General features: G+C 39.1%; 10 protein-coding genes and 1 long non-coding RNA gene across 12 annotated transcripts in view; 2 read left to right on the forward strand and 9 right to left on the reverse strand.

The window, feature by feature from the left end:
- Positions 1-48,288, reverse strand: part of atrn (attractin) — a 186,895-nt gene extending 138,607 nt beyond the window's left edge. The window contains exons 1-9 of the mRNA XM_042500720.1: positions 47,846-48,288; positions 29,587-29,670; positions 25,193-25,306; positions 23,891-24,019; positions 16,544-16,740; positions 8,121-8,289; positions 5,465-5,555; positions 2,936-3,185; positions 1,579-1,762 (exon numbers count right to left, since the gene is read on the reverse strand). Of these exons, the coding sequence (XP_042356654.1) occupies positions 1,579-1,762; positions 2,936-3,185; positions 5,465-5,555; positions 8,121-8,289; positions 16,544-16,740; positions 23,891-24,019; positions 25,193-25,306; positions 29,587-29,670; positions 47,846-48,081 (1,454 nt within the window). The 5' untranslated portion in view covers positions 48,082-48,288. The remainder of the gene's footprint in view (positions 1-1,578; positions 1,763-2,935; positions 3,186-5,464; positions 5,556-8,120; positions 8,290-16,543; positions 16,741-23,890; positions 24,020-25,192; positions 25,307-29,586; positions 29,671-47,845) is intronic.
- A 4,940-nt stretch (positions 48,289-53,228) lies between these two features.
- Positions 53,229-96,728, reverse strand: eif2ak3 (eukaryotic translation initiation factor 2-alpha kinase 3). The gene is given in 20 exon segments (XM_042501278.1): positions 53,229-54,247; positions 56,402-56,464; positions 57,218-57,319; positions 57,673-57,846; positions 58,737-58,910; positions 59,512-60,070; positions 61,604-61,753; positions 63,230-63,352; positions 64,993-65,105; positions 65,991-66,086; positions 66,088-66,161; positions 66,164-66,220; positions 66,335-66,457; positions 68,051-68,176; positions 68,325-68,490; positions 68,621-68,882; positions 70,117-70,247; positions 70,440-70,634; positions 80,584-80,713; positions 96,212-96,728. Coding segments are annotated over 20 exon segments (3,330 nt in total). The 5' UTR covers positions 96,541-96,728; the 3' UTR covers positions 53,229-54,064.
- A 3,826-nt stretch (positions 96,729-100,554) lies between these two features.
- On the reverse strand, positions 100,555-110,541 carry rpia (ribose 5-phosphate isomerase A (ribose 5-phosphate epimerase)). Its single transcript, XM_042500949.1, has 9 exons — positions 110,227-110,541; positions 108,830-108,890; positions 108,088-108,143; positions 107,135-107,194; positions 106,850-106,914; positions 106,691-106,759; positions 105,365-105,506; positions 102,442-102,541; positions 100,555-101,667 (listed from the first exon to the last, which is right to left on the reverse strand). Exons 1-9 carry the CDS (start codon positions 110,401-110,403, stop codon positions 101,570-101,572), a joined length of 828 nt encoding a protein of 275 aa, XP_042356883.1. The 5' UTR covers positions 110,404-110,541; the 3' UTR covers positions 100,555-101,569.
- Positions 110,542-116,808: 6,267 nt separating this feature from the next.
- slc4a11 (solute carrier family 4 member 11) lies at positions 116,809-258,881 on the reverse strand. The gene is given in 22 exon segments (XM_042500470.1): positions 116,809-117,403; positions 118,306-118,475; positions 120,944-121,139; positions 124,242-124,415; positions 126,569-126,734; positions 129,687-129,793; positions 130,243-130,471; positions 134,814-134,887; positions 135,850-135,935; positions 135,937-135,983; positions 137,715-137,828; positions 138,974-139,099; positions 141,543-141,627; positions 146,365-146,574; positions 153,808-153,931; positions 156,107-156,188; positions 161,639-161,671; positions 169,473-169,701; positions 179,271-179,314; positions 189,340-189,456; positions 195,773-195,823; positions 258,799-258,881. Coding segments are annotated over 22 exon segments (2,592 nt in total). The 5' UTR covers positions 258,860-258,881; the 3' UTR covers positions 116,809-117,336.
- On the reverse strand, positions 258,881-266,238 carry LOC121953402. Its single transcript, XR_006106510.1, has 4 exons — positions 266,171-266,238; positions 265,605-265,799; positions 261,309-261,415; positions 258,881-258,966 (listed from the first exon to the last, which is right to left on the reverse strand). It is a non-coding gene; the product is annotated as an uncharacterized LOC121953402 (long non-coding RNA).
- Positions 265,293-272,689, forward strand: ky (kyphoscoliosis peptidase). The gene is made up of 7 exons (XM_042500471.1): positions 265,293-265,443; positions 266,186-266,769; positions 268,298-268,412; positions 268,549-268,666; positions 270,128-270,319; positions 270,557-270,747; positions 270,878-272,689. Exons 2-7 carry the CDS (start codon positions 266,206-266,208, stop codon positions 272,206-272,208), a joined length of 2,511 nt encoding a protein of 836 aa, XP_042356405.1. The 5' UTR covers positions 265,293-265,443; positions 266,186-266,205; the 3' UTR covers positions 272,209-272,689.
- Positions 272,690-273,961: 1,272 nt separating this feature from the next.
- Positions 273,962-303,082, reverse strand: dnaaf9 (dynein axonemal assembly factor 9). Of its 2 annotated transcripts, none has more exons than XM_042500468.1 (37): positions 302,935-303,082; positions 301,656-301,735; positions 301,351-301,476; positions 301,129-301,253; positions 300,592-300,688; positions 300,323-300,429; positions 300,078-300,155; positions 299,142-299,243; positions 298,895-298,950; positions 298,662-298,797; positions 297,938-298,019; positions 297,586-297,622; positions 297,391-297,475; positions 297,228-297,304; positions 297,064-297,108; positions 296,872-296,917; positions 296,686-296,797; positions 296,352-296,422; positions 296,083-296,130; positions 295,890-295,980; positions 295,377-295,480; positions 295,054-295,197; positions 294,585-294,670; positions 294,095-294,196; positions 293,309-293,426; positions 293,060-293,148; positions 292,778-292,912; positions 292,311-292,436; positions 288,593-288,630; positions 287,500-287,635; positions 285,999-286,085; positions 285,164-285,270; positions 284,783-284,857; positions 283,778-283,965; positions 283,571-283,636; positions 281,873-281,983; positions 273,962-274,140 (listed from the first exon to the last, which is right to left on the reverse strand). In XM_042500468.1, exons 1-37 carry the CDS (start codon positions 302,988-302,990, stop codon positions 273,991-273,993), a joined length of 3,519 nt encoding a protein of 1,172 aa, XP_042356402.1. In that variant the 5' UTR covers positions 302,991-303,082; the 3' UTR covers positions 273,962-273,990. The 2 variants fall into 2 exon arrangements, with proteins under 2 accessions (XP_042356402.1, XP_042356403.1); XM_042500469.1 differs by lacking the exon at positions 273,962-274,140 and adding an exon at positions 274,705-280,814 and having other exon boundaries at positions 281,890-281,983.
- Positions 303,083-304,988: 1,906 nt separating this feature from the next.
- LOC121954069 (GTPase IMAP family member 8-like) lies at positions 304,989-310,040 on the forward strand. The gene is made up of 3 exons (XM_042501392.1): positions 304,989-305,067; positions 305,267-306,103; positions 307,135-310,040. The coding sequence occupies exons 1-3, from the start codon at positions 305,058-305,060 to the stop codon at positions 307,848-307,850; spliced, it is 1,563 nt and encodes a 520-aa protein (XP_042357326.1). The 5' UTR covers positions 304,989-305,057; the 3' UTR covers positions 307,851-310,040.
- Positions 309,914-312,192, reverse strand: cfd (complement factor D (adipsin)). The gene is made up of 5 exons (XM_042501393.1): positions 312,091-312,192; positions 311,346-311,502; positions 310,880-311,021; positions 310,459-310,749; positions 309,914-310,329 (listed from the first exon to the last, which is right to left on the reverse strand). Exons 1-5 carry the CDS (start codon positions 312,152-312,154, stop codon positions 310,150-310,152), a joined length of 834 nt encoding a protein of 277 aa, XP_042357327.1. The 5' UTR covers positions 312,155-312,192; the 3' UTR covers positions 309,914-310,149.
- A 44,941-nt stretch (positions 312,193-357,133) lies between these two features.
- On the reverse strand, positions 357,134-360,301 carry foxi2 (forkhead box I2). The gene is made up of 2 exons (XM_042501384.1): positions 359,617-360,301; positions 357,134-357,980 (listed from the first exon to the last, which is right to left on the reverse strand). Exons 1-2 carry the CDS (start codon positions 360,221-360,223, stop codon positions 357,385-357,387), a joined length of 1,203 nt encoding a protein of 400 aa, XP_042357318.1. The 5' UTR covers positions 360,224-360,301; the 3' UTR covers positions 357,134-357,384.
- Positions 360,302-379,111: 18,810 nt separating this feature from the next.
- On the reverse strand, positions 379,112-383,356 carry LOC121953808 (phospholipase A and acyltransferase 4-like). The gene is made up of 4 exons (XM_042501033.1): positions 383,211-383,356; positions 382,042-382,150; positions 381,527-381,795; positions 379,112-379,546 (listed from the first exon to the last, which is right to left on the reverse strand). Exons 1-4 carry the CDS (start codon positions 383,223-383,225, stop codon positions 379,424-379,426), a joined length of 516 nt encoding a protein of 171 aa, XP_042356967.1. The 5' UTR covers positions 383,226-383,356; the 3' UTR covers positions 379,112-379,423.
- Positions 383,357-521,456: the final 138,100 nt, after the last annotated feature.

Genomic DNA, 521,456 nt, shown 5'->3' on the forward strand with positions numbered 1-521,456 from the left:
TTTTCAAAAGTCATTTAATATAATGACTTTTTGCATAACTTGTTTTTTCTTGCTACCATTAATTTAATCTTAAGAAAATGACCACTGCAAATACAGCTGGTTCTGATACTCTGAAAATCCTCAGTTGTTTTGCAGTCTTCTTTTTTGAGACTTTGAGCAAAAATTAAAGAGTTAAGCATTTTTGCATAAATACTTTTGCAAATTAAAACCAAATTCAACTCAGTGCAATTGTATAATACCATAAATAAGCAGTGATACATCTGTTACGTACATCACCGGCTCCTAAATTTTTCCAGCTTGGGACCTCCTAACATGCTTGTCTTAATGTGCACGTCTATGATTTGTGAACATTTTGTTTGCATCATTTTAGAGACCTGAGGAGGCGAATGTTTTATGCAGCTTTAGAGAAAAAAGCAAAGTGTGAAAAATGAACATAAATCATACCTTATCTTATTATTTCCTTACTTTAGCAGCACACTGCATTAATAAGTGACACCGTACAGCAGGGCTACTCGACAATATTGTTCAGGGGTCACATTTTCATAACGCGAGGGGCCCGTGTGCCTGACATTTCCCTGAGCTATTATTCTCATTTGGTATACACATGACACAACTCGCCACTACATTTTTTAAACTTTTATTTTGCTACAGCGCAATTTACATTTTCTATTTGCATTTTTCCAACCCTCCTTGTTCTCTCGCCTCGGTGGAAACCGCCTGCAGCTCAGTCACAGTTTCACTGAGTGTGTGTGCTTTGACCGTCGGTCTCAGCTGAGTCATTCATGGCTTCCCAGTTGAATTTCGGTTGGTCTGGTTCGTGCAAACAGTTTATTTTTGGCAAAAGTTTAAATGAGACATGTCAAATAAAGTGACTTTAAAAAGATATCAGCATTTTTTATCAGTTTTTTTTTTTTTTAGGTTTTTCTGATAGAAGAGCTCCTAACAAATGATGTGTTTCAAGTCCATCAGAAATGTGAATTTTAAAAAATTATTTCTGTTTTTAAAGTTTCTAGGTGTGATAAATGGTCTAATTTTGGTATTTTTTTTAAAGAAAGCTTGCTTTTAAAACCTGAAGGGTGTAAGCTTCAGAGGCATTTAGGCCAGGTGCCAAGTTCTCCGTCTCTGATGGTTTTATGGATTTATTGTGGCTAAATGTATTTGCATGATAATTTTATATCTTCAGGTCTTCAATTTTATTTATTTATAAACAGCACTGATCTGCACTGCCTCTGTGAAATTTAAACAATGATACCTGCAACCTGGGGGAAAATAAAAATAAATAACAAAATAAATAAATAAAATTAAAAAAAAAAATCTAAAATAAAACATAAATTAAAAAAAATAAATAAAATGGGGAAATTTTAAAAAAAAAAATATCTGCATAGATGACGACGAAAAACATAAAAAATTTAAACATGGGATATGATCTGCCACCCCTGCCAGGAAAACTCAACACACTACCTTTATTTTCTTTACTTTTGTTTATTCCCTCCGTCCTAAAGTACGCGGGCCTCCGGTCAGTGTGAAATACTTGGCAGTATTGTTGATGTAAATGTGCGACAAAAGAGAAATCCTCACCATTTCCTCTTGTCCACATCGAACTTGTACAGGTCTCCGGCCAGGCCATACTTGTTGGCGCTGAAGGCCTTGTAGCCTCCGTGGATGTAGATGGCTCTGGTGCTCGGGTCGAAAACCGAGCTGTGGCCGTAGCCGCCTTGGACCAGCGCTCCGTCCGTGGACACCAGGCTCCACGTGTTCTTAGCTGGAGGGTCACACAAACATTTGAACTCACTTCAGGTTCATGAAATAAATACAGCACTGAGAAACGGGACAGTGCAGTCAGCTTTGGACAGGTCTTTGTGGAGGACGAGCTTTTGGTCCCAGCGGGGACGTAGTGGATGTAATTACAGCTTAAGTCAGTTCACACAGTGTTTTATTGGTGTAAGAGAGAGTTACGCAAATAAAAATCTTGTTATTATTGTTCCTTAAATTCATTATGAGTCCAAAAGTAGCTCCAAAGTGCCATCGGATTTTATTGGTGTTCATTCAGGTAATGATAATAACCAAATCACTTTCACATGCGCTCATGTCCATCGGCCACAGCAGCAGGTTCATTTATCCCATTTTCTCAGACAGATTGGCTTTTAGAAAACAATGAGACCTCTTAATTAAGTTTGGTTGCCTGCCAATGAGGGAGGTGGATTAGAGGAACACGCCACCCGGATCCAGACACGTAGCTTCTCCCGGTCGTTATAAACCAATATATTTAAGTTACTAGTTAAGGACCAGCTGAAGCAGTGATACTCAACAGACCAAATCGGGCCCCCGATAGGGTGCCAGGTGACCCCACTACCATTTTCTAATTCACAATAAAAATAAAGTGAGTCACACTGGACATTGTTTTTGTGCTTTTAGTAAACATAAGGTGCCAGAGTGTGTCCTCGATAAGAAACGACCTAAAGCCCTACAAACATCCAAAATCTTACAAACATCCAAAATCCTAAAAATGTCCTTAAATCATAGAAACAGCCCAAAATTCCTAAAAGTCCTACAAACATGCTAAAATCCTACAACCATCATTGATTCCTGGAAATGTTCTAAAATCCCACACACATCTTAAAATCCTGGAAGTGTGTTAAATCCTGGAAATGTCCTTAAGTCCAAGAAATGCTAAAATCCTAGAAACGTCCTAAAATCTTAAGGCATCCTAAAATCCTAGAAATGTCCTAAAATCCTAGAAATGTCCTGAAGTCCTAGAAACGTCCTAGAAACATCCTAAAATCTTAAAAACATCTTAAAGTCCCGGATTCGTCCTTAAGTCCTTAAAACATCCTAAAATCCTATGAATGGCCCTGAAGTCTTAGACACATGTATGGGGCTGCTACAGCGGGACCTGGACCTGCAGCTCTCTGCACAGGCAGCACCTTGGACTCACCGATGTTGTACTCCTGCACCAGGCTGATGTAACCGTACAGAGGACAGTGTCCAAACATCACCAGCATGACCGGGCTGTCCCCCTCCTGGACGGGAGGCACAATGTGAGCCGAGTGTCCCACCACGGCATAGTGCTCCTTGGCCCGGGGGCTCAGGAGGACCCAGGTCTGGTTCTGGATGTGGAAGACCCACAGCTGGCTGGACACGTTTCCCGTGGAGTCGATCTTTCCTCCGTACATGTAGATTTTCCCCTGAAAGACACAAAGACAGACAAAATTAGATCATACAGTCAAACTAAATTAGCATGAACAAAATCTAAATTACGCAGTGACATTTACAGCATGAAAGGTTGAAATCAAAGTTTTAAAGTTTTTATGTTACAATACAAAAATATTATACATTAATATTATCTACTTTCATTGAATTGAAATTGAAATTTAAAAAAAAGGGGGGGGGGGTTTTGGGTATTTATTTTTTTCTTTAAAATCTTTTGTGGTTTTGAAGGAATATTCCCTTTTTAAAAAAAAAAAGAAAGAAAAAAGGCTTTTTTTCTTAAAAAAAACTTTTGGCAATTTTTAAAGACAAAAATTTAGTTTTTTTTCTTAAAAAAAACAAAGTTTTTTTTTTAACGTGAATTTTTTTTTAAAGTGAGCTACTTTTATGACTTTATTTTCTTTTTCTTTTTTTCTTTTTTAAGAAAACCTGCCTGCACTAAAAATTACACCATTTATCACAGCTACAAACATAAAAACCTGAATCGTCTTTGGATTTTCAAATTTCCAACAGTCTTTCAACACATTATGTGTTATTATACAAATTTTTCGCTTTTTTTCCCTAAATAGTTATTTAGAACTCACTCAGACTTATCATTAAATTAGCAAATAATTCAGCAGTTAAAAACGAACCGATTAATTGTTGCAGCTCTTTAAGAAAGCTGTAAACTAACTACCTGGACTGCCACTCAAAACGCTCTAATGTCATTCATTATCATCATTTTCTGGCGTTGAGGAAGTCACGGGAAACCGCTCTGCTTCACCTATTGCTCATTTCCAGGAGAGACAGAGAAGTTGTGGCATCTTCAGTTTTTCTTTATAACCCAGTGAGGGGAAGTGTGCCTGAGAGCCCGACTCGGTACGTTATCTGCCTGTGCGAGACTTAAATCACTTCTATCTGTCATGCATCAGGACTGATTTGATTCCCGTTTTGTCTTTTCAAGCCCACATTGACTTGCGAGACGCATCCACACGCGCTGTGATGCAATTTGTGTATTACAAACACTCTGCGGCTCAAAGTCGCTCCTCTCACACCGCAGAGCAGACAGGCTGCGTCTTCTTCTGAATCCTCCTCTCTCTCATTTATTATTCCATCAGTGGCTCCGAACAGACTTTCTGGCTGAGAAGAAACGGTTTCGGCACTTCACTGCAGCATATCAAAGACCCTGAGATTTATATATTAGTTCCAGACAACAGACAGACACCACTGAAAGCATAAATAAAAAGGATGCAGAGTTTATAATATTTCAGCTCCATTTAATTTAGTTGTCAACTGTTCTTTTCTTATCCTCTTCTGACGGCCTTTTCACGTTACGCTCAGGCGGCAGAAGCTGCATATAAATGCACTGTAATAACAGAGCAATGCGCAGCGAGGAGTCATATTGTCTTTATGTTTGGTAATGCGTTTACCAAACATACAGGGTTCAGACACATTTTTAATTTTCCAGGACTTTGAGGTAATTTAAAGACCAAACATTCTCTGACACGACCATTTCATTACTATATTATAGCATCTAAAAATATATATTATTTTTTTTACGATATCAGAGCAGTATTATACTGTTAGTTATTAATGAAAGAGGAAGGGGTGGTGCAAAAAGAGGCAGGCATGTCAAATTATTTTTTTAGGTATTGGAAAGGGAATTTGTTTTTGATTTCGGCTGAGGGGAGGGCATGCAACTTTAAGTGGCTGTATTTTTATGTATTTTACTGCCGATTTTTAAAGAGAACATGCCTAAGGCAAATTTTGGCCCTTTTTTTCTTTATAAATTATTAGCAATTTTAAATCCAAAATTTTTTCTTAGAATTTTTTTTTTCATTTTCTTTAAAAAAAAGGCAAAAATGTGCTTTTTTTCAGTGTTTGGGGTTTAAAAGGCATTTTTTTTTAAATTAATGGCATTTTTTTTTCCTTAAAACTGTTTGGCTTTTTAAGATTTTTAAGAAAACATTGCAGTGACTTTTTTTCTTTAAAACTTTTGGGGGTTTGAAATGCATGTTTTCTGGAAAAAAATGCAATTTATTTTTTATTTTTATTGTCTTTGTTTTTTTCTATAAAATTATTTGGTGAAACTGCCTTCACCAGAAATTAACACTATTTATCACAACCATTAATTTTAAAAAATATTGTCAGATTTTTAAATAACTGACAGTCCTTGAACACATCATGTGTTGTTATACAGGTTTGTGAAGAACTTTCCCAAACCTTTAGTTCCATGACTTCCATGACTTTTTTAAGACCGTACGAACCCTCCACGTACCTCATGAAGAGCCAGTGAGTGGCCGTATCGTGGCGTGACAGTGTGGACGGAGGGGTCAAGGGTCAGCCAGCTCTTGTTGTTGAGGTTATATCTGAAGAATAAAAAAACAGAAAGGTGAGATAAACATTACAGAACAGATTTAAGAAGCTACAAAATGAGATTTGCTCACTTGCAAAAAGAATAAGTCCTGATGTCAAAATACAGAATCAGTCAAAAACTCCCTTAAACACTTGAATGTGAGATGAGGTTAAGCAAGTGCAGCCAGGCAAAGACAGACCCGCGGGGACGCTGGTACAGACGGAGACCTTGACTCAGAACTCAGGACATTGCTCCATTATCGCACTGCATGTTTGTCAGCGCAGTTTACGTCTGTATCTTTTTTGTGTCTTGCTGTTTGCACCTTATGCTTATTCGTTTATTCTTATGTTTCACAGCAGGACGAGGAAAAAGACAATTTTCTCCTTCTATGTTTTTAGGTTTTTTTAAGTGTTGATGACTGAATGCCAAATAAATGATTGATGCTGCGTTCACGTGAACGTAGATGACAAAATCAAACAGTCCGACAGAGCGGCAGCACGCAAAACAAGCCGAGAGAGAATAATTACACGCACATTAAGAAGGTGCAGAGTATCGAAAAACTGTACGTGAGGGAAGAAGTGACGCCTGCACACTTACTCCGTGTCACATGAGGTTAATAAAGACGCTTTGACCCGACTTGGATCTTCATCAGCTCAAAATGATTCACCTGACGAAGATCCGAGAAGCATCAAAACATCGTCTCTATCAAACGTGTGTGGCAGGTGGGAAGCGTGCAGGCGTCACTTTTTACCTCAGAGAGGCAAAACAAAACACAGCTGAAGATATGCTGAGATGATGATGTCTTATTGTTAACAAAGAATGCAGTAAAATGATTATATAAAGTATTTTGTGCACAGAAAAGGAGTGGAAAGGTTAGACCCCCCCCCCCCCCCCCCAAAAAAAAAGCAAGGCAAACACGGTTACATATTTAAAATAATGTGAAAAACTTCTCATCATTTTTAAGCACTTTTTCTAGGTCATACCTTTCTTTTTAAAAAATTAAATTAACATTTTTTCAATAATTACTATCATCGTTATTTTTTAAGTCGTTATTCATTTATTTACAATTTTTAAAAAATTATTATCATTATTATTATTATTAGTAGTAGTGTTTTGATATCAAGCTGATGTAAGAATGTAAAGGGTTCTATGCAGTTTCAGGGCATTCTTTATTTGTAATTTATTTATTTATTCTCATCATTATTATTATTATTATTATTATTATTATTATTATTATTATTATTATTATTATTATTATTCTTTATATTTATTTATTATTATATTATTTTTACTATTATTATTATGTTTTAATATCGAGCTGATGTAAGACTGTGAAGGGTAATCGGCAGATTCAGGGTGTTTTTTGCTCCTGTCACATTTTGCTCTCTGCGATCTTGTTTTTCACGGTTATATAAATGTCCTGCATCTCTATGGAAACACAGAGAACTCAAAAATGTCTTTTGAGCATTATATCATGGTAATAATGCTATAAATTGCATATTCAAAAACATTTAAGATACATTTCTATCATAATTTAATTTATAAAAATTGGGAGATAATAGAATCTATACATCTGACATTTTTCAAAGTGCCCACAAGTGTTCCTAATTTTAGAGGAAAAAATGAGGACTTCATATGCTATATATGTTAAACTAGTTACAAATTTCAATCTCTCTTTTTCTCTCCTCGGTGCTCCGTGGGTTCGATTTCTTTGGGTTTGAATGTTTTTGGAAACATTCAGGGTAATCTAAGCGCATAACTTGATAAATTATATAACATCGGGTTTACACGTTTAGACATTGTAATTAATAAATATTAAATTAACCTTTAAATTGAAGTGTATTATGAAAAGACTGTGGTAAATAATGACAAAAAGATACATGTTCTTCAGTCAAGTGAACCCTGTTAAACCTGCTTCCCAACTAACTTATCAACAAGACGAGTCATCGCGTGCCATCACTGTGTTTCCTTCTGTCGTGGTTTTGTTTCACACACTCTATCAAAGCACTGCTCTTAAATACTTGTTACACTGCAGCAACATCAGAAACACGCCAAACAGCTGTGCCATCGTCCAGTTCAACTTTATCAAGGTCGCAAACACAGACAGTTGTGTGGAGTTTGCAGAATGCTCTGTGTCGTGCAATCGACACTGTGCAGAAATAAAAGGGCCTTGTCCTTCTGCAGCCCATAAAACCAAAATATGAGCCGAGGGGATCAGTGTGAGCGTGCTGGGTGGAGCTCATGGTGAGGAGCATCGGCCTATCCTGTAATTTTATGGTTTTAATAACATCCTTCGCCCGACGCACAGCTGTCTGTGCAGAGCCGTGTTCTTTACTTGTTGATTTTCAGCAGACAGGAAGAAGCCACTGGACAGCCAAGCATTATCGCTCCGTATAACAAGGCATGGAAGTTAAAAATACTGAAATGTTTGCAACAGAGACACTGTGTTTCAAAAGCGCATTCCCCACAGTCGCATAGCAACAGCAGGACTCGTGTCTCGCAGCTCTCTCCGATGATAGCGGCGGCCAAATGCCCAGAATCCGAGAGTGTGTTTGCAGTCACAGGGGAGAGTACTCACGCTTTGACCATGTGATAGTCGGAGGCGTTGAAGACGTAGCCTCCGATGACCCACATGATGCCCTGGTCCACCACGGCCTTGTGGGAAGCCCTCGCCAGCCCGGCCTCGGTGTATTCCTCCCGGCTCCAGAAGGAGGAGTTGGCAGGCACGGAGACGAAGCAGTCTGGACCTGAAGAGGGAAGGAAACCAGAGTCAGGGCGCCACGGAGAATAAATGACGCAGGAAGCTCAGTTAATTTTGTTTTTTCACACGTATGAAAGATTAACACGATAAACAAAACCATTTAGAGCACTGATTCTCAACTTACGGCCCAAGGGCCAAATCTGGGCCCCGATAGGGTCCCGGATGGCCCCCCCAACCATTTTCTCATGTCTTGTTTTTGTACTTTTAGTCTACATAAGTGCATAAAACAGCATCAAAATAGAGATAGTTTATCAAAAAAAGTGCTAGAGGAGGATCCCCCACCCCACAGACAGAGGTCATATCTAAGCTGCTGATGTCCCAAAATCCAAGAAACATCCCAAAATCCTAGAAATGTCCCGAAAACCTGAAAACATCCTAACATCCCAGTAATGTTCTGAAATTTTAGAAACATCCCAAAATCCTAGAAATGTCCTGAAAACCTAAAAACATCCTAAAATCCTAGAATATTGCTAAAATACTAGGAATGTTGTAAAATCTGAAAAATGTCCTAAAATCCTGGAAACATGTACCGCACTGCTCCCACTGGCCCCCGGCCTCCTGTCATTTTGCAAAAGTGGACCCGAATAAAACAAGTATTCCTGTTTTAGAGAAACATAAAAACAGCCTTAAAGGAGATAAAATGCAGATAAAGAGAATCAGCATAAACACAAGAAAAAAATGCATCTGATGAAAAAGTTCCTGCACTAAAGGAGGGTTAAACTTTCACAGGCGTTCATTAGTCCACTTTAAAATCCTGCAGCAGAGGGAACAGAAACAAGGGGCCATCTACTCTCCATGATATGACTGTAGGTGAAAAAAACATGATCCATTATTGATTTCTCCTGAATTATAAAAGGAAAATGTGAAAGAAAAGGGCAGAGAGGTTAAAGAAGCATTTTAAAGCCTTCAGATAAGTGAGGCTGATTATGCAGATGCAGTAATTTAGCATCAGAGAGTTTCTGAAATTTATCTGCTGTGTAAAGAAAAAATGATAAATTAAAGAACGCGAATTTGATGTTTGTAGACGTTTATCTTTTTTAATATTCATTCAGCAAACAATTAACTATTAAAAGGGCAGGTCAGATCTTTTGCAGTGGGGTTGTATGAGGTACTTGTACACAGTTGGTGTATTACTCACAGCAGATGGCAGCAGTGCCACCACACTGTAACATATTTTAGCCACCTAAAAAAAAACTATCAGTTTAAGTTGAACCCTATATTTAGAGAGTCATCCCTTTTTAACCGAAACTGCTTCACCTCTCTCTTCAAAGCCAGACCCCACTGAGAAAAACACTAATTTAACATCGCAGTTATGTATAATTATCACATAATTATGTTTTTAGCACTTTTTTCAAGCCATTTCCTTTCCTTGTTTTTTATTTTCTTAATAATCTCTTTTCTTTTTTTGTGTGTGCTAATTTTCAGGTAATTTTCTTGTAATTTTTTTACTAATTCCTTGCTAATTTGGGGTAATTTCTTGTAAAGTTGCTCCTTGCCTTCCTCATGTGTCTTTGAAAGAGATTAAACCAATTTGCTCGAGTTTCAAAGGGGATAAGCGGCTTTAAATAACATTTTTTCTGATTTAAAACGTGAAAACAACACACTCAAGCTCAAGGTGGAAAACCTCGATGGCTGGTCGGCTGCAAAAAAACTGACTGTCGGCATTCCTTTGTCGATACTGATTTATTTTAGGGCGTTAAAATACGTTTTGTTGCTGCTCCGTCCACAGACGGACATTCAGCTTCCCCTCCTGCTTCTCCAAACTGTGAGCGTGCCGACTGACATTTACCGTCTGTGATACCAACTCAAAAGATCCAAACGATCTCTTTACGGCTTTACAGATTTGAGCGGACTGATTCTTTTTAGGACAGACGTCCTCGGTCAGAGCAGTTTTCCCCTGCTGCAGGACGAGAACAATAACGGCAGCATGAACCGGAATCTCTTCTCAATGAAGGGAAAAGATTCTTTGGCAAACAAACTGCGGAGTCAGAAATAGAAAGATCGGCCTCGCCCTGTCCATCTTACGAATTGTAGAAGTTTGGAGACAGTTTGGGGGACAGTTTGTTCATCTGCAGCAGGGACACTCAAAGACAGGAGCCAGTCACAGCAGACACCATACATGTTTCTAAGATTTTATGATGTTTCCTCAGTTTTAGGATGCTTTGTATGATTTTAGGATATTTCTAAGATTAAAAGGACCTTTTTTTAAGGACTTCAGGACATTTCTCAGATTTTAGCACATTTAGGACATTTCTAGGATTTTAGGATGTTTCCAGGATTTTAGGACATTAGGGGGACCTCTGATTTCGGGACATATCTAGGATTTTTAGGACATTTCTAGGATGTTTCTCTGATTTTAGGATGTTTCTAAGACTTTAAGACACTTCATGGATTTTAGATGTTTATAGGATTTTAGGACATTTCTAAATTTTTAGCATGTTTTGGGGGATTTTAGGACATTTCTAGGGTTTTATGACATTTCTAAGTTTAAGATGGTTTCTTAGGTTTTAGGATGTTTCTGGGATTTTAGGACATTTCTTTGATTTAAGGACACTTTTAGGTCTTCGGGACATTTCTAGGATCTAAGACATCTGTTGGGGGGGTGCACTGGCCCTTTTTTAGATAAACAGACTATTTCAGTGCTGCTTTATGCACCCTGGCACCTTATGTGAATCACTTTATTTCATTGTGAATTAGATCATGGTCTGGGGGGCCACTCAGCACCCTAACGGGGACCAGATTTGGCCCGCGGGCCTTAAGCTGAGTGCCGCTGATGTACAGTCAGTCCATCCTACCTGATGAGCTACAGAGATAAAAACCTGCCTGGAACACAACATTTACCAGCCAATTACTGCTATCACTCCATCTCACCGCAGGAACAGGAAGTGAACCGCCGGGTCAGTTCCTTATTGATTATTATCCAAACAATGCAGAAGTGGCCACGTGCCAGGAAAGGAAATGTTGTGATTCACTGCAACAATCAAGGTCGCTTAACCCATTCCATGTTTTTGTTTTGTACACTGAAAAAAACCCCTAGTGGCCTATATTCTCCCAGCATCACTGAGCTAAGAAATTACCCTTTGCACCTTGGTTATTATTTCTATAAATAAAACATCCTTGCTTCCCTTATAGACGTAATTTGTTGAAGGCTACGCATCTGTGAAAGAGAGATTAAATGCAAGGCTGGCTTGACTAAACAGGCATCTGTCTGCCTCTGCGCCGCATGGTGTGGAAAATGAGTTCATTTGGGAGCTGGCAGCACAGAGTACACTAAGTGCGCTATTCCTCGGCTAACACACCATGACAGGGTAATAAAGGCTAAAGAAAACGCCAGTCTGTTTCCTCAACTCCCTTAGCTTTGGTAATTAGATGGTGAGCACACTGAGCTGCTGATATAAGTGCAGTTAAATGTGGCCGTTGTCTCTGCTTGTGCGGAGCGCCGCATTGGAGCCGTTCAACAACTAATAGAGCTGTTAGAGCGCCCATATGGTCTGATTCAAAAAGGAGAGCGGCAGGTCGTCACAAAAATGTAAAAAATTAAAAAAGGACTCTGTTCAGGAAGCTGATGCTGCAAAAAGTGGAAGTGAAGTCCGTCAGGTTACAGCAGATGGGCGCTGTGGGGGCAGCGGGAGCCTCGATTATACTGGTGGAGGCTTTAAGCTGAGGAGGCACTGGGTTGAATCACCAGATAAACAGGCAAAATCTGGACGGATAAAGTCAGTAACGCTCTCTTTACTAAACCTCCAACTGCTTCGCTGGAGCTGCTTAACGCTCAGCTGCGCTGGATTTTTACTGGGAGGGTTTTCTTTTCATTTGTTCCCTGCTATGTTTTCAAAGAAAAACGTTAGAAAGCTCTGGTATCCATAAAATTAGAAAATTAGTGGAAACTGATACTAAATTAATGATAAAAAACAAACAAAAAAAAATACCATGATCAACCCTGTGAAACCTGAGGAAATTTGCTCGATTTCTCTAAAAAACATGGAAAGAAATGCAAGGAAGACAACTTAACCAGGAATGATCCAAAGCAAGAAATGGATAATAAAATGTATCAATTTATTAATAAAATTAATTAGAAAATAATTAATAATTAAATAAACAATGAAAAAGAAATGTATTTTTTAAGTTGCAAAAAAAAAATTAGCTTAAAAATATTTTATTTATTAACTAAATAAAGAATGAAAAAAAAAGTTTTAAAAGAAATAGCTCAAAGCTGCAAAAAATTACCTGCAATTAGCAAGGAAAGTGAACAAAGTAGCAGAACAAAATCAGGTAATGATCAGAAACAAATGCTTAAATAAAATAAATAATAAATATAAATAACAATAAAATAGTATTTTGTAATCTATAATTATAGTTATTATAAATATTGAAAAAATATTTTTTCCTAGTTATTCGTTGTTTTTTTTTAAGCAAAGTTATAGGTCACTTCCTTTTTTTTGCAATATCTGGAGCATTTCAAGCTGCCATTTGCCTTTTTTTCCCCCCATGTTATTGAAAGAAGTCCTATTTCAAAAGTATGAAGAGGGCGTCTGAATGCTGTCAAAGAAAACTGATTCAGTCTTTAAAGGGTGAAATTACGGTGATTATGGAGAATACCTCCTCGTGGCTGTCTGCCTCTGCACACCATTTACAGTTTACATCTATGTCTGTGAAAACACGGACGCTTCACAACACATCTTCCCCCGGCCGCACAGAAAATCTCTACAATCAGCACAGCTTTAAGATCAGAGTCAAAAATTCAGTATCTGATCAAACATCTTCCTTTCTGTTCCCGAAATATGACGCCGAGTAATGTCCAAAAAAAAATGTTTTTGAAGAACATTATGATGTGACAGTGAAATTCTCCTTAATATCATTACTTCATCAATTTATCCTATTAGAAATTCATCTGAAATTGTGTCATAATTAGCATATGAATTCTTGAGTTATGGCCAAAAACATGTTTGTGAGGTCACAGTGACCTTGACCTTTGGCCACTGAAATGTTAGAAGTTTATCGTGATCATTAAGTGAGCGTTTGTGTGAAATTTGGGCGAGCTGAAGGGACCGCGGGCGGCTTGCTGGATAACTCTTGTCTAATTTATGGTCTGATGAACAGAGAGAGCGCAGGCTAAACAGAGGCTGAGCAAATAAGCTGCAGGCAACGAAATAAGACCAAATAAATCAATGAATAGGAAACACTAGGTTACAGTGTGAAAATGGTGCATGTGCTCGGAGGGCAGGAAGCCCATAAAGTTTTGCAACTGAAATTTAGTTTTTTTATTGCGTGTGATTGCAATTATCCTTGTGAGGGGTCGAAATGTTGCATTTGCAGCATCAGAGAGAAAAAAACTGAAGCTACAGGTGCTGACCATCGAGGCAACAACTGTGCTGCCCTGATCACTGTGGAGTCGGCGTGATGCTTAGAAATATAAATAAAATATAAATGTGCGTCAGTTACCACCAGCTCTGTTACGATGCTGTTCATCTCTCTGCAGCAGTGAGCGGCTGCTAGCATTGATCTTTGTGAATTGGGCTATTTTTTTTTTCCAAAGAGGGTCATTTACATGGAAAAGGGCCAATTTAGCGCCAAACATTTGCATATTACCTCGTTTAAATATGTGCAAACAACGCAGCCGCACCGAGACGTTATCTGCTTTGCATTGAAGTCAAGGGAGCATGTCTCTTTGTGCTGATGCTTTGAGAATTACGCTAAAGCGCCGATTCTCTGCCTGAAGCCCTACTGGGCCCGACCCGAGCCACCGGGTTTTTTTTTTTTTTTTTTAATGCATTCAGGCTTGAATTTGGTCGAGTTCTCAGCAATTTAGCTGTGTTTTTGGTTTTTTTTTTTTACATTTTTTGAGTGAAATTATCATTTACTATGCAGACCTTTGAATCCAAAGCAAGTTAGTGCAATTATTTATTTATTTTTTTTTTTAAATATGGGAAGAAAAGGCAACTCTGTAAGAAGTGTTACACAGATTTAAAAAAAAAACGGTAGATCTAGAAAATTATTTGAAAAAAAAAAAGAAATAGGGAAAAAATGTCCATGAAAAACTTTAAAATCTAGAGAATAACTATATTTATAATTTTTATGATTAAACATTTGATATTAGGTTACAAAATAATGATAATTTTGTGGGGCGCCCAGAAGTTAGGTTTGCAGAATGGGCGCACCATGTACAGAGGTTATGTCCTCACCACAGGTTCGATTCCTACCTCTGCCCTTTGCTGCATGTCATCCCCTCTCTCTCCCCCTTCCAAACTTAAACTGTCCTCTTAAATAAAGGTAACATGCCCAAAAAATAATCTTTACAAAAAAGAAAAAAGAAAGAGAATTATTCATTTTCCAATTCCTTTTTAAACATTTTTAAACATTTTTTTTAATTAATTAAAAATAAAACTCACATATTTTTCTTGTACTTTTTACTAACTTCTTGCAAATTTTTGGGTCATTTCTTCCTTCACTGCCTTCATGTTTTTGGCAGAAATCAAGCCAATTTTCTCAGGTTTCACAGGACTAATGGACCGAATCAAGAGGGGAAAAGAGAAAGGGGGGATTATGACTGAGAGAGGAGCTAAAGTGACCGAACAAATAGAGAGAGAGAGACGGGCTGCAAGGTGACTCGGTTGGTTGGCAGTGTTTCCTTCCTCTCAGGCGGTGGGAGAGATGTGCGTAACATGCAGCGAGGAGCTGAGATCATCATCTGCATGCTACATCTCCATCTTTTTATATGTGCGCTTGACACACCGTTTTGCGCAGCCCGCTCTGCCAAAACTATCACGAACGAGTCGAAAGACTTTTGAAATAAAGACGATGGAGAAGTGGTGCGAGGAAACACATCAGCCCTGAGCTTGTATTAAATGTTTTCATAATAAAAAAACTACATAAAGGTTTCTTTGACAGTAGAAATTTGAGTTTTTAATCTTGTTGGGCACAAAAATGTTGCCATGTGTCGAGCTAAAGTCGGGCTTGGACAGAAGTCGTGTGGATTCATGTTGGGCACAATCAGGGCTCTAAATGACACTTTTCTTTTGTGTCTTAAGCCAATTTAGTGGCTGCAAAAGCTCTAAATAAAACAGACACAAAGGCAACAAATCCTAATTTTCTCTACTACTGAAAGCACCTGCTCCATAAAATAATAATGAAAATAGGACAAAAGCACACCGCATTTCCATAAATATCTTGTCTTTATAAATTTGGCTGTTAAACGTGAATCCTGGCAGCTTTATTTATGATTTAGCCGCCCCTGAGACCGGTTCATGCTGCACAGAGAGCGCAGAGCCAGGAAGAAGCCTACTGAAGTCACGGAGGAGGACTTGGCGCGAGTGGGTCTGTTAGAGCCAACCTGATGACATCGTGCTTATTCAAACAGGGTCCATACATGTTTTTACATCTCCATGACTTTTACATGACTTTGAGGTAAATTTTAAATTTTACAATCTCTGAAAAAACCATCAATACTCCTTAGAGGCTCCTTTTCATTACTATATCATAGCTTTTATAAATGTATATTATTTGAAAAAATAATTAATTCAGAACAGGCTTAGAATTGAAAACTTAAGTAAAACTTGGAGACTGTTCATTATTTATGAAGGGGAGGCTGAGGTGTAAAAAGGGGGAGACACGTCAAATAATTCTTTAAGCACCAGGGAGGGACATACATTTTTATTTTGTATTTTTTTATTTATTTTGCCACAGATTTAAAAGAAATCATAGTGGGGTTTTTTCCTTTAATTTTTTTGGCAAGTTTTACAGATTTTTTTTTTTTTTTTAAAGAAAAACATTATTTTTTAAAATCTTTTTGGGGCATTTTTTAAATTGTTTTTTTTCTTTAAAAAAGAGGCTATTTTCAAACCAAAAAAAGTTTTTTTCTTTCATTTTTTTGGTCATTTTTAATGAAATATTATGGCATTTTCTGTTATTTAAATTTTTTGGGTGATTTAAAAAAAGCTGATTTTTTTTTTCTGTCAAAACAGAAATTTATGTTGGACTGTCACATTTCTGACCATCCTTGAAAACATCATGTGTTATTTTATAAGTTTGTGAAACAAAATTCCATGACTTTCCCCCTAAATTTTCAGGGTGTATTTAGTTTTCAAAACTTTTCCAGGCCTGACAACTGCTATTTAACTAACTCTATGACTTTTTCAAGTTTTTCATGACCGTAAGAAACCTGTTCAAAGCAGCGCAGCGTGTGAGATAATGAGGTCACATCACTGGCAGCTGAGAGTGATGCTTCTGCAGTGTCAGCTCACCTTGCCATCCGGGCTTGCAGACGCAGGTCTTGCCCTGGCAGCGACCTCTGTCAGGGTAGCCGCAGTCAGCCAGGCAGTAGGGGACATCACAGGCGGCCCCCTTCCAGTTGTCTTCGCACTCGCAGTACACCGAACCGGTGGAGTTCCCCACACGACACTCGCCGCGCCCCGAGCAGTTGTTGGGACATGTATTCACCCTGCAGAGGAAGAAACAGAGAGGGTGAGAAACTAGGATTTGCCTGATTTACAGACTCTGAATAAAACATCAGGAGTGCTTTCAACGACTGAGTTACATCTGTTTTGGTGCATCGGCTCGTCGGCTGTCTCCAGGCTGAACGCTGAAACATTTCCCCCTCAGACAGCAGAATGTATTGTTATTGACATCGTTCTCCCTCATCAGTTGGTCAAGCGCCCGCCTCAACGCTCGTCATTCCTCTCAGAGGGCCGTCTGCGGCGACAGCGCCGAGCCAGAGGCTGAGGTAACTGGCAGACACAAAGTCACCGCAGGCACACGAGAGCAGATGGTTTACTCCCCCAAATCTGCAGTAAAACAGCTCTGAGGACGCTCTCCGTGTCCCTCAACAGGTCATTTCTGATGCACATTACGGTTCACAACGGACACATTTCTTCAAAATCAAGCCAAAATACAAACATACACAAACTGGAATCAGAGTTACATACTCTTTCCAGTGATAGTATATTCAGTTTATTCCATGTGGAGATAAGATTATTACATTTTGACTTCCTCTTCAGTATCAGTGAAATTTGAGGTGTCAGCAGAAACAGGAACAGAGAGGGTGAGTCTGTTTGGCTTTGACGTTTCGTGGTGAAGAAGTGACAAAAAAACAAGTGCATCCTGAAAAGGAGTCCAGGTAAAACCACAAACTACGGCTATTTTCAGAATTTATACGTTATTGCTTTGGTCCAAAACAGTCCAAAAAATATCAATAAACATGAGCAACACTCTGCCAACACTGAACACTGGAGTACGTAACCTTTTAACACTCACTCACTCACTTTCACAAAAATCTGAAAAACAAAAGTGACTAAACACAATAAACATATGAAAAAAATAAAAACATACAAATAAAAAATAATCTAGTAAAGAAAATCTGTATAAAATATATATGGTAAAAAAAAAGAAATTGTCAAAGGTATATAAAAAAATAAAATTACAGTATAATGAAAAAACTGAAGTGCATTGTATAAAAAAAAAAATCTGTATGAAATGAAATTGGGTTTTGCAGAATTTTTTGTAAAGCAATGTGATCACAAAAAATGTCAGCTGTGTGACTGCAATGCCAGTTAAAGGGTTAATCCCAATATTTGTGAGTGTGAAGCTACTCCATAGACAGTGAATGGAACTCTGATTAGAAAAGGTTTAAAAACCGGATTAAACAGATTAAACATGATCCATATAAACACCTCTATCATCTTAAACAGGCCCAAACTGGATCAAATTTCAATCAGTTGCAGAGGAGTGTTTTAAACCTTTTCATAAACTGATCAAAAGAAAAGTTGCATCATGAAAACAATGAAGATGATTCATCTCTGGCTGCGATCTTTCTGCACATGCTCCGTCCTCATGTAGGGGGACGTCACGTGCCGACGTACGTTTCTCAACATCTTCCAAGCAGAAGTGGACTACAGCTTTAATCCTAAGTCTTAAAGAGCTGAACGTTATCGAGCGACAGTAGGAAAATTAGAAATAATGACCTATTTATCCATTAGTTTGAATTCAGCTTCCGAGGGGGACGGACAAGATGCTCGAGCGGCCCCGTAACCATAGTAACTCCTTCACTTCTGTCAGGTGCATGAGAAGAGAGCGAGAGAGCGCTGTGCTGCTGTCAGACGTTATCCGTGATTTATTTTTCAATGCAGGAAAATGCACTTGTGGCATGAGAGTGTGTGAAAAGTGTCAGTTGCGTGTGTCTCACCGTCGATGCGAGAGTTGGCAGCCATGTCGAGTTACTGTATTCATAATTTTTGCGCATGTCACACAGCTGCACTGTTTACATGTGTCAGCACATGTCAATGAAGGGTTGGTTTTGGTCTTTTTGGGAATCTGTAGACCCTAGTAAAAATAGAGAATATTGCCAGACTCACCCTTTACTTTGGAAAACACTTCAAACTGAGTACAAACAACGTCACTGTTTTTATATAACAAAAGTAAACAAGTCAATGTCAAAAGTTTTGCTGTAAACTCTTAGTAAACTGCCATATTATTATCCATCAAAGCGACAGACTGAAGTGAGACGTTAGGTTTTTTCCCTCATGAAGACAAACATGTTTGGGAGCGAGACAGACGACACAAAAGGCCTCCGTCACTCTTTCATGTTCCCTCTGCAGCTTCGTGGTTTGATGTTTCGGCTCCTCCACCTCTCCCAGACACCAAAGACCGGAGGGCCCGGGGGCACTCCGCTTTCATCCGACTCTATGCTTCTCAGCCCAACTTCAATCCCATCGCTGTGGCGGCGGCACCAATGAGCCAAAATGCAAAGGTCCGCTGTGTCCTTTGCAGATGTTCGGAACGGACAAACTTCACTTTGGTTTTTAGAATACTTTTCATTTTTTATGCCAGTTGATGCAACCAAATCGGAGAAAAACAATGACATTTTTGGATCTTTATGATTTGTGTGAAGTTAAGTTTGATCCGCCTGTCTGTGGGAATGCTGACGTGCGCCGATACAGTGATGTTTTGCAGATTAAATGAAATTTAACGGGTGGTATAAGGACACAATTGCATAGAGAGGAAACCCACAAGAGTTTCTTCAGAAGTCTGCTGTTATAACTCAGCAGTTAGAAGGCAAGGCAAATAAACAGCTCACAATAAAGTTCAACACTCAGCAGAGTCTCTTGACAAAGTCTCCGGCAGCCCGGTTGGTTTGGCAGGCCGAACCGAGCCGAGAGGCAGTCGAGTGAGCTGCTGTGCTACCCCAACAATAGACACACTTTAGTTGAATAACGGGCAATGGTACCGTGGAGAAGCAGACAGGGGAGGTATTCATGGAGGCAGAACATCCAGAATTAGGAAAGTTCACAGTCAGTGCTAAGGCTGAGGTAGGAAGGCTGTCTGAGAGTAACACAGAACAGGTGAGCTGAGCTGCCTCTCTGAGGCGGCTTGTGCTGAGCAGCGGACAACCAGGGAAAAATGAAAATTACTGAAAGCTGGGTGACTGGGCACGCATAAAAGAGCAGGTAACAAGGAAATGTGTAATTATTTGTTTTTTCTTCTCTCTTAGCTCTGCTTTATATCATCTTTAAGACAGTGATTGTACATACGCCTTGAATCAATTAATGTGTGCTAATATGACCCTGACTCATTTACTGTACTTATGACACATGTGAGAGCACATGGGAACATTTACTCTCATGGTAATGCTTTTGCCTTTAATATATATATATATATATATATATATATATATAATATATATATATATATATAGTTTAATTTAATGGATTATTATAACTGTTGATATATTCTGGTAGTCACTGGTTGGAGAATGTAATTTTTTTTCAAGCCCCTAGAGGGCTTTGGACAATTATCCTTCATATTCTTTCTTGTTATGTATTGAATATTCTCAATGTTCATACGTGGAAATAAAGAAATGAAATGAAAACGCAGAAATGTGACATGAGATGACTTTACATTTTGGTAGATGTTTGTTGTATAAACATGAAACTGAATCAGTCTTCTGTGACTACACCTCTGTATTGTTCTTGCCTACAGATCCATAAAAAAGTTTTTTTTTCTGCAAAGGAGTCCCACTTGCTGAATAGCTGATGTCAGAATGAGTATTGACAGCTCACAAGAAAAGACATCATGCAGGAAACACACAACACGTGGGTGGAGTGAAGCAGCACTTCTATCACGAGGTTGTTTCGTTTTTTTCATTAATATTGGTTTAAAAAAAAAAGAAATCAGCAAGGAGGGAAACTGTGGTCTAAACCTCAAAGACATCTTGACCTCAAATGGACCTAAAGAGCACAGACATGCATATAAAAAAGGGTCAAGAAGAGACAGACTCTGTAATAGCGCTGATGTTATGATTCAGCCCAGTGGGTTGTGGCAAGCTAAGATTACCCTTACAAAAATCCTACACGTGTGCGGCGTTGAATCAGTACCAAAATTCAGTAAATCCACACTGGACCCACAAATCTTAGGATAGAGTATCATCAGTATCAGACTGTAACCCTTCAGTGACGTGTCATTAGTCGGCTGTAGCCAAAATTGGCCGACTGAATGCATGGCACACGGAAAACTGGGGTAGATGAGTTCATTGCTTGCTTATAGCTAAAGTAATGATAGTGTATGGAAGCAGAGAGAGGCCTTAATAATTAAAATGTTTAAATATATATACAATGTAATTATGGATTGTAACCACTCCTTAATGTCGTCATTTTATTCAATCTATATATTCTTGACACAGAAACAGGAAATTACATAATGCAGCCCACAAAAAGGAACCATGAACTTTTCATTTTCAGCCAGGTGGCTGGTTATGACTAATACAAGTTATCGCTGTTTCATGAGTATAAAGAGTACATATTTATAGCATTGGAATATTTTATTTTGCCATCTATCTGGGTGCACTTAATGAGGCTGAATTCCCTTTATGGAAATTTCCAGTAGGGATTTAAAATTATTCCATTTTTAAAAAACACAAACTCTGATAGAAAATCCAAGGGGTTATTAGACATTTCAACTATCAATCTGCATTTCTGAAACCGAAAATAATTAGGAAATACTTGTGGAGATTTTACAATATGAATCCTAATTTTATAGTTACATTTTAATTCTAAAAATTAAGTTGTATCTACATTTCAATATTAAGGATGTACTAGTGGCTACATTTCTCAATTATGTGTTGCGCTTCTTTAAATAAAGAAAAATAACCATAATATTGTACTTATTATTATGTACTTTCATATGGGTAAGTTTGCAACAACAAGGATTCAGTCTGTAACCCAGTTAAATCATAATTTAATTTAAATCATGTTGCAGCAAATTATAAAATTACCTAAAACTGATGAAAGGTTAAACAAAAGCCTTACTTAAAAATCAAATTTTTGTTTTAAATCCAAAATTAGATTAAATGTAATTCTGTTGCACCAACAATTTTAACTCCAGATTAAAATATGATCCAGTGTGAACTTTAAGCTTTAGGAGGTTAAAACAAAATGCTCATCACTCTCCACTCATCGGTCAGTTAAAGTCATTTTAATTGAGTAATCAGTCCCACATATGTGTTTTGAGTATATTATTAAAATGTTGTGGATTTACAGGATAATGATTAATCATTTAAAATAAAGTAAAGACACATTTTAACATTGCCTATTTGCACGTGTTTGTACTACAAGTATGTGATTAAAATAAAGTGAAGCAACGTGATTAAGTGAGTAAAGTAAGTGCATATGAAGTAAAAACAGAAGAGTCATGTAGACAGAGGAAGAAGGAAAAGGGAAGAGAAAGCGAAATAACAGATCAACAGGTTCATTTGTGCGTCAGTGAATCGGTCCACATGTTGACGAAGCTATTTTTTATTTCTGATAATAAACTGTATCTAATAACACAGCCATTCAAGGAACTAGCTGAAAAAAAACTTCAGGGGAAAACTGCTTTTCGTGCTGGGGCTCTAAACAGTTTTGGTGTTACTTTGTAGATATTATAATACATCTGGCTGTCAGAGGCATATTTTGAGATCTGGTGGTTTTTTGGGCTGCTTTTGTCGCACAGACCTGGCAGCCCTGGACTGGTAGATGACGGTGTAATAGATGATGATGTATTGAAGCAACAAAAACATACTGCAGCACTTGGACAGCAGCAGCCTCACATGATCCTCTCACTAAAACGCTGTGGACCAGCCGTGCCAGCGCGCAGGCTGAATCATGCAGAAAGTGATAGCTTTGTATGCGTCATCGTGTCCCGAGGAAGGGCGTGAAGTGGCTCCTTCACCTGACTAAATCTCCGCAGCCACTAAAACTGAAATGATTTGCACAGAGGCCCAGAATCAGAGCGTTTGTCATTTAGCGAATACTTTTATCCCGTGAATGACACCATCACGTACGTGGACTCTGAAAGATGCACAAGCCGAGGCCCGGCAGCAGCACACACTCGGCTGCAGAGGATTAAGAGCCATTTGATATGAGGAGGCTGCTGTTCAAGCCAAGATTCCAGAAATCAAGAAAATGCCATTTATGAATAACATTTCTTTTAGTTTTGGAGGAAAAATGTTTTGGAAGATGCTTTGATTATATTCTACAAACTGACTTTCTTTTGAAAAATTAACCGGCATGCAACTTTAAATCAGAACATTAACTCTACATTTCTTAAGTTAATTTTAAGAGATGTTCTTGCAATACCATAACTTGGATATTGACCAATACTGACAACTTGGCCTAAACCATATGGCATTAAAATAATATAACGATAATTTAAGACTGTATCGCGATACACTATATATATATTTTTTTTTTTTTCAAAATCTCCTCTAAACTACTGTAAACTACTAAAATTCACGATCATCTGCCTGTCCTTTCTCATTAATATTTTTTATTACAGCCAATATGTATATATATTTGTTTTGTTTTTTCTTATCAATGTTAAGAGACTGCATGCACTGATTGGGAACCTCACTTTTCAAATGAACATGTGCAAAATAAATCAAATCAAATCAAAATACAAAATTATTAAATGAACTACAGTTACAAATAAAGTAGCCACTGCCATTATACAAAGTTAGATAAACAACAGTTATAATAAAGTTAGATAAAATATTCTTATAATGCTGAATAAAGTAAAGTATCCACTGTTTCGGTGTGGTGCATTGGGTAGACGCCCCTCCGGTCACACGGACGGATGCAAAGCATTCAGATGATGTAAATGAAGTAAACAATATAGCAATATAGCAAAATATTAACTTATCGTCAGCCCATATATTTTATCATATCGCACAGCCCCACTGACGGCCAAGTACAGATCCGATTTATGGCTGTGTACTACTAACCCTGTATGAATGCATACGGAGAATAAATGCTATAGAAACTGACATTTATTTACCAGTCATAAATTCTTCTTTGCTGCTGTGAAAAAGTGGCCAGCAGCTGCACAGAGACACTTGCTGTGTAGGGTACTGTTTTAGAGTTTTTTTTAGAGTATTTTCTGGGAAAACTGCTGTTTTATTAAGATGTGAAACTACTAAAAGTTTATTAATAAATTATGTGGCATCTGATTGATGCAGACACTAGCTGATACCGGATACAGCATTTTAAGCAGTATCATTTTTGGAACCGCTCTTTTTGTATATTTTTTAAGTGTTTTATATGTATATGTTGTGCTTCTCTCACCTGTAGGAAATGTTGAATCCGGTCAGGTTGTAAGCAGCATCACTGAAGAAGTGCAGCAGGGCGTAGCCGGACTGAGACACCACCTCAGGAACCGTCTCGTTCCCGTAACGCTCAGGAACAATCAGACCGCTGCAACAAAAAGACAAAAGTGACACATTTTATTATTTATATACAACTTGGCAAAATGAGATTATGCAGCTGAGTTACAAGGACGGAGTAAATTAAGTCACTGTTCAGAAAAACTCCCTCTTCATAGGGAGTAATGAAAAGTCATTTTTATTCATAAAAATGGATACGGAAATCTTCTCTCCAAATATAAACTAATTTCTCTGCTTTCCCAGTTCTCACAAATTTGGAGAAAACTATTTGTGCAAAGATTTGATAATTTCAAAGCAAAACAAAACATATTAAGTGATCATCAGTTTGGCTTCAGAGCTAAAAGGATTACTTCAGTGGCAGTGACTGAAGAGGGAGAAGACACATCTGCTGCTACAGACAACAGGAAATACACTGTAGTGTTTATAGACTTATTTTTATTAGTTTTATTATTTTATTTTTTTCATTTTCCATTGTGTCATTACACTGCAGCTGGAAGACTGAAGGTGTTGTAGATTTATGGTCTTAGAGGATTGGCAAACATATGATGAGAGGTAAATAATAAATAATGTTGAATCTGATTTGTTGAAAGTTACTTCTGGGGATCCACAGAGTTCAGTGCTGGGCCCTCAAATGTTTATACTGTATATAAATAATATCTGCACGTCTGAATTGGTAATATTTGTTTTTTCTTTGCTGATAACTTATATTGCTCTGGGAAAAGTTCAGAACTACTTTTTAAATGAAAAAAGAAGCAACTTAATAAAATTCATCGACTTATGGGAAAGCGGTGGGATTTAATACGTTTTTACTTCTCATTACTTTTCGAATATGTGAAGCGAGTCATTTTGTGTTAAGACATTTCTTTTGTTTTATGTTTTTCACTGTTTGTAATTATTACTTTGTTTTTTGTCGGTCTGTTTTTGTGCAATATTTTCTTTATTTCCTTTTTACATGTTCGAAATAAATAAAAATCAAATTGAATCAAATGCAGTGGAAATGGAATTAAATGTTTAAAAGAAATGGTTTAATTTCCACAAATTATCACTGAATTTAAGTGAAACAAGTATTTGGAAACCAGCAAGTAAATAGTCAGTTGTAAAATTTAAAGGTAGATTTCCCCTCAGGAAGTCAAATCCACACAGAGGCTACCTGGACTCACACCTACGTCAAACCGACCTTCAGCCGAACACGCAGCGGACGTACCTGAAGGCGGCGAGAAGAGGGGCGTAAATGGAGTCTCCGTCGTACACGTACAGGTGGTCCCAGCTGCATTCAGTGGCAAAGTGGTTGAACCGTAATCGCAGTATGGTGTTGGGCCTGGAAAACAAACAAACAAACAAACAAACAAACACACACACACACACACACACACACACACACACACACACACACACACACACACACACACACACACACACACACACACAGAGAAAGAGAACAGGAAGAGCATGAGACCTTCAGTCTTTTGGTCATTAATTGACTTTAAACCAAATGAAAATCAATCATTATTTTTATTTCAGAGCACAAAGACACAGCTGATTATCTTGCGTGTTGGTGCAACAAGCACAGTTTTGTAGCTTTTGCTGCTCTTACCACCCAAAATTATTAATTAACTTTTGGAACTTCCATTACAGCATCTGTTTTATCACAGTTCCTGGTCCGAAAAATCAGACAGGAACAAACAAACCCTGAGCACAAAACCTTTTTTATGCTCAGCTGAGAATGCTGCTCCCTGTGCGACATCTCACTGTGTGAATATTTGTGACAGCCTGAACTCATTTTAGGGCTGCGGCTGAATAGTCAAAGAAATGACATCCTTTTCATTTTTTCATAATGTGGATGAAAAAACAAACAAAAAAAACATGAGGTCAAGGAAAGATGTGAGGTAAAATAAAATAAAATAAAATAAAGATATGTACATTATGTACAGAGAACCAAAAAACCCAAAAAGAGCATAAAAAAGAAAAAATGTGCAAATAAGTGTGCAAAAAGTGAAGATGTGCAAAAATAGTAGTGTGAAGAAAAAAAGAATATTTCATATTTATGATTAGGATTGATGTGGTTCAAAGCTAATCTCAGTGAAAGTAGATAATAATATTAATGTCTAATATTTATTATTCGACCAGCTCTTATCACGACAGCCTGAGTCATTTCACACAAACTTTTCAAAGCAGAAAAATATTTGACTGCAGCCTCAGTTTTCCAGCGTGTGGATTCCTGACAATTTGATGACAGAGTGAGGGAAACTGTGGAAATGAGAAGGTTTGTCCACTTTCCTGCTTAGATTTCTGACTTAATAAACTTCTCTCGACAACTTATTAACATCACTGGTAAATTTAAAAAAGTATCATAGGCATAAAGTCTAATCTAAAAAAAAAAAATCCCTGCTGTTTCACATTCCCTCTCACTGAGCTGCACCCGGATATTTAAAGTTTCACCAGCTGAAGAGGCCGACTGCAAAACCGGAACGCCCACTTTCACTCCATGAGCACAATAAATGGGATTTTAAGAGCATAAAAGGTGAATAATTAACAGGCGATATGGTAGAAACATTCACCACCCACAACAAAACATTACCAGCTTTTGTCTGGTGGTGATTTCCTCCCACCATGCCTCCATGTTTGTCCAAAGTACAAATACTCATCCCTAAAATATAACCACAGTATCAATATCGACGTATTTCGTCATATTGTGACATTTGATTTTGTTGCCCAGTGCAGCATTTATGAAGCTTTGGAGGAGATTTAAAATATTGTGATATATACCGTGTACCATGATGTAGCCCAAAAATATCGTGGTATTATTTCAAGGCCGTACCGTCCAGCCGTTTCCCTCTGTGTCCAATACAACAAGCCGCACTGCAAAGTAAATTCATATCTGCTAAATGCTTCTATGCTTTCTATTCTGATCTCCTTTTATTTTTACTTGCAGGGTTTTTTATGTCTTTACAGTAGTATGTCTTTATCTTCTGTGTCTTTTTACGTGAAGCACCTGGTGCATGTAATTTTTTTTTCTTTTAAAGCACATTCGGCGGCATTTCTTGTATGAAAGATGCAATACAAACAAAGTTTATTATTATTATGATTGTTATTGTTATTATGCTTATGATTTTTTTTATTCTTATTGTTATTATTGTTATTCTGATTATGATTTTTTGTTGTTATTATTATTACTATTATTATTACTATTATTATTATTATTATTTCAAATGTGACAAAGTTGTATTACATCATGCAACAGATATAGTATTAATATTACATTTGATATTGCAGATGTTACACTGTTCACTATGAATAAATAAGACGTCTTTGCCCTTCACAGTAAAGGACAGAAAAACCGAAAAAATGGGAAAAAAAGCTCCTTTAATCAGATTTTGATCAAAGACATTCACAAGATTCTTGAAACTGTCTCCGCTCTAAACTCAGTTTATATCAAATTACTCAAAAAGAGGCGAGAAGAACACAAAAGGCCCATTTAGCATATCTACGAAGAGGGAATGACACACACAGGAAATGTTATGAATGCTCACATTTTTCCTCTCCATCATTTTATAGGAATGGCAGCAGCCCCGAGGTTTGATTAGATAAGGCGGCTTGTGACTAGTAAATAATAAATCAAGAGTACGGAGTGACTGGAGGGACCTGACAAAGAGACGTCTATTCTACATCAGCAATTACCACCGAGGGCCCGTGAGCGCAGAGCGCGGGCTAATTTCACATATGTCACTAACTTTGGGTGATTTCAGGCCACCGTAGAGCGAATGTATGTCCGAAGCTGCTGAGATAAAATATTCTGATGCGCACGGTGCGCGTGTCACTGCATTAACCTCTTGTTCCGAACTGGCCGAGGTCTCGAGACAGCGTATTAAAGCGCCATTAGCATGTAGTGAAAATGCTGCAGGACGGGGCGGCCCGGTGATTAGAGAAGCCATACAGGAAGAGGAAGGTCAGGAGGTCAAAACGCCGCAACATCAACACGTCCGCTCGAAAGGAAACACGAGCGTGACCTCACGAGCCCCGACAAAGTCGCTCATGGTTAATCCCCCTCCTGAATGTGAATGTTGGCCGTGCGCCCGAAATGCAAATGTAATCAAAGAGTTTACGGTTGGGATGAGCTGGCGGGCCAAGAAAAATTAAAAATGGTGGCTGTGAATCGATCGAGCGGCGCTGTTATGCTGACTAAAACAACAGAGAAGGAGTATTGGATTCCTCACAGTTACTTTGCCGTTAGTTTTCACCCGTCAGCTTCTGGATACAGTGAGGTCCTGATGCTGATGGTGTCTGAGCGAAGGGCCGCGGTGCACAGCGTGTGTGTAACAGTCATTATGGGCACTCTGAAATATTGCCTCGTAGCTTCAGTTTTCACAGTCCATTTCTCAACTGTCTCACAGTTTAAGGAATCTTTTCTTTGCCTTTTTTCTCTCAAACGCAGAAGCTGATTTAAAGGACGAAATCAATAAGAGAGCACCAGTTTAATGTGGTGCATCTGTGGACTCCTGCGGCCAGTTACACAAAACATTTTAATTTTAGATTTTACTTAGAAATGCTTAGAAAAATCTAAATCACCATAATTATTGTGCCTAGGATAAAAACCTCAGGTTCCATCCTTATAAGAGTCGACCAATGTTGTTTTTTTTGGGCCGATACTGATACCGATTATTGGTAGTTAATGAGACCAATAACCAATATTTGGAATTAATATGCGTTTATAATGAAAATGAAAATGAATATTTTCCAAAAGATTTTTGGAAGGGAAGAAACAGAATGACCAACTTGGCAAAAATGTCCCACAAAGTGCAAAAAATTGCTAAAAGTGACAAGAAAATTAGCAAAAAACAAGTTTTAAAAATAGGGAAGGATTATTATAAAATGATCCCAAAAATAGGGGAAAATGTCAAGAAAACTTTATTTTTTAAAATAATAATTTTCTATTGTGCTATCTAATATATTAGGATGGTCAATTTCTTGTATGTTTCTGTTTTTTAATTTTGTTTTATTTTGTCATTATCTCCTGTTACCTTCTCCAAAGAGTTAAAAATTTCCTTGAACTAAGGAAAAAAAAACTAAATTTAAATTCTTATCAGAAAAGCTTAATGGAACCAGCCACTGATGTGTAGTTTTTCTTCTCACCGTCATGAACAAGAAAAGCTTCTTTGACCACCTCAAGAAACTGGTAAAGAAAATTAGCTAAAAATAAGTTTTAAAAATTATTTTTAAAATATTATCCCAAACAATAGGGTTAAAATACCCATAAAAATATATTATTAATAAGAAGAATAATTTTCTATTTAAAAATATGTTATAGCAGTCAATTTCTTGTATGTTTTTTTTTACTTTTATTGTGCAAGCTTTAATGCAGCTTTCTTGTAATTTTTATATGTTTGTATGTATATATATATATATATATATATTGTTATATATATATTGTTAACTTTCTTGTTAAGCTGCTTGGGTGTCAGAGTTAAACTTTTCCCTGAACTTTCTAAGAATAAAACTTAATTTAAATTCTTATCAGAAAAACACTTAATGCAACCAGCCACTGATGTGTAGCGTGTTTTTCTTCTCTCTCATATGCAGAAAAGTTATTTGACCACTTACTGTCCCTCGATCAGCCAGGTGCACTTGGTCTTGTACTTATAGTTTCCTGGACCGTCAGTGAGGTGACCGGAGGGCCCCGTCAACCTGCGAGAGGAAGAGGAGACCAAAGAGATTCAAGGTTACAATTAAAGATGCAACATGTTTTTTTTTTTATTCTTAACGAGCTAAAATCTCTTTCTTTCTAGCAATTACAAAGTGATTTCTGATATTATGTTTTGCATCATTATTTCAATCTTCATTAAAATATTGATTTAAAATGATGAGGGTGTGATTTCTGCAGAGATCTGTAGTTCAGGACGTCGCTGCAGCACAACAATTTTTAATTTCAAAAGGTATTTTGACTTGTTTACACTTTAACCCTTTGAAATCTGAGCAAATGTGCTTGATTTTTTTCAAAAACATGGGAGAACATGAGCAACACGAAGAAATGATCCAAATAAGCAAGAAATTAGTAAAAGTTACAGGAAAATTACTTGGAAATTAGTAAAAAAAAAATATTTAAAAAATAAATAAAATAATAATAATAATAAAAAAACACCAAAATAGTGGCAAACAAAACTTGGAAAAGGTGCTTAAAAATATAAAATATCTGTTACATAATTTTAAATATGTATTCATGATAATGATAATTTTCTAAATCTACTAATTTCTTGCAGTTTTTAATGACTGTTTAGCCCAAAGAGTTACATTAAAAAGCAGGAGAAAAAGCTGCAAGAACAAATTCATAATATCTACTGACTCTTCAGTGACATTGATGATCTCTAAAAAAGATTTTCAACAGCTCCACAGCGTCAAGTCAAAAATTATTAATAAAAAAGGTAGATGTAATTATTTCTAACATTCACAAGATGTTTTTTTTAAACAAATATTCTGTTTCAATGCTCGTTTTTTTGGTGTTTAGACTTAGAAAAATGACATTTTCACTGCGGCCAAAAATTCTTACATTTATATAATATCAAATAATCTATGTTGGCTCTAGCAATATTATTGTAAAAAGACAAACTCACGTCATTCAGTCAATAACTTTAATCAAATTGAGGATTCTCTTTGGGGATTTTTATGGCTTTTAGGGTGATGGCGTCATGAAACATGATTCAAAGCTTCAAACCTTAATGGAAGCTTTGAAAGTAAAAATATGACATTTGGTGCAGCCTTAAGGTTTAATAAACTATGTAAATATTCACCAGCAGCCCTAAATGTCATTTATGTATTTTTAAATCACATATCAGATTCCAGCACCAGAATATTGGTCAAACTCAGTTTAATAAACTTTGCAATACTAATACCCGTTTCAAGTCAGTATCTTAAGTTTCAGATGAAATACTGCATATGTAATTTGTTGGAAACAGAAACATAATGATCAGTTACACACAGAGCGCGCGCAGGTAAACACAAACTTCTGCCACTTCATTTTTTGACTTCACGCAGCTCAGCGGTTGATCGAGCAGCAAACAGGCGAGCTGAGGATGATCAACCCTCACAGCAAATTATTGTCTACGGCGCCGACGCCACGACGGACAGCCGCAAACAGTCTGATAGTACAGCAGGGCGCGCGCCTCTGTTATTGCCTGAGTTCCCGCCTGATGACACAGCGGCGGAGCGGAGTGACACAGGGGACACAGATTGTATTATTACTGATGTCGGTCTCAGGGTGCAATGACTCCGCTAACACACCCAGTCACACCTCCCAAAACTGTCTCTCAGCTGCAGTCGCTCTGCAGAGGGACACACAGGAGACGCTTCAAGATCTCTGCACCAACGTGTCAACAACATGAAGACACGCTTTAATTAAGACACATCATTAAATGCTCAAGTGCTTCACTTTTTGACAAATCATTAATAAAAAGGTGTGTATGGTGATGAAATGACCTGGAAAAGTCATGGAATTTGCAAATAGCAATTTTCTGCAAAAGTTTTGGAAAACTAAATATACCCTGAAAGTTTTGGAAAAGTCACTGAATTTTATTTCACAATCCTGTATAATAACACATGATGTGTTCAACTGTCAGAAATATTAAAATCCAACTTTAACTTCTGATTTTAAAGTTTCTGGCTGTGATAAAAAAATAAATAAATTAAAAATAAATAAAACATGCTTTCCAAACCTGCAGGCCTTCTTTTAAAAAACATAAAAAAACAAGAAAAAAACAAAACCCAAAATGTTTTCTTCTTTAAAAAAGGCCAAAATTATTTGTTTTAAAAAGAAGAAAAAAAATGCCCAAAATTTCTGAAAGAAAAATATCACATCATTACAATTTTTAAAGCAAAAAAAGCCTTTTTTTTTACTATAAAAATCAGCAAAAATTTTTAAAAAAGGCCTTTTTTTTAAAGAAAACATGACTTCCAAACCCATGGGCGGACATGCCCTCCTTTTGCACCTTCCTCTCAAAAATAACATACAGTGGCCAAAAATATACTGTAATATTCAATTCTAATCCTGTTCTGAATTCATTGTTTTTTAAAATAATAATAATATATGTAAAAGCTGTTAGTAATGAACAAGCACCGATGAGGAGTATTGATGGCTCTTTCTTAACACTTCAGTCCAGCTTCAAAATCCTGGAAAAGTCCTGGTAAACAACATGTAAGAATGTTAATGCGTCTCAGATGGATCTTGAAACAGGATGTTAATATTTCACAACTTCAGCACAGAATTGATAACACAATCACACTCAGAACGTTTTGGGGAGATTCTAGCTGTGTATTGCATAACAGAAAAAAATGTGTTTTGGTTGGGTTTTTTTGCAGCTAGGCAACAAGTGTGCTGCAACTTGTGACTGAAAAGTTGAGTCTGCTGCAGAGGTGCAGGCAGCTCGGGGCCAGCTGTGTGGGCTGGGCGGCTCAAGGTCCAAGGCCAAGGGTGTTGTTAAGTTACGATGACTTTACAGGCCAAACACATGACTCTATACTGCAGCAATGCTCCGCCGCTATCTCTGGACTTCAGAGCAAATTCAGAGTTTAACCAGCAGGCAGAAATAATTCATGTAACCGGTTAAGTTTTCTGACATTAACAGACACGCGAGGCTGTGCTGAATATTGCTGGCTCACTGTTTATGCAGAGAAAAGAGCGGTTTGAGGCAGCTCTTTTCTCGCTGCAGGTCTCAGCGGTGAGCTAACAAGTACACTAACGCTGTAATTACAGCTCTCTCAGTGCTAATACAGCCGAGGCCTGCGGGGACGCTGCGTCCCAGCCAGCACACTAACAGCTCCCTCGGAGGGCCGTAGGCTCCTGACTCTCCTGAACGCGACACACCACCTCTCTCAACACCACAACAAAAACTGCTGCAGGTTCAGTATTTTTTCTAGTAGTACTGAGCAGACTACCGCCACTAATACTGCAACTGGGGTACAAATACCCATCTGAAACACCCAAAATGGACAATCCAGAAATACTTATATGAACCTAGAATTCATATGTTTATCAGTAGTGACAAATTAAAGACCACATAAAGGGTCAGTTCACCCAAAAAACAAGAACTGACAATAATTTATAAAATGATGACACTAGTACCAAAACCATCACCATTAAAAACAGCGGCATATTGTAAAGACATTGGCATTTAAAGGGTTAAAATTTGTGAAAATGAATAATGGAGAGAATCAAGTCAACAATTCTGTCTGAAATCAGGCAGACGCTGTCGCTGAATGTTATAATTAAAATAAATATAATGAATTATATCCCATAACTTTAACTAATGACGTGACTTTTTCAATGCAGAACCATCAGCACCTGTTGACCTGTTGTTCCTGACAGATATGTCCAGTTCAATTATCAAATATCTATTAATCAAACAAAGGTTTTAAAAGACATGTTTTTTCTGGAAAGCATATATATATATATTAGTCATTTACGACCACGAGGAAGTAAAAAAAAAAAAACAAACATCTGCAGCTCATGTTTTTATTATGAGGAAACGTATAAAGAGCACTTGGGTTGAGCACTCTGTACCCGACAATTATTTCAAACCAAAATGGGAAGTGAACTGAACCAAAAGCAAACAAAAAGTCAGCAAATATTTCCGAAGCCCACCGTGACCTTTTGACCGACTCCCTGTACTGACACAGGTTTAAGCAGTTTAGTGACTCTTCATTCTCCATGTCAATTATCAATAATCTATTAATCAATCAAAGGTTTTAAAAGACATGTTTTTTCTGGAAAGCAGCTTGTATTTTAATTTTAAATCAAATGTGATTTTTTGAATTAAATTTCATAACCCAAACCACGAGTTACTTTTATGTTATTGACAAAAATTTATCGTGTAACATTTTGTGTCACTTGGAACATGGACAAACAGTCGATGACATTTCGGTCAAAAGGTAAACAGAAAAACGTGTTTGTATTTGGGACTCATTTATGTGCTTTTTGGCCGCTGAAACATTTATCACTGACTGGAAATGAAATGTTAGATGGAAAATATGAAAGTACTGATCCTGTCATTTATCTTATTTTATTTATTTGATCTCATTGTATTTTATTATTTTAATGTTTGTTATATTACTCAACTAGTTTATTTTATAATTTATTACCTTATTTTTTATGATTGTAATTAATCTGAATTTGAATACCTTTAATGTCATCTCTCATTTAAAAAAACTGTTTTCATTCACTCTGCTTACAAACAAACAAACACACATTAAAATTAATAACTGTTAAATAAGATATAAATATAATAATATAATAATATAAATGATGTGTGATAATTATTATTAATTAATTAAATTATTTACTCATTTATTTTTTATTCAAATTAATTATTTATGTATTTTGGTGAATTTATTATGTTATTATTGTTAGAATTATTATTGTTATTATAATCACATGATTTATGGGAATGTGTGACAGTATGAAGGGATATAATAAGGATATAACACCTAAAATTTCAATAAAAAATATATATTATTTGTCACGTTTAGCAAAAGATCATCCAAGATTTAAGAGACGTCATAGTAAAGTAAAACAACTAGAGACCAAAGTTTTTCTGAAACTAGGTCAACAAATCCGAAAGGATAAGGTGCGCCTCCGATGGGTCAACAATAGCGCACAGTTGATGTGACTGCAGTTAATGAACAACTGTCACGTTGCTTTTTATTTCCCGCTATTAAACCGCACAGATCCGAGCGCCGACGTCCAACGACAGCTCGTCCTCGTGCAAACAGTTTCCCCGCAGCAGAGCCGAGCGGTCTGCAAAAGGCAAAGTGGTGCAGCATGAGAGCAGAGCAAACACGATCTCTCGTTCACAGGCGACAACAGCCGCTGCTCAGTGGCCCGGAGAGCAGCGGAGAGCGCGCTCACACTGACAGAGTAAACGCTGCTGAGGCGAGACGCTGCTCCCCTCAGACTGTCTGAGCCCACACGAAGCTGCTGACAGGACATTTTAAATCAATTAGGGAATATTTTGGGGTAGAAATAACACTTCTACCGTAATGTTATGTCCCAAAAGAGCTGCTGATAATTTCACATGATTTCGCGCGTTAGCAGAAAGAACCTTAATATCAGGATTTCGTCAAACGGGAATACTGTGATTTATTATTTTTTATCACTGAGGCCCTTCAGAAGTCGCTTGTGCGGAGCTGAGTCGTGTAAACTGTAGATGCACTCGGACTAGAATTACCGCAGCGCCGCTGTATGCCTCCACGCATCAGTCAAGCCTCATCAATGGAAACATCTTTTGACCTATGACCACCAAAATCTTATCAGTTCATTGTTGAGTTAAAATGAACGTTTATATCAAAGATTAAAGAACATTCCCTCAAGCTGATGTTGCGAAATCACACTTACAATAATGAGATGAATGTAAGGTCACAGTGACCTTGACCTTTGACCACCAAATTCTAATCATTTCATTGTTTCATTCCAAGTGGACGTTTGTGTCAAATTTAAGGAAAATCCCTCAAGGTGTTCATGTTCTCACAAGAATGAGACAGGTGAGGTCACAGTGATCTTGACCTTTGACCTATGACCACCAAATGTTTTTTAATCTTTGAGTCCAAGTGAAAGGTTGTGCCAAATTTGAAGAAATTCCTGAGTGCTGTTGGTGAGATATTGCGTTCACAAAAAAAAGCCTTTGACCTTTGACCACCAATCTAATCAGTTCACTGTGAAGTCTGAGTGGAGTCAAATTGGAAGAAATTCCCTCAATTCCCTCAATCGGGCCAACGGACAACCCAAAAACACGGGGCCTCAGCCAGCTCTCCTGATGCTGTAATCACTGACAGATATGCTATCCTCCCTTGTTAATGCTGCCAAAAACATTTAAGAGACACATCAGATGACACAAAAGTCGCTCAGCAGCAGTCAGGAAGGAGGACAGCTGAGAACCAAAAACAGCAACAAATCTACAAAGTCTGTGAGCCCAAAACATGAAGCTATAAGTCAGTTATATTGTGTCATCAATATTTCATAAATCATGAGCAAGTAGCTATTTTTCCAAGCAACTGTGCTTTAACGCCTCAGTGTTTTGCTTGAGTTACAGTTTAAGACGAGAGTTTTTTTTAATGCGTCGTAATATATCACGTTATCCTCCTTAAAATGCATCTCCACAGAGACTCTGCAGATTTACCTCATCTGCACGAACAAAACTCTCTCCTTTAATATTCTGCATCAACGACATGCAGTTTACCGCGGACGCCTTACGAGATTTCTGTATCAACACTCAGATTTTTTCACTAAGCATCCATCCAGCACCTGCCTGTAAAAATGCCTGAACTGCCTCTCTGGCTGCGTGTGGAAGTGGAAGCCTCTGCACCAGTAAGCTGAAAACAGAATAAATCAGCAGCGCAGCAGTGGGGGCCATTAGTCTCTGCAGAGGGCAGGCAGGCTGGTCGCTCAGCGGGGCCTTTCGTAAAGCGAGGTCAGCCTTCAAACTGGTTCCAGAGAGCGCCTGAGGATGGATGCAGACTAATATGCAGACTACACAAGAGACGACAACAAAGGCAGCACAAAGCAGAGCTGTGAGACGTGAAAATACTGAAACCAAAGTTAATCTCAGGTCAGGACGAATGTATCCGCACTGCATCAGTGGATAACATATTTATTAATTCACTTATTTTTTCTATAAGTTGTTTCTCATTTCTCTTCCTCATTTCTCGCATTTTTTTTTATTCATATGTGCAATCTTATTTATTTAAACTTAATACTTACAATATTATTATACACTATTTTAGAGCCTTTACCTTATCTTATCTATTATCTATTATCGTATCGTATCGTATCGTATCGTATCGTATCGTATCGTATCGTGTCTCATCTTAATCTTATCTTATATGGATTCTACATCATTGTCAGAATTCAAGATCTTGAAAGATTCAAGATTAACTCTTTGAAACCTGGAGCGACATCACTTTCCTTGTGCTGCTTTCAGACAGCTTTCAGATTGGTGTGATTTATTTAAAAAAAACATGGGGAAAATGAGCAAATTAGTAATACAAATTACAAGAAATTAGCAGATTTAGAAAATTATTTTAAAAAAGTTTTCTTAGGACATTTCTGAGGAACAAATTAAACCCTTAGGACCCACTTTAATATCACACACATTCGTATGGCTTCGTGCACAAATTACATTTTCCAAAATCAAGCTTTAAAAAATATTACACATTAATATTATTTTCTACCTTCATTGCGTTATTTTTTTTAAACAAAATCAGTCCTAATTAGTCTAATTAGTCCTAATTAATTATTAGTTTTCAAAATTAAAAAAAAAGAAGAATTATTTTCAATATACTACTTGCAAAATGGATTTTTGTTTGGTTTTTCTTTTGATACTCAGTCTGGGATATGTGAATGATTAGCAGCACATATATGGCATGGCCAAATATGGTATCATCAGCTGGAAAATCATAAAAAAGGACAAATTCCAAGGCAAGGCAATAATACAAGTCTTGTTTTTCTGCTTTGATGGCTGTGGGATCAAAAGTATCAGTTTGAATGGGTTTCAATGGAGCATTTTTTGACCTTAACAGTCTGAATGTAACTATTTAGTTTCCACAGTGTGTCTGAGACTAATTGTAGGAGCTGAGCTGGAAATGCCAAGGTTAAACAAAAACACACATTCTCAACACTTAAAATGTGCCGAACAGTCCCTAAGGGTTAAAAAATAAAACTTGCTGCTTTCAGTTCAGTTAGTATCTGGTGCATTCCCACAAAGGAAGAAGTACGTGGGCGATGACACACACTCCTCCCTCCATTTTCAGGCTTTTCCACCGACAGCTGACAGTTGGTAACATGTTGAGAAACTTGACAATGAATCAGCGAAAGGCAGCAAACATGGATGTAAACAATCTGCCCGCTGATTAAAGAAGAAGCTCCAAATGCTGGCAGATTACGTGACACAGTTGGCTTTATGGGAAGTGTTGACATGCACTGGTGCTTGGATGATGGTGTTTGTTTCACCGAGACACTTGAAAAGACAAAATCACGCAGCATCTACATGCAATTAAAGATGAGCGGAAAATCCAGTGATTGAATAAGAGACGGGGAGAGTCAGAGCCGGTGCCAGGACATGAGCACGTGCTGAGCGGCGGGGACAAGGCGTTTATTCACCAGCACGTCCCACTGCAAAACAAAACTGTCTCCTAACTTTGACCCTACGAAAAACAAACTGATTCCTGCAAAAACTCACTGTCAGGCTGATACAGTCGCGCGTCTTTGGGACTCTTTGTGCCGAGCAGCACACAGCCGATCTTTGTAGCCATAATCTGATCAGAGAGTATCAGATACAGTTCAGCTGTGAGGCAACAATCATCAACTTTACGATAAATACTGACGGCTGCGAGATGGAAAACGAGATCGAAGCGGCTCTCCAAATAAATACAGATGAGACATTTTAATGTTTTTGTCTGTCTGAGAGTCAACAACAGGAGACAGCGGACTGCAGTTAAACTCTGATTCTGCAACAAAAGAGATGATTTTTTCCCCAAATTTAACATTAACCCTTTGAAACTTGGATCGTCAGTTTTTTTGTGACGCCTCTCTCGTGTTTCAACTTTTTGCGCTGAGAAAATTGGTGCAATTTCTTTTGAAAACGAGAAAAAAAGGCAATGAGCGACTTTGAAATTGGAAAAATTAAGTTAATTTAGATTTTTTTTTTTTTTAAAGCTGAGGAAAAATGTCCAGAAACAAATATTTATATCTATCATGATCACATATTTAAAATTATTTTACAGAATTATTATAATTTTTTAAGCAGGTCATGTCTGTTTTTTATTTTTTTTGGTCCTTTATTTTTCTTTTTTGTGCTTATTTTCAGGTATTTCCTCTTTGGGATGGTCACAATGATCACGATAACAAATTTGTGATAAAAAAAAAGAGTATGACGACTGAGGACATAAAAAAGTTTTAAAAAGTTTTATGTTTAACTTAAACTCGTGAAAATGAAAATGCTGCGTTTAAATTCTCTTTTTACATAATGATATAGTGTTAATGTGTGGACCCCAAAAAGAGTTTCTGCTTTGATACTGGTTATCTAAATAAATAAAGCTTTATCCAAATGTCTGATATCCGAATAAATAAAGTTTGAAAATAAAAAACAGGAAATATGTCTTGTTTCCTGCTTGTTTCTGTAAATTTGGGTAACATGATTGTTTAAATATTACAATAAAATAAGGTTCTGTTTGGCAAAGGAGCACAACTCGACTCTTTCACGACATTTTGCTTATATTTGCCACAACTACTATAAATATATAACCTGAAAATATTTGTATTAATATTGTGATATTTATTTTCTATTTTTTTTTTTTTTGTGGACCTTATTCTATTGCTTTTATTTACACGAATTCTACAAAAGTCCCCGGTCACACGGCCCTAAATATCGACGTGTCACAGCATTATTGCTGCGGAGCCGAGAGCCATGGAGAGGACATTTTCCCACCGGTGAATAAACTGGATGTTGTCCTTTATAGCCAAAATATCACAAGAGGAAATATTAGTAACACGATGCTCAATAACTGCAGACGGCTGTGGTGAATTACCGCTCACGCTAAGCACACGCTTCCCGCCGCTGCAGCTTCGCACTGAAAACTTTTCTTTTTTTGTTTTGTGGTGTTTTACTTGATTTGGCAGAAACAGACAGATGACAGTTCACCAGAGAAATAAATTTCAACCACAGTGCCCGGCCCTGACAACATCTACCCACTGCATCCTGTGAGACAGCCACACACACTCAGACACACACACACACACACACACACACACACACACACACACACACAGAGCCTCATGTTCAAAACATCCGCAGATAAAAAAGAAAATCTAAATCTGATGCCATGAAGCCACAACAAAACACACCGTTCTCCCCCCCGCCCTCCTTCATGTTGATTTTGGCCCTGGCGGCGAGTCGGGACTCCATCTTGGCAGGCCCCCGCCACAGAAAGCTGCTTTTACCAGCATTCAGCCAGCCGTGTATGGTAGCATTGTCTGTATGCTAAACACGGCCTCGGACCGCAGGCTCTCCCGGAAAAACTATCGGGCCTTTGACCGCGTTAACAAAACAACACGGCGCTGATTCCAGGCAGATCTGGCAGCACACGGCAGAGAGTTTACCGTCCCATTAACGGTAATTAGCCCGCCGGAGCTGCAACAACATCTCTGATAACGCTGCGGCTCAAGAGCGGCGGGGCGGAGCTCTCGACGCTGTCAGAGTCCCGCGGTGTTAATACCGAAGTTCAGGGTCAAAATGTCACGCCTCAGCCTCTCTGACAACGAGACTGAGCGCCTTTTTTACGCTTTTTCACACAACAGAACAGAAACTGACAATTAAATGCTGCTTTCAAAGGACGTCTGAGGAGAAGACAAACTTAACAGCGACTCACAAAGAAGTTCAGCTTCAGTAATCCGCAGAGGAGCGCTCGTCCTCTGCACTTTGACCCCGCGCTCAGCACCAAAGCAGCGCCCAGCTCCGACTTCAAAGGCCTGCGACGCGGTTACAGCAGGAATATGACAAATATCTAATATATGCCTGAGAAACATCAGGATTTAGGCTCATTGCAAATATAACTAATAAGACTTTTCAATTAATTGTTCCATTTTTTAATAAGAATTCATGAAAAATGCAAATTATACGCCCAAGGTGATGTTTCAAATTGCCCAAACAGTCCATTTAGACCAAAAATATGCAAGTAAATATTTTATTGTAAATTAATCTAACCACGATTTTGTCGATTAATCAATTTGTTCTATAAAATGCCAAAAAATGCTAAAGGGAGCTTTTTTTAATTTATTATTTTTTATTTACATTTTCACTTGACTTTATTAAAAAGAAGATGCAGGGAAGTTTCTAAAGGCATTTAAACTAAGTTTTGTGCTATAGTTTGTTGTATCTCAAATTCTAAATATTGACAGCATTATTCTCATTTTTATTGTAAATGCATACGGGTTTGAAATTTTGGTTATCGGTCTCCAGTAGCGGTCGTCCCCAAATGTGGACGTCGTGACACCTGCCACGCTGCAGAGCTCTATTCAGACCAACGAAGGACAAAAGCAGCTGTTTTTCAGTGACCTGTCGCTGTTCCAGCAGCTTTTTAGCCACCAAACTCATATTTTTTTAAGCTACCTGTCGGCATTTTTCTGACGGGGATAATTCCACGAAAAGCGGTTGATTTTTTACAGATATTATTGCGTTTCCTGTTGGGATCGTGCCACAAAGCAGCTGTTGATTTTTACAGAGATATCGCTGCGTTTCCAATTGTGATCCCACAAACAGCTTTTTTAAAGCCGAAACATGATTTTTTCCTCATCATAACCAGTTTTTACTGTTCCTAAACCCACACAGTACTGACGGCATCGCTGAACAGTAAAGAAGCGTGAAGTCTCAGCATATTTGCCACATAACACTTATGTATACTACTAATAAAATACATTAAAAATAATAATATTAAAAATATATAAAATTGATATAATAGCCCGAGAGATAAAAATATAAAATCAAATAAAAAAATAAGAAAATGACTAAAAATAATAATGGTAAAAGCCAAAAAAAAAATCTTAAATAAATACATAATAAAATAAAATAAAATAATAAATGTAACGGGAACATTCTGTCCTGGGCATTACAATCAAATGACTCAACAACTAATCACAGAAAAAAACGGATGGATTTCTTTTAGTTATTTCACTGCTGTGAAACAGTTATTTATTCCCTGATCGGTGCTTCTGACATCAGTGCACGTCTTCCTACGTAACGCCTGCATGCAATGCTGCTTTTTCCCCTTTTTTATGCTTATCTTTGTGTTTTTTTCCTTCCTTTGCTCGTTCTGATTTGCTGACATAAACTTTTACTGTCGTGTGTTTTCTTTCTTTCTTACTCACTGAAAATTGAATAAAATATTGCGTTAAAAACAACTGATAGACGATTCAGTGATGAAAATAATATTAACAGCAGCCCTTCAGCTCCACCTGAACCCAGAGCTTTCCCGCCAACAACTGAGCCACCGCGTTACCCAGCATGCAGCTGGTGTCCAGTGATGAAGTGTTTCAATTAATACTCAAGCTCAAAGAGCTCCCAGATTTTGAACCGCAACCAAGACGAGCTGTTTCCTCCAGAGAGCACTCAGAAACATTAGAGGCTGTTCAGCCTCCATTTCACCTGTTCAGATACGCAATCAGCCGTTAATGTGCAAAAACCTGCAGCTCCCCTGCGTTCCCGTGACCGTGACCGATTTCAGAGGATGCATAACACCGCAGGCCCCGACCCGCTCTGCTTTCAGACCTGGCAGGCCGGCGCTGAGCTGACACAGCATGACGAGGAATATCACATTTTAAAAAGAGGAAAAAAAAACACATTAAGCAGCGGGACGCACCCTGACGGACACACTCAAGCTGCAGAGCCGTGCTACCTCATCACCACGCTGGAGCCGGATCAGCTCGCAAACAAGCAAAACGACAGAAAGCAGAAGCACAACATTTCCGTTTGAGCTCAAATTTGATTCAACGAAGGACAGAAAGTTATTTTAACAGTTGCTTGTGATATTTTGGCAGCAGAAGGCCGAGGCATTCAAGGCTTCAGCCTCGAAATAAAAACATATATATAGTTTTAAATTATAAGAGCAGGCCTTAGGGACTGTTCTTTATTTATCAAAGGGGGCGGCCCCTTTCTTTTTTAACCCTTCACTGAGCTACAGATATTTTTTCCTTGAGCCTCAATGACTTTGGGAAAAACTCATGAAGCATTTGTCCCACATGACGTGTTCAAAAACTGTCAGAAATGTGAAATAACAACAATAATTTATGTTCATACAGTTTCTGGATTTGATATGTGGTGTAATTTTGGCTATTTTTTTATTTTGGCGGGCCTTGGGTTTGGAACGCATGTTTTCTTTACTTTTTACAAAAAGTTTTGAAAAGAAAAAAAAAATCACCCAAACTTTTTAAAAGAAAAAAGTCTTTTTTTTTTTATCACCAAAAACTTTAAAAGAAAAAATAAACCAAAAAATGCAGATTTCTTTTTAAAAAATTTTAAATTCTGTCCATACTTGACTAAATGTATTTGTTAGATTTCACCACTTTTAACAAAAATACATACCATTTTTCCAACTCTCATCAATACATTTTTTATGATAGTAGTTGTAAAGATTTCTTTACTTTTTATACTAACAACTACTAATATTTGTTATTTGTAGAATTCATAATTACTGTTATGTTTTTAAGTCTACAGGGAAAATATGGTGCCAAAGCGCATAAAGAAGCATCAAAATAGAGCTCGTTCTTAAGAAAGGAGGCGCGGGTTAAGCCCCCAACGAGCTCAAATCCTACAAACAGCCGTGCTCGGCGGGATGTGCAGAAAGGGAGAATCTTCGAGAAAATAGTGCGATCATCTCTGCTTTTGTCCAAATGCAGCTGTCATCGAGTGCTGCAGACAGTTTCTCTCCCGTTGAACATCACGGGCACAAACTCCGGCGATGTGAAGCGACACTTTAACGGGCACAGAGAACGAGACGTGCAGCTCCGGTCGTCTGAGGACTCTGATTAACTGACGTTTGACACCTTTCACACGGTGCGCCGTGTCGCTGTCCTCTGTCTAAATTGGGGTGAGCAAACATGAATGTGTGCAGAGGGGGACAGAGAGAGGACGGGCTGTTGTTGGTTTTATCAGGTGGTTACTTTCCTGCGACCTCTCAGATGTTTCCACGAGTTCAGCGCTAACCTCGATGGCTCAGCTGTAAAAAGTGCTTTCAGAGTGACCTTTGACCCCCTGAGCTGCCGTTGTCTTTTTCTAACAGTAATCTAAAGGCGTCAGTGGGACAAACGTCACCCAGTCACCTGCTGTTTTTGGACACGAGACAGTCACGCCAGTGCCTCTTAAAAACAGCGGACAGAGATCGCGCTGAGATCTCACTGACACCTCACAGTCACCACGAAGCCACAGCTCCAGTTTAAAGGTACACGAAATATGAAAACTGACAGTTATCACCGTGCACATCTTCTTTAGGGGGCAACTTATTTATTTATTTATTTTTTTAGGGCCGATACGGATACCAATTATTTGAAGTTAATGAGACTGCTTGTTAATTTGTAGCAGTTAAAATTTGCAAAATATGGAAAAAAGGAAAAAAAGAGGAAATTTTGTGGAGAAAAAAAATAAGCTATTAATATTATAAATATTTTTTTTTAGATATTTTTCCCAGATTTTTAAAAAAAAACAATATTCTATATTAACTTATTTTTTTCAATTTGTGAGACATTTTTTCGCAAGTTACTTACTGGTCTTTTTCCGGTGTTTTCTTTCTTTCAAAAGTCTTTTTATTCATTGACAATCTTGAATAAAACAGTGAATGTACAAAGAAAACTTTCCCATGTTTTTAAAAGAATTCAAACCAATTTTCTGAGGTTTCAGAGGTTGAAATACTTGTGAACGGCATCTGAACGAGAAACAAGAAAAGTGATGTCACTCCAGGTTTCAAAGGGTTAAAAGGCTTTTTTGAAAATTGATTTTAAATCATTTTTAAATGATCTTTTTATCTTCGCATCTCTTGTCTGCAATTTTTCAGTCATCGAGCAATTAATTTTTACTTTTTATATCTTCTAGTTAATGAGACTGCTAACAGATATTTGGAACTGATATGCATTTATCATAAAAAATGAATATATTTATGTGAAAATTTAGAATTTGGAATATAACAAACTCCAACATAAAACTTTGTTTGAATGCCTTTAGCAAATGTTTAATTAAAAGTGGAACTTTCAATATCATATAAAGAAAGTTCCCAGCAACTTTTTTTCATGAATTCAAGTGAAAATTTAAATTAAAAACATAGAAATAAAAATATCTCCCTGAGGTTTTACTAAATAAAAGATCCTCGCATTCTGCCACTTTCTCTCTTTCTATTTTAATTAATTAATTTTATTGGCGAGCACAGATACAGATAATTGTCAATATCCCAAATTTTGGCTCTGATAGCTTTTTGGATTTTCTTGCTCTGTTAAGCACTCTGAATTGCTCCTTTGTATGAAATGTGCTATCCAAACAAGTTTTAATTATACTAATAAAATCTCTGTTAAACTCAAAAAAAACCTTCTGTTTTCTTTAAGACTCATTATATTGAAAGAAATAATTCTGTAATACTGTGACACTGCAAAATTTTCAAAGATTTCCAACATTTGCTGAAGGCATTTAAACAAAGGTTTACGAGTTTACGTACTAAATAACGTGCACTGCGCAGTATTTTATGGAAGATACAACATTTTATACTGCAGCTGAACCTGGAGAACTGCAGTAGTATTTTAACAGCAATGTTGAAGTGTTGTAAAATTAGCTACAAAACACACAAAAAAGGACAAAAAAAAAAAGGAAAATCAGGGAAATATCCCCTAAAATGCTTAAAATAATTTCAAATATATAATTATGATGATTAGAAATAATCAGTTCTCCTGATATTTTTCTTAAAACTTTTAAAAGACTACTATTATTTTGCTACTTTTCCAAGTTACACTTTGATTTCTACATTTCAACCGAAATGTTATTAGTTTCATCGGAAACATATCTTATATCGATAGGTCTCATTAGGTACTAATAATCGTTATCTGTAATATCGGTCGAGCTTTACTCCATATGGTTATCATGAGCATCTAAATACCATGCACTGTGCAGTATTTTACAAAACATGTACTGCAGGTGAACCAGGAGAACTGTAGTAGTAGAAGTAGTGTTGCAGTAGTTCACATAAAATTAGCAACAAAACAAACAAAAAAAGGAAAATCGGGGAACTATTCCCCAAAAACGCTCAATATTCTACCAGTTCTGTAAAATAATTTCAAATATCTAACTATGATACATTTTCCTTTAGCCTTTCAAACTAATATTTTGCAGCTCAGAGGATGTTTCTTTCCAAGTTGCTCTTTGATTTCTACATTTCAACAGAAATATTTTCATTTTTATTGTAAGTGCATATCGATTCCAAATATCGGTTATAGGTCTCATTAGGTACTAATAATCGGTATCTGTGATATCTGTCAACTGGTACTTCATATGGTTATCAATGGCATCTACGTAACATGCACTATGCAGTATTTTATACAACATTAACTGCAGATAAAGTAGGAGAACTGTAGTAGTAGAAGTAGTAGCAGTTGCCAGTCGTGTTGCAGTAGCTCATGTACAATTAGCAAAACAAAAAAGCAACAAAAAAAGGGGAAAACCAAGAAAATTTCCCCCCCCAAAAGTGCTTAAAATTCTACAAATTCTGTTCTTTCCAAGTTGCTATTTCTACATTTCAACAGAAATATTTTCAATATTGGATATCAGTCTGAAAAACCAATATTGGTCGACCCCTACTTTATATTATTATCATGAGCATCTAAATACCATGCATTGTGCAGTATTTTATAAAACATGAACTGCAGATGAAGTAGGAGAACTGTAGTAGTAGAAGTAGTAGCAGTTGCCTAGTAGTGTTGCAGTGGCTCACATAAATATATATAATTATGATACTTATAAATATATTGCTCTCCTGACATTTTCATTTAGCCTTTTAAAAAAACAGTTTCCCAAAATTTACTAATATTTTGCAGCTTAGAGGATGTTTTTTTCCAAGTTGCTCTTCGATTTCTACATTTCAACTGAGATATTTTCTTTTTCTTTTTTATTTCAAATATTGGTTACTGGTCTCATCAGGTACTAATAATCTGTAACCAAAAACCAATATCACTTAATCCCTACTTCATATGGTTATGATATCTAAAAACCAAAGTACTGTGCAGTATTTTATAAAACATGCACTGCAGGTGAACCAGGAGAGCTGTAGTAGTAGAAGTTGCGAAGTGGTAGTGTTACGGAAGCCCATGAAAAATTAGCAACAAAACAAAACAAAAAAAAAAAAAAAAAAAATGGAAAACTAAGGAACTATGCCAAAATTCTAAAAATTCTGTAAATTATTTCAAATATATAATTATGATGATTATAAATATATAGCTCTCCTGACATTTTTATTTAGCCTTTTTAAAAAAATCTAATATAATAATATTTTGCAGCTTAGAGGATGTTTTTTTCCAAGTTGCTCTGTGATTTCTTCATTTCAACAGAAATATTTTCATTTTTATTATAAGTGCATATCAATTCCAAATATCGGTTATCTGTCTCATTAGGAACTCATAATCAGTATCGGCCCTTAAAAACCAGTATCGCTCAACCCCCTCTCCATATGGTCATCATGAGTATCTAAATAACATGCACTGTGCAGTATTCTATAAAACATGTACTGCAGGTGAACCAGGAGAACTGTAGTAGTAGCAGTAATACTAGTAGCTTTGTAGTAGTGTTGCAGTAGCTCACTTAAATACATATATATATAAATATATATTATTATGATTTTTATAAATATATAGCACTACTGACATATTTATTTAGCCTTTTATAAAAACAATTTTCTTATTCTTCTTATATTTTGCAAATTAGAAGATGTCCCTTTCCAAGTTGCTCTTTGATTTTGACATTTCAACAGAAATATTTTCATTTTTATCAATAACAAATATCGGTTATCGGTCTCATACGTTACTAATAATCGGTATCTGTGATATCGGACGAGCCTGACTCCACGAGCATCTAAATACCATGCGCTGTGCAGTATCTTATAAAACATGTACTGCAGGTGAACCAGGAGAGCTGTAGTAGTAGAAGTAGTAGTACTCGTAGCCCTGTAGCAGTGTTGCAGTAGCTCAGGTGTACTGCCCGGCATGTCCGGACTAACAAACACTGTGCAGAGAGCCCGGCAGCCGTAAACAACATCTCCAGCCTGAGTGTGAGCGTCAGGAGCAGCTTTATGGGGACCGTACCTGAATCTCCCTCCGCAGTGCTGGCATTGGTCCCCGACCCAACCGGGGAAGCACACACAGTTTCCAGTGGCGGTGTTGCACTGTCCGTTCATGCACGGTTTGTCGCATTCCTTCGCCTCGGTGACGGCGGGCAGCCCGGACAGCAGCCCGAGCACCGACAGCAGCAGCGCGGTGCTGGTGAGCATCAGCAGGCTCCGGCCAGAGCCCGAGCAGGCCCGCCGCGTCGCCCCGTACATCCTCTCACAAAAGATGGCTGCTAACGGCAAAGCGCTCCGCTGCTTCGGGGACAGCGAGCCGACGAGCTGCCGGCCGGTGCAGTTCCGTTTGTCGGTCGGGAGGTCCGGTGTCTCCGGCGGTAACGTTTAGTGTCCTGGTCGAGGCTGGTGTCCGCTGGTGACTTGGTTTACATCTTTCCAGTGGTTCCGTTTCCCAGCGCCGCACCAAGCCGCATATTGACATCCAGAAGTGACGTGATGAGAACGGAAATGCGCAACCGGGGGGGAGGCACGCGCGCAGGACTTTAAACTTTCTATTTATTCTCTCGTCTGTTTATTTTTCTGTATCATTTTTATCATTTGTGTCGTGCAGTTTTACTCGAATCTTTCAGATACATTTTATTTCATTTTTTAAAATTAATATTTTTATTTATTTATTTATTTTTTTACCTTTTACCCGATGCTTTGTACATGTTCGGCTTGTCCACTGAAAAAAAAAACTTCTTTAAGGGACTGTTTGTTATTTATGAGAGGGGAGGCGGTGGTGCAGAATGGGACGGGCATTTAATTTTATCATTTTTATCATTTGTATACTGCATTTGTACTTGAGTCATATATACATATACATATATATATAAAATACATACATACATACATACATACATACATATACATACATACATACATACATATATATATATATATATATATATATATATATATATATATATGTATGTATGGATGTAGTTTGTTTTTTTTAAACTGCGCTGTTTTTACCTGATGTTTAAAACTTTTTAACTTGTTAAAATGATACAACTTTTTTAAAATTGTATCATTTTCACATCTGTATCATTTTTATAATTTGCTTACTGCATTTTTTCTTGAATCTGTTATATATATATATATATATATATATATATCTGTAATTTTTTTTGCACTGTACTTTCTCCCTGATGTTTTGTATGTGTTATGTCTGTCAAAATAAAAATAAAATGACTTTGAACTTTTATTTTCTCATGTTTATTTATCTGTATCATTTTTATCATTTGTGTTGTGCATTTTTACTTGAATCTTAATTCATTTATTTCTTTTATTTTTACCTGTGCTTTACCTTTGACCGAATGTTTTGCATACGTGTGTGTATATATATATATGTGTGTGTTTGGTGTGAAACTGCCCACAAAAAAATCTATGGATTATCTTGAGTAAGCAGGTCGTGATTTCTGGAAAGAGAAATTGCTGTTGAGTTTTTCAGATGTTTTTTTTTTTTTTTTTGGTGCTTTGAGCATCACAAGCCGAGGGGCCATCTAGTTCAATAATAGTGGAGAGAAAGCAGACGTCTCTGCGGCCGATACCTTCAACACTCTGCAGCTCACACCAACTCACAGGTGATAAGTATCTGAATGACTGCACACCAAGGACACCAAACTGTACAAACGGTATAGAACAGTTTATTAAATTTAGACTTGTAAGAAGTCATCGTATTCCAACGCGCTCCATCGCGTGAAGCGCATTCATAATAACACCAACCCAAAAAAAGGATTGATCACGGCATCGGAACATAAATAAAGCAAATAAACATATTTACAATTCAACATGGACAGAGAATGGTGTGTGTGTGCACGAAAAACTACAGATGCAAACAGAGGCATCGGACAAGGTGGGTCTGATTTCTTTTAAACTGAACTGTCCTCAGGAGGAGCTACAGCAGGAGCGAAAGGAGGAGAAACACAATTCAACGAAGCAGGAGAAACCTACAGTATTATCACATTTTCTTGGTTTGAGTGAAAAAAAGAGAATCACGAGAACCTTTAATAACAATAATTCTGTTTTTAGTCTTCAAAGGTATGAAACTGACGAGCTATTTTCTACTGTAGGTGATTAGTTTCCTTATTTTTTTTGCTGAAATTCCCCTAAACGTCACAACTCTCTACAGGAAATTCAATAAAAAGGATGACCAAAAGTTCCGAAATGCAGCTAATTTTGTGCTAAAAACCATCCTGATGACGTGAACTCAACATCCTTTTTTTTTATCTCTGTATAAATCTGGACTCGCTGCCGCCACTTTTATTCATCAGAGGAGACGGGGGTGGCTGAGGTTTTGTCTTTTGACATTCCCCAAAGCCACAAAATATTTTTTTTTCCTGATGGTCTCCCTGAGTGACTCTGGGAAAATGCATGTGTTCTCTCCACATGATGCGCTCAAGAATGGTCAGATATCTGAAAATCCAGCAATTATTTCTGTTTTTACAGTTTCTGGATGTAATGAATAGTGTCATTTTAGTGATTTTTTATTTTTGGCGGGCCCCCAGGGTTTGAAAGGCAGGTTTTCTTTTATAAAAAGTTGAAAAAAAAAAAAAAAGGCACAAAAAAATTTAAGAGAAAAAAGACAATTGTCAAGAATTTAGAAAAAAAAATCAAAAATAATTTACTAAAAAATTTTTAAGGAAACAAATAAACAAACAATCAAAAACATACATTCTCTCCAGTGCTAAAAAACATTTGACATGACTCCCCTTTTTTTTGCCCCCCCCCCCCAAAATAACAAACGGTCCCTATTAATAATAAAAATCCCTCAATCTAATAATCTGTCATTCCTTACATACTAAACGCGCTGGAGATTGCTGTTGAAGCACACGTCACATATAAATGGTAAATATTAATTACATTTTCAGATCTATTGTTACTGTCTGACGTAAAAATGTATTTGTGTAGTAGAAGCGAGCGTTAACGTCAGGATTGGTTGAAGGAGTTTGTTCGGGGCGGCAGTAAATCCAGACCGAACGTGGAGCTCACATCATCAGGACGGTCTTAAATGATCCTGAATCCATTATTGAAATATCAAACATGAACTCTACAAAAGGTGTTAGACTGTCAACACTCGAGTACCAGAAGCCACACGCTGTCGTTCACAACCTTTCGCCTGAATTTGCAGCGTGACTTTTCACATTTACCCCCTTTAACATTATGAAACTTGCAGTTTCCACCCTTCTCGTGGTGGGAGTACAGTCTGTTTTAAACTCACTTCACACTGAGAATGACTCATCTCCGGTGGGCTGAGCGGACGGACGGACAAACGAACATCAGTTTGACTTCCTGTATGAGACACAGTCGAGACTTTACAGTAATCAAAAAACCCTGCAGAAGAATCAAAAAACTGCGCTTATTCAAATAAAAAAAAAAGAGAAGATCCTTAGAAAAGTACAATCATTGAAAGCACATTACAATTAGCAGTTTGTGTGTGAAGTTAGGTCATGTGACTCTCCCAGCACTTCTTATTATCTACATAAAATAATGCTCGTGTGGGTCACATGACCAACAGGTCCATGTCCCCCAGCAGATGTAAAGGGGGATAAAACGGTATCATTTCGACTTAAATGCTATTTTTCCTCGTCACCGGAGGACCTCAGTATTTGTTCACCGGGGAACGCCAGCCGGACGGGGTCGGAGCACGGTAGCACGAGAAAAAAAAAAAGCGCGAGGTGAGTTACAGAAAAAGTACACTTAACTGACTTTCAAATGGCACTCTGGTCCTGTAGTTCTGCTCCGGTGCTCAAAGCACATCAAACCCGTCCCAACATGGCTCTCCCGCACATGTGAAAACAAAAAAAACACTGAGAATAATTTCAAACAGCTATAGAGGAGGTGACTCACCATCGTCTGTCTCTGGAGGTCACACTGTCACATTCAGCTATCCGTTAACGGCAGAGATCGTCTCCTCTTTGCTCCCTCTCTCGCAGTATATCACACTATCTTACAGGTGAAAAAAAAGCCATTTACAAGCACCGGCGCCTTACAAATATGTACAGGATCGATTCAGAATTAAGAAAAAAAAGATATAAACAAGATTTTAACCTTCAATTATGTACACAGAGCAAAGGAGGAGGTGCTGGAGAAATGATTGAGCACCTCATTGTGTAAATTTACACACAGCAACAAAAAAAAACTGCTTCCAAGTACTGGCTCTAAGACACACTCACCCCGTCACTTTCCGATCAGGGACATGCAAAAAAGACAGAGGCGCATTCATTCAGAGGGGGGCCGCGGCCCCTTTCTAAAGGCAAATCATCTGATTCATAAACTCTTCTCTTTCACCTTCTCTCCTAAAAAAAACACAGGAACAAAAGATGGTCTTTTTTGGTCTCCCACATCAGGCATATTGGGTGTCAGAACACCAGTTAGTGCTCGTACTGGTGATCGGTACTGGTCACCAGTAGATTGGATGATCAAGCATCAAAGGCCCCTTTGGAGTGTCCTCTTGGTTTTGATACCTGAGGTGTAGCGAGGGTGAGTGAACACTGGCTGAATGTTGGGAGCGAGCAGCGTGTTGTGACCAGACCGGCGTCAAAATTAAAGAAAAATATCTCTCAGTACGTTCGTCGTCGAGCGCCCCAGAGTCCAAAAACGCAGGAATGAGTTCACATTTTAGCCTTCCTGGTTCCCTCGTCTTAAACTCGGTGGGGTTTTGTTGTGTGTGTTTTTGGTTAAATGCCAGAAATAAGGTCTGTGGTTAACACTAACTCATGTTTAACCCTTAAAAACCTGAGGCGACATCACTTTTTGAAGCCTTTGAACCCTGAGCATGTGTGTGCGATCTCTTTCCAAAACACGGAGAAAAAAAACAACGAGAAATGATCCACAAGTGCAAGATATTTTCAAAAAGCTAAAAAACTATATTTACAATTATCAGAATTACATATTTAAATTTTTTTTTATATTTTTAAATTTTTTTGCAAAGATCATTTCATTTTTTGCTGTTTTTTTACTTTCTTTTTGTGTGTGATCTTGTTTGTTTTGAAAAAGCAATGTTAAAGTAATTTTTTACACTTTTTACTGATTTCTTGCTAATTTTGGGGTCATTTCTTCTTTCCTTTCACTGCCCTTTTCCCGTGTTTTTGAAAGAAATCAAGCCAATTTGTTCGGGTATCAAAGGGTTAACTCACTAGTAATATAAACTTAATTATATGAATTACTAAAGTTATCCTATTCATTTTTATTTCTCCATTTTATTTGTTTTCTTCTGTATTGGTCTAATTTTTTCTTACTTTTTTTTGGCTCTGAGATTATATTTATGCCATCATGTTGTCATCTGTACTGTTTTTGTATTATTATACAAAAAAAAAAAATCTATTTAAAGGCTTTAGTAATAAAATATAATACAAAAAAAAAACATGTTTATGCAACTTCCAAGTTTTGTTCTACAACAAGCTGCTGATATTTTATTTTATTTATTTACTCATTTAGGGCTTTTCGGCAATGTTGCAGTGGCCACCTGATCGTAGTGTAGTACGTTTACAGCCTGACTTCAGCTTTTTACTTCTGACGAGTGCATTTAGGCTTCAAAAATCTAAAAGGTGGACTTCGTTTGTGATTATCTTGCCGAACAAAACGTGCTCGTTTACCACAGAGCTTATTTTCTGCAATGATCCTGAATCTAATGGAAAAATCCCAAAGGCTTTTTGACGAGGGAGGCAGGGCGACGGGAAAACATCATCCCGCGGGCGCTCTTTTATTACCGAGTGCCAGATGATGGAGTGTGCCATGTCGGAGTGAGGAGAATGCCACTTGTTAATCTCAGGTAAACGTTTCAAAATCAGTGAGTGTTTGTGGAAATTGGCTCCGCCCACTCTGAGCTGACTGGCCGCGGCACACGCCGCCCATCTGGTACTGGGAGTCGTTTCAAACAACCACGAAGAATTATTTGCTTGTACAATTTCAGCCAAGTCGGGCCGTGAACACCACAGAGCGGCTGCTGCTTTTAAAAGATTCTGTCACTTGTAAGTGTGATTAAAATTGGGACAGCATATTGGCGTAACGGCGTGTGTTCTCGCCGAACTGTGCAGGACTTTGTCGCGCTGCTCTGAAGCCGCAGAGATAAATTCCTGCACATTTGTGGCGTTTACAGTCTGAGGCAGTGAGTGACGGCAGGCGGGGGCTGAGGTGTTTCTCTTGGAGAGGGAAACAGCGGGGGATTGTGGGGTTTACATATTGCGTCGTGGGACTTTCAGGTAGACGATGTCTGGCGTGAAGGGCGGCCCATGGATGACGCGCTGTAGGTGCGGGAGCGCTGCCTCACGGCCAGGCGGCAAGGCAGCTCCAGCTCCTGGAAGAGGGGAGTCCCCGTGATTTCAACCGCCTCGGGACGCTCGGCGGGGCTCCACGACAGCATGCTGTGCACCATAGACAGCTACACAGAGAGAACACACAGCACAGCGACGTCTGTCAGGACAGCGTCACGCGTACATCACGCTACAGTCATGCTACAGTCATGCTACAGCTAACCCTGCAGAACCAGAAAATATTATAACTTAACCCTCAGCGTCTGCATTTTACTCCCTTTAATTCTTCATTTTTTCACAAATATTTTTGTCTGTGTTCATGCATATGGCATACATTTCATCCAGATTGTGTATCTTTGTTTGATCTGTGAATTTCCAGCTCAGCTCCTAAAATAAGTCTAAAACTGCACTGATGTTAGTTAAAATGTAAACTCAATGAAAGTAGAAAATCATATTAATGTATAATATTTTTCTATAGACTAATTTTGAAAAGTGCATTTTGTGTGCAGAGCAGTATGAGTGTGAGTATTTGACACTGCACAAAAAATAATAATGCATAAAAAATCAATGTTGCTTCTAATTATTTACATATTCCTGGCCGTCATATTAGATATTAGATAATAATAATAATAATAATAATAATAATAATAATAATAATAATAATAATAATAATAATAATAATCTACTTAACATGTAGCATAATAAAAATAATACATTTCTTTGTGTGTTTTTTTCCTCATTTTAAACACATAGTGGCATCATGACAAAAATCCGGCATTTGAAGGGTTAAAAATTCTTCAAATTAATGAATATTTAATATTTGTGATTGTGTTTACTAAAAAAATAAACTCAATGAAAGTAGAAAATAATATTAACGTAATATATTTTTTAAAGCTTATTTTTGAAAAGCATGTGGGCAGAGTGATACGAGTGTGTGTGATATTAAAGCGTTAAACCCAAAAATTACACACATTGAAACTCACTCACACACACACACACACACACACACACACACACACACACACACACACACACTGTGCAGGACATCCTAAAATAGGACAGCAGACAGCTGAAGTGGGATACTGGGATGACAGGGCGAGGGGATTTCCAGTGTTGGAGAATCACAGATTATGCTGTGGGATTATGTTAATCTCATTACAAAGTAAACAGGTAAACGGGGTAATGTATCCAACCCCCCACCAAACAGTACGCTGGTGCCCGGTGTGGTCACACGGAGCATATTTAACATGTGAAAATATGGATGATTTGATTCTAATGGACACAAATTTAAAAATAGTAATCATTAATTAATGGTAACAACAAAACAATGTAATGATGTATTTTAATAACTAATTATTTAACTTTATAATAGCAATTCAAATAATGTTAATATATGCTTTATAAAACATTTACAAAGCAACCACAGTGTGTTATGAGCATAAACTGCAATTTCAAAACGGCCACAAAAATAATGTTTTTAGATGGATTACACATTATTTATGTGATTCATCGATTCAGATTCCCAGGTTGTGATATATCTGGTCCATCTATATATGTAAGGTTGGATTTTTTTTAAATGAGTTATTTCATAAAGGTTGACAAATTATTTGGTGGGTGTTAATTAATAATTAATAAAAAATATATAAAATGTTTTGATGTGTACAAAAATAAACTGTTAAATAACATAAACCATAGCATTACACAGAATTGGTAAACATTGTTCTCACTTCATTGCTGGTTATTTAAAATATAAATATTATTATTATTCCTTTAATTACTATTTAAAGGAATTTAATTTGTCTAATTTTAATTTTTTTCTTTTTTGTCATTTGTACATTTTTCTATCAATTTGTATTCTGCTTAGTCTTGAGTTTTTTTTCATCATTGTTTTTGTCTTTTTCTTTTAATGAATGACAATTTAATTTATGTACAAAAAAAAACGTACATATACAATTTAACATTTATTGATATTGGTTATTGATACAGGTCTCAGATAGCAATGCTTCTATTTACCTTTTAGTGCGTAATATGCCGAGATTAGCAAAACATATTCATATTAATAATTTCTATGTATTTATTTATTCTGTTGATTTGGGAGCAAATCTGAGTCAGCACGTGTCTACTGTTGGTGTGGACGGGTCGTTAAATCTGTGACGGCATGATGGGAATAAAAAGCTCTGCATGAGTCCCACTTTGATTATTTTCAGAATAAAAGTTTTTATTTGTAAGTTCAGATGTAGTTTGTTGTTTTGGACACTAGATGGCAGCAGACGACCACTTACCTCCTGAACGTTGTTTTTGGAGAAAACCTCGGGGAAGCGCAGCGCCCTCACCTCTGTCAGGGTCTGGAAGAAAAGATGTAAACACCTGTGAGTGTCTAATCAGACCCTTTTGTCTCAGAGACAAAGACGCTCCGCTCGATCGCACACACGAGGACGGAGACAATCGACCATTTAAACCGACAACAATGATCATTCAAATGACTATAGTGATTACGTGTTACAGTTTCCCCAACAGAGTTTTCACACAAAACAGAATAATTAACTGAATAAAAGCGCAGACAGAAAGATAGACCGCCTCATTAGGAAGTCTCTCTCTTCTGCAGCTTCAACAAATAACAGCAGCGAGTTTGTTTTTACTGAAGCCAAAACTGGGATCATTTCATCTGGCTTTATTTTGACTGTGATCTGACGGTTTAGGAAATGATCTGAACATTTTAATTGCTTCTCATTGTTTAACAGCTCAGTTTGGGTAAATATTGTTTACAAAACAAATTAATTATGAAAAAACACTCTTGTATAATAATTTGTTTAATGAATCTTTATTCACGCCCAACTTCCCTTTGATGTTTTTTTTGCTTTGCTTACATAGCCTTGTCTTTTTTTTTTTTTTAATGCTTCACACACCAATTTGTAAATTGTGTTACACGGGGAAATACAAATAGAGTCTAAAGTGATATTAAAAATTATGTGTTTAGCAGCTATAAAAGCGAAGTTAAAGGGTAATTTATTGCCGTACGACAACCCTTTTGGGAATTGAATACGAGGAGGGAGAAAATGGAGTAAAACTAAGACACAGTTATGTTCTTGCTGACTCACCCGCACTCTCTCCATCTGCGTCCTGAAAGGATACAGCAGCTCAAACAGGATCAGACCCAGAGAGTAAATGTCCACTTTGTGAGAGTACGAGTTTCCAGAAAGCTGCCGGGACAAAAAGGAAAGAAAAGATCTTGTGATATCAAAGTTATAGACCCATTAAAAATCATTTATTATCGTAGTTACTTTGTGACGTAGCTGCAGCGTTTGTTTATTGTTCTGGTGAAAATCAAACGAATTATTTTAGTGAAATAAGTTATTAAATTGTATTTATATAGCACTTCTCACAGAGAGGACTCAAAAAGTGCATTACACAGGATAAAAGAAATACAAAATACAATAAAATATAAAATACAATCAATAAAATAACAATTTCAACACAGAAAACAGGACTGCAGTCAACGACACTCATAAAAAAATAAATATAGAGGCAACTTTTGCTGTGATGTAGATCTCACCTGCTCCGGGCTCATGTAGAGCTTGGTGCCGACCTGGCCCGTGTGCCGGGTCAGGAGCGGAGCGGGCGTCAGGGCGCTCGGCTCGTCCTCGTCCTCCTCCTGGTCCATGGCCGTCACCAGGCCGAAGTCTCCCACCTTCACCACGTCATCCATGGTGAAGAAGATGTTGGAGGGCTGCAGAGGACGCAGAGTGACAGGTTATGTGACACGTATCAAACTTAAAACTCACGAGGGCAGAAAGCTTATTATTTACGCAAAGTGCAAAGGTACACTTTTATTTTGAAATTCCTTTCTTAAACAAAAAAAAAGGCTGGAGGCTCAGCACCAGACAATCAATGGTAAGTGGCCAATAATAAGACAATGAGCATATTTACTGATATCGTCTCATGTTGATCAAATGCCCCTGAATTACATCAAATTAAAACTGTATCATGACAATGTATCATAACATACTATCGTCTATATTGTATCGTGATGAAACTTCTGATTTGAACCCCTTAGCACAACTGATGCATGACCCAGCTGACATTATCAGCTAATATTCCACTTCATATACACAACGACAGTAAATCACATAATATACAATAAGCCAACCACAACCAGACAGCTTTGCATTTTGCCAAGAGGAGATTTAAAAGAAATAATCTCTTGTTTTTTTTTATTATTTGGCATTAGGTTTTAATTTCACTTGCTGCACATTAAGAAGGGACAATAGCTGAGGCCAAAAAAAGTTTATTTTGGGCACAAATATTGAATCTACAGGAATTCAGTTGTTGAGAAATGATGTTTTCACTTTGCAGTCACAGTGTGAGATACCGTAGATATGGAACCGGGTATTTTATTATTGTATTGTTAATTTTCCGTTCAAGGAAATAAGAAGGAAATCTTATATACAAGCAGCTTAATCAGTGATCCCAGTTACCCATTTCTGACTGCATCAGGATTGTTTCAATGTTTTTTTTTTTAATGTCACATAAACTGGATGCATAACCATATCTTCCCACTTAAACACAAACACTTTTGTCTGTATAGTCCACAGTGTGTTCTGTGGTGTGTGTGTTCACCTTGAGGTCTCTGTGCATGAGCCCCTTGCTGTGCAGGAAGTCGACGGCCTCTGCGATCTGGAGGAAGATATCCAGACACTGGTTGTGCTCCCTCTGCTCGGGGAGGCAGCGCTGAGCCATCCAGTCCTTCAGGTTCTCTTTCCGACAGAGCTGCATCTGGATGTACAGGTACACCTGGAGACAGGACAACGAGGTCTGAGCACTGGAAAGCAACATTTCAGAGGGGCAGGACTAAATAAGTGTGTGCTTCTTCCTTTTTTGTTAGAACATGTGGTATTTAAGTTTAGGTGGCTTTAGTATTTGTAACTGAGACATGTATAAGATTTTGTTTTTGTTCATTGCACTTGCTGTCAGGTTTGTTTGCTTTTATTTGTGTTTGGAATAAATAAAGGAAAAAATACAAGTTTCATGTACAAAACTATAAATAGTTCTATCTTTATTTTATATAAATATCTGCAGCTATTTGTTTTTTTAATTCAAGTACTGTAGCCTTTTTCCCCCCAACTGATAGAGGTGCTATTGTGAGCCAAAAAGGCTGATATCAAAAATATGAGATCTTGGTTTAAGAATACATATTCTAATTGCTAAATTACAAAAAATTATCTACATCAGCAGGTATCAAAATGTATTTTTAAACTGAATAAAAATAGCTAGAGAAGACAAAAATCTGCAACTTTTGTAAAAACAAGCCTGTGAGTTAACAGTAAGTCCAGTCACCACCCCAAAATAAGATCAGGACACCTGTTAATTGAAGTTAAGAGAATGATGGACTCACTTTGGGGGACGGCTGGACTCTCTGTGTTGGAGGCGTCGTGGGGAGAGCCAGGGTGAGTGACGTTGGCCGAGGGGGAGAGGAAGAGGACGGCGGGACGGATTCCTGTCGTCTGGTGTGCGAGGAAGACGAGCTGTTCTTCTCTGTGGTCGTGCTCGGGCTGACTGCACCAGAAGCCGAGTCCGTCTCTGCGTCGGCATCTCGGTCGCAGCCCGAGTCCTCGAACACGATGTCAAAGGAAGAGGAGGTGCAGTCGCTGGGGCCGCGCGGAGGGCAGAGCTCGAAGGAGTGGGGGGTGTCTGAGGCGTCGGGGTCGGCCTGGCTGTCCCGCTCAGACATCAGGCTGTCGTGGCCCAGCAGCGGGTGGAAGGACAGGTCTCCGTCATCAACGCTGAAACTGACAGCACCGCCGGCGCTGCTGGAGAGCAGAGCCTGAGCATCAACGGACGCTTCCAGGGCGTCTCCTCCGGGTCCAGAGGCAGGTGACACCGAGGAGGACACTGGGACTTTGACTGACAGTGCCTCCATGTGGTCGAGGAAGCTCATTGGCCAGTCAGTGGTACTGAAAGAAAAAAAAAATAAAGTTGCTGCTGCCATGCTTCACACAATGAAACGAGTACAATAAAATAAAATGCAATAAAAGTTATCGGAAAATAATTTACACATGCAGAAAATATAAGCCTACAATATTCTCACACTGCCTCCCCAAATCTGAACTGTCGTCGTATCCTCTATATTTTGTATTTTTACTCTGTTCTTTGTATTTGTTGTCGTTATTATTATTATTATTATTATAAATCTCCTAAATAAAAGAAACAAAACATCATCTTTTCAGGGTGCAACTTGTCTTTTCCACAGCCTAATTAAAGATTTTGCAGGGTCACTATTTTGCAAAACAACAACTAGATTCCTTTTGCGATTATTTCGCATCCTGCTCCACCAAACCCCATTTAAGAAATATGTCATATCAACAATTCCCTACATGTCTGCAAAAACACACAATTCTAGAAACAAAAGAAAAAAGGTGTCATATCTCGACAGTATTCTTGTCAATTCAGCATCAATATTATCCAAAAAGAAAAGCTATATTTGAGTGCAAACTTTAGATTTTTGATTTTGTCACCTCAACTTTCTACCTGCCTGCGTTTGTGCTACTTAAATGGAGAAGAGAGATGGTGGGAACTAGAGGAGAACCTCTGTAAAAAATTAAGATTTCTCACTAAAGTTAGTGCTGTTTGGTGGATCAGATACACGCTGAGTTAAACACAGACTCTTGTTCACTCCACAACTCCACCAGTTTATTCTCCTTTTCCAAAGAACAAGAAGAACAGAGACATGTTCACGTTCTCACACCTCCCCAAAGTCTCCTCCATGCTTTCTGTCTAATCAGTTTGTTGTTTGGTGCTGGAGAGAACGCACAGATGTTGAAAATGTTAATGTTCACGTTGAACTTCACTATTTGTATGTGTCAAGACTAAAAACTTTCGATGAACTTCAAGACGAGAAAAGGCTCAGACTGAGTTTCGTGATCACGTTACACCAAACCAGCAAGATCAGGGGAGCAGACCGCAGCGCAACTGAAACTCTCACAATTTTATTCTGACATTGGAAATTTGTCTGTGACAGTGAAATTGCTCAAATGTTTTTTCGGTGTAAGGCCAACATTAGAGTTTTATTTTATTTATTGTGAACACAGTAAAGCTCAACATTTACTGTGCACAAACTCCGGTGCTCAATAAGAGGAAAGTATGGTAATTATTGTCTCTGCATGGTTTTCTTTTAGCTCTAATCTACCCAAACAAATTAAAACAAAGGAATAAAGACACCAGAAAGACTTGCCGTTAACGACCGCAAACATGCTTGTATGAATGTGTTTTTCATCCACTGGCATTTAAACTCGTGTCTTAATCAACCTGTGAAGTGAAGCGAGTCATGTTAAGTCTATGGAGTAATAAATGTCAGAAAAGCTCTAATTCCTCCTGCGTGGAGGATTACATTTCTTTGCGTGGATGCCCTCCCTGAACAACAGTGTGAGTGCCACGTTGGACCTGCTGAGCTGTGCAGGATAACAGGTTTTTAAAGAGCCCGGGCTGACCTGGCGTCTTTTAGCCACCTCTGGTCCATCTCCTCCTGCCAGCCCTCGGGGGGACTCTCCTGCCAGGCGTTGAAGTAGCGGATTATCCCCGGATGCTCCAGCTTGGCCAGGGCCTTCACCTCTCGCATCACCTTCTCCCGGGCCAGCTCCCTGCAAGACGCAGAACTCGCTTTAACGGGACAATCAGGGTTTATACATATCCTTTCCAATAAATGTAAAGAATTTAAAAGACCATACATTCTCTGAATTCACTGATACTTTTTATCAATTCTTTTTTATCACTATACAATGGCTTTTTAAAATACATTTATATACAACTAATGAATTCACAACAGGATTTAAACAGGATATGTAAATATAACTTAGGAACTGTCATTTATGAGAGAAGAGGGGGTGGTGCAAAAAGGGGGAGGCATGTCAAATCATTTTTTAAGCACTGGAGGGTTTTTTCTTCTCAATGTTTTTTATTTTGGCTTAGGGATGGGGCAAACAACTTTAAATGGCTGTATTTGTTTTATGTTTTGTTTTGGGTTTTTTTCTTTAAACATGCCTTCAAAGACATGTTGAAATCTGGGCCTTTATTTTTTCCTTTAAAAGAAAAAAGTTTGGTGATTTTTTTATTTCTTAAAAAAAAAAAATCACCCAAAGTTTTTAAAGAAAAAATTGAAAAAATTGCAAAGATTAAATAAATAATTATATTAAAACCAATAAAAAAGGTGTGTATGTTTTTAATGTTGCTTTTTTCTTCAATAAAAACTTTTGGGTCAATTTTTATTTAATTTTCAAAGAAAAAAATGGCAAGAAAAAAAAATGGGGATTTTTTTTTTCAAAAATTAAAAACTGCCAAAGTTACACCTTTTTTCATAGCCAGAAACCGAAAAGAAAAAAACAACCATTGTTGGATTTTTATATATCTGACAGTCCTTAAACTCATCATGTGTTATTATACAGGTTTGTGAAACAAAATTCCACAACTTTTCCAAATCTTTCTGGGTGTTTTTAGTTTCCCAAACTATTCCAAGCCAGGAAATTGCTATTTGCAAATTCCATGACTTTCCAAGGTTTTTCATTACCAATGGGACTCTGTATAATTCACATTCAGGACAGCCAATTTCACTTTTTTTAGTAGTTTGGTCCCAAATTGTTTAGGATTTAAAGACTCAAATTCTCTGATTTCTAATGAGACTTTGCTGTGTATTTTGTGTTTAGTGTTAGTGTTAGTCACAGACGTGATTCACTATAACAAAAATATCAAGGATTGTTCCATTACACTAAATGATGAGCCCAGTCTTTATGCACCGAGAGCTCAATAAGCGTTTGCATAAAAACACTGGACATAAAGATGATTAATAGACTAATTTGTTATGCACTGTGTGATGCATCAGCCAACATCATAGCTGAAATAAAAATAAATGCAGAGCTGCTGCAGCTAAATTTTCATGCTTGTCAGTATAAATATAAATGCACTGCTGATATTTGTGCCAACATGTCAGTTTGAGCTGCTCTGTGTTTAGACAGTTGCTGCTTACATAACGCAGTCTAACAGCGTTAATGAAAAAAGAGATAAAAGAAGAGCCAATAGCCTCCGGCGAGGAAGTCTGTGTCGTGTCCAGCGAGAGGCGCTACCTGTTGGGCAGGCGGATTCTTTTGATGGCGTAGTTGCAGTCGTCCACTTTGTTACGGGCTTCAAACACAACGCCGAACCCCCCTCGGCCGAGGCACTGCACCGGCTCAAAGTCAGTCAGGTACCTGGGGAGAAGACACTCTGGTTGTCAATGAGCAAAAAAGAATCACGCAGCTGTTTTTGGAAGAAAGGAGCTGCATGTGACACACGTGTAATCATCTACACCCCTGACCATTTCAAAGATCTGGGATCTGATGATTCACTGCGATCACGGAGGCGTGTGACGTGGTTAAAGGTGATTACCAGGGAAGGAAGTACTACCAGCCAAATCCCCATCAAGGCTGGCTGTGGCTGCTGAGCTGGCAGGTAACAAAACTTACAGTGAAACAGTATCGTGAATTCAAGCTGATGTGCTGACAGAGAAAAGCTCGGCTGTAACCAGGCTGAGACAAACTCCACTTAAAGGTCCCTGCTGAATAACAGCAAATACAAAAAACTTACAAAGTTTGCAAAACTGTAGAGGGACTACGACATCTACACTGAATTTTGTTTTGTGCAACTCGAAAACTCAGTAGCAAGATGAGTTTAAGGACTAACATGGCCATTTTTATGGCCATGTTAGTCTTAATGTAAATATTCACCTTTTTCATCTTATTTTTTATCAACCATAGCTGTTATTGAATGCATGCAAAGAACCTTGATATTTTTATTATTTATTATTTTATTATTATTAAGTATTATTATTATTATTATTAATAATAGTATTAATGTCAAAACAATTAAAACAAAATTAACAAATATAACATGTCTAAAACTGTCAGAAATGAAAAGCATCTGTGTGCATATCTTATCGTGTAATAGTGGGGGTCTGTTGGCTCGGGGTGCCATGTTCTATAATAGTTTGGGAACCACTGCGCTCCACCCCGTCAAAGCATCCCTCCTCGGGATCCTCGGAGGAGTGAAGGCTGTCTTATTAGGAGATGTGTGGGCACGTGTGATTCAGGCCCTGATTCCTGATCTCTATCTCCCGCCTGATGATCCTGACTCATGCCTGCCTCAGCTGCTGCAACAGTCACCAGATTTATTTAGGGAAACATCTTCGGCAGAAGCAATTTGCATGGATTGCAGCAGCAAGATTTAGAGGAGAGGGGAGGGCGGGTGTTTGTCATTTTGGGGTGGATCAAAAGAAGAAAATGTGCAAGTGGTGACAACAGGGAAAAAAAAGCAGTTTAATCAGATTGTAGTCTGCGTTCAGGGCGGCGGAGACATTTTATTCAGCTCAGGAATGTAAACATGCAAACTCAATCGATCAGACGACAGGAGGTCGATGACAGCTCATAAATTATGGCCACTGATCATATTTGGGACGTCCAAAATAACAAAACTTCAGACAATGTGCTGACAGTGATGTAAAGTGACACTCCGACCCCGTGGCAGATGCTGCTGGGTAGGGTGGGGTCTGCAGAGGCCAAGGTCATTTTCATTTGATGGCAAACAGCTGAGTTATCCAATCATGCACTACTTTGGCTCGTATCTCCCATCTCTGCCTTGTCCTATCAAGGCGGGCTGGAAGACCAGTGGTCACCATGGTAACAGTGCCGAATCTGTAGCTACACCTTGAAAGAGTGAGGCTCCCGTGTGTGACTTTCAAGTGTGAGTGAGGATAACAACTCGCAGCACAGCGGTGAGTGTACGGTGAAGTTCTCCTGAGTCATGACAAAAAAAAACTATTTACAGAGAGCATGGCGGCGTGTTGGTGATGTACCTGGACACATATTCGCTGGAACGGGTCTCCATAGCAACCGGCTCTTTGGATTCCACAACCTCAAGGTCAAACTTGCAGTCTGTCTGGCACTGTGTCTCCGACTCTTTCCGTTGCTTTGAGGGACAGAAGAGGACAGCAAGGACACGTAGAGAGAAATTAGAAATGCTACATAAAAAAAATAAAATAAAAAAAGATTAAATTCTGTTGTATGAGTATCTCATCCACAGGTAACATTACCAATGTTTCCCACATAATTAGAATCTTTGGGTCAGGAAACTTTTCTTTTTTATTTAATATTGTTTTGTTTTGTTTTTGTTTTTTAAATCGCATATGGTGTGTGTGTGTGTGTGTGTGTGTGTGTGTGTGTCCCTTTTCTTTCTTTCTTTTAAAATCAATCTGTGTCCTCTCTCTAAATTTGGAACTCCCATTTATTGCAAAAAAAGATATTTTTTCGTGTGAGGTTGACAGGTTTCAGAAAGTTCAAAAAAAGCAATATTTTGAAAAAAATTCTTTTATAGCAAAAAAAGTTTTTATGGCTATGTGCTCGTCAGGAGGAACTAGCTCCCTCATGATGCAGTAGGAGCTACAAAACTAGCAAGTTTTGAATCCACAAATCCTCTGTGAAATCATGGACTATCAGCTCCCAGAAATCCCTCATACGTCTCCGCTTCCACGTATAACGCAAAGGAAAAACTTCTCCGTTTTTTAGCAGGGTCTTTATAGTCTAAACGTGGCCTCAGTCCACAGATCACCCCTGCAGCTTGGTAAAAAATCACTACTGAGGAAGTGAAGTGCTGAAAAAGGTACGGTTGGATACCCAATTACAGGTATCTGAGGTGGTACCAGTACCGGATGTGAACAGTACAAAACCCTACTGTGCACTGGTTTCATCAGTTGCATGCATGCAGCATCTCACATTAACATTATATGACAAGAACCACCCCCCGCAGTCACTGTCAGTATGCTGTTCTTGCTGCAGGCTGCGTCTGTGGTCTTACCCTCACATAGGCCACCGGGGCGGGAGGGTGGAAGAATTTGCGGACGATGTAGGTGGTGGCGGCGATGCAGAAGACGATGGTGCCGAGGATCTCCTTTCCACCAGGGCAGCAGCAACACGGGGTCCTTCCTCCTGCGACTGTCAGCCCCCGCCCCGTTTCCCTTTATCAGCTTACAGCACTGTCACGTTTCTCCCGGTAACGCTTACTGTAAGGGAAATAGTAGCCGTTGTCTACGGAGATGAAGAGCAGAAATAAGTCAGTGGGTTTTTCCAGGCATCTATGCAGAATTTCTTTGTATTTAAGGCTTTATTATGGTCTTCTTTGGTTCAGCATCAGGTTCTTACCATATGGATACTGAAGGATGGACAAGGCTCCGTTGCTGTATTCGTCATGGGAGAACTTGTCATTATTCAGACATTTGTCAAACTCATCAGAGCCGACCAGGGCTGGTGTCCGAGATGGGGAATCTGTGTCAAGGACGAGATGAATACGTTCTTTGATCTCAGCAGAAAGAGAGATCAAAAGAGTAATTGCAACAAAGTCGCACACTGAAGGGAAGGAAGACAAAGCCCTGGATACGAGCCCAAAAGGCTACTAATTAATTCAAAACATTTCACATACACTTTGTGTTTAAAGCAATATTAATGAAGCCAGTCTTTTGTCACTGATCACCCCAAAAGCTGCCATCACAGATAATGTTGCCTTGACATGTAGTGGGCATTTCACGATACCAGGAATTAAGGAGTCGATAATACCAGTGAAATCCCTCAATTCCCAATGCCTAATTTGATACTACGATAAAATAAAATAAAATACTTGTACTTAAACATTCACTCCTTTATTAAAAACAGTGTGCCTCGAACACAAAAACTAGTCCATGTTGGTTTATGAGATTTTCTGGGCGGGCAAGCATATGTTAATATATTTATTACCGTTAACATATTTCTGCTTCACTGTTGTTGTTCAGCATGTGTGCGTGTAAGATGTGTCTTTGTGGGAGGCTAACTGTGTCGCCCCTCCTCCGCTGTGATTGGACGGCTGCGTAAAATGCCGTGTGAAACAGAAAGTCAATCAAGTTCTTTAAATAATGACGTAGTGTGCTGGTATGTGGGAATGTGTACAGTATGACAAGGTACAAGGTAAGTAGATTGTTTTTGATAGTGTGACTTTGTTTTCTGTATTGATGTGTTGTCTTTGTTGTGTAATGTGTGTATGTGTTTATCATATTCATCTGTTCTTTTGTCCTAAATCTTGTTTGATTTCATCTGTGTGTGTTTGGTGAATATTGGGACAGAAACTGGAAATATTCATGTCTGAAATCATTTTTTTTTTAATAAAACTGAAAAAAGGGGGTGGGATTTGATAAGTATTGATTTCCTTTTACTCCATTTCTGACATAAAATACTTGTGTTGTTTACTGAATATGTAAAATGGGCATTCTGGTGTTGTTTTTCTTACTTATATTATTATTTTATTCTCTAATTTTATTTGGTATGTTTGAAATAAAGATCTAAACTAACTAACTAAAAGGTGATGAGTACAGCATTTCACCAAACACTGACGATTTTTCAACACCAGATTTAAACATGCAGCGTTCAGTGCTGATAGATGCTCATTGTCTCGTCACGCTGATGGCGTTTTGCAAAGAATTAACTAAATATTCTGGCCTCTGGAAAAATGCTTTTCTTTTCGACGAGTTGAGGCAGAGCCATCGCCGCAGCTGCACTTGTCACCGTCTTCCACGAGTTGCTGTTAATGTTCCTCCGTGCTAACAGACGTCCTTCTTCCTTCAAGTTCTATCACAAGTAAAATCAAGCTTTCATCATTTGGGCTTCGACTTGTTACCGAAGTATCGGTTCTCATAACATCGCTAGTTATTAACACAGCACCTAATGTGTGAGGTGATGTTGAAGGTAAAATAAGATTTTTTAATTCTTCTCCCTGCTCCTTTTCATCCATGGATTGTGTATTAGAGGTGTTTTGACTTTAAATGTGATTTTTGTGCATTAACATGAGCGGAGAAAATAAAAAATGAACGAATGAAGGAGGTGTGGACTTACGAACTAAAGGCTTCCATTTGACTGTGGGCAGGGGAATTATGTCCTTTTCAGATCCGATAGCTTTGGAAGGGAACTTTTCACTGATCCTCACTGAGGACTGGAGGTAGAGCTGTCCCTGGAACATCCCTAAACAAACGGCACAGGAGTTATACACGTGCCACATTCACAACTGTACAGGGTTTGAGCTGGACAAAAAAAAGTCACCGAAATTGCAAATAATGGCAGTAAACATTCAAAAAAGAGCTCAAATGAACGAATGAATGTATGAATGTACCAAGGTAAACACTGGATTCTTCAGCTCCTCTGGACTGCTTGGATTCATCATCGTCATCCTCTTCATCATATTCTGACTGGTTGCTGTAGGCGTTGTCATCAAACAAGGCGATTGGTGTGACTTTACCCCCGCCCACCAGCCAAGCCGAAGCGATGGGTGTGCAGAACTACAGGCGATACAGAACGAGTCAACACACTGCACTCATCTCCAGAGAGAGGTTAGAGAAATTAATTAAATTCAGGCAAATAAGCCGCTGCTAACACACTCAGAGTAAATGCAGCTTTATCTCTGATCACCTGACGTTCCCAGACCAGCTGTCCATCAGGCTCGGTGCTGAAGGCCATGACCTTCCAATCAGGAACAGACACTTTGATGATGAGGTCCAGATTCTGGTTCTCCTGGTTCTCCGCCTGCTCCCTCTCTTTCGGCTCATCGGCGATGACCCGCTGACTCTCCCTCCAGGGGTCGCCATTCGTAACCTCTCCCTCCAGGAAGTTAATTCCAGACTGCGACTCAGGAAGAAGCTTCAGCTCAAAGTTTCCAACGCTGAAGTTCCACCTAGTATCAAAAGTTGTATTAGTACACACTTGGAAAAACTACTTCAAATGTAATTTTGCAACTTCAGGGGTTCCTACAGGTTAACCCTTTAAAACCTGAGCAAATTTGCTGGATTTCTTAATAAAACATGGGACGACAAAGAGCAACTTCAGAAAAATTACCTAAAATTATCATTTTAGTTGTAAAAATACAAGAAAATCACATGAAAATTAAGAAAAAAAGAAAGGAAGCAAAGTAAAAAAAATAAATAAATAAAAAAGAAAATTACCTGGGAGAGGCGCCTAGAAATAATAGTAATAATAGTAAATAATAATTATGATTCTAAAAATAACTATTAATTTAAATATGTTATAATGCTAATTGTAACAATATTTTTCTGGACATTTTTCCACAGCTTTTCAAAAATAATTTTCTAATTTCTTACAGTTTTAGGTAAATTTTTTGCAAAGTTGCTTACTGTCTTTTGTGCCCATGTTTTCAAAAGAAATCAAACCAGTTTAGTCAGCGTTCAAAGGTTTTAAAACTTGTGAAAGGCATCTGAACACAGCACAATAAAACTGTTGTCATACAGGTTTCAAAGGGTAAAGGCAAGTTGGATTTAAGACTTTTAATGACTTTTTAATGCCGCTGAGAGTAAAATCTTTAAAAAACCAGTACTGGAGGCAAAAAAAAAATCAAGAAGTGACATAAATTACTGATGGGTAGAGACAATTTGGCCAAATGTTTATTGTAACATAAAACATTTTGGTGAAAGAATTTAAACTTTCTGTCCATAAGGTTTTCCTTGAAAAAAGCTTGTTTATTTGTCATTTGTTTGAATTGGTTAAGGTGTTTAAGTGTTGTTGATTCATCTATTCTATCTGTGTGACATTATGCAGGAGACATTTGGTAAGTTGTTAAAAAAATACATACAGCATATCTATATTACAATCATGCCAAAAGTTATGCCTTATGCATGAACACAGCCAAAATTAGCAAAATGAAGAATTAAAAGCAAATAAAATGCGCCAAACAGTCCCTAAGGGTTGTATTAAAACACATCTAGTAAGCCAAAAGGTAAGCAATAACAGGGACTATTGGCTGAAAGGTTAACTGACTTTATGTAAAACCACTGACAGAAAGTCAATCGAGTGTCTGTGACCCTTTCTGGAAAACCACACAAGATACAGTCGCTTCCTCGTGACTCAAACTGACTGACAGTGACAGATTGATTGACTGATTAAATAAAACTCACTTCTCCATCCCTGATCGAGGCCTGATGGCTCGCACAGTCTTCTGAGTCCTCTGCAGCAGGAGCACGTCCTCGGCCTCCATCTCCTCGTCCCCCCAGCGGCTGCAGCCCACCGCAGAGCAGATGTACCGCAGCTGAGGCAGAAAAAACAAGAGGGGAAGTTACAAAAAGGGTCATTATGCTGTGTTCATGTGGTGAGAGCAAGTTTGTAATGTGTCAATCTTTTTTTTTACAAAAAAACAAACCTACAATTGCTTTGACTCTCTGGGTAAGAGATTCTTCAAATATGTCAACATATTCTGAGCTTTAAACGTGACTTCACTCACCTTGCCACTGTAGGCACCCAGGCCGTAGGTAGTAAGAGATTTGCCCCCAACCAGGACAGTGTCCTCCCCGATTCTATAGGACGAATCCAGCAGGGACTCCACGCTGAAAGGCACTGCCTCCATACTCTCCCTGTCCCGGTTCCACTGGAACAAGGCACCATCCAGTGAGGGAATGACCATCTTATTGCCAAAAACCTGCAGGAAGGAAGAGGTTGAAGTGTTGATTGATGAGGCGCCAAAACAGGTTGATATTAATGAGTTTATAGTAGTGATTTGGTAATTTCTCTTTCAACACAAAACAACATACAGTTCTTGTCAAAAATTCTTCAACACCTTTTTGTCATTTTTATCCATTATAATAGGCATCTTTGGCCCATACTGAAAACGGCAGTTTCTAGATTGGTTAGTTTTGTCAAGTGAGTCTGTCAAGTGACGTATGGCTGCTTTTGAGTTTGAAAACTCTTGATCTTCATTCATTTAAAGAGGCAAAGCTTCTACTTCAAAAGAGTTTAAGCTCCTGTTAAGAAATCTTCTGCTTCATAAACAGAGTTATCGATGTCTTACAAACCATCCATCATAAACCCCCCAGCGCTGGATCACATAGCAGGCTGGTGCCCAGCAGCCGCAGCAGCAGCAGGTCTAACACGTGTAATGGCAGCAACAGAAAGTTTGCTGATCTGGCAGGGAGTCGGTTTGCATTGGCTGGATTCAGGTTAATATGTCCAGTGAGTTTAATCTCATTTAGAAAAACAATAAACATGGAAGGTCTTTAGAAAATTACATTTATGAATAAAATACTTCACCAAGATAATCAAATTATCATTTCCAAATTTGTTTTTTTTGCTCTCCATCTGAAGACCAAACATGATTTCCTGTTAAATGCTAAGATCTCTCGTGCTCGTGCACTAGTGGAGATCTTATTGCACATGCGCTTACAGAGATGTGTGTGTCTGCAGCTAGGTGCTGTTGGTTTATCTTGATACCTGTAATACATTAATGTTAGCCACTGTTTGACCACAGATGCAATACAGATAAAGTTTTCTGAACAAGCCCGATACTCAAAAGAGTATGTGAAGTACTGATTGCAATCCGGCTGAAACTACATCAGTTCATTAGGACGCTCTGCTCCAGTTTCACGATGATAGCTGCTGATCAACACTGTCCTTGGCAACAGAACTGATTCCGGATTTATTTCTTCTGTCTGATGCAATGGCTTTTAACACACATCAAACCTCCTGTATTATCTCTCACACTCTGAAAAGTGGATTTCAGCTCAGACAGACAATCGTTCAAACACAAAAACACTTGCCCACACAGACAACAGTGGCCGACACACATCCTCCCACACAGCGGCTTCAGCCCACGCACACTTGGACTTGATCCACCGGCTCGGGACCATTACACAACTAAGAGCCTAAGTAATTAACCTGGATCTTTACAGAAGTGTGCGTATGTGGATAATGTGTGTGTGTGTGTGTGTGTGTGTGTGTGTGTGTGTGTGTGTGTGTGTGTGTGTGTTTGTATGTGTGCTATTAGGTGCTCACTGTAGGGGGGCAGTGAGGATGACATCATCGCAAAAAAACCTGAGCCTAATCCCGATTTAACCTTCACAGCTTTAACTCGTCAGGGGGCGTAAGGACAATTGTTTTTATGCAAAGTCGTTATTACACAAAGACTGCTGTCAAAAAGCTCATTTGGACGTCCAAGTTGTGACTCACTCTTATCCACAAACTGTTCAGTGACATAACAGCAATATTTGGACCAACTAGTGATTCACTGTCTTGTTGATGGACCCATGAGATGCTGCTGTGACCTGTAAATCACCTTGTTTTGGACATCATATTAGATTAAATGAAAAGGTCAGTCGCTTTGTGTTGGATTATAAAATGCCAGGAGGAAGAAACGTGGAAACAGAATGATTTACTAGAGAGAGCGAAGCCGGGAGCAAAGGTGATGTCATCTTTTCAGAGGGGGGTGGGGGGTTTGGAGAAGATAAATTTAGCAAGTGAAAGGAGGAGGGGTTAACAATCTGACCATCACATCACACCATGCTGGTTTGGCTGAGGGGGTGTAAAGAGGTTTATAGCAGAGGGGAACTTCTCAGGGCTGTGGATGAGTCATCCTGCGACTGATGCCTTAATCCACGTCTCTGATCCAGCAAAGAGTCCAGACACCCTGGATCTCTTCTCTCAGCTGCACATCCTGTCCATCTCCTCCATGTCCGCACACATTCAAACACTCGAGGTCCCATACACTGATTTCTGCACTGACTGGTCTAACATGCTGCCATACAAAACTCTACATCAGCAAATAAACAGCGGCGAAGTGTTCAGTTCCTTTCCGAAAGTATAAGTACAAATTACACACGGGGAAAATATGAAAGTGAAAGTTCAGCATTAAAAATGTTACTTAAGTAAACGTAAGTATAATCAGGGAAATACACTATCTACCTATTGACATAATGCTAGCCCGTCCTCACTGCACAAATGTAGATCTAGTGCTAACCTCTTTGTTGTAAATGCGATTCTGGTGGCGGAAAATTCAACAATTCATGATACATGTCTGTTGGGTAAATTTATACATTTATATCTTACAGTACATTTGCCACTGAGCCTACACAAACCCTGCAAGCCTTTGTTAAGAAAATGTTTTTTTCATTAAAATGGATACGTTGCTCTGCCAATTAGGATGATAATTTAAATTTTGTGTCTGTATAGCATTTGAGAAAGAAACAAGGTTCAAGGAAAAGGATGTATTTTTATAAACATTTTCTGGATTACATGAGAAAAAACAACAACATCAAAGCAAATTAAAGGTATCCTTTGATGAGATGGTATGAAATTATGAACTGCCCACCCCTACTGTTTATTTCATGTCTTTGTCTTATTTATTTTTGTATAAAATGGTCTTTGTTTACCTTGGTCTTAAAAAAAAAGAAAAAATCTAAATCAAAACATGGCTTAGATTTAGCATTTTGAACACCATAAAATATTCAAAAGAGCCTATCACTTAAAAAAATACTCTAAATGATTAAAATGAAAAAACTGACTGCTCAGCAGGAATGTTCCCTCCTCCTTGTGTCTCGTTCACTCTGAATTTATTCATTTTTTAAGAGCTATAACTCAGACTCATTCAAGTCTTACCCCCGTCCCTTTTTCTGAATGTGCCTTTCTTTAACAAAAAGATCACTATCGCTCTGAGACCAGAGCCATTCACTTATTTTAGAGTATTTGTCTGTTGGCTGTTACAGAGGTGACTTCACTCTGTAAGGTCATTTATAGATTCATATCAAACCTGGAGCAACATCACCTTACCTGTGCTGCTTTCAGATGTCTCTCACAGTTATCTAAACCTTTGAACGTTGAAAAAAACTGAGTCAATTTCTTTCAAAAACGGGAAAAAAAGACAATAAACAACTTGGCATTGAATATCCCGCAAATTGCAAGAAATTAGTAGATTTATAAAATTGTTTTTAAAAAGCTATGTTAAAAAAGAAAGGTAGAGAAAATCTATATATTACTAATTATAATAATTACATATCTTAAAATCATATTAGAGAATTGCTATAATTTTTCAAGCACTTTTCCCATGCATTTCCTTGTTTGCTTTTTATTCTATTTTTTTGTGACTAATTTCTTAATAATTTTTGGGTCATTTTGTCCTTATTTCTCATTGACCTCTTTTGTTTTTGAAAGAACTCAAGACAATCGCACAGGTTTCAAAGGGTTAATGCATCAATACCATAAATGCATTTCATCATAATAATTATAAATTCATTGTTATTGGTATTGTTTTAAAGGTTTTAGTTCTATACACAGTTTACTAATGGAGGCATTCATCAAATGAGCTGGAGCACTGATGATGATTTGATATTACTAATCATGTCATCGTTTTCCACCCTTGGGAAATGTATAGCTTTAGTTTCAAAGGGACTGAGGTGGGGGGTCGGACGCTGGTGCTGCCGACGCTCCAGCGATCCTGTCAAACAGTGTCAGCTCTCACCCGCCGTTAATGTGCCACTGCTGGCCCACAAGGCTACTGCTCCACTTAAAGGCGGCAGACGGAGTGAGAACAGAGAGAAAAAGAAGAGTATTGCTGGTGGTTTGAGCAACAAAACACACAAAAAAAACCTCCCTATCAAAACAAAATCAGAGTGCCCGGACAAAATATCGACTTTCTGCCAAAAATATCGCCCATCTGGCCATTTTTTTTTTTTTTTTTATTTCCTCCGCCACGGGAGAAGAATTATTGCTTGTCACATTAGTCACAGCGCAGCGATCGATCGTTAGTCACTGTGTAGTTATCAATCAAATTCTCTCATCGTTTATTCATTCATTCACACGGCGTGCCAGCAGACGTATGCAAGTGTGTGTCAGAGTGAGCATGTCTGTATTGTCTGTTGTGTGATGACATCATCTTTGGTCTGAAGCATTACCTCACCACCCCTAATCACCCCCCCCCCCCCCCCACACACACACATCTCGTCTTCATCCCTTTCACCCCAAACCCCCCCAACATGACTCACTCCACGTTGGCACTGGCCCACTCTATGTAACCCCCCCCCCCCCCCCCCCCCCCCCCCACACACACACACACACACACACACACACACACACACACACACACACACACACACACACACACACACACACACACACACTCCTCACCCCCCCCAACACCCCGGAGCGACTCCTGGCTTTTTGAAGTGATGGCTTCTTTTTCTGCAGACAATGCTGTTTGTGGCTCTGCTGTCCCTCATTTCACTACCACAAAAAAAAAACAAAAAAAAAAAAAAAAACGACACACAAATACACACTCCGCAGGATGCAGCAGGTGACTGGCTGTTTCCTCCCCGGCGTGTCGAGGCCAGCCAATGGCACGGCAGCAGACCTCCCCTAGCCTCTAATCACCGAGCAGACTGGCGTCTCAGGGACCCGGCGTGCACCAATGAAACCGTTGCTAAGGCAAGGAGGCGTGGGGGGACTGGTAGAAGCTAGTGGCAGCCCCCCCCCTCCACCAACACACACACACACACACACACACACACACACACACACACACACACACACACACACACACACACACACACACACACACACACACACACACACATACACACACACACCAGACAGGCATTCCAGGTTACAGAGGCCAGTGAGGGCAAAGCTAGATTTAAACTTACGTAAAGTGCATGATGAAACACACACACACACACACACACACACACACACACACACACACACACACACACACACACACACACACACACACACACACACACACACACACACAAGCAAACTCTCTGGGGACCATAACAAATGACGTCACAGCGAAGCGAAGTCGCCGGGTTCAGAGCTGACAGGCATCTCTCCTCGTTCCGCTCCGTCAGCCAAATGAAAGCCAACAGGTGAAAACACACAGATAGAGGGAGTCCAACACACACACACACACAAACACAAACACACACACACACACACACACACAGTCAGCATCCTCTGTCACAACATGAGCACGCTGCCGGATGACAGGAGGATGTTACATGTGTGTCTGTCTATGAATTTCTTGACACGCTCTTGTGAAGTCTCACACACTGAACACAGATGTAAAGGCAGGAAAACAGCGCGCTGTCCTCAGAGAGCCCGAAAAGCAGCTGCGGAGAGCAGCGACATAGAAATACTTTGTTACACTATTTTTTCTCTGACTCTGAGTTCGCTCGTTACACTTTCTTGGGAAGAAGAACTTTTTGCTACGAGGTAAACTAAAACGAGATTTAAATCTGCAAAACAATAACTGATAGGCCATATTCTTAAACAGTTAATGTATGCAAAGAAGTATTTTACTGTAAGTACTGTAAGTATAGGGTCTTAGTTTAGCATAGCAGCACTTCCATTACTCAACAACATTAGACTATGTACGGTCGGGCGATATGGAATAAAGTCTTATCACAATATTTTTTTCATATCAGATGATATTGATATATATCACGATATACATCAAATCACTATTTCTGTCAAGCTTAAAGGTTCCTGTTTACTCCTAAGTGAGATATGAAGATATTATAAGGTTAAGTTTAGTTTAAATATTTAGTTTCTGTCAGACATTGAAAATGACAAATACACTGTAGAACAGGCGTCACCAACTGGACGACCTATTCTACTAAAATTCAAAGAGGTCCAATTAATAAAATTTCCTCCCAGCAAAGGTCCTAAGCTCATACCTAAAATCAATATCACGATTAATTGAACATTATACTTTGATTACGATTAAAGAACGATTATTTTGCTTTCAGGGCTGAAAAACTGGTTCAAATCGAAAACTAAATCAAGCTGTGTCCTTAAAATTGAAAGGCTAACTGAATCGTGATACTAATGGTAACGCTAACTAAAAGACAGCAAATACCATTTTATTCCCAAGTTTTCTCTTGGAAGTACAAATGAAAAAAACGAAAAAAATGCAAATATATATAAAATGAAAGCACATCAGGTGTTTCAGCTGATTTCCAAGGATCCAAATATAGCAACTTTGGGGTTACTCACTGTAGAAGAATCTCATTCAAGTGTTTAGGAACCTCCCATGTTAGCGGCTGAATGGCCTCTCAAGTGTGCGCCATTCAGCCTGAAAAATCTGCCCGTTTTCATCCCAGTTAAACACCACAGCAGCTAAGTTCACTGATTAGCAACCCTACAATTAGAAGGAGGAAACTAATCACTGAAATCAGCTGCTCAAGTGTGGGCTGGCAGTAAAAAGATCGTCAAGCTCCTAAATGGCTCATGCTTGAGAACTGCTGTGTGTGAGATTTAGACAAAAAGAGCCTTTTTGTCTCGTGTCCTCGGAGGTTATGCTGTGGAGAACCCCTAAAGGTTCCTCGAAGCACTTGAAAGTTTATTCAGTAGAGACTGTGAGTGCCGTATAGCTTCTCTGCTGGATGCATCAGGATGTAAATTTGACCTTGAATATAAAGTTGCACCCCGCTATACTGAATTACCAGATATCACAGTAGTTATATGGAAACTGCAGATTTTCATGCTGTCAGAAGAAGGGAAACGCGATTCTCTACGGTCTGATCAAAGCCCTCCGCCTGCTCATGTATCTGTTTATTAAATTAAAAAAAAAAACTTAGTTAAGCCAAAACAAGGCTGTTTTCTCAGAGATTAAAAGTGTTTATCCCCGATTGTCAGTTTTGTTTTCTGTGCTGTTAACCTGAGTTCCTTCTTTTCCCACATTTCTACATTTTCTTTACGAAATTTTATCATAAAAAAGTAGATGTAGCAACTTAAATAGACTCACAAATTTACATATGTTTGCCTGATAACCACAGGGGTAAATAGTCAGGATATCTATTTGGACTAAGGATGCGGATGTTTAATTTTTTTTTTGACATTGATACTGTTATGGAGACTCCTTCACAATCAGAGTCTTTAACAATACCACTATCGATACATTTCCCGCCAAAAGCTGAATTTTCTTTTCTTGGTGTTACATTTGAACACATCATGATAACGTTTTATTTACCTTTGCCTATAGTCATTTTACTCAGCAGACCTTGAAAATATCACAATGACACCATATGTAAACTAATTTATTTAGCCAGTTAGCTCTCATCCTGCTCGGATTTCAACACCGGTTAATTATTTTTAACTGACGGGACTTGCTACAAAGTTCGGGTGTGCTTCACTGCTGCTGTGAGTGGATGATGATGAAGACTGTGCAGCAGCTCACAGAGTCTAAGCAGTTTTTAAGTTACTGCATGTAGGTTTAATTTGATGCACTAATGTTGACGTGCTTGGCCATGGAAGTTGTGTCCCCCCTTAACCACCAGATTTCTTCTTCGCTTGGTTTAATATTCGTTCGCTGGCAATTCAGTTGTTTTCATTGGATAATCGATGTACGTGAACCAATGATTGGATTTAAATGACGTGACTCGACTTGAGATGTAGTGTTACCTTATAGGACCCACGGGACTCGACGGCAGTACTGATATCTCAAAAGTCGTTTTTTTCTGGTTTTGAAAAAAGGAAAACCGGGTCCTCAATAAAACTTGGTTTCAGTCTCCATCCTTCCTCTTACAACTGTAATATGATTTGTAGGCCGAGGCATCTCTGTAGCAGCACAGTGCTGCTACGGTACACTGTGACACATTTTTCCCACTGTGGCTCTTAGGACATGGATATCGCAATTTCTATATTATTTTTAATTGATTGTGCAACCCTGATTTATACACATTTCTAATTCAGAAATGAAGTTGTGATACCCTTTCCCACCACCAACTGATTTCAAGTCTTTTGTTTACATCTCTGGGAAGCAAAATATACAAAAAGTACATCACAACATCTGAGCCAGACTTTTTATGGGGGGAAATCCCATCTGGTAAAAAGGTGTTAAACTTTGTGAACTGATTCTAGATTGCTTCTTTTTATTGTTGTACCAGACTAATAAAGCAGAAACGTATTTAAATGACAGAGCCAGAGAGTTCATTAGAGTCAAACCCGCCTCGCCAGCACCAGCAGACCAACATTAAACTGATCTCAGCAGCCACCCAGACCCTTGTTAGTATCAGAGGCTTTTTCCCCGAGGCAAAACTCTCGCACCGAGTGAGTCCACATCAAAGTGAACCGTGAGCACGTCTCTGGTATGTATCTCGGAGAGCAGCGCTCTGGGCTACACTTCACTTTCAGCATGTCGGTGTGGGCGGTTTAAGCTTCTGTATACATGTACAGACGAGGGTCTCGCTGTGCTTGTATGTGTAAACCACTGCAGTCAACAAAGAGGCTAATCCTCCGGGCAAAACAACTACTCTCAGATTTATGTGGGGGTGTACAGTACGTCTGGTGTGTGTTGTGTTTGTGTGTACATGAAATGAATGTAAGCAACAGCAGTCCTTGGTTGACTGTTCAAAGTGCACAGAGTTCAATTATTGGTCTCCCTGTCTACAGAAAGACAGCCAGAAGGGACAACGTTTGTTTGGATGCAAAGACTCAGAAGAAACTGCATCCTTAACCTCACACTGACATGTCAAGACTGTGGAAATGGACTTTTATCATCTTCTGACAGATCTTAAACTGACGCTGCTCAGCTGATTAAGACGCTGTGGCTGCATTTGCATATGTCATTTGAATAAAACCAAAAGGGGAATTCTTTATAGTATTTGTCTATCAATCTGGTATATTTGATTTTTAATACATGGACTGGCATTTTTATTTGTTACGGTTGACAAGAAGGGCAATAAATTAGATTTTTATCGCGTTAACATTCTTCTTTATGTGTGCTACAAGCTGGCATTTCTGTGGGAATCCTTTGGCAGGATAAGAGTCAGTTTCACCATCATCAGCATCAATCATAACAACAATTTCGAGCTAGCAATGTGAAATCAGCAGCTGCGAGTTTGTTTACACTGAGCATAGTTAATATATATGCCTTGAAATATGAGCGCTCACACTGCTAATTTCCTATTTACTATTTCTTCTTATCTCTTATAAACTTGTGCTTTTATGCACTTTTACTGTTTTGGCTTTTGTTGTTTAATATTTCTTTATATTCTTTTATTTCCACCTCCGGCCTGTCTGTTTCCACAGTTATGGTATCCATGCACTGTATAATGACCGTAATATTATTATTAGTTTTTTTTTCTATGCATTATTAGGTTTAAACTTTTATTACTCTCACATGTAATACACTCACTTTGAGCTGCATTTTATGTATGAAAGGTGCTATACAAATAAAGATTATTATTATCATTAATTTCTGTTAGCACATTAATGGTAATTCCCAAAATGTGATTTCGAGCTCACAATCTAAGTGCTAGTTACTAGTCACATGGTTGTCACAGTTAAATCCAGAATAAGGATATGCCGTATACCTTTGGAAACTGATATGTTTCCATTAGGCGTATTATATTCACAATTTGAGGGTTAATAGAAACCTGCCTATTCAAAGAATGGCAGTTTTTGGCATTTCTGTATTGGCTTTATTTATCGGCCTTGGAGGCTGCTGCTTGGATGCAGCAGTTTTTCTTTTTTACTGTGGAAGTGTGGTAGGACAGGAGTGAAAATCTCCCGTGTTACCGTCTCTTGAGTGCCATTTCAACATTAAATAAGTGTACTTATCTGTCACATTCAAATGGATACAAATACAAAGGTTGATCTACCTCCGGTTTGCTGAGGCTGGACGACACCAGGCACCCTGAGCCGACATCTAGGTCCCACTGCTTCCTGCCCTGGTTGTGGGGATCCAGAGCCGAGATCCGCCCATCCAGAGTGCTGATGATCACAAGAGACCTGAGGACGGCACAAATAAAGATTTGTAGAGACCTACTGCAGCTTTACAAACTGACATGGATATTCTCTTTTTTAAGTGTCGACAAGACTGCAGTGCATCTCTGCAAGCAGTTTTTTTAATTTACAGTGTTGTATTATCTTCCCTGTGGGGGCTTACGTTTATTGCCACCACAGTCTAGACACAAAAGGGCGAAGTGGTGGTGCAGATGTTGTCTTTGCCTTTGCAGTCTTCACCCTTGTTTAGCAATCAGGGTGACCTTCAACTGCAGCCAACAGCACACCTGTGCCATGACAAACTCCATCCTGTCAGCTCGTACGGGTGGCATGTTGATTAAAGATGGAACCAGAGCGGGGGATTATCAGACCTGACCAGACATCCCACACACAGCCACTTATTTCCATAAAAAACACAGTATGAACGTGTAAGGCCATGAATTCTCAGGGGTTAGTGAAGCAAAACAGAAATCCATCAAAAATGCGACTTGTTCATTTGTGCTGCAATTTCAAAGGCAAACCACATGAAAATATCAAATACGTCTGAAATGCTGAATGAAGAGACTGTGAAGTCTGCTGACGGAGCTGGAGGCGAGTGAACTTTGTCACAAATGGATGGATGCACTGCATTAACCCTTTGAGACACGAGCAAATTGGCTTGAATGTGAAGAAATTATTCCAAAATTAGCAAGAAATTAGTAAAAAGTACAAGAAAATGACCTTATATTAGTCAAATAATAATAAAAATAAAAATAGAAGAAAAAATATTAGAATAAAATAAAAGAAGACAGACATTGAAATTGACCTGAAAAAAACACTTTAAAAATATAAAAATACTGCAAAAATAATTTTAAATATTAAATCTGTGATAACTATAAATATAGTTTTTCCCTAGTTTTTCCCCCCTACCTTTTTAAAAAATAATTTTCTAAATCTACTAATTTCTTGCAGTTTGTGGAACATTTCTCTCCGAGTTGCTTATGGCCTTTTACCCCATGTTCATAAAAAAAAAGAGTTTGAAGGTTTGAATACCTGTGACAGGTGACTGACAGCAGCACAGGAGAAGTGATGTCGCTCCAGGCGTCAAAGGGTTAATAAACTATTCTTAATGATTTTGTCTTTCATTTGCTGACAACTTTCAACATTTTAGCATTTCATTCTCTCAGAGTCTATATCTGATGTAGAAAGCAAGCAAACTTATTTCAGACCAGTTTAAAAATCAAAATAAAGAAACGGAGCTGGAGGGCAGACAACATTGATTTCATTTATTCAAGTACTGAAAATGATTTGCACTTCTTATGTCCTCATTTTACAGTGGACGATTCTCTTTTTTAAAGTCAGGCAGAGTTTGTCACACCTCAGGTACGGGAGGAGCACACTGATGATGCTCTCAAACAGATGGCAACAGCTACTGTTTAGAGCACACAGGGGGATCCAACATGGATAGTTTTCTCAGGCTGAAAACTGTTATTATGGCCGTAAAATTAGGCGCATTTACATGGAAAACCTCAAATCAATGTTTTATGTGTCGACAAAGACCGTCTTGTATTCAGAGTCGCTACATTTGTTCAGTGACATTTCGGATTTGTCTTGGCTGTCTTCTGGGCGTTTCGATATTGGCAGAAAATTAGTGTTGGCTTGACTGCCCACGACAAGAGCTCAGAGAAAAAACTGTGTCAGTTCTGTTAAGAAAACAAGCAAACCTTGTTTAATTTCACTCTCGCAGATCTTTGTGAGTTTAGGCACAACACAGATGAAAGCCTGTTGGATGATATAGTGAAAAATGTTTGGCAAAAACTGCACTGATTCCTCAAGAAATACTTTCACACTGAACGCTGTTATTTTGAAATGAAGTCGACGTATTTTCCACATATTTCATTCAGAGGCATTGTTGGCAGAGACACAGTGTGAAGCTAAAAATAAGACGCGGGGGGAAAATAAGATGCAGGGGGTGAAAGCAGTTTCCCTTAGATGATGTATGGGCTACGGATTTCTCACAGCCCCCATGAGCTTTACCTCAGAGAAAAGGTTTTTTTGAATTCTTGCGGTGGTGGATTTTACATTAATTCTGCATGTCTACCAAAGCATTCAACTTGGTGAGGATTTTTCTCCCACTACAAATTCTCCAAATGAGTTTCATTCCCTTTTATGTGCCCGCACAGCAACATTTTTGAACAGTTCTCCTTTCTTTCGTGTAGTATCTTTAGGCTAAAAACAGTCGAGTTGAATGAAACGAGACATCGAGCCCCACCCTTCGCCTATCTCTTAACGGTTCTGCCGCATTGCTTGTCAATCAAGCCCTGAGCTCTGGCAGGGGCCACCTCGTGACTATTGACTTGTATCTGTCTAGAGGAGATGCTGTCAACGGGACTTTTAGCTTTATTTAACAGACAGACACACACATGCCATCTCTGAGTACCCACTGCGCCACATCCACACAGCTGGGACCCAAACAGCTTCCCTCTGTCGGCCGCTGGGGCATATGGGGTTTTAACTGCCTCCCTCGAGGGCAACTAGACAGCAGTTGCTGAGGGAGGAGACACTGTTACACTTGTTCTCTTTCACAGCGCAGACTGATAAAATTAGGGAAAAAAAGCAAACATCAACTGTGCTATCCATCATTAAGACCACAGATACTCAACTTGCTTTTCTTGAGGGGCCAATTTTGCAAAAGGACAGGAGGCCAGGGGCCAATCGCAGCAGCCCCATACACATTTTCTACGATGTCAGGACATTTCTAGGATTTTAAGAAGTTAAGATGTTTCTTGGATTTTTTGGATTTCGCACATTCCTTGGATGTTAAGACATTTCGCAGATTTTAGGACATTTCTCGGATTTTAGGACATTTCTCAGGGCATTTCTCAGATTTTAGGACATTTTTCAGATTTTAGCCTGTTTCTAGGATTTTTGCAAGTTCCTAAGTTTTTAGGGCATTTCAAGGATTATAGGATATTTCTAGGATTGTAGTACATTTCTAGGATCTTAGGATGTTTCTAGGATTTTTTTTTTAGGGACATTTCTTGGGCTTGGAATATTTCTAGAATTTTAGGACATTTCTCGGATTTTACAGTGTTTCTAGGATTTTAGGACATTTCTAGGATTTTAGGACAGCAGGGACTTAGCTAGGACTTCTATCAGAGGGTGCAGGGTGTCCTCCACTGACCCGGTTTTAAAAGCGAACTTTATTTGGATGCTGTTGTATGCATGATGGCATCTTATGTATACTTTATGTATACTAAAAGTACAACAACAATTCCCGGTGTGAATCACTTTATTTTTATTGTGAATTAGAAAATGGTTGGGGGGCCACCCGGCACCCTACTAGGGGCCAGATTTGGCCCACGGGACATAAGTTGAGTATCACTGATTGAGACTGAGCAGGTGAATTGCTACTGACGAGCTATAATCCCTTATTGATTTCACCTATCGAACTCTCATCAGTCATGAAGGGGAGGGAGCATGTTCAAGGATGTTTGTGCCTCAGGACGACTAAGAACTGGATTGTTTCAAAGCGTGCAAATCAATTTTAGGAAGCTTTCACTCATGTTTCACTAAGACTTATTCACAGGGAGTCACACTTGCTGCTCTGGACCATCCAGGATCTGGAAGTTTGCATAAAAATGCAAATAGGCTCACTTAACAGTAATGAGCCATGTGTCTTTCAGCCCCATCAAAGCCAAGATTATCTCCCGAAATCTGCTCTCAGCATTATCAGCCTCGCCACTCGCACTGAAGTGTGGAGTACTAAGAAAAACATTGTTTTTCCTCTCAGCCACCAATAAAAACAGAGCGCTAAAGCCCGCTCTCACCCTCTCGATTGGCTGCGAGACCCTGCCAAAAATATTAGGCTGATTGGTTGTTGCTAAGCAGTCCGCTCTGTGAGAGGGTGGAAGCTTTGGCGGCCTTCGCTGGGCCGGCCCCGCCCCCTCCAAGTCATGCTGTGAATGTGGAAGTGAGGAAGAAGTCACCGAGAGCATCGAGTTCAACTTCAGAGTTGGAGTGAGGGAGAGCAAGAGATGGAAGAATTTGGTTGTGAGGGAGATCAAAGGCTGCTGCGGACTCTTTGTACTCCAGATAAAGGATGAGACGGAGTAGAGAGGGGGGGTCGGGGTGGGGCGGCACTTAACTCTACAACTAAGGTATCATGATGGTAATGGAGAAAACAAGTAGTGGAGGAGGGGGAGAGAGGCTATAAAAATAGTACTAAACCGAACAATAAAAACAACTCAAACAAAACAAACAGCCCTACTGTATCATTTAGAACTTGAGGCAATTTATTTTCCACGTCTGAGCCCCGAGACACTGCTGCTCCGCTCGTCACCAAAGGGATAACATGTAGCCTGTGGGGCTGCTGCTGCCGACTGTGACAGATGCAGGCGGCAGAGACACTGAAGAAGACGTTGGAATGGAGAATGAAGCGGGAGAAAGAGGGGGAAAGTGGTGAGGCTGCCAGCAGACTGAGGGTTGTTAGTGTCCTCGCCTGTAATGCTGTCAAAGTGTCATAATAGTGCAGAGTGCTTCTTCAATCACAAAGCGTACGGCGAAGCAGGGAGCCAATTAGCCTCGCTCTCACCAGACTCTCTGCTCCTCAGAGACACTCAGCCTCGGTCTGCACACACACCGGCGAAAACCGAGCTGCTGGTAAACACACTCCATTGAAAGAAGCAACCAGGATGTTTACACAGGCCAAGTCTCCAAGGAGCGGGAGCCGCCGAGTTAAACCAATCGCAACAACCTTCCACTTCGCAGCAGCCAATAGAAGCACTGTTTTTCTCCTTGTTTAGCCAATGGGTGGGCGGCTCTGCAGACTCTGAGCCAATGGCGGGGCAGAGCTGCCTGTAACCATGCAACAGCGAGCAGCCTGGATGCACGCTGGAGTGTGGAGTTCTGCTGCCGCGCAGCTGCCACTCAGCCTGCCGCGCAGCCACCGAGAGGCAGAACAAAAATACGAGAGCATGGGGAACACGTGGGGAGAAAGTTATGGATGCAGCTCTGAGCCAGCCGCACCCAGCACCACCGGCTGCACCAGCTGCTGGAAAAAAAGAGTCAAGTGCATTCCTTTGACCCGTGCAAATTCATACTGATAATACGGTTTATTCAGAATCAGAGTAAATCCAGTTCTGCCACAAATATGTGAAAGAAAAGCAACAGTAATCTAGTACAAACTAATGCAACACCAAATGAGTTTTTAAATCTTTCAGATAAGTGTTTAAGACTTTAAAACCTGAAGAATCATTAGTTTGGTGCTGCATTTACATGCCGTACACAAGCACTTAAACATGTGATTTAAAAAAAAAGAGGAAAAATGCAATGAGCACCTTGGCAAGAAAAAAGTGTTTAAAATTCGTAAAAGGTGACAAGAAAATGACATGAAAAGTGGCTGGGTGAATATTAGATATTCATAAAAAAGTCAAGAAAACTATTGGTCCTCAAAATGTTTTTTACAATTATGTTACAGAGAAAATATGTTTAGGTCTTTCTTAAGGATATTTTCATCTATTTGTTATTGTTTTGTAATCCTAATTTTTTTCTTTCGAAGCAATTTTCTTGTAACTTTTTACTGATTTCTTATCATTTTTTACCCTTTCTTGTTATGTTGCTCATTGCCTTCTTCCCTTGTTTTTGAAATAAATTCAGCCAATTTTCTCCGATTTAAAAGGGTTAATTGAGGTGATTGCATATTCAATTCAAGATATTGGAAGGTTTTAAGGACCTGCAGGCAGGTAGCACAACACAGCATGACACCAGGTCCTTTTTTCTTTGACAAACACGGATATGCTTCTTCCTTATGTGCCTTACAAAGTCTAAAATGAACGAACACTTAACAATAAGACTAGATTAAAGTTAAAAAAAGAAAACAAACTTCACCTAATAACCACAGATGACATAACACTTAAACACGGCTTAATGTGACTTGAAGGTTTATGTAACTGTCCTCTAAACGTGTTAAAAACATGTGATAAGTTTTTTCAGGTCTTTGTCCCAGCAGATGAAGCCTGATTAATGAGAGCCGGAGTGACAGACCTGCTGCGATGTGCAGTCTGCTTTAAAAAAAAAATCGACCATCCATCAGGGTCACTGCAGCAGACCACCGCAGCAGAGAGCAAAGGGCGTGGTTTTAAAAAAAACTTCTGGTACTTACATAAAAAAACACACACCATTTAAAAGCGTTGCCATGTCTCTCTCTCTCCTCCTGCTCAAGTGTGCTCCCCTCTCCAACGCGAATCATCTCACACGTGGTAAAATCCAAACTCTGTGGCGCCACGCTCCCGCCGGCTGATTGGCCGGGCTGCAGCTCTGATCCGAGGATCTGATTCGTTGTTGCTAAGCAGTGAGGAGCCATCGAGAGTGAAAACAAGACAACGTGGTCCTACTAACTACCAGCTAACTCCTTGTTTTCATGCTCCCCTCCCTCCCTCCCTCCCTCTCTGAGTTTCCCACCTTTTTGCCTCTGCCCCACCCATACTGCAGTGCTGCAGGATGGGTCCTGCCGACTTACCGAAATAGCCACTGACCTAATAAACTCATTTTTCTTGATATAATCAAAATGAATATTGTTTAACAATCACATTAATGAAGAAGGGCTTTCTATTTCTGTCTCTACACACGGTTATAAAACAAGCATATCGTTGATTGAGCCACAAGCTCTTCAATAATCCACACGGTGTTCATCAAGTGCAGACAGAGACAGAAATCGGATCATAATATCCCAACATCAGCAACTGCCGGTTGCTTTTTGGGCAACCTCTGCACACTAAACAATAACTTAACCCTTTGAAACCTGGACACATTTACTTGATTTCTTTCAAAAAACATGGGAAAAAGGCAATGAGCAACTTGAGAAGAAATGACCCAGAAATCAGCAAGAAATTAGCAAAACAATTACGAGAAAATCACAAGAAAATTACCTGAAAATTTGAAAATAAATAAATAAACTAAAAAAAAGCTTAAAAAATTTGAAAATATGTTTTTTAAATCCTATAATTCTGTAAAATAATTTAAAACATCTAATTATGATAGTTAAAAATATTTTAAAAATTCTGTGGCTTTAAAAAAGTATTCTAAATATTATATTTATTCTAAACCTACTTATTTTTTGCTATTTTTTATTTTATTCACAGAATTTACAGAACACTTTCTGCCATGTTGCATTTTTTTTCATCATGTTTTTGAAAGAAATCAAACCTATTGGCACTGGGTTCAAAGGTTCGAATACTTGTGAAAACCATTTGGAAGGGTTAAACAATATAACAGAGGGCAATAAAATAAGGAATAGTTGAATACGACCAAATAAGCGAGACAGGAATAAAAACATGATTATATAAGGAGAGGACAGTGATGATAAAATAGGTTAACAGATTATATAAGCTTGTTTGAAGTGATACTGGAGTCAAACGTTCAGACCTCTCTGATGTAAAACAACTGCTGCACACGGGCTGAGTTTGAAGAACTGAGCATAAAGTGCTCAATTAAAACTTCCCAGAGGGAGTTCAATCATCTTCATCTTGACCTGTTATTTTGGGGACAGTATCTATTTATAAAACCCACAACATCTCCCTGGTTACAGAAAGTGGACTACTGAAACAAAGTAAGAGGGGAAAAAAAAACAACAAGGAAATGAACTCTCTCCTCCCCCGAAAAAAGGGGAGAAAAAATCTCCTCCTCCTCCTTTACCTAACTATAGCCAGACCCATGTGGCCAACTCAAATTCTGAGCACTAGCCCGTCTCTCCGACGCAATTGGCCGAAAAGTCGCCCGGCTTGGCGGATTGGCTGTTGCTAAGCAGTAGGCTGGTGGGAGCCAGCCGGCGAGCAAAGTCGGCCCAGAAGAGCTGTTGCCGCTACAGGGCCCTGAGGGGGCGGGGGGGGGGGCGGCGGAGGGCCGCGGGTGGGAGGGTGGGGGGGGTAGCAAGTTCAAACAAAGCTGCTGTCCTCTCTCCTCTCACCTCCAAGTGCTCCCTGAGGTGCCGGAGGCCCCGATGGAGCGCTCGCTTGGCGGAGGCATCAAACCTGGCAGCGCCGTCACATGCATGATTCACACAAACACACACACAAAAGCCTTCAGACATGCACACACACACACACACATGCACTGAGACAGAGATGTAAACACCGAGTCTCCAGAGCAGAGTTTGTAACGTATAGATGGTTAAGAGTGAGGTGACAGCCGTCAGCCGGCAGCTTTCGTCACAAACTGAAGGCCGGATCAAAGCGAACATCTAGAATATTTATAGATTACAGGAAACAAGGGGCGGAGGAGGGAACGGGGATTAAAAAAAAAAAACAACTGACAGAAACTTAAAAATGTTGACATCTGAGCGTAGACTGCTTTTCAAGCTGTCCGCGGGAAATGTTTTCAAGAGTCTGTGTTTGAAGTGCTAGACTCCAAAATCTAATTTGGAAGAAATAAAAGGGCTTTACTGGAGGTCCATTCTCTGAGCAAAACAGAGACCCGGGCTTTGTGAGTTTTACCGTCAACAAAACACTAAAGTGATGCTTCTGAGGTGGAGGAAGTTCATAGGTTTGGATTTAATTGCATGAACTAGGACTGCTACATTAATCAGAAGGGAAAAAAACAAATTTTTCCCCAATTTTTTGCCAATATCCAATATTCTGATATATAACAACTCATTTGACAGATAGCTGGTATTGTCGGTACCATTAAACTCACATTTTTGGAAAATAAAGCAATTTCTTCTCCAAACCTGACTGAATATACCTCTTTATCTACATGCCTGTACCTCAGTTTATCTTTTTTTTATATGTATTTCAATTTTATCATCTGTTAATCTGTCTGTTTAATATTTGTTGTGTCATGTTATGTCTATTATAAAATAAGTGTTTTGTCTGGAAACCATGCAGGTTATAATGAAGCAAAGTTGTGTACCTGTTGACATTATTGCTATGAAGCCTTGTTTAGTGTGTGTTTTAGGTTTGTTTTGAATCAATCAAACTTTACAGCACTTCACAGAAAACCCACCACCCACTAGTGTTTGGGAGGTGTAACTACAGAGCAACACAGACACACTTTGATATATGTATTATAGCACTTTAATTTTGTTTGAAAACTAAGAATCATGTGTGAGAGTCGTGATCTCATTTCTTAGTGGGAAAAAACATAGTGATTCACATTTTAGCAAGAACCATGCAGCCCTAGCAAGAACCAGGACGTGGTTCTTTGTTTAGTTTTTTTAAAAAAGTGACTGTGTAAAGCTGATCAAGGGTGTGTTTGCATTATTATTATCACCACAGGACCTGTTCTGTTTGACTTGGAAAAACAGCAGGCGTCACAGCTAAAACCTTGAAAGGTCACGGAAGCAAAAGGCGATATGTTTTCAAAAGGCTGACCTAATTAATGCTGAGCATAGGGCCAATTACTGCCCAAAAAAGGGTTTGATTTCACAGTTTCACACTTAATCATAGCTGGGTGGCTTCTCTATTTTTCAATCCAACTCCACTGTCAACACTTTGTATGTTTAACCTTTTAAAACCTGGTTCGACATCAGTTTTCTTGTGCTGTGTTCAGACTCGTCTCAAGTTTTTTCACCCTTTGAAAACTGCGGAAATTGGTTTGAGTTCTTTCGTAACATAGGAAAAAAAAGCATTGACCAACTTAGCCAGAAATGCCCCAGATATTGCAAGAAATTATTAAAAATGACAAATAAAATTACTTGAAAATTAGTTTTAAAAAAGGGAAGGGAATTGTTAGAAAAATTATGAAAAACTGGGGGGAAAATCCAGAAAACTATATTTATAATGATTATAATGATATACTAATATTTCATATTGTAATTTTTTTATTTTCTGGGTCATTTTCTTTCTTTCTTCCATTCATTTATTTACAGGCAATTTTCGTTGGGCCATGTACTACGTTGCTCATTGCCCTCACCCAGTGTTTTTAAAGGAATCAAACCAACTTGCACAGGTTTCAAAGAGTTAAACCAACACAAACCGTTCTGTGCTTTTTGTTTACAGCAGTGCCGTATGTAAGACATACTGCTGACGCGACACATATCTTATATAAATGAATTGTTAAAAGACATTTTTCTTTCCGTTGTAAATGCGTTTTCTGACATTTAGGAAGTCTTTTTTGTTTAAATTGGCCCATTTGAAGGGAAACACACCTAAATCACGTTTCATTGCTTGCGACATTTCTAAAGTTCAGCGACAATTCTCCTGACAGATGGATGGAAACAGAGCATGGAGTAGAGTATATACTCAGGGGGTGACATTAAAAAGCAATGTGCATGTGTGAAGGTAAGGGAGAGCATTGGGGGAAGGAGAAAGTGTAAGATGAGAGACAGGGTAAATATGAAAGCATGAGAGACAAAGAATAAACGCAAAGGAGAGGCAGACAGGATGTGTGTAAGGTCTTACTGTGTTTTGACACTATAAAAACCTTCCACAAGTTCATTATTTTCTTATCTCGACAAAATCTGTCATCTTTAATGTATTTGTTGTTGTTTTACAGACAGGCCTTTTAATGAATAATTCACCTGCTCAGTCTTGCTGCTCTCAATCTACTTTATTAATTCTTTATCTTATTGACTTCTACATGTCAGTGTCACTGTTTGTTATTTTGATCTTGTGTGACTTCATACCCTCTGCGGCAGCCTTACAAAAACAGTCACACACAGACGAAGTTGAATGTTAATATTTAGATAATCATAGATAATTACCCAGTTAGACTGGTGCAATAATGAGCATTTTGTATCAATATTTGTAGAACATTTTAAAGGCAAAAAATAAAAGAGAGAAAGGAATATTTTAAGACTTGGATTGACATCAGTTTCTTAGTAAAACACAAGAACGACATAATGAGCAACTTGGCAAGAAATATCCTGCAAGATGCAAAAAAAAAAAGTAAAGGGACCGACAAGGCAATTATCTGAAAATAAATTAATAATAATTTTAATTATTATTATTATTTTTTAGCATTTTTTTCTGGTATTTTTCTTTTCCTCTTCTTCTTATTTTAAACTCTTATTTTCAGTTAATTGTCTTGTACCTTCTTACTAATTTCTTGCTCATTTTTGGCCCATTTTTTTTTCAGCGGCACGTCACCGTCTTGTCATGTTTTTGAAAGAAATCAAGCCAGTTTGCTCGAGTTTCAGAAGGTTAAACCTTTAATGCTATGGGCAATATATTCCAAATGTGTTGTGACAAAAGACAACCGAGAGCCAAAAAGTGGTGGCAGACAAAATGTGAATATGCGAGAAAAGTCTTGAAAGACGGAAAAGAGAAAGCGGGAGATGCAGACTGTGACAAAGTGAGAAAGAAGAAAACGCTGCAGCATCAAGTGACAGTCACAAGTAGGTATACGCTGTATGGAAATAGATGCAGGCACAGAAAGCGAGCAGTGGCAGGGTGTGACCGGCAGCAGGATGAACGCTCAGGAGTTTTCCTGCAGCAGCAGCTGAGGTGCCTGGCGGGGGAAATTGCCGGCTTCTATCAGAGAAAACTGCTCCGCTAATTACTTTCGATTTCCTCTCGATACTGTGCTACAGGTGACAGGCAGGACTCTTATCCTCCTTGAAGTCACCATATGTGCCCTCACACCAGAGTTATTTCATCATCTCTTATGATAAGTTTGTGTCCTTGGAGGTGCGCTGAGTGTTAACAGCGAGCCACTTTTTGTCTGCCTGTGCAGTGTATTCTTGTAAACACCATGTGAAAACAGCTTTTTTTTCTCTGCCTTACACAATTTTTCAAAATAACACACACACAACAACTAATTATTCCTCTTGACTCGAGCTACATGGGGCTGACTGCACAGTGTGCTCAGCAGCTCCCTGTTGTGACAAAGCGGGGTTTGTGTGGCATCCCAAATAACAAGAACTAATATCTAATGCTTTGGGGGTTGTCAGAAAGCTTTGCGGTGAGCTTCAAGATAATTCAAAGGGACGGAAAATGGGAAACCTGCTGCATTTTTACCACTCGGTATATAAAGCAGCAGCAAAAAACTTCAGAAGGTCTGACTCTGACAATATTTTCAATTTTATGACTGATTTCAAAGCAAATTAATCTTAAAAAACAAACAGCACATATTAGGGCTGGGCAATTAATCGAAACTGTCATTCGGGACTCTAACCGATGTAATCTTGCCCATGTCGGTTATTTCGGGGGTTTTAATTCTATTAATACTTTCCCCACTGTTTGTGTTCATGTACTGTCCCTTAAAAACATACTACCGCATGTGTAGTCACATGACTCTGACCCGTCCAGTCTGAAACATGGAGGAGAACTTTAACACCAAACCAACGGAGCAACTCCAGCAGCTTGTACCAAAAAAAAATGCCGCGTTTGTCGTTTGGACACATTTTGGCTTTAGTGAAGACAACACCGAACAAAAAGAAGTCAAATGCAAATAAACAGTTTCGGCGACCAATCTGTTTCAACACTTCAAGTACAGCCACGTTACTGAGTATGAACCATACGTGGTTCAGAAAAAGAGACTGACAAGCACCCAGCAACAAGTGCCAAAGCAGCTGTCAATAACACAAGCACTTACAAACGCTGCACCACATGAAAAGGATTCAGGAAGATACTTCGTCAGGGAAGTTGATTTTTGCATTAAAACTAAAATGTGACCTTTTAATAAGATGTTTTCATTCACAGCAATGTATGCTTTGACTTCAACCAAAAAAAGGTTTATCTGTGAGGGTTTCCTTTGCTTACTTTAAAATCACAAAGATAGAATATGCACTCTTTCACCAGAAAAAAAAAACCCATCTTTAACAGCTGAGCATATTAACATACAAACCTTGTCAGCAAACTAAGAGGGCAAAAAAATAATAATAAAATAGATAAATAAATAAATACAAATATTTAAAATTAGAATTAATCTCTACTACTACTACTAATAAATAATAATAATAATAAATAACTGTTAATTTATCGTAATTGAGGTCAAATGTTCACTTAATCGGGATATTGATTTGAGGTCACATCATCCAGCACTTGCACATATAATTGTACAAAGAGAACGATTTAGTGATTGACCTGATGTGCATCGACAACGGAAAGGCACCAAAATAATGTGAGAAGCTGCATCACAGTCAAACAAATCTGTTAAAAAAAAAGAAGAATAACATGGCAGAGAGGGAAGGAACATCATGAAGAACACACTGCGCCAAACATCTAAGGTGGGCGTCAAACCTACTGTTTACCAAGGAAGACAAAATCAATGCCCTACCCACTGCGCCAAGGACTGCCTCTCACTTTGGGCAGCAGCAGCAGCAGCAGCAGCAGCAGCAGCAGCAGGTCTAACGGGGTTCGGTAAACATGTGGTCCGTGTGAAGCTGTAAACTTTTGACTGACAGGATCCTGGGGATTTTCTCAGCTGAGCGACATGGCTTTGCATAATCGTCATAAAATGATAACATGCATGTTTGCGTTCCCGGTACCTGAGCAGAGCACTCGTCAAATGTTTGCTTTTTATTTCAAGTGAGGCAATCTTAAGCAAAGCTACCCCACTTTGTTAAAAAAACAACAGATCCCAGCAGCATCTCAACATGTGAAGACAAACACTTCCGACCATGTATGAAATATGTTTCTCTGAGCTGCACAATCACTTTGTCACAGCTTTAAATTACCAAAAACATCATCACTTGCCTCTGCCAAATTCCCAATCAGCTGTAGTTAATTAAACACACCCCCACTTTATTCCTACTTTACATTTCTCTGCTCGTTTATCTTCTGACAGGCTGAGATAAGCAGTGGATGGTGAGAGGTTTGTATCTCTGCTGTCAAGTGATTAGGACTGTTCCCTTCATGTAATGTGATTTCAGCATGATAATACATGGAAAGCAAATTATCTCAACAGTGCAATGATGAGTGAAGAGGAAAAAACCTGCCGATAACCACCAGTAACAAAGCATGCAGGGCACTGTGCATCTCATCATACTATTGTTAGACAGAAACTTGTTTATTTTTCACATGCACTGACAAAAGAAACTATAGTTATGAACTTGTTAGTGATTTTCTGAGAATTTGGGGGGGGGGGTTGTCTGGAAAAGGGGAAGGCATGGAGGCACTGGACTTGTGTTTTTGTTTTGTTTTTTGACTTAGGGGATGGGTATACAACTTTAAATGGTTGTATTCTGCATTTACTTTATTGCCCATTTTTTAAGAAAAGAAAGTAGTGATTTTTTTTCTTTCATTTTTTTGCTGATTTTTACAGAAACATTTTGGCTTTTTTCCCTTTAAAAATTGTTGGTGATTTTCAAAGAAAAGATTTTGGCAATTATTTTTTCTCAATTTGTTTGGGGTTTGGGGTGATTTAGTCAATTTTGACTTTGAAAGTCTCCAAAACTACATCAGTAATCATAGCCAGAAACTATCTTTGCATTTTTTTCAAATTTGCAACGGTCTTTGAACACATTATGTGGGATGAGCACTGACATCACAACAAATAATGATCATTTATCTAATTCCCTTTATTCTACACTTCAAAATAAACCATTTGAAATAACAAGCATGCACTAAAAACCCAAAGATTTGTTTTCAACATCAGCAATCCACCAAAGAGTAAGTTTCACAACTAATTTAAGTCACCAGAGAAGGCTCAAGAAAACAACAACATTGCAGCCCAGCCACCCCCTCCTCTGATAAATAAAGAACAGTCCCTTAGATCTGTGGACTCAACTGAAAGCATGGCTGCAGAGCGCGAGTGCTGAGAGACAGCGAGATTATAACGTGTATTTCGGCCTTGTTAATGTAACGTTAATAACAGTATTGCACAACGTCCAAAAAACACAAATAACAACCAAGACATGGCAGTGCATCACATGCATAACGATGGAAAGTGCGGTAAAACCCGTAAAAACCTGCCATCATCATCCTCCACCACAAACTTTGCGGTGGATGAAGTGGGGCGTGTTAAGCCCGGACATGCCAACACGATGAAACAGTAAAGTCTACTTCCCAAAAACTTTCACTTTAACAACTTGGAATGACTGGTATGCAGAATAATCATAAAAAGTAACTAGAAAGTGGATGGAAATATGCTTGTCACGTGTCTTTTTCCTGTCTTCTTTCCACGCGTTTTACATCCAAAACTTCAATAGAAAGTCTGCATCCGTTATCCGAAACTCGCTGCCAACGCTGATTTTCATGTTTTATGCTCTGACAGCTCGCCAGCACTTATTAACACGTCTCGTGCGAGAATTTATTAAACGTATAGGGAGGAAAACTGGAATAATAAGCGTTAAAACAAGGTTTATGAGCAACAACAAAGGCAACCACAACAACTTTGGCGTGCAACGCAGAGGCGGAGGAATACAGAGCACGCGACTAACGCACGAGACTGTCCCTCAGCTAGTTAAACAGCGGTTTTTAGCTAATTCTTCAAAATGAAACATAGCTTTTGTGATTTTATTTTATTTGTCACTGTGACTGCTGTCTAAATGCAGCAGGTGATAATTACGCGTCAAACTTCACGTGTCCGATAATGGGTGCATAGCTGCTAGCTGACCGTTAAGCTTTACTTTTTTTTTATTTTTACCTTGTCGGTTGGACATTTCCGCTACTTTCTCCGTATGATTCGTCGGCCTCCCCCGCCGACCCGTTATCGTCGTCCTCCACGGTAACGTCTGCTACAATGACCGGGGCGCCGACGTTTCCCAACGCGCCACGCTCCATGACTCTTGCACCATCTTCCCCGGAGGTCGACCCTGATCCCCGGGTGGTGGCGGCGGCGGCTGCGGCGGACTGCGGCTCCCTCCCGACGGCGGAGCCCTGAGCTTGCGAAGTCCCAAATCCGATGAGCGCTTTCAGCAACAACAGGAGCACCAGGGAAATGCTCACGTTTCCAAAGTGAAGCCCCCTTTCCATTTGTAAGACTGGCACATTAGTGAAATATGAGATTTACACGCCACTGGCCTTGTAAATCTTGACATAAAAAAGTTAAAGTGCACATAAAGAAGCTGCGAAACTGCAAATAAAACTCCGGTGTGTCCTGCAAAACGCCCTTTCAATCCTGTTCTTTAAGTAAACATAAACAGCCACTGGGACACCATGTTATTCCCTTTATACTTGACTCAAGTCTTGCCTTGGTAACGCTAAATCCCGCCTTGTTTCTACACTGGGATTGGACGGTAAAACCCTTAAATTCGTTAAAAATTCATGTAGCCGTCTCTCATTGCGCCGCGCGCCGTCAATCACGCGCACTCGCATACTAAGCAGAACGCGATTGAATCAGAGAGTCGTCACTCAAGAAGGCGGGATTAGAATGTTCCAGCCCCCCAAACAGTGCACCTCATTGGCTAATCCAACGTTCGTCAAACCTACGCGTGCGCACTGGCGGCTGGGAGCAAAAGGTGACGCAAAAAAGTCCCCGATGGCGAATCCTGTGGCGGGCATATGATTGGTGGGATGTGTCGTGGTCTGTCCAATCAGAGAGCGAGTGCCGAAAAGCAGCAACGCTATTGGTGGACGCGTGTTCTCGGTGACCAAACTGCAGCACAGCATTGGATATTTGAGCTGTCATTCACGAGGAGTTGTCAAGACAGCCGACATGAAATCATCAACGTGGCTTCGCTGTAGACTCTAGGTACAGTTCCTGTTCCTGATCACGAGTTTTGTTCTCCCACTTTTGGATTAACAATAGAACAATGACATAATGTCTGATAGAAAAAAAAAATATGAAAGTAAAAGAAGAAGAAAGTAACTTTTAAAAAACAATAAAATTAAATATCAAACTGCATGCCTGCTACGAAGCTTTAAAGTTCTTAATGTTTTCATGCATTTACATAAAATGACAGTTACTTAAAGCTATCACGTACTGCATTAGCAGTTGTACAGACAGATCAACGCGAATAGGATATAATTTAATAATGGTTTAGGAGGTATATGAGGACACTGAGCACACACCTTGCAGCAGAATCAAGTAGCTTGCATTTCTGGCGCCTCTAAGTGACCACAATGGAGAACTGCACCATCAAGTTTTGTTTTTATTTTACGGTCATCTTTGGTTGCAAAGTTTCTTCTCTGCGGTCGTTGACATAAAAAAATATATATATATATAAAAACCCTGTCATTTCAAAGACTATGTTCATCCAAATTATGAAAATAAAATGTTACCTACCTCTGCTGAGGAATACAAGGATTGCAATGAACAATTATTTTAATTATCAATACATTTTAGGATTATTTTGTTTATTAACCCCATTTCAAAACACCTTCTTGGTTTGGCTTTTATTATGTATGGATTTTCTATATTGCTGTTCTTTTGAGAATTACTTGGGATTTGGAAGAAAATAAATAAAAACTTTAAAAACAAAATTGGAAAAGATAAATAGGTAAGAAAAAAAGAAAGGCAGCAGAACAAAAATACACACATAAATATAGATATAGATAAAAAAAAAGTTATCGTTTTCTGGACATTTTCCCCTATTTTGTATATTATTTTAATTTTTTAATAATTTCTTCTTCACGTAATTTTCTTGTCACCTTTTCTTAATTTCTTGCAATTTATGGGACATTCTTTAGACATTACTATTTAACCATGTTTTCTAAAGAAAATATTAAATTGGCTCAGGTTTGAGTTAAAATGCATGTAAAAGGGGTCTGAATGCAGTACAAGACAACTGATGTCATTCCAGGTTTCTAAGGATTAACTGACTTTGTGTTTCTGCGGTGTTGTTTATACGGTCTCTGTGTTTTCTGTTATTTCTTTATTATTATTGTGTCTTTTCTTGTGTTGTTTTTGTAAGGTTTTTTTTATTGTAGAGTCCTTTGGTGAGCTGTTGTTAACTCTGTAGGTGCTTTATAAATAACTGTGGGGTGAATTGGTCTATAAATTAGGAAATTAGCCCAAGTTGAAACGTGTTTGTTTGGTTTTCGACTAACAGTCCAAAACTCTAAGATACTCACATTACTATCATAGAAGACAAAGCACGCCGGCAAATATTCACATAATTTTAGCCCCCAAAAAGGCTTAAATATTCAACTTTCAAAGTTGTTGGCAATTTATTTTCTCACAGCCGACTAATTGAATTATTGACAGAAATACAAGTTTTCATTCAGTCATTAGAAATAAAACAAGGACTCATATTGTCTTTCATCATTACAGTTCTTTATTGACTGGCAAAGAAAATAGTACCTTCACAACAAAATCATTTTCACAGTCAACTGGTTAAGAAAAGAAAAAGAAATGCTGGTGCAAAAATATCCAACATGGTGTACAACTTGTACTGATCCAAACTGGCCCCATATTCCCAGTTCAGATAACCTCGACTTTGTCTGCACGCCACTGAGGCGTATACATCCTCAAACTCATCTGCTTACGTTTGACTTATGAGGGGAATCAGACTCGGATAGAATCGGACCGCCCGCGCTTAATAACAGTGGCTTGGAGACAAATTTTCTTGATTACATTACATTTTTCAGCCTTGATGTTCTCCTGAGACTTTCAGAGCTGCACATACAAAAACGTAAACATACAACAAATAAAGTATAAGGCATCCCGAGCCTAAAGCAAGAGTGAATAGCTGCATTCAAAAATGAAAGAAACCAATCATATGCAGAAAACAACAAAATATCCCAATTTTCAAACAAATGATGGACAACTGCTTGTAACTGGAAAGACAACTTGACTATTTCAATCTCTGAGAAAAGGAATGATGAGCTTCTGATTACTTCATGAGGGCATGGGGGGGGGCAAACCCAAGTATTTTCAGACAATATAAAAAGACTACCATGTTATTGACACACATCATTTCACAGAAACTTGCAGCACACCGAGTATGAAATCTTATATGCAACGTTTTTTTTTGAGACTTCAAATCTTGAAATTTTTAGAAATGATTTTCAGTTCAGATAAAACCTTGTGGAACAAACCGAGGCAACATGAAATACATTGGATGTCTCATTTTGGAAGCTACACAGATTAAATCAAACCTTTTGTCTTAAGCAGCTGCATTGCTGATGCATTTATATAGAAAACTTTCCTAAAAACTGGTGCAGCTGCTTTTCACATGTCGCAGTGATTCTGAGTGGCAGTTGTTCCAACAATACGACAAGCTACATAATATATTTTGCTACATCTGATTAAAACAGTGTTCTGCTTCTGCGTGCCAAGGCACATAAAACATAGTTGTATTGCTGTTGGTTCAGATTGCAGCTACATCGCTTCACAATTAATCCTGATCATTTTACAGTATAAGTGCCCATCATTATTACCCCAAAATGTTCTAAAGGTCTCTATATTTAAAACTAAGATGATGGCACAAGACATGCTGTGACCAGATGGTTTGTGCAACGATATGAAATTGTAGTACAAACAACTTACAGGCACACAAAAGAGTCCACAAAGCCGAGGATGTGCATGCATGAAAATACACATGAACAGTGAAATTGTGGACTTTAACTGCTGACTGATGAGTGTAACAATACAGGAACAGCTGTTGAAAGATTTCCCAAACTCACTCAGGAAATCAGATAATTGGTCCGTGGTAACATTGGCTGTCAATTGCTAAAATTCATAGTCAACAAGAAGAGCTTCCATTTCTTCACAACAAATCCTACCGGCCAGTGAAATCACTACATTTGACCAATAGCCTAAAAATCCTGGCATGAGTGACAGCCGATGCACTTTTAAAACTCTGAAACTTGAGAAAAATAGTTTGATGTCTTTCAAAAACACAAGAAAAATCATTTTGAGCAAATTGGAAAGAAATGCCCTCAAAATTGCAAATTATAAGGGGAAATTATATAGGGAGGATTATTAGATATAACCCAATTTCAAGAAAACGTTATTTTTTATTCCTAAATCACACATTCAAAGTTATGATAAAGAAAAAAAATATATTATTGAGCAATTTTTTAAAGGTGATTTTCTTGTTTGTATTTGTTTTTTTATGCTCTTTTTTGTGCTTATTTTTACATAATTTTGCAACTTTTTACTAATTTCTTTGAGTCATTTCCTGTGGTCAGCTGCTCGTCGCCTTCTTCCTGCGTTTTTGAAAGAAATCAAGCCTTTTTACTCGAATTTCAAAGGGTTAAAAGCCAGTAGCGTCTACATTACATTTTTCACAGCCCACCTCTGTGCCATGTTGTATGTGGGCGACATTATTAGGCTGTCACGTGTCTCTAATAACCAAATAATGGAAGCTTCACACCTGCACCACAGGGTTTCCCTAAATTATCAGGGATCTCATTAATTTTTGGAGCTTTTTTTCAACTTTAATTAGCATATTAATTACAGACATTAATTTCTTAAAAAAATAACTTGATGTTGTAGTATAGAGTTCATATTACTCCTCTTTCTGGGATCTAATTAAACAAAAACACTTGAAGGCATATCAGCTTTCTGACTGCGCACAGTGTCTCCAGCCTTCACTTGACGAGAGGACTCGTTTGCAGCAGCTGAGCAGATGGCGAGAGTTTGATGTACGATTATGAGCTTTTTAGTTGTAACTTTAATAGCATCATTTCTTTTAATAGGACCTAAAATATAATCTCAAGGCACACCTTAGTTTCAATCTGCAGCACTGCAGTGATTCACCGGCAGCTCTGCAGACATTCAGTCAAACCCGCTAATTACAGTAAGAGCCGACATTCCCAGTGAAACCAGGCATGCAAACTGTGCAATGCAGACTAAAAAAATTACAAGAGATGCACTTGATTTTACTCATCAGGCACTTTTAAACTCACAGTGTCAGAAGCACCACCTGCAGGATGAGAAAAACCAAGTGATCCTTAAATGTATCTGGTTCTGAGATGTATGTATGTTTCGTCCAGTTCTGCAGAAGGTGCAGCTGTGTCCAAAAACAGTGTGAGAGCGGGCGTAAATCATAAACACGGCACTTGTGGGAAAAGTGAGGTCATTAATGAGGAGGGGCGACAGTGAAGATGGTACTCCTCAGTTGACTGGAGGATCCCGAATCTGCACGCTTCCATCCTCCATCCCGAAGTAGGCCCGTTCAGCCATGCCGACGAAGAGCCCCGTCTCCACCACGCCTGAAGAGGACACACTGTTTAGCTGGACCACAGAGGTCAAATCCCTTTTTTTTTTTTAAAGCTGATTATCAATTATGTGTAATTGAAAAAGCTGCTTTTGTCTTAAAGGGTGAGTTCACCCTAAAATAAAAAATACATTATTTCCATCTTACCTGTTGTGCTATTTATCAGTCTAGATTGTTTTACTGGGAGTTACTGAGTCATAGAGATATCTGACTTTTCTCTAATATAATGGAACTAGATGGTACGCAGCTTGTGGTTCCAAAAGCACACACAAAAACAAAAAACAAAAAAAAAGGAAATAAAAAAAAATTGGGAAAAAATTAGTAAAAAAAAAAAAAAGACAGAAAAAAGGACAGCAATGCCTCTTTTCAGAAATCAGAAATTTTAAAAAAAGTAAAAAAGAAAAGAAAAGACAACAGCAATGTCTCAATGACCTTGTTGACAGCAGTTTCATGTAGGAACTATTTTCTTTCTACTGAACTACACCTGCGAACCACACCTCTGTGCAGAAATAAGTGTGCAAGGACGAGAATGTTACAGCTAAGCCGAGGAGGTCATTAATGTTTACATCTCACACTGTCGTGAGCACAGGCCTCTTGCCCATAATTAGATGCACACTTCTCGCTGTGCAGTGATACGGTTGGTGAATGTAGTTCAGTAGAAAGAAAATAGCTCCTGCATGAAACTCCACAAGTAATCGGGTCTTAATTTCTGGAAAGAGACATTGTTGATGAGTTTTTCAGATGTATTTTTTTGGCGCTCGTCCCTCACCTGGAATCATCTTGATTGCCGTGTTGACTTCCTTCCAGTTCTGAGCGCGCTCAAACTTCCAGTCCAGGATGAAGTTGCTGTTGTCAGTGACCACAGGACCCTGAGAGACAGACAGACAGACACATCAGACCCCAACCATCTCTCGTTTAAATTATTCCAAATTTAAGGTCAAAACTGTGATCTAAGAGGGCTGCAAGCCAAGTGAGACAAAAATGTGTTTATACCAACAAGTATCAAACTAACTAAAATGTCGAGTCAGTTTTTTCTGAGTAACTACAGTGTGACCATGACGGAGTTAAACAAAAGTGCATGACAGAAGAGAGTTTTCATTTGAAGCTCCAACAGTTTTAATTTCAAGGACTTTGTTCTCCAGCGCACTCTGACAAGACACAGATTACAATAAATCTCGAAACAACACTTTCTTTTAAAACTGGATGGGACAAAGTCGAGGTAACTCAGAGGCCTTGATGCCTCTGCAGCTTTTCAAAGGTTTTACAGTTAGAGAAGTAACGTCTATGAAGTATTATTAAGGGATCGTGTGTAACTGTGAGGCAGCTTTTGGTTAACTAACATGTCAGTTATCGCGGCGGCCCCGGATACAAACGGAAACTTGTCCACTCATTAGTGCACAAACTGCTTCAGGCTCAGCCGTCAAAAGGACGCAACAAACACAAAGAGCCGAATCACAAACAGACTCTGCTGTCTCTTGCTGGATGTTAAAGGAACTGAGTAGGAAGTAAATGATTAAAGTTCTGCTCTGCAGGCTGTTAACCCTTTAAATCGAGATCAACATCAGTTTGTCACGGTGCAGGCTGGTCAGCAGGTCAATGACGAGAAACAACAGGGCCGCTGAGTTTATGATTATTTCTCTCTTTATTTGTTCATTAGTTATTTTCAAGGCAGAACATGAAGAAAGGGCGCTAACAGGCGCAGCTAATTATTATCTTTTTTTTTTTTTTTGGCGCTCTAAGCGACCTCCTATATCTCCTCTGCCAAGGGCCGCCCTGGACAGCATATTTCCTCCTTGTTCACTGATGATCTAAATAAGTCGCTAAATGTTTCTCCTGCTGCGTTTTTTTGAAACAACGCCGCTGAGAGGGTCCGAAAAGCCGCTAAATAGCGATAAAGTCGGCACGTTAGTAGTCCTCTCCTCCCGTCACCCTGGGACCTTAGATCATCTTGTTCATTTATTTGTTTGAAACCATGGCAACACGGGCCAAAACAAAGCAATCTAAGCTTATTATTATCGGTTCTATTTATCAGCCGAAAGTTGTATATTTGGAATTATCGGTATGACATCATGAGTCCCATTTTCGGGCGATAAGATCCCGATAATTATCGTGCGTCCCTAATTATAATTATATAGCCTAACCTATTCAAAATTAGATCACAAAGAAAAATTGTTTTATTGTTTATATTTATCATTTTTATTTTTATTTATTTGCTAATTTCAGGTAATTTTCTTGCTAATTTAGAGGACGTTTCTTGTGAAGTTGCTCATTGCCTTCTTGCCATGTTTTTTTTTTTAAAGAAATTAAACCAATAACCTCAGGTTTCAAAGGGTAATAAGGCAGACAGAGTACATGTGTAATTTTTATCCTCTGTTTCCAGTCCGAACTTCCTTCAGTTTTACATAAGCTTTTCCTTAAACATGCCCTGTGGAGTAATAAAAGTTACGCTCTCATTCACAAGAACACCCTGTGTGAATCCTCGAGGTCTTACAGACGTGTTCAACTTTTTTTCTAACACTTTTTGCAAAGCCGTTTTTTATGCATCTTAAATAGTGCAATGTTTAACTGCCTTCCTACTAGCTTGCAGTCCTCTTCATGACCTTTGCTTGCAAATTGCATCATACGGTGCAGATCAGCTGAACAGTGTGAGGCCATTGGTTGGACTTTGAGTTACGTCATCAGTGTGCACAAGACAAACAAAAAAGGGACTCATTCAAGTTCCATAGTCCTACAGCCAAAAACCCCACAGGGTATTTTCCCCCCCGAACAAACACAGAAAAATAATGCAGTTACATTTGGAATGACATTGTAGTCATTAGGGCTGCACAATAAATTTACTTTTAACCATAATTGCAATGTCAGCTTGTGTTCAAATATACATTGCGAAAGTCTGATAGTGTATCAGTAGAAAACTGCACTTTAAAATGTCACTTTTTTTATTGTGGCCTTTGCTCAATGTTCAAGAATGCTGGAAATTTTCCTTTTTTTTTTTATTCAACAAGCAATTTGTTCTGTCGTATCAGTACATCAAAAGAAGCAGAAAGACAAATTATAAATGTGATATTCAACAAAGTTGAACTTGCTTAATATTGCGCAGCTCTAGTATTTATATTAGTCAATAATGACTTAAAACTTAAGGAGCAGGTGACGTTAAATGTTTTTACATTTAAAATGAAAGAGTTCAAAGCAGATTCTACAGGATTTTAATGTTTTTAGCTTGTTTGGCTGTACAAGTGACTCCCAGGAAGTTAGATAGTTCTCTTTAATGCTTATTTTAGTGCTTATGAATTGATTCTTGTGTCTTTTGTCTCTGCAACTTTGTGTTTTCACTACTGTCTTCACCAGGTCTTCCTTGAAAAGGAGATTCCTGATTTTCAATGGGAATGAAAATAAATAATATCTGGTTGAAAGAGGACTGAACAGATAAAGATTAACTGAATGTATTGCTTAAGTAAAATTGCCTCTTCTAGTTTTATTTCTTTAGTTTTGTCATCATGACGACTCAGCATTCTTGACCTGGACCTTAAGACAACCACAAGCCACAGGAATGAGACCACGAGGGAACCACAGTGCAGCATGAAAACCAAAAATCAGAAATAAACTCACACGAAACAGAAAAAAAAAAAAAAATGATCTGCTGTCACAAACAAAAAAGGATAAAGAAGTGGCAGGCAAATAAATCCTCCACTTACTGCTTTGCTGACAGCCATCCGTAAGTTGGCCTCCCCTCCGAAACGTTTGGCTATCGTCCTGGAGACGGGAACGTACGCCATGGGGATCACCTCGATGGGAACTCCCTTCTTCCACTGCTGACCCAGAGCCTTGGAGTCCTTCCTGGGAGACGACAAGGACGGTAAAAACCCAAATTTCGACAAATGTAGGGTTCCCACACATTTTCATGAGCACAATTCAAAACTTTTCCATGATTTTTCAAGGACCCCCAATAATATTTCACAGACTTTTACAAAGAATAACATGAAGGTTTGTAAAGTAGTGATGAGGAATGAATAAAACTTTGTGATTGAATTTTCAGTTAAAGCTCTCAGCTGCTGTTATTGATAACGAAGTCTAATACAAAAAAATGCAATTAACCCTTAGGGCCCGCTTTGATAACACATGCACTCGTATCGCCCTGCACACAAAATGCGCTTTTCAAAATAAGGCTTTTAAAAAAATATCATATAAATTAATGTTATTTTTTACTTTCATTGAGTTAATTTTGCAACAAAAATCAATCCTAATCATAAATATAAAATACTCATTAATTCTGGAATTTTAACCCTTTAAATGCCTGTTTTTTGTCATAATGCTACTATGTTTTTAGTTAATCATATTTTTAGTTTTAGTTGTTTTATTATCAATACAAGACACGCCAAGTAGATGTTTTTATCACCAGCCTGGGATATGTCAGTGATTTGCAGCAACATTGATTATGACAATGTACTGAGTGAAAATAGAATGTATTTTCTCCATATGCCAAATATGGTAAAAAAATTAAAAACATGTAATCAGGTGGAAAATAGTAAAAATGACAAATTTCAAGTCAAAAGCCCAAAATGACTCCCAGAAATGACACAATACATGTATTTATACTTTGATGGCTGTGGGATCAAAAATGTCATTTTGAATGGGTTTCAGTGGAGCATTTTTTTCACTTTAAAGTCTGAATGTAACAATTTGGTTTCCACAGTGTATTTTAGACTTATTGTGGGAGCTGAGCTGGAAATTTAAAAATTATACAAAGATACACAATTTTACCAATATGTATACCAAACACAGCCAACATTATCAAAAAAGTTATCAAATGAAAAGTGTGTAAATGCATCAACCGGTCCTTAAGGGTTAAAGTTTACTGAACTTTGGAAAACAGCAGCCTCTAAACCAGCTAATACATAAAAACTTAACAACTCTTCAATGAAAAACCACAAGATAAATCCATTTGTACCTTTCAGGGAAGGCAAAAACACTTTCTCAAGCAATAACACATCTCCTTTCCAGGCAAACTATCAAATTCAAACCTGTAGTCTGCAATGACAACGAAGTGTTTAGCGCAGCCGGCGACGATCTTCTCCTGCGTCAGGCAGCCGCTGTGAGACACAGAGAGGACGACTGTGAGACAGAAATCAGACGAGACGCCGGCAAAGTTCTGCTGTTGTGTTAAACTGTGCAGGACTCACCCTCCACCTTTTATCAGCGTGAGATCTGCGTCCACTTCGTCCGCTCCGTCAATCGCCACGTCCAGCTGTGTGGGAAGAAGGTGAACTTGTTAGCAGACAACAAGGCGAAGGATCCGTTCTCTACAAACTGCATCAGCCAGCTCCACCATTCATGTTTCTATTGTCACAGCTGCACAGGCGAAATTTTCGCTGCAATTCAAGCTGACAGGGGTTAGAGCGCCAACATATTGCGGCTCTTCCTCATTTCCGTGGCTTTCAGATTCATTTGTAACGAGCTCGTCATACCTCTGGGTGCCTGTCCAGATCCGACAGCGTGAGGCCGTGCTGCAGAATCAGCTGACGAGCCTGTGGGAGGACGAGCCGAGAGACGGGACCAAATGTGACGACCGGCGAAGGGGAGACAAAAAGCAGAAAAGATGTGATACCATTTTCAATCTGATTTTTTTTGTGTGCATTTTTGTAGAAAAAAATATGTGAAATCGAAATGTATAAATTTAATTTATCTTCTCTTGAAAGTCACTTTGATTAAGGCGGCAAATAACGATCATTTTCATTGTCTGTTAATCGGATGATTATTTTCTCAATTAACCCATTAGTTGTTTGTTTGTCAAAATAAATGTTAGAAAATGTTGGTAAATTCCAATCAGTGTATCTAAAAGATGATGTCCTCAGATGTCTTATTTTGTCCACAACTCAGATGCTGTTTACTGTCACAGAGGAGTAAAGAAACCAGAAAATATTCACATTTATGAAGTTGAAATGAGAGAATTTCGACTTTTTTTTCTAAAGAAATCACTCAAACCAATGACAATGATAATTATTATTATTATTATAATTATAATAATAATAATCTTTATTCATAGAGCACTTTTCAAGCTTGAGCATAGTGCTTCCCTGATTATATAAAATAGAATATTTATATTTAAAAAATAGATTAACTGCCAATAAAAGATTAAACTCTTGAATTTAAAACAAAGATTTATATTTTTTTCAATTATTAAATTAGTTGGAAACTAACTGATGAGTTGTGGCAGCTCTACTCTGAATAAATGTGTTTTTTTTTATTCATTTAGACAAAAGAAAAAGGGAAGATTATGTGTGGTAATGAGTTGCATTCAAAGCCGCAAAGTTGCAGCACACGCTGTTGACAAATACTGTGCACACATCATTACACCACCAGGATGAAAATAATTAGCAGTCATGCTGAGCTATAATAAGAATAAATGTCTCAAACCAACCTGGAAGGAGGTGGGCACACACACGATGTTGAGTTTCTCCTGACGCACTCGCTCAGCTGGAGGGAAAACATGCACAAAGTTAAAAGAAAATTTTAAAAAATCCAAATGTTGCTGCCTATGCTGTATGAAATTACACAATTCACTTGTAATCTTGTAATAATAAAGCAGACAAACACATTTTACATAAAGACTTCCATTACGTGCACAGCTGAACAGGAGGGGTGCGAATCAGCAGAGGCCCCCCAGTAAAATATTTCACCACACTTAGGTCGGTCACAATATATTTTTTTTGTAATTTTTTGCGATATTCGGAGTATTGCAAAATGCCTATATATAAAAATAATAAATGTTAAAATATATATATTGCAATTTATTACATTTTTTCACCTGCATATTTAAAAAAAATCTAATTAGATAAAACAGATTTTAACAATGTTTTTAGCCTGTTCATCTCACTTAAGTTGTATTTGCAATATAAATAATAAAATAACATTTAAAAATAGATACCTTGCATCCGTGTTTCGATACAATATAACCACACAAAATACAACACAATGTTACATCAATGTTTTCCGCCCGCTCTCACAGAGCAGACTGAACTTCATCATCAAAAAAGAAGCAGAGAGCTTCAATTTACTTTTTGTAGCAAAGTTATTGTGTGAAACGTCAAAAGTTTGCTGTTTAGATGTCATTTCTGTAAATTCTCATGGATTAAAATCAGATTTAAAATAGTTTCATTTACCTAATCTGTCCACAGCGTAAACAATAGTAGATCCGCTGCCCACTCCGACCACCTGGTTGTTCTGCAAGAGACAGAAAAGAGCTTAAACTGATGCAACATTTCACAGCGGGCCTAAAAAATGTCTCTGCAAGCGCAAACCTGCAGTGAACTCAGTGACATTAACTTGACAGGAGGTGTTAAAGAAGCAGAAAGGATGGACAGAATTACAGGAACAGTGGAGTTGTTACATTATAATGTATTTGTGTTAATTGTTTTTGTCAAATTCTGCAGGAATGAAACATTATGAACATTTAAAACTCTCTTTCTGTAACAGTTTCAACAAAACAACATACAATACGTCTTACAGGGGTATCATTTATTTCAGGGACTGTTTGTTATTTATGAGGAGGGAGGGGGAGGTGCAAAAAGGGGGAGACATGTCAAATTTTTTTTTAAGCACTGAAGAGGGACTAATTTTTTAAAATTATTTTGGCTTAAGGGAGGGGTACACAGCTTTAACTACCTGTATTCTTATTTTTTTTTTTACATTATTTATTTCATTTATTTAATTTTAAAATCACCAAAATTAGCTAGAAACTGTAAAAACAGAAATCATCATTGGATTTTCAAATTTGAATGTTCCTTGAGCCCTTTATGTCAAACAAATGCTTTCGCTATAAAAAAATGCAAGAGTTATAAAACATATTTAAATTTTAATTTCACTTTTAACACTAAAACATAAAGTTTTTAAAACGACTTATTTTTGAAGGAGGGAGGGTCGTGCATTTTTCCCAAATTACTCAGTGGGTGTTAAGGAAAAATAAATGTAGCTTCAAGGAAGGAAACAAGAGTTAAAGTTACACACCAGCCATCCCCTCCTCTGATAAATAATGAACAGTCCCTTAGTATTTAATTTCATGACCCAAAACTGTCCATATGTTACATTTCTGCTCCATCAAAGCCGCATTATCTAATATAAAATTGCAATCAATAGTTTTAATAGTACTTAATGCGTGCATAATGCACGAGAAAGCCTCTGTGTCTCATTCTGCAGGTTTAAATCATGCATAACATGTTAGCTCCTCTATTTCTGTTTATCCATCACCTAAACCTGCACCGACCGTCTTGCTAGCAGCTAGCACACGCTGTAACATGCGGTCTATATATTTAGTCCTTAATGCCGAACAAAGTTATCCAACTATCCCGGGTCAAGCATGCATAACACCGAGCTAATTCCCCCCCAAACCGTGCAAGTTAGGTAATAAGTTAGCAAGCTAAGCTAACGGTACTTTCTGAGTTTTTTTGGAGCTAACTTTGCTAGCATGTGCAGCTAAAGACTGAGCAGCTAAACTACAGGCTAACAGGCTGACAGGACACATATTTAGTAAACAGTTTTTAATAGTACAGCTCAGTGTTACCTGGACGTGGTTATCCACAGCGGCGTAAGCGGCCAGTTTCTTCGCCTCCTCTGCCATGTTAGCTGCACTCAACACACGCACGTGCCTCCGGCCGCTGACAGTCGCGAGCTTCCAGGATGCTGCAGAGAGGGATCCAGCTGCGAGTTTTGTAAAGGAGACCCACCCCTGGAGTCTCATGACCCGGCCCACAGCACACAGACACACACTCGACACACACACACAGGCCCACAGACACACACGGCCTCTCAACAGGAAGTTGCAGCTTTTTAAGTTTGTTTTTAATCCAGTTTGACAGCAGATCAGCTGAGCTGCGTCTTATCAGATGACTTAGAGATCTGCGGTGAACTGCGCAGGTGCAGAACAGACACAAAAACAAACAAGAGCCTGCACCCAGAGGGGCTCAACCGTTTTTTTTTTTTTTTTTTTTTTTTTTGGCTTTTTAACACTCACTCGTATCTCTTTGCGCACAAAATGCACATTTCAAAATCAAGCATTAAAAATTATTTTCTACTTTCATTAAGTCGTTTTTTTCAACCAACATCAGTCCTAGTCATAAATATTAAATACTCATTAATTTTCAGAAATTTAGTTTTTTTTCCCATTATGCCACTATGTTTGAAGAGTGAAAAAAACACAAAAAATGAATCATTTTGAATACACTACATGCATAGTAGATTTTTTTTATTATTGCAGTCTATGGGATATGTCGGTAATCAGCAGCAACACTGATTTTTATACATTATTATTGTGCAGATCATATACTCAAACTCATAATGCACTTTTTAAATTTAAGCTTTAAAAATATTATACAGTATAATATTATACATACATTAACTGATTTTCTACTTTCATTGAGTTATTTTTTTAAAAACCAACATCAGTCCTAATCATAAATATGAAATATTCATTAATTTTCAGAATTTAACCCTTTAAATGGCAGGTTTTTAGATTTAAAAATCACACAAGCATGAATTATTTTTTTGTTTTTTTATGCCATATGCATGAACACAGCCAAAATTATACATATATTTTTTTTTTAAAAGTGCATAAAATACACCAAACAGACCCTGAGTGTTAATGCAATATCTGATCATTTAAATTTAAACTACCTCATGCAGTCTGACACTGATGATGATTTTCACAGAGGTAGGAAATGTTGGGCTGAATGTCTAAATATTGTCCTGAGGGGGGCACCAGAGGAAAAGAAATTAGGTCGATAAAATGTAAATGGTCTATCCTCTTGGGAGCATAGTTGTTCTCAGCAGTTATTTTTATGTGCAAAAAGTTGACATTTTTGGCCTGAGGGTGGTGCAAGAGGAAAGTATATAAAAAAAATAAAAATAAAAGAAGGGGTTATTCTCTACGGAGCTGGAAACTTGCTCTGTAAATTGCACTGGAGCCAATCAGCTAATTAGATTTAGATATTTTTTTTATGTGTGTGTGTGTGTGTGTGTGTGTGCAACAGAGTGTTGTTGTCGCTTCAGCTTTGAGATAGAAACGCAGAGATAGAGATGCAGCCACTTTAATTATCCTCACCAATGAGAGTCATGTGCTTTCAATGGGATATGCAGAAGAAACTGAATTAAACCTCCGTTCTCTGTTGTGTTCTTACTTTGGGGAATAGAAATATGTTTGTCTAGAGAACTTTTTTTCACTAAATTAAATGTTAGACAACCATTGTGCTTTAATAAAATAGAATTGTAAAAAGTGCAAAATGTTGATTTAAAGCCGCTCAGCTAAATAAATAAATAAATTAAATTGTTCAACAGTTTGCATCAATCTTTATGATCATTTATAATGAAATAACGTGCTATAGGCGCACTATACTGAGTTAGGGGAAATAAGCTTCTCTTCTGCAATCAAAGGCATTTTTAAGTAGCACTTATGTAATAAGCGATGGTAAAACATGTTTTTGAGTAATAAAATGTCCTTTGTGTTACAGTTGTTCTGCCTGCAGGTCTCTAACAAAGTCTAAAGTGTCTGAATTTGTCCAGGCATTTTAGGTGACGGTGGAGAAAAGTTAAATAATCAGACCAATGTCATTACTATAACTTGAATTTTGTTTTACATCAATTAATACAGAAATTTGAGTTTATCTTGCACACAATATAAAGCGGATGTAATTGTCGACAAAATTATTTTTGCAACTTAAAATGTTTATCTTTGATTTTTTTATCCTGCAGCCATGCATTTCATTAGGCAGTGGTGATAGGTCCCCTGAATTACTTTTTGGAGAGATCGTGGCAGTGCAAGAGAAATGGTCAGGTGGTCAACAAAAAGGCCAAAAATATACATATCAAACAATCTGGATATTCATTTTTCTGTGGTCCAACATGTCACCTAAATGAGCACGAGCACACACAAATATTTACATCACTACTACTTTTTATTTGGCAAACAGCTTGAGATAGTCTCTCTTTTTCAGTGTACAGTATATATACGTATATACTATAGTAAACCAACACATTCTGCTTTATAACCATTTTTTTCTCGTTTTTACATATTACAGCTTACAAATATAGCTGATCTTTTTGACAAAATTACAGATTCTGTTTGACACCTAAATTTCGTATGCTATATAAAAATCCACACATCTTACATTCATGATTAGAAAAAGTAGGCTATATGAAATCAGGGAGAGAAGGGAAAAATAAAATAAAACACCACAGTACGCAATTTTCAAACAAATCCAATTAGGAGGGAGGAGGAGGAGGAGGAGGAGGGAGGAGGAAGGGGAGTCGAGGTTTCACGAACAGGAGTCGTATGTCTATCACTCGGAAATCCAATGTTAAGTCCTCTGAGAGAAGTTTGCTGCTATTCCGAAAATCGTCAGTACAGAGAAGATATCAAGGAACAACAACAATACTGTCACATAAGAAGAAGAATGGTTAAATCTCTGTACTCGGCTCCAAAGTTTCAAACTAATACCTTGCCGTGGATTATAATGGATACTTGATAAAAACTAAACTTTGCATTGCAAACTGTACATATTACTTCATACCTCACAATCTCTCTTCCTCTCTCACCAGTGCTGTTTTAAGCCTTAATCCGCGGATTATGCAAATGCTTCCGAGCTTTCCTTTCATGCCTTGCTATCTCTGCATGAGACATCTGCTTAAATTGGACATCTTTCTCACATCTGTAAGACAAAGTTGAAGCATGAGGGAGCTGCCATTTGGATATTGGGAAAAGCAAGTAATAAAATCCAGCACTGTGAACGCCTTGTTGACAGGCTTTTTTTTCTCCTTGATGTGTGCAATAATTGAATCAGCACTGTTTTTTGTACCATGAGGACGGACTGAAAAGTTTGTGTGTTAAAAATACAGCTGGCCTGTCCTTGCTTCACTGACGGGCGGGTAGCCTACCGCCGTCGCCGGGTAAATCTCGCCGGTGAAGTTCTGTTTTTATACACAGTATTGCTGAATATTGAGCGTTGCATTCAGTTTATTGAGAAGTTTGACTTGCTACTATTTTATTTATTTTTTAGCGCAGGATACACGTCCATCGGCATCACATTGTATCAAAAACCCAGATGAGTCATGCTTGAAGCAAACCAGTGCTTGCTTCGAATTATTTTTTTTGTGGTTTTTTGTTTTTTTTGTTCTGTAGATAACAAGATAATCTCTCCAGACGTCTGGATTATTACATGACGACGTTTGCAAGCATTGATCTAATCATAACATCTAAATAGAAAACAAGACCAGATTATTCTAAAACTCATCTTGGAGCACTTGTTCACAAAAATAAAAATAAAAAAAGGGATGCATTTTTGTTGAATCCAAAGCTCACAAATGTCTGTTTTTGTCTTTTTTTTCGTGTAGCCTTTACCGGACTTTCATCGTTACGAGCAATGCACCAGAACTGTGTTGGACTTTTGACATGGAGCTGGAGGGGACTTCGATATGTAAACACTGCGGCAAAGCCAGATGTGAGACAACACACTCAAAATACAACAACTGTGGAATGTAAAGGAGCAAACTTCCAGTTTGGATTAAACACGCACAAAAAAATCATTTCAAAGATAAACTGTCATGATAAATAAATACTTTTATCTGAATTTAACCTAAAATACTTTTTGTATATTGCCATAATATATTCTAATATATTCATAATTTGATAAAGATTTTACTATATGTTTTGGTTTGTGCTGTCGTTCTAAATAATTACATATAATATATACCTGTGGAATGTCTTTTTTTTTTTGTCTTGAAAATGAGGTTTTCTAGAGCTGGCAGGAAGCTGGATGAAGGACAGATTAGTAATGTGTCTATGACACACACACACACTCACACACTCTTTTTTTTACTCTCCTTAATGAACACTGACAATTGTTGGAATGACTTAGAAACTAAATACGCACAGAGCACATATGTCCTTCATAGAAAAAGGGGGAGTCACAGCTAAAAGGTGCAGGAATGTAAAGGTTTCAACACTGCACGATGACAGAAATACAAAAGGTTTACTTAAATGCAGTGTTCTTACCGGTTAATTCACCCACAGATAAAGTATTTAAGTACTTATCAACACAGTGTAAGTATGTAGAATTTACTCGGATGACAGTGTAAAAACACAATGCGAGTGCAAAGTGTCAGAAAAAGATATCGCTCTTACTTACATTGTGCCATTACACCTTTCTACGTACTCTACAATGTACACTGGCAGCATTTTTATGACTTACACAGTATTAGTGAGTACTTTACTCATAGCTTAATGTACGGTGGCTGACGAGGGCAAACGTGCTAAAACAGTCTAAAACGTTTTTATTGAGAGGCAGGGGCTGCAGCTTCAGAAATGATATCAATTCAGTAACACAAAAATAAATACAACACTAATGTGCTGCAAATGATGCAAAAAAGCCAAAACAAATTCCAGCAAACATGCTTCAAACACAGAAACAATGCATAGTCAAAAATGCACATTTTTTAAAAAAATAAATGCATCTGAAAAAGGCAGCATGTCAAGCCAAAATGCTGAAAGTTCTCCAGGCCTGTAGGGGGAGCTCTGAATGGAACAACTTGATTTTTGACTGAAGAGAGTAAAAACGGACGATAGTGGATTTGGCCAGTTTTTCATGAAAGAGCGACAGATTTGAATAACAGGCAGCTAAAACAAACAAATTGGCACCGTCAGGTCCCAAATGCCCATTAGCAGCTTTGATGCCAAATTGTCTAACTACATTGTCTAACTCCATTACCGATGCCATGAGGTCCAAAAAGACTTTTTTTTGATACATTTTTACTTTGAGGTATCTGTATGTCAGTGAATATCTTTCTTTTTCGAGGTACATAAACTTCCCAGTACGTACACTTAAATATAGCCCTTATTTAAGTCACCGTGTCCTAAAAGTTCAAAAGTTAAAAGTCCAGGCTTATTATGAACTGACATTTATGTGAGCGAGCTTGGGAGTCGGGGTTTAAGACCTCGTGCACCTGCTCTATCGGCCTCATGATTTAGCTGATTCAGATGTAGCTGCAGCCAGATTTCGTTTGAAGCCGACACAAGAAGCTCCTACAAACTGCCCCATCACGATAATACAAGACAGTTCCACCAACAGTTACTTGAACTCTGACACAGCGCGACTATTACATAAATATGAGGCCAAACGAGGCCAAATAAACTGCAATAATTCAGTTTATTTATTCTATTTAATATACATAAAAATGTGTTTTACCTTATAAAAAACGAGATAAAACTAAAACCATATCCCTTAACTGCTTCTCTTTTAACATTTAAACATTTTTTCACAGCTAGCTTAATGTTAACTCTGCATTTTCTTAAGTGCTTCGCTATCAAGGAGCAAAGAGGGCTAACCGTGTAAGTGTGGCGGGCGAGTCGTGAAGCTGCTCCAGCTGCAGATGTATCTACTTGCACCTTGGATGTACACAAAGAGCTGGATGCAGTGTTGGGGGCGGGACTCTTCAGTCCTATGAAAGTGCTCAGTGGCGCATGAAGCCAGAAAAGCTCTATTTTCACGGTAAGAAATTATTCTGATGTTTGGCGCTGCATCATTGGACCCATAGAGCGCGCGCGCAAGAGACTCCCGCCGGCTACTTCCTGTTTTAGCGCTCCACCAACTTGAGCGGCGATTAAATCTTTAATCTTGCGGCCCTTTAGACTTTTCAATTGTAATCCGACCGAGTGCACTAAATTGTGCTAGTAAAACGTGTCATTTTGCAGGGGTTATGACGCTCAAAAACTGCATCCACAGATTTACAGAAGCCTCTTTGCATGTAGGTCAATGGGAAAAAAAATCTTTTTGGGCCGCAGGGCATCACGTGACGGTGTAATCCCACTATGAAAATTGTCCTTAAAGCCAAGTGCACTTCAGTTGGGCCTGACTTACACGATTTGGATGGTTAAAGTAACTTTATACAGATAAATATCTATATATTTTTGCTTCATGCACTGAACTTTGATAGAAATGAATGGGGGACTGTCTCCGTTGTATCCAGTTCTATCTGGTCTGGTCTGTTTTTGACTGTTTCTGTATTTGCAGTGTGTTTGCTGGTAATGTTTTTGCTTTGCAGCCAGTTTTTTTTTATTTGCAGCACATTTCCGTTGTCGTATTTTTTTTTTTTTTTAAATTTTCCTGTGTTTTTGAACTGTTTCTGAAGCTGCAGCATGTTTCTCATAATGTTTCGGGCCGTTGCAGCGTGTTCGCACTCATCGGCAATCACGCCACACACAAATGAACACACTCCGGTAAGGATATTGTAAAATATTACCATAAAATGTAAAGGTATGAGAGGAGGACATGGAGGTATATGGCACTGAACGAGCTGACAGGGTCAAACAGAGGTGAAACAGGGAGTTCTGGACGGTCCTGTTTTTCGGTAGAACTTTCCCCCGGAGAGATGCTGTCTGTCCACGTCGGGGAACATTTCCCACAGCTCTCATCTCTCTTTCTCACGCGACTTCCCACATTTCCAGTGCTTCACCTGTAAGAATGTTCTTATCAGATACAAAAATCAAAACAGTCGGTATTTCTCCTTTTTGCTTCCGTACAGTTTTGCATTGAAAAATATGTTGTTGTTTTTTAATCCTCATTTCCTTTTTTTCTAAAATTCCAGACGTGTTTTTCGCGGATCCAGAACTCGTCTCCGTCTGTAGCTACATGTGTTGGGCATCCATTATGTCCAAGTATTTGGCCTCAATGATATGAGGAAGCACGTTGTTCCTAAACACAGAGAAGAGAAGCTGTGTAAGTTGTTACTCGTTAGACCAGCACTGAGAAAGAAAACATACGGGAACGAAACACCAAACCAGCAGTGTCAGATCTTATCAGAGGAGATTTATCACTTCCTTCTCAGTAGTTCCAGAGAACAAGAGATCGAATCAAAGATACAGTCGTGGCTGATGTTCATGTATGTGAGTGTGCACACTGACACTGAAGAGCTGGGTGGAAAAATGCAGCATGGCCAGTGATACTCAACTAAAGGCTCGCGGGCCAAATCTGCTTTTCAGTGCAAAGACAATATACTTAATCTTTAAATTGATAAATTTTATTGCTTTTGTAAACATAGTCTTATTCTGAGTTTGATGCCGGCACCACGTTCCCAAAAAGTTCTGGAATATTTGGTTGTGCTGGATGAATAAAGTTTACTTGCTTTCTCTAAAGTTTTCGAGTGCAGAGCATCATGTTTTATTGAAGATATTCCACCGGCTTGATTCACCGAAGAAAGTGAAGGAGTGTTTTAAATTATTCTGTGACTTAACAAATATCATATTTAATGCACTACACCCATCTGCTGTTGGTGCTGCAGCCACTGTTTTCACACATTTCGTTTAGTCAGACCGAGCAGATGAACCGCAGCGCAAAACATTTGTATCCCGACTGAACTACCAGATGTTTCCAGCTGAAAACACATTACATGTTGTCACAGAATTTAAAAAAATGCAATTAGGAAATTAAACTAAGATTTATGTGGAAATTATGAACACTTAAAATGGCAACTTCATTCCCCCAAAATGTGCTTTTTTAGGGAGATATGTGGTTTAAACAACAATGAAACAAGCATATTTTTTTCAGGTTTCAAAGTGTTAAAACACTCGAGAAAGTCATTTTGGCGGCGGTCGTACCTGATTGGAATTAGCATGATCATGAGCAGAGGGAAGATCATCTTCATGTACGGTATCGGGTACATGCCAAACGTGCAGAGGACCAGCAGCTGCATCATCTGCAGGAAGGTGAAGTAGTGGATCTTCCTCTGGGGCACTTTGCGGATGTAGTGGGTGGGCGGGTAAGACGTCTGCAGGAGGCGAGAGGATCAGGACAGATTAAAATACAATCTACCCTGAGGTGCTTCTCCTCACTGTCCTCAGGTCTCCAGCTGTCTCAAAGAAATGACTAAGGGAAGTGGACGGCCCACACACACACCTCTGAGAAGCGCTCTGTGGGTTTTAGATCATAAATAACGTTTAGCTTTGAGTGGATGCTCTCTTGTGAGGTGTATTTATAGCTGAGGGGTCTCCTGTGTGAGGCGGGAGCCGCTGATATTATTTTAAACCTGCACTAAGACTTTCATGTAAAAATACACCTGACTCTCCAGTCTGAGTGGAGCTGCAACAAAAACAAACTCAGCCCCCCCCCCCCCCAACTGATCCGGTGTCAGGGAGGAATCTTTCCAACAACACGAGCTGATAAATCAAAGAAATACCACACGGCTCTGCAAATAAATCCTTTTTCACAATTCTGGTTACTACCTGCAGTCATTTTTAGAAACATGACTCATCTGGATCGTACAAAAACAAGACTCAAGACTCTCGTCAGCTGCGTCCTGTAAATCTGCCCCATGAAACCAGGGAGGCTACAGGTATCAAACACTTACATCTGATGCTTTTTAAGACCTTTTAAAGGACAATTTGACCACATTTAAGACTGATTTTAGGGCAAATTGCCTTATCTTAGTAGAGCAACACAGGTAAGTATTCAGGTAATTGAAATATGTGTGATACAGTGCAGAGGGGAGTTGTTTTTTTTTGCAGGAATATCCTCCCAAGAATCCCCACCTTCATGGATGGCAGTGGACGGGGTTTTGTGTCTTTGTGATCCTGTATGGGTCTCCCAAGGCAAAGTGGTCCCAGGGGACCAGGGGGCCAGACTAGGAGCGATTCACCAAGACTCTAATGACATGGCAAAGGTGAGCGTCTGGTGTGCGGGCCTCTGGCCATGTGGCCCAGTCGGACTCAGCGTGAATGAGCAACACGCAGCCGCCACCATGAGGGCTCACCACGTACAGGGACAGGAATCAGGGCCGGGTGCATTGTGTGCTGGGAAGCAGGCAGCGGCGGGGCCCCAGGCGTGCTGGAGGCGTGAAACATCACTTTTCTGGCGGGGAAGGAGCTGGAGCGGTACAACCTAGATACATATATACCTCCACGCACAGCGCCGGTTCACCAACCACACCCTTGATGACGGGCTGGACTCGCATCTTTTGGGTGAGAGTCCAGTTCGGTGGGTCGGTGTGGGGATACTCACGAGCCCCCGGCTGAGCGCCACTATGCTGGAGTTCACCCCAGAAAACGAGACAGTCGCCCCGATGTGGCTGCAAGTTGCTAAGAGGAGGTCACAATTTTTTAGACCCCAAAAGTCCCCAAAAAAGTGCCATTCATCATTCATTCATTTTCTGTTATCACTTGTCCTGGTAAGGGTCGCGGCGTGGACGGAGTCTGTGCAAAACCATGAAGGGATAATTAAAAAAATGGTATCAGAGTTCAGTGGAATATTTAAAAACTTAAAAAAAGTTAAAAAATTAACTTTTTAAAAATGTGTTTATCTTTGTAAAAAGCTCTTCTGTGTGAAAACAGAAGAGCTTTTTACAAAGATAAATTTAAAAAAATAAACAAATTGTAAACAAAAATAAATTGTGGCAATTAAGTCTCCATAAACTCAAATTTAAGACAATTTTAATGACTTTTAAGGCCTTGTATTTGCAAAACTGAATTTAAGATATCTGAAGACTTTTGAGGGACCTGCAGGCTCGATGAGAACAAAATTAACTCCATGAGTCACATGACTGAAGCTTCTTGTTAAAGCAGATCTTCAGCTGCGATTTTGGACATTTTACGAAGAATGAGTCATGTCTAATATTGTGATGTTGAGTGAAACCGTCCATAAATCTGCACAGTGAAGATTAAACATGTGAAGCAACAACAAGCAAAACACATTTCTCAGACACATTCAGGCACATTCATTTTTTCATCATAGTTTTTGAACAGTTGCCTCTCGCTGCCATTTGGAGGCGCCAGCGTGTGAGGAGTCAGTTAAAGGGGAGAAAAGCAAGTCTTGCTCTCAGAAGGTTAAATCGGACACACGGGAGTAGAGACACAAGGGGAGAGATTCCTGTTGGTTTTGTTTTTTGGGAAAAGTGTTCTGCAAATATTTGATGTTGTGTTTTAATCTGACTGAAGATGTTATTCAGCAGAAGAGGAAGTGTGTCAGTAGGATTTTCTTACAGTGGCTGACACCCAACATTAGAATAATAATGTTAACTTATTATCTGCTGCGTCTTAATTCACTAAACCCACCTGCTATTCTGTGCAGATTAAAACAAACACAACAAAAAATGATATTTGCAAGTATTATTTGACTCTCTCTATTGGTCTGCTGCTCCAGCACCGGGCACCCACTCAACCGTTTGATCTGCAGAGCCCTGCAATCGACATCTGCTCTCACACACACACACACACACACACACACACACACACACTTTCTCACCTGCTCTTTGAGGAGGAGAGCCATGCGGTCGCACATCTGGTTTCCGTCGATGGAGGTGAGGGCGATGTAGAGGAAGAGGCCGTACAGGACGGGTTTGGGGATCCATTGCAGCGGGAGAGGCAGCAGCAGCACCGACACGCCGATGAAGATGTTGGCAGTCAGAGACGTCAGCCGGGTCTCTTTCACCTGGACGATACTGAGGACACACACACACACATACACACACAATAACACACATCGGTGAATGGTTACTGGAGAGCACACAATTGTTTTATACAATGAAACAGACAACATTTTTTTCTCCAGGATTTTCTTATCAGTGTTCCTGCACATTTTCCATTTGAAAAAGTCTCTTTTTCACAACAAATTTCATACAGTTTGAGGGGAAATATATATGTTTTCTAATCTTGGACAAACAAAATAATGCTATATTGTGATTTTTGCAAAAACAGACATATTATCAAAGAACTCTGTTTCCTATTTAACCTTTTGAAACCTGGATGACATCGCTTTTCTGCTGCTATTAACACCTTTGAACCCTTTCTTTCTTTAAAACATGGAAAAAAAGAACAATCAGCTACTTGGTGAGAAATGTTACACAAACTGCAATAAATTAATAGATTACGATAATTATTTTTTAAAATGCTAGGAAAAAAAGAGAAAATCTAGGGAAAAACTATATAGCATATCATAATTACATATTTAAAACAATGCTGCAGAATTATGGGATGTTTCCTTTTTTAATAATTATATTTTTCTTGTACTTTTAAAAAAAATATTTTTTACAAATGTCTTGTCTTTTTGGGACTCTGACCCCAAACAATTAAAAAGGTATCATTAAATATTGTCTAATTTAATACACATTTGCGTCTTTTAGCATCGTTTGATAACTAACAGCTTAATAAAGGCCTCTTCCTTTAGTTTTTAGCCAACACTCGAAAACTCACGACAGAACAATCCAGAGTGATAAAAGCACGACAGATAAAAGGAAAAAAAAACATGTATTTCTAAATTTTAGGGTGAACTGTCTCTTTAAGAGCCACAAACGGGTCATGACATGAATCTGAGGGTCATGAGGTAATTATTGGGATAGAAAAGGGAAAAAAAGCATATATTTGAGAGACACAAGAAACATATTTTTCAGAGTATTTTCCTCTGACTATTTCTCTCCTTTTTCTTGACCTTTCATTACCTCTTCAGGCGTCTGAAAAATATTCAAATTAAACAACCTTGGAGGTGAAAATCTGTTTTTGGTTGATTAACTCATGGACACCTGCAACAAATGGGGCTGAATATTTCATTGCATCTTTTTCCAGGTTTAAAACTAAAGGACACTGAGCTCTGGAGCTGAGGCTCAATAATAACATATATATAATGCAATAGTTTTCATTTATATATTTATTTTCTTACAAATCTTCTTAAGTCTGTTTTTTATATTTCATGCTTTATTTTTATTTTAATCATAGAGGAAAAAAAAGTTTTTCTGATTGACAAGATTATTATCTCAGAAAGAAGTTTTCATTTTAAAAATCTACTTTTGTTTTTCTGAATAAACAATATTATCGTACTGATTCAGAAAAACAAGAGCTGAGTATTATTCCATTGAAACTTTCTTCAGGATTCTGAGATAATAATCTCAGATAATAATAATAATAATAAATCAGGCTCTGTTTATATGTATACAGATTGTTTTTGAAATTGATGTTTCCCTCCTCCATTTAAAAAAATGAAATCTCTCTCTCATGTGAGCCCTCTTCCACAGTTTCCCTCGTCATTTAGTAAATGTAGTAAAGTGCACAGCCTGACGTTACCTTTATCACAACACCTGCTGGTAATGATCTCATCACTGCTGATTTATCTTTGATATAAGCTCACTCAAAGACTCGCTTTTCTTCCATTCCTCATTGACGACAATCCCACTCTTAAATTTGTTCCACCATCAGCTGGTTCAACCGGGACCGACCCAAAACTGCTGTTTCTGTCCGACTTTAAACCGCAGACACTGAGACGGAGCAAATAACGCCGAGTGCAGCAGATGCACATCAGTAATAAGTTAAAGTGTGACATAAACAACATAAACAAACCGGTTGTCTGCTGCTGTTCTGGTTGTTTTTGGCTTGTGGTTATTAACCCTTAGGGACTGTGGGACGGTGGATTATACGCGCTTTTCATGTTTAATTTTTTTGATAGTTTTGACTGTGTTCAAGCGTATGGCATAAATTATGGCAATATTGTGTATTTTGTTTAATTCTGGAATTTCTAACTCCGACAATAAGTCTCAAATACACTGTGGAAACTAAATAAAAAAAGCAATGCTCCATCGAAACCCATTCAAACTGACATTTTTGATCCCACAGCCATCAAAGAAGAAACACATGACTTGTATTATTTCTGGGTGTCATTCTGGGTTTTTACCTCGAAATTTTCTCATTTTTACTATTTTCCACCTGATGATGTCATTTTTTACCATATTTTGCATATGGAGGAAATACATGCTATTTCCACGAGAAGCACTGTCACAATCAATGCTGCTGCTAATCACTGACATAACCTAGACTGTGATAATCACAAAAAAGAAGAAAAAAATCTACTCAGCATGTAGTATATTGTATAATTCAATTTTTTTGTGTTTTTTTCATCTAAAAACATAGTGGCATGACAAAAAACTGGCATTTAAAGGGTTAAAAGTATAAAAATTAATGAATATTTGAAATTTATGATTAGGGCTTATTTTTACGTTTAAAAAGTAACTAAATGAAAGTAGAAAATAATATTAATGTAAAATATTTTTTTAAAGCTTGATTTCGAAAAAGCACATTTTGTGCGTAAAGTGATACGAATGTGTGTGATATTAAAGCAGGCCCTAAAGGGTTAAATCACCACAGTTTCATAGACAATCAGATACAGAAATTTGGAACATTAATTTCCAGAGATATACATACTCTTAAGAACCCTAAATGATATAATTCTCTACAGTAATTGTTTCTAATTAGATCTGCTCTCTCGATTGTCGCCTGTGCCCGCTTTATCCCACTTGACAATTCCTGAATATTATGTGCAACTTTTTCACATATCTGTGTGGCTGTAATGATGAGCGTAATCCTCTCATCTCTGAAAAACTCCCTCACATCTTCCACCCGGAGAGAAAAACGCTTCGTTACATAGTAATCATGCAATCAGGGACGAGCAGGATACAGTAGCCTGCAAGACAAAATCACCAGTCGCCACATGCTCTGAAGACGACCTTTAATTGAGCGTCTGATTAGCAGCGGCGGCGATGAGAGGGCGGGTTACTCACGTCTCATAGAGGTGCCCCCCCTCCACGCGCTGCTCCACAAAAGCCAGCTGGCGCACATGAAGGGTGGAGTGAGGGAAGGCGGCGTGCATCCAGGGCAACCCCAGCACTGACATCAGTATGTTAATGAGCCCAGAGAGCATCAGGTCCCAGTGATACGCCGTGCCCTTCAGCAACCTGAGGAGCAACGCAACTGTTACACTCTGCCCACGGCAACGGCAACAACACAACAACAACTACACAACAATTCACACGGAGAAAACTGATGGAGTCACACAGACGGAGCAGAGAAAATTAGCATACAGTAATATTTTGAAGGGAGCACACGTGACAAGTAGGCAACACACACACACACACACACACACACACACACAGAAAGAGCACTGCTCTCCTAAGGTTAGCGGTGCCCTTCAACACAACCTGAATAAACTCGCTCGGATGTTCCACTTATTCTTCTCATTCAACATTGAAGAAAATCCATGTACACAATCGATATGTCCCTGCAATGACATCACGAGGCGACGCCACATACTGCAGTAACTTTACATAGAAGGATGACCGCGACCTTTACGGTGCCACAAAACATTTTCTGCAAATTAGTGAGGAATCACAGCTGTGCACCTTTCCTGTGCCTCGAGCTCAGTGTCTAAAGCAATAGAAATATAAATAAATAAATAAATAAATTATAAATAAAAAATAAAAATAAAATAAATAAATATATATATATATATATATATATATATATATATATATATATATATATATATATATATATATATATTTTTTTTGTGCAGAGCGGTATGAGAGTGAATATGTGACGCTGCACAAAAAAAAGTATAAAAATAAATGTTGCTGCTAATCAGTGACATATCTCAGGCTGTAATAATTAATGAATATTTGAATATTTACAATTAGGACTGTTAATCTTTAATATTGCTACAGCCTGATTTTGAAAAAGTGCATTTTTTGTGCAGAGCGGTATGAGAGTGAATATGTGACGCTGCACAAAAAAAAGTATAAAAATAAATGTTGCTGCTAATCAGTGACATATCTCAGGCTGTAATAATTAAAAAAACAACAATTTATAGGGCACAATTCATGAATAAAATGCAACACGAAGTGCTGAATATATAAAAACCTATAATAATAATAATAATAAAGACAAATAATGCGAAATGTTCTCACGAAATAAGTTAGTATTTACAATTAAGAATCTTTCACAAAAAATGAGTTAATGTTTCAAAATAATGAGTAGGTATCTAAAAAATAGTTTCTCAAAATTATGTGAAACTTTCTAAAAACAATGAGAAAGTTTTCACAATAATGACTATCTCAAAAATAATACGTTCGTATCCCACACTAAGAAAAAATTTTCTCAAAATAATGAGTTAGTGTCTCCAAAACAATAAGAACCTAACTCACACTGACTTACTTTTCTCAAAATAATGACTAAATATCTCCAAATTAACAACTTGATATCTAAAAGATGAGTTAGTATGTCCAAATAATGAAAGACTTTCTAAAAATAATGACTTGGTATTTTAAAATAATGAGGAACTTTCTCAAAATGACTTACTTGTCTAAAAAATAATAAATAATAATAATAAAAATACTAAGTCAATATCTTTCTTAAAGTTATTATTTAGAGATTTTGAAATACTATCTGATTATTTTGAGAAAGTTTCATTAAAATTCTTTTAAAAAAACCCAAAACACTGGCAGAAACGGTCTTCCATATAACAACAGCACAGTTTACAGAATATGTCACATAAAGAAAATAGTCTTCAAGAGATAATTCTTCTTGGAAATCACTCTCTTTTTTATGCTATAGCAGCTGTTGTTTTGCCTTCCAGTGAAATCTTCCTCGTTCGGAACAGACATTTAGATCCAATTAATTTCTGCCCAACAAACGTCGATGATAAGGGCTGAAATTCCATCATTATAGATTTTCACTGTGGGGCTTTTTGATGGCTGATGGCTCTAAAGTCGTCTGTCCGATGCAAATTTAGAAGAACAGGGTAAAAGCTCAACATCGTGTTTTGGCTGCGAGGCTTCTTCAGAGCTCCCTGACTGCGACAATTTGACTCAGATGTCAAGTTTCTGGCTCAGTTAATCTTCCCTCCCTAACAGACCGGCAAATATCCCGTTTCAGCAGATCCCAAAGGTCCTTGGTGGCTTTTTAAAGGGTCATGGAGAGAGTTTAAGCCAGTTAATGCACAAAAATGAGCATCCCAGAATTCACCCTCATTAATATTATCCCTTTCAACTGTTTTCTGATCGTAAATGAAGTCATGGAAAGACTGAAAAAAAAAACAAAACAGAACCTCTACCTGTTCTCTGGCGCATTGGTCAGCGAGACGACAATGTTCTGGTCGATGAAGATGAGCAGGGCGAGGAGGAAGCCGAGGCCCATGGCGCTGACGACGTTCATGGCCGACAGACGCTCAAACGGAGCCACGTTGAAGACGGGCCGGTCGTGGACTTTAAAGACTGGAACTGTGCACCAAAAAAAAGGGAAAAAAATAGAGCAGTCAATTAATCATTTGTTAAGAAGATAAATGGCAATTATTTTCCTGATCTAATCATCATTTTAGTCATTTTTCAAGCAAAAATGCCAAAATTCAACATTATATTGTGTAATATGATATAGTTTGTGTGATACCTTGCACTACTGCATATAGATTATGCAATAACAAGTACAGTCGGTTGATAGTTAAATTATGGTCATATTGCTTATATTTATATTCTCCTTTTATATATTCTTTGCATTTTATAGTCTCCTTTTTATATTATTTACTCTATGGATAATGAGAGTGTGGATCAATAAAGGCGATTATCTTCTCTTAAATATTGGCTGATACAAACTTCTCACATATAAGGATTTGCCATTTTTTTTGTCTTAAATATCTTTGTGGAGTTAGTTGGACAGAAAAACTAATAATATTTTAAGCACAAATGAAGTCCCACAAATGAAGGAATTTTTCTGTTTTTTTGGGGGAGATTGTTGTGGCCTAAAATGCCTTACACAGCAGCTTTTCTCCTAAACTGTGGTGCATGTTGCAATGTTTTTAGGGATTTTTTTGCAATTCAAGAAACAGGGATTTTTTCCTGAAGAAATTCATGCAGAGCTCACACTCCCACAGCAGAAGTCTCCCTGTGGTCTCCTAGTGGTGCTGAGCGAAGCAATAGGCTGCACGTATTTCTACAATTAAATGAAATTTTATCAAAAATATTACAAAGATTTTATCCAGTTTACTTACTGTCTCCTCTTTATGACTGTTTGTTTTTAATTGATGAAAAAAAATCCTCTGTTTCGTCTACTTGAGAAGGACTTTGGTCAGTGTTTGATGTTTTGAAATGTGCTCTATAAATAAACGTGACTTGATCAAAAATATGGTGATTGGTCAAATTTGCATTAAAGTTCCAATGATTGGACAAAATTGAAAAGTTGCAGACGAGGTTGGCTGAATTTGCATTCATTTCTGCAAACTTGTCATTGCAACATCCTGCAAAGACTGAAAACAATTAATTAATCAAGAAAATAATCTGCAGATTTACTGATAATGAAAATCCTAATTAGAGCTGTGAGTTTGATATAACTGTGAGATTTTACTCTGATGAATGTGTCCTCACTTTGTTAGATGACTGTAACTTAGGACATGACCTGCTCAATTTTATCTCTATAATAGCTAAATTATGAACATCAGTTTCTTTAGTGGATGTTAAACTGTGACAGGAATATCATTTTGTGAAGAATTTCTGCTTAAAATTCAGAATCAGCACTTTGTTAACTCATCAGAGTCCATCTTCACAAACATAACTGTCTCTCAAACTGTTTTGATGACTCGCCTTTTCATGCCAAAAATCATTTTCTGAGAGTGTCTGGACTTTTTTATTTTTATTTTTAACATGCTGAATATCTCATTTAGGACTACATCCTCTCAAATACAACTGAATTAAGTGCAGTCGGTTAAATTTGGAAGAAATGACAATACAATAATGGGCCTATTATCTTATGACTTATTGTCTCTGGAGGTAAAGGAACAGAAAATTGGCCGGGCACTTAAATTTAAATTCACTTGAGGGTTTGGCGCTCGCCTCGGTGTTTCTGTGTCGACCCCTGGAGAACAGCTGCTGCCTTGGCAACAATGAATGGAGACGCAAAATGATGCGAAACAATAGAGAATAAAAACTGAAAATCTCCAATGTGCTTTGGCCTGTGCCTTGATTAAGGAACATAAAAAGACAATAAAAGCACCGAATAGGGGAGGCCCCGCAGTTTGACAGTCTGTCTTGGAAGTAAACGACCTAAAAGTCCAAAATCCCTAAAGTGTAAATACACCCGAAACAGTACTGAAGTGTCACAAAAAGACAGCTGACTACCAAGCACTAACAGCTTTTTTACAACTGCTTTGCTTCATTTTCTTAACTCAAAGCAATGTTGTCAAACAAACAAATTCTGATGCAAAATTAGGCCCAAATCTAACAATTAACCCATCTTATGTAAGATAAAGTACATGTTAAAGGGATAGTTCAACCCACAATGAAAAATACATATTTTCCCTTTTACCTGTAGAGTTATTTATGAATGCAGATTTTTTCGGTGTGAGTCGCCGAGTCGCCGAGATTTCAACCGTAGAGATGTCTGCCTTCTCTCAAATATTACAGAACTCGATGGCGCTCGGCTTGTGGTGCTCAAAGTGCCAAAAAATACATTCAAAAACTCAACAACAATGTGTCTTTACACAAATCATGACCCGATTACTCCAGATAATCTAGAATTTTAGGACATTTCTAGGATTTTAGGAAATTTCTAGGATTTTAGGGAAATTTCTAGGATTTCAGGACTTTCCTGAAATTTTTAGCACTTTTCTTAGATCTTAGACTGTTTCTCTGATTTTAGGACATTTTAAGATTGTAGGATGTTTCTAGGATTATGATATTCCTCAGATTTTAAGACATTTCTCATTTCTTTAGGACTTTTCTAACATTTTCTGACATTTTTAGGAATTGAGAACATTTTTTAGAGTTAAGAATGTTTCTTGGATTTCAGCACATTTATGGGATTTTAGGAAACTTCTAGGATTCTAGGACCTAGTTTGGATTTTAGGACATTTCGAGGATATTTGGACATTTCTAGGATTTTAGGACGTTTCTAGGATTTTTGGACATTTCTGGGATTTTAGGACACTTTTAGGATTTCAGTACATATTTTGGATTTGAGGATCTTTCTAGGATTTTAAGACATTTCTAGGATTTTGGGGCATTTCTGGGATTTTGGGGCATTACTAGGATTTTTAGGATGTTTCTAGAGCATTTCCTCAATATTGTGCAATGCGTCTGTTGCAGGCCAGTTTACACAACGAATGGTTGGACTGAATAGTTTTATATATCATGAAAAACTCAATGCACTGTCCAGCAACTGGAGAAGTAACAAGTGATACGAACGCTCGATGTCGCTGAAAAGGTAGGAGCCGATGAAGGAGAACATGAGCACTGAGATCGGCAGGGCGCAGTCCGACAGCACCTCCCTCACTTTGGCATGCAGGAACGGACTGAAAAAGAGAGCGAAAGAGAAGAAGAGAGAGAAAGAGAGAGGGGTGAGGGAGTGAGCGAGGAGAGACAAATAATAGAGGAATACAATTACTGTGGACAAGACAAGGACAATGGCTGCAATCCTGACACTGCTTAAGTACCTTGGTCCGCCTTTTGCTTACACAATTGAATCCGGCTTTGAGGTTGATTTGATTACTGGGGGCAATCAGAAGTAGAATATTAATGCTTATTAAATCACAGGCTGGAACAGAAGCTTCGACAGAAACGGGAGCTTTGTGAGAGCCCGTCTGGAAACTTCCTTTAAGCTCCGTCACTCCAGACAATCTTTAGACTCACGGCCCAACTCAGCAGAATTCATCCCAGCCGGCAGCGCTCTCATCCAAACAAGATTTAAACTTCTCCAGTGATTTATCTTAAGAGTGCTGCAGTGCTGCAGTGCTGCATGTACCTCCTTTTGAACTGGTAGAGGGTGTAGCCCATCCATAACGTCCCGAGCATCAGCAGGAGGCAGAGGACGGGCCTCTCTCGAGTGCACTGGATGACGGATTCGGGGAGGCCGTTGAGTGCGAACCCGGCCGCCACATCACTCCTGTTGCCCCCAAGCAGATCTCCACTCTGAGGGAAGCTCCCTATGCTTCTGTTCGCCAGCGTCGGAGCGTGGTAATACCTGTGAAAGACTGGAGACACAACCACAGAGGTTAGTTCAACTGAAGATTAATGAAACCTCCAGGAACTGTTACGACCCAGCTAACAGGTGAGAGAAGCGACATAAAAAACAGGTGTTTATGGTAAATTGAAGTTCGGAAAATAAGGATTACTGTGAACAACAAAAGGTGAAGCAAAACTATCACGAAAAGGGTTTGCAGGTACTGCAAAAAAATCAACGAAATAAATATAACAAAAAGAGGGCTCCTAAAAACCAGAGCTTTTAAACTTATCTAACAAAAAAAGAGGAAATATAATCCTGACTCTCTTAAAGTGTGTGGAAAACAAAAATACGACTAAAAAGCACCCTAAAACTTGAATTTAAGAAGCAACTACGGGAGGGCAGCCTGTTATTTAAAAACTAATACCAAAACTCAACGCGCGAACTAGAGCCTCAGATAACACTACAAATCAATGACAAATTATACAAGATCAATCAAACTAAGTCCAAACAGACAGTCTCGGGAGGCTCGATGGCAGTCTGAACGCGGGAAAAATACTACATTTAGGTAAAATGTTTGATGAAGAGACACGAGCAGTAAAACTGGAGGAGAGAGAACCTCATAAAATAAAGATAAACTTCAGCTGAGCTACAACTGCACCGAAACCTGATCAGCTGGATCGTAAAATCCTCAGCACTTTTCTGCTTATCGTTTTTGAACATTTGGCTCACACATAGTAAATATTAAACATATTTAAAGTAATCTCAACCTCGAACCTGTGGCTGCTGCATCAAGACATAGCCTTTGTACGTGGGGCGCCCGCTCTGCCAGGCGAACAGTTTTTTTTTTTAATGATGACTTATAAACGGTGGATCGTACACTTAAACACATGAAACAGTCGAGAGTCAACAGACGAGGAGGAGAAGAGAAACAAACCAACATGAATGCAACACAGGCAGCAGGAATGTTAATATGCTCCGACATTTTGGCTGAGAGAGAATATAAACAGAGAAAACGCATTTAATTGAAGTCATGGAGGGGTAGACGTGCGGAGAATGGACTCTACGAACTGCAGAGGGAGCTTGAGGTGAGTTGCAACGTAGGGTTAACAGCAGAACTTTTATTGGATATTCGCGGTACGCATTCCCCAGTTGGGTCAGTGACCAGTGAACACTTCACGACAGAGTCGGCTCTAAAAAATCAAACATGTTTAATTCGCTCCGACTCATGTCGGGAGGAGTCTGTTCTCCTCAGAAACTTACAGATCTCTGCTTTGGCTGCAGACTGTATTTAAAGATAGAGAACATGTAACTTTCAGATCTGGATCGCCCCCTGGTGCCTGTCTGCAGTATAGGTCCTAAACTCCGTCCCTCCATGTTTTTATCCTTATTTTGCCTCTTTTTTTTTCACAGTTCACATATTTTACCAATTACTCTACTTTTTTATTTATTTTTATTGGTATTATTATGTTATTTATTAATCCTTTAATCTGCTTCCTGATTTATGTACTTCTTCATCTTTTATCTGTTGGTTTTATCCTGCCTTTTGTGTTTTTATTTACATGCTTGTGCGTGTGTGTCTGTGTGTTTTGGGAGGGGGGGTAGATTTTGGTGTTATTTGTTGTTCATCATACAGTGTTCATCAACTTTGTGTTCATCTGTATGAAAAGTGCTGTACAAATAAAGTCTGATTGACTGATTGATGTTAGTGAATGGGTCAAACTAAAAAGTCAAAGAACACCCCAAATAAATTTTGGTTTCTGTCACTGAAATTAGTTCTCGTCAGCCTGATGTTTGTTCATCTGTTTGTTTTTATCATAAGTTTGCTTTTGATGAGTTAATATACAAAAGGATGCTTTCCTGCCATGATTGACAGCTGTGACAGCCAACCCGTGTGCTTGCATTCAGTGGAGCTGTTCTCGATTGGTTGGACGGGTTTTTGCCTGTCCGACCTGACATCCGCTCTGCCCGTGTCTTGTTTGTTTTAATCTCACTTTGGCATAGCAAGGGTAACTGCGGGCGCGTCGTCCATCTTTATATACCGTATATGGCGCCAACTGGCTGCAGCTCATGCTGACTGGTGCAGACTCATATTGGACTCTGCAGGATTGTGAATCCTTTAGAGGATCCTGTCTAAAGTTGTGCTGCATCTCCAGCTTTGAGGTAGAGTCCTGATCAAAGGTCAAGTGATCATAATCCTTAAACACGACACTCTGTATGATTTTATCTCTGCGCCGGCAACAGCAGCTGTACCCGACTGTGCTGGACTGGGTGCACTGAAATCAGTCACCCCACATGAGAACTACTGTATAAACACCTGATTTTTTCCATGTTCTAGGTTTTTTTTTGGGAGTTTTTTCTTAGTCGCTGTGAGGGTCTAAAGAAAGAGGGATGCTGTATGCAGCAAAGCCCTCTGAGGAAAACCGTGATTTGTGAAAACGGGCTTTATAAATAAAACTGTCTTGAACTGACTTTTGATAAAGTGTGTCCGCACCTCTAACAGGCATCATGTTGAAGGTCGTGATTTTAACTTAAGCAGATGCTTTTACAACTATTTAAAATAAGAAGAATGACATAAGAGACAGTGTGACCCGACCTGCATGCTGCTCCCTCCGCAGGCCTTTTCATCACCACGAAAGTTATGCGGCAAGCAAAGTTGCAGAAGGAGACTGAATATGTTCATTCATGTTACTGCAACAATATTTTGGATGAAAAGTGTCCACAGAATGGCATAGGTTAATGTTATGGTAATGGCATATGAGCTCGGAGCGTATTTTACAAATGGTTCCTGAAAATTGAACCACTGCACCGGCAATATCCAAAACAGGACAACGCTACATTCAAAATAAATTACATTCTGCCAGCGTCATCTCAGTTTTTGGGAAATTAAATTGTGTAAAATATTTATGGTACACTAAGATGAGGTGCAGTAAAGGCAGGATGGTGCAGTATGGCTGCAGGCTGTGTTCGAAATCTCAATTGATTAATTTAGTATCTGTCTGAGCCTCTCAGTCTGCTGACCCAACAGAACAACTGATGCAAACTATCGAGAATGCTCCGAAATGTTCACCTCTTCTTTTGACCTGCGGTGGATTTAAATAAGATGGACTGCTCTTATTTCATTAGATAATTAACCCTTTAAAACCTGAGTAAATTGCTTTGATTTAAAAAAAAACCCAGAAAAACATAGGGAGAAGGCAATAAGCAACTTCACAAGACATGGCCCAAAAATGAGCGGAAAATTAGTAAAAAAGTGAAAAAACAAACAAACACAAAAATACCTTAAAAAGTGTTTAAAATTATATATTATATTTATTTATATATTATATATTTTGTAAAAAAAAAAAAAACTTCTTCTCACTCCCTTTTGGAGTATGAAACCATCCTGTCATCATGGGTTTGACCATTTCTTTTATGTTTTTCAGTGTCTAAAAACAAAATATAATTTTGTTTAAATATATTTTTTTGTCTATTTGCTTGTTTGATATTGTTTCTCTATTTCAATTTTTCCATGTTCTAAATAAATAAAATCAAATAAAAAAAGGACATTTTCCCTAATTTTTGAATTACTTTGCAATAATCCTACCCTCTTTTAAAAAAACTAACATTCAGGTAATTTTCTGTCAAATTTACTAATTTCTTGCTATTTGTGGGACATTCTTTGCCCACATGACTTTGTTGGTCATTGCCTTTTCCCCACATATTTTAGAAAGAAATCAAATCAAAGCAAACAAATCAGTTTCAATCAGGGTTTAAAGGGTCAGATAGCTTGTGAAGGGCCTCTGAATGCAGCACAAAAAAAACAAAAAAGAAAAAAAAGATATCAATACAGATTTCAAAGGGTTAATCAATTATTTGGTTGTCTTGGTTGTCAGAGATTTTTTTTTGTCTTTTATGGTCTATTTTCAGGGATTTAACTACCCAGCACCACATTAAGATTCTAAGATATATTGCGTTCTTCATTAAGCACAAGATTTTCAGATATTCTCCTGAGTGACACTTTTCATCTGCAGGAGGACAATAAAAAAAAAAAACTATGCCAGTTTTTAATTAAATGGACCAAATGATCAGTTGAGGAGATCAGTCAAGAAATGATTCTTCAGTCGAGGACAGCCGTGCTCATTAGTGAGCCGCACACTTAAATTATCACTTAAACAGTGTATATGTAGATTATTTGGGGGATTTGAAGTTTCCTCGTCATAGTGAAAGAGGCTGTTTAAAAATCAGGACCGCCGGTGGATGTGACAGCAGGTAGGATGTTTTTATTGTTTCTGAGCTGCAAAGCCAAAATACCAGTCAAAAAAACGTAATGTGAGAGAGCGAAAACAGACGAACAAGCAAAAGAGACGTCTGTCACATGACTGGGAACTTACTTTTGACTGTGCCTTTCACTGCATCGACCACAAACGCTATGGAAATGAAGAGAGCGATGACCTCCTCTGTCGACCTGAAGAGACACAGAAAACATGACCGAAGTGACAATCAAGCTCGACCTGCAGGCAGATATATAAATATATGCCTGAAACCAAATGCAATATTATCAAAGAGACTTCAAGATGTCTTGTATTTTGTCTTTTAATTTGTTTTTTTAGTTTGTTGATACAACTTTAAATTTTATTTAAATACACTTTAAATTGGATCTTTTTATTCTGTCTTGATCCTGCTTATTATTATTATCATTTTTTATTATTATTCTGTGTTTACTGCCTTTATTTTATCACTGTATGTTTCTAACATGTTTCTGCCTCTAATCTCCTGTTTAATTCTGCCTTTTTTGGCCATTATTGACTAATTGCATCTACTTTGCTTTGTCAGAGCACTTAAACTACTACAAAATGACTTGGTACTATATAAATATGAAAAAATGAATAATAGCAAACATAATAATAATAAATATTATCATCATCATCATTTCCACGTGGAAATCTCTGATCTCTAACAGACCAAAAATGAGTGCACTGGTTTAACCTGTAAAAAAAGTTATGAATAAAAATAAAACATCAGTAAAGCGAAGGAAACGGCAGGCTATATTTAGAACCTGATTGGCTATATTTGGTCCATTTTCTCAGTGAGCTGAGTTGAGGGAGGGCAGAGTGTTCGAGTAAATAATATCTGATGTTTTGGCTAAAGGGACTCTGAAAAGAAAGAGAAGAACAGATGTGAAACTCTGGATGTGTGGGAGCTCGGAGGGAAGCTGTCAAACAGAAGGCGTTCTTTTGTTTTACAGAACAGACTTTTCTGTTGAGTGTCAGTGATCTCTGCTGCAGACGCTGACGTGACCACCCAATTTAAAACCACGACAGAGAAGGAAGCACACCGACAGAAACACTATCAAAAATACAATCGCTATTGCGCGTTTCATTTAAGTGAAATAAAAAGGAGTTAAAATCAAAAGTGCATGAGAAAAACCTTTTGAAGAGCTTCATGAGCAGGCTGACGTTGAAGATGCCTCCCAGGATGAGGAAGAGGCAGTTCCACAAACCGATGCAGGCGTTAGAAAGCCGGGAAGTCCAGGTTGTAGTCGTCACAGATTCCACGGATCACTGCACACAAACACACACAGAAACATGAGCACAGATCATAAAACAAAGCAAATACGACGTCAGAAGCCAAAGAACTACATCAGAGATGAACACAAATGTAAAAAAAAAAACAAAAAACAAAAGAAAAAAAAAGACAGAAAAGTTTTAGTTTTGCTGAAATGCTGCAGGTTTTCAGCCCACATAGATACTTTACTGAGCATCTGAATGTGAATTTTGGCATCTGGAGAAACTATAAAACTCGATGAGACACAGTATACATCGGTAAGGTTGCAGCCAATGTCACATTCCTTCATAAATAACATTAAACTTTGCCGCTGGACTTGATTCTCTCATTAGCATCAACATTTTTTATGTACCACGATGATGAAGGAGCTAATTTATTTTTCTAGAATCTTAATTTCTTTTTTTTTTGGGGGGGGGGGGGGGGGTGGGGGGGCATTTTGTCTTTATTTTTTTTGAAAATATATAATGATCCCTCCCAGCTAATTTTTTTATTAGATTGTTTCCTTGTTACCTTTTAATTATTTTTGCAGTTTACATGACATTACATGCCAAGTTGCTCATTATGTTTTTCCATGTTTTGAAAAAATTTTTTCTCAGGTTTCGGAGTTTTAAATGCTAGTAAAAAGCATCTGAATGCAAAAAAAAAAAAGATCTTGGTGTTAAAGGGTTGATCCATAAAATAAAAGAAAACGAGGTTAGTGGGACACAGGACACAGGTTTTCTTTTTGTTCTGTAAATACAGATGCTTTAAAATAAGAGAAAAGACTGTTTTTTGTTACTGCTGTGAGGGAAAACCTGAGGACAGATTTCTACATCAGCTATGGCAGACACTGACTTTACACACACACACACACACACACACACACACACACACACACACACACAGATGCACAAAGCATTTCATTCAGACATGAAAAGGACAAAGGAATTGTGATGGGTTTGTTAAAACCATAACAATTTAGTTGTAATCTCGAGCAGATTTGTGCACAGATGAGTTACAACTTTACAAACAAGCCATTGTTCTGCTCCGACAGGCTGCTGGAAATGCACTATAATTATCCCCATGAGAATGTGCTTAGCACAATTCTAACCCATTTACTTCAAAGATCATCGCACCACAAACTCGACAAACAGCCCCGGTATTAAAACTACATCTTGGCATTCGGGGCTGCTGCTTTTCCTCATCGCCGCCCGATTCCGCAGCTTCCAGCCGTCAACATCGCTTAAAATCCGACCAGCAAAACACTGCTGTTGGGGAAAAAACCATAGAACAGTTTACGTGCTGTTGTCTCTAACAACTGAATATAAAGTTTACATGTTCGTGTGTGCGATGAGCGAGTTTCCTGACCCGTAGGCCCCTGGAACCAACCGTTATGTAACATCGGAGAGGGAAAAAATGATTTCCCTTATTCCTGAAAAACATTTTTGGAGATGTGTGCTTCTTTTGCTCAACTGCACCAGGAACACTCATTAGGGGCATATGTGTGAACAAACAGCTAAATCACCCGCACGGGTGTTTTCTGGTGAAAAAAGGGGAGCACGCGAGGACGTCAGAGTTTGGAGCCGCTGCTCTACACGGTCGGGTGCCTCCTTCTCTTGATTTTTGATGTAATCTTCTTAGTACTCCAAAACCCCGCAGCCTCCCTTTCAAACCGTCCGTCGGCAGAAACTGTGAAAAGATAAGTGTGTTTTGGCGGAGTCGAGCTGACTGAGAGAGGGGAAGCCTACCGCTGATGAAGATGGCGAGGGGAGCCGTGGTCAGAGGGATGACGAGAGGAGAGCCGGCGAACAGCGAGTAGATGACCCCGCCGATGCTTTGGCCGATGATGGTCTTCCGAACATCTGGACAGAGAGGACACACACGGAGGAAACTCAGGAGGAAATACTGATACTGCGCTAATTAATGTGCACCAATGTCTGCTAAGCAACACAAGCTGAAGAATATTTACATTTTTAATTATTTTTTCAGACTGGGAATGTTAATATGATGCAAAAGCACTTTTATTTTACAGCCATTTTAAAGCTCCACAAATATAAAAGCAGCTAAAGACATTCAGCGGTGAAATGTAAGTGTGAGTACATCTTAAAAAAGAGGGGAGGGTTATAAGATAATTATCTTAAAACAGTGAAAAAATCCCAGAAAAGTATATGTACAATATATTTTTTTTTTTATTAAATTCATTTTACAGAAAAAAACAAAAAAAGAATATTATAGAATATTAAAAGAATATTATATATAATATTAAGTTTTTATTTATTATTATTCATTTGTTATGGTCTTTTTTCTTATTTAATTACTTGTCACTTTTTGTAAACATTTTTTGTTTTGCTTATTTTTGGGCCATGTCTTGTTTTTGAATGAAAACTTGAATGAAAAAAACTTTCACAATAGCTGAGAAAGATTATTAGATATTCTCATAAAATGAGGTACAAATGTCCAGAAAACTGTATATATATATATATATAATATATATATATATATATATATATAAAATATATATATATATATCTAAAATTCTCTAAATTATATTTAAAAATACAGAACAACGATTTATTTATTCATTCATTCATTTATTTATTCACCCCCCACCCCCCTTTTTTTTCCTCATAGTGTTTTTTTTTTTCTCCCACATTTTTTGGTACTTTTCTTGTTTAGTTGCTCGTTGCCCTCCCATTTTTAACTTTTTTTTTTTTTTTTTTAAATGAAGCCAATTTGCTTTGAATACTTGTTCCATCACACTAACTCTGACAATTTACCAGCAAAATTTCTTTTCCGCATCTTTTAGCTTTCAGTTTTAAGGCAGGGACTAAAAACTGAAAGTGATATATATGATTATAAGCTGTGCACAAAGTAAAGAACAGCAGCTCTTTGATTTCTACTTTATGAACCTAGAGTTGAAATTATCAGGTTAAACGAGGATTTCTGTGAATAAATTCACAGTCTGTGAAAAGTGTTGACACGTCTCCATTCACACACGTTCTCGTACCTATCTCGCCACGTGTGCTCTCGTCATTGAGGGAGCCGAAAGCGATGGCGGGGAGGAGGATGGCGATGTAAAGGAAGATGGCTGTGGTCATGTACTTCAGCAGGGTTTTATTACTGCCGACTATACCTGAGGGGAGACAAACACAAACACATGAGTCATATTCACCTCGTGATGGAGCGGATGAGGCTCAACACTTTAACTTCAAAACGATAAAAAACATCAACAGAGTTAAGTTCCATAATATGGAAAATCCAGCACGTACGGTAAAACTGTCCCGCGAAGGCTCACACTACGTACTGCCCTTTTTAAAGTCATTTGCTTCAATTTTGAGCCATCCATCATTTCGTAAGCGCAGTTATCGCTCGTACCCAAATGATGGATAACTCATTTTGGAATAAAACACTTTAATTGGGCTCTAATGCGATCACAATGATTTTGGTCCTGTGACCTTCATCAGATGATTATTATCTGGTGACACTCACAAGACAGAAACATGTTGATTTTGTTACAGCCAGTTATGAATGTATTTTGGATATCTTGAAATGAGACTGAAAGAGAGCAGCTGAGATGCTCGAAAACTCTCCTCAAATCTAATTTGCTCTACTTTACTCAGTCTTTTTTTTCTATTCAAGGTCAACTGAGACATTTCATCTAATTTAATTAGGCGTTTCAAATCACTTCAAAACAAACAAGTTGAATTAACATCTTGCAGTTGTATGCCTCCACAAACCTCTCGAGTTGCACTTACAGTTTACAGACGCGTCTATAAAGACACGATGCTTCACACACGGCAGCAAAAAAGATCCCAACAACCAGCACAGTTTCAAGACGGACACTCAAATTAATATCACCGATTTAGTGACCAAATGTCTCACGGTCTGAGTTATGAAGCTGAGTAACGGTAAGAAATGTGTAGTTTTATTAGAACATTATCATGTCACAGTGAAGCTGACTTTTGCCCTTTCGTATATAAAATATCATCACATAATAATCAGCATGTGAATGCATATGTTTTGGCCAAAAATATGCTTTGTGAGGTCACACTGACCTTGAGCTTTGACCACCAAATTCTGATCACTTCGTTCCTGAGTCCAAGCGGATGTTTGTGCCAAATGTAAAGAAATGTGCTCAAGGCATTTAGACATTGTGTTCACAAGAATGCAATGGATGGGGTCACATAGTGACCTTGATCTATGAGCACCAACAGTGATTCAACGTGGAAGTTTGTGCCAAACTTAAAGAAATTCCCTAAAGGAATTGTTGAAATATCACGTTTATGAGAATGACATGGCTCCAAGGTCATACTGACTTTGACCTTAGGCCAACAAATTCCTATCAGTTCAAGCTTGAGTCCAAGTGGATGTTTAAGCCAAATTTGAGGAACCTGCCTCAAGCCCCTTTTCAGATATTGCTTTCATAAGAATTAGATGAATGCAAGATCACAGAGACCTTGACCTTTGACTACCAAACTATGATCACTTCATTTTTGAGTCCAAGTGGATGTTTGTAGCAAATTGGAAGATATTTTCTCAAGATCTTGAGATATTACATTCACAAGAATGAGACTTGTGAGGTGGCAGTGACCTTCACCTTTGACCTTTGACCACCAAAATCTAATCAGTTCATCCCCAATTTCAAGTGAATGTTTACGCCAAATTTTAAAAAATTAGACGGATGTAAAGTCACATTGACCTTAACCTTTGACTACAAAAATCCAATTAATTCATGTTTGTGTCCAAATAAATGTTTCCACCAAGTCAGAAAAATTCTCTCAAGATGTTCTTGATATGTCATGTTTACAAGAATGAGATAAAGTCACATTGACCTATGACCATTAAAATCTGATCAGTATATTGTTCATGAGCTAGCGCGTTTATGAGAATGAGTCGATTGAAATGTTATGCAGTCCCTGACATATGACCACCAAAAATCTTATCATTCTCTTATGGTGCTCCTGAGATATTGCGATCACAAGAATAGGCCCGACCAGGTCACAGTGACCTTGACCTTTGCCCTATAAACACCAAAATCTAATCAGTTCATCAGTCAGTTTAGGTGAACGTTTGTGCCAAATTTGACGAAACTGCATGCACGGGTAGACAGACAACCTGAAAATCCGTCCGGTCGCAGCTATCGTCAGTGTGGAGGCATAATAAAAACATTGAGATGTTTTTATTTTCCTCTTTTGAAAAATAACAAATTCTAAAGGTCAAGCAGCATGTGAGCGTTTGTTTGACTGATGACAGAAACCTTTTCACACATTAGCTGATAAAGAGAATGATTTGATGAGTCAATAAAAACACCAGTCTGCTCAGACTGAAATAGAAACGTACGGGGGAAACGTCCTCGTCTGAAATTACAATAATATTGGCCGTACGGGAACATATGGGAGCAGTAAGACATTTGAGACCGTGATTTTAGTGGGAGACAACCCTCAATGTGACACAGATGGAGCACAGATGTATCCGAGGCAAAGGGTGACAGACAAATGAGGAGCTGCCAGAGGCACCCCGGTGTGGCATAATAAGGGAGATGATTCACTTTCACCACAAGTCCAGGTCCGGCTTACCATCTGTGAAGTCAGAGGGGTAGAAAGGCAGGCGGCGGCACAGGTCCTCGTAAATCCCCCGGCCGGCTTTAAAGAAATCTTTACACTGCGGACAGAAGGGAGAAGGTTAGACACACAGCCAACCATCAGCAGCAGGTTGCAGGTGGCGGCATGCCAGAGTGCGCCATCTATAGGCAAAGAAAAAATAACTGCTGCAAATTTGACAATTAGGCCACCTGCAACCCCTGAGTGCTACAACTGAAGATTTTTCACCTTTTTTAGATGCTGTTTGTGTGTGTTTGAGAGTCTATTTGAGAAAACGGGGTGGGATGCTGCGCAAAAAGAAAAACAAAGAGAATCAGGAATGTAGGCTGACTAATCTCAGTCTGTGGTGCTGAATATTTGAATTGTTATGTCAACATAATGTTAAAAAGATGTTGAACACCTCCCTCACCCCCACACCCCCCTCAGTAGAGGAATATGAAAACACCTCTGTAGTGATAAACTTTACATAGATACGAATCAGTTAGACATTTGGGGCTGTGAGGAAAACTACAGTTGTTGGTGGTGCAATTTTTAAAACTGCATCAACACCATCAACATGTCTAAATATACAAATCCAACCTGTAGGTGTTATAACTTTCTTTGCCTATAGGTGGCGCTCTGTAGTCAACACTGGCTGCACAGCTCCCCCACGTGGAGAAACCACAACCAGCTAAACATAAAGGGAGTTTATGAGTGAATTACCAGTAACATTTCCCTCATTGATGTCTAATGTTCACATTTACATTTTGCTCTGAGGCGTTTTGCTAATTTATTATGGTGACCTCCAAAAAAACTGCAACAGCACAAAAAGCCTGCGGCTGTGTCCAACTCATAAACTCCCCTCCATCCTGCGCGCCGCTGTGGACAATGACACATTATGTTTTAAAAATGACCCGTTTGATGATTCAGCTGAGACACTGGTGACTCCACGGGGGGCTTTCTGAAAGCTGATCTGAATCATCAAATTTAACGAGATAGTCCTGGAAAAGCCTCGATTGCGTAACACAAAACAAAGTAAGCAGATCAGCGGGACTGCATTTACATGTACATTTAATAAAGACCCCCGTGTCCCCAAAATGAACACGGATGACAGAGAGATGACGGCAACAGCGAGGGAAGAAGATTTAGTGTATTTTTAGAGACGTCAAGAGGAAGACGGCAGAGAAGGAGCCACGTGATTCACAAGAAGGGATTCTGCAAAAGATTTAAGGTTACAAAAGAGTAAATGTGCAGTCCTGACTGAGCTTATGAAGCAAATTATCCAATTACCAAATGTTTCATTTTCTTGTTGAACATAGCATTACGCAATTAAACAGAATGGCTGTGGAGGGTGTGTGAGTGAGTCCGAAAAGCCTCTAGGAAAAACATCCCTGCTTCATTTGTCATCTTTAAAACTTCTGATGCTTTTTTGGCAGAACAAAGCAATTCGCCTCAATGTAAACAACTCCAAAACGAACAACAGCACCACCAATTCTTCCTTCCTCCCCCGAGCGTTTGCAAGTTAGTTTTATGAAGCCACACTCGCTTGTTCAACAACGATTGTTCATCCATTAAATCCCTATACATCATGGAATCATTTATTATTACAGGGGAGCCCGTGTGTGTGTGTTTTCTGTGTGTTGGTGCGGGGCCTGATCGGCCGCTTTTGGCTCAGGTTCGATAAACAAGAGTCTCAGAGAGGAATTACCGTCCACCTGTTTGCCATGCGTTCTGAGCGGTCAATAGAGAGAGGCGACAGGAGGGAAAAACAGAACCAGAAACACCGCCCTGGAGTTGCGTGCCTCCGTGCACCAGTAAAGTTTCTTACAGTTTACATCCATGTCTCTGAAAACACGCTTCACACACACGTCTTCCCCCCCGGCAGCGCAGACGATCCCTACAGTCAGCACAGTTTGAAGGGGGACACTCAAGATTAGTGCCACCAGTTCAGTATCTGACCAAACGTCTCCCCTTTTTCCTGAGTTATGACGGTGAGTGATGATCAGAAACCTTCAGAAAACTTCATCACTACATCCTTTTAGACATTTGTGTGAAGTTCTGTCATAATTAGTGTAAGAATTCTTGCCAAAAACATGTTTTTTGAGGTCACAATGACCTCTGAAAATCTAGTCAGTTCATTTATTGAGTCCAAGTAAACATTTGTGCTAAATTTGAAAAACATCAAATTGTTCTTGAGATATAAAGTTTAAGAGAATGAAATAGCTGCAAGGTCACGTTGACCTTGACCTTCAACCTTTGGCCAACAAATTCTAACCAGTTCACACCTGAGTCCAAGTGGATGTTTGTGTCAAATCTGAGGAACCTCCATTTTGAGATATTGCTTTCACATGAATTAGATGAATGCAACGTCACAGCGACCTTGACCTTTGACCACCAAATTCTAATCAACACATTGTTGAGTCGAAGTGGATGTTTGTGCCAAATTGGAAGAAATTTGCTCAAGGTCTTCTTGATATATCATGTTCACAAGATAGAGACTTACAAGGTCACAGTGAGCTTCATCTTTGACCTTTGACCACTAAATTATAATTGCTTTACTGTACAGTCCAAGTAAGCGTTTATGCCAAATAAAAAAAATAAAATGAAATTATCTCAAGGTGTTCTAGAAATAGTGCATTCACAAGAATAAGAAAGACCAGGTCGAAATGACCTTCACCTATAACTATGAACACCCAAATCTAATCAGTTCATCCTTGAGTTCAAGTGATTCATCTTTGACCTTTGACCACCAAATTATAATCGGTTTATTGTTGAGTCTAAGTAAATATTTTTGTCAAATTATAAAAAAATCCTCAAGGTCTTGAGACACAAAGTAAAACTGACCTTTGACCTAAGACCACCAAAATATAGCCAGATCATCATTGAGTCTGAGTGGATGTTTGTGCCAAATTTGAACAAATTCCCTTGAAGTGTTCATGAGATATCGCGTTCACAAGAAAAACACAGATGCAAGGTCACCATGACCTTGACCTATGGCCACCACAATCTAACCAGTTCATTCTTGAGTCAAAGTTGGTGCCAAATTAAAAAAAATCCCTGATTAGGTGTTCTTGAGATACGTCAGTTACAAGAATGACACAGACAAGGTCACTGTCACCTTGACCTTGGACCACCAAAATCTAACCAGTTCATCCCTGAGTCAATGTAGACGTTTGTGTCAAATTTGAAAAAAAATCCCCTCAAGGCTTTTTTGAGATATTGCATAAAAACACAACAACAATTTGACCTAATTTTTTAAACTACAGTAAAGTGTGTGCTCCTGCAGGTGCTCCTGCAGTAATTTAGTTTGTGAAGAAGGTGGTCTCTCTCCGCTTCCTCTCTTATTTCCTCTTGATTTCACCTGCTCTCTTCCTCCCCATCCACCATCCCTTCTTTTCTCCATCTGTCTCTCCATATATCCCTCTTTCACTGAGTGGCACTGAGCCTTTCAAGCCCTGGGATAAACACCTAACAAAATCCTCCACTATAAAAAAAAAAAAAAAAAACACAAGGGGAAATGTCTGGGAGCCCTGGCCTGTCAACGGCAACATTAGGAAGAGATGTTGGTCTGTGGCAATGAGCAGAGCTCCTCTGGAGTGTGTGTGTGTGTGTGTGTGTGTGCGTGCGTGCACATGCACATGTAGCTAAGGGGTGGGGAGTTCTGACAGGACTGTGAGAGATGTAAGGTCATTTGCCCACTGAGGAGGCCTGGCAGGAGCTGATGCTGATTGATTAGGGGGAGAGAAAAGATGGAGGAGTCAGGCTGGCCGAGCACGGAGGAGAAGAGGAGGAGGAGGTGGTGGTGGGGGGGCTGGAAATGGAGGAGGAAATGGAGGCTGAGAAAAAAAGGTTGAAATGTATAAAATGAATGTGCATAGTTTCATTTCTCTACAGCATGGAGACTCAGCTTGCTTTGCTTGGGGGCCACTTTTGCAAAAATGACAGGAAAACAGGGGCCGGCCACAGCAGCCCCATACATGTTGTTAGGATTTTAGGACATTTCTCAGATTTTAGGACATTTCTCAGATTTTAGGACATTTCTAGGGTTTTAGGATGTTTCTAGAAGTTTAGGCAAGTTTCTTTGATTTTAGCACCTTTCTAGGATTTTAGGACGTTTCCTGGAATTTAGGACATTTCAGTGATTTTAAGACATCTCTAGGATTTTAGTTCATTAGGATTTTAGGAGATTTCTAGTATTGCAGGACGTTTCTAGGATTTAAGACTTTCCATGAATTTTAAGACATTTCTAGGATTTCTGGATGTTTCTCAGATTTTGGAACATTTCTAGGATTTTAGGCAGTTCCTTGGATTTTAGCAAGTTTCTAAGATTTTAGGACATGACTTTAGGACATTTGGGGGATTTAGGATGTTTCTAGGATTTTTATTTATTTATTTCAGGATGTCTCTGGGATTTTATGACATTGATTTATGAGGGTGGATTTTAGGCCATTCCTATGATTTTAAACCATTTCTATGATTTATGACATCCTTCAAATTTTAGGATTTTTTTGGGGGGGGGGGGGGTGTAATTTAAGTGTCACTTGTGTAAATGAATGTGCAAAGTGTCATTTCTTTAATGTGCTCTGTAAAGAAATTAAATGAGGGAAAGTAGAAGACAGAGAAGGGAGATAAAAGGAGCAGCTCTCTGAAAATACCTCAAGTCTGAGGAAAATTAACGAGTGCTAACTAATCATAAGCCTCATCTCTGGGCGCTGGGAATGACTCATAATGCCATCACATGCTGCTTCAGAGTGTGTGAAACTGTGCCGACTCTGACAGGTTGCTCACACTGGATATACACATAAACGCTGCTGCCCACCTTGAGGGGCTTGTGACTGCGGGGGTCTGTCTCCTCCTTCCCCAGAGCGATGGGGTTCTGGTTGGTTGCCGTCAGCTGGTGCCTCTGGAACACCAGCGCCTCCTTGAACTCCTCCTGCGTCTTCGTCTCCAGCAGCTTCTGCCTGAAGGAGATGTCGGAGAAGAGGGTGGCAAACGTCCTGCCCAGCTCCATCGCTGTCTTGGTGCTTTTCTGTGGGAGAGAATGAATGCAGTGAAGCAAATAGCTTATAAGCATGTGTTTCTAGGATTTATCATCTGATAAATATGGCAAACTTGTGAGTAACAGTTCCTTTTAACACATTGAGACATCAAAACATCATAATTACAGCTAAACAACAAATTCAAAGATAAATTCAAAAAATAAACCAATTAAAAAAAAGAAATAAAATCTCCTGAAATTAGAAAAATAAGAAAAAAACAGCAGGACATTACTAGAAAAAAAAAGAAGTGCTACAATTTCAAAAATAAATAAATATATATGTAAATATACATATTTATTTCTATGACCTTATTTTAAATATATAATTATAATAATCCTAAATATCTTTTTTTCTGTTTTTATACTTTCCCAATGTATTAAAAATTCTCTAATTACTCTCTCTCTCTCTCTCTCTTTTTTTTTTTTACAGATACTTTTCAGGTCATTCTCCTGTTACTTTTAACAATTTTTTTTGGAATTTGCAGAACATTTTATACCAAGTTGCCGATTGCCTTTGCTCTGTGTTTTTGAAAGAAATAAATTTACTCACATTTCAAAGGTTTAAATGCTTGAGAAATGTGTCTAAAGGCAGTGCAAGAAAGCTAATTTCAATCCAGGTTTCAAAGGCTTAATACATATGACCTCTTTCATAATTATTACATTCATTGTTCATACAGAGACGTTGATTACCATAGCTTAATTTAATGCAAATTAAATGTGTAAACAAGAAAAAATCCCCCCAAAAAACAACTTAAAACTGAAGTTCTTTAGCAAGGTTGGGTGATATCATATATTGTAAAGATTTTTCGACATGGCAAAATCTGAATTTATTTATTTTTAAATCAATGTGATATTAAATATGCTTGATTATTATTCATAATAATGGTCAGTTTATATATGAATTTCCTCACAGACTTGATTCCAGGTAAATGTTTGATGTCATAATGTTGTCATATAAAAACAATCATGTCTAAAAAATAAACTGAATGTCTTTCACTTGCAAAACAGCCTTTACAAAATGCACCAAAACCTCATGCTCTGCTGTCAAATCCAGTGCTGGGGGATATAAATCTGGTCTGCATATTAAACACTGCTGCTTCAAAGGTGGCAGGTTTGGAGCTGTTTTGGTAGGCTTTTGTTCATAATCCCACATCTGTTACAAATAATGCTGTCACAAGTCACAGAGTGATGGTAATAATGTCCTGGGAGGCTCGGAGACAGTGTGCCAGGGAAGCCTTGTGAGCCAGGTGGTGATGATACCAACATAGCTGGGCTCAGTGCGCACAGCAGCAGCTGCAGCAAACAGAATATTTAAAGCCTTTAAGCTTTTTCACAGTGGTAACTGAATTTTAACCAGAGCTGAGAGAATGCATGTTGAATAATCTGAAGGCTCTGTCTGCACAAAGGACCTTCAGTCAGACTATGGATTTGAGAAACAGCCTTAAAAACAGCTCGGTGAGACGGTGTGCTTTGAGCTAAATGCTGATTCCAGCATGTTAATGTGAACTAAGTGACAACGTATGGGCCTCAACAACGAAGCCAAAAATTGCAGTTCCTCTAAAGGCCACTAGAGGCTGGCGTTCCCTGTAGACCCTCATATTAACTTTTTTTTTTTCCATAAATGTTTTATTATGTTTTTTTTTTTTTTCAAAGTGAAACAATTTTCAATTATACTCGTAATTACAAAGTAGTTCAGTATCACATGTTTTGTACAAATATATAGACCCTCATATTAACTTTACAGCAAAAAAAACATGGGCACAGCCTGGTACAAAAAAATGTTTCAGTCTTTGTAGCTGTTTTCCACATTCATGACAACTGTATGGGCAGTTCATTTTAATATAGCTGACTGTCTAAATGTTATTAAACCCTAATGTTAATCAAAATTAACAATTTAATGACATTTAATGTCATCAGTTTTCTTGTGCTGCGTTTAGAACATCTGAAACCTGAGAAAACTGGTGATTCTTTTAAAAAACAAAACAAAAAAGGAAAGGGTGACATGGAAATAATAAAAATGAGATAAAAATGTCCAGAAAACAATATTTACAACTCTCTGAATCATATATATACAATCATGTTACGGAGTGACTGTGCAGCACTTTGGTCAACTTTGTTTTTTAAATGTTCTGAATAAAGTGATTGGAGGATTGGATTGGAAGCCTGTTTTTAATTAAGATTATCACAATTGACCATAGCTGTAAATGCACCGTACTAACCAAGCTAGCAGCTAGCATTGGGGTTAGCTTCACCCTCTTTGTATACGGATACTTCTGGCTCCAAAAAAACAAGATGACAAAGGCCAAAATATCAAACTTGAGGCTTCAAAACAGGTGTCCACAAACCACCGTGGCTACATTCATTAGTTTATACAGTCCATGATGTGGACAAATAAATATTTTGACCTGGTTATTGCGCAAAATGAAAAGTAAAGAGACCGTCAAGGTTTTTACAGTTTCATGGCAATCCATCAAATAGCTGTCAAGGCTTTTCATTCAAAGCTGCAAATGTGAAGCTCGTGGTGACACTAGAGGAAAAGTCGGGGGATCAAAAAAGTCCTTTGGATCCACTGGGAGTGATGAGTGTGTGTATATCTTTGAGTTCAGTTGATGTTGAGACAATCCACTGGATAAGTGAAAGATTTGACCTGCTGGAGGCCCTCGAGGATCAACATATTCAGTGAGATTCATCCTCTCGGTTTGAAGTTCACAAGTCTGATTAACCAGACCGACTGGGAACATGTGGGTGTAGAAAGTGAGTACACTTGAGTACACAGCAAGCAACACTCTACCATCGACATCAAAGACTGAGGGCAGCTCGTCTAACTTGCAAAAGAGCCGGAGGAGTTCTTTTTTTGAGGGCAACAGCACACGCACGTGTTGATGGGCGCTCTCAGGTATGTGTTTAACCGAGTGAATGAGAAACAGAGCATTTTTTGAAGAAAGGTCGTGTCTGTTCAGCACATTCACGCTGGGTAAAGGAAAAGCCACAAATGCTGTAAAGCTCCTTAAATGGTGGGTGATGGAAATGATCCACCCAAACACACGCTAGATTACATACATTTGCCAACCAAAGGAATTCCTATTATCATTATCATCGTGCCCCTTCAAAGATTTCTTCTCGCAGAACCAGTCACCATCAAGGATAATTGAGGCATAATAGTGCTTTATGTTTACTTGGGGCTTAGATTAATGTCTCTGAGAATGCCATTAGTGGTTGTGATTGCTGCCTGCAGGACTGGCAAGAAGGGCGCTTGGAAGCATTGGGGAAAGAGGCATGAATACAAACGAGGGTTCATGGGAAAAAAATAAAGATAGAAACCAAACAAACAAACTCACAGAAAGCACTATGCAGTTAGCTGAGGTATTGCTGATTGCCAGGGTCACTCCAACCCCCTGGTGGTTCCACAGCTTGATGGTGGGTTGGTGAAAATAGTGCGCTTGTGGGGATGCCACACTGAAAGCAGCCCCCCCCCCCTTTTTTTTTTTAGCACAGTGGGGGTCGAGGATTGGAGCTTTCCATCGGGAGTAGGACAACAATCAGAGCCATCTGAAGACGGCAAAGTGAAGTGTGTCTTTGCATGTTTGAGTGTTTAAAGCTCAGCACAAAGCAGTGAGGGTTGAGTGGTTTGATGGGAAGTAGAAAGGGTCCATGTTTTGATGGGAGAGAAGGGTATTACAGGATATGTGGCACTCTCCATCGGCTGCAGCGAGCTCTTCAGAGCTGAGGAAAGCGGCAATCCTGCACACAACAGTGACCCGAAAGTTCAGCCAAAAGGACACTCGAGCCCACATAAAACACTGTGAGCACCTTGGATTGGATTCAGTTCAAGAGACATTTGGCAGCTTAGAAGCTATATTGGTAACATTTCTGATGTTTTACTGTATTAAAATATATATAAATAAAAAGACATATCAAAATGTAAAAAGCAAGACAAACTTGATAGTTCAGTCAGGACCACTTTAGTCAAAGAAAACTTTCTATTTGAAATATGATACTTAAGCAGTATTGCTCTGTTTTGGGCCCTGTCTACTTTTCCACACGCCCACATGGAAAGGTTAAGGCAGAGAGGGCAAACCTCTCTGCCCTTCCACATGCTAAGTAGAAAGCAAAAGGCAGAGAAAGAGAGCATACCTCTCTACCCTTTATGCACATGCAAGGAAAGCCTGTGTAAGGACATTGGATTGCATTCAGTTCAAGAGAGATTTGGCAGCTTAGAAGCTGAATGAGCAGCATTTCCGATGTCTTAGTGTTGTAAAATATAAAAAGCATGTAAAATTTATAATTCAGTCGGGAGCATTTCAGTTGAAGGAAACTTCATTTTTACTTACGATATCATAGCGCCCTTCCGCATGCTAAGAGGAAAGCCAAAAGCAGAGAGAGCAAACCTCTCTGCCCTCCACGCGCATACAAAGAAAGCCTGTTTGAGGATATTTGGCAGCTGCAGCTGTATTAAAATATAAAAACCATTACAAATTGGTAGCTGAGTCAGGGCCACTTTAGAAAAAGAAAATTTTATTTCTATTTTCTATTTGCCCTCTCTGATTTTCCACGTGCTCACATGGAAAGCTGAACACGGAGAGAGTACACCTCTCCATTCCTGTCATGCCTACGTGGAGGCCTTAAGGCAGAGGGAGCAAACTTCTTTGCCCTTCCACGTGAGTAGAAAGCCAAAGGCAAAGAGAATACACCTCTCTTCCATCCACATGCATGTGAGGAAAGTCTGTGTGAGGACCTTGGATTCAATTCAAGAGACATTTGGCAGCTTAGCAGCAATACTGATGGCATTTCCAATGTTTTAGTGTAATGAAGTATAAAAACCAAGACAAATTGGTTGTAATTGTCCTTTAAATGAAATCAATACTCTGACAGGTGAATTTAAAAGAATGGACAGATGGGGCCATGAATTGTGAATCAGTTGCGACCGCTATCGCCCGTCTCAAGGTCTGATTCACAAACAACATTTTAAAGCTGATTTCAAACACTCATAAAGTTTTGCAGCTGAGTGCAATTTGCCCTTTTTGTGTCTGACTGCAATTATCCATTTGGCAAAGTATAATTGTTGTCGCCAAGAACACAGTCGTCAAAACAATGGCAGACAATTTTCAGATGTCCTGACCGATGAGGTGCAGAGGCATTGCTCAAAGCTTTGGGCAAGGAATTTAAACATGACAGAAAGCAACTGTCACACCAAACTGACATTAAAAAACTGGTGGTGACTCACTTCATGTAACAAGTTTGTGTTGATCTCACACCCTCTAAACTCTGTGCTCTCATTATGAAGACAACAAATGCTGCCGCTTTTGGCGTAAGATACAGACTCCAAAAGTCACCTTTCACGTCTGCATGACATGCAGCTGAATGATGTCAGGTGAGAACGCATCCAAACAGAACCGTTAGCGGTGTTATTATATGTGGCAACTGCCATGGCAACATGATATGCAGCAGGATGGTGTCATGTTGAAACACTGCCAGTAATCATAATAGAAGGAGCGCAAAGGTCCCTGAAGGGCGGGTGGGATTTGTGGTGGATCGATCCAACAAACCCCCGAACTTCCATGTGGGAGTCCGGTGTTTGCTTCCCATCTGAATGTGATTTTTTCCCCCTACACTTTACCATCTGTGCCAGCATGAGCATTTGTTGCTGTCCTGAAGTTGGTCGTTGATCGCCATGTGCTTTTTTCACCGAAACATAACCACATTCATCGTAATCCAGCCATGTTGACATCACAGTAGTGCCATGTAGGAACGTCAACAGCAGACGCAGAAGGAAAGCTAGGGAGCAATATTTTGACATGGCAGTCCACAGCAAAGCGGCAATATGTGATGACTTGGGATGACAACATTTCTGCAAACCATTTCATGTGTGTCATATCGATGTTGCTTAAGATGATGAGAATGGGTTGCTAAACTTCAGCAGTTTGTCTGTTTACTGCAAAAACCAGGGCGACGGGTTCCTACTGACAGCTCAACATTGACCGATGGCCGAACAGCTGCTTTGTATGTCAAAGCCCTAACTACTTGCAGCTATGAGCACTTATTTTTGTGAATTGCAATAAAGCTAATTTACACTGAGAGGGGGTCAATTGCACAAAATGTATGCATATTAATGAATTTAAATAGATGCATATAGCACAGGAGCACTGAGACACTGTTTTCTTGGAAGCGCAGTTAGGGGTGCAGCATTTTTCCCTTTGGTTTAACGGCTCCATATGCCGTGCAATCCTTCTGTGAAATCCACCCTGAGTGAGAAAAGATCCCTCAAAAGTGTCAAAAGACTACAATCCTCTAACACTTTATGAAAAAAGTAAGTAGTTTGGCTTTTAATTTAAAAATATTAATAATGCCAACAACACAACAATCTGTGAGGAACTCATATTTCAAAACTACCATTTGCAGCCCAAACACTCTGTGCTTTAATGGTATAATTATTTCTTATTACTTTAATTACTGTGGCACATAATCAGCAGCTCGTTTGTGTTCCTTTCCCAGTTGTCTTTTTACTTTTAAATTACAGAACACATTTTCTGAGCTGTCATCATCACAACAGGATCTTGTTTGTAACATGTGGTGATTACTGTCTTCTTGGAGCAAGAAACAAAACAGGTTTTGGATGCATGGAGACACAAAATCCTGTTGAAAATCAGTTTAAACCAACCAGGGAAAGCAGAGAATGGTGATCCTTGTTCACTCAATAGTTTCATCCAGAACTGAGCCTGCTTTTTAAGAAAGCTAAACTTAATTGGACTCTTGACAGGTGGCTGAGTCTCCTTTTAAATACAGTAACAGAAAGCAGAGCAGGAGGGTATGCAAATGATCAATTAGTTGTGCTATGGCAGCTGGATGCTTACATTGATCATATGGTGAGTTGGGCTTTCCTAATCCATACACCTGCAGCTAACACAACTGACATGACTTCAAGATTCAGGTAAAGACGGGAAAAAAGGAAAATGAATGACAGTTGAAAATAAGAGAAAAACCTCTTCACAGAATATTATTATCAAGAAATTAATTCATAATTGAAAAAGGCGGAATATTTTAGTTAGATGAGGGTAGCAGCTGTAAGCCAGCTGAAATACTCAGTTATATAAAGAGCAGAAGAAAAAGGAAATGAATGAAATATGACCAAATGTAACAAACAAGCAGGTCTGGAAATGCCCCAGTAATCCACCAAAGTCAGATAAATCCTGCGTATCATTTCCTCCCTCTGGGGGCGGCGGTTACCATTTTGAGCGGGGCCAGGATCAGGATGACATAGCGGACCTCGCAGCAGTTCTCCCCCCAGTTCTGCGGCCTCTCCAGGCGGGAGATGCACACGTGACGCCTCTGGAGATGCTTCACGTTGCAGCTGGAGCAGAGAGGGAGAAGGAGGAGGTTTTATAAATGTCAACGCCTCACCTCACCGCCAGCGCCCTTCATTTCCATAGATTAACCTCTCTCTCTCTGCCACAACAGGTAGACACTATTCAAATGTGCTGGTGAGCCTGCACACACCCACGTATGTGTATTGATATGCACAGACACAAATATATAGTGTAAGGGCACTCACACATAAATTCCTATCACCCTGTCAGTTTATTTTTCACAATTTTCAAAAATTGCATTACATAATCATTCACATGATGTAGCTTTCAATTTATAACCATGTATCTCAATTATTGGTGGATTTTGATTTTCAGTTGAATGAATACGTGATCCTTTATGTGTCGAGAAATTCCTCTACTTCTTCAAAAATCAAGGAGTCCTTGAAATTGAATGACAAAATATGTTGAATGACAAATAAAAGCATTTTCTGAACACATGCTGTTTTTGCTGAGATGAAATAATGTTTGTGCTCTCCCAAAACCGCTGGAAATCACTCTCGGTTGAATATTTTTATATTAAATTAAAGTAAATCAGATTAAATTAAATTAAATTAAATTAAATTAATTAAATTATTAATTGATTGTTTAGTTAACAAAATATTAAAAATATTGCAAAATAATACCACACATTTTTGTCCAGTGCAATTTGATGTCTTTAGATTGCTTGTTGTGTTGAGTTACTGTCTAAAACATCAAAATATTATCAAAATTTGATATAAATTGATATAAATGCACAGTGCCCAACAAAGGCAAATGCGCTACAGCTTAGTTGATTAACAAAAAATGAATTGACAATTTTGTTAATTGATTGTATTTCTTTATCAAGCAAAATTCATGAAATACAATTGTCTCTTCTCAAGTGTAAGAATTAGCGTCTCTCTTTTATACACTGGCTGAAAAAGGCAAATGCACTATAACAGCCCAAATATTCCTCATTAGAAGAAACATGCTGCAACTTTAGAAAAAATGCAAGCTCATGCAGTAGAAAATTAATTCCCAGCAAATGTTGCAAAGTCAAAAACACAAATCCTGCAAATCAGATGCAACAGAAACAAACACTTTCAACACAACAACTGTTCTCCAGACCTCTGAGGGGAGAACTAAGCAAGTCATTAACTGAGACCAAATGAAAATAGAATACCATTACTTTTAGGCCTATTTACTTATGGATGTATAATTAGACCTGGATGCAGTGTTGGAGGCGGGCCCCCGTTCATTCCAGTGAAGGCTGCTACGTGGCTCATAAAACTGAAAAACTCTGCAGTATGAAATTACCCAGATCTTTTGCATCATGGGGCCTGTAGAGCATGTACACTGGAGATTTATGGTGGCCGAGTTTCTGACTTCCATCAGCCGAGTGGCCGACTTCCTGTTAGCACCCTGCTAACTTGAATGGGAATAAAATTTTTTTCTTTTCTAAACTTTTGGGATGTTATCACATTGAATGGATCAAGTGCAGATGGTGAAAGGAGTCCTTTTACAGATGCTGTAACAGTTAAAAAAAAAAAAAAAGTATGATTTACAGACATCTCTTTCACAATGAAAGTCTATGTGAAAAAGTCAGACGTGTTAGACCTGGACAGTGTAATATCACTTTTGGTCATTATATAAAATTGACTTCAAAGCCATGCGCTGTTCCTGGTGGCTGATCTTTACTTCACCTCTCTTCCCACCTCAAAAAACCAAGCTGTACCACTTAATGCCCAACCAAGAGGCCTGGAGCTCTTCTACTGTGTTGACTGGATATGCAGCATTTTTCTGTTACTTCTGTTTTGGGGATTTATGTGTATTTGAGTTTGCAATTTTTCTGTATCTGCAGTGTATTTGCTGGTAATTTACTTGTTTTGGCTTTTGGCAGCATGTTTTTTTCCATTGCAGCATGCATCTGTTGTGGTTTTTGTATGTGATACTAAATTGACTTTTGATGCTGCAGGAGGTTTCTGCTAATGGGAAGTTTTTGGGCCATTGTGGTGCATTTGTCGCCCTTGTTGGCCACTGTACAAAAGAGATGGGTAGATAATTTTCACACTTGAGACGCATTTTTGCAGGAATACAATCAATTAGCAAAATTATTTTGTTGATCAAGTAATTGAACAAGCAATTCATTGTTTCCACCCTAAACCTCACACACACTCATGCACAAACACACTGTGGCTTACAGGATGCAGAGCCAGGACTGCTGGTACTGGATCCCGGTGGCGGTGGCTGTCACCCCCTGGATCGTCTCTGACAGCAGGTGGACTGTGGGGGGGTCAAAGGTCAGAGGTCAAACACAAGTTAGCCAAGATCAACCTCACATCCTGTTTGATCCTCACACACTCTTATTTTCTGCTGCTCACTGCTGAACTCCTTCCCTCTAGCACCTAAAATGTGTATTCACATGTTAACGACCACATTTATGATGCTTAACTGCAAAATGTTTATGTAATTAAAAATAAAACCTGGCTCTGGTGTCTTTTTCTGTCCTAATGGTGTCAGCCAAATGCCTAAAACGTTCAACAGAAGTCCAGAGCCTTATCTGCCGTGCCAAGTCTCTCAATATGATGTCTACATCAGAAGTGTCTAACAAGCTCGCCTCCTGCTTTAGACGGCAACGCCGGTCTGCACTGTGTGCAAACACCACACCGTGACAAACTAATGACGATGTCCAGAAAACACCAACGCTCACGCTTGCAGATTTAAAAAAAAAAAAAAAACACATTTCATTACGCTGCCGTGTTTACTCAGAACAAATCATTAAACATGGGCAACTAGGGACATGTCTGAAACCGGCTCGCTGCTTCCTAATAAGAGGAATCTCCCCTCCGACGTCTCACGCGGAGAGATGAATAACAGTGTTTTGGGGGATATTCTTCCCCGACTATCCCAAACCCCTCGACAAGATTCAGCGTGCTTTAGCTCGCAATGTTCTCCTCCACTCATCAGCACCGAGCAAATTACGGGGTGGAAATGTTTTGTATTGTAAGCAGCGGGGACAGTCATTTCCATATCATTCTGATTTTCCCTGCCAGTGGTTTCTGTCTGTCTGTCTTTGTCTTTCTCTCCATCACTCTGCCTTTCTCCCTCTCTGCCATGCCGTCTCGTCAATAAAGTATCCTCCATTCATGCCAGAAAATGATGGGCGTCACCATGACAACAGTATCATAGTGCTCAAGGAGTGAGAGAGCTGGGTAGGGAGAATCAGAGGGAACAGACAGGAGAGAAATAAGAGAGGGAGAATGCAGATGGGGAGAAAAGGGGATGAAAAGATGCCTGTAAAGAAAGAAAATGACAGGAGGAAGAAGAGCTTGGGTGGGAGAGAGTGAGAGAGGTGGGAGGAAAAAAAAGGGAGAGAAATAAAAGAGAGAGAGACAGGAGGAGAGAACAAGGAGGATGACATGCAGAGAGGAAACTGAGAGAGAGGAAAAATGCAAGCAAGAGAAACAGGGGCAAAGAAGGACCAAGGGAATTGAGGAAAAAAAAAATCAAACAAATAACAAAAGAACGTGACAAACAAGAAAGAAAATGAGAGTGAGACGAGATGAAAAGGAGAGCGAGACCGAGGGACGGAGAAGGAAAGGAGATGGACTGGGATTCAATTCAATTAATAGCAGTAAGCCTGACAGCCATGTAATAATCAAAAACCATCCAATTTCTAATTGACGTCAGGGAGGAGAGGAGGGGAGAGATGGAGGGAGACAGAGAGAGATGCAAACAGAACAAAAGAAAGATTAAAAGATAATAAGAGAAGGAGAGAAAAGACATGAAAGAGACAGAGAGGTAGACGACTTCTTGGGTCCTTCATACCAACAGATCGACCGATGTCAGACCATCCGCTAACGGCTAACGCTGCTAGCCGTCATAATACATCCACTTCAATATTGTTTTTGTGACAAATGTCTTTTCAAAGTGAGCCGACTGTTTGAGTGCTGAGAGGAGTTCAACAGCCGGAGCAGAGCATGAATACTGTCAGCGTTCAGGGTTGAATATCGCCATTACTAAACGTGGGAAGCTTCTACAAAATGACATTTGTAATCGGAAGGTCTCCGGAGTTGTGATTCATGCCAGCAGCACTTCAGGATTTTGTGACTAATGTGTTTTAAAGCCTTTACTTCTATGCATGTGTCTGTTTGGCTGCACAGGATTTTGTTCTGCGTCCTTCCCTATCCTACAGCTATGACGCTGTGATAACTGATGTCCAAATATTCAGTTGAATATTGATTTCCTACACCATTTCTACACATCATTCAGAACTGTTACATGTGAGAAAAAGTTGAATTATTGTGTTAGTTTGACCAAAACTGGATTATTAAAATACATGTCAACATCTTAGTCCAACTGAAATTGGACTAAATTCAGTTTCTCGAAATCAGACTAATGCACCCAGACAATGCGACTGTTTTCATTTACCATGAGTTTTGTCTGATATAATACAGTTTAAAGAAGATCTACTTTTCCTTATTATGTGTCATTTATATAATGTTACAATGTCAAATGTTCAATAATGAAGTTTCAATAATGAGTTATGTAAAAATAATCTCTGTAAGCAATATTCTCTTTTTCTAACAGTTTTTCTACTTTTGCTACAGGCTGATGTCAGCTCGTGGTTTCTTTCCCAAAAATAACTTTTGCATCTATTCCTTCATTAAAAAACAAACAATATATGAATTTGTTCATTTCAATAGTTAACCTCCTCATAACCAGTATCTGTGCACAGGAGGTTTCAAATATCTACATCACATTTTTGTAAGTTGTACAGTAGATCATAATTGGCTTTCAAAAATTGTGTCACAAAATCCTGCTCATTCATGCAGGTTCTAAACAGAAGTATAAGGTGTGCAGAAAAACTTAAGCAGATGAATGTGAAAACAGCCTTCTAGCCTCAAAGTCTGAGCGTAAATCATTCTGCACAGTCAAGGTCAAACATCCAAGTACAGCAACAATAAGCTAAACACATACTTGTAACAAAGATTTAAAAAAAAACAATCAGTATTTCCTGAATCAGGTCAGTCCCACCTCCTCTCTCAAACTGGCTGGACATCGCAGAACCTTTGATTTTGCACGCCAGAGTGAATTTACTTTGCCAACATCACCCTCCACCTCCACAGCCTCCTTTCTAAATGGCCATGGTCATGTGTGGGACACTGTGGACACACTGTGTCTTACATCAGCAGCTCAGGTGAACAAACCTGCCTCGGATGTCGGAGGAGAGGAGGCGTTTGAGTGAGGTCGCTGACGTGATCAAGTGGGACACTAATTAAGACATTCGATACTTGTCAGTTAGGTGAAGATTTCTGCACGGTTTCGTCAGCTTTTGGTATGCAAACACCGCTGTTTCCATACACAGAAAGACGAGGGGAAAAAAAATCACAGATGCTCACACGCAGCATATCAAATGTGACAAACTTCAATGGAAAGTGATGAAAAAATATGAGGAAGGCAAGACTGGATGGCTGGATGGGCCCCTTTGATCTTTCTGGATTCTTGGTGAATTCTTTAACTGCATTATTCACACGATTCGCTTGGAAGGAGGAAAAACAGATTGCAATTTCTGTAAATCACACGAGAATAATCCAGTCTGTCACAAATAAGAGAGAGACGAATCAATAAACACGCTAAACCCGTCAAAACACAGAGATGTTTATGTTTCTTTTTGGCTGCCCGTCTAACATCGGCGGCAGAAAATCTACAGAGATGTTTGGACAAAAAAAGACACACAGATTTATCGTTTCTTTGTCTGTGTGTGAAAGGACCACGAGTCTTTACATTACACTCAGAGGTGACCTCAATAAAGCCCACTGATCTTATACTGCCTTAAAGATTAACTGTGGTTCCAACCAGTGGTAGACCCGCCGGCGAACACGCACGCACGCACGCACGCACGCACGCACGCACGCACGCACACACACACGCACACACACACACGCACACACACACACACACACGCGCGCACAGGGGAATGATTGGTTTCCTTCAGAGTGGATGGTTGAGGGCACTTTGAAGGAGACGATTAAACACAGGAAGGATCCATACAGCAGTGGCAGATGAAACACTTACTGTACATTAGATATGCATCACAGCCAATCACCATGCAGCACATATACGTATTGATGTCACGCGGCGGCGATGAGAGGGCCACTCGGACTGGGTCAATGGGGAAACCTTGTTATCTAGACAAGGCTGTCAATTCGAATTTTCGACTTGCTTGAATGAAAACAAATTGCTTTAATGGTGAGTAAATCAACGCCCTGCATGGATAAAATATCAAAGTCAAGGACTGCTTAGAAGGTAAATTCCAATTATATAACCAGTTTGAAAAATAAATGACCTGAATCTCCAAAATATGCCAATAAAATATCGCTATCGCCAAATCATTTTGACAATTTCAGCTCATAATGTTCACACAGATAACCAAATCAACAGAAAACATGTTGCCATTCTACATTTCTGCAAACCATGGATATGTTACAGATGTATGTTAATATGTATCGCTGTGATTAACATGTAGTTAGGTTAAGACACAAAAAACACTTGTGCATGTTTTGGCTAAAAATACCCGGCATTAATGTTACAAGTCTGGTTGCAAACGTGCTGTCTCAGTGGCACTGTGACACTATCATGGCAGGAAATGCAGCAGTGCTTTCGTCAAAAACAATCCTTCTTCACAGCAGTAGCTCGGCTGGAAATGCAGTGATGTCTTGATAAAAAATAAACCTCTTTTTGTAACACTAGTCTGGCTGGAATTGCAGCAAAGTCTGGGTAAAACAGAAAAAAAACCCTTTTCTTAGCACTATCCAGGCTGGAAACACAGTGTTGCCTTTGTAAAAACAGCATTTAATGGCACTATGTCAGGTAGAAAAACAGTGACAGGTCAGAAAAAGAAAGAAAAAAAGAAAAACACATTCAGGAGCTTATAAGTCATTGGAAAAGGGACAGTTCACTTTTCCTGACAATATCCCAGCAGGAAAAAAAACATCTCCAGTAGAAAAACAGTGATGCCAAAAACAAAAAACCAAAACAAAACAAGGACTGGGGGCTAAAAAGCAGCTGGAAACATAGGGACAGATCACTCTTTATGCCATTGTCCTGGCAGGAAATGCAGCATTTGTCGCTGTAAAAAAGTAACTGTTATCTGGCACTATCCCCTGGGGAAAAACAATGACGGGGCGCTGAAAAAACATCCGCATTTGGCGGCTAAAAAGCTGCTGGAATAACAGTGAAAGTGTGGCTAAAACACAACCACATCATAGAGGGCGTTGATTTGAGGGGCAGCTGAAGAGGCATCAATATCTGTGGCCCACCTCCTGATGACAAAGTCAGCTCATGTACTTTGTCAAATTAGAAAGGTCGATTGTATGAAAAGTACAAATGTCACATATTCATGGTTTGCAGAATGTGAATATTTTTCCTCTGGAGACCGTGCTGACAGAGAACCAGAAACACGGCTTTACAAAAAGAACTGATAACATTATCGGACAATGAGTGGTCTGGACGGAGAGGGCGTTGATTTGAGGGGCAGCTGAAGAGGCATCAATATCTGTGACACGGGAAGGATTGCTGGTGTCTGTAATCATTTGATGACTCAATGGATCGACCCAGTCCCGAGCGTGCAGAGGAACACAAACGGCATACTGATGGTGATTGGTACAGAAGCAAACCACTGATTGCAGCCTCATGGCGGCTGACATTTTCATCCAATTAGCACAGCTTACCGTCATCAAAGAAAACGAAACTTTGAGACTTGTCTGCATGTGGAGAAGGAGGAAGAAAAACCAAGAAGAGAAACCAGAGAGTCAGTTCAGTCACCTTCTTCTGATCAACAGGCGACGTGGCTCCTCAGATCCTCAGCGACACTCAGACACACACTCTGCAACCACGCACACATATAGACACACTTTCTGCTTAACAGGCACGCACATAAATATCTCTGCTGAACAGAAGCTTCATTTCCTGCCCTCCTTTACCTCATGCATATTAAATATCATTTTCCAGAGAAAATCCCTCAATGTCTCGTCTTTGTTGGGCGCAGAGAGATCTTATCTTGATTACCGTCTACAGGCTATTACCAAAAATTGGATTTTATCACTTATGTGTTCAGCAAGTGCAGAGAAAACCCAAAGACGTCAATGAAGAAATCAAGATGAGAAAAAAATGACATGTATGGCCACTGTTTTTCATGTGCTAAAGAGCTCGAATTAATGGCTTCAATTTAGTATTCTGATCATTCCCCGCAGAACGATACAGAGAGATTTTCACAGTGGAAAGTCACGCCGCCGGCCTGGAAAAGATATATTATTATAACAGAGAGTCACTTGACTCACAAACACACAGCACATTTCCTGTTAAACACTTAGAATATTTACAGAAGCTCCTGTCAGGAAATAAACACACATCTGCACAAGATATAAAGTGAAAATACAGATAAGTAATAATAATCCGGCTGTCACACATTTAGTTTTTAATTCATTAAACAGGTTATATGGGATATTAGAGGCCTGACATACTGTAGAAAGGGTTGTGTAGTATTTGGCAGAAATTTATGTTTTTGTTACCCTAGAATGAGCCGTTTATATCGAGGAAAGAGTCCTCAAGACATCTGTGACTAAACTCGCCAAATATCACTGCTTGGTCACTGCTGTTTAAGACAGCGTATGACTCGCTCGGTATCCTCCTGTGACTGTTGTTGATGTCCTACGATGAAATGTCACTCTATGTTTGTTGCATGCATTATGTCTTTCAAAATACCTTCATGGCTTTACGCAAAAATCTAGCTTCTTCTTTTCTTTTTCAAAATAAACCTGCAACGTTGTGGCAGACGAAACACTTACTGTATATTAGATATCCATCACAGCCAATCGCCAGCACATATACGTATGATGTCACATAGCGGTGATGAGGCGGCCACTAGGGTCAATGCTGAAACCTTATTATCTAGAGAGGCTGTCAATGCTACTATTCAACTTGCTGGCATAAAGACACATTGCATTAATGCTGAATACAAAAACGGCCTCCATGGATACGCTGTTAAAACGACTTGTGTTTACGTATATTTTAGTGTGCACGTGGTAAGGTTTAGAAAAAACATCATGGAAAGAAAAAAGCGCGTTCCCAGGAGAAAATCCGGTGTTTGTTGGACCAATCCACCTCCCTTTTGGGGCTTTTGAGCCGCCTATATAATGTTGTTGACCGCATCATTTCAAAGCAATGCTGTCCAGAAGCGTATCATACTGTCGAAACAGGTCTTGTCTCATTATATACTGACACAATTCAACCGGTTTAAATCACCTGTTTGTTTTGGAGAGGATGAGACCTCTGCGGATAATTCAGTAAAAACCTCCTGACCAATGAACACTGAAGCCACAAAATTTCCCTAAATATCACACACTGTTCCTTTAAGGCAGTTTTAAACACAAATTAGCACCTTGTTTTGAGAAAGAAGTCTCCTCTCACCTCTGCAGCTTTAAAAAATGATGAGTATGTGACTGTTTTTCAGATTGATTTGAGCTGCCAAATGAAACAAAAACAAAAAATATATAACAGGGGGATTATGCAAATCGAGGCAAAGTGGAGAGCCGGCGAGATCGATCAAAGGTGACGGCAATTTAGGGAGAAATTACGGTACAGTCATCACGAACAGGGCTCAATCAGCAGCGTGTGCAGCAGCGAGCGCCGCGGCTGCTAACAGGATCACGGAGGAGGAGAGGAAAATACAATTATACAATACATCATTACTGGAAATATTGAAAATTAGTCATTCTGTGGCAGCTGCTCATCACTTTTGTAAGCATCATGCTCAGCCTCCTATAATCATGAAGAAGCCTGGAGTATCTTACAGCATTATTTTTTAATTAATAGCGGCACGTTTAGCGTTTATAGAAGAGGCTGAAAATTATTATCAATGCATTGCATCATCAGCAATGCTGTTCGTTATCCCTCTGCACAATAGCTGCGCTCCAATCGACGAATCCCAAGACAAAAGTGAACCAGGAAAAAAAAAACAGCACAAGTTGGCTCCTCTGTACAAGTTATAGGAGGACTAATTATCTCTGTGGGCTTTTCATCTTTTTTCATTTCTGTAATTCTCTGTTCTTTTTGCGCCTGTTATAATCTCGCCCTGTTCTCTTTATCTCACAGCTGTACAGTATTACACTCCAAATGAGCTGGTCCGCTCGCCAGCCGTATCACCCCGCTGTGGCAGAGTGGACGCAGATACGGCAGAAATTAATACCTGAAGAGATATGTCCCGTTGATAACATACTTAATGTGCAATGTGAATGTATTCCCCCAGAAAGGGCCTTTGTTCCTCCCCCGGGGATACCCCCCCCCCCACTCCCCTCCGCACCGACACGAGTGCTTCACGTGTGAGTCTTCATGATTTGAATTCAGGGATCCCACACGTTACTCTGAGTGAAGGCAACAAGATACCGAAGAGAAGGATTTCAAAACGAAAAATCCACCTTTTGAAGTGCTGCATATTCTTAAATAATCGCCAAATAAAAATACAAGAGTCACAGGTAACTGAAATCCACAGACTGCTTAAAAAAACCTCTTTTGTGATGCGGATGCATATTTGAAAGTGTCTAGGTGTCAAATCCATCAGTCTAATATTTCTGCACGTCACAGACATCATTTAATGGCGACAGTACAGTAGAGCTGCATGTTTCAAACTGTAAATCTCTGTCATCCTCATTAGTTGCATAATTGTGGGATTGTTACATCATCCTCTGTTTAATTAATTGTCACCTAATTCTCATTTACTATTCTCCCATTTCTTGAGCTGCAGCTAATGCATTTCCCTGGAGTGATGACTCAACTTTTAACTGATTTAAAACAGCACTTTCTGTTAACAATATAAAAAGGGAAGCATGACTTTATGCCTTTACTGAGAATCTTTAATTAGTGAATAACTTTGATAAGTATGCTTGACGGCTGACTGTTTTCACATCAGCAGAGAATATGCTAATATTTAAGACAACCCTCCCAAAAAAAACCCCATCACAGTATTTTGTAGGGATGTGTTATATGTATTTTTTTTGTTTTTGTGTAATTTCACATTTTTGTATTTTAAAAGAAGTTAATAACTTGTGGTTTATGCACAACTGAAGGTAAGACAGGTTAAGTAGTGGTGAGCAAAAATTGATTATTAAATATTCAATAGCTCTGATCTAACTAAATCTGACATGAATTCTGACATCACTATTGTAACACAACAAAGACAAAGATGGGTTCTGAGTCTGAAATGCTATTTTCTATTAAAGTGCATCCAAAAACTTCCTAAACATACTTTTATGGAGCATTGTGTTTAAGAAATCAAATTAGAATATTTTGGTATGATCTCTAAAATCAGACATGTAGGCCTGTTAGCCCTGACCCCATCAACAAGGAATCGAAACAAAAAGTAATTCGCATCCCTGAATATCGAAAAATAGGCTTTATTAGCGCCTCTCAGGCCCTTAAACACTTCTGCTGCTGGAGTGTGAGCTCTGCACCATGGAGAGTCGGTGAGGGTCTGCGCACACACATAAAGTGACAGGGCTAACTGTAGCCTAACATGACCAAACAGTTTTAAACGGGTTTTATGATAATGCTGAGCTGTGTCAGCATGAGTTTTTTTGGACCGTTTAACGTCTGGTGTCGGATACAAGAAGCTGCTTCTGTGTTAGCTCGAGCTAACCAGGCAGACGTTTACCTGACCAGGAGATGATTGTGATGCAACAGAAAGTTTGCTGATCTGGCAGAGTTTGGGCCAATCAGAATTAGATGCTTGGCACTACTGTGAGGTCTTCCTCTGAAATATATCCATACTAGCTGGGTTTCTATAACAAATTTCTGCAAAACTTAAGCGATATTTTCAAATCGTTGTTTAGATATAATTTTGAGATGACTGCGTATCCACTGAGTGATGTTCTGCAACTTCTCCTCTGGCGATAACATTTAAAGAAGCATGTCGATGGATGTTCAAAACATTAGCAGGTTCATTTCTATCGCAGCCACCGCACTAGCCGTCATTATTTCCAATCGAAGGCGACGCAGACGTGTTTTGGAGGGATAATGGAAAGGCGAGCCCCTTACACGAGGAAGCGAAGGGTTTCTGGGCGGTGATAGTCTACGATTTCACAGAGGAATATCAGACTCAAAACTTCCGGATGATCTGCTTAAATTTCAAAGAGTCATGTGACGCAATAACAGCTCTTGTAGCGCCTGCTACATCATGCCCTTCATCATGTGAACTATAAAAGCTAACAAAATGTTTCCATTGCAGTTTCTGAAAAATGTGGCTATTTTTGAATCGCCTGAAATACCACCTCATGCAAGCGTAAAAACTTATTTGCGATAAATGGGAGTTTTTCAAAATTCTTGTGTTTCCACTTGCTGTATCTTAAATTCGCAATTTCAGTTTGCGCAATTTGATGTTTAATGGAAACCCGCCTACTGGCAACGACATATTTGGCTTCCTAATCAGCGTGCTGAGCTTCATATTTATTGGCAGACTGCAAAGCGCCACCTACTGTATTGTGGAGTGTGTGGATGCTACACTTATTAAGTCATAAGTGCAATTTAGCTTTGTATTATTGGACTACAATCAACCGGATTTAAATCATGCATCTGTTATTGTATGTTTTGTGCTTTACAAACTATCACTCTATGGTTGTAGATTTATTTTTTATAATAAGGTATCAACTGTTATTTTTTCAGTTTTTTTCTGTTGCGTTACCCAACTTCAAAATTCAGTGACACTCCTGAACGCACAAATCGATTTTCCCAACATTTCCAGACAGCCCAGACCTGCGCAGGAAGCCTTTTTGTTAAGATGGCAGCCACAAAGAGGGAAAAAAGCCTCTTCTGTTGCCTCTGAGTGGGGTATTCTCGGAGAGAAACAGTCAAGCAGCCGCAGCCACCACAGCTTGAGAGTCTCAGAGAGCCATTTGAAAAGCTAAGTGAGTGATCGATGACAGAAGTCAATTATCACCTCGCGGATCTGTCAGAGGCGGCTGTGCAGGGGCGAGCGTCACACACCACCCACCTCTGACTAACAATCAACAACCGCGGACACCAGCCCAGCCAGACGGGAAAACACTGGAGACGGAGGATATGACAGGTAGCCCTGACACTGCCATTACCTCCGCACGCTCTTACAGCGGCAAGAAAACTCCACTTGTGTTTTTCCATGTATCTGCAAAACATCTTTAAATCTGCAACAGCCAGGCAAAATTAATGAAAAAAATTAACGAAAAAGAGAGCAAATTTTGATTTGATAAATAATTACTTTTGTGACTACAGTTTTCGGTACAGCTCAGGCAGAGAGCGAGGCTTCGACAATGGCTCCACACTGTTATGTAAGAGGGCGGATTTCTCCTGCTCTAATGGGCTGAGGAGATTCGCCTTAACCAAGCGGCTTTGCTACTCAGCCAAAAGGACCTGTGCTGAGGGGACTGAGCTAATGTGACAGGGATCTGTAAGCCGACAAATGGGCACCAAACCTGCAGGAACTCTGCTGCACTTTAGAAACGAATTATATGCATTAGCAGAGAATTAGATGTGCAGAAAAGTTTAACCCTTTCAACTCCTCAGCAGAATGATCCACATTGGTATTTTTGCTTCTTATGATTTCTTGGAGAGTCTCAAAATGCTTTATATCTCGTAAAATCCATACAACCTAAGATAAGAGGTTGTGTAGGACAATCAACCATAATAATTGATTAAATTATTGTAACTGTCTAATTAAAAAAGAATACAAAAATCAGACATTTTGCATCATTTTAAAGGTAGAAACACACGCTAAATATTTCTGAACTCTCTAAAAGTTCTTTGAAGTATGTGCATGTTTAGAGTGCAAAGGAATTGTGATGGATTATCATTTATACCTTTGGCGCCACTGCACGTTCTCCGCAGCAACGTAAGGGAGCGCAATGATGTCATTACAAGCATACGACGTGACGAAACTGGAGAAGTTTTAGCTTTCTGCTACAAAAAGAAGGAATGAGATAGCTATTATGTTTTTTTTAAATTACTATTTTAGGTCGATGTGTACTGCAAACAATGATCCTCTGCGGCCATTACAGGGAAATTCCTGCGTAATTACAGCAACATACATTTGCAGCTCAGGTAAAGTGAGGTAACGTAAGGTCATGAGGAGGAGACGGAAAACAGTCGTTTTATCTTTCTGCAGAAAAAAGAATGAATGCTCCAATAATAACTGGAGACATATTAACTGGTACATATTTTAGATCCATATAAACAGAAACATGCAAACAAAGAACTCCTTTCCCTTCATGGGTTTTTCAAGAGGATGGAGGAAGTATGTTATTGAACATCATTGTAGTACTTTGCAAAATTAATACAGCAAATTCTCCAAATAGCCATCATTAAGAACCTATATTTTAGCTCTTGTGGATTAATATCTTTGAGAGAAGCTTATTATTAAAAGTAAATATAAAAAGTTTAAATAAAAATAATGAGGAGCTTCTGAAACTTTTAAAGACTTGGATTACTTTTAAAAAGTAAGATTATCTTATCCATAAAGTCTTATCCATGAATTAATATCTTATTTTTTCTCTTGTCATCTCGCTAAAGAGGATTTTAGTAATATATACTCAACATGTACAGTATGTAGATGTATGTAGATATGGGTACGATATGTATGTTTGTGTGTATGTTTTCATGTGTATGTGTTAATAAGAAAAATATATGTACATTAGGAAAAAAAAGGGGAGGTATGTTTTTAAAGAGTTAAGCGTTTACACTTTTTGGGACAATAAATCTTTCAGCTTTCAGGTCAAAACAGGAAGATTAATATGTATAAAATGTGCAAGAAAAACAGTTTTAGTTAAATTAATTAATATAATTTTGGCATTTGGCATAGAATGAATTGATTATGCATTTTGAAAGTAAATAATTTCCTCCCTCTGAAATAAAAAAATTACAATTTTTAAATTAATTTAATATGTTAAGAACATTGGCAATCTGCTTTTGCAATGGAGAAAAAAACATCTCAAAAAACATTTTCAATCATCTAAAAAATACTAAACATTATTGGAAGAAGCAAATTTCTTTAATCTAATTTGTATCGCTCCTCGCGTCTCGAGCTGATATAAAGACGTGTGTATTTTTATGCGTTAACGGTGAAGATAACCACTTGACAGTTTTCCCAGGAAACGTTTGATGTCTGCACATGTAAATTGTTGCCAACCGGATTCAGCACATCGAGCTCTATTTGTGTCCACTCGAAAAAGCCGCGGGGCGAAATGGACAGCCTCGTCTCAAACATCACAAACTCTCCTTTGGGTCTTAAAAGCTTCTTGAACCATTCTCAAGTCTATCTGACAATTCTGCTCGCTGAGCCTGAGGTGAGGCTATTTTTCAGGTAGGTGTTGACATGTGCAGCCGTCAGATGTTTTCAGGTCAGGTGTCAGATGTTTCGGGGTCTTGGTTTGATGTTGTGCAGACTCAGATGGTGAAATCTCTCTGTCTTATTGTGTTTTGTGTCTCTGTGACTGTATTTTATGTATTTTTTTAAGCATGCACGTCGACGAGTTGGCTGCTTACCGTTGACCTCCTGAGCTCCTGCGTCGGTGAAAAGCATGCTCATCACCTCCTCGAAGTTGCAGCTGGGCTCGGATGCGTGGCTGTCCTGGCCCACGTGGTGCAGCATTCTCTTCAGGACGTCGTCCAGCGAGGCAGCCGTCTCATCCAGCAGGATACTGGCCCGTGCCAGGAAGCCATCCAGGTCCCGGTGAGCCCGAACCTCCTCCTCAAAGTCCATCAGCTTCACATACTGCGGAGGAGATTGAGTTTGTTCAAAGTCTGAAATATTTATGTTTGAGATTTCTGTGCTGATTATGCCAAATAATTACGACCCATTCACATAACAAGACTAAGGAAGCCTTGGTGGACAAAGTTGTGCAACCCAGGATTTATCAACATGTGTTGCTGGTGAGAACTAACATATGATACAAATGGAAAGCTGGCCGGTTTTGAAAATATTTGAGATTTCTGTTATTAATTGTAATTTTTTGTCATTTTTATTTTATTTATTTATTGTTTTTGTTGCTGATTTTTTTGTCTTTTGGTTTTGTTTTGTTTTTATTTTATGGTATACCATATTTGCTGCCAAGACTATTTTATTCATATGTAATATCTGTTATTAAAGAAAACCCCAATAAAGACATTGATATGAAATTATTTTAACCCTTTGAAGTCTGGATTAACATAACTTTCCTTGTGCTGCATTTCAACACCTTTCACAAGTATTTAAATCTCTGATCCCTGAGGAAGTTGGTTTAATTTCTTTCAAAAATGTGGGATAAAAGGCAATGAGCAAACTGGAAAGAAAACTCCCCAAAATAGCAGGAAATGAGAGGAATAATTAAAAATAACTTTACAGAAAAATTATAATTTTTAAGCATTTTTTATGTCATTTCGCTATTTGTTTGTTTTTGGTTTTATGTTTTTATAATTTCAGTTTTTCTTGTACTTTTTTTTCTTGATAATTGATGGGTCATTTTCTCTTAAGTTGCTCATTGCCTTCTTCCCATGTTTTTCAAAGAAATCGGTTTCAAGCTGAATTTCAATGTAGATTACTGAAAGATTAGCAATAAGTAAATAAAATTAAATTAAAAAATACAGAAGTTTGAAAAACATGACAATCAAAAACAAGGAAATAAACTCCCAAACTACTTGAAAAATAATAATAATTTTAAAAATATAAATAAATGAATAAATACATTAGTATGATATATATACATTTAGCTCTCTGGACAGTTTTTACTAGCTCTTTAAAAAATTTTTTTTTTCCAAATCTACTAATTTCTTGCAATTTGTGGGACATTTTTCAGCAGAGTTGCTCTTTGCCATTTTCCCCCATGTTTGTGAAAGACATGAAACCAATGTGCTCGGGGTTAAAAGTACTTAATTCTTGTTTAAGGCAAATGTCAAAGCAATGCAGCACAAGAAAAGTGATGTGGATCCAGGTTTCAAAGGGTTATATAACTACGAATATAAAACATGAATATAAAACTAGATTCTAATATGAAAACCTCTATGAGGAAGAAGTCAAAGGCTATTACAAAACTTTAATATTACCAACCTCACAGACTGGGCCTTCACCATGAGGGTGAAAGTGCCCTAAAGCTTTAAACTTTCACCCACACTAACCCTTCGGACTTAAATCCTGTCTTTTTCCAAAAAGCTGCTCACAAAACAGATGCTTCACCCCTCAAAAGTTCATCAAAATCCACCCAATGGTGTCTGAGAATCACCTGAGAGACAGATGAATGGACGGAGAGAAGACAGCTCGATTAAGAGCCCAGACACCCACCAGTCCTCGATTTCATTGATCGTGTGATTGACAGACACTCTGAAGATGAGTGGATTCCCTGCTGTTCTTTTTACAGTAAAACAAGCACCGAGCGGAGCCCGTGTCTCCAGTCTGTGGAGCGATTTGTGTACAGAGCTCTATTAATAAATGTGATTTGTTTGTGCGCTATGTCTGTCAGGTTTTGGGCTCTCTTATGTTTCGGGTCAAGTGACTGAAAAGATATAAACGGTAATTAACCCTCAGGGATGGTTTAGTCATTATTCTTTTTTTGTTCATTTTGGCTGTTCATGCATTTTGGCAAGATTGTGTATTTTTGTTTAATCTGTGAATTTCCATTTCAATAAGTCTAAAATATACTTTGTTAACAAAAATGTTACATTCAGACTGTTAACATTTGCAAAAAATGCTCCATTCAAACTGCAGTTTTTGATCCCACAGCTATGAAAGCATAAAAACATGATATTATTTCTGGGTGTCATTCAGGGGTTTTGCCTTAAAAATTGTAATTTTTACTGTTTTCCACCTGATAATGTCATTACTATATTTGGCATATGGAGAAAATACATGCAATTTCACTAGGTGCACTGTCACAATCAATGTTGCTGCTAATCAATGACATATCTCCTGCTGTGATAAAAAATAAATAAATTGGGTTTTTTTTTTAATCTAAAATCATAGTGGCATCATGACAAAATTTAAAGGGTTAAAATTCATAAAATTTTATATTTATGATTAGGACTGATGGCTAAAAAAATAATGTAGAAAGTAACATTAATGTATAATATTTTTTATAGCCAAGTTTTTCGAAGAACATGTTGGGTGCAAAACAAAATGAGTGCGTATAATATTAAAGCGGATATTAAGGGTTAATTTGGCATGATTTTAAGATTTAATTGCAGTCTGATTGTTTGTACAAAATCTGTGATGTTGCAGTCCATAGTGAATGTGCTGAATAGAGCACGAGAACAGTCTTTAAATAAATAAATAAAGTGAAAAGTTCACAGCCATAGCATAAACATGACCACATCAAAATTAACTCTAAATATAGACAACCGCAAACAAATAGATCCAACAGCAAAATTCTTGGCGGGGAAATGATGTGGCCGTGTGAAATTGATAAAAAAAAACAGAAGGAGAGAGCAAACAAACACAAGTGTAATACAGAACGGGGAGATTAGTGAAAAGAAGCAAAGCAAGCTGCTGGCAGCAACAAGACACGACAAACTGAAATCCCTGACAGCATCGTACCGACGACGTCTGCCTCTTCACAGCCACGGTCACCAGCTTAAACTAACGCCCTCTGGGTGCTGCTTCAGAGGAAGACAGACGTCCATCTGTCCGTTGCTAGGTCGTTACTAAGGTTCAACCTACTTGCTGAGTACTAACGAGGTTTCATTTCATATATGATTCGACTGACGTAACTCATTGTTTTACAGTAATTCTGTGTATTGTGAGGAGTTATTGAGTTTATGACATCTTATTTTATTCTGTAAACCTTTTTATCTGGGAAGCACGTTGTGCTTAAGCTTGAAAAGTGCTAATTAAAAAAAGGTTATTATGATTATTATTATTATCATTTTTGTTTATTATTGTTACTGTTGAGTTTTTACTCCACTTGTTCTTTTATGTGAAATTCTGTGTGCTGCTGTCTTGGCCAGGACTCTGAATCTCAATGGGACTATCCCTGGTTAAATAAAGGTAAAAAACAAGCAAATAATTTTAAAAACGATCATAATAATAATAATAATAATAATGACAATGATAATGATAATTATGAAAATAATATTTTCATTGAAACAGGGATCATATCTGAAAAAACATTTCATCCTTGAGAGCTAATTACCCCAGAACATGAATACATTTTGATTATACATTTTTATTTTGTAGGTAATAGTTGTATAGTCACAATATTAGATGCGATGGTGTGCTTTAACGTCATTTGAGTGCTTCAGTGATGCCTGTGGTCCAAACTGTATCACTGTTGTGTTCAAATGACATTAAAGCACACCCTCTCGTGTAATACTGATTAAAAAATAGCCCATCGACTAATATGGTTCAGGATTCATGCACAAAGCTATGCAGATAATATGCAGCTGCATGACCCCTGAATATTAGTCCCATTGTTAGCTGATTTTTGTTATTTTATTTATTTAACCAGGCAAGCACTTAAAAACAAGTTCTTATTTACAATGGCGGCCTGGCAAAAGGGAAAGCCTCTTGAGGAAAAAGGGGGTTACAGCAGGAGCTAAAAAAATAAAAATAAGAAATTAAATGTCAAAAGTTAAAAGACAGCAGCAACACGGCTCGCATTCAATCACAACAAGTTACGCGTGACACAACGAGCATTACATAAATGACATGCAGACTAGCACACGAGCGTCAGGCAGGTAGCTCGCAGACAGCAGCATCAGGCAACACAACAACAGGACAGCAGCGGCATACACAAGCAGCGAGACAAACACGGAAAGCTAAACAGCTGCAAGAGAGCAAGAGTATGCGAGGGACAACAGGACACAGACAAGGGATCCTAAATATTAGTGGTTTCACTGAGACTGTCCATAATAGTCACTTTTCTGGGGATGCATTGGTGCAGTTTTAGTGTTTTTTTGCAGTATTTTTTGTCTCTAATCGGCCTATTTTGGTGAATCTTTTGACCAGAAATATGAGACAAGTATTCCTGCAAAAGCTTGAAAGAGTGAGTGCAAAAGCTTGAAAGAGTGATCATCTTGGTCCATTCAAATTTGAATTTTAAACCGAACATTAGACAATCCACCAAAATGGTCTTTTATCATCTCTGGAATATTTCCGCGGTATTAGCCTTTCTCTCTCCGGGGCAGACTCGCCTTCATCACCAGCAGGCCTCATTACTGTAATTCGCTCTTGTCTGGAAATTCAGATGGTCTAAATTGCAGCAGAGCAGAGGCTAAGCTGACCACGTCCGGAGGCAGAGGACACATTACACCTGTTTTAGTCCTGTCGCTGAGAGCAGAATTTAAAATGCTGCTATTGGTTTTTCAATCACTCAACTTAGTGATTTAAAGTATTGCTCGAGTGTCTGATGTGTTAATATGCGAATCTGCTCTGTTTCTCTGACAGTTTGGTCTCAGTGCACAACTGAAGCTCTTCAGAGGCGCTCAGCAACTGTGAGCGAGAGAATCTGCAGAAAGTTTAAAGTCCTTCCTTAATAGCTGAGAATTGACTTTAAGTGATACATTTAAATATTATCTTAGTTGTTTTGGATCACTTGCTTCTTTTCACTTCATACAGTTTGTCTGTAGTTCATTGTATGATTTTCTTTTTCACAAAATATGCTGCAAAAATAAAGTCAATTTAATATGATTCCTGCGACTAGTCTGTCTATTTTTAGCTGAACATCTTTGGGAGTTGAGTGCAGCACCTTTTACCCCGTGAACCTCCGGCAGAGGACTATAAAACTTCACCTGGCTGTCCATCAGCATGAGGGTGAGTAGATTATGACTGAATTTTCATTTTTGGGTGAACTGTCCCTTTAAGTCTTCAGTCATGGAGGGACCTGTGTTCATTTTGCAGATTTTCACTCAAATCAAAAAAGACGAGCAGCAGAGACGAGATGAGACTTACAGCTACCTCCAATGTGCCGGTCTGTAACTTTCTGAAACTTTGCCAGTTTACACCAATGCGAGTGGACGACAGCGCGTGTTGTCGTCAATATATTGTTAAAAACATGAATGAGGATAGTAATAAAAGAATAAAATAAAATAAAATAAAAAGATACTTCAATTTCTAGCAGTGATGAAACAGTGAAAACATGACAATTAATCACAAATGCAAGAAAAGGAGCTCTTCCTGGACTCAAGACACAGTCAGTTCGAGGTGCTCTTTGGGTGGGGATATACTAGGATTTGAAAAATCAGAAAGAAAACTCCAAGGCACTCTCTTTTAAAATGTTAAAATGCCTTTATTTCTTCAGCATGGTCGTGATGGACCTTAAAAAACACTCCTACGTTTTTGGCTTACTAGCCAAAAGAGGCATTTTAACAGAGAGTGCCTTGGAGTTTTCTTTCTGATTTTTTAAAATAAAATTCAATCTAATCAAAAAGTCATTTTTGGATCCGTCCATCTGTGCTTGGTTGGACAACCCAGGGGGCTAATCCAAACTTATGTCATGAAACAGTCACTGAAGCTCTCTCCTCTTTTGTCAGTTCCTCTCGTCTATTCTCAGAGTTGATCTGTTGTTTAGAGGAATTTGTGTCACTTCTGATCAGCTGAAAAATGACTAATTACTGAATCAATATTTCACCAGGAGAACAGCTCCTGATAACGCTGTGCTTTAAAAATGCTGCCAATTGGACCAGCTGACTGTAACTTACTTGCCCAGCTGACTTAGCTATAAGCTGATTGGCTGTTGCCGCTGACACTTTTCTCTGCAAAGTTTGAAGAGTTTTGTTTCATCTTAAGTAGTTTTAAATCTGACAAAGGAACTTGTTGCTTGCAGCTAATTTAAGAAGTCTCTCCCTGTGTGTGTGTGAGGCTTCCAGGTAGCATGTAAACACTGGTGTGCAGATACTTCGAGCTCTCGTTGGTCTCAAGAAAGCGCACATACGTGAATGTGGCTCCCAGGCCAGGAGCTGCAGGCTAAATGGCTATGGCTATGCCAATGACATATTTCAAAACAACTTGGCACGTTGGGGCTTCAGGACACTTCCATTTCTCCAGACGAGCAGTATGGAGACATTTTGTGGTTTTAATATGTAATTTTTTTAAACATTTGAATCCTGGTAACCATTTGCTTCAGTTGTTTGGGAGATGATTGCAATACCTTTTCGCTGTGAAACTCTGGCAGAGTTTTGTGGACTATAAAACTTCACCTAACTTTCCACTGGCATGAGGGCGAGTAGATAATGACTGAATTTGCATTTTTGAATGAATTATCCTTCCAGAGACGGAGCAGTGACCCCCTACTACATATATTGTATGAAATGGAGTTGCATATTAAATTGGGTGGATGGAGGGTCATATCAGCGTCCGTCTCGACCTGTATTTGATTTCTATTTAGCTGAGAGAGATTTTTTGGGTGAACTATCACTTTAAGCCCATAATGCATTCATACAGAAATACAATCAAGTTAACAAATGGTAAACACATCGGACCTCACTCAGACTACAGGACCATCAAAAATGAAATATCATCACAGATGTTTAGTTAAGACCCAAAACTCTACAGCTGCAGAACAGCTGCATTTGGATTTATTTATGCACCAATTTATTTTGGAGGTGTCTTTTTTTATGTGAAGGAAAACAGAATTCGGGGAGCAGGTGACAATTCAAACTATAAAAATATAATGGAATATATGAATGCAGTAATCCTCTCAGGCATTCTGTATTGCTTTCAAATATTTATTCTCCTATAAATCAGTTTTCCTCATTTAATGTTATGACTGCTGAGTCAACCCTCATATAGGCATGATTCATTCTTCCCGCCTCCTTTGTTTGGGGAAGTTACTGATTTAAATGTGCATGTGGCAACTTTTCACATCAACCATACAACAATTAATTTATAACTCCTGGACTTTTATAGCTCATCAGAAAGACTTCTGCTGATGTTCAAAACTTTCTGCACATTCAAAACATATCTGAAGTTTAAAATAAAGTCATAATATTTTGAGAATGAGTTTTTCTGGTATGTTAGTATCTTATTGAGGTCGTCTCACGGACAGACGCTGTTTGGGACTCGCTCTGGTTGGGACAGGATTTGGGGAAGTGTGCGCTACTCTTTATCGAGGTGCAAAACCAAAACTAACTGAAAACATATCGGGTGTAGACAAAATCTAAGAACTGTGTAGCTTATTGTGCTCACAAATATAACAATCACCACCTCTGATAAACTGCAACTTAAATACGCTTCTCCAAGTCTACCCAGCTGGCACCGGACGCCAATACTTCGAAATTTATCACAAAACAACAGAAAATACAAATGCCAATACAATACATAAAAACACGTAACAATACACTCACACAAACTTACACAAAAAGCTCCCCCAAACCTCGCTGATCTCCCATCAGCCAGTTCCCCAAATAATGTACATTATAGTAGAGTGTGTGCAATACATTCAGTACACATACACACAATATGGTGTGTATGAACAATATGGTTCATGGTGTGGATGTTACCATTATGACATTTTGCAGACATTGTGTTCATACATTACGACTAAAGCCCTATTTGCACGAGATTTGGATTATATATTAATATAGGTCTTCTTAAAGTTATATAAATCTCAGTTTATTGTTGTTTATTTATTCATTTAATAAGTTATCCAGTTTTAGATATTTAAGCTTTTTGTAATACTGTCACTTTATTGTACGCTGCTGGAGTCACAAGCTATTTTCATGTACAGAAAAACAGCAAAATGGGACCTTGAACCTTGAACCTGGGCACCAGTTTGAAAAAACTGCGCAAGATGTCTGTAAATCGGCCATGTCCATAATTCGTAAAGTACAGAAAAAATTCCACGGCACATTACTTACCATATTTTGGGATTTTGTTTTACATTATCGCTAATTTGCGAGCAGTTTTTATGTTTATGGCAACCAGAACTCATCCTGCAGCCGGTTCTTCTCATTTCTGTTTTATCATTACTTTTAGTGTGTAATACTTTACGGGAGGTGTCGCATTGCGTCTATGAGTGGCGGTTCTTCATTCTATTTTACCGATGACGACAAATATGTGTTCTAAGACTGAGAATGGCGGACATGTCCCATGCATCCCCCTGAAGCCTACGTATATGCTGCTGTGTGGGTACCATCGTCATCAGGCCGCCTCTGATAAACCACCAGAACCGACTGCTAACGTGGAACAATGTGAGCGAGCAAACAGTGCAGCGGCATGAAAAGATAAACGGCAGCAGACGGCACTTTCACAGAAGACATTCACACTGACAGCTGAGCTTCTCAGTCGTCAGGCGGATCTTGCACAAACTGGATTGGTTTTACAAACCTCAGTGTGCTTCAGCTGTGCACCACGGAGCTGCGGGCTATTCCAGTATGAGGGGAAGGAGCAGTAGTGGCCTGGGACTCGATATCGGCTCATACTCATGACTCAACCGAAAAAATCTTGATTAAAAACAGCCTGAGAAGTAATGAAGCTCAGCATAAAGTTACTGACTACGACCGAAGACCAGAAAAGACGGTTTTTCTTTCTTGTTTTCATTCATTGCTCCCAATTAATCACTTCTACGTCCATCAAAGGTAACAAACTAAACAGATTAAGAAAGCAGCATGCATTTAATGTGCGGGGGGTCAAACTTCCTCTCTGATCTACTCTGGGAAACAAGGCAGTCGTCATTATCCCCTCATTGGGGCTGAATCTGATCAGGAAGAACCCCACAGAGCAGCTGAAGTGAATTTTACTGCATTTTATTTCATCCTCTTAGTCAGTTTTATTTGTTAATATATTATCTTATTCTATTTTAGTTTCAGTAATTTTTGTTTCGAGTGTTACTATCTAATTTTATCATATTTACTGATTTATCTTTTAGTGTGTTATTATCTTATTTTAGCATGTTTTAATGAATTATCTTTTATTATTTTATTTTAACCTTACCTCCAGTGTTTCCTCATTAGGAATTTAAGATAATGTCAGTTTGTCAGTACTTGTTTTTTAATGGGTCCTTCTTTATGACACCTTTTCTAACCCTCAGCGTGGATTGTGTGGTTGGGGGTTGGGTCATTTATTCTTTTTTATTTATCTGATTGTATGTAAAGCACTTTGTGCGACATTATTTTTGTATGAAAAGTGCTGTACAGATAAAGTTTGATTGATTGATAGATTAGAACAAACGTTTGTTTTGTTCTTGTGATTTAATAACGAGCATTTGTTTCTATGATCGGTCCTGTTTGAGACGTAGAGTTTAAATCAAGCATCTGATATCGCATTTCTGAACTGAGCTGAACTGTAGTGACAGATGGCTTCTCTCATTATCAGCAAAGAAAGAAAAACACTTTTTCTTTTCAGTAATTACGTTAAATTCAGTGAATATTTATGCTTACCTTTCTTGACGTGTTCAACAACACACAACCGGAGTCGTCAGCATCTGAGAAGAAATAAAGGTACAATTACACAAAGTGTGCCAATAAAACATAATAATACACTCTATATATGCAAAGGAAATAATTTACCGTACACTGACAGACACACCTGTATGTGTTTTAATGATATATCTCCAATACAGCTTTTTAGCAGGAGAAGCTAACATTTAAGGCATCTAGCCACGCTCATCAATAACCAACAGGTGACAGCTGCTTAAATGGCAAGACACGATCCAACCTTGTTCAGTTCAAGCAAACTGAAGCTTTTGTACAAAATGTGAGTATAAAGTTGATCAAAAAGTTGAGTGCAAACTGTCACACCTTGTTCACGTCATCTGTTTTAATAATCACAATCTGACCAGGTTGTAGAGATTAAAAATGCCCCGTAACCACCTCTAATAAAGACTGTTCTGCCCTTTAAACATTATTAATGCTGTTATTGCACATTTAACATCAGGGATGTTATTTCTTTATCAGAGATTTGACTGTAAAGACGTAAGAGACATGAGGGGAGAGGGGCAGAGACATGACCTGAAAAGCACACCAACAGCCGGGAATTTTGGGGTTCATGGTCAGTACCTTGACCCGCTTACTTCAGTCTTTAAACAATAAACAAGCATCTACGTTAGCGTTAGCTGAGTGAGAAAACTAGACGTTACAAGCTTAATACTGTTGGTTTTTTCCCTTTTTTGCGTCACCATCCTGGATGACAAAGATAGCAATGATAATAGTGTATTTGTTTACATAGTTATTATTATTTGTAGTAGTAGTAGTGGTAGTACCTGTTGCATTTCTCAAATCCTGTTTTTGATTTTGTTAAATTATACTTACTTCTGTTGTAAGGTTATTTTTTTTTCTTTTTTCTTCAATATTGTCTTACTGTTTTTGCTCAAGGTTTTCTTTTGAATTCTTTACATTTTTTTTTTATTTCCATGTCTCCTCAGTGTTGTTAGGAAGCAATAATTAACAAACAATTAAACAAAACATTCAATAAAAATTGAAAATTGAAATATTTTAATATCAGTAATAGTACTGAGTAATAAAACAATATAATTACTAACATTTTTTAATTGTTATTTATTGTTCTTCATTAATGCTGTTGTATTATTATTATTACACAATTTACTTTTTTCCTTTTACTCAACCTATGAAATACATAAACAAATCACACCAAAGCTACAGTGCACCAGCAGCACTTGGTTTTCTCTCTCTGATACATCATTCTCCTCTTTTCCTCATCTCGCCTCCCACTCCGCTCCGTCAAGTATCAGCTTTCATCGCTGTAACACGTGAACATATTAAACCCCCTTCGCCACATATATTTATTTATCATTTCAGTCGGTTCAGTCAGCTTGAGGAAAGCCTGAGGGCGGCTTAAGAAGGAAAACCCCCGTCTCTGTCTCATGCAACATAAGCCAAAATATAAGCAGAGACAAAAAGACAAAACAGTAGCCACAAAGACAGCTGCGATTTGGAAAACCCATCTATTTGCTCGATATTGCTCCTCTACATTTACAGGAAATGACACAACAGACTGCCCTGCCCCTTCTCTAAAAGACATAACATTTTTTTTTTGCTTTATTGCGCCCAGTCGTGTTAATCCCGTCATGTAACTCGATGTTTTAAATCCTCCCTTGTCTCACATGTCATGTCTGGGTTTCACTTAAATACTAAAAAAAAAAAAAAGCTTAACACTCTGTATTTGCATTTAAAAGCATGTTGGAACCAACAGAGCATCCATTATTGATGGTGGAAATTCTGAAATAAAGATCACAAGTAACAACCACTGAGCCAAAGAAAAAAAGGCTTTTCTAAAAGTGATGAAAATGTCAAGGGGCGAGTCTCTAAATGCTCTCATTGAACAGGGATTGGAAGTTCTCCGCTGATAAGGTTTTTAATACACACGTCTGTGGAGCTGAGGCGAGTGCTCAGATAAAGTACAAAGGTCTGGATTTTCCCAGTGTCAAGAAAAAAAAATTTAAAAAAGGGGGTAAAGGAGGAAAAAACCTTTTATGTTCAAAAACAATCCGGGGACAAACCGGGGGAATGAGGTTTTCAACAGTTCTTTAACTAGCAGACTCAGTACCCTGCTGACTCTCATAAAACAGTCCGCCGCTGCCGTTACATAACGCAGTTATCGCCGTTTACTGTGGGGAGGACGTTATTAGGTTACCATGGGCTTTCCTCCTCGGCTCCACGTGATGCACTATGTTGGCTCCGTGTGGAAATCAATCAGCGCTTAACTCCACCCTCCAGCGACAGAAAAAAAAAACCCAAGACCCCTTCCCTTTAACAAGCCAATAAGCCTGAGGAAAGAGCACGGGTATCGTAATATCAATAATCCAAGCTACAAGTGAACATGTTAGAGTGTTAGTGTGCAGGAAAAAGGGCAGCTTTGATCGCCACACCAAACACCTTTGCCATCATAAGACCCTGCAGGCTGGCGGCGGAGGGAGGAAGAAAGAGAGCCCCTGCCTCTATGATGAGACTATGGCAGGGGGGCACGTGTCGTGTGCAGCGGATTTGGCTCATCAAAGCCTCACAATCAAAAAGCACACGGCCGGGCTGATCTGCTTCCAGAGGGGAGAGCGAGCCGCGGCTCTAATTGCTGTCAGGCTGCAGACGTAAGGAGATATTCATATATTCATATAAGATTACCTCGTCCCCAATGATCACCTCATTCTAATGGCCTCATTCAATATACTGTGTGGCTTAAAGTAATCCAGGAGAATTTCAAGGTTTAGGGATTAGGGAGAGGAAGTGTTCAAATGTGACATGGGCTTGTTTCCCTTCTTGGTTCCTTATTTGATCAATGTAGCGCTACAACTGTTGATTATATTCAAGTCTGCCACAAATGTTATGTAATCTCATGGTGGAGTATTGTATTATTTTAGTCATTAGGGTTGCAGGGTGGCGACTGAGGATGGCTGAATTACTGTGATAGGAAAAGATCCCCAGTGTCCTTGGGCAGTGTGTCTCAAACAGTGCGTGCATTTCAATGATGTGTTCAAAAAGTCAAAATTAATTGGTTTGGTAGTGTGGCAAAAAAAAAAGTTTGATTTAACCCTTTGGAAGGTGGATCTGCATCTCTTTTATTATGCTGTGTTCAGAAACCTTCACAAGTATATAAACCTTGGAAATCTGAAGAAAACTGGTTTGCTTTCTAACTATGCAATGCAAATGCAAAATAGTGGTAGATTTACAAAAAATTTTTTCAAAGAATATATAGTTTAAATATGATAGTTCGATATGTAAAATTATTTTACATAATAGTTTCTATATTAGTTTTTTTTAAACATATTTTTATCTGACAGTCTGCTCAGCGCAATTTAAAAAAAAAAAAAAAAAGCCAAGAAAAAATTTCCCAAAAAACATATTTATGAATTTAAGATTTTTTTAAATGTAAAATTATTTTAGAGAATTAATATTCTTTTACTCATAGCCTATTTTATAAAATTATTTTTGGAACACAAGGCTCACAGCTCACAGAAAAATATCTGTAAAAGAAGGAAAAATGTCCAAAAATAAATTTATTAATATGATAATTAGATTTTTTTATTATTATTTCCAGAACACAAGGCTCACAGTGTTACAAAACATATCTGTCGTGTATATGCACAGTTAAAATGTAGAATTAGTCAGACGTAGATGTGCCCAGGTTATTTCATTGGTCAAAATTGTTATAAGGATTCACAAACCGGATCAACATCAGGGACGACTCTGATGTTATTAGGTGGATTTTGGATGTCGGCCATTGTTGAACCAATCCACAAAAAATACTTGGCCTGATGGGTTCTTTAAAGGTTCTTTAAATATTTATTTTTACGGCGGTAGGTAACGTGAGTTATTCTTTAGGCGCAATTAAACTGCTTCACGTTTTTATCCAAAGAGTTTTGATAAACAAGCTCAATTTTGTGCCTTTTTTTAAAAAATGATGTTTGTGTGCAAACTTGTAAAAGTTGAGGAAGTAAGGAGGAAGACAGGTGATGTCCACACGCAGGTGAGATTACTGGTCCAGTTCATTGTTTTTTTAATACTATAGACAAGCAAACTTTGCATGTTATGATAACCATTATTTACTACACGGTTTATCGCTGCACGTCCACAGGCAGTCCACCAGAACGGCAAACTCAGAGCAACTCGGAGCAACACTGGAGTTATCGTTGGATATCACACTAATAAAGACTTGTCTCAAACTATGCACCAACCTTTTACCTTGACATCTTTTTATTATTTTAAAAAAATACAGATTTTGTGACCTTCAACTTTGAAAGTCTTTGAAATCATTGCTTTTATACTTTTGTTTAATTCCCTTCACTCAGTTTAAAGAGTGTTCATGAAACAAACATGGCACAGGGTTATCAAGGTCAAACAATGACCTTGGACACGGCCAAAATCCTCAAGTTTCCAGTGCCAGAGACGCCCATCCGTCCTCGTGACTTTTCCACTTCAGTATTCAGCCAAATTGATTGAACTGAAATGGAACTGAGCCCGGCGCTGGCAGATGTATAATCATGAAATCAATTCTATTTATGGCGAGCGTTTGACAGCTTTATGACAAAGTTCTCTGAAGTGAGAAGAATGGATAAGACGACGATCATGTCAAAACGATATAAAAAAACCCCACAGAGATAACAAACAACATCCTTTTAATACCAGCCGACAACATTTCCAGTCAGCTGTTCAATTTCTAATCTTTAACACTCACTTGAACAACTGCCATCAATCACTTTGTTTGATCTGTGCCTGAAGTTGCTCATACCCGAAACTCAGCCAAATGTATTACAGCCTCTTCAGACCTCACTCCACGATGGTGACGGCTCTGCAGATACTTCCAGTAGTTATCAGTAACAAATAACGTAACGCAAATAATACAGAAATGCATCTGATAACAAGACAATCTTAGTTCAATTAAGTTGGTTTGATTTTAATTTAAGATAATCTAAACATTGGAATATTACATTTTTTGACCTGATGACGGCTATAAATAAAAAGTTATCACAAAAGTTATCACATCCTGAGTGGAGCGTGACTGCCTGCATCAAATCGAAATTCATCCAATATTTGTTCAGATATTTCACCAAACTCCACAAGTGTAGAAGTGGTTCCAGAGAATATAATAATGAATAATAATTCATTTCTGTACACATTCCTATCCATCAATCAGACGCTGAGTAATTTGCTGGATAAGAAAATCCATTTAACATGCTATTGATGCTTTTTTTTTAAAGAAATATGGAATTTGTGAAATCTGTACACTGTAAGCAACTGCTGTTAACTTACAGTCTTTAACAGTAACATACTGTATTTGTCTACCGTAGGATGATCTTTTAATGACCTGAACACTTTTCCAGGGGGTTTTGTGCCACCAAACTGCAGTGCTCCTTCACAATCCCCAGCCCAATTTTTAAGCTGCTTTTGTGCAGCCTGCTGCTTCTGTACCAATTGACCTGGGTGTTTCTTAGTGGCCTGTTGCCCCATTTTTCAGCCTTAGTGCCACCAAATGTGGGTGTTTTTTATTGACCTGTGACCTATGGCGACATTTTTGGACCAAACAGGGGTACATTAAGCCAAAACATGATCTTTTCCTAATCATAACAAAGCGTTTTTTGTGCCATGTTCACCACAGCATTTTTGAAATGTAAAGCTTCAACATATCCACCACATAAAACTGTAAACATGTAACTTATCTTTGGTTTCAGAAAAATACAATGCCAACATTTTTTTCCGTAAACTGTGTTGGAATAAACCTCTGAAGATGTATCAGAGTCATCTACTGTGCACGAACTTGAGTGAGTGCTTTGAGGAGTTTCCCTGAATGCATTTCGGTCGCCCCTGCAGAACCTGATGGATCTTTTTGCAGGAGAGAATGATATGTTATGTAGTTAGAGAAAACACCAGCTAGTCAGAGCACGGCAGCATCAGGACGTTTCCACGCAAACTAAACACGGGTGTCGGGGTCGCTTTATTTATGAACCTGTTGTTGGAGTAAAACTGGTATCTAGTTTTCTGTACAAGAAACATTTTTAGTCTAGAGGGAATTTTTTTCTAAACGGTTCTGCCACCGAAACTTGACACTCAGCACTTTCAGAAAGATTTATTTCTCCTATTGGACATTTTAGCTGCACTGGAAAACAAGATGAACCTCGACTTGCCTGCGAATATTTGCTCCAAAGTGTTTTACTGTGAATGGATCACGTACTGCTCAGTTCACACAGTATGTCTCATCTGACTGAATCTGTCGCAATTTTTATTTTATTCTGACAGCAGTGATTGACCTCGCCTCATCTTCTGGGTTTTGCTGTTGTTTCTGAGAAACAGATTCATAACCTCAGCTCATCTTATTCCTGGAGCTGCTTTTCTTTGATATACAAGTCAGATGATTAAACATTTAAAAAAAAAAATTAATAACACAATTAGTGTCTGTATTTAAATATGTGTGTATGTAAATATGTGTATATGTGTGTGTAAGCTATATATGTCTTTTTATGTGTGTACATTTATATGCATGTTTATTTGTGTGTATGCAGTATTTTTTTTTAACTAGGTAAAGTATTTACTAGTTCAACAATCCACTGGCCCTTATATATATATATATATATATAAATATATTTATGTATACAACTAAAAGATATATATATGTAACTACTTATTTTATTGCTAGTATTATTGCATTCTTCTTTCTTTATTTATTTGTATATATACTTTTTATGAGTCTGTGGAGGGTGGGGTGTATGTACTTGTACTTGAATGTTTTTGTGTATATTTACTGAGTACACAAGGTAATTCTATGTTTAACCATTAACCATGTGCTATTAAGTGTTATATATTAAACACTTTGTTATATATTAAACACATTGTTGCGGTTTCTTTAAAAAAAAAAATGGAAAAAAGGCAACATAAAACTTGGTAAAACATGTTTTATAAATAAAAAAAAAAAAACCTGATTTAGATCTTTTTTTTTTTTTAAAAGCTAGGGAAACAAACTATATTTATGATTATCATAATTACAAACTGAAAATATGAAACAGAATTATTATTTTTTAAGTACTTTTTAAAGTCATTTACTTGATATTTCTTTCAATATCTTTTCTTTGTTTCTTTCTTTTGTTGTTTTTTTTTTACCAGTTTTCTGGTAATTTTCTAATACATTTTTCTTTTATAATTTCTTGCTAATTTTCGTGTCATTTGTTGTTTTTTTTCCTTCTCCTTATGTTTTTGAAAGAAATCGATCTGATTTTCAAAGTTTCAAAGGATTGAAAGATGAATCATCAGATGATGAAAAATAAAGCCCCCGGCAGTAGTTTGGATGCTGACCTCGTATGTGGATCATTAGATAAAAAAATGTTCTTTCAATAACTTAAATGTTGGAAGCCATTATAAAATGTGTCTTTAGTATCAGGATGCAGATAAATATCTGTCGGGCACAATATCATAAAGGTCAGATTGAATACTGTCCCAGAAACGAGGCTGGCGTGAGACCAGAATAATAAAAGCATCCAAAGCATGACTACATTTTCTCACGAAAGAAGCCACAGTCACACATCGTCTGAGAAATGAATTAATTATAACAGACAGATGTTTTTGAAATTAGATTTAGGTAGGAGCTGCTGTCTCTGGGTCTGATGTAATCACTAAGCTATTTACTTTTCCACACCACTGCTTATTTAGCCAGACAGGATGTGATTAAAAGTCCTGTTTAGAGTCTTACATTGATTTGATATGGTGGACGTATTCCACAGTGGCTCGCTGATGTGGAATAATAAAATAACATAATAATCTGTGACATAAATTAAAAGCAGAAGCAGGCACGCAAACAGCTAATGACACTGGGGTCAAATGTATGTGACAACTAGACTCGGGGCTGGCAGGCATGAAAACCACACACACTAATCAACATTCAGCTGAGCTGTCAGTGAATAATACACCGAAAATCTGGGAACAGACACTGTTGGGCATGACAAACATTCTGCACCTGCAGGTGAGAAATTTCGCCTGATGACAGCAGCGAGAAGTGAACACAATACAGCTGTATGTGGGGAGAGGAGTGAGGCACAAACACTGCAGGATCAGAGCTGAAGCCAGCGAGTGAATCAATGACTTGTGATTAGAGGTGAGTGATACGGCTGTTACACTGAATCATATCATTACATTTATCTATATGAGGTTTTTATGTATCTTTTTAATATTTCTGGGTGTGTTATGTTATTTTGGACAGTGTTGCATTAACCCTTAGGGACTGTACGGTGCATTTTACGCGGTTTTCATTCTTTAGTTTTTTGATCATTGTGGCTGTATTCATACATATGGCAGACATTTTAGCAAAAATCGTGTATTTTTGTTTAATCTCGGAATTTCCAGCTCAGATCCTACAATAAGTCCAGAATGAAACGTGGAAACAAAACTGTTACATGCGCAACTGAAACCCATTCAAACTGGCATTTTTGATCCCACAGTCATCAAAGCATAAAAACATGCGTTGCATAATTTCTGGGTCATTCTGGGCTTTGAATTTGTCATTTTTTACTATTTTCCACCTGATGACATGATTTTTTAATTAAAAAAAACCTACTTTGTGTTATATTTTTTAAAGCTTGATTTCAGAAAGAGCAATACCAGCATGTGTAATATTAAAGCGACCACTTAGTGTTAAAAAGAGTTTTGCATCCCTGTGATGGTGTTTCTTAATTTGTTCAGGATAAAAAATTTTTGTCCAAGTGAGATTATCACTATCATTTAGGATCATCATTATCCGTTTTTTCTTTTGCAGGATTTTTATAAATTTTCATTTTCTTTTTTTTAAATTCTACTTTTTTAAAAAGTTAAAGTAATTTTTTGTTAAGTTGCTCGTCACCTTTTTTCCATGTTTTTCGAAAGAAATCAAGCCTATTTTTCTCAGGTTTTAAAAGGGTTAAACTTGGAATTTAACCCACAACTTTTGTTCTGCTGTGACAGTTTACACCATGCCACTGCAGTATTTTATGCTCTTATTTTAGCCGTGACATTCATAGCACCTGTCCAGCTCAAAGACAGAGTTGTCTCTGTTGTTTTCTGCCTCTAACTTGTTCCCAGCTTGCACCGCTCCGACTCTCTTGTCAGATGCCTTAAGTGTTACTATGTATGGAGAATCAGCCCGAGTGACATGGTCACCTGTCACATTCACAGGGAACGGGCATCTTTCGCTCTCTCTCCTCGTGGTCCACCTTTGACTGTTGCCGTGACAACGGTAACCTGTTGACTCGTGGGATTTCTGGTGATGGGGTCAAAGTCATGTGCACCTGCAGCTGAGGAGCCGTCTGTCAAGTCACCACCTGCCATCGGGCTCAGGGTGGACTCAGACCCCGGCCACAGACATGAAAGTTCTTTTTTGGGGATTTCTCTGTTGATGTCTTTGTGAATGAAGCCTCGGGGACGTGGCCCCTGACTGCAGACATGTGCTGCCTTTGAAGAATGTGTCTCATGTTATGATACAAAACATCTCCAAAATTGCTGAAGTGCAAGGTTCCAAAAAAACTTGAACAAGTGATATTGAAAACACAGTTGTGTGAAAATATTGATTTCGATTTTAGACTAGTGTAGGAGCTGAGCTGGAAATTCCAAGATGAAACAAAAATGCACAGTCATGCCAACATTTCTGAGCCAAAATTATCAAAAAAACGAAGAATGAAAAGAGCATAAAATGCACCAAACAGTCCATGAAAGTTAAATACTTGGGCACGCTGATTGGGACATTTCCAATTAGCAGCAGATCAGGTCAAAGGTCACTGTGAGATGGTTTTATATGCACAGAAACATGATTTCTGCATAGTTAGTGTAGACCTGAACTTTTGAGCTCTGTCTCAGAAGTAAGAAAACCTTGTTCAAAACCTTGCTGTATCAGCGCTAATAACTACAGATCCAGCCTTAGAACAGCTTTTCTCAACAGTACGTCGTGTGACTCGCTTTATATGTTTAGGTAAGGCCAGTAGTTTTTGGAAAAATTCAACCACACACTCCATCTCACTCTTCATCTCTCCCTCTGTGTACTGACCTGGCCCAGGGCTGATCTGGTTGTCATAAAGGTGGATGTCATCTCCGCAGGCGATCGGCGAGTCCTGTCCCTCCTCTCGGCCCTCGCTGCCCTCCTCCTGCTCCGCCTCCCGCTGCTCTGGGGACACAACAGCACAGGGTCACCTCCTGGACCTCAGCGGCTCCCAGCCAGCCAAGAAAACCCACTTTTATTGCAATCATTTTTGGCCAAAGTAGCTGACAAGTCCAGAAATTCAACAGATGCTTAGTGTACAAATCTCCAGACTGACATTTTAGGACAAAAGACCATGAAATTATGCTTATCTATTTGCCAAAATTGTTTAAAAAAAACAAACAGAAAACAGCTTTTGTGTCACTATGTTTGTGTGTGTAAAGCCCGGCTTCACCTGAGTGCTGTTCCCAGGAACGTAACAAACTCAGCAAATTAAGAAAAACAGAAAATCCAGGTGGAAAGCAGAGTCTCTGCAGACAAATTAATTTTGTAAGAGTCCATAAATTATTTCTTTAGAAAAACCTAAAGCGAGGTATACACTGTAAGATTTGAGTTGGTTTCTGACAGTTTTCAGTTTTTTGAGCCACACCTCATTTCAGATTTGGACCGAGTCTCATACACATCTGACATCATTTGCCAGTCAGTGTACAGGGAGGAGCGAGGACCAATCAGGGCCCGATCAGCTGTTCCCGACCGGCCGTTGCACATTTGGATGAATTTCTGAAACGCTCCTCGTGAGTCCAGTTTGCAAGGTCAGCGCTTTTTGCTCACTCTATCAATCATACAGTGTAGCTGCTACCCAGCTAATTTGTTGGTACTGTTAACACCTTTGACGTTTCGTCCAAGATGTCTATTTATTTATTTTTATGTATTTAAGCAGCTCCCTGAGAAAACCAAATAATGTGCCCCCCAATTTGAAGCGCTCCCATCAGGACGGTGCTTTAACTACCACGAGCCACCAAAAATGTTTATAAAAAATAATTTATTCCGACTGCAATTAAATGATTAAATTCATAAATGAGCTAATGTAACATTCAGCAGCAAAAAAAGAAGCGATGTCAGAAAAAGCATCTATACCAAAACCTGTCTTTAATGACAACGTGAACTGTAGGCTTACAGGTGTTGAAAAACTTCAAACGGCGTGATGTGACTGTTTTCTCTTTACTGTGGTGATGCTAAAACAGAGCCAAGAAAGCAATAAGGTAAGCTACGCAAAAAACAATTAATAATTATTGTTAAAGTAACCAATTTGGATCTTGAATCAATGTCAGAAACTAACAAAAATCATTTTAGGGACATCAAATGGGTTATTAAGAAAGCCGAGTTTTATCGTTTTGGGGTGTGCAATATGTAAAAGATTTCAGAAGTAGTAGTAAAGTAGAAGTATGGAAGAAGTATTTGAGCAATATAAAGAGAGTCCTCACATAAAACTGGTCTGTCTCTGTTGCAGAGAGACAAAAATACTTTTGAAATTGTTACAGGTTCAGAGAGAACAGAGAAAAAGGACGGCAGCTTTGGGTTTCACTCAAAAGGTAGAAAGCCTAAAACTTCCGAAATGTGTCTGGTACTGCATTTTTCATATTGTAACAATAACAATGTGTTTTGAAGGTGACTAAAAACACAGAAAGAGAAGATATGCTTAATAAGTCCTCTGTTCGGCTTTTCCAGGCCTGTTTTAATTTACCTTAGATTATAGCAACACTCTGTTGCACTGTGACATTATTTGTCGATGGCTGATATTTCTGTGCATTTTTTTCTTTGCAGTGTATCTGAATTCATAAGATTTGTACTTTTTCTGTTTTTATGGTTGTCCTTTTTACATCTGGCAACAGCCTAACTACTTTACAGCTTTTCACATTTGTATCTTTACTGATTTTCAGCTTCTTCTGTCAAAACTAAATATATATAGCGCCTCAACGTCACCGAGAGCAGCACAAACAGACGCTCTGCAGAGCCTGCTCCCATTGATTTCTCTGACAGAGACTTCTTTTAATGTATAAATAGCTGTAAGCAGATGACCTCTATGTCTAAAAACCTTAAAAAATGGCCCTTATTGTCAAAGAAAATGGCAGATTTGATGTTAGTCAGTGGTTGTTTTGATATGAGAACAAGTCTTTGGTGAATCAGCAGGTAGACAGGGGTTTTGAGCAGGTTTTTTTGGTGCGTAATGGACAGGATTTTGTATGGTAGACAGCATCACAGGACTCAGCCTGGAGCCTGTTTGTATGACTCATCCCATTTTCTCTCCCTGACACAGCAGCCCCTTAAATCCAATCCTACAGTAACTAGTGGGCTTCCAAATATCATCCGGCGAATCGGGCATGATGCGACGAGAACAATACTCGTGCTCTTTATCTGCTGACCTTATCTGTGAGGAGGCCCCAATTTCAGTTCATTCAGTTTGTCCTGCGTCAGGATCATCCCTCAACACTTGACATTATTTGAACCTCGCCGTGTCGTCGCCCTGCCTGCATCCTTCTGTGCCTCAGACTCACCGGCTGGGCTCTGACTTTCAAATCACCTTGGGAGAGAGCGGCGGCTGCAGAGCTGGAGGAGCAAAATCGACAGTTTTGACTCCAAAAAGCACTGGTATCAATTTCAGAAGAAGTTTTTTTTTGCCCACATTTTTATAAATTATTAATATTTTTATAGCTTGGAAATATTCTATTCGATCTGCTTTTTACTCGCCTATCTATTTATTTTTAATATCAAACTCCAAATATGCAATTCACTATTCAGAATTAGGCATTAAAAAAACCCCAATCTGGATTCTTTTAACGGTGTGATTGGAATAATAAACGGGATTGAGACGAGCTGCGCATGAAGCCGAGCTCCCCCCATCACTGCGTCACTGTGACCAGTCGATACGAGCATGCAACATGTAGAGGGAACAAGAGATGAGGGATGTTTGATATGAAAACACTGAATGATTGATGTGTTTCCTTCAAACGGTGTGCAGCGTTGTGCAGCAGCCTTTGACATGTGTTTGGAGCTGTGACATACAGAAACACTACAGAGCTACAAAACAGCTGCACCAGAGTACATGCGCATCACTTAAGGTGTTTGAAACTTTTGTGTTTTTTTGTTCTGAGGATCACTCAAACACGGCACAGAACTGCTGCCACTGTGATGCTGTGAAATCTCTATAAAATGACAAGGTGACACCCTCAAATTGCTTGTTTTGCCCGACTGACAGTACAAAATAGAGCTAAAAAGAGTGGCTGAAAAATCAAAGAGTGGATCGAGAAAACGTAATACATAACTATTTGACAATCAATCATTTTAATGCCATGTTTTAGAAATAATGTCAAATGTATATATATATTTTTTGGCTCATTTTCTGTGTATTATTTGACAATAAACTGAATATATTCAGATTTCTAAACTTTGGGTTAGCAAAATAAGCCATTTAATGACATGAGTTTAGACTTAAGGAAATAAGAATGGAAATTTCTTACTTTTTATGACATTTTACAAACTAAACAATAACTTCCTTAACTGAGAAAATAATCTGCAGATTACTCAGTCTGACAACCACCATACGCCCAATTTAATTATATAAACTCAATACTATTCAATAAATGTAGTAAGGGGTCCCCACTCTTGTTCTCTTAAGGGGTCTTTGGCCTAAAAATGTTAAAGATTTGAAATATTAAAGCCTTAAAATAACACAAACAGACAAACTGATCAAGGCAGCCATAGCTCCTGTGTTCTGCAAAATAAAATTCTGAATGTTATATAGCGTACACTTAAACTGATATTGATGTTTTTAGGTGGCTAAAATACATTTTGCTATTGCCCCTGTCCACAGCAGTACATTGTTTAGCTTCTGTGTCTGTATTCCTGTCTGCTTCTCCAAACTGGAGCAGAAACAACTGACATCTACTGTCAGTAACACACTGACTATGGATAAGTACCTCATATAACCCTGTTAAAAAAATCTGAACTATAATATTAAGATTAACAATGAAGTAAAGCGATGCAAATTTTCACATCTGAGAGGCATTAAACTCTCAAATGTGAGTATGTGCATGCCAGTACCGCAGAAGGCACATGAGATTTAAAAAAAAAAAAAAAAAGTGAAAAGTATTATTCATGCATAATTCATAATAATGCATAATAATTAATTTGGAGTGCAACTTATCAAGAAGACGCAGTACAGACACACTATAATGCCATCTTAGTGTTACTGCATGAAGTGTTTTTTTCAGTTACAAGGTTGTTGTTCAGTAAATCAGACACTAATAACACAGCGCTGCATAATACCTCATAATAGAGGCTTTTTTTTTTCTACCAAAAATGTTTTGCACTGGTCAGAGGTGCCTGGCTGTTTTAAAAGGGGTACATTACTGAACAAGTTTGAGCAGTAACGCACTAACTGTTTTAACGCAACTAGTCAAATAGTTTTAAATGGTTTCAATCAGCTCTGTTAAATAAAAAATTAGTGAGCTTTTATGAGTAATCCAATTCTTTTGAGTCATTTTTTTACTGTGTAAAACTTCCAAGGTTTAAAAACGTTGATGACAGTTAAATTACAGGGTTTCCCACAGCGCTTTTAAGTAGAGACGGGCCACCTCTCCTGAACTAAAAACCACCTACACTAATAAAAAGTTAATAAACATTCATAACACATCAAGCTCCAGGGAAAGAGCTGAAATAGTATCTCCCATTGTATTCCATATATTAAGTGAGTGTGAATATTGTTTAGGTCGTCAGTTATTAACTAAAAAGATCACATGATTGGGATATGAGTGGCTTAGCACCTTTAAACAATTGCCTCAGGCAATCCTGGATTCAAATCCTAAAATCTACAAAATCACCTATAAATAGAATCAAGGCAATGTTGTACAATAACGATAAGTAGATAGGAGATTTAAAATTATCAAGATACATATTGTGCATGGCAATATAGACTAAAAACATTGTGATGTTATTTTAAAGCCTTTTAAGTTAGCTTGTTACCACATCGCTGTTAAATGTGAAAATTTGTTCTTGCCCCAATTTATATATTATTAGTATTTGCAAATTGCAATATTGCTCCATGGTCGCAAAATGCAACTAAATAGTCACAGTCTGGAGCTCTGCAAAAGCCCGGCTTTTTTTGTGTGTGTCTGTCAAGGGCAGAGAGCCTAAAATAATTGAGGCTAAAAAAACAATGAAAATGTATACTTGATGTGCACAATAAAGTAATTTCATACATTGCATACAAAACAGGCTGCGATACATCGAGTGTATTGGATTAATCGCCCACCCCTATTTTAAACCCTTTTAAAGTACGCCCTGTCCCATTTTGCTTTTCCTAAACCTCACCACAGCAACTGCACTTGCCCAAAACTAAGCTCTGTAACGTCAAGTTAACTGCATAACTTTACGTTATTACGCAACTTTGGATTAACTCTGTAACCTCATTCTTGGGGTGTTAGTTTGTAGGTCATCATGTAAACTGTTGTAGAGGAATAACAATGCATCAATGCATCCCTGTACCCATCCTTTTGCATATAACAACATTTTTTTACATGTTTTTTTTAAATTTCATCTTCAAACATTGCATGTTTTTTTTAAAGTTTTTTTTTCTGTAGTCTACACTAACAAGGACACAATTTTACCCCCAAACATGCAGCTGTTATCAGATTCAGTCACTGCTTTTGAAGCACACTAAATGAGCACATTAATAGTTGATATGACTCAGAGACACATCAACTATTAACACATTAATGAAGAACATACCGAAAGTGAAGGCACCAGTACAACAGGATTACTTCTACAGAGCATACCATTCGTCATGACACCTTTGCCAAGCGCGTACGCAGAGCATTCAGCTTCCAGACCGACCTTCGCTAATGAACCTCTGAGACGACAATGGTGGATAATGCTTACTCGCCTACAATAATGTAATTGCATTTATATCCTGATAAAAGGTTGCCTAATAAAGATGGTTATGTTGTGCTGCAGCGGGGGGCCTTGTGTGATTCTGCTGAGTGAATCGCCGTGTTGCAGGAGGGGAATAATTGGCTGGGGGAGACAGGGAGATCCAATGCAAGCATATTCTGTCCTGACTGCTTGTGCTGCACATACTAATTGGGCGCCTCTCCTTGGCTAGGAGGTAATGAAACTGCCGTTATCATAACAGCCGGAGCAAAGTTCATTATTTATATCCAAATGCAGTGGAGTGTGAGAGCTGGGGGACTTTGCTATGTCTGTGCTGCAGCTCTTATCTGTAAGTCACATCTTATACTGTACAATGCACATTATTGGCAACATTCAAATAAAAAAAAAAAACCAATCCCGCTACCCCTCATGACAAGATCACGCTTTTATTTGTATTGTGTCTGCAGCTCATGGATCCCTTATTGTCAGTCGCTTTCTGTTCTAATTGTAGGAAACTGGCCGATGCTGAATTGTTCGTGTACGTTGCATTCATATGGTGTTGGCTCAGACTCACCCATTTCTTGAAAGAAGTATCCATTCTTGGACATCCCAGAGGGAGGTGCCTCTGCAGGAAAGAGCCAAACAGAGAAAGACAGTAATCAGCGAGGTGAAACTGTGCAACAATAGGCCCTGCAGGGAGAGATTTTCATTTTGATATATGTTCATTATTTGATATTATTTTTACCCAGTAATTGTTGTTGTGAGAGATGGTTGCAAATACAAATAAGAGCCATGATCAGACTTTTGTTGGTCTTTTGGTGCTGATGTTTAAGAGAGAAAGACCGACACATTTAAATGTAGAGTATAACATGGATCCTGGAAGTAACTTACACAAGTATTTTTCATTTATTCACTCATTCATGCCATTAGAAGACAAAACAATATCTACTATGTAGGCTGTTCTCATATACTGTTCATACGTTTACCTAAAATAAGTAATGCACCACAGTCCATGTATATCGCACATAATCAGGGGGGCTGCATCACTTCAATGACTGAAAGTCCGTCTAAGGAGGCCAGTTAAGGTGGTGAATGGGTCAAACAACACAGGACCTTTAGATGTACCATGTCAAACCCAGTGAGCTTGAGTCATTTTGAGGTAAGTCTTCACCATTTTTCTTTTTTTTCTTTTTTTTGCCTAACCAGATAAAATTTGCTGTTGTTGTAAAATTTGCTGTTGTTGTCCCTTGTTGTCACTGCTGATAAGGCATGTTAGATTAAATTTTAAATCCCTCTAAATAGCAGCCAAGCAATCCATGAACCATGAGTTCTTTTTATATTTAATTTGAATTAAAAAAAGGAAAATAATTTATTATTTATGAATTATTATTGCATTCATTCATACATTTATGAATCTACCACAAAAACTAATTGCTTTTTTTTTTAACTTTTGATTTTAGAATAAGAAATGAAAAAAAAAAACAAAACGCCATAGACTGGTAATTTCATTTTTTTTATTGTGTTCAATTTGTGTGACCAGAAGGTTGACAAATCTTATCAAATTTGGTGTGTGGCTAGTTTGGTCATTTCCTGTTTTTGACTTTTATTTTGAATTTATTTATGAAGAAAGACATAATGAATCTTTTTTTCTGATTTTGGATCCCCAATTAAATAAAAAAAGAAGAATAAATACACATATTCTGAATTTATTAGTTTCAAATGATTGTGTTGATATCCAAACTCAATATCTTTTAGCTAACCCAAAGACACACATGTACATTGTTCAACCAGTTGCTCTGATTGACTTGAACATTTAAATATGTGTAAACAGCGAGAGCAAACGGGCTTCCTGACTTGTCTCTTATCACCTCGACAGAGATTTGTGGACACAGAAAAAAAAAGAGCTGACAAACAGCGAGCAGACTATTTAGATTCTGTAATACAGGTTTGGTTTCCCTCCTAATGAGGCCGTAGCTGTCAAAGGCACTCTGTGTAAGAGTGAGCACAAACTGGGCAACCCTGAAGTTCAACCAGAGGGCGAAAAAGAAGAAGAATCTCCTCCAGGGGATGAAGAGCGTTATCAGAAAAATGTTTCATTCCTAACATGTTCATTAGGTAGGAAAAAAAATGTTAGCAGGCGATGATTGTATGCAACACACACTCTTTTCATCAGCAGAGGTCTTGACTTCGCTCATACATTCAGTGATAATCCATAGTGAGTTTTGCTTCCAGGCAAGCAATCGTTTTGCAATGGTAGGGGCGCAGCGGTTTTTTAAAATGGTGGATATCTCATTTTGGAATTAAACTTAATCTGGTGAAGAGCTCCACTACAAACGCACAGAGAGGGAATTTAGAGTAACATTTCAGAGTGTTTGTCACGCGGCCCTGTGGATGCGTGCAGCATGCGGATGGCACGGAGAGACGAGGCAGATATTTTGAGGGGATACTTTGAAGGTTATTGAGACATTGTGGGCTCGTGCTGAAGGAGGGGATGAGCTGGGGGGAGGCTGTGCTACCAGACTTCAGTCAGGTTTCTCTTGAGCAATAGGCCAATCAACGAAGATCAACAGCCCTGCAAAAATCACAGCCAGCCCGCAACAATCACACATACTCGTTCATGCACAAACGCTGTCCTCTGAAACTACGGGAAACTCTGATAGAGACGAGCGACGTCGAGACATCTCTCCCTCCTTAAGGATTCTCTGATGTGACAAACACAGAATGCAATTTTAATTATACAAAATGTTCCTTCACTCTCGGGGTTGGACGCAGAGAGACAAGGAAACTCAAGAGTAAAAGAAGCGGGGATTCATTTATCCCCAAAACAATTAGCCTGTTTAATCTACACAGGTAATGATGTAGCTGCTGTAATAGATATTTGCATTTTGCATCAAGTCTTTTTCTGTTAGGTCTCCCTCTCTGGCACTTTGTCTTGGATGGTTAATGATATGTTCATTTTTCATGGTTTTTTTTTTTATATATGCAAAACAAATTTAACCAGCACAAAGACTGGAAGGGAGGAAACAGCTCTCTCCAGAACATCTTAAACTCACTAATTAACACTTAAATTCTCATTAGATTCATCTGCACAAAATCTGCTTGTAATAATGACAAGTTGGGGTTAAAAGGGGAATTGTGTGTCTTACAATTCCTTGGCAGGCAGTAGTGATGATGAAACCCCATGATTTCAGCCAAGAAATAGTCTGAGACATAAACCCTGTAAAACTGGTTGTATTTACACTTTGTTTTTTATCCAGATTATCATGATTACATATATAATAATGAGTGAATTTAGGTGGGTTTTTATGCTAAAACAGACTAACCATCTCCTGTCTCCAGCTGCATATTGATCAGACAGATATGAGAGGAGTATTGATCGTCTTATCTAACTCTCTGCAAGAAGGCAAAGAAGCATATTCCCAAATATGAAACAAAAAAGATGCCTGTAGAAGACATGAAAGAAAACTTAAGGGGAAAAACATTTTCCCCCATATTTTTATGTCCACATAAATAAGAGAGACAACATTTTTTTAAAAAACTGGTCCAGTATTGAGTGAAAGGGCTGCAGCTGCTAGCGGCAATGTGCACTGTCAAATAACGGTGCATTGTTCTCACCAAACAGGACGAAAATTTTCTCATGCCGTTACTTGCAAGTATATAACTGCTGGAGTATTTCTGGAGCATTTTGCTGTGGTTGCGCTAGCTGGGAGAGACTAACTTGAGCCTCACTCCCACTGCACTTATAACCTGCCAACATCTGGCTTTTTAATGCAATAAAAATGTGTACGATCGGCATTCACACCCCAGTCAAATGACTGCAGTAGACACAGGTATTTATTGCCTCCAGTTTGCATTGATGTAAACTCAACACCCGGGTGAATGCACTGATTTCAGCTCTGTTCATCTCCTCCTAAGCAGCGCTCAAACATCGACCCAAATACATCTGCGGTGTTTGAAAGAGAAACTGAATAAAACAGAGATATATATAAAGAAATCACTGAAAAGTTCTCAAAGACCTGCTGCTCGCTACCGATTACTTGTTCTCCAGCCTGTCCCTGACATCACGCAGACACACCAACAAAACTACCCGCATGTTGACAGAAAGGCAGACTCTTCTGCTACAGCGCCGTGTTCACTGGCAGTGGGAATGCAGTCTATCGCTCATATTTAGCGGGTTTACCCTTGTTCTAAAAACATGCATGCCCTAATTTTTGTGGAAAAGGGGTATTGGTTTGCAATAAAGCACAACAGATAGCTGGATGTAAACACGGAGTCTCCGTGCCCTGAAGCAGAGGGAACCAAGATGGTAACACTTTTTAATATTCATCAAACTGTCACAGCAGCGCATTAGACGCCCTCTCCGCTGTATATACATCAAGTATATTCCATTTATTGCACACTCCTTTCTATTACTATCAATTTGTATATACTGTTTGGTTGTTGATTCAATACTTTTAGTCATATGATGGATTTTATCATGTCGCAGTGTCCTTCAAAAAAGTGAAATACCTCATCCCTGCCTTTTTTCAAAGCTGAAAGGAGTCTTAAATGACCTTCATGACCTTCAGTCTGACTGGCTACTGATAGAAAAAAGAGTTTTAAATGTCAAGGACAATTTTTGTGTGAACCTCAAGTAATCGCCTGGATGCTTACACCAACCAAATTTAGTTGGTAATTCTTTGCTTATTTCTATAAAATGGCTGGTTTACCTTGCAGCTATTCCTCTGTGAAAGAAGAATAAACACTACGAGGTAGATTGACTTCGTGTTTTGTTTTCATTCTAATAATGAAAACAGGACATATTTTTGCTTGCAGATCTTTCTGATTTGTGATAAGAGTCAGCAGAGGTAAAGTTCGTCAAAGAAAACTGTGTTTTCTTCCTCCCAACCTGGCTTCTCTAAGTATCAAAATACAAATCAGTTCCCTCATCCGAGCCGCAGCGTTAACACAAACATGTGGGAACATTTCTGCAACACCCTCTTCTGCTTCTGCATTACTGAGCGTGTTTGATTGTGATGTCAGTCACATCAACATACATTTTCTCTTCACCTTCCTACACAGCACGCACAGGTCGATCACATCCCTGTTATGCAGTCTGCTCGCCTGCAGCTACTGCATTAAACATTTCTTTCGGCACAAACACTCAGCTAGACTATGAGCTGAAGGGATATACAGCAATATGTTGAATTTTGCATACCATGGGTTGTTTTTCTCCCTTTTAGTCATTTAAACACTCATGCTCACAGCTCAGCGGCACAGCCAGAGTTATTGTCCAGTACGCGTTTCAGTATTTTTATTTTGCTTGTCCTGCTGTTTATTGCTGTAATTATTATGGTTATTATGAGCTTCTGTCAGCACCTTTTGACATGAACAATTTACATATCAGTCTCATGTCACAAAAGTATATTTTATGCACAAATCAAGACACCACTCTTTACTTTTTAGGGGACAGTCACATTTCCATAACACTCCCAACATGCATCTGAGTTGAAAGCTGTCACATTAACGTAAAAGCTGCAGCAGCGCGGGGTTAAATAAACCGAGGGAGATTCAATCGGCATGTTCCGCCTTATTGAGAGCACTGCAATAAATGTCTCACTAAGTTCTCATCGCTTATGCATCAGTTTATTAAACCACAAAATACTGAGTGAGTCAATTTTACAGCAAGTTGTTGAGGCGATTCTTTGAATATCAAATCAGTCTATAATTTTTTGTTCTGCTTGCAGTGTGGGACAAAAACTAACTTACATAATCATAGAACGAAAACAAAGGCTGCAACTCTGAACTGAATTACACTATTTTCTTAATAAATGTTGTAAGAAATACCAAAATATTGTGACAAAACTCTCATCTGAATATCTCAAAGCTGAACATGACATCTTTATTTTATTTATTTTATTTAAAATTGATCTATTTATTTTTTAAATCTATTTTACCTTTCTAATTTCTGTTTTTATCTATTTTATTTCCTTTTATTTGTGATTTTATTGCTTTTATTGTTTCTGTTGTTGTTGCTTTTGGTATATTTCTTTATTTTATACTGACATCATGAATTTTGCATTATTTGTTCTCTAGTTTGATTTCATCCTAACTCTGCCCTCGTTTCTTCTCACTTGTGGTCAGTAGACTGTTTGGCTCTCCTTTGGTTTTATCGCTGTCTCTGTATCCCAATTCTGCTTTACTTTGTTTGTCAAAGCTCTTTGTAACCTCTGTTTATAAATGTGCTAAATAAATAAAGTTATCATGAGTAATTATTTAAATTACATATTTTGTCTGAGAAACGATCCAAAACCAAAATATATTAAATTTACTATCTAAAAATTACTATACTAAAAATAAAAGCAGCAAATCCTAACATTTGAAAAGCAGGAACCACAAAACATTATACTTTGAAATGACTTACACAATAAATCCATTATGAAAAAAAAATTAATTTCCTGTCATTTGACTTAATGATCTCTCAACTTATCATTTAGGCTCTATTAATATTCACACCAGCACTCCCTCTCTACATGTTCCATTTCCCTTCATTCGATCTGCACGGATGAACCAACGAATATCGAGGAAAACACTTTCTATGCGAGCAAATAGGAATTAGAGCCACAACTTAAAGTCTCACCGGGCACTGGGAAATAGGCCACAGAATTCTCTATCTAATGAATAATGAAGTTTATGAAAACATTGATGGGGAGATTCCCTGATGAAGCCTGTGAGAGAACGCCGCTTCCTCTGCTGCAACATATGCCAAATATCATGCAAGCAATGTGGCTACAGCGGTGCAGCTAACAGCAACTGTTATTCTCAGTAAATGTGGCATTATTTTTTCTATTCATGCATCAACTGATTACTGAAAACATCAGAAACTAGAATTATCGCCTTATATATGCCTCTGTCGACCAGTTACGTCACAGTTAACATCCATGCCTCTAAAGATATTTACTGAAGACAGAAAAAAGTATGGAGTATATAAAAGGTGACAAAATGACCCAAAAATGAGCAAGAAATTGGCAGAAAGCTGTAAGAAAATTATCTAAAAATAAGTTTAAAAAAAAGAACTTAAAACATGCTTAAAATACATATTTTTCCATAACATAATTTTAAATATATTGTTATAAGAATTATATTTGTATTTTTTTGGCATTTTTCCTAATGCTTTGATTATATTTTTTAGCTAAATTTCAGATTATATCCTTTTATTGAGACCTTTTAATATTTTTTTGTTTTTGCAATTTGCAGGAAATTTCTTGCCAAGTCGCCCATTATTTATTTTCCACATTTTTGAAAACAAAAAAAACAAACCACTTTTCTCAGGTCTCAGAGGTTCAAATGCCTGTGAAAGGCGCCTGAACACAGCACAAGAAAACTGATGTCAATCCAGGTATTCAAGGGTTAGCAACAATGTTATGTAATCCATATTAGAAATGTAATTATTATTTGGTAATGTAAAACTGAAAACAAAACACCGCAGTGTTGAAGAAAAATAGCTGCATAAAATCAATAAACCTTTGTTCACAGGAATCATTTTCAGTGCTCTCAGAATCATTGAACAAAAACAAATCTGTCTTTTTCCTGGAGCGGTTTTTCTTATTTATTTGGCACATCGTGCCAGCCTCCCGCGGACGCTGTGCTCCTGCGTCTTTCTCTGAGTGCAGTGATCAGGAGCAGCATCATGAAGATGCATGTGCTCTGCTCGTATTGAGCTGTTTGGCACTCACAGATGCACAAAGAGATTTAGGCGGATTGAAGAGGACTGCATGTTACCGTGTTCTGGCTTTACCAGATCAATGAGAATACAGCAGGAACATTGTGTTGTGAGACCAGCTTCACTTTATGAACAAATAAAAGAGCTTTGTTCAAAATTTAAGCACCCGAATAAATAACGCTAACTCAAGTGGAATAAACATCAAACAAAGTTTTATTCTCTGGGAGTGAGTAACCCGTTACATTGTTTTTGTAGATCATAAACTCCTAAATTAGAGTGAGGAAGTTAAATGAGCCGTAGTTGACACCGCACGATTTGTTTTGGTTGTGTGTCTGCTGTAATAGGCTGCACAAACACGTGCAGACAATAGTTAGACAGAGCTGATTACGCTGATTGTAAAAATAATTAACAATCCTGCAAAACTCTAACATGAAATGTAACAAAACCAGAACAATCAGCGCTAAATTTGTTTGTTTTCATCGTCTTTTGTTTTTCTTTTGGTTTATTTTAAGTATCTTTATGTTCATTTTTGTTGTTTATTTCTTACTTTCATCCAATATCCAATCCACTATCATCGCTTTGTTGACACTGTATTCGGTTATGTGTATATGCATGTAAATGGTGAGTAAAGGGTTAAATTTTTTTGCCAGCATCGATAAAAGTGAGGTGAGTAACCAGATTGAATCTGTGGTTTTCTTTAACTTTTCTTAGCAATAATATCAACAAACAGTAACCAACAATTTCTCTGTGTACCTTTAATGCTTGATACAAAACAGAACATATGAGGACTAATAATAATAATAATAATAATAATAATAATAATAATAATAATAATAATAATAACACAATAATAATAATAATAATAATAATAATAATAATAATAATAATAATAATAATAATAATAATAATAATAATAATAATAACAATAATAATAAATAGGACTTGCTTCATGCTTTACATGAAATACAGAAAGAAAACAAATACAAACACAAGATAAAAATGAAATTTAAGCACCCAGTTAAATCATGCTAACTCAAGTGGAATAAACATTAAATAAAGTTTTATTCTCTGGGAGTGAGTAACCTGTTACATTGTTTTTGTAGATCATAAACTCCTAAATTAGAGTGAATTTTTTAGAGCTGTAGTTGAGACCGCACTTTTTATTTTGGTTGTGTGTCTGCTGTAATGGGCTGCACACACATGCAGACAATAGTTAGACAGAGCTGATTAAAGACCTTTACATACTTCACGCTCTGATGGTCAGTTAGACACGGGCTCATTAGAAGTCATGAAGGCCATTCTGTTGTGAAATCAGAAGCAGGTTCACTTGAATTGTGCAAATTGAGACACTGACAGCCAAAAGAGTCACTATGAACTAAAAAGTACAGGGCCACCTGCCCAGGAGCATGCATTTAGTTTGCTTACACGTACGCGTCTTTGACAAAAAAGATTTGAATGTTTAACTCAAATAAAACAAATGCAGCTGCTCTGATGTAGAGTTAAACAACAGAACTGTTTGAATGAGCATCATTATTTTAGAGATTTGGGTTATAGATTAAAGATGTAGAGACAAAAATTGCCTCTCAAAAACAATTACATTTAAATTCAAAGTATATGCACGACTCAATAAAAGTACAAGAAATTTGAGTCAATATATAATAAAACAAACACAAAAAAATTTGAAAAGTGCGCTCAGCAGAGTGAGCTGATCGCTGAATAAAGTGCAGGGGGCGTGTCTTGTTTTTACTTAGAAATGATTTCCTCAATTATGTTATGATTCATTTATAGACTTGCTCTTTTATATATGGTTAGACTATTTCACAGAGGTTTATGGCTATCTTGCACATAGTTTTATGAATTTAAGTTCTTTATTTTTTACTTTTAAAAATACAAAAAGGGGCTTGTGAAAAGAATTTTATGTTAGAATTGTTCATATGCTGCTTGCCCCAAACAACAGGTTATTACATACTGAAGTTTTCAATAAAAAGTTCCTGTGCATATTTTTGACAATAAAGTATTATAAAACAGTAAAATGTTCTGCCTTTCAAATCATATCTTTGTGTTTGAACTATATGTGAGAGATCACATATATATATTTTTTGACGTTATCATATTTTTTAACTTACTTGACAAGTACATTTCAGAAGCATTTCACAAATTCATAAAAAAATGCACCTCATCTATTTTTGATGGAGCAGATCAAGATTTCCTGCTAATAGGCACTCTGTATTAAATATAGATCAACATAATTGTCAAGATTAATGTATTTTTAACCCTTTAAACACTGAATCAACATCGGTTTTCTTGTGCTTCATTCAGACAACTTTCACTTGCATTTAAACCTCTGAAACAAGAGCAAATCTCCTTTACCTTGTTTTGAAAACATGGAGAAAAAAATGGCAATCGCCAACTTGGCATGAAATGTCCCGCAAACGGATGATCCTCACTCTGGACTTCTAAAAATCTAAATATCACACGATTTCAATTATTTAAAGGTTAAATGCTCAATTACAAAATAAATAAATAAATAAATTCTGTCATGTGTGTTTTAGCTCTACACAGTAGTTAAAGCTCATATATAACATGGCTGCATCAACAGACAATTGTGTGTGTGTGTGTGTGTGTGTGTGTGTGTGTGTGTGTGTGTGTGTCTGGTGGTGTGAAGCCAGCACAGCACATGAGCACCAATCACTGACAAAACCAAGTTCTTACAAACAGAAGTCAGATCTGTGCAAAAGCCGCAATTACATCACAGCAGAGGCACGCGATGACATGCTGACCGACACAAGTAACCTATTGTGCTTCAACGTCGTCCCTCCGGCGAATAAACTCCGTCTACAAATCTGCTCTCTTGCATCAGCTGCATCATAACAGTTTTAATCAGCTAAAGCAATGATGGAGTTTACAGCGTCACTCAGATGTGATTTTTATTGGCCGTTTTGAAAATCTCAAGGTCATGCAAACGCTTTTTCTTCCAGCCCAGCTTCCAGGTCATCGATTTATTTATCGATTGTTTCATGCTATAAACTTTAAATCCTTTTCCTGTTTATTGAAGACTTTTTTAATTGTTACAAAATCTTATATTATCCCACATTTTACTATCAGATAAATATCAATTAATGAGCTTCTTTATGAATATTTAGAAACATAAAGTCCTCCAGAAAGGGTGAGATAACTGAAAGAAAGAAGGCAGGGTTTCCCTCACATGAATTTATTTGTGGCACACTAAGACCATATCAGCAGTCATCGCCACAAACAGATATATATCAAAAACTGATAAACTCGCACTTAACAAACTACTGCTGAGGAAAAAATTAACTCAAAAAAAGCCTTAGCTGCCCTGACAGACCCACAAAAACCTCTGAATTCAGCCACACAGGGAATCTATTTCTGTGGGAAACACTGGAAGGGAAAAAGTTTGATAATGACATAATTCTATTTAGAATTCTTAATTATCTTAATTCCTTGCTTCCCAAACCTGGGGCCAGATGTGTAAATGATGAATATGCACAAAAAACACTCATGATCCATTTTTCATATATAAACTGCAGTTAAAAAAAAGTGGTGTGTTTTGACGTATTGCAGCTTGTTCCATGAGCAATATACAAACTGACAATATCATAAACATCGAGTATAAATTGTCACATCCTTTTTATAAGCCACCAATGTTTTGGTTCTCTTGCTCTCTTCTATGGCTCTCTGCCTCGCACAGACACACCCACACAAAGCAGGGCTTTTGCAGAGCTCCAGACCGTGGCTATTTAGGTACATTTTGAGACCACAGAGCACTACTATGATTTGCAAATACTATTAATGTATGAACTGGAGAGCTGTTAGTTTGTTTCCCGCTTACAGAGAACAAATCATCATGTTTAACAGCGCTGTGGTACCTGTTTACATTATTGCTAATACTAACATCCATGTGCTGAGCGGAAGCCTCAAGTCCAAAACAAAACATAAACACTGTCTGCCTGAGACGAGCCAGGGCCTTCAAAATAAAAGCACCATGGGTCCAGCTTAGATTCATTTAATTATAACAAAACTTTTCTAAATTCCATTTAAAATATTTTAACTTCCTTACAACCCTATTTAATTAAATGTTATTATAACAGTAGTGTATTCAACTTTATTATATGATAGTAGCTACTTAATTTAACTGTATTGTATAATTCTTAATTTTTGTAGTTATCTTTATTTTAAAGGACATTTAAAAATATTACAATACATATTGTGCATAGTCTTAAAATATTTCAATAATATTTAAAGCCTTATCGCCCAGTCCTTGTGAGAACTTGTAAACGTAAATTGCATTTTATTTATTTATTTGTTTATTTTACAAATATGATAAAATATAGGCCTCACAGAATTTTACTAAATTGAATAAATGTGCATGACCTATACTGCTAAACAACATAGTATGCCTCTGATAATACACCCATGCATGTGGGTTATCTCAAAACCACAAATGAGAAGGCGTCTGTAAAGAGGAAGTTCCCTGCAAATTTCATCTTGGTTTCCACTTAATTTATTTGTGGGGTGAGGTTTAAGGGCCTCTTGAGGTTATTTTTCATTCACAATCTGTTATTGGATCCCTGCTCATTTTATGATTAAATAAATACAAACAGTGGTTCAACCAAAGTGACTTGCAAGACGGCTCTTTGGGGGAAGAGAAAGTTCAGTTTTTAGAAGTACAGTTCATGCAGAAAAAACAAGAACAGATGCATGATAACCTTCTGCAGAAAAGAGGAAGCTGTCTACATGCAGGCAGGAAGTCAGAAGCAGTTCGAACAGTATCACAAGTACATCTGATCCCTTTCAGTGATCTGCTGCATGTGGGTCTCTTACTTCGAATCAGTCCCTTTCATCATTGCCCAACATATACATGAGGGAAATATCTGTCAGTCAGCCAAGTTTACATGTCACACACCCAGAAGAAAGGCAACATCTGCTCGGCTCATCACTCGATATGGTGTCAGTACATGCCACATGACAAACTCTTTCTTCCAGATAAACTCAACCCTTCTTCTGATAGGAGCTATCTGCAAGAAAAGATGGCAGGCAGCTGCTTGTTGCTTTTGCAGCGATTGTGGTTTTTGCATCAGTTGGAGGACTAGTGACACAGCAAGTAACAACTGTTTGACAAAGACAGACAGAGGGGTGTCAGCTGTGAAAATGTTACCTGAGATGTCCCTATGATTTCTGTCTCTGCAACCACAAATACCCCTCTGGGCTGCGAATCAAACGCCGGCCGACCCTTCCCTCTGCTTTGAAACCCCCTTTTGATCCTCGTGTCCTCAAAAGAGAAAAAAACATGTGCGGGGAACATGACTTCCCATGGTCCTTAAGAGGAAAAAAATAATCTGCGTGAAGTACATTCAGGGACAGTTTTAGTGATTTGGATGCCCCGGGCAAAGATTGAGACGGAGCCCTGTTGGCGTATGTGTGAGCTCACATTTAATATGATTTACCACCTCTGTTACCAAGTCGCCATTAAAGCTAAACGCTGCAGGAAATCCAGTGCTTCCCTACCTGGCAGTCACACTGCAGAGACACAGTCATACAGAGAACAAAACTGTTTACAGGCAGCTTGTTTCGGTGCACAATGTCTAGTGAGAATTCCCTGTAAATGCTCTTCACTCACTAAAAGAAGAAAAGGGGACTGGAAAAAGATCATATACTTTATACCCTAATTTCCTGCAGCTGGGTACAATAACAAGTGTAAACTCAGAGCAAAAGCAGGTGGAGGAAAGTAGTTTTTTGCAATTTTGGTGACCACGCAGGCACATCCTGTTACACTGTGGCACAAGAGGCTAAAGCAGCACAACTATATTTTGAGTACAGTATCAGCGGGTGAAGTCATGGTGGAGCTTAAATATTTGCCATCACCTCTAATCTCCTTAAAAGCAGCAGGTGGTTTAGTAGTTTAGAAAGGAGCAAGAAACAAACAAATGCATCAACAAATACTAATATGACCCCCCCCATTTCAGGAGACACATACATTTCAGTCTGGAATAACATTAGTAACCCGTAGAACTCTAAAATTTTGTCTCCATTACTTGTCTATTGCTTGTATTATTAAGCTAAGTAATTAAAAATGTATTGAGTTAATTCATGTCTGATCACATTTACATGTGAACAAAAGTTATTGCAAATACCGAGTGAAGCAACAAACTGCTGCTTAAAGGTGGACTGTTTAAGATATGGCAAGACTTTTAGTTAAAAACATTAACATTAATATATAAATAAACATTAACATTATTGACTCTTGAATACAGCTGAGTATTTGACAATCGAAGCAACAATGAAGAATCCAAATCATTTCAAAGGCCGAGGATCAGATTTTTCATAAATGTTTGATTCTGTTTTTACCATGTCGGTTTTTTTCATATATTAGCTGCGACCATTATTATAATATATATATATATATATATATATATATATATATATATATATATATATATATATATATATATATATATATATATATATATATATATATATATATATATATATATATATATATATTATATATATATATATATATATTATATATATATATATATATATATAACTGAGGGCTGTAAATTTAGGACATATGCACCCAGCAGCAGACCTGTGAAATGCTGCCCCCTGTTTCTTTGTTACATGCAGCCAGATTATACACACGACGCCTTTAATGGCCAAACCTATGTCTTATTTACACATCAGAAAATCATGTGGCTTTTTTTAAAAGATGGGGATATTCTAAAAAAAATGATCAGAAGTCTTATTGAAAGACCAAAACAAACAGTGAAGTTGTCCTTTCCCTACTAAGGATCTCTAAAAACAGGTCAAAAAAGGCTAAATAATTGCCTAAAAAGTTGTTAGAAATTATTCTCAGTCGAGCACTATAAGAAAAATATTGAATATTTACATTCTGGATGCACCCTAAGAATGCTTCCTCTATTGATAAATTATATCCACTTAATTGGGAAAATGGTGTGCACAGAAGCACGGGCCGTTGTGTATCTGTTTTGCTGATTCACAATAAATCAGCGAAGGGATACACTTTTAAAGGCAGGTACCCACGCTGTCTGACCTTTGTTTAATTGCACAGTGTGCTGTTTAAAGACTGCAGATGTCACACAGCGAACATCCCTGCTGCTGTTTGATGGCTGCAGGTATTTAATCAGCTGAAAAGGAAGGACCTTTTGCATTCTACAAGCAGTTGCGGATGACTTTATAGGTAAGAATCCCTCGTTACTCTAACCTAGTGCAGACTTTTCCTTAATTGCATCAAGAAAAGCGTGTTTTGATGTGTATTTAAATGCTCCAAGACAACAGAAAGTCAACTTATACGACCCTTGGTGTGTACATAAACCAGTCAGGTTGAAACGGAGCCAACCTTCCTCCCCGTGCAGGCTCATCTATTGCAGTGTAATCGCTGCAGGTACATGCAAAACAGATGCCAGAGCCCCCAGGAGGGACAAACCCTGGAATTTAAGGGAGAGGTGAAGCTGGGAGTCTGAAGTTAAGAGGGCAAGAGATTAAAAGGTGCTCCTGCTGTGTTTGTAGGGAAATCTACGAGGGCTCGGCCAGCACCAAAGAGGAGGCCGTGCCTTTTGTTGGCTAATTGTGCCCACAGGCTCTCTTGGCACCCGTCCTCTGTGGAGCTGCGGTCGTTGAGAGAGCCCAGGCAGAGAGGGAATTCCTCCCCGATGCTCTGCCCCGAGCTGCTCTGTCTGCTCGTATACACATTTCAAACAGCAGGCCCACATTTGGCCTTTATTTGTCTCCTTTTAATTCCCAAGGAATTTTAAAGAACTTGAGTCGGCATGCTAATTCCACACACATTGTAAATGGCAATTTACTGTCTGTGTTCGCATGGTATTTCCCAAGAGGCGTAGGGCCATCCTGGAGCCTAAAGTTGGGTGAGAGGGCACGCATTTTGCTCTCTCTGGTCTAACCCACAGTGAAAACATTTACTTTGATGCATTTCTGTACTTCATTAATTCAGGTTCACTGCAAATTCAACCAGTCAGACTTAGATGTTTATTAGACAACTTGTCATCACATGAGGTTCGATTTGTAAAGAAGGGAAGGTCAACACAAATCTGCTAGCATTCTCCCGACCAAGGCCAAGTATAACAAATAAATTGTTATAAATGCGTTAAAGTGAGAATAAGTTTCAGTTAAATATAAATGAAGATTTATTACACATCCATCTTAAAGGTTTTCGTGTTTAATTGACTTAGGGGCCGGTCACACTTAGATGTATTGTGCCAAACGTGACACTGACAAGCGGCGCAACTCCGTGCGTTGAGCAAAAAAAGTGAAAACCTTTGAACTTTTATGTGTGCCCAAGTACTGCCAGAAAAGCGCATCATCAGGTGTTGTATTATAGGGAAGCAATGTTTTTGAGTTGTTTTTGAAAGATTATTGGCATTGGTCCAGTATTGACGACCGCAGTTTCTAAAGTATATAACTGCACTCATCCTCGGCTCAGTAATGATGCGGCGGCAGATGTACATGACGAAAACAACCATGTATTTAAATGGAGTCCGGTGGGTTTGGTGGTAGCAATTTCGGAGCTGTTTCTGACACAAAAAGGATTGTACTCTTTAACAACAAGGTCAAACTCTGTTGGGATCCTCTCCATACTACTGCCAGACACTTATTTAACAACACGATCCTATTAGTGGTAAAAACAAGCACTTTTTGTGGACACACATTAGCAATGCACAAATGCCCCAAGAGGTTACATTGCAGCATTTTTAAGGGCTGCTAACTACAGCAATTTTGTTCAATAATATACCACTTTCAAAAGATTTTTGTTCCCATTAATTACTTAGACACAAGAATATGGGAAAAAGAGGCCAAGTAGAAAAATACTGAAGGCACCCTTTAACTTCTTAGTTGTCAGCCTACTGCAGCTACTCTACTCCGACTTCTTCCTGAACATCTCAGATTATTATCCTATCTCTACAGGAACTCCTTGTCTCCTAATGCAGGAGTGCAACTGTAACTGCTTGTATTTGAGATCTTATCCTTCCCATCGCCAGGTGAGGGCAAATCCATATTAGGCTGGCCTCAGAAAGCCTCTTGGTGCACCGCCAAGTAGAGCTGGTGCTGAAGGGACTCTTCTATAATCTTGTTCCGGATAAACAGCCAAAAATGGATGGACTGATTGCTCAGGTGGGAAGCCACACTGGCATTCTGCAAGGAGTATTTGTGCCATGCTGCAACCGCAGAGCTGCATAAAGGTAACCACGTCAACAAAGTGTAGCCGCGAGCCAAATTGGGTTCGGATGATGTAATATGTGAGGAAACATGATTTGGCTTGATTCTTAAACTCATCATAACCCCACAAGGTCACAGTCACTTTCATCCCAGCACCACCAGGACAAGTCTTTGCTGGTCTCTTATCACATTCACAGGCTCACACTTTCACTGCCATTTGTCAACTCCAGCTGTCAACAAAAGCTTTCTAACAGCTTTCTTGCTTTTCATACTCTAATGTTAAATCAGCTGAATCCTGAACTACAGCAGCTAAAAATTGAGACATGGGCCGACCAATGTCAATATCAGAAGCCAGCGGTCAATTAAATCTCACCTTTCCAGAGGCGACAGGTTTACTGTAGATGTGAACCTGCATTTTCAATTTCAACATTCTAAACTGGAGAGATCAATATAATACAAAAAAAGCAAAGTCTGCAAAATGTTTTTCTAAGACAAAGCCAAATACAGTTGAAAGGTCTCACATTCTCTGGTTGAGAAACTGATTTATATTACAAAGTAGCAAAAAAAACAGTATTACTGCCTTGTGGTTGTATGCATCTGCAAACCACTCAAGCTGCACTAACAGTTCACATGTCTGTGAAAACATGGATGCTTCGCGCACATCTTCCCCCCGGCAGCATAGAAGATCTATACAATCAGCGCAGTTTCAAGGTGAACTCCCAAGATTAGTGTCACCAATTTAAGTATCTCAACAAATCTCTATCACATCCTGTTACAGAGTTATGACATTTAAGATATAAAATGTTGTCACTTTGTTAGTATATACTTAGAGACATTTTTGTGAAATTACTATCATTTCTAATCAGTTTATCCTTAAGTCCAAGCGGATGTTTGAGTCAAATTTAAAGAAAATTTCTCAAGGTGTTCTAAAGACATTGCATTCACGATGCAATGTCCCCTCCACTTATGTGTTGGAGGGGCGGGGGTCGCAGTGATCTTGACCTATGACCTCCAAATTCTAACCAGTGTATCCATGACTCACAGTGGATGTTTGTGTCAAAATTGATAAAATTCCCCTGACATAATCTTGAGATCACTTTGACTTTGACCTTGACCACCAAAATCTCATCAGTTCATCCTTGAGTCTAAGTGAACGTTTGTGCCAAATTTGAAAAAATTCCATTAAGGTGTTCTAATGGTAATGTGTGTGGATGAAGGATGAGAGGGTTGCAATGTCACATTGACCTTTGACCATCAATATCTAATCAGTTCTTCCTTGAGTTCAAGTGAATGTTTGAGTGAAATTTGAAGAAATTCCAACCAGAAATTCTAGAGTTATCACATACACAATAATGAGATGCACAAGGTTTCTTTGACCCATGACCACCAAAATATAGTCTGTTCATTGTTGAGTCCGAGTGAACGTTTGTGCCAAATCTGAAGAAATTCCATAAAGGTGTTCTTGAAGTATTGTGTTTACGAGAATGAGAGGTTGAGATCTCACACTGATCATGTCCACAAAAATCTAATCAGTTCATAGTTGAGTCCAAGTGGAAGTTTTTGCCAATTTTGAAAAAGTTCCAATAAGATGTTCTACAGATATTGCATTCATAATATTGCAATTAACACATATTGCCTCCTTTTTAAAACCTATTCAAAACATTTTTTGGAAGATCGCAGTGCTGATGGTGATCCAGAACCATCACTGCCAAATTGATTCTGGGTCACATTGATTCTCATTGGCATGCTTTCTAACGATTTTTTTCCTATTTTGCTTTAACTGTTTGTGAAGAGACAGGGTAGGAAAGACAGAAGAGAGAGAAGGGACGATGTGAAGCAGAGTTCAGAGTTACCTCGCCATCGACATGTTGCCCCCTGGATAATTTACTGCTGATCCTGGACCATCTTCGCCATGTTGATCCTGGATAATATGTTGATGTTGACCCAGGTTGGCATCACGGTTGTGTGGATTCTGGATCAACATAAGCAACTCTATTGAGGATCAACATGACGATGATGGTCCTGGATCAACATGAATAAATCATCCAGGATCAACAGTGCATGGATGGTCCTGGATCAACACAATTATTAATCAGGGTCAACATGGCAGTGACGGTCCTGGATCAACATAGCACTGTAGTCTTGCAAAGAAAAAATTTTTTTTTGAAAAGGTTGTTAAAACAAGGCAAAATATGTTCATCACACATCTTTGCAACTGCAAAATAATATTATCCTTACCCTTTAGCATAAACTACCTCAAGCTAACTCGCTTGTATGTTCATTTCCTTGAGGCTTCGGGGGCTCATGTCTCAGCGGTTGTTTACACGGCAAGGGTTCTTGCGTTAGATGTAGAACTTTTGTTTTAATTTGGCCTTTCATTCACACGACAACAGCTTTTTGGTGGCCTGAAGATGCAACCTTTTGAAACCAAAACATCATCCCTTCTGGCATACTGTAAACTGACAATGCACGGATCCTGTATGTCCGCACTTCATGCATGCGCAATACATTTTTTCTTGCCGTTCTGTGGAAGAACACCTGCGCAGGCACGCTGTGTTCTTCTATGACGTGTCATTATAAAGTTACACCACCAACTACTGGCCCGGCATCCATACTACAGCGTTTTCAGTTGTTTTTGCAGAAAAGTGTAGATGAGCATTGTGTTTACGATGTTATCATATTAACATGGGGGTTTTTAAAACGCAAAGGAAAGACTTTTCTGTTTTTAGTAGGGCTGTTCTCGTCTAAACGTGGCAAACATGGCATAACATGATTTAGCCAACTGCTAAATCATGTTTTGTTTACACTGTGCACTAGCCAGCTAGACTGTCTCATTTCGCTTGTCACATAGAATGCCCCTGAAATGAGTCCTAAAACCCAGAGATGAGTTAAAATTTCAGCCGTCCTGGATACCTCCTGTCAAAGTCAGTGGATTTTTTAATGGGTACTTGGGTAGATGCCTGAAACAAGGTCTGTGGTTCACTCAAGTTTAAGAGACTTTTACATTTTGTTCTACGACATCTACGTCAGTAAATAGCCCCCTCGAGAACGTTGAAGCTTTTGTGTCTTGAAAAAGGCAGTTGATAACGAATGGCTAAATGAAATTACAGAACATCATCAAGACAAGCCGCGTTGACCACAGCTTGACGGCCTTTTTGTGGTTGCAAAGCTAAGTGATTCAAATGCAGTTTGGAGCCTAATGTTAGCTTTTACCTTCTGGTGATTGCATTTAGATTTCAAAAATCCTAAAAGTGTTCATTTGTGAAGATTATCTCGCTGAACAAAACTTTTATCATAAACATTTGTTTGCCACAGAAACTATTTTCTGCAATAATCTAAAAGTCAATGGAAGAATCTCACTGGCTTTTTAATGAAGGAAGCAGGGCAAAATATCACGTTAATCTACAGAAAAGCATCATCACTCTACAGCTTGTAGAGGGGGGGGGTGAATCAATGCACTTTGCTCTTCAATGAAATATGATTAATAAAAGATAAAGCCAATAAGTAGAGTTCAATGTTGATACTGTGAATAAAGAAAAACGAGTGGACATGACAAATTTCAGGTCACTGGAGCTATCACATGTGATTTGACTTGACTTTAGGTCAATATGTTTTGCCAATTATTTCCTTATAAAAATCCACTGAGTTTAACAACCCTGTGCAGTACCATCATCCAGCCAGGCAGTGAGGTAAACACCATTATTTGATGGATGCTTTTATCCAGAGAACCTTGAAGAACAATGAGTTACACTGGCAGAGAAAGAATCCTTGTCCTTCAGTTTCCTTGAAACAGATTGGTAGAAATCCTTATTCAAACTCAAGAGTATAATGAACCACGTTTTCTGTGAGCTCTTCCCTGTGTTTCCACTGACGGATGCTTACACTGTTAACAAGGAAATGTAGAAAAATTTAAGGTTGCACATTGTGACAATCTGACTGGCGAGAAAGAATAATTAAAACTCAAAATGCCAAATATCACAATTCTCCAGGACACATCCTTTTCATCACTGATTGTTTCATCCGTAACATTTTTTGTTTTATTTTAGATGTTGCCCTGATGATGGAAATGTTTGCTGTCGTCGCATATTTTAATCCACATAAGAGATACTGGTCGAGCTGGTTTTCTGGATAACAGAAGATTTTAGATATGACTTTGTTTGATTAAAGGGGAAGAGCTGTTGGCTCTGCCGCAGACATCTGTGTCCGCGGGCAGGTGTGTGACGGTGATGATGTCACAGCAGAGCCTTGACCATGAGGCTGGCTCCGGCCGAGCTGTCTGGCAGGCAGGTGGACTGTGGCTGGCTGGGCTGATGCTGGACAGCAGCGTGAGTGTGTGCACTCAGCCATATGCTGCTGGTGTGTGTGTGGGAGAAGGTTTATATCTGTTCCCTCACCTTTATGCAATGTGTATAATTTGCCTGAATAGGTCTGAAAATCTACAGTTTTTTCTACATCTATACGAGTGTGTGTGTGTTTGTGTGTGTAAGAGGAGATTTAACATGTGGTGTGCATGCATATGTATGTCAATTTAGAAATGTAAGAACTAATAAAACAGTATTTCATACTGTGACAGCCAGACTGCCACCTCAGCCAACAAACAAGTACAAATACTCTGAAATCCATATAAGTCTTTCTAAGTTATGCATGCAGCAATTTTTATCGGACAAACATCAATCTCAGCCGATATTCACCTTGACCTTGACTGTCAAAGGCCTGTCATGAAATAAGAGGACACTCACCAGTGGCAGCGGCCGAGGTTTTTCTGTCCTGTCACATCAATTTTACACAAGCTCGAAAGCATTCCCGAGACTGACTGTGTCCCGACGTTTGGGATTAATTAGCGCATTAAAGCCGCTGGGAGCCCAAATCACTAAAAAATCTCTTATTGTGTAATTTAGGGTCTTACATTCACAATAAAACACATAAAAATATCAGACATTAGCCTCAATCCAAATCTGAAATATTGTCATTTTTAGTTTTTTTCCTAGTTTCCTGAAGCTGGGTTGATTCGGGCGTGGTTATACTCGATCCATATCACGTGATATGGATAAAGCCAATTAAAAATTCAAAGTCAGTTGTCAGTTTGCACTATTTTTTTTTTTCATGTTAGTTTTAATAAATAAATGAATTTAAAAAAAAATGAAATATAAAGTAAACTGAAAAAAAAACAAAGGACCAACCGAAAGAACCGTGAATTTTTTTATTTTGTTTTACCCCTAATTATTAACATTATTATTTTTTTGATACTGAAGATTCCTTTGTTTTGCATAAAGTGGGAATAAAAAAAAAAAAAAAAAAAAATTAGAATTTCACAATAAGAGCATCCCAATGTTAAATTTTCTAACTGATAATTTACATTTGTGTAATAATTCAGTCCTGCAGTATTTCTGTCTCCCAGAGTGTTTTTCCCCCCCTGAATGTCAGATCTGTCTCTTGGCGTGAGGTCTGTGGACTGAAAAGCTCTGCGGTAATCCTCTGGTCCTTTCACCTGAGAGGGATTGATAGTTATAGTGAGCCGGTTACTGCGAGTTCACAGATGAATCCGGCCCTGGCGAGACGAGGCATCGTGACTGAGGTTAGCGCAGGAACATGCTCCAATTTAAAGCCCTCCACCCCCGGCGCTCCGTCATTTTCTTAACCCCTTCTCTCTCGTCCCTCCATCTATTTGTACATCTCATTTGTCAAATCTTTCCTCCGTTTTTCTCTTTGCCCTCAACAGTCACGCACAGGTACGGGATTATGCTCAGGTGCTGCAGCGGGGACACTCTGCTGTCTGTCTGTGTGTGTTTGTCGTGAAGAAGCCAGGCAGTGAATGAGCTGGGGAGTGTGTGAGGGTGTTGTTCCACTACACACACACACACACACACACACAGACACAGACACAGACACACACACACACACACACACACACACACACACACACACACACACACACAAGCCAAACGCTTGCTGAAGAAATTGGCTGCCCCAATTTTCGTAGAAGAGGGGGAAAGAAAAAAAAAACGCCAGTGCTAGGGGATTCCTGCTAATTGCTTGCACATTCCCCTCTTCCTCGGCTCGATTAAAGCCAGGCCACCATCTCCCTTTCAAGTCTGCTGTTCTAAACACAGCCCTCTACTGTACGCTGCTCCAGCCCGACCGCCATCCGACAGCATATCTCGCTGCTTTTCATTTGTGGCGCCCCCCCCACCACCAGAACGACACAAACTGAATCGATGCGAGGCAGCAGGAGAGAAAATGCCGGCACAAAGTCTTAGTCGACTGTACATCTGTCGGCCTGTCTGCACCTCATGTGAGTTCCTCACACTGTGTGTGCTCCTGTGTGGGGAAAAAAAAAAAAAAGGTACTCGGATTCTTTCCAGAGGAGGTGACATTTCAAACCAGATAAAATTTTACGACCGTTTTAATGAAATGAGCCTTTCCGCTGCACGCCTCTTTAGAGCGCGAGGCCCCGGTGAGAATCAAACTACCCTCAGCGGTGTCAGCGCCCTGCCCTGCCCTGCTCGCTCGCTGTCTCTTTGCTTTGCTTAGTTGTATCCCGCACCACACCGACAGAATTTAAATGAAGCAACCTTAGCTACCTACTGTTCTCGCGCTTGTCGTGCTACAGTACGTCTCACTGCTAGCCGTCTTGTTTAATCCTCCACCTGACTCCGGGTTTGTGTAGTCTGCTGTCTTTTCTGTCGTGAAGCTTCTCTTTACACTTTAGGGGAGAGCGTTTGTCCCCGTACATCAATCAATGGGAACCAAAAAAAAACTGTGCTGCCGCGTCGTTGTGCTCCCCACTAAGTGACACTTCTTTACTTTAACCCTTGTGGCCTGGATCGACTTCAGCTTTCTTGTAATGCCTTCAGACGCCTTTCACAAGCACCGAAACATAAAGAACCTGAGAAAATTGGTTTGATTACTTTTGAACAAGAAAATTACTTGAAAATTAGCCACGGGAAAATTATTAGATATTATTCAAAAAATTTACAAAAAGAAAAAATGCCCAGGAAACTATATTTATAATTCTGTTAAAAATCAAGTTCGATATATATTTTAAAATTTTATTTTAAAGACTCCTTGGCCCTTTTTTGTTTTTACTTTTCTTTTATAGTTATTTTCATGTAATTTTCTTGTAACTTTTTTCTAATTTTGGGGCCGTTTCTTGTTAAGTTTGCCCTCTTCCAATGTTTTTTTACAACAATCATTGGAGAATTATTATATTAAAAATGATCAAAAAACAATAATCATTATTATTTTATTACAGATTTTTGAGATTTTTTGTTTCTTTTTCTTCTTTTTTTTAACAGATAATTTCTTTTTTTTGTTTACAAATTTTTCAGCACTCTTGGTAAATTACTCATTGTCTTCTTTCCATGTTTTTGAAAGAAATCAAGCCAATTTATTCAGGTCTCAAATGGTTAATTCTCCAACAAAAGACAGACCTTAATTACAGACATTATATTAACTGCACTAAACAGGCTGGAATATGGATGAAATTGCGGCGCTGCAGCATATGGACGATGTGAATTACGCCATCACGATGTGCGACAAGGACAAAAAGGACATCAGAGCGGAGGAGCGCTGTTAAACATCTCTTATGTTTTAAGACCATGCACGGCATGTATGCAACATGCAACAGCTGCATGAAAACTGCAGTGTATGCATAACCTCAGTGTGAGCAACAAGGAGAGAGAGTCTGCAGGAGTCCTCGTACAACATGATGCAACTAGTTTCTGCAGATCAGAATGCATTTTGTTTAAATTGCATAAATCATACATGGTAAGACGTGTGTGTGTGTGTGTGTGTGTGTGTGTGTGTGTGTGAGCGTGCTAACATCCTCATGCGTTATCCATATTGCAACATTCTATTTCACACACTGATATTGTTGCTCATGCACATGGAAAGGGAAGCTCTTTGCAATCAAGGTTTGGGAATTCATCGACGCAGGCATCTTGGAATAATTACAATGTTGTGTGTGTGTGTGTGTGGGGGGGTCTACCAAGCGCTCTGTTGTGTTTTTGTTTGTTGGATTGAAATTAAATTCACTGCAAAGGAGAAAGTACCCCTGCACAGTACAAACTGTTCTGAGCTGGCGACGGCGAGCAGCCTTGGTAGATCATACAAGAGCAATATTAAATAGGAACTGAAACAAATACCTCGGCTCAGCGCGGTACTGCTTCCTGTGCTGTAACCTGTACAGTAGGCTTTCATCTGCAGTGGATGGGTGTGTGCATGCTAGCAGTAAACTGTAGCCTAATTACACGACGGCAAACTAGAGCGGCCTGTCATGACCGAAGACGCGGGAGGACCGCCAACACCGTGTGTGTGTTTTTTATGTCCTAAACATGTGCGTTTATGTGTGTCGTAAAGTAGCTGCATCAACTTCACCTCCCTGTGTGTGCATATGCCGTGTGCACGTCTGTGTGCATTTCTTTCTACCTCTGTGACTCAGCGAACAACTTTAAAATCGAGGGACAATGGCAGCCGAAAATCTGCTTTATCTCTGAGTTAAAAGCATCTATTGTATTTTGAGAGAGCTTAAGACATGAACTCTCTGTGAAGTCAAACTGAAGTGGATTAAATCTACGCCTAACATCAGTTTCTCTTCCTCTGCTTTCACCCACTGAAAATAACTCCACACATCAATTCTAACATTTAATCTGCTGCTAAAAACAAAGCAAGCTACAACTAAACAGTGTTTTACATCCAATTTGATGAATTTTCCCAATTATTGTCGATGCCTGTGACACTTTCTGCCTTTATGAATCAGGGTTAAAAATGGCTGTAATGGTGTAGCTGAATTTATAATTATTGGTTTATGCTGCTATAAAGCAACAAAGAAACGTGGAATTAAAGGGTTTGCAGAAGAAACAAGGATGCTTATATAGCCTATATATTGCACAGCAGTTTGTAGTTAAAAATATCTTTTTCACAAGGCGGAGATGTCATGAAGTGATCTATATGGACTTAAAGTTTGTGTTTGATTGGGAAATTGAAGGAAACATGGCGGAGCTTGTGTTAAAAGCAGAATCTCCTGATTGAAGAAGGCATCGATTCTTCAATTAAAAATATTCAGTTTAAGATGTTACTCAGTGTTGTCCTTCAGTGTTCGCGGTCTTACCTGCCTTTAATCAGAGCGTAATTCATTCAGTTAGGACAAGATGAACATATAACTGTCAATAATTATTATTTTCTGGTAAAACTAATTTGTAATGGTGATAAAAAATTAGGAAATGATGTTCAGGAGAGTCATTCTGTCTGTTGTTGCCCATAATCATGCTCATAAACACAGATAATAATAATGAATTTTATGTTTTGTAAAACAAACAAACAAACCGGTGTGTGACTTCACCACTGTGAATGAATAAATATGAAAAAGAAACATTTTCTTTTCTATTACTTCAAGCATTTTCAAAGCTGTTGTTTTAGGATTATGTTTACTGTAAACTGAGGTTATTACTGTCTTGGTGCAACATAAAACACAAACAATTTCTGGATAAGTGGGGGCATAAAATCTTACAGAAATAAAGCATCAATCTGTCTGCTCCTTTTTGAAAAAAATATGGGTATTTGTTGTGCAAAGCAGTTAAACTCAAGAACTGGACCTACAGTCATAATAACAAGGGGGGAAGGAAAACTTCAGCTGCAAAACAATCATTTGTATATCAGTTACTCACCCGTGTTACCTTGAATTCTTTGAGAAAAAAGTATTTTTCTCACATGCCTCCACCGTGAGTGTGATATTCAGAAAAAGGCGAAACCTTCTTTATGAATTGAAGTCATAGGGGTCCACATTAAACAGCAACCAAACATCGATTTGCAAACTCATACACAACTTGTGCAGTATAAATCGAGTTGTCCAGTCGAGCTGCCTGAGCGTGCACGTGCGTATGAGCTCCACTTCTGTTAAAATGCACGTGCACGCTCAGGCAGCTGATCATGCATGAGACTGTTTGTGCTGATGTGTTCTAAACCAGAACATTTTAGCAAAAAGTTGTGTTTGTGATGTTCTGAGCATACAGATGCATTAATGAGACGTGGATTTTTCTGCACATGTGTGAGAGTATGTAAACAGATGTTATGATACAGTTGTGCTGTGGTTCCTCAATTCATGAAGAAGGTTCACCTTCTTTGGTTTCTTTGTTCACTGTGGAGGCATACATGGAAAAACAAATTTTTTCTAAGAAATCCAAAGTAAGACGAGGTGACTAACTGATATAAAAATAGTCATTTTACAGTTGAGGTTTATTTTTACATATTTAGCTAGACTGTGGTCTTGACTTTGCTCAAAAATGTCACATGCTCAGGCTTCATGGTCTTCATGGTATGAAGACTATGGCTGCAACTATCGTTTTTTTTTTAGAAAGTGATTAATCTGCACTTTTTTAAAAGTTAACTAATTAGTTTATTAGGTGTTCATCCTCACGTCGTTATTCTCAGTGTACAACAGTAAAGTATAAAACCTTAATAAATACTTTTTTTTTTTTTAAATGTAGCAAGCAAAAGTTTAGCATGTATGCATAAATAAATAAATGACTAAATAAAGAAAAAACATCAGCTCATCAAAATATTTGCTAATACATTTGTGTCCACCGACTAATAAATAAAGCTACAGATCTCTGGGGCTGTAATAAAGACCACGATCTTGATTCACGCCTCTATGAAATCCCACAATGTGACAATGACTCTGCCGTGTTTGCATTACTGCAGACATGCAATGCATCGAATCGAGCGATCACAACTTCGCCCTAAGCTGCATCAACAAATGACAAGTGTGCGTTACTGCATGTCACAAACCGTGCACAGGAAGAGGTGGGCAGGACTGCGACATAAATAAATCTAACTGTGAGACACACAGGAGTTGAATGCAGTGAAAGTAATAGCTTCCTAGGAACAATAAAAATGAGTCCGAGTGTGGGAAACCCAGAGATGGCGAGGAAGAACAAACACATCTATCTAGCAACACTTCTCACAAAGACGCTGTGCCTGTATCATAAAAAAGTCAGACGATGTGCACGTCTATTTCCACAAAACAAACTCAGTGTGTTTAATTAAAGATTAGGGGTGTGTTATTAAGTGTGTCAATCGTGTTACAGTTACTTCAGCTCCTTTTCACGTGCTGACAGTCTGTTAAAGGTGTAGAGAGCTTGCATTGTTTTCAGAGGACATTAAAATTCTCGCCAAGGACATGCACACAAACAAGTGTGAATCTGCAGCAGTCCAACTACGAAAGGGATGAAAATAGGTCAGATCATGGGTCAAATCTGCACAAAGAGCAACCAAATTGCTCAAAAATACCAAACAGCTGCATTACTGAGGAAAAATACTGGGAGGAGGAATTGTGTATTGAGAAAATGCAGCTTTATCGATGCCAAACTGCACCGCAGACTTACAGAAATCGAGCCCAAATCTTTGATATTTCTTGCCATCCTCGCTATTTACCATCCTGTTCCTCTTCTTCATTTAAGTCATACTATATATTATATATATTATAGTAATATATTATATTAGTTGTAAACTGAAGTTTAGTTGCAGCTAGTTAATAACTCTATACAAACAATTAATGATAATGATGTTTACTAATTATTAGTAATGCTATAATTTATTTTGCACACATTTTATATACTTATGCATATTAACCCTTTGAAACCTGAGCCAGCCTCAGTTTTCATGCATTCAAACACCTTTACAAGCATTTAAACCTCTGAAATGTGAGCAAATTGGTTTGATTTCCTTCAATAACATTTAGGGAAAAATTAGCAATTTGGTGAGAATGTCCCGCAAAATGCAAGAAATTTGTAAAAGGTATGTAAAAGTATGTCACATAAATAATACATATTTCATTCAATCCCTTTTTGTTATTTTAAAGTAGGGCTGGGCGATATGGAAAAAAGTCTTAGCACAATAATTTTTTTCATATTAGTCAATATCGACATATGTCACAATATACATCAAATCACTATTTCTGTCAACCAGTGATGCACCGTAATGATTATTTCAACTGATACGATAAGCTGATAAGTTCCAGCTTCTTGTGGCCGATCAGATACCGATTACCGATAATTTCTTTTTGTTTGTTTTTCATTACCTGACGGTATGAAAGGCTGAGATGTGGTGAGTACAGATGAATTTAATTTGTGCATTTTCATAATAAAAAAAAAAAGACATTTCAGACAAAAAGCTGAGAAAATCGCATTTTTTTGTAAAAGTCATTTTCAAGAGCAAAATCAATTTCATTTTTATATTTTGGTTTTTTTTTCCCTCTTATCTTATGTCAACTTGAATTGTACAAAAATCCAGCGTGTCCTCTCATCATGTCCCCGTCACACACACACGGAGCAGGAGGGAGGGGGAAAACGGGGGCCGCTTACACCGGTGTTCAGCGGTTACTGTATGCAGCGAGCATGCTTATAAATGAAAGGGCCGGATCTAGACATTTTGGTGCGCTAGAAGAGATTGAGATCACCCGTCGGACAATGAGAGCGGAGTGGAGATTTGGAGACACTGGCGGAGAATGAGAGCGGAGCAGACACTCGGAGACACCGCCAGAGACACCACCGGAGAAAGACAGCAGAGCGGACATTAGGAGACACCGGCGGAGACACCGGCGGAGACACCGGCGGTGACTGAGCCTCTGGCCCACTGATGAAAATACTGCATTATTTATATATTTGCAGTTTTATGAACTGGGTGTCATGGGTGTTGTTTGCGGTAAAAACTTCTTCATAAACTTGCTGCTGGTGCAAACCAAACATTTCCTACAGCTGCAGCTTCATATTGAAAGGAACTTACTGTTAAACATGAGTTGACTTTTATTATGAAGTAGACACAGGAAATGCTTATGAGTGATGAGTGTTATGAGCTACATTAGCACTACTGCTACTACCGCACTTCATTTCCGCAGTTTTTTTTAACAGCGGATCAGTCTGAAATATTGCGGGGAGCACTGACAGTCAGCAGCCACAGTGGGCTGTTAGATGAGGAGCTGCAGGCGACAGACTGCACACCTCCAACTTAGTGAGGAAAGCAGCTCCTTCCCCGTGCCCTGCTGTCTGCAGAAACACGCCATGTGCAGCATAAAATCAGATCGCGGCTGCTCACAAAATGATGGAAAAATCCCAATTATTGCCTGACTTATTTATTAAAACAACAAATGTTGCTGCCCCAGAACTCTGTGACCTGTAGTGTTAAACTGCATTTGCTGTTACCATCGGTAACTACAGATGTCGCCAAATCAGCCTCTGAAATCTTCAGGATAACCTCTTTATTTGTTAATGGTTAAAAAAAATGGTTTGTACACTGTCCAGCTGTCTATAAACAGTTTTTGGATGACTGTTTTATAGTTGATTATATTAAACCTTGTTAAATGGAAAATAAATACTGTTGTACCTCATAATACTTTCTATAGTTTATAAAATATTATAATATGTGCAATAATGAACTGTTAATATAAGATAAATTACTGCATTATTTTGTGAACACTATTAGTTATTAAGCTATAAATTTAAGTTGAATCAACAGTCAGTTGAATCAACAGTCAGTTAATAATAATATATAATATATAATAATAATAATAATTAATAAGTTAAAAAACAAACAAACAAACAAAAATCTTCTGGTTTTTATTGTATTGTAAGTGCTAAACAAATAAAGACTGACTGATGGTAGTAGTAATGGTACCAGTAGTGGTTGTAGCAGTAGTTGTCGTAGTAGTAGTAATAGTGATAGTGGTAATTGGACTTCATTAATGTGTAAAAATCTTTACCACTGCAGTACTGAGTGATAACATCCACAGCTTAAAGTCACTTTTCACACAGAGCGAGCTTCACAAACTCACTATTCAGTCTAAAATCAGCAATCAGCAGCAGTGTGAAGTCACACAGTATCCGTCTGTAAACTGTCGCTCATTTATCACCTTCAACAGTTTCTCTACGTTATTGCTGTAGGTGATTAAATAGATTGTGAGGATAATAAAGTTTAATACTTCAGCCTCACAGTGAATAAATGACAGGAAGTGTTTTCATCACTCTGAGCACCGAAGGCCGGCAAGAACAACAACACGCTGCTTTACACACCTCTACAGTTAAAGCTCCGTCTTTTCTCTGCTTTACCTCGACTGTCCATGATACTGCTCTGTGTGTGTGTGTGTGTGTGTGTGTGTGTGTGTGTGTGTGTGTGTATCCTTTTGTATTTTATGAATTCAAAAACCCAGATAAAGGAGTGTGTGTGTATGAATGTGTGTTTGGTAGAGGGAGAATGAAAACAATAATGAAGAAAAACAAAGAAGATGGAGTAAGACAGATATAAAGACAAACAAACAAGTGTGTGTGTGTGTGTGTGTGTGTGTGTGTGTGTGTGTGTGTGTGTGTGGTCGTCTTTGGTCTGTGTTCCTTGAACTGTGCATGATGAGTGTCTACGTTGACACATCCACATAATTGTTTTGTGTGTGGAAAGCAACAAATTATGTAGATAGACTGAAGTGTGTATATAATTACGTGCAGTGTGTACGGACAATATCTGACACAGTCGCTGGGAGTGTGTGTTTTGGTGTGTGCAAATAGGTGTGTGCCTGTGAATTTTTTCCCCCCTAAAAAAAATGCTTATGTGTGACTACTCTTGCGCGTGTGTGGCTGTCTTGTTGTGTTTTTGTGATATTTCAGAGCTGGCGTGTATTTGTGTGTGTGTGTGTGTGTGTGTGTGTGTGTGTGTGTGTGTGTGGTACTGTATAATAATTTGTATGTGTGTGTCGATGTGTGTTTCTCCTCTGCCCAGATGGCTGTGCTCAGAGGCTGGAGCCTCTGAGATCTGTTGCCAGCGGTGAATACTGATCAGAGATCACTGTCACTTCTACAGCACGCACGCACACACACACACGCACGCACGCATACACACACACACACGCTGCATGCATGCACACAAGCACACGTCATCCATCTTCGCTCGCACACACCTCCACTTCCACATGGTCGAACTACTAATTCACACAGCCACTATGTGTCCTCCATGCTGATATTTTCTGGCTCTGCAGGTCACGGCTGCAACACTGATTACCAGGCTGTCTGTCACACCTGCAGATTGACACCCTGCTGGCGCCGCTCCGGGAGATTTCACATTTATGTTGTGATTATGATATTTAATCAGAACTGCTTATAAAAAAAAAGACAGCAGAAATGTGGATTTGGCTTGAGTGGCTGGATTTACAGTTATTATGATTTTGGTTCTTTACAGAGCTGGATCTTTCTGCTCTCAGTAAACACTTTGTGGCTGGAATGGGCTCTTGAAAGCACTCGCTGCAAAACAATTTAATCAAGTCCTCGATCGTCTCTGTAAACAGATATCTGCATGTGTGTGCAGAATCTGTGGGCAGTGGGAAAAAGCTTTGGTATTAGAAGCATTTGGGTTTCAGTTTGTAGTTTGATTAGTATTGATTTTTTTTTTCTTTTGCATATTTCGCTGCCAGATACTTTTGCACATCAATGCACATAACTGTTCAGCTTATTATGAAACAGCTGCATTGTATTTATGTTATTATTTCAAGTATCTTCAACTTATTTCCATCTAAAATTTTCCTACTCTATTTTTAAGTTGGTATTTTGAGGATTGTGTAACTTTGCATTATTATTATTATTTTTACCATCATTATTATTACTACGACTATCACTATTATTATTATTATTATTAATTTATTTGTCTGAATATGGTCATTATGTATTTTATGTTTGTGCCAAAAACCAAAGCATATCCCCTGTAAGTGGCAGTAAACACTTTCCTGATTCTGAACCGTGTCTGATGTGGTTGCAGGTAAACGGTGCTTGTGGCGAGCAAAAGAGGTTGAACACAATCTCGCAATCATCAGCTATTGTCTGACCACTATTTAGTAGCTTTGTTCCTTAATTTATCTGCATTCTTACGCAAAACTCCCAAAATATTGACTTTCACCTCCACGGGCGTATCGTTGAAACCCTTCAACTATTGTATGAAGAGATCCTTCAGTCCTTGATTGACTAAAAACTTATCAGCAACCAGTTTGATAACTGATTAATAGTTCATATTTAAAACTGAAAAATTCCAAACATTCCCTAATTCTAGTTTCCAGCTCAAATATGAGAATTTGCTGAATTTTTGTGTCTTAAGTGAAAATAAACAGAATATTTTCTGGGTATTCAGCATAGACTGTATCGTATAAAGTTGTCGTAATATGTAGATATATTCACAATGACAAAAAAAAATGAATACAAATAAAATAAAAAACAGGGGGGTCCAATATATACATATTAATTACAGTATCAATGTCTACACAGAAAGAAATCACCAGTGAGATGGCGTATCAAAGAGTCAGTCCGTTTATATGATCAATAAATGAAAAACCAAATTGTAGTTAATTTGTCGTAGGATCCATTTAAAATATGGAAGAATTATTGCTGCTTTCCTTTGGACATTTGTGGCACAGGTTTTCACTGGACACCGAAAACGGCAATGAGTAGACTGGGTTAAGAGGTTTATTGCACAGAGCTGAGACATTCAAATATGGGGGTCCAGAAATTACGGATGTTGATTTTTGGAGCCAGAAGTGGCCATATTTGGGTGAGAGACTGTAGCTTTGAATCTGATTATGAAGTCGAGGACACTATCGGCACACAGCCCGTCACTCAAAGCTCCTCGACGTTAATTTTGTGTCACTTTTAGCCTTCAGAAAATGTAAATAGGTGAGTTAAAAAAAAAAAAAAATACAGGGAGGTCTATGGGGATTGACTCACTCCTGGAGCCAGCCTCAAGTGGCCATAAGAGGAACTGCAGTTTTTTCTGTACTTCATTTTTCAGCGTTTGGCAAAAATGCCAAACATTCCCTCAGTCAAGCCTCCAAAATTTTGCTTTTCATCCTTAAAGTGATAGTAAACTGAATTTTTTTTTTGAGTTTTCGGCTATTGGTGAGAAAAAAATAGAAATTTCAAGAAGTCACATTAAGCTATGAGAAAATTGTGATGGCATTTCTCAAAACTGTCTGATATTTTATTGACAGAACAATGAATTAAGTAACTAATAAATTAATACTCATAAATAAACTAATAAATCATCATTGGCTGATAAATCAACACTAAAAGTATTGGTTGGTTTTAGCCCGAAAACAATAATGTATTAGAGAAACAAAAATATTTCTTTCGGATATGTAATTCTCGTCTAATTAAGTTCCTTGTCTGAAATGCTGAATACTTTCAGTTCTGGCTTGATGATACAGTTTAAGAAAATATTGTGATATGAATTTAATGTCGTACTACGGCAAGAATGCTCAAAACTTGAGCAACAATGCAACTGCTGTTCATGCAGCAGAGCAAACAAGCTGCACATGCAAACAAGAACTTCAGCTCATTTAACTACAATTTACTTTGAATCACCAATAGACAACACAGTTTTGAATGATTCAAATCAGTTCCAATGATACTATGATATAGCAAATAGAATATGAATATTGCCTTTTTAAAGACCTTTTTAGACTTTTTTTTAAAGCCACTAGGAAAAAAAATTCAAGATCAATTTTACAGACGTCTATTCCTAAGGAAAAAAATTTAAATGAATGTATCACTTAAGGTTAGGATTAAATTTATTTTGTTTTTCAAGAATTTATTGTTACATAAAACATGACTCTTTGGAGATGTCAATACAAGAGGCATTTGGTAAATTCTTAATATTATTTTACGTTACCAAGTACCTTTTACTAATTTGTGCTTTTTTTTATACGAGAAAAAAGATGAATAAAAATCCCAGTTTTAGGACTTTTGAAAGATTGATTTAAGACATTTCAATGCCAAGTGAGGCCTTATTTTTAGATTGATGGATTCAATACCTTTTAGAGCTTTTTTAAGGATCTGCAGTTACCCTGATTATAAGTCAAAAGCAACAAAGTATTACAGGACACAGCCTCGGTGACGTTTCCGCCCTGTCACAATCGAAACAATCTGCAAATACCTTTCCACACTGCTTTGTTACAAGCTGCATTTTGACAGCAAGCAAACAAAATCAGAGAGGTAAATCAATCCAGACTTTGTCAGTCTGACATCAGAAACCGGCTGCAGTATTATGACACCGTGTAACGGCACGGTGAAGCTCTTTGGTAATTTACAGCTCCATAAAGTGAATCTCATATCTCCTGACCTCCTCCCACAAAGCCAGCTGCTCCTTCACCTGTCAGCAGGTTGCCACTGATAATGACACCATGTGGAAGATTACTTGCAATATGCTGCAATAAGGGACTGCCACAATGCTCAAAAAATGACAACACTAATGAAAACATCTCCTCTAACATTTTGTGTATTCTGTGCGGGCAGCTCAACATTCTGATGGACGACACGTCCCTGAAAGATGCTGCGCACAAAAGCTCGCTCTGCTTTTTATTTGAAAATCCAGATGGCAGTACAGTGAGTTTGGAAAGCGAGAAATCGAATCCTCTGGCAAAGTAATTGTTGAGTCACTGGTGGGGATCAATAACTCCATCAAATTCCTGCAGATATATTTTGGTCACTTTGTTCTGCTGGGCAGTAAATCGTTAATATGCTGATTTGAAGCCAAGGTTAAATGACACGACATTACAGAAAGACATTAAGAACGATTGTAATTAGGTGGATGAGACATCGGATATGACATTACTGGATCAGACATTTCGACTCTTTTCAAACCTCAACCTTTCCTGTGATTGGTGACGAACCTTTTAAACACCTTTGTGTTCGCAGAACCAAATTGTTCTGCTGCGAGGATCAAACCTGCCCTCTCCGCCTCTAATCAGCACTAAGCAAATGAATGCAAATTACTCTTCAGAGGACGAGCCACAGCAGTGTCCATCACGCCCCGACACACACTCTGAGATGTAGTTAGTGTGCACAGTGCGTGACGCTCACGCATACACACACACACTCGCACATCTCACGAGAGCACGACTGTACTCTGACAAATACATACACACAAAAATGCGCGGGGATGTATTCTCACACATTATCTTGTGCACAAAGGGTTGTGTACTACAAACAAAAAAACGCTCGTGCACACACACACGCGCTCAGATATTATTCCGGCACTTGCATTATCCAACATAATGTCCCCATCTCACACACACACAAACACACACACACCAAGACGCAGTATCCCACTCCCACAAAATGAAAGTGAGGAGGCAGCCGCATCACACCTCCAAATGGGCTCTGGTCTCTCAGAGGACTTTCAGTGAGGGGAGAACTCGCTGCTCTCCTGTGGCTGTCACCAACACTAATCTGTCTTTCTCTATCATACACACACACACACACACACGCACACACACACAAATGGAAGTACACATCTTTTTCCTCTCAATTTCTCATGCACAGGAACACATGCACACGCACACTACACGCAAATAATGTGCAAATTCACACACATGGTTCCCTGTGCTGTGTCCATCCCTCTCTGTCTCGCAAGCTCACTTGCACAAGCCCCGTCAGCGCAACACATGAGAAAGTGCATTACGAGCTCTGCATTCCAGCTGTCTCTGCTCGACAGGTATACTGCCTTTCTCTTAAAGGGCTTTCCAATACAGACATTTCTAAAGGTTCAGTTTCTGAACTGACAAAATACGACGCAGGAACCTCTCGTGTCGCATTCCAGACATAAACAACAAGAAGAAGGGGGAGAAAAAAGAAAAACAGCAAACACGTACTCAAAAATGCAAAAAAAAAAAAAAACATCTGCATTTCTGTAGGCACAACAGGGCTCGTACAACCCCGCCTCCCCCTGAAAATAAAATAAAAACAGGATTTCTGTCACAAGCAAACACTGCTGCATTCCTAAGTACACAGAAAGAGCAAACAGAAAAACACCAAGTCCGTACAGTAGAACACATGCACACCCAAACATCTGCCGTCCCTCAGAGTGGAAGTGGAGGTGGGCTGCACATGTTTTGCACAGGGGGCTCTCAGGTTTCACTAGGTAGGGAACCCCAAGGTTCTCCCAGTGGACGCTGTGTCGTGCACAGCTGAGGAGAAGCTCCGAGAGCTTGGATCCACTTACCCAAGGAAGGCACAAAATGTAGAACTTTGTTGGTCTCCATGGCTGAGCAAGTGGTGGCGAATGCACACTTCCTCTCTCCAACCGCCTCCCCCCCCAAGTCAACCCATCATGGTTGTGTTATCCTGTGCTGATGAGTGTGAGATCACCTCTGCTCCCTTGCTCTGCTCTGTTTCTGACTGCCTCTCAGACACATGCAGTGACTCAGCCCCGCTCTGCCTGCCTACTCACTGTCTCGCCGCTGGGTCCTAGCGCCTTCTCCTTTCTCTCTTTCCTTCACTATCCCGGCTCACCAGTCAGCAGCCTATGGCGGGCAAGCATGCAGCGGGGCCGACCTCACGTCAAGACACACCTCCCAAATGCACTTCTCTCAACACAGCAAACCCAGCATGCAACATGTCATCTTGTTGTTGGCCACGCCATCTCGCCTGATGGCCGTCGCTTCGTGTGTTTTACCATGAATGTGAGCTTATCTCCCTCCATGATCTCGCGTCTGTACTTCTACACTCATGCAGGCTCATTTAAGGGCAACGTCAAATCAAGAAAAAGGTGCTAAAGTGAAATGTAACTAAAAAGAGCTCTGCTGATAGAAAAACACGAAGCCTCACCTGCTCACACTGCCACCACTACCACTCATTAAGTTAGACTGTTACCGCGGCGCCGTTAAACCTGGTGATTTATTGTCTGTAAGCTGGAAACAAACTAACAGCTGTCCAGTTCATATATTAACGGTATTTGCGAATCATAGTGGTGCTGTGCCGGACTTTTCATACTCAAACCACGTCTAAACGACAGAAGTGTCTTTTGGGTACAAGCTCCTCCTCGTTTTGAGTCGGTCGGTGTCAATGTCCTGTGCTGAATCCCCACATTCAGTATCGCTTTCCAGCTCCTCCATGTCTATTTGTTCTGGCGCCGTGCATTGTGAAGACGCCCCCTCGGCTGATGCATTGTCAGATGACGTAAAAGAAATAAATGATATAATATGAAATAAAGACTTTTTTTATCACCCAGTGATGTATTTCATCCTATTGCGAAGGCCTTCTCGCTTTCATAACAGTATTGCGTTGTCATTTTCTGTTAAATAATTTGGATGGTAAATTAAGCCGAGCTGCTGATTGTTGGAATAGTGGACTTACAGTGGGTTACCACCATTGTTAAATCTCATAGCATTTTATTATATATTATTGTTGTTCTGTTCACCCCCCTGGATGTGAGCGGGGGTCGGCTACGTCCTACAAGCCCTCTGATCTGTTTTTTATTTATGTCTAATAAATACATGAATAAAAAGGTCTTTGTGTAGTTACAAGGCAGCTCGCTCTTTTGCTCGAGGTCGTGTTATTGTTTTACTGAGTTAGCTGCTAATGAAAGTCTGGTACTTTGTAACAAATCATTATGGCAATGGCTTTATAGAGTGGGGGAGGGACTATGTAAAGGATGGCTCCAGAGGGACATCGGGTTTGCCTTTTTGGCCCACCGGATAAAAACTGGTCACAGAATTGGTGAAAAACAGTTCAATGGTCTAACTCCGAAATACACTACTCCGCAGTTCTCTGTTTTTTCACCGTTTCGGCAAGAATTTTAGATTTATAATGTTTTGAGAAAGAAAACACTGATTTTCTTTACCCTGACTCTCAAATGGTTGGTGCTTTTTGGAGGACTAGCTGCAGGAACATCTGCATCAATCTCTGATGCATGCGATACTCCCTCTCTCTCCTGTCTGCATCTATACCATCAACCATGGAATAAAATGCCAGAAATAACATCTTAGTTAGTTGCAGACCTGATAAAAACTGACTTACAGCTTTGCCTTGATGTGAGAGGAACATGATGACCTGACAGCCGGAGAAAGAAAGCACTGCGTAACAAAATACTTCAGGAGCAAAACACAGTCAGAGCTACCGCTAATTCTAGCAGATGTACATGTGTTTAACTGGCGCCACCGAGTGTGAATTATGAGGGCAGACTCGTCCATCACGCCTAGCTAAAGTGACAGCGACTGGGATCAGATCTGGGTTGACATCTCCGCATTCAGTTGCCAAAATCTCCAGTCTTGCGTGGTGAAAGGTAACCACAACTGTGTCCAAGAAAACACGCAACTGCTGAGAGCACACGATTCTGGATTTCAAGTCCTGGTGTTATTGTAATCATTGTAAATAGACTAATTAATACTAATAATAAAAGGGGGAAAATATCAGTTTACCAAGGGTTGTACTAAAGAAAATACACTGTTTATAAGATCACATTACACAGGAGGAAAAAAAAAAGACACGTTGCACTGTCAAATATGTGTCAGGTCTGCATGTTCACCGTCATATGACCCCTTTCAGGAAACATACAAGGAATGTTTTGAAAATGAAAAGTCATGACCCTGGAAAACAGGTTCTCCTGAGGCTCAACACGGCGACTTTAGGCACGAAAACAAAGTCTTCTGATCATACATAATATTAAAAAAGAGGCAACGACACCAACTTTTACATTAGTTTAGCTTATAGACTTTGAGGCTTTTTAATAACAGTCAAAATGGAGACATTATTTCAAAATGTAATGTTGGAATTGTAGCAGAGGAAAAAGACTGTATTCACATTTGTTGTCCACATCAACTGTTAATATTTGTGTCGGTATTTACTGCTGCTTTAATGAATATTAATCATATTTCCACGCTAAATAGTAAAACACAGTTTCCCACACGTATTTATTTGTGGGGGGCCAACACAATTAAAATATCAGCCGCCAAGCCGACATGTTCGAAATAAAGACCTTACTATATACATTTATCATGTCTTTTTATTTTTTGACATGTAAATGTATATTTCTCCTTCTTCTCTCTGCATTGTGTCATTCATTGTTATCTTCTTTTTCTATTCTGAAAAGCACTTTGTAAACTTGTAAAGTATTATTGTTATAATTATCAATATTATTAATCTTTTGTCGTATTTTTGGAATTAATAAATCAACAATTAACTTAACGTAACCTTGTAAAGAAAAGTGCTACATAAATACAGGTTAGTATTATTATTAGTAGAAGTAGTAGTAGTATTATCATCAATATTATTATTATTTATTTATTTATCTTTTGTAGTATTTTTGGAATAACAGTTTTTTATTCTATTTTCTTCTGCATTCGTTCCCATGTCAGCTGCCTTTACACTTTATACATTTTTTTTGTTATTTTTTTTTTTTTACAGATGATTGGCTCATAACAAGGCTTGGGGAATTATTTTAGATGTCTCAAGACAAAACTTTGCCTTTTCTAGTGTTAGTGGGAGCAGATCCGTTTTGTGACGTTATTATGAGCGGTTGGATGTTCGGTTGGATTCATAAATCTAGCAGACACACAGGCCTCTGGATCAAAAAGTTAATTTCCCACCCTGATGTAAATGCTCTGTGAAAGGTCAGTCATTTGCATAAGCCAGCATATATAACATCACTGTGTGTGGTATGGCCAGTGGGTCTGCTTAGCATAAAAACTGTTACGCACTATGAGGGCGAATGCGTCACTCAGTGAATCAGGGCGCGTTCTCCCCGGAGGATAAATCAAGTGTTCTCACCCACCACGAACCTGCAGCCCAGGTGTCATACGGGTGCATTCGAGTTAAAACACCAAACGGCTGCATCACGACCCGAGTCTCTGAAAATGTCAATAAAAGCGAGTGAGCTGACAAACTGGAGGAAAACATGGCCCGTCATGTTACGGTGCTTGAAGTGATGCGCTGAAGCCTTGAGGTTGGATTTACGCTCATTTCCGTCTTTGTTATTTATCGCAATCAGAAAAGTCAAATCTCAAAAACACGGTGGCTCCTGGCAGCACCTGAGGTGGTTTCCAGTGTGGTGTTGAATTAAGCTCAATAGAGGGGAAAAAAAACTGTAAATTGAAAAAATAAAATTCTGCAAACTCCTCTGCTAAAAAAAAAAAACATGAATGAAATATAGTGTTTACAGTCTCAAGGCAGCTGTACTCAGGTTATGTAATGTCCTTGATCTGTTGTGTAAGAAGAGACGTTTTAAATCTTTTGCTTACTTTTAACATTTTCTTTGAAATCTTTTTTTTTTTAAATATATTTTATTTTTCCCGGCTTATTAGCTTTTTTACTTTACTATTTATTAAAAAGAAAATTTGTAGTTAAATTCAAAGAAAAGATAAATAATAAAAAAGAGGAAAATACCCTATATATCTGCAATACAAAAAAGAGAAAGAGAGGAAAAGAAGAAAAGAAAAAAAACATAATTAAAAGTAATGACTACTAGGTTTCCATAATCCATATTTTCTCAAACACAAATTCAATTTTTCTTAATTTGTGAGTCACTTTTTTCATTAATTTTACTTCTTGAATCATATTATTCCATTTTAATGAGTATGAGGAGTTGTTTTTTAGCTGGAGGTTTAACCAAAATAAGATAATCTGCTTTTAAATAAAGAGTTTTAAAATATATTTTTGGAATTAAGTTAGACACCTCTAGCCAATATAAATTAAATACTTTGCATGAATAGAAAATATGTAAATAGTTAGCATTATTTTCTCCACAATTCCTCCAGCACTGAGAACTTGATCTTTTATATTTTTGAGATAATTTCTGGGGTCAGAAAGTATATTTATGATTTTTATGATCAAGCAAATTCAATAAACTTAAATTCAATAAATTTTAATAAACTCTTTAGTCTTCATCTGTTATTTCTATTTCTAATTCTTCATCCCATTTTTCTTCATGTTTTTTCATGTTTGCCTTGTAATATTTCATCCACTTTGCTCATCATGTTTTTGTATTTTCCATTTACATTTCCTTGGTTTCCTCCTTCCTCTTGGTTTTTTAGACTCCTCAGTTCTTTCTTTCAGTCTTGAACCTGTTTGCTGTTGAGTAGGAGTTTAGTGGATCTTATCAGGTGATCGACAGGTCAAGTGTCATGTCAAACCGGCCCCACCAGCCCTCTAACAGCCATTGTTCTGTGTTTTGCACGTTTCTGCTTGAATAAACACACAACATGAAGTACACAAATATTTGCCATAAGGCTCCCTCAGGTGTACTTTTTAAAGCTGCACTAAGCGATTTTCATGGAGGCAGAGAAAAAAATCTGCAAATGCAACATTGATTTAAGTTGATTTGGTAAAATTTGTCAGAAAACAGTTGATTATTTACACATTTAGGAGTTACAGAACAACTTTATGACTTATTGGGAGTTTGTGTCCACCTGATGAATGTAAGTCAAATTTTGACTCTATTTTTCTGTGCTCTAAGAACTCCTGAATATAATATCTGTCTCTTTATCTGCTAAATGTTGCATTATGTTAACTGGTTCGTCTCTAACAGTAGGCGGGTTTCCATTAACTCTCAAACTGCACTAATTGAAACTGTGAATATAAAATATGCCTGATGGAAACACGTCAATTTTTAAAAAAATCCCTATTTATCGCAGAAAAGTTTTAACTCACATGAGGTGGTATTTCAGGTGATTCGAAAAAGCCATATTTCCCAAAACTGCTATGGAAACACTTTTTTGTCTTTTCTAGGTCACATGATGCTATGGCTATGTGCTTGTCAGTAGGAACCGCTCCCTCATAATGCAGCAGGAGCTACAAGAGCTGTTATTGCATCACATAACTCTGAGAAAGTTGAGCTGATCATTATAAGAAATCCATTATAGCTCCATAACACGCCTACGAGGCCTTTGATTGGAAATGACGGCTAATGCGGTGGCTGCCAAAATCGCCATGCTTCTTGGAGGAGAATTCGCATAATGTCACTCATTGGAAACGCACTCATCTCGCAACTGTGTTTTATCAACATTTTGAAATTATCACTTAAGTTTTGTGCAAATCTGTAATGGAAACTTGCCTATTGAAGCACAAGTGTATTTCAATTAAATATTACTTATTGGTCAATAAAAATGCCAATATTTGATAAGCTTATGTTGGCAAATATGACAGCCATGCTGATGTTTTCTATTTTAGTGGCGCTTTATCAGCACAGGTATACAAATATTTGTATTTATCTGTACCTCCCATCTCACAACAATAGCGTTTTAGATTAAACAGTGGGCAGACAGATGTTAGAGGGAGAGAGAGCGTTGGCGTCATAATATCATGAGAAGAAAAGGGGGAAGTTATGTAAACAGTAATATCTAACTAATTTTTTACTCTAATTATAGCAGCCCTCATAGCCAGAAACCAGACTCCAGAACAACACAGCTGTTAAAAAACAAAGCAACTATGTTTGAACGAGGATAGCTTTTCATTTACTGAGATTCTGTTGAGGGTTGCTTTCCGCACCATAACACACCTGGAGGCTGCCCACTACAACCACAGTCCAAAACTGAAACCATTAGTCCATATTATAGTCAAAGGACTGCTTTTATCTCCATTTTCTGACATTTTGTTAACAATTGGTAAAAAAAGAATTATGATAGATTAACTGATAATGAAAGAATTGTTAGAATCACTGACAAAATTGCAATTATATACTTTGATCAAGGTGCCCTAGAAGTAGTTATTCATCAGGGAAAAGAGGTGCTATTTGACTTTCCTGCCCATCCTGACCTTCAGAATAACAGCACGTTTAAACTAATTCATTTATTAGAAACTTCACTACATTCCTAAACTAGCAGCAGTCTCTCAGTTTCAGAAAAAAGGCAAGTCACAAAATGCAGCCAAACTAAGGTCACGTTTAGACAAAAACAGCCCTACTAAAACCGGAAAAGTCTCTCCTTTGCATTTTGCAAAAAAATCTGCGGTCGTATGATGACACTGTGCAACGATCCTCGTGCACACTGATCCGCAAAAACAACCAAAAACGCTGCAATACGCATGCCAGGCCAGTAGCTGGTGGTGCAACTTTGTTATGATACACCACAGAAGAACACCACGCACATGTGCCACATGCAGCCGCGACGTCACCGTTCTCACACGATCTGCGCTTTGCCAATTTACACGACAATAGATGGGTGGTATTTTCAAAAATTCACACTCTGGAACCCGGTTTCAAAAGTTTGCGTCTCAGGCCCCCAAAACGGCCCTAAGTGTTTTCATTTTTTAGTTTGAGTAGCTGATGCTAAACAATGATGCTTGTTAATACTTAAAAAAAAATGTTGTCCAGACATGCACACACACATGCTGCACCATATATATGTGTGTGTACTGTTATGGCCTAACAGAGGCTGCTGTCAGCCTCTCTCCCACTCTAACAGAAAAACCCATCGAGCCATCGACTCCAGCTGAGGGCTCGCAGCCAGGTCTGCTTCTTGTTTCTGCTCAGAGCGACACATCTAGTAAAAACGGTTGCTCACTCTCACAAGCTAATTGGCATCAAAAGGTAGCTCCACCACATACCTGGAGTGGGACGTCTGTGTGTGTGTGTGTGTGTGTGTTTAAAAAACACAGATGAAATTTCAGTGTCAGATGATACTGAGTGCACAGGGAGGCGTCTGGAATGACCCTCTGGCTGCTCTGCGGCTCGTCATCAGCGGGTGCTACAAGGCTGGAGGTGGGAATGGCCTCCAGGAAGCTCACAGCTTGGTATGTGTGTGTGTGTTAGTGAGTGATGAATCACCACTTGTGAACCGCCTTAACCACTAAAAAGCAATAAGGTGCACAGAGAGAGTTTAGCAGTTAGGACCGCCGCCTGTGGAACCACATGTACCCCCCTGCTGGCCTGGGATTGACTCCTGCCAGAAACACCTATCCTGCGTATGTGTCTCTCTCAGACCTCCTGCTGCTTCAATACAAAAAAAGCAACTAAAATAAGGGTTTATATGTGAGAGGGTGTAACAATCAGAGAGCCAGAGGGGGCGGTTGCACATAAATGTTCAACCTGCATCCAGAAGACTCAGTTAAGTCATTTCTGTTGCACTTCATCACTAAACCGGATCTCACAGAAAACCGGATCGTACCGAAAACGAGCTGATGGCAGAAACGACGGCGACACAATAACCAAACAAAATGAATCACAAGAATATAAAATACAGCACATGTGGAAATAATATTCTTTGCAGGATCAGAATGTGAGAGTTAGTATATACAGCATTCATCTCGTGAAGCTCAAAGTCAACAATCAACAGTTATTAAGATGAACCACGTGCCTGCGGTGTACACCTTTTCTAAACAACAGAGCCGGAGCTTCACACCAACAGCTTTCACAGCAAGTCTCAATGCAAACAAAACTGCAAGTCAAAATCATGTTTCATAAAGACACATTAAAAGTGAAGTGGACAACAGGGCAAAGACACCAGAAAAAAATCAGGCTGTGCATTATTATAATGTATGGGTTTCTGACATTGTATTTTATTCTGTAAATCTTTTTTATTTTGCAAGCAATTTTTACTTAAGCTTGAAAAATGCTATATAAATAAAGGTTGTTTTTTTTTTACTGCTTTGCATTATTATTATTACTACTAATTTCATTTCCTTTCTCCTTCATCTATTTACCTATTTAACTGAAAATGACAATCATCTCTGAAGCATAGTTGTAACTAGCAATTATTTTCATTAGGCCTATCAATGAATCTGCTAATTATTTTCCTTAATTAAAAGATGAATTGTTTGGTCTTAAAACTGAGAATTATAATACTGTAATACTCATCAGAATTTCATCGAGTCCCACATGGCTTCATTTAATGTCTTTTTTTCTGACCATTGGCTCAAACCCAAAGATACACACTTTACAGTAAAGCCGGCGTTCCCAATGTTTTGTTGAGTGAGTGCCAATTTAGTGAGCAGACATATGATTCAGGGCTGCACATAAATGCACAAATCTCTGTTCCACATTTAACAGCAGATGTCCACAATAACAAAAACTTTAGCCATCAGCAGGAGCACTGAGGACAGAACGCAGTGCCACTCGTTGCCATGCAACCAGTAGCTTCCCACAAGTTTTTCCTCCTAACATGACAGATGCTTGTTCTTTCGTTTTTATAGTTTATAACTGCTCAACACAGAGCCTTCGCTGTAATTTACGCAAGTGGTGTACGCCATCGTGAACGTTTATACTTGTGCGGTGGTGTTGCCTCGTTCATGTGACGTCGGGAGGTTGTAGTTTCCGAGATGGGAAGTTGTTCTTCCGGCTTTGTTGTGTTCAAAAAGTGGGAAAAACATGGAAGCTACAAAGACAATGGGTGCATTTTAATGCTAATAGGTGTTTCCAACTTATTTATATTTGTATATATTTATTTTAAAAAGATATAGATTATATATATTATATTTTTCCAAAATGTCATATTTAATCTAGGTCACTCTACATGGACAGCAGTTAATATTAATACCATATTACACTTAAAATGTGATAAAAAAAATTATATTTAATATGTAAATTAATTTAAAAAAATCTTACCATTGACCAAACATTAACTTTTACTCTCCATGTTTATGCATGTATGATGTTAAGTTGGCAACTCGTTTTATAAAATAACATAGTTAACAATGTTAGTATGCATGCCTGGCATGAGTTATAGTTCAAAGTTTGTTTGCTTGCTGCAGCTAATAGTGATATAAATAATTTTTTAACATCAATTGTTGACACTGTTGCCATGGTTTCCACCATTCTGCTGCCCTGAAACATCACGGAAATGTCACAACTCTGCAACTCAGGTTTCATCAGAATTTCACACTTGTAATTCGGACTTTGGAAGGCCGTTTCTGTGCTCGTATGTTTCTTAACAAAACATTTGTGTTATATTAGACGCTTTTCCCCACATATAGAAAATGCTAAAGTTATTAGCATAAAGCTTTATTTTAAATCACGCAAATTAGCCTTGTGACTAGCAGAACTTTCCTCAACTCATGAAGATACAGATTTACCCAAACAGACAGGACCATAAATGCCATGAAATTATGAAGGTATGACAAAACAGATACCGCCCGAGCCAACTGAGTCGCATATTAAATGTCAGCCACTGAAAGTGAAATAACAATGGACCATGGATGACTAAAATACAATGCATATTTTCTTCTGTCACACATTATGAAAATGAAATGTTAAGACAAGAAAAAAATGTTTGCAGATACATTTTCTGCACTTTGTCATTTTGTGCTATTTTCCAAGGGGCCACACAGGAGCTGGGTTATTGGGTTATTTTGTTATTTTAACTTGTGACTTCAAATTAGTAAATTCATGCCCTCAGATCAGTTACTTTTTGCACCAAAATGAGGAAATGTGCTCCCGGTAAAGTGTTACAGTAAGATCTGGTGTTACAGGTTGGCGTGGATGCTCCGGTCGTTCAGGGATAAGCGTTAGCAGCAGGCTAGCAGCTGTGACTCTGTTTTTAAATGCAGATGATGCTACATTAGACATTGTTTCAGTAACACTGGTGAGCTCTGGCTGCTGAATGTCAGGTGCATAATGCAGCAACCGAGGCGAGATAAACAGTGAAAGCTGTTAGGACACGGATAATCTAGTTTACTTGAGCTGCTTAACATTTGTTTTGATGGATATGTGTGGATTTACGTTACCTGCCTGTTAAACAGCGGTTACCTTTGACACATTTTAAACATGTTAAAATATCAACACAGGTGTTTACCTTATTGCTCATTTCTGCAAACACATTTTTTTTCCCCAAACAGTCCTCGCAGGCTGTGTAATTTTCAGGTTTCTTAGTTGATTTCACAATAAAAGACAACTGAGAAACCTGAACTTTAAAGGAAAAGTTCGCTGATTTTCAGTCAGATTTGTATGAAAACAAAGAGCGAAGATAAGAGAAATCATCTTCAGATGCACCAAAAGTTCTTAACCATCCAAATCTGCTCTTTTATTTTTATTTATAAAGCCCATTATCACAAATCACAGTTTGCCTCGGAGGGCTTTACAGGGTACGACATCCCTCTGTCCTTAGACCCTCACATCGACTACGGAAAAACTTTCCCAAAAACACCTATAACGGGGAAAAATGGATACAAACCTCAGGAAGAGTGACCAAGGAGCGATCCCTCTTCCACAACGGACAGACATGCAATAGATGTTGTAAAAAACACTTCAATTACAGTAAATGACAACATAGATATTGCCTGTTAGCACAGGTAATGCCCCCTACACCCTACATAAGGGCAGGTTTTGCCCTGTGTACAAAGACTGACACAAAAAGATGACCATCGAAGAAAAACGTGACGAAATCTTTGATCGTGGCTCCTACGTCGCACAAGAAAGAGCCTTGGATAAAATTCTGACAGTCTCAGTTTTGGGATGAGAATCTCAGTGTGTGGCTGCTGTTACGACCCACATCTACTAACCGACCAACAAAAATGCAGCAGATGCTAATACATACTTCAAGCTTTTGTTGCAAAATCGGCGTGCCAAGTTGGCCCGTTTTCTCTAATCACAACCGTGTCCATATTCGCTTTCTCCTCTTCTCTGGACTTTTTTTGACAAACATAAATGCCGCTTTAGCAAGGGCTCGATTTGTTTGTTTACATTTTGCTCTCACCACTACAGCAGCGTAGATGAACGATGCACGTTGATGACATTTTGTTCTTGCGTATTGACGATTCAGTGGGTTAAATCCTTGTCGCAGAGTGTGTCTGCACTAAACTTGTAAGATTTCAAAAATCTCACAGTCTGCAGGAGGCTTAATAGGCCATCTTTCCAGCAGTGAAATACTTCTTGAAGTTACCATTTCTGAGCACGCGGTCATTTGGCAAACATGATCTGGTTGCTAGGCTTTCTAATAAGGCCTGCAGAAGTGATGTGATTTCACTGATTTGTAGTCCACTATTGTGCAGGACTGTGCTGCTGCAGTGTGTGTGGCGTCCTTTTGTCCTTGTGCCAGATGTCAGGATGTGGTGTACGACTCATTAGGATGCCAACATGCCGCTGCACCGGTGTTAAGACTTTACACTTGGTGGTTTTAAATCCTGCCGACCGTGTTTGGAGAAGCCGCGGGGATCCTGAGGTGGCTGCGTCTGCGGCGGTGTGGTATTCATGGTGATACGGCACAGAAAGTAATGATGCACAAACAGCGACAGCTATTGCCTCAATGAGTCATCAATCAGTGAGGGAATCCTGCTCCCTCCTTTTGACTGGGAACAACCTTCATTAGCAGCCCAGTGTGTGTGTGTGTGTGTGTGTGTGTATGTGTGTGTGTGCACGTTTTAACTACACTTCAGTGTCTGCGTGTGTTGGCGTCTATCTTGTCTTTCTGTCTACGTGTGGGCGTCTATTTTGTCTTTGTGTGTGTGTCTATAAGCTTGTGTGCCTGTCAGTTTTTGTATGCATGGTGTGTGTGTGTGTGTGTGTGTGTGTGTGTGTGTGTGTGTGTCGTGCGTGCGTGCGTGCGTGCATTAGGGGGAAGTCTGTCTGATTTTTTTTCCTCCTTCAGCGTTGTCTTTGTTGTTGATGTTGTTTGTGCTGTTCTCTGGCACGGGAAGAGAGAGAGGCACGGTGATAATCACAATAACACTCGGGAATAAAAGGAGAAACGAGAGATGAAGAAAACAGGAGGAGGAGGAGAAAGGTGATGAAGAGGAGGAGGAGGAGAAGGAAGAGAAGGAGGATGAGGGGAGCAGCTGGTTTTTGTTCCTCTGCTGCCCCCACGCATCACTGCAGGAGTTATCAGAATATACCCTCCCGCAATTCCCACTGTATGGGTATGAGTGTGTGTGTGTGTGTGTGCGTGTGTGTGTGTGTGTGTGTGTGTGTGTCGGTGTTCAGTGCAGAGCTGTAAGTATTGCCAAGGGGATGAGGGCATATTTCAGGTCACAAACTAGCTACAGATTTAATTTGGAGAAGAACAACTTGATTATGTCCTCTCAGGCAAAAACAGCTCAGTGTAACGGAGACGACACAGGTGAACACACACACACACACACACACACACACACACACACACACACACACAGTGCAGAGACACAATGACACACACATTCAAAACACACAGGTGAGGTGGGTACCTTAACCATACTGATAGTTTAGTCTGAATCTGAGAGCTGTTTGCTTACAAATATAATGTAAACGTAACGTAATAAGTCCACGTGGTCTGACGGTCAAGTTTATGCGCTTGTGTCACGGTAACATTTTTTGTGTTATTCTTTTGTTCGCAAAAAAATGGAAGAGATAAACTGCTCCTCTGACATATCAGCTGAGAATAATATCAAGGCCGACTTGATCCCAAATGGTGTGTTTTTTTTCTGGGAGGAAAAGTGAAAGCGGAGCGCTTGTTTTTCATCTCTTTGAGGCACATAAAACTGGTTATGCTGCCATCTCTCATGCTCACGTGGCTCCGCCTGCCCCTGTCTGTTTTTCATGTGAACATCAAAACGATTCAGACCAGAAAACGCTCATGAGATGGAGACGGCCATTCAATTTTTCCAAACACAAAAGATGTAAAGTGCTTTTTTTCTTCCTTTTTTAAACATTTTCATCACACTTGTCTATAAAAAAGAAGCAGAGTTTGTGAGGGTAAAGTGATGTTATTTTAGTGGCTATTCCATTTTAGTTTAAATCTCAGAGGATGTTTTGAGGTGCCCAGTAGCTCAGTTGGTAAACGGACGCCTCATGTACAGAGGCTTGGTGAAAGTTAGGGAAAGATTATGTTTTGCCTCAAAATACACAGTTTTAGGGGCACAATCCTGGCTGGAAAAGGAATGGTGTCTCTGTAAAAAAAACTGCTTTTAGCACTACAATCCCTACTAGAAAAACAGCAATGGGTTGCAACAGAAAAACAGGGTTTAGTACCCAACTTTGTTCTTTTAAGAGCACCAACTGATGCCAAATGTTGCCACGTGATAGCGCATCTGGGTTTTGTACAGCAGGTTTGACAAGAGTTGAAGTGCGCTGAAGCCTGGAGGCCCTCCATGGAGCTCCACGGTCGCTCCGCCAGCTTCCAAGCTAAAACTACTGCTGCAATACCAATCTGCAGCAATACTTTTGGTGTCTGGTCTATTTTCTTGTGCATATTATTGTTGTAATAGCCTGGTATCACTGCTCGATGACCAGATACACATTCACAAGCAGACAGACAGACAAGAGACAGAAGATGAGCTCTATGGTACGAATGAATAAAAAAAGAGCAGCAAAGCAGAATTGCGTTTTGTACAAAAATTAAATTTTTGTTATTACAAAGAATGTAAAGTACTAAAAAAAGGTACTGACACGTATCAGTACCAAATTTTAGGTACTGGAACCAGGCTTCTGTGCACTTCCACTTCATGTCTAAACCTGGCATTCAAAACCCAGAAGCACTATCACGCACCAACATTTGGACTAAATTGGTGCCCTTTAAAGTCCGTGTAAAGTAAATTCAGAGATTTCTTTCAAAATATCTTATAAATGTTGGAAATCAATGGTTGAAATATTTAAAAAGACTAATTTCTCTAAAGTACTTAATTCTGGAGTTAGACTGAATTTGGGACCCAAGTTAAGTTTTGTAGCAACCCAACGCTGTTTTTCAAGAGGGGATTGAACCTTGAAAAGCAGTCGTTTTTACAGAGACATCCGAATTCCAGGTACTGGAAGCAGTACTTGTATTGGTCTAAATATGAACGGTATCCAACCTTTCAAAACATCAACTTTCGGTCCATAAAAAGCCTGAAAAAACACAGCAATGACTTGCTAAAAACACAACCGGTTGTGTTGTTTGTTGGTCTCAAAGGAGTGATCTGCAGCCTGGCAGGCGTCTCGCTCAGTTGACACGCCATCCACCATCCCCTCCAGCTTCTGATGAGAAGCTCATACACGGCGTCACTTTAGAGACATTGATATATGTTTAAAACGTGCAAATGTAACTTTTTCGTGGTTGTAGAAATGTACAATGCGAACATGTTCTTCTGGCGACTGGTCTGGGAAAATACTACACTGTGAATTTCAACCTTCAACACTGTGATAATCTCTCCCAGTCTCGCTGCGGGCAGATGCTGATCTGCAGCGTGTTTTGTGTTTTATGTTTTGAGGGTTTGGTACCAGGCGTGCTCTTTGACCTTCCATTGTCCTGAAATTGGCTGCTTCGAAACAGCAGTGACTCAGACAACAGGAAATGCGCTCACGCTGCAGCTCACAACAATGTGGTCCAAAACACAATCGTTATTGGCAACTTCCTATTACCTTGTTTTTATCTGCAGCCTCACACAAATAAACCCCGAAAGATTTATTTTCACGTTACTTATAAAGTTTATCTGTTTGTATTAGGTACTTTTGTTGTGATTTTAATATTTTAATTATATCTTATATTATATTCTATATTTTATATTCCTCGGGGCACTTGATGATACATTTTTCTTGGTTTTTAAGATTTTAGGATTTTTACTGTTTACATACTGCGCTGCTCACTTCATTGTTACTATTATCTATTATTAAATATATTATTTATTTAATCACCTAATGACTTGCTTTTTTTATTTTAATGTTTTTATTTGATTACCACTGAGACCTGAGTACTTAATTTCGTTTTCTTTCACGTGCGACATGGCAGAAAGAATCCTTGACTTCTTAAATCTTATATTATACTGATGGAGATTATTGAAAAGATTGTTTTAATTTCTTAAAAGATTGCTGTACCATTCAATACCAAAATTATAGATTTTTTAATCACCTACTTGTGCAAACACTTTTTTAAAAATGTAAAAACATCTTTTCCTTTTTTCAAACAAACACTCAAATGCATCAGTATTTCTTGGTCCTGTGACAGAACAAATATTGACTTAAACAAAACAATGCTTCAACAGAGTTTGCACCAAAAACAGCTCTTATCCTTGAAAAACACCTTCTGGAGGCGCACCACTCCCTCCTACAGCCTCGGGAGCAGAATACGTTAACCAGCACCAGCGTGGGCGCCACTCTGCACAAATGAATCGTTTTGGTCAACTCGTGCTTGTCTGGCATCAAAATAATGGATGCCAGGGCGGCCTAGAGTTTGACAGAATCAATCCTCAGCAACCATGCGCCGCTGCAAAGAGCCACACACTAAATCCCACCTGCTCACTTAGAGTAAGCTGGAAAACCTGCATGACATAACCGCCTGACATGTAAAATGAGAACTCCAGTGCAGCCAGCGTAGTGGGGAAGTTTCAACCCTCATTTTAACGGAGAAGGCTGACTGAGCACACACTTTTTTTTCAGCACACAATCATTCACAACCAATGCATCTGCCCTGCTTGCTCAAGGGCACGTGACTGGTTCTTGCTTTTCCTACAGGCTGTCAGATCTGAACCAGCAACCCTCTGGTCACAAACCTCTCTGCTCCGACTACCTTCATAAATATTCTTCATAATGTCCAAATAAAAAGGTAATAAAGCCTTTTATTAACCCCCAAAGCGCAACAAAGTCAGCAGCAGGGAAAAAGGTAATAAATGACAAATAAAAAAAAGGATAAAAGTCCCTCTGATACCAATATAAGATTACTAGTCGCGTTAGTAGAATTTGCATTGTGGACTCGACTGACTGAGGTGTGACAGATGTGACCAATAACTCTCAGTCCTGTGCAGGTTTACATGAAATACTAACCACAAACAAACAGCCATGCAAATGCAGATGAAGGATGACTCAGGATTTCAGAGCAAAAGATGTTGAATATCATCACAGGCACAGTCAGCAGGATGAATGATGTTGTTCAGTGAGACAGAGACACATACACACTGCCCTCTGCTGGAAGGCTCCAAACAGGTGCATCAAAATGTCAGTCCACTTTCTGTTCTGTGGTACAAATGTTTTAAAGCCAAATATTATGAAAATGAGATTTAATTCTGCATCTTTATATATATATAGTCAAAAGTGTAGTGAGTAAGTATAGTGCACAGCTTGACCTGCATTTGCTTCACTTATAGCCAAATGCTGTATATTGTTACAGTGGAGTCCCCCGGTACAACTTACTGATTAAAAGACTTAATATCCTTTCTTTACTTAGAAACTAAAGTAAGTCGAGTAAAGTACACTTAGAAAAACTCAAGAACACAGTCAGAAGATTAACTGAGTCCTGCATTAACTCTCTAACCTCCACAGATTGAATCTGATTAAATCCTCTCTTTAGCCCTATATTTATTTATTTTTTTCCTTTTTGCGTCTCTCTTTCATCTGCCACTTTGTGTAATATGTGCAATATGTGTAATATGTCTCGAGGACATGTGGGAGGGTGACCCTGGAGTGACGGGTGCGCAATGTGTTGCTTGTTGTGTGTTTAAAGGTTGGGAAAAAATTACACTAAAAAAAAAAAAACTTGCGAGACTTCTGTTTTGCAATTGGAATCTGAACCGTCTATGACAATTTTTTGAAGTCTGTTTTGTAAACATATTTAAAAAAGTAGAGTGCACAGTTTAAAAAAAGTTTTTCACTACTGGAGAGATGATCTTTTAATAAAACTAGGCTGCCTCTGCAGTAGAAAGACACAACAACTTTTTAAATTGGTGCTACATGACCAGAGAAAAAGAGAAAGAAGGCTGTGGCATTCGCTTTTGCTTGAGAGGTAAAGAACCTACAACTGCTGCTGCAGACGCAGATTAGGAATATAAAATTTGCCTTGATGGAAACAAGTCCGTTTAGATAAAACTCCCATCTATCGCAAAAAAAAGAGAAGTCGCAGAACATCACTCAGTGGAAACGTAGTCTTCTCGCAATTGTGTTTTCGACATTTGAAAAAATGCCGCTTAAGTTTTGTTGCTTGAATCTGTCATGGAAACCCGCCTATTGACGCATACTGCCCGCACTGTCCTCAAAGCTGGTAGGAAATTCGGTGAAGTGTCCCTTTAAATAAACAGACTGGTTATCTCAAGGAGGCTCGTCTGATCTTGGACTGCTCAGATACAGAAACGTGCAGAGCAGAAGTGGCATTGAATTGAAGATTGCAGCCGTGCCCTTTGACCTGCAGTTTCCCTTACATGTTTCCCCTCTTCAGTGAGATACCCTCCACACACACACACACACACACACACACACACACACACACACACAGACAGAGGAAATGTTTGTTGTCTTTACGTTTCCAAAGGCCCTGATGGGGAAGCGATGCTGACACACACACTTTTAACTGTCGAGTGAGTGAGTGAGTGAGTGAAATGGTCAGATCAGCAGCACGGATCGTCCTGCCTCCTCTGTCCGCGCTGTAAATCGCTTTCTCTTACAAGAGGATCTATAGTGTGTATATCTCCTACATGTCATGGTCATCATCTGCTTGGAAATCTGATTCTAATTTAATTTAATCTAAACTGGTGCTACTGAAAGGTAGAGCTGAGCAATATGAAGAAAATCTGCAAAAAAAAACCCAAAATCGATATTGCAACAACATGCAACAATTGCAACTATTTCAGACATGATCTAACTAATTAACTAATGACAATATATTGCCCATATATTAAAAATAATGAGGGCCATTCTTACGGCAAGAAATGTGTGTGCACTGATTGAGTCAGGACGACATTCATTTTGAACAATTTTCTCTAACAGACACTGTGGATGTTAGTAAGTGGAAGGCTGGGTCATATTTCCCTCTGTCCTTAACACAATGTCCAAATTATTGTAGATTAATAGTCATGGTAATTCTAATAATACTGGTGATAATACTGCATGTGCTTCTCGCTTTATCTGATGTGCGGTTAAAGAATTAATTTCGAAATCACCACCCATCTTTTTTAGAGAAAATTATAATTTCCTGATGTTCATCATTCAGGGTTCAGTCTGCAGAAGTGTTTCATTTCATCCGCCGAGACTACAGGCTCCTACTTTGAGCTATTAATATTTTTTTTGCAAGAGTGCATGCCACTATTATGAAAATAGATGAAGCTGCCTCATTTTGAACAGAAGCCTTCGCTTGTGGATAACTGCTTTTGAGAAAAAAAAAAAGTCACTCTGCAGCAGGCTTAACATTCAGTGCACCTACAGAGCGCATTAAAAACGCTGCAATAAACTGCAAAGGGCACCTTGTTGTATTGTGCTCCGAGCAGGAAGACAGCAGAGACACAGTTAGTGGACAAACACTGGGTGGGATTTCCTCTCCTCCTGACTGGCTCCTGCCTCGCATTGTCCGTTTACAGATGCTGGCCAAGTGCCGCTTGCCAAGGAGAATAACAAAATGCGTCTGTCATGGAACCGCACACAAATGCACGGACGCATTCACACAAAGTGCTCGCTCTCATTCACAAACACACACACACACCCACACAAACACACACACTGAATATGGAGCCAAAGAATTTATAAATACGCGTGTCAGTGTCTTGAAGTTAATATCAATATTAACTTCATGACTATGTACGTATTCGTTTTTACGCTCGTGACATACTTAATTGCTACTCTAAATGGTGCTGGAATGCTGTATTTATAAGCAGCATCTTATAATATTGTCAAAAATATTTTTTGCAATATTCTCACAACCTTTAGTGACAGGCAGGCACTAAATTTGACTAATTACATATATTTGGGGGCTGAAGTAAGTTATTATAATATATGTCCATCCCTGTTTGTTGCTTGAACAGGTTCAAGTCTTTGCATGTCTCGTTTCGACAGCCAATCAGTCCAAAATGCCAAAAAAATTCTTTTACAATGCTCAGAAGAAGGAAAAGCAGCGAATCTACACATTTGAAAAGATGCAACTGTAAAATATTTGGGTGGAACTGTCAATGAGTAAATCTGTTAATTGCTTTAGCTCTAATATCTTTATCATTTTAAAAAGATTATCAGATCATTATACAAGAAATATTATATTTTATGTAACATAATTATATATATATAGTATCATAATTATAAATGTAGTTTTCTTCACATTGTTCCATATTTTTTTTTTGCATTTAGTAGGACATCTTTGCAAATGCATTATTGTGCATTATGGTTTCTTTTTCAACATTTTTAAAAAAAAAAATCAAACCAATTTTCTGAGGTTTTAGAGATTGCAGTGCTTGTGAAAGGTGTCTGACTGCAGCATAAGAAAACCGTTTTTCATTCAGGTGTTAAACAGTTAAATGGCTAAAATATGACCTCTTACATGTAAATATTATGTTCGTTTTAAGTCCCAAACAATAAGATTTTAGAGAGAATGGGGATCTTGCCCTTGTTAGTCCTGTTGACTAAAGCTCATTTTGGGAAAAAAAAAACAAAAAAACCTGAGCCTACAGTGTCACTCTCAATGAGGCACACAGCGATTTTATTTTATCCTAATGACATAAATTCAAAGGTAACTTCTCGAGTTCCAACGTGCTGTTGAATGATTTTTTATTAAGAGGTTGACATTCACTTTTAAGACCAAGGTGACCTGAGCTGTCGGCTCCTCCATATATTTACTCTCCAGTTCATTTCAGTGTCTCTGCTGTCATGTTTCCCTGTGTGGGATGCTGCTGCGCCTGTCTCTGTGTGCCAGTATGTACTACACCACCAGTCCGCCTCGTACGAGCTGACAATAAGTCGCTGCAGCACGTCAGCAAATACAAATACTCGCACAGCAGTGCACACTGGGAGTTAGTTATTGTGATTTGAAACATCTGGGGGCCTGTGGGTGGGACGTGCAGGGCAGCCAGTGCGACAATAGTTAAATAAAGGGAAGACAAGATGGAGGTTCCATTATCACAATAATAATGATTTTATAATAATATAGTGTACAATATGAAATTTAATATGTTTAACTCTATGTTAACTTGAAACCTGGATCGATATCAGTTTTCTTGTGCTGTGTTTAGACACCGTTCACAAGCTTTTTGACCCCTTGATACCTAATTTTATTTGTTTGATTTCTTTTGAAAACATCAGGAGGAAAAGTAATGCACAACTGGGTGAAAAATGTCCCACAAACTGCAAGAAATAAGTGAAAGCTGACAAGGAAATGACTTAAAAATTAGTTTTAAAAAAGAGGGGATGATCAGAAAAAAAGAAAGTGAAAGTCCTGTAAACTATCCAGTTTTAACAATTTTATATTTAAAGTTACGTTACAGAAAAAAATTAAAAATTAAATAAATCAGTTTTTATCAGCACCTTGTGTTTATTTTTTACTTGTTTATTTACTTTTTTTGCTTATTTATAAGATGATTTTCTTGCAACCTTTTTCCTATTTTTTGCAAATTTTTGGGCCATGTCTTTTTAAGTTGCTCACTGCCTTCTCTCTTTGTTTTTGAAAGAATCAAACCAATTTGCTCACATTTTTAAGGGTTAAGACATTGTTTTATGTCTAGTTTACATATAAACTGGGTTCAGTTATTGAACAACTTGTGAAGATGGGTGCATTTCTCATATTTTAGTGAGCTGATAATATTTGCATTTCTCAACTATTGCTATGACAACCAAACTAAAGCTGGGCATGGCTTTAGGTTTTAAGGATTTTATAAATCAAATAAAATTTGGCAGATAAAACATGAATAAACAACTTGTTTGTTGCAGTCTGTATTTCTCAAACTTGTATTTCTACACTGAGACTCGATGATGCAAACAAAGTGCTTCTGAGAGCGACTGAGGGAGCAGAGCGCTAAGTGAGTCACACTGTCGGAGCTGATTGATTAATGTCTTCACCAATAGCTACTTGACGCGACCGCAGTCCTGCCAGACAGCGAATAATGAATGACACTTAACGGACAATTAACACTGTGAACCAAATTCCCACGCGTCCGTGAACACAACACTGACACGGGCATTCAAGATGGACAGCGGAGGCAGAGAAGGTTAAGTGACTTAATTACAGAAACACGCTAAAAACATTGCTCATACTTACATAATATTTATTTCTTTATATCAATAAGAACAAATACTGAATACAGTCAAGACCTTGGGTTAGCTCGTGTCTAATACCCTGTTTTGAGTTTTGGACAGATAAAGACTGTTATACAAAAAAAGCATCTTTTTCCAAGGTGCATTTTGTGAAGTTTGATTATCTCAGTTTGGAAAACATTTTGAATTCTTTGTGATTTATGGTGCATTCCTCAAATATTGCTCGGCTTCAAGGTTCAACTATGTGGCCGTGTTGCCAACAAAATGTGTCCTTTCATTAAAAATCAATGAAAAAACAGTCTGATTCAATAGTTATGCAAGATTTAATTGTTGCACACGCTAAGACATGGACCTACTGTAATGACAGTATTCAGATAATTCAAGAGGGATTCAATAGACAAACCATTACATCACTGTCACTCAGCAACCCAGTCGCCAGAAGAAAATGTCGGCATTTTCCGCAAGCCACATTTGGATTTTCATATTAATTATATCAACGATTGTAAAATGATGTCTTTTATGAGCTGACTCTGTCATTGTTCGAGATGTTGGCTGGCATAAAGACCTCCCAGGCTGCAGGACGCTGCAGGCTGCTGTTCAAGACCCACAAACAACAAAACCGTTTATTTTTTTAGTGTATCATCGCTTCGTTTCTTGACCCGTTGCTCCATTTGCAGCCACCATAGCGCCACAAAAAGTGGTTGTTTTTTACTGAGATATTGCTTTGCCTCCTGCTTTGGTCTTTGGTCTTTGTGCCCAAACTTAAGCTCAAGTTAACCACAGCGTTGTTGAAACGTAAAGAAAAGTAACGTAAAGTGCTTTGTCTCCAGCCGGCACGATGCCACACAAAGTGTTTGTTGTCACTGAGATGTCGCTTCATTTACATGCAGAATAGTGCCACAAACAGTTGATTTTACAGCGATACTGCTGCGTTTCCAGCCAGGACTGTGCCACAAAAACTGGTTGTTTTTTACGGGGACAACACTTCATTTCCAACTTCGATAGTGCCATGAAAAAACAGTGTTTTTTTACCAAGGCCACACTAAATTTACGGTGAGGATTGTGCCATCAAATCAGCGTATTTTCAGCCAGAATATAATCTTTTCTTAACCATAACCAAGTGGTTTTTGTGCCTAAACCAAACTACACATTAACCACAGTGCTGCTGAAGTGTAAAAAAACCCATAAAGTTTCATAGTATCCACTTCATAATGATCAAAAAAGAATCATATCTGTGGTTTGCAGAAACTTTAAGAAGCAACATTCATTCTTGCAGTTGGATTGCACTCAGAGTTTGTAATGAAAAGTTTGACTTCTGTGGTTTAAATGCTATTAAAGAGTGTGTAAGTCTCTCAGGGAAAACACTGAAGATTTTTAGAACATATCTAGAAGCTGTAGTATCTGCACACAGTTCAAGTCTTGGAAAGTCAAAAATACACACAGGTTATATTAATATACTAAGAAACTGTTGCTCTCTGTATCCTACACCAAATGACAGCTAACCTCGAAGTCCATTTTAAAATGTAGTCAACCATCAACAACCCATATGGCTCGACCCCCTACATCATTTTTTCTTAATGTGCACTGTACAGTGCTGACAGGGTCATGGTGTATCCTCCTGAGTGGGTCGACATGTAGAGCATGGCGTTAACAGCGTCAGAGATAGAAGCTCGACTCCCACCGGAACAAAACAACATGTATGCACTCTCAAGTCCACCAGGAGCTCAGGATGAAAGTGCCGGCCAAATGGCAGATAAAAAAAGAGGTAATCCTGGTTAAGACGGACAGTTACACAATACGCACAGGATGATAAGGGAGAAAAAAGTGCTTGTTTGGGGCAAATTCAAGGTCATGGAACACACAGAATTTTTTAAACAAGGCTCTGAACTTTGTGAGGATTCAGGGCTGTAAAGCCTCTGTTCTGCAGCCGCCAATTAAAAATACAAGATAAGGAAAAGTAAGGTTCAAAAGGCTAATCGTGTGTCTTTCTGCAAAGTGTTCCAATTACAAGCGCCTTGATTTCATTTTGATGAAGGAGCTGAGTTGTAAAAGACGACAAAAAAAATCCAACCTGATGAAGAAAAACTATTTTTCTTTGACAATTTATGGTTCATAGGATACTTTATTTTATTTTTAAAGCCGTCCGTTCTATCACATCTACAGCTAATAGTTATTTACATTATTCATTAAGTGTGGATTGATCCTTATTAAACATTGACTTCTTTTGTGGGTTTTCAAATGGAAACGTCCAGTCAGCCGGTAGCAAAAAGCAGTGTCATATGTCAGAGCAATAATAATAATATATTAGATTAATGACTGAAAGGGTTTTTTTACCGATTTTTTAAGTGGGGTTGTACGCGATACCACAGTCACTGTGTTTACTGAAACAGACATGCTACGAACAAAGCTTGAGTGTTTGTATTATATAAATACAGAAATCTATTGGGGAGCAACAGTATGATATAAAAACACAAAAGTTAAAAAATTAAGAATTATGGATCTGTGTAGTCTATAAGATGTCCAAAATTAACAACAACAAAAAAAGTCTGTTACAGTCCCACAGAATCTGAGGCAACATCTTTGAATTTCTTGTTTTGTCTGCTTATCACTTCAAAACCAAAACATATTCAATTTACAGTGATAAAGAATTACAGAAAAGCTGCAAATGTTTATATTCTTCACTTGAATGATCTGAATGATTAACTGATAGGGGACATTGTTGCTGATCACTTTTCTGTTGAGCCAGTAATTAATGAATCGACTCTCTTTTTGTCACAGAATAAGGACTAAGTAAAAAGTCAGTTTCATGGGCAAATATGGAACTACAGTATTGAGAAAAGAAATATTTTGCACATAATTACATGTATTGTATTTTCATAGATTTTGCACATTTTGTCTGTCTGTTAAAGTTATCGTATTTTAAAGCCTATTAAATTACTTCTCCTCTAAATTGTCATTGGGTTATGGGAATACAGTATTTTATCACCTTATCTGTGGCTCTGGCCATTGCACTCTCAAAATCAAAATGATTATCTCGAAGATAAGCTTATTTATATATTCCCAGAGGACCTAAAATGTAAATGTGAAGCTGCTAATATTGTACAGCGTGACGTTTTCAAGATGCTACATTTCCCTGTTTGTTCGCTGCAAAGCTGTTTGTTTACATGAGTTTTGGCACCAGCGACACTGTTTACTCTCCATATGTGTCCAACATTCCTCCATCTATATATAATAAATTCTGCTGAATTCCTGAACAAATCTCCTGATATAAAATGTCTTGGGAGAAAACCTGCTAGGTATCTGTGCAGTGTGTAGGATTCAGGGGGGTAAATTGGCAAAAATGGAACATAACATAATGAGTATGTTGTATTGAGTGTTTATCTCTTGAGAATATGAATGATCATGTTTTCATTATCTTTGAAAGAGCTGTTTATATCTGCCATGTTGCACCACCATGTTTTTACAGTAGTCCATAAGGGACAAACTAAACTCTCTCTAGGCTCTCTGTTGGCCCTTTTGCATGTTTTTGTCTTTACCTGGGCTGCACTAGTTAGCAGCCACTCTATAATCAGCACCGTCAGAAAAACACAATGTCTTTTTCCGGTTAAAATCACCTGGTCTGTTTATTTTGGAGATGAAGAGACCTCTGCAGATAATTCGGCTCCAAGTAAAACCTTCCTAAAAGTCTGTATCTTAAATTATAGGAGAAAATAGGTGAGCACAGATTAACAGGTGCAGGGCTAACGTCACGGCACAAACACAGATTTGTAAAGTGAAACTGCTTCATTCAGGGCTCTTAGCGGTTTAAATCAACAGGTAGGTTTGTTTTGGAGAGGAAGAGACCTCTGCAGATAATTCAGCTCCTGGTAAAAACCTCCTGAATGTCTACATCTTAAAGTTATTGGAGCAAAATAATGCTGGGCCCATGGCCCGTCTCCGACATGCCAGACAGCATAAGAAAAACACTGATTTTTAATGTGCTCCTGCTTTATTCAGTGCTTTACCGGTTTAAATCACCAGGCCTGTTTGTTTTGGAGAAGAAGAGACATCTACTGATAATTCGGCCTCCAGTAAAAAACCTTCTGTACATCTAGATCTTCAGTTATTAAAAAAAAAAAAAAAAAGGGGTGGTCCTGCTAAAAACCTCCTGAACAATAAACGCTGCAGAAGACTGCAAGTTGAGCTAAATCCAACCAAAATCTTACACACCTGACCTTTAAGAAAGTTATGTGACTCGACTGTAAGGTATGCAAAGATAATATGAAATCCACCAAAACTGCAACATGCCTCGACATTTCTTTTTCAGAATAGAAAACAACGCTGCTATTGTCATTGTAACGTGCATGATACTACAAAATTAGGAGTGCTGTTGCAAAGACTTAAAAAAAGACACATACTGCATACAATATAAAAAACATAAAGCACACTGCAAAAAACAAACTGCACACAATATGAAAGAGGTAGTTATAAAAATGCTAGTCGATAAATATAAAGTGCCAGAGTCAAGAAATTGCCAGGTCTAGTGTTGTTATTGCACAAATCCCAGTAGGTATTGCCACGTAAAATAAAAATACTTTTCTTCATTTTTATTTTGGCTTTAGTAAGTCTTATTTGTTGCCTTGATGATACAGTAAATATTGTTGTTTGTAGGTTTCCTACAGCACTTTAACTAGTACTAAATGACGGTAAAAACGGAGAAATATCAACTAAAAACACGGTTAAGCAGGTCAAACTATATAATTAAGGCTGTTTCTCAAGTCTAGGTCCCACTCTGCCTAATTTTCCTCTTTAGTAAAGTGGCCCTCCTCTGGTGCAGTTTGTGTGTCCCATTTAATTAAGGAGTCTCTCTCTCTACATCTGTCTTTTATCTCTCCATCTCTCTCACACACAATGCAGTTTAACCAAGTCTGTTGCCAGCTCACTGACTTACACTATGCATGACAATATCAAATCATTTTTCGACACAGTTGAGCAAATAATGAATAAAATACAGTTTTCACTCCACAGAGCACACGTGCCACGACAGTTTACGCGTGTGAAAACCGTCAGCAAGAAGTTAAAAAAAATAAAATGCATCTTACCTCTTGTAAACCGATTAACTGACACCTCCGTCACCTCTCCATCGTCCTTCACAGTTCTCATACCGTCCCCGGTGTCCAGATACCGTCGGAGTGTTTTTCCCACCGGCTTCTCTTCACTTCTTCACAGGAGACCAGTAACACAGAGGGGGGTTTGTTTTTATCCGGTGGCTACATTTAAGAGAGGAAAAAAAAGTCACGATAGTATCATTAAGTAATCAACGGTCATCACCAGGTGTTGCTGACAGCACGCGCCCGCCGAGCTGCCTGAGCCAGCGACCCCGCCCACCGCGCGCTGCACGCACGAGACCGCTGATTCGGACTGTCACTCCGGGTTCACATTACATGCATGAGCCGCGCGTGAAGGCAACCTCGCGGAGCTGCAGCGAAGTTTCACGCTGAGTGGATACAGGGTTAATAGTTTGATGTCGGAAGTGACACCTGCCTCCAGCTACAGATGCTGTGTGTCTCTGTAGGAGCTGCAGCAGTAACATAAAGAAACAATACGGGATTCAAATTTAACAACCATTAAAATTAAAACTTAATCGAAACCAATTCTGACTGACTTTTGATGCCTGGACTAACAAGAAAACAAATCAAACTCAAATGTGTCTACATTAAATTAATATTTTTAGAATCATGTTTGTAAACACCTGGGTAAAGAAGACCCTTTTTAGACAATAAAGTTCTTTTTCTGTTATTTTTCTTTGAAATCTGGGAAAATTTGTATTTCTTTCAAAAACTTTGGAAAAAAGCAATAAGCAACTTTAGAAGAAAAGACCCCCAAAAAGTAGAAAAAAGTACAAGCCAATTACCTAAAAATTAGAAAACAGAAAAAAAAGATCTGATCCAAAAAAGAATATCAGAAAAAGAAAATGACATGTCCAAGCTCTCCCACTGATCTCAAGTCAGTGATAACCAGGAAATATAATAATTAATGGGCGAGTCTACTCCTGAACTCGGATCAGTTTAATCTCCAACAGCGCGGATCTCTGACACTGCAGCTGGCAGCACGGATCTCCGACACAGCCAGGCAGTGCGGATTTCAGACAGCATGGATCTCTGACACAGCAGCTGGCAGTGGGGATCTCTAACAGCAGGGATCTCTGACACAGCGGCTGGCAGCGCAGATCTCAGATACAGCGGCTGGCAGCACAGATTTACGACAGTGCAGATCTCTGACACAGCGGCTGGCAGTGCGGATCTCCAACAGCGCAAATCTCTGACACAGGGGCTGGCAGCGCGGTTCTCCGACAGAGCAGATCTCTGACACAGGCTGGCAGGGCGGATCTCCAACAGCGGGGATCTCCAACACAGGCTGGCAGCACGGATTTTCGAAATGGCAGATGGCAGTGTGGATCTCCCACAGCACGGATCTCCGACACATCTGCTGGCAGCGTGGATCTCCCACAGCGCGGATCTCAGACACATCTGCTGGCAGTGCGGATCTCCCACAACGCGGATCTCCAACACAGCTCCCCTTTTTCTTTACTAATTTCTTGACAATTTTGAGTCATTTGTTCTTTACTTGCTCATTGCCTTCTTCCCATATCCATATCTCAAAAAATAAAGGCAATTTGTTCAGGTTTCAAATGGTTAATCATTTCATGCCAATAACCCACACGTAGAAGTACTTTATACAGAACCCTCTTATAAGAACACCTTTAACAAAGCTTGTATCCCAGAGACTCTACCTGATCAAACATTTATTCATATCTGCAGGTAGGAATCAGCCATTTCATCACTCTTCAAATTTGCTATAATGAAAAAGTACAAATTAGAAATCTTTTGTTTTAATGGATTCAGGTTGTAGTTCCAGCTGCTGCGACAACACAGCAATGACTAAATCAGCTTTTTATCATCTAAAAATAGCAAGAATCAGAGGTCTCCGTTCCACGTGAGATTTAGAGAAACTCGTTCATGCCTTCATCTCCAGCAGGGAGCATCGCTTGTTCTTGATCTTCTCGAAAAGACAACACATTTAGGTTGCGGCTGCTACAATAACGAGAAGACAGCTGAGGACGTTACACAAGCTCCATGTTAGTTACAGAATAGATTTTAAAAAGTGCTTTTGCTGGTTTATAAACAACAGCCCAAGGCCAAAATATGTTGTTGATATGTTTGAGGAATAAAAAGCCAGTTGGTCCTTTAGATCTCAAGGAAACAGTTTTTTGTGCCTCCAGACAGAAGCAAACACTGCAAAGATGGATTTAGCTACACACACACCCAGGACCCCCTCGTGATGCACCCCAACTTCAGCCACTTCCATGTCCGAATTTTAAATGATCTTCTTTGCCACATCTCTGATTATTTTCTTCAATGACACTTTTATTTCATGCACATTCCAAATTAATGATTTTTTTAAATACCTTTATTTGTCTTGTTCACGGTGCAGATTGCAATTTGAATTATCTTGGTACTATATAAATTCAGTGTGAAAGTTGATCAGAAAATTAGAAACTAGACTCAAGGTACACGTCCTTGCTTTTTCTTGACTTTTAATCACATCTCACCGTCTTCCTCTGTGGGTGGAGTTTGTGGAGAGGACATGGAGATAGTAGAGCTGTCATCTTGAGACCTAAGTGGTATAGAAACCCGTCTCTGCTGAGGAAGACCACCACTAGAAAAAAAACAAAAAACCCATTAAGAGGACATTGACTAACAGTTCTATTTCTGTTAAATTACGTATGTAAGTACTGAAAGAGATAGTTTAGATTTTTTCAAGTGGGGTTGTATGAGGTACTTTTACATAGTCAGTGTATTTCACACAGTAGATGTCAGTTGGTATGCCCCGATTTTGGAGAAGCAGGCGGTCAGAAGCTAGGTTCTTTCCTTGTTTCGTTTTGTTTTCTTTTTTTTGTTTGTTTGTTTATTTTACAAATTTTCTGGTAATTTTCTTGTACCTTTTATAAATTTCTTGCAAATTTTTGGTACATTTTCCTTTTCGTTGCTCATTGCCTTTTTTTTCCTTTTTGAAAGAAATCAAACCAATTTGCTCAGTTTGCATTGAAATTGTTTTTTAAGGTGTCTATAATGCCATTTGCTTCTGCCTCCGTCTGCAGCAGTATTTTGCTTAGGCCCCACGGTTGTACTCCTGTCTGCTTCTCCACAGTGGGATGCATGACTGTGGATATCAAATACAACCCCACCTCACAATATCTAAACTATCCTTAAGATTTAAATTGATTTAAGATTTAAATAAAATGTACACTATCATTAATGTAGAAATAATCAGCAGAAAAACTTTTCTGTTTGCCGATAACTGCTTTTCTGTCATTTTGAGCCTAGTTTTGGATGTGTATTTAGTGATTACTGTGCTAAAGACGCACGCAGTCTACTAACTGAAATGATACAAATGCTCTAAAATTAAGAAACCATCTTTGTGTGATGTCAAATTGTGCGAATGGTTGCTGAATTTGAGCAGAAAACAGTCATCTAAAGCTCATGAACCCAAAAGGGACTGAAATCCATATTTTCTCACTACGATGAGAAACTCACTAATGCCTGGAAGCAGATTAACATTTCTCCTTTTCAGCCTGCAGTGATTTCCTTTTCATTTCTCTGCCATATCAGAGCTTCTCATCTCCCCTCCATGTGTCTCACCCCGCTTTGAGCTGGAGAGAATCCCCCCCCGCTCCTCTGCTCTCCCTAATAAGCCAGAGCGAGATTCCTTGGCTGACAGCTGTTCCAGATGGCATTATTACTCTGCGGTTTCACAGTCAGCTGGCTCAGGATCCACCACCAGCGGAGGTGGTTGTCCCTCCGCCGTGCCCAGGCGTCAACATCAACACCAACATATGGTGGTGTTATGTAATACTGTATCTGTGTGGCGATCACCTAAAAACATATCCTCCTTTCTCTTGATTTTATTTTTTTTAGTTTGACAAAAGCTGGATTCATGGATCGATTTCCTTTCAAAGGTTTTTACTGCTGAAATTAGGCTATATTTAATTCTTATTCGTATTCTTATTGTTATTCCTCCTTATGAATAACTATGTTTTCATTGTAGCTTTGCACACACACGTATATATTTTTATAATTTCAACTTACATACTAGTTTTATACATTGCATTGTAGCATTAGGCTCAGTTTTATATTTTACACAGTTTAAATAATCAGCACATTATACATATTTTAATTTAAATATTCAGATACTGATGCTAATTATCTATTGGTGCATTTCTTTTTATTTACATTTTTTCACACTTTATATACTCAACATATAATACATATTTTATTTTTAAATATTTACATACTAGTGCTAATTGTTTACTAATATTGGGTGTCTATTTTATATTTTTATATACCTGTGCTTGTAATTATTAGTACTTGCAATAATTCTCTATGCTGACATCAGAGCGACTGTAACCAACCACAATTTATCCCTGTAATCCTGATTCTGATTTATGTGTGTACATTTACTCCAGTACTGTGCTTAACCCTTCAAAACCTTGCTTGACATCACTTTTATCTTCTTGTTTTTTTGTTGTTGTTGTTTTTCAAAAACAAGGGGAAAAAGGAAATAACCAACTTGACAAGAAATGTTCCAAAAACTGAAAGAAATTAAATTTAAGAAAATGACCTAAAATTTGTCTTAAAAAAAGGGGGAGAGTTATAAAAAATAAAAATAAAAATACAATTCTATTACTTTTCCAAAACTTGCAATATTTCTTTCTTTTTTTGTTGTTGTACTAATTCCATGACATTTTTAGGCCTGGAAATGAGATTATGAAATTCCTGGGTTTTTTTGACTGTGGGAAACCTTTTTTTCTTTATTTCTTGTTTGGTTATGAACTCTCTGGATTTTCCTCTTTCCTGCATGTCAAATATTTTATTTATTTTGTTCCACATTGGCATATCCGATTACACCAGCTGAGGAAGGCGATCTCTCTCTCAGCCTTTTTCAGCCAAATGTTTGTCAATTTGTACAAAAAATATAATCTATAATTAATATCTTTACAGTGACAATAATGCAAATAACAATGTGCGATTTGAAAGAGGTTGCTCATATTGATGAACTCACAGATAATTACAATCCAACTCTACAGTTCCCTCAGTGTTGCAGGGGTTTTATTTTCTGGCTCACAAATGTACTGTGTTGTTTAACTCTCATTGGTCTCATAGAGTAGGTTTTGACTGCAGCAGCAGCTGTTTTTAGTGATAAAAGTGCTGATAAACCATCTGTTTGCCACCTGCCGTGTTCAGAACTGTAGCTGTTAAAAGCCTGTAAATGTTTTCAGACACTGTGTGCGACACTGATTTGTTCTATTAAACCTGATTTGACTTTCATCAAATGGTGTATGATAACAAAGTGATAATACTTCGTTCCAGTACTTAAGTATTTTTTGGATGTATTTGTAATTAACTTGAGTTTTAATATCTGTAAACTTTCACTTTCACTCCCCTACATTTTCTAAATAAAGTGAGAAGGAATGGACAGACTGACTAGTGAAGTAATGGGAAGACTGAATTTTGCTCCTTAAATCCTTTAATTTGCAAAAAGACCTCGTTTTAGTCTAATGCATGCTCCCTTTTAACCCTTTGAAACCTGGAGTGACTTGGTGCTGCTTTCAGATGCCTTTCACAAGTATTTAAACCTTTGCACCATGACACAAGTAAAATCATAAATCATGAGAAGGCAATGAGCAATGAAAAAAGAAATTACCCCAAAAAATTAGAAAGAACTTAGAAGAAAATTCTGTAATTTAGTTTTAAAACATATAAAAAAAAAAATTAAAAAAAAAAAAATTAAAAAATATATTTAAAAAAAAGTTAACAAAAAAAAACAAACCCCAAAGAAGGCAAACAAGACTTGGAAAAAATGCTCAAAAAATGTAATCATTCAAAACTATAAATGTAGCTTTAAAAAAAAATCTATGTCTACATATTTCTCGCTACTTTTACTTTTACTCAAGTATATATTTCAGATACTTCATCCACCAACGTGATCATCTCTACATCTCTAATAAAGTGATCAACATATTTAATCTGGTGCCTTTCTTGCAAAATGCAACAGAGATTAAGTAAACTGTGTATTTGAGCGTGTGTGTGGCAGAAACAGTGGCGACCGCGTGTGTTTGATGTCGATGTGGGCGTTATCGTATGCCAGGACTCTTCATAAACTCTTCTGTGCCTTTCTCTGAACGACCAACTCTTCGCTGAATCCGACCCCTCCGTCGAACCCAACACATGCTCACGCGCCAACCCTCCCACCCGTCGCCAACGCCGCACAACCGCTCATATTCACAATCCATATGGACACATGCCGACACACACACACACACACACACACACACACACACATTCACGCTGTGCTCAGATATGCTGCAGTGTGTACGCACTGTTTAGCCGATGCATGTACAGAGCACACACATCAGAACATACATCTGTAAACCCGTGCACACACACACACACTTACAAATACACACACACAGACGTCACACTCCTCAGTTGGGGCTTACTCTATTGGCTGGTCTTAACTGCTTTGTAGTATTTTTAGGCCTGTTATTCTGGGGCCTGTCCTGGCAGGCCACTGGGAGGGTATATAAGCCTCCCCCCTGCAACTGGGGACCACTGAGAACACACAGTGGAAACATCTCTGCCCGACACTCCAGAAAACATCCAGCAGGCATTTTAAATCCGCTCAGGGTGAGTAAAAACCTCAGCCGCTTTTTAGGGATGTAAACCCACCTTTAATTTTGTGAGCATAAATCTGATTTTTGAGTAGTTATTATAAACAGTGACACTTAAACACTGTGTGATTTTATTTTAAGATTGTGAGTTTATGATTGTGCTGTGAGCGGTGATACCTTATGCAATCCTCTGGGACCTTCACTTTAGCCGCACTCTAGGAAGGTCTGAGGTCAGGGTCAGCTGCAGCTCAGCACCCACGGAGCTGATAGGACTTGCTGAAGGACGCTTGAGCCGGGCAGATACTTGCCAGCGCGGGGAGATTCGGCCCGGGTCAGCATTTGAAGGACGGTCGGCGTCTCCGCTGTGCCAAACTGTTTCAACAGAACAAGTCATTTTCAAACAGTCACCGGCTTGTTCACACATGTTGCTCATTCTTAAGATGTGCTGAATACGGTCATCAATCTGCAGGTTCATCACACACAGGAAGTTATAAGGTCACTCTAATCTGGTGGAAGCTCTGACTTTCTTTGCGCTGTTAGCTGTGACAGTGACTAATGATTCCAACCTTTCTGGTCATGAATAGACATGATATAATTGCCAATTCATCACTGTCTTACACAGAATGTACTGTATAGAAAATACTTTCAGTGCAGCAATATAGATCTCTCCCACTGCAGCCATGTCAAGGTACTGAAAATGTACCTGTAACAGTTAAAAATACCGTCTTTTGAATAGCATCTACCTTCTCTTCGGTTAGGGCACCATGCTTCCAGCATAATGTCAGCTAAAGTTGCCATCCAGAAGTTCTCCTTCCCCTTCTCCTGTGCTGCGCGCCTTTCCCAGCAAGATGAGGTGACACAGAAGGGATGCGTCCAGGTTAAGGCCCTGGAGCTCAACGACCTCCAGGAGAAACGAATCACAAGCGACTCGAGCTCTGTTGCTGTGGTAGGAGCTCTGGTACATCATGAGACCAAGGGGAGTCCGAAGCCTCCCCCCGAGGGAGCCGCACAGGTCCTGGTCTGTGCAGAAGCTTCCCAGAGTTCTGTGCTCTCCAGGCAGAGCGTGTTCGAGAAACTAGCGGCTGAAAGTGAAGATCAGCGTCCTGCGGCGAAGAGGCAGCTGTCGTCCGAGAGCGCGGCCCGGACCATCACTGTGGTGAAGAAGAGCGCGGTAAGGAAGGAGGCGGAGGAACACAGGCACCTGAAAGCGAAAACACACCTGGGACAGAGGGTGGCACCTGGCTCTGTGGCGGCGGGGAAGAGGAGGCAACGAAAGGACCTGTTTGCCAGCTCAGAGGTCTTCCACAGGGTTGATACTCATGTCATCAGGGCCGGAGTGGAGGTGAGGACGCTTACACTTCATATCCTGGTATAACATAACACAAGAGGTGCTAAGACTTTTATTGTTGGCAGCCAAAGTGCAGATCTGCCTGCCAATCTCTTCTTACTGGTATTAACTGAATCTTTAACCTCAGCAGTGACAACATCAGCCCATGCTTCAACTTTTAAAGGGACAGTTCACCCTAAAATCAAAAATAAATATTTTCCTTCTCACCTGTAGAGCTATGTATCAGTCTAGATTATTTTGGGGTGAGTTGCAGAGTGTCAAGAGAGATGTCTGCCTTCTCTCCAATATAATGACACTAGATGGTTCTCGGCTTGTAGCTAGCACCAAAAAAAGGCGGACGACAGACCTGTGAGCAGTTTCATGTAGAATCTATTTTCTTTCTACCAAACTCCACCTGACAAACGTATCACCGTGCAGAAGGAAGAGTACATCTATGGCTAGCTCACCTGGCACTAGTGGTGGAGGAAATATCCTTTATTCAAGTAAAATCTACAACCAACTTGGTTGAAATGCAAAAAATAGGAAAATGTGACAAGAAAATTACCTAAAAAAAAAATTAAATTGGGGGTTAATTAAAGAAAATTACCCCAAAAAAATGTGAGAATGCCCCAGAATCTTCATAATTATCGTAATTTAATGTTTAAAATTATATTACAGAAAAAAATAAATACAAAAAAATTCAGCACTCATTTTTATTTATTTTTTGTATGCATACTTTCAGGTAGTTATCTTTTTTTTTACTGACCTTTTGCAAACTTTTTGGCCATGCCTTCTCCCTTCTTTTATTTTTTTAAAGAAATCAAACCAATTTGCTCAAATTTCAAAAAGGTAACCTACATATAGGACTTCAAAATTATAGTTTGTCACTCTAGCTCATGCATACTTATAATCTCAATGAACACAAGCTATACAAGCCAATAACTCCAAATAAGAGAACATTTGCAGCAACCCAAGATAACTAAGAGCATCAAAACAAAGAGACGGTCTTTGTGTTTCTCTCTTTGCTCTGCAAAGAAAGCATTGAGGAATGACAACATCTACTCATCATCTGCAATAAAACCATGACAAGTACCACAGCTCTCAGGCAGCACTCACAGCCTTGAGCATGGAGGGTAACCTGGTTTGCTGAATGCACTGAATGACACTGAAGGATGCTGGCAAACAGGATGATGCTGTAAGCTGAAGAAAAAAACGGCTAACAGGAAAGTTTTTTATGCTTGTCGAATGCAAAGACTCTATCTTTAGATATAATCTATAGGTTTTAGCATGCATCTAGTGTTTCCTCAGTTCCCACTTTTGATGAGTACTCTTATTAAAGTGCTTCAGTTAATTACAAAGTCTTGTTTTTTTTTATCCACGAGCTTGTGTGGCTGCGTAATGTGCGTGTGTGTTGTGTTAGAGTTTTGCTTGTATGAAAAGTGCTATATAAATAAAGTGATTGATTAACTGTTTGATTGACTGAATTACTTTAAAACTGCATTTTATCAAACAGGCAATATCTTTTTTTTTCTGTGTGTTGCAGCTGAAGGAAAAATGTGTGTACGATGTGAAGACGATAGTGCAGAGCATCACACAAGGAGCCAGAAATGAGCTGGAGAGGCTTCGTGCCATCTGGGTCTGGCTGTGCCACAACATCGGTTTGTATTTCACTGAACTATATATAAATCCCAGTGTTTTGTATTATGCCACAGTATGGATTTTAGGATATGTTGTTTAAGAGCAGGTGTTATATGTTCGCCTTGTTTTAGAATAAAAGGATTGTTGTCTTTATAGAGTACGATGTGAGTGGTTACCTTGGCCGCTCGGAGAAGCTGAGCTCCCCGGAGGAGGTGATTGCAGCCGGTCGGGGTGTGTGCTGCGGCTACTCCAGCCTGTGTACAGAGATGTGCAGGTAAACAAAACAAAACTGAAACCTTTAAATAAATTAGACATTTTGGCTTTTTCACAATGTCTTAAAAAACACTGGGAGACAATGTCACAACAGTTGTTCATTTATATAGAGTATTGTTTTTTAATTTTCAGCACTTTTAGGTCATTTTCTTGTTTGTTTTTCACATTTCTTTTTTCAGGTGATGATTTTCAAGTAACTTTTTTACTAATTTCTTGCTAATTTTTGTGCAATGTCTTGTTACGTTGCTCATTGCCTTCTCTCCTTGTTTTTGAAAGAATTCAAACAAACTTGTTCAAGTTTTAAAGGGTTACCCACAGACCTTATTTCTGGCAACTAACCAAAAATCCATTCAAAGAACCCACTGACTCCTTTAAGCTGAGGGAGCCGGAAGTGCAAAAATGGGAACTAATTTCTGCATTTTAGGACTCATTTCTGCAGCACTCTATTGGTCAAAGACATAACTCTCCAAATATATGTGTTAATTTACTTTTTGTTTGGCTCTATTTCAATGTACACCTGATGATTAAGGGGAAACAGCTGGCTTTTAAGCTACTAAATGCTTCCCTATGTTCACCTGCTGGTTAAAACATTTGAAGAGCGTGGGTTGGAAGAGTTTTTCCAACAACACTTGAGGTTAGTGTTGTTATGCCGCAATAAGAATTTCATTATTTTTCAAGAGAGGCATGTTGAAAGAATAACAATAACGTATACTCACGGAGAAAAACATACTGCAGTAAATTTCTCAGAAGTTTTCATTCATCTAGATGTCAGCATACACTCAATATTCATTCTATCCCCACTCTACCGTCCAGTCCTTCAGTATTGTGCGGCGCTCTGAATCCTTGGTCCATTCTAAGTTCAAGGCACTAGACATTTCAACTATAAATAAAGTCTACTTAACTGATCAAACTGAAGATCTACAGCGCAAACAATCAGTGGTGCCCCCACAAATTTTCCAAATGGGTAGCCTGACAGTGGCACCCACAAGCAGGGGCCATGGTCACCCTAAAGGAATTGCAGGTCACTTCACTGTTGCAACTGGCCCGATGCCGCCTGTCATTTTGCAGAAGTGGCCTACAAGCAAAGCAGGCTGAGTATCCCTGACTGAGGGCATATTAACACCAACCATGTCATCATAACTTCTCAGGAAAGGTGTTATGTATTTGCACATTTGTACATATGTATTGGCACATGCCGACTGTTCTTCAAACAAGCTATTCCATAAAAAGACAAATGTCGCTTTAATTTGAAGAAGTACATTGATCTAAAGGAACAAAACATTTACTGGGAACAAGTTTAAAAACACCACAAAGTGGCCTCCAATTCTTTGCAAGTATTTTTGCGGGGCTGGCTAGTGGCCACCACTTGGTGGCGAAACTGCAAACAACAACCCTGAACTTGAGTTTAAGGACTTGGCAGACAAAAGGCAGTGAGCGTGCTCTGTTTGGCTTGTGTTTACAGAGAGGTGGGCATCGAGTGCCAAGAGGTTCCGGGCCACAGTAAGGGCATCGGGTATCTTCAGGGCCAGAGCCTCAAGAATGTGAAATCTGATCACCTGTGGAACTCTGTGCTCCTGGGAGGACAGTGGTTCCTGTTGGACGCCTGTTGGGGGGCAGGACGAGTGGATATGGAACATGAAAACTTCGTCAAAAGGTTTGAAAAGGGAACAAATTCCACTAAATTCACCACAAAGGGAGGAATGTAGTAGGAAAGTTTTTTTTTCTGTGAAAAAAACCCAAACTGGGAATTTGAGTTGCAATTCCACAAAAGCACCAAAGCCCTACAACGGTGACAAGTCAGAGTTTCCTCTTTTGTTTATCATCATACACACAAAACCAGCAGCGAGTTGAGTCTCAAACCAGTCTGCTGTCTCCATCTGTTGCCTCCAAGGTTCGATGATTTCTATTTTCTAACGGACCCAGAGGAGTTTATTGAGACGCACTTCCCCGATGAGGAGAAATGGCAGCTCCTGGACACGCCCATCCCCCTGGAGGAGTTTGAGAGGAGGGTCTTCAAGACCTCGGCCTTCTTCAACATGGGGCTCAGACTGATTCAGCCTCATCACTGCCACATCGTCACAGGTCTGTCCAAGAATGAGCAAGTGTTTGCCTCTTTCATATTAATTCAGGCTACATGTTTGAATTTTGCCAACAAGATCTTTCAATGTAGGAGAACATTTTTAAAAAAATTAATGTCTTGTTTCCCTCTCAGATGATGGCGAGGCAAATGTGTCCCTCAGCTTCTCCAGGCCAACAACTTTTACCTATGAGATCACGCAGCACCAGGACTTTCTCCATTGTGGAGCTCCAGAGCAGAAAGAGTCCAGCAACTCGTCCTTTGGCCTTCTAACGGTTTCCCATCGAAGCATGAAGCTGCAGCTCCTGCCGCCTACAAGCGGCACGTATGACGTGAAGGTGTTTGCCAGACCTGAAACAGCCACCACACCTCTGATTTGGGTCTGCTCCTTCACAGTTGAGTGTCCAAACCCCAGGGCCATGGAGGTGATCCCAGAGAACCCCTTCTTGTCTTGGGGTCTGCAGCCTGTTGCAGGATCTCTGGGCGTTGCAAGCAGCAGCCAGGGCAGTAAGGCTGCTGAGGTGGAAGAAGGTATCTTTGAGTTGTCTTTGAAGACATCCAGGCCTCTGATGGCACTGTGTGAACTGGTCCACCCAGAGCTAGAAGCTGCTGTAGCCAAGCGCTGCCTGGTTACTCAGATTCAACCGGATGTCCTGACCTGCCACGTCCTGTGCCCCTTGCGTGGCTTTTACCGGCTGTCGGTGTTTGTACGGGACTACGAGAAAACAGAAGTCAAATTCCAGAATGCTGGAAACTTCCTGTTGCATTGCAAAGGCAAAGTGATCGGTACGGATGAGCTGTTCCCCCCGAACCTTGGCTCGGCGTGCGGGCCGGGGACACGCACATCAGAAGCAGGGCTGTCCAAATTCAGCCACACGTCAGCGCTGGTGAGCACCCAGCAAGGCAAGTGTAACATAACCTTCCACAACCAGCGGGACCTTGAGCTTCACACCATGCTGAGCAAAGAAGAGAACAAAGCAGCAGCCATCCCGCTGTCACGGCACATCTTCTGCACGTACACAGACAGCAAGGTGACAGTGAGTGCCAGCCTACCTGACGCCGGGGTGTATCGGCTGGGCCTGTATGCTAAGATCACCCCTGGTGGAGATTTTAACCCCATGTGTGACTTTGTTCTGAGGAACAGCTGTGATCAGCCGGGGCCTCCATTCCCCTGCGTCTACTCAGCCTGGAGGAAAGGCTGTGTGCTCTTTGAGCCTCGTGTGGGCCTGCTGGAGCCCCTCTCATGGGTCCGCTTCAGGGTGAGGGTCCCTGGGGCCCAGAGAGTGAGCGTGATGGGAGAGACAAGAACTGACTTGAAACTGAATAAGAGCAGAGTCTGGGAGGGAGAAGTTTTCAGCGGAAATGGTCTCAAAGTTCTGAAACTTGCCGCTGCAACCTCGGGAGAGTCCACTGACATGGCTGTTTTGATGACCTTTGACATCAAGCAGCTGGAGAGAGAAGTGTGAACACAGCTGGTCGAGAACAGATGGCTGGTTGTCCGAACATTAGCTGTTAACTGCCTTGTGAGGTCATTGTTATGGACTAATGCAAATAACACCGGGGTAGCAAATATTTGCCAATATTCTAACTGTGAGCCAAAATCTTTCAGGTTTAACTGCATCAACATACCACAGATACAGTCATAATAAGGTGTACGAATTTTGAATTTGAAATATGATCCTGTGAATGTGTGAACTTTGTAGCAATGAAGTGGTACAAATGCAATGCCAAACTTATGTGGAAATTGTTTGGCAACTTTTTTGAAAGCTATTATTTGATCCAAGTAGTGTTCAGTACAATAAACAAACACTGGTGCTCAGCTGTGGTGCTCAGCCATGATATAATACTGATCAAGAGTGCATTTGTGCATTATTAATATTAATATGTTATAAGAAATAAACCTGCACTCTTAAATAATGGTTGTCAAAAAGCGTGCAATAAAAATATGCTGTGAAAACAATTAAGACGACTCTTATTTACCCCCACAAAAAGTCAGGGTTGCTCGACATTGCGAACCTAGACCATATTATACAATGTTTATGTCCAAGTGACTAAATATACTGATTTCTGCCAAAATGACTAACCAATATATTTTTTTTAATTGATAAATTGAATGTGTTCCAAACATCAACCCTTAGTTGAAGTATTTTTCTTATTTTATTTTTTAGATGGTAGAGGTAGATTTAAGACTTTTTTTAATGTCAAGACCAATTTTCTACTAACCAAAATTGAAGGACAATTTTATTTTGCCCACAATATTTATTGCAACAGAAAACATGACTTTTGAAAAGAAAAGGTTAAATGATCTATATTAACAATATTAAAACAATCATTTTTAAAGGGGAACACATCAGAGAAAATGAATATATTACATTGTCCTATAATAAAAGTATCTATTTAATTTACCAACAGAATTGGAAAATATCTGTCATTTCTCAACAATTCAGTTTCTCAATCTGCATGTGAGATTCCTCTGTTTAAATCCCCATTATGACAAGTTTAAGAAAAAGAATTTATTACATTATTTAACAAAAAAATAGATGTTGCCAATCATTTTGGGATTTTTCAATGCAACGTCAGAAAAAAACAATGAATAAAGTCTTACTTAGCATGTCTGAGCTTTTTTAAGACTTTTGAATAATTAATTTGAGTCCATTCAATACCAATTAAGGCCTTATTTCAAATGACTTCAATGCCTTTTAAGACTTTTTAAGGATCTGCGGGAACTCTGCATATTGGCAAAAAAATTCAACATTGTGCATTCCAAATAATTTGAATTTAACATTTATGAAGGTAAGAGTCACTGCAGCATTGGTGTATTAGATTGCATAGCTTTTAACTTGGCTTACATAGTAAACTGGCAACGGAGTGTATGTCGTGTTTAACAACATGAATTCAAACTCGTGGCATGCAGCCGGAAATAGTCAAAACCCAGGAGACGTTTTCAAGGCTGGTGACACTTTCCTTTCCACCCCACCGAAACACGCAACATAGTGGCTTATTAGCTTCAGTTTAAAAGAACTCCCCTGCAATCTCACTTAATAAAAATGAACAAATCCAGCCCTGTACAGTGCACTATTGTTGCAGTGACCTGGGCCCACGCTGCAGGATTTGGCAGACGCCAGTGAGAGTGATGAGTGTTTACATGTGGCTGTCATAATAGCCCACAAATAGACTCGGCTCACTGCCTCGGTAAAAATACAATACAGGGGCGGGGAGGAGAAAACGGGCGGTTAGCGGTGTTAGCGTTATGGTAAGAGTGTGTTTTTAAGTGTGTTAAGTGTATCTGGGCGGGGGGCCTTGCCTTGAGTCGCTGGGGAGAAACTGGCGGCACAGTGGTGGCAGGAGAGAGGCGAGGAAACGCTGATGTCAGAGGTTAGCCATGTGGAGGACTGTATCTGCCTGGCAACAATACAAGGACACACAGACACACACAGACACACACACACACACACACACACACACACACACAGAAACACACACACAGCATGAGGAAATGGAGGACTAAAACTGCATGCAAGGATTCCTCACATTCTTTCGGCACTATTTCAGCTGCCATTTTTTCTCAACTGATTTCGTTCGTAGCCAAACCACAAAAAAAACACAACTTTTACACACACTCCGCAGACAGTTTCTGTTTAGTCTACATCTCCTAGTCCCAATAATGGAGCGCTCCCTGCCTCAGTTGGTGCTGATACAGAGTTTGGATGCACAGAGTGAGTCAGTGTTCTCTCACCGAGTGACAAGTCCAACACTATGCTGAACTGGCTGCTAACATAAGAGAAAAACAGTTATCTCACATAGTGCAGCAACAAAATGTGGACCTTTAGGTGAAACTTAAATGACTACACGTTGCATAAAGTGATAACGGAACAAACATTATTGCATATAGTGATAAAAGAACAAACATTGTTGCATAAAGACATAAAAGAACAAACATTGATCAACCATATAAATATTTAATGGATTACGTGGTGCAAAAAAAACACAATCAGATTATAAAAGCATCAGTCACAGGAAAAAAACATAAGTTACAGTAGTTTTGTGCAAACGCAATTTCCGTGAACACCCTCAAAACAAAATGTGGAAGTCAGTTTGGCACTTTTGAAGTTAGTTGGTTTTTTCTCTCATTACAATAGAGACCATAAGTTGTTTTTTCCTTTTTTACTCTGGACGGCCTGTAGATAGGGGAGAAGAAATGAGCCCTTTGCTTTTTTGTCCCCAGATCTAATTCTGCCATCACAACATCAAACACCTCACAACTTGAGTCGTTAGTGTTCCTCTACATGAATAACAACATCCTTTTTTTGTACGCGTCTGTGTGGCCAGCCGGTACTTTGCTACAGACAGAAGATATTAACCACAATTTCACCCCCATCTTCTTCTATAACACGCAGGTTTTAGGGCAAATATGTAATCTCAGGTATGGAAATAATAAGTACACCTGAGGAAATTCCTCTCGCTGTCTGTGAGGACTGTGGGGTGAAGAGCCCGCCATTCCCTTTTAACCTCGATGGGACAGAACAGCCCAAACAATTAGCATCAACAGTCCCCTGAGGCCTGAGAAATATTTGGACGGTTAAAAATCCATTTTCATGCTGCCTTCTCCAATAAGCAAAAAAAATACCTTAAAAATATCCACTTCTTCAGGAAGTGCATACATTCCACACTGTTGGCCTTTTAATAAACGTTGAAGCCAATCTTCAAAAAAAAAAGAACAAAACCCTCCACAGTGCGTTACCACATTGCAGTACAAGAATACCATATTCTCCCCCCTTTATATAAAACCAATTAACACCAAACTTTGTTTTTGTCCTATAACTTCAGCTACAAAATGGCTAGCCTCCACATACAGGATGAAGACACCAGGGTGCTCAGTTTGCCAGAGAGCTGCATAGCGGTCACACTGAGAGGCTTGTGGAGGGCTCTTCGGGCCCCCGATGTGCAATAAGAGGGAGTCACCTCACAAACTTAAGCCTTTTTTGTGTTTTGTCCTTTGATACAAAACGTTATTGTATCCCAACTAGGGCTGGGTATAAATCAAATCATTTCCATTTCCTTTAAAAAAAAAAAAAAGTTAATAGTTATAGTGTGTACGATTTAGTGCCATCTAGTGGTGAAGTTGCAGACTGCAACCAACCGAAATTTCTCCCGTGTGCCAACCCCCCTGCACCACACATCAATATGATGAGACAGATGGATGAGAATCAGATTGACAGCAATTCCAACATCTAACAACTGCGGATGCAGAAATATACGGTTTCAAGGTATACCATGAAATGAACATTAACCGTTATTTTACCATGTAAATTTGCTTATCTGCGGTATTAACAAAAATGTAGCTAGAAGGAGAATCTCAACTTCAGCTTTTTTCAAACGATAAACTTTACCCACACACTACAAAAATGTTTTTAAGTTTCAAATATGAAACATCTGTTTAACTAAAAATAGCCCTTAATTCTGCTAATCTTTCTGAGAGGATTATCGTACTGAAGATTATCAAACCTTTACAACCCCACTAAAATGTTAGAATTTCACATTACGTGGATATAACCATTACAACATGTTGAAGACAACTAAAAGTTGTTATTCTACATCAAGATGACACGGACATGAGATGCTGGGAGAATGTTGGATTTTGGTTACTTATGAACACAATTTAAAAACAAAATATCATCGTCATTTATCGTCAGTACTCTACGTCAAATCGACGTTGGTGTTAGACATAATGGCAGTAAATCTAAACAGCTCATTCTAAGGTAACATAAAAAAAGATGAAGAATTCTTAATTTCAGGTGATTACACAGTTATAAATATTATATTTCCTTTCTGCCAATATATCCCCATTATCCTACACACTACTTTAAAGGAACGCTGACAAAAAACAGCTTAGTATTTCCACAAACAAAATTAATTTCATCTTATCCAGTTGAATTGGTAATAAATCAAAAAAAAAGAACGACCGAGAAATGTCATACCCAGCCCATACTCCAACATCTTTTTGGTTAGCTAAATATACCTGATTCGCTCTGAGCCCTCCGGCGGCCTCCCCCTGTGTGACCTCGCCTACTTTACCCTCTGACTTAGTAAAAACACATTGCTTTAAAGAACGACTCTATGGATTCCTTTCACCAACACTGTTGAAGGACGGATCCTCGCCTGACAACACCTCCTCCCCCTGTGACAGGGAGAGGGATGGAGCTCTGAATGCAGCTTTAATCTCTGCTTTTCTTAGCCGTAGCCAAGGCACTGCTGGATCAGAGAAACCTGACATCTCACAACCGATCAGATTCTCTTTTTTTTTCCTACAAAAAAAATTGCATCTGCTTTTGATTTTTTTTGTAGCTTGTGCGAGAAGAGACGTTTTGCTTGCATCAAGGATGTTCAATTCACAGTCTTACAAAAATACTATTTGTCATTTCGAGGTAATTCAAATTCTTAGCAGATATTTAAAATAAATGTGATTATTTTTCTCTTTGTTGTACCAGTTTGGTGAAAGGCAATTCTGTCAGAATATATGAAGTATCATATTCACATGACATCTCAACACATGCAAAATAGTGTACTTGTAGTAGCGTATACGTGTTAGTGGTAACTTTGATTTAAATATCACAAACATCTTACATAACCCTCAGCTCTTTAAGGACTCATTTTTGATCTCCTGGCCAATTACAGTTTCAGTTTTCTCTGCTCTTTGACATGTGGAGCAGGTTTCAAAGTTTTGGAACCTTCAGTCTCCCATACATCAGCCTCACAACTATTTCACTGTCAATCACAGTAAGTCTCTGCAGTATTACATAACTACAGAACGACAGCAACTGTTGCTCAAAACAGACTGCTTTGAGAGCGCATCCCTGAAACGCTAAACAGAGGATCCAGCTTAAACAACAGATATCATAATGTAAACAGAGGATTTAAGTTACATTTTGTCCACTTCCAGAAAAAAAAGCTGTTTGCATTAAGCTCTATGTCATTTTTAAGTGGAATTAAAGCTAAAAATTAGGTGGCACCTAATTTTGCAACAAAACCTTTCACTTGTTGTTAAAGACCCTTTATGGTGTTATGTGAGCTACGAGCACTCAAAGGCAGAATCCAGCAGACCACAAACACAAGCGGTAAGAGACTGAGAATTTAACAGCTTATTTGTTTGCTTGACATTGTCCTTAAAGAGCTTTTTGAGGGTACTGTAAGTACAATATATAAAAACACAAGGTACAATTGCACTTCTTTTATAGAGTAAAGGAGAAGGGAGTGTCAGAGAGGAGTTAATGGAATGAGTAAGTTGGGGTGAGCTCCTCCTCTCCATGTGAACCCCTCTTTTGCTGGCTGCCAGGGTAATACATGTTAGAGGCATTGCTATGTTCTGTGCTATTCTATGCTTTGTATTATTCTTCTAAAAGACAGTGGCACATCTAGCGTAAGGTGGTATGGCTTCAGATCAAAGTGGACTGCGCTGAGAGGACGGATGGGGCCAGCAGTGTCAGGTTGAGCTCAGATTCAGGATTATTTGAATCATCTCACAGGTCATCTGGGGTGGAAAATAACTTGCTAACAATGTTTGTTCACTTTCTTTTTCTGCCAGCTGAAAACAAAATTGTTGATTCTTTTTACTGGCTGCTGACAGACTGACATGTAAAACATGACATAGCCCGCGTTGTAAAAGGCAACCTAAAATACACTAAGGTCACCACTGATCTAAAAATATCTTAGATAAGAACCCAACGACAGCGAAAAAGTGTTCACCTCACTAGCAAGCATTTCCCCCCTCTCCTTGGGAATTAGATTATGGACTTAAAATATGCTCTTAGCAAAAAACACCCTTCCTCTCTTATCTGAAACGGTGAAAATCTCAGAGTACTCATCATTGAATACAGGCGATTTTTTGGTACAGTGTATAAAGGCCAATGTAATATATCCGTCTATTCTCATTCCAAAGGCGTCAAATACAGATAAATAACTTAAAAAATAAATAAATAAAAAGCTGCAATCACCCTTTAGTATCTTTATGAGATGCACAAGCGTTTTTCACTAATTCCAAGCATAGACTGAATACAAAAACGGATGACTTAGGAGCTCTCCATTTTAGTGTTATGGGACATGAGCCAAACTAGAAACTCAAAGTACACGTCAAATACATTTCTCCCAAATATGGTTTCTGAAATTTAAGGTAGTCCTTATTAGCTTGATGTTTGTTCAAGTGATCATTTTTTCTTATAGGATTGGTTTAAATTGATAATTTGATGCGATCCCACAGGACATGATAAAGCATCTGTATCTAACAACATGGGAATAAGAGCAGGTTGAATATATTGTACCATTGTAGTAGCAGCATTATGTGCACACTTCTATGTGCATTTAAATGTTCGATAGTATTGATTCACTCAAGTCAAACTTAGCGCCACATGACCCGAAGATCAATTAGTCTGCATGTTACACTGCTGACCCCATAATAAATTTAAGCCATCAAATCTCCAGAGATTATTGCAGGGTTCCTACACCTTTTCACCTTCTACTAATTTACCACACAGCTGTGCGAATGACAACACAAGTTTTCCACAGAAATTACTAAGAGCTTATCAAACATATTTCAAATCCTGTGTAGGAACCCTGATAAGAGGAAGACATGCATAGAACATCAGTGTGACACAGAGCAAACTGTAGCATAACTACTCATTTAAACAGGACATAAAGTCTGATTCTCTGCAAAGTCACACCACCAATACAAAGCCTTACACCTTTCAATAAAGGCTCTACTCATGTTTACCCAAACCTGACCAAGTGAACTGAATCTAAATTTCCCAGATTATTTCAATCCCCCTTGTCCTTCCCAAAACCAAGACCCAAAACATAAACATGGGAATGTTCACACTTCTAACAAACGCAGTAACATTTTGACCAAAATGGTGAAATGCGTGATCCACACCTGGCTGCAGCGAGGCTTAGCTTCACTTTCTGTTTCTACCTGGTTTCTCACTGTTAACTAGCAGCATAAAAATAAACAGAATACAGTGCTCTGAGGAAAAGTTGGACATGGAACCTCAGTGATTTAATGTGTGTCTTGACGACCTCATCTGTTTCGTAACTACGACACTTTGATGCAAGGACTGAAGTCTGCTTTATTGCACTTTCATTAGATTCACTTTAGGAGTCTTAAAATAAAGCACTGGGATGGCGTTTAGCTATGTGATTAATGGCATCATTCATCAGTTGTCTGCAGCCAACAGGCTGTCCAATGTTTACAGCTCTATGGCCAAGCGCTCCCTCTGCTGCAGCGTGGCACGCAGACAAGATAACAGGTGGGCCATGGATTGGGTGACAACAGAGGAGGAGCGATTCTTGAGAAACCCCACCAGGGAGCCCACCAGAATCACACGGCTATCCATGCCTGTCCAGAAATAGAGGCATTAATTTGCCAACTGTGATAAACAGAAACGCACAAGCTGTAGGAGTGAACGCCTGGAAATTCCCTTCAATTGTGAAAGTCTCATAGCTTGCAGGCTTAGTGGCGTAATCACATCGGTTTAAATGTGGAGTCTTGTGTTGCGTTATGTTTCAGATTTGTCTGCAGTTGTGTGCAACTCTCATCTCTCGACAAACGTGTCTTAATTTGAATCAACACAAGTGACTTCATCAATTTGCCACTTTGATTTGATAAATATGATCTCTAACTCGCCAAAGTGCCAACTGTATAGTGGTGTTGCAGTGGGAAGTAAAGCAAACAGCCACACCGTAACATTACTGGCTCTGATCAGTGATGTCATTGTTTAAAAGCTCATCTGCTCGCAACCTTATTTATGCCACCAAATTAGAAAACAAAAGTGACATAGTATGTGGTGTGAACACACATTGACCATTCTCTTGGAGTATTCAGTATGTAACCCCCGCGCCCTCCCTGTCCCTCCCACAGCGGTTCCCTTAGAGTTAAATAAGACAGATGGAGGCAGTGGACATGCAGACAGATTCTATCAGGGATCAAACAGGTCGGGCTGGCCCTGCAGCTCCAGCTGACGGTTGAATAGCTCGATCTCTTTGTTGGCCTCTGTGAGATACTCTTTGATAAACTCCTCCATGTCTGCAGCAACAGCATTATAAGGGAAACAACAGCACAGTCACACAACAGCAAAAGAGGCAAGCAGATCTGCACAATGGTCCATGATTACGGCTCTCTTTAGGTTTAAACAGGTTTTAATCTGTATCCGTCAATTAAACTGAACTAATTATTACTGACTTATCAAACACTGGGATTGATTTTTACTGCCTAAACTAACTCATATTGACACCAGATATGTTTTTGTTAAACTGCTGATTTTGTAACCAGGACAGATTGCCTTGATTCCTTTAAAAAAACATGAGAAGAAGGCAATGAGCAAGAACAGAGTAAATGACCCAAAAATCTGTATATGAAAAAAACAAAAAACAAATAGAAAGTAGAAGAAAAAACAAAACACTGACATGCCCTTTTTGTGTGTTGCTGGTGTTATAATAATTGTCTTTTTATTTATCTGATGATTGCTGTACGACACACAATGAATTTCCGAAAGGTTTAAAAATATTTTTATCTATCTATGACCTGGAAAAAGTGCTCAAAAATGATCACATATTTTTAAATATGTAAATAAGATAATTAAAAAATAGTTTTTTCCCTAGCTATTTTCTTTTATCCCTAGACATTTTACCCTAGTTTAAAAAAAACCCATTTTCTTCATCTACTAATTTGAATAAACCTTTTTTTTATTTTGAAAAAAAAAAAAAGCAAACAAGCTTTACGGCCAAGTGAAATTAACAGAACAAAAAAAGAAGGCCTAAACAAAACCTACACATTAATCTCAATAAACAAAGCCACTTAAAATATCACATGTTGGAAAAGGAGTGGGGAGAAATAACAAACGTCTTTCAATTTGTGGACCATTTCTTTCAAAGCTGCTAATTTCTTCTTTCCATCTTTTTTGAAAGAAATTGCACCAATTTTCTCAAGGTTCAAATGTTGAAATATTTGTGACAGGCATCTGAAAGCATGCTTGAGAAAAGTGATGTTGCACCAGTTTAAAATGTACAGGTTTGGAAAATATCCAGTAATCAAAACCTGAGAAACAAATTAGATGTGGTTGAGGTTCTTCAACAGGCACTAACCATCATGAAAAGGATACTGGGATGGATGTTCATTTTCTCCCCAAAGATGTCAACATATTGACAGCCGTTGTAAAAGTAGCCTGGTGGAAGCGGGTCCAAGTGCCTGGTCATCTAAAGAAAAACATATAATATCAAGATCAGTGGAGGTTATTGACTGAGAAGGCCCGCATCAATAACAGTCCGACCCAGCCCAAGCTCTCTCAGAAGATAAGGAAAATCCACAAACAAACAAAAAAGCACCAGACCACTAAGACAACATTGGCAAATGTCTATTGAGGCTTGTATCTAACATCAAACATTTCATACTCTTTTTGTGGCATTTATTGACAGCAAACTAAAAGGTGGCCTGTGGAGTTTTGCTGTAAACAAACACAGTTATGTTTACACTCATTGTTTGTCATGAAGCATATATGTGTGTATTCCTGAGGCCTGACAAACATGTTGGATGTATTTCATTCCACATGCTTACAAAGCAAGAGGTTTTTTTGGAATATTCTGAAACAGGGGTATTGCAGTATACTTGTTTTGAGAATAACTGTGATGTTTAAAAGTAAAATTTTAATATCATGTCAATAATACACATGATAAGACTGGGTAAACAATCCAACACCTCTTAAATAATTTCTGTTTCTTCCTGTTCTCGCTTTGTCTCCATTCCCCAACACCGTCTGGTTGTCTTTTCACTATACATGAGAGCATGCTTTGTATTTCAATTTGGACCCTATTTGTCTGTGATTTTTGTTTTTAAGTGACTAATGGGAAAAAAATTTAAACAATTTTTAAAACTGGTCCAGTGTTGAGTGAGACCACTACAGCTGGAAGTGGCAAAACAGGCAGCATTGTAACCATTCGAAACATGTTTGCACTGTTAATTTTTGTTAACTCTAAGTGTTTGTTTTTCAGGTTCAGATTGCTATTTTAAGTTTCTGATAACTTATTGGAAGGATCTCTACAGAGATAGACCTTTTTGTCAAAGAGAAAGATCATTTCGTCTAACCAAAAACACCCCCAAGTGGTTATTTGCAATTCAACCAGACTCCTTTAAAGTAAACAGTAATTTTAGCATGTACAGAGCCAGCATTTGACATCAAACTGTGTGAATTAAGGGTTTATTTCAACCAAACCAGAGTTGGCGATTTCTTTAACAGTGAAAAGATGAACAAGGAAAAGCTTTTGTGAGTTTTATTTTGTGTCTGTTGACTTTGAATGAAGTGTGTTTTGCAATGATGAAATTACTGTTTATTTAAACAGAGTCTGGTGGGATTGAAGATAGCAATTTCAGGGTAATTTCTGGTTAAAGAAAAAGGATCTTACACTTTAAAAAGTGCAATACTGTCAGACAACAGTGAGCTCTTTGTGAGCTCAATAACCTTGTAGTAAAAATCTGATATTATGCCAGCCCTATTTTGAAACCTGCATTGTTTACATCCACGTTTAAATCAGCCAGGAATGTTCTCCCGCTCCATCTTTTGCCGATGCTATGCTAAATTTCTTCTGGCCACAAAACATGAAAGCAGCAGCAGGGAAATGCACATTTGCATTGCATGCATACTAGTAATTCAATAACAAAGCAGGTGCTAGCTCATGAAAATATTGCTCCTAGTTGACAAAACAGTGTAGCTTTCAAGCAGTTGTTTCAACACGCAGTTTCACCGCTGGTATACAGAAAATCTTAATTATGAACATAAACACACTCACATGTATGCTCTTGATTTCTTGTGGTGACAGGTTATTTTTAGTCTTCTTAGGCTTCTTTGTCTGCCTCTGCAAACACCAAAGAGAAGCAACAGCCTTGTGGTTACACAGCTTATTTCCTTATACAATAACTGGCTGATCATAATAGATTTGCACATGAGTCTAAGTGTGTACTGCGATCACAAACAATGAGACTATTTAAATGTCTACCTGCTTGGCACACAGCCTGAGCCAGTCCTTCAGTCCCTCATCAGTGAGGCCGACACCATCAAAGATCAGGAAGCAGGACGTGTTGGTCTCTTTGGGACCTGGGGTCACAGGGTCACCGCTCTGCTCTGGGACAATGCTCAGGCTCCCGCTCACTGTGTTGTAGCTCACTTCCATCAGCTGATCGGAGTCTGGAGGTTCCAGAGATGAAGGCGCTCACATCCAAGTGGCACATACAGTTCACACCTTGTGTAACACCTGCTACAGCAGCCTCACATGGTAACAGCATGCTGTTGGTGAGGTGTTAACGTTTTAACATCTATACAACCTCACTGTTCCTAAAATGGCTTACAGAACTCACGTGTGGGGTAAATAAACACGATAAAACATTTCAAATATGTTCTAACTAAAATATGTATTAGATGTGTAAAAGCTAAATACAAAAAATAAAGTAAAATAATTAGAACAGAAAGAAATGTAAATGGCACACTAGCCTAAAGACAGTGATTGAGATACACACATAACACCAAGTGAATGTGAGTATTAGGATAAAGATGATACACTTCAGGCTCCACATTCGTTCCATACAACTGTATCTTTCCAGCCCAGCTTTCTACAAATATCTGCACACTCTCTACACATCTCCTCACAGGCACCTGCACTCTCTCCTCATGCAACTCTACACAGGTCTTTAAATGAAACAAGAGTGAGAAAACTATGAGGAGGAAACCAAACCAGTGGACTATGAGCTGAATTCTAAACACCAGACACCAGAGCAACAACCGAGCAACATTCCTACCGTCAGGAGCTTCTTGCCTGCTTTGAGGGCAACCTTTTCTCTAATAATTCCCCAAACTGGGAAATGCAAATGCAGGTCAAGTACTTCACCAAGGAAAGAAGTCACATTTGTTTAGTAATGCTTTACAAAAGCAAGTTATCTGGAATCCATATTTTGTTCTGAAATTCCAAAAGTTAGCAAAAGTGGAAAATAAAATGTGTTATTCCTACCAGAAAATCTGATTTTCCCCCAAACATTGTACACATTCCCACGGAAGGGGCTCGGCCTTAGCGATGACTTGAATGCTTCAGAAAAAGATGAAAGTTTTAACAGTTAGTGCTGTAAAAACATATTGTTGGATTTCACAATGCTGATTTATATGAGCAGTTTCCTGAAAAGCAAAATTGGCAGCAAGATGTCATGAGTGCATTCCTTTGGGAATATAGATTGTTTTGCAGCAACAGCGGACAATTACTGTGAGGCCTCAGTTGTCTCCATATTTGGAGGGAAAGGCAGCTTATGTAATCATCATGAAACCCTGCCAGCTCATATCTGGATCTTCTGTCACGTGCAAGAGTCAGAAAAGGGGGGAGAATTCTTTTCCGTCTCACCTTTACAGCGGGCGACAAATAGAGGCCTCTCTAGGGGCCGGCTGAAAGCCACGCGCTGCTGGGTGAGGACCAGAGAGCCAGAACCGGAGAAGAAGCGCCCTTTGCACCTGAAACACACAGCACATGCACATTACACAAATGGTGAGAAAGTTAAGTTGAGAGCAAGCCAAATGTTTGTGCTACATTTTGTCTTTGGCTGCAAAGTTGTTTACTCTACCAGCTGCTCACAGGGAGGAAGACAGTGTATGTGATTTGCTGGTAAAACTGGAAGTGGATGATAAATCTGTAACTGTGGATACTGTCACCAGCAGGTGAAAGAGATTCTTGTCTTAGTCCAAAGGTTAACGTTGTGTAAGAAGCATCTCAAATGTGTTCACATACACATGCACACAAAATAAAGATTGAAGATGACTAAATCAAAAGGGCCAGACTGTGGCCAGATATCCAGTTTATGATCTGAGGGGAGGATTTAGCAGAGGTTCATATTAGGCTGACCACTGAGGCATGAAGGCTGAATGGATCCGGTCCAAAGGGAAGGAGACCCCCTCTGTGTACATGGCAACTGCATGGCCAACAGCTTGTTACTGTGCTGCCAGGAGGCAGCTGGTGATAGAACACAAGATGCCCTGAGGGGCTTTACAGCAATCAGCAGCCGATACCCCCACCACTGCAGCCGAGTGGCAATTAAACTGCGGGGAGGGAGGTGAGGCAGGACGGAGGAACGCTGAGGCAGGAATCAACCGCCAATCTGTCGCTCAGCGGCCAAAAGGTTGAGTGTGGACACAGGAGGACACATGAGGGTCATAACCAGTAGAGTGGAGGGTGAGGGTCTTACCATCCAGGGTAGAGGACGTAACGTGCTCTGAGCATCTGGGGCTCACTGAAGCTGCTCTCAGAAAACATCAGGTTCACGTCTTCATTCCTTAATGATAAAAAGAAACAATAGAGAGTGAATAACTTGATAAATATGCACAGGCAAACCTTTTTGGGGTGACGCAGGGGGCAGATCCCCCTAAATAGCAACAGAGCACGACACGTCATTCCTGAAAACATCGCCCGCTGTGGGGGAAACTTTCTGCTCCGCTCCATACAACTAAGGGCTGAAACACTAACAAAATGCCTGAAGCAAAACATTAGATATCAGCATGTCAGAGACGAAAAGTAATAGTTTACTTCATCATCCACAGTATATCTGCTCAAATTAGCAAAATACTTGCTGCTTACAGTATAGTAAGTGTCAGAATCGCACACTTTCCACTTATTCTCTCCACTGATTCCTCACTTCTGTATCCACTTTAGTCCTTTATTTTTTTTGTTTTGGCAGCTTATAAAAACATAGTTTTGGGTTCCTAATACTGCTGGTCGTACATTCCATCTCGAGCTGATTAGTCGGAGGCTCGAATCATCAGTCAGAGACTTTCAGTTGGCTGAGATTGCATCAAGTCGAGCAGTCTTTTTTTGTGAAGCGTACTTCTGGGGACATTTTGGTCGCCAGAAGTTGGAGTGGAGTGTTCTTAATTTTCACCGCCACTATTTGCAGCTGCAGACATGCTGCAGTGGGACAGAGAGCGAGAAAGACCTCAAGGTAAGGAAGTAGTGAATTTACAGCTCACAGCAAGTTAATTCGATACAGTCTCTGGCTTTTGTTTGATATCTGGTGTTGGCAAAAAATGTTGTTGCACATTTAGGGCCCGTCTTTGGCGCCATTAGCTTGTTGTTTCTGAATGTCCCGCTAGCCCTGTTTCAATTTAAAACTTAACATGGAAAACTGAAAAACTGTACAATTCCTCCATTGCACATTTTGTACATACATTTTGTGTCCCTTATGTTCTATTTTGTCATTTTATACATTTAAATTGCTTCTATATTTTTTTATCTTATGTTCTATTCTATTTAAATTCACTATTTTTATTCTGTCCTTTATTTAAATTGTTTTGCACCAAAACACCAAGCCACATTCCTTGTATATGTAAATGTACTTGGAAATAAAACAAGATTCTGATTGTGAAAACAAATATAAATATTCATGTTGAACAGCCAAATCTGATTCGACTGACATAATTCTGAGTCGGGTACAGAACAAATTCCATCACACAAGATGATAATATCCTTTATAGTTTGTAATTGCAAAAATGAAATATTCTTTAAGTACAGAATGCATTTGGAAATATTCATGACACATTACTGTTCTAGCCGAGCAGCGCTCTGACCCAACAGATGCAGACATAGACTCAAAAAAGTGGAATAAAATGTAGCCCGGAGTGAATATTTTCGTCAAAGATAAAAGCAGTTAAATGACTGTTTGCGGCATTGATCATGATTCTGTGGGCGCCTACCTGGTGACAGCTCCTCTCTCTGCCAGTATGAAGGCTGCGGTGGGGTTGGCAGAGCGTACCAACTGCTGAACATGCTGCATGAGAGGGTGCTTCTGCTCTGCTGTCAGCCCGGTGAACACCACTGTACTCACAATACCTGACATATAACGAGGCACAAAAAAAGAATATGAATTCTGGGAGAAACTGGCTCACTTTCCAGAAAATACAAAAACACATCTGTGTTGCCAGTGCAGAAATACCATATCTCACTCTACGTTTGATTTATTGGCACTCCTGCTGCGGTGTTGTTCCTGCAATCTGAATTTTTAGGGAAATTGACATTTCGATTCCTTCAACGCGATTGCTAAGTTAAAAAAGGCATAATAAATAATTCAGTGACAGCCAGACTTCCTCCCCACTATCCGAATTGGGATTTCTCTGGTTCCAGACAAAATTTTAGTAAGCATGATATCAGTAACCCCAAATAAAATCTCCAATATGTCACTTCAGCAGATGGAAAGTGAACTGAGTGAAAACATGAAATTATTGTTGGGGCAATAGGGCGCTGATCCTATCCTCAGCTGGCCCTTTAGGTTAATAGATTTTAATGTCTCTGTTAAACTTCACCTAAAACATTTAACATTTGTTTTGACAACCATCACCGTGAGTTCAGTATGGCAAACACAAACTCCAAATGTTAATGTGTTTGGAGGATTTGTAAACCTTAAATATCAGACATTCACATCAGTACATTAACTGTGCATCATCCCAGGATCACGATTCTCACTAGGTGGGTTTCCATTGGATTTCTTACTTAACTCTAATGTGAAATATGACTATTATTTTTGTCATGCATGTACAACTTCTCCATTGACTTAGTTTGACAAATATGATACTTTTTTTTTTTTTTTTTTTACTTTTAATGGTTATATGGTGCAAGCTGGCAGCATAACAAATGTTTGAAATGACTATGTTGAACAGCTTCAAAAAATGCATTACACTTAGTATCAATGAATATAAATATCTCCTCAGTATTAAATGAACAAAGGTTATCCTTAATGCATTTAGTTGTTGAGATACTGGAGGGCAGAATAGTGCAACAGACAGAACTTACCTTGACTGCACTGCTCCAACAGTTTAGGAAATGCAAACCTGGAGGGACAGACAGGGGACAAAAGAATTTAAGTTAACTACACAGTATACTTGTGACACACATAAGAAAGCTGTTTGTAAAAAATGTTTTTAGTCAACAACCCTTTTTTATTTTAAACCATGTCATGTTCCACAATATCACCACTAAAAATACCTCTATTTATGACTAATGGGTGCTTGCCAAAGTTGTGCAGCAATAAACAGCACAATTCCATGTTATGGCTCTTGGCGAGCACTCTGGTTATCAATTGTGAGGCATTTTTCATCGGATGACATCATGACTGTGACTGGCAACTGACCAATGTAAAAGCTTTCTGTAATCTCATTTAATCTAAACATAATTTATCCCGAGTTTTCAAATCAATCAGTGTTATACACCACTTTCTGAATAACTGTTCTGAGCCAAGTCCCCCTCCGGCCACCACCGGCCCTCCCTTGCAGCTCTTAGGGAGCCTGCAGGCTGGGGGATCAGCGATCTGAAAGGCATTCATCTTTCCTGTCCTGATGTAATGAACTGTCTACATTCATCACAAAGAATGGATCATGACTGACTGATGAGCTTCACTGAGGAGGGGGTGTCGGTCGCACATGTGGACCTGGGGATTAGAGGGCTCTGCTGAGGGGGTTGACGGGCAGGTCAGGCCTAAGCTGGGCTAACCATACCCAATTAGCGCCATAGTGGGGGTTCGCAGATCTCCATACAATCTATGACTTCAGAAAGTGATAGGGGGCTTGTTGAAGATGCCTCACATGGGAAAGTCAGTGCTAACCACATTGCTAACTAAACCTCTTATTACACATTTTTCCACTGAGCCAAGTGGGGCTCAGAGTTTGACTGGAGGGTCATCGCAGCATGTTATATCACAGATTATATCAAACAGGTCCAAGATTTATTTTTAATAAATTATTTTCAAAGCTCAGCTCGCTAGAAGATCCCCTCATTTCAAAAGCTGTGGAAGTTTTCCAGGTAGAACTTTTTCTTGCATATAAGCTCAAGCAACTCAACTTGCTTTTGCAAAATGACAGGAGGCCAGTCCCAGCAGCTCCATACATGTTTCTAAGATTTTAAGACATTTCAAAGATATTTAGATGTTTCTAGGATTTTAGGACATTTCTAGGTTTTTAGGACTTTTCTAAGATTTTATCAAGTTTCTAGGATTGTAGGACCTTTCTATGACTTCAGCACATTTCTAGGTGTCTAGGACCTTTTAAGGATTTTTGTACATTTTTAGGATTTTAGGATGTTTCCTGGATTTTAGGACGTATCTGGTATTTTAAGACATTTCTAGGGTTTTAGGACATTTCTAAGACTTTAGTATGTTTCTATGATTTTAGCACTTTTCTACAGTTTAAATGCTTTTCTACAAATTTAGCACATTTCTAAGACTGGCACATTGCTATGATTTTAGGACATTTCCACAATTTTAGAGTGTTTCTAGGATTTTAGGATGTTTCCAGGATTTTAGTGCATTTCTAGGATTTTCAGACATTAGGGGGTTAGCTTGGATGTCTGTGGAAGGAGTTACTCCACTGACCCTTTTTTTTTTTATATAAAAAAGCTCTATTTTGATGCTGTTTCATGCACTCTGGCAACTTATGTGTACTAAAAGTACAAAAACATTTCCAAGTGTGAATCATTTTATTTTTATTGTGAAATAGAAAATGGTTGGGGGCCAGAATTGGCGTGTGGGCTGTAAGTTGAGTGTCACTCCTCTAGTATTCATAAATGTTAATGTGCAGAATCAAATTATTATACTTTAACTAGTTACCAGTGCCTTTGTTATTATACCTACTAGCTTTTCAATTACATTTCTGATTAAATAAAAAAGATGGCAGCAGTAGTTTTAAAGCATTTTGCATAAGCTAAACCCTCCAGACTGCAGTCATCCGTATGTATCACTGGCCAACACGGCTTGGCTCTGCAGTGGAAAACAGCCTATTACCCGGAGTGGTATGCCATATTGTGCGGAGCAGCTCAGTCAATCTACGACAGTGAGAAGCTCTGTAAGCTACGTCTAAAGCCTGTAACAAAAGGAGAGTGAGATTAAATGTAGGACTGATCCTCTCTGTAAAAGGGACCCAGCCTTGAGTCTTAATAGCTAAAAGCGTCATGTAACCTCTTCCTGGAAACCTCCAGTGCAGTTTATCAACATCCGGCCCTGTCTGTCATCATGTGGTCTGTCCATATGTTATTTGAAAATATAACATAACAGTGTTATAACAGTGAAATCTTAAACTTGAATCTCAGGCCCTGTCACTGATGTGTATTCATTTATTAAGCTTCTTTAAACTTAAAAAATAACTACGCAAAATAGGTCAAAACATGACTACATACACACTTGTTGCTGGCTACATGCAACTACATTTGCATACAGTGGTTGTAAAAGAAAACAGGCAAGCAACAACTGTGCTAGAAACAAATAGAAGCTAATTTTGGTGAAAATGTATGTTCTTTGAAATGCTAAGCATACAGACAGACAGCAGGATAAAGGATTGTGCTGCAGAGGTTACTTTAGTCGCTTTTTGTTCAGAAAGTGGGTCACCAAATCTAGTCACTGCTGTGAATCCTGTGACTGAAACTGCAGTCCTCTACGTAAGAGCAAGCTACAAACTCTGATGAGTCAAGTCTATAGATGGTGAGTAATTGCTACTCATTAGGTAGATTTTTTTGATGACATATTTTTAAAGATGCTGTTGATAGGCGATAGGGATGCACGATAATTATGGGCCTGATAATGGGACTTATGATGTCATACCGTTAATTCCGATGATAACATTTTTGGCCGAAAAAAAGAACTGATAAAAATAAACAAAAATTGCTTTGATTTCACCGGTTTTGCCCATGGTTTCGCTCTTGCAGTATTACACACACTGCATTATGCCGCCTGTCAAACTGCTGCTGCTAGATTAGTCCAGTGATCTGGTGTCCGCATCGCCAGTGTCCGCTCTGCTCTCATTCTACGCCAATGTCTCTGAATGTCTGCTCCCCTCTCATTCTCCGCCGGTGTCTTCACCAGTGTCCGCTTTGATCTCATTCTCAAATGAAATTCATCTGTACTCACCACATCACAGCTTTTCATACCCTCAGGTAATGAAAAACAAACAAAAAGAAATTATCGGTTATCAGTATCTTATCGGCCACGAGAAGCTGAAAATGATCGTATTATTCGGTATCGGTTGAAATAATCATTATCGTGCATCACTGGTAATAAATGTAGCTGCTTCATAGTAATAGCCTTTCAGTCACTGGGGATCTTAAAAAAATGTCACAAAGCAGGAGAAACTGCTTGAGGGCATTTACTGTAAAGCAGCTGCAGGATTGTGACATATTCTGAAGTGTTGCGTTTGCTCTCTGCAACTGGGTCACTAAACTGCTTGTCTTAACAACGGGATATAAGAAAATTACTCATCTCTTATCAATTTTATGCTTGAGCACGAAAAATGTTTAAAATTATTATTACTATTTCATTTACACAGCAAACAATTTCTTACCCTTGTCTTCTATATGTACAGTGTGAAACGCCTTGAATTACTGACATCTTTCTTTGGTCTTCAGCTTGATGTCAGTCGACATAATCTCATCTGACAATATACATTCCTTTATGGCCGTCAAAGATTGTTTAGTTTTCTCCTAACAGAAGCAGAGTTGAGACCTAGTCTACTGGACAGAGAGATTTCACCTGTGCTCCACACAGGAGGCGAGGGGGTCCACACACGCAGTGACAGCGCCGATGGTGAAACACGCTTGGACAACTGGGTCAGGGTGGAAAAGCACAGCTTGGACTACATCCAGAACATCTGTGTATCTGTCCAAGTAGAAACATTTGCAAATGAATATGTCATCACACACTGATAAGGAACAGTACAGCCATCCCTTCTTTAGTTTTTATAGTTTCTTTAAATATTGTCTGTTATTGTTTGAATACTCAAACATATGCATCAGGCACAGAGGATCTGTTTTATGTACCGAGATCATATTGTTAGTTTTCAAGACACTGAATGAGGAATGTCTGATAACATTGTTTCGAAACTGTTGTATTTTTGGATGACTTCCATTTAGCTCAGCTTTGCTCTGCACTACTGAATCAACTGGAGTCTTGACTTTTAAGTTCCCAGCTGTATCGAGCTGATCTGCTGGCTTTCTTACCCAGGTGAGAGCACCAACAGACGCTTTTTGCCTCCAGGGCCTCTCTGGCTCTCCAGGAAGCTGGACAAATACTGCTGCAGGTGAGAGGCTGAGAAGCTGTCACAGCTGTCAGGACCAGGCTGGTACACCACCCACCTACCAATGAAATTACAGTGAAACTGTAGTGCATTTTTGTGTGCTGTTATTAACAATATAATTACTATAAAATAGTTACAGCATATTTACAATAAAAATAACAGAGAAAAATGTAAAGCAAAGAAATCATGTTGGATGAACTCTCACTTTCCACGTTCCTTGTTCAACTGGACCAGGAAGTCACAGAGTCTCTTCTTATGGCTTCCCGGTAATCCAGTGATGATGGTGATGACAACCTTTTCACACACAAAACAGTTTACATCAGATGTGAATTCTATCAGCTAAATTAAGGATGACAGAGGAGAAAGCATTCTTTGAAGGAGCAAGAAGAGTTTTTTCTCTTGTCTACATTTTTCAAATAAGGAAGATCCACTGAACCTTTGTCAATATGCTCACCTTGTCCCCCTGACTGTTGACTGAATTCCTCAACTCTGCAGAGGGGAAGAGCACCCCCAGGTGGTCATACAGAATGGGCTCCTGACCAATACTACTCAAGGCAAAGTGCTGAAGAAACCTGGCACAGACCAGAATACAGCAATCAGTGAGCAGAAATGAGACCGCAACTGACTGGCATGGCTAGATAAAAGGAGCATTTTTTGAATTAACAATTTTTTAAAGCAGTGGACAAAAATCAATGCAACAATTTAATTCTTATTACTCATATTTGCTCCAGCTTTTGCAGACATTAATGTAAAGGCAATTAGGTTTTATCTCTGTTGGATCAGAGTGCTTAGAAATGAGACTGACAATACAAAATTGTGCAAAAGAGAGCAACTATTGTAAGTGCTGTACTGTGTTTATTTTGGGCGCAAATGCTTGAAACAGTGGGTTGTCTAATTATACCAAGTGACAGATTTGGGACAGATCTGGAAAGACCAAGGAGCGGAGTTATCCTTGCATGTGGTCTTCTTTGTTTTAGCTTTAATGGCAACAAAGAGAATGTGCATGAAGCATTTATTTTTGCCAGATAATAAAGCTTCATTAGCTTATAACTTTCTATCAGATGAAAAGACCTTTCAAGTGTTGATAGTCACCAATGATGAATACACTGTATCAAGAAACACGGGCTTAAGTACTATTTTGGGGAGGCATACTCATGTTTAAGTGATACCTGGCATCAGGTTTTATTACTTGTTCAGTGAAACTGTGAAGCTCTACTGAGAGACTTGAGTGTGTACTAACATGTCCTGCTCTGGCAGCTGGGAGTATGAAGTCTTCAGACTGCCTCTGCGTTTGGCAACGGGTGGCTCCTGACTGTTGTGCAGCTTCCTCAGTCTGGTATGCCTGAAAGAAAAAAGTCATTTCAGTTTCTTAGTTGTGATTACAATGTACAGAGTGAACCTTAATTACTTACCTTAGACGAATGCATCATTAACCTGAATAACCCTTGTGACAATACGACACAGCGGCATATGTTGGTAAAACATATTCAAATGTTTGTTCATATTTTCAAAAAAACAAAAAACCTGGTAAAATGATTATGATATCATTTATCAAAAACCTCTGCATGTTTGGTTTGATGTGTTTTTAATTGATCTTATTGGAGAAAATTAGATCATAATCATTTTTTTTAAGTGTAATATTACATGGCAAAACACACTAAGGAAAATGTAACAGACTCTAGTATACAGATGACTGATCTTAATTTGTAAAGAGAATTAAGTTATCTTACATGTTTTTCTGGTTCCAGGTCAGGTGCTCTTGGTCCACCAATTGCAGAGTGAGTCCAGATTCAGAGTTTTGCCACACTGACAAAACCTGAAACCAAGACAGATTAAGGTTCATGCAACTGGAGCTGTATCTTTAAGAGAATTAAATGAAGAAGAAGGATATCTTGTATTTCTTTTAAAACTCAAACTCCCTCACAAAAACATAACAAAACAGGAAAAAAAGCCCTAGTTGGTTTTAAATACTTGACAGCATATGTTTTTGAAGATTTATCAATAGCATTTTCTTTATAGTAAAACCTCAAATGGATAAACACTAGTCTATATTTTATATACGTTATTTTTAACACTTAAGCAATAAACAAATCCTGAGATTATTGTTCTACAGGCATGAAGGCTGAATGATCCTCTATCAGATGGCACATGTGTGTCTTTAGTCTCAAATCCTTTCAGATGTCTGGCTGAATGTCTTACCTTGGAATAGAAGGCCCTGTGGCTCTTAGACCTGGGCTGAAGAGCAAAGACCAGACAACAGTCCGTGCTGTGCAGAGGGAATGGTAGGTGGGGGAGCAGGCTGCTCTCATACTCCACAATGAGAGATGCCACCGTGCTGGAGTCCTGGTAATGAGAGGATAATGGAATCATATACAAGATGGAACAAGAAATGCCAAAAGGATTCGTACATGTTTTATCATGCTTATATGGGAAAGAAATAACTCCTTTAAAATCATTAATGCGCTATAAAACAAAACAGATGTATGTAGAAAAGTATGTCATGTGTTGACTGTAAATATTACCGGATCATAAAACTTGATGGACCGAATGTGATCCTTGGACAGGGTGATGCTGCCATATTGAGAATGGATGAACAGGAGTCCCTCGGAGAAGAAAATGATTTTTCCTAAGATGAACATTTGAAGAGATGTTAAAAATGATGCATCGCAACTCTTTGTCACACAAGTTACAGGGCCAGTATATATGAAAAAATATATTTTGTGCACGTACTGTCACATTCAAACAAACAGGAAATATAAATTCATGAATAATATAAATATAAATAATATAGTCTATTTTATATAATATAAAATAGACTTGACCCATAGCCTTATTCACAGGGTGGTGTAAAGTTCACTTTGAATTAAATTGGAAAGAACATATTCATTTCATTTGTACCAAAATTCTGAAGTAACTAGGGATCATCAGCAAACTAGAGAGTTTTGTAAATGTATCTTACATACAGGTGCAGTTTTTAATTGTGTCAAAATAAACTAAACTTTAAACCACATGGCAGAAATGTTAAAGAGTGTCACCTTCTTCGGGTGTGGAGAGCTGGCTGCTGGAGAACACATATGCAGCATCTGCTACAGTGAGAGCAGTTCCCAAACACGTGCCTTCCTCTTTCTGTTGAAGACACATACTGTAAGTGATTAGGTCACATGCTCATACAGACATAAATACATTTATATACGAACTACACTGGTTACATGAATCTTCTGAACTGACCTTAGGAAGATGTTGGGCTTGCTCAGACTGCTTGACATCAGATTCCATCTAAAGACAAGATGACCGTAAGACTTTTGACAACAAACAAGCAATAAAACTGAGGATGAAGCTATATGTTCTCTGAACAGAAAAAGACTTACATTGTGTGTTTTGGACATACATTCAACAACATACATTCTAAAACAATCCACACTATGGAACTCAGTCTGTCTCTAAACATTCTGTTTATCACATCCTCATGCGAAATTGATTTTCAGTCCCACACATACCAGCCAGCAGGCGTAGCGAGGCACAGTTGTAGTCAGGATGGTGTAGCAGCTGTCTGAGGACACAGTGCCATCTGCAGGAGAGGAAACAGACATGTTCAAAATGAAGCACAAACAACAAAGGATGACACACAAGAAAGATGAATCACGAATATGATCCTCAGAGCAGAGAACAGGCTATTTTTAGACTTAGTGCTGTGTTGTTTCAAAATGACTTTTGGTCTTTTCTGCTTAGGGCGAACTGTGGATTTGTCCTGCTTATTGTGTAAACAAGATGTCCTTTGTGGAATCAATCAGCAGTCCATTTTTATTTTACTTCTTCTGATCAATTTTGTACCTTTCTGCTGAATGTTGATGCTGGACTCCAAGAAGGATTCAGAGAAAACCACAGAGCCCAGGTCCCCACCATCCCACTGCAGGTCAGGGATGTCACGGACAGTCATAGACGCCTTAAAGAGAAAAGTAGAGTCATTTCATTGGCCTTCTTTGGTCAGGCAAAAAATAATATGCTTCTATAACTTACTGTTTTTACTACATAACGGCTTTCTTCGTCAGCCAGAGGAATGATTCTGAAAACAAAAGCAAAACAGGCTCTTAAGATCTGAAATCACATATTCACAAATGTTTTTTTTTTTTTTTTTTTTAAATGAAAGCTTCATTTTAATATACATTTCTCAAATAACATGACAATCAACACAGACTAGTTAACACCCACCTTCCTTGATTATTCACTGCTTGAATGCTGAATTCACATTTGGACCTGAGAGGAGAGAAAACACAGACTCAAACTGATTCAAATGTAACACTGCACTTCATGTTTGGCTGAATGTCTCATACAGAGGACAACATCAGTGACAAAAAATCCATACAAATCTGTACCTGAGAGGACTGCGGTATTGACTTAAATTCATTGAGTCCAAAGCCAACAGAAAGGTGTTCTCTGCTACATCCTTAGCCTGCAATAAGGGACATTTCAAAATTAGAAACTGTACAGTGCAAACAGAAAATAATTGTTAAAATAAGTGTTGTTTGTTTTTCGTACCTTGGTTTGGCTGGAGAAACAGGAGTAGCATTTGATTCCCGAAAGGACTGCTTGAACAGCAGCTGAATAAATCTGTGACAAAAGTCTGAGGAAAAAAAACTCTTTCATTTAGACATTCTTTAACATCAAGTGATGGCTAACATATTGTTTACAGAGAAAAACATGAATTATGAGAATAGAGAGTAAATTACTTACAAGACTTCTGTTTTCTTTTGCTCTGTGTTTTGATTCCCTGTGTGTGAAATACAGCAAGTGTAAACAAACTGTATACTAAAGATGCAAATAATCGCTTCTTATATAATGCACATAAGGGGTAACTGATAGGCTTAGATTTGAAAAAATAAAATTACCCTTTAACTCCAGGCAAGCCAGGGCCTTTCTGAGTCCTGCATTTCACTCCATACAAAGCTACATTCCTGACTGTTGGTACTGCTTTAACCCCTGGGTTAATATACTGTGCTCAGCAGCAGGCTTACCTATGAAATGTGACGCTTAAAACAACAATATAATCTACACATATTAGCAAAGTCATACAGTAAAGCCTCACCAAGGTATGGAGTGTGGGTGGTCCCAAAGAAATAGGTTCGAGAGCAGGCTAGAGGTCCTTTGGGTGCAACACACTGCAGAATCTAATGGATGAAAACAAGATTTGAAAGATACAATCATGGCATGCCCCCACTTCACAAACAACACAGACAAGAGTGGTGCAAAATCTTATATATACATAGACCTAGGATCAGTAATCACATTTTCTGGCAAGAGATGTTGGAGATAATTTGTTATCATTGCTGTGCACAACACTGGTTGAACAGGATTGCTTCAGCAGGTGGTGATGGAGGCCAGTTCTCCTCTTTAACTTGAGCATTGTCATTTATAAAACATTTAAATGTAACCTCACTCCCAGGTCTGAGCGAGGTATATTACAGTATTAGCCTGGCAAGGTTCAGGGCTGACCTAGACCAAAAGCTGGTGTGCTGAACCATTTTCAACCAATTAAAGTTTGGTAAGAAATGATAGTATTAACACTAGCAACAATGTGTTTCATCACTGTACAGTCAGGTCATTCAGATGACAGCTCAAAAACATGTTGAAGTATGCAGTGATTCTTTAAATAAATATGAAAAAAAAAATCATTTGAGAGAGTTTTTACAGGCGCAAGTCCACTCTACTAACTTCTCCTGCTGGTTCCCAGCCATTAATAGGGTTCCTATCATAATGCACATAGTTTATTGTTTACTACGTCATACTGTTTTCCATTTCAGTCTTCTCACCATGTGTCTAGCTGCAGAACCCCGAGGCCCTGTGTTGCGGACCTGATGACTCTCTGAGGGAAAGTTGAATGAATAACTCTCCAGATCCTGGGATGAGGAATGCTTTCCAAACAACACAAAGGGCTGCTGACTTTTACTGAAACGAAGGAACATTTGATTAAGTGATAGTATTAAGTGAGACTACAGATGAGCATCATTTCAGTATTTAGAAATTATTTTAAAATGTAGCATACCTTTTATCTGTGATGTTGCTTGAGATCAGTCCATGAGAGTAATAGGTACGGAACACCTGTGAATTGATGTGAAAACACTTTATGCAGACACAAGTAATCTTAGATGACTAAAAAAAACAGACATTGAATAATGCTTTTTGCAAATACTGTGTCGACACCGACTTGATCTCTTTGCACTCACTCCAATGCACCACATTTACTGTGTCCATTCATACTTTTTTTGTAGGATATATGGCATAAAACATACCTCTCCTGCCTGTGCTTCAGACAGCTCCAAGATGGACAGGTGGCTCTCCAGGTCCATGCTGGAGAAAAAGCCACTCCACTGCTTCTCAAAGTTCACCAAGTCCTAAAATACGACAAAAAAAGACAAAAACAAGGTCAGACATACTGAAATGTCACATTCACAACTTCACATCCTACATTTAACTGTTGATTATTGTCAGAAAATATTAGTGTCAGTGATTAATCAGCTAGCTCGATTCTGTAACTTTTAACTTTAATAATTTTCTGTTAACCCTTGAACCTTGAGCAAATTGGCTTGATTTCTTTCAAAAAACATGGGAGGAGGGCAGTGAGTAAGGAAAGAGGAAATTACCCAACAACTAACAAGAAATCAGTAAAAAAGTACAAGAACATTACCCGAAACTATAAAAAAAACCCAAAACAACAAAATAAATAAAAAATAAAACAGATGTTTAAATAAGTGATCAGAACATTTTGAAAATTCTGTAGCCTAATTTTAAATATGTAATTAGGATAATTTTATAGCTTTCCCCTAGCTTTTTTTCTTTTCTCCCTAGACATTTTACCCTTAAAAAATAATAATAATAACTTTCTAAATCTGCTGATTTCTTGCAATTTGTGGAACACTTCATACCAAGTTGCCCATTCCCCATGGTTTTCAAAGAAATCACACCAATTTGCTCAGCATTCAAAGGTTTAAATAATTGTGAACAGTGTCTAAAAGCAGCACAAGAAAGGTGATGTTGCACCAGGTTTCAAAGGGTTAATCAAATAATGTTGATTAAACCAAATATTGATCAATATCAATAAGTACACTAGATTCCTAAACATGAACATTTTAGAAGAGGATCCAGATGTCACAGGTAGGCCTTGTGGTTAAATGCAACAGATCCATTCAAAGTTAAATGAAATGATGAAAACAGAATCTCGGTGTTACCTCTGTGAGCAGATTATCCAGTGACACTGGGTCGAGTCTGTTGTAGACCTGCCAAAGTTTCTCACTCATGTCCATTAGCTGGAAAAACAGGATCATAAAAAACAAGGTGAAACAAAAAGCATAGAACCACAAACACAATGTAGTAATAATAGTACAAATATTTTTTTATATGGGTTATCTTCAATTTTGCCACCCCTCTGATCTTGACAAATATTTTAGTTATTTTTTTGTTTGTCTGAAAGTACCTTGTATTTCATGGTAAAAAAACTTCCTCGACCAATGCCTTCCAGGGCAAATGCTTGAATTAGGGGCCACTTTTCCACCATAAACATATCAAACTTCTGGACGTGCCCTAAAAGTAACAGTAAAGTAGCACATTCACCTCTGTGTTTCCATGATTATATTTTACAAAAAAATAAGAGCATGCTGTCAAGTGGGTGAAACTACATTGTATTCTGCAAGAACATGTTTCACAATGTGTTGAGCATATGTTTTGAATGAATGTGGACTCTACCCTGGGAGCTGTAAGGTACTCCGATACGATAGCAGTCCTGCACCATTGTGACAAAACTGGAGATTTTGAATTCCTCTGCTGCCTCCTCATCTTCATACTGTGTGTGGAGGTGGAAAAACAACAAGGGTAGACAACTTAGAAAAGGGCTCAACCTCGGGATTAAAAATCACATTTACAAACACTGCTACAAAAGGTCATATTTACAATTTGTAGTGATGGCAACCACTACCTGGATAGGCCTAGCTGCCTTTGCACAAACTATTGTTACATTGGCAAAAACTAGGGCACACTGTGCCATTGATTAAAGTTAATGTGCTGCTTTCGGTGCAGACAAGGTGTGACATTTAAGCAGACGTGTCTATACGTAAACTGCCTGAAAAAGCTTAAAAGTAACCTGCAAGGTTTAAAATTGCAGGCAGATGGATACATTAACATGCCTAAATACTCTTGATGAAGTTCCTACTCATAAATTAAGCATACAGGAATTCTAATTAACAACAAAGATAGGCCTGTAGGGGAGGATGAGGGCTTTTTTACCTCTGTCTCCGTCATGCAGTAGAGATGCAGGTTCCTCCAGTGGGACACGTAGGGCAACAAGTAGCTGTAGTTCATTGGGTTGCAGTACAGATGAACACACTCAGCTTTGATCAGCAGGATTACATCTGGAAAGAAGAGAAGTATTGTGTCGGGGAAGATAAATACTAAAGCGGGTACAAAAATAGGATTAAAAATATAGTGAACAACACTTAGAGAACTCACCATCCAGCATTTCTTCAGGAAATTCCTCAGGGACGTGCTCCAGATTCAGCTGATTTCTTCCATACAGTCCATAAAACAGGTATTTCGCCAGCTCAGTGCACCCCTCATTGTATCTGCTGTCAATTCCTAAAACACACAAAAGAATCATGTTTGATTGCTGTTTTTGAATGACCATAGACACTGTTTTATCCACTATCTGTTTCCAAAAAAAGATTTTCCTCTAGCCTTATCAGTAGGCAGTGCTGTTAACTAGGCCAGATGAAAACATAAAGGTTAAAGATAAAGAAGTTTGCAACTTGACATACCAAGCGAGCACAAGATGCCATCAGGAGTGGCAGTGCCCCCCTCACAGAGCAGAGACTGAACCTGACGCAGGCGACAGCAACTGAAAAACGTGACAATAAAAAGATTACATATAATCATGGTTTTAATAGTTATTTACAAGAACTTCAGCTGAATGTTAGGCTAAAAAGTTAATTTCAACCTTTAAAATTGACTTACTTGTTGAGAGTTCAACCATATCTCACAGTTTGATCACAACAAATTATCTTCAGTCAGTTGGACCTTACATTAAACTTGCAAACTTGAAACTCAAGAGTCCTAATACTCTCACCTTTGTTAGAAAAGGGTCTCCTAAAGACACCCTAAATATCTCAAGAATGGAACAAATTTTGAGGACACAATTTTACTCATAATAACTTACACACATAACATTTAATAATTTTCCTGTCATTTCAGCAGCTTAAATACTAAATTAGTTATGAAATAATGATGAGATTCAGAAATGCCTTCTTGATCCACAGGGAGGAAATTGTGTTTCGTTACAGTGGCTCTGATGTAAAGCATAGAAAATTATAAGAAAGTAGGAATTAGAGTATAAAAATAAGTATGTGAATATAAAAATAAAATACGATGTAACACATAGAAATAAGAATAAAAATATAAGCATTATGCTACAATGTTTGACACTTGTATACAAAAAAGAAATGCAAAAATCTATAATGAGCTGAGTGTGTAAAGTGTCTAAAAATAGTGAAATATGTGCTTTCTTCTAAATCACAATGCATAAACTAGTAAAGTTTGAGAAATACAAAAATATGTATTATGCTACAATGTTGAACACCATACAGTATACATCAAAAGACAATAAAAAATAAGAATTATGAACAGTATATGTATTATATATATATGAACTAACTGTAAAAGTTATGTCAGTCAAAAATAGCTTTCCCTCATGATCTGTAATTAACTAACGTTAGCTTAATGTTTGGGCAATCAAATACAACATAACCTAGCGATACTTGACTGATGTGCGGGGAATTTCTGGAAATGGGTGTTTTGACACGGCTAGTTAGCGTGAAATAAATATAAAGCTCAGCTTAACCGACTAATAAATACGGAAAGTGTAGCCTACACCTGGCTACAAACATTGCTACCGTTAGCACCGCTGTTAACGGCTAACCGTTAACGTTAACTGCCGTTTTAAAACGTCGATAAATAACGGACAGCGGCTCGCGCTAACGCTAGCTACGTTAGCTCGGCAGCTTCACCGAGGCGTTTTCTGTAAACACAACTCGATATTACCTGACTGCCGGGTTGACTCCCGAGAATTTCCCGTTAACTCTCCTCATACCGGCCATCGTAGCTGTTTTAACGGTTAATACAATTTACGTTTTAAACCGAGAAATGTTGTTATTTTCGGGCGAGTAGCTACATCTTCTTCATCACCCTGGAGAACGTCTACAAAAGATAGCGTAGCAACGGAGCAAACCATTTGATATTTAGGGGCGTCAAGAGAATATTTTATTTTCTTTGGGGAAAACTTTTGGTAATACACACCAGTAATCGTGACATTTTATGAAATATTTTCTGTATTTAGCACCACTGTTTGTATTGACCGAAATAAACAACACACAAAAAGGAATGTATGCGAATTTGCCAGACGGGTTTCCCCCATTTTACGCTGTAGTGCTGCCTTGACTGGGGCCGTTTTGACAGCTGCAGGCAGCAGCAGCAGCACTGGGAGATGGTGCAATCCCTCAGTAATCTCAGCTGCTGTGGATGTGGGGGAACTCCATGCACTGAAGCTATGCATTATGATAACTGCTTGTGCTATCAATGATTATTTCATGTTTTATTTGATCATACTGTCTTTTAGAGACTAGTTCAACTGGAAAAATATATTGAATTGAATGATAAGAATTTAACAGGGTTTGATTACCCCTCAATGCAGACAATGTTTAGTTCTCGTTTACTCTTAACATTTTTAAATTCATTCACTTGCTGGTCTTGTTTTTCTTTGCATGTTTCAGCTCTTTCTAACATTATCATATGTTTATTTTCTTTCTTTTTTTAATTGAAAGAGCAAAACCACCAAGAATATTTCAAGTTTTTCCCCAGATTTGTTTTGTCCGATGACAGAAAAAAGGGTAATTACGGAAATCACACAAGTGGAAACAATCATTACACAATGTATGGGTAGCAGTGACACCAATATTACCAATACACTACACACATAAAATAATAAAATAACTTACATAATGAGATGAAAAAAACAAACAAATGAAAACAAAAAACAATAAAACAAAACAAACACAAAAAAATGAAATAAAAATACATTTACAATTTTAAACAGATTTTCCTCATGCTTATCAATGTGAACAAGCATGTTCACAAGGATGTTGACTCACATTTTGATAGCAAAGATATACTATGTCTGTTTTCATTGAATATCTGCAGTGAGGCTGATTCAGCAATTATGCAGACAAGAAACAATCACAGGATGCTAATAGAGTCTTGTAGGAAAAGGAAACTGAATCAGGCCAACTGATTAGAAGTTTGCAAATTCCCATTCCCCAATGACTCAGTTGAAAAGGTTCACCCTAAATATGACTTTTGAAACACTGGAATATTAATAATGTTAAATACTCTTACAGAGCACTCAGAGGAGCTCTCTGAGTATGTTTGCATGATCATATTGGTGCAAAATTGGTAGACAATATGTATAGAAAAGGTTTATTTTCATTTAAGCTCAAAAATTAATTTTCATTTCAGTTATTAGTGATTTTTTCCCCAACATAATCATTATTGATGGATCTTAAATCCTATATCAGTTTATTTAAGATGTACTCAGATAGTGTACACAAAGTCACTTCATGAACAGTCATTTGCTGCATTTGAGGAGGCATGGTTGGTCCCTAAATCCTTAATTTAAATGTAGTTTTTGGTAAAGGTAAGAGTTAGGCTTGGGGTTAGGCCTGCTGTGGATACGGTTTATTTTAGTCTTCAGTATATGTCCTCATAAATGACTAAAATAACTCTATGTGACTGAGCATGTATGATTAAAAAGTTTGCAATTTGGAATGGATATTTGCTACTGAATCTTGGTTTAAAATGCACAAAGGTGTTAGTAGGAAGTACTGCTTGTTATTCATGAGTAAAACAATGTTTGCGGGGGAAGGAGCAGAAGTCAAGCATGACCTGAAGCACGTGGGAGATGCACTGGACAAGTAGCTTGCTCATTCAGGTTGTAAAGTGGAATGCACTTCCTTGACAAAACAAAAACTTCAGGTGGCACAAGAAATGTTGTAATCAGGAAGCTCTTTGCCCTCATAATGCTTGTTTCAGAGCCAGAGATTCCAGTTTCAGGTGATATCTTGAACTAACAAGGACCTTCGAGCAGACCTGTAGGAGCACCTGCAAAAGACATGTCACAAAGTAAGTCATTCTTTTCTACATTAATTTGTTTTCCAACTAATTTGGTGTAAATGTTAGCAATTACAAAGCCTGAAAAATGAATGGAATTACGTTGCAGTAACTTTATTGCAAGAATTTTTAGTTATAGTCACTGTACAGAACATAGCCATCTCTTGTGTGTATGTAAAATGATTGCAAGTTATTTCACTCTTGTTTCCAGACGGTAAAACTAACAAAAAGCAGACGATGGTGGTCATGTCCACAGTGGAGGGATGGCTCTCTCTGAAGGATTTGCAAGAAATCTCAGGGGACAAACATCTCAAGATAACCTTTAGATCTCTGGAATCACATCAAATCTGTGACATGACAGTGGGTGATCGCTTGGTCAGTTTGCATTACGCAGATTTAAAGCAGGACATGACAGAGGAGGGCATCAGCCAGGCGATGGATGGCTGCTTTAGGTCTTGCAGAGATGGAATTCGTGCATTTCTGCTGCTGATCCAAGGTGGACATTACACAAAGAGGGAGAGACGAATGGTAGAGGTACTGCAGGCTCACTTTGGAGTCGAGGCTTTAAAGTACCTGGTACTTATCTCTTTAGAAGATGGGAAGGTTGCTGACACAATGGACGACGCCCTCCTGGAGTTGATAAAAATGTGCGATGGAAGATACTGCCGAATCACATCATCTGAGGCAAGACAGGAGCTGCGCACTCTACTGGAGATGGTGGACTCGATGCTGGCTGAGAACAGTGCAATGGGCTACACAGAAAGCATGCTGACTGAAGCTAAGAAAATGAGCACTGAAGACTCGGCCATGAAGATGCTGAAACAGAAGGTGCAAGAGGTCGAGGAGAAGGAGCAGGCCTTCAAGCAGCTGGTGCAACAACAGGAGGAGAGAAGAGCCAGAGAGATGGAGGAGCTGAAGGCCAAACATGCTGAGGAAAGAAAGAAGGAGGCGGCTGAGAAAAAGCATTACGAGTCAAAGAGAGAGAGCCTTGAGGAGGCCGTGATAAGCCACAGAGCCATGCTGCAGCTCCAGATGAACACAACAGATGGTAAGACTTCAGTTTCAGTTTTATACCAGAATAAGTTGAGAAAAAGAAAATCTCTCTTCTGTACCCCAAACATTTACATCTGCCCAAATATATCCATGAATGGATTATTAAACAGGCCTACTGGGCACAGGCCCAATGGCACAAAGTGTCAGGGGCCCCCCTGAACTTTGACTGCAAAATGTCACTTAAATTAACATGCACTGACCAGGAAGAGACTTATAATGAGCACAAAGTGAAAGGAAGGGGCAAAACAATCACAATGAGACACAAAGTAACTACAAAGAGACTCAAAATTACCACACAGATACTCTAAATGATTACAAAGAAAGAAGAAATGACCCCAAAGAGTTACAAAATGATTAGAGATGCATCCAACTACAAAGAGACACTATACTATACTATATAGAAACACAAAAAAGACCAAAAGGAAACAAAACATGACCACAAAGAGACTTGAAATGACCACAAAGAAACTCTAACTTACTGCAAAGAAATACTAAATGACCACAAACTCTAACTTACTGCAAAGAAATACTAAATGACCACAAAAAGACTCAAAATGACTTGAAGTGATACAAAATTATCACAAAAGACTCAAAATGGCTACAAAAAGACCCAAAATAACCACAAAGACGCTTGAAATGGCTACAAAGGGAAACAAAAAGACCACAAAGAGACTCAAAATGACTACAATGAGATGTGGAATGACTACAGAGAGATTAGTAACAACTACAAAGAACAACAAAACAACAAAAAGAGGCTAAACAACGATCAGATCTGTGTGTTTTGCTCGGCTCCTATGTTGTGGGGTGTTGTGCATATCTGGACAGGTGCCCATTGTCTCATAACTGGCTCATAATGATTGTTGTATAGTTTTCAGTTATTCTGATGCAGCAGCTTCTTCCACTAGGGGGCGATACGGTCACACATTTGTCTGGACGCTGATCAGTGATCATCTACAGTACTGAGGATCTTAACGTTTTAAAAATGCTCTCTTAACTGCCATTTTTCTTTTCTTTTTTGCCTCTAAGATAATGACAATACGAAGAAGACGTCAGTGATCCTGCTTGGTCTCTCTGGCAGCGGGAAGTCTTCTGCTCTAAATCTAATTCTAGAGAGAGCAGGTAATCAATACTCAGTTAGTGAGTCCAGTCATGACCCCCCTCAGCCCACCTTGTATTGTCAGAGAAAGGAAGTGTTTGCAGGAGGGAAGCGAATCGTCCTGGTGGACACCCCTGAGTTGTGGGACGAGGACGGTGTTGAAAACCTGCAAGTGGTCAAAGACTGCTTGGCTTTGTCCTTACCTGGACCCCACGCCTTCCTGCTGGTCCTTCAGGTGGGCCGCTTCACCCAGGGCGAGTGTGAGATGCTTTGGCACCTGCAGAAGATCTTTGGAAAAGATTTTGCAGAGCACGCCATCATCCTCCTTGTTCAATGCGAATGCAACCAGCACAAACCTCAGAAGATCGATGACTATGTTGCCGGGGCCCACGCAACCCTGCAGGATCTGATCAGGAAGTGTGGGAGCCGTTACTATGAGCTGAATGTTACAAAGTACCAGAATGCTTTGAGCTATCCTCAGGTGAAAGACCTGCTCTCAGGTGTCAACAAGCTGGTAGCTTCACATGGAGGACGCTCGTACTCAGTGAGGAGATTTTCTGTGCAGGAGCTGCAGGAGAGGAAGAAAGTGATAGGGGAGAAAAAGGAGGGGGCTTTGGAGGTGAACTACTTATTAAGAGATGCTTGATTTCCATACTCACAGGCAGAAGGGGGGAACACAACAAATACAACACCCAAACGATGTGATTAAATGCAATACAACATGCATACATTTAATATTATTTACTTATATTTGTTAAGTTTATTCAACCATCAGGAATCAGTCAATGTACTGAATTACATTGCAAACTTTATCAATGCTATAATCACATTTTCTTGCAGAAAATTGCCACTTGTGGCACTGTGTGAGTGGATTTTATAAAATGTTAAATCATTGCAATTTAAGAGAATTATCTTTTTATATATTTCTAATTATGTATTTCATACTTGCACACACTAATTAAAAGCAAATGACATATTCATTTATACATTTAGCAAATTAGCAAATTTGCACATCCCAGAATAATTAAAGAATGACCTGCCTTAGGACCCAATCACATCAAGATGTGCTACTAGAAAAGTGTTGGCAGCAAAACCATTGTTTCCCTACGGTACCCTGTGCCTGTCCGGCACTTTTGTCTTAATGCTGCTCGACAGTATTTCCTTGTAGTTTTTGGGCATGCATGAAAGTTAAAATATTTTCAACTTTACTGTTCAGGGCACTGCTTGTAAATATTACTTTTTGACCATGCACACACAATATGTGCATGCAGTCCCGCTCCACAGGTGCTCCCAGCTGTTTTTCCAGATGTGCTTCCAAGGTGTTTTTTGAGAAGTCACCCCTGGTGCGATGCATCTAGGTGTGATCGGCCCCTTACTCTTCCTTACCCTAACCCTAACCAATCCATTTAGTTCTTATACCAAAGTACTAAATACTGCTGTTTTGACAGTGCTTCTGGCATTAAAACCACCTTTTGCATTACATGATATGCTGCTAGACGTTGTCAGCTGAGCATGTGGCCAGAAAGGACCGTTCGTGCTGCTGGACGGCATTATGATACACAGATGGTCGGCCTTATTTCATAATGCAGCCGGGCAGAACCTTTCACGTCCACATGGCGTGCTTTTGGATGGTGTCAGGTTGAAACATCACCAGTAACAACATAATATAAGGAGCACAAAGGTCCCTATAGGGCTGATGGAGGGGGCAGTGAGTAGATCAAACAAACCCCGGACTTTCATTCAGGACTGTGATATTTTCTGCCTCTTCTGCCTAAGCCTAACCATCTGTGCCAACTTGTGCATTTGTTGATGTTTCAGTGTTGGTTGCCATGTGCTTTTGTTGTCTAAACATAACCACATACAGCATAATCTCACCAACTGCTCGTGCTGACATCATGGTAGCGACATCCCGCAATGTAAATAGCAGCTGCAGAAGTATACCTAGAGCACAATATGTAGACATGAATGTCCACTGCAAAGTGGCAACATATAACAAGTCGGGATGAGAAAGTGAGAGTAGGGTGGGCCATTCCTTCACTATCCTATAATTCATGAATTTGCTCCTTTGAGTGGCTACTACTTTTTGCCTTCATTTGTTGGTTAGGGTTAAAGTAAGCATGTCAGGATAAGCAGGGGCAGGGTAAGGTGGGCCATTCCTTCACCATCCTAGGATTTGCAAATTCACAACTGGTATATCCACTCAAAGTTATTTATCGAATTAGAAATGCTTGTTACATTTTTTTGTGCAAAAAAAAATCGTGATTGTGTGGGGATTTTCCAAACTTAACAGAAGGGAGGAACACATTAGAAATGATTCACGTCAATGTTTATCGACATAGAGAAATGAGGGGAGGAAAAGAAGACGCACAGCTGCAGATTTAATTTATTTTTGGACTTCCTCATTGCCACGAAGACTTATCTGACAAGTTTATAAAATGTGCTTGTTGTTATTTTGATTGCCTAACAGTCACATTCTTTAGCACCATCTTTCAGATGGATCCTGATCCAACAAACTGATTCAACTGCAAAAAAAATCAACGAAACTGATGCCGATTTCATTACAGCAGTCATTGTGCAACTCTTATGTTTTGAATCTATGATTTAGTATGCCATAATGGCTGTTTACCCCTGCACATCTCTCTTTGTTATTGTGTCGCACTGTATCTGATGCTTTTTGTGCTAGATATTAACAAAAGACAGAAATCTTAATGTGAATCAACTGTATTTTATTGATTTCTTTAAAACGTGATGGCTATTTTGTACAGGTTCTTATTGCATGTGTGCTATACCGTAGATCTATGTCTAAAGCCATGCGCTGGTTATAATTAAGAACACTTGTGTCGAACATATGAATACATTTGCTTCATATCTACATAAAATAATCAGTGACTCAGCACAAGCAGGATTGTGGTGTAAACACAGAAACTGTGATATCTGCTCTTTATTTAGCTGCTCTGGTCTGGTGTTGCAGTGGACTGCAGGCCCATGGTGTTATCAATCCACTCAGTGTAGTGGGAGATGATGGTGTAAATTCCAGGCTTTTTGACTTGGCCGCACTTCTTTCCTCCATTGGAAGTGATGCCCACTACGATGCCATTGTAGAGCAGAGGACCTCCAGAGTCCCCCTGAGAGACAACACAAAGACACGCAAGGAGTTCAAGTATTTTGCCATTAAGTCCTTGAAGCATAAATCACAGAAAAACAATAAAAGGTTGTATTTTTAATGATGACAAATACACAATACTGTAACTTACATCACAGCTGTCTTGTGTCTTATGTGGTTGATCACAGGGGTCGGGACACAATTTGTGTGCACATATCATGTTAGTAGTGAACTTTTTGCCAAAGTAATCAGAACGTCTGCACCGACTCGAGCTGACCACACCAACGACCACCTCCCTGAGCTTGTCTGGTCTGGAGCCCAGGTTATCGAGGGATCCCCATCCGGCAGTTTCCACCTCTGCGTCTCTGCTGGGGTTTGTGCCACCCGCTCTCAGGAACTGCACTGCTCTCACAGCATCAGTGGCATTAAATGGTCGATCCAACTGCAAGAAAATCACAGAAAATCACAGAAAATTGTTGCTTTTTACTATTTAAAGGCTTTATCCTCAGTTGGTTTGTTTCCAAAAACAGAACAATTTACATTTTGGTATCACTAAATGACTTTACACTCACCTTAATTAAAGCAATGTCATTGTTATAGTTTGACATGCTGAAGTCTGGGTGATTGTGAAGTTCCAAAATATCAAATGTCTGCTTCGTCTCTTCAGGTTCACTCAGGGAGTGGACACCCAGCACTACTTTCCTTCCATTTGGCCTGTCAAAACAGCACAATAATATTATAATATTAAATCGTCATAACATGTTATGATGTTATGATAACATGTTTTCTTTATTTCCTATTAAAAAAACAATATAATCACACAAAGGGGACATAAACAGTTATGATAAAGTCCGTGTTTTGTTTCATTATATAAGATTGCTAACAATTTACAAAAAAGTGACAGCTGAACTAAATACTTTAATTATAACATATACTGTCCTCTAGGACCAAATATGAATATAAATGTTCTTAATTTTGTCATTTCTGCTTCCCACATAACAGACAATATTCATAATGGTCAGTGGAAGGTTTCCTCACCCATCTGGCAGACAGTGAACTGCAGTCATCACCCACTGATCGGCTACCACAAACCCTCCACACTCATGTTTCATATTCTCTCCTTCTGGCACCTGGATGGAGGCCATGTAGGGCCGAGAGTGTGGCGCCGCCTCTCCGCCACCGATTATGCCCTCACCTGAAAGCATCAAAACACACACCCAAAAAAAAAAAAAATAATAATCATAAAGTAGTTTAACATTAGTTAAACTACATTAGTTTAACATTAGTTAAACTAGAGGTTTACTGGTAAATTTTGTGATCACATTTTTATTTTCCAACACTGAAGGAACAAATACAAATTATTAGCCTTTACATGCAGCTGTCATATTGGATGTATATTATGACATTCATCAACTCCCCAACAAAGGGGGCTTAAAACACAAGACTGGAAAATGGCAAAATAAATAAAGGAAAAGAAATCTTAATTAATTATAGAATGTAAAGTAAAAATACAATAAAATATGTAAATATAAAAAATAAATTATTTAATTAATATTAGGATTGCATTTAATTGGCAAAGTATATGTTGTCATAATAGCAACACTTAAAAAATATAAATATTAAGAAAATAAGATAAATAACAATTTTAAAAATCATATTATTAACACAATACTACAGCAAAAGTAATACAATATAAAAAAATACAAAAACACTGAACATGAATTACTAGCAAGCCAAATCTCGATAAATGAATCATTTGCTACTTAAGAATTAATAAACTCACTGTGTGAAATGAGGGCAAAAACAAAAACAGCCACGGCCACCAGAAGGTCTTTCTCTGACGCCATGATGTCGGTTTAACTGAACCAAAAAACAGCAACTGTGCTGTTTTAAAGGCTTTCACTTAAAGGACAGGAAACATAAATCAAGCAGATATGCAAGACACAAGTGGGAGTCTGACAGCCTTCCTGTTCCCTGTTTTCCCGGAATGAAAATCAGGAAAGCAAACATGTTCACTGACAACTTTCACTTTTAGAGGTACTTTCTTAACTTAATATTATGTAGCATATATTTATATATATATATATATATATATATATATATATATATATATATATATATATATATATATATATATGTACATTTCTCAACAATTATTCTTGTAATTTAGTGGATCTTTAACTCTTTAACATGTACGATACATTTCATACATTTTAACTCTCATTTTTCCCTCCATTCTGCTTTACTTCTTGCTTCAATCCTGTGTGTTATTGATGACACCAGCAACCAAAGTGCAGAAAGCTTAACTTTTTGTGTGATTTAATGTCATTTGTTGTTATGTAATACTTATTTTTGGGTGACCCCTCCCTCCCCCACTGACCTTGTCCACTGGAGCACAACACGTACAGAGAGAGAACATATCTTCCTCTTTTCTTCCCATAAATGCAGCAGGAAGACATGAAAAACAACCAATCAGAAGTACATTTGGCATACTTTACAATAACAATAGCTCACAAAATATTAAGAAATGACATGTTTGTCCGTTGCACTTTTGTGCACGCAACTGTCACTTAGATGAGCATGCTGTACAGTACATGCAAAAACGGAAAAACACACAGTTTACCAGTCTACAAACAAACCTTCCTGTAAATAAGTCACAGTGACAGATAAATGAAATGAATGGCCATTTTAATTACTGATAAAACAAACATGATTGTAGTTGTAGGTGTGGACTTGGAATGGCTTGAGTCAGACTTTATTCACAAATTTGCTGACCTTTGAGTCAATTTTACAAAATCAGTCTTGCCACTCGACTCTGACTTAAACACAAATGACTTGTGACTTCACTTTGACTTGAATAGACTTGATACCCAAAAGATTAAAGTGTGCCATGAGCCAAATAACTTCCCTTTATTTCCTGAGTCAACCAACATTTACTCAATTAATTCCCATCATGTTGACACATAATTCTCCAGATCTGCTTTGTTTAAACTAATCCGACAGCATCCAATCAAGTTGCAGAGAAATCCACCAAAAACTAATAATAATAAGCAGCAGTTGGGGAAAAAAAGAAAAGATAATTTTGTTCATGAACAAAAACTGCATAGTCATCAACATGAATTGCTTTATACAAAATATGACGGACGAAAATTTCAAAGATGCAACAACTTCCAACTTCATTTAATATTTGAAGTTGCACAAAAACGATAAGTTAAGGCTGATATTAACACATTTAGAGAGCTAAATGTGTAACTGGTTAATACTGTTATATGCTTTGAAAGTGTCATCATTAGTATCATTAAGATCAGTCGCACTTGTTTTAACAAACTTTTTGTAATTAATAGGGACCTACAATTTTTAAAAAGCATTCACAATTTTTCTAAATTTAATTATTATTTTTCTCTGTTATTAAAACGGCATTACATTTGGTGAAGTACACAAAATGACCTATTTGGCATTAAAACTTAAAGCTTGCTCTCACCTGTCAGCAGGTCAGTTTGACTGTGTAGCAAAACAATTTTGGAGGAGCTAAGGTTGCTTGTTTGTTAATTCTGAAATTCATTAAATTCATGGAAGTGCAGACTAATCTAAAATCAATGGAAAAAACCCAAATGAAACAAACAAAACTGATTCATTTGGACTCATAATTCAAGTCAGCCTGAAGCCTTTTTTACTCAACAAAAAAAAAGGTATTAAATCTTATTCATCCAATACTTGCAAACATATTTTGGGCAGTGCAGAGTCAGCAGAGATACTGTAGGAGATGAGATGTAAAGGAATTCCTCGTTGCCTTCAGCAGCTTCTGTCAAAGAGACAAAAAAATCTCAGACACAAACAGACACAGACAGCAGACATCGTTCCTCCAGACTTCATTAAAAAGGTGACTAAAGATTTATTACTTCGGGACCCCAACACATCCAGCGAGGGAACCTCATCTTAAGCCATCGAGGAGCACAGATTCAGATGTCAAACATGAATCTGATATGTAAATACCTTCTTTTCAATCACATCTGATTACTCTGATGCATAAACTCAGCTGAAGCAAAAGCCCCGAACACGTCTCTTTCTCAATACACAGCTCCAGCCAGGATGTAATTTGCCAAAGGCTTTTATATGCAGAGTCTGAGCGCTCACATTGGGAAAGACTATAATTGCAGTGTTGTCTTGAATTAAATATTACACCCTCATTTCCACTGTCGTCACCTTTTGTCTTTTAACTTGGCATCGCTTTGACGTTACTTGTTCAGACAAACTGCTTCTTGCACAGAACTCGAGCCGTGAATTAGTTTCTGCTTCCAGTTTCTGCAGCTCTGAGAAATGTTTGTTTAACTCAATCTTCCTTTTGGCTGCTGTTTGGACAGAATAATCCCGAAGTGAACTTGTAATGAAATATTGCCCTGGGTTTGGGAAATGTTCAGTTTGGCTGATTATATTTTGGGGTGGAGGTACAGGGCAGATGAGAAGTCTTGCATGAGATTTAATTCTGGGAAATATACTTATGTTTTTTTGTTTCAGCAAAGGTCTGCTGCACTTGATTGGCTTTGATTAGACGTCCTGTTCAACTTTTGCCATCTTTGCCTCCTGTGCCACCACCTTGTGCAGCTTGTACCTGTAAAATTAAGCATTGCAGTCAACATTATATTTTTTAACATAATAGTTATATCTGTTATTTTTCTATTTTGTCCCCCTGTTTTTAAACTAACATTTTTTTTTATAATTTATTATTTTTTATTTTGTGCATATATTTTGTTATATATTGCAGCATAATGCTTTTTTTATATGCTCATTATTCACGATTTCTTTTTTCTTAAAATTTCTTTATGGTAATTGTTATAAATATACAAAACAAACTGAATGTCATTTGTACATTAGTTTACAGTATTTTGTGTCTAGTTTGCCAGCGAAGCCAAAAACTTTGTTTTCACTGACAGAAAACAGCACAGCTCTGACATTTTTTAATTTTAGACCTGCACTGCCCTCTACAGGTACAAAGAAGCACTACTATAAAAAACAAGCCCATCAAAAAGTTTGATAGCTGCTTTAAGATTTTTCATTGACGACAGCTCATATTAAGTTTTGAAGCCATTAAAATAAACTCAACAGTAAAACACATTAAAAAAATGTCTTGTCATAATGTTTTAAAGTCAATTGATTGAACTGAATGCCAATTTTTTATCATTACAGCAATTTTCTCAGAATTAGACCAATTATGAAAATTAAAGTTGGGCAACTGCTTAAGAGCCTTTCCTAATGTCTCAGGGGTTTGACTTAACACTGACTCTGTGGTAAAACCACTGCAGAGTGGGGAAATAATTTCTCGTTATAACATTTTCCTGCTCCTCAACAATTAAGTCATGACTCACTTACTCACAATTACAAGTTAGGAGGAACATAACAGATGGAAATTACAGACTGAAATGGACAAAAACATCTGTATCCGCCTCCATGATGAGGAGTTAATTAGGCTGCAGAAACACTTGCTGTGAAATGAAATAATCTGTGGGTGATTCACAAAACGACATTTAAAGCAAATTTTGTTTTCTAGATTCTCTGGATTTTCTAGATTTTAAAGGGTAACATCAGTATTTTTCAACCAACACCCTATTTTCCAGTGTTTTTGTGTCTATATGACGAGAAGAATAATCGAGCAAGAGCACTGCAGCCGGCAGCGGCTTTAAAGGCTGCAATTTAACTACTTGCAGGCATTTGTGCACAAACAATTTGTAGACACTAAAAGTGCAAGTTTTTGTCACTGACATCCTCTGATTATTATAAGTGCTTGACAACATTATGGAAATGATCTCTACAGACATAAACCTTTTTTTGTCAAGGAGTGAGATCTTTTTGGTTTAACCCTTTAAAACCTGTGCAGTTTAACAAAATAATAACCCAGAAATTAACAAGAAACTAATAAAAAGTTAAAAGAAACCTAAAAATGTGCAAGAAGATAAAAGTAAAAAACAAATATAAACAAGGAAATGACCTTCTTCTTATTCTGTCATATATTTTGAATATTTAATTATTATAATCATAGATGTAGTCTCTGGACATTTTCCCCAATTTAAAAAGAAATCCAATATTATGTTTTTCTTCCTTTTTCTCACTCTCAACTCTATTTAACGTTCATTTTCATTTGTCACCTTTTTACCAATTTGTTGCAATTTGTGTTTCGGAATAGAATTAAACCTATTTGCTCGTTTTTCAGATGTAAAATACTTGTGTAATTGAGTGAATAAAGTGTCTTTTATTTTTTTTTACAGAACCAGAGAGATTGTTGGAACAGAGGAAAGACAAATCAAGATGGTTTTTGTGAGTTTTATTTTGTTTCTGTTTAATTCTAATGAGGTGTATTTTATGATGATAAAAAGACCGTTTAAGTAAATGGAGTCTGGTGGCGATTTTGGGGCCTTTTCTGGTTAAATGAAAAGCATCTTAATCTTTCACAAAAAAGTCTACCTCTGTAGGGATCCTTTCCATTATAACCAGACACTTAAAATGACAATCTGATCTTGTCAGTGGCCAAAAAAGACACTTTAAGAGGACGTAAATTGCAAAAATACCCCTAACGGTTACATTGTAGCCTGTTTCGCGGCTGCTGGCTGCAGCAGTCTTGGACAAAACTGGATCAAGTTAAATAAAAAATTCTTTCTCCATTTGCCACTTTGACACAAAGACATGCAGCACAGGGTTCATATTGAAAATAACCAAAGTTACCCTTTAAGGAACGAGCTGCTGACAGCATTATGAATCGACTGTAGTGCTGATTATAATTGCTCTGCTCGATTAGACGTTTGATTGCCACCTGAGCGTTCTTGTTGTTGCCATGGAGATGTGTTACAGCAACTATAGCCTCAAGCAACCAAGCCCACCCAGCCAGGTATACTGTGTGTGTGTGTGTGTGTGTGTGTGTGTGTGTGTGTGTGTGTGTGTGTGTGTGTTGCGTGTGTTTGTGTGTGTGTGTATAGATATCCATATCTGTTCATCCATGTGTGTGGTCTGGCACTGAACCAATTATCAGAGTTGAGTTAACAGAGTCATTTTCTACTTTATGTTTTCTAAATGTTTCATGACTCTCTCTCTCTTTTTGCATGTCTCTCCTGCCTCGCTCGCTCATTCCAATCTCTGCCTGCCATTCTCAGACGCTGAGTCAGCGAGCCTGTCAGTTTGTCTGGAAGGCTTTCGAATTATCAATCGATCAATCACTCAGTTTGTCTGTCTCATTATGTCTTTAGTAACTCTTTAGTTCTGGCTTGTTAGAGCGCTTTGTGTTTGTTTATTTCTTTTAACTATTAACTTAAAGTATTTAAAACAACAGACAGTAGTCCCAAAAACACACAATTAGCCTCTGCTTTAAAGCACAGTCACATCTCTGTTAGTGCACAAGTGAGTGTTTCTTCCACATTTTTTTTTTTTACAGCAAGGCCTAAAGCTAAATGACTACATGCAAGTAATTACTATATCATATTGGCTTAATTCACGAAGAAAGAAAGAAAAGAAAATAGCTGTTTATTTGTAATTAGTTTTCAGTTGAGAAAAATACAACATGCATATAAAAGTCACAGATTGTGATAAATGTAATGAGGATAATGAAACTACTTAACTTTACATGACTCACTTGTGTGGCTTAATGTGTACTTGTGATTTACACTGAGTCACTGGTGCACCAGTCACACATACCTGTGCAATGTGTTGAGAGGAAACGTCTCAAAAACATGACAATAAATAGCAACGGCAGAGTCTTCATTAGGTGAAGACTGTAGTTAAAACGAGTTATTCTACTCGTGAATTACAAAACGTTTTCGACCTGGAGAATCATCACTTTTCTCGTGCTGTTTTCATACACCATCCACAAGTCTTATAACCTTTGATCTCCAAATTTGTGCAGTTTCTCTCAAAAGCATGTGAAAAAAGGATATGAGCAACTTGGCAAGAAATATCCTGCAAATTGCAAAACAATTATTGATTAAGAAAATTATTTTCAAAAAAATGGTTGAAAATCTAGAAAGCTATCTATTTCATAATTATGTCTTATAAATTATTTTACAGAATTATTATAGTTTTTACTGAGTTTTTAAGGTAATTGTTTTTGTTTGCTTTATTTTGAGTTTTTGACCAGATTTTCAGGTTATTTTCTTCTTCTTCTTCTTCTTCTTCTTCTTTGATCATTTCTTGCTAATTTCGGGTCATTTCTTGAGTTCCTCATAGCCTTCTTTCCATGTTTTTGAGAGAAATCAGGGCAATTTGCTCACGTTTTAAAGGGTTAGCCACAATCTGACACCTTTCACAAGTTTTTAAACCTTAAAAGCAAGGGAAACATGTCCAGCTGCTCATTGCCTCCCATGTTTCTGAAACAAAACCAAACCAAACATAGCGCCAATTTGTCTCAGTTCCAAAGTGTTCAAGGAGTTGTTCTGGAAAATGAATAAAATCCTAATTTCTTAATGTTTCTGTGGCACTGATGATCTGAAAACTGAACAAGAAAATGTGCAGGATTTCTATGTGACAATATGTGGGAATATTTGTCCAGTTCGGCGCGTGATTAAGTTGACTGCAGCTTTGCTCTTACAGGCTGTAATGTCAAACAAGAAAAAATTATCATAAACTTTTGTAAAAGTTTGAATTTTGTTAAAAATGTGGACTCTGTGTGTCTCTGCATCTCTCTTTGTCTCTGCAGTCGAGAGGTGGTCTTTGGCTGTGTGCTGGCGTAGCTCCAGAGGAGGGGGATTACTGCTAAACGGGTATAATCTCTGCTGTTTCCTCCATCAGTCCAGGCCCTTCTGATGGGAGCCGGTGTTTAAAAGGGGCTCCACAGGACGAGATACTCTTTAACTGTAATCTCTCTAATCTCTCTTCTTACTTCAGGCCGGGGTCCCACAGACCTGCCATCCTGCACACTCATGATTCTCCCAAAGCCATCTGAAAAACATGACAGCCTGTATTTTCAGTCTGGAAAATACAGCCACTTTTTAAAGGCAAGCATACGTTTTTCCTCCAATGGTATAACCATCAAAATTACAATGGCACTTTTAAGAATAATCTTTTTTTCAGTGATGATAAATCAGTTTTGACGGCACAGAAACATTTATACTGTAAAAGGGCTTTAGAGATACTTTGGTTTTCTATGTTTTTCAGATATTGCCTTAAATTTGGATTAAAAATATCAGTGTTTTTAAGGCTATCGTTGTATTCTTTCTAACTGCAATGCTGGCACTGTGCTGCATTCTGCATTCTAATGGTCCAGTGTGTAAAATTTAGGGGTATTTAATGGCATTTAGGGATGAGAACTGCAGCCAGCTGAAGTTTTTCCTGGTCAGAATTCAATTTTAACACGAGCTGAATTATAAGCAAAGGTCTCCTACTCCTTAAAACAAATGGACCGGGTGATTTAAACCAGTAAAACACGGAATAAATATGTTTCAAGTTAAAAATCAGTGTTTCTCTAAGGCTGTTTGGCATGTCGGGGATGGGCTGCTTGCTCTGCTCCCAATTTCACACTTCCTGTCCTATCTGAATAAAGGCAGCCCCCCCGACAGCCCAAACAGCCTAAAAAAAAAAAATCTGTGTTTTTACTTAAACTGTCGTAGCAGAACTGATGGTGGCTGACCTCAAAATGCAAAGTGCCCTATCTAGACTCAGTGTTTGGTTTGTCCATTTTACATAGGTAACTGTGGAAATGTGTCAGCTCATTTTAAGTTAATGATAACACATCAGTCCTTAATTTCAGATGAAAAAAAAACATACTTAAAAACATACTTATGATATTGTACTCCATTCTTGTAAATACACCCCCCCCCAAATCCGAAGCACTGAGCCTTTAAATGAAATTAATTTATTGACTAATCCAAAAAAAAGTAAAACATTTGTTTTCACAGATTAAAAAAGGCATTGAAATGTAATAACATTACATTACACAATAAAGAAGAAAGGAAGCAGACACTTAACATTCCTTATCTGAAGATGGGTGAAAATATTTGCCATATTTCTTCATGTGTTTGGCTACTGAAAGTTATTCAAGTTAAGTAAAACCCTCTGCATGTAAAGCCAGAGTGCAAAATGAAAATTCAAATGCTCACATGAAAAAACAAAAACAAAATCAATATTATTTATTTCAATAAATTGTTTTTTGGATACATATATAGATTTTCAAATGCAGCCACTTGTTTAATCATATTTTATATTATTTTATTTTATTTTCCAGGAGCAATGGTTATGGATAAAGAATGACTGAATTAATAAATAGTTAAATTGAATCTATTTCTTTTATTTTAAATTTTGGGCATGTTAGTGTATGAATATGAGTATTTGTTACCATTTTCCCACCCAAGGGTGAATTATCTGACATTTGTGTGAATGTATGTTTGTGTGCATAATCACATAGTTACTCAGCTTCTTCAGCCACACTCTTAAGTAAAGGTGTGACAGTACAAGTTTGAATATGCCTGTGTGAGAAGTCCATAGGTGTGATTTCTCAGGATTGATAAAAAGTGCAAAAGCATCCAGTTATTCCATTTTCCCAGTGAAAGTGTGTGAACGCCTGTCCTGCATGTGAGTGCGTCAAAGCCTCCTTGTTTCCCAGGAGAACGGTGAATCCTGTAAATCTGACGTTTCTCTTCCTGGTGGTGGTCTCAGGAGGATCGCCGGGAGATTCCACCTTTCCCACATCGCTCCTTGATCCACCTGACTCCTCCTCGCCTCGCCCATAAGCCTGCCTTTTGTCCCCAGCTGCGTGCAGCGCTCAGTTTGTTTGTACATCCAGAGAGCAGGGTGAGAACGTGCGACAGTCCCACACAGCTGAAAACTGGCTGCTCCCATTCCCACAATGTCCAGAACACTTTCATACAGAAAACAAGAAAAGATGTATCTGTAATTACCTCGGGGGAATAAATATTAATCCCTAAATAAACAACATAACTTCACAAAATCTGTGGAAAGAAGTTAGAGCGAAAAATCTCAGAGTCCAAAAACTGGAGACTTGGGAAGACGAAATCTGAGGAAAAACCTGTGAGAAGGCACGAACATCTCTGCTCACACTTTTTTTTCTTCAGCATTTAATGCCTCTATATATTGGTGCTTTACAAGCTTTTTGCCTTTTAAACGTTAACTTAAACACATATAGAAACAAATGTGACAAAGATAGTTTTTCACAAGTCAACTAATAAATAAAGATAGCTCACCATATTCACTATTTTCTCTTTAGTTTTGCTCTGTTAAAATCCATCACTAACACTAACAGATCAACTTTGTATCTATGCATGAAGTTGCTTTTGCCATGTTTGCATTTCATATGCAACATTATTAGCTTAATACATTTTTTTATACTGCTCTTGTGTCCTCTCTGAAATCAAAATTTAGTCACTGATTTCCATCCTGATGGGACATAAAGAAGTATTTTAGCAAATTGTGATTTTAGTGAGAAAGAGAAATGACAAAAAAAAATATATTCTCATTGTGAAAAGAATGTTGCAATGCAAATGAACATTAAAATTAATATAGAAATGTAATGCAAGAAATTGATTGCATGTATTGATTAGTACACAGAGTCAGTTCTTAGACTGATAGATGCTCAGTTGCACTTAATTAATTGCTCAGAATTTAAATCCAACTTCCAAGTTACTTCCATAAGAGTAATTGATCAGTTTTGAGATGAATATTATCAAACCTCCACTGACATTGTCACAAGAGAGATCTTTATCATGAACCAGATCAATATACCAATATGAGTCATATATGCTGATGATTTTTCTCCAGTATTTTACACTGCACTGTTACCATCAGAACACAGCAATACTGCAGTAAAACTCTGTACAAGCTGGTCTTTGGCAGATGTAGAGGAGTACTGAGATCTTTTACTTAAGTAAGAGTAGGACTACCACAATGCAGAAGTACTCTAGTCCCGCATAAAAACATCTAAGTTTTCCTTTTCTTTTAAAATTAGGGGGAACCTATGAAAGTGTGGTTTTAGAGGTCCTCTTCAAACACTTCCTGCATTCTGGTGAATTTCTGATGAACTGAAATGTCAAAAGCATCAAAATATAATAAAAGTACCAAACATAAAGTACTCATTATGTAGAGTAAAATATATTACATGACTAAACTATTATTGTGTTGATAACTTAAATGTTGCAGCTGGTTTAGATGTTCATCCAAATTTTGATCATATATTATTTTAACCTATAGCGGCTGAAATTAACCTGACCTTTAAATTCTGCAGTAGGTCAATATTTTATATGAATTAGGATTGTTTTATCGAAAAAGTCAGAAGATGGCGATGACTAAAGAAATGAAAATACAGCTCAAACCAAACAAAAACACAATAATGTGGAGCTGCCAGAGAAGACAGAAAGAGTGAGACACAGTAAAAGGTAGAAAGATGAGTAGATGAAGAGAAAAAAAGGAGGGAAACAAAGAAAACATGCAGAGAGGGAGAAAGAGAGAGAGAACGATCTGCGGCCGCAAGCCTCGTCTGAACATGTCGTGAAAGTGAGGTTTTCAGACGCTGTAATTTACGCAGATTCAGATTCGGATCACTTTGGCAGAATATCGGACCACCTGCGCTCCAGCTCATGTGAGCAACTTGCAAAAACCTGAGAGCGAAGACAGAAAACCGGTGTTTTACTAAAGCGTGAGATCTGAGGCCAAAAGCAGCTCACAGCGCTGCTCTGACAGTCTGACACATTCAGTGTGTTTGGCCATACGTGTGTGTGTGTGTGTGTGTGTGTGTGTGTGTGTGTGTGTGTGTGCCTCAGCCCCGAGCGATTCAAAGGGCTCAGAGCTGCTGTCAGTGCTAAGGAAGATGAATCTATTGGAGGCTGTCAATGATTTAATTGAGTTGGATGTGGAGCGAGCCACTGTTTCTTTATTCTTTCTCACGTCTCCCTTTGCCTCCTCTTATTCTTTTTTGTCTTAAATTTAAAAAAAAGATTTGTGGGCGTTTAGGCATTCAGGGACAGACTGCTGAAAAATGCTTCAAAAGATGGTCCTCAGGTAGATTTCATTTTAAATGACATATGGCACGAATTTCTGCCAAGTTCTGAAGTGATATGAGTACAGGTAATGTTTGTTTTGCCTCACAATAAAACATACTTTCACAGGGTGCTATGAGATGTTTGTAATAGCTGAATTTCGGAGGCCCTGAAGTGCAGCGATTTCTGACTTTATGCACATGCAGCAAAGTGCAAACCTGCTGTTACATCATAATTAAAACACATCACATACAGTGTGCACAAAATGTTTCTGTCTCCTAATATTTATGGATGTTACTTTTCTGGCGGAGGATTCCCCAATCCATTCATTTGTGTCGCCTCCTTAATGTTGACACGAAACCTGCACCCTTGCAGAAAGCTTGTAGCAGTCAATGGACTGCGCTTGAGCTGTGTGGGGAGGATCCTTGATGGCACTGAGTTGGGTCAAGCCAGCAGCCACCATGGCTGACTATGGTCGATCAAAGTATGTGCACCCAAATCTGCATCCCCATAGTATCCTTAGATTCAAAACTAGAGGAACGAAGAATAGTCCTGAGCCTTGCAGAGGGATGTTGGATTTTAAAATATCTGCAATGTATCCATACAAGTCAGCTTATTTGTAAAGCATAGTTTAGAAACAACCAGCAGATGACCAAAGTTCTTTACACAGAAAAATATTTAAAAAATGACAAATGACACAAATAAATCGCAGAACCACACACTGACATACCCAAAACATAGAAAACCAGAGAAAACAATTGGTTTTTTAGCCACTGGATTTAAAACTTTCAGTGGTAGGGACTGATCGAGATGCAGCAGCATTTTGCACCAGCTGAAAGTGTGACACAGTAATCTGACTTATCCAAAACATAGTGCATTACATTGATTCAGACGAGAAGAAACAAATGCAGATCATGTCTCAAAATCTCTGCGAGAAAACGTGTGCTTGACATTGCTTAAAACTCCAACATGGTAAAAAGACAAGTTCAGTATTTTTGGAGCATGGCACCTAAAAGAGACTAAAAACCTGTATACCTTGGCCTTTGGTGCATTGATTTCCTCTGAAAATCTGTCGGTGAGTCCACTGACTTAAAGTGCTTAATTTCTGGACTGCCCATTTAACCAGGACACTGTCAGAAGGGCTGAAATTTAATTGTGAGACCTTGTGCAGGCTTTGAATTTTTGATTTTTTAGAAAAGATTTCTCAGTCAAGAAAAGCTTGATGGTAATTTTTGGATTGTTTTTAGTCATTACTGATATGTTGGTGAAAACTTATTTGCTTTTATTTAGTTGTATAAAAAAAGGAAAGAAAAAAATGGATTCTGTATTCAGATTCTGAAACGCTGTTTGCTGTGTAAACACTTTATTGGCTTTTCACTCACTTTCTCCTGAGTCTTCTCTTTACTTTCTATCACCTGGAGCTTTATGTGAGCTGTCAGTGTTGCAGTGAGGCTTGTTTACTGTAAATCGTGGTAATCCTTTTCCTCTCGCAGCAGTAAACACTTTGCTGTGTAATGACATGACAAAGACACAATGTATTCCTCTAAAATGTGGACTTGCAAGCCCGAATTCTTCTTCATTCATGCATTTCAATGGCATCTGACTCATCACTTTCAGACACTTTATTTTAATTTTAAACAACTGATAAACTGTTTCTTTTTTATCCACATTATGCCTTCTTATTCAGTATTTCCAAAATACTTTGTGTCTGCAACTGAATGTGCTGGTGCTATTTTTTTAAACACCATAATAGTTGCTCCTATTATCAACCTGACTGAAATAATTCAGTCTGAATAATAATTTAACCCCTTGAAACGTGGACAGACATGACTTTTCACTGATTTCTTTCAAAAACATGAAAAAATTGGCAATGAGAGAAGTATCTTACAAACTGCAAGAAATTGGAAGATTTAGAAAATAACTTATATATAGGTGAAAATGTCCAGAGAACTATGTTTCTACTGATCATAATTATATATTTATAAAATATATATGTATATTTTTTAATGAAATTATTATAATTTTTAAGCATTTTTTTTGAAGTCAGTTTCTTTTTTCTTTTTTACATTTTCCACATTTTTGGTACTTATTTTCAGGTAATTTTCTTATACTTTTTACTATTTTCATTCTAATTTCTGGGTCATTTCTTCTTTCTCTTTTCACCCATGTTTTTGAAATAAATCAAGCAAATCTGCCTTGGTTTCAAAGCCAGTTTGCTCTGACAGCACTGACCAGGAACCTCAATGTCAATGCTAAAATTCACCTGGGGACACCTTTTGCATGTCATTCATTTCTTTCCCCATAAACTGTTTCGATATTAAGATGAACTGAGCAGATCTTTACGGAACGATGCATCAATGGCATGTGTCGCATGTCCATTTGGAACAACAGGATGTTTTATCAGTGGGACCTTTTCCAAGGTGTGTATGAATCCTCTCTCTTGTACAGTGTGACAGGCGCGGACGCTGACAATAAGTCTTTGATGTTCAGGCTGTGACGGGCCGCCTCCTTTGAAGCTGGTGTGACTAAGTGTTGGATGCAGACTTTGGTCTATTGGAGGAACGAGGGACTAGCTAAGGGTCACTCACAGGCGCTGACCCTTCCAACCATTTTCACACAAGATTGAGAGTCACTCAACGAGGAAAAAACACAGACTAATCTTTGGGTGTAAACAGACCTGTGCTGCTGATCTTTGATCCCAGCTTCAGAGACACTCACCTTAAAACAGACCGGGGAATATTCAAGGATGAGTGACAGAAGATTAAAATGTTCATAGAGAAATTGTTTCAAAAATAAACTCAGAGTAATTTTCTGCATAACTGACAGCAAAAGTGTTCAGATTCGTCCTGCAGTAAATTTGGAACGCAGGTTAAAGCGAATGCCAAGAACAAATACAGTTTGACCCTCTGGCAATGCCTTAGACACACATACATGCAAACACACACACAAATCAAATCAGACTGGCATCTTCGAGTGGGTGTCATCCGCTGTGCCCATTCACGGCAATGAAAACAAAACACCAAATCTGAGGAATCCCTTCTGTCAGTCAGAGGAAAGGCAATCTCTTTCATTTCAAGGAGTGTAAACACCCAGGGATTCAAGGACTAATTGTTGAACATAGTTACAGTTGTCAAGGTAAAATCTGCCCCATTTGAAGCTCCTCTCCCTGCAATGTTTACATTGGAAATGCTTGATTGACTGCCTCGGGCGTATTATGGCTAGACAGGGCCAATTGTCAATAACTGTCACCCACAGAGGGGAGGAAGAAACAGGCCCATCTGCCTTCGCCTGCCGTGTAATTAGTGCTAAAACAAAATGCTTTGTGTTGAAACGCAGAGACTGGCACCCCTGCCAAGCACACATAGCATCGCATGCCCAAAGAAAACATCGATGGGTGGCATGATGGAACATAATAGCCCTTTTCCGACTCATGAGGTATGCAAATGACGCAGATCTGGGACACAAAGGCACTGTTACTGGCTAATTAAAAACATTTGAACTATGCCATCCATTCTGCGATGCCGTCTCCCGGTGTGTGTGGGTTTGTGCAGACGCAGCGAGAGAACGCACCTAACATCCACCTGTTCCCCCCAGGGCTCGGCCCTAAACAAGCCCGCCTGGAAAGGAGGGGAAGCCTGCAATCCAAACTGGTAACAGATATATGTGAATATTAAAAGCACTTAATATCATCCTCCCCTACCCCGGAAAAAACAATTGCGCCATTGTGCTCAGTACCTGACTGTGTTTTCCTCCATGTTTTTTTTACTAATGGGTGTGATAAAAGCGGCTCTCTAAGTGGCTTCCCTCTGGATTTCTCTCAAACACAACGCCTCCGCCAGATTGTCCTCACAGTTGGATTAAATTCATCCATGAATAAACAGCCAGTGAAACAAGCTGCCAAAACTAACAAATGCTGATACAAAGGTGTTGCTCTGATGTGAGTTACTGTAAGTTTTTGTTGTTAATATAATAAAATGGCATAAAACGTTTGACATTACATCTCAACTTATGCTCTCTGTTCACTTGCAAAGTGAAATTAAGTCATGGTCAAACACTTTGACACAGGACTTTAACCCAGGAGACTGCTGTTTGTGTCCCATGTGAAACCAAAGGCCAAGTATTAACTTTGCTTTTAGAGCCTGTTTTTCTTCTGAATTGGGCAAATACCACTGCTTGGTTAGTGAATTTTGCATCAGACACCAGAACACAAAAGCACCTTTCGCAGTAATATGAAACACTGATGGACAGCATTAGTTGGACTTTTAGGCTGGTGTTTGCTTGTGTATAAATGTTGAGCAAAACCATGATGTTTTTTTTTAAACCTAACCATGTGCCTGTGTTGCACAGGTATATGAACGTAAACACAAGGTGTTTTACCGATGTTGTAACTTTATTTTGAAAAAAAAAAAAATGCATCAAAGAAGCAGAAACCTGTGAATAAATGGGTATTTTGAAAGAAAAGATGCATTTAACGGCATAAACTGACATGCCATTCTGTAATGTCAACAACAGATGCACCTGGGATACCTAGCACGTCAGGTTGGGATAAGAATGTGTTGACTTCTAACTTTTTATATGTATGCCATGGTCCTGTACTTTTTTCGTTTTAAACAAAAACCAAACTCAACAAACGGTCTGTATGTATTTCTTCAAAAAATGCATGCACCAAGCCATGTATTTTGAAAGGCTGCAGTCACGTGACCAATGCGCTGACAAGAGTATACAAAGAGGGAGTCATTTTAATGTATGTCCTCAACACATTTTTTTTCTTAAACCTAATCATGGTAACCATTATTGCTTGAACGTTGATTACACAACTGTACGTTAAGGACGAAACGTCATTCATGGGGCGTTAATACATATATATCATACGAACCGCTCTATGAAAACATGTTGACCAATTACTTTTGGTGCCAAAACCTAATAAAACTGTGACCATTTCACTTCATTACAATGTCTTTAAAACTGCGACGGTTTCAGTACGTATTCTTAGCTTATTACATGCTGCCACCACTATGTAATGCGATGTTAAAGGGTTGTGGTCATTTCATGTATTTCTGTGAGATTAATTTGGTGAAAAAGGTAGGCCTGGCAGAACCGTACAGAGTTTGGGGATTATGCTAACCCTAGCCCTAACCCCAACAAGCTGATATTTAGCTGGGATAATGTTCACTGTCTTAGTACATATTAGCATGCCAATAGTTGTTGAGATATTTCAGTCTGCAACAAAGTGGTGAACGGACCAACGGACAGGCCAACATCCCTGGAAAGACATCACTTAAGTCGCTAAAAAGTAAAATGGATCGCCGTGAGAGCCCCCGAAAGATGTATCCCAGTCTAATCTGTATGAGTTGCGGTGCTCCACTCACTGAAGCTTGTTAACCTCAGAGCTTTTCCATTGACTGCTGATGCAAATTGTTTGGCTGCTCATAATTAGCATTCACACATGTACTCCTCAGTGGTTTGCTTTGAAACAATTTGTCAACGAGAGTCTTGTGGCATCATAATAATCAAAAGCTGGTCTGGGATTTGTTGAACTTGGTTGGGATTTCTGTGATTTGTCTCTGGAGAGGGGTTAAATTCCTTGTGGTGTTGTTGCTGAACAATCCTGCCACTGTTTCTCCTTCTGAGTTATGGCTGATTGAGTGTCTAATTATAATCCTGCAAACTGGAATGATCTTTGTGATCTCTATGGTTTATGTTGATTAGCTATTATGGTGTTATGTTGCAGTGTAATGGAGCCAGAGAACTTAAGTCAAATGTTTTGAAATAACATCTGACAGTGTTATTTTAATCTTAGTGACAAAACGTGCAGTGCTTTATGATGGGATTAAGGCTCTGACTGCCAGAGTCAACACACATCTCACATCCTACACTCCTAAAGAAACATAAAGTCCATTTTGTCTTAGCAGCTGCCTAACACTCTGTGCTTTCTTTGCCACTACAGCAAAGTGGTTAAAGGGGATAAATAAGATGTAATACCAAAACCAACAGCAAAATGTATTGTTTGTCTTCCAAAGTAACCCATAACCGTGATCCAGGCCTCTCTATGGTAAAGGTTCAGACAACTTATACAAAATTCACACTACATGACCTCAAAAGTCAGTAGATCCCTTTACTGTTCATACTACCCGACTTACTTATAATAAAAAAGTATAAAACCACATGGCAAACCACCAATAATGGGGCACAAAATAAAAGCTCTTTCACCAGGAGGAATCATGGATGAGTATGTCCAAACTACAAAATTTGACAAAAGGCATGCTCGGGACGGGATATTTTGTTGTCGTTTGCACACGTGTTCACAGAATAGCCTGTTTTCTGTAAGTGCAATAACTTTTATCTGTGTCACAAATGAAACACATACAGAAACACATTTTGTTCCAGGTGACTCCTCCCTCAGGTTTCCCCTCAACCTGTGTCTTGGGTTCTCATTGGCTATAGCTTGCTGACGGGTCCCTGACAGATCCAGATATTTCACAAATGCATAAAGACACCTGGATACAGTGTAGGAGGTGGGGCCCCGTTCATTCCTACAAAAGCTGCTCAGCGGGATATGAAGCCAAAAAGTTGCGTCTCATAAAATTGCCTAGATGATTAGCACTGCTTCTGGACTGTGAGGCCCACCGAGCAGTCGCACAAGAGCCTTCTGCCATCCCAGCTGGCTACTTCCAGCATGGCGCTGGTGTGGCTTTTCTCGACTTTCCAAATGATATCGGATCAAATGGATCAAATGCTGGTATCCAAAGAGCCATGCAAGTCAATGGTAAAAAGTCTTTTGGGCCACATGGCATCACTTGACAGATGTGATTTCACTGTTTGGCCACCTAAAAAACTGGTTTCAAAGCCTGGCACACTTCCTGAGGGTGAATTTGTGTTTCCTAGGATAACGAAGGAATGGTCTGCCTTACTGTACCTCTGACTGGTTTAGCCTGACAATCTAACCCAAACTACTAGCCAACTACCCAAACTAGATACCAACTTTGACTATGGGTGATAGCCTGCTCTATAATCCAAAGCATCCATCTTGACCTTCTCTTACTCATACTTTAAGACATTTGGACGTTAAAAGCACAACAAACCGCAAGTAGAAACATTTGACAATGACTGAATTTCACTTTTCAAGTGAACATAGAGCCTGACTTGAGATATAATCTCAACAGTTTTGTGCTATCAACTGCAAAAACATACAATAACTAATTTAAAGACCGATATATGTATCAATAATTGTTAGTTTTGGCAGTGTGTTTCACTGGCTGTTTGTTCATGGATGAATGTGTGAACTCCTCCCATCCCTCTTTATTAACCATGCTGATGAAGTGAGCCCCACCCATCCAGTGCAGCAGGAAAAGAAAAGTAACACGAAATAAGAAAAAGGAAACTTGTCTGCATCATTACTGTTATGCTGCTGTTGCTAGGGTATTTTTTTTATTTCCATAAGCTGCAGATGAACTACTTTAAAGTTTCTCAGCCAGCCTCTGTGCTTTTCACCCGTCTGCCTACTTACCTACTTGTCTGAGCTCCTCGCACCTTGAAGAGCCTGTTTGCTCAAGCCTCGTTTGAGCCTGTCAACAAGCACAGGAAGCTCCTCCCTCCCTCTTTACCCTACTTTTTCTCCTCTACCTTGCCCCCCCCCTCCCTCGCCTCCCCAAACACCGGTTTGATTTATGGGTCTGTCGAGCTACCTGGCCCACGACGACAGGTTATTTCCATTACTGCTGGGATTCTCTGTAATAAGGGGATCTGATATAAGGACATAGCACGGGGGCCAGCTGTCTTGTCCCAGCAGAGCAACAACAACACACCTTCAGAGAGCGAAAATATTCATACTCTTTTGTTCCAACACTCGATGTTGTTGGGTTTATCTGCGGCAACACGTGTTTTTAGCTACGTTTTACTCATCAGACCATGAGTGAGGTGATGTTTTGTAATCTCTATCTATAATTTATGTTTGAGTCTCAAAAAGGAAATCCACCACACACAGCCTCTTACGTAGGAGGCGAGCGGCTGGGAGCTTGTTCACATTCGCCCAGAAGAACTGGATTCTGCACACGACAATATCAGCATTTTGATCTGAGTATGAGTGACACCAGACAAGTGACACCAAACTGAGAGACTTTTAAGACTTTTTCACGGCTCCTCCACTGAAGCACCTCGTCTGTCAGCGAGGCAGGACGGACTCTTTGATTTCGGGCTCCGTGTTGTTTTTGAATCTCCAGGCTCGACGTTGCATCACTTCCCCAGACTCAGACAAAAAGTGTCACTCACTCGTCGTTATCTGTGTAGCTCTGACAAAGGTCAGTTCACACGTTGTTTGAACCCTCAGTGCCTCTAACAGCTACTTGATCAAGGGTTACAGTACCTCACATGACTTTTGCTGAAAATGTTAAAGGCATGCCACTTTTGACGTAAATGTCTCTTGTTAAAATCAGTTTATGTGACAGTCATTAGGAAGTATGGGCAGGTAGACAATTTTCCTTTTTTTTCATTTTAAAAAGGAATGCAGCCATCATGTTTTAACTTGTTAACATGTTCATTCAATCTTGATTAAAACTGGACAAATTGTGTTGAGAACTAAAATAGCACAAAGAGTATCTTGCTTTATTATTGCTTTATTCAAGTCATGGGCAATATATGCAATTCAACACTGTTTTGAGATCCCAGTATGCGGAAATATTTTAATACACTATTTTTTAAAAATGGCAATGCACTTTTTCTCTCGCCAAAATCTTGCATAACTTTGGAGTGTTATTAAGCCCCCTTGCACACAATATAACATGAGATGCTTGGTACTAGTGGATACCTTAGATTGTCTACTTAAATTTGATACCTGAGTCTTCACTGTAGGATTTAAAGCCCCCCCCGTGGCCTTGGACCAGGATCATCTGTACACTTTGATCCCCCCTGACGGCGGGCCTGATGACATGATTTGACGTTACGTGCATACATACCAACGTTTCCTTTTGGTTTCACATGGGACACAAACAGTGATCTCCTCGGTCAAAGTCCTGTGTTTGTTTGACCCATCAATCCACTCTGACCCCTCTCAAGCTTAATTGCTCTTTATACTACATCACCTGACTTCCTCCTTTGCTCCCGTCATATGAGGGAGGACAACAAGGTGTTCTTGTGCACAAGAATTTATATATAACCAACACAATCATGAGGAGCAATTCTTTTATTCCCCACATAATTGTGAAGGCTGCGATCACATGACCAATGCACTGACAGGAGTAAGAAAGAAATTAGTATAAAGACTGAAAGCCTGTGTAATGAGATAGGTTGGGATGGTGGATGGGTCAAAACACAGGACTTTCCTCCAGGGGACATATTTGATATTTTACTTTAATCTCAAAGCCACTGTGTGTTGAGCAACCAATCCTCCAACCCATACAAACACATAGGTTGTATGCTCTACCCTCTGATATGATCCATAAGAGTGTTTCCTGAATTAGGGAACCTACCAGTGGACGATAAAAAGCTCTTATGGCTATTGATGGTTACAATTTTAAAAACATGGGTAACGTTACAAAATGGTTGCACTTGCACCAAACATCTTGGTTAGGTTTTTTTTTTTAAAAAAAACATCATGTTTGGTTTAAGATAAGTATGTTTATTATTAAGGTGATGTAACCTTGCTCATGTGACATTCAACATGGGAAGGTGAGGTCCTATGAGTCCCAAGACCTTGTGCGGTTGCACACATTGCACAGCCCATGTGAAGGATCTGGTTTGGAAAAAAATAGGGTCCATCCCCTGCACAAGTCAGTGGTGAGTTTATTTTCTCCTTTCTGATTTTAATGTGTCGGAGATGCCAGGTGCATACCCAACATTACTGCATGTGTATGGTAAGCTAAAACTGAAATATTCTTTAACCACATACATTTTTACATAAAGTGGCTTCAAACCACTTTTGATTTGACTTCAGGTGAAGGTAGCTTTTTGATCTTGAAAATTCTAATCATGTTTCCCCATGTGGGTTAAATGCATCAAAGAAGAAACTCGACCCATGCATCTCTGTAACAAAATACTGATATAAAGCACAGTTTGGGATTAAAAGATGGATCCACGCTCAATATCGAGCCAGCGGTGTCCAAGGCGCGGCACAACAGCCTGATGATGAAAGAGACAAAGCCTAAAAGTTCATTAGGAAGTGTAAGATGAATAGACAGATGTTTGGCCCCGGCTGCTGGAAACTCTGCCACACACAACTTTTCAGCTCACCTCATGCATAAAACACTTGGCTGTGATGAGCTGCAGACCGCAGCCCACAATGAATCACAGCAGTCTTTAATAATGGGAAGTTGTTTATGAACCTGAAAAGGTGGATGAATTATTATTGTCATCGGGCTGCTGACAGATGAGCTGTCTGCTCTGTCTGGCGCTCCCTTTCTGTTAGTTTGTTTACATGCACATTTACACTCCAACATTTATTAGAATATAATCAGACAATTTAACAACTGAAACATTTGTAAACATCTTGTTTATAATCTGTGATTGATATGTTTTGAATTTGTTAATACTGACTGATTGTAATTGTGGGTGAATTGAAGCGATGACTTGCAGGTTTCCACCACAGATCAGTGGTTTCATGCACGATTAAAAGTCTTAATACTTCAGTTTGATTCCTCAACAATGCAATTTACTTTCCACCTCTTTGGAAGTCTTTGAGGGAGACCCCGACCACCTCGGACCCTGACCACCTGGGTGCTGTAGCAGGTTTTTACACCTGTCAGGCTGCAGAACAATGTTTGAGACCAAAATTGGTTTAGTGAGTCATTGCTTTGTTACCAGAGACTTTTTATCCTGTGCTGTTTTTCCACAAAAAGCAGTTGATTTTTTAAACTAAAATATCTCTGCTTTTCCTGCCGGGATAGCAGCACAGAAAGCAATGTTTTTTACAGAAACATTTAAGGCTTCACTAGCCATGATTGTGCCACAAAAACAATTTTTTTGGAAAGCCAAAACATAATTTTTTCCCCCAACTTTAATCAAATGTTTTTTTCCGCTTAAACCTAACCACAGCTTTGTTGAAACGTAAAAGGTTTCAGCATAAAGTTTCAACGTATCCGCTACATCATAACGTACAAATGTAATGTGTCTGTGGTTTGTTGAAAATGTTTCAATGCCGAAACAATAGACTGTAAAGATAATGGACGTAGCTACTGTGATGTCACTTATTGGTTTGTGGACTGCCGTTTTTAAAGCCCTGAGCTTGGCGTTTTTTTGCCATTGCCATATTGTTTTTTTGGAGCCAGAAGTGACCATATATGGACATTAGAATAGAGCTTTGTCACTCAGAGCATCCCCACTCTTTAATAAAAGTAACTTTGGACCATAACATAATGAAATCAGGAGCATCACAAAATAATTAACCCCCTGTACTATTGTCATGAATGTTAAAATTAGCTATAGAGACCAAAACTGTTTTTGTTCCAAGCTTTGCACACTGTGTTTATTTCTGCTATAAATTTGGCCATTTTAACATGGAGGTCAATGGGGAATGACTCTGCTTAGGAGCCAGCCTCAAGTGGCCATTAATTGAACTGCAGTTTTGAGCAGTTTTACAGTTGACTTTATTTTTTAGCCTCGGAGGTTGCTGATTGGTTGCAGCCAGACTTAGTAAAGTCTAAAACTAGTTTTTAGTTACTAAAACCTCAGAAAACAAACAAACTGAGTAATGGAAAAGTAGGTGTAACCCATCCCGCTCTCTGACTCATTCTATACACTTCATAATTTGTCATCATTAGAAGACGTGTCATCATAATACCATCTGTGGTTTCCATGGTAACTGTCAAAATGTGTTTGAATTTATGACCAGAGGAAGGAATTGTGAAGGTAATTCTGAATTAGGCTTTTACCTGTTTATTGTTTTCTCATGTCTACATACCAAGAGGTGGTACACAAGGAATTTAACTTTATTAACTGGCGCTGGCACATTAACACAGTTACACAATGCACGAAAAATAAGAGGACCTCACAGAGTGCAGACAAGGTGTACGGTGTGACAGTATACTAAACAAAAACACAAGTTTAGCTTGAAATGAGGAAGTTAGTTTATTGCATAAGCAATTTTTATGTAAACAGTTTTCCTGTGACAACATTTAGAATATTTTGTTTATGCAGGTATATTCCTGGTTTTAGAAGGTGCGTATCCATGCATAAGGTCACACAAACAAGACATTTATATATTGGTAAAGCGGTTGCTATATGCACATATATCAAGTCAGTTTTATTTCTACAGATTTAAATCTAAGTTATCTCGATACACTTTTCATTTACAGCAAGTCTAGAGTTTTATTTACAGAGACCCAAAAGTTCCCTCATGAGCAAACACTTGGCAAAGGCGACAAAGAAAAACTTCCTTTTACAAAAGTTTCATCAGTCTTGTTTCTCACAGTCTAAAAGTCCTTAACTATTTGAAACCTGGATCAACATCACTTTTCTTATTGTGCATTCAGACGCCTTTCACAAGTATTCAAACCTTTGAACCCCGAGCAAATAGGTTTGATTTCTTCTAGAAACGTGGGGGAAAAGGCAATAAGTAACTTGGCAACTTGACAATGTCCAGCAAATTGAAAGAAATTAGTAGAATTGTGGAAGCTTGGGGAAAATGTACACAAAACTCTATTATAATTATCATATTTATTGATTGATTTATTTAAAAAAGAGTTAATTAGAGTTTTCTAATTTTCAGGTAATTTTCGTGTACGTTTTACTAATATCTTGTTTCTAAAATCAAGCCATTTGCCAGGGTTTCAAAGGGTTAAGTTGCTCTCATGAGTGCTTCCCTGAGGAGAGGCTTCAGTCTGGACACTCTGCCATTTCTTTCTCCAACCTCCCCACAAGATCTGTGGAGCTCATCCAGAGAGACCATGTGGTTCTCGGTCATCTGTCTTAATATGAAGATTCTTCTCCCCTGATTGCTCACTTTGGCTCGGTGGCCAGCTTTTGAAGGAGTACTGGTTGTTCCAAATTTCTTCAAATTAAGAAGTATGGAGACCGCTGTGCTTCAGATTTTTTTTGTAGCTTTTTTCCTGATCTGTGTCTTAACGCAGTCCCGTCTCTGAGCCCAGTTCCTTCCACCTCATGACTTGGTTTATACTCTGATATGACATATGTCAGCTGCATATGCAGGGTGAATTACAATACTGGTACCAATGCAAGTAAAGTGATACCAACAACAACAGAGTACTTCATTTGGTAGCTTTGTTTTTCCTTCTTTCTTTTTTCTTCATTTTATATTTATCGTGTAAATTAAAGCATTCATTTGTGTAAAATGCCACCAGACGGCACAGATGTGTAGTGTAAGTATGGCCAAACTTTGGAAAAAAAAAAGAAAAAACAAACAAAACTGCAAACTTTTGTGCTCAACTTCACCACGACAGACTCTTCGTTGTAGCTGCTGCAGTGAGTCAGTCACATGTTGCATTAAATTACAGAATGCAAAAACAAACAAATAGTCATTTTTCTTGATCTGGGTACAAAAGGAACTGAATGAAGGTGTCATTTGACTGGAGAAGATTTGATACGACTTTGTACTGCATTATTTCAGGGTTAGGGTTATACCCTGAAGGTTTCTGAGTACTGACTTCCAGCTCTGAATCTGCGAGACCTTTTATAGAGAGGAACAAGCTGCTCTAAATCATGTCAGTCGGCATCAGCTGAACTGAGCACAGGTGACCTCACAACCATCTCAGAGATTGTGACAAGGAATAGGAGACACCTGAGCTGGTTTTCAATGTCAATGTGATATTTCAGCCTTTTCTTTTTAACATATGTGTTTTCCTTTTGCCATTATAAGGTAGTGAGCTTGCATTTAACCCCTTGATACCTGGGCAATTTTTCTCATGGGGAGAATGAAATGGACAATAAAAAAAACCCAAAAACAAACAATAAAATATAGGCCTAGTTAACTGGACATATTTTCCTAATTTAAAAAAAGGAATTTCCATATCTACTAATTTCTTGCAATTTGCCAAGTTACTCATAGCCTTTTTTTAATCCATGTTTTCAAAAGAAATCAAACTGATTTGCTCAGGCTTCAAGGGTTTAAATGGTGACAACAGATCTCCACAATAAAATTTCATTTCTCATTTTTGTATTTTTAAACACATACTGGTATACAATTTTGATGTTTACTTCTTATTTGGTGTTTAACATAACCTCAAAGTGTGTACTGGATTGAAAACACTTTTAATTTAAAAATATATTATTCTGGCTGTTGTTCATAACTTGTTCGAGCATCTGATTTACTTAATGTGGGATGATCAGGGATTGTTTTCTTATGAATTATGTAAATATGCTCGTAACACACTATGAGGCACTTTGGAAAGTATGCATCATCTAAATAAATCCCAAATATCATCACATCAGCTTTTCCAGATGTATTTACTTTCTCTGATGCACAGATACATTTACATACACTGTTAAAAGATAACAATAAAGTGAAGAGTTTCCCTCCTCACCTTCCTTAGATAATTCGTGCGGGCCACCTGGCAGAGGGAGGCAGGCCAGAGGCGGGGAAGCGTTGTGGGTGTTCTGCAGCGTCTGGGCTGGACCAGGCTAGCGCTGTCTGTGGCTCAGCGGGCGGGTGAGTGTTGTGTAACCCAAAGCTGTGGTTGGATTTTTTTCCCACATGAGCTGTCAACTGGCTTCATGGCTCACACACACACACACACACAGAGAGAGAGAGAGAGAGAGAGAGAAAGAACAATAATTAATTCAATTAATTCCCACAGTGACAGTTTCTTTATGAGGAAATTATAAATGTGGTTTATTGTTTAACTGAAATCAGAGGGGAAATATGAGATTGTTGTGTTTGTAGTGTTGAGTTGTTGTTGACTACAGCATTTTTTTTTCTTTGTTTCGGTATTTAACTCTTTGAAACCTGCTAGAAATATTCAAACAATTAAAGGTTAATTACTTGGCTTGACTTCTTTAGAAAACAATGGGGTAAAAATGCAAGAAATTTCCTGCAAATTGGTGCTGAAGAAATTGGTAGATTTTGAAAATTATCCAAGAATAAGCCATGGAAAATGTCCACCAAACTATTTTACATTGAATTTAGGTTACAAAATTATTTTTTCAAGCCATTTTCTTTATGTTTTTTTTGTTTTTTCTGACAATTTTCTTGTAATTTTCTACTAATTTCTCACCAATTTTGGGGTCACTTCTTCAAGTAGCTCATTGCCCTTTTCCCATGTTTTTGAAAGAAATTAAGCCAATTTGCTCAGGTTTTAAAGGGTTAACAAAACCTGGATGAACAAACAAACAAAAAAACCCTACATTTTGTCACATAGATGCATTTTTTCATGCCATAAAATGTGTAAATTTGAATGACTAACATCAATTTGATTCTATTTAGTGTAATATACCCTATAAAATTTTTTATGTGCTCATAAAAATGCGTTCCTCTAAATTAGAAGGTGTTCACTTGGATTTACCCTTCATTACATGCTGAAATTTGCTTCGGATGAGAGCGACAAAGGTGGAAAGGCCAAACTGGGAATGTAATTGGGTAGAAAAGTATTGCTTTCCAGCAAAAATTCTGCACGAGAAAGTCGGTGCATCCAAAAACAATTGTATAGATGTAGATTTTTGTGTGCAACCCATCTTTTCTCCACCTATTTCCCAGACAAGACACTCTCACACACCCAAACAGGCGGGGATTGTGCAGTTGTGTGAGGAGAGGACTACAGGGGGGTAATTTAAAGCTGAATTAGGACCTTTTATACTTATGCCATATTGTCAACACGGCCCGTAAAACCTCCTCCTCCACTCCTCTCCCCCCTGTTCTCTGCCATTCTCCCTTCAGTTCCTCTTTATTTGTTCTAATTCCAGGGACCGGCTGGGTCTTGCCTGGATTTGGAGAGTGCTTGGTTTCAAAGGGTAATTGACACCTTACCTGTAATTTCATGGTTTCACTCCACCTGCCTTTGATGTCTGGGTCTCGGTTGGGGCCAGGATGCGGAGGGGAGAGACGGTGGCGGTGTGCTGCAGCATGCTCCGCCGCGAGTCTCTTCCAGCCCGCCCGAGCGCTTTTCTGAACATGAATGACGTCTCATGCGAACCCGGCTTATTAAAGAAGAAGAGGGGGGTTCCACGGGCTGCTGAGAAGCTTTTCTTGTGGTGACAAATCGGCCTGTAGAGTTGTCAAGTGTGAGTAAGAGACAGAGGGATCAGAGATGAGTCAGGGCCAGAGATGATGACCTCTCCAATTTGATTATACATCACACAAAAAAGTCAAAGATGAACTTTGGTGGAATTTAGAAAACAGTTCTTTGATCGGCAATCCATGACAGTGGAATATCCAGACTGAGTCTGCTTGATTCAGTATCATCTTACACATCATCTTCATAAATATTCTGAAGTCAAAGTTAACTTACAAGTTTTATTCCCAGCTTTTGTCTTCACTAAAACATTCTTAGAGTCCACTTCCAAGCACTTTTAAAAAATGTTTTGCTAAAATTATCATTCTGTAAACATGTTCCTATGCAAAAAGTATAAAATAAAATAAAACAAAATCTGGAGGCCCAGTCAAAAATCTGGATCTGGCCTCTGGCCTACTTGCTACCGCTACTTCTGGTAGGTTTTTCTTCACTGTCTCCGGTGCTGACACAGTGCTTCTAGCAGTACCAGTCTGGTCTCATTCTCAACTCCTTAAATACTGACGCCTGGTCAGTGGCCCTCAGTATCAGACATCGACAACTAAGGCACCCTTTAGCAGCAGTATGCACAGGGTGGCATCTTTTTTTGACACTTAGGGCAAGTACCAGAGTATAAAGAGAGAAAAAGTCTGTCTCGGGTGAATAGGAGGTGGATGTGTCCAACAAACTCTGGACTTTTACCAAGGAGCCTGCTGTTTGTGTCCCATGTAAAAACAAAAGTTAACAACAACATAATGTGCTAATATGTCAATATTATGCTAGTGACATCCAACACTTTCTCATCCCAACCCATCCCGTCACACAGTGACCCTCTGCGTCTACTTATGAAGTTGTAGGTATCCCTTTGCATCAGTTGTTTACACTCCAGGATGCTGTTAGCGTGATTTCAAAGATGCAGATGGTGGAATGAAGCAGATGGGACCCATCCACCATCCCTCCTGCACCCCCCCCCCCCCCCCGACGGGAAATCCTCCGTGGCTAGCGGCAGTGTTAAAACATCACACCTTCAAATGCCTTCAGCGCTTCATGTGCACGCAACCTGTTCCATCCGTCCACGTTCTCAAGTGACACTGAGCATGCACGCTGCATTTGGATGCGCTCAGTGCCCTCTCGCCATGCGGAAGGTGGTTTTTGGCGTCACGCGTGTACGCCATAAGCACTGACACAGCGGTACTATTTGATGAGTTTGGAGTGACAACGGGCTGGGAGCAAGTTCCTTTCCTGAAGAAAGTTCAGGGATATAGTTGAGAGCCCTTGAGAAAAGCTAATAAGGGCATCTCAATTTTGGAATATTTAGCTTAATTTTCCATTTTATTTTTTATGATACCACGTTTTTCGAACTTCAAACTTTGGTTACAGTAAGTACGCTTAGAATAAAAATGCAATTTGTTTTCCTTTTTCCTTTTTATGTTTTACAGGTTGTGTGCTTGTAAAAACAAACAAACATACAAACAACCATTTGCAACCATCAGGCGTTTTCAGTCTGTTAATGTTAGGCTGTTACAGCTTATAACCGGTTGGTTGTGAATGCAGAAAGGTTGCTTAATGCCTCACTCATGTCTGCATGCTTGTACACACACATGCATGCACGCATGTGTGCATGTACACACACACGCACACACACACACACACACAGACATACAAGCACACACACTGACTGGAAGTTAAGGGGTCAAATCGTACATTTTAATCATCCTTCTTGCTTTTTCTCGGCAGCAAATAATAATATTCGCGGAAAGAGCTGTTTTGGTGCGTGTGATGAAAGAGACCAGTTTGCGCTGGAAGCTACGGCTCTTCCAGAAACTGCGTCGAGAGGCCATTAGACTGAAACTAATGGAAAGTTTTTTTTTGAGTTGTGTCTGGTTAGCACAGCAGAGATGCTGCACGCAGGGGTGAGAGGAAGGTTAGCTGCAGATCCAGGCGAGCAGCACTGAGTGATGAGAGGGGAGTGACAATGAAAATTGCACTTGTGCAACCATGAATCATTACAAACAACCCTTTAAAAGGCACCCCTCACTGTAATTACCTCCTCTGCGATGCTCTATTACGGGGTACTTTATTACCTTCTATTACTCTGCTGTGCCTGCCTTGGCAGATGGAGACCTCACACTGACTAACAAAGCTTGGCAGGTGAATCGAAAAGACTGCTTTTCTGTTTGTGTGCAAAAATAAAGACACCAAAAAGAGCAGTGTTTTAGAGGAGGATTACATAATCTGTGACTTGTTGATTCCAACAACTCTGACAGACCACAGCAGCCAGGATCTGACACTAATATTCAAGTCACATTTTAATAACCAACACAAATTAATGAGCTAATTTGAGCATGGAAGCATTTACTGAGTATGTTTCATGCGATATTTAACTCATTTTTTTGACTTTACAGCGGTCAATTTATTGTTGTGTTTTTTTTCCCCTATGGGATATAAATAATTCAAACTTCTTAACAATGTTTATTTTGTTTTATCTTCATACTGTGAATTGTATCTATTTTATTTTATAATACATTAGTAATATATAGAGTATTTATTCATAATTTCTTATGATTGCTTTTGTTTATACAGTCTCTTTGAGGATATCTATAAGTCGCTTAATTCAGAGATAGACTGTATTTCCACTGGTATGTTCTGCAAACAATGGAGTCGATGAAGCGTCTGGAGAAGTCGAGGCAGACTAAGCTGATCACAGAAAAGTGGATCAGTGAGAGAACAGGAAGGGGGAGCGAGGCAATCTGAGGAAAAGCCGAATGAATGAACGAGTGAAAACATATTGGTCATCCTGAGTTCAGCCCCTCTCCCCTGCTGTGAGCCCCGACCGCGGGCTGCTTCACTGCCTCGCTGCCCAGGCTCTGCTGGGCACAAATCCAGTTTTCTGTCCAAATTACCAGCTCCGCTTCGCAGAAGAAGGCCAGCGGGGTGAGAAGATCTCACCCTCCACCCCCCTGTCTGAACCTCTCGCTGGCCCGGCGCAGAGCTGACGGAGCGTCGCGGATGGCCCTGGATTGCACCTGCACCGGGGGCTCTCCAGCTCTTCCCCCCTCCAGTACACACACACACACACACACACACACACACACACACACACACACACACACACACACAACCCCCAGACCATAACCCTCTTTCCATTTCTGTGGGTTTCAATCAGATGGCCTCGAAATTCACCAAGACTCCAAAAGCTGTAACCTGCTGTAACTATTTGTGCAGAAAGTTTCTGAAATAAAGTAAAAATGGATAAATTACATTCTTAACAGGGTGCACAAGCACATACACCTTTAAACCTAAGAATTATTAAAATAATAAAATGTTGAATTTATTTACCACTTTTTTAAAGGAAATTCGGAAACTTCTTCACTGATACATTCAACTGACTTCGAGTTCAATAATGGAAACCTGTTTGCTTTCGAACCATCGCCTGAAATATGTATTAAAACTAGAGCGCGCCACTTTTTTCTCCCCCTGCTGGCAAGGAGATTAATTACACAAACAATGTCGATGTGTCGAATTCAGAGTGAGCCTGTTCTCACTCCGAACTCGTCACATAGCTCCGCTGTGTCACTGCTTTTGGGGTACAAGCGTGATGCCGAAAGCTGCCGAAAGCTGCCCTCTGGCAGCTGGGTGGCATCAGATAAGAACACAGGGGTGTTGCTGTTGTATGCTGGCCAGCGGCTGGATGCGTCCACATGCAACGCGCACGGGTTGCATCACTTGAGAACGCGGCCAGATGGAACCATTCACATGCATATGAAACGCTTTCGCCTACTCCCCACCAGCGCTGTGGTAAGGACAGTGCTGCTGCATCCCACCATGTGCATTTGTTGACATCACCATAACACAACCCCGAGTGTAAGCAGCTGACACAGAAGGATACCTAAAACATCATAAACAGACGCAGAGCGGCACCGTGTGATGAGCCGGGATGAGAATGTTTTTCATGAACAATTTGTTGTGTTCCACAATCAATTTTTGTCATGAGTTTTTGTAATTTTAAGTCGTATACTGTACCAGAGTTTAAAAAAAAAAAAAAATTCTTTTGCTTACTTTTCAAAATGTGCCCACGTACCTTTTAGTAAACGGTGAATATACCGTATTTTTATAGCATTTTTCTCATCTTAAAAATGACTCAAAGTGCTTTGTAACAAAAGTCAGCATTCACACAAACATTCTTGACACTAGTGGCAGAGGTTTCCATGCGTGGGGCCACCTGCTCATCAGGAGCAATAGCGCTTGACACACTGATGGCACGGCCATAGAGAATAATTTGTGGCTTCAGTATCTTGCCCAAGAACACTTTGACACGTAGACTGCGGGGGCCAGGGATCAAACCATCGACCCTCTTATTAGATGACGCCCTCTTTTGTTGTCACTATGGTTGCAAGGGAAATTCTTTTTCTTGTAGAAACGTATCTGCAGCTTGGTGCATCATTGTGAATAAGACTGCGCACAAAAACACCTTTGCAAACCACACAAAGGTGAGATTGCTGCTTTGTTAGAAGAGTTTTGTTTCAAACAGCATGATTCACTCTTACAGGTGGAGGGGTGAATTTACCGAGCTAACGTAACGAGCGGTGTCTGTAACTCAAATGTTTCTGGGCCCGGCTCATTCACAGTGCATGACTACTTCATCTAGAATTATCCAAGCATGTGGATAAATTATAGAATTAAATCCATCTAAAATACTTCTTGTGATTTCATAAGAGTGAATTAGTGTCACTTTTAACTCTCTCTGGGTATAGACGTGCTCCCCGGGGGGTTACGAGTGTCGGGGTATCATGGTGGATGGGCGGCCTCCCAGGGTTATGCTGTTTGTCCCGGCCCTGCCTCAGGGTTGGGGGTTGTGTTTACCTCATAACAAAAAGCAACATGGTTTTGATGCTCTGCCAGTATGCTGCTGTGTAAACTGTAAACAATACACACACACACACGTACACACACACACGTACACACACACACGTACACACACACACACACACTGCTGCAGCAGCCACTCCCCTTCTTTGACTCTTTCTGCGTAGAGTTTACACACTAACACCATAACTCTCTCATTACCACCACTGTGCTGCCCTTGAGCAAGGCACTAAACATCTCATTGCTCCAGTGTTGCTGCCAACTGTGGTTGTACTGGGAAGCTTCCAGGCAGGAATGGTTTAAAGTAATTTCCTGTCTAACAATTGGCCAGTTAATTTAATTATAGTATGGAAATTAACTTGCAGAAAGCTAAACTGATACTGGCTTTTTGATAATTAAAATGGTTGAGTAAAGTGGACCTGTTATAAATTTTCCTTATTTTCTGTCAAATGTAATTAATTATTACAATGTTAGATGTAAATGTGGCCAAAGTTTCAAATAATGAGGAAGTGCCACTATATTTACAGTTATTCCTCGCGGTTATAAAGAGATGCAGATGACGTGGAATTGCTGACTGATCAGATCAGAGTAAAAGGGGTTTAAAGATGTTCTAATATAAACCCAATTCAAAAGTACAAACCTGAATATATGAGCAATTTAGGTCTCCTTTAATTAAAGGAATAAACAGTTGATCAAGGATCATCTATCTCTAATTGTCACATCTGATGATTTCAAACCACCCAAAAAAGTATGTAAAGTGAACGTGAAATGCCGGAAATTTTCAAGACAATATTCTGAAAAATGATTATAGTTATGTGATAACATGCACAACTTGTGGGATTAAACATGCAAAATCACAAGCTGCTGTTTTTATCCTAAACTGGCCAAGCTAGAGTTTGAAGGGCTGCTCATTTTTTAAAATTCATACCCCAGATGTTCAACAACACTCAATTATCTACATAGTCACCCCACTTAGTTAGGGACTCTTAGTGTCTCTTAGATCCCCTTTAATTGTCTTTTAGTGTTGCATCAGACAGCTGCCCTCTGCTTCTACATTGTCGTCTTTCTGTCCAGAATCTGTGGCCTCAGTCCGCCGGCACGACCAGGTCCTGACCCGCAGCTCGTCCGTGACCTCAGAGCAGACACTCAAAGCAGTGAACCCAGACAAAAGTGGGTGAGGATCCTCAGAACCACTGAACCTCCAACACACACACACTAACCCCACCAGCGTGCCTCCTCCAAAACCATCGGGAACGATGCTCTCTCTCACTCTCACAGCCCCTCCCCGAACCATTCTCCCAAAAACACACACACACACACACACACACACACACACACACACACACACAAAAAAAAATCTGAACGCACCCCACCGAATTCAAATCCCCCCCCCCACCCCCCCCCCCCCCCCCCCCCCAGCTCCTACTTTGCCATGGAGGCTGATTCCGCCCTCTGGATGAACCTTTACCCGGGACCCTGAGCTCAGAGGGGGCTGGATTAGAGGGTGGAGGCAGGAAGGGTGTGTGTGTGTGCAAGTGGAGAGGATAGATAGATAGATAGATAGATATTTTGCTAAAAAAACTATAAAAGTTAGTAAAAGAAGTTGAGTTTTTTCAAGCATGCCAAACATTTGTTCAAAGAAAAAGAGCGTCTAGTTCAAGTTGTGGAAGTAAAGACCCCTCTAACCCCCACCACCACAAAATCCAACCACACACACTCCAATCCACTCCCACCCCATCATGCACCTGTTCACAGCTCTGTCCCAGCCTGCCCTCCTTCCCCCTGCAGCATTCCTGCAAACACACATGAACAGACATCTTTGATATCCCGAAACACAAAACCTTAGGAAAAAAGACTTGACTATTTGGGTTTCCAGCAGGGTAATTAAGCACTGTTCCTATCAACAGGCTTCCTCACATTTGATTTGTGTGCCTGTACATCAATCCTGCAGCAGCAGAAGCTCAGAATCTCCTCCCGGTGACAAATGTGACATTAACACTCAGCAATGAGCGTGAAGTCTGTACATCCCCAACATAAAATACGGTTCTGTCTCCCTCCCTGCCAAGGCTGTGTGCAAGTATTAGCTCTTCAGACAGCGCCAAGGCCTCGTCTAACCCCTTAATTTTCTGCCTGGAGGTGTCGGGACTTGTTCAAGGGATGTAACATGGTTTAGGAAGGTTCCCTCCTTGGTCCCATCATGCAGAGCAAAGCTGCACGTATATGAAATACATTTTGATCAAATTTCTGCAGAAGAAATAAAAACTGCAGCACTCTTTTACTGGTGAAATTCTTTCTTTCATTAGAGTAAAAAGCAGCAAACATATGCCCAAGTTGTTAATACCACAATGCTATTTCTATCGAAATCTATTATAATTAAGTTAATATTCTTCTGTTGGTCTAATATTAAGTCGAGTGTACTGAAAACCTAAAAATATTGCATACTGCTGCTGTAAATAGAAGATAATGGTAATTTAGTATATGAGCTGGCTGACTTAGCTGAGACGCCTGCCAAGTTCCAGACTCATTGCTGAAGAGCTACAAAGGAAATTGTTTTTAGCAAGATTTAGCTTTATTTCAAGCAGCTTTTTTTGCCATTAAGCCATTAAACATTTTATCAGTGAATTGTTGCTGTTTTTTTTGTTGTTTTTTTTTACAGAGACGTCACTGCATTTTGAAGCAAGGATTGTTCCACCAAAAGCAGGTATTTCAAGCCAAAACATGACTGAGTATTTTTTGTACCTAAAACTGGCCAAATGGTAAAATGATAACCACAACATTGCTGGACAATAAAGAAAAGTTAAGGTTGAACATATCTGCATAACAACATACAAATGTAAAATACCCATGTTTGCAGCAAAGTACAATGCCAACATTTACTCTGATGACTAGGTTGCTGTGGACTCTTAGTTTTATTTTTCGGTGTCCATGAAATGTAATTTTTCAGTGTTGTGACCGTTACCTGCTTTCTTAGCTGTTAACCGTACAATAAGCAACTATAGTGCAAAGGGTTCTCAGTTTGAAAAATCTGACTTCCTGTCAAACTGCACAAAAAACGCTGATTACATGTATTTTTACAATAAAAAAGTAATGTTGCTTTTGAACGCTTTTAAAAGGTTCATCTTGAGAAACATTTCTGAACGTGGCAGATGATGTGTGTTAAAGGTGAATTGTAGTGCTAATTGCTGCTGTTGTTTCAGCTGATCGGGGTCTTACTTTCTAACCGGCGCTCCATTGTTTTGGGACGCGGCAGAAAGTCATATTTTTGCCAAAGCAAGATGGCTGAACCAAAGGTGTTACAGTTTGTTTTGTTGTGTCCTAGGGGGCAGTGAGAGCGAGTTCACCTTTCCTTGATCTCCTCTTGTGTTTACCCCCCCACCCTCCTCACCCCCCATCCCTCTGCGAGCCAGGGCGTGGGTGTCCAGGGCTCCGAGGTCCAGGCAATAACAATAGCTGGACTGTGCTGTCCTGAGTCCCAGTCCCACACAATGACCATGTCCATGTCGATTAGCGTGGGGTGGTGGCCGAGCCCGGGCCGTCCGGGGCTAATAGCTTATTACGCAGTGTAAAGTGACAGTGTGATCTGGAGAGGTGCCAGGAAACGGGCCCAATTAAAGGAGAAAAGAGAGGAGGAGGGAGTGTGTGTGTGTGGAGGGGATGGAGGGGGGTGAGGACGAGGGCAGCAACATGCATTCCTCCGAGCTTCGGTCTAATTCGCCCATGACGAGTTCCCCGGGGACTGACACCCTCCTTCGTCGAAAATATTTGAGTATCCTCCTGCTCTGTTGTTCCAAAACACATCTGAAACAAACCCCAAACACACTCACAGGCTACGTTACCGCCGCACAGTTTTGGGTAAACAGCGTTGTTTACTTGTTGATACAGTTTGAGAAATGGGACACTGAGAATATGAAAGAATAATATTCTTATCTACAACAACACAGCGCTGTATACAGCACGTACTTTATAGCAGTGTAGTTAAGGACATTTACATTTAAGCGGACATGATCAGATGATGCTCTTACCCAGAGCAGATTACACTGAGTGATAAAGCAGAAGAGATTAGGACCATTCTGTTGTAGTTCAGTCTGTTAACCACCAACAGCATTTCCAAAAGCATTTATTCTACATATCTGAAATGCCTTCCTGACATCCAGGCAGCCACTGGTCTGGTGAAACAAACTTCTGAAGTCCATAGCTCTCAGGCCCACTCAGACCTGACAAACACAAAAGTAAGGGGAACATAAATTTATCGTCGACATCCAGCCCGTTCTCACTCTGAACTCGTCCAAAAGTGCTGCTCTGTCCGTCTGCGTGAGGCCAAAAGCCTGGATGGTGTCAGATGAGAATGCACTCAGACAGAACCGGTGGCGTTGCTATAATACGCTGGCGGACAGCCGCATGGCACCAGGCACGTCCACATGCAACGTGCATAGGTGACGTCACTTGTGAACGTGGTTGGATGGAACTGCTTGCGTGTGCATGAAACGCTGGATAATAACGCTGCCATAAACCAGGAGCATGAGTGCACTTACAGGGGGTGCAGGTGAGCAGATGAATTCCCCCCAAAAAACTGACTTTAGTTTGGGAGTCCGGGGTTGCTTCCCATATAGATGTGAGTGTGTTTTTTTTTGTCTACACCTTGTCATGTGCCTCTTTTGCCCAAACCATCTGTGACTTTGTTGCCTAATCCTAACCCTCGTGAAGACGCTGTTCTGTAAACATAAGGACTCGGCTGCTTCGTCTCACCATGTGCATTTGTTGACATCCACAGAACGCCATCCCTCAGTGTAAACAGCTGGCGCAGAAAGATACTGAAAACATGAGTTGACGCAGAAGGTCACTCGCTGAGCTGCCCCATGTGATGAGTTGGGATGAGAACATATTCGTTTAAACTGTCCATCCCCCAAACCTGGCTCCTTACACAAACTTTCAGTTTTTATACTATTTACTTCTTTAGTCCTGTAAGAGCATTGGTCATATGATCGCAGCCTTACCAATTACGTGAGTTACACATAAATTACTGGCTTTTCATGGTAAACAAATAAACAGTGCATGAGAGCAGCCTGAGAGGTTATTGTCCATTTTCTGCTTGTTACTTGTAAAATGAGTCTGCTAAGTTCTTCAGTATTGCTCTTACTCATTTGCTTCAGTGCTTTGGAAAGTAAACAACAATAAGTGCTGTTAGTAAAAGCAGCCAGCTTGAGTTTCAGCACAACTGTACTACACTTCACCAACTCATCACACAGTTTAGCAGTGGAGACACAATACTTCCCCATTGGTGGATAAACCGGAATAAAGCTGTTGTAACAAAGTGTTACCAGGATTTTTTCTCAATGGGATGTGGAGTCTGTCAGTTCGATGTTTAAGCCCCGGGAGGAAGAACAACAGAAGGGGTTAATGTAATCCATTTCATTGGTGGGGGACTCTAATAACTGGTCTCTCCCTGCGTCTCCATTGGCCCGCGGAGTTTCCATTGTGCTGGCCGGTGCAGGTGTGGGACATGCTTTGTTGATCATAATCCCCCAGGCAAGGGGAGAGGCTTTGAGTGTGTTTGACGTACCCCACCGGCAGGCCCTTTGCTCCTCGGCCGCCGAGCAGCCACCGTCTCCAGCGGCCGCTCATGGGATCCGACAGGCGGAAAAATAATGAACAACACCTCAACCCGGAGCTGACCTGGCTCCAATTCACCAGCTCCACACGAGGGGTAAACGAACCACTTAATTGAGCCTTCCAGGATCAAATCATACTCAGGACCCCCCCGAGCCACCCCGCGATCAACCCTCACCAACACCACCCCCCCAACTCAACCTCCTTCCCAGACACAGCCCATCAAGATGTTTTCCTACACATTCACTCCCACTCTCATTTTTCCACTTCCATACTGTTTTCTTTTGTTTGAACAGTTTGTGCGTCTGCAGAGGCTGTACAGCACACGTGCATAAACTGTGCACAACCAGCACATTCCCTTTTCCTACATATGATAGGCTCTTTTCAGTTTTTTGATACCTGTTGATAATATTATGTACATTACATTTCAGTGCAGAACATAAATGGAATTGTGCCTTTCACTTTGAGTTGAAGCTGGGATTGCCTGCACACGGCTCTCACCCCTAACGTTACACGTAAATATGAAGGTTAAGCTGAAGCTAGCAGTATAAGCCGGTCATGCTTTAGCATGATTTATGGTAGGGCACATGACAAAACTGACGTTGTTCTACCAAAATGACATATTTTCAACTCCCAAAAATAAGCGTTGCTCCACACTTTCCTTTCATGTTGCGCACATGGACTATTCTGTTATGTTGCAGACACCATCATGCTCTGTTGTGCAATGTAATTGGGTTGCAATATATTGAAGTTGCAATAATGTTTTAAAAAAAACCATTTTAATCTAATGTTCAAAGAACGTTGTTAAGGATGTTTATCATTTCAAATAATGTTCGTGTAAGGTTAAATGCTGACTAAGATATAACATTTATACTGCAACATTATGATGTAAAGAGGTGACAGATCAAAGAATGTTTTTTTTTTTTAATGTTAGTACAATGTTACATGAGAACAAAAGAAAAACATTTCCAAAGTAGCATTACGAAAATGTTTTCAGGATGTTGAGATTAAACATTTTTTTATGAAACGTTCCTGTAATGTGCTGCTAACAAACAACAAAAGAAAAAAAAATAACATTCTGATGATGTTTATAAGGGATGTTACCCTAACTTTACGAAGAGCAGGACTGAAACATTACATCGTGCTATTCTCAGGATGTTTTTAGAACCCAAAGTTGCTCTCTGGGACAGTACAGACAGAAAGCTTCATCCATCTACATCTTTGTATCTAATGTTGAGAACAGCTGAGCCCTTAGTATTTGGATCAGTGTGCTATCTCAACAGAGGGGTTACCAAAGTACAGGATGGCATGGAGAGGTTCTGTAATCAAAAGTTTTGACAACTTTTTAAAGAGCTGAACCAGACTGCTTGGCGAAAACGAGGCTTAATTATTCTTTTTCTTAAGAATCTGCTGAAGCAGAGTTCTGAAAAATACTGAGGCTAAATCACAAATTAGGGCTGCAGCAGTCAAGAGCAACCCATTTCTCTCAGGTGAGACACCTGAGAGTCAGTCAGGGTCACTTGTCCACCAACAGGATGTGACAAATCACAGGCTCAAACTGTTTCTGAAACAGCATCGAGCTGTTTTTCTCTTTTCACTGATCTTTTACCATCATTTTTTTGGTGAAGTTTTATACTATATTTTATACTTAACTATTCATGTAAAATTTGTCTGTGTTTTAAGTCATGAAATTAGATTTAAACAGTTAAAAAAAAGAATTTTACTTGAATTTAGATACCTTATTTTTAAAGCTTTTGTTGGGTATCATCTGCGTATATCGGAGTAATGATAAACAAACATTTCAGACTGATGGACATCGAGTCTGTCCTTGTTTGACTGACGCCTGTGTCCTGAAAAGACATCACTCTGATGTCCTTATTTAGCATCACAGTCAGAGACCCTTGATGAAGTTGATCTCCGGCCCTTCACGTGAAACATGCTGACAACACCAAACCGTTGCTTTCTGTGCTCCCCGAGATGTTTCTCATTAGCGAGGCGTCACCTGTTCCCTGTCCATTATCAGGGGAACAATTTGGGTTGGAGGTCCCGTGGGGTCGTTTCAGGACACGAACCTACAGTAGGCAGCCACCCCTTGAAATGGCACCCAGGGTCCCATGTTCACTCTGCTTCCCAGCCGGACCAACAATGGCGCTTTTCAAATGTCACCCGATAGAGCTGCGCGGGTGCCAAATTGGGACGGGGTGCCTGATGTTCCAGGCGCAAAAGGAAGGTGATCAAACAGAGCCTGGGTCAGTGGATCTCTTCTAATTGAGAAGTTCACACTTGGTCGTGGGGGGAGGGGGGTCTCATTCACCGGACAGCACTGTCGCAGTCTGCCAGAGTGGAAAAGTTTTGGACCGCCTGTGTGATGCACATAAAACCGAGTTCAACCTCTACAGGCAGATCTGGACCGTCAGACTGAGTCGAGGTGGCATCAGAGGGCAGACTCATGTTTAATCCTTTGAAACCTGGTCAAAATCATGGACAAAAGGCTAACTAAAGGCAAAACTAAAGAAGAAATGACCTGAAAATTAGCAAAAAATTAGTAAAACTTAAAAAAATAAAAATTAAAAAAATACCTGAAATCAGCATGAAAATGAAAAGAAAAGTAAAAGAACAAAAACATGAAATGACCTTAAAAAAGTGATAAAATGAATTAATAAATAAATAGTATTTTCCCTGCCTCACCTTAATGTCAGACAGTGATTTCCAACAGAAAGATGTAGCTATATAATAAGCTGTATATATATTATGTTACATTGCTCTTTTCGACTCTGTTGAGAAAAACAGTAATTTAACATCGCTCAACACAGGAGCTGCTGGTCTACCTCTGCCTTGATCCAGCCAGTTCTCATTCCAAAGTTGTCAAATAATGCTGCTTTGTCAGTGATTTTGGCATAAGATGTCAAAAGCTGACTTTTGAATCGGTATGATACATTGCTGGGGGTTGTCAGTTTGTAACACGCCCGTGAGGAACCTTTTGTGGTGTTATGATACATCATCGGTCAGCTGTATGACACCTGGTGCGGCGGTATTCGGTATAATACACGTACGGGCAGCGTCAGTTAGTAATGCACCCAGATATTTAGGTAAATCAGTGAAGAGACTCTCATTTTTTTTAGTTGGTTTTCCAGGTTTCTAAAATATATTCTTTTGTTGTCCCGTCCACAGCAGTGCATATCTTAGCTTCTGTATCTGTACTCCTGCCTGCTTCTCCGAACCAGAAGCATGCTGACTGACATTTCATATATATAATTTACTGACTGTGAATATAATACTACTGAGAAAAATGATGAAATATATGTTAAATGGTTCATATTCTGAGCAGTAGATTGGGTGCTTCTGCACATTAGATCACTGAGCTACAAAATTGTCTCTATTAAGAGACCCTAATTATAGAGTCACAGTATGATTAATTAAACATGGGCCACACAAGAGAATAACGTGTGCTGCAATACTCTCAATAATGTTTCATTATTATTATATGACATTTATGGCAAATATATTTGGCTCTTCTGGTAAATGAAAGTGATACAAGACAGAAGCAAAGTTGCTTTCCACGTTTTTACAAGCAAGTTTTTCCTGTAATTATTTACTGGGGGCCGAAACAGACGGTACTATCATATCAATTTCACGGCAAAACACTGTAAGTACCATGAACACATGCATGGTGTGAAATCTAAATAAATGATCAAATCGTTGTCCCTAATCTGCGCGATGGGTGGTAAATATTTGCCGAGGGAATTTCTCGATGCCTCATTTCTTAGCAGGAACAAAGCAAGATGGCCTCCTCTCAATTTGGGGCAAACGCTGGTGGAGAATGGAGACAAAAGAGATGCTTAAACCCCGTCGGTCTGAGGGGGATATCTTCACCTCTCTTCTGAGACTCCCTAATTGATACATGGGGATTGGCGTGAAGGACCGGGGACAATAGCTCTATTGTTTCACTGTTTTCTGAATCAAGACGTCTGTCAACTGCGGTGTCTTGGCCCGCCTCCAAACTTTCTCTCTTGATTTTTGCCAAAGCCTCTCCCGGCAAAGCTGGTCTCTGCCTGTTGGAGAACATCAGCTGTGATATATGTTCAGAAAATATGACACATTTTCTGAGAAATGGATTATTTATCTCAAGGATGGAGTGTGACTGAAATGAAAAGAAACATTTCTGAGGATGTAATCTGTTGAGTTATATTTTTTGACAAGATGAAAAAAAAATGGATTTGTATCTCTTTGTAATGCTGCACAGAAAATCATGATCAGTAAAAAAACTAAACAAAAACATTAATAAATAGATATATTTTATAACATAGGGATTTTCCACATGCTGAGGGGTTGACATTTGATGCTTTTCCAGAACAACTGCTTTATTTTAATGTATCCAATCATTTTTATGTACTTTTAGTGTGTTTGGAATATAAGTTTTTTCCCCCTTTTTTCTATCATGTCAAATTTGTATGTGTCTTTGATTATTATTGGCTGACTATAACTTATACATTTGTCTATTTAAAATTATTAAATGTATTTATATATGTATTGCATTCAGTGCTTTTTTTGTATTTTCTGAGTCAAAGAGAAAAAAAATAGTTCCAGCTGAATACTTTCTTTTTTCTCCACTGATTTTTACAGAATAATTGCTGATCTATAAGATAAATCATTGTATTATTTCTGCAGTGATATTATTTTTTTTTGCTTGATTCACAGAACTCTTTTGACCTGCTCTCATCCAGGGTCTTAGTGCTAACAGATGAGACAGTTTGGGGGAGTTTTGACAACCTTCCTACTTCGCAGAATCAGAAAACAATGTGAGACAAACATGTTTTGTCTTTCAGCAACAAGATTGTCTTCTGAGAGTAACATCACTCATCAAACATTAATCACTGATCCGTCAGGAAGAGAAGCCGACTTTATGGAATAAAGACAGATTAGCGTTGTTTTAGTTGGACGTCACTTGGTCTTAAATCACCAGGATGAAAAGTAAGATTGGTGTTAGACAGTGTGAGAAACACAAAACCTCATGAAGAGTCAGACTCAATTACAAACACTAAATATGATTTGAGTTTAACAGCTGCTGCATCCGAAATTCTGCAGCTAGGCTTTACAGTGAAAAAAAAGTGTAATGTACTCAAGTTCATTATGTTAAACCAACACAAATTGAAGAGTATGTGGAAATAATTTTGAAAACATGTTCTTGGAGAATAAGTTAACCCCTTTGAGCAAATTGGCTTAATTTCTTTGAAAAACATGGAAAGAAGGGAATGAGCAATAAAAGGAAAAATGACCCAAAAATTTCAACAAATAGTAAAATGTGCAAGAAGACTATAAAACAGGAATTAAAAGTGTATAAAATATTCTGTAGCATTATTTGAAACATGTAATTATCATAATTATTTTATTTATATTATTAACAGATTTAGAAAATTATATATATATATATATATATATATATATATATAAATTTTCTAAATCTGTTCATTTCTTGCAATTCTTGGGAACATTTCTTACTAGGTGACTTGCTGCCTTTTTCTCAATGTTTTTGAAATAACAGAACAGCAATAAGATGAGCAAAGTGTTGTTAATGTTGTTGGTAATAACACTTTCACGTCAAGAAAAGTGATGTTGCTCCAGGTTTGAAAGGGTTAAAATAAAATTCACCGCCTGCATGAAAACAACTAACTAACTCCTGCAGGTTTTGCTTGTTTTCATACAGCTGGTGAGGATCTGCATTGAGCTGAAATGGAGGAGAAGTAATTAAATATGAGATTAAAGTAAATGCATGGGCATGCATTCAGATGAGAATGAAGCCCTGGAAACGCTGGTGCCCTATTTGAAAATGATGCATGACAATACAGTCGAGCCCACATGATATTTATTAATAGTCACAGTTGAAACTGCCTGTAAGCTGTATGTACTGTATAAAGATAAAAAAAAAAGACAATAATAGATACAAAAGCCATTCAATGATTGTCACACTGAATCCTGAGAGAAACCATGATATAGCATATAGTCTTTAATATATTTATATATTTATATTTATGACATCTGAGTTTAAGTGATACTGTTTTCGGTGTAAGCTAATGTCATTCACTTCTTTCTGCTTGAATCAAACTAGACAACAGTAGAAAAACAATGCCTATTAGCATAAATAGCATAAATAGTCACAAACTATTTTTTTTTATAATTTACAAAAATACACATTTGTAAAGTCCACATGTATTTACATAGAGCCTTAGTGCTGTGGTTTCAGTCAACATGGAGGATATGAAAATAAGGCAAGCCCCATCTCGGATCATATTTGTATTAAATGTATTAAATTGATTGTTACTGCATTTGGAAATAAACAGGTAAACCCTTCTTGCACTGTTAAATCTGACAACTTGATGTAACATAAAATAGTCTTGGAAACTGGTTTCTTTGAAAAAGTGAAGTAAATATGACTATAAATCTTACTTTATGTTTACTTTATATAGAAGTTTTAAGATTATTTGAAGTATAATTGTATTTACTCAATTTTGTGAAGTTATTGCAACACGTGAAATTGCCAAGTTCTTTTTAAGTGTTTGCAACTTACGTAAACCAAGTTTGATCATCACAAAGTGGATTTTGCCAATGAAGAAGTTATAGATCTGCAAATTCTGTTTTCTGAACATGTTTAGGAAAACACAAATGTGCAAAACTTAGAAAAAAAACCTTAGAAAAACTTAAAAAGACTGATTTAATTGAACCTGTCATTTTAAATTTGCAACTACTTCACCAAAGTAAATGAATATAACTGAGTTTTAAATAAACTTAACAATTAAGTTAGAATAAATTAAGTTTATATTTTCTTACATTTTTCAAGAAAATTGGTTTAATTGATTTTTTAAAAAACAAAATCAACTTGTCAGATTTTACAGTGCTCTAACAGGGCGCTCTCGTCTCATGTGATTGTTATTTTGAGGTAATGTCGGTCTCACAAAGGCAACTTTGGCAGATTCGAGTTGATTATGAATAAACAGCCTCAACAAGTGTCAGAATTTGGCCACTCCAACGAAATATGGGCTGGATTTGGCAAAAAAAAACCAAATGTACATTTACATTTTAAACATGATAGAGTGGCTTTGACTACAAGAGTAGAAAAAAAACTGTTGAAACTGGCCAAAAAAATGTAAAGATGTTTAAAATATTACAAAAAAACATAAGTGTTCAGTGTTTGTTTTACTTTGTGAGTACATTTTAAGAGCAAAGTAGGAGCTTTGATATAGTAATAAAAAAAGTAAAAAAAGACAAGTGCTCATTTTTTTTGTTGGACTCTCCGGCTGGTGTTTCCACAGTTTGTGCTTTAAATCACCTAAAATACTCTCTAATCTCTCCGTGAGCTGATCAGCGAAGGGAGCGCCGTGTTGATGATGCAGAGACGCCACTACCCAGCCTGCACTCTGACCTCCCTGCTCAAAATCATGTACGTTTGCGTGTGTGTTCACCGAGCAGCAAGTCACTGGAGCCGTGTTAGATGGACTCCTATAGCTCTGTCCCTTCTCGGGGGTAAATCAGGCTGTTGACGCTGAAGCTGTTGTAGAAGTGACTGTTGAACTGTCCGCTCTGCCCGCTGCCAAACGTGTTGTAGTACACTCCACGGTTGAAATGCAAGCCCTCGCCGTGCTCCGATGCCCCCGGGTCCTGCCCGCCGTGGTTGAGGTGGTACGGGCTCAGGGCCGTAATGTTCCTGTTCGACAGCTCGTTCACCAGTCCGAGGGACCCCTGCCGGCTGGGGGCCCCCGAGCTGAGTGTGGACATGCTGCTGTAAAAGTTATTAAAACAAGGAGCGGCCGAGGCCAGTCCGGGCGGCGAGGACGACGACGAGCTCTTGTGGTTCTCGTTCATCGCCTCCATGTCCGGCGAGGGTGGCCCCAGGAGCTGAGGGCTGTCTGAAGGCTTCAGCGAGGCCGCCACCGCTGCGGGCCTGCCGTCCTCGACTTTTGTGGCCCCTGCTGCCGCCGCCGCCGTCACCCCTCCCGCACTGCTCGGATCTGAACGTCTTTTCCGTTTTCTGCGGAAATTTCCGTTGTCGAACATCTTTTCACAATTTGGGTCCAACGTCCAGTAATTTCCTTTTCCTGTAAAATAAAAATGAGACAAATTAGAACTTAATTCTATCAGTTTGGGCTGATGGAAGTTGTGGAGCCTCATTTAGTCTTAATAAAAAACTTTTTTTTTTGCTCAAGTCTTACTCTTTTTCAGCTTCTTCTTGTTGAGATAAGACAATTTCAGCAATCTGTCATGACTTTTCAAATTATTTGTCATCATTGATCTCATTTAATAATGAACTGCCGTCTTATTTATGTTTTCCCATCTGACTCCTAAAACTGTCAGTAGTTGCTTTGTTTACATGGAAAACTTCATTATATTGTTCCTCAATCTTTGTTGAAACAGCTTTAAGTTTTTGACCCCTCATCTTGGTTTCAGCAACAGAGTCACCTTAAAACTAGACCCCATTATAAGCCGGGGAGATTTTAAAAACATCATTAAGGACTTCTTGACCACTGAATGCACTTGTCTTTTGTTTCTTTTTGTTTGTAAAAAATCTTCATGCTGTTTGTTTTTGCTGTTGCGTTCTTTTAGGTGAAATTCATCATGCTGCTGTCTTTGTTGGAACTACTTTGAAAAGGAGATTTTAAATCTCAACGGGAATTTTCCTGGTTAAATAAAAGTTATATAAAATAATAATTAAAAAAAAACAGACTTCTGTCGTTTTTTAGTTATGAGCATTTTCTGAAATACCTAAGTTTTTCTGAAGTTTAAAGAAACACTCATGAATAACACCATTCTTGAGCTGACTGTCATTCTAGTCTAGACGTAAGAAACAACATTCCAGGCATTTTTGGATACAATACATGCAAATATGTGGGAAAAAAGTCATTCAATTTCAACTTATATTCCTTAGCAAAATAAAATATGTCAGCACAATGTAATAGGAAGCCTATAATTGCTTTGGGAAATTCTAGTCTCGACCACGTAAATGAATAGAAACAACATTAGAGGCATGTTTGAGTACAATACATGCACATTTGTAGGAAAAATACTGTCAATTTCAACTAATATTCCTAGCAAAATAATATATCAGCAGGACTTAATAGGAAGCCTTTAATGTCTTGGGGATTTTATTATATTGTTTGAAATCGTTCATTGGAGTTACGTTTTTTTTTCTATAGAAATAAATTGCTCCAGTGGAATACATCCAAATTTGTGGAGAAAAATACTGTAAATCTCAAGCAATATTTTCAGAAAAATAAAATACGTCCACACAACTTCATAGGGAACTTTAAATGACTTTGTGTAATTATATTATGTTGTTTAAAATCTCTTTGGAATTACTTGATTTTGATTAATCTTTAGGACTTAACTATAAAAATGTATGTATTACTAGTGTATTACCTCTTCATTTTTGTTGTATGGCAAAAATATCTACTTACGTGATATTTGAATAACTTGCTGCTTTCAAAATATTTATTACCACAAAGCATCAGTTACTGTAAAGAAAAATATGTGTTATTTAAGTTTTATTTGGCCATTAAAACTATGATAAAGTTTATTTCTTATTTTTTTGCTTCGAGAAATTGAATAAATGTCAGTTAAAGTAACCCAATTTCACCCTCTAATTTAACCACACTGAGACTCAGAGGCGCGAAAACAGAACCCAAATACCACATATTGTTTATTGTAATAACTATTTCCCTGGTGCGTTCACGGTACCTGGATCGTCCTCGTCCCTCGGTACTTTCTTGAAGCAGTCATTCAGAGACAGGTTGTGCCGGATCGAGTTCTGCCAGCCGGCTTTGCTCTTCTTATAAAATGGGAAATTGTCTGCGACATACTGGTAGATCTGGCTCAGGGTCAGCTTCTTCTCGTGCGCGTTCTGGATGGCCATGGCTATGAGCGCGGAGTAGGAGTAGGGCGGCCGCACCAGCTTCAGCAGCTCCTCCTGGCTGGCGATGGACAGCCAGCCCAGGTCGGGCCCTCCGAAACCAGGTGAGTTTGTTATAAACTGCCGCTGCGAGCCGTAGGAGGGCGGGATGAAGGACGCGGGGTTGTTGCCGTGCAGGTAGGACGCGGAGGAGTTGACGCCCGGCCCGTTGAGCCACAGGTACGGGTTTGGAGACGATGCGTAATCTCCGAGGCCGTACCCGGCGGGTCTCTGTGCGCCCTGCAGGCTCTGCTGGTGGTACATGCTGCTGAAGTTGTCGCAGTACACAGCGGCCATGTCCGGGGCCTCCTGGGCGCCTTTGGGTGGGAGAGAGCCGACGGTAGGGGAGGTGTGGTGGTGGTGCTGGTGATGGGACTGAGGGTCGATGGAGTTCATCACTCCCCGCGGGAAATCCCAGAAGGAAATGCTGAAGCGGTTCAGGTGGCCTCTCCCCGGCGGTGCGCAGGCAGCAGCAACAAGTGTCAGGGAGGATGGAGGAGTTTGGAGAGTTTTAATAGTATAAACCCTTGACAGCAGCCACATCCAGGCTCCAGATAATTCCCAGCAGCCAATAGACACAGAGTGAGTAACAGGGGGGTGTGGTCAGAGCTCATTCAGCACAGAGTGGGTCAGTGGTTCCCAAATGTTTCCCCTGTCAAAACCTCCTGGAGAGACACAACAGACCGCTGCTGCAGGCTGCAGGCTTTCTCTGAGGGACTGAGGCTGCGAGCTTTAAACCTCAGTCAACAAACAAAAAAACTGACGCACACGAGAACAACTTTTACACAGAGGTAGTACCCGAAAACTATACTTGAGTAAAAGTATTTCTTTCCAGAAAATGACTTTGGTAGAAGTTGAAGTCACCTATCAGAATATTCATTCATCCTTTAGTAAAAGTCTTTATGTATCTGATATTTGCTGCACTAAGCATAATTATTAGTTATTTTATTATATTACATTTACTTAAATATTGAAACTAAAAGTACAAGTGCTGGTAATTAACAAAAGCAAGGTTTCAGAATTTGGGGAATTATGAAGTTTATTTCTCCCTAACACGTACACAGCAAAAAGTTGGAGTGTTGAGATTTCAGGGTTAAACACTTGGGAGCGGTGCTATTTGAGGACTGTTGTATGTTGTTGTAAAGCAAATGCTTTATTATGTGGTGTTTATACTTTAATAAGGAGAATTATAGATGTACTTCTTACTGTGTTTTTTTAAATACAAGTAAACTCTACAAGAGTTAAATATTATGTAACAATTATCGTAATCTTTAGGTTTAATATGACAGCAACTCTATTTACTGTTTAAAAAAAAACACTGACAAAGTAAATTTTTGGCACTTTGTCAAAACACCAAGCTTTGTTAGTTAGTGTTAAAATTCAACTATTGAGGTGAGTTAGTGCAACTCTTTGATAATGAAAACGTTGTGTAGTTTTGACTGTGTGTAATGTGAACCAATACAGACACTTCAAAAGTTTTGAATTTAGTTTTGAAATGGGGCTGATTTTGCTGTGTGTAAAATCAGCCCCATATTTTGGGTAAGATACTGAGGGGAAATGTGGTGGAGTAAAAGTAAAAGTTGACAAACACATACAAACTCAAGTAAAGTACACATACTCTCAAACATACTTAAGTAATGTAACAAAGTATTTTTATTTTTAGATTCAATCCAACTTTATTAATCCGTGAAGGCAAGTTGATTTTGGGCAAGTAAAAACAAACCAGCAACAGACACATTAACACACAACTGTGCTGTTTAATACTGTGTTGGATTGATGGTGGAATTAAAACATAGTAAAAGTCATAAAAAGTAATAAAAAAGTAAAAGAAAAACAAGAAAAGTAACATTGGAAATTCTTAGCTCTTAAACACAGAGGTTTGGTTTCCAACTATTGAAGGCAGATTGATCATTCAGGTGTAATTTAGCAAATTACTGATCAAAATAAAGTGTTGTAATCATTCTTATATTCAATTTTGTGTCAGTGATGAAAGTTATAAAAGGTAAAATAGCTGCCTTCTTTTTCACTATTTTTCCATAGCCTGTGTTTAAGGATGTTTTTCTGAAACTAACAAACAGAGGCAAAGTGAGAAATTAGGTGCCCCGCAAACAGTACCACCCAAAATTGTCACCAGTTGCCTGATGTCAGACAGAATCGTCAGCTCATTACGGCCTGTTTATATCTTCAGTCAATAATGGGGAATGGGAGCGTCAAGTAAATTTGTATATCCCACTTAACTTTTCAAGAAAGACTAAAAATATATAGCAATATTGCTATAGCAAACAAGTGAAATGGCAGTAGAAATATTAAATGTATGAAAAAATACAGCATCAGCCATATTAAGTTCATAGAGTAAAAGTGTGTTATTTAAAAAAATCATTCATATTGTATCTCACATTCTCTCAATGTATCTCTGTACAGCTACAGATGGAGCAACCAAATTCATTAAACATTTCCTATATAGCAATGTGAATGGATAAACATCTTGATAATCTTACACCAAACAATTACTTTCTGTTGCCATTTGTGCATATTTAATTCTTCACCGTGTAAAGTTTAAATTCTGAGCTGTTCAACAAATATTCATTTGTGGATCTATGGGCGTCACTGAAGTGAATTTATGCAACAAGGGATCCAAATGCAGACAAATTGGGATCAGTTCAGAGATTTTACAGGGAAGCTGCAAAATCTAAAGTCACAATTCAGCATGCCAGAAAGCAAATGCATGAGGCACGAGACAACACTGACAAACTGGCAAGGAGTGAGTGAAAAATGGCCCCTGATAAACTGATGAGTCAAAGTGGGAACAAGTGAGAGAAGAGTCTGAGAAGGTCAGGTCACTGCAGGGTTGATGAGGACTCTGGGAACAGGTGTGTCCGACTGGCAAAAGAGTCTGAGGGCATCTAGTGGCTGCTTAGAGCATGGCAGGTCTGGGCAGTTTTAGAAAAGTACGTGGCCTGCAGTTAAATGAACAGGGACCGATAGGAAAAAGAGCCAAACCAGGCAAACAACCAATCAACTAGAAAAGACCTCAGTGAATCTGGTTTTCAGCGCTGTGTTCAGAATTTTAACAGACCATAAAACATAATTATCTAACATGAATGCATGATTAATATTTGATCTTATGCATCTGGGCTACAACATGAAACATTAATTCCAAAATCTAAAAAAAATGCATTCCCTGCAAAAAAGAGCAATCTGAAGTACGTACATGTCATACATCAGTAGGAAGGAAGAAATTTGAAATTGTTTGAAAATGTTTGCAGCCTTTGAAGCTAAAAAGATCTCATACTAATCAGAAATTGCTGCACGTGTAATCAACCATGTGTGGCAGGACAGGATATAACTGCATACCTTGCAGTAACATATACCCCTTTCCCACCAAAATTGGCACATGCATGCAGGTTTTTCAAACACGGGTAAATCCACTGAATATAGGCGATCGACTTCATTCCTACTGCCAGTGAACAGTTTTTGTGCTTTAGTGCGTGTTTCAGTGGTTTCTTCTCTTTACATATCTCTTAATTATTCAGTCTCTCTTTCAAAGTCAGTGCAGATGTGTTTAGATTAATGTTTTAATGCTACTCAGGAGGAGATGGGCAGTAATTAGTGATGGTGCATCACTGCATGTCAGCTGAAATTACTGCGTTCACCAGGGTATTGTATTCCCATCAGTGCTGATCGGACCTAGAGGCGATAAGAACCTGTGACTACTGCAGAGTCATTTGACGTGGGTGTGAATGCTGATCGCACGCATTCACATTGTATTAAAAAGCCAAATGTTAGTGGATGTTAGCAGGTTTTTTGGGCAGTGGGAATAAGGCTATACACTCTGACCAGTGTGCCACTTGGGACTCTAGAAAGGTTTTCAAAATTCAAAGACCCTCTCCAATGAAATCCAAGTTTTTAACCTTGTTAACATGTCCATATGGTGTTTTTTACATGACACATCATGAGTGAAATAAGCAGTCAGCACCATAACTGAGCTGATCCAAACTTACTGGCATTCTTACATCACAACCCTAAAGAACCGATCCCATCAGCCTGGGTGGTACTGTTTTCCATTACACTGGTGAAACGATGGGTACCAGAGGAATCTCCAGCAAGTGGCAACCTCCGAGGCTGAAAATGAAGCCAATGTGAGAGCGCAGAAAACTGCAGTTCCTCTGATGGCCACTTGAGGCTGGCTCCAAAACAGAGTCAGTGCCCATAGGCTCCCATTTTAAAACGCCCAACTTTACTACTACTTAAACTAATTAAACAAGTCACCAAAACTCAAAACACTGAAAGTTGTATTGCTGATTTTTTACTGTGAGTGTCACAGGACTTTGCTTGAGATATATATATGTAATTTGTGTAGTTAAAAATGTTAAAAATGACCCAGTGATGGTGGTTTCTCTACATTTGTGTTTTTGCCCAACAGTCTTAAAGCCAAAATAATAATAGACAGTTAAAGAGCCCTCGTGGTGCTTTGAGGCGGAAAAGTCCTATTGCTTAAATGCTGACATTATTGAAAATTACACTTTAAACGTTGTCACAGCCGCTATGGACATCTCCAGGAATAATATTAAAATAAAAAGGAATAGATGGGATCTGAACAGACTCTGGGTTTAGCAGTCAGAACAGGAAAACGTCTGTATCTTGTGTTAATTGTCATTGTTTCAGTTCTGTCTCAATGTGCTTTATTTTTGCTGTTTGATGAATTTATTCATACAGAAATAAACTTTACTTTGAAATGTGGTTCACTCAACCCATGTGTGTTTTACAATATTGTAACATTTATGTCGAACAATATATGCCAGTTTGATGTACATACATGAAAGTACTACACACAAGACTAAATGCATCACAGATGATGTTTCAGACATCATTTTTTTGTGATTTTCAAGGAGAACATTTTTTTAAACACAATAAAATGCTAAAGGGTGAAATTTAATGACACATTAATCTTGTCAAAACGTCTTGGCTGAAAATTGCTTGAAAATCCAGACATTCTCATATTGTTTCATTTCCTCAGGCCAGAAATTACAGAATCAGTTTAAAACATGGTTTTGTGGCCAATTAAGACGCCAGGAAAAAACATTAAGACGTGTTTCCTCTTTGATTGATTTTCCAGTTTCCTTCACATGAAGATCTTGGAGTTGATTTACTGATATGAAAGATTAATTTTGTTTCAACAGAAAAAAATCTATTAAAATGAATAAAAGTACATTTTATACCGATGGATAAATAAATAAGAAATGTTTTTTTGTTGTTGTTTCTCACACTGTAAACCAAACTGTGAGCTGACTGAATCATTACTAGTCCTAAATCTGACTTTTGATTTCTACAAATCAAAATAAATTATTTCACCTCTGCATTAGCAAGAGAATAATCAGACCAGCTGTCTGATTTGATGACTTTTATTTAAACTTGTGCAAAGTTCAGCTGATAGAAAACATCACATGTGTAAAGGTAATGCATGTGCATGGGGGCATTTTCTAGTGTGCAGACTTTATTTGTATTTTTTGCCAAATTGAGCTGACCATAGAATCAGCAATCCAACTTTTCACTGACTAAACTCTTTATTGTTTCCTTTTTCCTGGGGCTTTTGCACGTCTCATAGTCTTAATCACTGGATGAAGGTTACCCACTTGACAATTTCTTTTTCAAAATCTAAACGAAAACGTCATATAAGAACAATTATCTGAAGAATAAAGTGTTGTTTGCAAACAAAAGGACAAAGAAACAAAATCTCAACACCCACACAGTCTCAGCATCCGTGAGAGTGAACTGGCAGCTTTTATTTTACTTTAGAGGCTTCTGGTGCAGCTGATCCCAGTTACACTGATGAGACAGCTCCACCCACCAGTTAACCCAAGAACACAGCAGCAGCAAATCAACGCACCAAACCGAGACTAGTGATCACACAAACACACACACACACACACACACACACACACGAACAAAGACACATACACTCACATGCAAATACACACACATGCATACAGACACTTTCATACACATTTCAGATGTTTTAAAATCATTGTTATTGTTTTTAATGATGTGTTTTTCAATGATATGGGTAACAACATAAAGATGATTCTGGAATCAAGCCTATTTGTCACCTTATTCACCATATAATTGGTCACTGGTAAATTAGTTAACCTGTTGATTAACTGACTTCGGTAAATTAGTCAGATTAGTTAATATTAGTTTTATATTTTGTTACTAAATTACTAAAACATGACAAGAAAATATCCTGGAAATAAGAAAAAACGAAAGAAAAAATCCTCAACAAACAAACAAACAAACAAACAAACAACTCTTTTTATAATTAAGAGAACCTCCCCCTTTTTTAAAATCATATCTAATATCTGCATTTCCTTGTAACCTTTCTTTTTTACATTTCAGCATTATTAAATATGTATGTGACTAAAAACGCAAGGACAAATGAGTGTTTGTTAACCGTTTCTATCTCTGGCTCAGATATCGTGTAGAAAAATGACTTGTGGAGGCACACTGACACCCTCAGCTGCCTTTTTTTCTGTTTCACATCCCAGTTTGTCGGCTATTCTCAAACCATTCCAGATTTGTTTTCTGTAGGATTTTACATTCACCACAAGATGGAGGCATCTCACTGCTCAGTGTGGAGTCTGAACTGACAGCGCAGATCATGAGACGTCCACAGGAGAGAGCTAAACACTGCCGAAAACTGTCTGGATGAAGGAGCCAAAGAGCCATCAAATTCTTGGATGTTTTATACCTCAGAAATCTAATATGAAAGTGTGGTTTTTCTCAGACGGCTCCTGGAGATTCAGAAAACCTTTGAAGAAGTCAAAATATGCTTTCTGATAACATTAACCCAGAGATTTCACACTGAGACCTGTGATCGAGCTGTTTGGTCTTCAAACAGGCAAACAGTCATAGAAATGTTCCTCTGGCCGCAGCCTGTTTGCATTCTGCACAAACCCACCGGTGTTGCATTTCTTCTTGGAGAGGAACTTTCTAATAAAGCCGAGTGGGACCCCCTCTGAGCCCCGCTGTGATTACTTGGGTTTGTATTGACACATTATCTGCCAACACTTCCCTGTTTTTCAGCATCTGATAGACTGAGGTTTTTCTCTAATGCAGCTTTTCCACAGAGATCCAGGCCGCAGAGTAATTGTCCGCGCAGCACCAGGAGTCGCTCTGTCTGACTGTAATTCTATAATATCGGGGTTGGCTATGACAATAATCCCCGGGGCTCATCGTGCGTCGCCAAAAACTGTTTCACAAAACTCAAATGCATGTATGAGAATGTGAGAGTGCGGAAAAGGGAAGACTCTGTGGCTCTGCAGCTCCTGTCAGCAGACGCTTTTGAAGAAGAAACGTTTTTGTGAAGATACAGCATCATGAGTTTGTGGATTGTGACTTTTGATTTTGCTGTCTGAGTTAAAAAACACAAAGGATGGGAAGCAGAAAAGAATGCAGTTTTACATCTGGCATGAAATACCAAGAAAAGCTTTTAGCACCTAATAATAAAGAGTGGATCATTAGCTTCTCTTGCTTGTCACATCACCTTATTCAAACTTATTTAGGCCTACCTTTTGTGTTTGTGGATGTGTTACATAAGATTGGATAAGAAAGAAACTTAAAGTCTTTTATTAGGATGCTGGATGTGAAAAGAGAAGCAAGACTGAGAGCTTCTCTCCGCTCAGCTGCTGGATCTTCACAGTCAGAATCCAGTTTTATTGCCGGATAGGTTTTCACACAAGCAATTTGCTTTTGTGTGTTGGAAAACATAAACATATTGACAATGCAATCAAAAAATAGAGACAAAAATGGCCACAATCAAGTTAGGATAGAATAAATTAAAAATAATAAAGTAAGGAATATGAAAAAAAAAAATTAAAATATGCACAATGTTTCTGAATTAAATGGAGCAGTGCAGTGTTAGGAGACGCTCGCTGTGCAGAAATATACAAAATTGACCACATGGAGAAAATTAGCCTCAGTAAGCCAATATCCCCGGTGGAAAAACAGAGACACATAAGTAGTGGCTAAAAAGCTGCTAGAAACACACCAATGGCTCGCCAAAAACAACAGTTTTTTTGCTTTTCTTTTGGATTATCAATCTAACAGTGGTCTGCAGCTTAGCAGACATCTACTCTCAGAGTCACAGCAACCACCACACCCTCACCGCCTGATGACAGTCAGCTCGTACATGACATTACTTTAGAAAAGTTGATATTTGTATAAAATGTACAAATGTAGCATATTTGTGGCTTGCAGAAATGTAGGACTACAATGTCAGCATTTGCAAAATCATGTCATTTTAAAGCATTTTACTGTAAATCTATGTAGAAATGCTCAAAGATGAGGAACATATACAAGTGTTACAGTTGGCATGGTAACGCGTACTGTGTGTGAATTAAGACGATAACATGCAAGCAAGGTGTGCCAAACCTGATAATCCCATCCAAACAATACAGTTTTGATCACTTGTGTTTTGCTGATTTGTATGTTATTCACGACTATTTTTAACAGATAGCGTAGTTTTAAAAATACTTAGTGAGGTTACTAAAGGACACATCTTAAACAATGTAAGGGGGGGTATTCTTGCGGTATTTTTTAATACAAAAAACATATAATTAGATACAAACAAGGCAAAAAAAGAAAAAAAAACAAACACCAACAACATAAATTAATGGTCTTTTGTTGTGTATGTCTGTTAGTGCATGAAGATGTTAGAGGTTATATATTTCCACTGTCAACAGACTGATAAATCACGAGATAAAAACCTGTACTTTCAGAAATTAACAAAGAGAAGATGACGTGTGATATCCAGACTGAGGCAGGAAGGATGCAAATATACCTCCAAGTATTTTAGGTTGTTAAAACCTTCTGAAAAACACAAACAAGTGCTAAATAAGAAGCAGAGGGACGACAAAGTATGTTGACAATATATGATTATTGTGTGACTTAAAATGTAAAAAACCCCACAGTCCCTGACTCACTGGTCACATTTTAGCCTGCTTTGTTGTCATGCCACCCGTGATGTTTGTTGTGGAGTTTTTATGGAGTTTTAAATGTTTACAACAATGGGGATTTCCAGGCAGACATATAAGCTGGAAAAGGACTGAGCTTAACAGAATTTCTTCCTGTCACCAAACATGCGAGTACCATTTTAGTTTAGCCTCCATATTGGTACACATCTTTGTTCTTATTGATATGGCATCTGAGATCTGGCATTGTACCACTGATGGTTGAACTAAATTTAGAAGAAGAGATGCAGATTTGTCGTACGTGTTAATATATTAAATGAGTTTCATTGTGTTTTCATTTTGCCCTTTTTATGTTGCACAGTAACATAAAAGCAGGTATTGACTAAGTACGTGTGGATGATGTTCGCAGATAAAGTTGGTTATTGATAAACTGTAGATTTGTACTATTTGTAATATGTATTAAATGTATTATGTCTTATGTGAAAAATTCTAAATATAGAATAAACCCTTTGAAACCAAAGCAAAATGGTTTGATTTCTTCCAAAAATGTGGAGAAACAAATCTTTAAAAAATCTTTAAAAGGGTACAAATTACCTGAAATTTGGCATTGGAAAGAAAAGCCAAAAACAACACAAAAATAACCTTTAAAAGTGATGAAAATGAAAAAAAAATGCAATTATCTTATAGAGTTTATTATGTATTTCCTGTAATATTTATTTTTTAATTTGAAGTTGACATGATTATAAATACAATTTTCTGAACCTTTTCGTTTTTTTTTTTTTTTTGAGGCAGTACTCTGGTGATCCTTCCCTCTTTTTTTAAACTAATTTGTAGGAAATTTCCTTAATATCTTGCAATTTCAATTATTTTGCTTGCAAAGTTGGCCATTGCCTTTTTACCCCATGTTTTCGAAATCATATTAATAAAATCGCTTGTGAAAGGCATCTGCACGCATGAAAACTGATGTCGATACGGATGTCAAAGGATTAAAAGCATAAAATTTAAAACCAACTATCATGTTTTTTTTTTTTTAAAGAATGATGCTAAACTAAACAGACAGCGAAGCGAATGTTGAATGATGAATGTGTGGTAGTAATGTCTTCATCACTGAATGGTCACACTGTACATAATCAATAAAATCTTAATGTACATAAACAGGTCAACTTGTCCGGCTTTACTGCGTTACCACTGCTGGTTTGGGGGGGAGGTTGAGCTGCAAACTTGTGGATGCAAAGACCTATTTATTCCTGTTTCGGAGACAGTCGGGCCCATTCAGCTGACACACAGTCTCCACCATTTACCTCCAGTCTATTTCGGTGACATATTTACGCCCACGCGTCAGGCTCCGTGAATCTACCTGTGTTTGGCCGAGAGGGATAATTTACACAGGAAATAAACATTTGCACTTATTATATGTTGCATGCCTCTAAGGAGCAAACACACGCACACTCAGGCATACATGTGAGCACAAGCAGAAGGTAGATAAGAACATGTATGCACACAAACACACAGACGGCATTCATAGCCGGCGGTAATAACATAGTGCTGCTTTTGAGAGGCCGGCCACAGTTCTGCGGACAGAGAGAGCACATACAGGAGATGTTATTGCTCTATATGTTTATAACGCTGCCATGGAAAAATAAGAGGCTCGGCCACAGGCATTTCCTCAGCTCCTCTCTCCCCAGTCGGGGCCATGTGGGAGGGAGGCAGTGCGCGCTAAGATGAGGGCTGAGCACATGTCACACTTCATCATTTTCAGAAATAGGCATCCTAATTTCTCCTTCTCTTTCTGCATACATTCTATCACAACCCTCTTTCACCACCCGGCTCTTGTTTCTCCCACACCGACTATTTGTTACATCTGTTGTCTGGAGTCATAGAGCGTCGCCCTCTGAAATATTTACTTGAAATGTTGATTTGATGTAATGTAAGAGACATGGGAATTCAAACGTGAACATCTGAAGAGGAGTATTTGGTGCATATTGTTTGGTTTGACCCTGATGCCGCTCACTACTGGTTGTTTATTTTGCCGGCCACTGAGGAGTTTTAGTTTATTTTGCAGATGTTTTGAAGTTGCTCTGAGTTTTGAGTTTCAGTTGCTGTTTATATCTGAAATGAAAATATAATGTCTGAGGTGCAGGCGCTTTTGATTTGTGGAATCAGCGTTTACTCCATTGTTTGCTTGTAGTCTTGTCAGCCAAAAAGTGTGAGTATGCAACACGTTCTCATCCCATGTTGCCATTTTGCAGTGGACATACATATCACGCTCTACGTGTTCTTCTGTGTCTGATATTGAGGTTCCAGGATGCTATGGTGATGAAAACAAATGCACATGGTGGGATTACGCTGCACGTGCTTATGTAGGCAACCAACACAGGAATGTCAACAAAAACAAATGCTGGCACAGTTAGGATCCGGCAAAAGAGGCACGTGGTGAGGTGTAGAAAAACATCATATTCAGACAGGAAGCAAACACTAAAAGTCCGGGGGTTAATTGGACCCATATTATGTCATTATCGGCAGTGTTCAACCTGACGGCATCCTGCTGCGTTTCATGCATGAAACATTAAAGTCGGCTTTTGGGGTCAGCAATCTTATGCAAAAAGCACTGTTAAAGCCGCGCTATTTTACGCATTCATAATGAGAACAGACTGCATGACTGAACATGAAAAAGTGTTTAAGTGTTTCAGTGTTTAAAGCTTGATGACTTGATGGCTGGGTTAGAGTTAGGGTTTTGTTTGGGTTTAAGCACTTTTAAACTAAACCTTAATGGCCAGTGTTTTGCTGTGGTCACTGGAGGTGCAGATGAAGACCCATGTGTCCAGAAATTTTACTGTAAGTGGCTGTACGTCATGTTTGACTTTGATTTTAGGATGGTGTGAGTTGAGGGTGTGCAGAAATTCCAGTAATTCTGCTTCAGACCGATCCCAAAGATTAACAATATCATCCAAGTAGCATCGTTTTTTACTGCTGTTTTGTTTTGTTTTGTTGAATGCTATTTCTTCCCAATTTGCCAAACAAATGTCTGTGTAGGATGGGAAGTATTTGCATCCCATTGCACAACTGCACAGCCAGAGATAGTAGTTATTATTAAATTGGAAATCAATACTTATAAGCATGATTTCGAGCAATCGTAAAATGGATCAGGGTATTTACTGAAAGTGTGCTGTATGGCTGCAAGGCCAAGTGGGGTTTCAGTGTTTGTATTTAAGGAATCTATATCCGTGGGAAAAAAGGAGGCTGTGGCTGGGTATTTGACAAAACTTTATTTTAATACCAAATTTGTAGGCATCTTTTATGTAGCTAGGGTTAGGGTTGTCACTGCCAACATGCATGTGCATATTTTTTCTCTGCTGCAAAATGATCTGTACATGTCCTGGTCAGAGTTGCTATGGCAACAACTATGTGGACAACATAGGTATGAGGGTGGCATCTTTAGAAGTGCCAGACTGAGAATTTTTTTTTTCTCCATTTCAATATATTTCCAGTATCCAAAAATATTTGTTGTCTGGAAGATGCAATGTGAACGTTTAAATGACAGCTGGTTATACTGGTGTTCAAGGGAATAAAGTTTATTCTGCTGCTGTAATCACTTTTAGACTGAAATTTTGAACCAGCTTTCACAGAATATTTTTAGGATTCATGGAACAACATTTGGTCATTAAGGTTCTTTCAGCTCTTCTACAAGCCCAGTTTTTAAAATTTCTTTTATCACGTCTCTATAAAAAATGAGCTTCAAGTACACAGGAAGCAGAGGAAATAAACTTATTCTTGTGTTGCACTTAGTCACTCTAAATAATAGTGTCAGGCTATAGCGTGAATGTAAATAACAGCAGAAATCATGTCACATTTAATTATTTTCAGACATGGCCATCGTCTGCTCGTCTGTGCGCCTCTGAAACCAGCTCTCTGTTTGTGATCCAGAGGATAATTAGGCCTCGGAGCACGGCGGTGAATGTTTGGTCTCACTCTGCCCGGCTTTAAAGAGAATGCTCTTTTTGGATGCTGCAGTGCGAGCGCATATATCCCTAAAAAAAGCCAGAACTGTAGCTGCTCGTGCCTCTGATGTGCCATCCAACTTTAAAATACAGCTTTGCGAGCTCACTCTTCTTCAAAGCCTTCTTTTCTTTACTTTTTTTCCCCCTCTTTGGCTTTTATTTGCCCCCTTCTGCCAGCTCCGACTCAGCTCTGCCTGCTGCCTCGACATGATGAGTGGATCTGAGTGAAGAGGTCGGGTGAAAAGCCTGAAAGGAACTGCAGCTAATTCACCAAACAAGCCACTATCGCATAAACTAAAAAGTAGTTATAGCAGCATGACAAATACCAAGAACCCGCCATAAAACGGGACATTGAGCCACTGGTGTTTTGTGTGTTGATCACTGTTCTGTTTAGAATTCACTGCAAGTAATGAGCGTAAAAAAATCCCCCTTTTCATTTCCTTTGACTTCGAGGCCTTAATGGCTTTTTTAGTAACGACTTTGTGTCTTTAACGGCACAAACATCATTAACCCAGGCCATTGTTATTCTAATCTCTCTCCGTCAGCGGCCTCCGAGGCTCAGCTCTCGATGCGTTGAAACAGTTTCCTCATTGTGAGCCATGAGGGAGGGGGAATGGAGGTGGTTGCTTCAACTTTTGCCACCTGAGCGGGCATTGGCATCCAGGGAACCTTACATTTAGGGTGGTCCAAGCCGCCATCTCCAAACCACGTCCCCTTGGCTCTCCTCTTTATGTGGTCCTAATTCCACCTCCCACCATCCTTTTCCCCCTCTCTCAACACAACCTCTCTCACAAAAAGCTTCTCACACGATGAACAAAGTTTCACTGGCCCTCATTTGTTGACTTATCTGGCATGGCGGCAGTTTGCCCTTTTGAAAAAAAAATCTTTAAACAGTGTTTGTTGGGCCGTTGTCCTTCCTCCTCCCAGACACACAGGAAGAGCCTCTGCCATCTCCTCCACGACTTGAGCAGGTGCAAAGACAAGGCTCAATGACATCTTTGTACCAAATGGAAGAAGTTTGAGGGTTTAACAGCACTCCTGGCCGGGGCCTCCTTGGTCTGTGGGACTTGAACGTGAGAAGTTAGCGGTGACAGGCCGCGGAGGGGGAAGCCATATATCGTAAAGTGACACAGACACCAAAGGTAGTTGGTTTTTGGCTTCCACGGCTGCCTGTCATGCTGCTTTTATCTCAGGCTGCTGAGGTCTTTTACCGGCTGTAGTAATTCATGTTGGCCTCGCGCTGCCTCTGAGCCCAGCGCACAATAGACACTCACAACAGCAAGTCCCGTTTCACAACTGTTGTACCGACAAAAAGCATCAACTGTTCTGAAGTCTGCATCAGGGATACTCAACTTACTTTGCTTGGGGGCCACTTTTGCAAAATTAAAGATCAGGCCAGGCGCAGCAGCCCCATACATGTTTCTAGGATTTTAACACATTTCTAGGATTTTAGGACATTTCTAGGATTATGGGATGTTTCTAAGATTTTATGATGTTCCGAAGATTTTTGAACTTTTTTAGGATTTTAGGATATTTCTAGAATTTTAGGACGTTTCTTGGATTTCAGGGCATTTTTAGACTTTTAGTACATTCCTAAAATTTCAGCATGTTTCTAGGATTTAAGGACATTTATCAGATTTTAGGTAGTTTCTAGGATTTTATGATGTTTGTAGGACTTGGCTAGGACCTCTGTCAGGGGTGTAGGGAATTCTCCAATAGCACTTTTTTGACAAACAAGCTCTATTTTGATGCTGTTTTATACACTCTGGCACCTTATGTATGTATACTAAAAGTACAAAAACAATTTCTGGTGTGAATAACAAATGAGTTGAGTATGACTAGTATGTATGTTAAAGCATCTCAGAAAAATTTTTATCTTACTCTTAATCCGGTAAGACTTGTCAACCTTGGCATAAAAGCACTAATCTGCACAGTTTATGCATGAAATTTAATTACTGAGAGTTCACATTAGTTGCTCAACAAATTGACCATTTATTTTTAACTGAATTCTGGCTGTAACTCTGTTTCCTACCTAAGAATCACAGGTGCTGGTGGAACATGTGCTGCTGGGAGGATATGGTGGTGGAATTGGCAAGGAAGTGGTTTCCAGTGTTGGCTCGCAGCTATTTAGGACGCTATCCCAGATTTATGTCCACCGGGATGCTCTCCAAGTTTCTATTTCCTTCTCTACCTACATGTTGCTATCAGATGTGACAGTTCTGTCAGCTGCTTGTCCATGACATGTTTCCCTCTTTCTTGCAATGATCTGAGTTTTCAAGCCTGTCTTGTAGAAAAACATACAGGAGTCTTGAGTTCACATCCACTATGTATGTGTTTTTTTTTCTTATACACTTTACCAAGTGCATCTTTTTTTCCCTAAAACATAAGGACCGAGCTGCTCCATCCCACCATGTGCATTTGTTGACATCCCTCCAATGCCATCCCGGAACGGAAACAGTTGATGCAGGAGGATACCTTTAGTGTCATAAGAGGAGACTTAAGGTCACCAACATAGCAGCACCATGTGACACACTGGAATGAGAACATGTTGGCAAAATATGAAAAGTTGGGGTGAGATCACTTTGAGCCTAAATATTCAATGCTTTCTCAGACCCCATTTATACTTCTCTTCGTGTGTCTTAAGAAAGATTTGATCTTAAATTAGCAAAAGGGTGCCACCTAAGTGTAAATGCATCCAAAAGGCACTCAAGACGGTGCAACTATTTTAGTAAGCGCTCTGTAGATATAATAACTTCCATGTTCTATCCCCTGTGACAATGGAAAATAAAGATACACTGCAGTTAGCAATTGTTCCTTCTGTTTCATTGAGGGGGAAAACAGCTGTTGTTTGATTAATCATTGATCAGCTAATGAATGATCTGTGTGGGTGAGGGAGCCGTGATCTATATGAGTGATGGAGTCCTAAAGCTAAACTGCCAAAGTACCAGACTACCAGGCAGCTTCATGCATTACCACCACCCTCTGGACTGCAGTAGAGCTGACTCTGATTTGTATGTAGCACTGGAAAACCAAGACAAATTGTGATTACACTTTCCAGAGGAGAAGATGTTACACTAACAGCTGGGGAAGTGCAGTTCAAAGCACAAGTGAGTGACTCTATCACCTTGGTTTTATCTATAGCCTGGATCCAATTTATGGCTTTATATGTCTTTGCCCTAATTCTTTATTCCTTCCAAATGGGACAGTTGCCTGTAATTGATGCCATAATGCCAGCCTTTATGGACTGTAATGGTGGGACAAATTGTATTTGGCAACCGGCTAAATTCAGACTTTTGCCAAGTTTCCAAATGCAGCTGATACCACAGGAACAGACCCGCGAAGTGGTGATGAAAACTGAAGCTCTGGGTGGTAAAAAGACTTGTTAAAAAACTTAGTAACTATTCACTCTAGACTCCCATATATTGTCAATATGTTTCTCCATCAGAGCCACCAGTGACATCGGGGCACATTTGTTATGCATGGTGATTATTTCTGAGCCTAATGATCAGCCACGATAAGCCATCTTCTCCGACTCCCGAAACATGGAGAGTAAGAGCTTTTATTGTTTTTGGAGCCGGTCCCACGACCCGAGCCTCTGCAGCCCACTCTGGATTTCATGGAGCTCTCAGGCGCTGACCCCGGGAACAATGTGGGGTGCTGTGCTGATTCTGGGGACCAGGCGAGCCCAACTGGCCCCACCTGCTAGCAGCTTTACAGGCCTGGCCACAGGCCCCAAGGCCTGTTTCTACACTGCAAAAAACATCCAAATCATCACCAGATTTTCCTTAAAAGGGATTTTTTTTTAAAATACCTATTTGGTTAACCCTTTAAAACAGATCACTTTCATGAGTATTTAAACCTTTGATCCCTGAGCAAATTTAAAAAAAATTAAACATTAACCATTGACCTTAATCCCTCAATAATGCTGACAGCCCTGAACGTTCACAGAATTTTTTCACAGTTTTTTTTTTTACAGAATTTCCCAGAATTATTATTATTTTAAACGCACATTTAAAAATATTTATTTATGTATTTCAATAATTTTCAAGTAATTTTCTTTTTTTTTTTCTTTTTACCGATTCATTGCTAATTTTGGGTTATTACCTCTCTCATTGCTCATTACCTTCTTATTATTTTTGTTTAAAAGAAACCAAGCCAATTTGCTCAGGTTTCAAAGATTTAAACTGCCACTTTAGATCAGTGAGTTATAGGTAGTTGACTGAGTTTGCTAAACCAACCAGCTTAGTCTGGCAGTTAAAACATTTTTTCTTCAAGAATTCTTCAATCTGGAAAGCACTTCAGGTGGAAAACTATTAGTACTGATTTACTGTAGGTGATGTCATTACTTGTTGACACTTAAAAATTTAATTTTGCATGACCATCTCTTCATTTGCCTCTGATTCTATTTTTTTACTTAAATATTTATTTACTTAAATACACATAGATGACTTTTTGATCTCAATGAAAACAGCAAAGGTTGTGGGTTGGATTCACTGTTATGAACATGAGGAGAACCCAAGCGCAGGAGGATGAACAGAGTCAGGAGCTTCTGAAATCAGGGAAGGAGACCAAAGAAAGAAAAAAAAAACAGATGAAAAAACTCCAGGAAAAGTCATATGAGTTATGTCAATGCCGTAACATTTTCTGTTTAAAGTAAATGTATTGACATAAACAAGGCAGTAGTTTTTGATCAATATTTTTTGGGTAATCTGAATGCATGTCAGTAGTACAGTACCGTACTCATCACTTTCCTTCACAAAAGTGTTGGAAATTGAATTATACTGTAAATTTAATGTTTCCCACTGTGCAGATTTATCATTATATTTTTTAAACAGAGAATTTTAAAGTTGAATAAGACAGACAATCTTAGTTGACAAGATGTACTTGTACTTTTTTTGCAGAGCAAGCCTGTCTGATATTTCATGGGCATCCAGCTGGAGGAGAAGCCTCAGTCACAGACTACGTGTGTGTGTGTGTGTGTGTGTGTGGTGATAGTGGGGGTCACAGTGATCCTTCGCTCAGCTGTCACTGCACACACACACACACACACACACAAATCAATGCACAATTCACACACATAAACACACTTTCTGTACTTTGATACTTGTGAGGACCGTGACTGACTTAATACATTCCCAGGTCCTTTAATGTTCGTCATCACAGCTAAATCCCAACTTTTCTTAACTCCAACCTTAAAACTTAGGGCCTAAAAAGTAGACTTTTTTTTTATAATCACAGCCTGGGATATGTCAGTGATTTTCAGCAACATCGATGTGACAGTGCACCTAGTGGAAATAGCATGTATTTGCTCCATATGCCAAATATGGTAAAAACGACATCATCAGGTGGAAAACAGTAAATATTACAAATTCCAAGGCAAAAGCCCAGAATGACACCCAGAAATAACACAATGCATGTTTTTTATGCTTTGATGGCTGTGGGATCAAAAATTGCAGGTTGAATGGGTTTCAACGTTGTATTAATTGCACTTAACAGTATGAATGTAAAAATGCTGTTTCCACAGTGTATTTTAGACTTAATGAAGGAGCTGAGCTGGAAAGTCCGAGATTAAACAAAAATACACAATCTCACCAAAATGAATGCCATATGCATGAACACAGTCAAAATGATCAAAAAATGAAGGACAAAAAGCACGTAAAACGGACCAAACAGTCCATAAGGGTTAAAACGTAAACCAAGTAATAACCCTTTCACAGCCCCAACTTTCAAATAAACAGCCCCACTTTCCATATGTCCTTATTTTGCAAAATGTCCTCAAGGTCTAAAGAGTGAGTGGTCCTCACACAGATAGATGAACTAGATCATGGACACACACAGCATGAAGATCACACGCTCTTGTGTGAATCTTCCCCACCTGCCCCGGCTGTGACGGGGGTCTACATGTGAACAGTGGTGGATTATAGTGCGACACAATGCTGGCACAGAGACAACGGGGGATAAACTCCCCTTAAGCTCCTAACAAGTCCTTAAAAAAAAAAACATTACTAATGTTCACCTGTTCCTCTCCACTGCTCTGTCCGCATTTTCACCATAATGCACTCTGCTTTTGCACTCAGTACCTCGCTGTCAATCAGGATTGTTGCCAAGAAAACAGGTATATTAATCATTTACAGCAACTGTTTGAATTATGAGGCTTTAGTGTAATATGACCGATATGTCTGTATGTAATATTGTTAACTATACTTTTAATATAAATCTGGGAAATATAAATAAAAATGTAAACATTCTGGTGTTTTTCGGCATAGTGCAAAAAGAATATGACATGTTACAATTAAAAGAGTTTTTTCATGAAATGGCTTCTATTTATTTTACACAAATCAATCCAGTAAATATACAATTAAGAAAATAAGACAGTAAAGAAAGAGCAAAAATATGATAAATGGCTCCTAAAAACATAGTAAATTTACAGCTTATAGATTCAATACTTAAAATAAGATTACGTCACTTGTCACTTGATTTTGTGTGTTGGAAGCACTGCACAAACAATGACAACTTTTTAAGTGTGCACATATGCAGTAGTTTATTCACATTGTTTGAATCATAATTTCTGCCAGGTGAATTGACTCAAACAATGGTAAGATCTTTCCTTTAATCTTTCAGTCTCATTGCTGTCACTTGTGATGTCTTCTTTCGTTGTCGTCATCTTTGAGCAAGGAGGCAAACAGAGCGGCACCCAGAGCTACGATTCCTACACCTGCTACAGCCGCGCCTCCGATCACAGCCGCTCTGTTAACCTGCAAAAAACAATTGAGCGACATGCTGAAGGTCAAGAATGGGTTACTGAAAACATTTAACCACACCACTTGTGATCTTTTTTACACACAACAGAGTTTTCAAGTTTTTCAATAGTTATTTCGGATTTGTACCCCACCATAAATCATAGCAAAGACCTTGTCTAATCTTATGAAATGTGGATTAACATAACTTTTCTTGTGGTGCATACAGATGCCTTTCACAAGTATTTAAGTCTTTGAACCCCGAGAAAATTGGTTTGATTTCTCTCAAAAACAGTGTCCCGGAAGATTAGTAGAAATTGGTAGATTTAGAAACTTTTTTTAAAATGCTGTTTAAGAGTACTCTATTTCTTATTCTCATATTATTAAATTTAAAATTATTTTTACAGAATTACTATAATTTTTAGGTTTTTTTTTTGGTTACTTTTTTTTTTTTTAATATTATTATTTTTAATAATAATTAATTATCAGCCAGGCCAATAATCTGTCAACCTCTAATAAATAATGCCCACAAAAGGGGTTTGAAAAGCTATTAATTCCATTAATGTGTGTGATCAGTCATATTTTCGGGTTAGACAGTTCAGGGTTAGAGTTAGCCAGGACAGTTTCATTTCAAAGCAGTTTTACACCTAAAGACAGACAGATTGTTTGACTGACAGGTGTCTCACACCAAGCCATGGTACAAACAGGGAGCACTGTCCTGCAGCTATAACAGATATAACAGCAAAATAAAACCTAATGTAAAAAAATGTTGTCAGTCTGTCTTTTGGATAATTATATATAGATACAAAACAGTGAATGTGACAGACACACTAAGTGGTTTGTTTAAACAAGCTTTTCTGAACCAGCTTATTAATCATCCTCGGTTATTTGAAATATGAGCAATCACAATTTATTTGGCACCACATCTGCTTCCTATCAGCTGAGATAGATTGGGCTAGATTTGTGTATTGTTACAATGGATGAGACACTGAAATGATCCAGTATCCAGGTGCAGACACACACCAGGCCGTGTATCACTTTGATAAAGAGACCTCCTATTGAAACATCAGTAAAATATGTTACAACTACATCTGTTATGCTCTGTTTTGATTAGTAGGGAGGTTAAGCTGAATGACTTATTTCTCTGTCTCTTCTGGAGGTAAAATTATGAAAGAACTGAGATGTTTCAAGAGAATGTAAATGTTGGTCTGTTTATTCATTCTACTGACATATTGCTAATATTTACAGTACCTACACTGTAGTATGTTATGCACATGTTTAGCCATGATCTATAGATATATATTCTTTAAATGTGTGCTGGGAAAACAACATTTAACTTAATTATCTATACTCAACTAAACAATTACTAACACTATCCTTGATGGCTATTGGAAAATTAATAAATGAAACCTAAATGTTTTCACAGTCTATTGAAATGTACTAATTACTTCTCTGGTAGTTTTCATTCTTAGTGGCGGGGTCTGCCATTTCGCTGCATGAATCAGGTTACCGAAACACAAACTATGCATAAATGTCTGTCAGTGTTACCATTTGTGAAGCCTCTCAGTTTGCTTAAGGCTCTCTATGGTAGTATCAGAATTTATTGCCAATGTGAGTTGAACATTTCCTGCCGTTTTACTGTAAAAGCATTCAATTTGTGAACCAAAAATCAGGTTTTATAGTGTTTAATTTAAATATATTTGTGACACAGATTTGTGTTGACATGCCACTGGTCACTTTTGTTGCTTTTCACAAGCAGATCATTTAAAATGTTCGCAGAGTGTTCATGGACAAGAAGAAGGACCTGCTATCATTACTGCATTTTGTGAGACTGAGAACACTTTAAGCTACTCATCAATGCAAATAACACCTCTTACAGAGATGTTATCAATGATTTTTTTCCTTCGTTCTAAGCCTTACCCTTTGTCCTTCCGAGGAACAGACTTTGTATGTTAAGCAGTCATTCAAAAAGAAATAGAAGAGCTAAAGGATACCCACCTGTCGAGACTCTGGCTTGCCGTATCGAAGCTCTGTGACGAAGTGCTCACAGTTGTGAGTGATGGCAGAGTATGGCAGCACCCGACTAACCATCCTACAGGCATCCCTCACGATGAGATGACGCTCGCGAGGCTGGTACTCATCATCTAGGAGGTTGTTTATGATGAAATGATGGCGGCCGACCACTTCCCAGATCTTCTGTCGCCTCACCTGTGCTGTGCTGCTGTCCAGGAGTGTCAACAGGCTACCAAAAGAACTCATATCATCGTCTGTGGGGGTAAAAGATGGAAAATAAGTTAGAATAAAGCAGCTTGGAGATAAAGAAAAAGGACTAATGACAATGAGAGAAAGTGAGAGACAACATAAATTGTTAATTATCAAGTAAGTACATATAATAGATTGACAACGTCCAACTGAGAACTTTAATTGACCAACAAAACTACAATATATTAAGTGGCAGACAGAAGGTTATGTCTTTTAGGATAGCTAAATGTAGTAAATGCAACATGACTCACACGGAGGAATCAAATGAACCACTTCATTTCCACCAATGTAGATGGCCCAGTGCTCATACGTCCCACGGAAGATCTCGATCAGGTCTCCAGGCTTTGCACCATGTTCAAACTGAAAAAACGAAACAAAAAAAAAAAAAAGAAAACATAAACTTGACATGTGGTCAGTGTAAATGGTCAGTACTTAAAGATACCCTCTAAGGTTTCTGACCACTATTAGCACTATGGGTTCACATTTTTCCACTGATCTACAGGCCAATTTTGGAACCCACTGGGTATTGGTCTGATGACGATTTAGCCTCCAATGGCAAAGGTGGTGTAATGGATATCAAGGCCAAAGCTTTCTCTCATGTGAAAAGATCATTGTACACAGTAGAATAAACTACTTGAGAGATGAGAATTGGGTAAGAATTGAGAGATAACTAACCTCTATGACCAGAAATCTGCATATAATGCAGATAAGAAACCTAAAGAAACCTAAATTGATGTCAGATGATAGCTGATGGAGTCTGAAATTGCATATTTCACCTGTTTTGTTCTCCACATGGACTGTTTACCTGCATACAACCAAAGACTGCTCAAATGTGGTCGATACTGCTTGGATTAAAAACAGAATACAAACAGAAACCACAATGCTTCTAATTCCAAAATCTTGTCCACTTGCCTTCAGACACAGGCATATGACTGTCACTATTAACCTAGTCCACATTCTCATTTTGAAACGACCATGGGGAAAGTTGGGCTGTAGGACCAACTATTTTTTGTGTCTCATTGTACACATGAGCACAAATACAAAGAGACGGACAAGTAAGCAAGTAAGCTCACAAACACACATTCCAATTACATTAAAGTCATTTGCAGGTAACTCAAATTATGGGGTAAAAAACATTTCATTCCTTGTGTTTGAGATTGAAGCTGACATTTTCCACTTGTCTTACAGAGGTAACATCTACAACATTTAGTAGCAGATACATGTAACTTCCTTGTAACACATTTTGAACGCACTAGATTTAAAGAGTTTCAAGATACAGAGAGAAAATGTCAAAACTGCTGCACCCATCACAATCTCCCCTTTACTTTTATTTGGCAGAAGATCATCAAATGTATACTAATACGTATTTAAAATGTTGTGTCTAATCAGTGAGGTTCGAGCTCAGCAGCAGAAGACTCACCAGTGTTGGAGCCATGTCTTCAGTTCTTCATCTGTCAGGTGAAAACAGGGGTGACTCTGCAGCCAATTTATCAATGCTGCAGACCGAAACCTAAGCTTGCCTATGTTTTGGAAGCGAAACTTTTCACATGATCACTTGCAATAAATACTGAGTTGCAAACAGACAGAGATTAGATAAGCACATTGGTCCTAACTGAATAACCAAACTACGTGGCCTAGATTTGCAAATCATTGACCAAATGCGTCAATACAAATGTTGTACTTGAGGAAATGTCAGGTGGTGCAGAGTGCAAAAGCTGCAAAGACTAAGTTTCATTTCCTGGGAAGTGTTCAGTCAGTGCACTCCTGCTGCTGCAAGCTTCTTTGGGGTAAAGTTTGAGTGCAAAAGTTTTGCATTGACCTGATGTTTGTGCAAGATTGAAAAAATATCTTATTGAGTCATTGTTACAAAAATGTCATTATTTTCAGACTGTCATTGATAATTTCAGCATCACCATCAGCAAAACCTAACAATTTAATCATTCCAGAGCACATTTAAGAGATAATAATGGCATGGATTGATTTTAATTCCAGCAAAATCAGAAGTTTCTGGTAACTCAATACACAGTGAGAAAATCTGGTGAAAAGACAAAATGCCCTCATTTTAGCACATAAAGAAAATATTAAGTAGCCTGTATATATAATACAAATATCTATCTTTTAACTGGAGACAGAGACCTTCACTTTATTGGCCTTCAGCTGATACAGAGAGTGAAAGATGGACGGGTTAGTTAATGAAATGTCCCTCTGAATTTAATTAACTTGCAAATGAGATGACTCACAAAGAAGTGCTCAAGGCCAAACAACATAGCAAGGCTTTGTAAATAACTTACTTAATTGACTGACTGTTATTCCAAATGTATTAAAAAAAATAATAAATTCAATATTCAGTAAAATAACTCCTTCACCGGGATGAAACAAAAGTGCTCTCACTGCGGCCAGTTATTTTTGCTTAAATATTATTGATCACTTCATGATTTAACAAACTTGATAATAAAGTAGAATTTCTGTCTCAAGGCTGTATGCCTTTGCAGCCCAGTCAAGCTGATGCAGTTCACCTCATATGTAACCATTACAGTTGAAAATGCTTCAGCTATGGATGTTGCTGCAAAGAAGCTGCAAATTCTAAAATGCTGATGCTTCACACATGTTAAACCTGGCAGTGCAGAAGATCTAATTTTTGCATTTGGAAAAAAGAAAGAAAAAAAGAAAGATGTCTTTTCACGTATTTATGCATTACTGTGAACATATTTTAAGCCCTACCTGTATCTGGCACATATATTTTTATAGGCAATAATCTGCCCATAACAACTTGATAAGATGATAACACGTCTCGGCTGTTTGCCTGTCAGCTTGTCTGGTGGTTTATTTGCCCCCTAGTGGCCAAAATCTATCAATACAGCTTTAAATCTAACACACTTGCACAGATGTAGCAGTGGCAGGTGAATGTTGGGAATATCAGACAGAGAGAACTGGAAAAATTACATGCAGGAAAGCGTCCAAGCTGGGAGACCTGGAAGTTAAATTTCTCCCCAGTTCCTCATTAAGTGCTTAAAACAGGAAGCCCTCAATCAGACCAGCACAGGGATCCCACCGGCCTTTTAGCTCTGCAGGATGTTTGGAGAAATTCCCCCCACTCAGATCAATGCTGCTGAGCCTTTTATTAAATACAGCTGTAATACAGTAAGTCCTGCATCCCGGCCAAGAATCTTTTTTCCTTCTTTCCTTTTTTTTTCCTCTGTATTTTCTCTTCACTGTTCTGCTCTCTTCTGGTTGTCTTCACCTCATTGACAGCGGACAGAAGCCAGAAGAGGGATTTGACACCAAACATTCATCTCTCTTCCTGTCTGTCAGCGCTGCCTTTTACCACAGCACCTGTTGAACTGCATGCCACATATGCCGTCACCTGCCCGCTGCTTCACCCAGACTCTCAACATCATATACTGTATGCTTTTTTTTCTTTTCATTTATTTCTCTCTCAGAGCTCTAGAAAAACCCACTTCAGTACAAGTGTTGCTCTTAAGACTGTATATTTGCAGTCTCTACAACAAGTGGGGAAAAAAAGATTCACTTCTATTGAATAACTTATCTTAACACATAAAATCAATTTCCTCACTTTGTCTCTTGCAAGCTAGCCATTTCTTATGTAGGAAATCAAGGTGCTTTTGCTTCTAGTAGTATGTTTATGCTTTTGATATAATTAAGCAATAGTTCATGACAGGCAGTGTGTTGTGGTTTGTAATCACATCACAGCTAAGGTGCTGTTCAGCTCAACACAAAGGACAGAAGATCCCAATAATCCAGCCCATTGAATACTGCTGCCGCTTACAGTGCTTGTGGTGTAGGATCACGACACCAGCATAATATGTAGACATAAAAGCTCACTGCTAAGTGGTAATAAGTAATGACTTAGGATAAAAAACATGCTGGACCATTAAACCATGGCTAAAAAACAGTCAAATTGTTTGATTTAAGCTATTTTTTTAATAATGTCATATAAATATATGTTTTAAATCATAATTTTGTGCTTTTTTTCGCTTAATAAATCTTTTTTCTCGCCTTGTTTTATTTGCTTGTAAGATCGCTTATTCAGTAAAGGGTAATATTTTTCATTGACCTTTTTGAAAGGCAGCAATTAAGTCTTAAGATTGGGGTTATATTTAAAATAACGTATTTGTGCAGCAGCTTTTCAGTCGGGATGTAAATTGTGAAGTTTATAATCATGTACACACCGGGCACGCTGTGTATCTCCAATCATGTATACAAACTCCCTTTCTCGTTTATTTTTTCTCACATTCATGTTCACCTGCTTCACACCTTTTTGTCCTCCATTCTTTCCTTTCCTTATTACACTCGCTCCTGCCCTCTGACTTTTTTTTTTTATCTCTCTCAGTGACTTCACATCCTTTTATTCTTCCCACTCACTCATGACCACCTTCACTCTCACTCCTCCACTGTGGACCTCTGACCTTCACACCGGAAACTTCAGTGTGTGTGTGTGTGTGTGTGTGTGTGTGTGTGTGTGTGTGTGTGAGATGGGTTTAATCAGAGCCTGAGGCAGAAAGCAGAGCTCTCATCTCTGACTAATCCCATCCTTGTGGGTGCAGACTACCTTGTGCGACTGATGAGCAGCGGTAAAACCCTCGGTGAGCTTCGACCGGCGGACATTCACTTTTCCCACCTTCTGATATGTACAGTCGACCTCCTCCACCCACTGCACCCCACTTACTGTAGGTTCAAGGAGGCTATGTCAGATGTTGCCCTTTGATATGCTAATACTTTCCTCTTTTTCATGCCTTTTTAAAGTATCGACTGGTAGCAGTGCAAAGGCGGCGTGATCCCCAGCCAGAGTGGGAGGAGATATTGTACAGAGTGTTCTGCTTAGTCAGTGATTTGCACTTTTTACTTCACCATTTCCTGAAAGAAGAAACCACTTCAGTCGGCTGAGAACAATGTATTTTAAGGAATTTGTGGTTGCGACCTTTTGTAAAGGCTCAACTTTGAGGTAAGTACACATTAAAGTGAACTTTTTTTTTCTATTTGTGTAAATGGAGACACAGTGAGACACATGAATGACTGGAGGTCACATACAGGGCAAGAGAAAAACATTATTAAACAATCAAACATCATACTGCTTTTAAAGCTGAGGTAGGCAGTTTTATTTTGGCATCACTAGGTAAAAAAACCCACAGTATTATTTGTAATTGTTGTAATTCAAGTGTGCTGAGAGAAACTAGACTTCTCCACCTACTTTTGGCTCTGTGTACAGCTTTTTTATAAAATCTAGCCTGTGACGGGAGACTTTGACCAATCACAGATCATTTCAGAGAGCGGCAGTTCCGATTGGCTGTTCTACAAATGTAGATGGTTCAAAAGTGGAGAATCCTGCAGAGCAACCCAAAAAGGAGTCTACAAGAGAGTCTGACAATAAACACAATGTATAAATATCATCACGTTCTTATCCCAACTCATCACATGGTGCCGCTCTGTCAGTGACCTTCTGCGTCTACTTATGGCATTTTAGGAATCCTTCTGTATCGGCTGTTTACGCTCTGGGATGCTGTTACCACAGTGTCAACAAATGCACATGGTGGGATGAAGCAGCAGGTCGTTATGTTTACACAACAGCACATGGCAGCCCCCGCGGATCATCACGATGGTTTGGAGTGGTCGACAAAGTCACAGATGGTTAGGTTTAAGCCAAAGGGACACATGGTAAGGTGTAGAAAAACCCCCCAAACCTCATATCCACACAGGAAGAAAACTTTGGACCTCTGCACAAAAGTCAGTTGTTTGTGAGGTCTATCCATCTCCCCACTTAACCACCACATGAGTGCACTGGTGTTCCTTTTATTATATATATATTATATATAAGTCTTTAGCCTGGGAAATATGTTTGTGGTTGTCCGGTGGGTCTAATATTTTATTTCTTTAAGATTTCTGCCTCCTCCAGCTTTCATAATGACACTTTTATCATCAGACATGATTGCTAATCAGATAGGAAATCACTGACACAATTTTAAAGTTTAAATTTTAAAAGTTTATTTTGAAGAATAAATACAAAGTAAAAACAGTTTACTTTCTATGTAGTAGCTGTCATTATTTCTGTAAATTAAAGTATTTAAGTAATTTAAAAGATTTAAAATACATGAAGGGTACATGATTGCTTGGTTAGTACTCAAAACACAAAATTTTGGACTGAGACGCGACTTAGTACTTCAGTTTACATGGAAACTTACTTGTCTTTTGCAAAACAATGACTTTATGCCACCTCATCTTTTAACTGTCCTATGAAGCCTTATTAAATGTTAATAAACTAAATAAATTAGATTAATTGCCTAATTATTTCCAGCAATATAAAATCTAAATTAAATTTGCCTCATTACAATGTGGAACATTATTTTGAAAGGTACATGGCAAACCTTTTTTTTTGTTTCATAATTTCACTTTTGGATGAAATATCCTGCAGATATTAGGGAAATTAAAATGTCTTTGGTGTCTTGATTAATCTCTGCGGTTCTAACTCAGACTAAACTACATTTTAGAGCCGAAAAAAGCCCAGCTGAAGTCGACTCCTGTATCCATTTAGAACCACAGGCGGGCCGTAAATCATGCCGGCTGTTTGGCAGAGGTCGTGGATCATCGTACAATGGTTAATTAAAGCCAGATCAATCCCAGTGCCACCGGTTCTTTCTTTACAGAGCAGTCCCACGGTACCTTCAGCCCAGCGAGCGATGAGGAGGAGGAGGAGGATGACGAGGCCTGTGATGTTTGCTCAGGGCCAGAAAAGAGACTGCCACTCATATTTGTACAGAGGACAAAGCAACGCAGGCCCTCTGGCACCATATGAAAGATGTGTTTTCACAGCGCGTACAGCAAATACAACTGTTTTTTCTCACTTTCTCTCTCTCTTTTCCAAACGCCATCGCCAAATTTGAGGAAAATGAGTTTTGTGCCAGTTGCCATGGTGATTGGTCAGCGCAGCGGGCAGTGGGTATTCAGGGGGCGGCTGGGGGCAGAGTTCACTTCTTAGTTCCTTATTACTGTAGCGCTGGCATACCGTGCATTATTATACTAAAAGGCAGTTTAGATACTAAAAGGAGAACAATGGTACACACAGAGGTGAAAGAGCAAACAGAGTTTTAAACAAGCAGGAGTTTGTCCACTTTGGGCCAATTAGGCTTCTATCAACTACTTAAACTTGTACGTGAAAAAAAGACGGAGAGAAGAACAAGGATAGAGTGAGGTTTTTTTTGCACCTTGGAGATGACTGCTTCACTTGTCTGGATGATCTACATAATGTGGGTTTCTATTAACCCCAGAATTGCAAAAATTGAAATTGTGAATAGAAAATATGACAAATGGAAAGACGTCAATTTGAAAAAACTCCTATGTATCGTGCTTGCATAAGGTGGTATTTTAGGTGATTTAAAAAAGCCATATTTTGCAAAACTGTAATGGAAACACTTTTTTAGTTTTTCTAGGTCACATGATGCTATGGCTATGTGATTGTCACCGGCTCCCTCATGATGTAGCAGGAGCTACAAAAGCTGTTATTGCATCTCATAACTCTTCAAAAGTTGAGCAGATCATCCAGAAATTTGGAATCCACAATTCCTCTGTGAAATCGTGGAATATCACCTCCCAGAAATCCCTCATATGTGGCCACTTATTGTTCATTATTGTTCGCATAACACACCTATGTTGCCCTTGGATTGGAAATAATGACGGCTAGTGCAATAGCTGCAAATAAACCTGCTGATGTTTTGAACATCCATCGCCATGCGTCTTTGAATGTTATTGCGAGAGGAGAAGTTGCATAACATCTCTTAATGGAAATGCACTCATCTTGAAATTGTTTTTCCCCGACATTTTGAAAATATCACCTAAGTTTTGTGCAAATCTGTATTGGAAACCCACCTATAGTCATACCATCTGCAGGCAGCAAGCACACACCTGCAGGTAAACACCCAATCACAAACATGCAAATGCAGATAGACATATCCAAAAAGTACACATGGGTGTGACACATGAGAGCACAAGTAGTAGCACACACACACATACAGCAAAACTTAAAGGCTACTCATCAATTCACTGAATGCGGCCGCAGCCTGCAGAGGGAGGTCAGGGTTGCATTCAGGGTCAGATCGGTTCCTGGGGTTGTCGGGAACACTGTGTTATGAGTTGTCTTGGTTGATTGGCCCAGAGCAGGAAGTCTGCACAGGGGACCAAGAACCCTTTTCACATCACCCATCATCCCATGCTGCTCGCTGCTCTGAGTTTTACTGGCCGAAGCTGCAGAGAACTCATTGGCTTGTCATGTGATTTCAAAGATGACAACTCTACAGAAACTGGCATTTTTTTCTTCTTTTTTTCTCTCCACGTCTCCTCTCAGAGAAATTCTTGGCTGAGAAAAGATCCAGAGGAATGGAAGATAAGAGGCGATTGTTTTTTTTATACTGCAGCATGTGTACTCGCTGTCACTGCTGCTGCATGTCTGAGAAGACATTTGGGAAAAATCTAGTTTTGCTTGTAAAACAACAGAAAATATTCACGACTTAGATCTGGCTCTTTTCTAGTGTTGGGGCTCGATCACAGCGGGACTTTAAGTATAAAAGTTTCAGACTTAAATCAGTTTATTACGATGGAATTGCTGTGTTTTGCAATGTTCAGATCTGGTGAACTCTAGAAGAAATTTGTCAGCCCAGTTTCTGAAAATGTTGTCATTGTGCATTTCTGTAAACTATGAACATGTTACATTTACACATTTCATACATATCATATTTTTTTTTTTTCAAACTGACTGTCATTGGGGAGTAGCTAATTTTTCAGCTACTTTTTGGCCTTCAAACTTGCATGCTTTTTAGCAACCTGTCGTTGTGTTTCGTTGTGCAGCTTTTTAGGCCCAAAATGTGCATTTATGAGCGATGCAGCTCTTTTTCCAGGCAGCTTTTAAGCCCCCAAATGTGGATTTTGTTTTTAGCGACGTGTGTCTGTGTTTTCTGCTGCTTTTTAGGCCCCAAATGTGTGTTTTTGGGTGACATGTGGTTCTTTTCCAGTGGCTTTTCAGCCCTCAAATGTGTTTTTTTCTTTGTTTTTTAAGCAATCTGTGACTCTGCTTCCCGTTTCCCCATTTTCTTTTTACACACAGCAACCATATCACCATGTCGAAGCAAGCCTGAATATTGCAAAAGTGGAGCTAATTTCACAAACTAACTAAAGAAGTCAGATAAATGGACTGTGTGCTTCTTTTTTTGTGCTGGAAAAAAAGTGTAGAGGAAATAAACTCCTCAGAGTTGAGTTAAGTGTCAGATTTAGCAGGCAGAAGGTAGAAGATGATTCACAGAGAGAAAAAGACGCTGCCTTCTGCTCGCCGTCTCCTCTGAGATCGCATCCATGTGACAAAAAGAAACGGTGGATATTTTAACCAGCAGGCAACAGCTGAAAGGTGCCCAACTCCCGGTGACTCATTGCAAACACAACGCTTTTACACGTCTGTTGGGGTGGAAATTATACCCATGAGAACAGAAGAAGAAGCGATGAAAAGAAAAGTGGCTTTTTCAACTTTATAACAGTAAAAGTAATAATGCACGACAGTTTTATATAAAGAAAGGTACCAGTGATTCAACCTGCAGCCAGTTCATGAAAGCTTTTTACATTTGTGGTCTGAACACGCAACGTCTGGTAGCGCTTTCCCAGGAAAATGTCGCTTCATGTCGCTCGAAAATGAGGCGCTAAACGCGTCTGGTTTGGTCGGAATAAAGGGAAGAAGAACTTTGCATGCGAAGTGATAGCAACCGAGAGTAACAAGAAAAGAAAACATGATGAGATCCACAGAGAGGCACTGAAAAAGACATCATAGTTACATCACACCAGAGCAATGAGCAACACGCAACAAGAAAAGAGACAAGATTTGTTTATCTGCATCCATGGAAGTGACAAAAAAATAAATTAAAATAAAGATGGGAACTTAGCTGTATTTGTGAAGAAAAAGAAATTGCAAAATCAATTATTTCTCCCCCTTTTCTTCTGACACAAAATGTTAAAATATTGTAGTGATGAAGTCTAAAGATGATGAAATAATATTTTTAAACATTTTTTATGATGCCCACTGTATTTAACCACAAGATGTTATTAATAAATTTTTAGGACTGCATATTGAAGCAGTTGTTTAATGTATTAATACAATGCCTATATTTGCTATCAGTTTCACCTTCCAACATTCAAGTTCAGTTTCAGTTTTTAAAACAGTCCTGACAAGAATTAGTTAACTTTTTGGTGTTCTTGTAGGTTTTGCCAGTGATGTATTGTGCAGGAGAAACTTTTATATGTTTTAATCTTTTCTTTTTTGGCTTTGTTGAGACTTTCTTACAAGTTATTAGCATTTCTTCTTTACAATTTATAAATCATGCACCTCTTTCTACCTCTTTACTGGACCACATACAGGAGAGATCCTGCATCAGATATCTTTTGCTGCTGCCTGTCTTGGCCAGGACACTCTTGAAAAAGAGATTTTTTTCATTTTCAGATGTTTTTCTGGTTAAATAGAATGAAATAAATAAAAAGACTTATGTGGTCATATTTTGGAGGAGGACAGAGAGCAGTTAAATTGTGCAAGATTTCAGATGGAAGATCTTCAGAGGAGAAGTAATTGATGATTGTGACGCATTTGTTTTTTTATCCAGAATTTTTTTTTCCAAACATGCTGATAAGCTCTGATCGAGAAGGTGGAGAGCTGTCTCATTTCTCCAGAAACAGAATGACATCACCGTCACTTCATCATAAAGCTTTCCAGAAGTGGAGCTGGTGAATAAACAAAACATATCTCAGCTAGATTACAGTTTGAAGTGGCCAGTGAGTGATTCTCTGAAACATCACCAGCTGCTTCTGCTGATGGAAACTGTTCCATGTTTGCACCGCTCTCTGTACACATGAGGTGAGAGTGCTGGATAGTTTTATCTGGATAATAAGTGGCGTAGCTGTAAGTCAGTAAATCCGTATATTCATTATCGTTTGTAGAAATGAGTTGATGATAAGCTGGTGCTCACCCACCGGCAACGGCACAGAGCGCCACTGTTCAGCAGACCTGTTTTGTGACACAGCAGCTCTGTGTGAAAGCGTCTGACAGGACCAGCCCTCGCACCTTTGTCTAAGAGTCGTCAGCTGACTTTGGCCGAGCTCTGCCCGACTGACACATCCTGACATTGTTTGCACAAGGCCTGGCCACCGATGATTGATTACCCCTTATCTCCCCTGGCGAATCAGAGCCTTAATTGAGCATGGTTTGGTTACAGATCCCTTTCTCTGTCCATGAAAGGCTTGGCCAGCGCTCCGGCTTCTCCCTCGCGATGAATGGCTGCATTCTGGGCCAGACCATGCTGTGGGCGGGCCTTTGTTTCGCTGACGGATGACTTTTGCTTGTTGAACAGCTTCCAGGAGGTCGTTACCGACTTGATCTGACAGCGCTGTTGACTGGCAGGGCCTTGCGGCGTCCGCTGCCAGCGCGGACAGCTGCAGAGAGCGGGGGGCATCGCTCAGACACACTGTATGTGTAACCTAGGTGGCCCACTGGAGCAGCTTCAGTTATTTCCTGCTGCAGATGTGCTGCTGAGCAAGGCATTTCATCCTTAACCCTTTGAAACCTGGATCCACATCAGTTTTCCGTCCTGGAAGAGGGATCCCTCATCATCCTCTACCGCTCTTCCTGAGGTTTCTTCCTTTTTTTTTTCCCCCATTCAGGGGTTCTTTTTCGGGAGTTTTTCCTTGGGTGATGTGAGGGTCTAAGGACAGAGGGATGTCGTACACTGTAAAGCCCTCTGAGGCAAATGTTTTGTGATGATGGGCTCTATAAATAAAATTGACTTGACTTGACTTGACTTTTACTGCGTTCACATGCTTAAAGGCAGTAAACATTGGAAGCATCTGTGGGAAAAAAAGGCAGTGAGCAACTTGGGAAGAGATGTTCTGCAAATTGCAAAAACATTTTTTTGTAAAAGATGATATAGAAAATAACTTAAACAGGGAAAATTATTACTAAAAAATAATAAAAAAAGGAAAAAATGTCCAGAAAACTAATTATTATGATTATACATTTATTTAATAATTTATTTTAGCTTTCTTCAAGGTAATGTCTTTGTTGTTTTTTTAATGTTATGTTAATTTATTTTTTAAACTTTTTGTGCGCTTTTTTTCAGGAACATTTCCATTACCTTTTACTAATATCATGCTTATTTTGTCAAGTTGCCCAATCCAGTTTTTCTTACGTTCTTGAAAGAAATAAGGCTGGGTTTCAAAGGGTTAATCATAAGTGAAAATCTCAAGTTGCCTCACAAAAGCAACTTTCACAGTTTGGTTTGACAACGCTCACTGGACCGCGGTTAGATGTGGATGTCATCAGTGGGCTAACAGCCAAATTGATTTGCAGCCTATTAGATACACCTTTTACAAACCAACAAAGTATTCTCCGCTTCATTTCTGCACCTGACTGGGTGAGCATACTGATGACTTAACTGTTATACAAAATCTGAGAAAGAAATAAGCCAAGTAGTTGCTGAATTGTGCGCAACTAAGTTGTATAAAAGAGTTATTCAAAAAGTTCAGCAAATCAGAGGCAGCAAGTTTGCGCTCAGTTAAACATGAACAAATTGAATTCAACATTAAATTGCTAAAGGAAGTGTAATTAGAAATTACCAGAAGTCGTAGGGAGATGATCGAGATGGATGGTGGGAATCCAAAGTGCAAGACTTTGACAGCAGAGAGCTGCGTTTATATTTTGAGATGACAATTATTGTTTGGGTTAAATGTTAATGAACACATCCTGTTTCATGCTCCAGGTCACTATTAGCTTTTTCAGTATTTAATCAAAACCAAGTGCTGTGACTGTCTAAACATAACCATAAAAAATTGGATCATGTTTCCAAAGAGTGGATAATTTATTAGAGTAAATATGTTGCCAGTGAATATTTGCAAGTTAAGAGTTTTTTTTATGTTGATAAAAAATGCAATCTGGGTTGTGTTGCAAATGTCATTTCTTTGAAACATGGGTGCATTGGATCAATGACAGCAGTTCTTCTATCACAGCGCGACTCTTAAGCTGGACAAGAACTGGAAGACACACTACCAAAGTGATTTATCAACCAAAAAAGTAATCAAAGCGATTCACAAAAATAGGTCGGAGTCTGCAGAGTCGTAGTGTGAGGAGTGGTTGAGTGAAAATGTGCTGTATGACTGTTGTATTGTAAAAATAAGGAAAAAGAAAACAAAAAGACACAAAGTAAAGAGGTGTGATAGGGAGATCTGCCAGCACCAGACTGGCTGCTCGGTCTTATATATGTGCATTGGACACGTTGGGCCCAGGTGTGTCACATGATGCTGATTGCACTCAATCAGAGACTGAAGCCTGGGAATGAAAAAGCACAATCTGCCACAATCTGTTCCCTCAAAGTCATTTACAGTCAATAATTGCTATTTTTATAATCACATATTTTCCCAAACTTTCACATTGGTGCATTTTCATCAGATCTTCTCACAGTTTAAAATGTAAAAGAAGACAAAAGAAAACGCTGACACATTCCTAGACTTTCTCCAGTATGAAAAATACAAATAATGAGCCCAAAATGTGAAAAAACAATCTTTTTAGTTTCAGACAACAGTCTACTGCACACCAGCAAGACAAGATTCCCTGGTGTGAATAACTGTATGAATGAGGAGGAGTGTAATGTTGCCAAAAAGAACAAAGTGAATTGTAAAATTTCCTAGAATCAATAAAGGCCAAAAATACACGATGTGTCTATTTCATGGCGGCTGACAGAGCGTGGGCGGCGCTGGTGTTGTTGTTGTGGTTTGGTGCTGAGATGATTCGGGCAGGGTGCAAAAACTGGCTGCCTCTGCACTTTTTAATTAGCTTCTGTTTCCAAGTCTTTTTATTTGTTCCTGCACAATAAAGCTCTGTTTGGAGTTTATCTATGAAAAACAAGAGTTAACCTTTGAAAGCAGGGTCAGCGCAGAGTGTGTGAGTCTTTTCTTACTCTGTGATGAAGGTCACAAACAGGGCTCCTACACACTTTTTTGTTTTCACTACAGAAACTGTGGCTGTCCTCGCTGTTCGTTCTCTTTCATACGCTTATCTGGTCTGCCTCCAACCTGGATACACGTTTTCTGCACAGCACAGAGATGCTATTTTGTTTCTGCTCTGCTCTTATTTGGGAAGCAAATATACAAACTTCAAGAGAAATATCTGAAAATTCAACCCTTTGAAACCTAGAGTGACATCACTTTTCTTGCGATGCTTTCAGATGTGTTTCCAAAGTAAATTGGTTTGATTTCTTCTTTGAAAACATGGTGAAAAAAGGATAATAAGCAACTTGGTAAGAAAAGACCAGTATATTTCGAATTAAATAAATAAATAAATAAATAAATAAATGTTATGGGGAAAAATCTTGTCTGCTGAAGTCTTGTGTGTGCTTGTGTGTTTTGTTTTTTTTTTGTTTTGTTTTTTTTTTACAAATTTATTGTTTAATTTCTTATTAATTTTTACCAATTTTCCCCTAATTTTGGGTTGTGTCTGCTTTCATTGCGCATTTCCTTCTTACCATGTTTTTGAAAGAAAACAAATCTGGAAACTATTTTATGTTTCCTCAAGTACTGAGCAATAGGACTGTAGCCAAAAGTGGAGACACATGCTGCGCTGTAACCACTTGGGGCAACTGAGCGCCACCAGTATACATCTAAAAGTGCTTGTTTTTGCAACTGACAAGCTCAGATTTTTAAGTGTCTGACAACATTATGGAAAGGATCAAATAGAGATATATCTTTTTGTTAAAGAGTCAGATCCTTTTCGTTTAATATATTTATTTTATCATTTGATTCAGGCGAATGAACCGTGGTAAGCCTTCTAACTCCCCATTCGTAACATTTAACAAATCCACATTTCTGAGCTCCACATCTCCTCCAGTTGCCCATCACAGATCCAAGTGATGACACTCCGCCTAAAGAGGGGTTAGAAAGTAAGCAAGCGATTTCCCCGTGCATGAGAAAGTATGATTTACGTACTGGTCTGTGAAACAGGAGGCCAGTTTGATCCAAGAGCAGAACTGTGATTGATTCTCCATCAGGCTCAGAGAGAGGCTTCTTTCTGAGGAGATCTCCCCTCTGGGATCGGCCTCAGCTCCGTCTCTGTTCAGCCTCAGCTGTTGGATGGCAGGATGGTATGGCCACCGGCCAAATGTAATGTTTACACTAACACGCACAACTGTTCTCCACGTAGTCACGGTGAATTAACGATCTTGAGACGAGGGGCTCTTGTGCTCTGCTGTGATTTTGGCGAGACAGGTGCTCAGTGCAGCAGTGGGAAACAGGGACGAGGGGACGGGGAGGCAGGATGGACCCTGAACTGGCCCTCAGGATCTACAGTTGGCTGCCATGATTGGAACCAAAACACAGACAGTCACCTCGTTCGTTATCGGGCCCTGGCGAATATAATTTACAGCGGTGCTCTGTTCTGTCAGGCACAATAAAAAGCATTACATGGTGCGTTCTGTACTCAGTTTTTGACAATGTCTCTTGGTGGTGTGAAAGTATTGTGAAAACGGTTTTCATAGAACCATGCTTTGCAGGAAACCTCCTTCGCAAGTCGTTTTGACAATATTAAACTTGAGAAAACTGGTTTAATTTCCTCTAAAAACACAGGAAAAAAGGCAACTAGCAACTTGGCAAGAAATGTCTGGCAAATTGCAACAAATTGGTAAAACATTACAAGAAAATGACTTGAAAATTCCCTGGGGAAGATTATTAGATATTACAAAAAACTAGGCAAAAAAGTCCAGAAAACAATAATTCTTATAAATATATATATTTAAAATTATAAAATGGATTTTTTAAAATGGATTTTTTTAACCTCTTTCTAAGGGTTATTCGTTTGTTTTAATATATATGTTTTCAGGTAATTACTATTTTCTTGCTTATTTCTGGACCATTTATTGTTAAGACGTTCATTGCCTTCTTCTTGTTTTTGTTTTTGAAAGAAATCCAGCCAATTTGCTCAGATTTCAAAGGGTTAAGAATTAGGAACTTGTTAAGGTACATATTTTTAGTCCTGTGTAAATATTGCATGCTTTGAACTGTGACTCATACTGCAGGTGAGAGACAGTACACATCACTGCAAAACAGACGTGGTTTAAATATCAAAAGGTTTTGTTTTTTTCCCATGGTGCCGCAGCAGGGATGCTGGCTCTCGGTGACGTGTGTCTGCTTTCTGTCACCGCCACCTAAAAGCTTATGAAAGAGAAAAAGGCAAAAAGGACCGCAGAGCTCTGCCACTCTGCGATTTCCTCTCTCAGCCTGTCTGCTCGCTCGCCTTGAGCTGGGTTTTATTCTCCTCTCACTCGCAACAGGTGTTCGATTAAAAGTCAAAACCAATTTATTCTACATGCAGGTTTGTCTCAGAGCTGCGCAGACAACAAAGTGTTCAGATGTTAAGAAAAAAAAAGAAAAATTACAATCCCTGAGATATGAGGCTGCAGCAGCATCTCCAGCCAGTCTACTGTATCGATTAGCATGAGGAGAAAGCGCCTAATGAAGAGAGGTTCATCGGTTCGGGTCCCTGGAGAGACCCCGCTGCTGTAATACATTCAGCACTTAACCTGAATCTTAACCTGAGCCGCCTCATTAAACATCCAGCTGTACAAATGGAAAGATGTGTTGAGAATGTTTGCCGTTTGAGGATTTTCTTTCAGGAAAGCGCCTGCTTGGCAAAGAGGCATTAAAAGGAATCAGTTCCTGTGATTTTGGGGAGTTCAGGCGAGGTCAGCGCGGCAGGACCAATCTGGCTTTCGTCTCTCCTCACGTCTGGAGGCAAGTGCACAGAGGAGTGCTTCTTTTCGTTTGGGCGATCCTCATCCTTTCTCCAGCATCTGAAAGCAGCTTTCAGTCCAGTTTATTGAATGATTTTGGGCATTGTTGTTGATACATTAACAGTGTTAGAAAACAGCAACAGAGCAACATTTGAATATTAAATTTGATATTTTCCAACCTGGCCTCTATTTTTCCATGTTTTTTTGTGTCAAAATCACAAATCAGAACACAGCAGTTTTGGAAATTTGTCCAATATTGAGTTAGACCGCTGCAGCGGCAACAGCGTCTGAAATGAAATTACTTTCAGTGACAAAGTTTTGTCACTGTGACAAAATTTTGTCACTGACATCTAAGATTATTATGAAGTGTCTGACAACATTATCCAGGATTCATAGAAAGGTCAATCTTTTTGTTAAAGAGTAATATCCTTTTGGTTTAACCAGAAACAGCCCCAAAGTCGCCATCCCCAATTCCACCAGACTCCATTTAAATTAAAAGTAATTTTAGCGTGCACAGAGCCAGTATATTTTCACATCTGACTGGGGCCTTCAAGGGTTTATTTCAACCAAACCAGAGTTTGTGATAGTTGGAAAAGTGAAGAGATTAAAAAAGACAGATTTTGTGAGTTTTATTTGGTTTCTGTCGACTTTGAATGAAGTGTAATTTATCCTGATAAAATTACTGTTTATTTAAATGGGGTCTGGTGGGTTTGACCATAGCGGCTTCAGGGCTGTTCGTGATTCATGAGGTTAGAAAAAGAAAGGAAAAAAAATCAATTTATTTAGCAATAAACATAAGCTTTTTTCATTAAAGCACAAAAATGTGATACCCTTGTGGGTGTGTTTTGTTTTTCAAAACAAAACAATAATTTGGAATTCATCAATGTTTATTTTGAAATAAATAAAAAATTTAAATCAGATTAGAAAAAATAAAATTCTATAAAAAAAACTTGGGTGCAAATAAAATTATAAAAATACAAACATGATGTGCATATTTTGGTCTATTGGTTTTTGGTTATATTTTTATTTTGGCTGGTGGACTGGGTGAGATTTTCTGTACTTTCCACAGGAAGACATTATTTACTACAAACTTCAGAGAAGCAAGCTTCCCCTGCTTGAAGATTAGTTTAAACCACCTTGCTCCTTTAGAAAATCCCTTAGAGTAATACATTATTAATACTGAAATAAAGTCTTTCTAGTGGCTTAGCAGATTTAGTAAACTGTACCCATGTGGTACCCCATGCTGATTTAAAAAAAAAAAATTATTTACAGCGACTATCCAACCCAGAGCAGGAGAACGTACTGCACTGTTAATTTTGTTGCCATCTCACAGGAAAAGCAATAAAAATTAAAAGTGTGTTCTCTTCCTACCCCCTGCACTGGACTACATAGATAATAAAGATTTAATAGTTGAAGTGGGGGGGGGGGTCTGTGTGGCAGCGGCGGCCATACATCTCCTCCTCTGCCTCAGTCCAAACAAAGCTCTCTGGGTACAGAGCGCTGAGGACCGTCTCCAGGAATAGCCCATTCTGGCATCGCTCAAGGCCTTATAAAGCCAGGTACAGAGTCCGGATGCCAGGGATCGAGCTGTCTCTGGGCTCGGACGCCAGAGAGGAGCTGAGATACTGCAGGGTGTCTTTAGTCTTTACAGCCAAGCCGTGTTTCTCTCCCTCTACCCTCCAACACTTTGGCAGGAAGCTCTGCGATAGATCAGGACTCATCCGTGACTTCTCACACAAAGACAACCAGCTTCATGTCTTTTGTTGCACCGTAGAGCTCTCTGAGTTATTAATAAATCCAGCTTCACCTCAGTCATCACTGCAAACTTTTTTTGTCCTCTTTTTGCTTCTGCTTTGTGTGGCGGCAGAGAGCAACAGGTGACCTGCTGTCTCTGGTCTCAGTGTGAGAGATGCAGCTGCATTTAATTAGCTATGATTGTCCACAAGCTCTGCAATTACCCTCACGGCTCACTTTAATGTTACACTTACTTGCATCGCTCTGAGCACAAAATGTGCTTTACAAAATCAAGCTAAAAAATATTATAAATTAATATTATTTTTTACTTTCATTGAAAATGTTTTTAGCCATCATCAATGCTAATCATAAATATCAAATATTCATTCATTTTCAGAATTTTAGTGCTTTAAATCATCATGTCATGATGCCACTATGTTTTTAGATGGAAAAAAAGGATTATTTTCAATACTACATACAAAATAGATTATCATTATTATTTTGAATATCACAGCCTGGGATAATCAATAATGTGCAGCAACATTGACTGTGACAATGCACCTAGCAGAATAAACATATGCCAAATATGGTAAAAAAACAAAAATTATATCATCAGTTGGAAAATCATAAAAATTACAATTTCCAAGGCAGTTTTATGATTTGTTTTAGCTCTGTTGCCTTTTTGCAGCATTTTTGTGTTGTGCAGCTGTGCCGGTTTTAACATATAGCCTTATTCTAAGACAATGTCACTAGCATTTGCTAAATATGTCTTCACATTGAGAAAAAAACTCTTAAATCTTGTTTCTAGACAGACGTGCTTGTTTTTAGTCTGGCTGCACTAGTTTTTAGATATCTGTGGTTCTTTGTGACAAGATATTTTTACCTGTTACAAAAAAATCTTATGACAAATTTTTTTTGTTGGCAGATAATTTTGCTAATTTTATGTATTACTTTCCCATTTTATTGCTTTTTTCTTGTTTTTAGAGTTGATGTTTTTACAGAAAAATCGGGTGACGTGTGGTGTCAAAAACAACAGTGCAGCATCAGTTCACAACAGCAGGCGTTGCTTTTACTCTTTTTAATCTCTGCCAGTAGCTCCGTCTTTCCGGTTCTGATGTCCACGAAAACCTTTCCTCCCAGAATAAACTTTGTTATCTTTATGAGAACTTTCTCCCTCATTTCCTGACTTCAGCCCACAACAGCTCTCTTTACCTGGAGCCGGAAAAGGAGGCCGGCTTTGACACAAGGTCAGAGAGACCTCAGCGGTGTGAGGGTGATAAAAGCAGAAACAATGTGTCTGAGGTGGTCTTTAATAATGTGGGAACAGGATGTTCCTGCTCAGCTGATTCTGTATCTCGACCCCTTCCTAGATGAAAGTCCTCACAGGTCTTCGACTGACGCTGTCAGGTGCAGCGTATGAAAGGTCTCGGCAGGAATCATGTTGACTTCATGTGCTCCTTGGAAATATTGTATTTACCCTGTTAACGAGTTACAAGCACTTGAACGGCCTTTTAAAGTCCTAATTGGACAATGATCTGCACAACTTTGTACATTACTGCAAACCACAGACACACTACATTTGTATATTATAATATAACCAAGTTGTTGAAATTCGTTTTTTTAAGTTTCAAAAATGCTTTCGGTGACATGGTTATGTTTAGGCACAAAACAAAGCGGTTATGGTCAGAAAAAGATAATGTTTTGGCTTTAAATACCACATCATGGTGGTGCAATCACTTGCGTCCAGCCCCCCCCCCCCCCAAAACTCACTGTAACACAGAGCCAGTTGGGTTAGGGTATAAAACCATTTTCTGATAATTATTGGTAAAGCTTGGTTAAGTTTAGCTACAAATTAATTTTGGTTAGGGTTAGGAAAAGTTCAGGGCTTGTGCTAAAAAAGAATAAAACAATTTTCTGTGTTGGAAGGAGGTGAGAAGTGATCTTTCATGTCTTTTTGTGACAAAGTTCAACCACTGACCGAACTCTTGTGCAGTTTGTGGCCCGTTAAAACACATCTGATGCTGTCGGTTTCATTGGGAGAGCACTTCCATAGAAGGATGAGTGGAAGCGTATCAGGAATTTGAAATTAACAGGCTGCAGCTTAATGCAGGTTCTGGCACTTTCAGTCTTTGCAAATCCAGTTCTCTTTATCATCCTCCTGGCTCAGGGATAAATGCAGAATGCAAAATCAGACCCAACAAACCTGAATGATTAAACAAGAGAGTCGTTTGAGCCGCACTGCCACAGTTTATGAGTTTAAAGCAGAAATCCATACAGAGACTCGGCAGCCTGCCGTCTGTGTGCAGCGGCCGCAGCAGATATCACTGCAGTAAGGTGTGAAGAGACGTGTGATAAGCGCTGTGAGCTTATGTTCGGCTTTAATGTGAGAAAATATAAACACAGTGTGAAATGCATCTCCTCTAGTGTTTTGAAAAGATTTTATTGTCATTGCGGTTTGAGACGAGACAAAGTCCGCTTTTATAAACAGCAGAGGACAGGCCGTAAATATTCCAACGTAAGTATGTATACTGTAGTCAGTATTTCTGGTCTGTTGCTGCATTCATGTGATGTCGGAGGGTTGGAGTTTCCCAGTTGGGAAACTGTTCTTTCAACTTCATTGCGTTCATTTGCTTTAAGGTCATAAAATCGGAACAACATGGAAGCTACAAAGAAGATGCTAAACAAGAGGTTGATAGCTGTTTTTTGTATTTTATATTCAGTCTAGGTCACACTGACCTTTCATTGTTCACAGTATTTGTTTGTTTTCCTCCCAGTATCAAAGCTCTATATGTTCATAGCAGCTTTGCTTTAACACTAATTGGTGAGGATGTACCATGTGAAAAAATGATGTCAATATATTCCCTCTCTTACTCTCTTCTAATTATTATTGTGCAAACGTAATGATTGCGATGTCTTTCAAAGCGTCTTCTGCAGTTCAACAGGCACAAAGCCATCTGTAACACATTGCAGCTTTCATGGTCTGATGGAAACATCGCTGCTGTCGAACATGTGAAACTTGTGAAAACACATCAGTTTATCATCACGCGCTGGGTGAGCCGCTGAGGTTTCTGTGTGAGCGTGAATACGAGAAAGCGAGAGGGCACGAGGAGAGAGTGGGAGGCAGCCATTCATCTGAGTCCGACACACTGTAATTACTGCACTGTCACAGACAGAAATACGCTGTTTAAATGGCCTTTTAATAGCACAGAGGGGTACTTAGTGATTTCTAATCATTGGTGGCGGCAGCGGGTGTAATTCCGTTTCTTAATCTGATCTCATTAGCGGGTCTCCGTCTGTAGTAGTGATTTATATTGATCGTCAAGTCTTGCGGCTGAAATGCGGGAAGTTAATTAAGTGATAAACGAGGAAACAAATTAGTGAGTTCAAAATGTTGGTGTTTGTTGCACAGGGAAGTCCTGCCAGGGGGGTGAGGAGGACACAAACGTGCACACTGTAACGTGCACGATGCTCGTAAAGCTTGTTTGTCCAACCTATATGACGGCTGCTCCCCTCAGGTCAACCACAGACACAAGGTGTTTCTGTTGTTTTACAGACTTTTTGAAACATGCGTTCACACACGTTGTTGATCACGACATGAGAACTAAGAACATACACAAAAATCACAAGATAAGATTATCAGTACAGAAAGTCTCCGAAAATTCATGACAAATGTCGCTACCTCATTAGCACAAGTAATAGCTCAACTTAATAAAAAAAAGTTTTGCACCTCATAGTTAACGCAGCGTTAACTTAAAGGAAAGAACAAAAACAGCATCTTCACATTTTGTAGTTTTATCTTCACAATTCATCTTCTGCTGCACATACTCAGCCTCCATTACCTTGCAAGTAAGGAGTGTGGCCCTCGAGGAAGGGGCCGGTACACAGCAAACAAGGTAATTTATCAATTCTGGTATTCCGGTACACAGGTCCCTCCAGTAACATATGTTCTATAATTAACCTTAATAATGAAATTAAAGGTATAACTGCCACTTATGGCAACTACCTACAACATTCACGCTGACTGCATTTAAGTGAAAATACACAGATCTGTCCTTAAGTGTGTTTCCTCATGCATATTGCCTCTGATCTTTGGTATGGTTATTTAAATATTATATATTGATCATGAAATTTCAAGAAGAGAAAAACAGTTTTGCAAAGAAATCTATGCAAGTATGTCACATTTAACATTTTCTGTTGCTTGAATTACAAAAAAACTATATATGGATGCATTACTTTAACTCTAACAATAACTGAAATAAAAAAAATCATTTAAACTCTTATAATAACTGAAATAAATTATGAGTTAAACCTGTTTTGCTCTCATTTTAAAGAGATTTGCACAGGCCTCTGTGACTATATGTTTGCTTATTGGAATCCGAGGATATGTTAGTCATAAAAAAGTTCCAGTTTTAACTTTGAAAATCTGAATTTTCCCCAAAGCATTGTTCCTGATATCAAAGTTCAAAGGGGACCAAAAGAATACAATATTTAGCAGAGCTTTGAATATTAATGCGCTGCAGATGTGGGATTGTGAGATTCGCCTTGTAGGATCTGACATTTGGTGACACGAGAAAATGGCATGAAAGAGAGAAAATGGGAAGGCGATGGCGTCATTAGCGAGAGATGGATGTTGAGATGATGGAGAGAGGGAGCGAGAGGGAAAGAGAGAGAAAGGAAGATGAGCTTGTAAAGCTGGATGTTTGTGCATCTCTGTGAAATGCTGCCTCTACAACCGAACTTCTCATGTTATGAACAGCCTTTCTGAATTTTAAACCTGTTTCGAGATTTCAGAAAAAGACAGCACATCTGGATCCACATTTTAGATTATTGCCAAATAAACACCCGTCCCTCTAAGATGTAGTATTGTGTATGTTATGGCACACATTTTACAATAAATTAAATGACTGTTTTGCTACATGATCATTTTTTGTGTTATTTTAATTCGATTTAGTGGAATTCAGTAACAATAATGAGAACATAATAACAATATGTTTACAGTGATCATGAAATCCTTATACAAAATACAGTTATTAAAAGCTCTCTGCTCCAGCTCTGTTTGCACATGCTTCAACAGCTTCAAAGCCAAATAGTTCAAATTCGAAGTATCGAAGTATTCAATTAAAAAAGGGGGAAATATGCAGTATTGTTTTGTTTTATAGAAGAATGTTCTTGATGCATATAGTTTATTTTTATACATTAGGGATACTCATCATGCTTCTGCAAAATGACAGCAGTTAGTGAAGAAACATCAATATTATTGCTTTTTTCATGCTTTTTTTTACATTAAAAGTACAAAAAAATATTCAACTTAGAGTCATCCGTCTTCATTTTGTAAATGACCGCAAAGACCTAACAAACTCGATTTAATGACATGTTTGTTAGAAAACACAATGTATTTCATTCTCTCCACACTGTTTGCTATTGACAGTAACAAAACATAAAGTGAGTCATAAATTCATTTGAAATTAAACACATACTTTTTTTTTTTTTTAGCATTTTTTGCTCATTAGTTTTTATTATTTTAGTATTTGTCAATGATTTCCACGACATTTGCAGATTTATTCCTAGTTTTGTGCGAGTTTTGAAATATAAACAGAAATGCTTGGCTGATACTGAAAAGTGACATAATATGAGCATTAACACAAATGAAATAAACAGAGCAGATGTATATATTCACAAGTACAAACTTGTATCTGCAGCTGTGGTTTTAAAGCAGTATATACTGGGTGGAGAAAGGACAGGTGTGAACATTACTGTAAATGTAGTTTTCCTCTTGATATTATTATCTCCTCACCCAGACACAGAACATCCATTATGATGGTATGACTTTGCGAACAGAGAGCAGACTGTAAAAGGCATTTATGTTGATCAGTGGAACTTTTTCCTCTTTCCGGAAATGTTTAACGGAAATGAACCTTGCAGCGATTTTTTTTTTCAATTAATTTCTATCTATTTAAGCAGAAACTCTGCATTAGCCATCAGGTTGTGATGTGGTGTTGATACCACAGCCAATGAGAACAGGCTCAACAGAAGGAGGACAATCCGTACTAATGCATGTACCCAGGAGAAAATAATTGAATTTTTATCTATTTTACACTATAATGAATCCTTAGACATTAGCACGGGCTGAGCTGTGAGGACTTTGCAGAGCATGGATAATTACTTAGTGGGAGCTGAGTCGATGGGCCAGTCAGAGAGGAGAGAGAGAGCTTCATTATACTGCGGGCTAAAGAGGACACTGTGGTGGTGGAAGCATCTGTTACTATCACCACATGCATTTATCAGCTCGCTGAAGAAACTCTTCATTATCAGATAAAAGAATGAATGCAAAACTCCGATCAGTTTGTGTGTATTTTGTGAGATTATTCATGTTTTAGGACTACGTGTGAGGCTTTCTTCATTAGTGTTTATGTGAGTGTGAGTTTCGATAAACAAAAGTAAAAGTGCAAAGTCCCACCAGTGGACAGAAGACTTTTTTGGCTTTTCTAGGTCACATGATGCTATGGCTATGTGCTTGTCAGTAGGAACTGGCTCTCTCATTTTGCAGCAGGAGCTACAAGAGCTGTTATTGCATCACATAACTCTTCAAAAGCTGAGGGAATCATCCACAAGTTTTGAATTCACAATCCCTCTGTGAAATCGTGGACTATCACCTCCCAGAAATCCCTCATACGTGGCTGATCCCATGTATAAGGGGCTTGTCTTTGTAAAATCGTTCGCACAACACGCCTATGTGGCCTTGCATTGGAAATAATGATGGCTAATGTGGTGGCTGCATTTGAAATAAACCTACTAATGTTTTAAACACGCATCGCCATGCTTCTTGGAATGTTAACGCCAGAGAAGTAGCATAACATTACTTATCTTGCAACTGTGTTTTAACATTTAAAAATATTGCTTAAATTTTGCACAAATTTGTAATGGAAACCCACCTAATATTTTTTGTTTTTTAAAGAAAAATTAACATGACAGAGGAAGAGTCTATGTTGTTCACAACCAAATTAGAATGTAATCTGTGTCATGTGCTGCCTCCATACATGGTCTACCCAAGTGCCTCCTTTCGCCTCAACAAAACTCCAGATATTGGTCAAATTTTAAAGCAAAAATAACTTAAGTTGCATAGAGTGAGTGAGTATTCTTTAACCTCTGAGCAAGAGTGTTGTTTCTCCATCGACCAGTCAATCGACTAAAGAAAAACACCTTATGCAGATCCAGAGATTGTTGGTCGAGGGGGAATTTGGACTTGAAGCAGTGCTAAAAGAAAAATCAAAATTATCGTCACAAATCATCCTCTGGGGAGCATGATTAACCACAACAAAATCCATAACAATATAACTTGTGGGTGTTGAAAAGCTTTTGATTGAAATATTGGATGGCAAACAGAGCTACCACTGTTTTTTCATTTTTGGGTGCTGTATGTGAATGCGTAACTGTGTGTATATTCACATAAGTGTGTATTTGTGTAAGATAAAATTGTGTTATAGGGCTAATATGTGTATTACACTTTATGTTTCAGGGAGTGCATGTATTTGTATAGATTTTACCAAATGCAGAGAAGTTTGAAAGTCAGATTTTGTTCATATTAAGATTATATGTTTCGGTTCATGCTTTCATGCCTGCATGCGTATATGAGAGTGAATGTATATGTGTATATATATCAGTGGGGGTTGAGCCCATTGTTTGCATTAAAGAAAAACTTCACCAGTTAGTTTCACAAATACATGAACAGAGAGGAAGAAACTGCTGAGCTGAGGGTGTTTTTTTATTGTTTTTTTTGCCTAAGAGAGGGGCGGCCATTGCTGCTCAGTCAACCATTGCTTATGAAATCATCACCTAAATCTCCACAGATACACAACTGTTGTCAATGGACTCATCGGCCTCTCCCCCTGCCCCGCCCCTCACCCTCTGTTCCTAAAGAAAAGGCCTTGTCCTCGCCTTCCCTCCTCCGAGAATCCGGAGGGGGATTAAGACGGAGGTCCCGAAACGAGGCGGCCAAAGACCGGCGTCCTCATGAAGAGTCTATTTCACACATGAGTGTGCCTCCATCTCATGCTGTTGGCTACTCTTTGAATGGGCAGAAGGAGAAAATGGAGGGGGGGGCGGATTCCAATTGATCTCTTTAAGCTTTTGGGCTTACTTAACTCATCCAGGAGCCGGCGCTCTGCTGAAGGTATCGCTAAGGCCCCACTTTGCATGAGAAAACCAGGATTAATCCAAATATTTATCCGTGCTGAGAGAGATGTTTTCCCAGTCTTTACATCCCCAGAAGAATTCTGCACATTTTTCTCCCCTTTGAAACTCAAAGATTAATACATTCTCTCCTCCCTGAAGTCTAGTTTGCATTGTATGTCGGGCTGAATATTGGAAATCCTATGCATTGAACGAAATATAAATTACCAAAAGGCATAAATATTTCACACAGAGAAAATGAATTCTTCTGGCAGCGCAGAAGTGAAATTGTCTCACCGAGGCGTCACTGAAGGGAGTGTGTGTGTGTGTGTGTGTGTGTGTGTGTGTGTGTGTGTGCGCACCGCAGTCGACTTGGCGGCCTGTCTACCTGCAGACAACAAGAGCTCCACTTGTGAGACGTGTCTGATGTCAGAGCTGTCACCACGGTTACAGCCGGTAACGACGTCATTTGACAATTCTCTCAGAAGACGTCGAGAAACTCCCCGGGACGCTCGTCCCTCCGCTGCGAGGTGTCCATGGCAACCGCAAGCAAGCTGAGCGTACAGTAATTCAATTGATATCTCACACTCTGCGTGTATCCAGTCTTCCCATTCAACTCGACTCATCTTTTTCTCTCTGCGTTTCCATCTGTCTTCCTCTCTCTCCCAGTCTGCCACTCTCAATCACTCTATCATTACACCTGTCCTCCTTTCTTCATCTTCCAGTATCACTCATTTCATCTTCTTTTGTGGTTGTCTTCCACCCTAAAATCCATCGTTAGTCTTTCCAATATAATGTTGTCCTATATCTATTATTTCAACAAATCCTATGAAACAACCCAAATGAACAATGAATGTATCCTATCTCCTGACAAGAACTCGGCGGGAATCCAAATCCTGATATATCTTCTTCCTTTGTGCCTTGGAGCTCAGTTGTTGTCCAAAAACTAGATTAAAACACTATCAATGATCCATGCTGAGTATGAGTGGGGGGGAAGTCCATAAAGTTGGCAGGATTCCATTGCAGATCATGTATATTTCCTTTACTCAACCAGGTAAAAGACCAATTGAGATTTAATAAATGACGTACAGAAATGACATCAATATAACATCTGAAGTATGTAAAGATGTCTTTTCTCCACATCATATAGATGTTTTTTTCTGGACATTTTCAGGAAATTTTGTATTATGTTTGTAGTAGGCAACTGTTATTATGTTTGTGGAAAATGTATTATGTGTGCTAGACTGTTCATTTGGAGGGCTATTGGAATATATACTGGTTAAATATTGAGCACACTGGGAACACAGTGTGTACTCTGGGCACAGATGGAGCAGCTGAACACTTGGCGCAGTGAAAGTGAAACTGAACTGTTCATAATGCTAGAAAAAAGACGAGTGGCAAGTTTATGACAAAGTTATGGTGAGTTTTGTCTGCAGCGTTCACTGACCCACAAAGATGTCCCAAATGTCAATAGCTACCCCAACATATACAATTCTGCAGGAAACATTGGAGTAATAAAATCATTAGCTTTTTCAGCCCATGAGATATATTTTGCTGCAATGTCAATGACTGAAGTAAAAACAAATGAAACTTTACTTTTGGTTGACATAATTTGCAGTTGAAAAACATTAATGAATAACAATATATGTTATTGCATTACTAAGCATATTGCTTAATGTTTAAAACCACAATAAAATTGTATTGCGACGAAAGTATCATGATGATATGTTGTGGGGCCTGTGGTAGCATTGGATGGCATATTTTGTCATTATGAACACACACAGTGAAGTTCATTTTGGCTCAATCCCACATACAGTGCACCATTCTGAAGCTGTGAACAATCACTATACATCAAATATGGATTGATTTAGGGTTTAAAAATAATCCAAAAAAGTAATTTTTCTCCTCTATGGACAGTTTGACTTAAAAAAAAAAATACAGTACAGTTTTAGGGCATGTCTTAGATATAAAGAAATGAAACTATATATTTGTGACACATTTTCAAAGAATTACATCAGTCGGCATGTATGGGCTCGGGGCTTAGTGTCACAGACTAGGTAAGAAATTGGAAAGAGAAACAGACTGACACATAACAAAAAAAGCAACAAATTTATCCTTGAAGTTAGTTTCTGACTTTTTGCATAAAATGTGAATCACTGATGTTTCCATAAACTGTCTTTAAATAGATATCAACTGAAAGCTGCTTCTCAACTAATGCCAACCATGCACAAGAAGACTTTAAAAATTATTTTAAGAGACTACAGTCTATCAGCCTCCCACATCGTAACTAAAAGTGAGTCTTTAGTCACACTGTAGGATTTTGCAAAGTCTTGTAGTGTCTTTTTGCAAGACTTTGACTAGATTCCTTTTCAGATTATTTCCCATCCTGCTCCTGGTGGAAAATATTACCCTAAACCCTCTTTAAGAAATATATCATAGTAACAATAACTTATGTGTCCGCAAAAACACATAACTCTAGAAACACAAGTTAAAAGGCACCATATGTCAACAGTATTCTTGTCAATTCAGCATCAGTATAATCCATAAAGATAAACTGCATTTGTGTACAAACTTTTGATTTGGATAATTTAGCCTCATCTCCATAGACTGTTCTCATTGACTGCTCCTACCTTTATCTCCAAAAAGTGATGCATAGAAATGTGCACATATCTCACAACAACATAGGGATGAGCCTGTAATTTGTGCATAACCCACACACGTTGGAGGGCTGTAATCTCATGAGTGATGCACTGATGTAGAAAAAAGAAGAAAGTGATCCAAACGCTCCAGTTAGGATGTAAACTGGGGTGTAATGGGTCAGGACACACAGGACCTTCTCCAGGAGATGGAGATCAGAACTGTGCAAACTCTGAGTGAACTCTGAGTCATTTTAGGTTACCTTCTTGCAATGCGTCTCTAACCACAGTAAATTTAAATACCTTAACATAACCTCATGCTAATTGCGTAACTTAACGTGAAGGACGTAACGCCATACATTGACCGCTTATTCATAGGATATAGCAAAAAAATGTTGCATGAGGATACATTGACTGGGCTACCTTAGTGGGAGGAGACCATGAGAATGTGAGGTAAACATTTTAAAACAATTAAGATTTCTCTTGAATCAAACACCAACTCTTATTTACTCCACAACTTTACCCTTTTCTCCTCCTTTTCCACAGTCAAAGAGAACCGAGACTTATTTATGTTCTTGCACCTCGTTGGAGTCCTCTCCATGTTTACTGTCTATTCTTGAATACTGCAGCTTTTGCAGTGCTTTCGGTGTAAGATCATGACACCAAAGCCACCTTTGATGTCTTCATGAGACATTGCTGTCATCGTTTCACAGCAAACTGTTAGTGGTGTTATTATACAGATAGTCAAGTTTGTTGGACCGCACCTGCTGCGGCAGCATGACACGCAGGAGATTGGCGTCAGCTGAGATTAAAGATGGACAAAACCTGATGCGACTGGATGATATGTCAGGTTGAAACGCTGCCAGTAACAACTTAATATAAGGAGATCTAATAGGGTGAGCGGGAGGTGGTGGATGGATCCAACAAACCCTAGACTTTCATGCAGGAGTCCAGTGTTTGCTTCCCGTCTGAATATGATGTTTCATTTTACTCCTTAACATGTGCCTCCTTCCCCTAATCCTAACCATCCATGGCAGCATGTTTGTTTGTTGATATCCCTAAACATTACCACGAGCTACGTCATCCCATCATGTTCTTGTGATGACATCACGCCATCCCAGATTGTCAACAGCGCAGAAGGACATCTAGAGTGTAACAGGTAGAGGTACGTCTCTCATGATTTTATTCTGGGATTAGAAGTTTTCTGGTATAACGCTGGCATGATGTGTAATTGGGAGACCGAGAGTACCTGACCTAATGACAGACTAAATTTAGTCAGTGAGTTTAAGATTAGTCGCAGTGGACTCAATTCTCTTCTCTCTTTCTTCTTTGTCTTTCTCAATCTTCCAGCATCTTACTCACTCTATTACGTTCTTTCTCCATGTCTCTTGTCCTTTCTTTACCTTTACCTTCATGTCTTCGATTTTCTCTCCTCTTGTCACTTCCCATCTCCTTTTACTCCATGTGCCCTCACCCTGCCTCCTTTGCTTTCTCATTTTGTCTTCTCTATCTTTCCACCTCCCTTCCTTCCTTCATCGCCCTCCCTTCCAACACTTTCTCTGCCTCCCTGTCTGTCCTTGGGAACTGCTCGGTGTGTAAACTGTTAGCTTGGCTCCAGCAGTATCTCAAGCTCTGCCATAAATCGTGCTGTCAGACAAACAGGCCAGCGCTGCCCAGTAGTGTAGTTTTCTTTTCTTTCTTTCTTTTTTTTGCCTTTGTCTCTGAGCTCTTTAGCGAGGGGCGTGGACCGACCCCTCTTCTCCGCCGCTCAGCCTGTGGCGCTGGGTTTTTCGCTGGCCTAATGGTGGGGGGTGAGTGCAGCAGGGAGGGCAGGACTGAGGGTCCCTGAGAGAGGTGGGACTCTGCTGCGGGCCCTCAGACAACTCACGGCTCTGCTGGGGGAGTCAAACAGAGCTATTGAGGCAGGAGAATAGCCAGGCCGGGCCAGGAGGAGGGCCGAGTCCAGCCCACGCAGCGTGAGACGCGGTATCATGGGAAAGATAAGCAAAGGGGAGCCGTGAGTTGATCCGCCTCTCTCATACACGCTGCAGAGAGCTGCACTCTCAGAGACAAAGTGGCCCTCTCTGCACTCTCTGTCTCCTGCAAACATTCAGCGGCAGTGCTAACAATGCCAGACACTGTGTCAATATGAGATCTAGTTTTGACATTCATCAGAGGTTAGCAGAGAAACAGTGACTAACTTTAGATGCAAAATCTTCTTTTTTTTGTCCTCATTCCAAAAAACTCAACAAAGCTCTTACTAAGTTGTTCACATGGCTAATGAAAATGAATACTCCACTAATAATCCTGCTTACATGCAGCCATATGATTATTGTGCCCTAACATGTCGTTTATCATGTCAAAATATGAAAAACTGAAAAATTTTCTTTGCATTAAGTTAAGAGTTTCTTAGAGTTTTCCACTGGTGGTCAACTTGTTTGACCGTAACACAGTCTCCTTGTTTCATTCCTTCTGTCACTTTCTTGAAAAGGTTGGTGTTGTGATATTTGTATATATCAAAAAACCTGTTGTTATGCAAGTTTGTGATAACGTATAATGAAAAGGTATTCTCATCTGACTAGAAAAGTGGGCTCTTCTTTTGGACATGCATCTCTACTGCATGCCTTGCAAATCATTGGCTAGTTGATTTTTGTACTACGAACAGAGCTGACCAGAAACAGGCATGAGGCAGTGTAAAACCCACATGAGATTCACTATCCACATGCACTGTTTCCATGTCCTAAAAAATGCTCAGCATATTCAACATTAATCAGTTGGATAATTCCACATTCTACATATCCAAAATGAGCTGTTTACATGACCTGTAGCAGATTCAGAATATTGTCATATTGTGAATAATAGGGGAACATTAATGTTCATGTAAATATCATCAGGGGTCGAATTTCCCGTTCAGGATGTTTATTGTGTGGAGTTCTGCAGGTGTTCAGCCTGTAGTTTCCAGCATCAGGTGTGTTGTGCCCTAAGCCTGAGACATGCAGTACCTTGAACCTGTCCTCTTGGTTGTTGTTTTTTTCTTGTAGAAATTTTAAGGATTTTAATGAAGGAGGAGCAGATCCAAAACAAAAAAATAAATCCATGAATCAAAAAAATAACAGTACGTTTCACTGATTTTCTCAACAGAATTCCAAGGAAACTGACATGCCATATTTAGTTGATTTTTTTTTTTTTTTTAATGGTTATGGATATAAGCTCTCTCCAAAAAATCCCTACACTGATATTTCTGATGGGAATATATTTGCCAAAAAATAGACAAAATGCAAAAAAAACAAAAACAAAATAAAAAAGAAACAATGTTAAAGATACATTTAACTGATATCGTCGGTTTATTTATTTTCAAAATTTCTATGGAAATTGAGATAATATTATTATTGTGATCTCTACATATAGATGGCAGTGAAAATCTGATATCATGTTAACTCGATAGGAAACTAGTGAATGTTTGTGGGGAAAAAAACATTTAAAGCATCAAACTCTGAGACACACTGCTACTAAACAAGCATTTATCATAAAGTTAAATTTGAGAACTAAACATAAACAACATCTTTAGGATGTGAGACTCAGCATTTTCAAACTATCCTCAATATAGTCCTGATTATGGGACTCAGACCTGTGATGCTGATTTGGAGCAGGTGAAGACAATGAGCTGCATAAGCGGAGGCGATAATCATTTACAAATATGCATATAAAACATCACAACTCCATCTTTATCCCTCTTCTCTCTCACTCCCAAACTCTGCTTGTCCAACACATTGTTCTGCAGACACAGACTGACCTGAGGTATCTGTTGAGGATGCAGAGTGGCTGAGAAACAGTTAAAGTGTAAATGCAGAGCTGCAGTTGACAATCAATAACATAAAGATCTTCTCTCTGACGCTACCTCTCTTTCTCTGCTTGAGTGCTCAGAAACCCATTACACTCCTTTAGACACCTCCAGGCACACACACACCATCTAACACGAGGAGCCGCCTCCACCAGTAGAGGGCACTTGAGTCACACCTCCTCCTAATAACATATGCCAACGTATGTACCAAACAGCACAAACACTTAAAATCACCACACCCAAACCACAGGCACATAAAGCAGGCAGGCTGCGAGAGGTGTCACAATTATGAGGCTTCATTTTGAGGCTATTGGGGTGAAATTATGTGTGTGAAGGATATGGTTTCTCTTTTTAGGAACATAATTTTGTCCAAATTAAAAATTCATAATCCCTCAGCTAGCTGTGTAATCTCTAAATTCAGCTCCTTTGTCACAGCTCTAAACTCAACCATATATGCAATATTGATGATGGCTGAATTCATTAAAACTGAGCAATAATCAATCATTTAAATGAAAGGTATAGTCTTGCTTTTCCTATAAATATTCCAGCCCACACTGAATTTTATATTTATTATTCATGAAATATATACTACATATCTTATTACGGGCAATAATGAGATCCTGACAACCATATTTCTTGGTTTGTAGAAAAAAAAAAGTTCATATGAAAAGACAATAATTATAAAGCAGGATAGAAAAAGGGATGGAAAAATGGTCATTAAAAGAAAATGAGAGTAAAGTAAATATTGTGTTTAAGCTACCATGAAGTTAAAGGCAGCCAAGACGTATGAGCTGTGTGGTTGGAGGATTCTCTTTGGTGGGCTTTTTTTTGGAGTGAATATCTTAATTTAGAAAACCCAACATTATACAGCTGAACTAGTAAAACAGCCATTTATAGTTAAAAATACATGCAGAGGAAAAAAATGGGAATAAAATACAGCTCAGATGAAGAAGGTCAGGGTTATGGCAGGCACAAAATAAAACAGAACAGACTGCTGATGTTTCTCTGTGTCATGGTTCATTTAGAAAATGTAGGATTTAACAGCTGTACAAGCAGAGTGGTTAAAAAGTTGTTAATGTTTAAATTTTTAAAAATATCTGCATGAGATAAAGTGAAGTCACGTAATTCAGGACATCCGGTAAAGTGGGACAAATATGGCTTTTACATGTTGAACTCTTTAAATAGTAGCAGCCAAACATGTTATTGCATCATTACTACAAGTTTTGGGAGGGTTACTTTTAAAACGTATTCCAGTACAGATTACTGAATACATGTCCTTGAATGAAATTCGTGACTTCACTTTATCTCAATATGTATATATATATATATATATATATATATATATATATATATATATATATATATATATTAGATATAAAGACTGGTCCTGGGGCTTGCCATATGTGGCATGTTGATTTTTTTTCTTTTTGGGTGTTTCTGAAGGATGTTACATTTTCCTCAGCTCATTTACATCAGCTGTTTGACTTATATTCAAAATAAATGCAATGAAAGCTTCACTTTCACTGCTCCTGGTGTTCTACTGCTCCATCTGTGTCGAGAGTATGCTCTGCGCTCCGATAGTGTGGTGCAATGGATAACCGAAGGGTGTATAAATTCCAGTAGTGCCTCTAGTGAATGGTCCAGCTTCAAAAATATTACATCAATATGTGGCAACAGATGTTTTAATCATGGCTGGAGGTCTGTGTGGGAAACCCTGGCTATGTTAACATTAATTTTATGAATTAGTAACTAAAATGATAAACGTATTTAACTATTTTAAAAACAAATAGACATGATTGTCCCATTTTACCTCACCAACTCCTCTGTTTTAACTAAACATGTCAATGTTCTTGATGTGTTTGAGTATTTTACTTGATAACATGTTTTCCTTATAGAAATACAACAGAGATACACATTTTTAAGTAAAACTTATTGTAGTCTGCAGAATTTTAGATGGTTTTTCTCTGTAATCTACCAAAAATGTTCAATTTCACCCTAACCTTGGGAATCATTAAATGTGTTCATAATCTGGGTAAAAACAGATTTTTAAAAGAAAATTTCATAAACTTGCCAGGAAATAACAGAGCAAACTTAACATTAAATGTGCAGTAAATGAAACTAAAATGCTGTATGAAGTCGACTGGCAGGCTGACGTCTCTTTCGGTGGGAACGTCTTCATTTGGAGGGGAGCAGAAAGCTGTTACGCAGCAGGCTCATTCACTCCAGCCTCAATGGGACAAGCACAACAATGGATGTGATCAATGTACGCAGAGCCAACAAAGAACAGATAAGGAGTTTCTCAAGGATCAACAAGCCTGCCTTAGCATCTATATTGCCCTGAGGAACCCCCACCTCTTTGAAAACACTGCCTGAATAATCTGATAGACTTCAAGATCAGATCAGCATTCACCTAAGCCTTTCTGCTGGCATTCACTGTCCGCCGTCATCAGATTGCAGCTCTTCAACCTGCCTCCAGCCAATGAGAAGCAGTGTGGGAGATGTTTAAAGAGCACAGTGGGTGCTGTTGTCTGCAGCAGATGTGACAGATCTGATATTTTCTCATCAGCGCAAACGGACAAATTTGCTTAGAATCACTTTTTTTTCCAATTCCAATCTGGAAAGCATGGAGTGTGTGACAAAATCAGTTCCCAAGGTCTGAAAATTGCATTCACTGTGCATTTAAATGTAATCACTGCTCTGACAATAAGTAGTAATTTTGGCACCACATCAGCTTGGCAGAGTGAACTGTTGCATGGAGGAAAATAAGGCACAACACAAGAGACACGGCCAAATAGCTGACTAAACTGGAGTGTAGGGAGATGCCTTAATTAAGTCAAAACCCTAAAGTGCATCTCTTAATCAGAGCGGCCACAGGAGATGCATGATAAAGGTGGACATTAAATCTTACTATCATATTCTAACTTGAGCAGGGCAGCTAGTAGAGTGAATGTAATCTAAAAAAAAAAACAGGTCCAGAGACATACTGACAATTTACATAGTAGAGTGGCACACTGACACACATCATAGACGTGGTAGCTGCCAGCAGAATCAGATTTGGCCCGACGCTTCCACTCTGTCCCCGCTGGTGTCTGTGAATCTGTCCCAGCTAAAGACGTTAGCCAATTTTCCACAGTGGGACCTTTGGGGAGATTCTTGCTATGCTGATACATTACCCCTCTTAACTGTTTTTTGTACAGTAGTAGGTGCCAAATCTGTGTATTTAAGTACATTTATAGTTTGCTCTTTTACCAGAAGACATTGTTTTGCATGGTTTGTTACATTTCTGCAAACTACCATGTTACATTGATATGTTTGATAGATAATATATAAATACATATTAGCCATATTAGCTGACCCGAGTCTTATTCCCACTGCAAAAAAACTCGCTAACACCCACTAACATCTGGCTTTTTAATGCAAGGTGCTGCCAGCAAATATGAGGCATCTGATGGTGTATTCTCAATAAAAAATCAATAGTCAGTCAATCACTGATTAACTCTCTAATTGAATTAATTGCTCAGTTATTTCGGTAGTAAAACTCTCTGTTTTTACGGTGAAAAGATTTTCATATTGTAGCTTTAAAAGAGTTATAAGAATCACATGTAAGTGCTGTTTGACCCAGATCTTCTCTAAAAAGAGTTGAATCAAATATTATCTTCTTTACTACAGAGTGCAGCGGGGAATTACAGGGCTTCAGGGACAGCCGAGGGGCCTTGCTCTCTCCTGCTTTAAGCCTCTCTATCTGGGAACCAGGAGACACTGAGGCCTGGGGGGCGTCACATGGAGCTCCTGTGGATCTCAGTGCAGTGATGTCTTATTCAGTAGCTCATCTCTCAATGTGAGAAACACTGTGTGCATTGTACTTCTGGTAGAAGAGAGTCTAATGAACATTAGTTCATGAATGACCTGAAACCAGAGAACAAACAAATTGTTTTTATGTAATCAGAAAAGATTTAATCAGATATATTAATGTGCTATTATTTTATCTTCCCTCTTTATGTTTCCTGCACATATTTGAAGTAAACTTAAAGATTATTGTAGCATTCAGTAGCTCAATGCAAACTCAGTTATGATGCATCAAAAAGCATGTGAATAATTTTGTTCATGGTGGTAAGACCACAAACACTGAGACTATGCAGTTGAATCGTAAATCTGTCAACAGTTACAACTCCATCATAAAGGATTGTTTGCAAATCACATATTTTGTATGTGCAGCTGAAGTGTGTTGATGAAACACAATTGATGCTTCATTAGTTGAAGCAGAGAAACAGCAGAGACTGTAGCATGTCATTTCATACTTGTTGGGGCATCCAATGACATGTAAGTAATTGTTTCCAAAGATGTGACTATCTTATGCTTTTAGAGTAGAAATGAGGTCAGAAGCATGGATGTATAAAGAGAACTAGATACAGTGTTGGAGGCAGGGACCCGTTCATTCCTGTAAAAGTTGCTCAATTGTGCATGAAGCCAAAATAGTTTTTTTTTTTTGCTGCAATCGTATGGCTCTTCTCGACTTTCCAAATGTTTTCAGAACAAATGGGTGAAACTCTTATAGTGATAATTCTTTGGGGGATGTGACTGTCAAAAACTTGTATTCACTTATTTACAGACAGTGCTTTCACAATATGAATCTATGGGGGGAAAAAAGTATTCTGTGGGAGGGCATCCAGAGCAGACCTCTGTGTGTTGTTATACGAGCTTCTCTGTTGTTTGTTGTGGTAAACTGATCTGGCTACACGTGCATGTTAGTGCATTTGTGTATCCTACTAGCTAGCTCATTGAGGCTGCTTTGCACTGTACTTATAGAGCAGTAACCACTGATATCATGACAGCATTATTGCAAAGGTGTAGCACCTACCCTCCATCTGCCCCCTTGGAAAACTTTTAGCTCTTTCAGCACTGTTGCTGATGTTTGGCACATTTATGGAGATATTACTGTTAAGAACCATATCCAGACAATTAACATGCCTTGAATCTATTCAATGTAAAGAAACGTGCCAAAAAAACACCTTTATCAATAAAAAGAACTGTGACGGAGAACTCAAGAACATCCTTTTCCAGGACTGGCAGACGTTTCAAACATAAAAATAAAACACATGAACACAGAATATACAACTAAGAACTCCAATGTAAGAGAGCTTATAGCAGAAACACAATAAATCCCAAATGACTTCTTGTTTAAACAATACGTAACACTTATTGTGTTGCTACAACAAGCAGAGTGTAAAAGTATATGGGGTGGAGACACTCCAGTTTCCCGTCTCTTGATTATACTATCAAATAAATCAAAGCGCCTAAAAAAAAATCAGTCTTTTTTTTACCTCATGTTGTTTTCTTTGATAACACAGCCATGTTGTTGCACCAGTCGGCCTTGCCCAACACGGCGTCCCTCACCGCGCTGCTACAATCCCTGACTTGTCAGCAGACACGTAGGAAAACACAAGTGGAGCCTTGTGTAAGTGCTCTATCAAGCAAACTGTATCCAAACAGTTTGGTTGTAATCTGCAGAGCATGCTCCATCAATCAGGCTGTCATGTGGTGATAGTGAGCGAGGGTGTCAGACGACACAAAAGGCTGAAGATGAACAAAGTGCTTCTGACCTACTTCCAGTCAACACACATTCATTCAGAAAGTGCTTTTTAAGAAAACAGGCTTCTTTACAAGGTGATGAAAGACATGCATACAGATTCAAACAAACACACTGTAAATTTTAGGATATGAGGCCAAACATTGTCTCAGTGTGATGTTAATTGTGTGTGATTTTGTGTAAATGTGCGTGTGTGTGGGCCTTCAAGGTCAGTTCCATCCCAACTCTTTCACTCTCCACTGTGTTTTTCTTTGTAACCTAGGAGACATTTCTGCTGTCTAAAAATGAAATATGACTTTTCCTCTTTGTCAACAAGAGCTATTAGGTCTTCATGTATTAGTGTCTAACCTGTTTTGTCAAAGAGAGGTGTGGAAATCCACGCCAATCCACCAAAGTGAAAGTGATTATGATTTCAATAAGAGAAATACAGCTCTCCAGTGAGCTGAGTAGAGCCCCTGTATAATCAGCCCATTCTCACTCCGAACTTGTCAGATTGTGCCGCTCTGTCAGTGATTTTGTCGTATGATTGTAACACCAAAAGCCAGCTTCTGCTTCAAACTGGAACGCAGCTGGACAGAGTCAGATGAGAATGCACTCGGACATAACTGGTGTTTTCATACGCTGGTGAATGACTGGACGGCACTGAGCATGTCCACATTCAGTGCGCACAGGCAACGTCACTTGAGAATGCGGTTGGACAGAACCAGCCTCATATGCATTAAACATTGAAGGACAGGTAATAACGCTGCTTGCTGTAAGGCCTAAACTCAAAAGACAAACAATGGGGTATGAGGCTGAGTTAATATAGTTTGGATAAAGTCAGTGTCAAACTTTCTCAGATTTGTTTTGGGCAGAGCAGAGTCAAAACCCAAATGTGTATTCTGTTGAAATTAATGGGAAAAACCTCGTACTCAGTTTGCATGGACAGAGTATTAACCACATTCTAGATTAAAATGATTTAATTACACTGTTTACAGAGGTTGCTTACAAAATTGTTCCATTAATTTCTCTATTTACAGTACGTGTTCTGGAGCGGAGCCGTTTCATAATGACCAAGGACCCCCTCACCCCTCTGCATTACATCTCACTGTCAGAGTTTCCCCTGTTTTCAATGTCAAACCCTATTCATCATGTTACCATCGAGGTTAAATACGCTGTTAACAGAGGCATATTTTGGGATTATTTTTGTTTTAACCTTGAGGCTATTTTCCTCTGAATTTTGTAAAACAACAGCACTTTAAGCTGTTTTAGAGGATTGTTCCTCTCGAGCATTTTATTGAAGAAACAGCTGTTTAAATAGAAGCTTATTTTGTCACATTGTAATATTGCAGATCCTGTAAGCAAGCAAACATTTGATCATTTAAAAATTAAAAATAAAACATCACACGCAGCTTCTGAAAATATGTTTGTCATTGTGCTGATGGTCACAAATCCACTGAAACTGAAATAAAGGTTCTCCAGCAGATCTTTGTCAAATCCGATGAAAGGGATTCACTCTTTCAAAAGGATTGATCCCCTTCATGTTGTGATCCAGCAGTTGAGTGAATGGGGTTTGCTGATCAGGGTGCTGTGATCCTGAGGGGGAGTTGGGGGGGTGCTCGAGGCTTTGGGGGGTCATGAGTGAAAGGGACAGTTGTCTCATTGTGTTTGTAACTTTTGGACAGCCAAATCCTCACACACTGAGAGTTTGCAGATGCAGCACGTTGAGGAACGTTCCCTCGTCATCCCCGGATTAACCCCCACATACAAATCAGAGGTTATCTGCTGAGTGTGAAGAGCCGGGACGATGATACCACACATGCACACAAACACACACATAAACACACTTAGTAGGGGCATAAATAGTCCTCAAACCGACCCCGCTCCCACTACATAGAAACCAATTCTCATGCTACAGTGTGTGAACACCCCACACCACATCCATCATTGTCAGCACCGTGACGTCACTGATAGATCTCTGATTGATCTAAACTCTGCAGAGGATCAAATGCTGAACTGTAACCTCAGTTAGACACACAAGGTATGCACTAATGTCGTTTTTTAGGTGGTGCAGCCTTCTCACACTACCGATGGCCAAAGACTCCTGCGGTGGCATTGATTAGAGACAGCTGAGACACCAGGAAGAAAGCAAACACCTTGAAAAAGTATTGTGAGCAACAAGATTTTATTTAAAAGTGTTACACACCTGATGCAAAATGGCATCTACATATGCAAGTTGTACAAATATTACAATTATCTTACCAAACAGCAATGACTCATTAGTTTAATATCTTTCTCAGTATATTTGTGCTGTTGATTGCACAACAGCTCTTTATGAGTTTGTGTCATGTAAGTATTTTTCCCCAATGTGATCACACCTGGGAGACTGTTTCTATGCTCAATCACTGGGGAGGGGACCGTAATGACTTTTATGTATGGTCATGTCCCATACACAGCTGACCAAACAGATGTATTTGAGGAGTTGGGAGTGACATTTGTGATTATTTTGAATTAGGTACTGAGATCTTAATTGAAGAAATTGAATTACTTTGTAGAAAATTTGACATTCTGAAAAGTTATTTCTCATAGCAAATGCAGCACTTATGTGAACTGCATATACACTTAACAAACATCTGAAATATATTAACAGAGGGATGCAGGTGGTAGTGGTGGGTGGTTATGGATTCCTCTCAGGTTCCTTTTTGCTTCTGTATTTACACGGACTCACAGCATTGCAACAGGCTCTTGCATCAACATCTATTTGCATTAAATGCGCTGAAACCTTTGATGCTCTGTGAGTCACCACCTCTGCTGCCATAAATAAACCAACTAACAGAATATTCTGGTCCACATATAGAGCTGTTCACTGAGGAAATAAATATGAAAAGATTCAGCCGCCAGCTCTTCTGAAACACAACATGTAATCCTTTAAAAAGGGAATACAAGAGTCAGGCCACAGGCAAGATGTAACCAATATCACTGTAGGCAAGGCATTTGTTTTCCTGAGATGAAAAATAAGGAAGGAAATCTAAACCTATGTGCAATCTATAAACAGTATAGAGCGCTAAATCTCTGTCTGTATTACCAGTACAATGCATAAACTGTCCTTTCTTATGATGCTGAGCTGTAATCAAGAAGCTGATGAAAAGAAGCATCACTATGTTTTGAAGGACGTTCTTACTATACAAAAGTCAGGTAGCATACATTAACCAAAACATCACTTTTTTCTGTGTGTTTGCATTGTGTTTGTGTTTGGATTAAAGAAAATGACACTTGTCCTTTATCCTCCATGTGACGACAAAGAAGTCCAGTATTTGTTTTTACTGTTTTTAGATAACTGGAATATCTCCCCACATAAAGTTTACCAATATTTTTATGTCCGAGACTTCCTCCTCTGTTATTGGAAAAGCCTTCCTCAATCTGATCTTGCTTGCACAGACAATCCAAGGTCCAAAATCCACAATTATTGCATTGTAAGGCCGCTTAGGACCGGCATACAGCCGAGCCCAGAGAGCCATGGGTTAGCTATCTCGCAGTGGTCCCCTGCCATTCCCTGTATGACAGCTGCTATATGAATAAAGTTTATTCTTAGTCTTATTTTTATTTTTTCTTCTTCTTCTTCCTTTATTATTATGATGTGACATGACATATGTTACATGTGTCATGTGACCTCACCTTAGTAACAAATCTACTTAACTTAAGCCAAACCATGATCCCATGATTCCCAAACCTATAGGTTTTGGTGCATCTGTTTAAAAACATTACCCATGTGTTCAAAACTGCAACTGTTAACGGTCATTTACAAGATATTCTCAGTGCGCTAATTTAGAAAACACTCCTTTGGGTCCTATTCAGAGGTTACAACCTCTGTGGTAGGTAAAGGTTGCAGGCTTTTTATACGGCACCTTTTCGTCAATAACTAAGTTTCACACTGGGTCATAGTGATGTCATACAGGCCTTCTTGCATGGTATTGAAACTGTTGAGAACTTTTTTTTTTGTTCATTTCCATAATTTCAGGACAAATCATTATACTGAAGTCACACGAAAGTATGTGACTTATGTATGTTGTGATACACGTTTTTGTTGTTTTATCTTCTCCAGTGGAGGTTTTTACATGAAGTTTGTTCTCCTCTTCATCTAAACAAACACGTACAGAAGTCAATGCCAAACAAATCTGATGTGATGGAGGCTTCTCTTTAACTTTCAAACCTCTGCACCTTCACTGAATCAACAGACTGAGGCTACAGAGACTTCCTGCTGTATACGTACGAGCTCCTAAGTATGCAGAGGACAGCCGCTACCTGAACCCCCATAGGCATATCATGCCTGATGGATGTAATGGCTCATTGTCAAAGCCGGCCTAATTCAGGTAATACACCACATTGTGCTTTTGTGTGAGACTGCGACACCAAGTTGGAAATGTCTTTAATTCTCATAGTTGGAGTGGAAGTTTCCTCTCTCTGCCCAATTATGTTTCTCTGCCACTCCGTTCCCCTGACAGCCACCCAATTATATATTTCTTAAAACCCTTTTCAGCAAACTCATCTCTCGCCTTGACTGAAACTCCCCTCTCTGAAGTGCATTAAGCCACAGAGTTTTGCCACGGCTGCAGAGGCGCGAGGTTAATCAAAATAAGCCTCCACATGCCGATGCTGACCCGGAGCTCTATTAATAGAAACACCTAGATCCTAAGTGATGCCGCTGATTGTTGGCGGGGAAATTGAGGGTGAACGCTGGTTTGCCAGAATTCCCTAAAGTCTCTCCGTCTACCCCCGTTCTCCCAGAGAGAGTAAAATGAATTAGAGCCTGTTTTCATCCCTGCTTGCTTTCTTTAATTCAGAAACCAATTACTTCAGATTTTCCACTTCAGGAGAGAGACTGTGAGCAGCAGAGATAGAAAAAAGCGGGATGAGAGAGACAGAGAGGCGAGAGAAAGCACAAAGACAATCCTTCTTGGACTTAGTTTCATATGGAGATGCCAGTTAGGAAAAAAAAAAAATCTGCACTTCTGTTCCTTGCTTCATGTACTTTGCACCCTGGATGACAAAATTGCATGATAAATATCTTCCAACAAAACATGTAGCAGCCCCCATGCAGAAATAACTTCATCCAAACTCAATTCACCCCTGATTGAACATGGCATACTTATTGTGTCTCCATTAAAAATGCATATGTTATCTCACCATCTAACTAGTGAGACTGAGCGGCTGTTCTTGTGTGCCAACTGAGAACACATTTCAACAGTGCTGCTGTTGCTTACACTCACATCGCAGCAGCCGTGTTTTTGTGATTCTGTATCTGCAGAATAGGCAAAAAAGGATGTTACATTATGTATGAAGGCAGGAGTGGATAGACATCTAACATTACTCCGAGATGAAATATCCTCTCAAGCTTCCGCCCCTCTCTGACCCTGTGATCTACAGTAGGAAACCCCAAACTCTCATCTCTACTCATCCATCTCCCTCATTCTCTCCCTCCCTCCTCTACACAGCTGGAAATGAGCAGCGAGACATTTCACTGAGGAAGCCTCGGCTGCTGCTGCTTTGGTTCAAATTTGCCTAAGAGCACTTGACGAGGAAATTACACAAGTACAAGGAGCTGCAGTTCACTGAAGCCACTCAGGTGCTCAGTTTGATGCAGAAAAGCAGATTGGATTCATACTCTGAATATTGAACTGTGGGGGTTTTAAAGTGAGGAGCTGAACTCAGCCTGTATATTGATCGCCATTATCAAAGAAAATGCAGACACACAGTGGCTGGAAGGCTGCAACGCTGGAGCAGCAATGCTGAGTCTGTGAACACCACACAGACCGTAGCTTTTCTGCAGGTAGTCGTCAAACACAGGTGAGGGTATGCAATGTGGCCCAGGTGTGACTGGTGTTTGGTAAGCAGTTTAGCCTCTGGGATAATTAGAAACACCTGATGTTAATTAGGTCTTCAATGTAAGACTAAACCATGATACACAACAGTGACTTTAGTATAAAACGCAATATTGCAAAAAAAAAACCAAACAAAATGTGATTTTAGTCTTACGATTGAGGTATTTGGGGTTGTGAACTTTTTTTCTTAATGGTGAATAATGGTGGCTTCACCTAAATGCTATCTGACAGTGTTTGTGTGTAAAAAGAAACCTTAATACATTTCATAAGGACATAGATTGAAAAGTGAGAGGGTTAGGCAGGAGGAGCCAGACACCAACTGGGCTGCAGGGATGATGACTCTTCACTCTGAAGATGCAGTGATTTAAGCATCTTTTATCAATAATAGCATGTGGTTAATATTTACATGCAACCACTCAAATGAAAGATCGCACAAGTGCTATGAAACTGCAGCTCACTGAAGCTACTAAATAGGACTGAACGATAAAACGATAACGTCCGCTCCACTCTCATTCTCCGCCGATGTCTCTGAATGTCCGCTTGCTCTCATTCTCCAACGGTGTCTCCAAATTTCCGCTCCGCTCTCATTCTCCGCTGGTGTCTCCACCGATGTGTCCGAATGTCCGCTCTGCTCTAATTCTTCGCCGGTGTCTCCAAATGTCCATTGCATGTTGAAGTGCCTGCTACTGGCAAGCCATCTACCAACGTATAATAACACCACCCTGTTGGATCCGATTGGATGTGGAAGGTGGAAGGTGGCTTTTGGCGTCAAACTTCATTTTTTTTCTGCACCTTACCATGTGCCTCTTTTGCTTAATCCTAAACATCCGTGCCAGAATGTGCATTTGTGGATGTCCTGGCTTTGGTTTCCATGTGCTTTTGTTGCCTAAGCATAACCACTTGCAGCCAAGCCCACCATGTGCTTGTGTTGACATCATGGTCCCGCAATGCCAACAGCAGATGTGGAAAGATACCTCGAACTTGATATGTAGATGAGGAAGACCACTGCACAGCAGCAAGATGGGACAACTTGAGAACATGTTGCAAATGCACAAAGAAAAATCTCTACAATTTTTTTCTCAGTATTATCCCGTAGTTGTGTCCTTTGACCAATCAAAGGTGTTAAGAAGCTGCAAAAAAATGGTTCCCTTTCTAGTCATATAGGTAAAGTAAATTCCAAATTTCATACCAGAAAGAATACAATAAACTACAGAAGAAGTTCTGTGTAGAGGTTATGTGATTAATACACTACATACAGAAGATTGACGAATTGATAAATTGATAAAGATTGCATAAATGAATTGCCCTTCTGGGACTAATAAAGTATTCTGAATCTGAATCTGAATCTGATGGCTAGATATGCTGCGCTCTGTGTCACTGTATCTGCCATTCTTCCTGTTTTCATCTACTGGATTCAGAGCTGAGCAGCTGTGGAGGAGGCCCTTCAGTGCCAGCCTCATATTAGGACTCATTCCCAGAAACTGAGACCTAATGTACAGCTGGCAGTGAGGCGGTGTTGTTCTGCAGATAATTGGATATTGTTCCATTGTCAGTGATTGTGGGGGAAACGGAGAGCGGCAGCGTAGCAATTTCACACACGCAGTTTGTCCCTCAACTAACATACTTCATCGAGGAACTCCATGTAAGCGTGGCAAAATGAGGATCAGGGAATTAAAGCAAGTTTCCCCTTCGCCTGTCAGCTGTGGCCCCCGGGAGCAAGGCACACAAAGTGGCATTCTAAAGGAAGTGAATACACTATTAGCCCTGCAGCCTTTGGGATGTGTTGGAATTTTATTTATTTTTAAACCCAAAGAATAGACAATGGAGATAGCCTACCTAATTTTTCAAGGGAATCTTTTATACTAAAACACAGACAAGACATAAACAGCCATGCCAGAAGCCTCTTGAGGATGCACTTATGCGTGCTGTGCAAGTATAAAATTTGCCATGTTAAACATCTTAAGCCATTTTCACACATGCACAACAACGCTGAAGTTATTTAGACATCATATTTAGATTGCTGCTTGTGAGAACATAAATATCTGAATCAGTTGGACTAGACATTAAGCAGACCGTCCTCTGCCAGCGTAAAGCGTAGTGTAATGTCCAGTTGGTTGAGCCCATGTGTAAAAAGTGCAGAGAGCTGTATCATAAAAAAAGTGAGATTAGTGTCTTAGCAAGGTTTGCTGAGTCTAAAGCAAGAGTTTTCCATCATACAAAGGTGGCTCTCTTTCAACCTGGCTAGGCCTCAGGGTTTGTCGAGCCAGCTCAGTCAAAGAGAGCCTGGTTCAGTTAATCTTGCTTCGTGGCAGGGCCCTCAGGTCATTGTCGGGAGAATTCCCAGAAAACGAATGGCGTGTTGATGACATTTATATCACGTAACTGGCACAAAAACACAAGAATACAACAACCAAGGTTGAACAGAAAGGGTAATTTACATTAACAAAAATGTCTGACTGGATAAACAACAAAATTAAAGACCTTCTGTCAGGAAGGACAGACACTGAAATTGTCCGACAAATTCAAGGCAAGAAACTTACGATTTCCACATTGTAGTTTTTTCTTCTTATCCTTCCTTCTGCATCCCTTGCCAAAGCATATTTCCATCATGCTGTCATCCTAGCTTGTCACATGGTGCCGCTTTGTGAGTGACCTTCTGCATAAACTTACAATGTTTTAGGTATCCTTCTGCATCAGTTGAATTAGGCAACAAGGGCCTTGGGTTAGGCCTAGGGGCCACATGATAGGTATAGGAAAAAAAACATCACATTCAGATGGGAAACAAACACTAGACTCCCTCATAAAAACAAGTCATGAGGACACATCCTTTGGGCAACATTAACATTGGTAAGAAAATTTGTGATGATCAATCCAACTTGGTGAGATTTTAGAATGGACCAACATTACCACCCCTTCAGCTACGCCACAAGCAGTGCTCTCAGTGGCCACAAGTAAATAGAAATGGCTTGCTCATTGTGTGAATGTTTATGGCTCAGAGACCAGCAAATATTTCCTCAAAAAACGAAGAAAAAGATGATTACACCGGGCAAAAACTGAAGACGTGTTCGAGTTTAGTCAGAGTTTTCAAATGTGAAGAAAAAGCAATAAATTCATTGTCCAGCTTGGCGTCTGTGAGTGACTGCAACTGATAAAAGGACATTCCAGAAAAGTCTATCCAGACTTTTTGCCAGCCTCCAAGGTGAGGGGTTTTTTAGTCTGCTGCTCAGTCAATCAGAAGTATGACCACAGATAGGAGGGTGCAAGGTCAGTGATCCCCTGCCCCCGGATCTTTTGGCATTCCTAAAGCCTGATGGTCTCAGATTCATTCAGAGGGATCCAAGCTGAACTGCTGTAAAGCCTGGTGTTCGAGGTAAACCCCTCTCCAGAAGAAGTGGATAAAAGAGCATATTTTAAGGCCAGTTATGCAGGCTAAAGTGGGCCAGGCCATTAGAGAGTCAAGATGTTTTATGTGCAGCTGAGGAATCAAATTCAGAGTATATTGAGACTCTTAATGAATTCTAACTATGAAAATTTGGTGAGTTTTCCTATTTAAATTTATACTTTAGCTGAAATTTGAGGTTCATGATGTAAGAAAGATCTCGGGGAAAACAGACATTTCTGCAGAAACTATATTTGATAGGAGATTTCTGATTTCATTTGCCAACAGTAGGTTCAGTAAGTTTAAGTGGGTCAGGTCTTTTGGGAATGAGAATGTTTCAGAAGCATCTGGAGGAAGAGCCAGGAGAGTTTACTGTGAATCTCATCTATATGGATTTAAAATATGGCACTAATAGGATCATATGTGAACCTTTAAGGAAAAGGGCTGCTGAGCAAGCTGTTTTTCTGCTTAGCATTTAAATCACAACACATGTAGAGTGTTCAGGTGTTGTATTGTGTAAATGCAGCTTGTCTCAAATCCAGTTCAGTGCTTTTTGTTATACAGCACGACATATAAGCTGAAAATACTCATGTCAGCCTCTTAGTGGGAGTTCTAAGAAGAACTTATGGAATTTTTGGGGTTTTATAGGCTTAAATATTTCCACATTGGCATCGTGAATCCTGAAATTATGTCCACCCCAGCAGTAAATATGGCAGCAAATCCACAAACTTTATGATTAACATTATAAATTCCAGCTAGTTTACATGTGAATGCTTCCAAGTTGTCTCAACAAAATAACATTCAGGTCTTCCACTTCCTCATATATGAAAAGTAGGTAACCGCAGACGGTAGTGCAAAAAAAACACTTGAATGCACATATGTGCATGAGCTAATGTGTTAGCTGTATTATTTTCAGTGATCCTGCAACACTTAGTGTTGTGTTGGACAAAAGGTCCATGACAAGATGAACCTCATTACGGCAAGTTTAATTACAGTTTTGACTGCAACTTCTGGATAAAGCAGGGCTTTTTTTGTGGGAAAACAGAAATGATGTAACAGTTTCCTTTGAAAAAGGTTTGTTGTCACATAGTTGTTGAATTGCAATAATTAGAGAAAGTACAGTGTAATTAAGTTTAGTCAGTCATTCCTGCATGTTACTTGGCAAAAATATGACTACAACTTCTCCTGGTGATGTGGGCCGTGTTTTTCATCAGAATGTTGTGTTGGACGTACAAGTGACAACTCCGGGAATGCGAAAGCCACAGACCCACAAACAATGCTGAGACGATAAATAAATGAAATAGCTCTGAAACCGCTAGGAGCCCAGAGGTCCATTTGGGTGAGTTTATCCCTGTAGTCTAAAGCCTGTGGAAGTTAATTGAAGCAATATAAATGTGTTGGACTACCACAAACTGACCTGGAATGCGATGTAATTGTAGTTTACAGTTGGGACTTCATGCAGCCGTGCAATGATGTGCGAGTCAGAAGGCTTTTTGGCAGATGAGAGCAGAGTTCAACTTTCAGAGAAACAGGACAGCTGTAATTGTCTTTCAATAACTCAAACTATTTCCAAATGTGATATGTTTGCATAAATGATGGGGATTATAAATTCAGCAAATATTTGTGATAATTCAGTGGTGGGACAGAGCATGCCATGTCACAGAGTCGGATATTTGCAATGGCACTCATCTTGTTAAATAAATCAAGATTGAAAAGCAGTGCCTCTCACAGACGCCAGAATTAAATGTCGGCATTGCATTGTTTCCGCAAACCACAGATACGTTACATTTAATACATATGACAAAGTTTCTCATCAGGAGGAGGAGATGGTGGATGACATTTCACCTGGGCAGGTTGGCTGAACCAAAATGGATGTTTTTTATATGACAGTCTGGAACATGTTGAGCCATGTTTGTAGCAGCAAAAGTGGGTATTTTTCAACAAATTTTTGGGAAATAATTACCCTTGTTTGTGACCAGACCGGGTCTTTTTTAACGACAGTTTGGGACATTTCCAGCCGTGTGTGTAGCGACCGAATTGGGTCATTTTTAATGAGTTCGGGACACCTTCAGCTTTGTGAGCAGTAACCATACCAGGTCTGTTTAACAACAGTTCAGGACATGTCCAGCCCTTTTTGTAGCAACCAAACTGTGTCTATTTTGACAGCAGTTTAGGACACACTGAGCTGAGTTTGTAGGAACCAAACCTGGGATTTTTTAACAATTGTTCGGGACATGTCTAGCTGTGTTTGGAGCGACAAAGTGGGGATTTTTTAATGACAGTCACTTAAAACTGAAAACTTTAACATTAAAAAGGTCGAGTTTTAAAAAATCGGCTACGTTTTAAACGTTTAAATTTTACATATCTGTAGTTTAGAGAAACTTACAATGCCAACATTTATTCTGATTGGTTTGAAATCCAGCTTTGACTCCCAGATGATTATCACAAACAGAACACAGTCTTCATATAAGTATAAGTAAGGCTCATATTTTACATTTTTAAGAAGATAACTATGAAATTGTAATATATATCTGTAACATCTGAACATCCTCCTCCTTTGGGCCAAAACTGAAAAGTGAGCTGTTCTTGCCAGCAATCAATTACCGCCACAATTTTTTTCTCATGACAGTTTCTGTAACTGAACCTCTCTGAGTCTCAGCTCCAGCGTTTCCTTTGCCAGCTCTTTTATCTTCTCCTTTTCTCTCAGTTTTACTGTCTAGCCTTTTGTATCAAAACCACCACTCAGGATTCTGGACGAGCGGCTACCGTACATCCTTTCTGCCCGAAGACAAAAAGGGAATCACATTCTAAAAATAGACGGGACCATTTTAGGACGCCTTTGATGGACCAGTGCTACAGAAGGAAACAACTAATCCTCATAACTAATGTCCAGAGTGAAGAGGAAGATTGTTTTGGACCATCATCAGAGCAGAGCCCTCCAATCCAAAGCCCTGCAAGCAGCACAGGCAGACACAGTGAGAGGGATATGGAGAGAAAGAGAGAGTGAGTATGCAGCCATGTGCTCTCCATATGCTTCACACAGTGAGCGAGGACTCTGGATTTCCGCTGTGATGCTTCAAACAGGCCCGTCTCTCCCCATCATTCTTTTACTATCACCCCCTCTTCACAAGTCTAAGCCTCAGAGACTCAAAGAGAGCGGCACAGAAAAAAAAGGGAGAGACTAGAGAAAGTGTGTTTGTGTGTGTGTGTGTGTGTGTGTGTCTTTGCAGGGTGCAGTGAGATAAAGTGGGACCAGATGAGAGACACTAACCAACAAGAAGAAGATGCAAAAGAGAGAAATTGAAAGTCACCTTAATGCAGGTTGCCTAATTTGATGTGTATAAAAACATGAGCGTAAAAGTGTGCAAAAAACATGCATTTTAAGGACATGTTGAGCTGGAGAATTTACATGCAAGATTTGGGTAAAGCTCTAAATCAAGCAAGAGTAGAAAGCAAGACAGAGCCTGAATGAAGGTTTAGAAGAACAGCAGATTAACTGTGAAGATTAACTGTGGTAAAATACCCTCTATGTAAGCAGTGTCCTGACTCAGAGGTGAGAGCACTCTGTCCTCCCTTTCCACAATCGGACGTTGTATACAGAACTGCGAGGCGGCGTAACGGCATGATATTCCCCCCTTAAAAAAGGCCAGGTAAATGTGCAATGTCACTGCACTGACATTTAAATAAGCATATTCCTGATCAAATATTAACCAAGATAGATTTACTGGCCGCCGTTGTTTCACACAGACCAGTCCACATTATGTCACTCACCGGCAGGAGCATTTACTGGTCTGCTGTGGCGCTTTGCATTCTGGTAGTTGCAGGTTTTCAACTTCCCCATTTTTCTCTTTTTTCTCTGGTCATGTGGCAGTAATTTCAAACTCATTTTTGTCTTTCTACTGCAAAGACAGCCGAGTTTTATGTTAGGGCTTTCTTTATAAGGGTGAAATACTTCTTTGATGCAAAGTAATTTGTGGTGGTTCATTTAATGCAAAGACAAGTGGATCCAAAAATATGGGACTTTTTTCCAGACAATGCACTGAGGTAAGAAAGAGAAAAATGGACTGAGAGATGTGAATCAAGCAAGAGACAAACAGATCAACAGATCAGATCACACTAAAGAGTTTTAGAAACATTAAAGTGCTCTCGCCGTCCTAAGAGCTCTCTCCGGCTTATCTAAGGTCTTGCCCCCTCCCCTCCTTGGCTCCATATGGGGGATTAGGACACTCCAGTTGACCGGCGTTGCTGTGTGCTATGTGACCCCTGAACATCGCTTTACAGGATTAAACTGCCTACAGGTGATTTATCATCTGAGACGTTCGACAAACGCTGCACAAGAGCTGACAGAGATGACGGACAGCACGCGGCGGCGGAGCGCTGTTCGACTACAAATGTTCTCTCAGCTTATTGTTATTATGAGGACATTGTTGATTCATTACCAAAAATATGTTGGTAATTTAAAGATGTATTTAAAGAAGTTTTAGAGCCATGGAAGTCACTCATCGACTTTGATTTTTCTTCATATTCAGGCTATTATAGTCAAAAGTTAAAAAAAAATACATAGGACATTAACTTTTTAAATTTGTTTTCTGTCATAAAAGTATCAGAAACACGAGTGTAAAGATGGGCAGAAAAGAGCAGATTATTCTGCAGAAGGTGGGATGTTTCTTATCAATTGTGAAAATCTGTTAGGAAGTACCTCTTCAGTGTTTTTTGTTACTAAAGAAAAGGAGACTTTCCGTTTTCACTGACACCTGATGAACAACAATTTTAACAGATTTGAAGAGGATCTTCTTATAAATATGTAACATCTAAATAAAGACAAAATGTGTGACATGCTTTTGTAATTGTTCATTCAATATTCTTTTTCATTAATAGTTTTTAGTGTTTGTGTTTTAAGTGCACATAACAGGATCGGGTTTAATAGAGTGAATCAAGTGCATTTTGTAAAATGGGTTTCCTGTAAAAGTATAATGAGCTTGACTTCCTGGTGCTTCTGGTCACAAATGTAACACGGTGGCTGAAGCGGTAACCCACAGATTCCTGCTGTACTTAATGAGCCAATTCGTCTTTATTCCAAACAAACCGGAAAAAATTACTTAGAAACATTTCAGAGAGACCTACCAGCAATGACAGAGTCATTAAAAGGACATGTCATTTATTACTGAACTTACTTACTGACTCACTGAGTTAATGTGGCTCAAATGAGTTGAATGTGTTGAACGCTTTTGTATTATTTAACTGAAGAACTAGTGACAAAGGCATTTTTTTTAGGAAGTCCAAAATGATAATATCTTACTAAGAGCTGTCATTTTTCTTCATGGGGTCATTCCTTCAACCATTTGAGACTTTTACTTTTTAACATTTAGATGAAATTTCAGTCCAAGATTAAGTATTTACATCATGAGGAATGTGAATAAAATCCTTGAAGGCATGTTCATGAAACTTACTGACAGATATCTGGATGTCTTGGCACCTTAACCTTGCATGAGAAATGTCATAATATTATTTTTTAAGTGAAATATTCTTTTTTTCCCCAAACGAGTATGCACTAGAGCAGCATTAACTTCTTTAATTTTGGGGGGTGCCTAGGGCACCAAATTGGGTAGAGCCGGCCCTGCATCAGAGGTTTGCAGAAATGTACAATGTCAATATATTTTTCTGGTCATTGGGATGCCTCTGTATTTCTTGTGCATTTTGAGCTTGACCATGATATACTTTCAGTGAGACAATAACACGATAAGACGTGAGGTTTCAATGGAACAAAACAAGACTAAGACGTGTCAAATTAAAGGCGTTCTTGACATATTTTCAGGCGAGAGGGATCTTTTATTGTTTCCTAGCGGTAATTCTTTACAGCTGCTGCAGTGTTGGTGTTGGTGAACCAAACATTCAGGCATAAATTTGGTCTATATCGAGGAAACATCACAATCAACAAGAGAGGAAAAAAATCATGAAGGAATGCAGGGATTTCCTGGAAACCTTGAGGGAGAGCGGTGCAGATTCTCGTTTCATGAGGCACGGGCAGAACACTTGGCAGCATTACACAGATGAGCACGTGTTACCTCAGGAGTTAAATCAGTAAAGTATTTATTTCCTCATTTTCCAGATCATTTGAACCTTGGTGGAGTCACTGCAGAGGTGTAAACACAGCTCCCCGCGGTGCTGAGGCAGTGAGTGTCCTCCTACTGTGGAGCAGAAAATGTTTCCTGCTCTATTTCATGTTTCTCCACAGGCAATAAATGCTATCTCTCAAACTTAGGCGTAATACTGCAGTGTGGGGAAAGAAAAACAATAAAGTAGCACAAAACTTTTCTCCTTGATCCTTTCTTGGAACAGAAGTGAGCAATCTGGGCTGTGATGCTCCTGCACCTACACAGGTATTTAAAGTGTGATTCAGCATCGTCTTGTGTTTCTGCGGCTGTTACATGAGCTGAGGAGCAGAGCTGCAGGCTTCATGGAGGAGGGTCTGGATGCAGCCTCAATGCAGTGCAGTGTGTGTGGGATGCATATCAGGAAAAAAATAAATAGCGAGAAGCCGCACCGGGTTGTTGGCAAATGAGTTGGAAGGAAATAATTTTGTTTTTTTTTATACAACCTGCTTGATTTTTACATGTCCATTGTTGTCACATTACAAATATGGTGCCATTTACAAAAACCTGCTCCCTGCTCTCTTGCTGACTTGAAGAAAAGCAGCTTGTTCTGCCTTTCACAGGAGAAAACCTTTGCATGTTTTTTTAACATCAGTATGTTATTTTCCATGGCATTGAAATCCGTATTTCAGATCAGATAAGAGATGCTACATGTTTTACAAATACATCCTGGACTCAAAGCTGCTCTAGATGGAGGGAGCAATCTTATTGATTTTTCTCCCCTATGCATATAGGTGCACAACCATCCAGTGAGCTGAACACACTTCCAATAAAGGTTAAAAAAAAAAGCCTTTCTGGGGAGAAAGAAGAAGAAGCAATTTGGAAAATGTTGGAAAAAGAAAAACAGAAATCTCTAAATACTGAGAGTGTGTAGATTGCAAAAATAAGTTAGAATGAAAAAGTACACCAAACAAAAAGAAGAAGATAAGTTTTAAAAGATTATGTTGTCCTAACCTAGAGGAAACAGTATAAGCAATAGGCAAGGCATGCCCCAAAGTCAGTTGATATATAAAGTCCAATATCTCAATAATTAGCCTCAGAGGGCTTTACAACATACAACATCCCTCTGTTCTTACACCCTAACAGCAGATAAGGAAAATTCCTCAACCCCCCCCCCCAAAAAAAAACTTTAACAGGGGAAAAAATAGAAGAAACGTTAGAAAGAGCAACTGAGAGTACAACACAGTGATTAGTTAATGAAGTATACTGTGAGATTCCACAAAAGCAGAGTAAAATAAAGTTAGCCCAACAGTAAATTCACAGTCATATTATCAACAACTACGAAAATGACTAGTTTGTTCAAGCAAAACTGATCACAAAAAAACAAATTCAACTCACATCACATGAAAAGTCATTGTGAGAAACGGGAAGCTTTTGGAGAACATATCTCAGGATTGTCAACTCGTTACAGTCTGTTTCCATCTTTTGTCTGATGTTGTAGCCATGGAAACATACTTGTTTTGCCGGGTTTTAGGAGTGGAGCACATGCAGCAGAGCAATGTTAAATAAACTACAATGTCAAGAAATATTAGGAAGACAAACTGATGAAAAAAAGCCTGGATAAGAGCATTTATGTTGTCTGTACACCAGTGGTCTTTGTTGTTATTACTCCTTGTTACATGTTGTCTATATTTATATTCAGCCTGTGATGTACAGGCCCACTGTATGAAGTTGAAGGCAAAACAGGAAAGTATTACTGCTGATTAAAGTGACAGAAAACACAGAAAAACATGTTATATTTTAAAGTTGCAAGGATCTGTTTATGTAGTCACTGATATCATTTCTCAGAAAACAATCCTTTATTTTGCCTTAAATGCCTTATAAAAGCTACAATAAGCCTATTTTCAGTGTGCAAGTCAAGCTTTTCAACAGTATACGAGAACTCCCTGCTGTAGATTTATATGGCCAAATAAATTCTGATGCTTCAAAGAGTTTTTAACGACTATGGGCCGTATTGTCTCCAGAATAAACAAAACTGCACAGCAGACCACAGTAGATATTGCTTTCTGTCATGGCAATAACATCTTAAGCACACAACACTGAAGACAAAGGAGAGAGCACAGCTAATCCAATTTGCAGAAGAGAACAACTCTGTCGAAAAGGGCCCATAAACTGTAATTCAGATGTAATCCAATCTTACAAATTACAGATTCTCTCTTTTATATCAATAATAGTGTATGTGTGTGTGTGTGTGTGTGTGTGTGTGTGTGTGTGTGTGTGTGTGAGGCATTGCACAAGGCTCATATAAGAAAATAAGAGGCAGCTACATCTTAGATCACATATTGACAGAGAGGTGAGAGCGATCGTCCCATCACAATTGTTTCACAGTGTAAACACGACAAAATCAGTTTGTGGCAACACAAACAGGCCTCAACACACTTTAAAAACCTCGTCACATTGAGTTCAAAAGCTGTAACATTAACCCTTCTGCCCACTTTATTATTATACACACTCATATCGATCTACGCACAAAATGTGCTTTTCAAAATAAAGCTTTAAAAATATTATACATAACTATTATTTTCTGCTTTCATTGAGTTATTTTTTAACCAACATCAGCCTTAGTGATAAATATCAAAAAATCATTCATTCTTAGAAGTTTAACCCTTTAAATGCCAGTTTTTTGTCATGATGCCACTATGTCTTTAGATGAAAAAAGCACCATTTATTTAGATACATTTTTATTTTTTGTGCAGTGTCATCGACACTAATATCCACACTAATACCACTCTGCTCATAAAATGCAAAAAAAAAATGCTTTTCAGAATCAGGCTTTTAAAATAGATTATACATCAATGTGATTTTCTGCTTCCTTAATTTTACATTTTTCAATCAACAACTTACTGTTTTGTTTTTTTTTTTTTATTGATTCTCACTACCTGGAATATGTCAAACACATTGATTGTGACAGTGCACTCAATAGAAATAGCATGTATTTTTTGTATTTTTTTTGCCCAGAATGACACCAAAAAAATAATACAATGCATATTTTATTTTATTTATGTATTTATTGTTATTGCTTTGATGGCTGTTGCATCAAACATTGCAGTTTGTTTGTGTTTCAGTATGAATGTAACAATCTTGTTTCCACAGACTTGTAGGATCTGAGCTGGAAATTCCAAGAAAAACAAAACTACACAATATTGCCAAAATGTGAGCCACATGCATAAACACAGGCAAAATGACTGAAAAATGAAGAATGAAAAGCGCATAAAATGCAGCAAACAGTCCCTAAGGGTTTAAAACATGTCACATTGAGTTAAATGTTATCCAGTTGCCAAAAAGTGCAACATGAAGCATTTTGCATCAAGAAGTCATCCCATCAGGCTTTATTGTCTTTCCCACAACAAAAAATCTCTGAGAATAACGTCAGTCTCTGGCATAGTTTCTCATTTTCTACTCTGAGCCGTATATAGTCAGATTTGTTCCAAGACACAAGCCTTTCTTCCAACAGTTTTAGGAGTGACAGATGGTCGAAGGTGTGACAAGCCAAAGGAAATCACACTTCCGAAATGAGAAAACAAACATATCTCGAGGACAAAAGGGGACAAGTGGTGCCAGGAGACAACAGTGTGGAAAATGTGGCTTTAATTTTGAGACAAATTAGCTCAACAGCTACACAAACACTGGCACCAAAAGAGAGAGGCTCCATCAGGGTTTGTTTACACTTATGATGCCAAAGTGACACAGATAATTCGAAAAATGTACAACGTAAAAACAACATTTGAGTCTAAGGGGCTGGTGAGACGAGGCAAGGGACACGGCTCAATGTGAGCGTGATGAAGACATAGACGAGCAGACAGGCAACCATCCGCACTGAGAAAACAGGCTGGAAGTGAGTCAGAACAAACAAATAACTTGAATTCACAATTCAAGCGTTCTAAGGAGTGTAACGTCCACTGAAGCTGAGTGAAACACTCTGAAGATCAGTGGATGAAGAGCTGAGGTATATAAACTGCAGAGGTGATGAGCTGATTAAGTGCAGGTGTGCAGTTTGGAGCAGGTGAGTCAACGAGGCAGCAGTCAGGGAGCAGGGACAGCGAGGGAGGCGCCACGCCCACAATACAGAGAGAAAGAGAGAGTCAGGGGAGCACAGGAGGAATGAAACGAAAATACGAGGAACAATAGAGGCACGTTCAGCCTGAAAACAGTGTGCACTGTTTTGTTGCATCCTGCTTTGAGTGTGTTTTCTCTTGTTTGGTTGTTGTGTCAGAGGTGTTTCCCAATCAAGCTGTTCTTATGACATGTTTATATATATTCCTTTGAAATTAACCCCTCAGAATTTGTCTATAGACTTGTTTTTATATGATGTTCTCTTTTAATATGTCTTTTAATTTGATCTTTTTTATCTATATTTTTAATCTGTCTTGATCCTGCTTATTATTATTATTATTAATATAATAATAATATAATAATAATAATAATAATAATAATAAGAAGAAGAAGAAGAAGAAGAAGAAGAAGAAGAAGATAAGTTATTCAGTCCTGATAAAAAATAAAAATAAAAAAAACTGTTAGGAGGCCCCGAGCTCACCTACAACATGCTGGAGTGATTACATATTACTTTGGATGGATGAATTATTATTATTGTTAATATTATTATTATTACATAAATTCTAAATAAAGGGAAGAAAAAAAGACTTAATTTTACAATCTAAATTTCCGGGACTCTGTGGAGTCTATACATTAAAAAAGATATCCACTGACGCAGAAAACAATGAATATTCATGGAGACTCATTTGTTGTGCTGCTCACTTGTTTGGAAACACAGTGGATCAGCTCCATCACTCATCAGTCTGACAACTCATCTAACACACTGCTGGAGAGTAGGGATTTTTTCCAGGATGAAATGGATTTGTTACAGTTGGTGCAGTTTGGGCTGATTAAGATGCGACTAATTACTGAGCACCTCCCACGACACCCACTGGGATTTTGTAGTTTTTGTGGAACAGGACCATTAAAGATGCTGCCGTTGAGTCCAAATAAACCACATATAGAATCATCAGTAACAGAGAATAATTTTGACAAATGTTCTTATTTTTAACCCTTTTAAAACTGAGCAAATTGGCTTGATTTCTTTCAAAAACATGGAGGAAATGCAGTGAGCAGGGAAAGAAGAAATTATCCTATAAAAAGTAGTGAAAAGTACAAGTAAATTAGAAAAAAATAAAAAGAATAATCAAAAACAGAACTTTTTTTTGAAAGTCCATAAAAATTATAAAAATTCTGTAACAAAATGTTAAATATGTAATGATAATAATTATTAATTTCCCTAGCTTTTTATCTTTTTTCCTTTAACATTTTCTTTTTCTTTTCAAAATAGTTTTATAAATCTATTCACTTCTTGCAGTTTGTGGAACATTTCATACCGATTTACTCAAGGACTTTTTTTTTTTTTCTCTGTGTTCTTGAAAGAAATCACATGAATTTGCTCGGGGTTCAAAGGTTTAAATGCTTGTGAAAGGCTTCTGAAAGCAGCACAAGAAAAGTGATGTTGCTCCAGGCTTCAAATGGTTTTAAACATTGGGATCTTTTGAAATTAAGCAGGCCTTCATTTAAGTCCCTTAACACAGCTTTCCCACAGAAAGGTTATGAAATATGAGAGCTGAAGTTTGGGGAAAGTTCTGGAAAAGTTTGGCAATTTAAATATAAAGTATGTTTGGGAACAGTGATGACGTAAAGTTTGGGAACACTTGCAGCGTCCCTGCGATGAGGAACTTTCCCTGCTCTTCTATTTGCACACTGTCTGATCTTCTTGTGAACATCATGTGAGGTTTAAACTCTGAACGATACATGCAGCCACTGCCAGTGGGATTCTGGGTATCTAATTTCTTGGCCCTAACAAGCCTGTGATTGATGAGACTTCAGCTTATGCCAGCGGAGTAAATTTAAAGAAGACCTTCCTCAGCAAACCTGTGACCAGACCTGGGTGAAAAACTAAGTGCAAAAACCTCCTCATGTTGGATTTATATGTTTTGGAATACTCAGCTGGTCGCACGTCAGGACAATTTAACTAATGTCAAGTAAGTTGTCAGTCAGAGCGAAGCTGACAATACTGGCGCAAACACTTTCCCGAGATTGTCAGAGTTTTTGGCACAAGTGCCTTTCAGTTCAACCCTCAGACTTGACCCCACCTGGCGCCTTCATACGCTAAAACAAACCACAGACGTGACTTGCAAATAGTTGATCCAGGTTCAGTGAACTCTGACAACCTAATTTTTCTGACCCTAACAAGCCGGTGATTGATGATATTTCAGCTAATGGCAGCAGAGAAATGAGCGGAAAGGAACCTCTGCAGCGAAGCAGGAAAACATTTGGATGTGAAATGTTAAATCTACCGCAGCCAGTGGCACACAGTGGTGGAAGAAAGTGTTTGGTTCCTTCACTTAAGTAAAAGTAACAACATCACAGCGATAATACTCAAAAGTAAAAGTCCTGCATTAATAATGTTGCTTAAGTAATAGTAAGTAAATATAAGCAGGAGAATGTACATAAAAAAGATAAAAAATTTTTTTTATGTTTTTTATTTTTAAATGCAAAAACTGTGATTTTTAAAGTAACTAAAGCTTTCAGATAAACATAGTGAGGTAAAAGTACAATATTTCCCTCTGAAATGTAATGTGAGTAAAAGTATGAAGAGGGATGAAAAGAAAAGACTCCAGTAAAGTATAAGTACCAGAATTTTTTTACTTTAATACAGCATTTTAGTAAATGTTCTCAGCTGCTTTGATCCCCTGGTGGCACATGTATCCCCGACGTCTTTGTGTGTTTGGGCAAAGTGAAAAGTTCACAGTGTGTGTGGAGTCTGAGTCAGACCTGGGCCATGAGTGTATGCGTAAATACTTCTTTTATGGTACTTTGATTTAACCTACTTTAAAGCCAGATGGGTGGGATTTACCACACATGACATGAGCGCCAGAAAGTTATTTAACAACCACGGAGGAGCGTTTGAAACTTAATTTCATGCTGTTTTCCGTGATTGACAAGTTATCCAACAAAATCCGAAGCTATAAACTCCACCCATCTGGTTCTACATGTAGATTAAAAACAAACACTTTAAGTAAGAATTATTTCCAAATAGCTTTTAAGATGGGTTTCAGTGTGTGTGTATGTGTGTGTGTGAGTCAGGGGATGTGACTTTGTGAGCAGAGGAGGAGCAGCTCTGGAGGAGCGGTGTGGTTTTAATTAGGCGGCTGCTGCAGCGTTGCGGGTTGGGACGCGGTGCCAGGACGTCCCGGGAGAAACAGCACTGACGCCTTCGAGGCCTGCCAAGCGCGGCCACAGCCTATCCCAGAATGCCTCTGTCACCGTCACCGTAGGGAACGGCGGGGCCACAGAACATCTGAGAAAACAATCATTTTCGCCCCACCGTCACTACGGAAACGCTCCCATTTTTCTGCCCCGGGGAGACTAGGAAAGGCAAAGAGGCTGGTTCAGCGTCTGTTTTGGTAGACGTTTGTGTTCTCCTTCTCTGACGTGCTGCAAAACGATACGTCACTTTTGATATCTTACACGCTGCTGCATCACATCCCAGAGAATGAAATGGAACAGGAGGGATGAAAAGAGCTCAATCCTCGACGAACAAGCTCTGCGTATGAACTGCGTATCCTGCATGAAAAACTCAACAAATCTGAAAAGCACCACAGATACACAGATGTAAAGGGTACATGGATGCATCATTTATTAATACTTTACAGATCACAAATAAGTCAGTGAAGAGACACCTCGCCAACTTTACACAGATCAGTTTACATGACATGACGAGTTCGCCTCAGCCTGTGAAAACAGTTGTTAATGTTTTCTGTGGCACTGCAGAGAGCTCTCAAAAGTCTGGGAACATAATCCTGATGACCTCATCAGTTATCTCAGCTCCATCCAGACTTCAAAGTTTTAGCAGAAAGCCTGCGTTACAAACTTTGGGCAAGAGAAAGATGTGGGCATTTCCCAGACTTGGAGGGTCATGAAGAAGCCACTGAAATGCATCATGGGAATTGTAGGATTGTAGAATGCAGTGTTTTGGGAGCTTGAGCAGAAATATTTACACCATAGTTTTATGGAACTGCAATACTAAGTCATTTGAGTACCACTTGAGAACTCTTACCAACAAACTTTGGGGTTGGCTTGATGCCCAAAAGAATGACTTCATCTCCAAAATAACTGTTTGTAGTTACTCACCCAATTTTACCTTGAATTTGTGAAGAAAATGTAATAATGTTTTTCATTGTCTGTAAATATTGCAGATCAGCTAGGACAACTTTGTCAAGAAAAACACTTCTTAGTAGTTTTTTATATTTAGCTTTATTGGCAGTTACAAATATTTATACTTTATGCAGTCATTAATATATGGCAGTATGGCTCTGTTCTGGGGTCCCCCTGCCCTTCCACGTGCTTATGTGGAAAGCCTTAAGAAGGAGGAGCAAACGTTCCTGCCCTCCCCGTGCATACGAGGGAGAGCAGAAGCAAAACCGCAACAGAGCAGGCACCAATGATAACAACGACACTGATTAAGGAGGGAGGCATGGAGGCATGCCAGAAAAACAATGTTCATCAATGTTCAAACAATCAATCTAAACTTTGTAAGTGATGAAGAGTAACTGATGTAGTATAATGAAGTATTCCTCATAAATGATGTGAGTGTGCAGGTGAGGTAGAAAACAATGGAGCTTATTCTAAGTACGAATCTAAGTGACAAAATTATGCAATATTAATGCCACAATGAACAACATATATTTTTGGACCTCAACATGCATATTGTCTTAATGAAACCATGAACCTGTTTTGAAAGTCTCACAGTCACATAATGTGACTGTACTTCATGATAGATCTGAGCGATGTTGACCTCTCCCTCAACTGTCACTCATCAAAGTCTGATGACGCCATGATTGTGTCACTTGGAGATCTTTTTGAAAACTGTTCTCACTGTGTAGATCAAAAAGCATTTTAGATAGGCTTCATCTGCCTTTTGTGTCGCACACTGTCGCGTGCGACACAAAAGAAACGATAAACACAAGCGGGGGAAACATCTCATGGTGCAAAACACCCACGCCCTCCTCCTCTCTGGTTACTCCACAAATCGCTGCTTTATTGGTATTATTTGCTCCGTCCGCTCCGGCTCAACGCAAATCAATAACACTGACAGTCCTCGTAAAACACATTTCTCAATATGGACTCACAGAGGAGCCGTTTGTGGAGCCCTACAATTATGTGATGAGCAGGGGGGGCAGAGAGCTGTGGGGGGGGGGGCTCTGCGTTGACTAATGAATACCCCGGGGGATTCTCTCTCATGGTGGGGGAAGAATGAAAGTATGATGGTGCGAACGACATTCAAGCTTCTTTTATGTGCGACATGTCCCTCCCCGTCTGAGCGAAACATTAAAACAGGATGAGGCTGAGCGCGGAAAACAAATAGGCAGCCCTTGACTTTGATTATAGGTTTGAGCAAATTGGAATCTGCTACAAAGAGAAAAAGCAACGCTTTATTGAGGAACCCATAATGGATTCTTTATGAGTGTGTGTGTGTTCATCTCTACGCCTGTCTTATCTGTCGGCATCTGTGTGTGTGTGTGTGTGTGTGTGTGTGTGGGTCCCATGACAGCAACTGTGTAAGTACATCTATTAAGCCTCCAATATAAACGTAGCCGTCACACACTGCACGTAATTGGCCCTGGAACAGAAGCGAGCAGATATTTCGGGGGGGTAAGTGTTTCCAAAACATATTTTACCTCTGAATGAAAAATCTCACTGATCTCACTGACAGTCGCTCTGAGATGAAGCCTTTTCAAAAGACGTAAACATCCACATAGTCCACAACATTCAGTGTCATTGGGTGGCCTTCACTGGTTATACGCACCTCTTTTTTTTAGTAGTTAACAGTATATTTCAGACAGAATTATCAACTCATTACACTCTGGTTCAAACTTCACAATGAATCAACTCGAACTCAGTTGAGCGGTGTGACCTCTAGCTCACCTGGCCCAGGGTTAGAAAACTCAACAAAGCACCTGCAAGTAAAGGATGTGAACACATCGTTCATCATGGTGGCGTGAGGTGTTTGCAGAACATTTGCCATAGCTAAAGTATTTTGAGTTTTATTCCCTCTCTTGGCAAAGTCTACAGTGTGGAGTGCAGAGCAGGACATTACTCAAAACAAAATTTCCTGGTTGAATCAATTGGCAACCTCTGAGGCTGAAAAATGAAACAGCACGGAGTTGTCTGAAATGGATAAACCACTTTTTAAGTGTTGCTGTTGGTTGGAGGCTGGATTTTAGATCAAGTGGCAACGTCTGGGGCTGTAAACTAAAGCAAACACATTAAGTAACAAAATCTGCAGTTCTTCATTTGGCCACTTGAGACTGGCTCCAAACGTGAGTTGATCCTCACAGACCCACATGTTAAAATGCCCAACTTTACAGCAGAAATATACATGTTCACAGTGTGGCAGCTTTGAGGGACAGTTGGGTGTCATCCTTTGACAAGTCTCTACAATGGCATAACCAGTGCGTCCTCACAGAGTACAGGATTAGCTGTTGCTATTTTTGTTGTTCAGTTCATTAAAGTAAATTTTGCTTTAGCCATCTGAAAAAAAAAATCTTGTTCAGCCTTTTGTTGCACTAAAAGACCCTCTAAAAATATCAGATGTTCAGGTTTTTTTGTTATGTGCACTTTGTTTTAATGGTTTAAGATTGTTTTGGGTTTTTTTGCTGGCAAAAATTGGCATTACCATTATTACAGCTAACTATAGCTGTAAATGCACTGTGCTAACTAAACAAGCAGCTAACATTAAGGTTAGGTCAGCCAAAGGGTGTCCACAAACTAATAAATGACATCTAAGTAGCAACGTCTATTATTTTGGTCTTTAACTAAGAATTATGTTAAATTACAAAATGCTACAAGCCCACATGTGCTACTGAAATGTCCGTTAAGTGTTAAAGTCAGTATCTTCTTCACAAAACCCACAATGTGTTTCTTCAGTTTTTGGTCCACTACAGATTTTGAATATTTAATTGGGGGAGAAAAAGAGGGGTTAAACACCAGCGTGCTGCTGTTTAATTCAGTCATGGATGAATATCTAATTGCTTCTGCTTCACTCCAGCGTGATGGTCTGTCTCTGCAGCTAAAGCAGAGGTGGGAGAGAGAGACTCCACCAACGCTCCCGTTTGATGGGAGTTCAGCTCAGCTCGCTTTCATCACCATGAATCATGCATTTATCACGTCCCTGCAGCTGGGAACAGATACTGAGGAAACATGACGGGAGTGTTACAGTAAATTCACGAGTCGAACACTTGTGCACTCAGGCATCTTAAGCAGTTAGCTGGTATTTTTTTAGCCACAGTGAATTGCAGAAGGTGCAACAACATCATGAGCAACCACCATCAACTATCAACCCTCGTCAACAGGAATGGACGTCGTCTGCAGCGTTGGCGGCGTGGTGCACTGAGATCAAAACCAAATTACGTCACCGTGTCAGCTCTGTGAGTGGATAAAAGCAGACGCAATGTAACTTTACACGCCTAATGAGGCAGCTATATCAACTGTGAAAGTGCCTCGCTAATTATCATCCCCGGTGGATTGTTGTCGGTGCAGAGTTTGGCTTGAGAGCACGGTCCCCATCGGGATGCATAAATCATCAGGACATGGTTACAGGCACTCAGATTAATAGAGGTTAATACGGGTGGGTGCTGGGACTTCCAGGAGATGGGTGGCAGGCTTTTACATGGTGGATGGAGAGAGTGTGGCGCTGTATCAGCTCTGTGTGTGTGTGTGTGTGTGTGTGTGTGTGTGATGTGAAGAAAATGAAAACTTGACATAAGCTTCCAGAATCCAGCTTTTAATGGTATTTCTGCTCCATTGGATAACAGAGTGGAGAGTGACAGGAATCACAGCGGAGGGAGACGCGGAGAGGAGTGTACGATGTGGGCCAAACATCAAACTCACAGCAGCACACCAACAGAACAGTTTTAAAGAAACAGGAACAGATTCTTTGCACATTTTCTGTTAGATCATGAATTCATATTTTAGATAATAAAAAAAATGATTAGGATGGAGCCTGATTTTAGGCTCCCTCAACATGTAGGAGTAGAACATGGTAAGCTGATTGAGGCTGCTGGCTCCTTATAATTTCATGGAATAAGCAATGAATCTGACAAACTCAACAGGATGTCTGGCAGTGATAGGCAGGTAGCATGACTCATACTTAAAATAAATTACCTGTGACACGGAGGGTGGAAATTGGTGGCATGGTAAGCAATCACACCCGACATCTGTCATATATGTATTGTAGTTAAATGTAAATTGCAGCATGTTATTCCAAAGAAACACTCTGGTAACATGCAGCTCCTGCACACATGCGAATCATTGTGAGCTGCAGCAAACAAACTGCAGCCGACAGATGATGCAGGGAGGATGTCATCCAGGAAGGACGCAGAGTTAAAGGGATAGTTTGGAATTTTTTAAGATGCGAAGACAGATTACAGCACATTCAAGTGACTGATGAGCAGTTAGATAGTAATATAATTGTAATTTATGTTAATTGTTTAAGTAATTAAATAATGACCAAGATAACCAACAAAGTTGCAAAATAACAAAGCATTGATAGACAAATGCATATCTAGGCTAATTTTAGTAATATAAATGTTTAAATCCGCTATTTGTGCAGTTATAATGGGTTATACTGCAGACATTGAAACACAAGTAACATTTCATGACTAGTTTTGCATTGTTTTGCAGAATTTTTGTGTTGTGTAGCTGTGCCAGTTTTAAGATACATTTCCCAAACATATCAGCTTACTCTAAGACAATGGCAGCAGCATTTAATACATTTTTCTTTGTATTGAGAAAATAACTCTTCAAGCTTTCATTGAGATGAATTTGCTTCTTCTTGTTCAAGCTTGTTCAATTTTCTTGTTTTGTGGGCAGATAATTTTTTTATAGCCTTTTTTCTTGTTTTTAGAGTTGGTGTTTCTGCAGTGAGCAGAGGTTCAGAGAGGAGCTCTGAAAATGGTGTTTTCTCTTATCTTCATGTAACGGATATATGAGCAAGAGGGTCAAAGTTCAGGGCGCAGTGATCTGAACAAGTAGTATGTCCTGATTGTGTGCATACTGCATGCAACAGTACATAAGAGCAGCTGTAGTACCTACTGAAAGTAAAACGAGTCTATGTTATTTGGAACGCACCCTTTGTGTATCATTGTGTGTGTGCATGTTGGAAAAACTGGTTCACACAGATGAGGTCTTGGGTGCATGATTGGAAATACAGGTTTATTAGAAAATAACTAGTTCAGTACACAGGCAGGCATGCAGGCAAACAATCCAAATAGAGCTAAAGGCTAAAGGTGAGTCAAAAAACATGAGCAAGATCTAAATAACCAGGAAAACTAAGACAAGTAGGAATGCTGGACACAAGGTAGTCAGACAAACTGGCACAGGGAGCACATGGAATAAATACACAAGGGAGGTGGGATAATTGGGCACAGGTGAGACACATTAGGGCGTAGCAGATGATCACAGAAGGGAAAAACAAGGGCAGGAAGTGGAGATCTGAAATGAGAGGTAAGGTTATAAAATAAAACAGAAAACGCAACTAAATAAGAAAAACTATGAGACAAAAATAGGTGACTTGATCAGACATGAGCCATGTTTATTTCAATTACAAACGGAAACATTTGAGAAAAAAACAAACACCTGACCTCAGTATTGACTGAAGGCTAACTTCACAGAGGTGTTTTATATTTCTTGATAGGAGGCAGGGAATCCAGAGTATAATCAAACTGAGTAATTATCCTTCTATCCAATTTCTGTTCAGAATTTTGTTCCTGCTTATTCATCCATTTATTCAGAGTAAGAATGATTACATTTCTCATTAACATTTTGTGAGATGCTGCTTCTGCACCTGTTGCATGATTGATCCTTATGCATGATTCACAATGTTTTGTTTTTCCATCTGATTTTCTTGCTGAACAAATTTATGCCAAAATTGTTTTTGTTAATTAGCCAATAAAAACGCAACCAGAAAGTTAGCCTGTGTTACATTTTTGCCTAAAGACATTTGTAATGCCCTTATAACATAGTAAATGAAAACTAACGGCACCACTCATGACAAAACCACGCTGTTTTCATGCTTCTGCCATTTCTGCTGCCCTGAAACATCACGCGAACGTCACAACTCAGCAACTCATTGAATTTCCCACACGTAATTATGACTTTGGACAGTCGTTCATGTGCTCTTGAGTCCTAAATACGGTAAATGCGATATTTCTGAGGAGCACATTAAGGCAGCATGAGACTTATTATCATCAGGTATGAACACTTTGCAGGTGTGTGGCTCTTTTTGCAACCCCAACATGTTACAGGTGTTAAAAAAATGGAAGGAATTTTGACTTAAATCTCGAAGAAAGAAGCCATCACAGATGGCACTTTCCGTGAAAGTTGCCCTCATCTTGAAAGGTTGGATTCTAAAACACTTTCCATTTAGCTAAAAGAGTGTCACCTGATGCTCTCACAGTGAAGACACAGATAATTATACGGTATGCACCGAAATGTAGTGCACCTTAATATAGCTGGAATTGCGATGCTCGTCTTTATGGCAGTAATCATTTTGTCAGAGGAGATGTTGGATCTGTCAGTTTCAAAAGAGCCTCTCAGCTTTTTTTTTTTTTTTTGGGTTTCCTCCCTTGTGTTTGTGCTTACAGTAGATATAATAGCGGAGGGGTGATTGTGGGCCCCCAAAGCAGCAGCAGCCCTGAGGGACACGAGGTGAAATGGAACCCACGCACTGAAAAGAGACGAGAGCCCCGAGGCGCACACTGGACTTTTTCTCCGTCCCATCACACCTGTTTACAAGAGGAAGCGGTGATGTCACCCACTTCACACTTGGGGACAATGGTGGCTGGAAGAAAGCAACAGGTCGCAAGGGGTGGTGGAAGGAGGAGGGGGAGGGAGGGCTTGTCGAGGGGCCTGAAGAAGCTCTCCGTTTTATTTACCATGGATACTATGTTTTGGCCCCTTCGGCTCGAGCACAATAACACTTGCGGGTTCAAGTTCCTGCCGTCCCCCCATTCTCTGTCTCCTTCCTTTAATTCTGTACCAGCCTCGCTCTCATACATCATATGGCCGCGGCTCAAAGACATGAATTTCCCATCTATTGAGACTTCTCTGTAATTACCTTGAGAGGAGGAGGTGGGGGGGGGGGAAAAATGGGGAAGTGAAGAGAGGGGGGGCACATATTAAAAGTGCCTGAAAAAGAAATACTCTGCATTCTTCTATCACTCTTCACAATAAAAGAATGAAGAGGAGGAGGAGGTGTTGGGTATGAGGGTACATAAAAATGGGGTGCGTTCCAGGAGAGTCGGTCCCCGGAGGGAATCTGAATAAATTAATCACAGCGATTGGCTTTCTTTTTTAAAATTTTTTTTCTCGCCTCCTTTCCTCTGGCAGGACGCTGTCATCTAATTGGGCCCTGCCTCTGTGCGGCGCTCCGATTGGCCGAGAGGGAATGTGAGAACCTGAAGACCTCGGCCAACGAGGCTGACAGGGGCTCAAAGGGCAGCTTCTCTCCCCGACTTGAATGGAGAGGAGCCGGGGAGGTGGGGGGAGTGGTAGAAGAGGGGTGGGGGGGGGACACTATTATATGGCTACTAATGGAGCGGCGGATTTGGAGTGGGATAATTAAAACCAATGGAGGTGGGGGAGGTGTGAGGGGTGTGTGTGTGTGTGTCTGTGTGTGTGTTTTCACGTGTGCATGTTCACATGTTTCTAAGAGTGAGAGGCCATGAGTGGCGAAGGAGTGAGAAGAGAGAGAGAGGGTGAACCCCACCAACAAAAGCAGGGATGTGGCCCCCTCCCTGGCCCCCCCGCCTGCTGTGGGCTCCCAATAGCCAGACATCTGCCTCATTATAGCCTGCACTTCACTGCATGCTGCCCATTGTCTGCAGCCATTCTGTTTGTGCACACCATTCTGAAGCGCGTAGAAATAGCTGCACAGCCACAATGTCTCTCAACACAGGGCGAGTGGTGGGCCGCAGGAAGTGTTTTGTTTTGAAAAACCTGCCTTGAAATCGGCCATTGCTGTGGAGAGACAGCGATACCTGGGAGGCAGAGTGGGGAAATCACATAGCTTGTGTTGGAGGTTTTTTTTGCCTTGACTCGCGTTCCCTTCACAGTGCGGTCGGAGGAGAGGTGCCAGCTGAATCCACAGGTTTCATTCAAAACACCAAACACGATACCAGGTGGTTTCATTAAGCACACTTTAAACAGGGACGGGACAGAAGAGATCTAATCAGTGAAGTCACCTGCTGTGGGGAGGTGAGCCTGAACTCAGAAGCATGTTGCAGAAGAAAATGTTGGCATCGTATGTCTCTGCAAACTACAAATACATAACATTTACATTTAAAATCCACATTTCTAAAGTGGCTGACTTTGTCACCTGAAGGAGTCAGGGATGTTAGATGGAGTACTCAGCCCGCTCTCATTACAAAGTCATCAAATACTGCTGCTTTTGCAGTGATTTCGGCGTAAGATCCTGTCAAGTCAACTTTTGCGGCTCTATGATGCGCACGCACTGATAGTTGGGTTTAGGCAAAAGAAGCACATGTTAAAGTGCAGAAAAAAAGTCATCACATCTACACAGGAAGGAGCTCAGCACTCCCACAGGAAAGTCAGTTATTCGTGGGACCCATCCATTTCCCATCTATTAGCACACTGGCATACTTTATATTATGTTATTACCACCGGCGTTACCACTGTCTTGCAGCACTTCATGCTCTGTCCATCCATCTTCTCAAGTGATGCTGCATGTGGACGTGCCCAGTGCCGTCCAGAAGGTGGCTTTTAGCGTCACGCTGACACTGACAGAGCGGACGTATTTGACAAGTTTGCAGTGAAAGTGGGCTGGAATAGCCCAGTTGCAGAAGAAAATGTTGCAATTATACGATTCTACAAACCACAAATACACTGAATTTGCACATGTCAAATCCACATTTCTTAAGTGGCTGACTTGGTCTGGAGGATTAGGGGATTTTGGATGGAGCAACCAGTCTGTTCTCATTCCTATGTCATCATTTACTCCTGCTTTTGCTGTGATTTTGGCATAAGATCCTGTCAAGCTACCTCTCATGGCTGTATGATACGCCACCAGGCAGTGTCAGCTGTTCACAGCGTTATTGTACAAACAGCATGATACGTGCATGAATGGCATTACTTGAGAACGACAACCACAATCAAGAGTTTGTTGTGCCTAAACTTAAGCGCATATTAACCAAAGTGTTGTGAAACAAAAAAGCTTAAATGTATCTGCTAAAAAATAACATACAAATGTAACGTATCCTTGGTTTGCATAAATTGACAATGCAAATTATTTTTTGGGCAGCTGGGTTTTTGTGGACATCAGGTTGCAGAAAAAACAGTTTAAAAAGTGAATGGGAACCAGGGCTCATCCCTTGAAATTTTCGCTTCATTGAGAAAGGCATTCGTCCTCCCCCAGCCTGTCAACAGAGGATCACTGTTGATTTATTTTGCACAATAAAAAAAATCTAAAACCATTTTCTTTTCTGTTGTGAGCATACAGTACCAGTATTTTTTAACCAGAGTTATAAAAGAATCAGATACTCATTAAAGCCCCAACACAGGTGTTTTCACACACTGTCCCTAATTACACCCTTCACAGGACTGAGCCGACGTGTGCAGACTGTGTGCCGTTAGTTTAGTCGCACGTGTTACAGTGGGACAACTCGCACCTTTCGGACTCTTTTAGAAATGTTCCACAGCAGGCATTTGATTTAACGCAGGATGACAAGCACAAGTGTAACTAATATTTAGACAATTGCTGTATTGCATTAAGTTGTTGATGCTGCAGTATTCTCCAAACTGGTTTGCTGTAATCTCTTATCAGGACACAGAATGGCATCAAACAGGTCTAACAGGGGTTAAACAGACATGCTTGCCAGTTTCACAAATCATGTAATTTAGTAGCACTTTAACAATACACAATAAAAAACACAGACTTCACTTCACAGATCTTCACAAACTTGAGATCCTGAACATGATAGAAGGTGCTAATGTAAAAATAGAGACTAAAAAAAGAATAAGTTAGTAGTTGTTAGTTCAACTTTACTGCAATTAAATCGTTTGGATCGCACTGATGGAAAAAGACTTGAGGGACTTTAAAAAAAAAGTAATAATATTTAATATTCATAAAAACCACCCTGCTGTGTCCGTGGCTGACTCACAGCTGCACTTTTTATTCACCCGAAAGTAACAAACTGAACTTGTTCTCTGTCTGCTTCTGCTGCTGCTGTCACTGATTTATAAAACCTTCCTGGAAGAGCTGAGACTTTCCAGCGGACGCAGACACAGACGACTCCAATAGTTTGTCTGTGTGAGTGTGTGATGGGTGACAGTGGTTACACAAATACACACACAATGCACACTTATGCAGTCCAGCTGAGTATCTGAGATGGGATACGGATAAAGACATCTGAAGCACATGAATATTACTCTCTCTTTCAACCTTTCCTCCTGCATTCATGTGTGTTGCTCAGGACAAAATGAGGACAAAATGATCATACTGGCTTCATTATTGAAATAAAAAAGGTACTATCTTGCACCAACCCTGTCATGTCATTTTTGTTGTCCTGCTATAAATGATGAACCTTGCAAAACTGTTTTCTCTTTTTTGTTGTCTGCTACTGATTTTGCATTGATGCCTTTTATTCTGTGTTGGTCTTTTTGCCTCACAAATGATTTACTTGGTCTTGGGCATGAAATGTTTGAGAAGTACATGGCAAAAAACAATGCCAATGCAATCTGGTTTAGTGTCAGTCAATAAGGATCTTTAGTAGCGGTTGGACACAAGAATTAGGTATTACAAACATGTTCTTATCCAAAGCCGTCACATGTCGCTGCTTTGTCAGTGGATCTCCACATCTATAGACATATTACGGGTGTCTTTCTGCGTGTGCTGATGATGTTCAGGGATGCTGTTACCGATATTGGGATGTCATCAAAAGCACATGGCAACAAAACGCTGGGACATCAGCAGAAGCACATGCTGGCACGTATGGTTAGGATTACGCAAAAAGGGCACATTGATAAATGGGCCCTGACGCTGCCCATCCATGTCGGACTGTGGTGGCAGGTGACGTCCGCCTGTCGACCGGTATATAAAACACCACAAACAGTTCTGTCCAGCCACGTTCTGAGCTGATTCTGTCCTACGGTGTATCATGCAGACGTGAAATGTGGCTTTTCGTGTTGGGATCTTACATTGAAATCACTGCAAAAGCAATGGTATTTTCCGGCTTTGAAAAGAGAACGGGCTGGGGCAGGAAGAGTAGTGAATAGGTGAAACAAATCTGGACTTTCAGCCAGGAGAAAAATATTTTCCTGAATTTAAACGTAACTGTTTTGAATAGACTTCACATTGGCATTGTTTTCGTGTTGAACAGTTGAGAATCATTTGACAACCAGAAATCACAGATTACCAGAACCATCCAGAAACATAAACAGTTATAAAGCAGCAGCTAATATTTTAAGAAGATGCAAAATAAAGACTATTATCATTGCACAAGTTAAAGGAGCTGATAGGATCACATTTCACCAGAGATATACAATCTATATTTTCCATGTGACAAATAAATGATTGATTGATAGACTGATTGATTGGTGTTGCCAGCACATAATTGTGAAGTAGCTGTGTCCATTTCATGTATTTCTGTGAGACTTTGTTGCTCATTTCTTCAGGTAATGTTGCCATTTTGCCAAAAACTAAAGGCGTAAGACTGAATGAATCTGGGTACAGCCCACATGCATTTCATCTGTCTGGTTGTACTACAGTGGGTGGGGATTTAGTTCAAGGTTGAGTAGTAAACTAACTTTCATACCAAGCTATGACAAGATCATCTGACCGACTTTTGCTAATTCTCTGCGCTAATTACATTTTCTAGCTGCGTGTGTTAAAGGTGTTAATGTATTTGGCTAATTAATCAGTGCAGAAGACTCCGCTTCTGCTCTGCTGCACACAGTCAAGACGGGAGGGTGACGCAAGGCGAAGAAGGAGGGGAGACACCACCTTCATCACTGCAGATTTTTTAACCTTTTATTCCACTTTTCATCTTAAGGGTCTACAATGACTCAGAGGATGAGGAAACATAGAGGACTCGAGCTTGATCCTTTGAAGTTCCTGGCTGATGAACAAAACAGGCGAACCTCAGAGAGCCTTTCATGTGAATATTTAAACAAGTGAAAATTAGTCGTTCATTTTTTATTGCTTCTCTGTATTTTTTAGCCATTTTATCTTTGCTATGCTGTATTTTCTGACACCCATTTTACACTGTGACCAGAAAATGTGCTCTTATCTATCAATCTACGCAGATAGAGGAGTGAGCGTTCATGACCCAAACCTCTGAATCACATCTTAATTTGTGAGGAATGCAAGCACCCTTCACAAGAAAGTAAATAAATAAAGGCGTCAAGACAACCCTTGCCGGCTTGCACATACCAAACGGGCACTTAGTTTCAAAGTAGCGCTGCCCACCATGGCCCGCATACTTTCATATACCGTGCTCCCTTTCTCCTCGGGGCCTGAGGTGAATGTGGCCTTTGAGAGTGGAGGGAAAGCAAACATGTAGCCGGCAGCTCTCGCCTGGGAAAAGAACATCCAAACTGAGTGGGCTGTCTTCAGAGCGACAGCCTGAGCAAACAACCTGAGAGGGCTTCATGAGATTGGGGGGGCCGCTGGGTGACTGAGGGGCTTTACGGAGCCGGCCGGGGTCCTACCTTTCATACAACAGAGGCTCTTTAACGGTCTCAGGCTGCCATCGGAGGGAGAGATGGTGTGATGTGATCCAAAACGACATTTGGAAAACACAAAAGCTACAAAATGATTGATAGCATGTAATAAAGACAAATTAGGGTGCTCCAATGTAGCTTCACTCCGCCACTAAATGGAAACTAAACATTTTATAGCCAGACACTAATGTTATAGCTACGGTTGTTTTCATGGCATTCAAATCATCAGAATTCTTTTTATAGTGACTATGCGCCCAGTCACCAGACGAAAATGTTGGCATAGTATATTTCTGAAAATCACAAATACATTATATTTGTACTTTTCATACGTAATATATCAATATACATAGAATGGCTTAATTAATGAACTGACTTTGTAAGAGTGGTGGAGGGCATAGTTAACTTTTTTTGTTTTGGGGGTTTTTTAAATTTTTTTAATAGCAGTTCTTCCCCCCAATTCAAATGGCTTTTTAAATGCCAAACATTGGTGTTTTTGGTGACCCAGCTGGTTTTCGTAAGGATAGTGCCACGAAAAGTGATTGTGTTTAACCGAGACAGAGCTCCATTTTCTTTTGGGATTGTGCCACAAAAAGTGGTTGTTTAGGACATTGCTGCTTTTCCAGCAGAGATAGCGTCACAAAAAGTGACTGTTTTTTTACTTGGACATCCCTGCGTTTCCAGCAGGGGTTGTACTGCAAGAAAGTGATCGTCTTTTGCAGAGACATTATTGCTTTGTTGGGATGATGCTATGAGAGCAATTGTTTCAGACATCAGTGGTTTTTCAAGTGATGTGTCAGGCAGATCATGTCACTCTCTTAACGGCTATAAAATCTTTAACATCTTGACCAAATACAGACACTGCAGGGAGCACATTAACCAAGCTACAGCCAAAAGTTTAAGTTCTGCCATCTGGTAAATTACCCCTTTTACAAAAATCTGCTGCCTTAAATACATCAAAAAGGACCTGTTTATTGGAACTCAATATTATTTTTGACACAACAGACAGGAACCAGAGACAAAAAGATTTGTATTTGACTGATGGCCTTGAAATACATTTAAACCATACATCAGAACATTAATTTGGGCTTCATCTCTCTACTGAGGAGAAAATCATCCTCCTGCAGCTTTAAAAAGTAGTTCAACTTCGATCATTATTTCTAAAAAAAATAACAAAACTTCAGGTAATGAGTTCTTTTTAACTAAAGGGATCTCTGGAATAAACTATTGGCTGTTGCCTTGGGCAGAGAATCATAAAACATTTTTTCATGCCATGTGGGGACCCACTGGAAGTAGGTCAATACCTCATTTAGGCCCCAACTCATAATTCACACAACCAGCCGTAACATATCTCTTAAGAAAAGAAAGTCAAAAATGTTTTTCACGCTATCTGACTGAACAATCAGCGATCTGTCGGTCGTGAAAACATCTGAGCAGGTAGATGACGTTAATACAGAGAGAGCAGATTCTGTAAATAGTATCATTACTTATTTTGCCTATCAATGAACAAATGAAGAGGTTTCACAGTGAGTGGTAGGAGGGGGTTTACGGGCTTGTTTATCCAGCGTCCACCAAGTCGTGACTGCTGTTCACGCAGCCAGGATCAGAGCCCACGGATCCCGGCTTTGAGTGTTTAGCCCGTGGATTAGCTATTGTGCCGGGCTAGCACGATCACCCCCGCCCTGTGCTCAATGGCCACCCCACCCATTATACGCCAGTACCACTGTGGGCACCCAGCACAGAGGGGGGTCAAAGCCCCTTTTTCAGTTAGAATATGAGGACAGGATAGCTGATTTGGGACCAAATTGTCTTTTTAGTCAGTTAAAGTTTATAGATTGAGCTGCATATCAGCTCTAGGAAGCTTGGAGTTCGAGGAACTTGATCAACTGGCACCATTATCATGTTTTTCATTAAGATCAATATCTATACATTTAGTCTGACTAAAAGATTTTACATTACAATTTGTGTACACTTTAACCAAACACAATATAGTCTGTTTCATATTAAGTTTTAGAATTGGTGGGAATTAGCCAGGTTGGCAATTTCCCTTTGTTTGTTATGCTAACCACCACTTGGTTCATACTATACTGTACTTAACACAAAAATATGAAAGTGGTAACCTTCTCATCTAACTTACAGCAACAAATTATTTTTCCTAAATGTCAAACTTATCTCAAACAAATATCCTCCACTACAAAGTTGGGTTTTGGAGCATGACTCAGTTTAGAGACTTAAGCCTCATTCGCACAGGACCAGTATTAAATTGGGACCTCTGCTAATTTGTAATAATTGCAAAGAATGTTTGATATTTTAATCCCATGCAAATCACAAAATTCATACTTCTCACTTCTAATCGAATATTTAAACCAAGTCATCATGTGTTTGACCATTTCTTTTGCTTTATGTTTTTCATTGTCCGTAAATATTACTTTTTTGTATGACTGCTTGTTTAATAATAATTTAATAATTTTTCTGTTATCTTTTTCACGTATTTGAAATAGATCAAATAAAATAAGTATCATAAATAAGCCCAGAAGTAATATTTTACCTAAAACATTAACTAATAGGGTGATTGTTTCTGGAATCATATTACCTTGCTGCTGTTTGTTCTTTTTGGAAATACTTCAGGTGAAAAAGAGCTAATCTTACACCTTATTTAAGAATCTGGTTTACTCGCCATAATATAATTTGGCATGTGTTAATTCTGTACATCGTCCTTTCACACGCCACAGCACCGTTACTCATGCCACATAGCTGCAGTGCCGAGGTGATGGCCCTCCTGAGCACCGGGGGCAAACAGATGGTCGACAACAACCCAGGAGAGATGTCTTTGACTGGGCGGCAGCGCCAGGAGCTGCCAACAAAAAGCTCTCCAATCCAAGGCCCGGGGAGCGAACAATGGGCCAAATGCAGGGTGAGTCAGTTCTCATTCACTCAGCAGCTGGCTGAGAACCAACAGGTCGGCATGCACAGCACTCCACAGAGACAACAAGAGGGAAACCTCACCACAACGAGCCGGAGAGGGAGAGCTTGTCGGCAAATGATCAAAATCATCAGAGAAGCAATCAATGATGGTGTAATCCCAAACCTCTTTGTTGGTGCTCGGTATTGTTGGAGCACCTGTTTTACACCTTCGTACTTTGATCAGTCAGACTCTCACATTTGGAGGGGAATGTTTTTTTTTCTTACAATCTGCAGGTTCACTTCACTTCAGACGTATCGCACTTTGTTGAGGAATGTGTACCAAACGGTGGTGGAGAGATGGGTTTGAATGTGCAAAAGCAGAGACATATTTTTTCGGCTGATCACAAAATGTCAAAAAAAATTGAAAAATGCGAAGATCTTTGTTTCCCTATTTTGCAAAATGTTGTCATTCTAACATGGACACATATTTGGCAAATATTGAATCAGTCCATTGAAATGCATGTTGAATTACAGTGGAAGCCTCACAGGGCATGTAGAGTGTTCATTGCTGGAATAATTCATTCAGATTTTGATAATTATTTCTCCCGGGTAGAGAAAACTGCAAAATGAGTGTTGCCAGTGAGAGTTTAATTTTGCTTTGCCTGCATTTGCAACCCTCAACAAATAACATTCACATGTCATAGATACGAGTGGAAAGAACTAACTAACAGGTTCTCATCACAAGCCGTCTCATATCACTGTTTTGTCAGTGGACTTCCGCATCTATATAATACACCACAGGTATCCTCCTGCATCTGCTGTTAACGTTTCGGGATGCTGCTACCATGACGTCAACGCAAGCACATGGTGGGATGATGATGATGATGATGTGCATGGTTATGTTTAGACATCAAAAGCACACGTCATCCAACAACGGGACGTCAACAAATGCACATGCTGACACGGTTGGTTAGGTTTAGGCAGAAGGGGCACATGGTTAGGTGTAAAAAAGAAAACATCACATTCAGACAGGAATCAAGTGCTGCACTTCTGCATGAAAGTTTGTTGGATCCATCCACTCTCCCTTCATCCCACCCGCCCTATAGGGATCTTTGAGCTGCTAGTATTACGATTACCGGCAGCGTTTCAACCTGATGCCATCCAGCGGCGCATCATGCAGACGCAACAGGCTCTGTTTGGCAGTGTTCTCAACTGATGCCACCCGACCTCGCATCATGTTGCCTTGGCAGGTGTCATCCAGCTAGCCGGTGACATATAATAACACCACGAACGGCTTTGTCTGGCCATGATCTCATCTGACTCCGTCCAGCAGCTGACTACGTCTTGCAGATGCAAAAGGTTGCTTTTAGCATTGTAATCTTACGCAAAAAGCACTGCAAAAGCGATGGTTTTTGACAGCTTTGGAATGAGAACGAGCTTGGTCCTTGTATCATCCGTTCATTCAATTATTCAATTCCATCCAACAAACTAAAAAACAAAAAAAGACGAGTGAGAATTTTATTTTTTCTTGTCTGTATAAACCAAATATTTAAAAGAAGACATTTGTTTTCTTATTATCTGCTTGAAAGTCTTTTTTTTTATTTACCAGATGGAGCTGAATAATTGAATGAACGAATGATACATGAACCAGCCTATTGCCAGCATCTTTTTCCCCCTAATTTTCATAAATGAAACCCACAAAAATCCAACTGTTGTTATTCTCACAAGGATATATGAGACATATTTGGCAAATATTGAATCAGTCCATTTAAATGCATGTTGAATGAGGGTGGAAATGTCACAGGGCATGTAGAGTCTTCATTCCTGTTGTAATTCATTCAGATTTTGATCATTATTTCTTTCGGGAAGCAAAAACTGAAAACTGAATGTTGCAAGCAAGGTTTTAATTTCAGCTTTGCCTGCATTTGCAACAAATAGGCCAACACTTACATGTCATAGATACCAGTGGAAACACCCACCTTGTATACTTTTAAAGGGACTGTTAAGTGGTTTATTCTGTACAGTAAGATGTGCTTTAACTGCCTGTCTCCCTGTCTAATGACAGTTCTGCCCAGTCTGTCTGTCTCACTCTCTGCTAGACGAAGCAGCCTGACTGAGCCCTGTTAAAGTTAATAGCTCTTCACAAGCACAGAAGCCCAGACAGTCCAACACCAATAAAACTCAAGCAAATTATATCAGTGAAAAAGAGGCACCGAGGAGTCATTTTGTTATTGGGTTCAGCATTCCTCAGTTTAGGAGAAGGACTTCTTGCGTCACGCAGGAATAACTTTGGAATAACTGCAGGAGTGATGCAGACTTGTGGGCTCGAATATGCACACCGACTCTTGGCACGAGTGAGACGTTGTCGAGGCCTGGCTTCAACATCCTGAGAGGGTGAAAAGTGTCCTGGCAAAGCTCCTGTCCTCTTAGCCTCTGTCATACACCGTGTCCTGTGGCAGCCTGCCACTGTTAGACATCTGGCTGGTTACTTTCCACCAAAATACAGTTTGCTAAAAGTCAGCAGAATGTGAAGGTGAAACCAGAATCAAATGATATGTGTTGCCTACTAAAAAAACAAAAATGGAAAAGATTGTAATTTTGAATCTGAAATATCGCCTACATATCCCAACTCTTAATATTTGTAAGAGATAGTCATGGTTCAGAAAATATATATATATATTTCATTTTCCTTTCTCTGTTAAGCCAGCAAAGTCTTCCAAGAAATTACCTCTAAACTGGTCGATTCTGCAGCATAATTTACATCCAGTGCCAATGTTTGGTGCCAGTGCAGGAAGTGGTGTCTAAAGCATAATAAGGCAAAAAAGGGCAGTAAAGTAAAGGTGAGAGGTGTGTAGCCTGTGTGACTTTTATGTCATACTATATTTTTTTTGCATTGTGTTGATGATTTAGGAATAAATGCCTTTTTAAATGTAATAATTTTAAATACCTTTTAATTTCTAAATGCTAATTCAACGTTGCATTTATGTTGCTGCTCGATGATGCAGGTGTTTAGTCATAAACCAAAGCATTAAACTTAAAGATTGTCATGGAGATTGCACTGTAGATGAAAACTGATTCAGCTGCTAATGAAACTAAACATTTTGCCACTGAAAATAATCCAGCGTTTCACAGACTGTTCAACAATAGCTGCCTCTACCTGATAAGCACTAGGCTACACCTTACTGCAAAAGCGTCAAAGTCTCAGAAGTCAAAGATGATAATTTATGTCACATACTGCAAACAACCTCACTGTGTGATATAATATATGAAAGAAACATTTCAAATTTTCAGAAAATGCCTCAGCAACCTTTAAAAACTCCTCATGAGTAATTCTGAGTCCAGTCCAGTGTAAACTCAGCAAGAGATGAGTTGCAAATCAAATCTAATATATCGCCAGCAGGGCTTGAACGCTATTCAACAAGCAGAAGTTCATGTTGTGACGCTTGACACAAGGTTTGGCTCAGTCTCCCAGTCTGGCTGTCTGTGTGTATCCTAGTCTGGACTGGAAAGACTGGGTCCAACATTAGTCAGTGATACAGCAGACAGCACCATGTCCCAGGAGTGTTTATACAGTCAAAGATAAGAATTTGAGTGCAGTTTTAATGCGATCGACACTGAAGCACGCACCATGAACTGTGGCTAACTCCACTGCGCAAATATACATATGACATATTCACAGCTACTATTGGACCCCTGTCTCTGTGTAATGGGAGCTCACTGCTCACCCAGACCCAAATCCCCGGGCACTGCCTCTGCCAAGCCGTGTAAATATTTAGGGTCACCCGTCGCACAATGGAAAATGAAAGCCATGACTTTCACTGCGTGTGTGTGTGTGTGACAGAGAGAGGAAGATAGAGCGCTGTATATGAGTACTCTAAAAGCAGTTTCATATCCATGCATGTGTATGTAAGCACATACATGTGTGTGAGTGTGTGTGTGTGTGTGCCTGTGCTTCTCAAACACATTTAGGTCTCTGTGGACAGAAGCCAGCAGCACATACCTGCAAGTGTTTGTGTGAAAACCCCGATTCCTTTTTCTTTTTTTTAAAAAACTTTTCAGTTCCTTCCCGGGCCGGGACTCTGACAGGAGGCAGAAAACCGTTATCTGTCTGATGTGGAAGCCGTGGCATTCAGGGTACCACATTAATCACAGCTCGAGAAAAGGCTCTCCGCTTAACATAAACACCATCCTCCAGAAACAGAGCACGACACACTGCAAGGCCGAATGAACCCACACTCGCCTTTACTGTGTCACTCAGCAGCCTCACTCTTTAGATTTTTGGGGTATTTTGCTTGTTTTCTTATATATAGCACCTGGTTACAGATCTACAACAGTGTTACCAAATGAGAAAAAAACAGGTAATTAACCACAGTTTCTTTTTAACAAAGTACGGTTAAGATGTTTTATTATGTAGACTGACTTTGGTATTTACTGTTTCCCCTCAGAATTTTGTCTCTGTCAAGATAAATTAACATTTGGACCATCATGCAACAATAAAACTCTCCACTGAAACTCACACTCATGAAATTCAGCAAGTATTTGCACCTTATTAATGCAAAGTGGCCAATTCAGTTGGATTCATTTTAGCACAGTACATGGGCATCATTGTATTTGGTTTCTCCTTTTTTCTCAGATAAACTATCAGATTTAATCTGATACACAGATTAGATTTAAACAAATTTCTTGCAAATTGTGTTCACACAAAAGTGCTGTTGCTGTTGTTGCTCCCTCTGTGTGTGCTGTTATATTATGGTACATCTGAGCTTCTTCTTGTTTTTTTTGTTTTGTTTTGTTTTGTTGCGTTGCGTTGCGTTGCGTTGCGTTGCGTTGCGTTGCGTTGCGTTGCGTTGCGTTGCGTTGCGTTGAGGGTCTGGTTGCGAGTACATGTTAAGAGTCCTCCACAACTTCAGCTTGTCCATATCCAGCAGAGCACAAATGAAAGCTGTGCATATTGTTGCCACAAATTGTAAATGTGCAACCATTAACCATCTTTTGGTATTTTTTATTTTTCTAATCTTTTAGACAAGACCAAAGTATGTTTATTTTAGTTTAGTACATTTATTTTTGTTTTATTTGATTTGATGCCTTTTTTGACTGCTGATCCCTTACATCCAGCATCTGTTGATCCTGATTTTTTTTTTTTTTTTTTTTGTATTACATCTTTAAAGTCAGTTTGTTTAAATGAATGTGTTAAAATGAATAAAAAGGTAAAGTTGGCCGGTTACTACTCTCTCACCTCTGACTCACATAAGTTGCATCATCTTCTTGACAAGACGATATCAAACATACCAGATCAAGCAAAAGGTTAAAAGACACTTCAGCAACTTGTGACAACAATCTGAACCCGTCTGTGGCAAAAATGACCTTGTTTATTAAAGAAACACTGATAGTGTTCAGCTGTTGTATAAGTTTACACAGCGGCCTGTTGCACGGCTGCTGCTCGTTACTCAGTACTGGAGTAATTTCAAAAACTGTTTAAATCATCACTTAGACACAAATACATGTTAAAACAGGGTCTAGGGTGTAAAATGCCAAAGTTATCCTTTAACACCGAAAGCTCTGTCAGCTGTTGCAGTTTTTAGCACTGAAAAAAATAGCTTGAAAGATATATTACAACTACATGAATGTAAAGAATAAAAATTCTTATGGTTTAAGATTGATTGTTTTAATAAAATGGATAGAGGTTTGTTTACATGACCCACTCAACAACATCCCTCACATGAAAGACACACAGATACACACAATACACACATAGAGAAGTTTGCACACATGAATATGATCTTTTGATAGCAGCTGTAACATTCCAGCTGTGGAACACAACTGATATTTCCAATAAATCCTACACATAGTTTGCAATATTTCCCATTTCCCTGAGAAGGGTAGACCTGATAGCAGGAGATCAAGTGAATAAATTGTTAAAAAATGCAACTTGAGGAAAAAATGTTGAAGGGTTTGATGGATTTGAGCACGTAAATCAGAAATACTGTTTGTAGGACAGAAGGGGAGACTGTGATTCAGGAAGACAGAGGTAACTTTCAGAATAAAAAGTGATCCTGTGTTATTAGGGAACAGGGCTACACTAGGAGCATTTACAGGCACTTTGAAAAGAGCCTCAGAGACCTCACGACGAAAGGAAAACTAGCCGGAGACATGAGGGGATAAATATAACCTTGTGTGTGTGGCCTGTGGCAGACGCTCTGCTGCTGAACGTGGAGCCTATAGGGCTCATTGACGCACAGAGAATAGACAGCTTTGACCCCACAAGGAGTCACAGCGACCCTGACCCCAACAACTCATAACGTTATCATCGCTCAGCGTTTTTACAAGAGGTAGGACAAGGTTTCCGTCCCACATTTGAAACATATTAAGCTGGATAAATAAACGACTGAATAAATACCTGTGTTTGTCGCCTGTGTGACGCACCTTGAATGGTCCGTATTCAGTTCGGACACTAACAGGGCTCTCTTGTGCTCTCTTTGCCCTCGACTCTCCCAGATACACTCACTCTGTTGTGAACAGAGGTGGAAAGTCACCAGATACAATCACGCCACAGGGAAGCTTGGGTTAATGGGTTTTGGTTATTTATCCTCCGACGACGTACATTTACTTCTGGTGAACAGGGGCGGAGCAGGGGGTGGCTTTTGAGGCTCAAACCCTAATATTGTTTAGGTTTTAAAAATATAAATAGTTTGAAACCTGAGCAAATGAGCTTTAATTCTTTCAAACACAGAAAAAAGGCAATGCAGCTTGACCCAAAATATTGCAAGAAATTAGCAAAAAGTACAACATAATTACCTGAAAATTAACCAAAAATGGGGGGGAAAGAAAGAAAAAACCAAATCCTTCTTGCCAAGTGGCTCATTGCCCTTTGACCATGTTTTGGAAAGAAATAAAACCAGTCTGCTCAGGATCATGACAAAAGGAGAATGAATATGACACTAAGCATTCATTTTAAGTCATTTGTATCAATGTGTGTAGCTTTGTGTTTGTGGATGTTTTACACTTGTTTTCGATATGACAACAGATTCTTACACCAGCTCATCACATGGTGCCGCTCTGTCAGTGACATTCTGCGTCTACTAATGATAATTCACGCATCCGTTTGCATCAGCTGTTTACGCACTGGGATGCCGTTACCGTGACGTCATCAACGCACATGGTAAGATGGCACAGCGCATCGTTATTTTTACACAGCACATATCAACCAACACGGACCGTCATGATGGTTAGGATTAGGCAACAAAGTCACAGACATTTAGGTTTAGGCAAAAGACAAACATATACATTAAAACGAGAAGTGATCTCTGCACTCCTGCATGAAAGTTGTTTGTGGGTCCCGTCTGCCTCCAGACATCCTTATTACGGGGTTACCGGCAGCATTATAACCTGACGCTGTCCTTTAGCGTTTCATGCACACGTGAGCGGTTCTGTCTGAGCACGTTCTCATCTGATGCCGTTCAACCGTGTGCCATTTACATGTGCAAAGCGCCTTTTGGCATCACACTTTTACGCCGAACGCACTGACAGAGCGGTAATATTTGACGAGTTGAGAGTGAGAATGGGCTGGAGATGATGGTGTTTTGATGTATTTAAAGGGGTCAACATTGGATTTCTGATTTATATATTTAACAACACATTACAAATAACCAGGTGACATTTTGAAACCACAAGAGAATTAGCTAATAGGAGGAGGAATCCAACAGAAGTTATGAGACCTAATAAAATAATAGAACAGTAATACTGCTTTGCTTGTTTGTTTGACTTCAAAAAGACAAACGAGGTGTGCTTCTGAGCAAAATATTTCAAAGTTTTTAGACGTAATGTTTTAACTTGATCTTTATTAGAATTGTAAATGTTCTGTGTCATGCTGATATAAATATGTTGTTGATAAACATGATGATTTCTGAGGTGCCAAATACCAGCAAACTGAGTCGCTGCATCCAAATCATGACGTTTGCCACGCATCATCCTTTTCTCTTGCTCTCTTATAAAACATAAAAGGCTTAAAGATACACTGCCATCGTAACATACAAAAAAATAAAAGATAATAAAGTCTTTAATCTTCCCAAATATCAAAGTTGTCAGTCATCCTGGCTTCCTGACAACTTTCAGCCACTGATTTAAACAACTGTCGCATTAAATATTTGATCCAGTGAGGCTAAATTAGAGTGGGATGGAGATACGTTGATACATTTTTCATGACTTTGAGCGGGCTCAGCTGTAATTTAGGTCATCCTGCATCGTTTTAACTGATTGAGAGGGAAATCCTGCATTCAAGTCTTTGTCAGCAGCTTTCTCAGAGAGGCTGAGGTTTAGAAGACGCCTGACAGCTTTGATGCCTGATTGGCTTAAGGATTCTTGAAGTGTGCGTTCAAGAAGAGAAAGAGAAGTGTTTGACGTCAAGAGACATAGATAGTGCTGTTTAAAGACTATGTACTGGGTTCTGTCTTCAGGAGTATGAGACACAGTGATGCATGTCTAGTATTGTGAAATGATCCAAATGCAAAGTGTAATTAAAGTGAAACAATGGCAACGGCTAAAGTGGTAATCCACAAGATACTTGTAACGTGCACCCCATATGTTTTACTTAATCTGATTTTAAGGCCTCAGTGCTTGTTTACATGCAAGTATTCTTTAATGCTACATCAGATACAGTTAAATTTCAGAAGAAACACACTTATGGTCATGATTGCCAAATGAAAGTTGGTAAAATGCATTTTTGGACAACCAGCTAATCTAGAATTGGTAATAATACAAATAAAGAATATGTACAGGGACTGATATTTGGCCGTAGTCACTCCCCACAAGGAAGCACCAAACTCAGCAAAGAAGAAAAGAGTAAGGAGTGTCAATACAAATCACACACACACACACACAAACATGCGATAGCTCATATTTCACTGCTAACAGTTGCCTTTCAGATGAGGGAACCAGAGATGCTGAAATGTTTAATCATTTCCAGGTTTAAGGACTCATTCCTGCACAACTGTGCATGTGTCCTTATTGCTTCTTGTACAAGCGACCTATGTGATCTTACTGTTACAGTTCACAAATAAAAAACATCAAGTGTGTGGCTCAGGAGGCAGAATAACAAGGCAAGGAGTCAACTGAGCAAAAAAAAAAAAAAAAAAAAGGAGAATAAGGTTTAATACCTAACCTAATAGAATAAGGTTGAATAATCCAGGCAATCTACACAGTGATAAGGAGTCAGTCCAAAATGCAGGCAGGGTGGAAAACTAGATTGAAAAAAAGCACAGGGCACAAAGACAATCTGGCAGAGTCTACTGAGAGTGGACTGGTGGATAAGGAGCTAATGAAGGAACGGGGAACAGGTGATTGAAGATTAGCAGGTGGAGTGAATCTGATGAGGGCAGGCAGTGAGAGCGCCAGAGTCCGACATGACAGCTGAGTTAAAACACAACATACAAACAAACCGAGTGAAGAAATAAAGTGTAATTTAAAACCATGACACATATTTTGGTGGGAGCGGGTCTCAGCAAGAAAACAGCATTATTTCCTAGTGTGGACATTGAAATACATTGCAACCACAACTTGTCTCTTTGAAAGAATTAACTATTAAAATATCTTGAGTTTGATTTTGATACAGTAAAATCCAGACTCACGCAACAACAGGAGCTCCACAGCAGAACTTTAATTCTTCAGTTGGTGTTTCTCTTCACAGAGGAGATTGATGAATCCAAAACAAAGAAAACTGATCAAATTCGAATAGTACAAATGATTCAACCTACATCTTCCCATTGCAAAGTGTAAATGTCAAGCTCATCTCCTTACAGCTTACCTGCTGAGGTTTCTTATTCGTTTTTTGGGGGGTAAAATGAATGAGACAGATGGAATAGTTTAAAGGTAAATAGGCATATAACTATGCATTTAAATCATTATTGATTCCTCTTTCAACTCCCACAGCTATATAAAGATTTCTTCAGCACATTGACATTTCTCACGTATCTATTTTGTAACAAAAAAGTTTCCACCTATTTAAATTTTGGACATGAAATTCCAAAGTGACTCATCCTTGTTTATTGGGAATTTTACTGCACCAGTTGATGATTTGAAACAAAAATGAAAATATCATGTTCTACTCAATTTGAATCAGATGAATTCAGAAGAGGAAACAGGTGCACTTCTCCTGTGCTGAATTTCAATTGCATGACATGCTTGAAAAGGCATAATAATGTTCTTGTTTCACTGACACAAATTCACTAATAAACACATCACTCCAGCAATAAAGAGGGAACAAGCTCTTCATGTCTTGAAATTTTCAGTGCAACAAAACTTTTGACACATTTTAGAAAAATAATTTGAATTTGATAGAAAGTAGGTCAAAATATCCATTTATGCAGCATCAGTCTAAATACATTATTATTGTTTTCACCTTCATCTTGTTCAAGAAGATTTTTTAGTTTTATTTTATGCCAGATTCATGTTAAAAATCGTTTGTGCTCTTTAAAGCAGTGCTCTTTAAAAAGTGCATGTTTTGAAAGGAAATGTAACCCTTTGAGACATAAAGCGACATTACTTTTCTTGTGCTGCTTTTAGATGCCTTTTGTAAATATCTAAATACTCAAATCATGATAAAGTTGGTGTTGTGTACTTCACATGGGAAAATGAAATAAGCAACTTGGTAAAAAATGTTTTAAATATTGTAAGAAATTAGCTGACTTAGAAAATTGCTTAAAAATATTTATAAATATATATTTTTATAAATATATATACTTTAATGAACCACATTGCATATTTAAAATAATGTCACATAATTATTATAATGTATCAAACACTTTTTCTTGGTCATATTTTGTTGTTGTTTTTCTAACTTTCGTCTGTGTGTTTTCTTTTCTGTGTGTAATTTTTGTAATTTCTTTCTAATTTGTGGGTAATTTCTTCTTTTGTTTCTAATTTCCTTCTTCCCATGCTTTAGAAAGAAATTAAGCCAATTTGTTTTGGTTTTAAAGGGTTAAAGCAATTCCGTCTCATGTGTTCTTCCCTCGTTTTTGTCCGGCACAGTCTCATGTACAGATGTTGCTGGTAGAGCGGCCTTGAGAAGACTAAAGTTAGAGTGTTTTTCTGTTCTTCAGCAGCAGAGGTCTTTCACTCTAAGTTTTACTCTCTGGAAGCGCACTATATAATTTTCTCTAAGCCAGCCGAGTCTCTATTTTTTCCAACCACTAATTAATTATAATTCAGCACAGTTTGATGCAGTCAGGCCAAAGGAATGCCGGAGCCTGCGAGTCGAGTTTAGAGAAGAGAAGAGGAGGAGGCTGACAGAGGGATGGATGGATGGATGAATGGAGGGAGTCTGTGGTTTCTATCTCGCTCGCAGGCCCGGCCCATTGAAGGGATTTAATTTCTTGTATGACCAAACTCTCGAAGGCAAAGACACACCACACTGCTGACTGCAGAGGTGTGACCGATTGCACCGCAGACAATTACTGAGGCTTGTCTAACCTCGAGCAGTTAATCGCTGCAGTACCATGCTGCTGTTTGGATAAATAAGCCGAGGGACAAAATGTCAAACTCAACACGTCCGAGCTCTGACAAAGCCATGTGTCTCTCACAAACACTGTGACATGTTTTTGTTTTTTTTTTGTTTTTTTTTTTATAATTACTGATCATGTTTGCTGGCAGAGATGAATGTGTCAAAAGGGCTAATTTTGATGCCCATTGTAAGATATTTTATTTACAGATCAGGTCCATGTGCAGAGTGTAATTTATATTTGCTGTAGTCTATTATTTGTGTGATCTTCTGTTTCTCTCTCTGTTCCTCCTCTGACCTTATGTCCATGTGCTTCCCATCAAACAAGCTTAACTTAGCCCTCAATTTATTGAAATGTCTTACAATATTTAAATAAGCAGCCATAATAACAAAGCAACATTCATGCAGCAGACTATGCACATAAAAATGTCAACTGACTGACGAGAACTTCAGTATTGGACAATTCTGCAAAACCCTGGACTGCATTCAATGTCAAGGTTTCTCTGTCTGCTGCAACTACTGTGGTTAAGATAAGAGAAAGATCTTAGAAATGGCAAATAAAATATGGTTCATGTTTGGTGTGTGCTGTCTGACACAATTTGCATTGAGCCTGATTCAAACACAACTTGAGTCAGTTCCATCTGTGAATAAATATGTGCTCTGGCCTCAATGCAGTTTTTTTTTTCCTTTTTTTTGCCTGCAGAAAAACATAGTATATTTTAGGAGTTTTCAGCCATCTAATGATGATATGGACTTTATAGATTGGCAAAATTCCTAACTGCTTCTCAAAGGTGTGGACTCAAGTCACATGATTTGGACTTGGTCAGACTCAAAGCCACAAATTGGAATATTTTAGACTTGACTTGACAAAATCAAAAAAGTCATAGACCTCTACTTGGACACCAATAAATGATTGCACTCAGATTTGAGCCCTTTGATCATCATGGATCAGGATCATTTCATTTGCAAACAAAAGGTACACAGTGGTTAACAAAAAACAAATTGCAGTGTGCAAATCATGCAGGTTGAAAATTACAGATTGAGAAGCAACAACTTCTAACTGTGACATTTAAAACTGCACAAAGGACAGAAAGTTGAGGCTAATGTAAACACGGAGCTAATGCTTAGCTGACCTGAGCTTAAAATGCATTCAGGATCTTTGTAAATGCCATATATTATTAACTCAGTTTATTATTTGAGATTTGATTTGCCCATCTCTGCTTGGAACATAAGTGCAAGACTTTCTGGTGTTTTTCATAACAATGACTTGGTCCCACCTTTGCTGCACACCCTGAGAATGCAATAAGAAATTTCAAAAAAACTTACGAGAGCCTCATTATAACCAATTTAACTGCTTTATGATATTTTTTTTTAAAAAAGAGAAGTCCCAGAGCAGGAGGAATCATGCCAGAACTTTCTGTTGACACCTCTTCTGTTGGCCTCTGCTCGACTGCAGCAGGGAATTGCAGACAGAAGAGCTTGCCATATGTTTCACCCAGCAGACGAGCAACCTGTACTTAAACTGAGCCGTTAGGTATTCTGATTGGAAAACTGTTCTTTTACATCAGTGGTCTTAATTAGGTGTTAAACTGAGAAAACCTGTGGCTTTGCACATGGTAGTAATTATCGCCTTCAATCCAGCCTTCAGTCCCTCTGGATGCTCTGGTTAAAGGTGTCAGCTAAATGAATGAAACTTAAAAAAAATCATTTCTTGCATCCTGCAAACTTGAAAATGTTTTGAGAAAGAACTCTGCCCATCTGTCATTTGGGATGTGGAAGAGAACAATTTGCAGCCATTGGGAGCTTCAGATGGAAAAGAGGCTTTTCTCGGGTCTCTCATCTTGAGCATAACAAAAATACAAGTTTGTTGTGTTCCAGTGTTTACCACAAAACAAATGTCAACAGACAGTTTTGAAATTACAAAGCAGTTTGATTTAAAGATACATTAAGCTCCACTCTGTCATCTTTTCAGAATCGCTGTGAATACCTCTGAGAATGAGAAATGCCCCTATTTCCCATGTCGGACATTTTTGCGGTGATGCTTCGTCTTAGTTGGTGAAGTTAAACTGCCTCAATATGAATTTCCTCATTGATTTAGCACACAGCGCCTTGGCCCTGCAGTATCACAGCTCGCTTAAGTCGGCCTGTGTGGGTGGTCCGGCTGTTTTGTCATACAGGCCGACTTGTTCTGCAGGGGCGACGATGTCATCACGGCCGCGTCTGCATCGAGTCCTCACACACATCACACACACGCTCAGGGACTGGAGGTTAGGCTGAGGGTAGGGTTGATTTATGAACTCTTTCAATGTGTTCCAGAGAAGTTTTCTGTCTAAGCTTTTCACAGCGAAAAGCATCAATCCCGCCACCATCAGTGACTGTGGTGCAGTCAAGCTTGCAATGCACATTATTCATCTCTCGCTCTGTGTTCAAGTAAAAGACAAGCGACCAAACCAAAACTTAACCACGGGCCACTTTGGTCAAACCGCCGCAGACTTTTAATCGAGCATTCTGTTATGCAAATATTTTGTGACTCTGAAGTGAAGCTTTAATGAGAAGCCTGCAGGGATTTGTTTTGCCTGGCTGTGTCGTCTCCAAGGCTAAAAAACACAGGACGGGAGGAATCGAAAAATCAAGCAGATGTGGCCGAGTGTCCCTGCAGGAGGGCTGGCTGCATAGAATATAACTGGATAAATTGGGCAGTCCTGCTAAAACAAAATCTATGTATTTAAGCTGTTATTGGACAAGCAGTTACTGTGTGTGATGTTGTTGTTAGCTGGCGAACAGATGCTGCTGTTGAACTTTCAAAGTTTCTGAGTGTCCTGAAAATAGAACAGCCCAATCTCAAGGTATTTTTTAAATTAATTAATATGTTTTTAAGTGCAAACAACAGGCACCCTGAGAGAAAGTAAAGGTGTGGAGGTGATGCAGTTCGTGATAAGTTTGCTACGCGGTGAAGGTATCCAACCTGGTTTACAGACCCTGTTAACTGCAGGCTACAGATTGACTTTATAACATATAATTTCACCATATCCTGGTCAGTATTAAAGTGAGCACAAAGTCGGAATCAAATCAAGGAAGAATGAAGAAATCCTGTGGGAATGTGGGGAATTCTTATTTATTTGAAGTGTTATATCATTTTCAATGAACTGACAAAATCACCAGATTCAGCTTTTTGTATTGGTGTTTGCATTTTGTCTTCATTATCATATTTTTGTTTTTGACATTTCTTTTTCGATACAACCCCATAGGTAGGATAGAGAACAAGAAAATGTGCATATGGAGGTCAAAGTGGTGGATGAGTCAAACAAACACAGGACTTACACCCAGCAGACCACTGTTTGTGTCTCATGTAAAGCTAAAAGTCAATATTCACTTATTTTAGATCTATATTTTTACGTCCTTCACACAGTTATATCAGTTTGCAATGTAGTGGTGTATTGTATATAACAAACATAGTTATTTTAAACAATCATAATCTTTTTCTGAACCTAACAAAGTAGTTTTAGTGCCTAAACCCCAACTGTACCGCCACTAATTTTTAGAAGTTTTATTTGACACATCATGTGCGACAACCATGTAATGCAGTAAGAAGAGGTCAATATATTTCTGCATGATCATGCTAGAAGTTACACTAAATTGCCACTTTTTTTAAAAACATGTTTTTATTGTGTTCCTTGTCAAAATCTCTAGTCTACTTTGTAGGCTACTGCCAATTTCCCCTCCTGGGGTGAACATTTATCTTATAATGATTCAACAAGTTTGAGTGGCTAGTCCATTCGCCATAACTTTTTAATTTTATAAAAATTAAGGTTTTTGTTACTTTACCATGACATTAACCTTAATCCAAATATTTAATTCAATTGTTAACATTTAAGGTTTTTGCTACCAAAAGCTTAATTCTAACCAGCATTTCTCTATGTAAATTGTATATGTAATTTAGTCCTTAAATAATATTTAGGCTTTGGGCAGCTCTGCTGACGGTTTATTGTATGTGAATTCACCTCTAATTTCTACACTGGTGAGGTAGCTCAACTTGATATCAACTTGTCAGTGGTGCCTACAGCCTGTGAGTTCAAGTCCTGAGTGGTTGAGATTAAACATGCTTTTGCCTCCTCACTGTGCTGTGTTGGTTAGAGAAACAAAATTTGAAAGATATTTCAAGGATTAATAATATTTTTGGCCTGGAAAGTTTCACTAATGGATCCTCATGGATTTGTTATTTGTTTTCTTCTTCTGGCACCTCGAAAATGCCTCGCCATGACCAGTCGCTCATTGTCTCTTTTAAAAGCCAATCAGCTCATACCACATGTATTTTAAAATCAAGTTTCCTCTCTTTTTATTCTAGTGCAGCAATCTGCTGTATTCTTTCCTTTTTCAAGGTCACCTTCCTTTTTGAAATGACTGTAAAAGAAGCGACCTGATAAGATGCAGCAGCTGAGTTCATAGCACTGAATCTGTCATCAGTCTGGCCCTTTGCAGCGGCGCAGCAGTAACACCGGGGTGAATTCAGTAAAGTGGAGCCAGTGTTTTGGTCGTCGTTTACGGTAAGGAGCTCTCCAAATTGCTGCCCAGTTATAGCTCAGCAAACCAGAATAACATGCTGCCCAAATACCCCAACACACACATTCATACACACACATAGAAAACACATGGTTAGCATCCTGAATAACAGCTATATACTTTCACGCAAGAACCAACGCAGCCTTTTTACTCGTCCATTTTGGGGACCTGCAGCTGTGCCGTGGGCATCTTCACCACAGGGCGGTTGTTTGCAGAGACCAGTTTAGGACTGTTTGTCTCCGAGTCATGCCTCTGTGCCTCCCAATGGAAAAAACAACAGTCCCTCCTATTACTGTTCAACCCCCCGAAAAACTGGTTAGAGGTACTCCCCTTCAAAATAAAACAGAAAAAAAAACCAAAGACATTGAAGTCTTTGATATAACACTTTGAAATTATGGGTGGATGCTCAGGCTGTCTTCCACGTTTGGGGGTGAACGAGAAGAAGCTGGTTTAATTTTGGCCATTTGTCCTCAACTCTTAGACTTACTAACTGTAACTGAGAGATGACTGTTGGAGAAATATTCCATACAGGAATATTTCAAGCTTAAATTTGGCAGCAAATTTCCGTTGCCAGATTGTAAAACTCACAGTTATACTCGGCTCTGTCCGGTGGGGCACTGAAGGGTACACATTTGTGTCAGCAAGTCTACAGAGAGTGCGTTATGTGAGCATCTTAATTCACACATGTGCACATTTCTCTGAATTACAAAACTTGCCTCTGAGTCCTCCCTCTGTTTTTTTTTTTTTTTATAGATATAAATACACACCCAGTTAGTCTGCAGTAAACCAGCTTTTATTGGGACATAAAACCTTTTTTTTCCATCAACACCATGCAACTGCTGCTGCACACAGGAGCATTTAGAGGGTTTATGCTGAAATACCTCCACTCTGGCTCCAGAGGAATTTGTTCATCACAAATTCACCCGAATCACAATCTTCTCATTGTTTTTCCTGACTTGCACCTCTGTGCTTAAACTCTCCTGGAGCTCTCGCCTCACTTTCCCCTGCACAGATTACGTATTTAACCTCTGAGCAGTGTGTCCTGAAGCAAAAAAAAGGGGGGAAAAAAAGAAGCTTGGCAGAGAAGCGAAGCATATCAATCAAACAGTGGCATCGCTGTGAGCAAAACAAGGTGCGGCAATACAAGTGCTGCATTAAGATGCGTTATAAAAAGATCTAATTTTAGCTCTGATTGCTAAAAGTGGATCATGGGAACATGCCAAAGACATTTTTTTATTGTTCCAAGGCATCAATCTGCGGTAAGTTTTGACCTTTTTAACTGACAAGTTAAGGGTTGTGTTGATAGGGGTTAGGTCAGGACACAGTTACAAGTATACACTGAAAAAAAACATTGGCTTGTTTATTATTTTTAAATTATGACACAAACCCTGCCTTACAAAGAGAGGCAGTGGAGCTTGAAAGACCTGGGAAAATTACCAAGAAGGCTGGAGTGGATGACAAAATGTCATTCAGTGGCATTATGGGAAGTGTAGGATTTAGTGTTATTACATATCTCAGCCTCTGCTACACCTTTTTTGACCGCTATTTTTTTTTTTATCTGTCACTTGTGAATCCTGAACTTTCAATATTTTCTCATCCCATGTTGTTCCGCTTTGCAGTGGATTTCTGCATCTACATATGACACTCCAAGTATCTTCTGTGGCTGCTGCTGACATTGTGAAATGGCGCTACCATGATGTCAACACCAGCACATGGTGGGATGATGCTGCAAGTGGTTATGTTTAGATTACACAAGCACATGGCAACCAGCTCTGGGACATCAGCAAAAACACATGCTGACACAGATGCTTAGGATGAGGCAGAAGGGGCGCATGATAAGGTGTAGAGAAAAACATCACACCCCTCTGACCCTCCTGTCCTACAGGGACTGTGACGTTCTTTTCATTTTGTCATTACAAGCAGCGTTTCAACTTGACGCCCTCCAGTGGCATATCATGCGGATGCAACAGGCTCCATCCAGCTGCGTTCTTAAAGGACGTCTCCCGTCTACGTAGAATGTGGACACAGCAGTTGCAATCCAGCCATCTGCCAGCTGCAACCGGTCCTGATCCACATACCTGACGCTGTCCAGCAGTGCGTCATGTGGATGCAAAAGGCTTTTGGCGTTGGGATTTTCCATCAAAATCCCTGGCAAACTGGCAGTATTGTATAAGAATGACCTGAAAGCGCCACTACAAAGGTTTCCAAAATGCTCAGCATTATATAAAACGTTAAATAACTAAGTAAGGACTCTGTTTACAAGAATATTTATAATACCCAGTGTGTAAAGCCCATTAAAAATAAATAAATAAATAAACAGCCAGTAATGAGTAGGTGCCGCTTTTTCCACGGGGTGGATAAAACACTTCATAAGTATGCACTAAGCTACTTAGTGTGATGTATTAACCAGTATTCATTGGTCATCATGAGCACGTAATGACCAAGAGATCAGGGGTCACTGCAGAGATGGTTCTAAAACACACTGCAAACTGATAAATATTCAGCAAAGTGGGTGTTTTTCCATTTTCCATTACTGATGTTTTCACACACCAACCTGTCGCACTTATTTAGAGTCATTTTCTTTGACTATTAAAGTAAAATAAGTTCCAATCTTAGAGTAGATGCTTACAAATACTCTACAATGACCATGGACTTTTCTTTTGTATGACATGAGTGTTTTCAGCAGTGTGAAGAGCGGTTTTTAGTTGGTGGTACTATAGTGTTACCACTGAACTGTTTATTTGGCACTATTAGTGCAGCTCTGCAGTGTGAGTCACACAGTGGGTGAATCACGTCACTTGAAGGATTATCCAAGTGAGAAAGGTTTCTCACGTCTTTTCTTTCTTTGTCCTTTGTTTGTTCCTTCGTTCACTTCCTGTTTCCAATTTGTTTCTCTGTCTTTTTGCCCCAAATACTATCCTCCCTCTTTTGTACTCGTATCTTCTCCTTGCTTCCCCTGTCTCATCTCTTTTTCTGTCTTTACTCTCCTCTCCTCACCTGTCTCCCAATCTCTCCTTCCTGCCTCTGTTTTTCCACTCTTTCCTCCACCTCTCCGCTGTCCTCCACCATCCTTCGCCGCCCTCTCACCCCGTCAGCTGCTGCTGCTGAGGCGGCCTGGGGGTGGACGGGCTCGAGAGATATTTGCGGTGCCAGGCAGACATAATAAAAAATAAAACCAGAGGGGTGGACTGGAAAATCTATTAAAGGGACTTATTCACATCTAATGTTGCAAATATTGCTTTTGGGATCCCTGAATAACATCATTATAATCCAGGAACAAAACATCGGCCAAAGACACAAAGTCTAACAGGCAGGAAACAAGAGGAGGCAGTTTAACTGCTCAAGCTCATCCGCAGTTTAAATGAGTCTGCTGTGCAGAATAAAGTACACAGACTGTTGATTTATTCGCCCTCTGTTTGCAAACGTCAAAATGAAATACTTTTTAAGTATACTCATTATGTGTCTGCTGGTATTATTTTTGCATTGCCATTATAGGTTTGTTTGGGGCGTTTTGTTAATACTTTGAAGTTCAAGTTTATTTGTACACTTTAATGAAAATAGGAAAAAATAAACATATGACAGAATATGTGAAATAATGAGAAATCTATTCACACTGAAATCCAAAATAAACATAAAAGATGCCAAAAAATTGATAGAATTATTTGAAAAAAGTAAAATAGTAAAAAAAAAAAAACAAATGAAAAAAAACAAATATGTTTAAGAAAAAAAGTCTGCAGCCAAAAGCTCTGTCGTACCACAATGCTTTATTATTATTATTAATAATGACTAAAAAGAGTTAAATTAAGAAGGGTAAAGAAACCTGAATATTAATGTGGATCTTTTATTTGTTTCCTTCCCTTTGCCTCTTCATGTGTCTTATTTTTCTGCAAGCTCTGTTGTCATTGAAATGTTATGATCTCGGGCAGTTGTTTTGGAGTTTGCCATCTTGGCAAGCTTTTGTTGTTGTTGTTGTTGTTGTTGTTGTTGCTTTGTGGTGTTTTTTAGTGATGACATGTTTTATCATCTCCTGGGGTTGGCTATCTCAGTCCTGGTTACTGATTGAATATCCTTTAATCGTATTTCTTTTTTTTAGCACTATGCTTGTGTTTTATCACTCTGTGTGTTTTATCATCATGAATCAAGCTGTAATTTATGGCTCCACAGAATGTGTCTATATATTTAATTGTACCTGAGGTACAGTGTATGGAGCCTGTAAGCTCTTTGTATTCTCCTGACTGTGTGAAGGCGGTGACAGTGCCGGCAGTGGCCGCCGAGGCAACAGGGTTTTAATTTGTCTCGCTCAGCCTGCTGTCTGGCAGCGTGTGTTAATCGCCTCGACGCCACTCTAACGATTTAACAATAATAACGGACCTGTTTAATAGAAATGAATTACCGTCATTATGCAGCCAGGGCCTGCCAATCCCAGAGACTCTGGGCATCAACTCAGGCGGAGGGGGGTCAGCAGGAAGCTGGAGCTCACTTCTTGCTTCTGGAGCGAAGTGATAAGTGAGGCTGTGAAGACTGAAGACCTGGCTGCAAAGACAGGCAGCTGTCAGGTCAGAAAACATGGAACTGTATGTTGCTGTTACTGTAATTTTATTTTCGGTCTTATGTACCTGGCAGGTCTCTGCACCAATCAAAGGTTTAATCTCTGTGATAAACCGCTCTCATGATATGTTCTGGAGAAAATCATTATTAAACCAGGAGAAATATTTTAGTTTTTAGACACTCTCCAGTTCACAGCAGGGCATTACCTCATCCTTCAGACCCGAGTAAACAAATATTGAGTCACTTTTAGAAACGGAATGCTTTCAAAAACACTTCAAGTGAGATTTTCGGCATCTCATTTGCTTAATCTGTATAAATAAGTGACAAGACCAGTTGACCAGCACACCAGAGCCCAGAAGTAATCAGAGGTCAGTGTATGAAGGCGATCAGTTACAGTTTTGAAAAATCCAACTGTGGATATTTGAATCCGTGGCTGTTGTGTTAGCACTGATAAATTTGGTGCTTTGGCTGCTGTCCGTGGTGCTAACTATGCTGCATTCATGTGATCTCATAAGATCATAGTTTTTCAAGTTGGGAATTCCTTGTTCCAACTTTGTTGTGTTCATGTGTTTTGAGGCCATAAAGTGGGAACAACATAGAAGCTCAGTACAAGTACAATTATGATTTGCTGCCCAATGGGCCTCATGGAATAAACAGAGCAGCATGCACATAATGTTAATCTGAACGCTAAGTTACTGCTGAAAATGATGGACTCAAGCAAAGGCCAAATTTATACTTTTTGTTGAAAATTACAAAAAGACTAACTTCACATTTCATAGGGAAATATCAGATTTTTATAAGTTGTTGTTTTGGATTCTGAGGCACTGCAACCTGGATTTATTTCCAGCAGTAGTGTGCTGCAGTTTCTATAATTTACCTCCTTGAACTGGCCCATTAACATAGCAGGCTAAAGTTTTGAATTGAAGCACGCCATTGCCCTGTATACCAACACGTCAGCTTGATTTGTTGGCATTTCCGCCACAGTTTTTGGTAACATGAAAGCTTGGCAGAGTGTTGGCAACACCTAAATCAGTGTTTCATAAAAATGCTTCAGTTCAAGCAAAATTTCAACATTCAACACATACACTTTTTATCAGCATAAATATTCAAATCAGCAAAAGCAAGAATACCAAGAGGAGAAACTGAACACTTCATTCTTAAAAAGGTCCACTCTCTGTAGGTAAATGTTTCAGTCTGACAGCAGTGTGCTGCTCTCTGACGGACATTTAACAATGACTGGAAACCATCCAGCTCTTTAAGCAGTAAGCAGCCTCGCATGCCTGCCTGTTTATGAGATACCACCCAGCCAAAGAGGCATTGTTTTATTGTTGCTTTACACAATGTGAGTTGTTAAGCCTGAAAATGAACTCACATTGTATCAACAGCATCTGGTTCTGGTTCACTTTCTGGGATTGCCTCTAATGTGGATGAATGAGTCTCCCAGTCTCAGCAGACTGTCGCTGAGGAGCTGAAAATGTGTCTGCAAAAGAGCTGGTTTAATCTCTCTCCCAATTTCCATCACATTTGTTTTAAGTGATCATATCTAAATATCATATTTTGTTGTCAGTTTTGTGTCTCGCTTTGTAATAAAACTCTTCACATCTGCCTACATGCAGCACTTGTTCATTTTGCATTGAGTCAAAAACACTTTGGTTATACTGCTGATATCTAAGAAAAACAAGAGGATCAACTTTCACCATACATTTGTTATTTGAGCAAAACTGAGATGATCTCAGCTGTAACATAGTCATCAGTATGTATCACACTCCCACAACATCCCAGAATACTTTCTCTTGTCAAAAGCAGACTGTAAAAGTCTAATTCAATCCTGTCACTCTCTGCTGTGGATTCGAAGCTTGTCTGATCTCATAAAGTCGTATATGTAAACAGGCTCCTATGTAGTCGAGCCTCTTTAGGTAACAGGGCTGAGTGATTTTATTTTTGTCATCTCTCAGGTATGTATCTGGGTTGTCGGAACAGGTTTGTGCTCCGGTGTTTGTCAGGCCGGCGCTCTCTGCTCAGCTGCTGGAGATTAATGAGCTGTCAGCGGCAAGGGAGGCATTAAAAGACAGCCTTCCCCTGGTCAGAAAAGATAATTACTGTTGATCACTGGTGCTGTAAGAGTAATAACAGTCAGCCTGTCTCTCTGCTCATCTGTCTCTGCCTACCTGACCGTGTGCCTGCCGACATGTCTCCCTGTCTGTCTGTCCACATGTCGATCTGTCTGGATGCGTGTCAGGGATGTTACTGGATGGGTCTAATTAAAAATTTGTTCCCCATCATTTTTGATTATGCATAACACAAGTTCACTCATAGTTTTAGTTTATAAGAACTTAACACTCTACTGCACTCTCTTGCTCTACTGCACCCACTAAATCTACTGCACCCATTAACTCTACTGCACCCACTAACTCTACTGCACCCACTAACTCTACTGCACCCATTAATTCTACTGCATCCACTAACTATACTGCACCCACTAACTCTACTGCACCCACTAACTATACTGCACCCACTAACTCTACTGCACCCATTAACTCTACTGCATCCACTAACTATACTGCACCCACTAACTCTACTGCACCCATTAACTCTACTGCACCCATTAACTCTACTGCACCCATTAACTCTACTGCATCCACTAACTATACTGCATCCACTAACTCTACTGCACCCATTAACTCTACTGCACCCACTATCTCTACCGCACCTGCTCACTGTACTGTGCCCTCTCACTGAGTGTGACGAGACACAGGAGTACAATTGACAAAATGTATTCATTTCTAGAGGAAACATGTCTCTGTACACTGTTTTTATTTTTGCATATAAAAGTAATTAGAAATGTTATGCAGTGTGCAAAGTATCAAAGTGGCGATTTTTTAGCTAAATCTATGTGCTGAAACAGAAAAGTAGTTTTATGTTTGGGCTTATGTTGCATCACACTGATTGCAAAGCAATTTCTTTGTATGCCATTATTACATACAAACTCAATACAAAATTGCAAATAAAATCAAAGTTGTGCTGGGCAACTCAAATGATGGGAATACGTTAAACATTAACAGGTTTATTTCTATTGCAGCCACCGCACTAGCTGTCATTATTCCCACTCGAAGGTGATGTATTCATGTTCCGTGAGCAATAATGACAAGGCGAGCCCCTTATACATTGGAGCGGCCATGTATGAGGAATTTCTGAGAGGGGATAGTCCACGATTTCACAGAGGAATTGTGGATTCAAAACTTCCAGATGATCGACTGAACTTTTGAAGAGTTATGGGATGCAATAACAGCTCTTTTAGCTCCTGCTGCATCATGAGGGAGCCAATTCCTTCTGACAGGTGCATAGCCATAGCATCATGTAACCTATAAAAGCAAGCGTTAAAACGTTTTTGTCGAAAATGACGTTTCCATTAGGTGTATTTTATATTCACAATTTCAGTTGTGAGGGTTAATGGAAACCCACCTTGTGATGTGCTCAGCATGATCAGTTCTGATAGGAAATGTTTAATAAAATGCATTGGCACTCTCCTTTAAGTTTAAAAAAATAACTCCAGTCTTCGAAAGCTCTCTTGTATATTGCAACTGAGTTATATAATAATGTCTACAGCGCTGTGCAACTCTGCCGTTTTTCAAAGCTGAGTTAACACAAAAGCTACAGAGAGGCTGTCTGTCGTCTCCGCTGAAGCTCCGGAGAGTTTAAACCTTCAGGAAGCCTTCAGTCACTGGGACTTTGTTCCCAGTCTAAAGCTTCTCAGGAGAACAACACACTCAGAGTTCCCACAGTGTTCTGCATCAGGGGTGCTGTATTATCTGATGCAGCCTAAGAGCTGGATTCATTACTGATCCGTGCTGTAAACTACACAGTGACAACACCGGCTGCAGACAAAGTGGTTGCTTACTGAACGTGTCAAGTCATCTATTTAAAAACTGGCCCAAAGTTCAGACTGAAAAATTGCATGTCCCCTTGCAGTGTTTGGTCTTTCATCTAATGCAGGTCAATGGAATACAGACTGTTTCATTTGCTGCAGTTTCTAACTGTTGTATTTTTTTCTCACAGTCTTTTCATGTGTTTCCTCTCAGGTAAAGGCAGCGTGTTTCCCGTTCTTCTCTGAAAAATGGATGTAAGGGGAGGAAAAAGAGCGAAAGAGCTTGCGTGGGAGATGCCGTGTGTTCATTTTCCGAACAATTGATATGTCAGGACTGCACGTCAAAATGTGAAGTGATAAAAAACGCGTTTGAAAACAGTTCAAAGTCGATGTTTTTTCTTGAGCACTTGTGTGTCTCTATCTCTTTCGATGTCATGCAAGCATCTTTTTTCTTGCCCTCTGCATCTTTCTCTTGCTTGTTCCATGTTGCATCAGTATTTCCTTCCTTACTGGCCTGTCCACAGAAGCTTTACATTCAGCTCTGCCACATTATGAAGCTTTTTTTTGGTCAATTTAAATGGCTACTTTCTGTGTATTAGCCCATATGAATCATAGCATTGACAGCAGAAAGGCTTCAGAGTAATGACGTTTCTTCATGTGGCTTCTTCTAGAAGCTGCACCCACTGCACACACAGATGCAATTACTTGAAGAGTGACACACTTTTCATGTGGTGCAGGCCCGATTTACTTCATCTTTCATTTGGACTTTTATCATTTTGGATGCTTTGATGTTCTCTGTGGAGAGCATGAGTGTTGAATGTATCAGACATTTGTATGTTTACTGAACAAAAATGTGAACCCTTTTATTTTTGCTCCCACTTTTCACAGCTTAAAGTTAAAGGACTTTTTATGCACACAAAAGACTTATATCTCTCAAATTTTGGTTGGTAATGTGTAAAAATCCATCCATGGAAGTGAGGACTTCTCCTTTTCTTCAAGAGTATCCGTCCACCCGGCTTTCAACGTACAGATGTGATGCAAAAAGCCACTTTCTGGCGTTGGATGAGCGCAGTCGGACAGAACCAGTGGCGTTGTTATTTAACGCTGGCAGACACCGGGCACGTCCATGTTCACTGCACACAGGTGGCGTCACTTGACAACGTGCCCAGAGCGGGTTCCAGGGTGTTTTCTTTCACTGTAATGGCATCCTGTAGCATAAACAGCTGACGCAGAAGGAAACCTAAAACATCCTATATAGCGTCATATTTATGTATGTAAGTATTTATTTATTTTATCTTTTTCTTAATGGGAAGCAGTCATGGTCATAAAAATGCACATGGTTGTATGAGTGGGTCTGGACAGGTTTCAGGCTTTGTTTCATTCATTTCTGTGTTTTGCATATACACAATTTCAGCTTTTCAGGTAAAGTTTTCGTGATTTTTTAACCGGCAATAGGATTATAACACAGTAGTGTTCGAAGCAGTGCACTCTGCATTCTACACACGTCGTAACATTCATTCAATTTTAACCGTTCACATTTCTATTTGCCACAAAACCTTTCCAATGTGCCTCCTATCACCTGAAATGAATTGCAGCAAACCTCCTCTGTTGGGGAGCATTCGTGTTTACATTGAAGCAACTCATCAAAGTTTCCTGTCAGGATCTAAAGTGGACGTCAGTCGCCAAACATCACGTCAAGTCAAAATGACAGAAACCCAGAAATACTCCGTTCGTTTCAATATAAGATCCAGGAACACTTTCATTTTTTCATTTCACTCCCTGCCTGACCTCACCGTATTTCTTTTTGAACAGCAGGTCATCAGTTCAGCACATGCCTCCGAAATTGGCTGCCAGCACCATCCTGCATTATTAACTTTGTGGTTGGAAGCAATATGCCTCTTCGCCAGGAGCGGCCGTGGCTGACTGGGAGATCCTCAGCTGCTGGAGTCATAGACAAACATTAATTTCTCTAATTAAGGATGGCAACGAAAGTGCAGAGTAATTAGTCACTGCGAGAGTCTGGGGGGGGAAGCGCACACTCAGCTACACCTCCGGGCCGGCAAAGACGGGAAGATCTGAAGCTGCGGATCTCCAGGAAGGCTCCGTTCCTCCAGAGTAATATTTACTCCACATCGTTTGTCTTCCATAAATGCCAATATATGCTTTATGAATTAAACATTTTCCCCTCCCCCACTTCTTTGTTTTGGCAATTTGACTTGTGAAAATGAGCACTAATTACCCTCAGTGATAGTTTGAGCACAGGATAAAAGAGTTTAGGAGCATTGTTTGACGCTGACAACAAAACGGAACAGAGGTTTCATTGATTTCTGATGACCCGAAGGCTCTTGAGCAACCTCAGATCTTTGGAGTTGATAATAGCTCACTGGTGGAACCAGATATTTGAAGCGCCTCGGCTGCTGCTGCCACCCCACATGCATGTGCAAGCAGCAAATTTGGCTTCCTGAAATCCTTCCATAGAAATGAGTTGGCCATTGCAGAGAGACGCGGGTAGGTGCGGCGTACAGGGTGTTGTCTTGGTGTGTAAATTAGTGGCGGTGACGTGCCGTTTCACTCTCCTTATATTGTTTGGGGTTTAAAAATAGAAACAGCTTCTACAGAAGGACTTGGCATCCCATCGCTTTTAAGTGCAACAGGCACGGACATGCAAAATATGTAATTACCGATGTCAACTCTCTTAACAGCAAGCATTTTATTTAAGGGTTTTCTGCATAATGTGGGGCTGATAAGAGTGCAGAGAGGCTGTAAAGGGGGCTTGGGATGGCGAGATTTACAGATGCAATTAAAAATCTGTGATCTATGATGGGATTTGTTCACCTGAAAGGCCCTAATAGAACTGTCAGCCAACACCCCCTTTCCCCTTTTCATACCACTCATTTCACATTCATACTTGTTTAACCCTTTGAAACCTGGATGGACGTCTGTTTTTCTTGTACTGTATTTAGATGCCTTTCACGGGTAGTTACACCACTGAAAGATGAGCAAAAAGGTTTAATTCTCTTCAAAAACATGGGAAAAGAAATTAGTTAAAAGTGACAATGGAACAACCTGAAAATTATGATTAGAGCAAGAGAGTTTCTTTTTTTTTTAATGATAAAATTTAGGGGAAAATGTCCAGAAACTATGTTGATGATAGTCATATATAAAAATGTTACAGAACTTTTTTTTGCACTTTTTTTCCAAGTAATTTTTTGTTTGTTTCTTTATTTGTCTTTTACTTTCTGTTTTTTGCAAATTTTCAATTAATTATTTTTATAACTTTTTTGCCAATTTTTACATAATTCTTGTTAAGTTGCTTGTTGCAGTCCTCCCATGTTTTTGAAAGGCATCAAGCCAATTTTCGTAGGTTTCAAAGGTTTAATCAAAGTACAGTTTAATCTGATCCAGTTTACTGGGAAGAACAAACAGTTCATCCCAAAATAAGACATTTGCCTGTTTGTACATGGCAAACTCATGAAAATCTGTTTGAAAGTTTATCCACAAAATTTCTAAAACCTGAATACGGGTCAATCGGTCAACAAAACCAGTGAAGAAGAAGCAAGCAGCTATGAACAGAAAAGAAGCAAGAAAAAAGTACAAAACAAAGTTTTAAAGTGCATTTGGTATGTAAACATAATTTTAGAAGACATAATACTTCATTTTACAAAAAACAGACACCTTTTTATGTTTTAAATTTTAACCTTGGTTTGGCGTGGAGGCGTCAAATTAGCCAAAATCATTGTTGTTTTTTCTTCCTGCACTGTATACTATGTTATTTTTGTCTTTCTGTGTATTTTAAATTGTCCAAAAATAAATATATGAAACATCAACTCCAGGACAGAAGCCTTTGCTTTATGCTGCAAAAATAATGAATGCTTCATCTATTATGGTTTTTATTTTAGATCAGTTTAAACAGAATCATGAAAACATTATTCGGCTGTCTGTGGCAGAAGGTCAGTTATTTAAAGAGTTAAACAAAACCATGTTCACACCAAAATGCTTTACAATCATACAGTGTCACAAATGTCATGTGGTGTGGAGCAGGTGGACTCAAACAATTAGGACTACAGGCAACACAAACTCAAATAAATCACTCTTTATTCAGGCTCAAAGCAGGAAAAATGCGAAACAGAAAATCACGGCTCAAAACCAAAGACTGAACAGACAGACAGGGCCTCCGAACGAACTGGAGAAACGAGCGGAGAAACTCAGGTGAAGAGGACAGGGTGATGAGGCTGGAGAACATGCAGGCAGGAGCTGATCGGCTGGGAGAAACAGCAGGAGGACTAACGAGGCTGATGCAGGGCAGGTGTGGCGGAGCAAAGGTGGCACAGGGACACACGAGGGAAAAAACAGAGAGCAGAAACCTGCAGCAAACACAATCCTCCAAATAATAAACAGACTGAAGTGAAAATAAAGACAAACTAATTTGGCAACTTAGGACAAAGAGCTGACTGTGACAACATACAAGTACATCATGCATGCACATATCAGAGGGGTTTTCCATCAACGCTGCCAAGGAAATTTAAAGACATAAATATGTGAAAACAGATGGATGTTTATGGACCAAAAACATGCAAACAGTAGCTGTGTACAAGTTTAGCTTTAAAAGAATTAGTCACCGAATACCTCAGATTCAAGACTTCTGCCTTTCAAAACAAAAACATTTTCCCTCGATGGAGGTCAGCAGAGATCAAAGATCACTCGGAGCTTGTTTTAGAAATTCCAAACTAAACTAAAGTCAGCATAACTAACTCCGGAGCCGGTGGACAGAGAGTCCTGAAAACACCAGCGCTCCGTGTGCAGAAACCCCATCAGGGGTTACCGCGCTTCACTGCTCTGTTAATTATTTCTCACTGCTGGTATGTCACACCTGCCGGGGAATGTCGGCGCGGGCCGGCAGCCAGCAGCTGAGCCGGGGCATGATTGATATCTGTGGTTATTTCACTCTGTCCCTTCGCCCCAAGGCGTGGCTGCACAATGAGCTGCTTCTTCTTCTGCTGTCTCCCACGTGTGTTGCTGTAATTCTTCTCCGCAGATCGCTCTGGCACACCTTGAATGCTGGGAGGGAAGGCAGATTGAGCTAGGTATGTGTGTTTTTATGCACACACACACACAAGCTGCAAGTGGCCCAGCTGACACACACTCACAGGGTTATTGATTTTACCTCTTAAGTTCCCTTCAGTCATGAAAAGGAGGTGCAGGTGAAGAAGAGGAGGCTGGTTAAACAACGATTATTAATCTATGAGACGATTCAGTCAAAATGTGGCTCGGCACACTGGCTCCAACCCAATACATGGCTCCCAGCCAACGTCAGGATCACGTTCTTCATGTTTTGTCTTGGATTAAGCTGAGTAGCAGCAGCCCTCTTGCAAAAAACACTGCATTTAAAAAGAATTTTATGTATGCAGAGGAAACAGAAAACTGAGATTAACCCTCTGCATGACAGAGATGTGACTTTGCGTAATCTGTTGATGAGTTCTCTGGTCTGAATTACGACAATCGAAGAACTCTGAACGCTGTTTCTCGCTAACAATAACTGCCTTCTTGGCAAATATTGTCATGAAATGTTTTATGCCACATTGGTGTAAAGGTGGGGGGGGGCTGGAAGTCACTGCGTGGACACAGCCTCTGTATGGGGGGCCCGCTCTATCCACTGAGTATTTTTGTATATATATATCTATATCTATCTAACTATCTGTCTGTCTGTCTGTCTGTCTATCTATCTATCTATCTATCTATATATATATATATATATATAGATAGATAGATAGGATAGATAGATAGATATACACAGTATATCAATGAGTGAGTGATGCCTTTAAAGGGCCACTTTAGAGTATTAAACCACATTTTTCAATGTGATTGAAACTGACCATTTGAAATTCATTCTTTGGTGAGCTGTTATTTCATATAAACTACCCCTGCTGATCTTGTGGGTTGCATTTTTTTCCTCCCCCGTGCCCTCCAATAGCCGGGCCTTGCATTCTCACAAATAGCTTGTTTTGACAGGAGTTCAACACTCCAGACGGGCCCAGTATTGCTTGACTCCAGACCTCCCCCTTCAAATGTGCTGAGCCTTGCCTCAGAAACCCGATTAAAGCCTTGAACAATAATCGTCCTCAATTTCCACCCCCTCATCTTCACTCTCGCCTCCCCGCCGCCCCCTCAGAGCCCCTCGCTCTCAGCCAGACCTTCTCGGTTTTGGTCAGAAAGGCGCAGTGAGATCCCTGGCGCCGGGGTGCGTGTGTTTTCACAACTGCTTGGCTAAGCGCTAGGAGCAGCCTGTTAGCACTGCTGTGTCCACCACTGAACGCTTAAGACAAAAACGATCTTTGAGGAAGGGGAGTTAGTGTCAGTCGGTCCATCCACCCTTAAACCCCACAAGTATTATGTTTCAATCCAGGCGGATTTACTGAACCGATTGACTGCTGCTGTTCAAAGATAGACCCCAGTCTGACTCTGAAGCTGCGCTCCGTCTTTAACCTGTTTTTCCTCTCCTGTGCCTTTATTTAGCCATCATTCATCCAGTCAGGAGGCGCTGAGCGTGCACGCTCCTTCTCAGAAACATCTTGCTTCATATTCACGCAAACGCTCGTTCACACCTGAGCTGTGTCCCAATTCCAAACTGTGCAGAGTTTTGACAAGCCTGCAAACTAAAGATTCATTTGATCGTGGACTGATCTTTTTTTGTTAGTCTATTAATCTTTTGTTTTGAAATATCCATTCTCAGATGATGCACTTGAGGGTATTTTCAACACATTCTCATCCCAACATGGTGTCACTTAGTCATCTATGTCCACTTCTGATGTTTTAGGCATCCTTCTGCATCAGCTGTTCATGTTCAAGGATGGCCTTACTGTGATGTCAACAAATACACATGGTGAGATGACGTAGCACGGGTCGGAGCACATAGCAACCAACACAGACTGCGTTTGCTGATACAGATGGTTAGGGTTAGAAAACAAAGTCACGGATGGTTACATGTAAAGGAAGGAGGCACATAGTAAGGATTAGGGGAAAAAATATTACATTCAGACAGGAAGCAAAAATCGGACTCCCACATGGACGTCAGTTGTTTGTGGGACCTATCCACCATGCCCCTTACATTACGTTGGCACTGGCCGTGTTTCAACCTGATGCCATTCTTCTGTGTGTCATGCGCATGTGAATGGTTCTGTACGGCCGTGTTCTCAAGTGACGCCGCCAATGCACGTATCATGTGGACGTGCCTGGTGCCGTCCGGCCGTCTGCTGGCGTAGTATAATAACAATGTCACTGGTTCTATGCAAGCATGTTCTCATCTGACCCCATTTAGCCATGTTCCCATTAGACGTGGCGGGTAGCTTTTGGCGTCATGCTCGTACACCAGAAGCACTGACAGGGTGGAGCTATTTGAGTTTGAAGTGAAAGCGGACTGTCTCAGCTGGCATACCAGGTGTCTCTTGGCGTCATGCACTTATGCCAAAAGCACTGACAAAGTGGAGGTATTTGATAAGTTTGGAATGAGAGGGGGCTTGTATTTTCAAATAATGTTGCATCTACTTTAACAAAAACAACAACAAAATGTTTGTCCATAGATGTAAAGTTGGCTTTCAGAGGTACTGTAGATAGAGATTCTTGTCTTGTATCATTATCCTGCTGATTGCACAACAAATGGCACAATGTGTTAATTCCCACACTATCCAGATCAGTAAATTATATACACTGTGTTACGTGGAATGAAGCCAGAGCTCTGTGTCTCCTCAGTATAATCAGCCTCTGCTGTGAAGCTGCTAACAAGCCTTCATCAGAAGCACCTTGGCAGCAGAGACCTGCATTACACACCTTCCTTTGTCAGATGTTCTCCTTGTGGTCGCAGTGATGCTTGTCTAACCTGCTACCTGTGCCCCGAGCACTTCGCAAAATAGATGTTGTGGGTTATAGTGCAGATGAGGGGGGTTGGAGGTTAGAGGAGTAAAGATCACAAACTCTGGGAGTGGCTGCAAAGGAGTAGAATTTACAGAGCAAAGCCACTAAATGAAATAGAGGTAATGTGGTGACGTCACTTTGTTAAATGTGATGCCACTGTGGCAAAATAACCACTATAGCTGTTATACATGGAGGAAAACGAATATTGAAGTACAACATTTGATTTATGCAATGTACCAGAAGGACACTGACAACATTAACATGCATAAAATGATCTAGTTTTTGTCCTTATTCCAGAAAAAAAAATGTTAGGTAACCAAAATGAATATTCCACTTATATTTCCATCTATATGCTGCCATGCACACTTTGATAAATACAAGATTTTTTAAAGGTTTTGGTGTCTCATTTATTGGACCATGCAAATACAGATCTTTTTTATTCCTTCATCCACCTTCTTGAAAAGGTCGGTGCTGCAATATTTGAACTTATCCAAAATGCTGTTGAAATCCAAGTCTTTAATCATGTTTAAAAGAGGGTCTGTTTTTCACATTCTGACCAAAAATGTGGGATTTTCTCTGCATGTATATCTACATGTGCACACATATAGTATCTCTGTCTTGCTGTTGCCAGCTGCTGATATTAGTTCACAGAATGAAACTAACAGAGACAAACAGGAGGCTTTTATATCAGAATTTGTTCTGTATCTAAAGCACTCTGCAGCTCGCGTTGTTTGTGCTGAAGTGCTCTCAGAGCTCTTTCTATTACTGTGGTTTATTTGCGGTCTTCTATTTTGGATGCGACCTATTTAAGAGTGATGTGTGTGTTTATGCAGTCCTCTCGCCCCCACAGAAACACTCAGGTTACTATGCTGCAGTAATTACGCTCCCTGCTTTTAGCTGTCATAACACAAAATGTTTGGGCTCGGGGAGAACAGCCTGGGGTGTCACGCTGAACAAAACCGCTAACCAGACATAGTAACCCGTGTTTAACTGCAGCGGCCGGCTGGGCTGCAATATAGCACGGCTGACAGCAGGAGGGAGCATGAAAGTGGGCAAACGTCCACTCGTGCCAGACAATAAAAGAATAAGAAAGGGAGGAAGATATATATATGGAGACGGAGAAGAGGGAGAAGCAGAAGGAGGGGTGGACTGACTGACTTTGAACTTGCTCTCAAAGAACGCTTTTGAACATTGTTTATCACTTTTTTAGTTTTTGAGAGACAGACAAGCAAACAAAGGCAGGGAAACAGAAAGGCAGTCAGACACAAAAGCAGATAAAGATGAGCAGACACCCAAAGTGAAGGTGATAGATCCGGAGACAGAAGAAAGAGAGAGCAAACTGAAAAGCACCAGTCGTCATCAGTGGGAGCTCCAGCGGTCCAGCTGGATCCTCCTTTATCCAGACAATCAAGTCAGGTCCACTGAGGTGTTATTACTTTGTCAGGCAGACTGGGCTGTTTGCACATGATGGATGATCCTCGGGACGTGTTGGTTGTGACCCAGCTATGAATCAGTGATATTGTCCCAACTGGGCACAAATCTTTAAATAAACCACAACAATATAAACACAGTGAGTTTCTTAACTTGCTGAAAAAACAAAATTCCTGCAAAGAGAACTTGTCTTCGGGTGGCAATTGGACTCTGAACATGATGACATACAGCTACAGACAGCATGCTTACCAGAAGATTGACAGTATGAAAGGGTCCCGGTCCGATGACATCACAGCCCCGCCTCCTCGTCATCTGAGTGCGGCCTCGCCTCACTCAGCTCAGTCCTCCGGTCATGAGAAGTTGTATACAGAGCTGTTTCTTAGCTGTTCAAGTTCCCTGCCTGAATCACAAGTAGTGTGTTGTGTGTTCACCTGTGTGCGTCCCTGTGAATAAGTAAGTAGGCCCTACATATGGCTGATTTAGTCTGTGTGTTGAGGAGTTGCACAGTGGGTACCTGCAATGCTAACACTAGCGATTAGCATGCTAGCGGCCTGCGCCCGCATGCTAGCGTTAGCGGTTAGCATGCTAGCGTTGGCGGTTAGCACGCTAGCGGTTAGCGCGCTAGCTAGCTAAGTTTACATTTTATGCATCTGTATTGTTTAAATGATCCGGTTAATAGTGGGGATGGATGCACCCTCATTTAACTTCGTTTAGTTCACAGTCTGTGTCATATTTAGTTTATTATGGGTGCAATTTGAGTTGTATGCTTGGTGTAATATGCCAATCGATGCTATAACTGTGGCGCTGTGCTATGTTTCTCAGCTAAGTATGTGCTCTGTTGAAACAATAGAATAACAATAGTTGAATTAATACAGAGGAAACGTTATTGATTTCTGTTTTTATTGTTTGTTGCAGACCACACACACACACCCACATACATCACAAACTCACCCAGCTGTACTACATGCACATGGGACAGTAAAGAAGGATTAAAGAAAGAAGAACTGCACCTGAACAACTCTTACTATCCAGACCCAGCACTGCAGTTTACCTGGTTCTCACCAACAGACACCCTGTTGTCATTTCAAACTTGTCAAATAGTGCCGCTCTGCAGTGCTTTCGACTTACAATCATGATGCCAAAAGCCACCTTCTGCGTCCAATCAGAACGCAACTGCAGATGAGAACACATTCTCCGTGTCCCAATTCAGGGTCTGCATCCTTCGGAGGCTGCATTCGAAGGCCGATTACGTCACAGCGCTGCGCGAAGGCTGTCCCATTTGGTCACAAGTCGAAGGCTCCTCCTTTCGCAGCCCACAAATGCGTCCTCCTTCTCTCTCTGTTTGGAGGACACATCGCTACTATCCTTCGCGGTCTTCCATTTCAAAAGATTCTTTGCGCGCCCGCGATGTTCAAAAATAATGGCGGCACAGAGCGGAGATCGGAGCGTTGATTTAACTTAATGTGGGTTTTTACTCATTTGAAAATCAAACGCCAGATATGTTAAACTTAGAGGGACATTAAAATCTCATAATTTCATTCATAATACGTGACGTTAGTAATGCTAACACGTAGCCACCTAGCAGCCCCGCTGTGCTGCCCGCAGCAGAGGAGAGCTCCGCCCGCTGACGGAGGCTCTACTGCGCGAAATATCAGCTTCCGACGCGGACAGAGGCACTTGTCCTCCTCCTCCAGCAAAATTTAAATAAAAAGTAAATTTTAAAAATAAAATAATTTCTTTGCTTTAGCACGTCCACATGCAACGCACACAGGTGGCACGACTTGAGAACACAGCCGGATGGAACCAGTTCCCTTCTTACATCCTTTTCTCTTTTCGTCCAATCAGAGTAATTTCATTCACTGACGAGCTCCACAGTGAGACAACAGTCAGGGACACACCGCAAAAAGTCGTGTGACAGACACTCAACAATGGCCCAATAAAAAACTTTATCACAGCAGATATTTTGACCAATCACTGCAGGAAAAGCACAGGCGTTACTGATAACACTAATGATTGTTCTCTTTAGGAGTCCCAGTGAGAGTGACAGTGAGCAAGCAAACACAACACCAGGACCCTGAATTCAAAGCAGCTAAATGGATTTCAGTCGTCATTAATGTAATTATTTACACCTGTGCTTTTCCTCCTGTGACATGTCAAAATGTCTTCTGTTAAAAAGGCCCTTTGACAGCAGGGCCCTTTTACTGTGTATGAGGGGCCGTCACAGCGTGTCAGTTCATGAGCTTTATGCTGCATTAATGTGATGTTGAAAGGTCTGATTTTCAGAGTTGAGAAGTTTTTCTTCTGACTTCAGTGTTCATGTTCTTTGAGGTCGTAAAGTGGGAACGTTCGAATCGGTTGCATTTTGTTGCTAACAGCAACAAGAGGTTGATAGCTGTTTTTACTTCACTTACTTTTTCTTTTTCTTTTTTATATATTCTAAATGTTACATTTATATATTTAATCTAGGTCACTCTACATGCACAGCAGTAAACAATAATACCATATTTCACTTTACATGTGATCAAGAACTGATATTTAATGCGGAAATAAATAAAAAAGTTTCTTACCATAAACCAAACACTGACTTTTGTCAGGCTGTTTATGGATTTATGACGTCAAGTTGGCAACTTATCGATGTTAGTATACTTGCCCGGCATGCTTTATAGTTAAAAGTTTGCTTTCTTGCTATAGCAAAACGATGCATGTACTAAAAGTTAATGATAGCTAGTTATAACATAATATATATATCTATATATCTGTATCTATTTTTGCCATCACTTGTTGACAATGTTTCCATGCTTTCTACCATTAATGCTGCCCTGAAACGTCACGCAAACATCACAACACTACAACTCAGCTCATCGTATTTCCCAATTACGACTTTGGAGGGTCGTTCATGTGCTCGTAACTCTTAAAGTTGAGAAAATACAATATTTCTGATGACCACGTGAAGGCAGCATTAGAGGTGCTTTTAGACAGATTAACTTCAGATAGCATCAGGCTAGCGGTGTTGTCTTGTTTCCATTTCTTACGTGGCGCTAAGCTAATCGGCTCCTGGCTCCAGCTTCACATTGTCTGGACAGAGTATTGGCAGGATTAGCTGAAAGAGCGTATTTTCCAAGATGTTACACTAGTCTTTTAAAAAAAGATGTTTCTATGACATCCTCTCGGTTCTCCTATATTCAGTATTCATTTACTTTGTTGTGGCGCAGTCCAAAACTTATCGTCATTTGATTTAATAACATAAATCAGCTAGAAATACATGCAAAGAAACCTCAGCTGTTTGTCAGAGCATGATCTTAAAAGAAGGATCAAAGGAATAACAATGCCGGCACCAAGAGTCTACTGCAGTAAACTCTACATTTACTGTCTTAATGTTTTCTTTTTTATTTATTTTATTTGTAAATGTAGTAAAGCACAATGTCCACCCTGTTAAAGGTACACCCTCTGCTGTTTCCAAGGTAACCACCAACTGCCATCCCAGTGAACCTCATCCACAATGCAACATAAACGTCCTTACATGTTCTTCTTGGTTTATTTCTAAATCAGGGTACCCACCACCGTTAATCACACCATTACCCCAGGGACTGCTGAGAGTCTGAGAATTGATTTGCAGTATTATCATCATGATTGCTTTTAATGAGACACTTTTTATAATCAACTAATGAAGCTCACTTGTTTGTTGAACTGGAATTAGCACTCTAATCATTTTAATGCTTTGTTTTCTGCTTTAGCACCATTGTTTAAACAGTCATTCCAATAATGCATTTATGTATCTGAACGTAGCCAGTCACACACTGGAGGAGTGCAGAAATGTTTTAATGCTCCTGTTTGTAGGGAAATATTGTGACACAAATCAGGTCATTGGATCCACAAGTTGGGAAGTTATTTCCGTCGTGATCGCATGCACAAACTTTCTTTGTTTGTTGTGCAGTGACTTCGAGTGCACGCTGAGTGGGTGTTTTGAAGGTTGCAGCTCGTCCCCCGGGGCGCAAAGACAGGTATTCAACACACAAAGAATCTAAAGACTGTCACATATCCGGTCCGAGTGCTGAGCTGTTATCCACCTCCGCTTAACACTGCATATCTTGGATTCTTCACTCTGCTGCTGCTGAGGTCTCTGATGAAAACCTGTAAACAAGCAGTAGGAATGAGGGTGATACTTAAAAGTGAGCATCTGTTTAACAGACACTTGTGTAGGAAGTTTGTATGGATATTTATATCCACCTGATAGTCTGCTCTGCTCTAAGAGAGGTATACATTTAAAGAAATTGGTCCTGCTCATTACAATCTTGCTCCCCAAAACTCATTTGCAGTTGGAGTTCCACTTGAAATATGACAGATATCTTAAAGGAATACTTCTCCCCTACATGCACATTTGTATATGAATAATTTGTGGGAAAAAAGAGTTTTTCTCGTGAAACTTTTGGGACATTTATACAGCAACAGTTCTTGCATGAAACATTAAACTTGTGTTGCAGTGACACAAGTGGATGGTAATTTAGAGGCCCAGAGGATTAATTGGTAAATGGACATGAATATTTTGAAAACAAGTCAAAAATTCTGTATTGTGGTCATTTTGCAGCTTCTGATCAACATATATCCCAACATACACAATTGTGAGATACTAAGCAGCTAAATTTTACAACCATGCATGCTGAAATGACCCTGAAATTTGCATATTTTCAAAGTCTGTTCCTGTAAATAATCTGGATGCTTTCCAGAGATCCGAACCCCGCTGGGCTTTTATACAATCACTGAACGTAGGTGTAAACCCAACAACAAACTGTCCACACATATCACAACTGTAGCCGTGCTGCTTTTCATCTTCATCTGCAACATGCATAATGTATAGCATTGATTTCCATCAGGTTTTGAAGGTTGTGCATAAAAGGTTATGTGTTACATATGCAACACTAAAACTGGTTTATGGGGAAATTTGTCTCCTTATTGCTCCCTGCTGCTATAATCATTACAGTGTGCCATCATTATTTGGGTGCAGGATGTTGATCTTCACATGTGGTCCCTGCTGGCCTAATTTATTTGTCTCAACTGGGTGTCCTTACTGCCATGGAAACACAAAAGTGTACTTGTTAGGACTTTGGGGTATTTGCACAGAATTATTATGGCGATACAAAGCTTCCCAAGGATAATGCATCTGTAATAAAGCCAGAGGAAAGTGGTAAAGTACTAAGAATCTGGGTTCAATTTTTATCTGTGAGTTTAAGTTCATGGTTAAAAAACTAAGCAATTTATATTTTAAATCACACAATAATGAATGTTGGGATTATCTCTTACAATTAAAAGTCAAAATCACACACACCGAATTGCCTTGAATACAAAAACAGCAATCTGTGGCTCAATTAGTGACATATTTTCCTCTCAGTAACATCTTTGAATCATTTATCAAGGTGTTGCATAAAAGTAGGATTTCTTAGGTTTTGTTGTTGTCATCAGTGTGTTACAAGATTCAGTGATAGAGAGTGTTGCCAGTGGAATTAGACCTGTAGAGATAACATGCTAAATTAACGTTATGCTTTTAATGTAATCGCAGTTGAAATAACACACAATATTTTGTACTTATAGTTTTGAGACTGCTGATCATGCAAAATAAAGCACAGACTTTTCAGTACTTTGCTGTCAGAATAATCTCTCATTAAACGGATCACAGTATGCCCAGGCTGACAGCATCACTCCAAGCTCTAAAGGGTGTGCTCCAGGGTTCGGTCCTAGGACCACACTTATTCATAATTTATATAAACAGTAACTTCGAAACAATCCTATTTCAAATATTCGCTTTTATGCAGACGATACCGTAATTTATTGCTCTACTTATACAGTGTCAGGCTCTTTGTCAGTTACTGTACAACACACTTTTCAAACATTGAAAGTGATTTTGAATCATGACAAAACAACACGTCATGATCACAAACTCAAAAATATATGTCACTAAACCTCCCATCCATTATATTATTGTTTCAGGGCCATAGGCATAAATATCTGAGATACTTAACTGATGATTCTCTCTCTTTAAAGCCTTATTTTCCAGAACTTGTAAATAAGTTGAAAATAAGGCTGGACTTTAAAAAATAACGTGGATGTCAATTTTGTGTTACTATTTAGTCTTCAAATTTTGAGCAATTGCACAGTCTTTGATTTGGTCTTCTGCTTTTTATGTATGACTACTATTATCTAATGGGGGATCTCCTAACCTCTCCTGCGCAATGTTTCCAAGTTTAAAATCGTTTTTCTATATGCCCATATGTGCAAATAAATACACTAGACTAAACTAATCATACATTTTAGAGAAAGGTTTTGCTTTGCTTTGGTGTAAAAAAGAGATTTGTTGCTGTTATTTTCACGCCTGTGTTGATGTTTTACATATGCATGCATCTTCTCAATACCTTTACTCCTTAAATACTCTATTCCACCGTGCATTTATGTTCATTATAAGTCTTAAGGCCCTCGCTCACCATTGATCCCTGTATGTTAGGGTTGGCATGCATTATCCATTCAAAGACTTAATCGATGGCATGTTCTTGTTAATAAGACAATTCATACCTTGCTTCCCTCTTATATATATATATATAACGTTATCCATCTGTCTGCACTCTGATGTATTTGCAGGACTTTTTCTTGCTGTCTGTGCCCAAGTTTGTCTTGAATTAGGGAATTGGGCTTTTAGGTATGCTGCTCCTGCAGCTGCAGACTGATACGGGTCTTGGGAAACTTGTCTCTTTAAGTTTTAAAAATAGACTGAAGGAGTTGGAGGAAGGTGCATCGGCTTGTAGATGCTTTCACCAACTATTTGTCTTGATGTGATCCAGAATATTTTGACTTTGTTTCTTTGTATGCTGTGATTCTGAATTTTGTTGTCGTCTGGAACTGTTATATAATAGATAGATAGATAGATAGATAGATAGATAGATAGATAGATAGACAGATATACTTTATTGATCTCAAAACTGAGAAATTGGGATGTCTGTGACTTAGTTTAAATGAGCTGATGCTAAAATTTCATTTGAATTAACACATTTTTCACCAGCCAACAAAAGAAAACACCAGTTCAAGCTTTATCCAGCTCCTAGAAACATTTACATTTTCGGCTGTAAACTCCTTGTGTCTGCACTTACCTGTCTAAATTTCAGTGTTAAAAGGAGGTGATGCAGCTGGCTTTCCAACAGAAGCAAGAGTGAGACAGAAACTGTTGTGATAGAATAACCGAGGTAAAACCTCCTATTGTGTTTGATTGACAGGTGAATAAAGCACAGAAACACCACAGAGATTAGCTCTTAGCAACAACATGGAGACAAAACAAAACAAGACTTAAACACTGTGCCACCTGAAAATGAAACCTGTGTGGCTGTGACATTATTAATACATTAATAATTAATCTTATGCATATATTCACATTGTAATTAGTGAATAAGGGGCCTTTAGAGGTTGCTTTATATATCATATCATGTGTAATGCGCAAATCAGAGGTTTTATTTTTGCTCTAATTAACTCCATGTGAAGGTATTTTATTCATTCTTATTCCGCCAGTGAAATATGTTTCTTTTTTGAAGACAGGTTTGACGAAAAGCTTCAGCCGATTCTGATCCGAGGTGGATTTTCTCCAAGTAATACTGGTAGTCCAGCGCTGTGCACACTTTCCCACAAGTTAGCCCATAAAGTGGAGAATGTGCCTAATCCCGTGCAGAGTTATGACATATGGTCAGTGGCTTAAGTGATCTGGGGCCATCTTAAGATGTAGCTGGAATGCTATTCCCAAAGGGGAGAGGGAAGGTAAATAAAGGAGACAATGCTGAGCAGATATGGGAAAATATTGACACGGCTGACCTCAGTGCTTAACTGATTAAAGGCGGTAACATCTCACAGCTGTTTACCTAACAACTCTTAAAAATGTGAGATTGATTTCAAGATAATTGGCACATATATGAGGAAAAATTCATCATGCAATTAGTAAAATAAAGTTGATACAGTCATAAGAGGATACTTCTTTTTAATTTAAAACAAGGGGTTTGGTTTGCACTGCTCCATTTTTTAAAGTTGCTGTATCTTGCGTTTGTTTTGTGCCATTGGTTTTAATGGGAGGAATATGTTTTGAGGATGTCCCAAGTAAACTGAAGAGGGTCCCATTCCGCCTAACTTAGATAGCGCGGCCACTTCTCTGCCCACACTGAAGGTCCTCTCTGGAGTTTTTGTCCACCAGTTTTTGCGCTGTAGAGCAATTTAATAAAGCAAATTTCCCCATTGTGGGATTATCTTATTTTAACTTATCTTATTTTATCTTATCGAGTTGGCCATATTTTTACAACTTTTTTTCAGTGTATCTAACAACTGCAGAAGGTTTAGATTTAGATTTATTGTCCCAGAGACATATTTGTTTTCACAGCCAGTACACAGAAACACACATGTAGCAACATATAGATACACTCATGACCACATAGATCTATAAACATGGCAACATCGACATCTGCACATAGCCACAAACAGAAATAGACAGTATGAAAAACATCCATGACTGCATTTATCATTCCAGCTCACACAGTGTCAGCGAGGCAGATTGTTGAGGGATGCAGTTGCAGGGGAAACAAAACTGCTAAAATGATCTCTTCTCCATTTAAGAGTGCTATACCTCCAGCCACATAGAAGTAATGTGAAGCGTTGATTGAGGGAGCGATCATGCCAATTGCTATTGTAAGTGCAAGTGTCAGGGTGTTATTAATGCATCATACATGACAGCAGCGCATCAGTAAAGGAGAGAAGAAGAAGACAGCAAGGATCAATAGTGCAGGTTTTAAAATGTTGGAAAGACAGCCAATACAACATGAATACATGGACTTGGTTTATTGAAACATGACAGACTGTCCTGGTAGGTAAAACCTGATTTGATTTATTGATGTCAAATTACATTTCTGGGCCTGAAGTTTGAATTCTGAGCTCCTGTTGCCACTCTGACCTGCAAATGTGCAAAGATGTCCAGTGTAATTTTGCTTTAAACTCACCATAAGTAATGAAAAGTCTGAATGACCACAAAGTTATGGCTTGTACTTTTTTGGCTGGTGAAGTGCAGTTTCTCCTCATTTGCCAAGTCTGCAGAGGTAATACCAACAATTCAGAGCATATCGAAGTGACAACTACTGTAAATCGCACTTCCAGAGCAATTCTCTTCAAATAGACCCTGCTAATGCTGTAATCCATTTCATTCTCATTTTTTTCTCACCATAACTGGTCTGAGACAAACTGATGAATGTACGAGCACTTTTAAAAGTGGGACCAACTCTTCACTTCCAATATTCCTTTATGTGAAAAACAACCACCATTACGTATTGTATGTGTTTCTCTCCTGACCTCAAAGGCCAAATAATTACTGAGCTCCTGTGCTGATCAATACAGATCAATATGCAATAAGTTGTCTGCTTTGTTTTGGCTTCAGGAGAGGACTCTGAAGGACAAAGTGCACGCACAAATGGAAATGTGGATGAGAAATACTGCCTCAAGAAAGGGATCAGTAAAAACTAGAAAACTGAATAAATACTTACACAGTGGGCATTCAGAATTCAGAAGTCGGACACGTTTTTTATTGAACTGAGACAGTTGATGTGAAAATGTGACCAGTTGTTAGATAATTTCTCACACTTTTAGTGTGACACTGTAGAGTAATGTTAAGATTCTGGCAACTGCATCTCATTCAGCAGAATCAACACTGCAACAAATTGCTGTAAACATAAAGCAAAATTCCAATTCCAACAGTTTTGTATAGTCTTTTTTTTAAATAAATATAGTAAAAATGTCTTGATATTATTTGGGGCCTGCAAGTACTGCAGGCCCCAAATAATATCAAGACGTAAATATCAAGAAGTAAATTTAACTGTAATATGATTCTTAGGCAATTCTGAGGTCGTTTACCGTAACTTAACAGGAACATTTGTTAGAGTGTAGAAATGTAATAAATCTGTGGTTTGCAAAAACGTGCAGTGCCAACTTGACTTGCAACTGAGTTTGTTTCTGAGCATTTATGGGTTGTTGGCCTTCTTTTTTACTCAGTAGTAACTTAAAGTTTAAACTTATTTTTCTCAAACTGTAAGCAGAGTATTGGACCTGTGTTGCACCATAGCAGAGTTTACCTGGGAATTCATCATCACCTGAATGAAGACAAATGACTAAACAGTGACTAAAACAGCCTGCAGCGTAGCCATCTTCAACTCCTCCAGAGCTTCATCATGCGCACGCTGCAGATGTGACTACAGGAAAGATTGTAAAGAACCATCAGGGGAAATTTGGGCGTTTGAATTTCTCTGATGCGCAAGAGGAGAGCACAAGCTCGGCTGCACTGCGGTTTTTAAAAGAGACGTCTCTAATTGACAGCTTGCTCCTCTTCAATGTTCCAGGCGGTGTCTCGTCAAGGGTTCTTCTCCGTTACGCCTGTTTTCTCTGCTGGCCTGAGACTGATAACAAAACCCCCTCTTTAAGACACTCCACACACACTTGCATTAACACACAAATTTGCACACAGCATGACACACAAACATATAACTGTGCACGCTTGCATGCATCATATTGAAGCACGAGCACTCTCTCTCTCACACACACACACACACACACACACTCTCCCTTTTCATACATATGCTCACACACAACACTCACTCACTCACTTGCAGGGAGGGAGGAGTCAGCGCTAAAAGACTTGTAATTTGTGTTTTGCCAACAAAGGCTGGCTAATCCTGCAGAGGGCTTTGTCGCAGTTGCTATTGTGTTTGTGTGGTGTGTTTAAGTGACGGAGAGCGAGAGAGAGGGAAGAGAAATGTGTGTGAGGAAGAAAGAAAAAACTGAGCTTGATTGCTGAGTCTTTTTTAATCTGTGTGTGTTTGAGTGTGTGTGTTACTCTTTGTCCCAGCTGTGTGTGCATATCTGTGGGGGGTGGGAGTGTGTATTCGTCGCCTCCCCCCTCCTGCCGTTTTCTGCATGACAGAGCTCATTTCGACCCATCTCCTTCTCTTCCCATGGCCACTCCTCCGCGGCCTGGCTCGGACCTCTGCTCCTCAGGCAGCCCGTGGTGCCGAGAGGTCGCGGGGGTCACGGGGGACAGGAGGGGAGGGCCGCAACGCTTGTTGGAGTCGTTTAGCCTAAGACGGAGATGATCTCTCTGATATCTGCCAGGGGGCCTCGGCTGAGTCGAAATAAAGTCACCAATGTGTGACAGGTGGAAAGAGAGCGAGCTAATAGCTTTGGAGCTGCGCGGGGCTTTTCTCCTCTGCCCTCCCACCCATCCTGTCCCATTCACAGACTTAAAGAAACCTCTGAATCAAACTTACCTTCCAGTGACAAACAGAGAGGCGGCCCAGCGGGAGGCTAATCAGAATTAGGCAAATTCATCAGCTATCACACAGTGTCTCAAAGAGGAGAGCACAGGTATCACAGAGCTTGTTTGCCTTTTATTCCCAGCTCCAGAAAATTTCATTGTGTCGGATCTTTTTTGTAAGAATCTGCTGACGGGCCTCAGTGTTGGATCCAGTGGCCGCAGGGAAGCAACTGACATGCAGTCTGCATATTTTGCTCTTTTTTTTTTTCTTTTTTTTTTTTTGCTGCAGCGGAGAGGTGCTGAGCTGCTCTTGGCAAATTCTCCCCGTCTCGGAGCAGAGATCACAATCTGCATGTGGAGTTCAGTGTTTGTGCGCCAATAGCATGTGACGGAGCACGCAGGTGCAGCTGTGGGCATGTGCATGTGCAAGCAAACAGATGTGCAAAATGGGATTTCAACACTAGGGCACATTCACCAGTCGGAGTAGATAACAGTTGTGTTTATCATTTAGCTGTGATGTAAATTGGGATGTGTGTAGACTATGAACAATCAATGAAAAAAAAAGAAACAATGGAACGCTAAAATAAAACACCTGCTAAACCCTGTGAATGCCTCACTGACAGGAACATTTACTATCGGTTGCGTAACATCTCACATGGACAACTTGTCTCACCGTGAAGCTACACCTCCACCTACAACATGCAGCCAACTCGCATCCGGGAATTTCTGTGCTTTTCTGTGACAGATCCGGGCCAGCTGAAGTGACGTGATGATTGATAAACGCTGTGACATACCTGCCGTCTGCCAACAACACTCCCTCACAGGCCTGCTCACTGCTGAGTGCAGCAAAGCAGGTGAAACCACCACCCAGCTTCTATACGCAGACACAAGGCTTTATGGTCTTTATGCAGACACAGGGCTTTGATTTCATGTGTGTCTTCTCTTGTTTGCACATGAATGACAGAATAGATCAGTAGCATGCTGCATCTGTTTGATGAGATTGCCAACAAAGCCCAGACAAAGTCGCTCAGTTAGTGAATGAGACTACGACGCAGTCACATGAAATCTTGTGAAGCTCAGAAAAAACAGATTACATATTATGGATCCAATTTATGTAACTTGAATATTACTTTTTTTCCAGCATAAATTAACATGTTTACAGCATGGTACAAAAAAATGTGTGGATCTCTAATCGCTAATTTCAAAATTCATTACAACTATATGCTGGTGAATGATATACAACTCACCCGTTTCATGGTGAGTAAGGCTTTAATGGTATGGCTGTTATACTAAGTGGATAGTGTGATGACAGTGTTAGATAATGTAACCATGGTAATTCACAGAGTGTGGGCATAGCCGTAGCTTTTACTATTTAAGCTTGTTTTCAGTTCAAGGAAGTTAATTGTGACATTGTGGCTTTCCTCTAGTATCAGTAGTCCGCATGTTTTAAAGCTCTTCCTTCTCCAACGCAGCTGATTTAAATGATCAGGCTGTCATCCAGCAGCTTCAGGAGCTCTTAATGAGCTGATCATTAGAATCAGCTGTGTTGCAGCAGGGAGATCAAAAACATGCAGGACAACAGGTACTTGAGGAGAGGTTTGGGAAACACTGCGCAAAGGAGTCCAGTGTTCAGTATTGACCATTTTAAGGGAAAATTTTGTAATTTCACAGTATAAACTGTAAATGCACCGTGCTGACCAAGCTGGCAGCTAGTGTTAGGGTTAACTTCACTCATACATCCATATATGATCACTTCTCATCCCCTCTGGCCCCAAAAAATCCAAGATTGCAACAATCAAAACAAAGGGAGTCCTCAAACCAATGGGTGACGTCATCGTGGCTACATCCATTATTTTTCATACAGTCTGCGGATACAACTTGAGTTCAGATGTTCAGATGAATAAGAAACCTTTAAGTCTTTTCACTTGCAATTTCTAAACCCTGTTTTAAGATAGACTGCTCTGAATGCGTTTGTGCAATGGGGGAGCAAAATAATAGCCATAACAACCATGGACTATTACAACAGCTATGTTGGCTAGAAAACCTTTTATGCGTTGTCATTTTACAGTTGGAGGCAAGTGGAGGCACAATAACAGCTATATTTTAGTTCAATTCTTGAATTCACAGTTGCTATCTTATTTGTTGACACTAACATTTTCAAAGCATATCCTACTTCCTTTTGCATTTCAAGCTCATTTCCACCTGAGTTGTTCAGCTTAGGGTCAGTAATCAGCAATGAAAAAGGTCAAGTACATAGAGGTAAAAGACACAGTAGCATGGAAACAGATGATACAAAACAAATTCAGTCACAGTTCATGTGTTTAAACAGTGACTGAAGAATTAGCCCAGAACAAAAGACTTGTCATGAACACCTATTTGGACCGCGATGAAGCAACGAGGCCTTGTGACACTTAGCAGCAGGTGAGATAACATCTAGTTTGATTGGCAGTTTGTAAATCAAGTCTGGCTAAAGTCAGTCAGTCATCGAGGTACTGTGTTTGCTGCTTTCACCCAGGCTTTACGAACAGGTTTGACTGGCCATGTGAGTCTCTCCTTCACCTCCACCTCTCCTCCCACTTTGCTGCGCTTGCAATCCAGCGGACGAGCGCTGCAGTTCTGTGCGGAAAAATGAGAAAGCGGGGTCAGAGATCCGCCTCTCCTCCCTCCCACACAGTCATTAAAACAGCCACATGCAGCAGAGACAGAAAGAGAGAAAAAATATCTCTCTCTTGTCAGATGAACGCAGCAGAACTGGCAGTAGTTGAAAGGGCACCGCACTGCAGCACAAGTGAATCATGGGAGAAAACGGCACAGCTGTATTCGCCAATCACCAGTGTCGTTTTAATTTTAACCCCTCTTATATCACGACACACACACCCATCCCCCACCTGTTCCATCACCTCTGCGCTACATTGCTGCAGCTGTGTGGACGAGTTGGCGCTGACCTGCACACACACACGCACACACACATGCAGATGTGTACTCTCCCGCTCTCTGAAGCTCATCTCCTCGCTTGACGGTATCTTTCTTTCAAGCCCTCAGTTGTAGCAGCAGCTTTTTGATGTTGGTAAGAAACTGAGGGAGTGGTTATGAAAAAAATAGCAGTCTAAAAATAGCTTTAGGATGAGAAGCGGGCAGAAAATAGCCTTTCATGTGTCTTTGCAGTATGCCTTCATTTTCTCTCTTCTTCTTTGACAGATGCAGAGATGGAAATCCTGAGCCGGAAATATGCGTGATGATTTATAATCAGTACAGGCTTGAAGAGGAAATAGGTAAGATCACTGATGGACTGGGGGGTGACTGGTCTTTGGTGTTCCATATGTTCAAAAAAAAAAAAAAAACACAAGGAGAGGGCCCTCTTGGATGCTGTCAAGTTAGAAGTGCTTAGAGTAGAGTAAAACGTTTAGATTACCCTTTCAGTGGAGAAAATGAGAGACATTGTATGGATAGATGCACTTTAGTGGAGAAAAAGTGATGAAGTGTCTTCCAGGCTGCCCTTATAGTGGAGAAAACATGATGAAGTGCCCACTGGGTGGCCCTTATAGCAGAGAAAATGTGAAAAGAAAAAAAAAAGGAAAATGTGAAAGTGCCCTCTTGGATGCCTTGATGTTTAAAATGTGATAAAGTACCTTTTAGTTTACTATTCCAGCTGAGAAAACAAGATATAGTGTGCTAATAGATGTATTTAAATGGAGAAAACATGACGCAGTGTCCACCTCAGTGCTTCTCCAGTGGAGAAACCATGCCTCAGTGCCCTGAGGTGCCCTCTGGGCTGCCCTTCCAACAGAAAAAAAGATGCAGTACTCTCTAGGGTGCTCTTCCTTTGGAGACAACATGATGCTGCACCCTTTCAATGGAAAAAAAGGATGATTGTCCTGTGGGGTGCCCTCTTAATGGAGAAAACATGATGCAGTGACCCTGAGGGTGCTCTTCCAGTAAAGAAAGTGAAATGCAGTGTCGTCTAGGTTTTTCTTGCAGTAGAGAAAACACAATGCCATCATTTTAGGATGCTCTTCCAGTGGAGAAAATGTGATTCAGTCTATAACTGTATAGATACTGTGGCATCAGCCATTGGTTTGAAGTCAGCATTTTAGCTGTCACTCTCAGTTTTTCTGCAATGCCTTCACTTTTTTGGGGTCAGCAAACTATTTTTTAACACGTTTTATCATTCTTTGGCCCCTCTCTGATTTCAGATGTTTTTGTGAGTCCGTGAATGCAGTACAGTGCTGAACTCGTCATAAGTTCCCTATTTTCTCGGCAGCACTTTGAGGTGTTTGGGTAGTTTGAGGAGTTTGAATCATGAGGTGGATATTATTCCATCTATTTGGTCAAAGATGATCCGATTGATGTATGAGAGGAGCAGCTGCTGCAGTGGCAAAAGAAAGCAAACTTTTAGACCCCGTATATTCCCATAGAACACCTAATGAACAACCCAGCTTCAGAAATATCAAATCAATACATGGTGGGAGATATTTTAATTGTGGTGGGCCACCACAAATAAATGAATGTGTTGGAAACCCTGATGCAGTGCAACTAATAGGTGCCCATAAACAGAGATTTCATGACGTATTGCCCTCAAGGGCAGCCTTTAAATGGAGAAAACAGGATGCAGTGCCATATAGGCTGCCCTACATGCTAGAAAACTTTCTGCACGCTGGTGCCCCACAGCATGCAGCCTGTGCCCTCTTTATTGTATTCATTTATTTATTTATTTTTTGCCGCTGCCCCTCAGACAGCCTGAGTCTACCCACTGGGTCAGATGCTGCAGTCAGACAGAATTTCTGACCCTTGACACTTTCTCAACAAGATGTTTCTCCTGTTTTTCTTTTCATATCCATCAGTCTCACTAGAAAATAAGGCTTTACTACCATGACTCTTTGCATGTTTAGAGCGTCCATCTGTTTGGTTTACATCACGTTATTGGTCGTTTTTGGTGAAATAAAACTCCTTTGGTCACTGAGATATGTACCGTATTCTTTGAAAAATTGGATATATCTGTTATGGTTGAATAAAACTGTAATCTGAAGTGTTCTCTAGGGTGAATGATTACGATAGCCTTTTTTGTGTTATAAAAGTCAGTGAACTGATACATATCTTGAATGTATTTGCTCAAATCTAAGGTGTTATTTGGTAAATTTAGAAATGAATTATTGACTGTGCTTGATCATCAGGATGTATTATATATGAATGCACCCTGCCAGTGTTTTGCGTTCTCTGGACTCTATGTATCATAGTGCATTGAGATTCGTTAATAACTGCAAGCCCCTTACTCATTTCTGTATCCTGTATGCTCAGGTTGGGAGGGTGGTCTTTAAAACTGCATAGACTTTTTTTATTGGCATTCTCTCATTAACAGAGCTGTTCTTCTAGTATATTTATGTGTCTACATTAAGCAAAAAAAAAACAAAACAAAAAACAATGAAAATGGCTATGCTCTCCATTCACAGAACTTGTTCTTATTGTCTATTATACCTAGGCCTCATACAGAGTTTGGATGTATACAGCTCCATATGTGTGTTATCTTCTGCAGAAAGACTTGATTTTGCTCTCATTGGTTCCTCTGGGTCATTTCAAAGCACTGTTGCAGGACTTTTGTTTGTCATCTTCTACATGCAGATGTCAGGGTGTATCTTAGCTGCTCTTTAATTGTTGTGTTTTATTAGTTCACTTAAAGTATATATTAATCTACTTTTTAGACTTTCCTTGTGGTAACTTTATTGTTCCACGTTGTCTGTCTGTAGCTTTTGTTGCTGCTCTTGAAAAATGCATTTTTAATCTCAGGAGGTTTTTCTGCTTAAATAAAGGTTAAATAAATGAATGAAATCCTAGCCTTATCCAGTTACAACTTTCTTTATCTTTTATGAATGTATAGTACATTACAAAGATGAAGGTGTGTCCTGCCTGGCTGTTACAGCATAGAACAGCAGTATGGAGATCTTTGAAGACTCGTGCTGTTTCTGCATTGGATGGATTCTGGTCTATTTTGACTGCAATTTCCACTCTGCTGGTGTGAAAATAGTCTTTGAGTGTCTACCATCATGGGTTCCTTCTTGTATTATTGCTAAACGTTGGCGCGAAATTACACATAAAGAAACCTTGACTCTTTGACTGACACCAGACCTGATGATTACCATTTTTCCTCCAAGCTCAGTTGTAGCTGAGCGAGTTAGTTAAACTAAAAATACACCACTGAGCAACACAATCGGCGAGAAACGACAACACTAAGCTTCCTTTCCGTTTCTTTTTAACTACATAAGGTTTCCACATTATACCAGTCAAGTTCATCTTTCTTTTTAACGCCACTTTCCCGCTGCTTATCTTCCTCACCGCAGGGCCTCCACTTCTCTGTCACTGTGTCAGCAGTAGCCTCAGGTGAACGCACTACCCAGATGCCTGCATGTCATTACCAATGTAGCACTGATGTCGTGTGATCAGAGCGTCGGAAAGATAAAGCTGAGACGCCGTGTGGCTGTGAGACGAGCGGCTGACCCGGTAAGAGGAGGAGAGACAGCTGACTTTATGTAACCTCAGCAGAAGAGCTTGCATATAGTTTTGGCTGCGTGCCCGCTCACCGCTGTGTTCAACGTATGTTTGTATAGTGAAATGTATAGTCTGCTGTCTGCTGTGTGTCTTGGATCGTCCTCTGCAACTGAACGTGAAGTCCCGCCGTCCCCCCAACAGGGATGGAAGAAAAACTCAAATTAGTCACTTCAGTAAAAAAGAAGCATTGACACACGTTAATGCTCTAGTACAAGAAACTAGAAGACAGATATATGTAGGAGCAAATACAACCAAGTATGTTTTGCTTTAATATTTTAAAATTGAAGAATGAAAGAAACCAAAAAGATGACAGAATATAAGGACAGAAGAAAGGAAGCACATAAAGAGGGAAAGAAAATTGAAGTGTACGTGAAAAGAAAAGGGTGCAGAAAATAAGGACAAAAGAAAGGACAAAAGAAGACAAAGAGAGAAGCAAAAAGGTTTGGGAGACAGGAGTCAAGAAATAAGGAAAGACAGAAGTAAAGAATACAAGGAATGTAAAACCCTACAATATCTTTGCAATATCAGGTATGTATCAGGTAGGTTTTTGGTCAAATATATGGTGTGGTATATGGTGTGATTTTTTTCCATATCACCCAACCCTACTAGGAAGCATCAGACCAAAAGATAGCAAGGAAAGTATGTCCAGCCTGTTGTCATTCCAAAACTGTCAAATACCGCCGCTTTTGCGGTGCTTTCAGCATAAGAGGCGTATCATGCAGATGCCAAAATCCACCTTTGGCGTCCACATGGTACGCCACTGTACAGTGTCAGCTGAGAATGCAGCTGGACAAAGCCGTTACTATGCGCCGGGGATGGCAGAACACCACTTATCACGGCACCATGATACACCTGTAACGGCTGTATGATCCGCCACTGGATGGCGTCAGGTTAAAACACTGCCAGTAACGGCGTAATATAAGGAGCATGAGAGTGCTTATAGGTTTGGTGTTGGCTTCCTGTCTGTATGTGATGGGTTTTTTTTTTGCTACACCTTACCCTCTGCCTCTCTCGCCTAATCCTAACCATCCATGGCAGCATTTACATTTGTTAACTTTCCGGCATAGGTTGCCATGTGCGTGTGTCGTCTAAACATAAACACTTGTTGCGGCATCCCACCGTATGCATTTGTTCACATCACAGTAACGCTAACTTGGACCACCAATAGCAGGCGTAGAAGGATACCAAAAATGTAATATGTTGACGTGGAAGTATGTGGACTTGATATGAGAAAGTGTTGGATTATACACAAATTACTGTTTTATAATAATATGGGGGATATATGCGAATTTTAGTGGATTACTTTTTGTAGGTAGATGTAGAAAAAGTGCCTGAGAAATAAAGAGAAATAAAGACAGTTTATGTGAATGTTAAATCTCAGTTAACTGCACTTAATATGTAAAAAGAGTCTAATTATGATTTTGAAGTGACTTAGTTTAACTCATATTACTTCCAATGCACTCACAGGCTGTGAAAGAGTTGAGGAAGAATAAGATAACTACATTTCATTCTCATCCAAGTACACATCAGTGTCTCCACGTTCTCCACCTTGATTCAATAAAGTTCAATAGAGCTTTTTTCATACAGTCTAGCTGGCAGAGAGGCAGTCGGCCAGCTCTTCGAGCCGCACAACAGCTGATACACAGCAGGCTGAGCTTTGCATTTTTTCAAATATTTTTTTTCTACTCCGTGCTTCTTGCCAAGCACTCGCAGCTGCCTATTTAACCAAGATATCACTTGACGTTCAGGTCTACCGATTAGATAACACTGCTTTGTTTGATCAGACTGAAGTGTTTAAGCCAGTGTTGGGATAAAAAAAAAAGAAAAGCTCCATGGGAAGAGAAATCTACCCGAAAATGTTGCCTCTTTTATCTGATTCTGCTTTTTCTTCCCCCCCTCTCGTTTCTACAAATCTTTCTCTTTCTGCTGCCGTGCAAACAGACTGAAACTCATGCTCCGTCTCAAAGCCAGGCGTTTAGCTCACTCTGTCCTCACAACGAGCGCTGCCTCCTGTTTGATTTTGTCTGTGAGTTTAGTTTGAATATAAATGGATATGTGTGGCGTAGTGCTTCTGTTGTTTATCCGCTGTAAACAGCAGATTTTCCTGAGTTCTCTGGGAAGGAGAAGCAGGTCTGCAGACTGACTCTTGGTATTTTCTTGGGTGAGTGCAAATGCAAACACAGCTGAGGGCTTGTTTTGTTTGCTCTGTTGACTCTCAGTTTTACACCTCAGCTCATAATCAGAGCAGAAGGGAGGTAAAGCCAAACTTGGAAATGGAGACGGATGGAGTGTGCCAAAGCCCGGACGCAGAACAACCGGCCTCTGTGTGCTGGGACAACACGGACAAGATTTAGCATCTCAGTGCTTTTGTGCCAAACTAAGTTTGAATGGTGGCAAATAATCTTTAACGAACTTCTTTTAATTTACTTTCAGGATCACATCAGTGTTTTTTTTTTCTTTTTTTACTGCATCAGGAGGATTCAAATCCTTCAAATTCAGATGGTGCAAATTAAGAAAGAGGGCATTTCACACCCTGCTACAGCAACACCAATAAGCTCCTTTGTCAAACAGGGAAAAACTCCACAAAACTCACTTCAGAAATCTTGCTGTTTAATTTTTCCTTCATAGGAACAAACTTTGCAAACTTTGTGACACACTTTCTACAGCTTATTCAGCGCTGTAAGTGTCTTTTCATTAATTTTGCATTGAAATATGAAGCTGCAGTCATCTGGAGAAACACCCATCCAAAATAACTCCTCAAACGCTGTGACTCTACTGACAAAAGCCAGTGCCAGAATATATGTTGGAATTGTAAGTTTCTTCAAACCATAGACACATTAATTCATGTTTCCTACACGTATTATCAGCATTTATATACTGCTGTTCAAAGTGGTCATTTTTGAAAGAGACATCACTGCGTTTCTATCCAGGCTTGTCACACAAAATGTGATTGTTTTTTGTAAAGACGTCACTGTATTTCCATCTGAGATAGTGCCATAAAAAGTGATTGTTTTTACTTTTATGGGACATCCCTGCATTTCCTGCCGGGCTAGTACTATGAAAAGCAATTTTTTATTTAAAGAGACAAGAGACGAGTGGTTATTTTTTACAGAGACATTTCTGCATTTCTAGGCAGGATAGTGCCACAAATAGCGGTTGTTTTTTAGACGACGCTGCATTTCAAGCTGGGATCGTGTTAGGTAAAGTGGTTGTGTTTCACTAAGACATTCGTGTGTTTCTAGCCAAGATAATACCTTAAAAAATGTTGTTTTTAATGTAGACATCACTGCATTTCCAGCATGGACAACACCATAAAAAGTGATTGTTTGTTACAGAAATATCCATTCATTTCCAGCTGGGATGGTGCCAGGAAAAGTAGTTTTTTCTGAGATATCACTGTGTTGGGATTGTGACACCAAAACTAGGTATTTTAGTCAAAACATTATCTTCTTCTAACAGTAACCGAGCTGTTTTTTGTTGTTGTTGTTGTTTTGCCTTTAAGTGAACCACGTTAACCACATGGATGTTGAAACATTAAGTTTTAACGTATTTGCTAAATAATTACGTGAGAATGTAAGATGTTCCTAGTTTGCAGGAATGTATAATGCCAACATTTATTCTGGCTTCTGGATGGAGGCCAAATAGGTTTAAAAGTTGCCTCAAGGAGGCAATAAGTTACATTGAAGAGCAATTTTCTTAATGAATCCCCAGTCAGAACGGGTTCCCACAATCCAACCCAGTCTCCAGGTAAAATGAATCCAATGTGAAAAGAGCTAATATCTCTCTTCAGTTACATACAGTTAGTTTCCTCTTTGCAATGGTCCCTCACAGGACCTCAGTCTTACTCTGAGAGTTTTGAGCACAGTGATCCAGTTGTGCCTGAGTGATTTACTCTCTCTCAGTCTTTAGATGTATTTCTCTGAGCAAACACCCAGGAGCTCCGAGTCAAGCTGTCAAACTGTTTTGCGCCCTCACCAACAAGCCCTCCTCTCTCACAGCGAGGAAAACGTCAAGCCACAGCGCGAAAATGACTCGTGGCTCGGCGGTCTACAACACAAGTGTAATGGGAGCGACTGTGCCGAGTAGGCGAACTGGCTCACTCCTCTACCCTCTCCTCCAAAAGGCTCCCATTACTGAGGCCATTACACCCAGCAGAGACGGTAGAGACAACACAAACAGTGTGCTGGAACCCCACAGAGCCCCGGCAGAGCGCTCAGCTCACCTCTCATCGAGCTTCAGACCTGCTGATCTCATTTCGTTTCGAGGTGTGGGAGCACATCGCAATTTGTGGTTACATGGGAGTCACACTGCACGCGCTCTCTCATCGACCGCATCCCCCTGTGCTCTGAGGCTGTCGTTGCACACATCAAATGCTTGTTTGTGAATGAGTACATGTGCAGATGCTTCTTAAATAGACGGCAGAAAAATCCCCTACTACAAACAAGCAAAACATTCTGTGATGTAGGAACATGTACTGCTATCGGGCTGAAATATCTGCTACTGTGGTAAACGCAAATTACTAGAGACGATTTGCTGAAACAGCAGATTCACTCAGAAAGCTTTTCAGCTTTGTTTTGTAACGATTTGTGCTTGTGTCCATTTGAAAACCATCTTGACTTCTGCCCTCTGAAGGAATGGAAACCAAAGATCCCATAATTGAGGAGTTATCATGTTAGCATGCTGAACTGCCAGCTCGTGCTCAACTTCACCAGACAAAAGACTGTATGAGTTGTAGTTGCAGCAGTGGTGGATCAATCAGCCTTCACATTAAATCCAAGAATGCTTGCCATGATTGGCTACCAGCAAAACCATAGATATAGTCCTTTTTTAGGATCTACAAAAATACTATACAAAAAGGATCAAATGCAGGTATCGTTTGACTGGAGAGGTTTCATGACTACTTGCTACTTTTTGAGTCAATACCTTAAAAGTATCAAGTGCCAATACCAAGCTCTATGCACCAATCTAATTTCACATTTTAAAAAATGACAAAAAGTTGGTGTGGTAGGCGGGTTTCCATAACAGATTTGCACAAAACTTTCTCGAAATGTCCATAAAACACAATTGCTAGATGACTGCATTTCCTTTGAGTGATGTTATGCAACTTATTTTTTCGCAATAACATTGCATGGATATTCAGAACATTGCCAGGTTTACTTCTTTTGCGGTCACTGTAGCTTCTGTCATTATTTCCAATCAAAGGCAAAATAGGCGAGCAATAATGGAAATGCAAGCCCTTTGTATGTGGGAGAGGCCATGTATGAGGGATTTCTGGGAAGTGATAGTTTATGATGCCACGACAGCTGGGTATTTTAAGTCAAAGCATGATTTTTTCCTGAATATAACCAATATAACCACTCTTAACCACAGCAATGTTGAAATTTAAAGTTTCAGAAAACTTACAAATGTAACGTATCATGGTTTACTGGTTTAATTCCAATACCAACATTCCTTGTGATTACATTATCTTGTGTAACTCACTGTCGTCTTTTTATAGTCGGAGTTCTTCAGGAAGTTTTTTTTTTTTTTGGCAATTCATGAACTACCAGATCATTTCTGAGTTGTTTCTTCGTGACTCCTCAGAATTTGTGTTCCTTAAGCGTTACGAACCATCTAGCATTTCACAAAAAAGCAAAAATTAGTGAAGTCTGAAGAAAATGAATACAAACTTAGTGTTTTTTAGCTCTCTCCCCATCTCATGACCCCTCTGATTCATGTCATGACCTACTGGGAGGATCCTGACCCCTGTGATGGGAACCACTGCTATACAGTATGTGTGTGTGTGTGACAGAGACGAAGTGCGACAGTTGTTGTACGTGGGTCAGCAGTGCAGAGCAGAAAGCAGCATCTAGTCGAGTGTGAAGTGGCCTCGGTGATCAACTCCCACCCTTTGTGCTGCATCTTTGTCCGGCCACAATCCCTCGTGTTAATGAGTAGTCCTGCTGCTTTTGTCCGCCTCTTACAGACAAAGCCTCTGCGAGTCAATTGGTTGTTGCCCACACAGGCAATGTGCAACACACACTGAGCCCCGAAGAGAAAACAGTCAGCGCTACCAGCTTCAACGGGTTATCAGTGAAAATATGCACCCTGATAACGGCGTCCAAATAAACAGAAGCATTTTTTATTATTATTATTATTATTATTATGGATGTTTCTCTCTTTGGATCATTGCAGCTTAGTAATCAAACTAAACTCTGAGGCTTTCTTTTTGTTTAATTTTTAACTCCATTTTAAATGAAAAGGCCTCACCTTTCATCTCCTGCTGATCTGTTCCCTGGAGGGCTGGGGGGAGAGGAATGTGTGTGTGTGTGTGTGTGTGTGTGTGTGTGTGTGTGTGTGTGTGTGAGTGAGAGAGAGCAAGAGAGAGAGAGAGAGAGACTGTTCATTAGAAGTTAGGGTGTTGTGGGGGGTGCAGGGAGGAGTTTTGTTTTTCCTACTAACATGAGCAGTTGTGGAGAGTCGAGGAGTGTGTGTGTGTGTGTGTGTGTGTGTGTGTGTGTGTGTGTGCGTGAAGAGGTCATCTGGTCAGTCTGCCCATCAGTACTCGAGCTGTCTGACTGAGCATTCTCACCATCTGTATGACCTCTCCTCCTGACTGGCTGGCTTTTGTTCCCGAGCTCTCGTCCCTCCCACCGACGGTTCTCACAGATCACTGTAGTCCGAAGGGTCAGCGAGCCCGGCCTTCATCATCAGTCTGCTCTCCTCTTCTTCACCGTCTTTAATGAGAGCTGCTTGTTGTTTCTTCATTTGACTTTCCCATGAGCACTAAAGCATGATCACCTGTATGTGCTGGGATACATGTGATGGGATGCACCGTAAGCTCAGAGTTGTAAAACCACACGGAGAATTATTTAGCACTTCTTGAGGTCGTGGGCAGAATTGTTGTACGAGCTGATGATGCCAGAGATGATTTAGGTGCGTCATATTAAAGCACGTGAATACTTACGCACACACATATATTGTACTTTATATTTGTTGTTAATATTACTTTGTAGAAATGCTTTCAATTTGCTTCCTTCATTTTGCTTGGTGTAATAAGAACGATATGAAATCTGGTATTTAAAAAAAAGGAATATGGTAGAAAGAATAATGAAATGTCGCATTAATTTATGGAATTAATTACAGAAAAGTTACCTCAACTAGTCTTCAGATTTTAAGGCAGCCTGTACACCAACTTTTTAAAATCAAAACAAATATGTTTTTGTTTTTTTTTTATTTTTGCTGTTTTTACAGTGATACAGCGATTAACAAGGAAACAAGCCCGTCCTCATATCCAGGGCGTCAAATACTCACATCTTATCGTGCCCCGCGGCGTGCGACATTGACACCAAGGGCATCCTTTGGAATCTAAATGAATTTAACAGGGCTTTTAACAAACTACAACCCATCTGCGGCAATACTTGATGCTGAGTGCAAAGGACGAAGTATTTAGAGCGGGAAAGTCTGCGTAGGGCGGGAGGGAGTGGAGGAGGATGGATCAAACAAAACTGGACTTTAACCAAAAGCCCACACTGCGTCCCCATGTGAAACCAAAACTCTGTGATGTTCAAACATTTTGTTACATTACACACATACCTTCATCCCAGTAAGCCAAAAGTCAGCATTGTTTTAGCGTAATGATGTGCAATTTATTGTCGCACACTGAAATCACTCACGTCCCGTCGTATTTTTGTAATGATACTTAACAAAAGAAGCTTTTCTGAACCTAACCTAATAGTTTTGCTGCCTAAACCTAACTGCGAAGCTTTAACAACATTAACCGAGCGTTACATGTTTCAGCTACACCTCACAGATACGTTGTTTGTGTGTCGCTGTCGGTGACCTAAGAATGAGAAAGGGTTGTGTATGCACACTATATAAATTAGACAAACTTAAAATTGTCATTTTGACTTGATTGAAGATTAATTGATTTGCTGATTAGTCCAGTGGATCTCAACCCAAAGGTTTGCTTAATTATTATTTCAGTATGAGAACATTTTAATTCTGATTCACAGAAATTAGGTTTACTTTTCAGACTTTCTTGATATCTTTGTTTTTCGCCGGTGAAATACTGAATAATTTTAGCCTTCCTCTTCAACCCTTTAAAAACATTCAAATAAAAAGCAGAAATCAATCTTTAACTAAACTGCTCATGCCTCATAAACATATACATACAAGAGGACTAGTGTATTGGTTTAGTCGGTAAAAGATCTAAAAATAGTGAAAAGTACAGATAACTTCTCTGAGCTCAGAGTGACATGTTTGTTTTATCTGATCAACAATCCAAAATTCAAAGATATTCAGTTTACAGTAATGTAAACCACATAAATCTTTCGCCCTGATGCTGCTGCTCTTTTTCTGTAATTTATGACGTGTTGATCGTTGCAGATCACAGTGAAGAGCCCACCTCCACTGAACAAACACAGAGGGCTGACGGCACACTCCATCCAGCCTCCTCGCAGTCACTTAGCAGAGGGCCGCTTCGCTTTATGGCGCCATAAAGTTCCTTCTCAAAACACAGTTTAGGAGATGACAGTAATTGCGTGTTGTTTAGAGCAGCTATCACCTCTGTCCTGACGGCGGTAATTAGCCCAAAGGCGGAAGTATACGGCGCATTAAATGGGTGGTTAATGGTAATTTACTGTTCACTCAGCACACTTTAGGGCTGACTGGTCAAACATTGGTTTGAGCTGGTTGCAATCGTTTAATGACTGCAAGGCCATTCTGCCTGGAAGTGACATAATTTACACCTTAACAGTGTTTAACATGTAACGATTAGTGAAATGGGTGAAAGGAAAGCAGGAGTTACTGCAAGATGGTAATAAAACTAATGAAGAGATGACATGTAGCATTTGAAAAACAGTTACTTTAAATCTCTACAAGTAGCAAAATAAGGTTAATTATACCAGAATAAGAAAATGGTAGCTTTGGATAACCTTACTTTAGAAGAATCATACATTGCTGGGTACAAAAACTAAAACCAAACAATTCCCAGCAAACACTGGTAGGACTGTGATGTTAGTCTTTGGCAAAAAATGGTCCCAGTTGGACACCAAAAAACTGTGATGCAGTAATGACACAGGTGATGATGTTGCTTCCACTTCCAAAAATGATCCATTCACATCCTCTCTTCTTCCTCACACCAGGATATATTTATGAGATTATTGCGATTTGACTTTTGATTTAATTTGATTTCACATTATTGTCAAACAAAGAAAAAAATCTGACATTTATCTTGCATCCTAGGACATCAACAGCCTCAGATATATACATATACATATTCGAAAATGACAAACAACATTTTAAATGCACGCATCTTTTTTAAAATACATTTTGTATACCACTGTGACGTCAGCTCCTCAGAGTAACCAACCTGTCTTCAATTGCTCATGTTTTTGGTATCTGACTTAGACCATTTTTTCATAACATGACGTCACTGTCAGACCTTTTGTCGGGTACAGAAACTATAACCAAATGAAAACCAACAATGTATGGAGGACATCTGGAAAATCTTAAAACTTATCAAACTCTGCTTTCAACTCTTCAGTATAAAATAAAATGCTTTTGGATCTAAGAGTGCTGAATAAAGACATTTTATGCATTTTTAAAAAGTAGCTGCCCAGGCTTTCTTCCACAGAGTCGCATGACACAAGAAGAGACAAAGTCCACACAGAAGGTCTGGTGGATGAATGGATAAAGTTCAGGGCTTAAACCCAGAAGGCCTGCAGGAATCCACATTAGTTGACAACCAGGTAACATTGGCACAACTTTCATTTTGGAACTATGTTTGAACCATAGCCTTGATTTGATGTTCAAATTACAATTCTTCAATGCCTTAATTTTGTCTGGATAATTTCACAAGAAGAGATTTCCATATTTCTCATACCCAGGACCCTGAGCACAACAACATCCAAAATTAAACACACTCGTTCCACATTTGTGGTTCAAAAGACAGTTTTATTTAAAATATCCATCACGTATTTTAAGTGTTTTTAAGAATCTGGGAGGGTCACCGGTGGCTACACAGGAGAATAGTTTAAAAACAACTGACACACATTCACAAAAATTATCTCTAATCCTTGACATGTTCCAGGGCCCCTGGACAGCTCTGGGGCCCCTGAGTGTTTCAGGATTTATCCCTTAGAGATAACTTAAAAGACCTGAATTCTCTGGTCACAATATCTTTCTCC

The sequence above is a fragment of the Plectropomus leopardus genome, chromosome 14, assembly GCF_008729295.1.
Source record: "Plectropomus leopardus isolate mb chromosome 14, YSFRI_Pleo_2.0, whole genome shotgun sequence".
NCBI classification, from domain to species: Eukaryota; Metazoa; Chordata; class Actinopteri; order Perciformes; family Serranidae; genus Plectropomus; species Plectropomus leopardus.

Excerpts from the sequence above, each read along its gene's own strand:
- cfd (XM_042501393.1), bottom strand. The coding sequence starts at position 312,154 with ATGGCGTCAGAGAAAGACCTTCTGGTGGCCGTGGCTGTTTTTGTTTTT. Across the intron at positions 310,750-310,879 it reads ATGACATTGCTTTAATTAAG|TTGGATCGACCATTTAATGC; the intron begins GTGAGTGTAAAG and ends ATTTTCTTGCAG. Across the intron at positions 310,330-310,458 it reads AGACACAAGACAGCTGTGAT|GGGGACTCTGGAGGTCCTCT; the intron begins GTAAGTTACAGT and ends GTTGTCTCTCAG.
- LOC121953808 (XM_042501033.1), bottom strand. Across the intron at positions 381,796-382,041 it reads GGTTCATTTGATTCCTCCGT|ACGATGATATGAGTTCTTTT; the intron begins GTGAGTCATGTT and ends TTACCCCCACAG. Across the intron at positions 379,547-381,526 it reads GCAAGCCAGAGTCTCGACAG|GTTAACAGAGCGGCTGTGAT; the intron begins GTGGGTATCCTT and ends TGTTTTTTGCAG.
- LOC121954069 (XM_042501392.1), top strand. Across the intron at positions 306,104-307,134 it reads CCAGATGAACACAACAGATG|ATAATGACAATACGAAGAAG; the intron begins GTAAGACTTCAG and ends TTTGCCTCTAAG.
- rpia (XM_042500949.1), bottom strand. The coding sequence starts at position 110,403 with ATGAGACTCCAGGGGTGGGTCTCCTTTACAAAACTCGCAGCTGGATCC. Across the intron at positions 108,891-110,226 it reads CTGTGGATAACCACGTCCAG|AACAACCAGGTGGTCGGAGT; the intron begins GTAACACTGAGC and ends TGTCTCTTGCAG. Across the intron at positions 106,915-107,134 it reads ATCTGGACAGGCACCCAGAG|CTGGACGTGGCGATTGACGG; the intron begins GTATGACGAGCT and ends CTTCCCACACAG.
- dnaaf9 (XM_042500468.1), bottom strand. The coding sequence starts at position 302,990 with ATGGCCGGTATGAGGAGAGTTAACGGGAAATTCTCGGGAGTCAACCCG. Across the intron at positions 298,020-298,661 it reads GTTCTGCAGCTAGACACATG|ATTCTGCAGTGTGTTGCACC; the intron begins GTGAGAAGACTG and ends TTCATCCATTAG. Across the intron at positions 294,197-294,584 it reads ACCTGGAACCAGAAAAACAT|GCATACCAGACTGAGGAAGC; the intron begins GTAAGATAACTT and ends TTTTTCTTTCAG.
- foxi2 (XM_042501384.1), bottom strand. The coding sequence starts at position 360,223 with ATGAACTCCATCGACCCTCAGTCCCATCACCAGCACCACCACCACACC. Across the intron at positions 357,981-359,616 it reads GAGGGACGAGGACGATCCAG|GAAAAGGAAATTACTGGACG; the intron begins GTACCGTGAACG and ends TTTATTTTACAG.
- ky (XM_042500471.1), top strand. The coding sequence starts at position 266,206 with ATGTCAGCTAAAGTTGCCATCCAGAAGTTCTCCTTCCCCTTCTCCTGT. Across the intron at positions 270,320-270,556 it reads CATGAAAACTTCGTCAAAAG|GTTCGATGATTTCTATTTTC; the intron begins GTTTGAAAAGGG and ends GTTGCCTCCAAG. Across the intron at positions 270,748-270,877 it reads TCACTGCCACATCGTCACAG|ATGATGGCGAGGCAAATGTG; the intron begins GTCTGTCCAAGA and ends TTTCCCTCTCAG.